Below are 576,716 nucleotides of genomic sequence, written 5' to 3' on the forward strand. Positions count from 1 at the left end.
TTGACAAGAGGGCAAGGATGGACAAACTTGCGGAACATGCTGCAGGAAGAGGGGACGCAAGGGTGCTATATAAAATCACTAAGGACATTGTCGGACAGCGTAGTAGCACTAACACTAACCATACCTTGTTACATTTGAACGACAACATTTTAGTGACGATAGAAGATCAGCTACAAAGAAGAAAGGAGCACTTTTGTGCGATGCTAAATGATGACCATAATTCAGAATTGAATCCACAATTGAACAACTTGATCAGATCTTCTAGTGGTATTAACACAAGCCCCCAAGAAGTGCAAAGATAAGTAATGCGATACTTCTTCTAAAGAAAAACAAAGCAACTGGACTTGATGGTATTCCCGCAGGATTCCTAAAAGCAGACCCTGTGGCAGCTTCCGGTATTTTGCTTCAACTTGTGCGGGCTGTATGGAAGAGTGAAACTTACCCAAGGGGCTGGAAGGATGGAGTTATTGTGAAGTTACCAAGGAAAGGAAATCTCAAAAACTGTAATAACTGGCGCGGTATCACAGTTCTGTTCGTTTTTCCGAAGTTAATGGCAAATATTATTCTCTAAAGGACTAAGTCCAGGATCGAGTCTACTCCCAATTGGCACCGAGCGGGATTTCGCAGTGGCCGATCGTGCGTTGACCACATCAACACCTTGCGAATCATACTCGAAAAATCATCTAAGTACCAATCACCGCTCTACCTAATGTTCGTAGATTTCGAGAAGGCGTTTGATCGGGTCAATCGTGAATGCATCGAGGAATCCCTGAGAAAATTGTCGCTGTTATTAAAGAATCGTACAACAACGCAAGGTGTTTTGTGGTGCACAGTGGATAGCTTTTCGGCTCCTTTGAAGTGCGTCTAGGAGTGAGACAGAGAGATGTCTTGATGTGATAACTGCCACGGTGGGTACAAATGAATGACACGGTATCCAATGGAGTCTGTTTGACAAGATTATACTGACGATGCCTCATGGCAAACAACATAGCAGGCTTAAATCAGATGTGTCATTCGCTGCAATTGAATGGAGAGGTAGCTGGCTTAGGGATTAACACAAATAAGACCTGACCAGTTTAATTATCTGGAAAGTCGTATAGCTCTCAATGTCGGGATGGACCTGGATGTTAACAGTAGAATAAGCAAAGCGCGTAGGGCATTGAAATCGTTTCTCCTGTGTGGAAGTCTAGCAAAATATCGCTACGCACCAAGTTGAAACTCTTCGAATCCAACGTCAAATCAGTGCTGTTATATGCTTCTGCTAACATCTCTTTAATCGTTGTCTACGCCCAATTCTGAAGATCCGGTGGCCAAAAACCATATTTAACATTGAGCTGTAGAATAGGACCGGACACAAAAAATTGGACGTAGACATCATGCAACGGAAATGGCGTTAGATAGGCCATACTTTGAGGAAACCTGACGACAATATAGCAAAACAATCCGTACAATGGAATTCCCGGGGTATCAGACGCATTATAAGACCAAAGACAACTTGGAGGTCAGCAGTTTTGAACGAGGCTCGGTCCCGAGGCAAATCAATATCCAGCTTAGTTTGTAACTGAAATAAGCGATTAATAGCAGAACTTGGGTATCTACTTTGCTAATTTAATTTGGGGGAGAAAAATACTCTGATTGAAAAATACTTACAAGCCCAAGAACATGCGAAGTTTTCTATACATTTTTATTTTTCAATATATCGAAACTACGGCCCCTACAGCCCAAACTATTGGATTGATTCGGAAGTTTTTATGCAGATGATTTCATGTTTTTTAATACCAGAAAGTAGTCATTTTACAAAATTGATGTTTAAAAATCGAAATTTTGAATCTTTCCAGCGACGACCAGATAGATTTTTTCTGAAACTTGCTGCTTTCAATATAAAAAATATAATTCTGTTTTGCTCAAAAAGGATTCTACAACTAAACCAATATTTTGTTTTTTAATTTCCTCAAGAACTAATGATCAAAAGCATCTCAATATTTTGGAATTTAAAAAATAAAAAAGAAAAGAGGGATACGACCCACACTGATAACCTCTATCCTGTCTTTCGATTTGGATTGCATAAAAGTTTGTAGGTTTTCGTGTTTTGTCAAAAAAGTTGTTAGTTGAATTGTTCTTAAAAATTTATATTACCAACAATATTTTTCATATAATGAAATAGTTTATTTTCAAAATCTAATTTTGTTAAATACATTTTTAGGCGAAAACAAATTTTACCAATTTTTCTTAATTTTTTGCAAATTGAATGAATGAAATAAATTTGAGAGATATCAAGAACCGAACATCAATTTTTACCAAATTTGCGTACTATTTTTTGTAGATTTTATTTTTGTATGAAAAAATTGACTGTTGGATTTTTATAAAAAAATTACTGAATATCGAAAACAATATTTTCTGTGAATTAAAAAAAGTTTAGAGACATCGTTTTAAATTTTTGAACAGCAATTTGAGTCGAAAGTAAATTTTTACCAAGTTTTAGTATTGTTTTTTTGTTAGATTTTTATTTTGTAAAAAACTGTGAGCTATATATACTTTATTTTTCGTTGCTTAAAATTGTTTTGGAGATAAAATCATTTTGTATTCGTAAAATTTTCGAAGTGATTTCAAAAAATATACTTATATAAAATTTAGTTCAAGTCTCTAGCGTTTTTGGTTCGTAAGATATTAAGGTTAACCAAAATTTTCACCTTTTTTTTAACTGCTATGGTAAAAAAAAGCCCACACAATTTTCTTGAGAGCTTTTTCTGCATCTTTATGCCTTATTATCTGTAAAATAAAATTTATTTGAAATCGACATCTCTTCTGGTTCTTAAGCTTTGAAGGACGAAAAATCGTCGGGAACGTACATACGTACGAACGCACGAACGTACGTACACACGCACGCACAGATATCTTTTTGAAATCCTTTTATTTCGACTCTAGGGACCTTGAAACGTCGAGAAATGTAAACAATTTCAATTTGAAAAATCAGACCCATTACAATAACTTCCTTTTGAAGTTAAAAATAAAAATAATTCTTTTCAAAATTCGATATCTCAAAAACGGGTCAAGATTATATGGCAACAATATTTTAAAAAAATATATAAAAAGTTATATATGTACATACAAACTTAATTTTAAGAATACATTTTTTTTGAGAAATTTAATTTGTAGTGTTTTCTAACAGAATCTAGCTCAGCTCAAGATGTATCAACTTTGACTTTGCCCGTAAAAAAAATGTTTGATCGACTTTTGCATGATTAGGAAATGAAGACTTAAATTTTGAAATATTTAAAATTAAAATAAGGAATGAAACTTAAATGCTTTTCAATGTTATTTTTATCTTATTTTTTTACTCAAAATGAACAATTTTTCAATGTTGAACAAAAAATTATTCAAGGCTGTCATAGATTTATCAGCGGATATTTAAAAACTTCGAGGAGATCGACTTTAAAATTCTTATTCTTGAGTGTAAAATTACGCAAGTGAAAAGAACAATTATTCTCAACTTGACCTTCAACTCTAGAGTTGATCAATGGCGGAGCTTGATACCAGCTTAAAAAAATGGAGAAAATGGTTCTACATAAGCTGAAAAAAAATCCGCATATTTACATAGTTTTGAAAAGACAGAATTTGAACAAACAAATACAATTTTTTTAATACTGTGAATCATTCAGTATTTTGACCCCAGTTCATTATCAATAATTGGAGTAGAAAAATTCTTGGCAGTCTTTAACTCAACAAGAATATTGTGTCTCACTTAGGCGTATATGCACTTTTTTGTTCAATTTTAAAAAATTGCTGCTTCTGAAACTGAAATATATGAATTCTTCTATTTTTCCATAGTTTTCCTTCTTCTGTAAAAAATAAAAATAAATTAGGTGGCGCTCCATGAAGAACCAGGGCCTAGTGACTTACAACTCTCAACCATTCCTGTGTGCGAGTAATGTTGTCAGAAATGGAAGGGACCTACAGTTTATATGCCGAATCCGAATGCCGAATTTTTATGACAAGAATTACTCTTGGAGGAATTGTCAATTCCTCGCAAGAGGCAGTACCCGTGAAAAAAGTTAGGTGGCACAGGCAGGGATTGAACCTAAGACCCATGACAGTCCAACGCCCTAACCATTACTCTACGGGTACTACAAAAAAAAAATAAAAATACATTTTAAAAACCTAGAACCCCCTCCCCCTTGAGACATTTTAATAAAAATTGTTCTTAATTTCAATTTATTTTTCTTAAATTCTTGGTATTTTGAAAACAGAGTTTTTGATAAACTTTCAAAAATTGAAAAACAGTCTTTTTATTGTCCAGACAATAATTTCTAGTTCAGAAGTATCTAACTCTTCAAAATAGTCACTTGTAAGTTTAAGAAGTACAAATAAATCACCTTCCTTCTTCCATGCTTGGGTTGCGCCCCTTTAAAACCTTACCTTAAAAAATAGAAATAAGCATGAAGAAAAGAAAAAAATCTTCTATACCTCATTAAGAAGTCCAATTTCCAGTAATATCACGCAAAACACAAAACCGAAATAAAAGGGGGAACTTTATCAGTTCTCGGTCTTAATTCTGTGCTAGAAAATAAGTCAAACGTAGAAAAATAAAAGCAAATAGCATACAAGAATTAAAAAACATAAAAAGAATCAAATTCGAAAAATAAAAAACATTATTAAAAATTCTCTCATAACATAAAACATTGGAAACATTACTACCAAACCAACAACAACACTGATGGAGGCATCAGATCAGTTCAGTTTAGTTCGCTGCTATGCTTTTGTCCAATTCCGCACTTGTTGTGATCAGAGATTATGAATTTTTCTTCTTCGCGCTCGTGTTATCTTTTCCTGGTTTCGATTGTCTTGCCTTGGTGTTCTTCTGCTGCTGCTGCTGCCTCCTGATTTTCTGCTCCGTTGAATAGATTCCATCCGATCCAGCGATGCGCATAGAAGTCAAGGAACTTCTTTTACACACCATATCATCAACATCATCATGATCAGTATGGGGTTTTAGTTGTTTCTTTTTGCGTACTCTAATTTTTTCAAGACTTGAGTACAACACATCATCATCATTCGGAAGAAGACCGCGAGTAGAAAGCTCAACGGTCGCGAAGTCAAAACCCCTGGGTTTTGTGTTAGAATATAATCATTATGAATATTACAATGCTCCGCGCAAGCTGGCTTCTGCTCCCGTGTCCGTGAATCATCATCTACAACCTGATCTGATCATCAACAGCAGTGGCATGGTAGCGTCACGGCGACACAGTAATCCCTTCATAGTGTCTGATCATTGTAATAATCGAGCATTTGGTTGCTTGCTCCCCTTTTTACCATCCGAAACCGAAACGGAGCAGACAATCTTCCGAGTGAACTAAGCAGAAAGTGATTATAATCTTGTCGATTGGAATTATATAGGAATCATCATCATCATTGAAGACGTCGTCGTCGTCATAGTCTTCATCTTCATCTTCAGTGTTCGATGTTCATCTAGGCACTAGGCTAGGGGCTTATGATACGATGATGGTGCTCTATGAGGAAGATTTCAATTACTACACCTGTTACTTCGATTTAGTTCTTAGTGCGTTTGCGTTCTAGAAAAAACGATTCCTTAAGATCGTGATCTATCAAAGATCGATCTTTATAGATACTTATAGTTATCTAAATTTAGAATTTACATTAACTTGTCAGATGAATGCGTTAATCCTAGGATAACGAGTAAATTCGATGCTTCTGCTGCTGCTGCTTTCAGTGCCTTGCGGCAGCAATGCCAGATGCCAGGGTTTTTCTTGTTAACAAAACAGTTTTGATGAGGAGTCTCTGGTTATGTGTTATTAGAAGCGGTAGCTTAATGTTTTAAACATTTTCTTTCTCCAGGCTAAATTTGTTTAAGTGAAGTTTGGAGAATTCTTTGATGTGTCTAAGTTGTTGGAAAAATTGCGTGGCTATAATAAGTATTATCATTTTAGATGAAATTCTTTCCGGTAAAAAAGACCGTTTTAATTTTAGAGAACGTTTTCATTTTCTGAGATGGTTTAGCAGAAAATTTTAAAACTAACAAGGATTTGAAAAAGCGAAAAGTAACCAGGAACATAAGAACTCTCAAATCAAAATTAGAAAACCTTGATTCTTGTCAATAAAAAAATACTTTCTTAAGAGTAAACTTGCTTAAGTATAAGCTAAAGCTTTAAGATTAAGCTACAACTTATAAGCTTTATATTTTTATTTTTTAAATAAAATGTATCAAAAAAACAGAATAAGAGTCTTGATGTTTTGGCAGCTTTAATAAGATACAAATTGTTAATACAACATTTAGGATCAGAGAAATTGAAGTTTTGGCTTGAAAAAGAAGTTTAAGCATTATAAAACAGTACTAAGCACTAACCTACTCATAAGTAATATTGGTAATGAACCCACTTTTGTAACCAAGAATAGGAAAGAGGTACTTGATATTACACTTACCTCTGACTCACTCGATCCACAATATAAATGAACAAATACATTCAGTTTGAGCTCAAAGATGTAATAAATACATCTACGGGATTTCGAAATCACCGGAATACAAACTGGGAGCGTTATAGGGAAGTACTAGCACAACTGCTTAATCACAACCTTCTTAAAAGCTCCTCCAGTAAAGATGAACTAGACCTTTCTGTAAATCATCTCACTGAAGCCTTAAATGAATCAATGAGATCTTCATGCCCTGTAACCATTTTAAAGGGTAAAAAGAAACCTTATGTGTGGCGTAAAGAACTAGAACCATTCAGAAAGAGCTGTCGCAAACTCTTCAACAGATCTAAGTACACTAGATCTCCTTCTGACTGGGACTTATACAAACAAGCTCTAAAGCAATATAAAAAAGAATTAAGAAAGAGTAAGAGGTCTTCTTGGAGAAATTTTTGTGGCAAAATAGAAAATACTTCAGAAGCCTCAAGATTCAGGAAAATTCTCTCAAAAAGTCCAACAACACCCAGTGCTTTAAAGACAGAAGCAGGCACGTGGACTATCCCAGATGAAGAATCTCTTAATCTGTTATTAGACACCCACTTTACAGGTAGCTCTAACATACTCAACGACTTAACATCAGAGTCTCAAGCTTCTTCAAGCGATTTAGTTGATCTAATAACGCGGGAAAAACTGCAATGGGCCATTTACAGCTTTGATCCATATAAATCTCCAGGACCAGACGGAATCATTCCGGCCGAACTACAAAAATGCTCAGACATGATCATTCCACCAATGGAAATCATTCTGACAAGCTGTTTAAGGTTGAGATATATTCCCAAAGCCTGGAGAATGGAAAAGTAGTCTTCATTCATAAAGCAGAAAAACCCCCCACGTTAACCCTAAAGATCTACGACCAATCAGCCTATCATCCTTCCTTCTTAAAACCTTGGAAAGATTGATTGAAATTTATATCAGACATAATTTAAAACCATGTCTCATTTTTACAGCTCAACACGCTTACTCTAAGGGAAAATCAGTAGAATCAGCACTTCACTCGCTGGTACGTACTATTGAACATTCCCTCGAATACAAAGAATATAACCTGGTAGCGTTCCTAGATATTGAAGGAGCTTTCAACAACGTCAGTTACCAGGTGATCACAACAGCAATGGATAAGCTGAAATTAGAGAAGTCACTCATAGATCTTATAAGTCTCATGCTCAAAAGCAGCACAATAATTTCTAACATGAGAAGTTACCTATCCTAACCATTTTTTTTATTAAAAAAAAAAGAGTACAAATTTGGAAAATAGTAAAAGTTTTTGCTCAATACGTTAAAACGTAGAAAAAAGCTTTTTCGTTGGAAACCAAATAAGTTCATGATACCATATTAATACAATCTTGAAATTTACTCCTAAATGAACTTTCTTTAAGCAGTTTCTAAATGCTCAATTTTCTTAAGCCATTTGACAAAAAATAGGATCTCAGTTTTTCCTGAAATAAAATTTATTAAAACTCCTTGAGATTATTTTGAAATTGTACTCCTAGTATCTGCTTGTATCAATTACTCTTCGTTCTTCTAAGTAGGTTTATTTAAACTATAACATTTCACACACGACGGAAGCCAAAAATCCCGTCTTTCCGACTTAGATAAAGTAAAGATTACCATACCTAAGCTAAGGTCTAATAAAGCCTCTAAGAGCTTTTTTAATCAACTAGATATAATTTAGTTAGAAGCAGGCACCAACTTATCTGTAAAATGAAAGGAACCTCAGTTTGTTCACCCAATCCTGAAAAAGCAGACTCTTTGAAGTCTCCTAAATGTCACGTATAAAATCTTTTCTGCCATAGTATTTGAACGTTTAAGACCCTTCGTCAACAACCTGATAGGTCCTTAACAGTTTGGCTTTAGACCAGGAATGTCCACAGTTGATCAAATATTCAAATTTCGACAGATCCTAGAAAAAACTCAAGAAAATCAAATCGACACCAACCATCTTTTCATCGTTTTCAAGTCTTCGTCCTTAACAGCATCGGTATAGTCATGCCTAATTTGAGCTTCCCAAACTCTTCCGTGGCACTGTTCCATAAAGGCTGGAAACAATAATAGAACCTTTCGATATAAAAAAGGCGTTAGGCGTGGGATTTCTTAAACATTGTCAACACTTGAAGCACTATCTTTCAAAATTCTGTCCAATTATCCGCTTCTGCTGACACTTAACACAATCGAAACAAATCAAAGTATTTTAATGGGGCTTTTGTGAGTATTGAAACAGAGGCTGCAACTATAGGCTTAGAGGTTTATGAGGGCAAAACGGATACATGATGTTATCCAGAAAGGATCTACAATGTCGTGATCAAAACATCACCATCGACAGACGTAACTTTAAGGCAGCTGCTCTTGACAAAAGCAATTAAGTATCAAAGCCCTTCCTAGATCAACTATAAATTTTTTTACCATATAAGACCCTAATCACCCCCGTTCTGCTATACGAAGACGAAGCATGTACTTAGGTCGTTTTGAGAGAAAAGTTTTTCGCGTGATCTTCTATAAAGTATGCATAGCTCAACTCAAATCTTGGTGCAGATATCCTAGTCAATTGCATATCGGAGGCAGCTCATACCTTTCAATCATCAATAAGGATGAATTGGAAAGATCCCTGGTTCGACGAGGACTGCGAAAAGGCTAGGAAAAAATCATTCAGATTTCTGACACTCTTGAGAACCACTAATTCAGACTTTGCGAAAAAATAAAGCATACAAAACAATATGTAAGGAAAAGCAACAATACTCACTCAACAGCTTATACGAAAATAATCAGAAGTTAGGGATACCAGGTCTTTTTGGAGTCTTGCCCGATCACTAAACGGAGTCCCTTTTGCAAGAAAAATCGAAATAAACATGAATGTTTTACCTCGTAACTTCTAAAATCTACTAAACTCAAGGACAAATCCAAATGCCATGTTATACGCTACCCCTTACATAGAAAACGAAAGTCTGGACCAAAATTTTTGTACACAAAAAGTCATCGAGGTAATACAAGATGCAAATACAACAAAGCACCAGGTCAGGACCGAGTCCCATATGAATTTTTCATAAACACCACCGAAAACTTTTTTGAAAAACTAACGACTGCTTTGAACTATATATTTAACGACGGTGTCATTCCCAAAAGCTTCCGGAAAACCATCATTTTCCCTTTTTTAAAAAAAGGTGACGTAAATGACCTTAGTAATTATCGAGGTATATCGTTTATCTACACCATAACGAAAATCTTCACCGGAGTTATTCTTGACCGATTTTTGAACTGGATACAACAAAACAAACTACTCAGCGAGTTCCAAGTTCCAAGATCATATTTTCACCCTAACCTGCATTCATAGATCCAATCTAGACATGAGAAAGAAGCCCAATTTTCGTTGATTTCAAAGCGGCTTTTGATTCAATCGATAGAGACGCCCTTTTTAATAAGCTTAGCTGCCTTGGAATCTCCCATAAAATGTTGACAGTACTAAGACGGTAACGAAGGATCCAATTGGTTTAAAACATCAACTGGAGTCAAGCAAGGATGCCTCCTAAGCCCACTCCTGTTGCCTCTTTTTTTTAGATGACATCACATCGCCTCTTCCCGGAGGAATAATGTTTGCTGGTATCAACATCAAAGCGCTTATATATGCGGACGATATTGTAATTTTAGCGGAATTACCTCAAATGCTGCAAATGATGATAAATAAGCTTTAAATATATTGTGACCTCTAGAACCTTACAGTCAATACCGACAAATCAAAAATTTTGATATTTCGAAATGGATCTGGTAGATACGCCAGAGAAGAGAGATGGACCTGGAGTAATGTTGCACTGGATTTGGTTAAGTAGTATAAGTACCTTGGAGTTATAACTTCCCCAAATCTTTCATTTAAGAAGCACCTGCAGGCAAAACTAATAGAATCGAAACAAGCCATCAAATGCAACTGGAAGGGAGTGCTGGAGAAAAAATATGTAGCACCAAGTGAAAATATAAACATTTCGAAGCGGTGATGAGTTCGATCTTATGCTATGCTGGTCAAGTGTGGGGATTTATACAGTACGAGGAGGTTGAAAAGCTTTTAAAATATTTCCTTAAAAAGATATTCTGGCTCCCTTAGCTAAACCCTACGTATATGCTGCACTTAGAGACGGGAGTCCCGCAACTATATATTTTCACGCTGAAGATGCATCTAAACTATATTAAAAAAGTGTTGGCGCTTCCAAATCATCGACTATCTAATGCCATTGTGAGACAGCTGCTCCGAGAGAGGTCACAGTTTTTCGTAGAATGGTCTCGTTTGGAGGTGCTACATAATGTTCAGCTAGTGGAGAGCTGTTGGAGAAACTGGGACACGACCTTCTAAATATTGTTGGAAAGAATTGATGCCAAAATTTTCGAGAACTTTACGGAAAGAGCTGAAGGCAGTGACTCTCGTAATTTGTAAAAGGCCTTGCAGAACAATCTTGTTGAACACAACTATCTCCATGAAAAGTATCCGCTAAAGACCATTTCAACCATCTTTAAAACCAGAGGAGAGCTGATACGGTTGAACTACTGACAATATGGCCCTGAAAAAACACGGAGTGTACTCTTTGCAACCATAGAACAGTGGAAAACGTACTCCACTTTATAGGGATTTGTCCTGTTTTGTCACCAATCCGTTATGCGCATTGGGGAAAAAGCGTTCACCAAAATTAAACCCTCGAAGTGCTTAATGGATCAAACTTAAATGTTCTAAGTAGTTTTGTCTTAACTGCACAAAGATATAGAAACCAAACACTAACTTTAAATTCAATCATAAGATATTGCAACACTTTTTTTCAATTTATTTCAATTAAATCAATGGAGTCTTTTTATTTTTAAAATACTATATGAAAATTTGAACTTTGTTTTGATAATACTCTCTTTTTCGGGCTGACGGCACAGTCCAATGCTCTAATATTCTATCCTGGCCTAACCCCTGAACTAATAGATTTTTTGAATGAAAGAGGAATATTTCCACCAATCTCCACCGATCTGTCAATTTGAACCCAAAACCTGTCATAAGTTTCAAATATTTTTAAATGCATGAGTGAGGGAGAAACATACTTCAAACTTAATCGATTTCAAAAAGTGTTTCGATATTTTTAGCTTCTAGGCGATTGACCGTGAAATAAACAATAAACACATTTTTATTCATCGACAACGTCAAAAAATCATTATGGTTGGTAACTTCTTGTTTTCGAAGTCCAACAAGGTTTACGCTATATATGTATGTATGTGTGGTTCCAATACAAGGAAGACGCTCGTGATCCAGTGATCAGTGAATATAGGCAAATCGTAGCGTAGCGAGTCTTATCGTAAAACCCAATCAGCTCTTCAAATGGGATTCACTTAACGCAGGTATCTGACGCACAGCTCTCCGGTCGTCATCGCCAAGCTGTTGCTGTCTCTTCCGTCGCCGTCACCGTTGTCGACCCTCATAGAGCATCGACTAGACTACGCGAGAGTGATTGGTTATATAGTTGTTGTAAAAATTTACTATAATATAACCAAACCGACACGACGACCGACGACGCGTTTCCCTTGGCATTGATGCAAGGTGAGAAAAATAGTGTTTTTACGTGCGCCAGGCAGATCGATCAGACTGCAAATTGAAGAAATTCCGCTGCCGTTGTAGTCTACGTCGTCGTTGTGCGTCTTCGTCGGTAATGTAGCTTCTCGTAGTTGCCAACAAACCAAACGGAATCTATTATAGGTGGTATCGTTTTGAGTCAAAGTCGGTGTTATACTGCAAAATAATTGCTTATAGTGCAGCAAACTGGATTTCATGGAATTTCGCACGTGAGCAAATAGAAATAAGAAAATCACATTCACCATACATTTACAAATCTATATGTATAATTCCAGGTGCGCTGTTTTCAGTTTGCTGGCTTGAGTCAGTATCAGAAGGTATGATATAACGTGGGCTATGTTATTGTGCTTATTGAAATCCAATAAATTCTTTAAAAGATTGGGAGCTGCTGCTTTGCTACACCGCTGCAGGTATAAAGTTCCCTCGCTAACTCATAAACCAATTTTAGACTTTTTTTAAAACTTAAATTGGCTGCTGATCCATATAGGATAGGCTCTAGCACAGGTTATGAAGCACTTTTCGATGTACGAAATAAGATATATCTGAATTATTTTCTGGTCGGTTTACCACGTTTATCCTACCTTTATAACTAGGTAAGCTTCCCACTCTCAATTGACTATAAATTGAATAAACTTAAAGTTAACTGAAATAATAATTACAATGTAAATAGTTGAGAGACTTGTGAGATTGTAAAAAGGTTGTCAGGGGTTTTAATAAAGCACACTCGTTTAGATAAATGCGGACACTTAAATTTTGCTGACTCATAAAGTTTCAATGCTTTGTAAAATTAATACATTTATAGCTATTTATGTGGGTTTGATTTGGTACTGGAAACAAGTTTCAGTCGAATGTCATTTCTGCACTGGGAAAGTCCTTTAGAGAAAAAATTATCATATTTTGTGCTAATATCGACAATTATACGAAATCAAAGAAACAAATTGATGCAATTACGATGTCATTAGCGGGGTGACCACATGAATAGCATGATGTCAACAATAAAATGATACCATCTTACTTGACAAATGGAAAGCTTTTATGATATGATACAATATTTAAGTGTCATTTATTCTAAGACTCATTGCAAGGGTAAAGTAATTTCGTCAAATTAAGCAATCCAGTGAGAATGCTTTTTATAAGATTACATTTAAGAAATATGTTAGCTCTCACTTCGGATTGTATCGAACTATTGTTTTCTCAGCATTCTATATGTTCAAAATTCTTTACGACACTGTTTGGTAATAATTTCAAAATACTGTAAGCTAAGATAACTGTATACCAAAATACCGTATAAACAAAACAAAGCATTTTGAAATTGTATTCCAACAGAATTTTGACACAAAGTAATTTAAATACAATTTTATGATTCATATTTTGACCTAGATCCTTCAGTTAAGGGACTAATTACTGCTATCATTGATTTTCATCATTGAAAAAATACGTAGGACAGTTTTAACAGTTTGCTTATAGATGTTTCTGTTATTGACAACAATTTCCCCTGACAGAATATGTCAATGAAATTTTATAAAATTGAAACAGGAAATAGTAAAACGATTCGTTTCAGAATCAGCTGATCCGAAAATAAATTTCCGTCAAAAAAATAGAAGAATGAAACAGTGTAAAGAATCCATTCAAATATTTTTCGCGATTGATTTCAATGATAGCTATAAGTGAACCTTGAAAGAAAATAATAGTAAAAGGAGAAGGAAGTGTTTGACTCATCCTCGGTCTAAGGAAATTTCTATAGTCCAATTTTTGACAGACTGTTATTCTTCTTTGTAATAAAAATAGCACTTATTTATGTAACAGGTATTATTTTAAGAGCTTCAGAACTTTAATAATAATACAAGACATAAATATTTTTGGAATGGCATTTATTTGTCAGATGTGATTCCCGAAATATTACTACCTTGGCTACGAGTTCATATTTCATTCCATCATTCCAAATTTCTACCACTTTAATCAATAAATGGCTTGAAAATTAATTTTCAATAGTTCAAGAGCTGCTAGGTAATCGACATAAGCCAATGGCTTAACAATGCCCCATTAAAAGTTATCAAAAACATGACCATTTCCTATAAAGTTGTTACCAATAAATTGATGGTATTTTTTACCTACTGTATAATGCTTATTGGGGACCTTAACGCTCGAATTGGGGAATATCAAAACTATATATTCCATTATACAGACACTGGAACGGTTTTAAATATGAGAAGAAACTCTAAAGACGGTTTGGTAAATCGAAACGGGAGAAGTCTGATAGAGCTCCTGGAATACTTTGGATTTTTCGTGTTGAATGGGGTTTCCAAAAGTGACGCTGAGGTGAATTAACTTTTATTAGCTGACAAGGAAATTCCTTTAAAGACATATGTATGTGATGTATCTGGCTAATGGTTGATACCGATTGAAGATTTCGAGATTCTGGCTGCGATTTTTTCTGCTCATTTACCCATTGCAGTGAAAGCTACTTTCTATAAAGGAACTCCAAATATCGCAAACAACATGTACAAGTTGAAGTGGGTTGACAGCAAGGCTGTTCTTTATCAAACTCGGTTGAATACACATTATGGTATCCCTCCATCACTACAATCTACGGGAGAAGCCGACCAAGTCAGAAAATGTAATAAGGATTATCAAGATGTCAGCAACATCTGCACTCGGTAATGACAAAAAGTTTAACACTGCAAAAATATGGTTTGACAAGGACTGCGTAAAACTACGTGAAAAAACATTTTGTTCCTTAAAACTATTCAGATCTACTAACGCCGATTTTTTTTAAAATCAGAGCTTAGGAATATAAACAGCTTTGTTCCTCCAAAAACACTGAATATCTTCAAACTACGGCAAAAATTTTAGTGCTCTGTGAGGACTTTAAAACTTTTTTGAATAATGTTAGAGAATTAGGAGGGCGTAAACACTGCTTCGAATAATAATGCTCTCGGAGCTGAGGTTTTGACAGATTATTTTAAAGGATTGTTATCAGCAGATAAGCCTCTGGTATCGTTTAGCTACGCCATGCCAAACAACCATATTCCTGAACTTGATGAACCGATATCCTTGATTGAACTAGAACGTGTTTTGAAAACAATGAAGAACAACAAAGCACCGGCTGCTGATGGAATTCCAATGGAATTTTACAAATATTCTACTGCTTACTTCAAAAACTACTTAGGGGACTGCTTCAGCCAACTTTATAATAATGCTTGCATACCCATTTGCTTTAACACAGCCATTATTTACGCTTTTTTCAAGGGAGGTGAAAGGAGTCTTGCAAAAAACTATAGAGGCATATCTATTCTCAACTCTTTAAGGAAAATCTTAAACTCTATTCTTTACGAGAGGCTTACGAGATGGACAGAGACAAACAACCGCTTAAGTATCTTCCAAGCTGGGTTTCGATCCGGTTTGTCAACGGTAGACCAAATTTTTGCAAAGCTGCTTTTGATACGGTCAGTCGACAAACTCTTGCTCTTTCGAAAAAATGTTTATTTTTTTATTCTAACTTTCTGAGTTCAACGAAAGCCTCAGTATGGGATGGCAACAACTTATCCAAAAGCTTTGAGAGAGCGGTGGGTGTTCCCCAAGGATGTATTCTAAAAACAGAAAATCAGTCAGGATTTGTTGAAAACCTTCGCCTTTCTACAAAATAGCAGCTACATAATTCAAAATTTCGGAAGAAATTAGGATCAAAGATACCTCAAGTTTCACGGCGTTTCGTTGCATGGCAACTTTCATCGCTCACAATTTTGCCTTTTTAGGGAGCCATTTAACCAGAAACGAGCTTCATCAATAAACACCATTAAATGGATGAATTGGTTCTTCAACTTTTCTAACGTAATTATTTTGTCTAAAGTAAATTTCGTTTAATTCCTATTCTGTCTTCAAGCTATTCAGATTTAATTGTCAAACCTTATTAAACATAAAATGCCCACAGTACAACTTTGTCAATTGAAAAACATAAATTTTGAGGTTAACTTCCTCATGCCTTAGTTCAAAGAAACGTTCATAGTCTTAGCAGAGTTTTCAGACTTTTATGAATAAAATCACTATAAATCATTTATCGACTCATTTCAATGAAATGAATTGATTGCAATCATTTGCGAATTCATGCATTCAATTGCATTCATTTAATTCCGTTCAATCAATAGCAGTCTTTCCATTCTTTTGCTTCCTTGCAATTTTGACATTCATTTACAGTCTTTGGAATTATTAGCAATTATTTGCGAATAATGATTAGATTAAAACAAAGAATTTAATAGAATGACAAAACTTCAAGAAATGGAAAGACTGCAAAAGAATGCAAAGACTGAAATTTTTCATTGCGAATGCAATCTTGAAATTTAAGCTGTAAAAGAATGCATTCACGAAAGATTGAATTCTTTTAGGTAGATGAGTTTCACTAACGAATAATGCAAATTTTAACAGAGATATTTTTAAAAAAATCTAAATCAGTGTTGAAATCAATCATCATCATCATAAAATATGTTTAATTTTCACTCCTAGAAAATAGTATGTATCCTTAACGTATTGGTTAAGTCGAGTTTGCTATACAACCTTTTGGATGTCTTGATCCTATTAAAGATCGTTTAAGGTTAAACAGGCATTATCTGAGAGCTCAATTTACGAAACGATATTATTGAATGTTTCACCTACTTTTGTGTTCAAAATGTTTTAACAGGGTGACGTTTTTTAAACACTTTCATAAAAAGTAAATGTACTCTTTTATTTTTTTAAGGAAAATTTACTGTGCTGAACTTAATATTTTGAAAATTTGGAGGTTGATTTACGAAATACTGTGACAAATAAAGTCTCAGAATATTTAGGACTTTTTACCTTTGAAATCCTTCTTAACAATTGATCCTGATTTTTGAAAATGTTATTCAATTTACAGATTTGTTTACTTCTTTTCTTGAACACCCTGTGTCTCATTTTTAAGCGGAGGAACAGGATGAAGAGGATTATATTGTCTCTGTCTCACACCTTAACCTTTGCATTATCAATTGATGCAACGCACATAGTAGGCAGAGGCAGCCTCTCATATTTTTATAATGAATGAAAAGAATCACGGGCGTAGGCAAGCCAGGTCCAGGCGAACAAGCGACGTATCACAGATATGTTTGTACATATAATATGCGGACTGCGCAGAGCAAGTGCCATTTGAACTTTCAATCTTTCCGATAAGTCGGATGCATCCCGCCATCATGCATAGTCCGCATTCACATCGCAGCACAAGAAGAAGTCATCTGTGGTGCCAACAAAAATAATTCATGCCACATCGCTCTTCATCACACGCCATTAGCTTCAACCGATCCATGGCGGCAGCGGTAGTCCTATAGTGCGGCAGCCCAGCAGCAGCGAGAATAGACCCTGGACGAAAAGTTATACTCGTTTATGGAGTGGAAGGGTTAAGTATGTGGAAAGGGGCGAAGTCTTATCCCTCTGTAGCCAGAGGCTATTTGCTGTTTTGCAGGAGTAATGCGAATTTAAGAGGCAAACCGACAACGATGACGACGCGACGATGACGATGACGACCATAAGAGACCATAGGACCAAGTGTGCACAGAGTCGACAAAGTTGATGATGAAAACGATGCTCCATCAGAATGTTCGTCTTCTTTTCCTTTACAGAATGTTAAATGTTGAACATAAATCATCCAACAGCCACTGCCTCTCTCAGTGTGTCATAAGTTCTCTCGTCGTCGGCAACGGAGATGTGTAAACAAAAAAAGTTTGAGGTTGGGCCTGGTCTGTAGTATCTTTACGTAACGTTGGTAGACTTCGTCATCCAAGCTCCTATAGGGAAGGTGTTTAAAAATCTTTCCTTCTTTTGCCTCTTTGGTGCCTTTGGCCAAAAGATATGTTGAGGGCATTTGAGAAAAAGTGAACAGTGGCTGCTGGGAATCGCTTTGAATAACAAAACATCAAGAATCCGAAAGTGTTAAGGACCACAAAAAACACCTTAAGTATGGTTAAGAAGTTTTTTTCTTCAGAACTTTTTGTCTTCTTCTCACTTAGAAGGGGCAAATTACAAGTCTCACATTGTTTCCGACCTTTGACTAGCGGAAAAATATGCTTGAAAACGACGAACAAACATATGTATAAGCTTATGTACCTTAGAGGTACCTTACCTACTCTCTTTATACAAAGTCTTACCATAGTGAATATTTGTTTAAGTACATTGACACTGACATTGTTGTTGAACATCAAGTAATTAATGTTTTTGAATAAATTTGCTAATTAAGACAGATTTATTAACGTAAATTTTGTAATCCATCCTAATCTTCAAAAGCGTTAAAGGTTATTATAGCATCACGGGTTGGATGATGGTTACATATTTGACTTTGATGATGGAAGTTAATTTTAATCTTCTAATTATGGGTTTCAGAACATCTTTTAATGGAGTGTCATACGGTCTATTTTTAGACAAATGAAGATTGAAGGCATTTTCCAGGACAAGACTCTAACGCACATTTTTCATATATTTACAATTATCTTTAGGTTCACGTTGCGACGAATGCTCTAGGGTTGAGTTAAGGCTTAAGATTTGTTAAAGCTGTTTACTTATTTAGATGTAATTCTATCACTAATCCGTCTATTGTAGATGGGGAGGAAGCTCTGATGGTAAGAATCTAAGTTCCGAATGTCTTCTTCAAGGTGGTTCACTATTTCATAGCGTGAAATAGTTGAGGTCTGATATTTTTCCCGCTATTTGAGCAGCTAAACTGACAACTGTCATTCTATGACATTTGAAAAGTAAAAACTACGCCATTAATGAAAATGGAACAATACAAGCTTCGAAAACGTATTGAAATATTTTATATTCACTTTTGGTTAGTTCAGAACTTTCTCAGCAGGAAATTTAAACTCCGTGTGAAGTGTGAACAATCGAAGCAGTAAGCGCCGCTGAAAAGAAATTAAGAATATTTCTGCTGTAGTCAGTAATGTTAAGGAAAACAAAGGTTGGTGGATTCTTTGTCGATTTTTTGGATTACGCCTTCTAGAAATTACATAATATCGTACTTTACATGAAGACTTAAGTCCTGAAGCTTTTAAAATTCAGTTAACATAATAATTTAAATAGGTCGATCATCAGAAACGTCGGACCTTCGCTTTTCTGTTTTCTGCGGTTTTTAAGCTGGGACTGATTCAAATATGAAGCTGTTGCAACAGATACAGTGATTGGATTTTCCTACCGAACTATGATTAATAGTTTTTGACATCCGTAATTCGAAATTCTTGGAGAGAAATATATATATTATTGTTTCTTCTTTAAAAGAAAAGTTTCCTGACAGTTTTATTTCTTGAAGAAGTTATAGAACTTTCCACTGAAATTTTGCTGCTTTACATGTTGAAAAATGAAGTCTATGTCAATAATCAATTTAAGACCTTAAAAGTGGAATTTGTGAAAGTATCGATAAAGATAAGCCGCATATTTACGAATTGGCAGTGGAAAATGATATTTAAAGTAAATGATGCTGCAACCATAGCAATGGGGGCCATTTAGCTGCTAACGTTCCTCAATTTGTCACACTTCTTAATAAAGAAAAAACAAACAATTTAAGTATCCGAAAGATGTTAGAACCTTAAGTTCTGGTGCTATCTGGTTGTTCTAATACAAAACGGATCAGCAATAATGTGGGTTTGGGACTATGATAATGTCTTCAGTCGCTATCAAGGCAAACATGTATAACACCTTTAGTGGAAATCAAAGTTACCAGATCAAACGCCCAAGGGGGCAAATAATATCAACAAACGGCATTTGAAGTCAGCAGGTATTTCGCTCCTACTGGTCGAAGTTAGTTTCTTCTGATAGTCGTACGGCAGACATCTTTCTTGGGAGGATCATACTCTACAGTACCATAAAAGACCCAAATTTTCAAATTAACTGTTGGCGTCTTAAGTAAATCTGATAAAGCATCCTTTCATTTTATCACTTTGTACAGGTCTAAAATTTGACTTATTCTCGAGTGATCCTTTTATGTGTAGTGTGCATCAAAACATCAAAATCCATCAAGTGAAGACAAAAAGCTTGCGAAGCTCCCATCCAATTTCTAATTACAAAATAAAAACTGGTGTACCTCAAGGTTCTGTTTTCTCTCCATTTTTCTTTTTCATAATTTCAACCTAATGTTTTAAACAGGTAGTTTAATAGTTTTCTTGAATTCTTGAGTCTAGGTGTTCATAAGTCACGCAAAATTGAACGATCTACGAAAAGCTCATTCATCAAAACTAAGACTCAAAGCAAAATATGATTGTTGTTGTATAAACGCTCGAGCAAAAAAGTGGAATCAATAAATCAAATCTGTCAGTTTAATAGTTTCTATAAACATAATTACTTCCAATAACAGTTTGATATAATATTCCAAATAAAGCTATCGTCGCGTCCGTTATAGTCGTCGGTCGTCTTTTTAAACACCGGATAGCATAACATACTGCTTGCTGATGGTCTTGTTTGCTTGTCTTCATTACTCCATTTCAATACAAACTTTGCCTCTTTAACAAACATACCTATAGAGGTTTATGCAAAACGCACGCGCTACTCAAATGATTATTCTTGTTCCATCGCCACCGCGGAGGAGACTGGACCATTACTCCACTCCACAGTCCACATGAACTGCATCCAGAAGAGAAGAATCTCTGGATTATCTTAATATAAATTGACGAGATTATGCAAAGCAACTGTGCGACTCCCTGTTGTGCCACACATTTTACGAGTACAAGAAAGTCGTTCGGAATTAATTTCTCGCACCTCATCTCATCATCAGGATCCCATTCAGATTAATGTTTGTATATTCAAAGACAGGGCAGGGCAGGACACAACACAACGCATAGCAAGGCGAAGGCCGGTTTTAATCGATGACAAGAAACAGGAATGAGAATGACGACGATGATGCTCAGTGAGCTTCAACGCTGAGCAAAGCAAGCTTCTGGTTATAATGCGCCTAACCGCCCTATTAAATTAAAATGTCACTTTAATTGCCATCCAGGAGATGACTTGCCATAGTTGCCGCATTGGCACTGACTTCTGGCCAGAAGCTATGTGTTGTGTGTGTCTACAACATGAGTTGGAAGTTCTGTGCGTCATTATCAGCCGGATATTGGGAGTCATTTAGATGCCTGCACATAGATACGAGCCCGAAAAAAGAATTATGATGTCTGCACGATTGGAATCTCGCAAACCACGAGGAATGGAGACCATAGACTGGACTACTGGACATCGGACATTGACGACCGAATCAATTCAGTGTGAAGAGTGACTTTGTTCGGACAACATTTTTATGACACAGAACACTTTACGATTCCAGTGTGTAACGTATGAGATTGGAATCCGTCAGTGACCGGGTTGATATTTTTATAGAATAGCGGTGGCGCTGCTGCTGTTACAAGTTAGAACTCATATCCGTCGCAATCCGTAGCTTCCATCACTGATCTTCGTACTATCGTACATGTGCTGAACATGAAATGCGAATCCATAGCGTGACAGATCGGTTACACCGCACACGGGATCAATGGGTAATTAATTTGATAGGAACTTCAAATGTCATGTAGCTACGTTCATTCGATAGAATTCGTTTGTATCTTTTGTACGGTGCGATGATGGGTTGTATCTTGTATTTTGTATCTATAGAAATGTGAGTTCATTCAGCTAACTATTGATATAAAAATAATGGAAACATAGATTGATGTTGGACTTGAGTTCGGTTGTGTCGATTGAGATTGATGGCTTGATATCGAGAGATAACTGGTTGAACCGGAATTGCAACAAACGAACAAAATAAAAAACCTAACTCGTATATTATGTTAGTTTTATTAGATTGAAGTTCGAATACAAGTTAATAGTTAATTGTTAAAGAATTCACCGATATTTACAATTTTACAGGGGCTACTCGTATTTGGTTTTGATAAAACAGTTTTTTTTACTACCGACTCACGATTTCTTAGCTAATAAAAGGTTAAAGTTATGTTCCCCAACTTACATATAGCCTTTGTATGTTGTTAACGGCAGGGCTGACTGTATGCTGACAAGTTGCTGATGCAGTAAGTTAAGGTTGTTAATGGAATTTTTAAAAACAAAGCTTAAGGTTATTTTCAGAGCTCAATCATCCTAAAGGCAAATATTGTTATGTCTTTATTTAGTGAATATGAATGTATATGAAAAGTATGACTTTAGTGTTTCCAAGAAAAGGTTTTGGGTGCGTTTCTTGTTGAGATTGTTGTAATGAAGTATGATTTTATGGTTAAAAAGTGTACTTGACTCCTGAGCTTGTATCTTTTATGCATTCCATAAAAGAAATCAAGAGGAATGTTTTAATTTGTTAAAGGTCTGTTCTGAAGGTTGCTTACCGCAATTTAAACAACTTAATCCAAAATTACTATACCGTTTTACTAGCTTTCAATTTTTAAATAAACCCTAGGCCCTATTTTATAAACATTGACAATCAAACAATTTGTCTTACTTACCTGACAAGTTTTCATTGCATAGCGAATTGAGAGGTGACATAATTGTCAGTTAAACAAAGGGTGTTTTTTTAAATGAGTAGTTTTAAGAATAAATAAATGTTATGGAATATCATTTAGCTTTATTATAAGCTTAATGACCGACAATACGGCTTTCGTAGCAAAAGGTCCACTATTGATCTCATGGTTCATCTCACCGAACAGTGGAACAAATCTTTACATAGTTATGGAGAAAGTAAGATTATTGCACTTGATATTTCAAAAGCATTTGATAGGGTTTGGCATCAGGTTCTCTTATCGAAAATGCGTGCTTTCGGTTTTCATGAATCCCTCCTTCATTGGATTAGTGATTAGATTACCATTCGAATCGTTCAATACAAGTTTTATTGGATGGATTCAAGTCTGAAAACCACAAAATAAATGCTGGTGTGCCCCAGGGCTCTGATTTATCTCCAACACTCTTTCTTATTTTTATTAATGATCTCCTAACTGCAACTTCTAATCCAATAGATTTTTCGTTGACGATAGCTTTTCATATTCGTTTTCAGATTCACACCCCTCTCCTTCGGATGTGGAACTGCAACGACAAAATATGATAAGCTCATTAAATTCCGACCTAAACAGCATTGTACTATGGGGAACGATCACATACGCGATGTCGCCAAAAATGCCGCAAGATGTTTGGGTTTTCTAAGGCGATGCAAGAAGTTTTTCTCCCCCTCTAATCAAGACTTATATACGTCCAAAGCTTGAGTATAACTCCCATATCTGGGAAAATAAACTTCATTGCTGAACAAAATTTTGTTGTAAAAATCGGGATCGGTGGGAATATCGTTTTGGGCCAATTCACCGAACGTGCAACGATGTTGATGATTGTTCGGGTTCAATTCTGGCACAAGTCAAATTCTTAAGCCCGCAAACCAAGATCCTTCCTCTAAATCTTTACTAAAGTGGATAGACGCAGCTCCAATTTGCACGGTTTGCAAAAGTTGTTGTGAAGTAAATCTATTTTTTATAAAATGGCAAATTGAGCATAAATCAAGTGACAACTGTCAAAAAGACCAATTCCGAATATAGTACTGCCAGAATATAGTATTGCAAGACTGAAAACCACACGTTTAAAACACTCATTAAAACATCAATGTTGACGTGACCATTTTCTTGCTACCAGACTTTTTTTGCAGTATGCTGCAGATTCCGATTTTTAACTAAATATATTTCTCTGTTCGATTCTGAAATTTTTAACTAATATTAAAAATCTTTAAAAATAAGCTTACTTTTCGAAACTTTTCATCAAATTCTTGATCACTTTCACTTGACAAATATAGTCTTAGACATTTTCGCGAAATTTTCACTTCAAGACCGAAACTCAACTGTCTGTCATGATTGTCAAATACTTATTGACATAATTGTAATTTTTATGTATTTTCTCTCTTACAATTTGTTTAAGATCCAAAATCTTGAAAACTGTCTCAAATTTTCAGACAAGTCTCCAAAATTGTAAATTTTTGTATGGTAGGAACAGAATTCAGACAAATGTCATATTGTCGTTTAAAAATTGTCATCTGTCACCTATCGCTCTTATCATTGTTTAGGATTAATCCGCTGTTTGGTCATAGATGGCGTAAGTGTTGTCATGGGCACGCCATACTGTTTTTTTTTTCATGAGTTTGACGTTTGTCAACAATATAATCAGTGCACAATGTCAGAAATTTAAGGTTTAAGATTCGTGCCAAAAAAGCAGATGTGAGTTTTTCTGTTTCAATTTGAAGCAATAGGCTGTAGAATCATGTCGAATACTTGTGGAGGGCTATGTTGAAAATGCTTTATTGGAAACAACAACGTGCAGAGATTGGCAGGACAAGAAGAGTAAAAATTGGCCCAAAAATATTATGAACCATCAATTGCATGTTCTTTCCGTGCCATGGAAAACTTTGAAGAGGCTGGAAAATGGACGCCGAAATACTAAATCTTGCTTGTAAGTCGAAAATAAAAGTCTGATATCTTTCTTCCTGCGTATTCTCTAGCCCTTGTCCCTTTCTGAATACCACCTTGGAATATAACCTGCACGAGAAGCACTTCTCAAGAAGCACTTTGGCTACAAAGATGCCGCAAAATAGCTTAATGAATATTGTACCCCCTAAGAGAAGGAATTTTTTGGTGTGATATCCACAAATTTCCCGAGAAATACGAGAAATGCATAGCTATCGAGTAAATTTTATTTTTCTTGCTTTGATAAAACATATGTTTTTTGTCTAAAAACTGAGAACTTATTATTATACATCTTGTGATTTTTTGATAGGAAAAACTTGAATGCTCACAAATTTGTCACTTGTACATTAAAACTTTTTGTGAAACTAAAATTTCAGGCTTCACAAACTTCATTTCTAGATCAAATGTTGAATTTCGTAAGCACGAAAAAGTGGAAAGATAAAATGTATCGTATTTTATTGTAAAATATTCACTTAAAATGTTGTACGTTGGTGAAATAGGCCTGTGTTTTATTAACTTACTAACTGTTCCAAAGTTTAATTCCTTTGCCAACTATTAAAAACCTTTTCCCTTTTTTATTAAATGTACATCTGAACACGTCTAAAAAGTGACAGTTCATGAAAAAAACAAACGCATCAAACCTAAATCTTTGAAACAGACCTATTTGAACTGTCAGAAACTCAGAAAGCAAATGAATTCAACAAGTTAAAAAAATGTATGGTAGCCATTTTGTAATTTTAATCGTATGTACAATGTTTGGATGCAGGAAGATGCTAAAGTCGCTTAAAATGGGTAAAATCAAGGTTTTAGTTTAGAAACTTTTCAAAATGGTTTGTCTTAAGGGATTCAACAGAATTTAAGCCTTATGGTTTTGAGTCGTGAACTTTTTACAGAGCAGATAAGAGTTCAAATTATTATCTGCAACAGGTTTTTCTTCAAACAGCTAGGTACAAACATAAACCCCCTTGTTTTTTTTAACCATTATGGTGAACACGTCTAGAAAATGACAGTTCAAACAAAGGCTACAAACATAAATCTTAGGAACAGGCCTACTTGAAATGTCAGAAACGCAGAAATCATATGAATTCAGCAATTTAATTAAAGTTAAGTCAGCGATTTTAAGATTTTACTTAAGTGAAATTTTAGGGAATAGAAAGATGCAAAAGCCCTTTGAAACCAGCCAAATCACGGTTTTAGTTAAATGACTTTTCAAAGTGCCTTGACTTAAGAGATTCAATAGAATTGCAGTCTTATTATTTTGAGTCGTGAAAACACTTGTTGAGTATGTTTTAAATTAAACAAAACATAGTCAAGGCACATTCAAACTCAATTAAAGTTAAGTCGATGAACTTTTTACAGAGCAGGTATGAGTTCATATTATCATCTGCAACAGGTTGTTCTTCAGTCAGCTATATACAAACATAAACCCTCTTGTTTTTTTTTTGTTTTGAATTATTATTGTGAATGTTTTTTATTCATAATTTTATATTAAAAAATATTTAGCTTGGTGTTTTTTTTTTATTTTTGCTGACTAAGCGGAAACTCATTGGTGCCGCGTCGTTGCTTCTTCATACCGGCATCACCTCAACGTCCGCATTCGTCACGCATCGAATAACCTAGCCATCGAGATAATTTTCGCTTTGGCTTTTTTCAATTGGATCGCTTTGAGTTTGAATCCTCTCTGCGTTTTTTAAAACAATTTTTTGTATAGTTTTTCTTTAATTTTTATAGGTAGCGTTGTTGTTGTGTGTTTCTCCCCTATTCTATCATCAAACCCTGCCACTATCACTTTATATTTATATATCGGGGCAGAATCAACCGACAACGACACGACACGAAACGGAGCGGCGGAGGTGAATTACCTTTACACTGTACCTATGGTATAATTTTAATTTGGTTATTCTTGGTGGCTCGGCTTCGCTCAAGGCTCCCCCCTGCTGAATGGGATGGTTTTAGGTTGTTCTTTTTTTAAAAAGCAGCATAAACAATTCAACAGGTTGAATGACTACGATGAAATGAAAAATTATTATTGCCATTTCAGCCAGACAAGTGCAAAAAAAAAGTTATAAACAAACTCAAAAACAAAAACAAAGCATGGAAAAAGAGGGCTTCTTCTTATAATGTGCAAAGGGTGAGGTCTCCCTTATTTGGCAAGTCGAAGTTGCTGATGGAATAGGAATACCTATAGCGTGTCATTAAATCGTGTTGCGATTTCTTTTTTGATAAGTTTAGAGAAAAACAAAAATCTTTTACGGAGATGAAGCAGTTCTTCGCTTCGAAGATTTCCATCAATGCCTTCAGAAGTGAAGAAGCTATAGATTAGGTAGTAGATACCTTTTAAATGTCCTATTGCACATTTTTATTGCTCGAAAGTGATGAAACCTTCAGTTATTTCAGGTATTAGGTAATGTGTTTAATGTGCCATTGTTCGATTGATATGTACCAGAAAGTAAGTCTTCCTTTTTAGACTTCTTACATACAAAAATCTAAGGATTATCAAATTCCAAAAGGCGAATAAATATTTAAGAAATACCAAAACACTCGTCATGTAAAATATTTGGTTTTAATTTGATTGATCCAGACGTGATTTTTAAAATAAAATCACATGAGCCTTATGAAAGTTGGGCTTAAGCGTTTTTTGTCTATGATTTTAGCTTATTTGAAACATCATCTACAATTTTTTATAAAAAATGGAAGTGCTAAAAAATACTTGTTTCGGAGAAGAGTGCATTTCCGTCTCAGAAATTTTGTATATGTCAAGAATTTCGAAAGCTTTCTGTCAATCTTAGTTGTTATTGTAAAATCTCAATTCTCGATGGATTGAAAAACTTCTGAAACATTTTAACTTTTCTACTGGAAATTAGAAATCTTTTAATGATAGCAAAACATAATTTAAATTTTTACCCTATTTCGAATTTAGGTATATTGACAAACGCCTGGGAAGAAATATCCTAAATCGGAAAATAGTTTATATTATCAGTCAAGACATAAACTGTCAAATGATTCAAAGAATTGAAGGTGTGCTAGAAGTCACAGAGTCAACTTTTGCCTTGATCGTCTTTTGCTAAGTAATGACCGTACTGGACAAAAACTATGTCCCGTGTAAACTCTATGTTAAGTCGAACATTCAAGCCCAATTAATTTAACATTGAAGAAACTCTGTTTAGTCGAACATTCAAGCCCAATCACTTTATTAATTTAACATTAAAGAAAAAGTATAAATATAGTGTCTAAAATCTTTTATTAATTTTTCAATTTTCTTAACTTAGTGGCTATCAGTTTTCGATAAAAGATGGCTACTAGCTGTTATTCCGCTATAGTGAAATTCGTCACGTCTCGTCTACTTGAAAGTTTCTTATAGCTAAAACGTGTGTCAATTTTAAAAATCTCATTCTTCTAATTCCAGCAGCTAAATTTGATAATTACTTACCAGCGGCGCGGCGTCTAGCATAAAAAAAAACATGTTTAAATTAATATTAAAGAATATTTCTTCTTCTATATAAAATTTCAGACTTGATTATAGTTTTTTTAAACTTCCCCAAAACCACAAAAAAAGATTTAAAATTATACCTACCAATATTTAATTTGTCCCAATTATAATGTCAAACCATTATTTTTTGTCATTCAAATATTATTTCTTTTATTTCCATGTTCCAAACTTGAAATTAAGAAAACAACAAAACTAAATTAAAAAAATATTCCCAAACGAAATACAAAAAAAACCTCACACAATTTATAATTAACAAACTTCTTGAGATGGCTGGTAGGGTTGCTTGATGAGCAAACCAAAAAATTCCCACAGACTTATTGTAGCGCCCTAACCGCACAAAGTCAAGTCACCACTTTCTTTACACTCTTCATAAAATGACGCTTGTTATTGTTGTTGTTGTTGACTGACCGATTTCGATGTTGGTTTTGGAGGGCAACGACGACGATGACGGCAACTTCTCCAAAACATGACCCTTTTCACCAGAATTCATACCAACAAACTAAAGACTATGTAATAAAAAAGGTCTTTAATGGGTTCAAAAAGTCGAAGTCTTTCGCCAGTCTCTAGAAGCAAATGAAGACAGCGTCCGATGGCAGCGGTAATGGCGGCGGAGAGTCCGAAAAAGTGTCACAACAGTAGCCAAGTACACTTTGTTGAGGTTGTTACTTTTAGCTTCTGGTCACCATATTATATTTGTCTTACCTTTGAGTTAATTGCAGACTTAAAAATTGTAGCTATGTACCTGTGTTCTTAAAGTCGAAATCGTTGTAAATTAACAAGAATTGGTTGTTTTTGATTGTTGGGTTTTATGACCGCTTTTAAAGGTTTACATACAACACGTCGTCTCGTAGGTCGGTCGGTTGGTCGAGTCTTAAGAAAGCGGAAGGAGTATTGCTCTGTTTTGCGTCATCATCATTTTAATGTCAAAATAGTATGAATGGCGGCTTCTTAAGAAACTTCTTCACTACCAAAAAAATAGGTACTACAATTAAAATACTGAAAAGAAGTATCTTTAAACCTGAATGAATTCATCATTCGGTGGGAGAGAGAGAGTTTTGCTACATGAATGTTTGTTCATAAAATTACTTAGAACAATTAGCAAACCAAGCCAAGTTAGCAGCGTTAAAAAAACATTTTTAACTTCCGTCTGATTTCGGCAACTTTTTTACTTTAATAAAATTATGGTGAAATCAGAGCGAAAGCGAGACTTGTTTTATGTTTAGTTATTTTGCAAGTTATTAAATTGTGATTTTTGCCCATCTTTTGTTAAGGCTTTTGTCAAGAACAGTAAAGCCTTAGGAAAAACTAGAAACCGTTAAAAATAGGCTTTGGGGGATTTCAGAAACGATATTTAGATTTCAGAAACGATATTTAACTATACATATTGTTGATTAATTTTAATTTTAAGCAATTTATTTCAAATGTCGGCTGTCGGCAGCAGTCTTGAGATTTAGAATTAGGTAGGGTTTTTTCTATATAGCGCAACCTTAAGTAAGTAAGTAATTTAAAACATTTATTGAAAGTCAGACCCGAACTAATTTTAACTAAATAAAATGAACAATTTTAAAGAGGATGTGTTAAGAAAATATCACAAATAATTTATATTTACTTTGTCTTTCATATTATTTAATTTGTAAATTGAAGCTGAATGAAAAAAGAAGTGAAGAAAAGAGGTTCGTTCGTAAATTACGGTCTAACTATGAGTGGAACAACCCGTGCAACAGATGGCGCTATATTTATTAACACTAACTTTTTGAAAAATAATAAAAAAATATTACAGAATATAAATTTATAATCAATTAAGTGTAAACAACTTACAACCTGTATTTTTATATAGTGCACAACTTTATTGCACGGACTTGTTCCTGTATCCAAGGACTGTTTACGATTAGAACTTATATTTTGAAATTTTTGAATTTATCAATAAAATAAGTTTGGCTTCAAAAATGTAAATGCAATTAAATTTTAAAAAATTAATTGATTTATTTATATTTTTTTAAATTAAATTTTATATATTTATGTTCAAATAGGAAGTTGTTGTAATGGGTCCGATTTGTCAAATTGAAAATTTTGGCATATTTCGACGTTTCAAGGTCCCTAGAGTCGAAATAAAAGATGTTTAGAAAGATTTCTGTGTGTGCGTGTGTACGTACGTTCGTAAGTTCGCGACGTTTTTTTCGTTGTCTATAGCTCAAGAACCAGTGGGGATAGCGACTTAAATTAATTTCGTTATACAAATAATAATGCAGAAAGATGCAGAAAGGGTTCTCAAAAAAATTTCATGGGTGTTTTTTTTACAAAAGCAGTTTAAAAAAAAGGTGAACATTTTGGTTAACCTTAAATCTTTCGAACCAAAAACGCTAGAGACTTGAATCAAATTTAATATTATATATTGTAACGAGATACCAAACCTGTATATTTTTGGAAAAAAGTCCGATTAACGATTTTTTTATAAGTCAAAAAACCTGAAAAAAATTGTTACCTCGAAAATTTAAAGAATACAAAATGAGTTCATCTCCAAACCAATTTTGTGCAACGACGAAAAATAACCTTCTTTACATCTTGTATAGTTTTGAGAAAAATGGAATGGACAGTTTTTTTTACAAAAAATAAAAACTTAAAAGAAAATTTAACAAAAGTTAGTAAAAATTGATTTTCGACTCAAATATCTTTTCAAAACTTCGAGATTATGGCTTCCAGCTAATTTAAAACTTACAAGAAATATTGTTTTCAACATTCGGTCAAATTTTAAGAAAAATCGAATTGATAGTTTTTTACAAAAAATAAAAACCGAAAGAAAAAAATTAATAAAAGATGATTTTGACTATAATTTCTTTTCAAAACTTTTTAATATTGGCTTTAAACTAGTTTTATATTTTAAAAAATATTGTTTTCAACACTCAATAAACAATACTAAAATTTGGTAAAAATGTACTTTCGAATCAATTAGCATTTCAAAAATTAAAAATATTGTCTTCAAACTCTATTTATTTCACAGAAAATATTGTTTTCGATATTCAGTATTTTTTTTTATAAAAAAACAGTCCGTTTTTTTCATACAAAAAGTAAAATCTACAAAAAATAGTACGCAACTTTGGTAAAAATTGATGTTCGGTTCTTGATATCTCTCAAATTAATTTCATTAATCCAATTTGTAAATATTCTAAAAATGCTACTAAAATTGGTTAAAATTTGTTTTCGACGAAAAATCTCAAAAATAGATTTTGAAATCAAACTATTTCATTATATTCAAAATATTGTTGGTAATTTTAAATTTTTAAGAATAATTCAACTGACAACTCAGTGTGGGTCGCATTCGAAGCGCCTATTGCGAATCTGCTTTAAACCTTTACTTCCAAGTTTGAACTCAATCGAGCCAATTGATTTGGGCTGTAGGGCAAAAACAGACAGACCGACAGACGAACGGAGTCGGCCGAATCAGGGGACCCGAATGCAAAGCTTGCCATGTAGTTCCTATACTTAGAAATCAAAAACCCTGTTTATGCTAAGCAACGTTAAAAACCAGAAAATAAGGGAATATTTGAATTTTCTTATTATTATCTTTTTTTGAAGACTTGCCAATATACTTTCTGTAATTTATCCTGAAAGATAGTCCTGCTACGAAATTGAAAACATGCATTAGCAAAATAAAGATGCAAGTAATTAAATTAGTTGAAATAAATGAACTCCGTTCAAATATTAGAATTGATCTTGAGTTTCGAAGCAACGCCATAGAGTTTTGTGTGTCGGAAATACTCTACGAACACATCCATCTAGTCTCAAGAATGTATCAAATGTATCAAATTCAAACGAAAAACTTGAACATTGTTTTCAATACTGAAATCAATTGCAAATCTCTATCTTTAAGAAAATTTAGATAATTAAAAACCTTTTGCAGCAATTCAAACATTAATAAAGTTTAGAAAAAATGTTTAGAGAACTGTTACAGTTATTTTGTTTCTTCAAAAATTAAATTTTACTATACTTACACATTATTTTTATAACTTTACGGTTTCTTTTTGTATGAATACTGCTCCAATATTTTGCATAGAAAAATGATATTTCCCTTACAATATTTTGTTTACTTTTAAAAATGAAGTTTTTGATATATGGTAAAATTTAAAGGAAAATTAAAATGCCACTTTTTTACAAAAAATAATAACCTTACAAAAAACTACAGTAAAAAGGTACTTAATTAAATATCTTCAACACAAAGCCTACAAAACATTATGATAAAATTTTAAGAAAAATTAAACTGACAGTCTTTTTTCAAAAATAAATGTCCTACCAAAAATAAAACTAATACAAATATTTCAACAGAATGATGCTTAATTTAAAAATTGCCTTCATTTAAAAATTCTTTAAATGACAATTTGTCTTATTTAAAAAAAATATCAATTGAAAATTCTTATGGGCAACAAAACGAAGGTTGAAGCATTTTTGACCTTTTCAACTAGTTGGTTTTTGAACTTGAGTTTGCCGAGTCTAATCATTAAATAGCTGCTTAGGCTCAGGTAATTAGTTTTCAAAACATATCAAATTGAAAATATAAGTTAAACATAAATTTCATGTTTTTAAATTGTATGAAGAGTGGATTGATCAATGATTGCACCTGACATTTTGTAGTTATACCTCTCAATGTGGCCGTAATTAAAAACTTTTATTACCCTGAGAAAATAATCCTGAAATTTTAAGTGCGGTAAGCCAATCCTTGCCTCTTTTGTGATATTATTATGTACATTTGTTTCTTTGTTTCCTTGTTTTTTGTTAAGGACTATTTTTATAATAAAGCTATTAAAACAAATACATCATTTATAAAATATCAACACAAAAAAGGAAAAAAGAATTATGTAACTTTGCCACCCAGTAGCTATAAAGATACAAAACCTTTATGAATAAATAGAAGCCATTATATCTCTGGAAAGTCATAAAAATAAAAAATTGTATTTAATGTTCATTATTCTCATTAAACGTTCTCTTCCAGGTACTTGCATGGAATCAGTTGTGTTGTGGAAGTCCAGAAGTCGCCGCCGCTGCCGCGCCTCAACAACCGTCTTTTGCCGCCGCCGTACATATTGCTTGTGCTGCCGATACGAATAAATAAAAACCAAAGATTGCTCTACTTGCTAGGTACTTCGTTCCACAATAACTTCAATATGAACTACCTGATATTTCCTTAGGGCAATTATACATCAAACTCTAGGCTTATAAAATGTCTAGTTTTTTTTTCTTTTTTTTCCATGCCCCCACTCAATCATATCGGCGAATACCAAAGAATATGAGTGAGTACTGGCTCCTAATAGCCCTTTTAATATAATTTTTCTAGGTACCTTTTTTTGTCTGACTTTAAAGAGGTAAAAATTCCACACAAAAGATAGAATCTTTATGAGAAAATATATAATGACCATCTTCATTATTTTTGTGTAGCTTATAAGTATAAAGATTCATTTCTTATAAAGATCAAAAAGTATCATCATAATAAATTTAAGAAAGAAAAATAAAAATATAGTTTCCTAAAAAAAAAACAATAACAGAAATTAAATAAAATTCTCAGACTAATTATGAGTTGCAATTACTTGATCTCATTTGGAAGAAATAAGTTTAAGAAACTGATTTCAAGAAAAATAAACAAAACAATACTTTTTTGAATTCGAATCTCGCATCAGGTTTTTAAAATGTTTAATTCATCCAAAAACGGTGTTTTTAAGGCTAAGATAAAACAGAACATAATTTCAGAAACTTAATTATTGTATGATGGATCTGCAAAGTAAAAATCTTGGTCTTCTAGATATACAGCTTAAGTTATTTTAATATGGTACTTACCTTCTTGAAATTCTTAATAGGTACGAATCTTGACTTGGCTCTATGAAGTTTTGAGAAACCCTGAATTTAAAACTTTCATGTTTCTGAAAAATAGGTTTTGCAGTTTGATTTTTAATACTTCTATGTTAAATTTAAGAAATATCAGTTAACAACATTATTTTTACATTTTTCAATATATTTCAAAAACTGTTTGAGAAAGTCATTCTTTACAAAAATTACTTCAAATATAAAACCGTTTTGATTTTTTCTGTTAAAAAAAAAAACATATTAGAATATATGTTTCAGTGTTTTTTTTTAGTTTTTTTAATTTTTGTGTAAAACAGGTGAAATCTAACAACCTTTGAAGATTTTTCAAAAATTTGATGAAATGCTATTGAAATAAAAATTGAAACCAAAATACTTAATGAATTTAGATAGCCTCAAAAAGTACACCTCTGTGATTAGTGAAATCACGGAGTCAGCCTGTGTTGCCTTCTACGCCTGCAGCAAAACTTTCGGCAAAAAGTGGGGACTTCATTCGAAGATGATTTTTTGGACGTACACAGCCGTAGTACATCCAATCTTAACATATGGTTCGATTGTGTGGTGGCCCGCTCTTAGCAAAGCCTATAATATTGATACGCTAAAGAAGGTTCAGAGAACATCTTGCGTGTGCACCACAGAGGCCATGCGTACTTGCCCAACGGACGCCTTAAACGTTATTTTTGATCTTCTACCAATCGACCTTATTAAATACATAGTTTCCTGCAGCGCTATTAAGCTGAAGGAATTAAACAGCTGCTTGTCAAAACCTTATGGTCACAGCAACACAACGAAATTGATTCCCTCAGATATTATCTCGGTAGACACTAACTACAGCACTCCTACTTTGAACCTTAGTAAGGGTTTTAAGGTTAATTTCCCATCGAGAGAAGATTGGGAGGATGACATCGTGTCGATAGGTATTGACCCCTAAATGTAGCCAAAAGCCTTTAGGCTTCCTGACTTTGCTATCGTTTTTGAGGTTGAACTTCTGGCAATAAGGGAGGCATGTAAGATACTTAAACAAAACCCAAACCAAAACTGAAATGCGGCTATCTTTACAGACAGCCAGGCAGCTGTCAAAGCCATTAACTCGGCCATATCCCCATCTAAATTGGTCCAGCAATGTCGCGATGAGCTTTCGAGCCTGAATCACCCTGATCTGTGTTCTGGGCCATAGTGGTATCGTGGGAAATGAACGGGCTGACGAGGCAAGTATCGGCCCTTCATAGCTGACTTGCGGAAATGGTTAACATTCCTCTTGGTGCTATGAAGGGTAAAATCTTTTCTATCTACCAAACTGAATCAAACCAAAGGTGGAGCAATTTACCCAACTGCATTATATCTAGGAAGATATGGCCCACCTATAATAAAACCCGTACAAATGATCTTCTATGCAGGCCAAGGCAAGACATAGCGAGGATTGTTGCGGTTTGTACCGGAAATTGGCTTATAGGAGTTCATGCGGAGAAGTTGGGTATCTCCTACAACACATTTTGCCGTAGTTATAGTGACCAAAAAGAAAGTAAAACGATAATCCATTTCCTCTGCAAATGACCTGCTTTGGCAAACTCTAGAATGAAATACGATCTTGATGAGCTATCTGAGACAAAGATTAGAGACCTAATCTTTTTTCTCAATGCGACAAAATGGCTCTAACATAATCGCTATGAAGCTTCTCTATAAATCTATCCCTTTCAATCAAAGGTCAAACGAGTTTTTGGTATCAACACGGCGCACTACAGCGTAATTGGATCTCAGGCTAGGTTGCCTTGAGATCGCCATTTCTACCTACCATTTCAAAAAACTGTTGTGCTAAATTGATTTTGGAGTCGGATTCTAGTTAAGGCCAACAAAACCCACCAGAAAAGTGCAATTTGATTTCCAGGACGTTGACAAGTGCTAATTAATTAATTTTGTTTTAAAGATATTAACAGTACACTTAAAAAATTTTAAAATATAATCTAGTACATGCAGAATTTTATCAAAGCTTTGAATGTTCTAAGTTCATCATTTCCTTAAATCCAAAACTGCTCACAAATTTGTATTTTTTAAGGGATATAAAAACAATGTTGGAAACACTATTTTAATTTGCTGTAATTTTTGACAGCTGTCAAGTGATTAGATATTAGTTTTGTTGGCAACACTATTTCAATTTGCTGTAATTTTGACAGCTGTCAAGTGATTAAATTTTGGTTTAGTTTGGAGTTTTAACGTGATTGGCGCCTGAACAACGATTCATCTTTGTACAAATTTTGCTTTCAAAATCATGGCTCCGTTCGAAATATGACATAAGAGAATATTTTGTTGTTATGATGCTTACTTTTGGTTGAAATGATAAGTCAAAAAACTATCTTTTTGGAGTGATGATAATTTCAAATGCATTTTGAGACACTGTTGCATCTACAAAATAACCGTTTGGTGTGTTTTATGGGTTATTAGATGCTGGCCAAATCGTTGAATTCAATCGGGAACGTTATAAAGCCAACCATAATGTAAAAAAGCTGTGCTTTCGCCAAGATTACGGCGCTACTAGTGCAACATTTCAAACAGCTCGTGCCTTAATTGATTTATTGAGGGAAACGTTTGGTAACCTTATAGTTTCACATTAGGAACCCGTGATACTCCAAGATCGTTTGAATTCACTAGTCTACGCTGCCGATAAACCCGGAATCAACATTCGCCGCGTTATTGCCAATCTTGTTGAAAAAAGTCATAGAAAATTGAAGCTCAAGATAAGACTACGTCCGAGTCAGCCATGTTAGTCAGATGCCAGGAATCATATTTAAATTATAGAAGCATTTTAATTTAAAAAAAAATTCGTCTTTCTTTTATTCCATTTTAAAGTTCTATACCTCTTAAAAACACCCTTTATAACTCCGAAGCTGATCTATTCTTTGAACTGCGAAATACTTGCAAAAGTGTGTATGAATGAATGTCCAAGCTACGACAATAGGAACTATAAACTATAGTTAAATTTGATAAGTGTGGTGGTAGGTTTTTAATATTCAAAACTTTACATCTTAATCAAACTTAAGCGGATGTGATATAGTCTAATAAATTAAGAACAGAAAAAAGGTTGGTTCGTTGAAAGAGACAATAGCCATTCAGTACTTTCATCTTGTGAATGAGTCAGTTTACTTGTATTTGTTTTTGATTTTTTGGTAGAGTAAAAGTTAAAACCTTCTAAACGGAATAGAAAATTAATTAATTGCCTCATTTTGCTTTTTTGAATTTTGTTTTATTTTTTGTTTAACTTTTTTTTTGAGTTCATTAATCAAAACTAAAGATAAGCTTTGTTAATGAGAGCGGAACTCACATGAGAATCTATCTATCTTCTAGATATTTTTTTTTAATTCTATATTTTCTATATCGTAAAAGTTATATAGGGAATAAACAATTAAGGCTTTAAGATACACAGCTGCAAGAGTAATAAAAATATAGAAAAATTAGATATTTTTTTTATGAACTATTTAAGAAAAGGTTATAAGTACCGCTACCTACCTCTGCCACTTGATTGATCCAATCAATCTGTGTAACTAATAAATCTTACAAATCGATCGAGAAAGATTAAGTGGCTGTATATTTTAATGGTAGCACTTAAATATATGACCAAGTAATTTCTTATTTAGAATTTTTGTTTTATTTTGTTTTGATGATGGTCATAATGCTTATGGTGGAACGTGCCGAGTAGGTTATTATGGAGTCTGGACTGAAGTCCATTTAAACGGTTTTTCTGAGGTTTTTTGTAAGCATATTACGAGTATATAGCAATTAGTTTTGTATGTTGAAGTTTTTTAAAAGTTCAAATTAAGCTTAAAACTAGAAGTAACATAATGGATTTATTATTATACTCTTATTCTGGAAATTTAACATTTTCCAATTGATTTAGACAATCTACTGTGTATTAATATTAATAATATTAATATAAGATGAATAATATTTTACCAATATTGGGACCTAGAAGTAATAAAGTTTCCTTCTGAATTTTCCCCATCCACGTACTTTTAAAACTCTAATATTTTTGCATGTTGCACCTTGCCTTGATATCATCAAACAATTACATTTCAAATTTTTATATAATCCTATTTTAAAACTTTTACCTGGTATTTTTTTGTAATAAACTAAATTATTATTAAGAGAAAATTGAGTAGCGCAACAGTCCGTTGTGAACCAGGGCCTAGTGACTTACAACTCTCAACCATTCCTGTGTACGAGTACTGTTGTGAGGAATGGAAGTGACCTACAATTTAAGCCGAATCCGAACGGCTATTTTGAGAAAGCACTTTTTCATGACAAGAATTACTCTTGAAGGATTTGTCAATTCCTCGCAAGAGGCAGTACTCATGATTTTTTTTTTTTTTAATTAAGGTGGCACAGGCAGGGATTGAACCCAAGCCCCTTGCATGACAGCTCAACGCACTTTTTTTTTATTTTTTTTCTTAATTCATTTTTATTAATTTAATCTTAAACCTATCTTACAGCTAGACAAAAATTCATAAAACTAGCCTAATTATCCATAACTTACAACTAACTTAATGGTCCCATACGGACACTTAAACAATAATACTTAATACTAATGCCTTTCGGCCCTAAGATCTATTTGAATTTTATTTATTTTGTATTTATTAGAAAATTTTGACAAAAAAAACTAATAACAAGATCCTTTTTTATTTTTACTTAAAACTACTTAAAATAAGGTCCTTAATATAAAACTTAAAGCTTACTTAAACTACCTATTCTACCTATAAACTACTTAAAACTAGAACAACCACAGCAGCAAATCTAAATATCTAACATTTTTGTTTTTCATATTTTGTTGTCTTTTTTTTAATTTTTTTTTATTCCATGTTTTTTTTTAATGTTTTTTTTTTGTTTATTTTTTTGTATTTTTTTCTGTTTTGTATTTTTTTTTTCATTTTTTTTTTGTGCCACCATGCCTATTCTACTTAAAACTAAACCCTAAAACTATAAAACAAGTATACAAGCCGTACAAGGCTTAAAACCCCATCCCGACTACCCAATTTCAAGTGCCGATTGAAGCCACCAAAACTGGTTCTCCTGCTTCACCCTATCAGTTCGGTCCCGTTCGGACACAGCCCTACTGAACCGAAGGAGCTCCGCTCCGCCTTGTGCCATGACGTCCTGATTGTACGGGAGTCGCCTATCCACGGTTCTTCGTCTGACGTGGTAGATTAACGGAACTGCCAATCTATCCTGTATCAGACCGCATTTGAGCAAAAGAGGAATGCCTCTGGTGGAATGAAGTTGCTCAAGCGTGCACTTTCAAAATACTCGTCGTTCGGATAGAACGCTCCGAAAATTAAATTGTTGGTCGAAGACATAGCTCTTGCAATATGACCTCGAACTAGTTTTATCACGAAATTATCAATTCTGTTGATTCGAGCCCCCTTGTATAGGACCGCGTTGGAATAGTAATGGCTGTTCGATATAAACCGGTACAGCGTCGTAAACACTGCTGCTCGAACACCCGAAACTTCTCCATCTGGGAAGGGGCAACGTTGAACCACACAGGACAACCATAAACGATCATTGGCCGTATAAGGGCAATGTAGCAAATTATCTTCACTCTGGGGTCAAGCCGACTGCTAAAAAACAGCCGTTTCGTCAGAGCGAAGGCTCCTCTGGCCCTGGTCATAGCAGCATTTATATGTCTGTCGAAATATAAATACTGATCTAACCAGATACCGAGGTACTTCACTACACTTTTCCTCGCTAATGGCTGCCCGTGAAGATCAACGATGACCATCTTGCTCCAGTTCTTGCACGTATCCCTCGTGGCCCCAGCCAACGGAGTCCGGAACAGAATTGTCTCCGACTTCTGGACATTTATTTTCAGTTTCCAGTCGTCGCAATATCGCTGAATCTTGTCGAAATCACGCTGCAAGAGAACTCTAATAACCTTTCGGGCCGTTCTGTACGCAATTAGATCGTCGGCGTACGCAATTGCCTTTGTAAGACTACCTATCAGATCGCTGGTGTAAATGCTGAAAAGAATCGGCGAATTCACAGCTCCCTGTTGAAGACCATTTTTAATTGAGAATGTTGTCGTAAAAGTTACATCGCCACTTTTGACAACAAACTTTCTACCGTTAAGCATATCATAGAGTATATACAACAATGGCTTGCTTATGCCAAGCCTGCTCAGTTTTGGGTAAAGACCCTCTAACCATACGGTGTCAAAGGCCTTTTGAAAATCAACCTGAACAGCACCTGTGCATTGTTGTTTTGATTTATTCCATTGGATATCAGAAACAAGTTTAGACGCAGCATGAATTGTGTCATGACCCGCCTTGAACCCGAACTGTTTATCCGGAATTATTTTGTTGTCCGAAGCCCACTTAGTCAAAGCCCTATTAATGATCTTTTCGAAAACTTTGCTGATGCTCGGAAGAAGACTTATCGACCGAAGATTTGACGGGTTGGAGTTGTCCTTTTCCTTTTTCGCTAGAGGATGAACCACAGCGGTCTTCCAATGCACTGGATAGTAACGCACTAACCATCTACCACGAGTACTATTTAGTAAATATGCTCTTCTAAAAAAGTCAATTGAATTTATTCCCTTAAGCAATTCAACTGTTCTACCCGTGCCTTCAGGCCACATTATAGTCTTCATTCCAACTTTGGTCGTACTGTGAAGTACAGAGATTCATTCCTTAGCCGTATTACGTGAATGTAGAATTACATCTCCTTTACAAATCATACCCATTACAAAAACAAACATTTACATTTGAGAAGAAAAGTGTAGATACTTTGTTCGATACAAAACTGAAAGAGTTCAAATGCGACCCACATGTATATCAATGATTTCTGGTAAACATTTTCAAATGCTTTTATAGGAAAGCCAGATTTTGTGTTTTAAGAGTTTGGAATACAAAATTTAAGTTTTATTTAGAAATGTATTTTTAGTATTTATTTATTTATTCTAAACAATTTTCAAAATTAATTTATAAATTATTTACCAAGGAAAACTTCAGGGCGACAACGCCATTTGCAGAAAACAAAATTTAGTATGTGTTTGTAAATAAATAACAAGTACAAAAATGTATAATGAGGTGTTGTTGCTAATTAAATATATCTAAAAGATTCAGGGTTGGCAGGAACTATTAGTTCCGCAAGTTGTTTTTAAAGAACCGTTGACGATAGTAATTATTTTTGATGCAGGGCTTATAATTGACGTTACAAAAATTGCATTTCTCTGGTGTAACAATGCCTACTGGTGAAAAGTGTTTTTCCGAGCCGCATAGGAAGTAATTTAATGCAGTTTTCTCTTGTAAGGTTTTCACTGCTTGTGGTGATTTTCGTACATTTGCAAGAACGTTTGACTTATTTCCCACAAGTGACTCCTAATATTTTTTTAATTAAACGCGACGATTCTGGTACTTTAATTGTTAATGTTAAGTTGAAAGTTTTCTTAGCTACAGTGTCAGCATCTTGGTTTCCCTTGATGCCTACATGTCCAGGTTCCCAAGCCAAGTAAATATTTTTAGAAGAGTATAAGAGACTTCTCACGTTTTCTCAGGGCTTGTATTTATTGGAACCACATTTTTTTGCCAGGTAGATCAATGGCAAAAGATAAGCATTTCAGAATTGCAGTAAGTTCTGAAATATAACTTCCAGTTGAATTGGGAAGAAGTCCTTGGTATATAATTTTTGAATTTTCATTTGATTATAATTCCACTACTGCATAAGAGGAGTTTGGATCCTTAAACGAACCATCTGTATAGGAAATACGATCGGCTTTTCTATCAGCAACCATCTGACTATGAAGTCCTTTAAATTGTTGACCCGGTGTATTGTTTTTCTTATGACTTGCTAAGGAAGTGTCGATTAAGAACAAATTTCGTTTACAATGTGGAGGAGGACTCTGAACAACCTCATCTCTTGGTGTGAGGAAAAAAGGAAGAGGAAACCCTGGTTCTGATAAAAAGGACGTTATCTTATTTATTGCAGAGATGGTACCCTTGCAAGGCTTTCCTATATGCTAATCGATTTCTTTCGTAGCCTTGTATAAAGGGTGCAAGGAAATGTATTATCGAAAAGTTAAATCAATAAATATGATTGTTTGCAGGACTTTAACTTGTGTAAAAAGCATTGTCTTGAAATGTTAATAAAAATATTTATATGGTAGGAAACAACTTTTAAGTCAGTACCTATTTTTTTATCAAGATATTTAAGTCAAAATTCAGTTAATTATTTTTAGTTTTAGATTTTTTGAATACTGATACAAATGTTACAAAAATTGCTATTGAGTTTTGTAAAAATTACCTAAACGAAAAGATTTATTTTCAAGAGAAAAGATTTATTAAATGTTGAGATATTCGAATCACTTTTTACCAATTTTCAGTAGTATAATTTATAGATGAATATTCATATATTGTTAAAAAAAACATCTATTGGACTTTTTTTAATGCTTGCCAGATATTAACAACAATACTTTAAAACTTTAAAAAAAAAAAACGCATAAAATTTGCAAAATCTCATCGATTCTTTATTTGAAACGTTAGATTGGTCCATGACATTTACTTTTTGAAGATAATTTCATTTAAATGTTGACCGCGGCTGCGTCTTAGGTGGTCCATTCGGAAAGTCCGATTTTGGGTAACTTTTTCGAGCATTTCGGCCCGAATAGCCCAAATTTCTTCGGAAATGTTGTCTTCCAAAGCTGGAATAGTTGCTGGCTTATTTGTGTAGACTTTAAACTTGACGTAGCCCCACAAAAAATAGTCTAAAGGCGTCAAATCGCATGATCTTGGTGGCCAACTTACCGGTCCATTCCTTGAGATGAATTGTTCTCCGAAGTTTTCCCTCAAAATGGCCGTAGAATCGCGAGCAGTGTGGCATGTAGCGCCATCTTGTTGATACCACATGTCAACCAAGTTCAGTTCTTCCATTTTTGGCAACAAAAAGTTTGTTAGCATTGAACGATAGCGATCGCCATTCACCGTAACGTTGCGTCCAACAGCATCTTTGAAAAAATACGGTCCAATGATTCCACCAGCGTACAAACCACACCAAAGAGTGCATTTTTCGGGATGCATGGGCAGTTCTTGAACGGCTTCTGGTTGCTCTTCACTCTAAATGCGGCAATTTTGCTTATTTACGTAGCCATTCAACCAGAAATGAGCCTCATCGCTGAACAAAATTTGTCGATAAAAAAGCGGATTTTCTGCCAACTTTTCTAGGGCCCATTCACTGAAAATTCGACGTTGTGGCAGATCGTTCGGCTTCAGTTCTTGCACGAGCTGTATTTTATACGGTTTAACACCAAGATCTTTGCGTAAAATCTTCCATGTGGTCGAATAACACAAACCCAATTGCTGCGAATGGCGACGAATCGACATTTCACGGTCTTCAGCAACACTCTCAGAAACAGACGCAATATTCTCTTCTGTACGCACTGTACGCATTCGTGTGGTTGGTTTAATGTCCAATAAAGTAAACTGAGTGCAAAACTTGGTCACAATCGCATTAATTGTTTGATCACTTGGTCGATTATGTAGATCATAAATCGGACGTAAAGCGCGAAACACATTTCGAACCGAACACTGATTTTGGTAATAAAATTCAATGATTTGCAAGCGTTGCTCGTTAGTAAGTCTATTCATGATGAAATGTCAAAGCATAGTGAGCATCTTTCTCTTTGACACCATGTCTGAAATCCCGCGTGATCTGTCAAATACTAATGCATAAAAATCCTAACCTCAAAAAAATCACCCTTTACTAGATTTTAAAAAATAATGAGTTTACCTATTTATTGATTTGTTATTCATTCAGTTTTTAATTTAAAACTAGCTTTAGAATAAAGTGAGCTTATATTTACATTTTTATTAAAATAATGTATCAAAAATCGCCGAGAACGTAAGAATTGAGGAAAGAAAGAACCCTTGAAAATAAATAAATAAAACAATTTGTAGCTTCAAGATAAATTTTATTTCAAAGCCTCTGGTACTAGAGAGGTATATTTTTTATGGATAAATTGTGATATTGGTTTGTAGGGTTGATGTTACGGAAGTGTGCTAGCTGCTTAGGGATCTGCCAGGAAAAAGAAGAGAGCGCTTTTGAATCCTGTAGTCGTCTCTTTATAATAAACAGGTGTCTCTTTCTATCTCAACTAATCGGCCGTTTTCCTTCATCTGACACTTTGCATCAACGTTATTTCTGATGAGTTAAAAAACAAGATCTGTTTGTGTTGTTTATTTTTATGGTGGACTAAGTCATTTTCGCAAGATTGCTCCCCCTTCAAGACTCAAAGTTCCGACTGAGTCATAACTGGCTCGGCATAGGCTGCAAGACGGTTTAAGTGGACTACTCTTGACTTTCGTTTGCCTGGAATTTGTATCTGGTATACTAGATCTGAAAGAGACCTAACCACCTTGACTGGTCCCTCCAAATTACATTGGAGTTTAGGACAAAAACCCACCCGTCTTTTAGGATTATAAAACCATACCTTTTTTCCCAGTGCAAAATATTTTGGATTTGCTCTCAAATCACACCTGGCCTTCATGGAGTCAGCAGCTACCTGTAAATTCTCCTAGGCAACTTGGTGGACATTCTGAAGCCTACTTCGTAGTTCAAAAACAAAATTGGGCATTGTCTTTATTTCTCCTGATGGAGTACTACGCAACAGATCAATAGGTAGTCCCAGCTCCCGACGAAACGTCACCATAGCTGGAGAAAGTTTTATCGATTCATGCTCAGCAGTGCGATAAGCCAGGAGCGCTGGCTGTAGATATTTGTCCCACTCTGTTTGATTTTGACAAATGAATTTAGCGAGGTAGTCCAAAAGAGTTCGGTTGAACCTTTCAACCATTCCATCTGACTGAGTGGTGTTGTTCGAGTTTTTTCTACTCTCAGGGTGTCTATAGCACTTTTAAAGATCTAAGCCTCGAAATTCCGACCTAGGTCGGAGTGAATGAATTCGGGTAGTCCGAACATGCAAAATACCTCATCGATTAGTTTGGGATAAATTACCTTAGCGGTCTGGCACGGTATGGCAAAACATTTAGGCCACTTAGTAAAATAGTCAATTACTACCACAATGTATCGGTTTCCATTCGACGTGCGAGGTAGAGGCCCAAGTACATCAGTCCCAATTCTTTTAAATGGGGCGCCTGGAGTGCTAGGTTGAAGCTTTCCACATATTTTGCGAGGGGGTCCTTTGCGCGTTGCATATTGGTGGCAACTTAGTCACTAGAACTTGACGTCAGTCGTCCTTCCTACCCAGAAATATCTACTCTTTACCTTGCTTAAAGTCTTTTTTTTGGCCAAAATGTCCCCACTTGCGCTATTGTGGAGCGATATCAAAACGTTTAGAACACAACTTTTGGGAATAACTTCTCAGACTTGTCAAAATCCTCCTATAAGACTTGGAAGATAACGTGGTCGATGATTTTAACAAAGTTTGATTTAACAAAGTAAACAAAGTTTTCTTTTGAAGGTCGGCTTGCTTACCTTTGACCGCCTGGTCAAGCTGGTGGATGAGCTATCTGGTTTGAGGTCTGTGGGAGAAACAAAAGAAGTGTTATGTAATAAGGGAACGGTAATAATCTTCACCACTGGCTTCCGCTCCGTTTGACCAGTGTTAGTAAGTTTTCGCAGGCTTTTTCAGAAAGCTGGTGACTGCGATTTATTTGTGCTGCTCTTTTTTGTTTCTGACGATCATCTGCATTTACTAACTGATTAGAGACAGACATGGAAAGGTGTTATGACCACGGCGGCGCTCCAAGCGAGTGTTAAAATCCAGTGCGATTCCGAGAGCGTCCTGCACGCTTTGTTGAGGGCCGACCGCCACAAGGTTTTGGACTTGTTCATCGCGTATGCCATCGACAAATTGACTCAAGACGATTTCACCGACAACTTTTTCGGCACAATCTAGAAGTACATCTACTGTCGTGGCAATAGGATTGCGAATCAGGGTTTCTTTCGGCTTTTAAACGCGATTTCTAAGCAAGGAAAAACTTGTGTGCTTGTCGAGACGTAATCGCTGCCGAAGAAGCTTAGTCAGGGCTTCGAACTTAATGGGTTTTGCACTTGGAAGAGCGCTGAGAAAAGTGAAGGCTTCGCCCTCAGCTTTTTTTTCCTCGTTCCACCAGTAAAATTTCGCTGTAATACCAAGCTACCTCTCATAGCCAACCCAAGAGCTCTGGCCATCAAATGATTGCAAAGCGTTAACATTTAACTACAGTGGATAAGCTCCCCGTATAGCTGGAAAGCTTTTCCTTATTACCATCAGTCGAACACTATTTCTTAACAACTGTGAGTTGTGTATGCTTCCATTCTTTTTATAAGAAAAATTGACAGAATTCGAAAAAAAGTTATTCGGATGGTAACCTTTCATTAAAAATCACTTCTTTGAAACGTGAAAAAATGTCAAAAAGAAAGTCAAAGAAACGTCAAATATTGGAGTATTCCTCTCAAAAGTGGCCGAATTGAGATAATTAAAATTCTACTTTTCACTTCTGTTTTTAAATTGATTCTTAAGACATGTACTTCTACTTAACAGTAGAAAATTTCTTATACCCATTTTATTAAATTTTGTTAGTGAATTTTTTAGTGTCCTAAGAGTAAATATTAAATTAGTTTTAGTTTTTACTCAGTACTTTTGTTTGGTTAGTGGTATTTACTTGGAGAAAAAAAATAAAAGTAGAAAAAGCACGTACAATTAAAGATAAAATTTGAAAACTTGATTTAAATTCCTTCAAGATTATAATTTATAGTTATAATTTTTAATAATAGTTTGAGGAATTTTTTTTTGTGACCATTGTAAGTAGTTTAAAAAATAAAAGGTCCAGAACAAAATCCAGAAACCAGAAATTCATACATTCTAAAAACCCAAAATTTCGAAAACTCCGAATTCCAAAATTGAAATTCCGAAAATGTTTGTAAAATTAAATTTTGTTTTCAATTTCATATCTTTCTTGGTATTTCTTTTTTAAAATTCGCATATTATTAAGAACCATCTTCAATTAAAGTGGATATGCACAATATTGTACAAAATATATGCAACCATTTCGTCTCAACATTTCACCGTTGTAACTTCCATACGTTTTTTTTTACACGCGGTAAGTGGAAATATAGTTACGGATGGGTTTTTGATCGAATGGATCTTATGTGATTTCGTTCGCAAATGTTGGTACTATTGATATTGCATTTGTATCGCGATGGCTGTGTTCGCTGAGTAGTTGTGCATTTGGGATCATGTGTTTTCCATTGGCAAAAAATTAATCTGTTACTTTTGATATTATTTAGTTTTGTTAATGAAAATGGACTAACTGGGCTTATTTTGCTAGAGAAAACAATGGAAAAAACATTTTTGTTTTGCTATGTTTTCACCAATGGTTTATCTCAGTTTAGATTTGAAAAATATTTTTGGTGTTTCCACCGCACAAGAATATTTAAAAGTGTTTAAGTTGGACAGCACTTTCTAAAATTAAAATAGTGTTTCTTATGAAGTACAAGTGAGATAGTTTGATTCGTGTTAAACAATGAAGAACTGAATAGTTCAGCACCATATAAGGTTTTTCTTCACAAATTTTGACTCGACTCCTATCCCCGACCGGAATCGAGTCGAATCAAGCTCATTTCAACTAGATTCAGGTATATAAAGCATTTAGGCGAACTACAAGCTCGCTTCAACACCATATGTTAATTCAGTAGGCTACGAACAAACCCCCTCCTTGAAGGAAGTGTTAAATGAACTTTTTTATAGAATATCCAGACGATAGATAGAATTTCCAGATGTTTTCTTACCATTTCTTCTTGAAAATTAACCATTTCATTAGTTTTGGTAAGTTTTTCTTGTAAATCTGGCTACTGGCGATGCGTTTTCTTGGGAATTTTCTACTATACTATTTATAGAAATGGGTATTTTTATTTTATTTATTTTCGAGATTTTGGCAGTTCTGGATTGTGGGTTTTCGGGATTTTGGGTTTTCGGATTTTTTTATTTTCAACATTCTTGGTTCTGGATTTTGGGTTTTCGTGGTTCTTTGTTTTCTGATTTCTAAATGTCGGGATTCTTATGATTTCCCAAATAAATTCAATAAATGAGTTCTCGTACTATCTTCGTAAATCTAGAAAATAAGCTTACCTTCTCTTGTGATGGGATTTCAACGACAAAGTAAACACATCAATAATCATATAAATTTATAAAATGATTGTTTAATCCGTTTTTGGGAAACTAATGATCAAAGTCTTAAACATTAATTTAAGCAACAAATTTCGCATTGTTTCAAAATTATTTAAGAATTATACTATTTAAACCGAGATTAATATTAATAAAACTTTTAAAAAATGAATTTTCAAACTCATCAAACAAAGGTAGAGTCAGATAGACACTTACCAATGCTACTATCTCAAACGTTTAAAAAATAAAATGTTTTCAGCTCATCAAAACAGGTGCGTGCATTGTGCACGTTCTTTGTTTCTTAACAAAATATATTTGTCAGCACATTCTTTAGCTTTATATGTTCGTAATGTTAAAAAATCAATACTTAATTTAGTACCTAGTGAGAGTTTAAAGAAAACAGACACCCTCACGTCTTTTTAAACGTTATCAATTAAAACGAATTTATTATTTATTTCCAATAAAAAGTGATAAGAGAATAAACTCTGCGAGAATTGAAATCAACATTTTGTGTAATTGAGATTCAATGAAGTTGCTTTTGTGAGAAAAAGATGCATCATCAATTAAGATTGTTTATTTTCTTCACTTTCCTTTGCTATGCATCAGTTGCCATTGTTAATCATTCTGAAGCCATAAGTGATTCACCTTATATTCTGGAATCTAAAAGGTTAACAAAAATTTAGAGTGTAATTTTTGTGTCTTAAGAGTTTTAACATTTTCTTCAACAGCCTTCCAGACGATATAAACTTCATGCCAACTCTTGGCAATGGACACTTAGGCTTCACAATTTTCGGAGATTCTATCTTTGTGAATGGAGTCTACAATGGAAAAGGTGGGAACAGTCATCGTGCTCGTATCCAAAATGTCGCAAACATCTCAGTGATACAAGCAAATGGAGAAGCCATCACAAAGGAATCCTACAAATTAGACCTCTACAATGGCTACTTCGAACGGAAGCAATCCAATTCGGAAATTGAAATAACAATTCGAACTTATCCCCATCGGTATTTCAATCGAGCTATAATTAATGAGATTTTCGTGCAGCGTCTAAATAACACTTCGTCAGGTTTGTAAAATTGAAATTTCAAATTTGTTTGTGTAATGAAACAGGAAATAATTTTCGGAATAGAATTTGGGGCCCCAAAATTGTGTTTCCTCTACCATAAGTGCATCTTCTTCTCTCGACACAAAATCCCACAAACAAAAATATAATTACCACCATTATCATGATTTCCGGCTTTAAAAAAAAAGCTTGCATGATGATGGTTTAGGTTTTACAGCCTGCTGAGGTATTCATGTTAACATTTTGCTTATACAAAGAGTATGTCTTTCATCATCCGAACGAGAGAGAGACCAAGATTAGATCGAAAATCACGTCACACAGATTCGATCTGGCTTCCGTGTGTAACTATACCTGAGGATAGAAAATTGTCCACCACCCGGCCTGCGCCTGGCCGGCTGGCAGGCCTGATGCTCTAATGATCTCTTCCACATCATTAGAGATTAGAAGTTCTATCCCAAAGATATACTTGTGTAAATGTAATACCAATCGCGTATAGGTTATACACAGGTACCCTTTTGCTTTTTCAAAAAAGACTCGCCTTGTCCTCGCACCTTAAATCTCACACCAACTCTGGCCAAATGATAGGTTTACGTTGACGACATGACAGCAATATGTGATAATGACTTCTCAGTTGGGTATTTGGCTGCTTTGTCCTCGCTTATGTACCTAATGTCTGGGTTCTTCACTTTGACTTCCGTGAGTTCCATCATTGCAAAGATGTGCACTTTTTTTGGATTCACTCTCGTATCCACTTTATATACCAAGTAAGTCAATTAAGTCGAATCGATCTGGGCTTTTGTTCTATGATAATGATGACGATGATGCTCTTTTCTCGAGAACCAAAAGTGGTATAGAAATAAAATATACGGAATGTGCGTGCCGTGCGATGGAAAACGACGCCGAAGACATCAGTGACAGTGAGAGGATATCAAATGATCTTTCAATTGCACGTGGGTTTCTCTAATGCTCAGAGCCTCAAAGATCTCGTAATCAAACTTGAATGGGCTGGGATGCTCCCATAGGGAACATCTATGACTATGTTGCAGATATCGGTCTCTGTGTGAATTCTTCTTTATGAAGACGCTACTTTGGATTTCGTTGGAAGTAGCAGTCATAGAGAGGCTAAAATGGATTTGTTAGGTTTGGTCAGCATTTGTTATAAGGAGTGTTTTGATGTGATATTTATATTCTTAGAAACAAAGCTTACTCTTAACCTTTTTGATAGCCTACCTAATAAATAATCCCGACAAATTTTTAACGGTTTTAGCATCCAACTGTCTTAACAGTTTACTAAAGTAAGAATCATAAAATTGATGCTTTATCGTTAAGGTACTAGGCAGCCCTGACATTTAAAAAAAAACTTTTATTTTATTTGATAATAGTCCCCTATAAGCTCTAAAATTATGTCCCAGAAGATTATGCCCGGAAAAAACCTTTAAGTACGCTGAAAGTATTGGAAAAATCCCAGGAACAAAATATAGAAGAGTTTGAGAACGGACATGGACCCTTCAACAAATGAAGTGTCATCGCCATTTTGTAATTTATCGCTTCATAATACATTTTTCATTTCTGTTTTTCTACTTATTTAATGGTATTTCGAAAAAATACCACCTCTAAGGTGGCCTTAACTTTTAGTTCCGTTTATTAGATTTCAAAGATCTGTTCCCCATATTAAACGTATGCAGGTGTGTTTCCTTTAATTTGTTCACCAACTGTCACTTTTTAGACGTGTTCAGATGCCCAATTTTTAATAAAAGGGAATTCTAGCTTATGAAATGCTAAATATTTGTAACATTTCTAACTTATTAAAGGCTTTGACCAGAGATTATTTGAAACTTTACACCTGAAACTTAAATGTTCCATTTCAAACAGAAGACTCAAAGCTGATTAAACTCTTAATTGACGTTCAACCTGGACCCGTTTCTGAAGATTTCAACCCAGAACCAGTCGCTCGGGTATCAGAGAATACTGAGTTATTGTGTCAACAAACTAAAGAGACTGAAAATGATCACTTTCAAAGCTTTAAGCCATATGTTTGTTTGGCAAGGCATATAGGATCAGACCACCTGGAATTGCTTCCAAATCAAAAAAGCTTGTACGAGCGTATTGTTGTGGCGATTGGAGAAACGTCAGTTATAGCTGTCAAAGAGCTTAATGAAGGTATAAGCTTTCAAAGAGATTGGTGAAAGCCTAAATTTTAATGAATCCCTTTTACAGTCTTATGTACTTCCCGGGAATCCCTCATCCAATTACACTCTCAGCAGTGGAATACTTTTTGGAAAGAATTTAGCATAGATTTGGATGGAAATTTAGAGCTATCACACACAATAAACGCTGGAATTTTCTACATCGCCAGCTCTTTGCCGTCTCCGAAGACCTTTCAAAAACCAGCTTCTTACTTTGGACTCAGTCCCACAGGTCTGGGAAGAGGAAATCTTGATAATGACTATCAAGGACATAATTTCTGGGACACAGAAATTTGGATGCTTCCAGCTGTCACTCAATTATCAACCAATTGGACAAGGGATCTTCTTGATTATAGGTTTCGTATGCTCAAAGCTGCTATAGATCATGCTAATAAAACGGGCTACCCTGGAGCTCGGTAAAAACTTAAGACTCGTCAAGCCTAGTAGTAGAAAATTACAGGTACAACTTTTCTTTGATATAGATTTCCTTGGGAAAGTGCACTAACCGGAACTGAAGTAACGAATCCTTGCTGTCCCGAAGTGGCATTACATCAATTTCATATTACTGCAGATATAGCATTTGCTGTGCGACATTATTTAATTGTCACAAATGACACACCGTGGATGAAGGAAAAGGGGTGTGAATTGACGAAACGCATCGCTGAATTTTGGATTAATCGTGTCAGTTGGAATGAAATAACTCGACAGTATGATATAAAGGGTGAGTTTTGTAATTGAATTCAAGTGGATACAATTGAAATAAGTGAATTGAAACATTCAAATAAAAACAAAAATATTCCCAAGACGGTGACTACTTTGAAGCCTTTTGCGACGACTTATTTTGACGTTTGCTGTTTGTTTTTTTGTTGTTTTTCCTTACCAATTGAAAGTTCAAAACTAACAAAAAAGGGTAGCAGATATTTTGATTTTTTTGATAAATAGATAAAATAGGGAAACGTCAAAATGTGACACTTCAAATGTGACACTTTATCAGTGCTAAATGTAAACACCGTCCAAGGATAGAGAACTGCTTAGATATTTGTAAATAATTAAAAACATTTTTAAACCTTATATTTTTATTTTAAAGATGTAATGGGTCCAGACGAGGATCATGAAAATGTGACTAACAATGCCTACACCAACGTTGTAGTTCAACATGCCTTGAAATTTATTAAGTGAGTTGAAAACTTTTGTCACAAAGTATTCTAAAGCTGTAATATCTTTTATTTAGTGATTCACAAATCATCTGCGAAACAGATCCATCTTTTGTGGCAAAGTGCTTAGACATTGCTGAAAAGTTGAAGATTCCATATGACATTGATTTAGATTACCATCCTCAATATGACAACTACATACCGGAAGTAATAATAAAACAAGCTGATGCTGTGTTACTTTCTTATCCAATGTTGTATCCAATGAATAGGTACTTTCCGTCTTTCTTCAACACAAAATTCAAGAAAGTCCTAACCACCCTTTTTTTCATTTAGATCAACTTTATCAAATAATTTGAGAATCTATGAAAAAGTCACAAGACCAACTGGTCCAGCAATGACATGGTCAATGTATGCTATCGGACATTTGGATGAAGGAAACAAACCGAAGGCCGATAAACTTTTTGAAAAAGGTTATAAGGATTATGTTCGAGAACCATTTAAGGTATTTTTTGGAACGAAACCTTAATACTCAAAAAGTTTAAGTTTAAGTTTGAGTTTAAGTTTAAGTTTAAGTTTAAGTTTAAGTTTAAGTTTAAGTTTAAGTTTAAGTTTAAGTTTAAGTTTAAGTTTAAGTTTAAGTTTAAGTTTAAGTTTAAGTTTAAGTTTAAGTTTAAGTTTAAGTTTAAGTTTAAGTTTAAGTTTAAGTTTAAGTTTAAGTTTAAGTTTAAGTTTAAGTTTAAGTTTAAGTTTAAGTTTAAGTTTAAGTTTAAGTTTAAGTTTAAGTTTAAGTTTAAGTTTAAGTTTAAGTTTAAGTTTAAGTTTAAGTTTAAGTTTAAGTTTAAGTTTAAGTTTAAGTTTAAGTTTAAGTTTAAGTTTAAGTTTAAGTTTAAGTTTAAGTTTAAGTTTAAGTTTAAGTTTAAGTTTAAGTTTAAGTTTAAGTTTAAGTTTAAGTTTAAGTTTAAGTTTAAGTTTAAGTTTAAGTTTAAGTTTAAGTTTAAGTTTAAGTTTAAGTTTAAGTTTAAGTTTAAGTTTAAGTTTAAGTTTAAGTTTAAGTTTAAGTTTAAGTTTAAGTTTAAGTTTAAGTTTATGTTTAAGTTTAAGTTTAAGTTTAAGTTTAAGTTTAAGTTTAAGTTTAAGTTTAAGTTTAAGTTTAACTGCTTAACTGCTTAACTTAAACTCCTTTACGAGATCATATCGTTCGAAATTTAACTCTGTGCAAGACTGAAATTTTATCTAAGCTTTTTGGAGATTCTTGAAATATGATTTCTAATTCGAAGTGATTTTTTTGAAATATGATAAAACGTTTCCAAATAAAACTTATTATTAAGATGATTACTTTTATTCAAAGGTTTGGAGTGAAGTTATAAGAGGAAAAGAAGGTGCAGCAAACTTTATCACCGGTATTGGTGGATTTCTACAAACCATTGTAAATGGATATGGAGGAGTTCGATTTCATTTAAATCGAATGGAAATAAAGAAACCAAACATTCTTCCTGGGACAAAAAGCTCAATAATTTCAGGTAAGGAAACAAAAATTGTTCAATCAAAAAACCCTAACCATTTTTTGTATTGTATTGCACCCTATTTTAATTTGTGAATTGAATGTTTGACTCATAACAAATATTCATGTTTATGTATTTTCACTTTAAAAGTAAAAATGTTAGTAAAAGCTTCGTTGCTGTATTTAAAAGGGGAAGTTCAAATCTTTTATATTTACATTAGTGATCTCCCAAAATTTCGCTTGAAGGTGAAAGTTGGAATTTTGCCTGTATCCTACTGAGATCTGACATCAATCCCCCTCTTCCCCTGTAAAATAGTTGCAAACTGTTTTATCTCTTTAATCTCAAGAACTTAGACCATGTTTTTTTTAATTGCTAATATTTTAGCCGAAAAAAGATAAGGTTTCTTAAAAATGGTTCATTTTCCGTCTTGATTCTTTGGTTTTATGTATGTTGACCTCTTTCAGCAATTTTTCTAAACTTATACAAAATATGCAAGGCTTTCCAAGCAATTCAAATTTATTTCATTACTCAATTAATGCTACTGAGAGATCCGTCAATATAAAAAGTTCATCTTCAGATTTTCAATCAACTATCCCATGCTTACAACCTTGGAAATTTCTCATTTTATTTATTTATTTATTACTTTCAATGTAAAATTACAAATAATATACATATCCCATTTCTACTTTGTTAGACTCAAAATGAAGAAAGCTCTGCTAGCTTAAAATCGTAGAGGTTGAAAGTTGGCAGGCCTTAAAAACAAACTATGAATTTTGGCGATTTTTTAATTTGTTTGCCTTTTTTCGATCAGGAAAAAAACACGTCAAAAACATGGACTATTTATATGATGAATAATGTCATAAACAATAAAAACAAAATTGCTTCTACCGTATTTAATTAAATGGCTATTCTCTCCGAAGAAAAGACTAGTCGCACCTTATATATTTATTAATCCTAACGAATATTATAATATTCAAGATGTTGTTTAATATTATCGAAAGATTTCTCGGACTTTTATGTGACTTAATTTCTCTTAACATCGCCCTCTTGAAAACGCTAAGGGGCTGGCTCAAAATCATCAAGGTGCAGATTTGGCTTTGCTAGCAATTTAATTCTTTAAATCTTGACTTAATTGAAAAAAATAATAAAATACTAATACTAACCTGTTTTGTGTGTCCATCAAAGAATATAATTTTTTAATAAGGTCAATTTTAAATGAAATCAATATACACGCATAGAAAATCATTTCGGCAACGCGTCCTAATTTACAATCTTCAACAAGTCTAAAATACAATTAAAAAATGTAAGGACCGCACTCAATACACCGTATTTTTTATACAAAATGTAGTTTTAGAGAAGATACTAAAAGATAATTTATTTTTAACTATAAAAATGCAAAAATTGTTTTTCCAATAGCGCACAAGTCATTTCAGTGAACATATCGATAATCGATCAAAAATAATGTTAAGTAAATCCAGCCTTTCGGTGTCAAACGTCAATCGAGGAAGAGAACAATAACAAAGCCGGCTGTCAGAGTATTTTTCGACAAATAAATTATATTTAAATGTTAAGTAAATTTCAATTCATTATTCGTAGAATCTGTAAAGTTTGTCATTCCGTGAACGTTTTTATTACATTTAATTATTGGTGAAATTCTTTTTTACGACTCAAAATAACAAAGAAACCTCAAAAATGTTCCTATTGACAAAGTTAGATCGCATTTAAGATGGCCGGCATATAATCAAAGAGCGCTCTTATTTGAAATCGTCATTTCGTAAACGGTCATTTCAGGAACGTTCCCGGACATGATTTGAAGTATTTTCCTTGTATAAGATTTTGTTTGTATTGTTTTCATTATTGCTTATTTAATACAGCTACATTATACACCCATGTTATAAATCAAAGCTTAAATTATGTGCTTTGTTTTGTTCTTGTTGATTTTATCAAACTTAGAAAAACGTTCCCGAATTGAAGGTTTCTATAAGATATTTAATACTAAGAAATATTTCTAGTAAAGTTTAAAATTCTGTGCGCTGCCGTGTCAAAGTTTATTAATATACAAATTTTAAAACAGTGTAAGCTAAAAGTCATCATTTTAGCTTAAAATTTATTTTTTGTCATAAGACCAATTTTGAAATTTGCAACCTTGATGATTTATTTTTGTTAACTTTCTTTTTATAAAAAGTTACTTTATTAAAACTATGAAACATTCTCCATGATTTCTTTTACTTAAGAGGAATAAACCTAGAGCTGTGGGTGGCACCAATACCGGGCCTACCCAGATTAACGTTTTTGTATGTGAATGAGAATTCTCCCAGGTAGTGTCCAATCATTTCTGGCTTGATTTTAACCTGGCTAAAATCTTTGCCATTGTTAACACCATGTCTTGACCATGTCAAACACAGTGCGAGAGTTAGGAAAATAGGGAAGGATTTAAAAGGAGATACCGGTGCACATTCGTCTTAAAGTTCAGAACATCAAAATGGGTGGGAAAAACAGAGTTGGCCAAAGCATTCCACATTCTCGATGTGCGATTTAAGAAAGAATCTCTATACTTGACTGTACGCCCAAAATTGAGCTCAAGGGTAAACTCATGAGCATTCCTAGAAGTGCGAGTATTACGGCTGAATTCTCTGGCTTGCGCTTAAGACCACAGGAAAACCTCCTGCGAGCACGGCTGTGCATTAATTCGACAAGTTTGATGTTTGGCATGTCCAAAAGCTGGTCCAAGTCAACACCTCGGTAAGCGAATTTTTTGAACGCACGCTTCTTTTTAAAAGTTTCCTCAACCTCAGCCATCTTGATGTTTGGAAATTGCAGAACTGAAAGGATTTTGAGCCAACTATCATTGAAATAGATCCGGAAAACTCGATATTTGACGTTGTTTCCCTTTTATTACAAATGAAAATGATATATTGATCGATCGTAAATCAAACAAAGAATTTTTTTTTTTGAGGAAAAAAATGTAATTGCGCATTTATTTTTCTCTAAAAATGTATTTTTCTATTTTCCGGATGGAAATTCATTTTTCTGAACAGTTGATACTTTTATGGTCAAAAGTGAAATGAATCGTTCCACTGATTTATGCTCCAATTTCACACCATTCCAATGACAGATTTCTATCATTAAAAATTTGTCGGTAGATTTCAATCACGAAATTTTGTTCATTGACAGAAATTTTTAGGGATTGCTATAAACGACCTTTCAAAACAATTCCGATGTTTGTTTTTAATGATGAAAACCAATGATAGCTATGACTTGCGTCTATGCAAGTAAGGCCTAGAAAATATTGTATTTATAATCCTCCACGAAACGTCTATTTTACTGGATTCGTTCCTACGTCATAATTATAGCCTATTTCAAAAAAGCTGCGCATCGCTAATAACTCTCAAAACACCTTTGACTTAAATATCACTCTCCTTGTTGTCTAAGAATATTTCTCTAGAACTATAATTCCCAATTTTCCGCAATTATTCTAAACTTCCCATATTATTGTAAACGGTCCAATTTGTCAAATTGAAAATTTTGACATTTCTTGATGTTTCAAGGTCCCTAGAGTCGAAATAAAACATTTTTAGAAAGATGTCTGTGCATGCATGTGAACGTACGTTCGAGAATTTTTTTTCGTTCATAGCTCAAAAACGTAAAGATTTCAACTTCAAATAAATTTTATCATACACAAATGTTGAAAGGGCTCTCAAGAAATTTGAGTGGGTGGGTTTTTACCATTGAATTAAAAAAAAAAAATTTGAACATTTTGGTTACCTAACCCTTAATATCTTACAAACCAAAAACGCTAGAGACTTGAGTTAAATTGTATATTATATATTGTAACCTGATACCAAACAAATATATTTTTGGGAAAAAAACAATTAACAGTTATTTTTTAATTTTAATAAAATTACGAATTGACAGCTTTTTTACAAAAAATAAAAACCTAAACAAAAAATTCCTAAAAGTTCGTAAAAATTGATTTTGGGCTCAAATATCTTTTCAAACTAATTTTCTCTTATAATAAATATTGTTTTCAACATTCGTAAAAAATTTTCGTGAGAAAAATCGAATTGACAGTATCTTAACAAAAAAAATTAAAACATAAAAAAAAAAACAATACAAAAACTTGGTAAAAATTTACTTTCGACTTAAATATCTTTTCAAAAATTGAAAATATTATCTTCTGACTAATTTTATCTCACAGAAAATATTGTTTTCGACATTCAGTACTTTTTTTTTAAATCCAACAGTCCGTTTTTTCATAAAAAATAAAATCTACAAAAAAAATACGCAGATTTGGTAAAAATTGATGATCTCTTCTCGATATCTCGTGAATAATAAAAGATATTGACTTCAAATAAATTGTATGCATCCAATTTGTATTTGTTTATATAAGAAATAAAAACATTTAAGAAATGCTATTAAAATTGGTATTGGTTTTCGACCACAAATCTCGTTAGCAAAAATAGATTTTGAAATCAAACTGTTTCATTATATGGAAAATATTGTTGGTAAATTTAAATTTTTAAGAATTATTCAACCGACAACAAGGTAAGACGAATCGGGAATTGAATTCGTTTAAACTCAAAGGGCATATCCGTTGGGATCATCGGAATCCTTGGAATAAGAACTTCATCATCTTTAAATTTTCCTTTAATCACATTGCTCATCGGTTTTCTTATCACCATAACCGTTCCATTACTAAGCATGATGACTACCGAGCCAACTTTAAGTTTTAAATTGTGCGGTGGTAAACCACGCACATCCAAAGAGTTTAAAAATTCAGTTGGATAAGTAGTTTCTTCTTCTTTGTTTGTTACACAGTCGATAGATTTGAATGAATACAGAGTACCTACGATTTGATTTTGAATTATAAAATTGAGGTCATCTACATCTTAATTTTTAGCGGCCAAAATTGCTCGCTCACTTAACCATTTAGTATTTTTGTGGTTAGCAATGATATCCGGGAATACTTTGTTGATAAGTTCGTCTTTTGATGATATACGAAATTGCAAAAATTTGGAGGAAATGAAATCAAACCGCACGATTTGTCAACAGGAGCACGGCCATTACAGATAGTTAGCAATTGCTTCGAGAAATCATCAGCAGATAGATCGTTCAACACTTCAATGGCCCACAATGCTGGCAAACAACGTCCATTGGACCAATGCAAACTAAACTATGCAAGCTCGATTCAAATCAATACTTGAACTATTTCTTCTTACACTTCGAAGATTATTCCTCTGTTCATCTGTACGATAAGCTCGACTATTTCTCGTTTCTAACCTAGCCGTTTCACGGGCTGCCCCTCTTTGCTCTTGTGCTCTTGAGAAGCACGAATTAAGGCCCTTCTTTGCTCCATACTAACGCGGCGCTGTTCTCGTGTAATTTCTTGTTTTCCATCAGATAATTGACTCGCGATATTCCGTTGCCTAATTTCATTACACATTCGCTGGGAAAGATTAGATCTTCTAGTACGCGTCATTGTTATTAAAATGTGCACTCGCATAAAACCACCAAATATAATAACAATGCCTGAACTTTCGAGACATAGACAATAGCTCAAAGAGTATATAACCACTACGTATGAGTAGCTTATCAAGAAAAATCATAGACAACCTATAAAAAGACAATTTTCGCGAATCAAAAATTAAATAATTAATAAATAATTTTCGAAAATTAATGTCTAAAACAAACAAATATAACAGTACCTGAACTTTGCAGAAATTTTACAAAAAATAAATTTCTAAACGCACACATGATGTCTTCAGAAAAAAATAAAGTTGTGTCTTAAAGTACTCAGAAACCAAGCCATAAGCTCCAAAAAAAAAATAGTTGTTACACTATTTGACAGGATTGGACAACAAATGTTTTACATGTAATAAACAAATCAGCATCTATTGAAATGATTAAGTATTCATTACACATATCGAGTTTTCATTGTTTTTAAGATGTATTCTGCTATTCGGGACGGAAACAAATCCAACAAATCAAAAACCATTTCAATCGGTCCAGCCGTTCTCGAGTTATAAGTGTTGTAACAAACACGACTTTCTTTTATATGTATAGATATATAAATAAATTTTGAACGGCCTTTTTTTTAAATAACTTAACATTTACATCCACCACAAATAATGGTGAATAAATGCGAATTCATATCAACCACAAAGAATGTTGCGACATCTATCTTTAAATAGTTGAAGATAGTTTCACTTATCAATTTCTTGAACCACTATTCACAATGGCCAAATGGATCAAAATCATAAAAATCTAATATTTACATGAATTTGTATTTTAATAAATGATTTTAATTTATGTCGCTTAGGTATTCATTACCATGGTTCCATATTTAAAATACAACTATCAAGCAAACCTACTCTGACCGTTGTTTCCATAAAAGACGGACAAAAATTGAGATTAATAGACGAGAAGAATGGAGTTAAATTGATGACCAAAGGAATTGAGTGTAAGTAGTAAAAAAGTGTTTATAAGTGAAATGTAAAACAAACCCCTTCTATGTCTCCCTTCTAGATTCACTAGAAAATGACGTATCCGTGGAAGCCACTGAATCATAAAAGGACCTTTATCCCAATCGGAAACTTACTAAATCAACAGCTGTAAAACGTTCATAAATATTCTTCAAATATTTAGAAAAAAAACACCTTTTTAGATCTTAAATTAAAAATGATTACATAATTTGTATTTTTATTTTATAAGATAAGATAAGATAAGATTATTGTAAGATTAAAACTAAAGTGGTACATTTTAGAAATATACTCCTACTCCTATTCTGGTGGTTAGTTCTTATTTTATTTATATTTGGATATTGTTGTATTGCTAACAGCTGCTGCTTGCTTGCCCCCGCTCAATACAACGTAAGGGGTTTTTGTTTCCTTTTGTTTCTGCTGCAACATCGTTAGAGTTCCTAATGGAGTGTCTGTTGAACTCATAGTTTTCATCAACTAAACAAAGAGATGAAATTGGAACATTAGTTTCTTATTAAGTACAAAAGTTTTAGGTTATCTTACCCCATCTTGTTCCATTTTCTTGAGTCTCTTCTCGATCTTGTTCTTTCCGGGTCCTTTGCCGTGGAATTTGTGCGATAAATACCTAAATGCCTCCTTCAAATTCAAAATCCGACCATTATCGTCGATGTATTCCAGTTTAACATTCGGCTTGAATGTCTCCTTGTCTCGAAATTCCATAATCGGTCCGGAATGGAAGCGATCTCGACGACCAAACTTGTCATCATCCCTGTGCCAAGAAAAAATTGTATCAAATAACATGAACACTCAAAGATTTCTCTTATCTCAACTTACCCTGCAGACTTATCTTCAATGGAGTAATTCTTGGCTTGCAAATAGGACAACTTCGAGTTACTCGGACGATTTTTGTCGTCCTTCTCCAAGTATCCCTTTGACAGAGCGAGTTTGAGGGCATTTCCAACACCAGCTCCAACATCTGGCTCCTCATCCAAAATAGCCACATCACCCAAATCATTGGATATGTCATCTTCCATCGGTCTTATTACGTCCTCCGGATTCACTGAGTTCCATGTTCCAGTGCTGGCTTCGGGCTCCTCTTGCTTGGCCTCGTTGACACGTTCCTCCACCTCGTAGTCCATCATGTCGTTCGAGTCCTCATCTCGATTACCAGCCATCCCGTAGGTCGGAATGTCTCCCAGAGTCCGACAAAACTCTGCTGTAGCGTTGAGCGTTATGTGACCCTCTCCTCTCAGCCCATTTGCCTGCTCGTCGTCATCCTCCGGCTCTTCCTTCACTTCAGCCTTCAATTCTGTCACATCCAGAGGAAGAGTCTTCTTGATGAGTGATTCTTTCTGCTTCAACTTCCTCGCCTTCGATAGAACTCTTTGCAGGTCATCTTCTTCCTCGAGATTGTGCTTCATCTCCGAATTGTCCAACACCAGTTCCACATCATCGTCCACCTCTCCATGAACCCTCAATCGCCTTCCGTAATGCTGTTCAGATGGCTCCTCTGCCAACGGCAACAAGTCATCAGCTTTCAACTTTTTGCGTATCTTTTTGACCTTCTTCTTGGGCTTCTTGAATTTGGCCATTTCGACTTCGGTGTAGGTATCTGAAGCCAGTTGTATTCTTGTGTCTTCCAGAGTTTCCAAGCGCTTCCCGGCCAGCTTTGTCTTGATCTCAAGCAATTTTCGCTGTTGTTCTTTTCTCTCCTCGAGGTTCTCTCCAATTACGAAGTTCTTCTTCCTTTGGGCACCTTCAATTTCTTCGTCGTACTTCTCAAGGATGCCACGATCAATAGGATTGCCAAGCATATCGTATTGCTCCTCGTAGACGTCATAGCCGTAGCTCAGTGGATTCTTCTTCTTGTTGATGACATTCTTGCGATAATGTTCGTCGTCCATCATGTTGACATTGACCAAAGTGTCATCATCCTCGTCCAACACGCCCTTATCCTTTAAAGTCAGGATAACCGTCTTCCCCTCAGAGAAGTCTTCCATGTCGTGGTCCACTCGGAGGCCTCGAAGATGATTATCGTTGTACGCCTTTCGCCTAGCTTCGCGCTTCTCCTTCTCCATCAAATCATCGACTCCGAACTCCGCATCCATTTCTTCCAGAGCCTTGGCCTAGACACAAAAAAGGATTTCAAAGTTATTTTGGAATGTTTTAGAAAAGTTAACTAAATGCTTACCCTCATTTCCGCTTCCTTCCGCATGTGTTCCTTCTTCTTGTTGCGGTCCACCCATTTCTCGACATCGTCAACCTCTTCGTCGGACTCTCCCAAAGTTCTGATCCGCTTCAGCTTCTCCTCCAGCATCCGTTTCTCCTTCTTCTGCTTGAACTTCTCACGTAGCTTCTCTGCCTGCGCCTTGTCCTTCAAATTATCGGCTGGCTTGTGAAGGAACTCTCCCCATTCGTCTTTGTAGCTGGCAAGAGTGTCACCCGTTTTTTCGTCCACTGCAGACTTCTCTGCTGAAGATGACGACGGCTTTATGGGACCCGAGTCGACTTCGAGAGGCTTCAGACCAAGCTTAAGACGAATCTTGTTGGTCTCCTCAATGGACAGGCAGTCCCCAGCTCCGTTTTCTGGAATTGGCGAAGCAGAACGTTCCTTACGCTTCTCGGGTTCCCTTCTTGTCGATGTCGAGGACGACGACGGTTTCTGCATCTGGGATTCCCGCTGACTTCCGTGCTGATGTTGGTATCGGTCCTGGTCACGATCTCGTTCACGATCTCGATACTGCTCACGCTCTCGATCCCGATCACGTTCCCTCTCCCTGTCACGAGCTTGTTCGCGTTCACGCGCCATTTCCCGCTCCCGGTGCTCACGTTCACGGAACTCCCTTTCGCGTTCCTTCTCCCTTTCACGTTCCCTCTTTTCCCTCTCCCGCATCTCCTTTTCACGATCTCGCTGGTCCCTTTCCCTTTCCTTGGCCCGCTGCTCCCTCTCCAATTGATCCTCATCATTTCTGATGGTTTCCGAAGGTTTCTTCGCTGGTTTTGGGGCATTTTCAACAGCTTCAGCATCAACTGGGACCTCCACACAATCCGAACCTAAAAGAGAAGATAGGACAAAGGTCAGCTTTGATGTTGATTGGATTTTAATCGTCGTGTCGTTTTGTTTTGTTTCCCATCGGAAGTCTGTGGAGTTGAAGTTTTCTTTGTTCAAACCAAGACCCACCTCAGGAATAGAAACGCATCCACACCTAAAATTGGAGGGAAAAGAAAAACTTGATAATTAACATGTTCCCACTAGGATAGTGCAGATTTTGAGGAATTGCTGGTTTCGCTTTGGAAATTTAGAAGAAAAGAAAACTAGAATCAAAGAAGACACATTTCAAATCGCTTTCTTTAATGTGACCTCTTATCTTCTTCCACAGCAATTCAACAATTATTTTGTTTTCTAACTGAAACTGCACCAAATAAGTTGATCTACAAATAACAAAAAAGAAGAGTCATTGGAACCTACTGTCGCTATCAGAATTGTCCAGGGAAACCACAACGTCCTCCTTTCGTTTCGGTTCTTTGGCATGATGACGCTCCTTGTGACGCTTGTGTTTATGTTTGTGGCGACGTTCCCGGTCTTCACTTGATTTGGTGCTCTTTGCAATAAGCGATCCAGAACGCGATCTGGATTCATCGTCGTTTTTACGTGATCGATTGTGACGATGACGATGTCTGGACGAGTCGCGATCTTTTTCAACACGAACATCGGAGGATTCAGATTCGGAGCGAGAACGTTTGTGTTTTTTGGATTCTTTGCGATGTTTTTTCGATGAGGAACCCATAGTTTCGTATTGAGTTGAAACTATTTTTACAAAAATGATTTTATTTTATTTTTGGCTGTGTCAATGTCGTTTGCTTTTTGATTTGTTATGGAAAATGAAATTATTCATTATAACCTCAATTTAAACGTTTTGGTTTTTACTAGTTGTGGCATTGCCAGATTAAATATGGCGCTAGAGTCGGTGACGAGAATTGAATTACTATTAGGGCGAGAGTGCACTTGAATCTTAGGGAGATGTTCGCATTTTAAATTGTATTGGAATAATTAACTTTATTTTGTGTACAAAAGAGATTAGAATAATTTCTATTAAGTCAATTTGATGCTAATAAAAATAATGCATTAACACATCACAAAATTTGAAGATAAAATTAGAACGAACAAACATTGTTTTCTGAATGTTTATAATTTTTTTTATTTTCTGATGGATTTAATTTTGATGGAAGATTACTTTGGAAAGAAAATTCAATGCGTTTATTTATTGATCGCATAATATATCCCTAACTACAAAATTAATCGAGATAATAGAAATAATATTTTATTTTGCATGAAGTGATTTATGCTTAATTTGCATGTATCTGCTTTTGATTACTTTAAAAAAAGGGATGCTACATATAAAATTATTGTTTGTGAGATAGAGAGAAAAGACCAAAATGCAGAAGATAGAAATTCCTTTAATGCAGAAGTCAGGATTATAGTGAAGAAACACATGTGTATCTATATTATAGCATGTTCGTCTGCATCAGTGTTGTCACAAGGTTATAAGTGTAACAACAGCTTTACATTTCCTCTTTATTTTTTAATTTTGCTTCTAATTTTATTGTTTTTCTTACATGAGGAGATAAATTTTGGAATTTGGTACCATTTTTTTATATTATTTATTCTAAGTACGTTTTAACACTCACTCTAATTATATCCAAATTTTTCTTTTAAAGCAATTTGTTTTGGCTGTCTGAAAATATATTTTAATTATCTTACAGCTTTTTAGCTTTTGTAATATTGTTTTATTTATGTCACTACACTTTTCTTAGGGCTTGCCAGAGAGAAAAAACTTGTTTAGTTTTTTTTTCTCTGGGGCTTGCTGCAACATTGTACTGTCAAAGAGTTATAACATTTTATAGGAAGAAAAATGAGTTATCACTTGTGTATGTATCTGCCTTCCTATATTTTTCTGAATTTTGCAGATGCAGATACATACGTGCAGAGTTTTCATCGATGACGTATCTGTTGCTTAATGTCCAAAGGTAGATTAACAGCTCCTATAATTTTTAAACACAATAATACAATGAATTTTGTAATTATATTAATAGTACTACTTGAATTTTAGGACAAATAATACACTGCTAAATTTTAAATTCGAAAACGAGTACTTTAAAGTTTTCCCGTGCACAATATGTTGGTATAACATTTTTGAACATTTTTTAGGGGACCAACTAAAATTTAAAAAAGGCGAATTTCAAAATTTTAAGCTGGTCTAAGACGGTTTGCTTCATAAAATTGAAATTTAGTGATGTAGTGTTATATGACTATAAAACCACCAGCACAATATTCATTTCAATTTTTTAGTAATGAATGAGTTTTAAGAAAGTGTTTCATCCGAAACATGATTAATTTTCCATAATCCACCTGTGACGAATGGGTTGGTACTTTGCTGCTTGCTGGATTATCTGACGAATATCGCCCGATGATAATGGGCCTTGAGAGTTCAGGAACTCCCATAACCGCAGATGCTATCAAAACGAAACTACTTCAAGACGTTAAAACTAGTGAGTCCGAATCTAAAATGTTCTTTGGCAAACGAATGCCAACAAAAAAGTCACGTGGACAAAGGTGTTACGAATGTCTAGATTTTGGCCATATTTCTCGGAACTGCTCAACAAAAAATAAAATAACAGTGATTGGTTTATTGACTCAAGGGCATAGGCTCACATATGTATGAAGCGTGACTGTCTGACAGATTTCGCAGACCCAGATAAGGGAGAGATAATATGTGCCAACAACTCTCGCCTGTCTGTAAGAGGGATAGGAATTTTGAACCTACGAGTTGTTTTTCAGAAGAATGTCCGAGATGTTTCTGTGAAGGACGTTTTGTACATTCCCAACTTTTGCGTTAATTTACTGTCTATAAGCATGATGGTTAAAAAAGGAAACTCCGTTGTCTTCGATTCAAAAGGCTGCACAATTTTCAGTAGCGATAAACAGCTAGTTGCCACCGTTTCGCATGTGGGTGACATGTAGCCACCTTAACTTCGATAGTTTGCTAAAGTTGAAAAATTGTGTTTCTCGATTAACTTTAACAAAGTCTGTGAAGTCTGTGTGAAGGGCAGGGCAAGCAAACTCGAAAGCCTTTTAAAGAAAAGGTGACTCTAGCGACAGAAATTTTGAATATAATTCATTCTGACTTTTGCGGTCCTATTGATGTTTCTTCTTGTGGTGGTGCACGTTATATCATGGCACTTTAGCAAGTTGATGAAACATAATGGAGTCAACACCAAACGACAACACCGTATACGCCAGAGCAGAACATTTTAGCAGAGAGAACCAATCGATCGATTATCGAGAAGGCACGCTGCATGTTATTTGACGCTGGACTTGACGTTAAGATTTGGGCTGAGGCAGTCTCTACTATTGTTTTCATCATCAACAGATCTACTATCAAATCAAGAACTGGTGTTACACCTGAGAAAATTTTTTCTGGACTAGTTCCAAATCTTAGTCATGTTCGAGTGTTTGGGTTTAAGGCAGTGGTACATGTCCCGAAACATTGCCGGAAGAAGTTTGACTCAAAGTCAGAATGCTGCATTTTCCTCGGTTACTCTGAAAATACGAAAGGTTATTGATTATACCAGGCCGAAAAAGATAAAATCATAACTAGTGGAGATGTTGTGTTTTTCGAGAATTGTCAACTAGATAAAAGTAAGCTATTAGACCCAAAAAATGCTAAATATTCGGAAATCGAAAGAGTGATATGAGTTGCTCGCCACCACAAACAGTTAATTCACTGAACCACGACGCAGTCAACGTGCTCCAAAACCTGTCCGAATGGATGATTACGTTTATGTTTGTCAAGCAAAATCCGTTGAGATTTACGATCGAACAGAAGCGATTGAAAGTTATGGGAAGATGCAATGAAAGAAGAGTACAAATCTTTAATTGAAAATGAAACTTGGAATTTGACCAATATTCCATCTAATAGGAGACCAATTGATTGTAAGTGATGGATCTTTAGAACGAAGAAAGATGCAAAAGGTACTATACACGCTACAAAGGCCGTTTAGTTATTAAAGGGTGTGCGCAAAAAAGGAGATTGATTATGAAGAAACTTACTCCCCGGTAGTTCGATATACCTCTATTCGATTCTTACTAGCATCGGCTGCCAAGTACATACATACAACCTCGATATCGATCAAATGGACGCAGTGAGCGCGTTCTTACAAGGCGATCTGAACGAAGAGATTTTTATGGTACAGCAGTGAGGCTTTAATGACAAAAGCCTAAGAGCATGTACATTATAAAAAAATCCCTTTATGGTCTGAAGCAAGCTAGCCGTGTTTGAAACCAAAAATTAGATGCGGCATCCCTGAATTTATTACAGATTATCGAAATGGAAAATGTTGTAGGTAGCAGTTTATGTAGATGATCTTCTCATATTTATTAACGATAAATACCAGAAGTGTAGTACCCGTGGCATGATGGTTAGTGCGTTGGACTGTCATGCAAGGGGTCTTGGGTTCAATCCCTGCCTGTGCCAGCTTAATTTAAAAAAAAAAAAAATTAATTTTCGTGGGTACTGCCTCTTGCGAGGAATTGACAAATCCTTCAAGAGTAATTCTTGTCATGAAAAAGTGCTTTCTCAAAACTAGCCGTTCGGATTCGGCCTTAAATTGTAGGTCCCTTCCATTCCTGACAACAGTACTCGCACACAGGAATGGTTGAGAGTTGTAAGTCACTAGGCCCTGGTTCACAACGGACTGTTGCGCCACCCCATTTGATTTGAAATACCAGAAGTTGGAATTCAAAAACAACTTACAAAACGCTTCTAAAATATAAGACATAGGAGAGGCCCGTTTTTTCTTGGGAATTCAAATTCAAAGGGATCGAAAAAGAGGTTTAATTTTATTGGATCAAGGTTATACATTAATGAAATTATTAATCGTATCCGTATGTTGGATTGTAACTAAGCGAAAACACCTTTAGATGCTAACCAAAAGTTGATAAAGTAGATGTGCCCAAAAACGAAAAGGAGTGTGCTGGAATAAAAGATGTACCCTATCAAGAAGCTGTGGGAAGTCTTATGTTTGCAGCTCAAGTTTCACGTCCTGATATTAGTTTTGCTGCGAGTATAGTCAGTCGATATAGCCAGAACCCGGGGCAAGCCCACTGGACAGCAGTACAGAGAGAGCTAATTCCAAATTCACCAGATTCAACTATCATTCGTTGTGATAACAAAAGTGCTATAAGCTTGGCTCTAAACACCACATATTATGGAAGAACCAAACACATTGATTTTAAACATCACTTTATACGAGAAAAAATTGAAGAAGGAAAATTGTTTTGAAATACGTCAGCACTGAAGAAAAACAGCTTTTTTTTTACTAAGGCTCTTCCTGACCCGAAGCATATTACTTGTTCTTTTGCTCTTGGACTAAGCTTTATTGTTATCTAATTCATTGAGGGTGTTAAAATAAACCTGTTGTTTATTTTACTTTAGAATTAGATTTTCATCAGCTTATCATTTTGTTTATTTGTTTGTTTTATTTTTACTTATAAAAATAAATTAGTTATTCTTTTCTGAATCTTCAAAGCGTATATTCTTTTATTTAAATACAAAGTAACTTTTAATATTAAGCTATGCGAAAAATTATTTCTAATACGCAGAAAGATGAAACTCATAATTATCGTTAAAATAATTTTCTTTCCCTCTTCGTATTTTGAGAATGTCAATTCAAAAAAGATCCTTTGGAATTTATTGGTATCGGAAAATAAACGTCCAGTCAAATTTGGGTATTATTGCTTTCGATTATTGGTCGTCGGAAGATTCTTAATAGGACTCACGAATGTTTCGTATGAAACTTATAATAAGGCTCATTAGCTGGTCAAAAAGGTTTTGTTCCTGGCAATCACATTTAACTTTTCCAATGGGTTTTAAGGAAATTAATTCAAATACGACTCCAAAACCACTCTATAACGCCAGGTTTTTGAGATATTAATTTTTAAAGTTAAGAAAAAATCATATACAAAGATATGTAAGACTTTTTAAGACTACCAAAAATTCTTAATGGTTTTTCATATCTGTAATCTCTATGTTCAATATTTAGTTTAAACAAAAGTATACATTTTATAAAATGTTCTAATAATCTTTATAAGATGTTATATTTCACGTATCCTACATCTTAAAAAAAACGGTAAACGGTTTATCATACCAAGTTTTGGAAATATGTTGAAAAATATAAAAATTATATTGAGAACTGGCATCTTCAAAATTTGAGCAAATAGTTCGAATTCAAAAACAACACTAAAAATTCTCTTTAAAGCGTGTTTTTCAGAAGAATTTAAATTCAAGTTTTTTTTTAAATCTTCATATTGATTAAAATGTAGACTCATACTTCATGAGAATCCAAAAACAAAGAAAGGTACTTACATGATTTAAGCTTTAGCCTTACTTTCACTGTTTTTGATTGTCTTCAAGAATAAAAACTCAGTTCTTAATTGTATTTTGGAAGTTTACTTAAAACCCTTTAGGAAGGAATATTTATTTACATAGTCTGTCTTATGGATTTGTACTGGGTTTAGTTACATTTTTAAAACCTTTCATACTTAAAACTTAACTTATCTTAAATCTACATTCTTAAATTTCAATCCATCGTTAAACTGTTTTTGATTTTGTTTTCTCTGAAATTGTATAAAACCTCTCTCTAAGTCATTAAAAAATTAGAAAAGTTTGATGATTTTACTTGTTTAATAGGAAATTTTCGATATAAAAGAAAGTTGTGAGAAAGCCCAATATTTTGCACAACTTTTCTGTGAGAGTTTTGATTAAATTATAGGAAAAAAAGAACACCCTATTCTTCCGCCTCCAGTGCGGCATCAATGAATGTTTCTGCCTCCTTGATTGCCTTTGTGGTCACGGGTTGCTCAGTTCGTGTATATTTGGGAGAAAACAAAGTGCTCAGGATGTATCCTTGCAAAACTGAAGTCTTCATTTGATTCAATCTATGCTCGGCCAACATAAGCTCCAATTCATTCTTCAAGTACGGTCCCATTTTAAGATCTGCAGCTGCTTTAAGCATTGCACACTTTTTGTTCTTAACCTCTGCCAGTTTCAACTGCAATTCCCGTCTCTTTGTCTCTAATTCTAGAATTTGTTTATTTCTATCCACCGATCCATACACCTCTGGTAGTTCTTCTTTAATTTTTTGGGAAAATTTTACAATTGGATCACAAACTTCGGCCACTTTTCGAATAAGATAGTTCCTTAAGGCCTTCCGTTCGGTGTAAGTTATAGCAACAATCTTGCAATCGTGAAGATCTATAAAGTTAAACCTTGAATAGATTTATTTCTCAAGCTTATTGACAATGGACAGCTTACCTAGACTCGAAGAAGTTTCATCCAAACGTAAATAGTCTTGGATTCTTAAAATCTTGATGGCTTTTTGGATGCCTTCTTTGTCTGGAATTTCAACTTGACGGAGGTTTGCATTTTTGAGCAAATTCAGGAGAAATTTCAGTTTTTCCACTTTCTCAACTTCGGCATCTCGGGCTTCAATAAGTTGGTCTTGATTTTCAGCATTGATTATTCGAGTATTTTCAGTAAAATCAGACATTTTACAATAAGAAACAATGAAAATAAGGTGAACAAATTAAAATTCGGGCGAAAAATTTGTTTTCTTTTTTAAAATTGAAGTTTGCAGTTTGAAAGTCGATAAGGAAGTTCGAGTGAGATGTGTTTGTTTTGTTGCTTGTTGGGGTTCATATATTTTTGTAGGGTGATTCATGATTTTGAAAGCAAATAATTTCAAGTGTATTGTGGAAAAATGACAATACATTATTTTCTTTGTTCTTTGGGGATATAAATTAAAAGTAAAGCAATGGATTATTGAACCAGATAAAAGAGAACTTAAGAACACAAATTTTAAAGAAGTCTTTTTAGGAATCCAATTTTGTTCTTTGCATTTGACGGCGTATAGAATTATTTTAGCTATGACTTTGACTTGACATTTTAAATGTCAAAATGTGTTGAGAATTTAGGCAAACATCAACGACAATTGTTTTTAACAAAATGGCGTTAATTGTCATACAGCTTGTACCACAATTTATTTGTTGAAGAGAATGTTTAGTGGGAATATGTGAAGTCACTAGCTTAAGCTGATAAGCCCGAAACGTCTTGAAGTTATTGACTAAATGTTGGGAAAAGTCATCGAACATTTGACCTTCACCTTGGACTACGCCCAAGCCCAAGCTGTGGTGGTTATTTGACAAAAATCATATTGAAATTATATGTAATACCAGATGATTATCTTTCGAATAAAGTAAATTTTATGTCAATTTAAAACATAATCTCTGTTTTATTTCATTTAAAAATTTTATACTTCTAAAAAACACCCTTTATTATGTGCAATACGAAATATTTCGAGTTTATTTCGCTAACAACCAAAATGTCTTCCAAAGGGGTCTTATTTTTTATTATAAATTAATTTATTTGACAAGTTATATTCTTTTGAAAAATGTCATAAGGCCTTTATTCTTTTAACACTCTTAGAAATTGAATTCGCACCCATTACAAAATCGAACAGAGGAAATCGAGTTTATAAAAAGCGGGTAAGGTAGTGTACAAATGTCAACAAACAAACTTAAAAAAGAAACTCGCCCACCGGCAGGCAGCTGGAAATTGCATTTTATTTGTTTAGATTTTTCAATCAATTCGTAAAGAAAATTTCGTTAAAACCCGAAATGAAAACAATTCCTCCAGATGAAAACACTAACCAAGTTGCTGCTGAAAGTGAAGCATCCGATGATGATAAAGTGAAAACAATCTTTCATCCAATCTTAGTCCTATCCTGAAATTCTTTGTGATTTCCTTATTTCAGGACGATGCTGCAAGTGTTGTAAGTTCAGCTACAACAACCACTTCCCGGAGTAAGTCCCCATCGGGCAGAAAATTTAAATCAAGGAAGAAACACAAGCATTCTAAATCATCAAAGCCATCATATTCCTACAGGTAAGAATCCTTGGCCCTAACTAGATTTCTGGCTCTAAATGAAACAAATTAAGTTGTCATCTTCGGGAGGACCATGGCCAGCCCATATTTGGAGCTCAGTTCAATCACTATCTGAGTAAGGAGCAAGCAATCTTTGCATCTGTGGGCAAAGATAGACTTTCCATCTATGAGTGTCCCTTGGAAGGTGGAATGAAACTTTTGCAGTGCTATGCCGATCCAGATGTATGTCCAAGAGCCATATAACTAAGTTGTTACGTCTTTTTCACTTCCAGGCCGATGAGAACTTCTATACTTGCGCTTGGTCCTACGATCCTGAGAGTGGGGATCCAGTACTGGCGGCCGCTGGCTATCGGGGGGTCATAAGAATCTTCGATCCTACGAAGCACAGCTGCACAAAACACTACATCGGCCATGGACATGCGATAAACGAACTGAAGTTCCACCCAAAGAAGCCGACGATTCTGCTGTCGGGTAGCAAGGATCATTCCTTGCGTCTGTGGAACATCCAGACAGACACTTGCGTTGCTATATTCGGAGGCGTCGAAGGTCATCGAGATGAAGTTTTGAGTCTGGACTTTGACTTAAATGGCGACCGTATTATGTCCAGTGGCATGGATCATTCACTTAAGCTGTGGCGACTGGATAAGCCAGAAATCAAAGATGCCATAGAAAAGAGCGGCACTTTCAATGCTAACAAATCGGTGGGTCCCTTCCCCACAATTAAGGAACACTTTCCCGATTTCAGTACGCGTGATATTCATCGGAACTACGTTGACTGTGTCCAGTGGTTTGGAGATTTTGTCCTTTCAAAATCCTGTGAAAATTCGATTGTTTGCTGGAGGCCTGGTAAGTTAGACCAGCCCAACATTAAGACCCCACCAGAGTCTTCGGCAACAATAATCCATCACTTTGACTACAAAGAGTGTGAGATTTGGTTCATTCGATTTGCCTTCAATAACTGGCAGAGGATTCTCGCCCTGGGGAACCAACATGGAAAGACCTATGTATGGGAATTGGATAATTCTGATCCAGATGCAACGAAGTGTAGTACTTTGGTGCATGCCAAGTGCACAACTGCCATTAGGCAGACTGCATTTTCGAAGGATGGTAGGGTTTTGGTTTGTGTTTGTGATGATGGAACCATCTGGAGATGGGATAGGAATGTTTAAAATGTCAGATGACAACAATTTTTTAAAAAGAATCTCACAAGGAAAGTATTATTAAGTATTTACTCTTACTTAAAAATGGTAATTATTTTAATTAATTGGTCCAAGTTTCTGTCAAACGGAAATAAAATTGGAGCGAAGTTTTTAAAAGTGAAAGGACATATTTATAAATTATTTAATTATTAACATACGCATGCATAAATTTAAGAGGATATGATTTATACACATTCATTTAAGCTATAATAAAATACAGACATTAAAAAAACTGAAGTTTGAATTTTAACTGACATCAAATTTTGACAGATGAAGTGTGATGGCGCCCAAAAAATGCTTCGAACTGATCTAATCAATAATTGGCATTTTTGAGCGTTTAAATAGATTGGAAAATTGGTTTCACTCCGCGAATGATTTGAGTTACTGTTTCTTGTCCATTCTGAGTTCGGATCTTGAGGAAAACTATTCCATCTAATAGAGAAATAATTTATTTATTACATTTGACAGCTGTCGTATTTAGACACGGCGCCATTAATAAATTGATCAAAATTTACTTGAAAAATGATGAAAATCTTCACAATTTGTAAAATTGATACACTCTCTGAATTGATACACTAATTGAACATAAGATGGGACCAGTTAATGATGCGAAGTATCAAAACCTAATGCGTTGATCAAGAACAGTTAAGAATATTTCTATTCTAGGGAGTGTTGACCAAAACTCAAGTTTGTTAAATCTTCATTGTTCTTTGGAATAAAGAATGCATTTGAATTCATAGGTTTTAGGGCTTAAAAGTTCAGCTAGAACAATAGTGTAAGCCAGCTCTCAATCGTTTATTCATCGATTAAGTTTTTGAAATGCATTTTACAAAAATAGAATAATGAAGCAGAAAAAAAACTTTAAAATGGCGGCTGTTATACGTTTTTGAGACGAAAACTCCTTTTTTTAAAGCGACTAATATCTCCTGTAATTTTTAATCGTAATGGCGCAATGATTTGTTTTTTTTTTTTATTATGTAATAAGTAATAATTGTTGTGAAAAACACGTCGATTTTTGCGATGTATTGAATCTTACAGCATAATTCCTTAGTGAAAAAGATAATCTATTTTCTACTACATATTTGCACAATTTTAAGTCAATCGTATCCTTAATTCAAGAACAAAATTAATTAAACTTACTTATTATTCCCGACCATAATTTTTTTAAAAAACATTTTTAAAATCCAAAAACATTCCGAAGTAGCTTAACCCCTTAAAACAATTCACAAATTTGCTCAAAAAATTACCACTCTGGCAATGCTTTTTTCATTCAAATGTACAAAAAGTGACTTTTTGTGCTCAGTTAAATGTCAAACTCAAAACACTACTATATTTTTCTCTTTCTAACACACAAGCTACTATACGATTTGCACTGCCAGCTATCCCACTTCAACTCCATCTTAAAATTGGCATTTATTGATTTGGAAGACTTGTGTAAAAAAATTTTGTTGGAAGAAGCTTTTCCTCCTCTCTTGTGTTCAAGTGATAAACAACAATTTTTGTGATTTTCAACTATTTTCAGTGCAAATAAATAAGAAAATTTAATTCGATTCGTTGCGAAAATATCCAATTTAATTAATGTGAGTAAAATTTTAATTGAATTCTTAGTTTTAATGTGAAAATTTAATGAATTTCGGTCCACAGACATCGAGTCGCCTAAGAATTGAAAAAAAGAAGTAAAAAGAAAATGAATTGAATTGTTGTACAGTGCTGTGCAATGAACAATAAAAAAGTAGAAAAGAAGGAGCCTCCTCCTTCGTTTTGAGTTTATTTATCTTCTATCCTCTTAAATGTGGTACTTTTTTCCTTATATTTGAAGCTGTGTTATGTTTAATTAGAACTCTTAGAGTCCTAGAGAAGTTTTTAGTAACTCTTTCCTCTCTATATTGATAAAAAAACAGGCCCAGAAAGTATGTAAGAGATATGGGGCACGTCTAACGAAACGCATCGATCATAAACAAACTCAATTGCTCTGTACTCAGCACAAAGAATCACTGCCGTGGCTTTAGTCGTTGCAGTAGCCGCTTTATTGACTGCATTTTGTGAATCTGAACGCAGAACGCTTCTGATATTGAGTAATGATTGATTCCTAGAAATAGTCGCAATTGCGACTTCAGGAAGATCTCGAGACAGCTCGTCATTTTGTTTCGAACCTGGTTGAGGTTAATTTTGTGTTTATTTGCCCAACTGTCTAGGCTGTCTAGGGTTTCTAAGCTTGCCCGGAACCTTAACTTGTTGCACCCAACTCACATCAAAATTAGTTTTTCTATTTTCTTATCTTTGTTGTGGACTTGAATGCTTCATTGTTGTTGTTATTATTTTCTTTTTGTCACTCTTGGGATTGAGAGGAAGGCGCACTTAATATTGATAGCTAAATTATTTTGTTTGCTGTCACTTCCGTAGTTTGTTTTTGTTGAACAAAAAAAAGTAAAATAAAATATTAAATATACAAACATGGATTTTGTTGTTGACTAGTTGACTACTTGGTTGACTCACAACTCATGAAGTGAACTTATTTACTTATGTCTACTAAATACAACCTCCTACCTACGTAGGTAGGTAGACTGACGCTGAGTCAGATATATTTGAAAAGTTAATAACAATGAATTTTTGCCGCGTTGCAATCGTCTTTAGGTATAGGTAGGTACCTAAATTGATTGCAGAGTGAAACATTTAGTTAATAACTAAAAGAGAAAAACAACCATATAAGTACAAGAAGATAGTTCAGATGTTGACATTTGTCATCATTCATAAAGTAGGTGGACTCCCTCTTTGGACAAATTTGAGAATTCGAAAAGACAAGGCAATGTTATTATCGAGTTTGGAAATGCTCTTCAAAAATAACAATGGTAATCTAAAATACTAATTTAGTTTTTTACCATTATGTAAACGAATACCTAAGCGGGATTCAGAAAAGTAAAGAATTTATTTCGACTACCTTAAAATTCTGTTGAAAAATGTCTACTTTTAAAAATTAACTTCAATACCTAATAGATTACAAATAGAAATTTGAAAAAAGCAATAAAAATCATACCTTTTCATTTTTCAAATCCGGTGATTTTTATAATTTTGGGAAATTTGATTGCGATGGTAAAACTGTTATCGGTTCATAGAAAAAACGTCATTTATTTTTAAAAGGAGTCATAAGACCGGTTGAAATGTCGTCAATAGACCTCCGTGCGCACGAGATCTATTAATGATAGACCCTATCAATTATGAACTGATCGAAATAAATAGTAATCTAAAAAATCATAAGTATAATATCTAAATGAACATCAAAGATCCAGGATTAAAATAGTTTTGATTATAGTAGATACAGTTGTGGCCACACTAATGGGAACTAAAATTAATTTTTGGTATTTGGCCAAGGGCGGATCCAGATTCTTAATCAGGGGAGGGGGTCACACACTTAACACATTATGAAAGCATTCCAAGATTCCAACAGTTTTCTAAATATGCCATATTCAAGAGCTTAAACATAATAGTTTAGAGGGTTTTTGGTGCATTATACGCAGAAATATAAGAAATTGTTTTGAAGCGTAGCTTTTTTTCAAAAATAAAAACTTTTCTAGTTTCCATTTCTAATATTGCAAAGAATGCTACAAAAATTCAAAACCCCAGAAAATGAAAGAGGATCTGATATGAAGAATTGTCTGGATTTTTAGACGTAGTTTCTTCGAATTCAATTTTCGGAAGTCTATTATTACTATCGCTATCAGTCTGCTTATTCGTTGATGAAAGAAAATATTTTGATCTTAACACTGGATTACACGCACCCTATTTTTATACACCAATGCACATCGCCTCCTATGGTAGATCATTTAATAATGTTAATAATTTTTTATTTTAAAAACATATAAATGAAATAAATATTTTTGCGTAATGTTCAATAAGCCTTAAACATTTAATAACCATAATTTATGAATTTTAGGTTGGAGTGTAAAGTATTTCAAATCTAATACTAATAAAAAACCGTTAAGATATGAAGAAAACTGTAACTGTGGTCTACTATAGTAAGGTCACGCGTGCACTCCAGTGTTAAAGGAGTCACCGAAACTTAAAAATTGTAGAGAAACAAATTTTTGGTTCTTGAATTTAAGTTTATAGGTGCATTTAAGTGCATAATTTCTCTAAAAAATAAATAAAGTTGAGGCAACCAAACAAGATGGGAAGAAACTTTTGTGTGGCACTCACGTTTCAGAATCTTTTAAATTTTATGCTTATAAATTTACATTTCAATGGTGACCCTTTCAGAAATATGGGCTTTTGTTAGAAAAAATCATTCTTTTTTAATAAAAAAAATATACCTACCCAATGACATACTTAAGAAAACTTAAAAAAAATAACGGTTTTATGAAAGGTACTCTTCTGGATCAATATCGAAATATGTTTTTCTTGTAAAAAGAAGTCAAATTAAGGACAAAATTTAGAAAGTTTCGAATTTTCGTATTTGGTGCGGTGTTGTCATGACCCCTAAGACTCCCACCCCCTCTCGACCCGCCATTGTGTATGCCAACAAATTTCAAATTTCACTATTTAATTTTAATTGTAAATATATTTTTAATATTTCTTAACTTAAAAAAAATAATGTTTGATCGTCAAGTTTTGCGGCAGGTTATTGTTATAATATATTTTTTTATTTGTATCGAATAAATTCATTCATAAAAATATATTTACATCAAAAAGTAACCTATAGCATTTAAATGGTTTGGCATTATGCCATTTACCGGGTTGACAATTTATTCATTTACAAAAAAAATACAAGTAAAATTTTGAAAAGTTGCCTTCATTTATACGAGTTCTGTAGCGTAATGAACTAACGATGAATTTGTAAATCAGATCCCATCCACGGTTACCATTCAAAATATTCAACGCCACTTCCATCTCCAAAATATTTGCTCCAAAATTGGGCATTTCGCGATGAAGTGGTATGCATCTTCTCTTTTTTTTAGGTTGCAAACTCTACATTCATGGTCAGATCAATGTGGTGAATGAAATTGAGATAATTGAGCTCTCCTCGTATTTTTAAATAGTCCATTAGTTTTCAATGGAATTCGTGTTCACGAAATTAGTTTTTTTTCATGAAGATTGTACTGGAGTTTCCTATATTCAAATGAGTCGAAGAGAAGTTTACCTCTTTTCACAATCATTTTACCGAAAGTATTTCGTCGAAGTTATCGAAATTTGTAATCAATCCACTATTTCTAAAACTAAATACATACTTCGCTTTGTAAGCATGTAAGAGAGTACTATTTTTAGCAGTCTTCGCTCATCCATTCCTATCATTTTATTTATATGTACTCGAAATGCATTTTGTGAGTTTTCAAAAAGTCAGGTGACTTCAAGTTTAAAAACTCTGTATCGGTTCAAAATTTCAACTGCAGAAAATGAGCGGTATCCCCATACTTGCAGGATAGCAATATCATCGGCAAACAATAATGCAGGAATATCGGTTGTGACACCTTCGCCAATGCTTTGAGTTATGTCATTGATAAATAAAACAAACAGCAACGAACTCAGGATGCATCCTTGTTTTACGCCCATTAAGGTAGAAAATTCATCTGAAACGTTAATTCCATCCCACACCATAGCTGCATTATTTTCGTAAAAGCTTTTTAATATACTTATCATTTTACTTGAGATACCGATCGTATACAGGTTATAAATAAGTGCTTCCCGTGGAATGGAATCAATGCACGTAAATCTACAAACAGAGTGTACAACTTTTTATTCTTTTTCATATACATATCTCAGCAATATTCATAAGTGTAAATATTTGGTCGATTGTAGAGTATCCTTCTCTGAAGCCAGCTTGGAATTCATGCAATACTCTCGCCTCTTTTACCCAACGGGTGAGCTGATTAGAAAGTAATGCACCAAAGAGTTTTGCATTTGTATTAAGATATTCCTCTCTAATTCTGTGGGTCATTAATATCTCCTTTTTTGTGTAGAGGGAATATTATAGCTTTTTTGAAACTCATGGAAATATTTCCCGTTCCGTAAATTTTGTTGAATTCATCAGTGAGAGCTATCGCAAATTCCGAGCTACAGTTTTATTAAAACTCATACGGGATTCGGCCTTTTCCCGGGGCCTTATTATCTTTTGAACTTTTAATAACATTTTTGACTTCATCTATTGTAATCTTAAGAAATAGCACTTCAAAAAGCATTGGGCCAGCTTATTTTTCTAAGATATCAGAGATTTCTGTAATCTCAGTAATCTCAGTAATATAAACATAATTTCAGAAATCTGTGAATAGAATTTTTATGAGTCAATTTCTAAAAAATCTAATGAACAATTCAAAAAGAAAGAAAAGAAATGCAAAGCTTACTTAATGACTAAATGAGAATGAATAATGGAACCTAAACAGGAATTACACATTTCAAAAAATAAAATTGTCAATCAATTTTATTTGTTGATAGATAGATTATTAATTAAAATATTTTTTTTTTCACTGAGCCATCCAAGTACAGAGGTTTTTCTTGAAAAGTTGAGTATCACCTTTCAGGGAAAATTTTATGTCCTTTGAACATTGTTAACATTAAAGTATGCTTAAGTAGTTTTCTTGCTAAGAAACCCTATCTGATCTGAGAGGCATATTTTTATAGGCAACATTTTTTAGTTTGTCAACATGTCCGACTTTTTCCAAATTATTTATCCATAACAAAAACCATTAAGGCCTGTTTGTTGATGCAACTCATAACTATTTAAATTCCACTAAGTTCTGCTTAATGGTTTGCACAGAACTCAAAGTTTGACATAAATGAAACCTATTTTGTTTGGAAGAAATAGAAGGGCATAAGACCTTAAGTTTCACTTAGGAAATTATGTTGTGTTATGGCATTTCAGTAATTTTTGTGCCAAAAAAACTAGTTCTTTGTTCAAACTAAAATAAAATAATAACAATTAAATTTGAATTGGCCGATTGGATGGACGATAATGTGGAGGTTCTTGAATTGATTGAAGTTGGTTTGCCCCATCAGGTTTACAAAAGGAATTAGTACTTTTTTAGTTTTGATGAATTGGCCTTCCACAAAAGGTTCTGTTTGACTAAAAAGATGGCTATCCATGTATTAGAACAAATCGAGAAGGATCTAGAACGGCCTTATAACAGGTTTGATACATGACTTTTATAACAAATCGTTGAACGAAATTTTCCGTCTTCTAGAAATAAGTCCATTGTACCTATAAACAGGCAATCATCTTTTAAGTATTGCTATTTTGGAGGAATGCATGTTTGAGCTGTTTCAAGAATCAAGAATAATTTCAACAGTTGCCACAGGAATCGGCCACCTTCCTAATTTCTTTTTTTATATCATTGGTAACATTTTGTGGGTGCTTCAACGGTCCTGTAGCATTCTGAATCTGAATGGGAATTAAAATTCAATGTTATTCTCTCCCAAGCTGTTTCTTTTTTCTTCCACGTAATTCCATCTGTTTTTTTGTTTTCAATTATTGCTTTTCTTGATAAGCACATTCTAAAAGCGTTCGCTTTTCTTTTAGAGAAAAATTGGTATTTCTTGTCCTTTTTTGTCAGCCATTATTAATTAGTTTTGAACGAATGCAAAACGTTTCACAATTTTTTCATAAATTTACCGTTTTTGAAATATCACACATACTTTTACACAATTTCAATATTTTTGAGATTTTACATCTTAAGGAAGTTTCACTTTATGTGTAACTTAGTAAAGTGCAACATAAACATTTTCTGACAACAAAAAATAAATTATGTTATACTTAGAATTTAAGATGTACTTAGTTATGGCACAAATTTAAGAAGTGAATCAGCAAACGGTCCTACGTGATGCAAGTTGGACCTTCCTTTTATGAGTTGTAGGTTGAACTTCTCACATTGGGTATCGAACATTTTATATTGCTATGTGGCATATTTAAAGAAAACCTAAACATAATTTCGGAATCGATCACAGATTTAAAAATTCTGTTGTTTTTACCAACTAAATTGTAAATTTCTACACACAAGAATTTTCAAAAGCTCTTTAGTTTTTATAATTTTAAATGGTACCCTAGAGCCTCAAAAATATTATGACCGCAGAAGACCTTTAAGTACTCGGTTTCTAAATTAAAGAATGGAAGGTATTGCAAAACTATACCTGATTTGATATTCAAAATAACTTAAAAAGCGATTATCTTAAAACTGCATTTTAAAATTTAACCGTATGCAGTTATTTAGTGCTTAAAATTATACCTTTTTCGAATTTCTGTAAAAAAAATCTTCACCTGTTTAAGAAAACTCAAAATTTCAAATTTTGGCCAAACCATTTTTGTGGGAACTGCTGTTAATTTTGGTCTTAAGAAAAATGAAAAAAAAAGAGTCTTAAACCTTAGTTTATAGATTTAAAGTCAATCAACCAAATGGCTTATGCTATGTTGGCGAAGATTGACAATCGGACGGATTAGCGGGATTCTCTTTTTTTGATTTTTCTATATATAATGTCATGGTTGATTACAATCTCGAGTTTTTTTTACGAATGCAATATTTGCATATACTTAGTTCTTATATTTCGAAAGTAAAAAACCTTTTCTATGATATTTTCTTACAAGTGACAAATATTCAGAATAATATAATGTTTGTGTAAATTTTAATGTTACATATTGTGTCGTTAGAGATTTCAATTTTGTTTTCCTTCATAGTTCTGAAGTATGAATTATGCGGTTAGGGCTTTAACGAGATAATGGAAACACAAATACGAATCGAAACATGCTTAACTGCTCAACTTAGTATACTCGTATATTTTAAATATATTTTTTCCTCTATATATTGAATTGATAATGAGTTAAATCATAATTTATTTTTATAATACTGAATCATATGCAGTAGCAGAATTAGGTATGCATTTAGTGCACCAACTACTTATATGTACCTTCACGACCTAAACTGTTGATACATAGCTAGTTCCAGTTCTAGAGCTTTGCTTATGTATGAATCATAAATAAATGTTTGTTTCTACCTATCAAATAGTAGTAGGTAAAGTAATTTAACTATTGATACACTTTTTTATTTATTTATTCAAAGTTTTATCAGTTTATTTGGTGATGGAATTTTTCTATGTTGGCATATAAACGATTGAATGAATGAATTCGCAGAATTAACCTAAGTTCTAGGTTGGAATTAATTCATAGAATTTTACCTTTTTATTTATAATTCTTTCACATCGTGTCTTTTAGGGCGGTTATCCCATGTGAAGACCTGTATTTTAAGGAATTTTTAGGATTTTTTTTACGACCAGTAAATAGATATAACTTTATTACGTTTGTTATCATTTATGAACATAGTTCGACAGTATAAATATAAAATTTGAATTAAAAATATTGTAAAGAACACGAGTTACACCGGTGTGAACAATTCCACCTCGAAAAAATGGGCTCGCACTTCCTCCACGATTCCAGCTGATTGGCTTATCTAAAACAAAAAAAAAAGTAAACGGTCTTTTAATCTGTGAGCCTAAATGCATAGAATAAACTATCATCAAATGTATATACCAAAAATTGGACGCTAATTTTGCTATAAAATATCGACATTTTTTTAATTTTTGCTTGTCGATGGTTAATTTTATGCGTTTACATGTACTGAATCCAACCTAACAAATTTCAAGTCATTCGGTCAAACCGTTTTTGAGATACGATGGAGGAATGTTTGAAAAACACAGTTTTAAGAAAAACTCGTTTAAAGATTCACGTCCTCTTAACTATGAAAATATTAACTAACTTTTCAATCGGCGATGCCTGGTCCATAGAGTATTCCTTCCTCTTCTTCCTGAAACTTTTTCAAAGCAGATTGTTCAGCTCTTGAATCAATTCTGAGTTGTTTAACGGCATCACTTACGTTCCTCAGAACGTGAGATTCGCTTTTCATCACGTTTCTCAACTTTAGTATGGGCTTCTCGGCCTATAGGGCATCCCATAACCGACATTACTTTCAATTTACCTTCATTTAATACTTCCTGAATAAATTTATCAGTAAGTTTACCTGGTCCTTTTCCACCGGTTCCTTTATTTGTTTTATCTTTTTTAACAGCCCGAAGTCGTATCTTTAAAACGACTTCGAATTTTGAAAAATCACTTACTACCGTATTCTAGACATATTAAACTAGAAATTTATGAACAACATTTTTTGAACCCATCACATGGGATGACTCCTTAATACATTTTTCAGTTTTATGTTCTTATTATGCTTATATAACAATATAATAAAAGTAGTAGTAGTAATTTGATTTCTCATCAAACTTACAAAAGTGGCTTTGGATCATTAAGCTCAAATGCCAACAATTAGGATCTTCAAAGCATAATTCGAGGATAAAATATTCCCTCTGAATTTTTAAAATCTTTGAAAATTTCAAAAGACATTATCTGTTCAGATTTGATTGCATCAAAAATAAGGCTTCGATGATAATCAATTCGAGTTTACACCATTTTCAAATTTCTTCGTTAAAAAAAACTCCTTGGAAGTTTTTAATTTGTACGTTTAAACGGATAAAAATTGTAATAAACTTCTAGTAATAGTAACAAATTCATTTATTTATATTCTTATATATACAAATTTATAATTTTATGAATTGATATGCTATGGCTTGGCCGTCAGCCTGGTTAGCAAATTTTATAAATAAATTACGTGTTTTGTTAATTCACATTTTTCAATCTTAAATAGGTATAAATATCAAACATATTCCGTCATAGTAAGAATCTATACTTAAGGTCTTCTTGCATGGTTAAGGTATAGCCTCTGTTGATAAAATATTGGACATACACATATGAAGTGATAACAATGCTCCTTTGATTTTAAATTGCATAACGTACAAAATTGATTGAAGCTGCCGTTATAGGGTCTAGAATTTAAACTAATAAAATCACATCTTGCTTTAAAAATTAAAGAAATGTTTTTGAAGCTAAGTCTATCATGAAAGTAGTTTCGTTGGTTTCGGTTATAGTTGAGCTGAGAGTATAGTACTCTACTATCTGATTCGCGAGCTTTATAAATAAAGGATTCTCGAACAACGTCTTCATTCTTCTGTATAATCCTGTAAAGTTGCTCCTTTAAGTTGTTTAAATTGTTGAAATCTATATATAGTAACTCTCCACAAGTATTACCGATATCTTGCCATTTTTTCCAACAGTCTGTTCTCTTGGAAGGTACAAGTTTTTATAATCTAATCAGCGCCTTGAGTGTGCTCGTGAGAAGTTTCGGTATTCCGGGGTCTAAATACATCGTATTTTGTGGCAAGTTTAAGAGTTTTCTCAAAAAATTCCTTTGACATTTTTCTATCAGTTCGTACTCATCTGCACCCCAGACTTGAGAAGCGTAGCAGATAGTTGATTTCACAACGGCATTAAATATTTTAAATTTGGATGAAAGGATTAGCCTGTCGTTAGAAAAAACATTTTCCCATGATAAATTCAACAAGCTCTGAGAGGTGCTGGCTTTTTCCATGAGGTTTTTGTCGAAATTTAGGGTTGTATTTAGCTTTACACCTAAATATTTAATTTATTTGGATATTTCTAAAAGAAATCCATTAAGGTACCATCTATTTCCGCTAAGGTTTCGTGAGAAGATCATTTTTTTTTTTGATAATCCCCACCTATCACAGTAATTTGCTAAGCGATTTATCATCAACTGTAGGTTTTTTGGTTATTCCGACAATAGGACAAGGTCATCAGCGTACAGTAGCACATTAACAATAGAATCAGATATTCGTATTCCTCCAGGTAAGGCTTCCTCTATGTCATTTATGAACAGCGAAAACAACAAGCCACTGAGTGGACAACCTTGTTTTACTCCGGTACATGTTTCGAACCATTCTGAAAATATCTTCCCATCCCATACTGCTGCATTAGTTCCAGTATACATTGCTTTAATTACTTTTAAAAACCTCAAAGATAAACCCAATAAACTTCTATTGTCTCGGTTAATAATTTCGGCGCTTTTCCCAAAGCGAATCTCATTACAAATTTCTTAGAAAGCTAGATCCAACTAATTGCCCTTATCTATTTGGCATTTATTTATTGAAGGAATATCTCAGAGATTTCCGTATTCACAAAAATATAAACAAAATAATAATTCGTGAAGCATCACTTTATTGAAGGAAGATTTTGGTGAGTTAATTATCTCGCGTCGTGGGCCTGTGGCGTGACCTCAAAAATCCTGCAATTTAACACTGCTGGGCTATTATTCTATCTATTTTTGTGGAGTTTTGTGAACTATCTTGCCTACGCCTTCGATAAGCCCGAGACGATTGACGCATTGGAAAAAACATTGTTCGGCGCGTTATTGGTGACATACGGGCCCTAAGTGTCCTCATACGACAAAAAGTGGTCGAAAATTGGGAATCTCGGCTGAAATTTATTCAAGCCAGTTATGACAATCCTTTATACTTATAAAAGAGTTGAGTTCTTCATTAAATTATATTCGTTTTATTTCTTCTTGAAAACCACTCTTCTAAAAACACACCCTTTACTTAATGTTTGTTATTTTTGTGTTCTCAAATTAAAATATTAAAAATGCAAAATATTTATTACATTTTCTTTATCTCACTTAGGCTTTTCAACAAAATTTCATTGATTTGAATTTTATTCTAAATAAAATTTTACTAAATCTAAAAAAAGAGTAAAAAAAATCTGCACAATGAGTCTTTTGGTAAGTTATCTGAGTTAAGTGTGTTGTTGGTTGGTTTTGCCCTTAACTTGTTCGCCTCTTTTCCCCCTTCACCCCACCCACTTAAACATTCTTATTCGATTCGCATGCGCTTTGAAGAAAGCAAACAGAAAAAAAATGTATTTCCTTCTGTAATTAACATTTGGTTAGGTCGGGTCGTCGCAAACTAAACTCAACTCTCATTGGCAAGGGCAATTCGCTTGCAATAAATAATTATCTCAATTATATTGTTCTTCGTCATACCATACTATGATTTCGTGTTTATTACCCTTTTTTGCAATTTAGCCACAAACAAAAAAAGAAAAGAAATTTGATTTTAATTGAAATTGCATGTAAACAAATAAAACACATAAAATTCTATGTATGTACATTTAATGAAAGCATATTCATTTATAAAATAGTCGCTGAAATGAAACGCACCCCTTGGGGCCGCATTACCAGGACCACCACCACCATCACTACCACCACCTGGCACTGACAAGTAGTTTAATGCGTTTTGCAAAAAGTGTCACTGTTCATATACAACATAATATTGGCAGGTTTGAGTTTTAAGGTCGATCGCGTAGGTTTCTAAATAAATTGAAATTTTATTCTGAAATACGCAACGCCGCCGCCTCAGTGTGTCTTTTGTTGTTGCTGGGGTGCTGAAGTGCTGGGGTTCTATTTGCGCTACTCACTGCTTAGCTCAGTCACGGACATAGTCCGGTATAATATTAGCAGAAAAAAAATTACTGATACGTCACACGTCAGCAGAAAGCATTTAATTATGCTCATGGCATCCCAACCAGAATATTGCAGTAGCGGCAGCAGCACAGCCATAACAACCGATGAATACTTAGTGAACAAAAAATATAATAATAATAATAATTTTCACCCTCCTCGTCCCCGTCTATTGGTCCCCTTCTCCGGCACCACGCACCGGTGAGAGTGTTGTTAGATGCATGAGTCTGTATCTATATTATAGACTGTATAATTCTATGTGGAGTGTCCAGTCCATCTGTGGGGACTCCTACTGTGCCTTTGATTTACAACACGTTTTATGGCATTCAATTTGCAATGTTTTATTATCGTTAGATTGATTGCACCGATTATATTGGTGTGTTTTTGTGTTTCTTTATGTATATTATTTTTAAATTAATTTATACCAAACAAAGGGTGCTGATATATTGTCATTAACAGGGTTGGGGGAATAAAAATGCAATTATTGTAATTCATCAAATTATACAGGTTTTTTTTGTTTTGTTTCTTATCTAAACAAAAAATGAGTAATTGCTTTGAGCATAAAATTGGAAATTGTCAAAAAAAAAAACAACAAGATCTTCATCAAATATTCTTAATTAATAGAAACATAAACTCAACAGCAATTTTTTGAAAGTGTAAAGTGGAACATGACCTTAGAGAAATATTGAAGGTACCCTTCATTTAATCGGTTTCTTTTTAAGAGGTAAATAACAATTTATTTAGTAGCTGGCCTAAATGTCGAGTTCTTCAATGAATCTGTTGATAATTTAGTTAGGAGCATGCACGAACTTATTTGTAAAATATGGTTGGAAAAAAGCATGTCCGATGAATTTAACCTCAGTATTGTTTGCTTGGTGCTGAAAAAAGGAGGTCCTCTAAACTTCACCAACTATAGAACAATCAGCCTCCTTACAAAGTCTTCTCTTCCATAAAATGTGAACGTCTAAACACCATCGATAACCTGATAGATCATTATTAGTGTGGATTTAGACCAGGAAATTCCACAGTTGATTAAACATTTAAATTACGACATATCCTGGAAAAAAAAACCCAAGAATATCAAATTGACACCCACCATCTTTTCATTGGTTTCAAGTCCGGATATGATAGCATCAACAGGGGTGAACTGCATATACCCTTGTCTAGTTTTGGCATCCTTGCGCAACTCGTTCGTTTGTACAGGATGACAATGGAGAATTCACGCAAACAACTAAACCAGGGCCGGATGTAGAGGTCCATATGCCTCGCCACAAATTATTTTAACACATACATAAACGGAAAAAAAAAAATCGCCGAAAAATCGTTGATGATTTCGTTTAAATTCAGTTGTCAGAGTAAATCGCTTTCAATGCTCAGCTTCGATAGAGGTTTTTGTCCCATCGTGGTTCGAAGCCTATTTTTTATAATTTTCATTTTGAAAATGAGACCTCTCTAGTGCAGTTTGCTACTTTCAAAATCAAATACATTCTTAATGCAATTACAAGGTTTGGGTATGTAGCTCTGAAGTTTTGATTTTCGAGAATTTGGTAGTAAAATGGTTCCGGCGATTGATCTGTTCCATAGTCCTTTTTCTTTTTGTATGAGTCAATCAAAGACACAAATTGAACCAACTCATTACCAAGACTAGGCTCTAAATGATCCGGATACACTTTCATCAATGCCCCTGCTGCAGCGTGAAAATTTTCAGCATCAGCATTAAGACGGATACTTTTATTTTTCCTTGGGTAAAAGATTTGCGTCTTGTGCTTTCCCGTAGTCGGATTCAACCTCATATATCTCGTTCTGTTCTGTAGTGGACGCATTGCCGATTCAAGAATCATTTTCAGGTCTTGCAACGTCTTGTTTGTAGCGTTGAATCGCCTCAAGAGATCGTTCCACAAATGTTGCAAGCGAAGCGGTTTCGAGACCACTCATCTTCTGTAGAAGGTGGGTTGCTTCAGAGGAATGAAGCTTTGCTTTTTATTTGAAGATAATATGCTGGTTAGATCTTTTTCGATTTCCGAATAGCCGTTGACTAAGGGTTTCGCAGTTTCAGCTCGACAAGGCCAACAACCGTCGCTGACCTTTTTGAGCCATTAAGCGATTGGGGTATACCCTCAATATGGGTATTGAATTGCAAGTGCTTCTTATCAGGGCCATTTAAGAGTTTTATATTTCACTGATTGCCTGATTGGAGTGAACAAATGTAGATCAATGATTTCTGTTATTTAAGATTAATATAAATAAATAATCATGTATCTACAAAGTACTGTAGGCTGTAGGTAAAGGGAAAAGAGCAAAAACAAATATGCATATCAAAGGAAATGGTGTTTACTAGTTGGAATTTGAATCAAAAATTTTCCGAAGTCTCTATTTGGGGGCCCCGGGGTTTCTGCTCCGGTTGTCCTCCCCTCAGTCCGGCCTTGAACTTAACCCAAAATTTTTATATTGCGCTGTAATGTCATGAGACAGAAGCATTTTATCTATATGGGCTCTGCTTTGAGTGTAGAAAACAACACCAGTGCACTGCTGAGATCAAACAAAGAATTATTTTTGCTAAACGACGTTTCTTTGGACTAAGAAAGCAACTGATATACGGTTCAGAACTGTGAGCTTATGACAAAAGCGGATGAACGCACCTGGTGTGGTTTATATCTACGGTCCTGTAGGAGTGAAGGAAAAGATGGAACGATCTGTACAGCGACGTAGACATGAAACTGTGGTTTCAACAAGACGGGCGGAAAACCTTGTGTTACAATTGATTTATTGAACGAAACTTTTGGTTACTACATAGTTTCGGACCCGTGAATTGGCCTCCAAGATCGTGCGATTTAACGCCGCTTGACTCTTTTCAGTGGGCATATGTGAAGGAAATTATGTTTTTATATATATATTGTACCTCTTTAAAAACATCCTTCATAAACTCAAAAATCTCAAAGAGTAAACATTAAATGTCTTCTTCATTTATACAAATGTACAAAAAAAATCCATTTAGGAAAATTTAAACGTGGATCGTAAGGCCTAAGATTTTCCATTTACCGATTTCTTGTTCTCCTGAAATGATCAAATTTCTTTGCATGTTCAATTTTTCTCTCCGTAATCTCCGCACTTAACTAAAGTCACCCGTAACTCAAAATACTAGAGTTCTTAAGCCATAAATACAGAAATGGTTCTGAATCCGAGTTCACTAACATTTCTAGTGCAAGCTAAAAATCAAAGTCAATGTCAAGATGTTGCAAAGACTCACTCCTGTGATGCGAATTGTATTTCTAGCCTTTGAAAATCAAAGGCAAACGGTCGTTAGTTATTTTTATAATTAAAAACAATCTTAGACGCCCGTCTGTTATTTTTCGTCTCATTGTTGTTGTTTTTTTGTTAAATTTAATGGCGCTTCATCACCCTTACACTTCACGCAAATCCCAAATAGCTAGCCCGTAGTCTCGTCATCCTGGAAACAAAAGCCTTTTGCAAGATCATAAAAATCTCAAACGCTTGACTAAGAATTACATAGTTTCTTAATGATGATGATGCCGCGTCAGTGCACTCTTCATACCACACCACACTTCACACCGGCGCAAAAAGTATTCACTCATCTCATCAGTCGCACGATGACACCACATATCAAAGTTCAACAGGCAACTTGCACACGCTGCTTCTAGCTGTTAGCTGTTAGTTGGTGGCTGCTGGCTATAGTGCTAGTAGTGGGCCTTAAAAAGCAACCGACTTATGATAGGCGTCCGGTCAGGTACAACGTCACACACCCCGTCTACCCTGATTGTCGTCGTCGTCATTAAATCCTAAACCATACACCGTAGAGTAGAGTGTGTAGCAGATGCATAAAGTCACACGTTTCACAAGCGGACGACAACAAGCGCAACAACGCGATAAGACGCGACCCAATAGGAATATAAACAACCAGGCGCGGTGGCATGGCATGGTATGGCATGGCAATGCAATTCAATGCTTAGCAAAAGCAAAAAAAAAAACAACACTGAAATCAAGCGTATAGAAAAATTGAAAATGAAGAAAACGATATAAAGAAAAATTCGCAGCAACTTTGGAAGAAAGGAGCGAAGAATCAATGTCCATATAAAATAAACGCTGCGCTGCTGCACAGAAACAGAAACAGTACCCAACTGAAGCGAACCAAACAGAAAAATGCATGTGGAACAGGGGCGCCTTCCTTGAGACCATTGTGGAACACGTTTCTAAGAATCAAACACCGCGCGCAGCATTAACCATTCGGGATAGATATGTGAGAAAGCCTGGATGACTGGATGAGGACGACACGCCGTAAATGAAACGCTGTTAGCGTCATATAATTACTGCAACAAAAACTAACAACAAAAACAATGCACAGAAGGGAAAAGCAGGGTTGGATGAAAATACTAAAAAAAAAAACGAAACAAAACAGAAGAACTTAGGCTCCAGGTAAGGAGCACGAGGCATAATCAGGTTTGTTTTTTCATACTCTACGACTACTTGACTATTTTCAAGGCATTACTGGGAATGGATACTTATGATGAGGACTTCTCTATCGCGCGTAATATACGTTTTATGATTACGATAATGTTTGTTATGATATCAATATATGTGGTTATTGTTACTACAAGTAGGTACTTACTTGTTGTCCAAGCTTTGCAGTGGGTGGAATAATAATATTTTTCGCAGGTGGACACCGCTTTGGTTATGTACCAGAGAGTAAATATTGTATTTAAAAATAAATATGTACACGCAAGACTTGGCCATTAAGCTTCTTGTTAAATGCGCGTGGGAATTGTGGTGGCTTGCATTAGTTAAAGCAGGTCACATTACGCCTTTCCAAAAAAATCTTTGTTCTTCGGGACGGATAGTAATAATGGTCTTTGTTTGGTTTTGTTGTCCGTGGTCCACACAGAATAAGCGTTTTGCAAAGATCACTTACCTCGAAGAAAAAGTGTCACCCATAATCGCATATTGTAAACTTAAAGGGGTCTACAGATTGGGCCAATGTGACTTTTTTTTTGTGAATATTAACCCACTCTTCCTCTCTCTCTGGAGCGGTTCGTTCAACGTGCATCTAGTCGCTAGTGGGTTTTGAAAAGGCGAACGATTTATGAGGACCTGGTGAAATTTTTAGTTTGCAATTTATGCGTTCCAGATTTTTTTAGTGTTAAAGTTCATAGATTGTATTTTATTTTGTTTGTGTCTAATGTCTGTATTTTCCATTTACGGGAAAAGAAAAAACATCATTTAGGGAGCGTCAACTAAAAGCACTTATTTTGTTGACACTACACTATAGGCTTTTGTCTTGATGTTTTGAGATCATAAAGTTAGATTTGGTGCGTCAATCTTTGTGTTTACCTGATGGATTGGTTAGATAGATAGACCCTAAGATTATAGTGCGGTATCGTTTCATTATAATGCAATCTTTGTTGTCTTGTGTTTGGGATCCAAATGCATAGTTTTAAACCGTGCGTTTTGGTTTGGGATTAAATTGAGTTGTGTCACAAGATAATAATTTGTGTACCTAAGTTAAAGGAGACAATAAATTGGTGCACAGTTAGGTACTTGGTACTTTCGTTTAAACTGTGCCTGCCGCCTACGCCTGTCTGGATTGTGGTTTGCGACCTCTGATTTTTGTTGTTGGTTAAAAAGATAAAAATTAATAAAATTGTAAAGCAAACTTAGGTATCCATAAAATGATCCGAATAAATTAAAAAGTAAAACTTTCATAATTGCTTAATTATTTTTACTATTCTTGTACCAACAGATTTCTGTCTACGGCGCTTGATCAAGAAACAATAGATGCTCTTAAATTATAAATAAAGTGTCTTGACGGTTTGTAAAGACCTACGTGACCTACTACAACTCCCATCCAAATTGCGAGTGATGAAGAACCAATTTGGCTGAACCCAAACCTCAATTTTTAGAAGCAATTTTTCAAAAGTTACTCGGAGGATTTATTAAATTAGATGGCGCTATAGTTCTATCTGACAAAGTCGTCCACGAATCTCTTGAAAGACAGAAACGAATAGAAGAGGTATGAATAAGTACATGTACATATGCTGTACATTTTTGAGGCTATGTTTTCTTTTCTTCCGAGCTAATTTGGGTGGATTTTAAATTTTCTAGAAATCTCAAAGGGTCAGTCGAGATATTTCATGATTAAAGTCTTTCGAATCATTTTGATTTTAAATAATTTGAAATCCAAGAATGTAGTTTAAAATTACTGAACAGTCCTATTACAAGGTTCACATAGGGTCGGCGAGTTATTTGACTCATTAGTGTGTGGCTGTCTCAGATCAGAGTTATGTTAAGTTAGATTGAAGCTAATTGTCGTTCCATTTTGATACTACATGAATTTTGAGTCTTTCTTCTAAGATCAATAAATCAATTCCAGTTTGTTGCGAAGCTTAAGACTATTTCACTATTTCTAGGGCTTGATCCGTTCAAGCACATAGAAGGTAAGCAGTTGTTTTCTTCTCTTCTTCATCCTTATATAGCTTCTTGAGAAGTCAGGTGGCGTGATTCCCTATTAATCATTGTTATGAGTTTATGACTCCAATTACCGCGCTTATGTGTAATCTGCTTGAAAGTATCATTTATTATTTACATTCAGCGATTTCGTACTGTTGTACCATTTTTGGGAAGTCCATCAGTTTTAGAATATCCTGAAATTAAATGGTGAATATTGAACTGCTGTGCCATCTCCATATGAGTAATGAATGGTTTGAGAGTTTGTGCTAGACATTTAATAGCAGTTTGACTATCTGAAAAAATCCGAATAAAAGAATTTGATATCACAGTTTCTTACAGCCAGGACAAGACTTCGTTTAATGTCGAGAGTTCTGCCTGAACACTACAATGATCATGGAGACAGAAAGGGAGGTTTAGTTTAAGCAATTTTATGTAAACGCCTTCACTAACCCTATCATTAAAAAGTTCAACATTTACTGACTCGAACGCTTTATTATAACTCCAAATGGTTTAACAAGTATGGAATGCTCCTAAATCCATGTGATGTCAAAACGGACCAACTATCTTATACCTTGTCCTGCCGAAAAGACCTTGGGGTATACTTTTTTGTATCGAACTGTAGTTGGGAGATGGTGTCGTCGGTGTGCTTTGGAAATAATTGTAAAACTTAAAAAATATGAATTGCCCAATTTTGTTGTGATTTTTCCATTTTGTTGAAGCTCTGAGCCGAATAGCAGTGCTTGCAGGCATTTCTTTACTAAATAAATCTAGGGGTTTCAAATATAGTAGGGTGTCCACTGCTGTAAGTTGGGGTCGTAAAAATTGATCTTCTTTTGCATAGGCAAGTTAAACGTTGGAATGTGTCGCTCTATCACATTAAAGAAGAATTGGTCTGTTTCCCAAAAAAGTCTTCAGCTCAAATAATTGATTTGTATGCACCTCCTATTCCCCTTCTTGATCGCTAAGCATTATGAGTAATAATACAAACTTATACATGGTACAAATTTAATCAGCTTTAAGGTACAAAAGCTACTCAATTACTTCCCCCCAATTACAATTATTGTTGTAAACTACTCGCCCTCATAAATTACTGATTTATTTTTTCAAACCAAACAAAAACAATGAAGGCGTGGTTTTCATGTAACAAGAAGTTGGTCTTATGTGCCTTAAACTTAAATAAGCATAAAATTACTCATGAATTCTTGAAAAGGTTGCATGCACTTGTTAAGTTGCAATGATCACGTGGCCTTTAACCAAAAGATTAGCACAAGATTTGATTTAAAGGGTATTTTACTTTGATCTATTTCCTTTGTCCTCCAAACCTATAAGTTGTGTTATGAATGGTCTGAAAGCGTATTTCACTAATTGTATGTATATTTCGAAAAAGCATATTTTCCCCTTTTAGGCAACTCGACTGATTTTTGTTTATATTCAACTCATAAGTGATTTCTATTTACTTTTTTCGCAAACAACAACAGAAAGAAAATTGTTTGTTTTGTTTTTCTAATCGCGTTTGGTGTTTAGTTAATTCACCCTTGCTTCTTAGTAAGTGTATATAAGTCCATTGGTGGCTCCGCTGTCCGTTGGCAGTTGGCCGGTAAAAGGAAGTATTAAACAAAATAACCAAACAAACAAACATAAAACACCTAAAACATAATCGTTTATAGAGTCGAATGTGCCCAAAGTCAAAGTGTGCACAATTAATGGCAGCAGCTAATAAAATCGTGATCCTTAATCGATTAGAGCACTTGTACGTGTTGTTGACATGAAAATTACGCTGAAAACGTTAATCCGTTGTGCGCTCTGTTAAAAGTCACTTGCTATAAAGCAGGGTGCCACACTGCCAGGTTATGTAGTTGCAACTGCCACTGCCACTACCACTGCCTCTGCCTCTCAATCATCACCACCACTGACTCCATACCGCCTCTATCACCACCTTCACCTCCACCTACTTATTTTCCTTCTCTCTTAAAAATGCCGCTACCGCTGCAGCCGACACTGCTTCTCTGCTGCCAGAGTCAGAGCCAGAGCCAGGCCACCATCCGTTGTGAAGTCGACAATCGTCAAAGAGTATTCACTTCGCTAGTATAATGCATACTGTATGTTTATGAATCGTTATGGAGCTAGAGAAGTCTATGTAAGGCGTATGGAGCCATTTTACCTCTCAAAACCAAACGAATGCACAACAGAGAAAAAACACAACAACGAGATTTTGTATTATTGTCGTGGTGTTTTGCTACTCCCATTCTATACACAATTTCAAGTTAAGTCAAGTCACCGTCCGTCGTCGTCTTTGAGTTAAGTTGAGTTGAGGCCTTTTAGGTTTCACCGCACGCACAACATTCGCATTCGCATTTGATGAACTCCTGTGAGCGCACGGACGGAACGGAACGGAGTAAACCTAAACGTCATATTGTCCGCGCGGTGTCTTCCTATAAGTCGTCTTCAAACATATCGGTCTTCGTCTAGTTGGCGCGATACGATACAATATAAGATACGATACGATACCAGAGTAGTATTTAGTTGTTTGTGGGGTTGTTGGAACTCCATTGTCAGTGAACGTGAGCGATTATTGTTGTGATTTTTATGATTCCTATAGCACATAGCATAGGTGGGTGGTCAGTCGCATCAGCTTTAGCTTCAGCAGCTTGAGTTTCAGCTTCAGCCAAGAGAGTGTCAGTTTACTACTGATTGTTATTAAAGGAGTATTTACACTTGCCTTGCCTTGTGTTGCATGGCAAAAAAAAAACAAGACGCTCCTTTAAAACTTAAGTTATGTGTATGTTTTTATTTTACTTTTTAAATAATTTTTTAAAATTTCCTTTTACTCGGAATTTGTGTTCAATTTTTTTCTATTCTTATTAATTCCTGAGCATTTTGTCGTGTTCGATGAGTCAAGATTTTATTTTACGGAAATGTTTACTTTTTGTTGTTTTTTTTTTTGGTGTTGTGTGTATTGTTGCAAAATGCAACAACATTGTCCCATAAAAATATGACTGTTTGTTTGTTGTTTGCGCGATTGGCGATTCCTAGTAAATAATAAACAAAACTGTTCAAAACGAGTGACAGAAATTGTGTGCTCAGATAGATGGAGCATTGTGAGAGGAGAAGTTCAATTATTGTGGACACAATGCCCACGTTCAGCTTATTCAGTCAGTGTTGTTATGTTAATGTTATGGAAGTAGTTGGCGAATACAATTCTTTGAACAAAATTTAAACAAATAAACATACATTTATTTAAAAAAGGGGGGAACAATAAAATTGTTATGATTTTTTGAATCATTTGATTTATATTTCTTTTCCGTGTTGAAACGCCTACCATTTATATTATGGAAATATGTTGTATTTATTTTATATAGAGCCAAATGCAACTCTTAATTAGTAATCGAGAACTTATTAATTAATTTTTATTTTTTGGCTTGAAATATTAATTTATTGAATATTCCCATTGTTTTGAAGACTTTTGTCTCCAGAACTTCAAAAACAATCAATTGGAAAACAATGTTTCAGTGAATGTAATAACCTTCTCAAACTTGAAACTGGTCGGATTTTTAAAAATATTTCTGTAAGCCAGATTTAAATTTGTCATGTTCTTATAATTCTAGACTCTAATTTACACTTTTAATAAAATTACTAAAATATCGACTAAATCATAAAAGCAAAGCATTTCAAGACATGAAAACTAAATTCATTGGAAGTAATAAAAAAATTGTTTCAGTTAGCTCAGTTAAAGTGTAACTTAATCCAGTTTCCCAAAAACAGTGGCCTGCCACCACTTGTTTAAATTCTAAGCTGATAAAATTAAGAACAGAACGAAAGAATTGCGTTTGCTCTGTCTCCAATCAACTTCTCTGTTTATGTTGATTTCTTTAATGAATTTAAGTATCTTTCTAATTTGTTATACGCTAGTTATGTTACTTAAATGGGCAGGGCACTTCTTTGAAAGAGAATCCTAAAAAATTTTGGAAACTTGTAAACTTAAAGAACAAATCAGATGGCTTTCCAGTTAACTTCACATACAAGAAACTTTTGATAGACAAAACTGTTGAAATCTGTAACTCTTTTGCAACGCAATTTCAGTGAGTCATTTGTTAATAGACTTGAAGAAGTTGACGAAGTATATTTTCATAATCTTCACTCCTTTTCGCAAACTAAATGTAGTCACATCCCTGTGCTAGAGAGTACGATCCTTGATCTTTTATCTTCGTTGAATGATGACTGCTCGGCCTTGCCCGATGGTATTCCCCCGATAGTACTAAAAAAGTATAGTAATGCTTTCGTTGAACCCCTAACGTTCTTATTCAAACTTTCTCTAAAAACAGGCAAATTACCCAGTATATGGAAGAAGTCATTTCTAACACCTATTTTGAAGAAAGGAAACAAGGCGTATATAACAAACGTCAGGCCCATTGCAAAGCGTTCTTGCATTCCTAAATTGTTTGAACAAGTTGTTTGTGAAAGTGTAGCATTTTTTAGTAAAAATCTCATTTGCGAACAGCAACATGGTTTTGTGAACAGCAACAAGATCAACCGTTACTAATCTCCTCACATTCTCAAACGCTTTTTTCAAACGCTTTAGAACAAGGTTATGAAGTTGACTGTGTATACACTGACATTTTTAAAGCTTTTGATCAACTTAGCCACGGAATTATTTTATTTGAACTAAAAGCTCTTGGTTTTCCATCATTTTTCTTAGATTGGATCATACCTTGAAAACAGATCATATGAGGTAAAATTTAGAAATTGTCTTTCAGAACCTTTTGTTGCTCAAACTGGTGTTCTCCAGGGAAGCCAATTTGGCCCTTTTCTGTTCATCCTGTCTATTGACGATGTTTCGTCATATCTACGCTCAAGTGAAGTTCTCATTTTTGTTGATGGCATGAAAATTTATAAGATTATAAAGTCTACCCATGATCGTATCCTTTTTTACAAGCCGACATTGTTAGTTTCACATTTTGGTCGGGGAAAATAGCCTTGCCCTCAACTCTTTAAAATGCCAGACGATAACTTTTACTAAAAAACGAATCCTTAGTGTATTTGATTATTGTATATCACAGCAAAAACTGTCGCGTCTCCACATTTAAAGATTTAGGTGTTTATTTCTGTTCCAACTTAGAGTTTACAAATCACATTAATTTCATTGTCAATATGAAATGTTCTATGCTTGGTTTTATAAAGCGCTGGGCAAAGGAGTTCAATGATCCCTTTGTTACTCTTTCTTTGTATAATTGCCATGTTCGTCCTCATCTTAAATATGCATCGCAAGTTTGGACTCCTTATTACGAAATTTATAGAAAACGTATTGAATCAATTCAGCATAATTTCATTCGCTTTGCCCTAAAGGGTCTTCCTTGGGAAGATCCTTATGATCTGCCTCATATGAACATCGTATTCTGCTTCTTCAAATGCAATCTCTTCATCAAAGGCGTGTTAATAATAACTTAGTATTTTTTATCAACTCATTAAACTGGTGAAATTGATGCACCTTATTTGCTATCATGTGTACATTTGAATTCCCGTGGTGGAACTCATCATTATTGTATTATTATCTTACTAACAACTAACACATGCACTTATGATGGGCCTCTGATCGTAGTTTGAAGCTTGCTATAAGCTAACTACTTTCTGAAATTCTGAAGTGTAAAAAAAACATTAATAAGCCCAAATTTTGATTCAAATCGACAAAAACTTTTCTTCGATATTTATTCATTTTTTTCATAAGCTTGAGGATTTAACATAAAAATACCAGATCGAAATAAATTTGGAACTGACATTCTATTAATATGATCTGGTAGATAATTTCATGGCATTTATTTTTAAATATGATTTCCGGATAGTGTGCATTTGATCAGTCCAATTTTTTACTACTTTTTCCAATTATTACTTTGACCGTATGGCTTAAATTATGTCTTGAATATTGTCATGCAATGCTTCAAGAGTTGTCGGTTTGTCTTCAAACATTAATGACTTAACATAGTCCCATGCAAAGTAATCGAGAGGAGTTAATTTAAATTAGCGAGGGGATCAGTTAACAGGACCACTTTGGACTAAATCGAGTCGCACCGTCTTATAAGAACCAAATGTCATTGATATTTAGTTAATTAATTTGTATTTTTGTTCAAAAATCGACCACCCATTGCGATTATGTGAGCAGCGTGTAAAATGACGACTTAATCGCAAGTCGGTTGTACTAATCGATAGTCCGTTGGACTGTCATGCCAAAGGTATTGGGTTCGATCCCTGCCTATGCCATCTAAAGTAATTCATGTAAGTTGTAATTCACTAGGCCCCAGTTCTCAACGGACTGTTGCGCGAACTTATTTATTTATTGGCTGTTCTTTATTGGTTTAAGAATTATCTACCTTACCTTGCTGATCAGAGATCTTAACACAGTTTGACATTCTTAACTGTCGAACTTTAGACAACAACTTCTCAGGCAGCTAAAAAAACGCCCTTTAGTTATGATTGTTTCCAACAAATATTTTTTTTGATTTTTGAATAGATAATGTTAATATCACGATCATGAAGCACACGGTGAAGAATTTTAGCCAAATGCTAAAAAGTCAAGACGTTTAAGTATCTCCGACGATTCGAGAAACCTTTGACCCCTTCTGTAATTTACCAAACCTTTATTCGTCTAAAGGTTTAGTAAAAAAACTCTCATATATGGACAAGAAGTTTAAGTCTTTTGGACAGAATGCAGAAAATTGGATTTGAAAATGATAGCGATAGAACTATAACCACCGATATTTGTATAATCAATGTTTAATCAAAATAGCCTGTTGCATTCTGCTGCAATACTTAAACTTCTAAGATAACAATTCAGTGTACCCTTGAGCTCAATATCGGACATACTGTCGAGTATAGGGATTCTTTTTTCATCCGCGCGTCGAGAAAAAAAAAAACAAAACACCAAGTAAATGATAGTAATTATACTCGATTTTCGTTGACTTAGAACTGCCCTCATGTCAAGCTGCCTCTACCAGCACTTGACTTTAAAGTCATAGTAAACTTGTATTCAAAATAATATATAATTTCGACTAGAGCTAGTGGTTAGACAAAAAGGACAAACATACAGATAAGGACATTAAAATAGAAACATCAAACAGAGTTTTAAAAATTCAATTTTTTATTGACTTAAAAAGATTTTTTTTTTTCAAGTTCTGTCTTCATTTTCTTATTTTTTTTCTTTCAAGCTAAAATTACCCATTTTTTGTAGTAAAATTATAACGTAAAATATTTTAAATTCATAATGGTAAAAAAAGGAACAAATTTCGTGGACATTAAAATAGATACAAAGATTAAAAAAAAATAAATTAAATGCAAAGGATTTGGATTTAAAAATTGTTTTAATATTTAGTAGCCTGGCCTTAGCTTTAATTACAGTGTGACATCTGTTGAACATTGAGTCAAAAAATCGGGGGCGACAGATGTCAATTGAAATATTGTACCACTCCTATTGAACCATCCTCCGCACATTTTAAATCTCCCTCAAAATTGTCTATGGGATCTTAGTCAGGCAATTAGGATGGCCACTCCAATACGCTGACTTTTTGGTCCTTAAAATACTTTTAAGCAGATTTGGATGTGTGCTAAAAGTCGTTTTCCTGCTGTAGAACACATTTAAGAGGCAGGTTCTCGTCCGTACAAGGCAGCATCGTATCCTTCATGATATTCACCTTCACACTTTGATCCATTTTACCCCCAATAAAATGTATTGGTCCAACGCCGTAACATGAAAATTAATTTCACCACCATTCATTCATTAATGGCACCACCATTCATGCCCGTTTTCTGAATGTATTTGGTTTGAACGGTTTGTCATCGTTGTTTCGTTCTTCCACAAAACATTCCTCCACTTTTTGATCCTTCTAGCCCACCTTAATCCAAAAATGATCGTTGAAGAATTTAAACCGCGTTGTTATATTTTGTTTTCCTTAGAAAGGTCACCTCTTCTTCCGATCCTCTCTTCGGGTTGTTTGCTTCGTTTTCCCCTCTGTTTTTTGGCTCGCAGCGGTCAACTTAAGAGATCTGCTCATTATTCTCGCTATTTCCCTCAAAGAACCACCAACAAAATAAAACCCGTATTCTTTTGCATAAGAAAGTCTAACTTTTTTTTTGATAACGGTTAAAACTTTTTCTAATACCTGTTGTTGTTTTAATTTGGTTTTACTCTTAGAAACTGTCTCTTTACTTATTTTAATGTCCATGTCTGTATATCCAAGAAAATATTTATAGAAATTTTGTTCTGTTTTCCAAAATAGTATTTTCTTTATATTCAACACTTCACGTCATTTGAGGTATGACATTGGGCCTGTGAATTATGTTCCCCTGGAAAAATTGTATTACCTCAAATATTTTTCTGTAACCGGGCATAAATTTGGATCGAACAAAAATCCAATGTAATTGAATCCAAGTTTCGCAATTAATACCGAGGGAAACTTTTAAGCATCATCATAACCTTACCAGTATTCAAGATAGAAAAACATTTTTTCAATTTTAACCGGTAAAAAATTCCAATGGGAGGATGATCTATCCTGCAGTCTTCTACCATAAGTTGTGCCATTAAGGACTTTTCGGGCGAGTTCTTCTTCACTGTTTTCAATATCAGCAATATTAAATATCCTTTTAAAACAGTTGACCATTTAATTCCCTAATCCCCTCCAACCTCGATTTTATAATCAGATCACACTTTTTGAATTTGAGGTCAATTAATAGTCCAAATAAGTTTAAAATTTAAATTCTTTTTTATTTACAAAATTTGGAGGGGTAAACATATTTTGGAAATGATTGATATCAGGAAACTAGATAAAAAACAGATTTTTCAACCATGTGTTTAACTTCTTTCTCCTAAAACGTATACTAAATTTGTACTTGAAATATTTTAAAACATTTTGCTTAATTTGTATGTGCGTGATTGGATATTTACCAAAAATGCAAATTTTCCTATAAATTAAGAAACAATATGATTAGTTTTTGATTTGTTTGTCTGCGTTCGCCTTGCAATCAATCATTAAAACAAAAACAAATGCCAGCAAAGCCTTATTGATATTTTAGTAGGGTGCAGTTTATTCAATAATACAACAGATATATATTTTCTGGGTTAATACTTCCATCAATAATAAAATTGTATACAAATGATTTTGAATCATTTAAACTACCAACAGCATATCACTGATTTAAAGAAGGATAAAAGATAATAATGTCAATAGGAAAACTAAATAACAAAACTCTAACTCAAGGGGATTGAAAAATTGAAAGCACTAATAACTTACTGATCACTTATCTCACATAACCAATGAAAATGTTCTTCGATAGAAGGACCTCAACGCAACGCCACCACTCAAATGTTCCACCGTCATCCTATCGGTAAGACTGTTTGTGGCGCAGCTTTTAATAATATAATTATTCTATCACAACGTGCTACAAAACTCTTAAGTACCTATGTACATGCATATGACATGGCCACGCCAGCCCAGGCCTCTCGTGAAGCCTTTTCATTTCAAAAATCACAAATTCACCTACTCCTACTGCCACTGCCGATTGCCATAGCCACTTAATGTATGCAACAACTCAAAACAACCACGCCACAAGCTGCAACAACAGCAGTGGCACCAGCAGCAGCAGCACCAAGCACTAGCACCAGTGCTAACAATTTGAAAGTTATGCTGAGTTTCTGCGCGGTGAGTTGTTAATTTGATGATTTATTGCGTGCAAATTATCTTGTGCGCTGTCCGCTGCTAAATAGAGGAGGCAGGGGGGGGGCAGGAGTCAGACACACAGACCTATAACCACTGTCCTGGCTATAAGGAGGTGATTTAATAAGTGAGTTATGCCATTTAAATCTAGTGTCGAACATGCGTTTGAACATGAAAATTAGTACCTCACATAAAACTACATGTAGATAGATTGACCGATCGTTCTGCTCTGACAATTTAGATATTTTTCTTCAATCAATTTGACGAAAATTGCATATGTACGACGACGAGAATAGAGAGAAAAGAAATTAATGATTTATTGAAATAAATGTAATAATTTAAATTGATATGGAGATATACAGTATCTGACCTTCGATCAAATCAAAATTCCATCACCATCACCACCACCACCACCGCAAGTCTCTACCTAAGACCTATGGCTAAGCTAATGGAAGAAAAGGTGGAGCTTTGCTGGATTAATGCCAGTACGTAGGCGGATCTACCATTAAACCGTCGAGTCGCCATCATACATTTTGTTTACTACTTAGTTTTTTTTTTTTTTCTTCAATCTTGTTTCAAATTAATCATGACACCCTTAATCCTCGCAAGTCTTACTCTTGTTCGTGATAATAGTCTTATGATCATGTACCTGTTTGTATCAATTAAGTAAGCTCATTTGTTGGTTTTGTGTTTCATTTAATTGTTGTTGAAAAATATTGCCACAAGCTCAGACCAATAACTCAGCTTTTTAAATTGATTAATAAATAATAAACAAACTAGTTGAATGAATAACAATGTTGTAATCCATGGATATAATTAATTATTGTAGAATATGTATTTTTTGTTTAACTTGCATCAGAAACTTTATTGTTGCCTGAAAAATGCTCCATCAATGATAATCAAGTCCTTCCAAGATTTTCGAGTGTCATTTTTATGTATCCCTACAAAAAATCCTTAAACTTTTGAATTTATGTTTTTCCTTTATTCTTATTATCACAGACTATCCAAGCTTTCCCGGTTATCGGGTGAGTACCACACACAGAATGGACACCGATGATGTTGAATCAACTACAAGCAGTGCAATGTCAACTCTTGGAACATTGTTTTCATTCACCAGTCCAGCCGTTAAAAAACTTCTCGGCTGGAAACAAGGTGATGAGGAGGAAAAGTGGGCAGAGAAAGCAGTAGACAGTTTAGTTAAAAAACTAAAAAAGCGCAAAGGTGCAATAGAAGAATTGGAACGGGCCCTATCCTGCCCTGGACAGCCATCAAAATGTGTGACTATACCTAGATCATTGGACGGACGTTTACAAGTAATTAAAAAAACAAACAAACAAAAAACAAGGAATAGATATTTTAAATTGATTCGATTTTATTGTTTTTTTTTATAGGTGTCCCATAGAAAAGGTCTACCACATGTGATCTACTGCCGTGTCTGGCGTTGGCCAGATTTGCAAAGCCATCATGAGCTGAAACCCCTCGAAATTTGTCAGTTTCCATTTAGTGCTAAACAAAAAGAGGTTTGCATTAATCCCTACCATTACAAACGCGTTGAAAGTCCTGTCCTGCCACCGGTCTTAGTTCCGAGGCATTCAGAATTTGCACCCGGCCATTCGATGTTGCAATTCAATCAGATGAGCGAACCCACAATGCCTCACAACGTAAGTTACTCCACAGCGGGCTTTAACTCGCATCTAAGTCCGAACAGTCCGCCAATGACATCCGTGGGCAGTCCCGGCTCTGTGAGTTCGAATCCGACTAGCCCATATGGCAGCCTAGCCGAGACCCCACCACCAGCATACAGTCCTTCGGAAGATGGCAACTCAAATAATCCAAATGACGGCGGGCAGATGATAGACGCTCAGATGGGTGATGTGGCCCAAGTAAGCTACTCAGAGCCTGCATTTTGGGCAAGTATCGCGTATTACGAGTTAAATTGTCGTGTCGGCGAAGTATTCCACTGCAACAGCAACTCTGTGGTTGTGGATGGCTTCACGAATCCCTCCAACAATTCAGATCGCTTTTGCCTGGGCCAGCTGAGTAACGTCAATCGTAATAGTACCATCGAAAACACCCGCCGACACATAGGCAAGGGCGTGCATCTGTACTACGTTACCGGGGAGGTTTATGCCGAGTGTCTGTCGGACTCGGCCATATTTGTCCAATCGCGCAACTGCAATCACCATCATGGTTTCCATCCGAGCACGGTGTGCAAAATTCCACCCGGCTGCTCTCTCAAGATCTTCAATAATCAGGAATTCGCTCAGCTCCTCTCACAATCAGTGAACCACGGCTTCGAGGCTGTCTACGAGCTCACGAAGATGTGCACAATCCGAATGAGTTTTGTGAAGGGCTGGGGTGCCGAATACCATCGACAGGACGTCACTTCCACACCGTGTTGGATTGAAATTCATCTGCATGGACCACTGCAGTGGCTCGATAAGGTTTTGACGCAAATGGGCTCCCCGCATAATGCCATTAGCTCGGTATCCTAAAAAAAGGAAAAACCGTAACGAAGGCGGGAGTTTATTTATTACAATAATAATTTTTTTTCATATAAAACAGATATCAATTATATCGTATTTTTTACTACAAATCTATTTCTAAGACACTCCCAAAGAACGAAGCGACTAGATTTGCAGCTAGAGTGACGCCAACAATTTTCTGTCTAGAGATTTTATTTTGTTTTCTTTGCTTTGCGGCAGATCACACCACAATGTATTTATATTCTAAACTAAAATTTAAAATGTGAATGAAACACATCAAGCTCAGGAAAGCTCGATGAAAAGGCAAGCATTCGTGTGGAAGGGACCTCATATCCATCTCCTGGCAAAAAAATAAAAACAAACAAAAATCAAACGTAAGAAGAAAGTTTTGGTTTGGTGTCGCAATTATAAAATTAAATCGCCCTAATTTTTGGGAGGGTCCTTAGATACTCTTTTATATTATTTACTTATCATAGTTTTGTTTCAAATTATTTACAAAAATATATACATACATTATACAAAAGAAAAAACCATATAAAACAAAAAATCAAAAACAAAATAAAACAAAACTTTCAACAAATTGAACTGATGTGAACATTTGATCTTCTTTCCGTTTTATTTTTTATTATTGATATAAAATAATTTTATTATAAATGTTATTTTTAGTTATATAGCATCGCGGTGTGTTCTTTATTAAAAAAAAATAAAATAAATATATACATATTAAAATTAAGTTTTATATTTAAAAAGAAACAAAAATAAGAAAATTTAATTTGAATAATGTTGCCATATATTTTTTATTTTTTTTTTGTTTGTTTTGTTTTTTTAATTAATTTTTCTTTTTATATAAAAAGTTTAATCGTTTTGAAATAAACTTTTATGGCAATACTCTACACACACACACAAAACGAACTAATAAGACACACACACACAGCTAGTGATCTAGAATGTAAACATTCATCGAGTATAATATTATGTTAAAAGTTTAATTTTTTATTTGTTTAGTTTGAAGAAAATAAACAACTTTTACTATAAATATAAATTTCGATTGAAAAAAAAACAATTATTTTCTTTAAGGAATTTTTAATATTTTCTCTTTTTTAATCGTTTAAATAAAAATAAATATATATATTTACATATTTTGCATAATGTTTTAAGAATTAGGAATTTAATTCAAAGAAAGAAACAAAATATACATAGGTTTTAAGCATCTTATATGAATATTGAAAAACATAAAGAATAGTGTCCAAGAAAATTGTTTATGTAAACAAAAAGATATGAAAGAAAAAGAAAAACAAAAAAAAAATATTTCGTCTAAAGCTTTTTTATTTGTTTGATTTTTATTTTGTTGTTAAATGCTTGCAGTGTTGTTTTCTGATTTTTCTTTAACTTTTGGTAAGCTTTTTATTTGTTGTTTTGTTAATTTTCAATTCGCATGATTTTTGTGTAAGGACGAAGGACAATGACCGTATAATGGTTTGTTTTTGTTCTATAACGACGTCTTTTTGCCTGGAAAAGTCATATTTTGTATGATTTAATTAAACGCTTTCTTTTTGAAGCACAGCTTAAAACTATTCTCGACTAATTGAACGCATTTTTGCCCTGAATACAGTTGCCTTTACTTAGCTCAGAAAGTCGTTACACATATTTTGTGGATGCAAGTCCAAGCTATTATAAATGTTCCTTAAAAGACGTTAGTTGGAGTGTTAATATTCCGGGAGCTTTATTTTATTTTTTTATTTTAACTGTGAACAAAACTTTTTTGGAAGCATCTACTATCTTATTATCAATTTTATGTTGTGCTAATAAATAAATTTGAAACAAATTTTAAAAGTTCGTATTGCATGTTTTTAATTTGTTTCATTTAGTTACATGCCAAATTGACTTTTTGCCTTAAGAAAACGCCTAAAACTAAACGCCTAAAATTTTACTGCTTCGAAAATAAAATGCCTTAAAGTATACAACAAAGTTTCCTTAAACTGTTGAAATAAATGATTGCCTTAAAAAGTAAAACAAGAAAATTTAAATTTTGCTCATAATTTTTTAAGTGGGCGCCATAATGAAAAACTATTTTATGATTTGCAGCTTTTTTATGTAGAGTTAAAAATTATAAGAAAAATAAAAACACTTCTGATTTCTATGGAAGTGTTTATCCTTCTTTAATTGGAGGTGAATGAATATATTTTCAACTTAAAGACAAAATAAAATGACAAATTTAAATAAATTACAAAAAAGATTTAAATAAAATTATGTACAAATCAAATTTTTTGGAAAATAAAAAAGAAGAAAAAACAAAGTTTAAAAATGTAAAATGTGTGTAGAATAGTTAAATGTTTATTTATGGAATAAGAAATAAAATATTTTTTTCTTTTTGTGAGATTTTGAGTTTTATTTTGGAGATCGAGCTCATTCTCCTCAGAAACATGATTAGTTATCAGCGGTTTTCATAATTGAAATCAATCGTTGCAATTTTTTCAAAGCTTTGTTATACCAATCATTTAAATTTTCATGGAATAAAATTGTATTAAAATCCACCTGAATTCGTTAACGAAAGAAATCTGTTAGTGGAATTGTAGCATCAAATTGAAAAATGGAAACGTTTCGCTTTATTTTTTTTGCCAGACATATTCAGAAAAACGAGTTTTCAAAAGTTTTCAATGATTCCCAAACGATAAGAACATAATTTGCATGTTGAATAAAAATAAAGCATTAAAACATCCACTCAAACATTTTTGCAGATAGATTTCAATGACAGCTATAACTTGTCTAAGAGTGTTTATGCTTACTTGCTTAAGGTGAAATTACAGTCCTGTGTGAACTAGGGCTTAACCCAACAACCTTTTCCATCTAGTTTGGTCCCTAGGTATATGTCTCCAGTTTCACGCTCCAAGTTGTGAGAGGTCACTTTCCACTTGTGCTCGCCACCTGATCCGCGGTCTTCCTCTGCTGCGCTGTTCTGTGGGTGTGGATTCGGAGACTTTTCGGGCCGGAGCATGGGTTTCCATGCGCTCTACGTGACCCAGCCATATTAGTCGTTGGACTTTTACCCTTCTGGATAAGTCTACGTCGAAGCAGGACAGTTCAACTCCGCCGGTTTACCTCTGCCAGTTTACCACCGCCAGTTTACCTCTGCCAGTTTACCTCCGCCGGTTTACCTCTGCCAGTTTACCTCTGGACAGTTTACCACCGCCAGTTTACCTCCGGACGGTTTACCTCCAGAGCAGATAAGGTAATTTATTATTTTCAAAACTAGCAACGAATTGAAAACTTTTGGCATTTAGTTTTGTGTTGTTCTTTATTTGTATTACTTATGAAATGAATTATGACACTTCCACAACACCATAACGTTTTTTTTCTAAAGCAAAATATTCATTTGATATTTAAGTAAGTTTTTGTGTTTTTTTTTTGAATATTTAGCAGAATTCAATCTTTTTAATCAAACAAAGCTCAAATTTCTCTTTCTTCAATAGACAAAACGAGAAATTGACCATAAAAACATTTATGAGTAACATTTTTTAAAAATAAATAAGCTCACGGCCGAATAACACTATAAAATAAAACACTAAGAAGCAGAAATATCGGCCTTTGCATTTATTAAGAAGCACCCTGTGAGCAAAATAAGCCACATTTCAAACTACCTTACCTGCTCTGGAGGTAAACCGTCCAGGGGTAAACCGGCGGTGGTAAACTGTCCAGAGGTAAACTGGCAGAGGTAAACCGGCGGAGGTAAACTGGCGGAGGTAAACTGGCAGAGGTAAACCGGCGGAGGTAAACAGTCATGTACCGAGCATGTACTTTGTTTTGCCCTCATTAACCGTTAAACCCATTTTTGCCGCCTTTGCCTGAATACTCACAAAAGCCCCATTGACATCACTCTGAGTTCTTCCGATTATGTCAATGTCCTCAGCATATGTTAGTAATTGGACCGACTTTTGAAAAATAGTGCCTCGAGTGTTGACGTGTAAGCTCTGCACTATTCTTTCAAGTATATGGTAAAAAAAAATTCGAATGACCTTGTCTAAAACCTTTTTTGAAATGGAAAGGTTCTTTTAAGTTGTTTCCAGCCTTTATGGAGCAGCGTGAATTCTCCATGGTCATCCTGCACAATCGGACGAGTTTGGCAGGGATGTCAAATCTAGACATGGCTCTATACAGCTCGTCCCTGTAGATGCTGTCATATACGGCCTTGAAATCTATGAAAAGATGGTGAGTGTCGATTTAGTATTCTTGGGTTTTTTTCCGGGATCTGCCGTAATGTGAATATTTTATCGACTGTGGACTTTCCTGGTCTAAAACCACACTGGTAAGGACCTATGAGGTTATTGACCATGTGCTTTAGACGTTCAAATATTACGGCAGAGAAGATTTTATAGGCGATGTTAAGAAGACTGATTCCACTATAGTTAGTGCAGTTAGAGGGTCTCCTATTTTTAGGATCAGGCAAACAATACTGAGGTTCCATTCATCGGACATGCTTTCTTCCGACCATATCTTACAAATAAGTTGGTGCATGCTACTAACCAAGTGTTTATGCAGCGTTGTTAATTTCCACTCCCATTAGCCCAAAAAAGCCCATACCAATTGACAGTTTATTTCTACAGGCATAAAGGAAACAATATTTTTTTCTAAGCATTAAGTCGCCCTGTGTTCGAATCTCGAGTTACAATTTATTTGTCATATCAGAATTTTTAAAAAGGTTCTTTTAAAATTTTAAAGAAACTCAAAAACGGTGTTTTTAAGGCTAATGTTAAACCCAAAATAGTTCTTAACAATAAATTGTTTGTATGATTAATTTGCAAAGTACGAATCCTTGTCTTTTAGATACAGTTTGAATTTTAGTGTCTCAAGTACTTTCTAAAAATTCTCATTAGTTATGAGTCTCCATTAACTCTTTAATAAGTCTTAAGAAACCTTGAATTTAATAGTTTCATGGTTTTGAAAAAAAAATGTATGGTTGATTTTTAGTGCTGATTTCGAATTCCAAATTATACCAATTTTGACAATTATTTTCTGTGGCAATAAATTTGTATATATTTATCCAGTTTATTCCGAAGCGGGACAGTTCACCTCCGCCGGTTTACCTCTTCCAGTTCACCTCCGCCAGTTTACCTCTGCCAGTTTACCTCCACCGGTTTACCTCTGCCAGTTTACCACCGCCGGTTTACCTCCGCCAGTTTACCTCTGGACAGTTTACCACCGCCGGTTTACCTCTGGACGGTTTACCTCCAGAGCATTTAAGGTAGTTTATTATTTTCAAAACTACCTTCTAATTGAAAACTTTTGACATTAAGTGTTGTGTTGTTCTTTATTTTTATTCTTTATGAAATGAATTATGACACTTCTCAACGTTTTTTTTTATAAAGCAAAATATTCATTTGATATTTAAGTAAGTTTTTGTGTTTTTTTGTTTTAAAATAATGTATGTTTGTTATTTTTGCCAATTGACTGCTATCTTAGGTGTAGAAACTATGTATTTATAAACGCAATATCAAATATCTTACATAAAAAAAAAATCATTAATTTAAACAGCTTAAAGTCAAAAGTCTCACTGTTTTAAGAAATCTACTTAATTTTAATATTTCCCTTTACATCAATTTAAAAAAATCAAAAATACATTCGTCAAATAGACAATTCAGATTAAGTTAAATTGGAGTAAAAACTTTGAAAAATGATGTATGACTTTATTTTAAAGGTAAAAGTTAAATCATATTCATTACTTTTTTTAATTTATTTGTTTAAGGTTGCATTTTCATTAATAAATCCGACTTTGTTCAAAAGAAAAACCACTGAATACTTAGAGCATTAAATATCTACCCATGTAATCTCTTTATTAAGTCCATTGTGAATACAACTTTTTTCTTTCTTTTTTTGACATTTCCCACCTGACATTTGAATCTGTCAAAAATACTTCTGTCATTAGTGTCATTCAAGAAAATCGTATCCAAGTTCAGAAATCAGAATATTTTTCTCCGTCTGCCTTCACGAAACAACTGCCTGAAAAATGGTTACTGCACTGGAACTCCTTGAAAACCGTGGCGATCGGCAGCCCACGATTATGAACACGCTTTTCAATCCACTTGCTTCTGCATTAGCTGGATGTGGTCTTGCCATGTTTATAAATTTCGCTTACAGGAGGCCAGTATGGTCGGGTAAGTCTACTACATAGACATGACGTAACAACGTTGGTTTGGATCTAACCTTTAGTTAATTCAATTATTTGTTGTTTATGTCGGTCTCTGGAGATGCAAATAAAATCTTCTACTATTTAAAATTATAGGAATCCAAAAGCACATCGCATTCACAGCGATAGGAGGCGGTCTGGGTTTGTATTTAGATAAGAAACGTAATGAACATCTTGCTGACCGTGATGCTGTACTTCGTCACTACATCATGCTGCATCCTGAAGATTTCCCAATGCCAGGTTGGAAAACAATACAAGAATGTAATGTTCTTATTTAATAATTATGATTTTCTTATTTCCATTGCTTAGAACGCAAGAAGTATGCTGATGTTTTGGAAGTGTGGCAACCAATTCGTTAATTAGGAGACTTTTCCTATGCAAACAAAATAACAACAACTAAATTGAACAGCAATGATTACTGCTGGTCATATAATGTAAATGTAGAATGGCGTTTAGCGGCTTTTTAATCAAGCTAATAAAGAATAAAATATGAGATATTTTAAAAATATTTTTTAAATAACAAATGAAAGAAGAAAAGAAAAAGAATTTGTTGTGGAACCTGGATTGTTTCAGGACGAGAAAGCAGTCCGATATATTCCAATTGGATTTTTTTCAAGAACAAGCTCTTTTAACTTTAAACAGGTACCTGCACAGTTCCTTATTATAAACGCTTTGGGATTCGAAAAATGCCATATTTTCCTTTTGAAGATAACTTAAAAATGGAATTGGAGAATTTCTAAATTATTAGCTTAGTATTGAGTGATTGGTTCATAATAAGGGGTTCATTTTTTTCGAGAATCGTTGAGCACTAAGAATGTATTATAACCTATATTTGTTGTAGCAAATTCTTACTTAAAACTCGATTGTGGATTTTTGCCTTGTTTAGTTTTGTTGAAAGCTCAGAAAAATTGTTGTACTATTGCAATATAGTTTCTGGATTTTCGGCCAACTTAGGTGAGCTAATAGTGACAGTACATAAGGATGTATAGCCTTAAAAAAAGGATGCACTGTTAAAAGATGAATGACTCTTCAAATATAAATTTATAAACCTTCTTGTTCGAATATTTTATTGCTATTTATTGGTTATTTTTTTAAATTCAAATAAATTGTTTGTTTGAATTTTTTGTACCCACTTTAAAAAAGAAAACTTTATATCTACATTTGGCCTAATTGGTTGAGTTCTAAATTTATAATTCAAATATGGACTTTTAACTGACACAAGTGAGCCAAATAGTCCTCGCTCTTCTAAAATTTGTCTCTTAAATTTTTCTTAATAACAACAAAATTTACAACAAAAAACATAATATTTTTCTTCATATAACAATTTTATCACATTAAGGACCCTTTTGTGGTGGACATCTAATCTGAAACAAAATGAAAAATATTATCTTATCTTAATAGTTTTTTTATTTCAAGATATCATCTTGCCCCCCTTTGCTTAGAACCTCTCGGCATCTTCGCTTCATGGATTCAATAAGTCGCCTGCAGCGCTCCACGGGTATAGCCTTCCAAGCGGCTTCAATGTTCGAATAAAGAACATCAAAGTTACAATTTTTTTTAGTCCAACAGCTTTTTTGACATCTGCCCAAAGATGCTCAATTGGGTTAAGGTCTGCACTTGCCGGTGCCCATTCAAGTACATTTATAGAACTGTCCCTTAAAAATTGTTTGGTGATTCCAGCGGTGTGCTTGGGGTCATTGTCTTGCTGAAACTTCTAAATGACTGGCATATTTTCATCGGCCCAATTAACTATTCGTTCCTTTAAAATGTCGACATACTTTAAAGCTGTCAGCGTCCCATTAATTCTATGGATTGATCCAACGCCATTCTTGCTTGACCACTGGCAAAACGTATTTCAGATTGAAAGCGGTTCCCTTTGGCCGACGAACATATCGGGCACCATCTTGTCCCATCCGGTTTATCTTCGTTTCGTCACTTCACACAATGTTTTTCCATTCATTTGCTGTCCAATTGATGTGTGATCTTGAGAACTGAATCCTAAGTTTACGTTGCCTTATGGTGACTAGTGGTTCCTCCGTGGAACGCGACAATGGAACCCAGCATCAACCAATCGTCTTCTAATGGTGCGGGCAGAGATCGGAGCTTCAGCTTCGTTGTAAATCTGGCGTTGAATATCAGTTGAATTTATTAGAGGGTCTCGTTTTGCCAGCCTACTAATTTTTCGATCAACCCGGTGGGAAGTCTTACGAGCTCTTTTTTCCACGGTGCATTTTCAGTTGTGTCAAATGCCTGAAAATGCTTAGTTTTACTGAAAACTTTCTTTACAACAATAGCTATTCTGGAAGCGGGATCGTAGTTTTTAGACTTACCCACTATGAAAGACGTTCAAATTAAAAAAAAAACTTAATGGGAGGGAGATCCACCTCGTGGTTTTGAAAACCAAATATCTGCTCTCACATTCAAATCAAATTATTTTTGTCAATAGCAAAAAGCTCAAAATTTTGACAACAAAATTAAAAATATTAGTTAAGACCTTTTTTTTTTAAATTTAGAAATTAGGTGCTGAATTTGAACTAATTATTTGATAGCTCATACATTTCCAAGCGAACACTGAAAAATAGATGGTTTTATATTTTCTTATGTAAGCAATTAGCTCAAAACCGGACGAGAAGAAATGCTTATTTTTGAACCGTCTACCAGAAAAGTGTTATCAATTTTTGGAAATTTTTCGGGAAATTTGTTTTTAAGAAGAATTGATCAGCCACTAGCATATTCAAATTTTGTTGATTTGAAAAAGTTTCATTCATACATTTGTAGATTCTCAACTTTGCTTAAAAAAAAATGCTGCAATTCTTTTTTCGAAATGCCACACGAGACTTTTATATTATCAATTTTTGTAGGTATGTACATACATATGTTAGAATTCAATAAATGTACAGACAAAACAAAAAAGAATTAACTCAAGAAGGATGAAGAAAGGTAACACCAATTTCGTGATTACATTTCTCTGCCAGTTTTGTTCACTTTCGAAAATAGAGAAAATGAAGAATTTTGAGTGTAAGTAAAGGAATTTAATTGAAAATAAACTTAATAGGCTAATTATATTTTTATTTTTATAACTAGTTTCACGCCAGAGTTGGGAAAAATTACTACAAAAGATTCAATTACAAATACTGGTATGAGAAATTTTGTTTAAAGTTATGAGAATACGGGAATCTCGGAGATCTTGGAAACTTAAACTGGTCAAACAAATTTTTTTTTACGATTTACTTCTCATATTTTTGTAATATTTGCTCTACAGCTCGTAAGGGGCCAGTCATAGCATAGCTATCAGCAAAATCCATCCGTAAAAAATTCGGTTTTTATTTTTGAACATATAAGAATTTTATTTTGGGTGAAATATTAATAAAAAAGAGGCTGGGATGCGACCCAAACTTAACATCCCGTCTGTCGATTTGTCTTGCTTAAAAGTTTGTCTATATGTACTCGTACCAATTTTTACCAATTTTGCGTACTATTGTTTGTATCTCGACGTTTCAAGGTCCCTAGACTCGAAATAAACGATTTTTAGAAAGATGTTTGTGCGTCGTTCGTCCGTATGTTCGTTTGTACGTCCGTACGTTCGCGACGTTTTTTTTGTTGTCCATAGTTCAAGAACCAGAAGGGATATAAACTTCAAATAAATGTTGTTATATATGTAGATAAAAATGCAAAAAGATGCAGAAAAGGCTCTCAAGAAATTTGGGTTTTTTTTACCATAGCAGTTTAAAAAAATGTGAAAATTTTGGGTAAACCTAAATATCTAAAAAAGCTAGAGACTTGCATTAAATTTTCTTAAATATATTGTAATGTGATACAAAACAAGTCTATTTTTTGAAAAAAAATCCAATTACGTTTTTTTTATAAATCAAAAAAACTGAAAAAAAATTTGTCACGTCGAAAATTTTACGAATAAAAAATGATTTTATCTCCAAAACAATTTTGTGCAACGAAAAATAAAATTTTTAACATCTTTTTTGAGAAAAATCGAATTGACAGTTATAAAAAATAAAACCTAAAAAAACATTACTCAAAGTTGGTAAAAATTGAATTTCGACTCAAATATCTTTTAAAAAATTTGAGATTATGGCTTTAAACTTATTTTATCTTATAAGAAATATTGTTGTCAACATTCTGAAAACTGTTGAGAAAATTCGAATTTTTGACAAAAAATTAATAAAAGGTGGTAAAAAGTGAATTTCGACTGAAATATCTTTTCAAAACTATAAGAGATTAGATTTAAACTACTTTTTTTTTAGTAAAATTGTGAAAAAAATCGAACTGATAGTTTTTTTTTACCAAAAATAAAAATTTAAAAGAAAATTTAACAAAAGTTCGTAAAGTTTGGTTTTCGACTAAAATATCTTTTAAGAACTTTGAGATCATGGCTTCTAGTTAATTTTAACTTACAAGAAATATTGTTTTCAACATTCAGACAAATTTTGAGAAAAATCGAATTGACAGTATTTTGACAAAAAATAAAAACCTAAACAAAAATAAATAATTAAAGTTGGTAATAATTGATTTTCGACTCAAATATCTTTTCAAAACTTTGAGATATTGGCTTTAAACTCCTTTTATCTTTTAAAAAAATATTGTTGTCAACACTCAGTAAAATTTTGAGGAAAATCGACTCAAAAAGCTTTTAAAAAATAAAAATATTGTCTACCAACTCTTTTTATTTTACATAAAATATTGTTTATTTAATGGTTTTTGTTTTATAAAATCCAACAGTCCGATTTTTCATAAAAAAATAAAATCCACAAAAAATAGTACGCAAATTTGGTAAAAAATTATGTTCGGTTCTTGATGTCTCTCAAATTAAATTCATTCATCCAATTTGTAAAAATTTAAGAAATACTACAAAAATTGGTAAGAAAATGTTCGACTAAAAATCTATTTAACAAAACTAGATTCTCAAATTAAATTACTTCTTTATATGAAAAATATTGTTGGTAATTTTAAAATTTGAAAGAATAATTTAATTAACAAAATTTTAAACCCAACACAAAAAACTACAAACTTTTAAGCAAGGCAAATAGACAGACGGGATGGGAAGTTATCAGTGTGGGTCACCTTCAGTTCATATTACAAAAACTACTAAAACATTATCGTTTACAGAACACACCTCAGGCAAGCCACAAGTCCATCACGATTTGTATTTTGTATTGTGAAGAAATATTACTTATTTCTTTTCCAAATTGACAAGCAACCTCTTACAAGAAAACATTAGGTCCGTTCGCGTACTTTCTGCACTAAAATTCGTAAAAATAGATATTTTTAAGATTGGGGTAAAATTCTCTCACAAAAAGACAAAACAACAAAAAATTAGCGAACGGGAAAATGACAAATTTTTCCTAAAATTTGACCGTCAAAAAAATATTAATTTTGAAATATCATCATTTCATTTCGTGTTTAGAATTTATTTATTTTTTGTAAATGGATAAATTAAGACGATATGAACTTCAAGCAGGTCCATTGTTTTTTTTGTTTGAAAAAACTTGATTAGGTTAAAACTTGAAAACTGCAATCTTGTTGCTGTTCTTTGGAAACATAAACATATAAGTGACAGCAAAAGCGAGCAGTTTATTTGAAGTTCTATCAAATTTGAAACTTTTCACAAATAAGCCCAAAGAAATTTCTTGGAAATTTCGTAAGTTGGGGAAATATTTTACTCTCTCGTGAGCGCTCTCTTATACGAAAAACTGAGAAATTTTTGAGTACGTGAACAGGATTTAGTTCGTAATTTTTCGTAAAATTACACTGTTTTAGGAAGGTACGCGAACGGACCTATTAAATAGAGTTGCGCAGAAAATAATTAAATCATATGGCGTTTTTCTTTTTTAGTTCAGTGCAGAGCTCGAACAGTCAAAAAAATAATTGTTTCTTTATGAGCTCTGATCGTTCAGAGCTTCGAATTCGTGTTTCTTTTTTAAGTTCTAAACGCTCTGTGAGCTCAGAATAAAATAACAGAGTAAACGGAGTAAAATGCTGAACACAAACAATTTGATATTTGAATGCAGGGAAATTAAAAAAATGATCGCCAAAACAATAAAAATGGCGGAAGAGGCTAGTTGTTTTAGTGTAGAAGGAAAGATAATTTAGAAAAACTTAATTGCATATAGCATTTTTATGAATCAAATTTATTTCAGGAGTTAAATGGACCAACTCTATGACTGTTTTATTAATTAATTTGATTAAAGAAAATTTTGAACGCCTTTAAACAGACGACATTTAAAATCATGACAGTTTAGTGCTCAAGTTGTTTCATAATTAAATCAGAGAGCTCTGAACGTACTCTGCTGTCTGCTCAGAACTCTACTCTACTCTACTCTGCTCGCTTAGACTCTGCTCAGAGCTCAGCTCTGAACTAAAAAAGAAAAACGCCAATAGAGTAATAAAGTTCAGCTTTCAATTGAAGCGGAAAACATGATCAACTGTCATTTTGACAAAAGTAGATTTGACTTGACTTTCCAGTCAAAATTTCAATAAAATAAAATAAAATAGACAGATAGGGCATCCGGATACTTTTTTGTTAGTGTAAATAACAACTACGTGTAAAATAACAACTGACCAAAAACACCTGAGATGTCAAAAAAGGAATCCAAAGGTATGTAGCTATCTGACAGAAAAGCTGATTCAACACATGGTTGAATTTCAAGAAACTTGAAAATTGATTTTTGTATTTCTTGGTTAACAAAAAGATACAAAATGTTTGTCGAAGTTGTATTTGAGGATAATCTGTTCATATGATGATGAAGCTATTTGCCTCCGAATTTTAGAAGTTTATTATGATCTATTTTTAAACTTTTAAATTGACTTATTTTGTTCTCGTTTTGTAGATGACCAATTTTCTAGGTTGTTTTTATTTTTTGACAGCTATCTCAATACAGCTATCCAACTCGTTTAACAAGGTATCTAATAATCCACCTATCCATGATACCCTATCCAACACGAGGTTGAACGCAGCCATTGACTTAATCGGCAAGCAATTATTTGACAGCTGGCTAATCAGATACTAGAAGCCTGGTTACTTTCCAGTCCCTTATGTCGCCTGGACCTGCCCAATTAATTAAGTCAGAAACTGGTTACACAGACTCAATGAACTAAGGACGTTAATATCAAAATAAATATCAATTTTTCTTTCTTACTGTTTAAAGACAAATTTAGTAACACATTTAGCAGTTGTTAGTAGCTACTTATTAAATAAAAGAGACGAAAAACCTTAAATGCAATTTTTTGACTGAAGACATTTTTGCTTATATCGCCAAAGAATTTATTAAAAAAATATGGAACATAATTTAAGCAATTTTAAGCAACTTATTTCGTTGCTTTAAATAATAAACAAAATTGTACAATGGTGTTTCATTCCAAATTATATTCTTTGCGCATCTCCCCTCCCTTGTCTTCCATCCCCAACCAACCCCCCTTCAACTGTTGTTTACATCGGTTACTTTATCTTTCCAAACAGAGCGCATGCATTAAAAATATAAATACTCTCTCTTGCACAATTTCAACAACCAACTAAGCTACTTTAAAAACGACCACCCCAAAAAACCCCCCTCTTCCTTTATCAATGCTTTAGCTCCCCCAACAATGAATCCACACCACATCCACAGTAAACTTTTTTGTGGAACTCAAGTTTATAACTCTCATGCTTTCCATAGTTGAAAATTCCTTTCTCTCAATACTCAACTCAATTCAGTTGAGTTTCCGAGGTTGGCCTAGAAAGGAGAACGGATATTAAAAATAGTTAAGCGTGCGTTTACATCCAGAAAAGAGATACAGAGTGTCAGTGTACAAAAAGCCAAAAAAGAAAAGAAAGAAGAAAGTGAATTAACAGTAACTTTTTGCAACAAAATAAAAAGCTGTTCTTAATTAATCAATAAAATAATCAAATCAAATCAAAAGAATTTGTTTAAACAAAAATTAAAAAAAAATCATAAATGTTTATTAAATATCTCAAATTTGTTTAAGAAAAGAAAAAGAATTAAATTAAATAAAAAAAACGTCGCTTAAATTTTATCCGGCGTGGTTAACTGATTACAAAAGAAAAATGTTATGAAACAAGAGAGAAGAAAAACGAGAACGTTGATGTTACAATAATTATCTCCAATTAAAATCAAACACAAAAGGATACATTAATGTACATACATATCTACTAATATATAAAACCTACCTACATATGTTATATATACATATATACAAATTTTGAGTTAGAAACGAGGGGGTGTAGTTTTTGAATAGAAGCGGAAATTGTTGTTATTTTTTTGTTTCTTAAATTTAAAAGCATACCTATTTTTCTGCCGTGGTTTTGTGTGAATTATACATTTTTGATGATTAAGAGGGGGTAGGGGGAGATCTGGAGAAGGAGAAGTGTGTCCATAACGTCCTGTCCTGTCCATGTCCTGCAACATCTGCTTTTGTTTTTTGATTAAATTCCTCTGTTTTTTTTTTGTTCTCGGAAATGAGAAAAGGATATTAAATTTTTAATATTTTTCTTTTCCTTTTTTGTTATTGGATGAGAACGCGTGAAGAAGGATAAACAAATCATAATTTAGCGTTCGGTGACGCGTGCGTTATGATGCGGACTCAACATTTTACACCTTCTGATTTTATGAGTCATTGAGCGCGACTTTTAAATTTTTTGGCCATAGGAAGGAAGCTTTGAATTGGTTATACTTTCAGGAGCTATCTACAAGTAGTCCTTTGAAGAGAGAAACCAGTTGAAAGGATATTACTTCAAATCACAGTTCTTACGAAAATAGTTTAAAGATTGTTACTTTTGATAAAAGGTATTGAGTTCCTGAAGGATAACATTGTAATGCAGATTATTTTTTCAAAGAACAGGGAGTTTTTTTTTTGGATTTCTCTGAAATTTTCACTTTGAAAATCGCGGTAAAGTAGATTATTATAACAATTTCACTTCGACATCGACTGTCGAAACTGTAGCCCCGGTTAAATTTTGACAGATAGAGAAATTGTTTGCTTCTTCTTGCTCAAGACCGCTCGTCCTTTCGAAAACGCGAAATTGTGATTTAAAAATCTATCAAAAGGACAGTAAGAAAAAACCAGGACCTGCTCCTCTCTCCAGAAAATAAAAATACAATATCATCCCCATAACAAAACAAATCAAGGATAACATTATTTTTGTTTGACCCAACTCTCTCTCTAACCGTGTGTCTTATTTGTTGTGCAGCCCTGAGTTTCGTGTTCGGTACGTTTTCCTGCCATCTATACACTCCTCGGCTAAACGGGACAATTGGATTGATTTTCTTAAAGAATAAAATACCCAGAAGAAGAAGAAGAAGCTGAAGTAGCAGTAGAAAAGCAGAAGGAAGCAGGAAGTGGTTGTTTTTTTTTTGTGTAGGAGTGTGTTTCTTGGAACAGTAAAAAAGGACTAGAAGCTGCTGCTCCTGCCAGAGGATTCGATTATGGCAAAGGTAATTGATTTTTTTTTTCTTATTTTCCTTTATGGACTGATGGGGGGGGGGGCGGATATTTATTTTTGTTATTTTTATGGTCGTCCTTTAAGTGTACGTGGTGTTTGTCCTGGTGATGGGATGGATGAATGTTCCCGAACTTATGTATATACCTCCTGCTAAACTTGAGTTTTGGAGAGTGTGAAGGTGCAAAGATGTGAAGGGGAAGACATCTGTTTTTTCGTTTCATTCATTTTGATTATTCTGTTGTTGTTTTTATTTTTCTTTATTTTTATATTCATTTTCATCTTCGAAGGTGATTGAAAAAACAAAACAAAAAATAATTAATTCAAAACCATTAAAGGAGGCGTTAAATAAAAATCAACCCTTAATTACCGTCACATTTCCTACAAAAATAAAACCCGAAATATGAGTGGGAGAAGAAAGGGGGAGGAAAAACCACCATTAAGTAGATAGAAAGAAAACTTAAAGGAATAAAAATCCTTCTAAAATAACCAAACCGGCAAAACTATGAGTCACCTTGTAAAAAAGAGGAAATTCAGCTTGAAAATGCACTTTTTGGTTCTTGTGTCTCATTTTCTATTTCTTACTTATTTTTTTTTTTTAATTTAAGGATGGGTGGGGTTTTTCTTTTTAGGAATTTTCTTTGACTTTTGCTTTTGGTTATGCGTCAGCCAAAAAGAGAATTTTTGAGTAGGTAGCTTCTGCTTCAGGAGGAAAACAAGTGGAATAACGACATTTCTAGGAACATGAGGTTGTGACTTCTGAAGGAGTTAGGGTTAATGTGTCAAAAAGTACAGAGGGTTTTTCCTATGACTATAGGACAAATAAGTCGGTTAGAGTGAATACATGTAATTCAAATAAAATTTATTCGAATGTTCGGTAACAACTAAGATTTGAATGTTGTAAGAATTAAGAACTTAAAAACTATTAAGTTGGATGTAGGCGCTCAAAAATGATGCCAATAAACCTGGTTTAGGACGCTAACCATGATCGATTTGATTTTTCATGTCTGTGATGGGCTTATTCTTAAATATTCGAGCCCCAAATTACTTGTTTTTGAAACCAATTCGAAGCGAAATTTTGGACTTGATGTGCAATCAATTGCATTCTTTGGACGTCATTTTTTACCAAGACAACTATTAAGTTTTACATGTGTCATACTTTTCAAAGTCAGAACTTAACTTCACTAACTTCTACCTTCAGTTTATCTACGAGTACCAAATGCAATATTGTCTACAAAAAGCCCCACAGGCAAGCTACAAGTCCATCACGATTTGCATTTGCAATTTAACTAAGTCCTCTTTCACGCAAAACATTAAATGGAATTGTGCAGAAAATAATTAAATCATAGAGAAATAAAGTTCAGCTATCAGTTGAATGAAAAAACATGATCAACTGTCATTTTGACCTGCCAAGTTGTCATTTTCATACAAGGAGACTTGATTTGATATTTAGATGCCAGTTATAGTTATAGATGTCAATGGATTTCATCCTTGAAGATTTTGTATCCGGATTTAAAAGTGATTAAGAGATTCAAGTATTTATGTTACACTGCCCGTCATAAGGTTAGAAGCAGGCATTTTCGAGAAGTAAAATTGTTATTTCTCCCCTTATATAATTAATTAGAAAAAATAACTATGGTAAATGAGGGACTATTACTAAAGTGCAAATGCTTTTTCATCTGTCCTACTCCTCAGGCCTCGTTCCGAGTGGATGGAAAACGGCATTTGTCCAGCCTATTCAAAAAAAAGACGAATCTTCTTCAACGTCCAATTACCGACCGATTGCACTTACATACATCCCTTCTTTCCAGGGTCATGGAAACGCTGATTAATTATCAGCTCAAGAAATATCTCGAAGATCGCAAGCTTCTTAATGACTGACAATAAAGCTTTCGAAACAATAGGTCCACTGGTGATCTCATGGTTTACCTCACCGAACATTGGAGCAAATCTTTACATCGTTTTGGAGAAAGTAAGATTATTACACTTGATATTTCAAAAGCATTTGATAGGGTTTGGCATCAGGCTCTCTTATCGAAAATGCGTGCTTTCGGTTTTCACAAATCCCTGCTTCATTGGATTATTAATTATCTTTCGAATCGTTTAATCCAAGTTGTATTGGATAGATTTAAGTCTGAAAACCACAAAATAAGTGCTGGTGTGCCCCAGGGCTCCGTTTTATCTCCAACACTCTTTCTCATTTTCATAAACGGTCTCCTGTCTGCAACTTCTAATCCAATACATTGTTTCGCTGACGATAGTACTCTTAGCTTTTCACATTCGTTTCCAGAATCACATCCCTCACCTTCGAATGTGGAACTGCAACGACATGTATGATAAGTTCATTAAATTCTGATCAAAACAGCATTGTACAATGGGGAATAAGAAATCGCATGGAATTAAATGCTTCGAAAACCCAATTCTGTCTTGTATCGTTAAAGCGAGATATACCCTCTTTGCCATTATCAATAGATGCCACTTGCACCGAGGAGACTGAACATCTCGATATTCTCGGTATGTGCATCACCAACCACCTTTTGTGGAATGATCACATACGCGATGTCGCTAAAAATGCCGCAAGATGTTTGGGTTTTCTAAGGCGATGCAAGAAGTTTTTCTCCCCCTGTGATCTGGCTGTTATTTACAAGACTTATATACGTCCAAAGCTTGAGTATAACTGTCATATCTAGACTGGTGCTCCTGCCACTTACTTAAACCTCTTGGTTATTTTAACGGTTATTGCTCTCGTGAAATAACCAGCTGCATTCCTCCCCTTAAACAGTTCAACCGTAATACTCGCGCTTCTAGGAATGCTCATCAGTATACCCTCGAGCCCATCTCTGTCGTACCGACAAGTACAGAGATTTGTTCTTTAGCCGTACTATGCGAATGTGGAATTCCTTACCACACTCTGTCTTTCCCAGTCATTGCAATATTCAGGAATTCCAATGTGAACCGGCACCTCCTTTCAACCTCTTTTTCCCTTTCCTAGTGCTCTAACTGTATCTGCATAAGAAGGGTAGTAATATCCCCTTAAGTGTGTGCTTATTATAAAAAAAAATTGTTAATAACAAAATATAAAATTTGGGTAAAGGAGAGATTAAGCTAACGGAACTTTCATGGCAAATTGTTGATTAGAAGCACATGAAATAAATGGAAATAAAATGCAAGTATTTGTATTTGGTTATGGTTTTAAGTTTTCATTAGATTTTTCAATAATGTGTGCTACCACCAGCCTTCAAAATAACTTTAAAAATTCTAACTTTTAAGGATTTATAAAGCGATTACAAGTAGACCAAAGAAATCTCACTCCAGGCCAATTTAATACCAATTTGATACTTCCTTGTCACCGTATTGCTTTCGTCTCTCATGTACCTTACGTGGAAGTTAGCCCCACACATTTTCAAATATGTTAAGATTCGATGAATATGGTGGCCAAGGCAGCAAGTGGAAGTTGTGGATTGCAATATGGGATTTTACCTCTCAGGCTGTGTGTACCTATGGGAGCGTTTTCCTTCTGAACATTCCATGGAATGGGTCCAAAAAGCTCGCTAATATTGGAGAATTCTGATTCCAGGAAGGCTTTGTTTGTTTTCCTAGCCATTTGGTATCTTGGGCTACCAAGTTTATAGCGCCGTACAATAAAATTGAGCCCCAGACGATAACGCCTCCTTTTAATGCCATGTGACGGTTTAAAAATCACCACTCTTTCCTCAGGTGATGGAAATAATAATTATAACCATCTGGCCCCTCTAGGTTATATTTTTCGTCGGAAAAAATAACCTTCCGCCAATAATTTGCCGTTATTCCATTTTGCACATCCCAGCTCATGTGATCTTTCGCGGAAAACAAGCGTTGCTTCTTCCTTGCGTCATTAAGTGTCGGTTTTTTTTAAAGCTTCAGGTGCTTTAAGTGTTAAGCTAGGCGATTCGTGCATTTAACAGTGAATAAGCTGGCCTTAACCTTAGCTTTCTTCCTAGCTCCCGATAAAGCTGAATTTGACGATATTCTAAGGATAATTTGCGTTTCGAGAAGTCTTAAAGCAGAAGAAGTGTTTTTTTAAATAATTTTTCGATGCCATAGTTTTTTAAATAATGGCTGACACAATGATCACTTCGATTTTATTTTCGGGCTATATCAAAGCCTTAAAAGCTCTTAGAGCAATAAACATCTATTCTTGCCCTTTTCTCCACTGTCAAACATTTTTTGTTTACCATTTCTGTTAACACTCAGTCAATAACAATTCATTTATAAATTTGACGGTTTTTACTAAAACAAAATGTATGCACTTCACAAAACAACGTGGATTTATTCACTGCTTCTAATGTAATGACCCGATTTATTTTCGCATATTCTTGACTCAATTATCAATTTGTCATAAAAGTGTCGTAAGCTAAATCTGTCCTATACCCAAATTTTATATTTTGTTGTAACAAAATAGTCCCTCATTTACCATATTTGCTTTTTCCAATCCATCATGTAACGGGAGAAATATCAATTTTACTTTTCGAAAGGGTAGAAGCCCTTATGGCCAGTAACAGAATTTTTCAAAGAAGGCTTTAAACAAACTGTCAAAAATATCAATTGATTGGTTTCAATGATAAAAATTAATGATAGCTATAACCGGTCCCTTGGGGAGATTTTTCTTGACTATCTCTTTAGTCAACTTTCCAAGTAAGTTGCTTTAATTCGAAGGCAATCGCTGAACAGCTGACTTGTGTTGCTTTCAAATTTCTTATGTCATCTAAACATGGCCATTGGTTTTTGAAAGGCCGTTTAGAACGAAAATTTGAAAATTTCAGTTATTGACAATATAATCCTGATTGAAATTAAGAGATCCAAACTTATTATGCTTGGTGTCGTAATGAAGCTAATAAAATTTCTACTTAAACATTATTTATCTATTCAAGCACTTTTATTTTAGTTCCTGTCAGCAAGTCTTAAAATCTAGCCATCTAGCCTTTATATCTCCACTAACCTCCTACTTAATACAAGCCATTTATTTACTAAGCTCACCATATTTTAGTATTAGTACTTAAAAATGTACGTCTTTATCTCGGAAAGAGATGAAACGTAAAGTATCCTTTAAAATATTACCGAACCAATGAAGGAATACTGCGATTTTTTGGACAGAGAATAGGAGGATATTTAAAATATACATTGAAAATTGAAGTTCTTTTTAAAGATATTGTTGACCATTCAAGCTGATAATCAGTTTCGGAAAACTGATCAACGCCAGTTCATTTCACTTTCACTTTGCAACTTTGCACTTTTACTTTGCAAATTACGTTTTACTAAACACAAATTTACAAAGAAGAAAAGTATTGAATTGAAAAGTTTTCCTATTTGCAAAATACGTTTCACCAAACGTAAATTTGCAAAGTGCGAAATCTTTTCTGAAAAGTAAGAAGTTTTGTTTATTTGCAAAATATTTGTTCTTTTTGTGTTTCACTAAACAATAAACTTAACAAATTGTATTAAGAATTTTGAAAAGCTTTTCAGGAATATGAAAAGAGACATTTTCATTTGCAAATAAGCATATTTTTAAATGATCCGTTTTAAAAATGAGAAAGTACATAATAAGTAACAGTTCAATGGACATAGAATATTTTTTTAAATTTTGACGAATTCACCAAAGAACATTAGTTTTGAATCTCAATTTCAAAAATGTCTGATTTTGAAGAAGTTCTTTACTCCATCGATATCGTAGCTTTCCTACAATGAAATTTGACAGTTTATAGCAAAAAGTGTTTCTTTTCAAAAGCTATTACAAATAAAACAAAGAAGTGAAAAGTAGTGGCTAAAGAGCTGTAAAACTATAAGAATAAACGTTGACATGTAAAATGATTTTTCGACAAAAAGCGTTTTCGATAGTTAACTTCAATTCAAAAGCCAACGGAATGTGTGTTTAAGTCCCTTGAAACAACTTTTGTGTATATCTACTACATTGATAAATTTCATTCTTACCCTTTTCGACGGTACCATGACAGATATTGATTCGCCATCTAAATAAACACAACCTAAAATTTACTTTGTAACTTTTCAAAATACGAAATAATTGCAAAGTTTAAAATTGGTGAAACGCTTTTACTTTTCGCTCTTCAAATAAAGTAGGAAAAAATTAAAATTCGAAATGTCTTTTCACTTTGCAATTTCGGGAAACTTTTCTTTTGCAGGAAATTTTTTTTTGCAAAATTTGCAAAGTGAAAAGTGTTTGGTGAAATAGGTCCCTGGTTTTTGATTTCACTATTCAAGAATCAAGTTGTTCCACTAAAAGCTTTCCACTTCCTTTGATTTCCCATCTGTCAGTCTTAGGCGCCAGTTATAGCTACTGTTGGTTTTCATCATTGAAAACAAACATTCTAATTTTTTTGACAGGTCGTTTACAGCTATCATTAAAAATATCTGTCATTGAAAAAAAATTCCTGATTGAAATCCACCGACAAATTTTTACTGAGAGAAATCTGTCATTGGAATTGTGTGAAATTGGAACACAAATCAGTGGAACAATTCGTTTCACTTTTGAACATGGAATTATCAGCTGTTCAGGAAAATTATATTACACACTACTCCGCAAATAAATGTATAGAGTAGAGAACACAGCACCTTGAGCGATAAGACTATATAAGGTGATAACAACAGAAGACATTAATACAAGACAGAATGACAGAAGAGAAAGAACAACAGACAGAAGAACACATGACAACAGCACACGGTAGGTTTCGAGACGGTCCACCATCTGTCTACTTACTTACTTACTTAAGGTGGCGCTACAGTCCGGGGCGGACCTGCGCCTCAACCAACAAACGTCTCCAGTCAGCTGGGTTCCTAGCTAGCTGTCTCCAGTTTCGCACACCAAGTTGGTTGAGGTCCTCTCCCACCTGGCTGCGCCACCTGAGTCGCGGTCTTTCTCTACTGCGCCGTCCCTCGGAATTGGATTCGAAGACCTTTCGGGCTAGAGTGTTGATGTTCATCCGCTCTACATGACCTAGCCATCTAAGCCGTTGGACTTTAATTCTGCCCGTACAGTTCGTCCTTATATCTTCTCCTCCATTCTCCATCTATGCGTACGGGACCAAAAATCACCCGAAGAATTTTTCTCTCGAAGCATCCTAAGACGCTCTCATCTTTCTTCGACAGGGTCCAGGCCTCAGCGGCATAAATGAGAACCGGGATGATGAGTGTCTTATAGATGGTGATTTTACATGCTCGAGAGAGGACTTTATATCTCAATTGCCTTCTAAGTCCAAAGAAGCAGCGATTTGCAAGAGTTATTCTTCGTTTGATTTCAGCGCTGGTGTCGTTGTCTGCATTAACAGCGGTGCCTAGGTAGACAAAGTCCTTAACTACCTCAAAGTTATAGCTGTCCATGGTGACGTTTTGTCCAATACGTCGTCGTTCAGTGTCCTTTTTTGATGACAGCATATACTTGGTCTTGCCCTCATTGACCACTAAACCCATCTTCTTCGCTTCCGTCGCAATGCTCAAAAACGCTCCACTGACATCACGCTTTGATCTTCCAATTATGTCAATATCATCTGCGTATCCGAGTTATTGGATGGACCTTTGGAAGATTGTGCCTCTAGTGTTGACGGTTGAGTTTTGTACAATTCTTTCCAGAACGATGTTGAAGAAATCGCATGACAGTACATCGCCTTGTCTAAAACCTTTTTTGACATCAAATGAATCGGTAAGATCTTTTCTAGCCTTGATAGAGCGGCGTCCATTCTCCATCGTCATTCTGCACAAAACGGATAAGTTTGACAGGGATGCCAAAACTAGACATTGCTTTGTAGAGCTCTTCCCTATAGATGCTGTCATACGCGACCTTAAAATCGATAAAGAGATGGTGGGTATCGATTTGAAGCTCCTGGGTTTTTTCCAAGATCTGCCGTAGTGTGAACATTTGGTCGATAACGGACTTTCCTGGTGTGAAGCCACACTGATAAGGACCAATCAGGTTGTTGACGAATGGCTTCAGACGTTCACATAATACGGCAGAGAGGATCTTATACGCAATGTTAGGGAGACTGATGCCTCTGTAGTTGGCGCAGTTTAGAGGGTCTCCTTTCTTATGTATCGGGCATCTGTCTACTAACCACGCTCATTTCCGTCCGGAATTTTAAAGCCAAATAAATCTGCAACTACCCTTTTTTTCAACAAAAATTCTTCGCACGATTGTCACGGACACTAGAACGACTAGGAATGGTTTTAATTAATTTCCGATTGATCAGTATAAAATTTTCATTTCTTATGAAATTTTCATTTCCGCTAAATATTGATGCAAAAAATGTTCATCAATTTCAATGATAGCTACAACTTTGAGCTTTTCTTGTCAAAAACAATCTTTGTATTGTTTCCAATTAGTTAATATGCACATAGTTTGTGTTTTTAATCAAAAGGAAATACTTCAAAGTATCCGCATTCAAACAGTTTTGCGGATTAATTTCAATGATAGCTTAAAACTCTAAAAACCACTATTTTTAAACCCTCACTCTTACTTTGTAACTTCATACGACAAGGTTATTTTTTGACTTTTAAGGGGCACATTTCATACATATTTTTCAAAAGCAAAAAAAAAAAACCTTTAAAGCCAGTCAACATTCATTAATACCTTCCTACACACACATTTTCTATTCATATCACAATATCCACAAAACTTTCAACTTTTCAGCAACCTTCAACTTAAATCAAAACCTCCACCCCTGCCCCCTTTCCTCCTCTCTCTTCACCATGTGTGTGTTATACGCTACATAATATGTCATCTTTCTGACGCTTACTAATAACCAAAACTCATTTTCAATTCAATTTCAATATTCACCAAAAACATGACACAGTGTATCTAACATTCGTTTCATTATCATCAAATTTCGCGAAGTAGGAAGGTTAGGTACATGTAGCTACAGTATTTTCAATTTAATCCCAAAAAGGAATATCATCGCCATTGCAGCAGAAAAATCATTGAAGTCGATACACAGAACTACTCAGTGCCGGATCGCGAGTTTTCGAAAGTCATTTCATTGAAAAACGGTCCATTTTTTAACGAGCATTGTGAATTGGGCCCCATAAAAAGGCGCCAGGACCACTCAAACCCTTCACTAATTCTATTTTGTGATTTTCAAAGGTTCACAGAGCCAAACACATATCAGGTTCTCATATGTAGGACCTCATTAATATGTAAACACGCTTGCTTGTGAATTTTTGGAAAAGCGCACAGGTTCGGCGCCATCGCATCGTTCGTTCTTCAAATCTCCATATATAGCTTAAAACATAACAGTCAAGTGCATAATATACTTTTCTATGTACCTTCAAATACAGATCCTACCTTCCATAAATGCGAGGAGTTCGCCGGTGTTCAATTAAGGAGCTCACGAACATGACACGTGATGCGAAAACTACTGTAAAAGTAGGTACACAAAATGTACCGTATAGTTCTTATAGTGCTCCTCTTATGCTGTGCCATTGAAACGGAACTTTTAGCGAAAGACAAATATTTGCATTTTACTTTTAAGGGACATTTGTTTGTATAACGGTGAAAAGAGATGAAGTTGCATATATATCAGCTTATAAGTACGTACATAATAAAGGGTGTTTTTTAGAGGTCTAGAACTTTAAAATCGAAGGAAACAAACGGCTTTTTTAAAATTGACACGAAATTTACTTTATTCGAAAGATAATCTTCTGTGACTACAATTTAAATATGGTTTATGGTATATGAACGATACTGCTGCCTCGAAATTAGTCGATTAATTTTTCCAAAATGTGTGACCTGATATCGGCCTTCAAGTGGTCAATCGTTCTAGCTTATGGCCTATCGGCGAAGACTAGCGCCTTTACATTCCTTCACGGAAAATAGCCGAACAAAGGCCAATTCACGGTTCCTTAACGGTTTTTTTTTTAAATATGGCATTATCTTAACTGTCAGCCATTTTGTCAGCTGTGAAATGATTTATTGTTGGTTTGGTCTGACAGTTCAATCATGAATAGACTGGCACTTGAACAAAGCTTCGAAATACGTATCGTGCACTATTTTCCGAGCGTCACTCTATTCATGATTGAACTGTCAAACCAAACTAAAAATATGTCATTTGTCAGTTAAAATAGTGTTGCCAACTTAAAAAAACACCCGTTACAAAATACATAGAGCTACCATTTTGCAAACAGGAAAGATGGCAGGAAGAAGCACATAACTCATTAAACTTTGAAAATGTCTTATGGAGTGGGCTCCACATCCACATCCGCAGCTTAGGAAACTTCTTGTCTTTTGTTTTATAGAGTTACGAGGTAGGTAGCTGCTGACTGAGGTACCCTAAGTAGGAAAACTCATGACAAGAACAATAAGCTGTCGTGTGGTGGCGCATATATATATTTTCTTTATAAAGAGACGCTACCCGGTTTTATACTTTTAAAAAAGGGGTTCGACAATTATTATAGAGTCTTGAGAAAATCCTTATTATATTTGTATACCTAAAGTTCTTTTTAATGTTGAACATCTATTCGATAATTCCAACTCGTTGTCGTCTTCGTCGTTAGAACAGCACAGTAGCGCACAGCGTCTCCTCGCGGCTAGAATATAAACTAAAAATAAATCCCTCCTAGCTTCCGTTCGAAAGTACACCAATTATAAGGACTCTATTCTCTACTCTATTCTTTACCTCTTGTTGATAATCAGCGTTTTGTTAAAAACCCCCCATCGTAAATTACTAACCCCTTTAGGGAACTATAGGTTAATATTCTACCGTAAGGAACCGCAATATCAAATCATGAATCTTTAATTGCAAAACGATAAAAAAACGGATCTACGAGTAGGTATAGAACATAGCTGAAAGTTTAAGATGAAAATTTAATAGGGTTTTCGACAGGCTTACTCAAAGTATAGATGACTACCCATTAATTCGATGAAGACTACGAGGGATATAGGTAGAATGTGAGACGAGGTTTAGCTATGGATACATCCTTACAGAGTGAGGAATAGTAACTTCGAACCCCTGAATTTACATAATCAAGAACAAGATCCAACCTTACAGACACTATACACCACAATTATGTAGGTACAACAAATTTCTAAGCATCCTTTTTATAAGACAGACAATTTTCAACTTGAACAAGTAAAAATGATTGAGTTGTTGTGTCGTGTGGTTTTAAGTGGGTTGGGGCTGAGGATGGTAAAGGTTTTAATCTAACGTTCCAAGGACACCAACTTTTTATAGGAGACAAATGCGTACTTTTCTTCGTCGTTGTCGTCGTTCTTCTCGTGGGCTGATGAAAGATGTCAAAATAATAAAATTTCGTGTTTCAAAAAGGATTATAAAACAAGAGGCATAAGATAAAGGTTTCTTCTTGTCTTTTTATTTTCTATGAAAGCCCTCAGAAGAGAATATATAAGCTATGTTATCAAAAATGAGGAAAATTGGTGGTTATACGAGACCCTAATTTTTTAAGGGATAAGGCAAATAAACCTTAAGGTAGGTGTGTCTCTGTGTAGGAGGGTACTTTGTCTATAGTTTGAGATAAAATTTTGATCCTTGAAGAAATAAAAAATTATTTAGGTACTTATCAAAGAATTTTAACTGTTGACTGATTAAGAGAAACATATAATTTGTCAGTTGAAGTGGGTAGGTGGCGTTGAAGGCAAGCAAAAGACAAATTCTCTTCAAACGTCATGTGTCTTCGTCAATGTGATATGATGTGGATCAAAAATATTTATAAAAGTTTTCGCTTTTTACTAAAAAGTTTTGGGTATTTTACTTTAAGATTTCGTTTCGAATGCTTATGACATCATCACTCTGAAGTATGATTGTGAATTTGTTGACAGTTTTTAAACTATTGATTTATCAATGGGTGCGTAAAGGGTGTGTAAATCTCATAGAATATTGATTTATTTGTTTAAGAATCATAAAATTTAAATGTGGGGTTCAAGCTCCTTCTGTCTAGGGGTTCTTTATTTTACTTAAATAAAACACTAATTTATATTTAATGAAATAGATTGTACTTTAATTAATAACTTTAAACAAAGCAAAACTTCGAAGCGTCTTATCCTCTTGACGGATGGATTGCGAATGCGTGACGACTCTTTGTGTTCTCTCCTGCTGACACTATATACAGAATACGAAAGGATAGAAATAGAAGGGACGCTAGTTCTCTTTTGTTATATCTGTCCGTTTATTAAGTGGTCGGTTCTGTCTCGTTCTTCTGTTGGAGTAGGGTGATGTGTCGAAGTTTGGCCAATCCCACATAAATACAATTATAATTATACGTTAATATATAAAACAAAATTTGAACAGATCTGCTTGTTTTTTTCAAAACTTCTGTAGTGTTCTAGGAATACAGCCAAATATTACAGAAATTCAGAGAAATGAAACAGATCTTGTTGCAACTGTCAAACTGAGGAACAGACTGGATAAGCATCACACAAAACTGAAACAGTCCCTTATAGCTTTTTCACATCAAACCCAAAATCGGGTTTTCGGCAAAAAGTTTTCGAAAACCCGAAAATCGTTCACACCGAAAATTTACACGTTTTCATTTGACATTTAAATTTATTTAACAACGGCTGTCAAATTTTGTATTGATAAAAAAAATTATGAGTAAAAAGTTTTGTTCTTTTCAAATTGTTTGATTTTAAAGTATCACTAACTCATCTCGAAGAAGAGTTTCAACTGAAGTTCTGGGGACGGGTGGAATGGGTTTACGACATGAACCAACAAGAACTACAAGCTCGCTTGGCTGCAGCTATCCTCTTTGTTTACTACAACAAGTCCGAACATTCACTAAGAAGAAGCTAATTGTGTAGAAAATATATTATAGAATTATATCATAGAGCCATATATTCTGGCCTTATCTCACAACAAATCCAATCCAAAATACTGAGCTTATGATATAGCTTCTGCTGGCCAAATGTCCCTTTAGAATCGCTATATATTGTGGCCGTCCGAGCAACTTATGGCCGGAGCAGAAAAGGTCAATTTCTAGTTCCAGATTCGTACCAAAATCACACTCATTCTGAGCGATCACTGAAGCTGTTATGGTGGGCTGCAATTTCTCCATGACTATCTCTTTGGTTTCTTCCTTTGAGGACTCGCTTGGCTTGTCCAAATGACTGGGTATCTTCCTGATGTTGGCAGGTGGTTCATCAAGTTGCGAAGCCCACTGTTGTGGTTTTATTTACTTTAACAACGATTGCCACATTGTGGAATGTTTTTCCTTTCATATTTATTCTCCTAAACAAATGTATTGCCTTTCTCATATCTCTCAAACAATTGTAATTGAACGGAGTTACCGGTTACTCCAGGTAGTAAGCGAAAGCGTCGAAGACATTTGTGACGACGAGTTCTCAGACACATCCCTTGGAAACGTTATTACGAACTATGAGCAAGTCTTCCTCGTCTTTGGGGTCGTCACGCCAGTGGCGATACTGAATTCCGGTTCCTCACTTAACAAAGAGCGTTTGAAACTCTGGAGGATCATTAAAGGACCGCTTTTATTTTCGACATTTTTTGTTGCCACGCAGCTCCCCCAAAAATTTCCTTTTTTTTTGTCTATTCCATATTCTGTAAATAAAAAGAGCAATCATTCTTATGTTGTAAGAAAATTGTATAAATTACTTACCATGACCAAATTTATTTCAAAATGAAATATTTGTTTTGACAGCAGCCATCAGCTGTTTAGCTTACATTAATTTGAGCGCTGAATGTTTTGAAAGGTTTGTTTGTTTAGTTCAACTTTGAATTGCTACTAGTTTTCGAGAGGTTTTATATAAAACTTGGGGTTTACGAAAACTTGTGGTTCACCAAAAATGTATGGGAAATCTTGAGTTTTCGATGTAGGTTTTCGAAAACCTGGTTTTGGACTTGGTGTTTTTTTTTATATGATTTTTGGTCCTTACTTATGTCAAAATAATTTGTTTAAATTAACTTGACAGTATTATGCACTGAATACAACAGAAAATCATATAATTTACCTTATTGTTTGTTCCAACAGTCAAACCGTGCAACAAACCGGATAAGCATCACACGAAATTAAAACAGGCCGAAGTTTAGATTTTAGGTCTGTTTGTTTCAGACTCGCTATTTTTTTTTTACAGTTCTTGCAAAAACACACCCAAGTCAAAGTAAAATGTAAACATAAACGTCAACAAACTATTAATATGATAATAAAAAACAATCATCATGGGTTTTTGCCAATGACACCAATCCTTAGAATCTTTCGACAGGTCGATCATTAAAAATGTCCGTCATTGAAAAAACTCCGGAACTTTTTTTATGGAATTGTTTAAAACAAAAAAAGACACTCAATTGTTATCTGTAAGAAAACACATTAAAACATCAATTCAAACAATTATTAGCATTTTATTAATATGTGTAAGTGGCCCGTAAGTCTACTTTTGTAAGTCCCAAGCTCTGTTTCAATACGAATTTTAAATGACTGAATGTCGTAGAAAATTACAGTAAAAGAACAGACCTTATTTTTAAAAAATATCTATGACGTATTTCAATTATTTTTGATCAAAGTAAAAAATTATCAAACTGTGCAAAATTTTAAAAGATTCAGTAAATTGTTGAAGCTATTTTAGTAAATTTCTGAGATAAAAAGGTGATATTAAAATGATTTAGACATCTCTTTTCTTAACAGTTTAATAAATTCTTAAAGTTAAACTCACAAAATGGCAATTTTTACTTTTGGTACATTTCAAATAAATAGATTCGTTCCCTGATTTATAGGTTTGTTTGCTTTCCTTTTTTTGGAGCTGTCAATTTAAAGATTTGTTCTTTGATGGACCGCTTTGGTTTAAAGGGATTATTCTTTTGTTTCTTTGCAATAAATAGCTGGTAAATGCTAAAAATTTAGAAAATGTGTACTTGTAAAATGCTAAGTCCTTAAAAAATGTGAATTGAAAATTTTGAGCCATTTTCTTTTATTTAACATGTCAATTTTCAATTGTGTTAGGCACACCCAGATAGTTATCATCCCGATATGTGTAGAAACATTTTCTCTTCTGTCATTGTTCAGAGGGCTTTTTGACAATCAATCAAAAACACCAAAAGGTTAGGTATGTTCCTTTTTCTCGATTCTCTTCATTTTCTTTGTTGTATAGTCTGAAGTTCTGTCAGTTTAATTTTTTTCTATGCACTTGTCATAACTTTGGACTCTATTACAAAGAGAGCCATTTAAATTCAGAGTAAAGGAAAACAAAACTTATGTCTTTAATTCAGACATTTCCAAAATTTCCTTTTCAGTTAATAATAATTTAAACTTTTTAATTTAAAATTTAAACTTTTACCAAAATCATTTATTTTCTTCAAATTATTTTCTCTTGACAAGTTGGAAATCTGTAATTATAAATCCCTAAAACATATGTAAAAGAGCCATTAAAGCTATGAGTTAAGTAGGGTACGATATAAATTGAATACGTCCCATACATATTATATTATGTTTCTTCAATAAATTCATAAAAAAACTTTTGAGCTTGAAACTTTTTAAGCTCCAAAACGGAAAGTTTATCCTTGAAAACACAATTTTCTTTTATTATTTTTGAAATTCAAGGATGAGAAAAAACTTTTATTTTTTTGAGGGATAATTTCAAAACTTTTGCTGACCACAAAACCAAAACCAAATTATTTCCCTCATGCCATTTAAAACTAAATATGGAAAATAAAATTTTAATAGAAAGTTTTATTTTGATGTTTTTATTTTTGTGTTTTTTATTTTTTAAACTTTAGTCACACGAAATAAAATATACCTCTTGTATGGAATTTCATGAGCTTGCTGTGGTGGAAAATCCAGCAAAAATACTTTTTATCCTTTTGCCTTATTGTCCATTGGGTCATTATTTATTAACGTTTCCGCCTCCAGAAGCAAAACCAAATAGAATTATACTGCTGCATGTGAATGAATTAAGTTGATGCATTGCATGGCCATTTGTATAGTCAATATATCTATAAAAATATATTGGTCTGGAGATATTGTCATTTGGAAGCGAATGTATATGAAAACCAAAAAGCCAAACCTATCTCATGTTTATTTCATTTAACGGAGGAAAGTATTGAAATGGTATATTGGAGTGATTTATTACATATTTCAGTAGATGTTTGAAATTGCTTGGAGGCAAAAGTTGAAAAATCGAAACCAGCAAAATATTATGATTGCCAAAATTTACAAAATATCAACAAATTGCTGAAAAGCTGAATCCTGTACACTAACGTAACGTATAAATTTTGTTTAAAGGAAGGAACTACGGATAATAAAATATGAAATATTGTTCTCTGAAAATTTATAAAATGCACCACATCAACTTGCTTAGTCATTCAAGGCTTGAATGTGATAAAGGATGAAAAACTAGGAAAAAAGGACAGTTGTATTGAATGGATACTTTATCTTTCATTAGCTTGATAAATCCATATGACTTCTGAAACTTTGACACTTTTTCACGAACTGTCACTTTTCAGGCGTGTTCAGCGTGTTCACTGCTGTCAATCAAAGGGAATTTAAATATATTTGATTAGTTCAAAAAGGATTAAAGTTTTGAAGTAAATACTAGTTTTCAATATTTACAGAGTTGCTATTTTCAGTATTTTCCAAAATTCGTATGGCTTCTAAGAATCTGACATTTCAAATTATGAAATAGCTTCCCTACCCTTGAATCAAAGGTGAAAACCTTTGAAACTTCTATAAGTAAAGCTTTTAGAGTCTCTTGCCCAGTTAAATATAGCCGTAAAACCCTTCCTCCTTTTGGTGGAATGAAGAACTGCCCAGTCTTAGGAAAATGACGAGGACAATTCTCAATATCTGCCACAATTCACAAACATAAGTTTTACCAACAGTTTAAAGACTCTCTTAAAATTTACAAGCAAGCCCTGTCATCAGCCAAAAGACAAGACTGGAGAGAATACTGTCAATCAATCGAAGACATAAAGGACTCCGCAAAGTTTTATAGAAGGAACATTGAAATCCTTCATTTCTAAAAAAGCCTGATGGAACCTGGACAGCCTCTCCAGCCGAATCTCTAGAGCTACTGATGAAGACGAACTTTCCGGGTTACGAGAGTGATAACCCCGAATCGATTGAAACCACAGAGTTAAACGTAGCTCAATGTGGAGCAAGTCAATTCCGTTATAACCAGAGAAAATATTTTGTGGGCCATCAATACTTTTCTCCATATAAATGCCCAGGCATGGATGGCATACTGCCAGTTATGCTTCAAAAGTTGCATGATGTGGCAGCTCAATGGCTGGAACAAATTTTTGAAAGAATGTCTCCTTCTCAAACATGTGCCCATGTCGTGGAGACAGGTCAAAGTAGTTTTTATCCCGAAAATGGGGAGGTGAATCACGAATCCGCGAAGGATTTCAGACCAATAAGCTTAACATTTTTTATGCTTAAAACCTTTGAGCGCATTCTTGATTACCATATTAGAGAAATCCTAGTTGGATTAGCTCTCAGCATGCTTATCTTAAGGGCAAATCTACGGAGACTGCCCTCCATGAGGTTGTGCGTACTGTAGAACAAACAATCCATAATAAAGAATTTACTCTTGCCACCTTCCTAGACATAGAAGGTGCTTTTAACAACGTCCTTACAGAATCCATAGAAGAATCGCTCGTTAAGTTCGGTGTAGAAGACTTCATTCGAGAATGGATTATTTCCATGCTCAGTGGTAGGAAGATTCGAGCCACTCTAGGCAATACAATCGAAACAAAACACGTGAGTAGGGGAACACCCCAGGGTGGTGTCCTTTCGCCTCTTCTATGGCTTCTGGTCATGGATACAATTCTCGTTAAATTAGAGAGGGGTGTGGAGTGAAGGCGCTAGCCTATGCGGATGATTTGGTACTATTGGTGTCAGGAAAGTACAGTTCACCTCTATGATTAGTGAAATCACGGAGTCACGGAGTGGGCCACGAGTTGTGGACTAGGAGTTAACCAAAGTTAAACTGAACTGTTGCTCTTTACCACCAAAAATAAAGTACCGCCCTTCACGCTACCTCGACTCAACGGTCAAATCCAATCATTGTCTTCCAGTCCAAAATACTTGGGAGTTATACTCGACCCTAAAATAAACTGGAAACTAAACATTGAAGTATGGGTTAAGAAGGCCTGTGTTGCCTTCTACGCCTGCAGCAAAACTTTCGGGAAAAAGTGGGGACTTCAGTCGAAGATGATTTTATGGACGTACACAGCCGTAGTGCGCCCAATCTTAACATATGGTTCGATTGTGTGGTGGCCTGTTCTTAGCAAAGTCTATAATATTAATAAGCTAAAGAAGGTTCAGAGAACAGCTTACGTGGGCACCACAGGAGCCATGCGTACTTTCCCAACGGACGCCTTAAACGTTACTTTGGATCTTCTACCAATCGACCTTTTTATTAAATGCATAGTTTCCTGCAGAGCTATTAGGCTGAAGGAATTAAATAGCTGGTTGTCAAAACCTTATGGTCACAGCAACACTACGAAATTGATTCCCTTTAGATATTATCTCGGTAGACACTGACTACTGCACTCCTACTATGAACCTTAGTAAGGGTTTTAAGGTTATTTTCCCATCGAGAGAAGATTGGGAGGATGACATCGTGTCGATAGGTTTCGACACAACCATCTTTACTGACAGCTCAAAGATGGAGTGCGGAGATGGTTGTGGGATCTTTTCTGAGTCCCTAAATGTAGCCAAATCCTTTAGGCTTATTGACTTTGCTAGCATTTTTCAGGCTGAACTGCTGGCAATAAGGGAGGCATGTAAGATACTTAAACAAAACCCAAACTAAAACCCAAATGCGGCTATCTTTACAGACAGTCAGGCAGCTGTCAAAGCCATTAGCTCGGCCATATCCACATCTAAATTAGTCCAGCAATGTCGCGTTGAGCTTGCGAGCCTGAATATTAAACTCGGTGTCACCCTGATCTGGGTTCCGGGCCATAGTGGTATCGTGGGAAATGAACGGGCTGACGAGCTAGCCAGGCAAGGAAATGGTTAACATTCCTCTTGGTGCTATGAAGGGTAAAATCTTTTCTATCTACCAAACTGAATCAAGCCGAAGGTGGAGCAATTTACCCAACTGCATTATATCTAGGAAGATATGGCCCACCTATAATAAAACCCGTACAAACGATCTTCTGTGCAGGCCAAGGCAAGACATAGCCAGGATTGTTGCGGTTTGTACCGGACATTGGCCTATAGGAGTTCATGCAGAGAAGTTGGGTATCTCTTAGAACACCTTTTGCCATAACTGTAGTGACCAAAGAAAAAGTGAAACGATAATCCATTTATTCTGCAAATGTCCTGCTTTGGCAAACACTAGAATGAAATACTTTGGAAAAACATTCTTTCAAAAACTTGATGAGCTGTTTGAGACAAAGATTAAAGACTTAATCTTTTATCTCAATGTGACAAAATGGCTCTAACATAATCGCTATGAAGCTTCTCTATAAATCTATCAATTTCAATCAAATTTTAAACGAGTTTTTGGTATCAAAACGCAGAACTACATCGCTCATTGGATCTCAGGCTAGGTTGCCTTGAGATCGCCATTTTTACCTTCCTACCTACCAAGAATTAGGTTAGTTTTGTTCTTTTTCACGAACTGTCATTGTTTAGATGTGTTCCGTACACTTGTTTAAATAAATTAAATTTTAGATTTTATAATTTTTTGAATAGCTATTAAAAGTTTTGGTTTTTGATATTTCTTTATAACAGAAGCGTGTTCAAATACGTCGTTTTTGTGCTTTTGGACACTCCCAATTTATTGTTTTTCAATAAATTATAGAACCAAATTCTTCTAATTAAGAGTTTAACTGCCATTTTGTGTGATCCATGGGGTTTGTTACAACCAAATAAAAGCACGATAAAGTATGTCCCCTACTTTATTACTTATTCCATTTTACTTCTGAGAATCTGACATTTTAAATTATTTAATGGCTACATTCGTTTGAAATGTTAAGGTTAGTTTGCTTTGTTTTTTAAAACGAACTGTCACTGCTTAGACGCGTTTATATTCTCTGTTTTCAATTATTTAGAAAATATCTTAACATTCAGATCTTAAAAATGATTCTTTAAGTTAAAAGACAGATAAAATTTATTTTAAAAAAGATTTTTTCTTACTACATTTTAACCTTTAACTTAAGTTAAATTCAGAAAAAGATTGTTTTATCTTTTACCTTTAAATATTTCTTTTTAATAGGTGTGTTCCAAGATTTAGGATTGTTTGCTTTATTTTCGAACTGTCACTTTTTAGACTTGTTCGGATGCACAGTGTTTAATAAAAGTAAATTAACATTTTATCTGTTCGAAAAGGTTTACAATTCTAAAATAAGTAGTTTATTTTTTAAATTAAGTGAAATAACTAGTCAATTGCTAAACTTTATCCTTTTGTTTAAAATGTTGAAGAATTTTTGTTTCTATTTAGGCGTTTAACTGTCATTTTTCGTTGTCTAGACGGTTTCTTTACAACCAATCAAAAGCAGCATTTTATATCTGTTTATTTTATCTGAATTCTGTTTATTTACTAACTAAAAAAAACACTCCTTTAACTTTCAGTATTAAATCTGTATGATTTCTGTGAATCTGACATTTCAAGTTATGAAATAGCTTCATTACCCAATTTTGGGTTAGTTTGCTTTCGTTTTAGTTTATCGAGAACTGTTTCTTATTAGACGTGTTCGGATGTACTTTTTTCGTTAAAAGAGAATATTAATTTTGTAAATGTAGCTCACAAATTACTAAATATTAAGAATACAAACTTAATTTTTGTAAAAGCTTAAGGCCTTAACAAAAGATTATTTATATTTTTTCGAGCTGTCACTTTTTAGACTTGTTCAGATGAACAGTGTTTAATAAAAGCGAATTTACAATTTATTTGTTCGAAAACGGTTACAATTCTAGAATAAGTAGTATATTTTTTTGAATTAAGAGAATTATCAACTAGTAATTTGCTAAACTTCATCCTTATGTTTAAAATTTTGAAGAGAGTTTCTTGAAAACCAATCAAAAACACCATCTTAGGTCTGTTAATTTTATCTGAATTCTGTTTATTTACTAACTAAAAAAAGACTCTTTTAACTTTCATCTGTATGACTTCTGTGAATCTGACATTTCAAGTTATAAAATAGCTCCGTTGCCAAATTTTGGGTTAGTTTGATTTTCTTTTAGTTTTTCAAGAATTGTTACTTATTTATTTTGTAAATTTGGCTCACAAATTACTAAGTATTTAGAATACAAACTTAATTTTTGTAAAAGTTTAAGGCCTTAACAAAAGATTCCTTATATTTGTTTTTAAAAAAAATGCATCTCTGAATTACATAATTAAAGGAAAAAATACGCCAGAGTGCTCCTAATTTCTATTCGTAAGTCTGATATAACTAAAGCTTCGTAACTTCTTTTTATTCCCACGACATTATATATTTTCAGTGAAGGGCCAATTTACTAAATATAAATCTAGGCAAATTGAATTGGCCTAAATTGGAAACAATAATTAGATTTTGTTATCAAGAAGTATCTTTGATTAAGTTTTATTTTTAGCTTTTTATGTAGATTCTTAACTTATACATAACCTAGATACAAATGGAATTAATTTGAATAATGAACGTACCTATGCAAAGGAATCTAAATTTACACAAAATGATTTAAGCTCACGAATTCCCTTCCACTTCCACTGAAACAATTAACGTCTGCGTAGGACATTCTCAACCAAACAAAAAAAAAAAAGTTTACTTTACTTCTTTTGAGAAACTGGCACTGAAGTCATTTGAATATTATATTCTCTTAGGTCCTACAAGTAATTTACAGCTTAAAAATATTTCTACATAAATAAAAATGAACGTGTCTACCGTCTATTTCTAAAATAAAGAAAAGCCTTTATAGAACCTCATATTCACATTTCACCATTGAAATGGCTTAACTCTCATCATATCTTTTATAGTGTGTCACGAACTCTCACACCATTTTCAACACCATTCTTTTTGGCTTTCTGACAACGAAACGACGACGAACGACGGTCCCATCGTCATCAGTTAGCTTAAATTGTCCTGACACGCTTGAAGGCATAAGTTTTATGACTCAAAATGTCATACCCCCCTCTTTATCTCTATATGCGTACGTATATATTTTGTATTCAGTGCATACATTTTAACAAAAGGGAATAATTTCCTTTGCGTCGGAGAAGTCTCATTCTATGAACTGAGTACTTGTACTTTATGGGAATTTATATTTCGACCTTGTTCGTAGGTCATTTACATCACAACATCTACATTTATGACGAAATTTGCTATTTTTGTTTTCTTAAATAATATAACATTAAAGAATTCAGACAGCATTTTTAATAATATCGGAATTTCCAAAAAATGATTTTAATAATACGTAATTGTTAAGCTTTTTCAACTTTAACCGTTTACAGTTTTGGCAAAGAAGTCTTGCAAATTTGTTTATCCAGAATTGAAGTCACAAACGCACTTTTATGGCTGCAAGGACCTGTCTGTTTATTAATTTTCCAAATCTGAACACGTCTAAATGTTGACAGTTCGTGAAAAAAGAACAAAGCGAACAAGATAAAATAAATAAAAATACCTGCAAGATAATCAAATAGCACTTTTACAATGGGTTTTGATGATCAAAAATTTAAATCCCTCTAACTCAGGTTTTTGAAATATTACTTTTTAAATACAAAAAAAGAGCACATCTATGCTGACCGTGTATCTGAACTAGTCTATAAATTGAAAGTTTGCGAAAAAGCAAACAAAACTCTAATGTATAGTACGATTTTAGAAATGACGTTTATGAAAAGCGCATCTGAACACGTCTAAAAGTTGTCAGTTAGGGAAAAAAGAAAACAAAACGATTTAAAATGTCAACTGTGCATCTGAACACGACTTAAAATTGACAATTAGGGTAAGAAAGCAAACAAACCTATATTCATGTAAAGGGTGATTTTTTTGAGGTTAGGATTTTCATGCATTAGTATTTGACAGATCACGCGGGATTTCAGACATGGTGTCAAAGAGAAAGATGCTCAGTATGCTTTGACATTTCATCATGAATAGACTTACTAACGAGCAACACTTGCAAATCATTGAATTTTATTACCAAAATCAGTGTTCGGTTCGAAATGTGTTTCGCGCTTTACGTCCGATTTATGGTCTACATAATCGACCAAGTGAGCAAACAATTAATGCGATTGTGACCAAGTTTCGCACCCAGTTTACTTTATTGGACATTAAACCAACCACACGAATGCGTACAGTGCGTACAGAAGAGAATATTGCGTCTGTTTCTGAGAGTGTTGCTGAAGACCTTGAAATGTCGATTCGTCGCCGTACGCAGCAATTGGGTTTGTGTTATTCGACCACATGGAAGATTTTACGCAAAGATCTTGGTGTAAAACCGTATAAAATACAGCTCGTGCAAGAACTGAAGCCGAACGATCTGCCACAACGTCGAATTTTCAGTGAATGGGCCCTAGAAAAGTTGGCAGAAAATCCGCTTTTTTATCGAAAAATTTTGTTCAGCGATGATGCTCATTTCTGGTTGAATGGCTACGTAAATAAGCAAAATTGCCGCATTTGGAGTGAAGAGCAACCAGAAGCCGTTCAAGAACTGCCCATGCATCCCGAAAAATGCACTGTTTGGTGTGGTTTGTACGCTGGTGGAATCATTGGACCGTATTTTTTCAAAGATGCTGTTGGACGCAACGTTACGGTGAATGGCGATCGCTATCGTTCAATGCTAACAATCTTTTTGTTGCCAAAAATAGAAGAACTGAACTTGGTTGACATGTGGTTTCAACAAGATGGCGCTACATGCCACACAGCTCGCGATTCTATGGCCATTTTGAGGGAAAACTTCGGAGAACAATTCATCTCAAGGAATGGACCGGTAAGTTGGCCACCAAGATCATGCGATTTGACGCCTTTAGACTATTTTTTGTGGGGCTACGTCAAGTCTAAAGTCTACACAAATAAGCCAGCAACTATTCCAGCTTTGGAAGACAACATTTCCGAAGAAATTCGGGCTATTCCGGCCGAAATGCTCGAAAAAGTTACCCAAAATTGGACTTTCCGAATGGACCACCTAAGACGCAGCCGCGGTCAACATTTAAATGAAATTATCTTCAAAAAGTAAATGTCATGGACCAATCTAACGTTTCAAATAAAGAATCGATGAGATTTTGCAAATTTTATGCGTTTTTTTTTTTAAAAAGTTCTCAAGCTCTTAAAAAATCACCGTTCATTGTATTTATTTATATAAAATGTCAGAAATGACGTTTACCAACCGTGCTTTTGAACAAGACTAAGAATTAACAGTTAGTGAAAAAAAGAAAAGAAAACCTAATCCATACAATGTTTTTATTGATTTAAAATGTCAACTTTGCATCTGAAACGGCTTAAAATTGACAGTTAATGCAAGAAAACAAACAAACCTATTGAATTTATTGATTTTAAATGTCAAAAATTATGTTTCGAAACTACGTTTAGGACGATAAAAAGTCTGAAGAAATAATATTTGTGAACGTTTTAAAGTTATAATCTTTTAAACTTGAATTCTGGCATGTTTTTGTCATAACTGACAGCAACATTTGACAGTTAGTGGAACTACTCGAAAAAAGGGCTCCCTAGCCCAAAATAATTTATGGGCTTCACTATTGACTAAGAAGATCCGCCTCTGTAACATCCTACATAATAGAATAGAATATTCCAAATCAAAGAAAGAGAACGAGAAGTAAAATAAACTCCATCTTAATGTCCTGGCCATTAGACAGCTCCACCAGAGTCGCAATTAAATATTCATAGCTTGCCTTTAACAAAGCTATTAAATGAAATTGTACTGCGTGCATGGCAAATATCTAAAAGTACATTAATTCCTAAGAAGTCAGCAACGTTGGGGCTTATATAGGTCTCGGGGTTTGAAGTCATATCGTGTGCCAAAGTGGAACGCATATTTATAGATATCTAAGCCAAAAGCGAAACGAATAGATGTTCACCATTTGTTTGACAGAATTTCAAATGTGCAATTTTGAAAATTGTAAAACTCATGACGAACGAACAAATCACACCACCCACTCTTACAAACCATGGCATGTGATTTAGAACAATCGATTGACACAAGTTTGAAGCTTTAAAGCATGCTCCTGGCTTCTACCACCACTATTGTTGGAGAAAATAGTTGAGCTCGTCATCAATTTGATTACAACCACACATCTCAACCGCATTGATGGTGTCCTCTTCACTTCGGACACACGAGGAGACCTACAACTCCTTCACTTTCATTTCTCTGTACTATTGCTTCTGATGCCTCCTCGAAGAAGTATCAATTTACGACACGACTCAAGTGGATTCATAGAACCACCGGGACAGACTACTCCTACTCGTACTGCTGGAAAAAATATATGTATCCCTAGAGGAATTCCCAGCTTGGGCAGCTCATTTGCATGCCATTTGACCCTTATTCAAGGATCAGCCTTTTCCGAAGGATTTTTCGTCTATACTCTTTCGCTGGATGGTTATAATGCAGAGGGCGAGTAATGGATTGAATTTCAATGCTGATGGACAAACCATACGGGCCGGATTAATAGAAAATGAATGAGTCTAAGGGTTTTACTCTCCTATTTTTATAAACGTATATTTTTCTGTTCGGGCTTTGATAGACGTGAGCTATCGAAGGATTAAAATGCAAATTCTTCTTCGAAAAAGAGTGAAAAGAAAATGGATTTTAGCGAAAAAATGGTTGAATAATGTGAGATTGATGAGAAGGAGCAAGGAGGAGTGGGATTGGGAGTGGGAGGCCATAAAAATGAGAGGCTGTACTGTATTGGACGACGATGGTGATTTTGCCTTAAGTTTGAGAGTCGAGGGAATAATAATAAATGCGGAAGAATGATGAGGTTGAGATTCTATGTATTCCCTGAAATAGTTATCCTTCGCTTGAACGGATCCCTAATGAATTGGGAGGGTTTCCTTTCCTTCTTTTCTCTTTACTGTAACTTGGGTTGGTTAAGAAAAAAATCAGTTCGTTTATATCTTTTGCAAGATTTTTTTTTTTAATGAAAAAAAGCATGAACTGAATTAAATTACATTTACTTTCATTCAGAACTTTCGGGAAGGGGGAAAGAGTAAATTTCTGGTTGTAATGTAAAAAAGTAAAATCTATGTAAATACATCAAAATTTAATGAATACGAAGAGCGAAGAATTTACAAAGGGATTTTTGCTTACTTCTCGTTTAATTTGAAATTGAAAATTTAATCAATCCAGGGATGTTTACAGTTTATTAATAGAGTGAAGTATTTTAAATCTTTCTTAAGTAGATTTCATCGACAAAAACTTAAGTACATTCCTTGGGTATTTTTTTAAAACTTGTTTTCTAATGCTCATAGCTGCTACTTTTTGTGTACTTTATTTTTTTATTGATTTTTGAGATAATTTTCAATTTTTGGGGTTTTTAAGTTTTCAATTATCAACACGAAAATATTAATTCAATGATTTTCAATATAAACCTCATAATTTCAGTCTTCTATAGGACCAGTTTAGGTTTAAAAATATCAAAAGTAAGCACAAAGAGTTAAATTTTTGATTCAGATAAAGAGAATCATCAAATTCTGAAAAAGAAATGTCTATCGAATTTTGCTTGAAGTCAAATACGTAATGTTCTTGTTTTTGAGGCTTAACAAAATTCAAAAATGGTGTAATTCGTTCCTTAGTTATATTTGAAGCTATGATCATGATATCATGATTGAATATGATTTATCTGTAAGATTATTAAAGTTGTTTATTCAAACCTTTTCAATACACGTAAAAAGTGAAAGTTCCCAAAAGCTACTTTTTTGTAGAAATTTAAATTATCTTCTTGAGTCTGGTCTTTAATTCAATGAGTTTAGTAAAAAGGGTTTTTCTATTTAAAATAAAAAAACATAAACTTAAAATAAGACCGTATTTTGCAAACTTTTCTTTCAAGTTCAAGCTTGGTTGGTTAATTTGAAAATTCGAGTTTTCTCAAAAAAACCGATGTATTTTTTTAATTTTCCCTAAACAATTGTTTCATAATTTGGTATATTTCAATATAAGAAATAATTTTGTTTTGCTCGAGAAGGTTACCCCCAATAGAACCGCTATTTTGTTTTTAAGTGTCCCCAAGAACTTTTCAACCTATTTTAAATAAATGTTTTTCTGCAGAAGCTCTTATACTGTTTTAATAAAATTTGATGATCAAAATTGTCATAGTTTTTATTTTTGATTGTTAAAAAAATATTATTTTTTTCGAAATTCGATATCTTGATTTTCAAATAAAAAAGAGGTAGGGATGCGACCCACACTAATAACTTCCCATCCCGTCTGTCGATTTGTCTTGCTTAAAAGTTTGTCTATATGTACTTTTTATGAAAAAACGGACTGTTGGATTTTTATATAAAAATCATCGAATATCGAAAACAATATTTTCTGTAAAATAAATAACATTTTTGAAAAGATATTTGAGTCGAAAATCAATTTTTACCAACTTTTGTTAAATTTTTTTAGGTTTTTAATTTTTTGTACGTACAAAAACTATCAATTCGATTTTTTTCAAAATTTTACTGAATGTTAACAACAATATTTTTTGAAAGATAAAAGTAAATTAAAGGCAATATCTCAAAGTTTTGAAAAGATATTTGAGTCGATATTCAATTTTTACCAACTTTTGTTATTTTATTTCGGTTTTTAATTTTTTGTAAAAAAAAACTGTCAATTCGATTTTTTTCAAAATTTTATCGAATGTTGAAAACAATATTTCTTATAAGATAAAATAAGTTTTAAGCCTTAATTTCAAGTTTTTAAAAGATATTTGAATTCAATTTTTACCAACTTTGAGTAATGTTTTTTTTAGATTTTTATTTTTTATAAAAAAAAAACTGTCAATTAGATTTTTCTCAAAATTTTATCAGATTTTAAAAACATGGTTCTCCGTTTCTCAAAATTGTTTTGGAGATGAAATTATATTTTAGTCGTTAAATTTTGGAGGTAACAAATTTTTTTTTCAGTTTTTTTGATTTATAAAAAAACCGTTCGATAGATTTTTTTCAAAAAATATACATCTTTGAGATCACGTTACAGTTTACTATATGAAATTTAATTCAAGTCTCTAACGTTTTTGGTTCGTAAGATATTTAGGGTTAACCAAAATTTTCACCTTTTTTTTTAAACTGCTATGGTAAAAAAACCACAGACGCAATTTTCTTGAGAGCCCTTTCTGCATCTTTCTGCCTTATTATCTGTATAACAAAATTTATTTGGAGTCGATATCTCTTGAGCTATGGAAGACGAAAAAAACGTCGCGAACGTACAGACGTTCGAACGTACGTACACACGCACGCATATACATCTTTCTAAAAATCTTTTATTTCGACTCTAGGTACCTTGAAACGTCGAGAAATGTCAAAATTTTCAATTTGACAAATCGGACCCATTACAATAACTTCCTATGGGAAGTTAAAAATATTTAAAATTAAGGTTTTTTTGAGAAACTAAGTGGTGTTTAAATTTTTGAAAACAAACTTTAAAAATGTTTTTTAAAATAAAAACAGTTCAGGATGTTTTTGACAAATTGATCGAATATTGAAGTTCTTGTTTTTTGTAAAACGAAAAAACTGTTTTATTATTAAAACCTTTTCTTAAAAAACAGTTTGGGATATGACCCATAATCTTAACTAACTATCTTTGACCGTTTCTTGATTTTTGTAAAGCTTTTAATAGAATATTAATTGCAATATTTTATTTTGATACAAAATTTCAAGTCAAAATTTTTCTTTGTTTTCATAATACTTGAATCGAAAACATTTCTTATTAGCTTTTTGTTATTTTTGTAAATTTTCGTGTTTTTTAAAAAAAGTCAATTGCATTATTCTTAAACATTTACTAAAAGTAAGAAACAGTATTTTTCGAATGATGTTTAAATATTTTCTCTGGTTCCTGTAATTTTTAGTCAAAAACTAATTTTTACCAATTTTGGAAAGTTTGAAGTTCTTATTGAAAAAACACCGATTGGATTTTCTAAGAAAATTATCTTATTTTAATAACTATATATTTTGCATAGAATTTTAAATTTCAAAATATTCGAGTCGAAAATCAATTTGTTTATAAAAAAAACCGACAAATGTATTTTTCTAAAAAAAATTGTAATACTACTAAAAATTAGTTTGATAGCCATATTTTTAATTTTTGGCAATATATTCGTATCAAATATCAAATTTGTACCAACTTTTAGTGGTCTTTTCTAGATTTTTATTTTTGGTGAAAAATTGTTTCTCAAAATTTTACCAGATGCCAAAATCGTTATTTTTGGGTGCATACAATTATTTTGAAATGAATATCGTTTTTTGTTGGTAAAATATTCAAGGCTACAAATATTTTTTTATACAAACAACCGTTATTTGATTTTTTTTTTAAATTATATTTGATACAATTTAAAGTTCGAAAGATATTTAGGGTTTACCAATTTTTTCACTTTATTTAATTGCTAAAACAACAAAAAGGAACACCAACACAATTTAAATTACTTTCTGCAATTTTTTGAGGTATTATCTAAAAACTAAAATTATTTTAGGTCGATGTTTTGACGGTTCCTGAGATACGGCGACAAAAAACCTTCCCGAACGTTCCTAGGGATGTAAGAACTTACGCACTCCCATACATCTCTTTAAAAACCTAGGGTCCTTAATAAACGGTGATTTTTTAAGAGCTTGAGAACTTTAAAAAAAAACGCATAAAATTTGCAAAATCTCATCAATTCTTTATTTGAAACTTTAGATTGGTCCATGACATTTTCTTTTTAAAGATAATTTTATTTAAATGTTGACCGCGGCTGCGGTTTCCATTCGGAAAGTCCAATTTCTAACTTTTTCTAGCATTTCGGCCGGAATAGCCCGAATTTCTTCGGAAATGTTGTCTTCCAAAGCTGGAATAGTTGCTGGCTTATTTGTGTAGACTTTAGACTTGACGTAGCCCCACAAAAAATAGTCTAAAGGCGTCAAATCGCATGATCTTGGTGGCCAACTTGCCGGTCCATTCCTTGAGATGAATTGTTCTCCGAAGTTTTCCCTCAAAATGGCCATAGAATCGCGAGCTGGCATGTAGCGCCACCTTGTTGAAACCACATGTCAACCAAGTTCAGTTCTTCCATTTTTGGCAACAAAAAGTTTGTTAGCATTGAACGATAGCGATCGCCATTCACCGTAACGTTGCGTCCAACAGCATCTTTGAAAAAATACGGTCCAATGATTCCACCAGCGTACAAACCACACCAAACAGTGCATTTTTCGGGATGCATGGGCAGTTCTTGAACGGCTTCTGGTTGCTCTTCACTCCAAATGCGGCAATTTTGCTTATTTATGTAGCCATTCAACCAGAAATGAGCCTCATCGCTGAACAAAATTTGTCGATAAAAAAGCGGATTTTCTGCCAACTTTTCTAGGGCCCATTCACTGAAAATTCGACGTTGTGGCAGATCGTTCGGCTTCAGTTCTTGCACGAGCTGTATTTTATACGGTTTTACACCAAGATCTTTGCGTAAAATCTTCCATGTGGTCGAATAACACAAACCCAATTGCTGCGAACGGCGACGAATCGACATTTCACGGTCTTCAGCAACACTCTCAGAAACAGACGCAATATTCTCTTCTGTACGCACTGTACGCATTCGTGTGGTTGGTTTAATGTCCAATAAAGTAAACTAAGTGCGAAACTTGGTCACAATCGCATTAATTGTTTGCTCACTTGGTCGATTATGTAGACCATAAATCGGACGTAAAGCGCGAAACACATTTCGAACCGAACACTGATTTTGGTAATAAAATTCAATGATTTGCAAGCGTTGCTCGTTAGTAAGTGTATTGATGATGAAATGTCAAAGCATACTGAGCATCTTTCTCTTTGACATCATGTCTGAAATCCCGCGTGATCTGTCAAATACTAATGCATGAAAATCCTAACCTCAAAAAAATCACCCTTTACGTCGAAAAATTTTAAAATTTCAATTTGCAAAATACACTGTAAACTTCACTCGACAGATCTAAATCAGTTAAATATCTCTAATTTTGGAAAATTAGAAAAACAAAGACAACAATTTTGAAGAATTTTCAATTTTTGAAAAACTATACCGACTTTTTTTGGGCTATTTATTTAATGTTTTCTTTATTTTGAGCTTAAGAATTCATCTTATATTTCTAAATCGACTTAGACTCTACAAGAAATCTTAAATTTTTTCCAATTTCTCACTTTCTTCGTGAGTAAGTATTAGAATTTAAAACATTAAACTAATTTAAATTGTAGGCTCAAAAATTCTGGGTTATGTTATACGTATATTACATAACCTTGAACAGATATAATTTCGTGGTATCCATTAGTAACCTTCGAAACCTTAGACTTGTTATGATATTTCAACCCAAAAAAGTGTGTTTTGTTATAAAACACACATATACAAATTGTACAAACTTTAAAAAATTAAAGCATATATTTTTATGTTAATCTGCAAAAGTGTGTCAGAGGTTTTAAAATTTTCCATTACATAAAAATACACCAACTACGTTTTTTATTTCTCATTTAATTCTCTGCAATTTGACATTACCAACACTTGAACTGCATGGCAATGGTAATGGCTACTTCATTAGCATGAAAAGATTGAATTTAATTTAATTTAATTAAAAAATTAAAACAAAAAAATATGTCTACCTCTCTGTTCCCTTTGTTGGAAAACACCACCACTAAAAATGACCCAATTATGTCGGTCGTCGGTAAAAAAAATGGAAATTAAAAAAATAAAAGAAAAAAGGACAAGCTTTTTCGCCTTTTTTTCCCTACGAAACAAAATATATTAATTCCAGCTTAATTACATGAAAGTTTGTTTAGCATCCTGGGACCCAATTGGTAACTTTTGTTTTTATGTCATTATACACCAACCAACCTACCTACTTACTTACTTTTTGTGGAACCGGGTTATAACTTTTCACGTGCAATTTTAAAAATTAAACATTTTTCCTCATCAGACTTTTGGAAAGGATATCTACAAAAAGGATAAACAACAACAAAATATCATCGTCAACTAGGAGAAGAAGAAAAACTATTTCAGAGACAAAAAAAAGTTATACAAAACTCGTTTATTTATAAAAATAGAACAATCAATTTTGAGTGTGACTCGAGTCCTTTTTTCCCTTGATGCGATGCGAGGCGAAGCGAAGCAAAAGTTGGCAAAAGTTTTTCAGTTCTTATTCCTTTTTTTATGTTTTGTACGCTTTGCTAAAACTTTATCTCACCAATATTTTATTTGTAGTGTCCTGATGCTGGTTGTTATAATGCTTCTCTCTTGGCTGGGAAATGGGTATGAAAATAAAACTGTACTGTGCTGTGCTTTGGAGCATGGTGAAATATGAAAAATCAACATCCATATATTTTTTAGTGAAAAATGTTATCCTTTTCTATAGAGGAGTTGCAGGAGACGACAGAAAAAGGATATAGTTTCGTTCGTTCGTTCGTTTGTTTGATTTTTATTTTTTTTTTGTTTTTATTAAGTGAATGTGAACATCTAACAAAAGGACAAGGATTCTACTTTGTAGGTAGCATAGTATGGCATTTGTCAGGATTTCATTTAAGAGTTCGCATTAGTTTTGTAGCTTTTTACTTTTCTATTTTTTTTCTTTTCTTTATTCTTGCACGTCCTGTTTCTGGTCTTGGTCCTGGGTGTGTGTTTTATGGGAGAGATCATTGTTTACATTGGACATTGAACAAAAGGATATTTAAGTAAGCAGACCGCAACAGCAAGGGAGCAGGGGATAGAGCGCAGGTGGAATTAAAACTGGTGTCGGATTTCTTAAACGGTGGCTTTCTAAATGTTTGCGGATGTGATTGTGGGTATAAATTTGAAGCCAACTAATTGAAATGGGCATGCGGAAAATAGTTACAGGATGATGAATTTTTAATGAAGGAATTATATCAAAAATGTATTAACAATGAGACTTATTTTGTACTTACTATAAACAAACGGGCATACAACTTTAAACAATATCTTCTACATATTTAATTTCCTGCTGAATAGTAAAATTTGAATTATTTAAACTTGATCTAACAGTGAAATATGCCAAACAAATCTTAATTTAGGGAACGGATTCAATAATTTGAAATCTCAGAAAATCAGAAGTCATATGATTCTTAAAAAAAGCTACTTTAATATTTTAAATTTAGTAAAATTTTAAGAGATATTGTAGTGATAAAATTAGCAAAATCAAAATCATTTTTTGAATTATTTTGGTTAATGGGCTTTTAAATAATTTATTCTTAAAAATGTTTAAAGAAACAACACTTTTTAAGATTTTTGTAAGTGTTTTTTTAAGAACTTTGTCTTTGTGTATTGAGATTAAAAGAAGAGAAATCCCAAGTTTCAAGCTTCTGCTATATATAATTATTGTTCAAGTACATTTCTTCGAATAAATAAATCAAATCGAACAACGCGTTAAAAGTATTACAACTACAAAAATAATAATTTCGACAAGGAAACTTTTCGAACATTACCCAATAGTTATGGTCGTACTCAGGAAATCAGTAAAATTGAAAAGAAAAAAGTGAGTGAAAGAGTCATTGTTGTCGTAAGACCTTTGTAAATCCTCTTTATGGACGCTCAGTCGAAAAGCTGAGTAAATTTAAAACCCAAGTAACATTTTTATGGAGGGTACCTTTCTGGAGCAATGCCAAAATATATTTTTGATATTGAAAGAAGCCGAGTTAAGAAAAAAAAGAGGCTGGGATGCGACCCACACTGATGACTTCGCATTCCGTCTGTCGACAAACCGAGAGTTTGTAAAAAAATTGTCAGTTGAATTATTCTTAAAAAACCTTAAAATTACCAACAATATTTTTTATTTAAGGAAATAGTTTAGTTTGGAAATCTAGTTTTGTTAAATAGTTTTTTAGTCGAAAACAAATTTCTACCAATTTCAGTAGCATTTCTTAAATTTTTATAAATTGGATGATTGAAATTAATTTGAGAGATATCAAGAACCGAACATCAATTTTTACCGAATTTGCGTGCTATTTTTTGTAGATTTTATTTATTTATGAAAAAACGGACTGTTGGATTTTTATAAAAAAAAACTAGCGAATACCGAAAACTACATTTTCTGTGAAATAAAAAAAGTTTGGAAACAATGTTTTTAATTTTTAAAAAGGTATTTGTGTCGAAAGTAAATTTTTACCAAGTTTTAGTATTGTTTTTCTCTGTAGGTTTTTATTTTCTGTAAAAAACTGTTAATTAGATTTTTCTCGAAATTTTACTGAATGTTGACAACAATATTTTCTAAAAGATTGAATAAGTTTAAAGCCAATTTCTCAAAGTTTTGAAAAGATATTTGGGTTGAAAATCAATTTTTAACAACTTTTGTTAAATTTTCTTTTAAGTTTTTATTTTTTGTAAAATAAACTATAAATTCGATTTTTCTTAAAATTTTTCTTAATGTTAAAAATAATATTTCTTATAAGTGAAAACTAGTTGGAAGCTCTAATTTTAAATTTTTGAAAAGATATTTGTGTCGAAAATCTATTTGGAAAGTTGGTAAAACTTTTCTTTTAAGTTTTTATTTTTTGTATTCGATTTTCTTAAAATTTTAGCGAACGTTGGAAACAACATTTATTTAAAGATAAAAGAAGTTTAAAGCCATAATCTCAAGTTTTTGAAAAGATATATGAGTCGAAATTCAATTTTTATCCACTTTGAGTAATATTTTGTTTAGGTTTTTATTAAAAACTGTCAATTTGACTTTTCTCAAAACTTTAAACGATGTTAAAAACGTTACAATATATTATATAAAGTTTCAAATCTCTCGCGTTTTTGGTTCGTAAGATATTTAGGGTCGTTCTTGACAAAGTTTGAATTTTGCACTGTTATTTTTGCTCTTTAAAAAAAATAGAAAAAGCATAATGTGAACCTTCTTAGGCTTATGCTGTATGGTTGAGAGAAGACAAAAACACGGACGGAATAGCCGCAATATTATGTCTGCCTGAAATCTCAAGTTCAAAACTTTTTACGAATGCAATATTTTTAATTTAAGTAGCTCCTATGTCTTGCAATGAAAACGTGAACAATTTGGTTGAATCCAAAAATATCAACAAAATATGTTAACAACTTACATAAGTTTCATTTTATATTGCATATAACGGGTTATACAACTTGCGGTTTCCAAAGTATAGGGCTGCAATTCGACATCTATCAAACTAAGTTAAACCAATTTTTTTTCAGTTGAAAGTCTGACATTTACAAAAATGGATCGCTTAGCTATCAAACAAAGCATACAAATTGTTAAAACCTACTACAAAAATATTGATTCTGCTTTAGAATGGTGATGGTCCAAATACGCAAGTAATTGACAAAATTGTTAAGAAATTTGAAGAGTCAAAAGACTGCATTGTGCATAATCGTTTCGCTCGTACCACTGAAAATATCGCTGCTGTAAGTTAAAGTGTTCCTGAAGATTCGAATGTGTCGATTCCTCGTCGTTCTCAATAATTAGGACTGTCTTACGGCACAAACTGAAGCCAGCTGACCATTTACAACGTCGTAGATACGTCGAATGGGTGCTTCAACAACAGGCAGTGGACTGCGATTTTTCGAACAAAATCTTCTTCAGCGACGAAGCACATCCCTCATTTGGGGGGTTTGTTAACAAACAAAATTGTCGTATTTGGGGTTCTGAGAATCCGTAAGTAATTGAAGACAGGCCATTAGATCCACCAAAAGTCACTGTTTGATACGCCCTTTGGTCCGGAGGTGTGTTTGGACCTTACTTCTTCGAAAACGACGATGGAACGACTGTCACTGTCAATTCGGAGCCTACTTTTTTTGCCTGCTATTGAAGACTTAGACTTGGAGAATATGTGGTTTCAACAAGACTGTGCCACATGCAACACACAGCTCAAGGGAATTAGGATTTATTGCAAGAGGCATTACCTGGTCGAGTAATTTTTCATCGTGGCGATATCAACTGGCCATGAAAATCATGCGATTTGACACCGATAGATTTTGTTTGTGGGGCTGTACCAGAGACCGTGTTTATGCAGCTAAAACTTTAACTTTTGAGCACTTAAAAGACACCATTTCTTATTTTATGGCTGAGATACCGCCCAATTTGTGTCAAAAAGTGGTTGAAAATACATTTAATAGAATCAATTCTTGTAACAATTCGCGTCGTGGTCATTACTGTAGATTTGTTGTTCCTTAACTTAAAATTAAAAACTAAAAGTGACTGGCTTTTACTTAATTACACATTTGCAAATGTACCCAACCCCAATCTTCAACTGCTTCTGTTTTTTTTTTTTAAACAATTACAAAAATCTCTCACTAATTAGATAAGCAATTAGTATCCAAAAAAAAAAATAATCTCCTATTTCACAGTTTTCTTGTTTTTTTTTAACGTCCAAATTACTTTCGTTTAAAAAATGTTCTTTTTTCGTGTCTCCGCAATTTCCTGCAGAAAAGTAATTTTAAAATTTCATTAAATCAGATCATTTATGCAGGAATTACTAAAATGTACATAATTATAAAAGAAAATGGACCTCGAAAGGAATAACACTTATAAAACTATTTGTTTCCCTTTGAACTTAATTTTAATGTTCTCTGCTGATTTAGTTTCCTCTTTTTATAAATAATATTTTCGGTTCAAAAAGAAAACAACTTTACAAAAACTAAATTGCATTCAGGTGTTTTTTTTTCAATTCAATTCAATTCAATTCAATTTATTTATTTAATAACTTACACAGTAAGATACAATATCTCATTTATATAGTGCAAGCTTCAAAGAAAATTCTATGATATGTATATTATTTAATGTAAGTGTTACATACAGAGTTTTACAAGTTCAAAAGAAAATAAACTTAATTATGTACTCACAATTTAATTTATAATTACTCCAAAATTAGAATTATATAATGTATGATAAATGTTAAATTGAAGAATAATGGGTACACATAATACTAATACAAATAAAATTAATAATCATCATCATCGTCGAGACTCTCCCAGGAATTGCTTCAGTTTAACTCTGAACAGTGTTCTGCAACTTATGAATTTTAAGGGTTGTGGTAGGGAATTCCAAAGCCGAATAGCAAAGATAAAGAATTGTCGTTCAGAAACCAAAAACGTATGGCGAATAGGCACGAGATCCGGAGTTCTAGATGAACGCGTAAAACAGACCCTGCTATAAAGGTTGGTAGGTTGACGCATTTGAAGAATATTATGAAGTAGGGTCAGCGTTTTCAACTTAAAAAGATCTTCAAGACTGATACCATAAATAGATTTGGCAAAAGAGGACACGTGTTCATATTTTTTGAGTCCAAAAATATACCGCGCGATACTGTTGTATGCCACGTTGAGTTTTCGCTTGTGCTCATAGTCACAGTTGCTAAAAATTTCACACCCAAACAGCAAAATTGGAATAAGTAGCGTTTTTGCTAGGATTATTCTGGTTTTTAACGGAGTGATTTTTTGTGTTGTCCAAAGCATGCGAAGGCCTCCATATACCCTACCCAGTGTCAATCTGATATGGTTATTCCAGTTAAGGGTTTTGTTAAATGTTATACCAAGATTTTTTGCGGAGTCAACGAATTCGATACTACTATTATTAAGATACACTTTTGGAAAACATGAAGTGTCAACCGCTTTTCTGGAAATAACCAAACATTTTGACTTGGATGGATTTAAGCTGAGACCATTCGCTTGGGACCAGCATGAAATCCTGAACAGATCTTCATTGACTTCGTGTGCCGCATTTTCCACAAGGCCCAAAGGAAAGCTCTTCCGAAGCTGAACGTCGTCGGCGTACATATCAACTGAGGAACTTAATAAAGATTTGGGTAGGTCATTTATGTACATCGAGAAGAATAGCGGACCAAGTATTGAGCCCTGTGGAACACCTAAACTCAGTGGAAGGAAGTCTGATACGGAGTTATCAATAGCAACTGCCTGACATCTTCCCTCTAAATACGAGGCTACAAGCTTTGTAGATGACAAGGAAAAATTAAATTGATTTCGAAGCTTACTACACAGAACATTGTGGTTTACCTTATCAAACGCTTTAGAGAAATCAAGCAAGATAAGGAAAGCTATTTTGTCATTGTCTACCGCTTGCCTAATGTCTTCTGTTACATTTATTAAAGCTGTGGTACAACTATGTTTCGGACGAAAACCTGACTGATTATCACAGAGTAATTTATTATCTTGAAGAAATCTACGTATTTGGAAACTCATCACTTTTTCAAGAACTTTGGAGAGAAACGATAAGATGGCAATGGGTCTGAAATCGGTTTGATTTTTGGGAACTGGTATTATTTTTGCCCGCTTCCAAGCAGAAGGAAAAACACCTGTCATAAAAATTGTATTAAATAAGTGTGTTATGTACTTTAAGATATGAGGTAAAATTATTTTAACAAAAATTGGGCTTATCTCATCAAAACTAGTGGAGTTAGATTTTATTGACAAAACGCTTTCTAAAACATCTGTATCATCAACAGCTGTGAAGCTAAAGTAGGGCATGGAGAAAGAGTTACCAGAAAGATACTCGGCTAATTGATCTCGAAGAATGGTGGAAGAATTACCACTGTTAGAGTGGTCACAGTTGTATGGTGCTTCACCAGCGCTTGAGGAAGAAGCAGAAACAAACATTTTATTTAACTCATTACAATCAACATTGATGTTTTGTCGGTTTACTTGTTTGCCCACTCCAATATCTTTTAGATTTTTCCATAATTTATGTTTAGCCTGCGAAGGATCCAGTCTTGGGGCATAATAACGTCTTTTTGCCTCGTTTATTTTGCAGGTTACTCTATTTCTCAGTACACGGTAATTGTTGTAAAGTACATCTAACCTAAATCTTTTCCACCGCTTATAGGATTGATCTCGTTGGTGCAATAAATTTTTAATTTCATTAGTAAACCATGGACATGAGTTAACCGACCTAAGAGATTTTGTTATGAGCGGAACATGAGTATCGAAAAGTTTTTTAATGTTATTTTGCATGAAACCTACTTGATCATCAACGTGGTGCATAAAATAAATCCTGAACCAGTCTACTGCAAGGAGATCGTTTCGTAAATGTTCTAGATTGATATTTTTAAAATCACGGAAAATAAACAAATTCTCAGTTCTAATAGGTTCACATTGGTGTTTTTCTTCTTCTTTTTTTTTAATGAAGTGAGAAAAATGTTTTGTTGAAAAATAATTTGAATACTTCTGTTTTCATTGTTTGCTTCTGTTGAAAACTTTTTAAACTTTGAACTTTTATTGTGATGAGGGTACGTAAATAAACAGGAGCATCGTAGAACAATGCATAATGAGACCTTTTTGGGAGGTTGCAATTTCAATGTAAAACACTATTTTATAATTAAATAATTTAGTTGTTTGTAGTTTATTGTATTTACATTATAAAGTTCTTCTATTTTTTGAACGTAAATAATATCAAAGTAAGATCCTGTTCCTTTTCAAATAAGGAAACGCTTTAAAAATGAAACGAGTAATTATGCGTCAATCCAACTTTTGAAGCAAATAACCACCATTATTATTATTGCCATTAGCTATGGATTAATTCATCAACATCAAACTTAACTTATCGATTAATAATTTCCATATCCGTCATTTTTTTTCTACAGTTGACTGACAGATTTATCGGTTTTGAAAATATCATCAATCTGAATTTTTAAATTGCAATCAGGTACAATGGTTGACAAATATGTCCCCAAAACCCACTCATAACTCTCGAATATCTATCAAAATGTCAACCATTTTGAAATTAATTTTGTCCATCTCATTCCAATCTACACTATGAGCCTCTACGCCATTCCGTGGATATCGCAGGTACTGCCTTTAATAAATGCCTTAATACATATTTCTTATCTTAAACTAAAAATCAAAATCACAAGACCGCAGTATAAAGTTTAACATAACCAACAAAACCGACACGACGATGTTGACGACGACGTCGAAGCGCAAAGGTCAATGTTCTAATTAGGAATTTGAATATTACCATTTTTCACCCTTATAACCTCACTTTATGTTTTTAGGTCGGTTAAGAAAAAAGGGAGCACTAAACCAAAATAAACGAGAACAAACAAAAATATACCCCCAAGACAAATTACTATTCAACCAAGCCTACCTTTACAGTATACACCTCGAACATAGGTACGTACTTCTCGCAGGTGTCTCGTTAAGAACATTTTCCCTGAAGCAAGTTGGATGGCTTATAAAAGGTCCGTTCAAACATCATATAGGATGGATGGGTGTTAAGACCGTTAGCCGTTTTTATAACCTGGTGAACGAGTTTTACTTTTTTATTTTGTTATAATTTTGAAACAAAAATGCTTAACTTTTCTTTTTCATCCCTCCTTTGATGCAGCCCAAGCAACACATTTTCGCGTGCGTGTTTTTTAACCAAAGAACAGAAAAAAACAATAGAAAGTGGGTTAGTCAGTTGGGGGAGGGTCAAACCCCTTAACACAATGTACAGTAAAATTACTTTGGCCTACAAACAAAATAAAAATGAACATCACAATCCAAAACTATGAGTGGGAGGTAAAAATTGTTGGCATCCCTTAGAATATACAATCATATATATACAATTATATATCTATATAGAAGGGTTTGGGTATTTTGTATTTGTATATATATTGTCATCCCCATCAAAGACCATCACCGCACAAGAGTACAGGTATAACACAAGGATTAAGGCCTGAATGAAAAATTGTATACTTTCTGTTCTGTTGAAGTCAGTGTATAAAGCTTTTACGAAATTGCTCTTTCCATTCAGTCCACCCTTTGTAACTTGAGGGGAAGGGGGAGGGAGGGGGGTTGGCTGATGCATTTGGGACTATGGGCTTGGGCTTGTCGTCTTCCTTGCAGTCAAGTTAAACTATACCAACAATTGCATCGATCGATTTTCTCTGTCAGCAATTGGGCGGTGACAGTAAACAGGGACGGATTTAATCATACTAAAATAAACTAACTTAAAAAAGAGGAACTTCTTAGTTTCCGGAAGGCCCTTTATAGAAAATTTTCGAACATTTGTATTTTAAAAGTGAGTATGATCAAAATTCTGTATGGTAGTGTGTCTGTAGGTTTAATTTTCTGAATTTAAAAACACTGTAAAAAAATCTGTACTTAAGAATGATGTGGTATTTTTAGAATTTTGTTTAACAGTTCTTTTACCAAACAAACATTTTGGACATGTAGAATTTCGAAATACAGTATCTTGACAAAGGTACAGTGTCATCAATGTTGTGTTTGAATCTTATTCGATTATCCAATTACATCTTTATTTTAAAAACACTGTAAATTTGGAATACTGTAAAATATTTACTCGTACAGTATTTCAACCCCAGCTTATTTTGTAGTAATTTTTTTCTAAAGTTTTCACAATTATGTTTTTTATGTATTATATTTTGTACTTTAAAATGTTGTGAATTTAGATTACTGTTAAAATTCTATTTTAAGAAGTCTGTAAATATGTTTTACTAGAAATTTTTACCTCGTTCAAGAGATTGTTTTTTTTCAGCTTATTTACAGAATTTAACCAAACTGAATCTGAAAATACAGATTTTTGAATTACAGTATTGTGATCCATACAGTGATTTGATACTTATACGTTAGGGAGTAGTTTGTACAATCCGTATCTACGTATCTACGGTTTGATGATTATGTATACCTTAAATTTTGTATTTTAAAACACTGTAAATTTTGAATATTGCAAACATTTTTTTTTAATTCTGTTATTCAAAATTCTGTAAAGTGCTTTGTAGTAGTTTTTTTCTATGAATTTTCGGGGAGGTTGTTCTAAGGAGCTAATATAAAGTATTCCAAAACTTTCTTACGTTTTGTTAGCTTTCAAATTTGGATCTTAAAAAAACTGCCAATTTGATTTATCTATAAATTTTATCAAATGGGTAAAACAATATTTGGCATGAGAAAAAATGGGGTTTATGGCCTCGTTTTAAATTTGATTTAAAAATTAGTTTATCGGGTGATGTTCGTGAGATATATTTTTTACTTCCAGAAAAATGATATTTATAAGGATTTCTAAATTCAGTTTAAATATTTATAGAATTTTATAAAATGTCCCAAAAATAAGTGTGTTTTTTTGTAAGTGTGTTTTTTTGGTATTCCAAAGAAAGTACAGTGATCGGCAGTAGCCAGATTTTTGTATTTAAAAATTGGTACAACTGAAAGTAGATCTGTCAGAATAATAATAAAAAAACACATATGAAATAAAAGAAAGTTTTGTGAAAATCAAAAGTTTAAATTAATTTAGCAAACAAACTAACTAATACTAATAAAATGGACAATTTTTTAGAAGAAATGGTAAGAAAACATCATTAAATTGAGATTCTAGGGGGTTTGTTCGTAGACTACTACATTAACATGTGGTGTTGAAGCGTGCTTGAAGATCGCCCCAATTCTTTATATACCTGAATCGAGTTGAAATGAGCTTGATTTGACTTGAGTCAAAATTTAAGAAAAGAAAAACCTGTGTGGAGGATTTTGTTTAACAGATAATGCATTATGGCCTGTTTATTTGCATATTTGTATACAAAAAATATAGGTTTGTTTTAATCAAATCACAAAATAAATAGACATGTATTAGGGAGCATATTTTTATATAGTGTTGAACTAGCAGTTCTTCATTGTTTAACACGAATCAAACAATTTCACTTGCATTTTTGAAAGTGCTGTCAAACTTAATCATTTTGAAATCTTCTTGTTCGGCGGAAACACCAAAAAGATTTATTTAATCTAAACTGAGATAAACCTTTGGTGGAAACATAGCAAAACTTAATTATCTTTTCTATTGTTTTCTCTTGCAAAATAAGCCCAGCAAGTCCATTTTCAGTAATATCAACAGTAACAGATTGATTTTTTTTCCAATAGAAAACACATACATAATTTCGAATGAACAACTACTCAACGAACACAGCCATCGAGATACAGATGCAATATGAATCGAACCAACATTTGAGAAGGAAATTACATAAGATACTCTTAATTCTACTCTAACTTTGATCGGTGTTATTCATACTATGGATATTGTTTTTGTTATTCGTGTAAAATCCTACTAAACTATGGATAGATTTCCAATTAAACACGGGTATTATAAAGTTTCAACAGTCTTACATAAGTTTTGAAGAAATTCTGAGCCATTTATGCTAAAGTGGTTTAAAATAAAAAAATTCTTTTGTAACGAATGAGACTTTAATTTTATTGAAAACTAAAAAAATAATTTTGTAAACGGTTATTTTTAAAATTTGATCAGATGAAGATGAAATCGAAGCTTGAATTCAAAGACACCACCTAAACTTAAGTAATTTTTTTTTTCAAAACCACAAAAGCATTAAATTCCAGGTTTATCAAAGCCTTATACACATTCAAATAAAGACTCATAATTATTGAACATTTCCAGAAGCATTTCTTCAACATTTTTAAAGGGGACTATTTCAAAAACCTGACGTGTGCAGAAAAATTTAAGATTCAAGATTCAAATATGTGACAATTTAATATTTCACAAAAGTATTATTTTTTTGGGGGGACGGAAAGTAAATTAAATGTTTTGATGTCAAAAAATTTCAAAGGTTTCAATTTGGCAAATAAAACCATTTACAATAACTTCCTGTGAGATGTTAAAAATACACAGAACGAAAACAGTCATCCTATTGACTATTTTGGTAGTCAATATGACTATTTGGTAGTCAATTTTCAGCCGATAACCGCGATAGTCAATAGAACAATTTTCGGTTGTCAATTTTGGAATCCGAAATTTTTTTACAATTCGGTAGTCAATATGACAACTTTAGTAGTCAATGTGACAACTTTGGTTGAAGGAAATTGAAACTAAGGTTGTCATATTGACTAATTTGGTAGTCAATACGACAACTGCGGTAGTCAATATGACAACTACGGTAGTCAATATAACAACTGCAGTAGTCAATATTAAAGCTTTGGTTGAAAGAAATTGAAACTACGGTTGTCGTATTGACTATTGTGGTATTCAATACGACAACTGCGGTAGTCAATATGACAATTATGGATAGTCAATTTTGGTAGTCAATATGACAACTGCGGTAGTCAATAGGACAACTGCGGTAGTCAATAGGACAACTGCGGTAGTCAATATGACAACTGCGGTAGTCAATAGTACAACTGCGGTAGTCAATAGGACAACTGCGGTAGTCAATATAACAATTCTCGATAGTCAATTTTGGTAGTCAATATGACAACTGCGGTAGTCAATAGGACAACTGCGGTAGTCAATATGACAACTGCGGTAGTCAATATGACAACTGAGGTAGTCAATACGACAACTGCGGTAGTCAATATGACAACTGTGGTAGTCAATATGACAACTGCGGTAGTCAATATGACAACTGCGGTAGTCAATAGGACAACTGTGGTAGTCAACATAACAATTCTCGATAGTCAATTCTGGTAGTCAATATGACAACCACGGTAGTCAATGTGACAACTGCGGTAGTCAATATGACAACTGCGGTAGTCAATAAGACAACTGTGGTAGACAATAGGACAACTGCGGTAGTCAATAGAACAACTGCGGTAGTCAATATGACAACTGTGGTAGTCAATATAACAATTCTCGATAGTCAATTCTGGTAGTCAATATGACAACCACGGTAGTCAATGTGACAACTGCGGTAGTCAATAAGACAACTGCGGTAGTCAATATGACAACTGCGGTAGTCAATATGACAACTGCGGTAGTCAACATAACAATTCTCGATAGTCAATTTTGGTAGTCAATATGACAACTGCGGTAGTCAATAGGACAACTGCGGTAGTTAATATGACAACCACGGTAGTCAATATGACAACGGTGGTAGTCAATATAACAATTCTCGATAGTCAATTCTGGTAGTCAATATGACAACCACGGTAGTCAATGTGACAACTGCGGTAGTCAATATGACAACTGCGGTAGTCAATAGGACAACTGCGGTAGTCAATAGGACAACTGCGTTAGTCAATATGACAACTGTGGTTGTCAATATAACAATTCTCGATAGTCAATTCTGGTAGTCAATATGACAACCACGGTAGTCAATGTGACAACTGCGGTAGTCAATAAGACAACTGCGGTAGTCAATATGACAACTGCGGTAGTCAATAGGACAAATGCGGTAGTCAATACAACAATTCTCGATAGTCAATTTTGGTAGTCAATATGACAACTGCGGTAGTCAATAGGACGACTGCGGTAGTCAATATGACAACTGCGGTAGTCAATATGACAACTGAGGTAGTCAATACGACAACTGCGGTAGTCAATATGACAACTGTGGTAGTCAATATGACAACTGCGGTAGTCAATATGACAACTGCGGTAGTCAATAGGACAACTGTGGTAGTCAACATAACAATTCTCGATAGTCAATTCTGGTAGTCAATATGACAACCACGGTAGTCAATGTGACAACTGCGGTAGTCAATAGGACAAATGCGGTAGTCAATACAACAATTCTCGATAGTCAATTTTGGTAGTCAATATGACAACTGCGGTAGTCAATAGGACGACTGCGGTAGTCAATAGGACAACTGCGGTAGTCAATACGACAATTTTTGTTGAAAACTGAAATTTAATTTGACTACTTGGTAGTCAATATAACAATCGTCGATTGTCAATTTTGGGTAGTCAATATGACAACCAAATTGTCGTATTGACTACCGAAGTTGTTCTATTGACTACCGCAGTTGTCATATTGACTACAAAAAATTGACAATCGAAAATTGTTCTATTGACTATCCAGTACTCACTTTTTAAAAATAAGGTTGTCATATTGACTATTTTGGTAGTCAATGCGACAATTTTGCCAAATTTCAGGTTGACTATCGACGATTGTTAATATGACAACTTTATTTTTTTCTGTGTAATAAAACAACATTTAGGAGGAACAAATTTAAAATGTTGAAGTAGAAAGTGGGGCCCTTTTCGACAAAACCAACGCCTTGAGACTTTCACAAATGCTTGAATCCTTGAACATGAATATTTTTGTAGAGGTATATGTAGTTCTGGGCTCACATCATATGCACATTGAAGGTGTACCTGTACGTACAGCACATGCATTTCAAATAATGCTTTTCCATTGGGTACCTGTATATTGTGTTGTGTCATTCTTATTTCTTTTTCTCTGTTTTTTGAATTTGTCAAAAGAAGCATGTATAGGAAAAAAAAGTCGATAGTTGACCTGAATTTAAGCATTGAAGTCAAGTTTTTCATATACCATACTCGTATAGGTACTCCACCGTATAGTTGTTGTCATGCAACCCTGTAATCAGGCTTCTTATACTGATGTTTAAATTATTCTAAGGGAAAAAAACCCCAACCATATTGAATTGAACAAGAATATAAGAAAAAGGATGAGAATGTGGCTGTACAACAATAGAAAAATCGAAACCGAGGTTGAGGTTAGAAGCTACAAAGAACCAGGAAGTTCGAGTGGTTTTCAACTTGAAGTAGGTTTGTGTACCTGTATATTTGTCCAATCGATATGTATAAATTCAGTTGAGCATTTATTATGTGGTTTCCTATCCTGAATAAGGACTTTCCACAGCAAAATCGTGAGTGTAAACAAGGAATTTCCCAACAATGAAACTATCATAGGTACAATGAAAAACCCACATACGTCGAAGGGAGTAGTTTTCAAAACGAGTATGGCACATTTTTTTTTTAAATGGAAGAACGATTCTAAATACTTCCATGATGCGGTGGAATTCCTGATCTCAGCTTGGCGTGGAATTTCTTTTTCCTCTTTTTCCTTTTCTTCGAAATTTTCATGCAGTTTTTGTGAAAATTTGTTCGCTCATCGAAATGAAATTCCATCTTGTAAAGTTTCCTGTTTTTTTATTTTTTTTTTTTGGTTACCATAGAAAATGCAAAATAAGAACCTATAAGCGGATATTGATGTTTTTTACTTTGTTTGTCTTTTTTCCTATCAGCCGTTACAAGCTTTCTTAAACGAATTTTATTTTTAGTCTTCAATCGAAAATTGAACTTTCATAGCGAATCCTTTTTATTTTTATTTTTATTTTTGTAAATCAATACCCGTATTTTAGTTTAAGAAGTTCAATACTAAAATGAAGTAAATTCAGTTTATAGAGATGTTGTTTATTTACTTGTACATTTTTGTTCAAGGGTTCAAAGAAAAGGATATAAAGGATTATCGTACATTCTTTTTTGTACTTTAAAGGAGAAAAAAAGAAGATTTTTTAGTAAATATCGAGCTGTGTAAGTATAAAAGGATTAAATTTAGGTCAAAGCGAAATGGATTCAAGCTCCATTAATTAAACTTTTGTCAAATGGATTTCTTTTTTCTTCAAAAAAGAAACTCTTTTTTAGCCTTCCTTACGAGACTGTTTGATATGGTATTAAGGTGTATTATCCTTGGATTCTACTTCTGTGACCTTTTTCTGTTTTTTTTCCGTTTTTCAAGAAATAATCTTTGTGAAAGATTAATTTCTTCGTAGAGGTGTTTTGACGGATTGAAGTAACAAAAGTTAATGAGTTTTTCTTCCCTTTTGCGTTAGAGTTACTTTTTTATACAATTTAATTTTTACAACACTATGTCTTGTTTTTCGAAATTTCGTCCTTTTCGAAGAAATATATTCCAATTACATTTCCGGACCAAGTTGCGCAACAAACAGTGACTTTTTGTGGATGTAATGGCCTCTCTTCAAGTACTTGACGATTCTCAGAGCTCACAATAAACCGTATTCTCCTCCCGATATGAGGCTGTGCCAGAATCACAATTTTAAGTAGGTTTTGACAATTTGTATGTGTTGTACGATAGTTAAACGATCCATTTTTGTAAATGTCAGACTTAATAAAAAAAGAAATGGTTTAGCAAATTAGTTTGATAGATGTCGAATTCCAGCTATTTACTTTTGAAACTTGAAAATGGTTTACCCGTTGTTTGACAAAATTTGTATTTTACAGAGCTTTTTCATTGAGTGATATTTTTAGAGAGCGTGATAACTTTAAATCATAATAATAAAACAAAAATTGCTATATAATAATGTACTCCATATTATGTCCTCCATTCGATTAATATAATTTTCCACTGCCTTTTCTAATAAATCGAATGGTCCTAGAGCTATGTATGGCAATTTTGCTGATTGACAAAAGTTTAACCAAAAATGAACCTCATCACATTAACACATTTTTGTCGGAAGAAGTTCTCCAAGTAAATCTCCACAATTAAGAAGCATTGTTCTGAAGATTCATAATAATTTGCCAAATTTTACTGAAAACAGATGTTATCACAATTTGACATTCTCAGCTGTCAAACCATAGGCAAAAATCAACGAAACTTATCATGCTTATCAGCTAGAAAACACACTGTTCAAAAAGGAATGTAAGAGGAATTAAAAAGTTCAATTACAATTCCCGGAAATTTAAAGTTTCAAGTACTCGTAAATACAAATATAATAATACGCTTATCACCAAGTCGTCCATATAAAACTCGTCTTTAAGAACATCACACGTTGATGGAAAACGAATTCTCTCTTCAGCAAAGTGCTGACGAAGCGTTGCTATTAATAGGAAAGGGCTACAGTTTACTCCAAAAGTCACCCTTATTATCCTTAGGTCCTCTAATTTCGATGATGAATTTTGAGGAGATAACCAAATGAAACGATGGCTGTCTCGATCCTCTTCGCTTAACAAAATTTGTAGGGAAGCCTTTTTTTTACATCAGCAACTATTCCAATTCGACGAAGCCTGAAATTAAACAGAATTTTTAATACATCCGGAAGTAAGTTTGCACCAACATGTAGCATATCGTTAAGAGATGGGTTATCATCTGAGCGGGCCGATGAATCAAATACGATACGCATCTTTGTTGTGGTGCTTTCAGACTTATAAACGGGTCGGTGAGTTAGATAAAACACCCTTTTTGAAACATCACAGCTGCTTTTTGGAACTGGTTCTGCAACGCCATCTATTACCATCTGCCGTATAGCATTATCATATTCAATTAATAGATCCGGATTCCGTGACAAGCGTGTAGAAAGGTAAAAAAGTCGTTTGGTAGCTTGGGTTCTGTTGTTCTCGGTACAAACTTGAGAATTTTTTCAGGGCAAAGATGCTTCGTAGCGGGAACCATTTCTTTTGATACATACGGAGATGAGATCTTCTGCAAGTTGGTTACTCTCAGCTACTTCGCTGCTGATACCAATAGATTCAAGCGGCCAGAGGGCAGAAACGTCACTTTCCATTAAGGCAGGCAGAGTTAAGTTTGTGCTTAAAATAGAAGAGAGACTAAAGTTAGTATTTGAAACAACGTGCTCACCAGAAGATATTATGTGGGCCTTGGATCGTCCATCCGAATATGATCTCTATTGCTCGCAAGCATGATGAAATGCGAATTTGTTTCCCAGTTACTATGGCCAAGTAAAAATTTGAACCTCAGCACACTTAAACCTTCTTCTAAGTCCATTGAAACAATTTGTGTGTCTGCTAACTGGATTCCTTGTGCTGAAAGAACGTTTACACAAACTTCAGGAACCACAAATGCCTCAAAGTAAACGCTTTTGTTGCTGAATTGGCTTAAAATTGCGACTCTCACTTTCCCCAGAACTTGGTATTTTCAGTTTTCCTATAGCGATAAGGTTAAGCTTATGCACGAGGCTCTCCCGAATATATGTATGTTCACTATTTTAAGGAAGACATTTGAATTCTCCAATACAGAATTGGCACATACATTCATCGCGTTTTGCTCCTCGCAATTTGTGCTTGTCACTAAAGGTGCCGCGATGACTTTTGTTTGGGCGAAAAAAGGGTCACACAATGACGTCAAATGTTTACCTTTACTCTTTCTGCAAGAGATCCACTTTGAACTTTTACAATTTCTGGCTGAATGTCTCCGTTTTGTACAGCGAAAAAAACGTTTATTTTTGTGCAACAAATCTTTTTCATCTGCAATAGATATATTGCTACCGCAGTCTTTCGTACAGTGAATTTTCGATGCGCAAAATAAACATTGTTCTTTTTCGTTTAGTGAAACTAAACTTGTTGCTGTTGTGGCAGGCGGAACCGACTTTTTTTTCAGCGATTCCACCTCTCGCTTTAAGAATCGCATAATGCCCTGCACCTGTTCGTCGCCAATTTTTGAAAGAGTCGAACTACTTGATTGTCCAGAATCGTCTCGATCTTCATGTTCATTTTCGGTGGTAGTTAACACGGAGCTCCTCTGGTAGACAACGAAGTGAAATTGACTTGAGTATGACATAATATTGGTATGCCGGGATTTGTAGGGCAATGAATGTGCGACTGCATGAGGTGATCGAATTATATAGATGACGTAATCCAGTAACATCAGTTGGAGAGTTTACCGGTCAAAGAGCAATTAGTTGTTGCATGTGTTTATCGACTAAACGGCTAGTATCGCCGAACTTTTCTGTTAAGAGCGAGATATCTGCGTCGTAGCACATCTCCGTGGCAGTGAAACCTTCGATTACCCTTTTATCGTTACCCACCAATACATTTTCAAGGTAACTAACTTATCAGATGATGTCAAACCGGTATTTTCATGAACTTTTACTGGTCCAAAAACGGTAACTATTCCTGGAAACTTCAATCAAACTTTTTTAGCGTTAACACCGGCAGCTTGACTGAACCGCGCATATGGATAGCACTTGATGATTCGTTTAGTTCTAGGTGTTTGCATCTTCTTAATTTTTGTCAAATGCGAATTGAGTTTAGCAAGTGTTCCTATGGCAGAATCTTCGTACTCTGCAACCTTTTCGCATTCTCTTTCTAAATCTTCTTCCCTTATGAGATTTCTGCTTTTTATCTCCTGATAAGAAGTAAGAAGACTCTCGTGATAAGAAGTAAGAAGACTCTCGTGAGCTGCTGTCAAACGCTGGATATAGGAAATTAATTCCTCATCAATGTTATCGAATTTATCCTCCTCTTAAACTTAGGACTCTGGGGAACCCAAATATTCCATGGCAGACTTCATGATTTTTGTTACTTGCCCTAGGTAGGCACTACGAGCGGAGACTTCCATTTTGTGAACCCTAAACGCGGGAAGTGGATTTAATTAAATTCTTTTTACCTTGCGTTACGTTAAATATTATCTCTATCTCTGTACGACTTAAAGGTCCCGGGTTTCGGCACCATGAAATAAATGTTGAAAGAAAGAACCCAGCTGAAAACTTTAATGACCAAAAGACCGAGAATGCTATCACAATGAAGCTTCGACCTCACGTTTCATTTGACAATCGTAAGGAAATAACGTAATATGACTCCAAACAGAAGTTCTGGTTCAAATTTGGTGAAAGTTTGTTTTGTGTGACAGCTCAACAGCTGTTAAAAAGTCAACAAACAAAATACATTAGCTTTTGGAAGGATTCCTGTTGGTTATTATAGGCTGTGTAAGCTTCTTCCGCGATAAATTTATTTTTTTTCGATTTCAAAACTCATATTTTTTTTATTTCGAGACAAAATAACAGCTGCCAATGACAGAAGTGCCATTTTGGAAATGCCATATTGGAAGTGTCATTCAAAGCAACCTTGAAGTAGGGCGAACGTAACGCAGACGAAGCCGGGTTTGTGTGTTCAGCCATCAAGAAGTGATAGTCACCATTTGTAATTTTCAGTTTTTGAAAATAGAAAAATTATATCTTAAGATGAAAATTTAATTTTTAATTTTGAAAATTTAAAGTTTTTTTTTAGAAATTTTCTTTAAGTATATACTTGTAAGTTTTCTACTTTTAAGCTCAAGTCAAGTCAAGTCATACATTTTATTTTATATGTTCAGAAGATCTGTAGAAATTAATTAAATGTTAACTTCTCTAAACACATTTTCAATACATTTCCATTAACTTCATATCCTTATCTTATGCAGCTTTGGGGTCATTATTACTTTAAGTATTTGCCAATTATTATTACACACAGTTCAAGTTGAAAGTTCTTAAAAGTTCATCACAAAGTTATTTTATCTTATATATAATGTAATCGTATACTCAACTATTAAAAGCAATTGCTTGTTAAAAAATTAATTAGAAATCTTTCATAGTGCGCGCACTTAAATTGCTTTGAAGTATATCTTCCATCATGATGTTGAAACTGTTGAGCTGCATTCCTACTTTTTACAAGAGAGTTGGTTTCTTTTATAATAAATCAAATAGACAAAGTTATATAGAAATAGTCTCATCATCACAATCATCCTGTCATCAACTACTCCAAAGCTTTAAATCAGCAGCAGGGGCAGTTTTTAGGAACAATTCTTTATAAAATCAAAACTCGTTTGGACTTTTCGTATAATGGTTTGACTTTTAACTATGTATCCGTCTGTAGAACATGAAGACTGTCCACTTGCTGATTGCGTAATAAAAAGAGAATTGATAATTCCCATAAGCCTGTAGCTATATCTAGTCAAAGGTATATCTGGGTTATATGACATGACAGAGATTCAGAAAACGCAATCAAATTGCAAACCATTTTTATGAAAATAAAAACGAAGAATATAGTCACAATAAAATTGAATGCATCTGGTAGATACGATGATGTGCTAAAAGTGTTCTCCCGTCAAACAACTGGATTGTAATAACAGACAGAAATACTAAAAACAGGGTTGCCATTGAAATATTCTTTAAAATTTGTTTGGAGGACTACTTTTGGGTAACATTTTGAACTAATAATTATGTCAAGATTTCGAAATCACTGCCAAGTCTTAAAACCTCTTTAAACCTATTTGAGTTAACTAAAAATGATGTTTTTTCAGATGACCAAATGCAAACCAGTGCCAAATCACCAAACTTGATAAGTTCACACACGAGTTAAGCTTTAAGCTCATTTTAAAAAAACTAGATACAAACTTCTATATCATACTTTTGGCAACCCTGGCTGGTGTCACATATAAAAACAACTCAATCCCTATGAGTGTGACTATTCGAACGTACTACGAGACAGGTAATGAGAATCGGATTAAATTGCGGATTGCAATTGCATCGACATTTATAGGCAACAAAAACATCAACATCATAGTTTCAGAGACTTCCAGATATTGTAGTCTACAAGTGTACATGGATGCATTCGTGCAACTATTGCATTGCTATTGTGCGTCCTCCTCATTGTCGTCATCGTCATCGCCATCGTCATCGTCGCCCTATCTAAAGCCGAACCAAAGCAATATGCAATTAAGAATTGAATTTCTATATACGCTTGAGGTCATGACACCCGGAGGCCAGTTCCACCATAGACGAAGTTGCATAGAGTATTTGTTTGTTCGACCATCATCATCGCATCAGCTCGTCGAAACGCTTGATGCATGCATCAAGAGATTATGTTATTTCATTCGAGTGCGAGTCTTTGCGTCTTTGCAGTTGTCAATTACAATTGTGGTTTGGTTTTCAATTCGATTCGGTTCGGTTCAATTAAAACTAAAAAATTCAACAACAAAAATAAAACAACACACACAAATAAACCTTTGCTAATTAGTTGCAAATGTAAGCAAAAGCCATTATGCCACAGATTGACTATAATGCATCACCAACATAGAATTGTACACATTTATTTGCGATGCAAAGTAATGAACATCGATCAGTTTTTGAATTTGAATGACTAAATAAATTTAAAAATCAAAATTCCAACATAATGTAGTTGCGGGAAGTTTACACAAAACATAATATTGTAGCGGTTGTCAACAATTTTGTGTGGTTAATTTATTTTATTGAATATACTTTTAAATAAGAACATAATTTGGTGAGAATGTTTTAAAATATTGTGGTTGGTGTGAATATTTTATGAAATGACTCTTTTATTAATGAGTTTTTTAATGTAACTAATGAAAGTAGGTTCTTTTTTTTCATTTCTGATGAACTAAAATTTTAGGGAAATAAAGATAGAGGTACAAATTTGCCCATCCCGAAGTCCTTGCACATGAATTCTTTATGAATGGATTGCTTGCAGCGGAATTTCAAAATGTTTCTATAACAAGATTTCAATTTAAACAAAAATATAAAAAAAAGTAACCCTGTATTTTACGTTTTATCTTAAAAAGCACAAAATTTCCATAAGATCTCTTAAAGTTTTCTGTTACTTTCCTTCTTAGAAACTAGATGACCCTCTTCTTTAGCGTTTTTTTAAACTAAATGAGAGATTTGGATGCATGCTGTTGATGCTTTAGGTTAGGTTAGACCAAAGTATTGTCTGTTGTTATACCACATGGATCAGTTGATGAGCTTAACTCGTCAAACCAATTGGAGCTCCGAATGAAGCGTATCGTTGAAGTAGTAGTCTCCAAGGGGGATTATACGTCTTTGTGATAAGGCCGGGCATGTGCACAGAAGATGAGAGATTGTCTCCTCCTCCTCTTCTTCTATGGAACTCCTACAAAAATCATTTCCAGGGGCTCCAAGTCGAATAGCATGCCTACCTATTAATCTGTGCCCAGTCAGGACACCTATAACGTAGCTAATGTGCAATCCACTCAGAGATTAGGCCAAATAAGTTTTGTCGCTAAACAGGTGGTGGTGTTATTCCACCTGAAGTTTGTTTTCACTATGGTATCTTGCTTTAGCATGAGTTTACATGTAGCTAAGGGGATACCTATGCAAGCATTGTGAGCCAGCAGAGGTAAAGTGGTTCCGCTTTTTGCAAGTTCGTCAGCTTTGCAATTTCCTGGAATGTATCTATCTCCGTAAGAGATGATCGACAATTTAGGGCTGCAAGTGAGTTAGTGGAGACAGAGTCTAGGGACTTTAACGCAGCTTGACTATCCGAGAAGATGCGGATATCATTAGTTGATATAACGTTTTCTCTAAGCCATGATAGGACTTCTTTCATAGCCAGGATTTCAGCTTGGAACACGCTACAATGAACGGGTAGATGAAAGGAGAGACTTAAGTTTCGTTTATCTGGGTATACGCCTCCACCAACCCCATCCTCCGTTTTTGATCCGTCTGTATAAAAGTTTATAGGATCATCGTTTGAAAATTCTCCCAAGAAGACCTAGGAGGTTTAGTCACTTTGAAGCTATAGATATTAAACTGAGGATGGGGTATGGTGTAGTTAATATTACTGTTTATAGTTCTGAACGAGTTCAAAATAGTGGTGTGGCCAATTCCATTATTGATCCCCAGAGAGGAGGCTTGAAGCCGTATGGCTGTATTAGCGGCCGTTTGGTTGCTGAAAATGTCCAGCGGTATTAGATGGAACACAACATCAAGCGAGGCGGAGGGGGTAGAGCGAAATGCAAGTCCCATACACAGGCAGCATGTTCGTTGGAATTTGCTGAGTTTATCGCGATTTGTCGCTATATCTAGCGCTGTCCACCATACCGCTACTCCAAAAGTAAGAATCGGCCTTATGACCGATATATATAGCCAGTGTGTAAGTGCCAGTGGCTGTAGGCCCAATTTATTACCAGTGGCCTTGAAGTAGTAGTACAGGAGAACAAGGCCTTGTTTATTCTCTCTTGAATATTAGGTTTCCAACTTAATTACTTATCCAAAATGAGACTCAAGTATTTTGCTGGTTCAGAGAATTTAAGTGGTACACCGTTTATGAGGGGAGAGTCAATGAGTGGGACTTTGTATTTCCTTGTGAACACCGATTTGCCCATCTGGTGAGCTTATTGAAAACGTTTTGTAAGAGTGCTTTTAGTATATTGGGATGTTTACCCGTTACTGCAATAGCAACATTGTCCGCATAAACAAACACTCTGCATCCCTCTCTTTCTAGAGTAATTAGTAATTCATTTATTACTAAGTTCCAGAGGAGAGGGGATAGGATACCACCTTGTGGCGTACCTCTGCTGACACCTCTTTGTGCAGTAAAATCACAAAGTTTTGAATTGATAATCCTGCTTATCAGCATCTGATTAATCAATTTGCTGATCGACTTATCTATGTGTCGACATTGTTAAGTGCACCTTCTATATCTAAGAAGGCAACTAAGGTGTACTCTTTATGATGGAGGGAATATTCTATTGTACGTACTATACGTTGTAGAGCCGTTTCAACTGATTTCCCTTTGTTGTAGGCGTGTTGAGCCTTTGAAAGGAGGGACTTATCAATACTTGCACTTAAGTGGATATCGATCAAACGTTCAAAAGTTTTGAGAAGGAATGATTATAAGTGTCGATACTTTAATAGTTAGGAATTTTAAACTGTGTGGAATTGTATTTTCAGTAAAGTTTGTCAATTTATCATGAAATGTTTAACGTCAGAACAACGCTCCAAACTGTGAAGAAATTTACTTTGAACAAAACAAATCTGTTCGCGAAGTTCATAAAGCACTTTTTTTCAGAAAAGGAGTTTTAGGCAATAAGCCAAAATGCAAACTGTCGTGTTTGGAACGAAGTCAATCTTCAATCAACCATTAGACATATTAAAGTTTGCCCAATCGGTATAGTTTTTCGTTCCTTGGTCACATCTTCGGCCCTTATTTATTTTCGAAGGAGGTGCTGCCGTAACGGTGAACGGCAAGCACTATCGAGTAATGCTAAAACATTATTTTTTGACAGCCCATCTTACATGACGTTGGCAACTTGTTTTTAACGATTCGTTACTGCTGGCGTTCCACAAGGGAGTTATTTAAGTCCAATTCTATTCCTTATTTTTGTTTGTAAATGATCGTCCCGAGATGGAATCGGCTCAGGTGATTTTTGATAAATGACATTCAAAATGAACGAATTTAATTTATGTGAGGTGATAGTGACTGACAGCAAAAATGTGATGGTCATTTTTCAAAAACTATGTCGTTACTGACTAAAGTTAACAGACGCTCTTACAAACGCTCAAAAAATGTTCTCAGTTTCCTTTTTTCCGTAAAAAAAATTGTTGGGACAAGGCTCACGAGATTAAAAAAAGGAGGAAATCTTATCACTAGATATTTAATTTTATACTTTTATTTAGATGTTTTGGCTCCGCGAAATTAGGCACCAGGAAATCAGGCCCCGAAAGAAAAAATTAAATAAGGCCCCAAATTGGAGTAATTTTTCATAATGAAATTATGCCCCAATGAAATAAGGCCCCAGCATGTTTTGTCTTTTTGTATGCATAATGAAATAAGACCCCAATTTGTTTTTTTGTTATATTAAAGTTTATTTTCAAATCATCAAACATATACTTCGATTGTACAATTTGCCTGAAACAAGGACACTTGTAACTCTCCTCTCCTCCCCTTTAGCTATAGCTTCAGCTTGAATTTTGAGATTGCATTCAGCACAAATTTTTAAATGCCTGCAAGGCAATAGAACAATATTTGCTAGCAAATCCTTACAAACAACGCAAATATTTTCGTCAATGGACGTGCTTACAACAACATAGTTTTCATCCTCTTCGTAAATGTCTTTCTCACAGGGTTCTTCAACGTTAAAAATATCTTCTTCTGGAAGCATCTCCACACATATACTATTTTTCTCGAAAACCATCCTTGAAAGGAAGGAAGCAACGGTAAGTTCACCCTCCTCAAGTAACGAAGTTGCTTCCTCAATTTTGGAGCTTCGTTCAACGTTGTATTTTTTACGTTTGGCCCCCATTGGATATCGCGCGATTTTTTCAGCTATTCTGTTACTTAATGATACTTTTAAATAAAAGGATCGTGTTGAAAACCATCGCGAGTAACAAAATAGCTGACAAAATCACGCGATGCTCGAATTTAATCAATAAAAATAATTGATTAGTCTTATCTCGTCGAAATATTCCATATAAATAACCAACAGTTGTTTGAAACACCCTTGCGGGACAATTTTAAATGTTCCGTCCATAAAGATAAGTTTTATTGTTTTATTTGATGAAAACAAACAAAATGTGAACAGCCCTTCGTAAACTATACATGATATATAAAATGGCATTGGATTTGCCTCGTCCTTTGAGACTCCAAAATTGTTCCAAACCGTTTCCAATTGGAAAGCCTCAATTATTTGCAGCGGACTTGTTGGAGATGTGACAGTATATTATTTATAATATACTGCAGACCCCTTCTTATCTTTGAAAACGATAAATTCTGGCTTTCTTCCTGAAATCTTTTTTTAAGAAAATTCATACGAATTTTCATGTTCTAAAAGTACTTAATAGTTTTTACTTGTTACAAGCATTGCGAAAGGCAACTCTTATTGTGCTTAGAGCATTTACTTCCGCGCCAAGAGTTTCTGCTGATTCCACGCAATCGTCTTTAATTCATCGCCTTAAGTTCATTGTAAGAACCCTCATCGATTAGAAGAGTTTCTTAATACTTTTTGTGGAAATATTGTTGTTTTGGCAATTTTAAGTAAATTATGCAAAATGAAATAAATCCCCAAATCATTTTTCAAAATAAAATTGAATTAAGCCTCAAATTTAATGTTGGGGTCTTTTTTCATTAGAGCCTTATTTTATAATGAAATAAGGCCCAAAACAAATGAAATAACACTACAAAATTGAAGAATTTTCATTGTTGTTATTTTGTATGCATTTTTTCGGGGCCTTATTCCATTTTTTTTGGGGGTAATTTCTCAGAGCCAGATGTTTCATAGGATTCACTTTAAAATTTCATAATGGCAAAAATGAATTTTGAAAATTCTAATAGGATGTTGTCAATCGAAGTGACCTTAGCTAATCAACAATCTAACCATTTGGTGGAACACAAACCGATAAGCCCCAAACATTTATAAATGTCTGTGTTTTTCGTATACAGTCGATTTTTAACTTTCGTTTACGATTACAACATTTAAAATCGAATTCTTAATCATGGAGTAATTTTTGATTCCAATCGATGTTTTGTACATCATACAGAATTCATGGTGAAGAAAGTCATCTCTATGTTGAGTGTTATATAACCTAATTGGTCTTAACGACCTTTACACACTAAAAGTTCTTACCGTTGCGTATGTTAGAAAGTCCTGAAGTATTGCTGCTTAGCGTAAAATCCGCTTCTACAATGTTCATATTAAACGTTCAAAAAAACGAACAACATGTTTAGTACTCAAACTTGTATGGAACATTGAAATGCCTTCGTAGTGTAAGATGTTAAAATATTGTCATTCAGACATTAGAAAACCGCCGTAAGTTGTTTGATTTTTCCTTTTCTGTTTTGCTAAAGGATCTTTACGCTACTTTGTGAGATCTTAGAATTCAAAATTACGAGATTAATGAACCCAAACCTGTCAGTGCTAGGGAGCACAATTGGTAGTATAAGGGCCTTAGCAAGTAGCAGTTTAGTTTTGATCGGGAGTGACTTGAAAAAGGCGGAGACTTCCATAGACTTTACCAATGGCACTATTAAGGTGGTCATCCCAAGTGAGAGTGCGATTGAATACTTCTCCTAGGTTTCTAGCAGTGCTAACATATTCAATGGTTTCGTCGTCAAGTTTCAGCAGGTTTAAACCCGATAGATTAAAGTTTATTTGACAGGGTTAAGGCGGCGATCGTTCTTCTTTGACCACTGTGAAATGCGGAGCTGATCCTTGTTCATTAAAGCTACGGCATCATTTTTAGCCCCAAAAGGTCGACTTATCAAAAACTGCACATCACCAGTACAAAGATCAATTAAACAATATTTAGCAACTTGTGGTAATTTATTTATGTAAAGTGAGAAGAGGACTGGTCCAAGGATAGATCCCTGTAGCACTCCACTTAAAAAATTGAGAAATGTGGACGGGTATTCATTGGCTACCACGCATTGTTGCCTTCCGCTGAGATACGAAAGAACAAGCTTGCAGGACTCTAAAGAAAAGCCAAAGTTAATTCGCAGCTTTCTACAAAAAATTGACAAAGTTTACAGTATTAAAAGCCTTTGAATAATCTAACAGTGTTAGCAATGTATAATGATCACTGTCCATTGCCATTCTTATTTCATCAGTTCCAAAAGTAAGGTGGATTTGCAGCTGCGCTTAGGTCGAAAACCAGACTGACAGGTACTTAACTTACTTCTTCCAATCTAATATTATTTTTAATCTTTATTTACCACGTTAGAAAAGAGTAGTACCCGTGTCATGATGGTTAGTACGTTGGACTGTCATGCGAGAGGTCTTGAGTTCGATCACTGCATATTCTTGTCACGAAAAGTGGTTTCTCAAATTTGCCTTTCGGATTGGGCTTAAAACTGTAGGTCTCTTCCATCCTTGACAACAGTACTCGCACACAGGAATGGTTAAAAGATGTCAGTCACTAGGCCCTAGTTCTCAAACGGACTGTTGCGCCACCCAATTTATTTATTTTTAGAAAATATAAAACTAAAGTTTATTGGTTTCATAGCTTTTAAAGTCCCTTTAATATCATTTTAAAACTACTCGTACTAAGTTTTGAGTAGACCAACCTCCTTTTTCTTTTAGTTTTTACGGTTTAAAACTATAATGATCATTTTCAATTTAATTTTTGTCGTTAACCCTCTCCTATCGCAACAATTTTTCGAGCGTCTATGGTCAATTCAAAAAAGGTCTAAGTAAATTAAGATCGCTGTGAAAATTGATACATTGATTTACATAGACATAGGAGTATGTTTCAATAATTTCATGTACATTATATCGATTTGAATTCGAATTTACACATCTTGAAAAATGTAAAAAAGACATTTCCAAAATAGAGATGGCCTTGCTCTTGATGTTTTTAATATCGTCATAGCAATTACTCAGGATATCCTTTTTTGAGCTTATACGAGTATTGCAAATGTTCTGCTATATCGACGAATACTCTGTTTACACAAGCCGTCCTGATTAAATACCCATTGTTCATGATCCTATACTTGTCGATAAATGTCCTTCCTCTGGGCCTCATATAGAACAAGTATATGAAACATTCACATTGGTTTTAATATCCTTTTCTCTGATGCCTCTGTTTGTGAAGCTATATATTGGTTTTATCATTATTCTCCTCCTCCTAAAAGCATGCAGCGCATACCATTACAAAATATACACCATCTACCCATCATTATCATCCTCATACTCAGCCACATCTAGCATCCCAATTCCAAGTCTCAAAAGTGCGAAATCCGATACTACATAACATAGTACTCGCTTCTCTATACCCCAGACCCAGAGCCATCTCCAGCTACATACTGATGCCACTATGGTACTATATGATGGCGGAAACTATACTACATTCTGAAAAACCCTCCCTTTTCACTTCACTTAATGGCAAGCACGTAATATGATGCAAATAGAGGACCAAAAGTTGATATTGGGGCTTAAGGGGGAGGCCTGATGGATGGAAATGGAAAAGGGGGAACACTATAGTAATGCTTCGTAAGCAACTTAATAACGGAAAGCTTTCCGGTTCTTCTTCAGATAAGGCTGGCGGGTGGTGTGGGCGCTCAGAATGGCACAGAGACGAAACATAATAACGGAAACACCATCATAAAGAGGGCTGCTAGAATCCTAGAACAAAACAAAACCAAAAAAACAAAACAAAAAGGATGCTCGCACAAGGTCGACATGCCAACATCATGGGTTGAGTTGGAAATAAAAATGCTACACACAAGTCGAGGCTACACATCAAAGGAAGCGTTTTTCCGCGACTTGCCAAGAGTTACAGAACGATGTTAAATGGGGTATATACAGTTATCTGTTCTTTTTTTCTCGAACTAGATTTTATCGCTAAGCTCGAGTTTTATTATTTTGTTTCTTGTGTTTTTTTAACATTATTTTATTTTCGTTCTTTTTGAACATCAGCACCATTTAATATAGAGACACAGAAAGGGTAGGCATATGATGAGAACAGAAAACCCAACATAAAGGTAAGGTATAGGGACTTGAGCTACAGAAAAGACAAGAAAAAAGAAATATTCTTTTCCCGAAGGTTTTTTTGTTTCGTCCTGACAAAGCTTTGTTATTTTTATAAGAAACATTTCATATAACATGAAGTGGTTTTTTTTTCGAGAATAAAATAAACTATGTACAAGATGACTATGAATAAACATCTATATACTTTTTTATTTCATAGAATTCAGAGAGACAAGTATTTGTCCTTTTGAATTAATATTACATTGACTATGTAAATTATGTGCATATATTTTTGTTATTTTAAGACCATACCTATTACTAGTTTAAGGAAGGTAGACATGTTTTGTATTTAAAGTGAATTTTTGAAAAATAAGGCTTTAAAGCCTTCTTTATCAAGATTCAATAAAAATTGTATCCTTTGTTACACTTGTTTTATTATAATAATGATCATGATCATCATTCATCATCTCTAAATTAATTTCAAACATTTCCACCATCTCACTATTTACTGTAGAAAATAAGGTTCCACATACGCCACATTACACCGAAAAAAAACCTCAAAAATAAAACCTAACTTTCAAAATATCATTGCACACTTTAAAAATAATGCCAGACATATAAATATTACTAGGAGGATTTTCTATTATTACAATCTGGTAGATAATCTAATCGAATTCACTTTTTATTTGCACTCGAAGTCCAAAAAATTGGGTCCCACGATTCACTCCATCTGTCTTCGATACCATAGCATTAACCATTAAGTCGATTGACTTCAAACTAAGAAATTTAGCTGATTCGCGTTAGGATTTAGATAAGATTAGATTGATTGATTTTATTTTGCTCCGTGTATTGTGTTCTTGATGCTTTATTCAGACGACCTATTACGTGATATAAAGTTGACTTCCAAGAGGCAAGGTTACTATAGTTTAGGTCAACATCCACCTGCTCGCCTAGTTCTATCCAGTCTTTAAACTATCCACTTCGGGATTGGATTGTTTGAAGAACTACTTTCTTTACGAGACGATAGCTTGGCATATTCAAAGCTTTGAGGATCTAATCGACTTGCAGCTTGAGTGTTTTTATAAATAAATGCGATAGACCCGTTTCCATCATGATCATATAGTTAAGCGTACTCGAAGGAAGGTGGAAAATCCATTTTATGTAAAATCTGAGCAGTTTTCCCACTTGTTCGTATTTCCGAACTCCTCAAGCTTGCGACGCATAAAACATAACTGATTGAAAACCACGAATATACTTATTATTAAAGAATTGCTTCCATGCTACGTTTATAGCTGTTTTCACCTTAACAAGTTTGTCAGTGAGATGTTTTTGCATGCTCAAATTCTTAGTAAAGCAGACTCCTAGACATTTGTATTCTTTCACCAACTCTACTCTTTCACTTTGCTCACTTGCAACCGATCTTTCACCACCACTCTTAAAAACCATCACTTTGGATTTATTTAAATTTACCACGAGGTTCCACGTTTTACAATATTCAGCAAGCTTATTTATCATTAGCTTAAGGGACGGTGGAGTATATGCGAGAAGAACAATGTTATCAGCGAAGAGAAGAGCTTAATGAGAACTCTTGCGTACTCGGTTCCTGCGATAACGCTTCGACTATATCATCAAGCAAACAAGCTTGGACTGAGTGCATAGACTTCTGATTCCGTTTGGAACCATTCTGATAAGCATTGGCAATTCCACACTTATGCTTTGGTTGTCGGTTTAGGTATTTCTTCATATAAATTTGTTTGTCAAAAATTTGATTTTTCTAAAAAATGAAACGATAGATATTTATTAAATTATTTATTCGACATCTCAAAAACGGGTCAAAACTTTTTGACAAAATTCAAATATTAAATTTTTGAAAACAAGATTATTTTAAATTTTTAAATCTTGATAAAGAAAATAAATTGGGTGGCGCAACAGTCTGTTGAGAACTTGAGCCTTACAACACTTAACCATTCCTGTGTGCGAGAACTGTTGTCAGAGATGGAGATGGATGGCATTACGGTTTAAAGCCGAATCCGAACGTCTTATTTGAGAAAGCACTTTTCATGACAGGAATTACTTTTAGAGAATCAATTAATGCAAAAGGAAGTATCCGTGAAAATACTTTAGATGTCATAGGCAGGGATCGAACCCAAGACCTCTTGCATGACAGTCCAACGCACTTACCATCATGCCACGGGTACTACTTACTTAATGGTTTTCGGAAAAGTCCGGTGAGGCAATGAGTTACATGGTTGGAATTTTTCAAAACATTCTTGATAAACGTATGGCATTAATATTAAATATTGGCTTTCAATTCTTCAAAAGCAGCTGCTTTCCATATTTCCAAAAAAATAAAGACCGTTGATGATACCAGTGTGTAAACCACATACCAAACAGTCAATTTCTTGAACGTTGTCTTCTTAAAATTTAGCTTCATAATTAAACACAATTTTACGAAGGTATTGCTCTGTACACTTCGCTAGTAGATTTATTTTTTTCAAAGCAAATTTCCACAATTTGGATTCGTTGTCCAAACATTAACAAAAGTAAAAACAGTTTCAAATATTAAGAGATAGTGAGATTGTTAAAAATTAGCCAAATCATCGTATTAACTTACTCGAATGTTTAATAATTTAATAAATGGTTGCATTTATAATAATGCTATAACCAAAGATTTACAAGTGTCGCAACCTTACATTTAATTGTAATGCCCTTTAGTAAATAATGTTAATTTTAATAGAACCTACATATGTACACAAAATTAATGTAAACAAAAAAGGTCTCAATATTGTTAGAATTTTATCATAAAACTAGCTGGTTTACCCGACTTTACCCGGGAGGTATTCAACTATTTTATATCAAAAAATTAGGATGAAAAACTACTATTTTCTTATATTGTACCTTTTTTATTTAATAATTTTTATAAAGTATCTCTATACATATTTCTATTATGGTTAAAATACTTTTTTGTAAGCATACAGATTTTTTGTCGAGCTGACACGGGAGCAAGCAACATAAAATTGTCCGTGGGTAAAACAGGGATTTGTGATATAAATGCCTGCAACCCTCAGTGTCCGTGCCTTATTGATAGACATAGCAAAACAAAGCTTTATAGGGCATTCGTTAGTAATCATCAGTATCCTGGGAATGAAAACGCTTTGGCCTTGGGCTGAACCGGAAAGAATTTTAGCTTCAATCGCTTTCCCCTGCATAGTTACTATCCGTAATCTAGTACCATTGCATAATTTCCGTGCATTTAATTCCTCATAAGTATTACTTGAGCCGCAATTTTCAAGTCTAGTTTATGCCAAGGAAGTTCTAATGTATTCAAAGAATTCAAAAATTCGATTGGAATATCAATAGCATCTTCTTGATCAGTCAGATTATCAATAGAAAGATAAGTTTGTTGATGGGCTTCAAACATTGAAAGAATTTTATGATTTATGCTTGGAACAGAATCGTTTTTAGGTTCTAAAATCACTCGTTCGCGTTACCAGTCATCCATTTTTTGTGAAATTTGGGCGACGGGTAAACAATAGCTTTTAATTCATCTTGTCTAGTAACGCTAGTAGCAAATAATGGTTCTATTAGTACTTCACCATCATTATTTAAAATATTTCCATTTCCTATATCCAAAAGAGTTCTTGAAAATTGTGCTGCATTACTATCACCACCCAAATGTACGCGCATATTTGTGGTCAATCTTAAAAGTTTGACAGAAGTCCACAGAAACGACGATTTTATACCTCTTGGCACACCTGCAAACAGTATCACAACACCTCTCATCGGACATTACTCAGTTCTAAAATTCCTAAGTGTACGATCCAGAGCTTCAGGCTGGTCGTGGCATTATTAATTAAACTTCACTTCACTTTTAATTAAACTTCACTTCACTTCAATCCACTTCTTAATTATTTATTTAATAGAAATAGTTTTAATATTGATTTCTTACAAATATCAAATTGTCATCCATACGTCATTACATAGCTGTCATTTTACGTCAATTACATAGCTGTCATTTGCGTTTTGTTATTCCAAGTCTGATTCTTTTTTGTTATACCATGTTTTATAGTGACTGACGTTTCATGTCAAGTCACACGGGAACGCTGTCGAACGGGATAAAAAGTATCCTATGTCCGTCTCCTGGCTCTAAGCTACCTCCGTACCAATTTTCAGCCAAATCTGTTCTGCCGTTCTTGAGTTATAAGTGGTGTAACTAACACGACTTTCTTTTATATATATAGATATAGCAGGACTGACTAATAAATGTATTTTTAATGATTTTTTTGGCTATGTTACTAATTTTGAAATAATTTTTCTGTATGAAACTTATTAAATGGTTGCAATATCGTCAACTATGTCAACAAATTTAATAATTTCGAACTTAAGATAATATCAGCTACGAGAACAGACTCAAGAGGAGGAGCAATTGGTGGGCGTATTTTTGGGTACAAAAAAGACCTAAAAGGGATAAATTGTGAATTTAAGCAGAATGGAGTTTTGACTAACTTGGATTTGAGGATTTGTGGACAAATCTACCGTATAATCCCAGTATATGTCAACTGAAATTACTGGAACACTGACTTCGAAAATATCAAGGATTTCCTAACGTAGGGTGAAGTAGAAAATATATTGCTGGTCGGAGACCTTCTAGATTTTCCAATCTAGAAGGGAAGCACTGAAGTTCCGGAAAACTCGTTTTTGAACTCGTCATATAAAATATTTACTTCGATTCCGCTCAGAAGTTTAAATGAACCCTCTAAAAATCTGCTCAGTGAGTTGCAAGCTGGCTTCAGATCGGGATACTTCACCGTCAATCACATTTTTGTACTCCACTCGATTGCAGACTCGTTTCTATCGAGAAATAAGAAACTATTTGCATTCTTCGTTGTTTTCAAAGCTGCTTTCGACACCGTGGAGTGCAATGCCATATTTTAAAAGCTTTACCAGTTAGAAATGTCGCTTAAGTTCGGTACAATATTGGAAAATTTATACAAGACTACCAAAGCATCAGTGTGGAAAAGCCAATGCTTATCAGAGTGGTTCCGAACGAAATCAGGAGTTAGACAGGGCTGTGCCCTCAGTCCAAGCTTGTTTGTTTGATGATATCACCGAAGCATTACCAGCAGGAATAGCGTACGCAGGTGTTAACTTTGAAGCTCTTATTTTCGCTGACGACATTGTCCTGCTCGCGTATATACCGCAGTCCCTTTAGCTAATGATAAATAAGCTTGGTGAATATAGTAAAAAAGTGATGGTTTTTAAGAGTGGCGGTGGAAGATCAGGTGCAAATGAGCAATGGCACTATAATGGTGAAAGAGTAGAGGCGGTAAAAGAATACAAATATCTAGGAGTCTGCCTTACTAAGAACTTGACCATGAAAAACATCTCACTGACAAACTTGTAAAGGCGAAAACAACTTTAAACGTAGCACGGAAGCAATGTTTCAATAATAAGGAAATTACGCATTCCAGTAAATTCGGGGTCTTCGAAGCCGTATTTCAGTTATGTTTTATGCGGTGCAAGCTTGGGAAGGTCGTAAATATTAACAAGTAGAAAAACTGTTTAGATTCTAAATTAAACGGACTTTCCACCTTCATTCGAGTACGCCAAACTACATGATCATGTTGGAATCAGGTCAACCGCCTTTATTTAAAAACATTCAAGCTGCAGGTCGATTAAATCCTCAAAGCCTTGGATATGCCAAGTTATCTTCTCCCAAAAAAAGTAGTTCTTCAAAAAATTCAATCCGGAAATGGATTGTTTTAAGACTGGTTAGAACTTGCCGAGCAGGTGAATTTTGACCTAAACTAAAGTAACCTCCCCTCTTGGAAACCAACTTTATATCGCTTAATAGCTCGACTGGATGAAGCCTCAAGAGAACAATACATTGAGCAAGCCAAAAGCTCACTGCATCGCATGATATACAGTAGACTAGACTACGATCTGCGGGAAAGAAACTACTTCCACTAACAAATTGCGTGCATGATCCGGCTAAGAGGAGAACTCCTCCATCTGAACTACATTCCTCACGCGATGACTTATCGATTATATGCAACTTAAATGAGCGCGATGATGTTTTTCATTTTCTTGGCGATATTGAAAGAAATAAGAAGACTTATCATATCAAATACTGAAATCATAAGCCTTCTACAGGAAATTGAAGTCACAAAGTTATATGCATATTGCAAAACAGCACTAAATCAATGTAAATCTGAATCTACTAAATAGTTCAAAATTGTCCACCATTCTCTGATTAGTTTGAAAGTTCTTTCACAATAAAGTTTGAATTTCAAATTCCAATTACAAGAACCTTATAACATCAGGTTTTAAACTCTGATTTTAATTTATACAATATCATGTCCTCTAAAACCATTTGACTTCATTCAAAAATAAACCATCGAATATTTTCTATCACGAAACCGAAGCTCGCCTTTCTGACCAAGTTAAACCAATAATAATGTGTACTTAAATTTTTGAGGTCAACAGGATACACTTAAACACTGCATCAAAAGCATACTATTTTTTAATCTTAATAGCTCCCAAAAGACTTGAAGAAATTTCCTCAAAACCAAAAAAAATCAATACTTCATATTTTTAACGATACGAACTTCGTATCCTAGTTTTGAAAAGTGAGAAGAAAAGTGTTGCTTGTTTTCATTAAACAAAACTTCAAAGTATATTGTTTGGTTTTGGCTTTGAGTTTGGCTGGTTTTTGTGTGGAAAATAAAGTGCTTATCGGGGTCATTAAGCAGAGAATCGTCGTCGTCCTTGTGAACTTGTGCAATAATAATAATCATTATGAAAAAGGGGGTCTGATGGGTGGAGGTATAGTATTTCATTCCAATTAAACTCGTGGCAGGAAAGTAACCCCCTCTTTGCTTTATTTGTGTTGGAGAAGTGCAGGAGTGAGAATTGATGTGAGTTATTATTATTATGAGCGAGCATGAAGAAGAAGAACAACCACGTCAATATATTCACAGGATATTGAAATTCCTCGCACCAATATCCTTGATATCGATATCCATGGGGAAACTATATTCGTTACACGTACCCATAGCATGAATATCCTTCGCATAGAAAACATACCTACATTATTATATTTTTAAATCCCCTATTGCAACGTAATACGATCAATAAGGATTTTCTTTCAACAGAAAATGCGATGAGGCATTACTTATCGAGAGAGATGGTGTGGTATGGTATAGTGTTGGGCAGTGGTAGCAAGCGGCGATGGTTTGAATTGGGTCAACAAGGAAGTAACTTTCGTTTGTTATTTTCTTCTTTTTTTTTGTTAAAAGTTCTGGTTGTTTGCGTTGTTTTTTATTTTATTTTCTCTTCAAGTTTCATTGAACAAAGTGCATGGATGATAAATTTTTGAAGTCCTCTTGGGGGCATAAATAACTTTGGCAACAAACAAACGAAAAAGAATCCCTCTGCGATATTTTTATTGCTGCAAAATTCACACCGACACACGACAATGGATGAGTTTGTATGGGTGTTATCCTGCGGTGTCTGGTGAATATATCTACCATACGTTCATAAATCGATAAAACAACAACTTATTTTTATTTAAACACTCAAAGCCGCTCTCTTCTGCCTCAAAGAGGTAAGAACAACCTCCCCAAACCCCAATAACTACGTACATATAAACGTATAATGAGGGTTCTTTGTGTAACACGGTCGGCAGCAACGGTGACGGCTCGGTGGTGGTAGCAGTAGAGACTATCAAGCTTGCCAGAGTGGGTTATATTTTTCCCAAAAAGGCCAAACAAAAATCAAGTATGACAACTCAATCATAATTGGGCTGTAAATAGCTCAAATCTATGCTATCTGCTTTTATATAAAAATTCGAATATCAGACTTGTCAAATTGGGCTACTTATGGTGATATGGGCTACTCATGGCAAATTGGTCTATCTTTTTACAAAACATGCGACAAAGAATTCAGTATGACACACCAATCATAATAAGGCTAAAGTAATGATTCTTTCATGAAATTGGGCTATTCAGAACTGTCAGATTGGGCTATTTATCTTAAACTGAGCAAGTTTTTGCAAAAATCGACAACAGAAAATCAAGTATGATAGGTGAATCATAATTCTGCTATAATTTGCCCAAATCTAAGGTACCAGATTTTTTAATGAATATGTTCTATCCAGGATTGTCAGATTGGGCTACGTATCAGAAACTGGGCTATTTCTTGACAAATTTAACTACAGAAAAGCAAATACGATAAGTTAATCATAATTGGGCAATAAATATCCCAAAACTAAGCTATACTTAATTTTTTTTTATTAAAATTGGGATATCACTTTTGAAAGATTGCGATATTCATCGGAAAATGGGCGATTTTTGTCCAAAATATCCAATTAGTATTTTATTATAACAGAACAATCATAATTAGTTGCCAAAAGGATCATAGTTTTGCTCTAAATAGTCCAAATGTAAGCTAAAACATTTTGTATTGAAATTTAGCTTTTATTTGGGCTACTTTGTAGGCTTAAATTTTGAGCTACAAATGAGCTATCGAGCTAGTTGGCAACTCCGGAGTTTATGACATTACAGAAAGTATCCAGGGAAATAAAATCCATACACAACACACTCCATTAGTCGCACAAAGTATACAAGTTTATATACGGATACGGTATTGTATATGAGGGTAAAACAAGAATAGTATTGATTTTATAGTATTTTATTTTATTTTTTTTGAATCGAAGGGCTTTTGAAGTTCTCCACCATCCACCATCCCCCATCATCAATATATTTATTTATGCGTGCGTGGAAAATTGTAGGACATACCCACATCTATCTAGTTTATCGTAGGAGGTTTTATTTTTTATTTTATTTTCTTGGTCTATTTAAAGATACACTGTTTTGCGATTTGTCAAATTGTTGGATATAGATAAAGTTGAACTAGCAATCATTTTGTTTGAATTGAATGTGCGTGACTTGATATAAAAACATAACAAGGACATTATTTTTTTTTTCTGATGCGGTAGAAAAAATAGGAACTATATATTTTTAGTTGTCAAAGGGATCACATACATATATTGTTTTTTTTTTTTCTGATTCTCAATAAATTTTGTCAAAAGTCTAAACCCTTTCACCTCACGTAAAACAGGTGAAAAAGTACAAAAACAAAATCCTTTGAAAATAAAAAAAAATCATGACAATTTGGCATATGTTACTAAAAATCAATGGATTCCATACAAACATGTCGTTGTATCCGGTGAAGCTTTAGTTTTTAGGTGCACGTTTCTTAATAACGTTGTGTTGTGACATTCTAGCTCAATGCGCTTTTGAAGAGTTATTTTTATTTTTTTTTGTACTCCGGGGTTGAAAAAATACGGATTATTTATTTATTGAAAACTTCAAAAAAATTTCAATTTAAATAAATCCTAAAAATAAACGATATTTCAAGAAATTGTGGTAAAAGCTCGGAATCAAAACGAATTTGTGGAAATCTTTTTTGTGTACAAATGTTGCTTAAATTTATTTTAAAAACTAAATTTCTTAAGTAAGTAAGTTTAAAAAATTAATTCGTTTTGTTAAATGTAAGAAAAATAAAGTTTAAAGAATTTTGGAAATAATGATGTAGAAAGGACTTTCAAAGTGGGTGTTTTTTATTATACCTAACAATTTAATAAAGTGACAAATTTGCTAGATTAAAAATCTTTTGAACCAATAATTTGAGATGAGAGATTTACGTGATACTTTAATGCATCCACGAACAAAATTTGGACTTATTGTAAGATCTTGAGAGAAATAAAAAAAATACACTACTAAAAGTTTGTAAAAATTCATTTTCGTTTTGAATATCTCGGTAACAATAAAAGATGTTGCCTTCAAACTAGTTTGATCTTATGGAAAACATTGTTTTTAACAATTTTAAAAATTAGAAAAAAAATTTAACGGTTAGGTACTTGTTTTTATACAAAATCTACAAAAAAATTGTAAAAATTGATTTCCTAATCAAATATCTACTAAATTTGATAAAAATTGGCTTTCGACAAAAATGTCAGCAACGAAAACAGATATTGAATTGAAACTTTTTTCACCATGTGGAAAATATGTTTGCTAACTTTTTGTTAATTTTTTAGAACAATTCAATTGACATTTTTTTTTACAAAACACGAAAACCTACAAAAACATCAAACAAATTAATAAAAAATTGTTTCGATTCAACTTTTTTTTAGTCTTATACAAATCTACAGATTGGAACAAATTGAAAGCTATCGGTGTGGGTGGCATCCTAGCTTCTTATTTTTTGACTTCCTATTAGAAGTTATTGTAATCGGTCAAGTATGTAAAATTTCGAATGCTGACAGTTCTCAAAATTTCAAATACATAAGAAAATAAATCTTTGTTTCTTTGAGAGATTTTAAGCTACCTTTTTTCGTCAGCTTAATCTCAAGAACTCGTTGAAACAGTAACTTTGAATAAATTTTGTTTTACAGATAAAAATTTAATAAACAATTTTTTTGTTTGAAATTTTAATTGCCCAGAAAAAAAAGTAAAATATTGACTCAAACCTTCTTTCGTCTTAAAAAAAATGCAAGGCAGGTCTCATAAATTTGTTCATGTATCCCATGAGTATTTTTTTAAATATTGACTTTATTTTAAAACGTAAGAGCAAAAAATTTTTGTTTTGAACATTTAAATGCCATTTGATTTCTCAAAACAACCTTGATTTTTCAAAATTTTTATTTGAAAATCGTTAGAGCGGTTGTTTTTAGATTAAATCTTTATTTATAATTTTTTTAAATTTTAATTTAAAAATATGTTTGGTATGCAGTTATTTAAAACGTTTAATAAACGCTTCACATTTTAATTTTGTTAAAAATGATGACCGATTTTTAAGATATACAATTACTCAAAAAATTTAATATTATTATATATATTATAATTTCTTTTAATTAAATTTAATATTTTGGTAAATATCGAAAACAATATTTTTTGTGAAATAAAAGTTTGAAACAATATTTTTTATTAACTTCCCATAGGAAGTTATTGTAATGGGTCCGATTTGTCAAATTGAAAATTTTGACATTTCTCGACGTTTCAAGGTCCCTAGAGTCGAAATAAAAGATTTTTAGAAAGATGTCTGTGCGTGCGTGTGTACGTACGTTTGTACGTCCGTACGTTCGCGACGTTTTTTTCGTCGTCCATAGCTCAAGAACCAGAAGAGATATCGACTTCAAATAAATTTTGTTATACAAATAATAAGGCAGAAAGATGCAGAAAGGGCTCTCAAGAAAATTGCGTGGGTGGTTTTTTCACCATAGCAGTTTGAAAAAAAGATAAAAATTTTGGTTAACCCTAAATATCTTACGAACCAAAAACGCTAGAGACTTGAATTAAATTTTATATAATATATTGTTACATGATACCAAATATGTATATTTTTTGAAAAAAATCAATATAACGGTTTTTTTATAAATCAATAAAACTGAAAATAAAAAATTGTCACCTCCAAAATTTTAAGACTGAAATATGATTTCATCTCTAAAACAATTGTGCGCAACGAAGAATAATGGTTTTGACATCTAAAAAATTTGAGAAAAATTTAATTGACAGTTTTATTGGATTCAATCTATTTTTGTCTTTTAAGCAATATTACTGTCAACATTCAGTAAGATTTTGAGAAAAATGTAATTGACAGTTTTCTTACAAAAAATAAAAACGTAAAAAAAAATTAAGAAAAGTTGGTAAAAATTGATTTTCGACTCAAATATCTTTTCAAAACTTTGAGATTTTGGCTTTAATTTACTTTTATCTTTCAAAAAATCTTGTTGTCAGCATTCAGTTAAAGTTTGAAAAAAATCGATTTGACAGTTTTTGTACAAAAATTTAAAAACCGAAAAAAATATTAACAAAAGTTCGTAAAAAATGATTTTCGACTCAAATATCTTTTAAAAACTTTAAGATAATAGGTTCTTACTAATTTTTTCTTATAAAAAAAATTGTTTTCAACATAAGGACAAATTTTGAGAAAAATCAAATTGACAGTTTTTTTTACAAAAAATAAAAACCTAAAAAAATGTATAAAAGTTGGTAGAAATTGATTTTCGACTCAAATATCTCTTCAAAAATTTGAAAAATTGGCTTCAAACTAATTTTATCTTATAAGAAATATTGTTTTCAACATTTGGTTAAATTTTTAAAAAATTCGAATTGACATTTTTTTTACAAAATATAAAACTCTAAAAAAAACAATACTAAAACTTGGTAAAAATTTACTTTCGGCTCAAATAGCTTTTCAAAAATTAAAAATATTGGCTTCAAACTTATTTTATTTCACAGAAAATATTGTTTTCAATATTCAGGAATTAAAAAATAAAATCTACAAAAAAAGTGCGAAAATTTTATAAAAAAACATATAGACAAACTTTTAAGCAAGACAAATCGACAGACGGGATGGGAAGTTATCAGTGTGGGTCGCATCCCACCCTCTTTTTTTTGAAAAGCTATTTGAGTCGAAAGTAAATTTTTACTAAGTTTTAGCATTGTTTTTTTGTTAGTTTTTATTTTTTGTAAAAAAAATATTACTTTGATTTTTCTAAAAATTTTACTAAAAATTGACAATAATATTTTTTAAAACATAAAAGTAGTTTAAAACCAATATCTCAAAGTTTTGAAAAGATATTTGATCCGAAAATCAAATTTTACAGAACTTTATTAATATTTTTGTTTAGCTTCGTATTTTTTGTAAAAATGCTGTCAACTCGATTTTTCTTAAAATTTTTGGGCTTGTTAAATTCAATATTTCTTATAAGCTAAAATTAGTTCGAAGCCACAATCTCAAAGTTTTGAATAGATATATGAGTCGAAAACAACTTTTTACCAACTTTTCTTAAATTTTTTTTTAAGTTTTTATTTTTTGTAAGAAAACTGTCAATCACATTTTTCTCAAAATCTTACTGAATGTTAACAGTAATACTGCTTAAAAGACAAAAATAGATTGAATCCAATATCTCAAAGTTTTGAAAAGATATTTCAGTCGAAAATCCATTTTTACTAACTTTTATTAATTTTTTTGTTTAGGTTTTTATTTTTTGTAAAAAACTGTACACTCGGATTTGGTCAAAATTGTTGCGAATGTTACAACCTATATTTCTTATAATTACAAATCAGTTGGAAGCCATAATCTTAATTTTTTGAAAAAATACTTGAACCGAAAATCACTTTTTACCCACTTTTGTTGAATTTTTTTTTTAAGTTTTTTATTTTTTTGGGAAAACTAACAATTCCATTTTTATCAAAAGTTAAAAAACAATATTTTATTATAAGATAAAATAATCTCAAAGTTTTAAAAGATGTTTGAGTCGAAATTCATTTTGTAATAAATTTGAATAATGTTTTTTTAGGTTTTTATTTAAAAAAAAAAAAAATGTAAATTCGATTTTTCTTAAAATTTAACTAAGTGTTGACAACAATATTTTTTAAAAGATAAAAGAAGTTTAAAGCCAAAATCCCAAAGTTTTGAAAAGATATTTTAACCGAAAATTCAATTTTTCCAACTTTTATTAATTAATTTTGTTAAGGTTTTTATTTTTTTGTAAAAAAAACTGTCCATTCGATTTTTTCAAAATTTTACCGAATGTTGAATTCAATATTTCTTATAAATCAAAATTAGTTGGAAGCCATAATCTCAAAGTTTTGAAAAGATATTCAAGTCGAAAATCCATTTTTACCAACTCTTGTTAAATTTTCTTTTGAGTTTTTATTTTTTGTAAAAAAAATGTCAATTTTATTTTTCCTAAAATCTTAATGAGTGTTGAAAAAATATGTTTTTAAAGATAAAAGTAGTTTAAAGCCTCAAATATCTCAAGGTTTTAAAAAGATATTTGCGTCGAAATTCAATTTTTATTAATTTTGAGTAATGTTTTTTTAGGTTTTTATTTTTTATAAAAAACTGTCAATTCGATTGTTTTGGAGATAAAATCATTTTGTATTCGTAAAATTTTCGAGGTGACAAATTTGTTTTAAAAGTATTTTTGATTTATAAAAATAACCGTTAGTTGGATTTTTTCTAAAAATATATTTGTTTCACGATACAATATACTATATAATTTTGTGCCTTATTATCTGTATAGCAAAATGTATTTGAAGTCGATAACTCCGATGGTTTTAGAGCTATGGACGACGAAAAAACGTCACGAACGTTCGTACACACGCACGCACAGACATCTTTCTAAAAAACTTTTATTTCGACTCTAGGGACATTGAACCGTCCAGAAATGTCAAAATTTTCAATTTAAAAAATCGGATCCATTACAATAACTTCCTATGAGAAGGGCGGAGGATGGACTATTGATATATTTAAAAAATTAAAAACGCTTCAATTTACAAGTATAAAGTCACATACACGGACTGAATCAGGAGACCTACAATTTTCGACGTCTCTACCATCGTAATTTTATGTTTGATTAAAATCTCGAAATTGAATTTTTTTACAAATGCAATACTTTCCATATAGTTTCTAGTTGTCAAAAGTAAAAAGGAACTATTACTTCATATTTTTACGACCTTATCAAAAACTCAAAAATTCAAAGACTAAATACCGAAGACAAAATATTTGGCCACTCCAGCAAATTGTTAAAACCGATTTTCCATTAAAATATCTTGAGAAAAAGAAATGATATTGACTTCAAACTAATGATGTTATACACAATATTGTTAATACTTTGTGATATTTTTAGAAAATAAAATACAGTTTTTTTATAAACAAAATTTAAACCAACAAAAATATTTCCAAAAATGTTCGATTCAACTGAATGTTAGAAAAAAAGGTTAAATATTTATTTAAACTTTATTTCATCTAAAAGAAAATATTGTTGTCAACATTTGGTTAAAATTTCACAATGTTCTTACCTCCAAAAAAACTACTAAAAATTGATTTTTGACTCAAAAGTCTTGAGAAGAAATAATAGCTTTTAGCTTATTTTATCTCCTATATAATATAATTTCAATATTTTATGAACTTTTAAGAAAAATCTAATTATTTCCAGTTTAAAAAATAAAATCCAACAAAAAACTTTTTAGAAGTCGATTTTAAACTCAAATATCTTGAAGAAATAAAAAAAATTTCCTACTTACTTATTTTATTATATAGATCATATTGTTGTCAACATTTGATGTAATTTTTGTGATTACTGGAAATATAGTTTTCCGTCGGCTTTTTTTGGTCGCTGGTGTAATTTTTAGCAAAATGCATTTACATTTTTTTTGCAAAAATAAAAACCGGCAACGATAAATTAAAAATCGATAAATGTTGATTCTCTAATCAAATATTGTAAACAAAGAAAAATATTAACTTCAACCTTATTTCATATTTTGAAAAAAACTATTTTCTACATTTGGTAAAATATTTTTAAACATCCAATTGACGGTAATTTGTCAACGTAATAGAAAAAATACTGTCTAAAATACTACTAAGTTGAAGAAAAAAATATAATTTATACATTTTTAAGGACAGTAATGGGAAGTTATTACTGTGATTTTGATCCCAACCTTTTTTTGGTTAAACTATATTGAAAAATTCCCTTCTTCCTACAAAAGCAAACTTTTTTTCAAGACTCGTAAATACTTTATTTTGTAAGCTGACAGATTTAATTAATCTCAAAATTAAAAGTTGAAGACGTTTTTGTCTCAAATTCTTCAACTATAAATCCCAAAAAAATGGAAACCTTCCCAAATCCTAGAAATAAATGCTGCCTTAGCAAAAAGATACAAATTAGGTCATCTCTGGCGCCACAGTTATTACTTCCTGTAATTCCACTATACCCCATTCCAGTCTCTTCTAAAAAAAACAACAAATCTGAAAATGCCTTATTTCAATTACTCTCCCAAAAAGTATGTCCTTCTTCCTTATGCAATCTGAGAAAATGTGAAAAGATATCGTTTTCTACTTCTCGTTTAGATAAATATACTGCTTCCATCCAAAAACAGTTTGTTCAGATTCTAAATGACCGACACGTAGAAAACTTCCATTCCAAGATACAAAAATAAGAACACACAAAAATCCCAACACCCTAACATCCTCCTATATCCTTTTGCACAATATAATTTATCGAATTTATTTCTGCCCATTTCCACAACCAAAAAAGAAAAGGGGTTCCTTTCGTAAGGATTCAGAAGTCTACTCTCCGCACAGAGGGAGATAAATGGCAATATAAAAGCACTACTCCATGCTTAACGTGACTAATGTGGGGTAGTTCATATCATAATGGGGTCGTTCGTTTTCTTATATTTTCCCAAACTTTAAGCCCTCTCCCTTAAAGCGAAGAGTGTTATAGTAAATAGTAATCTATTTTTTCCATTTCAGGATTCAGCACAATCGAGAATACCCCGGTTAGATGGTGTCACAAAAATTCCCCTGCCCGGTTCGATTCGAACGCAGGCAATTCAAATCCGACGTCCAACATCTTTCACAGGGCTTCGTCCCCCAACGCTGGCTATGACATCCTTGAAGAAATCCCTTTCTGGTGATAGGATAAGTGAGGCGGCAAGTATAATGGGCAAGCGAACAGCAACAGCGGTCCGGAAGTTCCTCACCAAGCCCGAGAAGTCAGCTCCACACATTGAGACAATGACGAGAAAATTCACTCCGCCAACTCCGATTCCTGGCACCAAGATGATGATGAGTCGCATAAAAACCCCATCGGCCTCGGAATCAATACCTATTGCGCCCAAGCAGCTGACACGGTCAGACACATTTGTTCGAGAAGAAGGGGAGAGTGATGTCATAAAAATGGCTCAAAGTTCTATGGTTCCGCAGCCAACAGCGACGCCATTGATGGATCTCTATATGACGCATTCCCTCGATGGCAGTAGAGCTAGGGCAGCACTCGAGGAGAGCATCACTGTTGACAGTGGTCAGTATTTGTGCAGAACTCAGACTCTAGATAAATCGAACACCACTGGTACTCCCAGGCCCACAGATAGCACGATTAGCCAGTATCGAACACGGAACCTCAACAGCACTCAAACCTTAGAAAAAGCACTTGGTATGACGTTCCGCCATACAACACCGAGCACATGTCCAATGCAACTAGATGAGACGCATTTTAAGCCTCAGAACTTGGATGCTAATCTCACGAGAAACCTTACTCACACGATCTTCTCGCCAAGTGAAGAAGAAGAAGCCTCCGCGCGGAAAGATGGAACTATGACCATCGAGAAATGCAAGAACCTAATTGACCTGCAAAGCTGTGAGAACCTGCTGGATATAGACATCCCGTCGTTGGATCCAGACGCGACCCTGCGACCTAAGGGCTCCAATGATTCGTCCTATAAGAATCTTGTCAATCTTACAATGGAGGACACACTGCCGTTGGCCCCGGATAAAACCAACATGAAGCTGGTGCTCAATTCGACCATGAACACAGAGCGTTTGCTTGACCTCACAACGAATACGGTTTCGCCGCCAGCGAAACACCTTTTTATGAACATAACTCGGGATTTGATGGGTTCCCCCTGTGAGGAGAATGTCAAGAACAATACAAATCTCTTGTATATGTCACGACGCGAGGACAATGGCCAATCGCCGAGCAGTGAAGCTATGGAGGTGGACCGGGGCAGTCAGGAATTACTATTAGATAACCCACCTTCTCAAGCTATGCAGGAATTGAAACATCACAAGCCGAGATTTTCGTTCGGCTTGGATCTCACAGAATCCACCCTCGATTGCTCGATCGAACTGTGTGATGTATCATTATCGTCAACCATTCAGTCAGCCATGGGCACAGCAGCAGGAACACCACCGTTAAAGAAGCAGAATTCCTTCGAGATGGATGAGAGTTTGGGAATTTTGACTCCAGATCAGATGAAAGAGTTCCTCGATTCGACCACCACAACAACGAACTTGGATCTGCCATTGGGAATGAATCCGAAAATGGCATTCCACCAGATGCGTATCGATCAGACACCGTCGCCAGAGGACCTTCCACTCGATCCGGTTGAGGTGAAGACCGATGTGGAGCATGTCGTGATCGAAATGACAAAGACCCACCAGCAGCAGCAGCAACAGAGCAACACAAATACCTACAATGAGATCTCTCAAACCGATACCGAATCCAAGACCGACCAGATGACCAAGTCGAACGTCTCGAAAATCTCCACCAGCTTTATAACCAGTGTGACAAGTGTCACTAGCCTGGACACGGGCTATCAAGGCGATGGGGAGATGTCAAGGCCAGCGTCGCGAGGTGCCGGCGACCATTCACCCTCCAACGGGCCCCACAGAAAGCCGGCCCAAGTCAGCCGACAGCCCTCGTTCAACCACAATCATCCGAATATACCGATTCGCCGACAAGATCCAATGACTGACTCAGACTTTTTTACCGAAAGCGATGCCGATGATGTGTTCCACCGCGGTGATCGTCGAGCTCAAGTGATAGATGGCCAATTGTATGGGCCAATGTTGCAGCCCTCTGCGAGCGTCTTCATATCAGAACAGCCCGAACAGATGGATGACTCGTGCATGGAGTCCAGCGGCATCTTCACCGACGTCGAAAATAGATGTGACGAAGACATTTCCCAGATGCGTGGTGACATCGACATGTCGCCAGACGATGGCTCCACGGATACCGTCAAGAGTAATAAAAACCAAAGCAGCGATTCTCAACAGATATCTCAACAGCAGCAACTACAACAACAACAACAACAACCACAACCAGTAATCGAAAGTGAATTCCGTTCCGCATCGCCACTGAGTCAAGGTCAGTGGAACAACATGCTCACCGACAGCCAGACATCGTCCACCATCCAAAGTAGCTTCAGCAGCAGTGATCGCATTAGCATGACCACAGATTATAACCCAACCACGAACAACAACTCCAACTCAAAGAGGAACTCGTGTGCGGTTAGCGAAACCAACAAAAGCTCTGTGGCCTCGTCCAATGAAGCTCTCTGCAGCGACACTACTACAAAAGCTTCACCTCGCAACAAAGGCGCCAACGATCATACGATCCACAACAACACAATCAACTCGACAGTGAAGAAGGTGAGTCCGCCGCGAAAGCACGCATCACTCTCGTCATTGTGTAGCGCGAGTGCGAAAAATGACGCCAAGAATTATCGATCTACGGCGAATTCATCGGTACTCCTAGGCGAAAGGCCATCTCAACACTTAGCATCAGCAAAATCAAGTGCATCGGTTTTTAATAAAAGCGTCGCCGTCGTGAGTAGAAATAATGGTTGTGAAATGCCGGTAAGGGCCAACACTACCGTCAACAGCACAACGAAACAACGATCACCGCCGTCTTCGTCGTCGCAGCCTCTTGGCGCCAATAATCATCATCAACAACAACAACAACATCAAGAAAACAATACGCCGAGTAAGAATAACGGATTGACGGTTGCGTCGCGTACCGGTAGTACGGTTGCTCTAGCAGGATCCGGTTCCTGTTCCGGTTCGCCGACATTACGGAAAATTTCGCCCAATAAGTGGGACGCGGTTATGAGTAAAATAGCGGTAAACAAAATGCAAGTGAAGAAAAACTATAGTGAAGTGAAATCAAAAGTTTCCACCGGTGTTTTGAGGCGTTCGCCTCCAAGTGGCATTAATAGTGCAGGTGGTGGTGGTGTTGGTGTTGGTGGAAATGGAAATAGTGCAAGTGCAAGTAAAGTGTCAACACCGTTACAGGATAACTCGCCAGCGGTTGGAAACAGTAATTGTTCAAGTGGATTAGCATCACCGCACACCAAGAGGATTACACAAGGCGCTGCAAAACGGTGAGTTTTTTTTTTCGCTAAATTTATAGTTAAATGGGTGTTTTTTTTAAAGACGTAAAACAAAAATGGTGAGAGAAGGGTAGTTCGTCGGTAGGGTAGTGTGTATTTAAAAATAATAATTTAAAAGTGGTTCTTTGGAAAACACAAACATTTTGTTGTTGTTTATTTTTAATTATTTCGCTGAACATCGGAATAATAATTATTATTATTATCGATTAAATGATGAACGTTAGAATTAAAATTACCTTTTATAGAGGAGCAATCATCTATTAGCAAAGTTAATTTCATGGATGGATAATAGGTAAATATAATGCACAAACCTTCTCGTATGATGTGATGGGCGTAAATTTACTATAGTTGGTTGTAGGAAAAGTTTACATTATGCATGTTAATTATTTTATTAAACGTAATCAATTAGTGAGAATGTTTAGGGATTGTTTTTAGTTGGCTTTGGTATATAAAATAGTTAGTTGCTGTGGTGGAAATGTGTAGTTTTATTTTAAAATAATTTGAAATTATTTATATGAAGTCGGGAAGGTAATGCTTTGTGTAAATGCCTAATAATAGATGGATTAGTGATAAACGAATTTTAAACTTAAATTAAACAGGATTTTAATTTGCGGCTTAATTGGGTTTTGACATGTGAAAAACTCGGATAAATTTAAATACAAATTTGCTTTATATTCCAATTTTTAATGTGGTAAAGCTGCGTTAGGTTATAAACTATGGATTCCATACAAAATTTGAGTTGTGATTTAAAAAATGTGTTTGGTGCTGTTTTTTTGTAGACGCCTGGCAATGCTTTTTTCATAGTTGGTGTTTTTGACAGCTGTCATTAATAGAATTAATCTGGAACAACGTTTGCTAATCATTTAAGTTCATTACCAAAATATTGGTTGGGCCCTAGACGGTTGACACCTTGCAAGAGAAGAGTTGAAGATTTTTTGCTATATGGTTCCGAAGTCCCATTAGCTCAAAATCATTTTTAAAGCGTAATAGCAGACTTTTATAATGAAGCTGACTACTTAGCCAAAGTATAAAAAGTTTCATTCTCTCTTTAAAGCCAAACGTCTTATTATTTTGTTTAAAGTTTAGGAGTTAGTTGGTTGGTTAGAACTCTTCTTAGAGTTAAGGCTTTATCAGACAAGATGGAATTTTTGTTAAGTTTTCAAGGATTTTATTTATCTACAAACATTCAGCAAATTACATATTCAACGATTTTTAAATGATCTTGACAAGTTTTACTTTGACGTCTTCTTTCAAACTGCTATATAGGATATTTATCGACATTTTGTATTACTTGTCGGTAAATTGAGTTACAGTGTGATGAAAAATTGCTTGCTGTCATTTTTGACAGCTGGGATACAAATTTATTGTCGATTTCCTTCGATATTATTTTGAATTTGTGTTTAAAGTCAAAGTTTAAAAAACATCTGGAAAGGCAAGATTAAGCTCTAATTTAATAGTTCATTAAAAAGATGATATCCAAAGATTTGGATTTGGAGGTTTTTAATTAAAACGCAACTTTTACTTTGAAGTATTCTTTCAAATTGTTGCATGGGATATTTACCGACATTTTGTAAATTGAGTTACAGTGGGCAGGTTCAGCTTGCATAACAAACTTCTAAGTTAGGTGCAGGTTTCTATTATCTGATTGGCCAGCTGCCAAAAAATTACCTTCCAATTAAGGCAACTTTAATGGAAAGTTAACTGGAAAGTTAGTCAAGAAAAATCTCTCTAACTATCAAGTGAAGTATACTTCTGTCAAAATGACAACAGGTGATGTTTTTTTTTTTGATTTAACTAAAAGCTGAACTTTATTATTCTTAGAATTATTTAGCTTCTGCACAACTTCATTTAATGCTTTCTAAAGGGTTCCTTGTCAATTTGGAAAAGAAATAACTAATATTATTGTTTACAATACAAAATACAAATAGTGATGGACTTGTGGCTTGCCTGAGGATTGTTTTGTAGACAATATTTAGTTGGCACTTTTGAAGTAATGTTTTAAATGTGAAATTCATGAAACTTGAAAAACTTACTAGTTGCCTTTGTCAAAATGTACCTTTGAAAAATGAAGTTGACTACAAATGAAGTCCCTTATGTTGCCTGAACCTGTCCAGTGTGATGAAGTAAATTGCTTGCTGTCATTTTTGACACCTATAAAAAAAATGTATTTTCGATTTCCTTCGATATAATTTTTATGTGGCTTAAATTTGTGTGTTAAGTCAAAGTTTAAAAAATATCCTGAAAGTCCAGATTAAGCTCTAATTTTCATTGAGATGACCTCCAAAGATTTGAACCTATAATTTGTTTTTATTTTCGATGATATAGATTATAAAAAGGAACTGGAAGTGAATATTAAGCTCTGGTGCACACTTGAGTCTTTTTAACACACGTTGCTGTTACGCAGCTATTATCAAAGCAAACGGGCATTTTTCTCGAAAGATTCAATCTGCTTTAACGTTTACCTTTTGCAGCAATAGAGGTTTATAAAACTAAAGAAGTCATTTTTAAGCTTCACCGTAGCTTTAACGCAGGCATTTATGCCCCTCTGAATACATTTGTGAGCACTGTTAGACACAACAATGTCACCGCAAGTTGAAATGACACAAGTGTGTACCGGGCTTAAAGTCCCATTGACACTTGACAGTTTTGCAGTCGTATTATTGATAAACAGAACTTATAGTCTCATATTTCCTAATGTATTACAAAACTGTCAAAACATTTATTAACAATTAATAATTTAACGAAAACTTATGTTGCAGAACCGTGGAAATCCTTTAAGTTCTTGAAAGTTGTACAAAATGTTTGATTACTTATGAACACCAAAAACAGTCATGCAGATATTCAAGTTAAGGCTTGTTGTTTTAGAAAATTGTGTTGAGAATAAAAACATCTTACTCTAACAAGGTTAGGAAAGATTCGCGATTTGAGCTTTTTGGGATAAAAATTTAATATTTAAGTCCCAATCACTACTTGAGAATTTTACAAACTTATGACCACAATTTTCTTGATTTTTATTTATTACTATTCTTTTTAAAAATGAATAAACTAAATTAGTTTTTTTCTAAATGGAAACATAAAAAGACTTTTCTTAAATAAATTTAAAGAATATATTTTCAATTTTTTATTAATAATTAAATAGCATATAATATAATAGTATTATGAATCTGAACACTCCTTAAAAGTGACAGTTCTTAAAAAGAGAAACACAAAACTAGGCCATATTTTACATACGTTCTTTTTTAGTTAGTCAACAAATTTTTGGAATCATTAACTTTGGTGTTTCCTAATGTCTAAGAAAGTTATGAAAAATGACGTTTCTTAACTTATTGTTGAAGTGTCAAATAGTTTTAATTTGTAACATTACAAAGATAGTATTTGTGTCAGTAGTGAATTGACAGAAAAAAATATAAAACGATTTCTAACTTGTTATTGAAGACTTGAATATTTTTTTCTGACATAACAATAATTTAGCTAAGCAAAATAATTTCATCAGTACGCATGTTCCGAACTTAAATTCAAATCGTAAATCTAAGGATGCAGTATGCGATAGTAAGGGAGTAAATATTTTGGAGCTTGCTGATACCTTCGACTGTCATGTATGGAATGGAAGCAGCTCAGGAGATTTCGAAGGAGAGTTTACTTTTATTAGAGGTACAGCTTCTTCTGTTATTGGCTTTAAGTCTGGTGTGTGGAATAATATTCGAAGCAATTTTAAGATAGGAATCAAGACTTTCTCCGACCATATGCCACTCGAGGTCATTTTTACGACGCATGTAGCGGATATTCCTGATAGTGCCAGACAGTTAAACTTTGTCCCAAAACTACACTGGAAAGACAAAAATAGACTCACCTACCAAAGAGATTTAAGTGAAGAACTCGAAAAACTCAGTAATTCAAATATTCTAGTGGATATAGGACTTTGAGTCCTTCGACAAGAAATAAAACGAGTCTTAAGCAAGAGTGGTTTTATTTTGATTGCCTTCAATTTAGGCAGAAATCCTTTAGATTTTTAAAGCTTTTTCGAAAACACAACTTGCAAGAATTCAGGGCATTGTACTCACAGGCAAATAGGGAGTCCATACAAATGTGTTACATGAAAAAGGCAGCTTTTGAGAGAAGAAATATAGAGGTCATCAATAGTGCACGTTGTTTTACCGATTTCTGTAGAGCTGTGAAAAATGCTGGAAGAAATATCATCGCTTTCGGCTTGCAAGCATCAAGTTTAAAAAACCACTTCAAAAACCTCCTCAATTCAGAGATAATTTCACCACTGGTCGAATTTGCTGAGCCACTAATCCTGGATGAATTCCTAGACGCTCCTTTTGAGTTTCAGGAATTTCAAGAAGTCATATCGAACTCCAAAGTGAATAAAGTCTCTGACAATGACCGTATTTCTTTTGAATTCTTCAAAAATGCAACAGATGACTTCATTTCATTGTTAACCATTGAATTTAACCGAATCTTCGAACATGCAGCAGTTCCCGACAGCTTTAAAAAATCAATCATGCATCCTCTCCTCAAAAAAGGAAACCCTGAAGATCCATTAAACTACAGGGGGATTTCCTTCCTTTACACCAGTGCTAAACTATTTGCCGGTCTGATTCACAGAATACTAACGCAATGGCTTAATGAGAGAAAAATTTTGTCCGAATATTGTGCGGGATTCCGAAAAAATTACTCGACAGCAGACCATATATTTTCTATTTACAATATTACTGATACTTACTTGAAGAAAAGAAGAAATTATATGCTTTCTTTGTTGATTTCCGTGCAGCCTTTGACTCAATTGTGCAAGAAGCGCACTATTAATATTCTGAGAGCGTTGTACAATATGAACACAGCATGTGTATGGGATGGAGTTGCTCTATCAGAGGAGTTTCCAACGACAATGGGCCTAAAACAAGGCTGTATTCTAAGTGCCTTGCTTTTTGTGCTGTTCATTAATGACATAAGGGATACAGTCAGAGGTGGAATACAATTTGGGGAAACAACGATTCCTGCGCTTATGTATGCAATGATATAGTCTTCTTTGCTGAAACGTTGGTTGGAATGCAACTTATGATGAATAGATTAGGAGATAACTGCATACACTGGAATCTAGTAGTAAACGTAAAAAAATCTAAAATTATGGTGTTCAGAGGAGAAGGGGGCAGACTCCCTGTGGAAACTGTGCGAGAGTGCAAATACCTTGGGGTCCTTATAACTTTAAACCTCAACATGAAGAGGCACCTGGACGGAAAATTATCCGAAGTAAAACGAGCGGTTTCGGCTGTATGGGAGCTATGCATCAAGAACAATTACATCGAACATAGTGCAAAGCAAAGGTTATTCCGCTCTATAGCAGCGTCGATTCTTTTATATGGAACGCAAGTCTGGGGTTATCTTTCTTTCGAAGCTGTAGAGAAATTTCTTCGATACTGAAAAATGAAAGAATTCCAAAATGATCAATGATGGTGGAGCGGGAGAGCCTGGCAACCGATTGCGGTATAAATTTATTGATTGGTCAAGATGAAAACTCGTCTTCACTAAGATTCAAGTTCAACAACATTCTCGAAAAACTTGGAAAGGTTCTGTATGACAGAAAGGTAGTGGAAGCCAGATCCTCGGTGTTTAGATGCGTTTACAGCCGCCTTGATGACCGATTGCACTTACGTCCCTCCTTTCCAAGGTCATGGAAACGCTGATTAATTATCAGCTCAAGAAATATCTCGAAAATCGAAAGCTTCTTAAAGATCGACAATACGGCTTTCGTAGCAATAGGTCCACTGGTTATCTCATGGTTCATCTCACCGAATAGTGGAACAAATCTTTACATCGTTTTGGAGAAAGTAAGATTATAGCATTTGATATTTCAAAAGCATTTGATAGGGTTTGGCATCAGGCTCTCGTATCAAAAATGCGTGCTTTCGGTTTTCATGAATCCCTGCTTCATTGGATTAGTAATTACCTTTCTAACCGTTCAATACATGTTGTATTGGATGAATTAAAGTCTGAAAACCATAAAATAAATGCTGGTGTCCCCCAGAGCTCTGTTTTATCTCCAACACTCTTTCTCATTTTTATTAATGATCTCCTGTCTGCAACATCCAATCCAATACACTGTTTCGCAGACGATAGTACTCTTAGCTTTTCATATTCGTTTTCAGATTCACACCCCTCTTCTTCGGATGTGGAACTGCAACGAGAAAATATGATAAGCTCATTAAATTCCGACCTAAACAGCATTGTAATGCTTCCAAAATGCAATGCTGTCTTGTATCGTTAAAGCGAAGTATACCCCCCTTGCCATTATCCATAAATGGCACTTGCATCGAGGAAACTGAACACGTCGATATTCTCGGTATGTGTATCACCAACCACCTTTTGTGGAACGATCATATACGCGATGTCGCCAAAAATGCCGCAAGATGTTTGGGTTTTCTAAGGCGATGCAAGAAGTTTTTCTCAAACTCTGATCTGGCTGTTATTTACAAGACTTTTATACGTCTAAAGCTTGAGTATAACTCCAATATGTGGGCTGGTGCTCCTGCAACTTACTTAAGCCTATTGGATAGTATTGCACGTAGAGCATTTAGATTGATTGGTGATATTACCATCATAAGATCATTTACGTCACTTGAACATCGTCGTAATGTTTCTTGTCTCACCCTCTTTTACCGTTATTTTAATGGTTTATGCTCTAGAGAAATAGCCAGCTGCATTCTTACCCTTAAACAGTTCAACCGTAATACTCGCGCTTCTAGGAATGCTCATCAATATACTCTCGAGCCCAACTTCGGTCGTACTGTCAAGTACAGATATTCGTTCTTTAGCCGTACTATGCGAATGTGGAATGCCTCTGTCTTTCTATTGCAATATTGAGGAATTCAAAACCAATGTGCACCGACACCTCCTTTCAACCCCTCTCTCCCTTTCCTAGTGCTCACACTGTGTATTTAATTGAGTTTTCTATTAAAATGGCTTTAACATTTTACGGAATCGTTTTAAAAATGATTTTAATATGAAATATTAAATGTTGTATGTAAAAAATGTTCCAAGTAAAAAATTTTAATCTGGAATACAAAGTTTTTACATAAAAAGTCAATTTGAGGTTCAAAGTAGAAATAAAACTCGTAATATAAGCGTAAAAAGTGGTAACTGAGCAACCTTCAATTAGCAACATTTTGTAATTGTTGTTGTTGATATTGTTAAATTAAATTTCCCGCTTTTTAATTTCTTGCGCAGTCTACACGTTAAGGTACTTTACTTACCTAGTTTTCTTGATAAACCTTGTGTATGTTTAAATATTTATTTGTTCATAAGAGTGATAAGAATAAATTCTTTAGATAAAATATAATAACTTATTTTGTTATTACTTTTAGTCTGGCACAACAAAAATAAAAACTACCTAAAATGAAGTAAAAGAAAAACAAATAAATCTGAGATGCAACAATAATAAAAATAATAATAATATATTATTGCTATGATGACAGATTGCTCCACACCATAAAACTCATATAGCTAAGTCTTCACCACGAGATGTTATAATAAACACCTAACAAGTGTAATGCAGCACAACCACGAGCCGCAAAGTGTTTTATGTTGCCGTCTTTTCATGCTACGAAGTATAATGTACCTCTATGCAACAAACGCAGAGAGCGAGCGTGCATCTGCCCTACACCACCACCACCACCGACCGATTCACTATAAGAAAGTTCAATGCTCTGCGCCATATAAGCTGCGACGAATACGACGACGACGACGACATAATGAACACACAAAAACAACAACTTAACGCACCACCGGGCACCGCTGGCGCTGGCTGCGCTGCTTTTGGCGCTGATGTTGGTGTTGGTGGTGCTGATGATGATGAGAATGACGCGCTGACGATGATGATAGAGGAGCGTGACACATATCACACACTTCTTTATATAATCTTCTGACAATTATAAAATAACTGTTGATATTTTGGTGATATACTTTTTGACATTAAGCGTTTAACAGTTAAGATGACAAATGGTGCGAAGGCGATAGAGTTCTCGGCAGATATTAAGAAATTGAAAGTTTAAATCTCAAATTTGTCTAACCTATTCTTCATGTCCTTATGTGTCAAAATGCGGTATTGTTAAGTTAGCTGTCACTTTTAAAGGTAGTTGTCACTTTTGAAGCTGGGTGTCATCCTTTTACATTTGACACTTGTCGAGGAAAATTTGACATTCACTTCAAAATAATTCGGGCACAACTGAATTCTGTAGAAGAGTTTCACATTTATACGTCAGAACACTTCCCTTTATTTTAAACGGAAAAATAAAATAAGGGGGAAGGGTTAAGGGGGGTCAAGTACCCATTTTTCAAATTAGTCAAAAACGATAGGTTTTTCGAAAAAAGTTAAGCGTGAGCATTGTAAAAGCTAACAATATTTTGTTTCTCCAGATAAATAGATTTGGAGAAAAACGTTCGGAAATGCATGGGTGATGATTTTGTTTGTCTTATATTCTGTCTCTTAAAATGTGTGTTTCTAAAAACCAAGTTTCAGAGTAATAACGTCAGGAAATTGCGGCCATTTTGTTTAAAGATCTAAGAACAACCCTATTTATTTGGTATCTCAAAGCTTTTGATTTTCTGGCTATCTTTTTAGTGGTCATAAGACCTTTGAAATGAGACTTCTTTCTTACTTGCATAAGGTGGCACTTTAGTATTGTGTAAGCAAGGGTCTCACTCAATAAACTTTTCCATCTAGCTCGTTCTCAAGCTAGATGTCGCCAGTTGCGCACTCGAAGTTGGGTGAGGTTACTTTTCATTTGCGCGCGCCATCTGATCCGCGGTCTTCCTCTATTGGGCTGTCCTTTGGAAGTGGATTCGAAGACTTTTCCGGCAGGAGCTATATGTGACATAGCCGTTGGTAGTAGTCGGACTTTTATCCTCCTATCTAAGTCTAAGTCACTGTTCAGTCCGTATAGCTTGTCGTTCCATCTTCTTCTCCACTCACCTTCTATGCATACGGGACCGTAGATCACGCGAACTTTTGTCATAGTCCATGCTTCTGCACCGTATAGCAAGACGGAGATGATGAGGGTCTTATACAGCGGCACTTTAAATTAAATAAATTAAATTGGGTGGCGCAACAGACCGTTGTGAAATAGGGCCTAGTGACTTACAACTCTCAACCATTCCTGTGTGCGAGGACTGTTGTCAGGAATGGAAGGGACCTACAAGTTTAGGCCGAATCCAAACGGCTAGTTTGAGAAAGCACTTTTTCATTACAAGAATTACTCTTGAAGGATTTGTCAATTCCTCGCAAGAGAAAATTAAGGTGGCACAGGCAGGGATTGAACCCAAGACCCCTTGCATGACAGTCCAACGCACTAACCATCATGCCACGGATACCACAGCGGCACTTTGGTAGCTCGAAAAAAGGGTTTGCTACTCAATTGCTTTCTTAGCCCAAAAAAAAACAGTGGTAAGCAAGAATAATTCTTCGTTTGATCTCAGCACTGGTGTTGTTTTCTGCGTCCATAGCGGAGCCTAGGTAGACGAAGTCTTTAACGACCTCAAAGTTACGTCTGTCGATGTTGACGCTTATAATTGGACAGACTTTTGAAAGATAGCGCCTCTAGTGTTGTCGCGGGAGCTCTGCATTGTAATGGGTCATATATATTATATCATAAATATCGGATACCCTTTTTCAATGCATCGTTTTTGAGGACTTTTCAAAAAAAGGACCAATTTTACCTCCCCCTCTAAAAAGAAGGAATTGCTCCGGCCTAGTATAAGATTACTTTTAAGGGAGTTTTCTTTAGTAAAATTTAGTTTTGTCGGAAATTGTTTGTAGCATTTCCATTTTTGATCAAAATGTTCCAATTTTTGACCGAGATATTTTTCGACGAAGTGATCCCGATTAGTCATTCAGAAATTTTCATTTAACACCTTTTGATAATCATTTTGGAGTCACGTGAAAGATAAGACCTAGTTTATATCCTTGTTATCGAATCAAGCCTTCGAGGACATATGGAAAACTATCGTTTGCGAGTAATTTGCAAAAAAAAGGGGACCCATTTACCCCCAACCCCTCTTAATGTAAATATTTGTCTCGTCCAAATATAAATTTTTTTAAAGGAAATGCTAAGGACGTATAAATATAACTCTTTACCAAAACTCAACTTTGACGAAATTTTTTTGAAACAACTAACATTTGAAAGAAAAGTTTCTTAGCCGAGTTATTTCTCGAAGAAGTCATCCCAACTAGTACTTTTCATTTAAAACCTTTTTGTTTGGAGCCTCTTGAAAGATAGGGCCTATTTGAGTGTCTTTACGATTAATTAATTCAAGGACATACAGAGTCGCATATGTGTGAATTGGCCATGGGGCTTTAAGTCTAAAAAAAATCGACGCAATGGCCATGTATGTTGAGTCCGTAGAATAGTTCTTACTTATTCAAGGTGCAGACACAGACCTCATGCAACCTTATGTTTTAAAAAGACATGCGGTAGTCGCGTCCAGTTGGATTTTATATAGGGCTTTTCAATGAGCAAGGGTAGATGTTGTGTGTAGATGTGTTGGCGTTTGCTGTGTGGCACGTAGGGCCGTCGTGCTGGAACCACATGTCATCTAGGTCCATATGGTTTATGTCATTTAGGCCATAAGAAATTATTTATCTTCGTTATGTTGACGGTGACAATCTCACTAAGGTCGTTTTCAAAAAATCATGGACCAATTACGCCGTCCTCCCAAAATCCACACCAAACGGTAACTTTTTGAGGATGCATAATCACCTGGTGAACCTCGCGTGGGTTGGTATCATCCATTCATCCAAAAATGCGCCTCGTCACTAACGATGATTTTTCGAGCCAAATTGGCGTCCTCTTCCAAACGATTCGAAGCCCAGTCAGAGAACAAATGGCGTTCTCTATGGTCCTTACTTTTGAGCTCCTGGGTCACTTAGATCTTCTACGGGTGTATGCCGAAGTCCGGACGCAAATTTCACCAAGTTGAAGTGAGTTCTTGTGCACGGCGAGGAATAGACTACCTCGGGTTCTACTGTACACTTTCGGGTGTTAGCTGATCATCTAAAATTTGGCCACTAAACGTTAAAGAGTCGCTTGTGAAGGGCCACCACGTCTACTGTAAAATGGGGGCAATGCGCGCAGCTTTTACGTTAAAGAACACTCATTTTGATAATAAAGTTTTATCATTTGAACGTGCCACGATGATTTGGCATAAACAACTGAATAATAAACAAAAGATTTGATAGATGGCACCAAAACAAAATGGCCGCCACGGCGCCATTATAAACCATACAAAAATGTTCAAGAATATTCGGCAGCTGAGTGGGTCTTGTTGTCGAATATTAATTTTGTGCGTTTTCGAAATACAGTTCCCTTTCCCATCCTGAATCGCATGATGAATATTCTGTATTGAACTCAGAGTTTGGTTATTAAGTTAACTTAGAGTGTGCCTATTTTGATCATTAAAAATTAAGTTAAAAAATAATTTTTTTATAAACTTGGAAGGATGTTTGTTAAAAGTTATAATTTCAAATACAATTCATCACTATTTTGATTTTATGTAAATGTTGAGATTTTATCCAAACCAAAACCGTCTACGAACTAAACGCAATGGAATCCCAGTAAATTTTCTTGGAGCTTTAGTAGTCGCAGTCGTATTCCTATTCTCTTTGGATGCGCTTCCTTTCTCAGTTCCTTTTTCCGATGATTTGTCCTTTGATTTTGTGTCTTCGGTTTTTGTACCCGATGATGAAGTTTGTTGTGATGTTGATGTTGAATTTTTAGCTGTCGTTGGACAGGAGCAATTACAATCATCATTTACTTCCTAAATTAAATTTTAAATATAAGAAATTTTAGGAATTTTTATTAATTAATTAATTTATCACTATCAATACCTTTCCTTGAACAAATACAAAGAAAATAAGTATCAGCATACAAAACTGAAGAACTCTCATTTTTTGTTTTTAAAAACTCTCAATTAATCTTTACTTAACTTTTCAAAAACTTAATAAAACTGAATTACTTAGAGAAAGTGTTCGAGTATTTATAGGACTTAATTTTTTCAGTTTAAACATTCTCGTTAATGAGACAAACATCAAGACTAAAATTCCTCAATAAGATAACTTCTACGCGTATAGTATTTACTGGTCAAAAAGTTTTGTAATTAAGTGAATACACTTAATTTAAAAAAAAAAGATTGCAATATTTTTATAAAATGATTCAAGTGATGATTCTTCTCTGATACAGTTTATATAGAAAACAAAATAAAGTAATGTAACTTGCGTAATTAAAAATTTCCCTTTATTTTAAGGGTTACGGAGATAGTTTTCTGAACATATGTTAAATGAAATATTAATTTATTTAACAAATATTATTTAACAAATATTAAGTATTTTGTATTCAAATCTATTTTTTCAATTTCTTGTAGTTTTGTTAATATTGAAAACTTTACGGTTCTTAAAGTAAACTCTGAGAATGAATATTCTCCCTATTTATTTAAATTGTAATAATTAAGAGCAGGATTTTTGTAGCTTAGAAAGTTTTCTTAATTTTTCAAATATTATCAATATAATGGTTATTGGAGATTTCAATGCTCGAGTGGAGAGACATCAGATAGAAAGTGATACAATACCTTTTGGCGAGCAATTCAAATCGGTTAGATTTTCAAAAGATAAAGTGTTGAACGGAAACGGTAAAATACTATTAGAACTTCTTCAAAATGTTGATATCTTTTTACTTAATGGGTCAACTAGCGGGGATTTGTCCGGAGAAATGACTTTTGTCGGAGGTCCAGGTGTATCAGTTGCTGATTATTGTGGCATCAGTGGTAAATGGTTTGAGAAAAAAGATAGTTTTAATGTTGGTGCTTTGACTTTCTCGGACATAAAAAAACCTCTGCCCCAAAAAGCATTGCTCTTCTGCCAAGACTATTTTGGAACGATAGGGAAAAAGAATGGTATGAAGCCAAACCTAGTCAGTTTACTGTACAAACTGATTTAAGTCAAGCAAGCACGAGCCACCAGATTGATTCTTTTATCCAAGCTTTACAAAATTCTCACTCCTTTGCAGAAAGGAGAGACGTAGCTAAAGGCAAACAAAAGTGGTTTGACAAAATCTGAGAAAGAGCCAGAGCTAAATCCTTCAAACTCTTAAAACTAGCAAGAATGAGAAACGGAAGTTTTTTCCGTGAGGCTTATGTTCAGGCAAATAAAGAATATACAAAACTCTGCCAAATAAAGGGAAATGAATACTATTTAGGAATAATTTAAATAATGCCAAGGATTCTTCTGAATTTTGGAAAGTAGTGAAGGAACTCATATTTTGGCAAATCATATTAAAAATCTACTTAATCCATTAGACATTGAAGAACCAATACAATTCGCTTAACATTTCATAATCGTTTGGAAAATTGGGCAAGGATCATTTAAAATATATTGCACACGGCTGAAGTACCTGAAACTTTTAGAAAGTCAATTGTATTTCCAATACACAAAAAAGGCGACATAAATAATGTGGGGCATTCTTTCTTAAATGTGATTTCGAAGATATTTACAGCAATTAAACTGAAAAGACTTGAGTTTTGGGTTAATGAAACAAAATTGTTGAATGAATTTCAAGCAGGTTTCAGAGCAGGTTATTCTCCATCCAAAATATCGTTGATTATTACGCAGAAAATGGGAAAAAGCTGTATTCAATATTTATTGATTTCAAAGCTGCGAGAACACAACATCAGCTATAGGGACGGTGAACAAATATCGGAATGGTTTGAAACCAAAAGTGGAGTACGTCAAGGTTGTCTTTTATCCCCCCTGTTGTTTGCTTTTTTTATCAACGACATAGTTGACGCTTTGCCAAACGGTATTTAAAGGACTTGTTAAAAAAATGCCTCCTATATGCTAATGATGTCGTTTTGTTTGCATACTCCCCAGAAGGTCTTCAGCTCATGATAAATAGGCTTGATAAGTACTGTAAAATGTATAATCTTATATATACATGTATTTTTTTCGAATTTCAAAAAGTTGTATTCTAAAAACTTGACGTGATAAAGAAATGTTCAGTTCGAATTTGAATTTAGAAAAAGATGTTATTTTTCTTTGTAATAAATAGTCAATAACGGGGGTTGTATGATGAGTTGTCTTTTGACAGCTGTCACTCGATTTAGGCTCACTTTAATTTGCCATTTTTTAATGAAGAAGACTTACTCCTGATAAACGTATTTAATTAAAATTTTGCTACTTTAATACCAAAATATTGGAGTGATTGAACACCGCTGGAATATTTTTTGTTAAGAATTATATAAAGTTGCTTGTCTACGCAAATAAGCTCGAGATGATTGACGCCTTGCAAGAGATTATTCGGTCCCAATTGCTGCAAAAAAATGGTTGAAAATAAGGTCTTTCGGATTTGAATTCTTCTGACTAGAATACGACCTACACTGATTTTTTTCCGAATGTTGAAAAAAAATATTTCTTGTAATTTAAAATTAGTAAAAACTTTTCTCAAACTTTCACTTAATGAAAATAATAGTTTTCAAAAGAAAAAAGTAGTTTAAAGCCAATATCTCAAAGTTTTGAAAAGATATTTGAGTCGAAAATCAATTTTTACCAACTTTGAATAATTTTTTTGTTTAGGTTTTTATTTTTTGTAAAAAAAACTGTCAACTCGATTTTTTTCAAAATGTTTCCAAATGTTGAAAACAATATTCCTTGTTAGTAAAAAATAGTTTAAAGCCAATATCTCAAAGATTTAAAAAGATATTTGAGTCGAAAATCAATTTTTATCAACTTTTGTTAAAATTTCTTTTAAGTTTTTATTTTGTGTAAAAAAAACTGTCAATATTATTTTTGTCAAACTTTCACTTAGTGTTGAAAATAATAGTTTTCAAAAGAAAAAGTTAGTTTAAAGCCAATCTCAAACTTTTAAAAGATATTTGAGTCGAAAATCAATTTTTACCAACTTTGAGTAATTTTTATTTTTTGTAAAAAAACTGTCAACTCGATTTTTTCAAAATGTTTCCAAATGTTGAAAACGATATTACTTGTTAGTTAAAAATAGTTTAAAGCCAATATCTCAAAGTTTTGAAAAGATATTTGAGTCGAAATTCAATTTTTACCAACTTTTGTAAAATTTTCTTTTAAGTTTTTATTTTTTGTAAAAAAAACTGTCAACTCGATTTTTTTCAAAATGTTTCCAAATGTTGAAAACGATATTTCTTGTTAGTTAAAAATAGTTTAAAGCCAATATCTCAAAGATTTAAAAAGATATTTGAGTCGAAAATCAATTTTTACCAACTTTTGTTAAATTTTCTTTTAAGTTTTTATTTTTTGTAAAAAAACTGTCAATTTTTCTTAAACTTTCACTAAATGTTGAAAATAATGGTTTTTAAAAGAAAAAAGTAGTTTAAAGCCAATATCTCAAAGTTTTGAAAAGATATTTGAGTCGAAAATCAATTTTTACCAACTTTTGTAAAATTTTCTTTTAAGTTTTTATTTTTTGTAAAAAAAACTGTCAACTTGATTTTTTTCAAAATGTTTCCAAATGTTGCAAACGATATTTCTTGTTAGTTAAAAATAGTTTAAAGCCAATATCTCAAAGATTTGAAAAGATATTTGAGTCGAAAATCAATTTTTACCAACTTTTGTTAAATTTTCTTTTAAGTTTTTATTTTTTGTAAAAAAAACTGTCAATTTTATTTTTCTTAAACTTTCACTAAATGTTGAAAATAATGGTTTTTAAAATAAAAAAGTAGTTTAAAGCCAATATCTCAAAGTTTTGAAAAGAAATTTGAGTCGAAATTAAGTTTCTTCCAACTTTTGCAAAATTTTCTTTTAAGTTTTTATTTTTTGTAAAAAAAACTGTCAACTCGATTTTTTTTCAAAATGTTTCCAAATGTTGAAAACAATATTTCTTGTTAGTTAAAAATAGTTTAAAGCCAATATCTCAAAGATTTAAAAAGATATTTGAGTCGAAAATCAATTTTTATCAACTTTTGTTAAATTTTCTTTTACATTTATATCAGAGCTTAATTTTAAGGTACTTGATGTTTTTTTATTTTTTGTAAAAAAATGTCAATTTGATTTTTCTCAACCTTTCACTTCATGTTGAAAATAATAGCTTTTAAAAGAAAAAAGTAGTTTGAAGCCAAAATCTCAACATTTTGAAAAGATATTTGAGTCAAAAATCAATTTTTACCAACTTTGAGTAATGTTTTTTTTTATTAACAAAAACTGTGAATTCAATTTTTCTCAAAATTCGACCAGGTTTTAAAAACTTTATTTTTGTTGTATGAAGTTAGGAGTTAAAATAATTTTGTCTTCGTAAAATTTTGGAGGTGACCAATTTTTTTTCAGTTTTTTTGATATATTAAAAAAAACCGTTAAACTGTTGTTTGGTATCACGAATGTTTTCTAATTTTAAAAGCATTTTTTAAAAGTTTTTATTATTAATTAAAAATGTCATAAGTTTGATGTCAATATCTTCAGTATTCTCGAGATATTTGAATAGAACATCAGTTTTTAACAATTTTGTTTTTCTTATCAATTGTGTGTTTATGTATAAAAGGACTGACAATAAAAGCGACTACAACTATTTTTTAATCCCTTTAAGGACATTTTGTCGTTATTCTTTGTAAGACACAATTTTCTTTAAAGTTGTTACCTTTACCGGTTATTGAAACATGGATGACGAAAAAAGTACTGACACACGTCAACGTATCAAAAATTTTGCACGTGAAAAGAATTTTACGTCGAAAAAGGGCTTTGTCCTTATTTTCCTTTATAATTTATTATTTTAGAATTATGTGCAATACTTTTTCAATTCCTTAAGTCAGTTTTATTTATGTTAATACTTCTTCAACATTTTTTGTAAGCGATTTATTACAAACTTAAACAATTTCAATAAGTTACTTAATTAAAAAGTTAATTCTGCTTATTTTAAAGGTTTTCAGCAAATTACTTCTTATCTTTTAGTATTTTGCTAAAATCTATAGTTTATGCGTTTTTGTGACTTTTCAAAGTAAAAGGTTTGTTCGTTTTGTTATTTCTTTTTTATTTTTTTGACTGTCACTTTTTAGACGTGTTCAGATGCTTGATTTTTAAAAAAGGGAAATAGTATTTTAAAAAGTCAGAAATTTACCGAACTGTTAAATATTTAGAAAATTGCTAAAAACTTGTAGCAAAAACGAAATACCTGGTTACGGACCAAAACCACTTCTTATTTAAATGAATCCAACAAACAAAGGACACTTATGTAAAATACAAATTTCACCCAAAACAAAAATACGAAATAAAAATAAATTTTTTTTGTTAAAGCTTTTAGTTTATATTTATTTATATATTTTACTATTCATTACCATTCCAATATTTAAGGTTGAAGTTTTTTTCTTGAAACTTTTTTAACCGAACCAGAAGAAAGGTCTTCGGTTTGATGAGGAAGATGAAGAAGAAGATCGTGCCTTATTTAATGGAACACCTACAAACTTTCGAGGGGCTTTAGTTGTTGTTGTTGCTCCTCCTGCTGCTGTTGTAGTTGTTGTTGATGAAGTTGAACTTGAAGTTGACGTAGTGTCTCCACTTGTTGCTGCTGTTGTTGTTGTTGAATCTTGGGCCTAAGAAATTATATAGTTTTATAATTTCTCAAAAATATCTTAAACTAAAATTGAGTTAAATGTTAAGACTCACATGGATCGTTGCAACAAATGTTGCAATAACTAAAAGTAGCCACACAATTTTCATTTTCGTTATATTATCACTGATGGTATCGGTACTTGGTTGCTGTATCTTCAGCTAATTAATGAAAACTCAATTTTAATACTTCTCAGGTTGTTCCTTTTATAGTAAAATTAATAAAAAAATGTATATTAGAAGGACAGTAAATAAATATTATTCTTTAAAATGCACAAAAACATATGTTTCTAGTCTATTGTTAAGTAAATATTGAATTTCTTCGGACACAAGATGGACTTTAAAAGACTCGTAATTGCAATCAGGTGTTCTTTTGTTCGGAAATTATGGAAAATTTTCCATTTCTCTGTTTAATGACTCACCAAAATGTGGTTGCTTCGTTAGAATTATTGTTAAGTTTAGACCTATTTAAAATGACCTGATAATAGAGAGGCCAAATGAATTGTAGACATTTTAAAACATCTTTCCTCAGATCAGAAGTGTAGAAAAGTTTGTCAATTAAACATTGTTGGAGGAAACATATCAGAAGTCTTCTATTTCACAACTAAGTACGTGTTTCATATTAAGCAATTATTGTGCTAATTGATTTTGAAACAGTATATTTTTCAAAAAAAGGAACTTTTGATAAATTTTATCATTGAGTCTGAAGATTAAGCAAAGTCTTCATACATTCCTATTTAAGAAATAATTTCAATCTCTTGATTACCAATTATAAAACTCATCACGTCGTTTTTGGCTTATTTTTAATTTAAACACGAAGAGTCGATAAAATTAAGCTTTTGGGATTTTGTTTTGGAAAAAGAGTAATCTCATCATTTAAATTTATTTTGAAAATGATGGAAAATAATTTAAAAGTGTCTTAATTGTGAATGTGAAAATTACATAAATTGACTTAAAAACTTGAAGCTCTTTGGAAAAAGTAAAAATATTGCTTCAATTATTTGTTAAGAATGCTGGTCATTAATCCTAAGGTTGTTTGCCTTAAATTCGGCATATCAAAATATTGTAAATGTAATTAATAGTTCGGTGTCTCATATAAAAATATTCAAATATTCAAATGGTTTGAATCCTTGAGTTAGTTTGATCTGGTATCAGTGTAAACCGTAAAATCCTTGCGAAAAATACGCTTTAATTCGAAATTTCGACACGGTAAAGTTACTTAACGAATATATAACCTTACAACTTTACACTACAATTATAATTGCTTGTCCTCTAGGACGAAAATTGAAGTAAACGCTCTTAAAGTTCCGGTCACCGAGTCCTAATTTCGGTTGAAAATTTCTATAATTTGCAGACGTTCCTTGTTCGTGTACTTTGTGAAAATGTTGAGTTTACTGAATAAACAGTGAAAGTTAGTGAAAGGGCGTGTTGAATTATGAGTTGCCAAGTCCAAATACCTTATCTTTCAAAAGCCCATTTCTAACTATTTAATTAACTGCTTTAGAAAGTTATTGTTTTGATTCAGATTCCTCTACTGCGCTGTCCTGTGGGTGTGGATTTGAAGACTTTTACCCTTCTGGCTAAGTCTACGTTGCTGTACAGCCCGTACAGCTCGTCGTTCCATCTTCTCCTCCACTCCCTTTCGATGCATACGGGACCGTAGATCACAGGAAGAACTTTTCTCTCGAAACGACCCAAGGTGCTTTCATCCGCTTTTGTCCATGCTTCTGCACCTTATAGCAGGACGGGGATGATAAGGGTCTTATATATGTCCTTGGAGAGAGGACTTTTAGACTCAATTGCTTTCTTAGTCCAAAGAAACTGCGTTTAGCGTTTGATCTCAGCGTGTTGTGTTGTTTTCTGCGTTTACAGTGGAACCTAGGTTGACGAAGTTCAAAGTTACGTCTGTCGATGGTGACGTTTTGACCAAGACGTCGATGTTGTATGTCCTTTCTTGACGACAGCATTTACTTTGTTTTGCCCTCATTAACCGTTAAACCTTTTTTTGCAGCATCTACTCGTACATCAATACTCGCATATCAATGTCATCAGCATATGCCAGTAATTGGACAGATTTTTGAAAGATAGTGCTTCTAGTGTTGACGTGTAAGCTCTGCACTATTCTTTCAAGCACGATGTTAAAAAAATCGCATGACGGCTTATCACCTTGTCTAAAACCTTTTTTGACAACGAAAAGTTCTGTTAAGTTGTTTCCAGCGAGAATTCTTCATGGTCATCCTGCACAAACGGACGAGTATGGCAGGGATGCGAATTTTAGACATGGTTCCTGTAGATGCCGTGGCATGATGGTTAGTGCGTTGGACTGTCATGCCAGAGGTCTTGGGTTCGATCCCTGCCTATGCCATCTAAAGTCTTTTCACGGGTACTGCCTCTTGCGAGGAATTGACAAATTCTCCAAGAGTAACTCTTGTCATGAAAAAGTGCTTTCTCAAATTAGCCGTTCGGATTCGGCATGTAAACTGTAGGTCCCCTCCATTGCTGACAACATTACTCGCACACAGGAATGGTTGAGAGTTGTAAGTCACTAGGCCCTGGTTCTCAAAGGACTGTTGCGCCACCCAATTTATTTTTTTATCCTGTAGATGCTGTCATATGCGGCCTTGAAATCGATGAAAAGATGGTGGGTGTCGATTTGGTCTTCTTGGGTTTTTTCCTATATCTGCCGTTATGTGAATATTTGGTCAACTGTGGGCTTTCCTGGTCTAAATTCACACTGATAAAGACCTATCAGGTTGTTGACGTAGGCTTTAGACGTTCACATATTATGGCAGAGAAGATTTTATAGGCTATATTAAGTAGACTTATTCCTCTATAGTTGGTGCAGTTTAGAGAGTCTCCTTTTTTCAGGATCGGGCAAACAATACTGAGTTTCCATTTATCGGGCATGCTTTCTTCCGACCATATCTTACAGATAAATCGGTGCATGCTCCTAACTAACTTATCTCCAGCTGCTTTAAATAGCTCGGCATTCAAACCATCCGTTCCAGCGGCTTTATTAGACTTCAGCTCAGATATGGCAATTTTTACTTCGTCTAAGTCGGGAGGACGGCATTGTTGGCTCTCGTCGTCTATGTTGAATGGATCATTCTGCCTGACAGCGGAATGCAGTTCGTCGTCGCCGTTATACAGTCTGCAGAAGTGGTCCTTCCACATCCTCAGCATTGACTGCGGTTCCACTATGATGTTTCTACTTTCGTCTTTGCAGCCTTCGGTTCTAGGTTTATGAACTTGTGAATTTCGTTTGACCTGTTCATAAAACTTTCGAACTTCATTCCTTCTTTTAAGCCTCTCAACATCTTCGACCCAGGTTTTTTTTTCTTGTAAGAAAAGTGTCAATTTGATTTCATCTTATACAAAGTATTAATCTAAGTCACATTTAATTTATCAAAAATAAATAAACTTAGTTAGTATTTGATTTTTCGAAAATCGTTAAAGCGTTTTTAAATATTTAAGGGGCACATTATCATCCCTTTTTTTTTATAGAATTTCATTTCATTCATTTTGACCATACAATATTTCTACACACAAAATAGTGTTATGATGTTTTTTGACATTCAGTATTCTGCATTCTAGAATACAGCGTTTTGACCCAAACCCTTTTGCAAATTCCCATTCATCCCCACAATATCTACATAACACCTACGGTCTATTCCTTTTTCCGTCTGTCATTGCGTCTATTGACCCTTTCAATATGGCCTCATCTTGTTCACATAAAGTCATCCACTCAATTTCCAAAACGACTTTTTCAATTTAAAAACAGCAAACAACTTGATAAATGTATCCATATCCATACTTGTTTATCATTCGGAAGATTAAACATCCCTTATATGGACAGAGGTGCCTCTCCATCAAAAAAAACATTCAAGTACCACTTTTGAACTCAAAAATAAAAGAACAACAAGATACAAAAATCAAAATAAAAACAAAAAACTAAAAGCAAAAGAAGAACTATTTAACTTGTCTCCACATCAAGATTGTTACAGAGCCAAATAAAGGCTTCCTTTTTCTTCCATGTGATTGGGATTCGGATTGGATACAACACATAGCTTCAAGCATTAATTTCAGTCAAAATCAGAGCCCAAAAAAAATAAGATAGTAAACACAGACTCTGCTTTGCCAAAGGTCAAATGGAATTGGAACATTTTTTCTTCTGTTTTTAAAGCGTTTACGTCGTCGGTAAAACAAAAATTCAAGACTGAAGCCAATTTAATCAAATATTTGTACCCACTTACGACGACTGACTTACGATGGCAATGCCACTGTTACTGTCACTGTCAATTTCTTTCCTCAGTGATTTTTGTTTTGTTGTTGTTTTCTCCTGACCTCGAGTTTTTCTGACATAAAATTACAAGGCCGAACTTCCGGTGTGTGTAAAATATACAAACCGTGTTCATGTTCATCCTTCCTTCCGTCAGTCCGTCCTTTCAATCCATCCGGTTGACCAACAATTTCCAGTCCAGTTTAAATTTCAGCTCCACGGTTACGAACACAGAGACGTAGGAGGTGAAAAAAGAACTTGATATAAAGTGAGTTGTTGTATTTTTTGAAACCCAGGAGTTACATCATTAGCACACGATAAACCATTGGGGGTAATTAATGGTTTAAAATTAATTAAGAACGTAATTGCGAATATTAAATTAAAATTCAGACTTATACGTGTACAATTAAGTGGAAATGAAGGGAATCCCAATCCACCATTCACCACCATTTTGTTTTTGTTTTTAAACTTATTTGAGGAGGAAGCTTTGTTTGCGTTGCATAACGTCTCTTCTGATGCTGATGATACCAGCAGAGGAAAACTCATTTCTTCGAATCCCGCTTGGGAACGTTTAACTGTGGTTCAACCAACCTCAACCAATGGAACATGTTTGGTTTCCAGTGTTGGTTCTGTTTGCATTGTCATTCTGACGATGAAATGAGGCGAAAATATTGCACTTTGTTGTTTTAACCTCAAGTCGTCGTCGTCTTCGTCGTTGTCGTTGTTGAGAAGAAACTTTCAATTAATTTCAGTTTGGTTTTCGTATAATGAACCTTTAAATCCTCTTTTTCCTAAGCTGATGTGCTTCATCGAGATCCGGGCCAAAGAGACGACTAAAGAGACGACCAAAGACACACTCCATCTGGCGGCTTTCTGTAGGTTTACATAGACGAAAGAAGGTGCAAGTGAATTTTCTAAAGAGTGAGTTTAGAGTTTATCCTTGACTATACGAGTCTACCATTAAACCTATCTATACATAGTTACCTACAATAAAGAGGTTTAGAATGCGCATTGGATCCTGCGGCAGCCTTCGAGATGTTGATGGCTGGGGATTTAGTTTGGTCTCTTAGGAACAATAGAACAAGAAAAGTGGGGCGCTACGATGATGATGGTGGTGAAGGTGATGGTGATGATGTGGAAGTAGGGTGAATGAAAATAACAAATAATCCTTTTCAACATCAGGAAATATCCTTTTGCTATACATAGGACGAGCTTGTAGGTAGGTAGGATACGATGAAGATTGGAAAAACTATACCTTACTATAGAGAAATGAATAGAATATTGTATAAGTTCTTCCGTTATAATGCTATGAAATTATTATGTTGCTTTTTTGTTGTTTCTTTCTGAGAGAATCAAATTTTTGAAAACTATAGGATGGCTTGACTATGTTTGAGGGAGGATTTAAATTGTTTTTGTTTTTTTTTTTTAGAAATTCATTAAATGAATATGGATACTCGTTCACGTGGGTACTAAAGGGATTCTATTGTGTTTTTGTATGTTTGTTGTTAGTTTCCGGTTTCTCGATGTGGTTTTTATTTTTATAAAAGTTTTTTGAAATACCATTGGGGGAGGTTTTGATGGTTTCTGGTTTTTCATGTTTGTGTTTGACTTTTTTTCGATTTTATGTGGAAAACGAAATTAAATTTCAAAAATTTTAAATATTAAAACAAATTTAGTGCGGTTTTTCAGTTATTCTATTATAAGGGGTATTGGTTCAATATTTTTCAATTGTAGCCTTCATTTCTTATTGTGTTTTTTAAAGTTGCATTTCCTGTATTCAAAAAGTCAAAAAAGTAGACAAATTTTGGGATTTAATAAAAAAAATCTTAAACTTAGAATATCCGGAAAAATAATCAAATTTGGCTAATTACTAACTTTATCAACATCATTTGCAACACAACTAAAGTTCGTAAATGTTTTCATAAATGTGGGTTTCGAAAAGTATGAGGTATTATTGAGAAAAGTTTAAGTGGTAAAATTATTGTCAGGGAAATTGGCCAAAAATTTTAAACGAAAAAAAATTATGAAGTTAAAAAAAAGGTTAAGATTCTCAACATTTTATTTTGGTTACATTCGAAATCATTGGGGTACTAAAAATTTGATATTTTAGATTAATAGGTCCAGTTTAAGGTTTGTTTGATTTTTTTTCATGAGCTCTCACTTTAAAAGACGTGTTCAGATTGAGTTTTACATAAAATCGATTAAGTCTTTTAGTTTTAAATGTTAAAATTAAAGCCATTAGAAATAATTTGTTTAAAATTTTGTCCCTTTGAGTTTAATGTGCCAACTTAACAACAACAATTAAAAAATAGGCTTTGATGCGACCCACACCAACTTTCTATCCCGTCTGTCGATTTGTTTTTCTTAAAAGTTTGTAGAATTTCGTGTTTTGTTAAAAAAGTTGTCAGTTTAATTTAAAAAAAAAAACTACCAACAATATTTTGCAAATGGTAAAATAGTTATATTTCAAAATCTATTTTTGCTAACAAGATTTTAAGTCAAAAACCAATTTTAGTAGCATTTCTTAAAAGTTATTATTTCTTTTATAAACAAATACAAATTGGATAAATGAAATTAATTTGAGCGATATCAAGAACCGAACATCAATTTTTACCAAATTTGAGTGCTATTTGAGTAAAAAATGACTGTTTGATTCCTATAAAAAATTATTATGTGTCGAAAACTAAATTTTTGCTTTGAGATAAGTTTAAAGTCAATATTTTTAATTTTTGAAAAAATATTTGAGTCAAAAATCAATTTTTACAACTTTTATTAATTTTATCTTAGGTTCTTAATTTTTAGTAAAAAAATATCAATTCGATTTTTCTCAAAATTTTACTGAATGTTGACAACAAAATTTTTTAAAAGATAAATTAGCCATTATCTCAAGTTTTGAAAAGATATTTAAGTCGAAAATCAATTTTTACCAATTTTTGTTATTTTTTAAGGTTTTTAATTTTTTGTAAAAAAAACTTACTTACTTACGGAGCGGACCCTGGGCCTCAACCAACATGCGTCTTCAGCCAGCTCGGTCCCTACCTAGCTGTCTCCAGTTTCACACGCTAAGTTGGTTGAGGATTCACCCACCTAAGTGCGCCACCTGAGTCACGATCCTCCTCTACTGCGCCGTCCCTTAGGACTGGATTCGAAGTCCTTCCGGAGCGTTGATGTTCCTTCGCTCTACATGACTCAGCCATCTTAGCCATTGGACTATTATTCTGCTAACTAGGTCAGTGTTTTTGTACAGCCCGTACAATTAGTCGTTATATCTTCACCTTCATTCTGCATCTATGCGTACGGGACCAAAAATCACCCGAAGAAATTTTCTCTCGAAGCATCCTAAGACGTCCCCATCTTTCTTCGGCAGGGGCCAGGCCTCAGCGCCATAAATTAGAACCGGGATGATGAGTATTTTCTGGTGATTTTAGATGCTCGAGAGAGGACTTTACTTCTCAATTGCCTTCTAAGTCCAAAGAAGCAGCGATTTGCAAAAGTTATTTTTCGTTTGATTCAGTCTGTGTTTATAGCGGTGCCTAGGTAGACAAAGTCCTTAACTACCTCGAAGTTATAGTTGTCCATGGTGACGTTTTGTACAAGACGTCGTTGTTTAGTGTCCTTTTTTGATGACAGCATATACTTGGTCTTGCCCTCATTGACCACTAAACCCATCTTCTTCACTTCCGTCGCAATGCTCAGAAACGCTCCACTGACATCACGCTTTGATCTTCCAATTATGTCAATATCATCTGCGTATCCGAGTAATTGGATGGACTTTTGAAAGATTGTGCCTCTAGTGTTGACGGTTGAGTTTTGCACAATTCTTTCCAGAACGATATCGAAGAAGTCGCATGACAATGCATTGGGTTGTCTAAAACCTAAAACCTGTTAATTCTATTTTCCTCAAAAGTTTACTAGATGTTGAAAACGTTAAATTTTGTTGCACAGAATTGTTTTGGCGATAAAATAATTTTTTGTTCGATGGGCACTGAAAAAAACGTCGCGAAGAAATCAGTCTAAAAATCATTCTAGGGACCTTGAAACGTCGAAAAATGTCAAACATTTTCAATTCGACAAATCTGACTAATTCCAAAAACTTACTATGTGAAAATACTGGAGTATTTTTCGGTAACTCCTGCAACTAAATTTTGTTTCAAAGTTTAAATTGAGTTAGTTTTGGTTTATGCCTTTTATACGTTTAGCAAAACTGTCTTAAAATGTTGTTCAAATATTTATTTTTATTTTTTTCAATCAATTCAAAAAGCAAATCAATTTTTCCACGCTAAATGTAAAAAATAACTCATCTCAAAAATTATAATACATCGGGAGAATAATTTATCGGAAGAAATGGTTTGTGCATTCGATTAATTCATTCAAATATAAAAACCATATCTTTTGATAAACATATATTATTTTCCTAGTATTTCATATTTCTATAGTAAAAAAAGGTTGAGTTTCTCAACAAATTATACATTTTGAAAATAAGCGTTAAGTCTTTTAAACATTTTCTTTCATTTGACACCTTAGTTGTTAAAATCAGTTCAGTGTGAGAGCCGGAAAAGGTTGGCTTAATAACTTAATAATATAATTGATTGTTGTTCAGTTGATTATTTTTTACTAAAAAATAAAATAAAATAGTTTTTCAAAGTACCTTAAATGATAATTCGGATTCTTGAAAGATAACAAATTGTTAAAGAACACTAATTGGAAGTTATGAATGAGGATCGCAATCTTATTTCTTTCCTTGCTTAGAAATCTGATGTTTTTTATTTGGAAAATGTAAGGTTGAATTTATTTGACTATTTTCTGCATCTTTGTCCTTAAGGACATCAAAGATTATTCACTTATGAACCCAATAATTTCTCACCTTATAATTTATAAGAACTAAGAAAACTTCTAAAAATAACTTATTAAATTCTTATTTTCATCATCGAATGATTCAGAAACAATAAAAATTCACATTCGTCATGGGAATTTCTTTTCTCAGGACAATATACAAGATAACGATGTCTTTATTATGTTCTTAACGAAATTGCACATAGGTACTATCCCAAAGGTATTAAATCACCTCTCGCCAAAGAAAGATACAAAAATCCTTGTCATATAACAATTGATGGACATTTTGTGCACAGCTTTAAGGTATCCATATACTAACGTATATACTAAGTGTTTATTACTTTGTAGATAAACACAAAATCATTATACAGTACTAAAGTGTTTTAGTTCCATATATGTAACTACAGCTGTGGTCAAAATAAATGGAACACAAATGTGTTCAAATCAAACCATTTAATTTGTATGCTAAATATTTTGTTGATTCACAAATATCCTCTCCTTTAAAATTGTTGGAGGAATACTGTAGTGATCTCAATTATGGATATGTCTCTATAATGCACTTCTTAAAAGATTTAACAAGAGATTTAATTTAATAGATTTAAGAGCAGTTTTTCGCTCCACCTTTTCTTCTTTTTTAAAACCAAACAAAACTGTTGCATTTTTTGTAGCTTTAATAAGCCTAAAACATAGTGTGGGCATTGTGAAAAAAGGGGTTTTGAAATGAAGAATCGGGGTACATTGGTTTGGAATTCTTCATTTTCAGGGAAATACAGAGTGTGGTTAAACATTCCACATTCACATAGTACGGCTAAAGAACGAATCTCTGTACCTCATGTCATTTGTATGGAAGAGTTCCTATTATTTTGAGCAATTTAATTGTAAAGTTATATAAATTAATACAAATATTAATTTGATAAAGTTTGACAACATATAACTTATTATTATAATTAAGATTTGTAGCTTTACCGTAATATATTAGCTTTACTTAAAAGAAGAAAAGGTTATCTCAAAAGTAAGAAATGTCCTTATTACTATGGCCATGGCTGTATATGTATATGAAAAGAACATATCTTAACACCTACACGCAAATAAATTTTCTTTTTCAGACATAAATCCTTTGCGTAATTTATAGCACCACTATATGTGAACTATACATATATTACAATATCACGGAAACGGGTAACAAGCTGAGAATTTTCAAAGCTGGCTGTCGGTGTCGATGTCGATGTTGATGTAAAAGTTTATGCGCTATATCGAAAAAAATAACAGCAAAGAAATAAAAAAACATAAAACATTTTTCTTCTTGTTTTATGGAACTCGTAAATATTTCATAGTACAATGTTTCAAGACATACGAGTATGTATAAAATATTGTATGTAACAAGCTCAATTTACACAAAATAAAATTCATACTGATGGAATGATGATGAATTTCCTATACAATACTTTTGTATAAGGTCAAGTTTGTAAGTAAAAATGTATCTTTGTACGTTTACTCTAGATACTGCAAGACGAATAGATATTTTTATGGATAAACATAAAGTAGTAAATTTCAGCCCAGAAGAAAAGCTTTAGAGTAATTAGCTATACAGAAATATGTGAGAAACCGAAAAAGAAAGTACGTATTGATTTATCTATGGAAATAGAAATTAGTTTGAAATGTCTTCGTATGCTCATTTAATCTTCCGATCGAAAAGCTTAACTAATTAAATTTAAAAATAATTTCTGAAAATTTTTAATCAAATTCTCAAAAATCTTCAATCTTAAGATTGAATTCATTTGAATTTAGAAAGATTGCAATCATTCTACTGCATTCTCGATGCACTTGTTTGAATTCTTTTAAAGAGTTTGCATTCATTTGGCAATTAAGAAAACTAAAAAAGATACATATACTTCAATATAATGTTAGGTTGAATTTACTGAATGATTTTTTAAGATTGTATTCATAAAAGATTATATTAACTAAAAACGCTGTTTTATTATTAACATTTTTATAAAGTATAAGCACTCAAGGGAATATTAATACCCTTAACACGTTATTTACGGTTAAGCACAGTACGAGTATTAGGGAAATAGAGGAAGGATTTTAAAGGAGATACCGGAGCACATTGGTCTTAAATTTTTTAATATTGAAATGAGAGGGGAAAGCTCTTTTTTATCTTATCTAAAAGGCTCAAACTTGTTTTAGGGGCACCTGCCCAGATATGCGAATTATATTCAAGTTTTGGACTGATAAAGGCTTTGTAAATTACAGCCGGATCAGAAGGGGTGAAAAATTTCTTGCATCGTCGGAGAAATTCTAAGCACCTGGCAGCATTTTTGTTAATATCAAAGATGTGATCATTCCATAAAAGGTGATCTGTGATAAAAATGCCGAGTGCTGACAGTTGATTAGTTTCCTGAAAGCAAAAGCCACTCATATAGATAGCGGCATCGGGGGTATGTTATGCTTAAACTACAGGAGACAGCATTGAGTTTTCGTAGCAATAAATTCTACACGGTTCTTGATTCCCCATTGGACAATGCTGTCTAGATCAATATTTTATGAGCTTATCATACGCTGCCGTTGAAGTTCCACATCCGGACAAGAGTGTGAATCTAGAAACGAATATGAAAAGCTGAGGGTACTGTCGTCGGTAAAAAAGTTTAATGGATTAGAAGTGGCAGACAAAAGATCATTTATAAATATAATAAAAGGAAGAGAGTCAGATACAAAAGAGAGCCCTGTGGGACACCAGCATTTTATGAATTTCAGACTTGAAACCATCCAATAGAACTTGTATTGAGCGGTTAGAAAGGTGATTTCTAATCCGACGAAGAAGAGATTCATCAATACCAAAAACACTAATTTTCGATAAGAGAGCTTGGTGCCAAACTCTATCAAATGCTTTTGAAATATCAAGTGTACTTTCGTCAAAACGATGTAAAGATTTGTTTCACTATTTGGTGAGATAAACCATGAGATCACCAGTGGACCTATTGATACGAAAGCCATTGTGTCGGTTATTAAGAAGCTTCCGCTCTTCTTGAGTTAATAATTAACCAGAGTTTCCATGAACTTGGAAAGAAAGGACTGGACAAATGCTTTCTTCCATTTACTTGGAAAAAGACCTGTAGAGTAGAAAAGATGGAAAAGCTTACGCAGTGGTTTTGCCAGCATTGAAAAACACCTCTTCAGAACAATAGGGGGAATACTATCCGGCCAGCAGATTTGTGTATGTCAAGGTCTTTCAGTACTTTTGCAATTTCACGAGTGCCAAAGAGGATTCGTCCCATAGAATAGTTTAAGTTCTCAAGAACAGAAGGACAGGTCGAAACAAACTGTGCTGCAGGCAAATTGGCTTTATCAGTCGAGCTTACATAGGGATGACGTATTGTTTCGTACGTTTTTTACAAATGACCAGACATTTTTACTACATTTGGGACATTGTAGTATTTTTTGCACTAATTTCAAAATCAGGTCTTTCTAGCTTGTTTGATCTTATTCCGGTTTTTCTCAGTCGGGTTGGATCTTACATCACTGAACTTATAATCTCTTAACAGCTCGAATCAAACCATGAGTTCTCTTTGGGTTTGATAGATTTATAAAAAAGTTTTAGTTGAAAGTTTGAGGAGTTTATTTTCAAACCGATTTTTATGATCTATTATTTGTTAAGCTTTTCTCCGAAAAGCAAATAAGAAATTCTTAAAATTTGTAGGGAATAACTAACTTAACTTGGGTGGCGCTACAGTCCGTTTGATAACTAGGGCCTAGTGACTACAACTCTCAATCATTTCTGTGTGCGAGAACTGTTGTCACTTGTCAGTGATGGAAGAGACGTACTGTTTTAAGCCGAATCTAAACGGCAAATTTGAGAAAGCACTTTTCATGACAATAATTACTCTTGGAGAATTTGTCAATTCCTCGCAAGAGGCAGTACCCGTAAAAAAAACTTTAGGTGGCACAGGCAGGGATCGAACCCAAGACCTCTCGCATGACAGTCCAACGCACTAAACATCATGCCACGGGTACTTTGTAGGGAATATATTTTCAAATAAGTGAGGTTCATGATTTCAAACAGACTTATATCAATTATTATAATAGCTAACTGGGCGTATGCGCACTTTTAATATCTAACTGATATTTAATGAATTTTCTTCCAACCTTTAATAATTTTTTAAATAGCATCACCATTTAAGTGAAGTGATTATTCAATTTTCTTTTTTTCTTTTTAATTTGTCGACGCTTAAAGATTCTGAAAATCTAAAACCGACGTTTTTTTTACTTAACTTAATAATTTTGTTTCGCTTCTAAGACCAAATAATGCTTTTAAATCGAATTAAATTTAAGTCACATTTTATAATGAATAGAAATTATAAAAGAATATTTTTTAGCTGGAATAATTTCAAGAAAAATTGTATGCAATTAAAAAAAAAAAAAAAAAAAAAAAAAAAAAAAAAAATTGTTAATGGGTTTTCACATAAACTTAAGCTTTCCCAAATACACATGTTATAAAATATACCCTTTTGTAAACCTATTTAATTAATATTGAAGCTGAATAAGCACTTGCTTTTGCACTTAAATTTAATATCCTACCTATTGTATACTAACCTTCTAATTAATGAAATAAATAAATAAATGAATTAAATTAAATACGTCAACTAGCCGAATTTTAGAAATACTGGCGGGACAATTTGTCTTACAATTATTTAAAGAAATACAAAAATCACAAGTTCATTTTTTATGATAGTTCTTGACTCGACTTTCTTTATTACGAAAAATGGTATTGTCCTAAAAATTCCTTCATTTTATGGAAAGAATTGTTGTTCAATTGTTATAAAATGTTTCCGTTCCTTTTGTATTTTTAAATACATACTGCTAAAAATTTTTAAAACAGTTTTTGTCCGATATTTTAAAAAGCAACTTTACCAATTTGGAGACTTTTCAGTTTTAAAAAATTGACAAAAACTAAACCAAAATTCGGAGTTTTTTCCTCAAATAAAGAAATACATTGTACTAAAATTCATAAGACCAGTTTTTCAACTTTAATATCTTGAAAAATAAAGAGCCGTATAAGCTTATCTTATTAACAATGATGTAATTAAAATCTGGTAAAAGTACTGATTGGACTGATTTTTCTCAAAAAAGTAAAAATCACACTTAATTGGTTTTATGACTCGAATACTCCTACAAAAAAGACCCGGTTCAACTTTAATTTCTTGAGTTCGCAAGTTTTGAAATTTTGTAAATGACAATTCAAATTATAACCAAAAAATATCAGTATAAAGTTTTCACAGGTAACAAACCGAATCATAATCAATTTTTTGTTGTTCTGTGTTTGTCAAATAGAAAAGAAAAAACTATAAAAATATTGAAAAATTTGTCTGAAAAATATTTACAGAATTTGAACTTTCAAAAAAATTACATTTTGAACTCTATCATCATCTTTAATTCACTTTAGAAAGGCTTATAGTAAAAATGAAACACTGGGCGTATACGTACTTTTTGTGTTTAGTTAATATTTAATAACTATTCTCTACTTTTTTCTTTGAATGAAACTTATTTGTTTTTAAATAGACCATAAAAGATCGAATAAGGATCAGGTCCACAAAGAGTGCATCACTAATAATACACGTTACTTTTCATACCCTTTTCAAACTTGAAGAGTAAAAATATATGAAAAGAAATCTCAACGATCTTATGCACAGTATTTTACTAAAGTAGATTTTAACCTGTTATAAATGTACAATACACATTCCTTCATAGATATACATTGTAATATGACTCGATACAAAAATATCTGCTTCCTCTAAGACCTTTTTGGCACCATCTATAAGATCGTGACATCGTCTTTAAAAGTCAAAAGAGTATCATCTTTCATAACTCCTCCACCAAAAAACTTTTTTTTTGCTTTTTTGTTTTTGCACACAATCGCTTTATGAATCAGTACATTGACAAAGGCAGCATTGTCGGCAGCTTTAAACTATAGTAAAATGGCAAAAGCCTATAAAATTCATTGCCTCTATATGCGTTCAAAGTCCACGCACAGTACAAGTCAAAGACTCCACCTAAACTATAAATTGCCAAAGCCTCACATTGTATAAAAATGTATCTCAATGTAAATTCTATTGACTTTCTGACCTAAGAGTGTTGTTTTCAAGCACCAATCGACTCCATAAGCGTAGCCTTTCGCGTGTTTGTTTATTTGCTTATTTCCCATTGCTCAATGGACAATCACTATGTATACAAGTCGATATGTCTACAAGGCATTAGATGTACGAGTAGAGTAGTATAAATGCCCTCTCCTCTGAATTAAAGTCATTAAGGTTGATAAATTATAAATTATTATTATCATCAAGAGTACTTTTAGAGCTCGTTCAAATGAAGTTTGAGCCGGGACGAAAACAAAACAAAAAAACTCACATTAAATGGCATTTCAAGCGAAACTACAAAAATGTAGATACGTTTATGAAAAATCGACAGAATAATAAATAACACAAACTTTATGCAACAATAATTATAAGATATTAGAAGAAATAGTACAAAAAATAGTTCGCAAACGCAATCCTCAAGTTTTATAAATGTATCTATGTATCTAAGAAGGTACCTCATAAAGTTGGAAAGATACTTTACTTAACTTCATGATGGTTTCCTTGGTTAATATTCACAATGGCAAACATAGCAACAACGTGAGTTTTAGTTTTGTTTCTTTTTGTGCAGATAAATATCAGTTGTATTTTTCGCATTTAAACAACATTAAACAAAAAAAAAAATAATAATAAATGTATGACGACAGTAGCAGGTTTTTACGTTTTATTGTCGAAACAACTTGTATATTAGAAACAAAAAACTATGAGAGCGTGAGAAGCGTGATTTCTGGATATTGCAAGCTTCCGTCAGCAGCGTCAGGTATTAAAACTGCGAATTCAAATCCCTGAGCTTACGAGAGTTTAGTTCTTGGTTCACCGATCAGTAAAAAAATAATAAACAAAAAACTTGCACAAAAATATATAACATCAGCTTAAAAAAGTTAATAAATTGTTGTTTAATTTTTGTTTTTATATTTTTGGGACTTTGTTTAGTTGGACTGATGACACTGTCATATTTATTCTAAATTAATGTCATCGTACGCCATCCACCGCCACCGCTGCCGCTGTCGTCCGTCGTTACTTGTTTTCGTTACTTAAACTCAAGTTGACATGATGACGGTGAAATGGTACGGTGGCGGTGCGGTGTGTCTCCGTTGGCGACGTAGTTATTAGCGTCGTTGTCGGTCGTTCGGTTGGTGGTTCAATTAGGTAAGTGTATATGGTTCTTGTGAATATGATATCACTTTATTAATTCACTACCTACAGCATACGTTTCAACATTCATATACCTAACAAGCTACTTAAAATAAAAAGATGAAGATGTAACATGGGACTCATCACAAAACAGGGTTGCTAATTGGAAAAAGCAATAACCACCATCAAGGCGCTATTTATGTCGGGCTTTCACGATAATCCTTCCAGACGGATGAATGATGAAAGTGAATAAAACCAAGTGTTATTTTTAAGGATCTTATACTTGTGAATGTTGTGATGTGGTGTGAAGAGTTTAGTCCCGTGAAAAAATATGACCCTTCGTGCCAAAAATAAAACAAACATTTCTGTGAGCGGTCCTGTTCAGTACACTACTTTTTTTTACTAAATAAATAAATAAGGTGGCGAAACAGCCCATGAAGAATCAGGGCCTAGTGACTTACAACTCTCAACCATTCCTGTGTGCGAGTTATGTTGCCAGAGATGGAAGGGCCCTACAGTTTATATGCCGAATCCGAACGGCTAATTTGAAGAAGCACTTTTCATGACAAGAATAACTCTTGAAGGATTTTTCAATTTCTCGCTAGAGGCAGTACCTTGGAAAAAGTTAGGTGGTACAGATAGGGATTGAACCCAAGACCCCTTGCAGGACAGTCCAACGCACTAACCATCACGCTATGGGTACTACTCTTTTTTTACTACAAAGCTTTTATTCGTTCAAAAGTTTAGTACAACTGACTTATTCAAAAATTCTTTTGGACAGAATCCAATGCCTTTTGTTTTTTCTTATCTTACCTATATTTTTCACACCCCTCTCTTTCTAAAAAAAATCAGGGTAATACTCGAACTTCTAAAATATCAGTTTACCCTTGAACTCAATACCGGTCATACTGTCAAGTATAGATATATTTTTTTTGCCGCACATCAAGAATGTAGAATGCTTAAATCAACTCTGTTTTTCCCACCCATTTTGATATTAATATTTTCAGGGTAGTAATGAACTCTTTATAAAAACCAAAAATTATTTCTTCCAATTTTAAATGAAACTTTTTATACTTAAAAATTTGAACCCCCCCTCCCTCTCCTTTTCTTGTACAATTATTTGTTAGTGGTCGTTTCCCAATATAATATGTTTCTTGATTTGATCAATGGCTGAAATACAAACCTTAAAAGCTTTGTAAAAGATAAAACGACTTAAGGCTTCAAGTCACTATCCTAGAATTTTATAAAAATAGATGTTTTGAAAACGTTGAATGGCCATATAGGACCACAAAAATAATGTTCTGAAATAATATAAGAGAAAAAACATCAAATACTCCGTTTTTCAGTTGAAGTATTAAAAAAGATGGAAAATTATTCTTGAATTGCTTCTACTCAAAACTTCAAACGCTTCTATTTCAATACTGAGTTTCTTACGAGTTCATTGGACTCAGAATTGAGACAGTTTTCAAGTTATGGAAAATAGATTTTCTTTGCAAATATTTGAGTTTATTTTATAGCATAGTAAATTTTCTTTTAAAACTGTTTACGAACATTTTCCACTTTCAGCTCTAAACATACGCTATTTGTCCAAAAATCAAAACATCTCAAAAATTCTACGTTAAAAATTTCTTTATATTTTATTTAAAAAAACTCGTTGGCTCAAGACGATTGAAAACTAGATGAGCAGTTAACATGATACAACAGTAGACATAATCGTAAAAACGCTGAACAGCCGATATTTCAAATTAAATAACTTCGAAAATCGCGCTTCTGTAAGTATTTTGTATCCTTAAAAGCCTATTTTTTTCAGCCTCTATGGCGGTCTAGGGCTTCAAATTTACTTTAAAATAAAATCGTTCCTATTCTTTTTCTCATTCTTGAAGAAGAGAAAAGATTTTCTTAATGGCTTATTTCAAGCATATTAAAAAAACTGTAATTTTTTGATTACTAAACCTACCTTCAGTTTAAATTCTGATTTTTGGTGTTTAAGTGTACTGAGGCTACTTTTTAGAAATAAAATTTTCAGCGAAGTAAGTTTTCTTTTGAATTTAAAACGTTTTTCTTTTAGATTTTGAATAATTTTGGAATTATGTACACATAAGCTGCTTTCTCTTCTAAAAGAACAAAATCTTAAGGACGAAATCCAATTTACCAAAGAATCATTGTAAAAAACCAAACACTTTTTAAGGCTTAACATATTTCCAAAATTCGTGTCAAGGATATTTGTTTTATTGTTTTTAATATATTTACTCAAAATGGTTCTCCTTTCATATTGAAAAAGATTACATGCTTTCTTTTCAAAAATGCTTAAAAAAGACTAAAACCGATTGATATTTGATCACATTTATGTTTACTGTAGTATTAACAGAATTTTCTTATTTTTAAAACAATGTGGTTACTGTCTGTTAAAAGTAAAGCCCTCCTCCATCTTTTTAGTTTGACTATAAAAAAGGTCTGTAATAGTTTAAAGCTCTCAGAAACTCCATCATAATCACGAAAGTAGAAAAATGTCATTGATTTAAAAGCTTCTTAATCCAACTTTATCTCTGGCGCAGTGTATCCCCTCAAGCCGGCCCTGTAAAAAAAAACATATAAAGTCATAACATATTAATGAAAGCGAAATTTGTTGTTTGACATTTAAATACTAATGCGAAATTGTGCCAAATGAAAGTGAAAACATTGTCAGACGCGTTCATAGGATATACCTTCATTAAGTCAGTGATGTTGACGTAGACCGACAGATAGGAGTATAGTATTGTAAAAGAGAAGTGTGAAGAAGAGGTCAATAAATATGTATACAGAAAGTCATTTATGTTATTTAAATTTATAAGACCGAAGCGAAGACAGACTCACGGAACAACGACATACAATGTTATGTATCTAAGTGATATCGTTTAGGTCTCTAATGTAGTTAATTTTAATTGCTGATGATTATTTCATGAGGAATCAAATATCAATAATTCTTGAATAAGACTTTGAATGGAACATAATACTTATTGATCAGTGGTGATCAGTAAAAAAAACGATGCCTATTTATACTGAGAATGAATATTTATTCAAGTTTAATTTACGTAAAAACAATAAAACTTTATAAAATAAATGTTATACAAGAATTATATGAGCTTCGAAAAGAATAAGAATCAATTTTAAAAGAAATTAGCTTAGTTAGTTTTTATGAATATTTATTTATACTTTCTTAGTGTTGTTTTTTATTCACGAAAATTTTAAACCAGGTCTAAGCATTTTATAAGTAAGCAATTTTCTAAATACTGAACAATTTGGTAGATATTCCATCATTTCAATCCTCAGCTAAAAAGAAAGAAATTAATATCCTGTTTTTAAAAACGAAAGCATCTGAAAACGGCTCAATAATGACAGAAGTCATACACTTATATTTAATAGTTAATTAAGACATTTCGTTATTGGCTTTTACAAAATGTTTAAAAATAGTAAGAATCTAAAATCGTTAAAAATTTTAAAATGAATTGCTTTAACTTAGTAATTTACTCACATTACTAGAGGATTTAATTAAATCGTGCACATCTTTGTGCCAAGAAGCCTTAATAAGAAATTTATAACTTATTGGCTTTTTTTCTTATCCCAGATAGCTTCTCATTGAATTAATGTCAAATGTCAAAAGGCGGGGTGTATTTTATGTATTAATTTTTCAGTTCTTAATTGAAAAAACATTATTTCGAGAAGTAGCTGTCTCGAAAAATGTGCGCGCAACTTTTTATAACCTTGTCAATAAGTTACAAATATGTTGTTTGCCCTCAAAGTACTTCTTAAGTGTTTTTTCTTTTAACTTCTTTTAAATTTAAGGTGAGATCTTAATAGAAGAAGTCATTGAGAAAATGGTACTATCGATTAAGTGTCACTCATGATTTAAAAACAAAATCTTTCATGGAGAAAAAGATTTCCAATACGATTTTTAAAGTTTAAACACTAAAAAAAATCTAAATCTTAAATGGATAAAAATGATACCACAAGTTCTTAATTAAATTACTTAAACAGCAGTTTGCCGAAAAGTTTAATGCTCCTTTTTATCACTGTCACATGTCATAAGCATTTACAACCAATCATAAATTCAAAAGGTCACTCGTATTCCAAAACATTAAGTGTCTCTTAAACATAAACATTAATTGTTTGTGATATGAGATTCAATATTATACAAGATATACAGACTTGTATACAGTTGTTTGCATATGTCTTCATCTACCACATCACAAATTCCAATATTCTACAATATTAAATGCGTCTTTGATATTTTTATTCCCTAACAAATATTTGTATTCTATTTTTTATTTCTTTAGAAAATTCCAATTTCCCAAAATCCCTATCATAAGTTTACCATACCACATTTTATTCGAGTCTGGAGAAGTTTGTAGTCAATACGAGATGTTACAGAAAAATAAATTAACGAAAACAAAACAACAAAAACTACAGCGCAGAGTTTGGGTGGCATCGAATAAAAATAAATTATTATTTTAAGGAACAGCGTTGCCGTTGAGTTTTATTTTTAAAACAAAACAATTTAAATTAGTTTAAAAAAGAAAAAAAAATAGTTATTGAATATTTGATTGAGTTTTAAATATATTTTTGTTATGACGTACAAAAATTATATAACAGCCAGACTTTGAAATTTAATTTTCAATCTTCTTAAAGAAATTTTGACAAAACTGAAAATGTGCTTCAAAATTTAAGAATACACATACATTAAATAAATTAGCAAATTCAAATGATTTTATTTTTTAACGAGTTGACACTCAAATTTTAAAGTTTTCACAGAAGTTGCAATGAGTTCTTTCTAACTTTAAATTTGCTTAAGTGTTGACATTTTTAGACGTTTCGTGCTCCCTAGATTTAAAGTCATGGTTTTTCTGACAATATGTAAGAAACGATTAGAGAGTTTAAATACATTTTATTTTTATAAACTTCCCATAGGAAGTTAGTGTAATGGGTCCGATTTGTCAAATTTAAAATTTTGACATTTCTCGACGTTTCAAGGTCCCTAGAGTCGAAATAAAAGATTTTTAGAAAGATGTCTGTGCGTGCGTGTGTTTGCGAGGTATTTTTCTTCGTCCATAGCTCAAGAACCGGAAGAGATATCGATTTTAAATAAATTTGGTTATACAGATAATACGGCAGAAAGATGCAGAAAGGGCTCTCAAGAAAATTGCGTGGATGGTTTTTTGCTATAGCAGTTTGAAAAAAGGTGAACATTTTGGTAAACCCCAAATATTTTACGAACCACCTCCACCTCCAAAATTTTACGACTTAAATATGATTTCATCTCTAAAACAATTTTGTGCAACGAAGAATAATGTTTTTAACATCTGATAAAATTTTGAGAAAAATCGAATTGACAGTTTTTTTTATAAAAAATAAAAATCTAAAAAAACGTTACTCAAAGTTGGTAAAAATTGAATATCGATTCAAATATCTTTTCAAAAACTTGGAATTTAGGCTTCAAACTAATTTAATCTTATAAGATATATAGTTTTCTACATTCTAAAAAATGATGAGAAAAATCGAACTGACAGTTTTTTTTAACAAAAAAGAAAAACCTAAAAAAAAATTAACAAAAGTTGGTAAAAATTGATTTTCGACTCAAATATCTTTTCAAAACTTTGAGATATTGGCTTTAATTTACTTGTATCTTTCAAAAAATATTGTTGTCAACATTCAGTAAAATTTTGAAAAAAATCGAATGGACAGTTTTTGTACAAAAAATTAAAAACCGAAAAAAAATTAACAAAAGTTGGTAAAAAGTAATTTTCGACTCAAATATCTTTTCAAAAATTTGAGATAATAGCTTCTAACTAATTTTTACTTATAACAAATATTGTTTTCAATATTAGGACAAATTTTGAGCAAAATCGAATTGACAGTTTTATAACCTTTTAAAAACCTAAAAACAAAAAAAAAGTACGCAAATTTGCTAAAAATTGATGCGAGTACATATAGGCAAACTTTTAAGCAAGACAAATCGACAGGCGGAATGGGAAGTTATCAGTGTGGGTCGCATCCCAGCCTCTTTTTTTCTTATTATAGGAACCTTTTAAAAAGTGAAACTTTTCGTTGACTACAAATACCTTAAAGCAACTTAAAATTTTTCGAAAAGTTCTATAGAAACTTTTTTTAACAAAAAAAGATTAAAAACCAGGGAAAAAATACGATTAAAAATTGCTAAATTTTTTTAACTCCAACATCTTGAGAATAAAGAAAATACTAAATTCAAAATGTTTGTATCTTTTTAAAAATATTATTTTTAACACTTGTTAAAAATATAACACAAATTCACATTTTTTTAGTAAAAATGAATGTACATTTTTTAAGAGCAAACATTTTAAGTTACATAGATTCGTTGGAGTTTTTCAAACTTCTGTACATATATATCCAATCTTATAGCTTCAAAATATAACGAAATTACAGTAAGCAATCTAATAGTCTAGGTTGAAAAATTCCTAACAAACGGCAACACTAATTCGATATTAATGTTCAACTCGAAAACAAAACATTCTTCAACTTCCTGAATTTTTACAAAAAAAATATAAATACAAACATTTATAAAATATAAAAATATTCAAAAACACAAAAATAAAAATAAACAAATATATAGGACAAACGCCCTGCCATGCCTCGCCGCCGCACTGTCATAAACAATTTGACGGATGTGGCAAAGCAAAAGATCCCCCATGAGAGCCTTAGCTGCCCACCTTTTTGCTTTGGCGCCCCACAACAACCAGCAACTAAAAAACCCATCATATAATTTTTTCACGGTTCTAAAAGGGATCCGGTGAAAGTTTCAAATTAAAAATTTTCTCCACGTTGAACTTCTCTAGTTCATCCGTATCGGACCATCAACATCATTGCCATCACAATCACCATCTCTCGCGTCGTCGTCGTTATCGTCGACTTTTAAGTTATTTATTATTGTTTTAGCGCGTTTTTTAGTGCAAAACATTTAGTATTGGTTGTTTGCGCCAGCATAAAAACGCCAGATGCTAGAATATAACGGTAATTTGTATGTCAGCAGCGCCATCACAATGAGTATTCAAAAATACTACATGCGATTTGCCGCAACAACGCAAAACGTAAACGTAAACTAATTTGCCATTGAACTTTTATACTTAAGGTATTTAGAACCTGGCACTGAATCTAAATGAGTCGCTTTCTGTTCAAAAAATGGGATTACAAAAATACATAAAATAAAACTAAACTACTTTTATGTGATGATGAGCACATTGAATAATAATATCAACTAATTTGGCTAAACAATAAAAACTACTCACAAAACAAAAATCGATCATGATCTCATTAGAAGGATGCTTAAACAATTAAACGATTGACATTCCGCCCGATTGAGTACAGAGGGTATTCAAATATTTGCCTAAGGTAAATAGATATTGTATTTCATGGATTTATGTACCTGACGAGATATTGATACGCACTCCAATCATATACAATACATACGAGTACGAGTCGTTGCCATCACATCAGAGAGGAAATGAAACAATAAAAGCTTTTATCCGTGTCAATATTGATTTGAAATATTATTGAGGGCTTTGTGCAATAATTATAAACCCGATTGAACTACATTTATACAATTCAGGGCTTGACACTACCAAGAATCAATCATATGCATATGTATCTATATTTTGACGTTTACTGTACGAGTATGTGTTAACCTATTTCGAGTATAGTTTATGCATTGACAACCAAAACAGTATACGTCAGTTGAGTTAGCAACTTGACAAGTTGTGCAAAGCGTTCAGGGAATACCAAATCAATATATTAATTTTTATGTACCTTAAGTTGGCTCTGCCTAAGCTCATAAATTATTCAGTGAAATGTTAAGGTGAAACACGTTAATTCGTTTCGTGATTTTCAGGGTTAAATGTAAAGTAATGTTTAGTTCTAAGTATCTAGTAATATCTTGAGGTATTTATGGAAGTGTGTTAATGTCTTATCTCAAAGAACTTTGAATTTTATTTATGAAGTTACAAAAATAAACTTGATGTTTTTCCCTTGAATACAAGATAAAGTTTATCTAAACATTTATTGAATACATTTCATATTTTTATAAACTTTATTTTAAGAAAGACTTTTGGAGCAAGTTTTGTTCATGTAAATGTACTGAGTTAATGAATGTGCTAAATAAATTCAAAAAATAAATAAGAAGTTTTTTTCTATACCTATTCCTTTAACAAGATTTGTTAATTCCTTGACTTTACATCGATTCAACAATCATAATTCAAAAGATTGAAATAATGTTTAGTGATTATTTAAAAAGGCAATGAGTTGATTGAAATCTTAAAAGTATTCATGCATTCATGTGTATTCTTTTATAATTGTTTTAAAAGTGTTTAAAAATGGAGTTAATTCTTCAACGATTTCTATGGATTACTATAAAAATATTGTAATTTGTATGTAACGAAAATGGTTTCTTATTTTTCCTGTAATGAAGTGAAGTTAATTATTCTAATGCTTTGACTGAATTCATTAAAGATTGCATTCAAAAAAGATTCCAATTACTGAGTTATACTCACATTTAAAATCAACTCCTCAATCTTCGCAAACAATTTTAAATTTTAATATGTGTTGCAAGATTAACACGAAACATTTAGAACAAAAATGAAACAGACAGTTTTGGTGATAAGCTACTGGAAATTGAGCCGGAAGAAATAACAAACGATTTTTATTTTCGGAAAACCAAACATTTCTTTATACAAAATTTATATATTTTCATTTAGAAAGAAGGGAGAAATTCTGTTCCTCTTAATTTTCAGGCTTTTGCGGTGTTTTAATTTACAATTTCAACAAATATGTTTAAAAAATGACAAAAATGAGAGATGTATTTGACATAAGGTATAATTTGTAAGAGCTTCAGAACCTTATAAAGGGTGTCCCAAAATTAACGCAAGATTTGAATTTGCCGCCATTTGTGCAGTGAAGTGTTGGCAACCCCGAAAAAAAGCAATTTGACAGCTAACAGTATAGGGTTATTAAAAATGGAGCGTTACACGATAGAACAATGTGTCTTCATTATTAAAGAATATTTCAAAAATAGTGAAAGCTTTGCGGCTGCAGTTCCAAAATTTCATACAAAGTATGGTCGGAATAGTGTTTTAACTTCGTCAACTGTGAAGAGATTAATTGAAAAATTCATGGAGACTGGATCCGTTGGAGACGCCAAAGACAGTCGTCTAAAAACAAGCCGTTCAAATGTGAATGTCGAAGCAGTGCGTGAGAGTGTTGCTGACAATCCAGGAACCTCAATTCGACGTCGTGGAAAAGAATTGCAAATTTCAAGAACCTCTCTACAGTGTATTGTATACTCACCAAAGATCTGTGTCTTCATGCTTACAAAATTCAATTAACACAACAATTGAAGCCTAATGACCATGGACAGAGAAGAGAGTTTGTTGAATGGATTATTGAACATCAACAAATGGACCCTGATTTTTCGAGCAAAATCATCCTAAGCGATGAAGCACATTTTCATCTTGATGGCTTTGTCAATCGCCAAAATTGCCGCATTTGGGGTTCGGAGAACGCACATGTGATTGTCGAAAAACAAATGCATCCACAACGCGTGACTGTATGGTGTGGATTTTGGGCTGGAGGCATAATTGGGCCATATTTTCTTGAAAATGATGCTGGTCAAGCAGTGACTGTTACTGGTGCTCGATATCGCGACATGATTACACAGTTCTTTCTGCCAAAATTGGATGATATTGATTTGTCCAATATGTGGTTTCAACAAGACGGTGCCACATGTCATACAGCCCGTGAAACAATTCAATTACTGCATGAGACATTTCCAGGTCGTGTACTCTCTCGTTTCGGTGATCAAAATTGGCCTCCTAGATCGTGTGATTTAACACCATTAGACTTCTTTTTATGGGGTTATTTGAAATCACAAGTCTATGTCAACAAGCCCACAACCACCCGTGCATCAACGAAATTCAGCCACATTTATGCAGAACGGTCATGGAAAATTTCAACAAAAAAGTGCGCATGTGCATGCAAGGCCGTGGAGGCCATTTGTCCGATGTGTTATTCCATACATAACCCTATCCTATGTACTTTACGAGCCAATAAAAATATAACTATCAAAAGACTAAAAACGGCGTTTTCTATTTAATTCAAATCTTGCGTTAATTTTGGGACACCCTTTAGTAATACAAGATAAAACTATTGTATTGGAATTAATTTTTTGGTATTGTGTTCTGTTACAAAATTTTATGGCGTTTATTTTTTAAATATAAATTCTGGAATATATCTTCCACGGCTATGTGTTACATAAACCATTTGATTATTCCAATTTTTCACTACCGTTTCCAAAAAATCCAATGGTATGGTTTTATTGGTGGCATAAATATTGGATTTCCTATTCTTCAATACTTAACAAAGAGCTATAAAAGTTAATCGAGTGAAGTTAAGTCGCACATCTATGACAAGTTACTCTGTCTTTTAGAACAAAATTTCGTGAATGTTTAGGTGATTAATTTTGGAAACAAAAATCATTCTAAATGTCTCGCCATTGTACCAGAAATGAACAGAGTTGCAAAGTTAAGAAACATTCTACCCTTAAAGTTAGTAACATATGAACTACAAAAAAAGTAATAGTTTGACTTTTTCAACTGTCAAACACTATACGCTGAATAATTGAAACTTCTCATTCAGCTTAAGAAAAAATGCTGAATAACATAAGTTGTGTTGGTCTAGTTGCCATTTTCAACTCGTTTTCTATTTCAGGTTTTATGCAATTGTTAACATTACCAGTTTAAAAAAAAATCAAATCAATTTGAATCAGACGCATTTTCTATCGTAATTTCTAGGAGTCTACAACTTCTTAAGTTGAAGTTAAATATTGAAGTTTCTTGTCCCAGTTGATAATCAGTCTGAGTATTTTATTTTATCCCACATTAATTAATACAAAATGCGAATCTTAAACCACTCCAAGGCTTTTAACTTATCTTTAAATCTTTTGATTTGAATTCAATGCGAATAAAGTACTTATTTTAGAACATTATGAAAAATATTTCGCACAAGTCTTAGCTTTAACAAGTGTCATCGACCTTGAAATTTTCTACCGTATTCAAAATATGATTCAAACTTTATTATTGTTTAAGAAATTAAAACAAATCATAATTTTGACGCTAATGTATTTAAACAAAACATTGTTTTCCCATATCCAAACAATATAAACAATTGTTTGATTTGAATTAAACTATGATTAATGATCCAAGCGTGGACAAAAGAAAACTAAAATATTTATAGTTTTATTTAAAGCTTCCTTCCGGGTATATTGTTAATAAATTTCTAGCTTTCGATAAAAATATATGAATGTTTAAGTGTGTTACCCGCATTTTATTAATTATTATTGTTATTTATTTGCTTTTAAATTATAATCCTGTTAACCATCAAAACACATAAATATGTAATTTGTTTCTTTAATTAAATTCAATTTTACTAAGTGGATTTTAAGAAATTTTAACACGCTATGATAATAATACTTATGAAAGACTTAGGAATTCACCGGGAGCTTTTTTGTTTATGTTTAAAGGAATTTTGAAATTAATTGCTGTGTGGTTAGTGATTTATAAATTTATCATACACATACATATGTACATATGGAACAATATTATGGGAAAATTCTTTTAAAAAAGGATTAAGGACAAGAGAATATCAAACTGCTTTTAATGCTTTTCATCATTTAAGTTTGTAAATCTGTAATTTTTAGCAAAATTGACTAAGACTCCACCAGTTACTTCACAAGTTCCTAGCTATTCTATACTTTCTTTGGTTGTTTGATTCCTGTAATTTTTCGAAAAGCAAAAACAAACCCAGTAATTCAAATTTGTCTAAAGAAAAACCACTTAGCCTAACCTACATTCATTGAAAAACAGCCTCCCACTTCTTAGAGTTTTTTTTTTTTCTTATTATTTATTCTTTAAGTGTAATAAATCTTATTCTTCAGGAGTGTTTTAGTCTTATCAAAAAAAACTAAGTCAACAAACCCCCAATGGTTAAATATTTATAACAAAAGAAAACAAAACAACAAACACCAACCCAAAAATTATTCAAAAAAATATCGCAATCCATCAACACTTTCTTCAAAAAATATGTCGTTTGATAAATTATAATACATCCATCTATATCCACAAACTTACATCCCACACATTCTGAAATATGTCTTCAAAAAGGTGAAGTTCTAAATTTAAAAACCAAAAACCAACAAAAATAAAAACGAACAATTCCAAAACTCAATCCCAAGGGCATCACTTTTGAAATAATGTTTGACAAACGATGCTCCTGACGCAGTCAAAACTGCCAATAAGGGCTTCATTTTATGTCTTATGTGTTTTTTTCGGGCTCCGCGTATCTCCTTCCGCCGCAAAGGCAAGACACAATTGTTTGCTCCAGAGGCAAACAAAAATATCATAAAAATGAACTTTTCATCTAAAACAACAACAAAAGTAGGCCATTTTGAAGCATAAATTTATAAATACATATTCATCTCGAGAAGAGATACCTAAGATAGCTAAAAACTGAAGGTATGTAAATTCCGCGCTGGCGAAAAATATAAAATAAAACCCCCACTCTTCGGATATGAGCATAAAATTCATATAAGAAAACGAACAATCACCCTCATACACTTCGTAACATGGGGAGGATGAAGAACTAGAAGTGGAAGCTCCAACTTCGACAGAAACAGAAACGACAACCCTCCTTTGTACACATATTTCAAAACGGAACTTCTGAATGGGAAACCCTCACTTCGATTTAATGGCGGCCGGATGTTGGCATTCGGTGTTGGGGAAAAAAAGAAAGCTTTAGTACGTGTGAAATCGTGAGCTTATTATGGACTAACGTTTGACGAAGTACACTTCTATACCACAACGACCATAAGGGTACCCTACCTGGCTTTGAAGTATTAAAATAGTTGCACTGTGCTGGTGCTGTTCTGGGGCTCTGATGTGCTGCGCCACTTGTTTCAGAAGCCGAAGCTAGAATTGCTAATGAATCGTGTCACGAATATGTTCAAAGCATTGTAATGGAATTCAGGGCGGCAATTCTTTTGGCAAACGAGAAAGAGAACAATTCTTTTTTTATTTTCAAGTTGGGCGCAATTAAAAGTGAATAAATTTATTCTTTCCTCCTTAGCAAATCTCTCTTTCGCCATAATCATTCAGCAAAATCACATGCATCAATGTTCGAGTTCCTAAAGAATAGAATTTGCCAGGCCAGGCCGATTGTATCTCGCCGGCATCAGCTTCAGCAGGGCTTGGGTTAGATAGGTATTCCTGATGTAGCACTAATTCTTACTTTTGTGGATCATGATTGGAGCATGGAGAAGTGTTTTGAGGGAACCGAACGAACGTGAGAAGAGATAAACAATCTGAAATTCTATAAATTTATCTCAGCAAATAAGTTTGCTAATTTTTATTTCTATTGTTGTTGTTGTTTTCCGACTATAGAGGCGATGAAGTCTGTCCTCGATTGTGGTCTATTAGTTTGTTTTGTTTGTAGATACACTAATTGCATGTAATTATCAGAATTGTGTAAGGTTTTGAGATTGATGGAAGAAGAGAAAAAAAAGTATCTAAATGTAGGTAAATATCGGATCGGATGATAGACAACTGAGAGATTGTGGTTTTTGAGATAAGAAGGTTGTTGTTGTTGCTGTTGAATCTTTAGGTTTCAAATGAAGTGTGATTTGTGATATAGATGCTGTATCGGCTTTATTTGATTTATTTAATCTTCTGGTCGGAGATTACCTTTAAGATACATAACATAAGCCCATGAACGCCATCAAAGATAAGATGAGATTTATTTGAATGTCTTTTGTCGTCCGAAAGCTTCAATCTCTTCAAATCAAAGTGTAAATCAAATAGAAATCACATAAGACTATCTACACAAATCAAACTTATTTATGTACAAGTACTCGTACATACATAAAGTATTATGAACGTTAAAGATTATGTACAATACCCTTGAGTGTACTTCCCTTTTTTGGTTAAGGGGATTGGGATTGGGAGAGATAAAATCTGTTTTATGTGAATTGTCAGGGAAACAATATAAAGTCACATTTATATTGTTTTGGAGAAGAATCGTTGTACATGTGGAACATTTTGATTTATCTTTTGCTGAATGTCAACCATTTTCGAGCGATGGATGCTGGTGGCAGATGCAGAGGAAAACAGCTTTAGTAGGTTGTAAAATATATTTAAGTTGTTTGTTAACCTCAGAATTAAAGAGGATACGTGTTTAAGGTGCAGCAATAGAAATTTTGATCTTGTTTTTATGTGAAATTTGTCAGCAGAAAAATGAATTAAAGAGAACAAATTAAATTTTAATGGAAAATTGTTTGACTTTTTGTCCTTAGGGACCGATTTTGATCAAATTTTATTTTACTGTATATGACATTAGTATTGGAAACTTTTACTCCTTTCATAACAGCTGTGGAGTTGCTTAACACTCTAATTTGTGAATTTTCAATATTTCTTTGAAAATACATTTGAAAACATGTGAATTCTTCAGTTAGCCTGATTTTTGTTTGACTCTAAATTTTGAGAGTTAATTTTATACAAAAAATTTAATTTCGAACATTGGTTTTCTAAATTCAAAGTGCCAAAAATAAAAAATTGCTGCAGAAGTGTCACCAATTTAATGTTATCATTCAACTGAACATATTGGGTTATTCAAAACGTCGCTGAATCTAAATATTATCAGTTTTTAAAACGAAGAATTGAAGAATACCTTCTTTAAAAAATATGTAGTCCTGAATTTGAATTTCAGCTTACAGCTTTTAAAGCAATTTAAGTTTTTGGTTTAGTTAAAAACTTGACTGATAAAGCATCGATCATAAAACTGACATCAGCTTAAATATCAACTCATCTTAATATCGATTTTTAAAAAGTCGATTATAAAAATTTCGACTTGTCAAATATTGACAAAAGCACAGTGAATAAAATTCACAATCGGTGTCGCTTTTGCCTATGAACTGGATAATACACATTTGGATACAATTTTAGTTTTAATACCTTAATTTTTGACTCAATTTCTTTTCACTTAAACCGACATTTTTTGGCAAAAAATTGTACCTTTCCCACCCGAAAATTTTGAAAAATACTTATCTAATAATACGATGTCCTTAGAATAACGATAATGTATAAAAATGACGAGATTTTTATTTTAATAAGGAAACCAAGTTTCAGAGTTAATAAATAAATTAAATTCATAACTTTCAAAAAGTTTATTTAAGATCTTAAATTATAAGCGGTCCAAACATAATTTTGCATCAATATAAGAATAATTGGTCGTTCTATTAATTATTATTTAGATTTAAAAATGGTCTGAACAGCGAAAAAGTACTGGACATTAGAAAGACCTGGGATTTGAAAACTTGGCTATACTCTGTTCGATATTCATGATCTGAAATGATATCATTTTTTGTAAGTTCTTAATACAACATTTTTCCAAAATTTACAAATATTTCTTCCCCCAATACCTTTCCATAATTTGCATCTTTATTATTTCTTTTTGAATTTTGATGTTGAAACATATAACTAAATAATTGGTTTTGAAAAAAATATTCTAGAAGTTATTTTTTTTTATTCAGGACTTTGGTTAATATTCTTCTAATATATTTGAAAAACTAGATATGAAAGAATATTAAAGTCCTCCGTAAAGTTCCGTTAGATTTTCTACTGCAACAATTAGATAGTGTCAGCAGCTCTTTAAATTTATAATGTGAACGAGAACATTTTCTAATCAAACTAAATAATAGGCTACTTTCAGCCAGGTTACTTTAACATACCAGATAGTTTACTTTTTATAGCGGATTAGTTACTTCGGTTAAGTTATTAAATTTGACTAAGATTCTAGCCCGGTACTAAAATATATAGACCTAAACTATGAATACGAAAAGATGTTCAAAACCTGTTTAAAGAATTAAAATTTCTTCAAACTGATTTCCTATTTCGCTTAGTTTTTGTCGCAAATTATCGTCAGTTCTTTTACTTTTCAACTTCAACTTTCGATGAAATTTGAACATAAAAAGTCAAACTTAACAAATTTTAAAAAAAGAGGCTGGGATGCGACCCACACTGATAACTTCCCATCCCGTCTGTCGATTTGTCTTGCTTAAAAGATTGTCTATGTGTACTCGTATCAATTTTTACCAAATTTGCGTACCATTTTTTGTATATTTTATTTTTTATGAAAAAATGGACTGTTGGATTTTTATGTAAAATTTACTGAATATCGAAAATTCTGTGAAATAAAATTAGTTTGAAGCCAATATTTCAAAGTTTTGCAAAGATATTTGAGTCGAAAATCAATTTTTACCAACTTTTTGTAAATTTTTTTAGGTTTTTAATTTTTTGTACAAAAACTGTCAATTAAATTTTTTTTTAAATTTTACTGAATGTTAACAACAATATTTTTTGAAGAAAAAAGTAGTTTCAAGCGAATAACTCAAAGTTTTGAAATGACATTTGAGTCGAAAATCAATTTTTATAAACTTTTATACATTTTTTTTTAGGTTTTTATTTTTTTGTAAAAAAACTATCAATTCGATTTTTCTCAAACTTTAACCTAATGTTCAAAACAATATTTCTTATAAGCAAAAATTATAAGAAGCTATTATCTCAAATTTTTGAAAAGATATTTGAGTCGAAAATCATTTTTTACCAACTTTTGTTAATTTTTTTTGTTTTTTTATTTTTTGTAAAAAAACAGTCAATTCGATTTTTATTAAAATGTTACTGAATGTTGACAATAATAGTTTTTGAAAGATAAAAGTAAATTAAAGCTAAAATCTCAAAGTTTTGAAAAGATATTTGAGTCGTAAATCAATTTTTACCAACTTTTATTAATTTTTGTTTAGGTTTTTATTTTTTGTAAAAAAAACTGTCCATTAGATTTTTCTCAAAATTTTACGGAATGTTAAAAACAATATTTTTTATAAGACAAAATAAGATTGAAGCCCAAATTTCTAGTTTTTAAAAAGATATTTGAATCGATATTCAATTTTTAAAAAATTTGAGTATGGTTTTTTTTGATTTTTATTTTTTATAAAAAAACTGTTAATTCGATTTTTCTCAAAATTTTATTAAATGTCAAAAATATTATTCTTCGTTGTACAAAATTGTTTTGGAGATGAAATCTTATTTTAGTCTTAAAATTTTGGAGGTGACAAATTTTTTTTTCAGTTTTTTTCAATTTATAAAAAAAACCGTTAAATGGAATTTTTCAAAAAAATATATATATTTATCACATTACAGTTTATTACAAAAAATTTAATTTAAGTCTCTAGCATTTTTGGTTCGTAAGATATTTAAGGTTAACCAAAATTTTCACCTTTTTTTTAAACTGCTATAGTAAAAAAACCACCCACGCAATTTTCTTGAGAGCCCTTTCTGCATCTTTCGGCATAACAAAATTTATGTGAAATCGATATCTCTTCTGGTTCTTCAGCTATAGACGACGAAAAAAACGTCGCGAACGTACGGACGTACGGACGTAAAAACGTACGTACACACGCACGCACAGACATCTTTCCAAAAATCTTTTTTTTCAACTCTAGGGACCTTGAAACGTCGAGAAATGTCAAAATTTTCAATTTGACAAATCGGACGCATTTCAATAACTTCCTATGGGAAGTTAATAAACAAACATACATGTGTCTTAACATTAACAATTTTTAATAAAACTTGATCTAAAAACGAACCTAAGGTAAAGCTGAGATACGTGACAAATTAAACAAACGTCGAAAATGTAAACTAATCCTGTTTTTCCAATTTAGAACAGCTCTTAATTAAGCTCAACTTTAATTAGCTCAATTCATCAAGTTATAGTTTGTTTGATTAAGACTAAGTACTTTCCTAATTAACTATCGTTAGTAGTTTAACATAAACTTGAACATCGTTTGCATCAATAGTCAATCAATATCAATACATCAATTCATGCATAGCACCTTAGACTTATTTATATACGACCGATTTTAGTAGTCTACCTTGATTTACAAATGTTTTGATTTAAAATTAAAAAAAAACTTAAACTAAACCTGATATGATGCCCTACTGATATCAAACTTGATTAATATTATATTTTATAGGCAGAAGTAAAGCACACACCTGTCATTGGTTAAGTAAGCAGGTTTTCAATCTCATGACAAATATTATGATAATTTTCAACCCCTAGATTTACATACGTAAATATTCCCATTAAACTGTCGGACAATATATGAGCCTTAATTTATATTCCTTTTCCTAGTTTATCATGCGCATAAATACAGTGATATCCAAAATAATAGGAACAACCTATATTGTGATGTTTGAAAAAGCTTAGGTAACTGATGGCAGATGGCATGTTTAAGAAAATTTAGATATAATTTCGAAATCAATATCAGATTAATTCTTAAACATTGCAATGTCAGGGAAAGACAAATCGTGTCAAGGCATTCTACATTCGTGTAGTACGGCTAAAGAACGAATATCTGTACTAAAGGGTGATTTTTTTGAGGTTAGGATTTTCATGCATTAGTATTTGACAGATCACGCGGGATTTCAGACATGGTGTCAAAGAGAAAGATGCTCAGTATGCTTTGACATTTCATCATGAATAGACTTACTAACGAGCAACGCTTGCAAATCATTAAATTGTATTCCCAAAATCAGTGTTCGGTTCGAAATGTGTTTCGCGCTTTACGTCCGATTTATGGTCTACATAATCGACCAAGTGAGCAAACAATTAATGCGATTGTGACCAAGTTTCGCACTCAGCTTACTTTATTGGACATTAAACCAACCACACGAATGCGTACAGTGCGTACAGAAGAGAATATTTCGTCTGTTTCTGAGAGTGTTGATGAAGACCGTGAAATGTCGATTCGCAGCATTTGAGTTTGTGTTATTCGACCACATGGAAGATTTTACGCAAAGATCTTGGTATAAAACCGTATAAAATACAGCTCGTGCAAGAACTGAAGCCGAAAGATCTGCCACAACGTCGAATTTTCAGTGAATGGGCCCTAGAAAAGTTGGCAGAAAATCCGCTTATCGACAAATTGTGTTCAGCGATGAGGCTCATTTCTGGTTGAATGGCTACGTAAATAAGCAAAATTGCCACATTTGGAGTGAAGAGCAACCAGAAGCCGTTCAAGAACTGCCCATGCATCCCGAAAAATGCACTGTTTGGTGTGGTTTGTACGCTGGTGGAATCATTGGACCGTATTTTTTCAAAGATGCTGTTGGACGCAACGTTACGGTGAATGGCGATCGCTATCGTTCAATGCTAACAAACTTTTTGTTGCCAAAAATGGAAGAACTGAACTTGGTTGACATGTGGTTTCAACAAGATGGCGCTACATGCCACACAGCTCGCGATTCTATGGCCATTTTGAATGAAAACTTCGGAGAACAATTCATCTCAAGGAATGGACCGGTAAGTTGGCCACCAAGATCATGCGATTTGACGCCTTTAGACTATTTTTTGTGAGGCTACGTCAAGTCTAAAGTCTACACAAATAAGCCAGCAACTATTCCAGCTTTGGAAGACAACATTTCCGAAGAAATTCGGGCTATTCCGGCCGAAATGCTCGAAAAAGTTGACCAAAATTGGACTTTACGAATGGACCACCTAAGACGCAGCCGCGGTCAACATTTAAATGAAATTATCTTCAAAAAGTAAATGTCATGGACCAATCTAACGTTTCAAATAATGAATCGATGAGATTTTGCAAATTTTATGCGTTTTTTTTTTTTAAAGTTCTCAAGCTCTTAAAAAATCACCGTTTATATTATAACATGTTTCTCTATTATTTTGAAAACTATAACCTATTCTTAATTGAAAAGTTTGACAACATAAAATATGTACGATAAGTAAAATATAGCGCTTTCCTCACGTTGAACTCACCATTAAAAATTACAGTTCCTATTATTTTAGCCATAACTGTATGTTTACATTTTGTATAAAGTATGAATACATGAATATTTTACAAGTTTTAAGTGAAAATTGTCGATTTAAAATTCCAATGTTGCTGCCGCCTCAGTAAATCTATTTTGCAGATCTTCCCGGTTTTGTTTCTACTTCAAAAATATACTATACACCAAAAACTCCTCAACCGACCGACAGACCGACCAACATCATCCAAGCATATTCCCATCAGCCATGCTTAACCTGTGGTAATAAATCTAAAAAGCAACAAAAAACTACACGTTGGCGCGTATATAGGTCAGAAATGAATTTTAAATCCGAAACACCATGTTCCGCTCTATGAAAATGATGATGATGAAGATGAAGACGATGATGATGGTGGTGAGGTGGTTCAGGCTCACTCGTCACTCTTTATAGCAATACCGCCAATTTGCTAGTTGCTTTGGCAGTGCTCTAGAGTGGTATAGTGCTGGCTATGAGCTAATTATAAATTACCCATGAAGACACTATAGCTAAGGCAGTGTTATACGCATGTACCTAGATCTGGATTCTTAGAGCACAACTGACTCCATATCCATTTATTGAAAGACGACTTCATAGGAATAGATTGTGAATTTTACCATAGTTCCTAAATATTACCTTTGAATAAGAACAAAACAATGCTTCAACAGTGATTTATCCGCGGTTTAATAGTGGTTTAACAGTGGGTCAATAGTAGTTCCACTTTTATTCAGCAGCGGTTCAACAAAGTTTCATCAGAGGTTTAACTTTGGTTCAACATTTGTTCAACAAAGTTTCTTCAGTGGTTTAACCTTGGTTCAACAGTAGCTTAACTGCGGTACAATAATGGTTCAACCGTGGTGCAATAGTGGTTCAACATTGGTTTAACAGTGATTCCACTCGGATTCAACAAAAATTCATCAGTTGCTTATTCATGGGTTAAAAGTGGTTTAACAGCTGTCTTACTGTGGTTCAACAGTGGTTTAACTGTGTTTCAAGAAATGTTTATACGTTTTTCAACAGGAGTTTGACAGAGGTGCAACAGTGTTTTCACAGTGGTTCATCAGTGGTGGTTCGACAGTATTCTTACAGTGGTTAAACCGCAGTTCAAAAGTGGATGAATAGTAGTCATCATTGGTTCAACATTAGTTCAACAGTGGTTCAATAGAGGTTTACCATTGGTTCACCAGAGGTTGAACTGTGGTTTAAAAGAGATTCACATTAATTTGACAGTGGTTTAACAGAGTTTCATCAGAGGTTGAAAAGTGGATCACTAGTGGTTCAACATTGATTCAATGGTGGTTGAACTGTGGTTTAACCGAGTTTAGCAGCGGTTCAATGTTATCCTTATTGTTTTGCTAGTGAAATTCTTTTATTTCAAAATCACAACCGTAATAGAGTTTGGCAACCACCACTATGAACAAATATATATTGTAGGAGAATGCATCAAGGAACTGTCAGTTCATTGCTTTGCTTTTCGTTTCAATTCATCTTCATGCGGATTAATTTTTTATCAAACTATAAGTGCATTCTATAATTAGATATACAAAATACCCTCGAACTCTATACAAAAATGAAGAGAGAGAGAGTAAAACTTTTCGAAAGAAATCTATACTTTTATCTAAGAATGTATGAAGTACCAATGGAAACCGATATTGTGTGTTTTGATCTACTTATTCAAAAACGTTGCACTTATGGTTATGGATTTAAATTTTGAGTTTGGAAGCAATATACAATCTTCTCGTCTCGTTGCGTTGCGTTGTGCTCCATGAAATAGAACCTTGACAGTGAATAATTAGAGAAGACCTAAAATAGACATCATGATGGAATCTTGTTTAATTGGGTTGGTATTATGGAAGGTATATTAATAACAGGGGGTCTGGATATAGATATCTATAAATTGTTAGTTGGTCATGTTAAAGTGAGGTAGGTTAGGTAAGAAAAGATTAATGCATTTTAAAGTGCATCACTATAAATAATAATATTACCTTATGAAGAAGAATAATGCATTAGAATACGTGTTAGTTATCATTAAAATAAAATATCGGTCGTTATATTTTGAAGCTTTCTTTAATAAACACGAAAGGAACTTTAAAAGATCATAGCTTCTGATCTTATTTTGATTCTGCAAAAAAACATTAAAAAGTAAAAAGAGGCGATATTCTAAATGCTTTCGTTTTTTATTACATGGAAAAGATGAATCTTAAAACTTCAATTCTGTGCCAAAGAGTATGTTAAAAGTCTTTACTTCCTGTTTAAGTGTTGAGCGATGTCTTTCATTAATTTAGTAGATACATATTTGAAAAACCATAAATAAATAATAAAACCAAACATATTAATGTTTCTTTTTTATGCTGACAAAATACATATACAAAGTAGTTTTTAATGCCATTTTTAAGTAGGTGTTTTTTTTTAAAGGTATACAGTGTTTTAAGGAACAATTTTATAAGAAATCATTTTGTATAGTTTTATTACTTACACTTAAAGTCATAAAACTTTTATGTTAACGAACATACATGTTTGCTTTTATCGTAAATAAATATGTCTTGAAGATGTCAATTCCATCATAAACATAAATTTACTTTAACATAAGAAGTCTTGCTATGGTAAGTTTTAAGAACTGCAGAGTTGGAATTCTTGCAAACTTGTTTACAAAATTAAAAACCTCATAGATCTCACAACTTTGCTTAACAATTTAAAGCATATAAAATGTTTTAATTCAGAGTTCCCCAAAATTTGTGTTTTTTCAGTCTCAAAAACTAAAGAATACTTTTTTAAAAGGTGGAGTTGTCCTGAATTCGAATTTCGTCTTATAATTTTTCCATCACTTCATTTCCGTAAAAAATTGTAGTACTAGAGAAATTGCAAAATACTTAGAATTTCAAACTGCTGACCTTTTTTTAATTTAAACAATTATTTTTAGATTTTTGAATACAATGTTATTTGAAATACAAGTAATTGATACTTAGAAATATTAAACAATTGATTGATTAAAAAAAAATGTCAGAAATTGTTTTCATCCAATAATTTTTTTTTTTAAATATGACTCCGGTTTTAATGTAAAAAGTCAAAAAATATCGGTTTAAAACTTACTTACTTACTTAAGGTGGCACTACAGTCCGGGGTGGACCTGGGCCTCAACCAACAAGCGTCTCCAGCCAGCTCGGTCCCTAGCTAGCTGTCTCCAGTTTTGCACGCCAAGTTGGTTGAGGTCTCCCACCTGGGTGAGGCACTTGAGTCGCGGTCTTCCTCTAAATCTTTCTTTGACAGGGTCCACGCCTCAGCGCCATAGATGAGAACCGGGAAGATGAGTGTCTTATAGATGGTGATTTTAGATGCTCCTGAGAGGACTTTACTTCTCAATTGCCTTCTAAGTCCAAAGAAGCAGCGATTTGCAAGAGTTATTCTTCGTTTGATTTCAGCGCTGGTGTCGTTGTCTGCATTAATAGCATATTCTTCGAGCTCTTGGATAAGACGTATGAGCAGTGCCCTGGCTATGACATAAAAATTGTCTTAGGAGATTTAAATGCCAAGCTAGGAAGAGAAGACATCTTTGGTGGGATAATCGGGAGATACAGCCTGCACGACACCACCTCCGACAACGGATTCAGGCTGGTCGATTTCGCTGCGGGGCGAGACGTTCTGGTAGCTAGTATGCAGTTCACGCATCTTAATATCCACAAGGGGACATGGAAATCTCCTGATCAATCAACCGTCAACCAGATTGACCACATTGCGATCGACGCACGACACTTCTCCAGTATCAAGGATATCGGACCACTACCTCAATGAAGCCAAGGTACGGCTACGGATATCCCGATCCAAGACAAAACAAGAAAGTACTGTGAGAAGATTCGACGTTAGACGGCTACAATCGCAAGAGACTGCCATGTCCTTTTCCGATCGAGTCTCTAATAACCTCTTAAGGAGTCCTATGCTTCCTGCATTAAGCATTGAAAACCAGTGGCAACATTGCCTTGCAGCCATCAGAGATGCCGCCTCTGAGGTGCTAGGTTTCACACGGCCACCACAACGAAACCCCTGGTTTGACGACGAATGCCAGCAAGCGCACGCAGCGAAACAAGAGGCATACAAAACGGCGCTGCACAAAAGGACTAGAGCTGCTCGCGAGCTCTACGAGCAGAAGAGGGGAGAGGAACTCCGGCCTCTTAGATGGAAAAAAAGAAAGCATGAGAAGCGCGTGATCGAGGAGATAGAGGGATGTCACAACAGGAATGAGGTTCGTAAATTTTACCAAAAGGTAAAAAAAACCTCCCAAGGGTACCAGCCACGAACCGAAGCCTGTAAAGACGATCAAGGGAACATCGTAGTAGAACCACAGTCGATGCTGAGAATATTTAAAGATCACTTCTCCAAATTATATAACGGCGATGACGAACCGTATTCCGCTGTTAGGGAGATAGAACCACTCAACCTCGGCGACGCAGATCAACAATTCCGCCTACCCGACCTTGACGAAGTGAAGATAGCTTTATCTAAACTTAAGTCAAACAAAGCTGCTGGAGCTGACGACATCGCTGCCGAACTATTCAAAGCAGCAGGCGATGACTTGGTAGGGAGCATGCACCAACTCATCTGCAAAATATGGTCTGAAGAAAGCATGCCCGATGAGTGAAATCTCAGCAAAGTTTGCCCGATACATAAAAAAGGAGACCCTCTAAATTGCGCCAACTACAGAGGCATCGGAATCCTTAACATTGTATAGAAGATCCTCTCTGCCATATTATGTGAACGTCTGAAGCCCTTTGTCAAAAATTTGATAGGAAAATCCACTTGATCTTGGAAAAAACCCAGAAGCTTCAAATCGATACCCACCATCTCTTTATCGATTTTAAAGCCGCGTATGACAGCATCTATAGGGAAGAGCTCTACCGAACAATGCCTAGTTTTGGCATCCCTGTCAAACTTATCCGTTTGTGCGGAATGACGATGGAGAATGCACGCTGCTCTATCAAGGTCGGAAAAGATCTTACCGATTCATTTGATGACAAGGCGATGCACTGTCATGCGACTTCTTCAACATCGTTCTGGAAAGAATTGTGCAAAACTCAACCGTCAACACTAGAGGCACAATCTTCCAAAAGTCCATCCAATTACTCGGATACGCAGATGATATTGCGTAATTGGAAGAACAAAGCGTGATGTCAGTGGAGCGTTTTTGAGCATTGCGACGGAAGCGAAGAAGACGGGTTTAGTGGTCAATGAGGGCAAGACCAAGTATATGCTGTCATCAAAAAAGGGCACTGAACGACGACGTCTTGGACAAAACGTCACTATGGACAGCTATAACTTTGAGGTAGTTAAGGACTTTGTCTACGTAGGCACCGCTATCGGTTTAAAAAGGTAACGAAATTAATTTATAAGGTTGAAAACCCGCATCGCTTAGTTTTAAATTTGACGTAGTTCAATATTTTTTTAATCTTAGGAGCCAAAGCTTAAACACAGCATTTTTCAGTAAAAAATGGGAAAGAAATCCACTTAAGACTTCCACAGAAAACTAAAATTGTCGTTATTATTTGTATACCTTTTACAAAAATTATTTTTATTTTGTCAATAAATAAAATATTAAAGGGCAATCAATGATATCATTTGATAAAACCTCTTCCAAGGACTTAGTGTAGAAAAATAAAAACATACAGACAAATGACCTATTTTCAAAACGTCTCTGTCATGGTTATAAGGTTCTTTGCTAATACAAAATTATCTATCTAATCTCCCTCTCCGGAATTTGTATTTCATTCTTTCTTTCGATTTTGAGTGCCTAGGTATAATTTAGATAATAAAAATGCAGATATAAAATGACTGATTAATTTTATCAATATCAATTCTCATTATAAAAGTATTTCCTTTCATTTATGAAAAATCATTTCAATAAATATTGATTAAAAAATGACATTGACCGTTAAATTGAACATCACAAAAATATAAATAAATTGAAAAAAGTAAAAAAACAATATTTCTTTTTCTCCACCAAACAAAACTCCAACAACCATTAAGTCATAACTCAGTCTATAAATTTTTTTAATAAATTGAAAATGCTTTATCAAAAGCTTAGATAACAAGTTTCTTAGTGAAAATAGAACAAAAAAAAACAGAAAATCAATAAGCATCCGTTTGATGATGGTGGGACAGGACATGTCCTTTAGAACCATTGAAACATGAATAAGCAATAACGACGACCAGCACTAGACACAGTCGAAGGCACAGGCACAGGATACTCTCTGACAGGAAGAAATGGAACAACAACAATGGAAGGAAAACTTTGTTGTTTTCTATTTGAATAGAGGCAAATAATTTATTCTGAAGAATAAATTAGTGCCAGTAAGGATTTGAAAAGTTGAATACAAAACAACAAAAAATAGCTATGTATAATGTAGCAAGTGATTCAGAACGATTTTCGACAATTTTGTCGCCCACTTAAGACATGCGAATCCGTTTCCGTTCATACATTTTGTATTGTTTTGTTTTTATTATTTGTATCTTTTTTTCACTTGCGACAGAAAGGAACTATATAATTATATGGCAAGTATTGCTTTCGTAAAAATTTTGAATTTGTCAAAAACAGTGGAGTTGGTGATTCCTTCCGTCCAACTCACTGACAGTCCTTGACCCCACTGCTTAAACCATTGGGTCAATTGAGTTCGAACTTGGAGGTTTTAAAAAGATTCACAGTAGAGTTGTTTTCATTTTTCTTCAGACCAAAAATTACAGCAGTCCGTATACAATTTTTTTTTGGTCAAAACCCAACAATTCAAATTTTCTCAAAAACTGCCCGACAAATTTTTAAGAAAATTTCTCAAAAATGTGTTTTCTTAACTTGATTTCTTTTAATATAAAATATATATATTCGTATTGCTTCACAAGGATACTCCTCAGATTACCGTTATTTTGTTTTTAAACTTTCTCAGGTACTAATGAATAAATAATTCTTTATGAAAGAGTTCTTATATTGTTTTTTTTTAAAAAGATGTTTAGTATTTTTTTTCTTCAAAATTCGTAATTTTTTAAACGAAATTCAAGTTTAAAACGTATATTTTCAAGCACGTAATATCTAAATTAACTCGAAACAATTTCTCAAAAGCATTCTTGACTCAAAAATTTGAAAATTTCATACAAAGAATGTTTGCCCAGAGGTAAAGACCTTTTAAAAGGAATAAGACAATTTTGTTTTTTTCCAAGTGGTCAATCTTTTCAGCCTTATCGACGTAGACTAGCGACTTCACACGATAGTCAAGCTGTGCCTTGGAGGTCTATTCACGAGTCCGTAACCTCAAATTTTGTGGTTAAGCGTTTCCTTTCAATAAATCAATTGTGTCTTGAACTGCGTAACTTTGTTGCACCCGCCGTGCGCAGCCTTATTGTTGAAACCGCAGGTCCTGAACATTAATTGATCAACAAAAAAGTAGGTGATCATTGGAATTTAGCTGTAACTATTGACTGTAACGTTTTACATAGAAACGTTTTTAAAAGAAGTAAGAACTAATTACTGCACCAACTCATGAAGCTCACCAAACACTCAGTTTTTAATGATGTAACGGTGTCTTACATTCACTTGAGTGTTAAAATAATAAATAACATAAAATGAACTTGGTATGCGATACGAATTTCGAACACGAACATTCTTTCAAAATAAATTTGCACAATTTAAAAGTGTTGTTCAGGCATATTCATGCTGAAATGTCAAACCAAATCAAAAATCGTTTGACAGCTGACAAAATACCTGTGTTTTTTTGGCACGCTATAAATAGTATAGTAGAAAATTCTTAAGAAAACCCATCGGCAGTAGCCAGATTTTTGCATTTAAAAATTGGTACAACTAAAATAAGATCTGTCAGAGTAATAGTAAAAAAAAACACAAATAGAAGAAAGTTTTGTGAAAATCAAGAGCTATGAGTAAATTCAGCAAAAAAAAACTAACTAATACCAATAAAATGTACAATTTTGAAGAAGAAGTGGTAAGCAAACATTTAGAAATTGAGATTCTATAAAAAAAAAGTTCATTTAACAATTGCAGCTTTGACATAAAATAAAAAATTCCAAAAAGGGGGTTTGTTCGTAGGCTACTCCATTAACATGAGGTGTCGAAGCGAGCTTGAAGCTCATCTTAATTGTTTATATACCTGAATCGAGTTGAAATGAGCTTGATTCGATTCGATTCGATTCGGTTCCGGTCGGGGATCGAAATAGGTAGCATGTTCTTATATGGTGCTGAACTATTCAGTTCTTCATTGATTAACACGTATCAAACTATCTAACTTGCACTTCATTAGAAACATCAAAACAAAATTTGCATTTTAGAAAGTGTAGTCAAACTTAATCATTTTTAAATCTTCTTATTCGGTGGAAACACCATTAAGATTTATTTAACTCAAACCGAGATAAGCCTTCGGTGGAAACATAGCAAAACTTAATTATCTTTTCTATTCCTGCAAAATAAGCTCAGTTATTCCATTTTTATTAACAAAATTAAATAATATCAACAGTAACAGATTGATTTTTTCCCCAATGGAAAACACATGATCCCAAATGCAAAACTACTCAACGAACACAGCCATCGAGATACAAATGCAATATAAATCGTACCAACATTTGAGAAGGAAATCACATAAGATACTATTGATAGATTTTCTAACTAAACATGGGTAATGGTCGCCAGTTAGAAAACGGTTTCCAACTTAAAATTTTATATCTCCAAAAAACCCTTGTCAAACAACTTTAATTTAAAAATTAACGGATTTTATAATTTTCAATACAAACATTTGTTGAACATAAACTTGCGACCGAGTTGTGTATTTTATTATGTTTGTGTACCTTTTTGAAGATTCTAACAATGCAGATGACGTAATCATCAAGTACGTTAAATAATTCAAATGTATTTCAATCTTACTCTTTTTCCTGTTATTTTGTATTCTTCAATTTCAACTTCAATCCTTGGAAAGGAAAATGATACTGCATTATTTTTATGTGACGTATTTTATCAACATTTATTGCACAAAGAAAAAGTTTCATTCAAATAAAAATTAAGTCTAAGAAGTTCGTTGATTTTCATTATACGAGTATACCTCTTAACATAGATATGTTTGTAGATACTTTTTGGAACGAGCAACAAAGTCGAAGCATCCCAAACCAACTCCCAGTAGCAAAATCACAATCAAATTAAATGGAATCCGATTTAACGATATCGCTTTCGCCTAGCATCACAAAACTCTAGCTTCTGGAAGGAAAGACACAAAACATGATCATGATGTTGTTGCTCAAATCTACTCTCGACTTGAGTTTTGCTTGTTGTATACTTCAACCGCCCGCCCGCCTAGCACTCCATTGGCCCTTGAGCAATAAAAAACCATAAAAACCCATGAAATATTATCATTTCCTCATTTATTAAGAACTGGCTACGACTTCTCTCTCCTGGTTCTTGTTTCTGGTTTCTGGAATGGATAGGATAGGAATGTTGCATACTACTCTGTGCTGTGCTGAGCTGTGCTCCCTTGATGACGATATGGTGGGTTGCAAAATGCGATTATATCTTTTATGTTCTGGCTCTGCTCTGATGGTCTGGTCTGGTCTGGAGTGGCGTAGGAAGGTAGGTGGGAGTTATGTAGAGTCTTGGCAAATATAAATAAAATCCTCTTGAAACTGCTCCAAGGGATGATGACGATGATGGCAGGGAAACCTCCACTTTTGTTTGTTGTTTTTATTTTATTATAACTCTTGTAAATGGTCATAGCGACATTCATCCGCAGGGAATTGGAATTACGTCAGTTTTTGTGCTGCCAAATGTAAGATAGGCCAGAAAACATTCTATCCATCATACTATCGTTTATTTTATATTAAACTAGAATTTATTGGAAGATATAAAAAAGGCTTTTAATAAAAACAGGTAAATGCTTTTGGGTTTTTATGTAGATAAGATGAAATCGAATGTGTTTATCGTTATGTTTTCATTACATTTCGAAAGAGAGATATGCAAGATTAACAATAGTCAGTATTGAGTTAAGCAAAGTATAAGGTAAACATTCTACTAAATATTTAATTTATGTATTTGCAATTAAATCAGCTAACTAGTTTAGAAGCTTTAAAGAATTACTAAATAAATTATGTAACGTTGACAACAGCTATTTTGACCAAAAAATATAAAAAACAAATTGAAATACGTAGGAAGAGTTGGCCACGTGTATCTACTTCGTCTCTTCTCGTAAATCAAACACAAAATAGAGACTAAACAGTACTGAGCACACTGAACATTGAAAATTGTGCTATTATTTTTCAAGTTACTTATTTAATTTTTATTATTTCGAAAAGAACTTGGTGATACAAAAATCTTCGGAAAATTTAGAAACTATTGGTTTTGAAAAATAAGAAGTTAGAAATTCACGTTTTTAGTGCGAAAAAAGACCATTATAATGATACCTTTTTGACGTCTGAAGAAAATATGTCAAATCATAAATTGACAAATAACTGACAGCTCTTAGGTGGCTGTGTCAGAAAAATATTTCAAAATGGATGCGTTCAGTGATTGCACATCAAGGTAGTAGTTAGAAATGGCGATCTCAAGGCAACCTAGCCTGAGATCCTATTAGCGCCGTTTTGAAACCAAAAACTCGTTTGAAATTTGATTGAAAGGGATAGATTGATAGAGAAGCTTCATAGCGATTATGTTAGATCCATTTTGTCGCATTGAGAAAAAAGATTAGGTCTCTAATCTTTGTTTCAGATAGTTTAACAAGTTCTTAAAAGAATGCTTTTCCAAAGCATTTCATTCTGGTGTTTGCCAAAGCAGGACATTTGTGAGGAAATGGATTATGGTTTGACTTTCTCTTTGGTCACTACAGCTACGGCAAAGGGTTGTAAGAGATACCCAACCTCTCTGCATGAACTCCTATAGGCCAATGTCCGGTACAAACCGCAACAATCCTGGCTATGTCTTGCCTTGGCCTGCATAGAAGATCGTTTGTACGGGTTTTATTATAGGTGGGCCATATCTTCCTAGATATAATGTAGTTAGGTAAATTGCTCCACCTTCGGTATCATTCAGTTTGCTAGATAGAAAAGATTTTACCCTTCATAGCACCAAGAGGAATGTTAACCATTTCCGCAAGTGAGCTATGAAGGGCCGATACTTGCCTCGTCAGTCCGTTCATTTCCCACGATACCACTATGACCCGGAACACAGATCAGGGTGACACCGAGGATGATATTCAGGCTCGAAAGCTCATCGCGACATTGCTGGACCAATTTAGATGAGGATATGGCCGAGTTAATGGCTTTGACAGCTGCCTGACTGTCTGCAAAGATAGCCGTATTTCGGTTTTGGTTTTGGTTTTGTTTAAGTATCTTACATGCCTCCCTTATTTCCAGCAGTTCAACCTGAAAAACGATAGCAAAGTCAGGAAGCGTAAAGGATTTGGCTACATTTAGGGACTTAGAAAAGATCCCAGAATCAACTCCGCAGTCCATCTTTGAGCCGTCAGTAAAGATGGTTGTGTCGAAACCTATCGACACGATGTCATCCTCCCAATCTTCTCTGGATGGGAAAGTAACCTTAAAATCCTTACTAAGGCTCAAAGTAGGAGTGCAGTAGTTAGTGTCTACCGAGATAATATCTGAGGGAATCAATATCGTAGTGTTGCGTGACCATAAGGTTTTGACAACCAGCTGTTTGATTCCTTTAGCCTAATAGCGCTGCAGGAAACTATGTATTTGATAAAAATGTCGATTGGTAGAAAATCCAAAATAACGTTTAAGGCGTCCGTTGGGTAAGTACGCATGGCCTCTGTGGTGCACACGCAAGATGTTCTCTGAACTCACTTTAGCTTATCAATATTATAGGTTTTGCTAAGAGCAGGACACCACACAATCGAACCATATGTTAAGATTGGGCGTACTACGGCTGTGTACGTCCTTAAAATCATCTTCGACTGAAGTCCCCACTTTTTGCCGAAAGTTTTGCTGCAAGGGGTGGAAGGCAACACAGGCCTTCAATATTTAGTTTCCAGTTAAGTTAAGGGTCGAGTATAACTCCCAAATATTTTGCACGGGAAGACAATGATAGGATTTGACCGTTGAGTCGAGGTAGCGTGAAGGGCGGTACTTTAGTTTTGGTGGTAAAGAGCAACAGTTCAGTTTTACTTTGGTTAACTCCTAGTCCACAACTCGTGGCCCAGTTGCTAACTTTTTTCAAAGCTGACTCCATGATTTCACTAATCACAGAGGTGTACTTTCCTGACACCAATAGCATCAAATCATCCGCGTAGGCTACCGCGTTCACTCCACATCTCTCTAATTTAACGAGAATTGCATCCATGACTAGAAGCCATAGAAGAGGCGAAAGGACACCACCCTGGGTGTTCCCCTACTCACGTGTTTTGTTGCGATTGTATTGCCTAGAGTGGCTCGAATCTTCCTTCCACTGAGCATGGAAATAATCCATTCTCGAATGAAGTCTTCTACACCGAACTTAACGAGCGATTCTTCTATGGATTCTGTAAAGACGCTGTTAAAAGCACCTTCTATGTCTAGGAAGGTGGCAAGAGTAAATTCTTTATAATGGATTGTTTGTTCTACAGTACGCACTACCTCATGGAGGGCAGTCTCCGTAGATTTGCCCTTAAGATAAGCCAGCTGGAATCTTTCGAGAGGTCGTCCAACTAGGATTTTTCTAATATGGTAATCAAGAATGCGCTCCAAGGTTTTAAGCACAAAAGATATTAAGCTTATTGGTCTGAAATCCTTCGTGGATTCGTTACCTCGCCTACCCACTTTCGGGATAAAAACTACTTTGACCTGTCTCCAAAACATGGACACATGTTTGAGAAGGAGACATCCTTTGAAAATTTGTTCCAGCCATGGAGCTGCCACATCATGCAACTTTTGAAGCAGTATGCCATCCATGCCTGGGGATTTATATGGAGAAAAAGTATTGATGGCCCACAAAATATTTTCTCTGGTTATAACGGAATTGACTTGCTCCACATGAGCTACGTTTAGCTCTGTGGTTTCAAGCGATTCTGGGTTATCACTCTCGCAACCCGTCTTCATCAGTAGCTCAAGAGATTCGGCTGGAGAGGCTGTCCAGGTTCCATCAGGCTTTTTTAGAAATGAAGGATTACAATGTTCCTTCGATAAAACTTTGCTGAGCCTTGCGGAGTCCTTTATGTCTTCTATTGATTGACAGTATTCTCTCCAGCCTTGTCTTTTGGCTGATGACAGGGCTTGCTTGTAAATTTTAAGAGAGTCTTTATACGGTTGGTAAAACTTATGTTTGTGGCAGATATTGAAAATTGTCCTCGTCATTTTCCTAAGACTGGACAGTTTTCATTCCACCAAGAAAGAAGGGTTTTACGGCTATATTTAACTGGGCAAGAGACTCTAAACTTCAAATTGAATTGTTAAATGTTGTCAATTGTTTTTCTTTAGTTCATTTGAATTTCATTTCGATGTAACGTCAATACTCTAATAAAATGTCAACGAAAACGTTTTGAATTGGTAACACCACTTAACAGTCATTTCAAAAAGTATTATTGTTAAACTCAACAATTATTCTCAGGATTTGGCCTGTGAATTTAAGCTGCAAATTCAAAAAGTACCTTCTTATTTACTTTACCTATAAAACAATATCAATATTGCTGAATACATATAAATAGATGATTTCGACAAATTTGTTGGAAATAATTTTGGAAGTTTCAAGGTGTGTCAATACGTAATTTAACCTTTTGGGCTTTTATTAATTCGTTTATATAAAAAAAGTTACATTTTTTAAAGATGTTTTTAGAAAAGGTGTGCTCAATGTAAAACAAAAATTTCTCAAAAAATTTGCCATTTTACTTATGTTTTATTCAAGAAATGTCTCTTAGTAACTTTATAAATCCAAATAACTTCTGAGTTTCTGTCACTTTGAATTAAAAGGTTTGTTTGCTTTGTCTTTCTTTTTTCACGAACTGTCACTGTTAAGACTTGTTCAGATTAACGTTTAGGAGTTTGACACCCAGTAACGTACCCTCAAAAATAGGTTTGACTTTAAATTGTGATTCGAAGACTACAATTTAAATCCATATGAATGATATAAATAGAATAAACAAGATCAAAAAGCCTTACAAATTAAATTTTAAATACCAAACTCTGGATGTCTTTGACATTTATTTCTTCACTACGCTACTCCAGAATTGCTCTTATGATTTATCTAAAGCAGACAGTGTGTACTTATAAATTAATATATGAATCATTAAAACCAACAAAAACTGCTCAAGCTAAAATATATATAGACACAAGTGTCTGAGTACTGAAATAATAATAAATAAATAAATTTAAAAGCCAATTTAAGCCCATAATTTTCATTTGAAATGTGTTTTTTCCATTATTCCTTTTTTTTCTTGACGCTGAGTTTAAACTGAAAAACAAAATCAATTGAATTCCCATAACAACTGACATACCATTAAAATTTATGGTTACTAAAATCGTTTTTAATTTTTTTTATTTTCTGTCACTTACCACTTTTCTGTATTTGTGTATCTGCATCTCGCTTCATTAAGTCTGTCAACAAAATCATTATTCAAATCAAACAGAACTAAATGAATATATTAAATGAGCACTAAAACAAATGTCAAATAATATCCCGCCGCCATTAAGCACTTGTCATTATGCAGTGCATTCATATGCATTCAATTTTATTTTATTTTTACAACATGGAACATTACATTTTTATTATACGAGCATTCCAAATGAGGACATCAAAAAAATATAGTTCAAATTCTGTACGTCGTCATTGCCATATCGCCGCCGGCGGCGGCGTCATCGTCGGTATCGGTATAGTGCCGATGACAAACAAACAATATTTACCCAACATGACCCAAAATCAAATTCCAAATCAAACAGTTTTATCTCCCACACACATGAACAGAACATCAGACATCACCATCATTGTCGTCTAATGGCAATCTAATGTCAATAAAATTTCTGTGTTCAGTCAAAGTGACAGTCGCAGCAGATAGGAGCACAATTTTTTTGACAAAAGAACAAAGTTCCCACTCGCCTTCTTTTTTGGGTGTGTTTGGGAATTGACGACTTAGCTGCAAATCTCGTTAAATATTCTTTGACATGTATATAAAGAACTTTTCGCCATCTTTCTTTGGTAATCTTCTCAAAAGAATGGAATTCCATGTTAACGACTGACATCATCAGGGAACTGAAATTCCTCCGAAACTCTCCCAAATCAAAAAGACAAAGCATTCCTGCTGATTTCAGCTTTTAGCTTTTAGCTTCTTTCAGTTTTTTTTTCGTTTTGTTTGATTTCGTATTTTTTTTCAGCTTACATTTATATGAAGCAAGTTCAAGGTCAGATTGACCGGCTTAAGTTTCGTTCGATTTCCAATAAGACGCAATCTGTAGACGCCATTAAATAAATGCGATGTGATTTATAGGCATTGAAGCGTTGTAAAGCTTGATTCTTTCATCGTAATTTGATCTTTTTTTCTTTTTGGAGTTTTATTTGAAAGAAACTTTTTTGTTTTTGGTATTTTCGAGTGATTTCCGAGGTCAACGTGTCTCGAAGGCGCACTTAAGTTCGAAATTGATATTGCAAAAGGTTAGGTTTTTTGTTGTTTGTTTTTTTAAATTGTTGCATTTGAAAAATTATAAACTATCGTCAAACAATAAAAACCTCACTAAAAGAGAACCAGAAGTTGTTAATAGGGTGCGACTTGTGAGTGATAAGAAGCTTTGAAAAAAATAACGATTTTTACCAGGTAATGGAACGAATTAGACACACAATAACCATGCCATTTTTGAAAATCTAAACTGAGGAACTAGGGCGCAAGTACTTGCTTTCAAAATTCGTTTGAATATTTTTCAACAATTTGATTAAAATATGAAACTAAATTTGCAAGATAAAATATTTGAGAAAATTAAGTCTGATGTCATTTTTTGACATCTATAACCATAATTTTTGACATTTGTTGTTAATTTTTAATATTTTAAACCATAATTTCAATTTTGGCATTTGTAACTATAATTTTGTTTATTTGAATTTATATTGGGATCCATAAGTTGACTTTAGGAATTTTTGTATAATTGTGATTATTAAAAATGTAGAATGACGGTTTAAAGGTTGGGTTTTGTAAGAAATCATAAGTGTTGTTTATTTTTGTTGTGTCTGTTTACACGTTAAATGTTTATAATTTCTCAAGGTCGACATTTAGATAAATTGTTGAAAGAATTATGTGTGGTTATGTTAATGTTCCTATGTCGTAGTTGAATAAATGTTATTTAATGTTGAATTACGAAATACTCATCTTTTTTTTGGAAGATTATGGAAAACTATTTATTGGTTATCAAATTTCGAATAAATTTATAAATCGTGTTTGAGTAGAGAATTTGTTGGTTCTTATGAATTTGTCTCTAAAAAGAGATTCATTGTTCGATGGAAACATATTCAGATGTTAATTTTGTTATAATTTATCATAATAAATAAAGATTTTGAAAGAAATAATAAAACAATTAAGTTTTTAGATCGAACTGGTATTTTTCTATATTTTTAATATTTATAGAGGAAACACGTTAATCAACTAATTGATGTCTTTTTGTATTTATTTATTTGCTAATCAAACTCTTCAGAATAGAATTGATTAAGGTTAAATTAACTTAAATTTGTATAGATTTGCTATATAAGGAGTGAATAATATAATTTTTGTATGTTTATTTCGGCTCCATGTCAAATCACATGAAAGTCAAAAGAATTATGAGTTTGTTAATTATTAAAGACATTAAAAATATATAATTCTTTTTTTTTTAAATTTTGTATGCGACCTTATCTACAAATATGTTAATTTTTGAATACTAAAATAAGTTGTATTTATATTGTTTGTCTATTTGTTTTTTTTTTTTTTTTTATTTTGACTTGTAAATCAAAATTTTTCAATACTTAAATCAATAATAGTACACAAAAAAATAGTTACAATACGAGAATATGTATCGAATTAAAAAGATGTCTTTTATTATACTTTGTCGATTAAAAACTCTTAAAGAAGTTAAAAATTCGAGATTGAATATTAAAATTCTACTTAAAAAAATACAAGTTTAAGATATTAGAATTGATCTTAAAACATATACAGAAATAATAAAAGCTTAACACACTTTTTTCCGAAAAGAACATAAAAACCCTGTTTTAACGACCTGACTTTTTTCAAAAAGTAGAGTAATTTATACTTAACTGTGGCCCTAAAGTAAAGCATAAAGTTAATTAGATTTCTTGTTGAAAGTTTTCTTAAAATGAAGTCACTCAATAATTTCAAAAAAAATAAATTTTAATTTCATTTTAAAAAATCATAAATATATAAATCCTTTTAACGCCATTTTAGAAGGTGCGTGAAGCTCGCCTAGAATTTCTATCATTTACTACTTTCACAAATACTGCGACGTGCGTAAGTGGTTTGCACTTATTTTCTTTATTTCTCTTATCTGCAAAAATTTCATCTCTAAAATGTGAATTCCAATAATCTGGACGCATTATTTTCCAAACTCGCTCTCAATCATAAAAAAGTGTTTGAATCTCACTATTTTTACACGTTTCCAAATCCGTCAAAGCCGCCATTCGATAAGCATTTGGAAAAACTTACACCTGATGCCACACCATCAGTATCAAACCATATATGCGATGGAATTCAGTCATTGTGCGCAAAAACAAAAAGAAAGCAAAAGAAATATGCCATTTGAAGCACAGGTGTTGATAAAATGAAACTATTAGCCTTAGCAATTACGTTGTCGATTAACAACAGTCCAGCTACCGCTTGCGCTTGCCGCCATCAATGCCGCATAACAAGCCTCAAAAGTACAACTTACAACAGTAAATACACACCTCCAAACATATCAGCCAGCACATCAGAGCCATTATATCCTATGTGTACATATTCCACAGTTATCGACGCGCAATATCGTTACACATATTCACTAGGATTGCCAGATTGGGCTATTTATTGGAAATTGAGCTATTTTTCTTCCAAAATTGCTCAATCATGCTTGGAGTTCAAAAAGCCCAAAATGATGACTATTTTAACATCTCATATATTTTTGTGAGAAACCAATTTTTATATCATTTTCCAAATTTTTGTTTAACTACAAATAAGTTCTAACTTAAGCAACAATACATTTAATTGAAATTGGGCTATTATTTGGGCTACTTTTTCAACACTGAATTTGTACTACAAATATTATGAAATTGGGCTTTCGCAACTGTTCAGGAAATGAGAACCCTGATATTTACTCGTTTTAGCTCCTTTTTTGCCTATGATTTTGGGCTACAAATATTTTTAAATTGGGCTATTCAGATAGTTCAGAAAATTGGGCTATTATTTAGGCTACTTTTTCAACAATGAGTTTAGGCTATAAGTATTATAAAACTGGGCTTTCGTAGCAGTTCAGCAAATGAGAACCCTGATATTTACTCGTTTTAGCTCCTTTTTTGCCTATGTTTTTGAGCTACAAATATTTTCAAATAAGGCTATTCAGATAATTCAGAGAATTGGGCTACTTCTTCTACATTGAATTTTTGCAACAATTATTATAAAATTGGGCTTTCACAACAGTTCAGGAAATGAGAAACCTGATATTTACTCGTTTTAGTTTCTTTTTTGGGCTACAAATACTTTCAAATTGAGCTATTCAGATAGTTAAGGACATGATTATTGAACAAAGCTAACTAACTGAGCTAATTTTTCCATTTTAAGGCTATAAATATATTTAAATTGGGTTAAGAAGCTAGTAGCTAGACATACCAAACCTGATATTAGCTTTTTTCCGGTAAAAAAGATAACATATCTATTGGGCTATTATTTGGGCTACTTTTCCAGGCCTTATTTCGGTCTAGAAATATTTTAGATTGAAACTATATCACTAGTTCAGGACATGGAACCGTGATATTTTCTTGTTGTCAGTCCAAAGCAACATGAATATTGGGCTACTTTTCTGGCTCTGAATTTGAGCTACACATAGTTTGAAATTGAGCTAACACGCTAATTCATGATATGGCAACCCTGCATTTCACTTGTTTGCGGTACAAAGCTAACATGGCTACCAACTTCATATAGTATACGTATATACCACACAGGAAATGGAGAATGTTCACCTAATTTATATCAAGCCCTGATGTTATACTCAGTTGCCCTGAAAACTGATTCAGACTTCTGATACTGATAACATACCTATGTACAAGCCAGCAGACGCAGAGTGCACTTTGAACACATCACTCGCAATGGAAACAATGTTGTGTGTTGATATTATCGATTGTTGGCGATGCGGGTGTTGCAAAGATCCACGTTATGGGTGGAGGTCGTTTTGCAACACCACCTTTGGGATCTGGCTTTGCAGCTGGTGCTGATGGGAAACAAATTTAAACCCACTAACTGTGCTTATCTAATCCACACAGGACGAGAATAAGTTAAAGCAGCCTTAGCCGTACTTCACATGCGGATAATAGTGTACGTGGTACGAGATATGTGCATAGAAGCATGCCATAAACCAACAAGTTGCACAAAAGAGCTCCAGATATAGATACGGCGAGTATCTATGTGAAGATACGAAGAACTACACCAGATTGACGGTTCAACGGTTCAGAAGAATTGATCCGGAGATAAAAAATAGTTTTCCGGGAAGAACATGGAATTAAATTGCATATAAAATACTCGACTTGTCCGTTCGTATCGTGTATAAGGCCACACTCGAATGGACTTGGACAACTGAGGTGTAAACAAAAGAAGACAGACTGAGTGCAAAGTGAGTGGTGTATTTATTTTTATTATGGACTTGGACATTGATGTTGTGATAATACAAAATAGAGTCTTTGGAAATGTCGGGACTTGGCAAGTCTAAAGCTGGAGCTTGAGCTGGACGTGGGACAAAGACATGGTCATTGGAGAAGACAAGAAGCGTGTGATAATGGTAGAGAAACTATTGTGCTTTTGTTATGCCAAATTGCTGATATAAGTGCACTTTTCAAAAGATGGGGTTTTTTTCTTTAAAATAATAAAACCAAGAGGTCAACTTTCAGGAATTATTATTTGTGTGCATATCGCAGACATCAGACATGAGGCAAGATCAAGAAAGTTGTTTTGATGCATCAATTAGAGTACAAGAGCACAATGAATAGACTAATTCGGACAAAAGTTTCCGATTATGGAATCAAAACGTGGGTTTTTATTATTTAAAGCTTTTGTAGAAAATGAAATAAAAGAGAGGATTAGAATTACAATGGATGTTGATTTCTTGACTTGGCTCGCAGTCAATCATACTTAGAGTTAAGGTAAATATGGAAAACTATTTTTGCTAACTAAAAGTAACAATAAGATTCAAAGTACAGTGTTTGAGTATTTTTTAAATTCCTATTAGAAAACGGTCTGATTTATTAAATTGTTTTTTTTTTTGGATTTCAGGGTTGCAAAATTTTAATTCATATCTTTGTGTTTGTGTTCAAAACATAATTTTACCGTCCTCCATGTCTCAAAAATTCGAGATGTCGACTTTTGTATTATAGATGTCAGCACCGAAATATGCAGAAAGGACTTGAATATATTAAATATTTACTTTTGAATACCATCAAAAGGGGTTTAAGCCACCTTAAGCCGAAAAATCTAGACTTCTTGGGGATCTTTCAGGAATACTACACAATAAATCCAGATTTATGAAATGGAAATTTATCAAATTAACAGCGTACAGTATATTTAAGTGATTAATAACGAAACTGCAAATGTTCAGCGTTTTTTGCGATAACGTCTTCTTTATGAACTATTTAGTTCACGGCCCGACTGACAATTTTACTATTTTACTGCTATAGTAAGATGGAATGTGAAAAACTGCGTTTTATGAAAATTAATTTTCGAAAATATATTTAAAATATCAAGTCGGTTCAAAATTGTCAGAGTTATAAATCCGGGAAACTGTGAAAATGCAGTATTGAGATAAACGCATGTTAAGTTTGGAGAAGCAGATAAACATGAGTACTTTTGGCATACATTTTATATTAGAATTTGAAAACCGGCTTCTTTTCCGACATCATTTTTGAGGTTTAACATTTTTTTTAAATATTGAAATAAAAAAATAGATTTCTTCTTAAAAATCCAACAAACAGATCTATTGTCATTGAGCTAGAGCTGACGATACTTACTATTTAAAGCATCATACACAAAACTCTTAGATTGCCCCATAAAAGTCAGTGATTTCTATTTAATATGTCCAAGTCCGGACGACCGAACCCGTGATTGTGGTCACCTAATATTGTGCCACGTAAAATGGCAGCTGAGTTTGACAGGAGCCAAATGCCACAAAAAATGCCAAGGTAAAACATATTTCTAGTTTATACCTTCATATGTTTGAAACGTTTTAACAGGTTTGTAAAAGAATGCAATCTTTTGAGAACGCAATCTTTCAGGAATGCAATAATTTTATGACTTCAGAATAAAGATTGTATTCATTAAATTTTCCTAAAGATTGGGACTTATTATTAAGCAATCTCCAATCATTGATCTTTAAAAGACTTTAATTATTTTTTCTGCAATCATTTGAATGAAATCAATTGATTGGAATAATTTTTTGACTGTGAATTTTTCCCATGCAATTTGTCATTGCATTTTATAATTGACATTTTGAATTTAATCTTTTGGTGCCTGACATCGAAAATTGGTGTCTGGAACCGAAAATGTATTGTGTAGTGAAATTTTACTTAAGAACACAAAGTCTTCTTAAATGATCGTCAGGAAATACCAAAGTTTTAAATTTTAAAAATCCAACGATTAAAATAACTTCTAAAAAGTAAAAAATGAATGCTAATAATTGGAAAAAATATTAATCTTCAACTTAAATGTCTTCGAATAAATAAATATACGGACATTATATATATTCCATTTTTTTTTGAAACATTGTTGTAAATTTTGTTTTACAAAAAATTAAAAATTACAGAAATACCATTTCGCTTATCGAATATTCCAACTGAAAACTTCTAAATCTTCAATTTATTAATGGCATAGTTTGTTAAATTTGTAATGTTTCTAAGTTTTTTCGATAACTTCAAAGCAAATACCGCTTTAAAATTTTGAAAGGTTTTTAAAGAGAACTCAGTGCGAGTCGTATCCTAGCGTCTTTTTTATATAATAAAGTGATCTACAGAACACCCTGTGAAAATAATTCCAATCCAAATTTACATAATCCAAGCTTTTGAACTCCTAAGTTGAAGTTGACAGATATAACATTTTATAAACAACACGTATAAATTCTTACAGAATGTAACTGACACTCATTCAAAGATAATTCGAATTTATTCTGATGATGAATATCCAAACAAAAATGTATTTTTTCACATCAACTTGTCAGTTAAGTCAATTAATGGTGATGTGTTACAACTCGTGCATATTTAAGCTTTTTCTATCTAAAAAGGTCAAGTTAAATAGCTCCAGCCTTTAAAAGACTCAGAACACATCTGATAAAAGTGGAATTTCTTACAGTTTTCCATGCATGTAAAATATATGAACATTTGCTATTAATTCCACCCTCCTCCCCTACCCCCGCAATGTAATAATTTTTAATTAAAAACTTCATTAAAAATCACTCGCTGATGTAATCTTTTTATAGAGCAATGCTACTCTCATCTCATAAACGCATATCGTCATTCTTTTGATTTTCATGCAGATTTCTATCTAAGGTCATGCAAAATTCTCACCAAGCTCAAAGGTCACGTACAAGCAATTCATATCGTCTTTCATTTTAGATTTTCTAGGACTTGAACAAAATTATTTTATATTTGACCCATAAATGTATAGAAATAAAACATGGAAATTTAACTAGGACATTTTTGTAGACGACGACGCTTTCGCCAAACCACACCACTTCTTCATGTCACCAACGACGACAACGAACGGTGTTGTTTTGTGAACAAGAAAAACACAAATAAGTTGAACACAAAACTTTCTGAAACTTAAAAAATTGGAACTGTGCCATTCGGTGCTAATGCCCAATGTCATCAGGACGAGCGACGACGACGTAGAAAGGATATTGTTTCAATTTCAACCTGCATTGACATTGACATCATAATCATCATCATCATCACATCGTTCCTTAATCGAAATTCGCATTCTATAAAAATGAACATTTTCACGTACGTATCTACGTAGTTTTTTAAGGATTTTTGAATATAAAATGCAATTTTTATATGAGATTAGCTTGAAGGGTTTTCTCGAGTTGTTATCGTGACCCAATTTTCAAAAAGAAAGAGAATATAATTTTATGTCGTATCGTTCAAAAATGCACAACATCCTTAGTGTGTTCTTGACAAAATGTTCATGTATTTAGGTGCGTTTGTCATGTGAATAGGTAATCGTATATTTATGTTCTCTTAACCCACTTAACGGTTTTATACCAACCTACCTATAAGTATCATCCTTTATACTCGTGTGGATACGAAGAAAGTTACACATGTATCCTTTTCACAATGCAATGGTTAAAATGGGGGATGCATTCATCCATCCATCCTGTCCTGTAACCGCTGGCTCTGGCGCTGGCGCTGGCACTGATGGTTGGTTGTATTCTTTATGCATCTTGAACAAGCACAATGAGTAGAGAAATGAAGAAATCCATTTGAATCCCCTCCCTATTTGAGCTTGGAAAGGACGAACATTCATATCAACTTTCCTGATGGCGGCATCGTATAAGATTATATATTTGTAGAACGGTAGAACGTTCTCAGTCTATAAAGGATAATAATTTGCAAGGAAAAATAAGTCTAGAAGAAGAATAAAAACCGAGAGACACACAGTGACGTTGATGGTGATGGTGATTGTGATGTTGATGCTTATGGCTGGGGACTAATTCAAGGAGGATCCTTGTGGAATTCTTAAACACACTGCTAATATGTGTACACCATCTTGTGGAATGGCTGAATAGATGCGACTTAATTGAATGATTCTATATCCATTTATATATATACAAAGGACATATAAATGGGGATTGAGAAGGATATTATACGACCTAACCTATCTAATATTTGCTTGAGGGTGTTAATTAAAAATGAATGAAAAGATGTAATGAATTGTTGGTACATGTGATGGTGATATGAGGTTTTGTTTTTATTATGCACACAATGTACATATAATTTTAGAAAGCTGCTCTGGATAATATTAAATACAAATATAAAGGAACATAACTAATCCCTTTTATGAAAAGGAAAGGATTGCTGTTTGAATTTCTATGTTTAAGCCGTCGCCGCCTTAAGCATGATTGATTCCTTTCAAATTCAATTTTGAATTGAATTTTGAAATTTTAGGTTTTCTATAAAAATACCTCGAAGAATCCTTTTGAAATAAATTATTAAGTAGAAATGTGTTTATTTATTTATAATACAGTAAAGAATAATTCATGGGATTAAGAGACCTTTTCTAAAAAAAAACGTAAACATTTTAGAACTCTTATTATAGTTGTTCCTTGTAAAAGGAATAGCATTACACAGTAAGATACAATATCTTTTTTATAGCGCAAGCTTTTTATACAAATTCAAATTCGCGTGCTACTTTAGGAGTGATTTAACAAAGCAAAATTGAAGAAATGTTAATTAATTAATGATATACATATGCAATTCAAAACTATACTCAAAAATTAACTAAAATGTTATAAAAAAACAATTATTTAAAATTAATAGTATTTGGAAAATTAACAAAAGATTATTTAATTTAATTTAATAGGTACTAATTAAAATATATAATATCCATCTTAATTAAGTGTCCCTAGGTATTCTTTAAGCCTTAGGTATTCTTTAAGCCATGGCTGAGCAGCTTATTAATCTAACAAAACGGGATAAGGAATTTCATTGACGGATGGCATTTATGAAAAATGACGCTCCGATATTAAGAAAGTATATCGTTTGGGTATGAGAAAACGAATTCTATTGTAAAGGTAGGACGGTTGATGTGTTTGCATGATATTATGAAGCAAAATTAAAGTCTTAAACTTAGAAAGATTTTCTAAATTGAGGCCAAATATTAATTTAGCGAAAGATGAAACATGTTCTCTTCTTTTCAGTCCGTAGATCTATCGAGCAATACAGTTATAGGTGATATTGAGTTTTCGTTTTTGCTCGTAACTAAAGGGTGATTTTTTTGAGGTTAGGATTTTCATGCATTAGTATTTGACAGATCACGCGGGATTTCAGACATGGTGTCAAAGAGAAAGATGCTCAGTATGCTTTAACATTTCATCATGAATAGACTTACTAACGAGCAACGTTTGCAAATCATTGAATTTTATTACCAAAATCAGTGTTCGGTTCGAAATGTGTTTCGCGCTTTACGTCCGATTTATGGTCTACATAATCGACCAAGTGAGCAAACAATTAATGTGATTGTGACCAAGTTTCGCACTCAGTTTACTTTATTGGACATTAAACCAACCACACGAATGCGTACAGTGCGTACAGTGCGTACAGAAGAGAATATTGCGTCTGTTTCTGAGAGTGTTGCTGAAGACCGTGAAATGTCGATTCGTCGCCGTTCGCAGCAATTGGGTTTGTGTTATTCGACCACATGGAAGATTTTACGCAAAGATCTTGGTGTAAAACCGTATAAAATACAGCTAGTGCAAGAAATGAAGCCGAAAGATCTGCCACAACGTCGAATTTTCAGTGAATGAGCCCTAGAAAAGTTGGCAGAAAATCCGCTTTTTTATCGACAAATTTTGTTCAGCGATGAGGCTCATTTCTGGTTGAATGGCTACGTAAATAAGCAAAATTGCCGCATTTGGAGTGAAGAGCAACCAGAAGCCGTTCAAGAACTGCCCATGCATCCCGAAAAATGCACTGTTTGGTGTGGTTTGTACGCTGGTGGAATCATTGGACCGTATTTTTTCAAAGATGCTGTTGGACGCAACGTTACGGTGAATGGCGATCGCTATCGTTCAATGCTAACAAACTTTTTGTTGCCAAAAATGGAAGAACTGAACTTGGTTGACATGTGGTTTCAACAAGATGGCGCTACATGCCACACAGCTCGCGATTCTATGGCCATTTTGAGGGAAAACTTCGGAGAACAATTCATCTCAAGGAATGGACCGGTAAGTTGGCCACCAAGATCATGCAATTTGACGCCTTTAGACTATTTTTTGTGGGGCTATGTCAAGTCTAAAGTCTACACAAATAAGCCAGCAACTATTCCAGCTTTGGAAGACAACATTTCCGAAGAAATTCGGGCTATTCCGGCCGAAATGCTCGAAAAAGTTACCCAAAATTGGACTTTCCGAATGGAAAACCTAAGACGCAGCCACGGTCAACATTTAAATGAAATTATCTTCAAAAAGTAAATGTCATGGACCAATCTAACGTTTCAAATAAAGAATCGATGAGATTTTGCAAACTTTATGCGTTTTTTTTTTTTAAAAGTTCTCAAGCTCTTAAAAAATCACCGTTTACAATTCGAAAATAGTTCACAGGCAAACAGCAATATCCGAATTAGTAATTTTTTTGCGAGAATCATCCTAGTTCTAACTGGTGTTATCTTCTGTGTGACGTAAAGCATTCGGAGACCCCCATATGTTTTACCCAGATTTGATTTTATGCGATTGTCCCAATTAAGCTGCTTTTAAATATAATTCCAAGATTTGTTGCCGTGTCGACTATTTCATTAGGATTTTCATTGAGAGCAATTTAAAAGAAACCTGATATATCAATAGGCCTACGGGATATTATTAAATATTTTGATTTTTTTGGGTTTAAGCAGAGTCCATTTATTTCTGACCAGTGTAAAATTCGATTGAGATTATCATTAAGTTCGCTGATTCCTTTCTCTACAAGAACTAAAGGACAACTAATTGGACATCATCAGCATACATATCAATGGAGCAGTTAACAAGACATGAGGGAAGCTCATTAATGTACATAGCAAAGAGTAGTGGTCCCATAATTGATCCCTGTGGGACACCCCTGCTTAGAGACAATCAGTCAAAAAAACAATCACCAACTGCAACTGCTTGACATCTACCTTGAAGGTATGAGTTAATCCGCATTTCTGACATTGATGAGAACTTGAACTGCTCTTGAAGTTTTTTGCATAATATACTTTGGTTCACAGTATCAAATGCTTTAGAAAAATCTAATAATGTGAGAAAATCAATGTTGTCACTATTAACCGATTGTCGAATATCTTCTACTTCATTGATTAGGGCTGTTGTACACCTATGCCTTGGACGATAGCCAGACTGGTTTAGGCAAAGTAACCGATTTTTATGAAGAAATTTTCGTATCAGCCCATTCTTAATTTTTTCAAATACTTTTGATAAGAAGGGTAAAAAAGCAATAGGCCTGAATTCATCTTTGTTCTTGGGAACAGGAACAATTTTTGCATATTTCCAAGCAGTAGGAAAAACACCACTCATATAAGAATGGTATTAAACAAGTGCGTTATATACCTAAGAGCATAAGGAAGAATAGCCTTTACAAAAACCGAATGTATATTATCGAATCCAATAGAATTTGATTTAATTGAAAAAAAAAAACTTTCTAATACATTAGACTCTTCTACTCTTTCAAAGTTGAAATCTCTTATTGCTTGTGAACAAGGAATACTAGTATTTCTTAGTTCATTATGAGCATTGTCAGGGTTTGAATGAATATCAGGTGTTGATATGAAGTTCTTCTTCAGTTCATGGCAGTCAATGTTTGTAGTTATGCAGTTTGTTTGCCTTCCAACTCCAATTTCTTTTAGGTTTTTCCAAAGTTTGTGTCAGGCAAAAGATGGATCAAACTGTTAGATTCCCTTATTTCATAAATAACCTTATTCCTCAAAGCATTGCAAACATTTTATTTCGCATTTGATCGAAAACGTTTCCAACTTTTATATGCCTTATTTCTCTGTAGTTCGTAAACCAAGGTTTGATTATCTATTGAGGTCATTCCATACACTCTGAACCATTGAACTACTCTCAAATCGCCTTCAAGCTGAGTTTAATTTATGTTCTTGAAATCACGATAGCTATAGTTCAAACTTTTTACTATTGGCTCACAATGGAAAGTAATGTGGATAAGGTCATGACCAGAAAAGCATGTATCAAGCAGGGTACAACTATCTTTCGTTAAGTGAGTAGTTATCGATGTATTAACTGGGTAAAGATTAAGCATTTGCATACTGTCAACAAGGTTCGAATCTACGAGGAGGTAACTGTTGAAGTCTCTGGCGACTATTACTAGTGGCGAAACGTATGAGAGTTCCTCTAACACCGCTTTATGTGGGCCTGTGTCAATGTTCCGATTCAGTCTATATACTGTTCCTAAGAGAATATTGTTTTCCTTACAAGTTATATTTACAAACAAGTAATCAATATCACTATCGGAGCGTGACTCAACAATTACTCTACAATCCAAAATTCTTCGAACATATATGGCAACGCTAGCCCCAACACGACCAACCCTGTCAGATCAAAAAAGCTTGTAGGAGTTAGCACTCTTTGAAAATTGGATAAGTCTTTAGCAACACAAACATCTATTAGACCCAAAACAGGAAAATTGTATAACAAAACTTCATCTGCAAACATAAAAATAATGCAATTATTAACAACAGATGAAAGATCATAAAGAGGGAAAAAGAAGTGATCCTACTAACGACCCTTGCGGCACACCGCAGTTAACAATGTATGAGCCTGAATTACCATTTTTCATTTTAATCGTGTGAGTTATAGTGAACAAATAATTTCTCAAAATTAAATTATTATAAACCCTTAAAATTAACATTTGATTGTTGACAAAAGCTTTTGAGAAATCTAAGAGTACTATAGAAACAAGCTCTTTTAAAACTTTGAAATATAAAATTTAAATTAAAAAAAAAAACATTAAATAAATACTTTAACCTCAAATATTTTTCTTAAATAAAATGCCTACGATACAAGATTTTCTATAAATTTGTTAAGTTTTTGACTCTTGAATTATTAAGGACTTTGGAATTGGGTAATATTAAATAGCAACTTGGCTAACTGAAGAAAAGAAATTGAGTAGACATAGGCAGCTTCACCAAAAAATGAGATTCCATTAGTTTTAGTTGATGTTTTAAATCGTTCGCTTGAAAAATGCTTCAAAAGACATAATTCGCTTTATCTTTTGAGCAAAAAATTGAAATGTGTTTATTTGATATAAATAAAGTATTTAAGAAAAATCAAACCTCAATTGACTTTACTCCTAATTGAATAAAAAGTTCAATAACGAAATCATTTAAGTTTTGAGACATAACGCCAAACAAACGACATGTACCAACTTAGAATAAGTTAAAAAAAAAACTGACAGGCATTTATTTATGAAGTTTATGACGAATGTAAACAGAAGAGTTCTAAAAAAAATCCATCTAAAACCTCTGTTAGAATGTTTACTCAACAGGGACTCACAGTGAAAATTAATTTATAATAAGTAAGTGTACGCCTCAGTTACCTGTTATATAAAAACGCTTTCATAGGACTGAAATTTCTTATTATGTTTGTCATTTACAGATATATGTACTATGTTTATAAAAGTGTATTTATAGAGAGAAAAAATATTAAAAAATTCGTAAGAACAAAACAATTTCTGGGGATATTTCTTCTTTGAATTTTTTATTATCAAATTTAAATTTCCTTTTAAATTATTAACGTTATTTTTCTATATTTCCAGGGGACGATCCTATAGTAAAGACAGCCAACAGAGTTCACAAAGCGACTTGAGTCTTTCTAGTGGATCACCTAAATTGCTTGCCAAAACTCCATCCAGTAAGTCTTTTTTAATTATATTTCAAAAATGTATTCTTTTATTCCTCAATATTGATAAAATTCCCAACAACTTGACTTAAGTGCCTTAAAAAACTTAAATAAAGGATATTTCCCTTTTGAAATCGATATACTTCAGAAAATATGTGTATGAGCTATATTATTCTCAGAGAATATACATTTCACCTTTCACAAAAATATGCATAGATATGTACACACAAAATTCAACTTTCATGCAAGCAAACATATCCATTTAATCAATCAATCAATCAAAAAATAAACTTCCCTTATTTATACACAAAAACATGTACCAGGCACTCGAAACCTGAAAAGGAAGCAATTGATGGTTCACTGTGTTTTTATTTTCATGCTTTTCAAAACTTTGTTTTTGAAATATTTATAAAACAGAAAGTCATTACCTTGACAGTTCGAAAAAAAAATATAGAGTCATGTGAATACAAAACTCCCCGAACTATAAAATCCATACAGAAGTAGTTACATAGGGTATAGAGTTGAACTTATAAATATGCAAGTTGCTTTTGATTAAATATTTATAAACTTTTTTTGCAAGATTCTATTTTCGAAAGTACAATTCCATTTTCATAAAAAAAACAGAAAAAAAGTAGAAAACGAAATTGACTGTTATAGTTCTATGAATATTGAAAAGTCCTGGAGAATTTGGTGACATTTAAAGAAAACACAATTTTGGAATACAAAATAATGAAGGAGTTAGTACACTTGGCCTTGACGTACTTAATCTACCCTTTTTTTCTAAGCATAGTTATCATTGAATTGAATTCATATATTTAGGTTGAGATAAAATTTCAATTTTGTAAGTGCATAAAATAGGAGATGTAAATGGTTTACATCCCACTATTTATGAGCTTAAAAGAATCTGACCTAAATATTTTCGTTTTTAAAATTCAATTCAATAGAAATTTCAAAATGCAATAAAATCAAATAAAATAAAGATGATGAAGAGGAGGGCCTTGTCTTTGTATCCGCAATATACAAAATCATTCATCTTTAATCTACTTCAACTTTGCTTCAATAGATTCTATCTCGGATGCTATTGCAAATTAATGGCCTAAATTGGAATGTCGGAAAATACAAAACTTGCTTTTGATTCATTTAAAGATTTATTGAAGGTATAACTTCAAAGATGTACAAGTTTTACAGAGAATTGATTTTTTAATGAATAAGAATTAGATTCTATGTTTGCGAATTAATAATAATTGAAAAACGAGTGAAAATGTAGGTGAATTAAATTATTCAGAATTCATTTAGATTGAATCTTTGATGTTATACAATGTTGAGAATGTTTAATTCACAACTTGTAAATATATAAATTCTGTTACTTTTACAGATGACATATTTTTCTTATTTAGATCAACTTTGAGCTACGAAGCAAATAATTATTCAGTAAAGGCTCCGTTCAAATAGGCCCCGGAAAATGAAGTCCCACAAGAAAAAGGACTAAGACTAAATCAAAAACACAAAAAGTTGCTCAAACTGTACTATAAGTTTTCATTTCCTTTTAAAATAAAGTGAATTTTCGAGTTTTACATTTTGCATAGTTTCATAATGAAAAATATCTCAAACCACCATAACTTAAAAAAAATTTAAGTTAGAGGTTCTATTTAAGAACAGATTTTATTGTTAAACTTTGTTCAAAATATTTTGTTTTCAATTATTTATTTCAGTAAAATTATTGACATTTGAAATTCGGCCATTTTGTATTGTTGTGTGATTATGACTGCTGTCTAATTTAATAACTTCACGTTAGACGTTTCTTCAAAGTTATTTTTTTGAGACCAAAACTAACAGTATTGATTTTTGACACACAAAATGTTTGATCAAAAGCCAAAAATACAAACACCGTAGTAAATGACTGTACTTTGAAGTAACTTAAACTTTTTATTGTTTGTATTTTTAGAGCGTTAGTTTCTTAAAAGCAAAATCCACTCTCAAGTATTCATGGAAATATTATTGACATTTGTTACTACGCCATGTTGCATTGTTCTGTGATTGTGACAGGATTTAAATGTTACTCAACCTTAAGTTTATTAAATTGATTGAAAAACTTAGCGTTAGACGTCTTTTCATAGTTATTTTTTTTAAGACCAAAATTAACAGTATTGATATTCGACACATAAATTGTTTGATCAAAAATGTAATTTTTCGCAAACACGGTAGCAAATAAATACCCGTACTTTGAAGTAACTTTAACTTTTTAATATGTGTTTTTTTAGAGTGTCAGTTTCTTAAAAGCTTAATCCAATTTCAAGTATTCATGGAAACATTATTGACATTTGTCATTACGCTATTTTGCATTATTTTGTGATTGTGACAGCTGTCAAATTGCAAATTTGAAGCTTTAGTTTATTGAGTTGATTTTATCTGAGATATAATAAAACAAGTGTATTTTTAAAATTGCGTCAAAAACCTTAATTTCTGGGAAAAATATAGCTCCCGCATTTATTGTACTTTTTTTTAATTACGTGTTTATATTGTTATCTAAACCATAATGTTAAAATGTTTCAAACTTAAATAAAGTAGTAAACTATTGACTTTAATTTAAGTCCATATTATTCTTATTTCAAAAGGTAATTGTTCTAAAAACTTACATGAATATGTTTTTAGTTAAAAGTAAAGAAATCCTTAAAATCTTTAAACCAATGTTCTGTAAATTCTAATTAGACTAAAATTATCATTTCTCAAAATGTAGCGTCAAATCTTATTGGCATTTGTAAATCTAACATGAATATAAATCAAACAAATCTAGAAATGATACTTCATATCAGTAATTATAATAATGAGTGAACAAGTTTACTTTTTTTCGAACTTAATCGTGCTGTTTAAACCTTAAGAGTACTTGAAGCATATGTTGATACTTGAATTTATTTTAAAATAACGTGTATACTTAAGATGAAGAACTTGTCAATAATATTGACAAAAGTAAGTGGACTGTAAACACCACATTTCTTGAACTTCAATGTAATTAAATATTTCACAATTGACAGATAGAGCTTTGAACTGACATTATCAAGAGCTTAAGTAAATTTTTACTAATCGTCTGCTCAAAGTTCAAACTATGAAATTCATAATATTTGGGTTTAAGATTAAAATTTGATCTTACATTTTCTTGCAAAAAAAAACGTAAACAATTTAATTACATTCCATGTTCACATTTAAAAAGTTAATATTTTGAAGTTGTCGAGATATAAATTTTAAAAAATCCCAAACGTTTTTACAAAGTTCCCCTGTTCTTAAATAAAAACATGACATTTAACTCAAATAACTTTGATTTCTCGATGGAATCCATACAAAATAATTACACAAACACACCATTTCATTACACTTTTAAGAAATAAATTATATAAAACAAACAGAACTTTATTTGACATTTCTTTGCCATAGTTTTCCAGTGTCGTAGCCTTTGAAATATAATTTTTGATTCTGGGTATCAAGTTATGTAAATATAGTTTTTTCTGAGCGCTATTAAGAAATTTGATCAAAATAATCATCAAAATAATCAAATTTAATTGTTTTTTTTTTACATATTAATGTCAAATTTTAACAAATGGCTTTCGTATCAATGAGAGTTTTTCTTTGGAACATCCTCTGAACAGAAAGTGTTATTGCCAGAGATGATTATTATATTTGAAGTGCTTCTTTATCTAAAAATACACGATTGGAAGATCTTCCAATATTGGTCGAACTGTCAAAAGGCTTCCAATACCATCAAATTAGGTACCAATTGCCAATATTCTATCAATTGTAAATTGTCCGTTTTTAGGATTGTTTGATTTTATCCAAATTTTGGACAATTTTTGAATAGAAAATGGTCTGACAATTGTTGACCATTTTTGGTCTTCCAATCAAAAATTGTCTGCTTTCACGGCTGGAAGAATTTAGAAAACAAAAACTTGGTAGATTCATTTGAAGATAATTTTCTTGACAGATGACAGAGAGCATGCAAATTTATTTTATAAGTTCAGACAACAGATCACGCAAAAACTTTAAAAATGTAAAACATACAAAATTTAAACAATAATAAAACAGGCAATAACCACTATTTTGGCAGCATATTTTACAGGCATACTATACAGGCATATTGTCAAGGTCAACATTGAAAGTTTGGTTTAAGTTTGACCATCTAGGTTAACATTCGTGGGCAGCTCTCTCAGTGGCGTTGCCTTAGGTAGTTAGGATGCACATCCTGCATCCCAAAAACATCGCCTAATCGCGATTTAATGAAAAACTTGCTTTATGCGTCCAATCCTTTTCAACTTTGATGGCTTCTTTTTCGTTATTTTATCAGATTCTGCCTTCATATTACCTTCCATTGTCGTAGTTTTCAATTTTTTTCAAAATTTTATAGACTTTTGTTGTAGTTTCCTGTTTAAAAACTTTGTTGGCAAGAACATCATCCAAATTTCAATTAAAGGATAACTGCCCAGTTATTTAAAAATACAAACAAAATTATGTGTTTAGACGAGTTAAAACGGTTGTAATTAGGCGGATTATTGGCTGGCAATTTTGTCACTTTAGACAGATAAAATTGTGTGTTCATAGAAAATTGGTTAAAATTGTTTGCCAAAATCTCTTCTGTCAAAAATGTTCACATTTGTTTATTATCAGGTTCAAAATTGATATCAACTAAATATAAACTGGTGTGCCTCAGGGCTTCGTTTTGTGTCCAACACTCTTCCTTATTCTCATAAATTAATTTTTGTATGTAACTTTCAATCCATTTAATTATTTCGCTAACGACATAACCCCCAGATTTTCATGTTTGATTTTAGATTCACATCTTTTTCCTTCGGTCTTCGGATGTGGATTAACAAGGGCAACGTTGACTTCGGAACTAGATTTAATTTTCTATTGAAGAAGCATAAGCTCCGTACAATAAATGTTGTATACCTTCGTTTAAGCGAAATTCGCTGCCAATGCCAGTTTTAATCAAGGGGGGGGGGGGGGTTCTTGCATCTACGAAACTTAACAGTTGTTAAGTACAGAGATTCTTTGACCACACTACACGGATGTGGAATACTTCACTTTCAATCGTAATTCTTAAAATAAAATGCACTGAAATATTTTGAACCAAAATTTGTATCTTCATGTTTATTAGTTTAAACTTCAACTGAATATCTATTTATCTAGAATTAGGCGCAACTACTTATTCCCTTTTACAACAGTTTGAGAAGCACACACCAAATGTTGACATCACTTTTAATTTGTAGTTTCAATTGCATACTTTTTGGTCTTAGAAATAAGCAAATGTATACAAAAGCTAGCAACATTTTGTTATTTTTACTTTAAAAAGTTGAAAATAGTACTCCCTGAGGTTTATAAATGACGGCCTTGTACGGTTTTCATATCCAAAAGTGAAATTTGAAAAAGGAATAGAATTTGTCGACTTCGGAATGTTACAGCAACATCGTTGAATTCGCCGCAACAGAAAAACAAAACATTTTCCTACATGATCTTTTGCAACATAGTTAGACAGCAGGTGCGGCTGGGAATTCCCCAACTCCACTCAATTCAAAAAGTTGACAACAACAACAAAGAGCAAAAAACAAACATCAACAAAATTTCACTCATCGTCACAGTTGCTTGCTCCCATTGTTGTTTGTTTGACCGGCAAATTTATGAAAAAAATGTTGCTAGTCAGTAGTTTCGAGTGAATCGCGATCGTGTTCGGGACTGACTCCGCCGCCGCCGCGTTTCACATCATAAAAAATATCAAATCACTTACAAGTTCCTCAAAAATCCGATACAGTTCTGTTTGTGTTCAAAGAAGATAGAATTTTTAAGATTTATCTTAAAAAGTGGACTGTTGAGATATATTGTCCCCAACGTGCTAATAAAGATTTTGTAGATACATTTGTTTGTTTTTTAGCGTAACAAGTTGTCATAGGGGAGTAAAAAATATGTTTTAACGAAGAAACAAATAGACGCTTTTTTTTTAAATTGAATAATTGCCGCGATTATCGTTTTGGGAGTATCGGACTTGGGGAAGTTGGACGCGTTGTTCTGAATACACAGTGTGTTCATTTCTTTTTTATAGTTTAGAAGATGCATCATAGTTAAAGTGAAATGATAAATATGTTTAGTGAAGTGTTTATGTTGTGTTAATTTTTAAAATGTTTTGTTTTGTATTATAAATTGCCCCCGAAGAGGGTTGCCCCAGAATAAGAATGCTTTACGCAATAATCATTTTCGAGTTCAAGTTATATTGAGTGGATAAGCAACATAAAAAATAAATAAAATTTAGAACGAAGATTAAAAAAGAAAACGTGATTTATCGTATTTGACGTCGACGTTGCCGTGGTATCATTTGTATCTAGATACAAGAACAACAAGTTTGGTTTTTTACAACTTATTTTTTTTGTCGGATTTGAAAGGAATTCAAGGAATACCGGATTTTACTTTTATTTATATTTTTTCTTCGTCACAATCTAAGGTGACTACGATTCTACCTGTTATCGTTAACGACGTCACCGTCATCGATGGAGTAAGCAGGTAAAACACACATATATTTATATACAGATACTTCGATGGCAGATATAACGAGAGAAGCCGAAAAAGAAATGTGCTAAATGTTGATTTTGGAACAGAAGACCATTTTTATAAATGGTTGTTGAATGCGGTTTTGGTTATCAGAGTCAAATTAGACAGCGTCTTTTTTTTGGCTTACGGACACTTAAAGATTCATTAAGTTTGTTTTGAGTTTGGTGCATATTGGGAATAGGAATTAACATCAATTTGTGAGGAATATTAATTTTTGTTTTGGGTTTTGAGCGATGACTGCATTTTGTACCGATTATTTTGTATCTATTTAAGAAAGCTGAGTAAACAATTCAAGGTAGAAAAGATAGGTTTAGGAGTAACCTAATTCAACTAGTTAGAAATGCTAGACAAATGATGTATATATACAAGCTTATTAAACGTTTATTACTGTCTTTATGGTGCCATTCAATTTGCTCTTTCTGGGTTAAAAGTCTTTAGAGCTTTTAAGGTTCTACCGGCTTTGAATATCATTAAAATAAAATACATCGTATTATTTACTTACCCATGGGTAGAAATAAAACAATTTTAATGTAGTTAAAATCTCGAACAACAAAAATATGCTTATATTGATGTGCAGAGTTAGTAATTTATTTCATAGCAATTTTATAAGTATTTAGTCAATTTTTAATCCTACCAAAATTGTGACTATTAAGTTACAAAAAGTTAACTAAAAAGTTACAAATTTTCTTTGTATTATGATCGTTTCATTCAAACAAGTCTTTGCAGTGACAGTTTAGGAAAAACAACTTTAATCTGGAGTCTGGGAATTTTCATTAGTCTACCCTTGAGCCTCACTTCGATCGTATTGTACAGAGATTAGTTCTTTAGCCGTACTTTGCGAATGTGGAATGCTTTACTCTACTTTAGCTTTTCCTATTTATGAATATTAAGGATTTTTTAACGACGTTTTGAAAATGTGGATGGCTTAAACCAACTCTGTTTTTTTCCTTCCATTTTAATATTTAAAACTTAAAGACTAATGTGCACCGGTGTCTTCTCTAAATTTCGTTCCAATTTTTCTAACGCATTGTGTGTAAGCATAATAAGGGTAGTAATAACGCTTTTAGTGTGTGAATCTTAAAGCATCTCCTCTTTTCCAAAGTTCGAATGTCTTTCGCATGAAAAGATTAAAGAAAGGTCGGACAAACTTATTCCTTTATCCAAAATGTTTGTTTAAAATAAGTTTATATATTAAAAGACTTGAAAATATAATATAATGTGAAAAATTGTCCTTTTTGGTCATAAAATATTATTAAGATGATATAACACCTTGTTCAGAACCAACTTTGTTCAATCGGGTAGACAAAATAATGGTTCTATAAGTGTAGCCTTCTGAAACGATACAAACAAAATATTTTGTATATTTAAAGAAGCTAAGTTGTGTAGTGTAAGGCGTTTTTGACAAAATTCGAATTTCGATTTTTAATTATAAAATTTGTCTCCATCATCATCATCGGCTCGACAACTGGAATTCGGTCCTAGACTCATTTAACAAGTCTTATCCCATAAAATGAACTACAAAGGACTTTCTGAGATGGTTAATCTTCTTTTATACGAGTTAAGGATCAAGCTCACCAGAGTCTACTGAGCTTAATCAGCTTCGAGGTTGATAACATAGACTTTAGCGTCTTTAGAATCGTCCTTTCTCACACAAGACGGTAACAATTCTCCGCAAGACCTTTCTCTCGATCCAACCTAAAAGATCGGAGTGCCTAGGCCTTGGATTCATATACGAGTATTGGCTTATTTTTGTTTCTGAATTTAAAGAGCTTTTAAATTAATAAAAAAACACCTAATACCAATATGCTTAAAATCTTAATTTTGAAGTAAGAACTTAATCGATCCAGTGGCTTTTGCTAAAGGGGGAGGACAGACAGGAAGACCGATGAAATCACCAGGCCCACTTTTTTCCCTTCTTCCCTACCATTGTTAGGTTGTTGATTGTGTTTTTTAGAAGTGTGACTTTCAACCTGTCAACGCTTTTTTCAGAGTTGGTCCTTTTGACAGATGTCACTTTATTAATTTTCAGTTTGGTTTTCCATTTTATAATCAATAGACTTACTTCTAAACAACATTTGCAAATTATGCAAATTTATAGATTATGTTTTGGTTTGCGCGACGATTTATTGAACGAAACTTTTGTTGAGCGTGAGCCTGTGGCGGAACTTCAAAGATCGTGACATTTAACAACGGTGGACCATTTTTTTGTGGAGTTATGTGAAGTCACTAATCAATACGCAGATAATAGCTAAACAATTGATAACTTTAATGATAATTTTAATCGCGTCATTGTTGACATACGACTCCAAACTAGCCCCATACTGCTTAACGTTTTCAAAAATTGGACCTCTCGGCTAGAATTTATTTAAGCAAGCTTTGACCGATTTCATTTTTAAACCATAATGGCAAAGTTTTCTCTATAAAAAAGCTAAATTCTTGGGCATAACATCAGCTAATTTTGTTTCTTCTTGAAAAACACAATGTTTAAAAATTTCTTAAGTTAAAATGTTTTGCACGAAAAAAAGGACCTAACATTTTAGAATTTCGTTTTTCCTACCGATATTTTTATAAGAAAATTTCTTTCGAATTAGAAAGTTGCATTTTCCTCTTCTAAAAATTCAGCCGTATTACTTGCACTACCAGGAATGCCCATCAGTTTACCCTTGAGCTCAATTTCGAATAACAAGTATAGATATTCAATTTTAAACAACATCATGAATGTAGAATGTTTTACCCAACTCTGTTTTCCCCTTCTATTTTAATATTCAAAAATTTAAGACTTATGTATGTGTCCTTTTTCATTCTTTTACAAACTAGTCAAGAACATAAATAAAAAAAGAGGCTGGGATGCGACCAACACTGATAACTTCCCATCCCGTCTGTCGATTTGTCTTGCTTAAAAGTTTTTCTATATGTACTCGTTTTAGTATTGTTTTTTTTTTGAGTTTCATGTTTTGTAAAAAACTGTCAATTGGACTTTTTTAAAAATTTTATAAAATGTTGAAAACAATATTTTTTATAAGATAAAATTAGTTTGAAGCCAATATTTCAAATTTTTAAAAGGATATTTGAGTCGAAAATCAGTTTTTTAAAAAGTTTTGTTAATTTTTATTCGGTTTTAAATTTTTTGTACGAAAAATGTCAATTAGATTTTTTTCAAAATTTTACTGAATGTTGACAACAATATTTTTTGAAAGATAAATGTAAATTAAAGCCAATATCTCAAAGTTTTGAAAAGATATTTGAGTCAAAAATCATTTTTTATTAATTTTTTTTAGGTTTTATTTTTTGTAAAAAATAATTACATAATTCGATTTTTCTCAACATTTTGTCAGATGTCAAAAACATTATTCTTCGTTGCACAAAATTGTTTTGGAGATGAAGTCATACTTTAGTAAAAAATTTAAAATTTTGGAGATTACAATTTTTTTAAAATTTGTTTTGATTTATAAAAAACAACAGTTAAATGGATTTTTTTCAAAAATCATAGTTCTTTGATATGACGTTACAATATATTATTTAAAATTTAATTCAATGCTCTAGCGGTTTTGCTTCGTAAGATATTTAAGGCAAACCAAAATTTGCACCTTTTTTAAACTGCTATGGTAAAGAACCACTTACTCAATTTTTTTGAGAGTCGTTACTGTATCTTTTTGCATTATGATCTGTATATATTTGAAGTCTACTGATTTATGAGCTATGAACGACGAAAAACTTCGCGAACGTACGTTCACACGCACGCACAGACATCTTTCTTAAAATCTTTTATTTCGACTCTAGGGACCTTGAAACGTCGAAAAATGTCAAAATTTTCAATTCGATAAATCTGATCGATTACAAAAACTTTCTATTTGAACTTAACATAGGCAAATATTTTAGACTTTCCCTTCAATTAGTCTGAATTTACTCATATCCTCAAAGATCGAGGTAAAAATAGGAACATATGCATATAAAAACTATGTAAAATATTTCGATCCAAAATGTCATCACTTGCACAAGATTTCCCACAAGTGTAACCCCATTGTCAATGTCAAAACATTTATTAAAATATTTATAAACATTTTCGTACGTACTTTGAATACATTTAAGTTAAACTTTTCTAAAACGCATGATAAAATTTCAAAAGAGTATGTACAAAATTTAATGCAAAACATTCCTCCTCTTTAAGTAGGCGAGCATAAAATTTATAATCTAGTTCATATAATTCACAATTGCTCTACATTTAAATGAGGCTAAAACTGTCATATTCGTTCAGTTTATTTTGTATACAGAAATGGCAACATAAAATACCCGCAGGCACTTATTTCTATATTTTCTGCTCTTTATTTTTATTTTGGTTTTATACAAAAAGAAAAAAAACAACAAATATAAAATAAAATGCAAATTTCCAGTTTGAATTTTCCTTTTCAAGTACGAGTATATTAAAAACACAAAATTGCCATCAGATAGATTTTGTATTTATATTTTATATTTTTATGTGACAATGCATTTGCTCTTTCACTTTATTATTATTATTAATATTAAAAAGTGCCTTCCAGCTAAGCAATCAACGGTAAATAAATAATAAATAAACCGGATGACATTATTGTTTTTTATTTTCTTTTTATGGTTAAAGTATAAGTGATGACATTTTGGATCGAGTATAAATGAATCGAACTTTGGATTAGACGTGTCTCTCCCTCGGCTAGCAATTTTAATCAATTTCGAGTTAAATTTACGCAAGTTTCTTTTTTAAGTTGTGTGCCATTTTTATGCCAATGAAGTTTTCTGAACAATAAGACCCGAAAAATATAAAAAGTGATCAAATTGGATAGAATTAAACAAGTAAACCAATATATTGTGAAGATCATTGAAAGTTAAAACTTTGTTATTTTTGTATTTCTTTGTTTGATTTATCATACCGAACATTGAGTGTTTTAATTTAAATCTTACCGTGCATACATGTCCAGGCAAAAACGGGGTAGAACGAATTCCACAATTGATGATCAAAATATTAAAAACTCACCTCGAACATCAATTGATTCTCCTTACCAACTGAGAAAAAAAATGGCCGTGGACTTATACCTATTTTGATTTATGGATGTGAGTTATATTGCAACTGTAGATATGATAGTAAACGCAAACTTAATACTGCTTTTAATAATATCGTTCGCTATGCTTTTGGTTTACGTAGGTATGACAGAATATCTAATTATTCTTCCCTGTTATTAAATATGCCCTTGGAAAATTATGTAAAACTTCGTTGTTTAATCCTCCTCTCCGATATATTGCACACACAACAACCACAATATTGTTTTGACAGAATATGTTTCCCCACCTCTAACAGGACTCGTCAACTAGTTCACCCTCGCTATACATGCTTAACTTCTGAGCGTCAATTTTTTGTAAATTCAGTTCGCCTCTGGAACTCCCTTCCACGCTTTATTAAAGAAAATCAAAACACAACAAGACTTAAAAAGGACTTAATAAATTACTTTTCAATTTAAAATTATATTACATACTTACATAGACCGTATAGAAAGTTATTAAACTTTTCATATTATAATAATAATCATAATATAAATAATTGAAATGTCATTTAATTATAATAATTACATTGTCATTCTCATTTATAAGCTTGTTACTACCTTATAAGATATTGTATCTTACAGTTACTAAGCGTTCAAAATAAAATAAATAAATAAATAAATAAATAAATGTGTTTCTATAAAAAAAATAGACAGAAACAATAAAAATAAATTCTTCAAATCTAAAAATGCGTGACAATAGAACGCTTTCTTCTAATGCGCCTACAACAAAACGTTACTCTACTACCGCACCAGCTGCATTTATTTTGTTTGTTCTTTTATTTTCTGTAATGCTAAATAAGGGAAAAGACTGCGAAAATGCAGGTGGATGGTTATAAATTGTTGCAGATACATTCTGAGCTATATAAGAAAGGCAATTATTTAAAATGTTAAATGTTTCAAAAAGTCAGTCATCCATAAATTTGTGTTCATTGTCTTTCAAAAATGGTATAGTTTTGGCAATTTAGATAAAAGTTCATGTGAAGAGAAGAAAAAAACAACCTTCGAGGCCGAGGTCAATCGACCTATACATAAATGGAAAAGACAATGTTTCGTCACATTGTTGCTAAAGTTAATGTTGTGGCTATTATAGGTATATGATGGATAGGGCGGTAGAATGAGGGTATAGAGAGAGAGAGATATTCACTAAGTTTTTACAACACAGAAATTTTCAATCTCCTGTGGTTTTTCTTAAGACGAAGTAATTATTCAACTCAAAGTAGAAGATGCGGTTTTGTTTATTGGCAGAATCACCATCTGCATCTTTCAATGTTGCACAGTGGTTTTATTAGTCTTAAACTTTGGAATAAATTAAATGTTTTTGATGAAGCCTGATTCCAAGTTAATTTACAAAAGGTACAATAGCCAATATAAAGGAGTATCAATTGCCTTTTACATAAGCAAGGACAGTTCAAGAATAATGAATTTTGTAAAGGATCAATTTCTCAATGTCCTGCAGTATGGCTTTTGTGGAAATAAGTCCACTGGAGAAAGTTAAGTTATTGCACTTAATATTTTCGAGGCATTTTATAAAGGCTTTTTTTATTGACAACCATTTCATTTGATATTGATGAATCCCTTCTTTGTTATGTTAGAAATTACCTTGCAATAGTATTTCACAAATAAACTCTGGTGTACCGCAGGGATCCGTTTTGTTTCCGATACTCTTTCTTATAATTATAAATGATCTTTTGTCTGACGTAGATGTGGACTAACAATGGTAGTTAATGATAAGCTAATTGAATTTTGACCTTGACAACATTGTCTTATTGTAAATCGAAAACGAGGTAGAATTAAATGACTCGAAAAATTGTTACAAAAGAGTAACCTTCCCCCAATGCTCATTTTATGAATGAAACTTGCAATCGAGCAATCGGATGTGCATCCCAAATCACCTCTAGTGAAGTGATCAGATATTTGAAATCGTCAAAAAAGCTGCTAAGGGTGGTTTCCCCACCAATGCAAGACGATTTTAATCTTATATAAAGTCCGAAACTTGAGTATAATTCCCATAAATGCATTGAGCCATATTCATAGTTCTTTGATAAGTTCTGATTTTGTCTTTGTTAAACTAAACTCTAGTTTATGTTATTCATAGATTAATTTTAAAAAAATAGCCTGGAGTCTTGAAATAAACACGACAGAACCTATTTTAAAGTTGTTTTTATCTCTATAAAATGTCAAAAATAAACAAACAAATTAAAATAAAAAAAATGTAAAAACTCTCCAGTTAAAGAAAGGGCTCATAAGAGAACCGTTTGGCAATACGAGAAAGCCAACTGGCACGGACTCAATATTTATTTGGGATCTTTAATTGGTCACTATGTTTCCTCGATAGTTACGTCGACGCCAGCGCTGATATGATCACAAATTTGATACTCCTGGGCATGAGAACTTTTATCTCGAATAGGGTTAAAAGCATCAGACCTAAGGAAAACGCTTGGTTCGATTCGAGCTGTAAAGAGGTTATTAGGGTCAAGAAGGTAAGTTTTCGTTGTTTTAAAGCCAATCCAACTCAGGAAAACCGGATTAAGTTCAAGCAAGCCAAAAAGGTCTGCAACGCCCATATTTGACGGACCAAATTTTTACATGAAGTTTTACATTTGTAAAAAATATGAGGAATTCTTCCTCTTCCCCGATTCCTACGCTCGTTGGGAATGACACTCCGTTTGTTAGCCGCCAATTCAATGCTGCCAGTGAGCGTTATGACTCCGCCTGTACTTGAGCGAGTAAGTGATTCTATGGGGCAAATCTTTTTTCGCACTCGTACTGAAGCAAGAATCTGAAAAGATTTTAACATACATAAATCTGATGGTCTGGATGATATCCCCGCTATTGTTCTGAAGAGGTGTTCTTCAACGCTGGCAAAGCCACTGCGTAAGGTCTCGTTCTGAGCGGATAGCAAACCGCATTGGTCCAGCCTATTCCCAAAAAAGGCGAATCTTCCTCAATGTATAATTACCGACCAAGTGCACTTTAGTCCGTTCTTTCCAAGGTCATGGAAACGCTGGCAAATTATCAGCTCAAAAAATATCTCGAAGACCGAAAGCTACTTAATGACCGGAAGTACGGCTTTCCCACTGGTGATCTCATGGTTAATCTCACCGAACAGTGGAGCAAATCTTTACATCGTTTTGGATAAAGTAAGATCATTTGACTTGATATTTCAAAAGCATTTAATAGGGTTTGGCATCAGACTCTCTTATCGAAAATGTGTGCTCTCGGCTTTCACGAATTACTGCTTCATTGGATTAGTTATTACCTTTCGAATCGTTCAATACAAGTTGTATTGGATGGATTCAAGTCTGAAAACCACAAAATAAATGCTGGTGTGCCCCAGGGCTCTGTTCTATCTCCAACACTCTTTCTCATTTTTATTAATGATCTCCTGTCTGCACCATCTAATCCAATACATTGTTTCGCTGACGATAGTACTCTTAGCTTTTTATATTCGTTTTCAGATTCACACCCCTCTTCTTCGGATGTGGAACTGCAACGACAAAATATAATAAGCTCATTAAATTCCGACATAAACAGCATTGTACAATGGGAAATAAGAAACCGCGTGGAATTTAATGCTACGAAAACGCAATGCTGTCTTGTATCGTTAAAGCGAAATATACCCCCCCCCCTGCCATTATCCATAAATGGCACTTGCATTAAGGAAATTGAACATCTCGATATTCTCGGTATGTGTGTCACCAACCAACTCTTGTGGAATGATCACATACGCGATGTCACCAAAAATGCAGCAAGATGTTTGGGTTTCCTTAGGTGATGCAAGAAGTTTTTCTCCCCTCTGATCTGGCTGTTATCTACAAGACTTATTATACGTCCAAAGCTTGAGTATAACTCACAAATATGGGCTGGTGCTCCTGCAACTTATAAAAGCTTATTGGACAGTATTGAACGCAGAGCATTTAGTTTGATTGGTGACAATACCATCATAAGATTATTTACGTTACTTGAAGGCCGTTGAAATGTTTCTTGTCCTTGTCCTTATGCCCCTTTACCGTTATTTTAACAGTGTGTTCTCTAGAGAAATAGCCAGCTGAATTCCTCCCCTTAAGCAGTTCAACAGTAATACTCGCGCTTCTAGGAATGCTCATCAATATCCTCTCGAGCCCAACTTCGGTCGTACTGTCAAGTACAGAGATTCGTTTTTTAGCCGTACTACCCGAATGTGGAATGCCTTGCCACACTCTGTCTTTTCCAGCCATTGCAATATTTAGGAATTCAAAACCAATATGCACCGACACCTCCTTTCAACCCTTCTCTCATTTTCCTAGTGCTCACTCTGTGTCTGCATAATAAGGGTAGTATTATTCCTTTGAATGTGTGCTTATTAAAAAAAACTTTAGATGGCACAGGCAGGGAATGAACCCAAGACCTTTGGCATGACATTCCAACGTATTAACTATCATGAACTGTAATAAAAATATCAACTCGATACAAAATACAGCCAAGTTTATGATTGACCTTCTACATATTGAAGGTTGAAATTTAATGAAAGGCTTGGCCAATATCTGCGTGTTATCAAGACTTAACAGCGCTAGTGTTGGAGTTTTATTCACCAAAGTGACATATTCAATGTTATGCTTGCAACTAGAATAAACTTTGATCCTGGTAACAACTAATCAGAACTGCCAAATTCTATAAGAATATCAGAACTGCCTAAATAGATGTTAAGTTTAAACTTCATTTTAAATAGAATCGGGTTCTAAATGAGCACCTCATGAGGTACGTCTAACAATAGTTTATCGATATTTTCATACAAAATCTTCTCGTTAAAAAACCTGTAGAATTTCTCACCTAAAACAATTCAATCGTAATTATTGTATTTCAAAGAATGTTTATCAGTTCACTCTTAACCCTAATTTTGAAAGTATTGTCAAGTACAGAGATTCGTTTTTAGAAGTACTTGCACAATTTGAAATGCTCTGCCTTGATCAATATTTTAATATCGCAATGTGCAGGCATTCAAAACGAATATCTTCTTCCTCATCCTTAACTATTTCCTTAATACAAAGTATGCAATGAATATTAGAAAAGGTATTCCCAATCCCTTAAGTATTCACATTCGTATTGTGCGGCAGAAGAAAGAAAATCTGCATTCTAAAATGCATAAATATATATTATTTAGTTTATCTTTCAAAAGTTAAAGATTTACTACTTATACTTGAAATGATGACAATTGACTCACAAAATATAGATGTAGAACTTTACTACATAAAAGTTTGCTTAAAATATTTGAAGGAACCTATCTACTTGTGCTTTTTTTCCTCCTTCAAAATGAACTCAATTTTTTGATCAAATTAAGCAAAATTTAGCTTCCAACTTATTCCACTGTAAACCTTCAATGCAAATAAAATCTTTCTTAAGGTAAATTAATGTACATAACACATAGATAAAGCTAAGGTGTGTAACACTGTAGATATGGTAAGTAGTCGACTCGTCACAACCAAATAGAGAGAATCTTTCATTTTCTGTGGGAATATTACAAAGTTCTTCTTTGGTTTCATTTTGCAAATTTTATAGCTTCAAGCATACATTATAAACAGTATACAATGTTATGTATCTTTATAGTATACCTATGTAGAGATATAATCTAAAAGTAAAATCAACTTTAGATTACACACATGAGATATGTAAGAGCGGTTGTTCATTAGAGGTGTGTATTTTGTTGTTTGTGTTTTCTTTTGCGTGAATGTTAACTTTGTTTTGATTACTCCAACATCCAACAACTTCAACTCCAACCCAGCTGGTTTTGCTATACGTACTTAATATTCTCATAGGATTCATTCTTCAAATGATGAAAGATAAGAAAGATTCTATATGGAGTAGAGAATATACATCAGAGACGAAGTAAAAGACCACAATGTTTATCGACACAGGTGGGTTTAATGGTTAACAGAAGACCGACCACCATATACCAACCCCCAACCATCCCATCTCAACCATCAAACGACAGTCTTGTCTTCCTGATTTGCTTTTAAATTTAGAAAATAAGATTAAAAAAAGGAGAATAAATCCGAATAAGGATATGTGTGTTGTGACATTTGTGTTTTCTTTTTACTTTTGTTTTATCTGAGTGATGTTTTGATTTGAGATGGTTTCCTGCATTTGAATTCTCTTTGAATGTTTATATACATTTGATGTTTTTTTAGGAAGTTTTCTTTGAGATTGAATTAAGTGTTTTTGAATATAGAAATCTTTTTAGAACAAATTGTTATTTGTTAAGCTGTTCAAAGAAGCTGTTGACAGCCTACCCTTACAAAAGATGAATATCTCTTTTGTATCTGGTGATGAAAACAGGCAAAATTCAAGGTCTGCATATGCCTTACGGAGTAAGCAAACATCGTCTGCGTAGGATGTCAAAGTCCATTGGATCCCTCCGCTACCTTACAAAGCTGAACGCAGTACATCACTTATCACCAGCAAAAAACAATATTGGCGACAGAATACAGCCTTGTCTGACTCCGCTACAGATTTCAAAATCCTCTGACAACCTACCATCGTGCATCGTGTTTGCTTAAGATCATGGATCTCTATCAAATTATGACAAGTGTGGAGAGAGAAGCAGAAATCGCAATGCTGAACATTAATTCCGGAAGAAAAAAATGATTAGCCTCGGACCATCCTCTCAAATAAACATTTTCTCACAACCGGTGGAAAAAGTGGAGAGCTTTCAATATCTAAGACGTATAGTCCCGATCGAAGGCCGAACCGAACAAGACGTCCATCTGCCACATTGGCAAAGAAAAAGCAGCGTTCGGTAAGTTTTTGACAATTTGGAGGAATAACTTATCAGCTTAAGAACAAATCTACGACTGTTTCACACAAATGTCGAATCTGTGCTTCTTTAAGGATTTAGCACCTGGAAGGTTACTTCAGCCATTACAATTAAGCGGCAAATTTTAGTGAATAGATGTCTTTGCAACATTTTAACCGAATATCCAATGAGGTTCTTCACAGAAAGACTGGTCAGGAATGATGCTATTATACGAAGGCGTAAGTGGCAATGGATTGGACATACGCTTCGAAAAGGTAACGACTGCATTGCAGGACAAGCAATGCAGTGGAAACCGCTCACACAGAAAGGAAAAAGAGCTGGACGACCGAGAAGCACACGGCGCAGGACAGTCGAGGAGTTATCAGCGTCACTAGGCAAGAATTGGAGGAAGCTTGAACATATCTCCAAAAACCGCACACGATGTTGGGTAGGCGTAGTAGAGGCCCAATGCCCCTTAAGGGCTCCCCAAAGGACTGAACAGATCTGAGGATCTAAGTACGTTACTATGTATGTTCCTTAGGGAAGAAGAGTATTCAGTTTTCCTATGTTTAAGTGCAACCAAAATTTGTAATAATAAATTAAAAAAAGTACGTATACGCCTAAGTGAACAGTCTGCAAATTTTCGTGTTCTGGGCAATAATAGAGATATTTAAAGACCATACAAAATCATAAAATATTGTTTTAAACATTCCCAAATTTTTTTTTCTGATGTGTGTTTTTAACAATAAAATTAACCTTAAATTTTAAATATAAATCATTTTGATGTACAAAAATAAAACTAGAATTTAAATTGTTTTCTTAGACAAACGACTTCATAAAACATCCATTTTTATCTTCAATAAATCAACCATTATTATTTTCTGAGAATTTTGTCTACCGATTGAGTTTAAAATCCATAAATTATTATAATTTATTTATAAATATTTCTTGTGCTAATGTGGTTTAATTTTCCATTCATAGTGCTTAACCGACATCGCTGTATCGTTGAGATATGCATATCTTTTATAAATCAATATAAATTTTCTTTTAATTAAGTTCTTCCAGACATCTTGATTGAGATTTTCTTTTGAAGATATTCATATATTGGCTATATACAAAAACGAACGTTCTATCTACTTATTTTCATTTGTTTGCAATTAAAGAAAAACCAAGGCAAACGTGCTTCGCATAACAATATCTATGCGTCGTCTACTTAAGCAGAAATTTCCATCTCAATATTAATTTATTTGAAAAATTCTTTCACGAATTTTTGTGGAATTTTCTTTCCATTCTCATATTTTCTGTATTGAAATCCATCGAGTTCGTGAATTTATGAGTGCACCAATTGCCCATTGAGATTTTTCCAAAATTTTCTTTCATACATCGAAAATGCATATATTTGTATATTTTTCATTATTTCTTTTTTGAAATACTTTTTTAATCGTGCAACAGATGTTAACATTGCTTTTAACGACTGTGAATAATCCAATTCAGCACCATAATGCTCTCATTGAGGAGCACTCATTGAGACTCCTCTTAAGCGTTGTATAGCCTCTATGTGTTGTGATGTGCGGTGGTTGCTACTGGCTCTGGCTCTGGATCTGACTCTGATACCGATGATGTCCGATACACGCACATCATGCACTTCAGTCATGACAACGAACGATATTTAAAACGCGGTGTTGGGTGGGATATGGTTGCGATACAAAATTTAATTTACTTTTTCATTATTTGAATTTAAAATTATAATTAATTACGATGATTGGAGCTCTTGGAAAATTGAAATTCCTTTCCAATGCCGCGCAACATTGATTCCATGCTTACGGATTGAGTTTTATAGATGATTTTATTTTTTGTTCAGGGTGTTATAGACAGACAAGTAGGGTTTTCAGTTTCAGATACCAAAGTTATTGAATGTAATTATTTTTTGACGTACATACTTTGAGTTTTTATAAATAAATTATGGCATTTTTATTAAATTTTTGTAACGTACAAAATATTCAAAATTTTACTTAAAATTTTAATGAAAAAATAACATAGTTACAAATTATTTGAAACAGTGTATGCATAGGTCATGGCTATGAGCGTGACAGGCCATGAAATTTAATCTAGATTATACAACTGATATTCCCTTTGGGAATCCTTTAAAAAATGAAGAAGCTTAAATATGCAGATTTTTATCGGTAGGTTTGGGAAAGAAGTTAGGTGTGAAAAATTAACGTGATGGGGATTCTATGAGAATAGATTTGGGAATTTGGTGACGATAGGTTCAGTAACACTCAATTGCGCGGCAAATAACTGATGCCCAAAACTGATGGTCTTTAACATCCTAAAGTTGTTTTCCTTGCTTGTTGTATTCCGGATGGCAAAATTGACATCTTTAAACCGACATAGTTTCCTTTAGGCACCGTTGGCGTTACCATAAGCCTGCAAGGAAAGAAAAGCTTCTAGACTATTCTTTTTTCTGGAAGACAAATTTGAAATGATTATTCCAAGACGAAATGGACAATGGTGACAGAAGGCAAAATAATAAAAAAATGAGGCAGGGATGCGATTTAGACCAATAACTTCCTATCCCGTCTGTCGAATTGTCTTGCTTAAGAGTTTGTAGGTTTCTGTGTTGGGTTAAAAAGTTGTTAGTTAAATTATTGTTAAAAATTTAAAAATAATTAACATTTTTATATAACGAAATAGTTTAGTTTCAAAATCTAGTTTTGTTAAATAGATTTTTAGTCGAAAATAAATTTTTACCAATTTTAGTACCATTTCTTGAAATTTTACGAATTGGATGAATGACATTAATTTGAGAGATATCAGAAACCGAACATTAATTTTTACTAAATTTGCGTACTATTTTTGTAGATTTTATAAAAAACCCACTGAATATCGAAGTTTCTGTGAAATAAAAAAGTTTCAAGACAACATTTTTAATTTTTGAAAAGCTATTTGAATTCAAAGTAAATTTTTACCAATTTTTATTGTTTTTGCTTAGGTTTTTATTTTTTGTAAAAAAACTGTCAATTTAATTGTTCTCAAAATTTTTCAAAATATTGAATACAATATTTTTTATGAGTTAAAATTAGTTGAAATCCATAATCTCAAATGTTTGAAAAGATATGTGAGCCGAAAATCAATTTTTACCAACATTTTTTAAATTTACTTTAAAGCTTTTATTTTTTGTAAGAAAACCGTCGAATCGATTTTTTCTTAAAATTTTACATAACATTAACAACAATACATTTTTAAGATAAATTAATTTGAAAACAATATCTTAGGTTTTTAAAAAGCTATTTGAGTCGGAAGTAAATTTTTACCAATTTTTAGTATTGTTCTTTTTTTTGACTTTTAATTTTTGTAAAAAAATGTCAATTAGATTTTTCTCAAAATTTTACTGAATGTTAAAAAGAATATTTTTTAAAAGATAAAAGTAATTTAAAGGTAATATCTCAAAGTTTTGAGAAGATATTTGAGTCAAAAGTGAATTTTTACCAACTTTTATTAAATTTTTTGTTTAGGTTTTTATTTTTTGTAAAAAAAACTATCAATTCGATTTTACTCAAAACTTTTCAGAATGTTGAAAACAATATTTGTTATAAGTAAAAATTAATTGAAAGCCATAATTTCAAATTTTTGAAATGATGTTTAAGTCGAAAATCAATTTTTATCAACTTTTATTAATTTTTAATGTAAGTTCGATTTTTTTTTAATTTTACCAAATGTTGAACATAATATTTGTTATGAGATAAAATTAGCTTGAAGCCATGATCTCAAATTTTTGAAAAGATATTTGAGTCCAAAATCAATCTTTAGCAAATTTTAGTAATGTTTTTTTAGGTTTTTATTTTTTATAAAATAAACTGTCAATTCGATTTTTCTCAAAATTTTACCATGAGTCAAAAACGTTATTCTTCGTTGCACAAATTTATTTTGGAGATAAAATCATCCTTTTTTCGTAAAATTTTTGAGGTGACAACTATTTTTTTTAATTTAATTTTTCCAAAAGCATATTTGTTTGGTATCACGTTACAATACATAGTACAAAATTCAAGTCTCTAGCGTTATTGGTTCGTGAGATATTTAGTGTTAACCAAGATTTTCGCCTTTTTTTGAAATTGCAAAGGTAAAAAAAACACAAAATCAGTTTTTAAAGTCCTTTCTGCCTTTTTTTTGCGAAGTCGATATGTCTACTGGTTCTTGAGCTATGAAAGACGAAAAAAGCTTCGTGAATGTACGGACGTACGAACAGGCATCTCTCTAAAAGTTTTTTATTTCGACTCTAGGGACCTTGAAACGTCGATAAATGTCAAAATGTTGAATTTGACAAATCAAAAAGATTACAATATCTTCATATGTTAAGTTAATATTACTTTGGCGTGTTTATGGTAGCTCAATATTCGCTTTAACACTTTCTATAAGAAAACAGTGGAATTAAGGTTATACGAACAAAATTGAAGGTCCCTACTATTATTGACATAACTCTGGAAAACTTATAAGTCGTCAGAATTCAGTTCTTCACGAGTCTCAAATTATTTTGAAATGAAAACTTACAAACACAAACAATGTATTTCTTATCTGCGGAAGTGCTTAAAATATATTGAAAAAAGTTATGTGATGAATTACAGATTTCCAGATATCCAAAACTTATAAAATAATAGCCCTTGACTTTCTCAATCTCTTCTAACCTACATAAGAATAAAAAAAAACTAAACTCAATAAAATTATCCAAATAACTTATCAGTTAATAACATTTACACGCGCTTTAGTTCCAAATTCCCGATTATTTACACTTAAACCACCTTTTGTCGCATGCATTTGGTAAGATTACGTTCAATGATTACCTTCCATAAAATATAAAAAAAACTCATACTCAAACCTCTGTGCGTCCTACATCCTTGACGCATGTACACATCACGCGTTACAACAACACCAACTGGCGTATTTCCCTCAAATTACTAAATCGTTTACCACTGCCGCCTACACGCATCTAACCAAAACCAAAAAAACAACGTTAATAATTACTCCTCTTATACCTTTTGTTGTTACATATAAATTGGCCCCCCAAAAGTTCACATTTTTATACGCATTCGCATTCCCGTCACCACCATTCCAGTCACTGATGCCAGAATGCGTTCACAAATTATTTACGTCAAATACAATCACAGAGGTGGTACTCTCCTGGGATTGGGTTTGGGAATCTTCCTGAGCTAAACATTAATCCTCACGAACAAAATAATCCCCTCTCCCTCTCATCCCTTTGCAGGTGTATAGTTGGAATATATACGCACCTACAAACACACATAGGTTAAAGACCCAACAAAACAAAAACCGACTTACAAATATACTTAAGTTACTTATATATTTTTACCACGTATTAGGGAGGGAGGTGTATAGGACGAGAATTGTGCTAATGTTATTTTGGCAAATGTTCATTGTCCCATACCTCGCATTATGTCACTATATACATTTATATATGTATGTATGTAATGTACATAAGAATTGTTGCTGATTTGAGGGTATAAGCTTAATGGATTGTGTGATTATGTCATAACAATTTTGCCACTATACCCTCTGACATGTACCAACCTAATGGTCGAAATGGAACGTAAATTAATTGTAAATTTGATGGTTAATGAACTTTCCCTTCGGTATTAAGTAAAAAATTAAAGTTTTAACAAAATTATTTACAAAACATTATACAGGGTATTCTGAAAACCAACCTTACTTAACTTTAAATATTTAAAGATAAGGTTTGAAATACGTTTTTGAATTTTGTTCGTATTTTGTTTTATGAATATCCCAGGTTTCAATTCCGAGTGAAAATCCAAAATAATGAAATTCCAGGATTTAAAAATATTTGCTGCAAAAAATTTCAAATGTGGGATATTCACAAGAAAAAAGGTCGATTGAATTAAATCATAGAGATCAGTCATCTAACATTTTAATAAGTGGGATATTCGCAAAAACTCTTAATATATGAGAGTAAAACGCATTTATATTTTATCAACAAAAACATTCATACAAATGAATATCCCAAGTTTTAAGTTACTATATGAATCCAACAAACCCCAAACCCATATGGATTCTGGTATAAAGACTATAAATGTGGGTTTTCCCAAGAAAATTTGTCATAAACGGTCAGGTCAATGAAATTAAATTATATTGATAAACCAATTTAAAATTTAAGAACCTGATTTGTGGGATATTCGCAAAACCTTTTATTTTTTTAAAATCCCAGTAATTTTAGTTTTTTGTGACAGTTTTTATACGAATACACTAACATGTACGAGTATTTTTCTAAACCAATATCCCAAGGCTTGAGATCAAAAAAAATCCAAAGTGATCCTACTCTGGGATTATAGAACTTCATAAACGGTCAATTGAATTCAGTTATATTTAATCAAAATAAATAAATAAATTGGGTGGCGCAACAGTCTGTTGAGAACTAAGGCCTAGTGACTTACAACTCTCAACCATTCCTGTGTGCGAGTAGTGTTCTCAGGGATGGAGGGCACCTACAGTTTTAAGTCGAATCCGAACGGCAAATTTGAGAAAGCACTTTTCATGACAAGAATAACTCTTGGAGAATTTGTCAATTCCTAGCAAGAGGAGTTAGGTTATAGTGGCTGTACGAGAAGACGGAGAAGAAGTGAGGCCGAGGCCTTCATGGAGTGTTGGGGATTAATCTGTACTAACTGCAGTATTTTGACTACAAGTAGGCAGATCAACCTCCACCACGGTTTTGTTCTGATCCTCTGAGTCTGAGGATAAACCCAAGAGTTCGTCCTCGCTCAGAAGAATCATGTTAAGGTCGTCCTCAGTATCCATTTAAGATGGACTGTCTACGACTTTTGTAGAGGGTGGAGTCGCGATTGGAGAGGGCATGTGTGCATCGTCACCCTTTGTTACGAGAGAAGACGACGTCCCAGGCCCACCAACCGCTAGTTTACCTTCGGTTGTTTTTAGGGGCCCGTATTCCGCGTTAACCTCATCTTTTTATGTATTCGAATTTTAATGGATTCGAAGCCATAGTTTATGGAACCCTCGTTAAGGGCTAGAGGAGTCAAGGATTCTTTATTGAGTACCACAATGGCACTCTGTCTTCCATAGCGATAACCTCGAGCTTCGCACCTGGCCAAACTTCACCTAACCGGCTGACAGCAAGCTTGAATAAGTCACAAGACCCCTGGTCGCCACATACCATGAGTTTGACATGGCCTTGATGCCAACCCCCATCGCTTATGGAAGTAAGTGGTCCTGGAAGCTTCCTCAAAATGCTCAAAAAGCCACCCGAGAGCTTAACCTTGACCAACTTCCAACGATTAGCCGATATTGTGCCATCATCATCGCTCCTGTCAATGACCGCCCCCTCAAGAGACCTTTCTCTTTGGGACGTAAAGTCCTTATTGGACCTTGTTGTAGCATGTATGCTTTTAGTCCATTCGACGCTGCGGTGTCCTTTCAGCCCCCGACGATGTTTTTTTATTTTTGTTTTTGGTTTTGTTCATTTCGGTCCCACGATAAGAGGCAGTACCCGTGAAAAAAACTTAAATTGCATATACAGGGATCGAACTCAAGACCTCTCGGATGACAGTCCAACGCACTTATCATCATGCCACGGGTTACATTTATTATATGTCTTAAATTTAAATTTACTTATTTGTGGGATATACACAAAACTATTTGCAATTTGAAAATCCCACTTATTTCATTGACTTTTCAGACATAGATTTTAAATATTGGGATATTCACAATACCATATAAAATTTGAAAATCCTACTTATTTGATTTACTCTAAAGACATGAGTTTTAAATCCTTATGTAGAAAACTCATATATTTTTATATTCTCGTGAAAAAATATAGTGAGTTCTTAGTATGACTGCAATGTGATCATATTCATTGGTTTTCAAACTTCATACGTTATTAAACTAGCTAAAAAACTTTAATTTTAAAGTTATTGGTCGACCAGGGATATTCATGGTTGAAGTGTATTAATGTTGTTTGATATTTTAAGTACTTAGCTGGTAAGTGGGATTTTCATTTCATTTGCATTAAAAAATGCTTTCAAATATTTAGCGGAGTAATTATAGAAATTAATTGACTATTCATGAAGATTTTGTAACACTTTAAATGGCGTTCTTTTTCGAATATCCCACAAATGAATGTTTTGCTATCTGTGAAAGCTTAAAACAATTTAAAACGAATCATGAAATAAAATCTACTTTTATGATTAAAATATCTATATTCAAGTAATACAAATTTAAAAATTGTGTACTTTTTTACCATCGAATATCCCAAAAATGATTTTTGGAACTCTGTAAGAAATTGAAAGTAAACTTTATTGGCATATTTATTAAAAAATACCTAAAAAATACTATTTATTACGCTTTGGCTTTTATTAAAATGATAATTTTGTGCGAATATCCCACAAATGAAGAGCTTGAAATTTTAAATTTCTTTTGAACTAAAGAACTTTATGTATTCAAGAATTGCTTTTTTTTCTCTAAAGACAATTTCTTTTTATTTGATATTCATATATGTCTAATATCCCACATAATAAGATTTAATCCCACTTTCATCTTAAATTATATTTTTACCGATCGAAATTCATAGCTTGAATTTTTATTTAATATTATCATCGATTTGCAGCGAAATATTTTCTTAATTTAATGATTTTAAAGATTTTTTTGCGAATATCCCACTAAACAAAAACCTTCAAATCCCCCTTAAAATTTATATAATTATAACAAATTTTATCGTTGGTATTCTACTTGTATATTTCTTGCATTATATTCATTTTTGTTCGAAAAACCCCCATAATATGATCCTTAAATACCTTAATCCCACTTTATTGTCATCCCAAAATCCCCAAGTTTAAATTTGTATTTAATTTAATCACCAGGTCTACTTGCTTAAATCATACACATATTACTTTTCAAAAAAAGCAAAGTTCCATGGCTTTATGGGGTGTTCTCATATGCACTTAACAGAAAGTGCATATCATTGGAAATGCAATCAGCTTTGCATGCGATTGTACCCCCTATTAAGATAGCTCCATAAATATTGGTGGATAATTACCATAACCCCAATTGAAATGTGACAACACACGCTCTGCAATAATCGACCTGACCATGGTCTGAAAGTAGGTATAGTGATGATGATACTCTGTCAATAACCTTCCTCTTGGGGAAAACCGCACTATCTGGAAAACTGTGTGAACAAAAATAAAATCTGCACACTGCTGCCTCGATGTGGGGATGTGGCTTGATGGCTATGGCACACGAATAAATCCTCTTTTTTTTTTTTTTTTGCACTCCATGTCCACTTTTCTTGTGATATTGTGGCTCTGGATGTCTCTGGGTTTTCTACCTCATTAATTGAGTCGACCATAAAGTGTTGACATGGCGCAAATTAACCGAGAAAATGTTGACCATATACGGGACGCTAATTGTGACCAATTTTGCATTCGATCCAACGGCTTTCTTTCACGCGGAAAATTATCGCGCAGACATTATATTCGTAGTCAAAGCAGTGCAGTGGAGTCCAATGCAGTGCAGCAACAAAAACGTTGCCGCCACCGCAAAAATGTGTAGGTTCAACAACTGCTCTTTGGAACTGGCTTCATATACATATGAGCTATGCAAAGAGTCTCCAATGAGGCGGGCAGTATCTATCTTATATGCACATGCAGATGCAACATACCTCTACAAGCTGCACTTTGTAGATACAACAAAGTGAAAGTTCTATTGATGTGGCATCGGCAATGATGGCCGCATCGATAAATTGATACCCGATCTTTCGAGATTCAGATCGTTGATGATGATGATGAGGATGATGATGGTGCTGATGCCATGATGATGAGGAATACAATTGTGGCGGGACGAGGCAGTCGATGGTGGTGGCGGCGCATCAGCCAGCTTTGGCGGATGTCGTTGGCGGCAGACCGATGTTAGTGTCGGTTGACTCAAGATCAACAGCTTCTCAAGTGCGATCTTTGTATACACTGCACAATGCACGTATATTCGTAAATCCGAGGCCAGAAGTCGGCCCAAAGTGATGATGGCAATTTTCAGGAAATGATGTGCAGTGCAGTTATACGCGATGGGCTAAGATGATGTTTTTGGAATCGAATGTCGCTTATTTATTGGCCAATTCCTCTTCGATAATGCAACCATCTTCTCTGAGATTGAAGATTCCAATCGACAATAAGTGAATTGATTTTGTTTGTTTGTTTGTTTGCTTGCTTGTTTGCTTTTATTGAATGTGCGCTTCTGTGCGGTATAACATTTGGCGAAATTTATGACGACGCAAGTGAAGTGGAAAGTATTGCTCAGCGGCGGACGGCGGTAACGTTTAGCAATTGGGGAATCTGAATTAGTTTGATGATGGTTAAATACGGAATGATGGGACTTCCATATGCATTTCTGTTGTTTATAAAGGAGTGGCATGGATATGGGATATTATATTCATGACCATCAATAAATTTCAAACTTCAAGTAGAGGCCTCGTAAATATTGGATTTTAGTGTTCAATTGCTGGGGTGGATGGGGATATTTGAACTGTTTTGAAAACATTAAATTAAAGAGAGAAATAATAGACAATGGCAATTGAACACGAGGTCGGGGTTATTAGAGCTGTTGTAAATACTGATTTTAAGTGACAGCAATATCCGTTTCAAGAGTTTTTAAAAAGAATTTAAATTCCATTATTTGTTGTTGTATTTTTCAGTTGTAAGTGATTGCATAGAAAATCGAAATACAAGAACGCAACTTTACTTAAAATAATACATTTCTCTCAATTAAATTTGTTATTCGGTATTTTTTCAAAGCTTTTAATACAAATTTAAGTACACATTTTTGTATAAGATTTACATTCATTGTTCACACTATCTCAAACCATTTTTAAAATCATGCCAAGCAAATATAAGGAGAATCATCAACATTGAGAAAATAAGTTTTGAAAACTTTTTACACAATATTTCATAACCCATGTCACAAAATATGACAGTTCATCTGACATAATATGACATATTGTGCTTATGAAAATATTATAGGGAATACATAGTTGTTAAATAGGTTTAAATTACTTTATACTTATTTAGAATTGTATGTTATACAAAAACGTTTGTTTTGGATTTTGGTGTGAATTTAAAATATTTAAGAGTTTTTTTCATAAGAATTTGACAATTCGATGGTAAAAGTAAAAATCTTAGTTTAGACAAGACTTTTGCTATTCTTGTCATTTAAAAAAGTTTAATCTTTTTTCGGTATCAGTCTTGCTCGTATAATTTTGTCCCGTCTGGGTCTCGTGTTTGTTTTGTTGAAAATTTGAAGTATCATTTACTTTAGGTTTCATTTCGCAAATTAGCTTAAAGGTTTTGAATTTAATGATGTTTTAAAACCGAAAAAAAAATGGAATATGGAAGATGAGTCAGTACATTTTTTTTAATATACATACGTTTTGAAAGGTAAAATTAAAGCTTAGTTTGGCATCAGGCTCTCTTATCAAAAATGCGTGCTTTCGAATTTCACAAATCCCTGCTTCATTATATTAGTAAATACCTTTCGAATCATTCAATACAAGTTGTATTGGATGGATTAAAGTCTGAAAACCACAAAATAAATGCTGGTGTGCCCCAGGGCTCTGTTCTATCTCCAACACTCTTTCTTATTTCTATCAATGATCTCCTGTTTGCAACGACTAATCCAATACATTGTTTCGCTGACGATAGTACTCTCAGCTTTTCTTATTCGTTTTCAGATTCCCACCCCTCTTCTTCGGATGTGAAACTGCAACGACAAAATATGACAAGCTCATTAAATTCCTATCTGAACAGCATTCTTGAATGAGGATTCAGAAACTGTGTGGAATTTAATGCTTCGAAAACGCAATGCTGTCTTGTATCGTTAAAGCGATAATCAATAGATGAGACTTGCATCGAGGAGGCTATACATCTCGATATTCTCGGTGGATGTGTATCACCAACCATCTTTTGTGGAACGATCACATACGCGATGTGGCCAAAAATGCCGCAAGAAGTTTGGGTTTTCTAAAGCGATGCAAGAAGTTTTTCTCCCCCTCTGATCTGGCTGTTATTTACAAGACTTATATACGTCCAAAACCTGAGTATTACTCCAATATCTGGGCTGGTGCTACTGCAACTTACTTAAGCCTCTTGGATAGTATTGAACGTAGAGCATTTAGATTGATTGGTGATATAACCGTCATAAGATCATTTACGTCACTTGAACATCGTCGAAATGTTTCTTGTCTCACCCCCTTTTACCGTTATTTTAATGGTTTATGCTCTAAAGAAATAGCCAGCTGTATTCTTTCCCTTAGACAGTTCAACCGTAATACTCGCGCTCTAGGAATTATCATCAGTATAGCCTCGAGCCCAACTTCGGTCGTACTGTCAAGTATAGAGTGTCGTTCTTTAGCCGTACTACCTGAATGTGGAATGCCTTACCACTCTATTTTTTTCCCAGCAATTGCAATATTCAGGAATTCAAAACCAATGTGCACCGACATCTCCTTTCAACCCCTCTCTCCCTTTCCTAGTGCTCACGCTGTGTCTACATAAAAGGGTAGTATATCCCTTTAGTGTTCGCTTATTATAAAAAAAAATTATTTGAATATAGAAAATTATTCATTATTTTTGACATTTAAAAAGTGATCTCCAGAAACTTCGTTCATATTAGATCGTTTTAAAAGTCTGCTACGAATACAGCCCGAAGAAAATATTGTTTTTTTTTTTTTTAAATTCATTTTTATTAGTTCAATCTTAAACCTATCTTAAAGCTAGACAAAAATTCATAAAACAAGCCTAATTATCCATAACTTAAAACTAACTTAATGGTCCCATACGGACACTCTAAGTTAAACTATAACACTTAATACTAATGCCTTTCGGCCCTTAGATCTATTTTAACTTCAATTCAATTTTATTTATTATTGTATTAATTAGAAAAGTTTGAGAAAAAAAAACTAATATCAATATCCTTTTTTACTTTTGCTTACAAACTACTTAAAATAAGGTCCTTAAATAAAACGTAAAACTAACTAAAACTACTTATTCTACCTATAAACTACTTAAAACTAGAACAACCACAGCAGCAAATCTAACTATCTAACCTTTTTGTTTTTCATATTTTGTTGTCTATTTTTTTTATTTTTTAATCCATGTTTTTTTATTTTAATGTTCTTTTTTTTTTTTTTTTTTGTATTTTTTGTATTTTTTTTCTATTTCTTTTTGTGCCACCATGCCTATTCTACTTAAAACTAAACCCTAATACTATTAAACAAGTATGTAAGCCGGCCAAGGCTTAAAACCCCATTCCGACTATCCACTATCAAGTGCCGATTGAAGCCACCAAAACTGGTTCTCCTGCTTCAGCCCATCAGTTCGGTCCCGTTCGGACACAGCCCTACTGAACCGAAGGAGCTCTGCTCCACCTTGTGCCATGACGTCCCGATTGTACAGGAGTCGCCTATCCACGGTTCTTCGTCTGATGTGGTAGATTAACAGAACTGCCAACCTATCCTGTATCAGACCGCATTTGTCTAAAAAGAGGAATGCCTCTGGTGGAATGAACCCGCTCAAGCGTGCACTTTCAAAATACTCGTCGTTCGGATAGAACGCCCCGAAAATTAAATTGTTGGTCGAAGACATAGCTCTTGCAATGTGACCTCGAACGAGTTTTATCACGAAATTGTCAATTCTGTTGATTCGAGCCCCGTTGTATAGGACCTCGTTGGAATAGTAATGCACATAAGAAGATTCGGCTGTTCGACATAAGCCGGTACAGCGTCGTAAACACTGCCGCTCAAACACCCGAAACTTCTCCATCTGGGAAGGGGAAACGTTGAACAACCATAAACGATCATCGGCCGTATGAGGGCCATGTAGCAAATTACCTTAACTCTGGAGTCAAGCCGACTGCTAAAAAACAGCCCTTTCGTCAGAGCAAAGGCTCCTCTGGCCCTGGTCAGAGCAGCATTTATATGTCTGTCGAAATATAAATACTGATCTAACCAGATACCGAGGTACTTCACTACACTTTTTATAGCTAATGGCTGCCCATGAAGATCAACGATGACCATCTTGCGCCAATTCTTACACGTATCCCTCGTGGCCCCAGCCAACGGAGTCCGGAACAGAATTGTCTCCGACTTCTGGACATTTATTTTCAGTTTCCAGTCGTCGCAATATCGCTGAATCTTGTCGAAATCACGCTGCAAGAGAATTCTAATAACCTCAACCTTTTGGGCCGTTCTGTACGCAATTAGATCGTCGGCGGAGAATCGGCGAATTCACCGCTCCCTGTTGAAGGCCATTTTTAATTGAGAATGTTGTGGTAGAAGTTACATTGCCACTTTTGACAACAAACTTTCTACCGTTAAGCATATCATAAAGTATATACAACAATGGCTTGCTTAAGCAAAGCCTGCTCAGTTTTAGGTAAAGACCCTCTAACCATACGGTGTCAAAGGCTTTTTCCAAATCAACCAGAACAGCACCTGTGCATTGTTGTTTTGATTTATTCCATTGGATATCAGAAACGAGTTTAGACGCAGCATGAATTGTGTCATGACCCGCCTTGAACCCGAACTGTTTATCCGGAATTATTTTGTTGTCCGCAGCCCACTTAGTCAGAGCCCTATTAATGATTTTTTCGAAAACTTTGCTGATGCTCGGAAGAAGACTTATCGACCGAAGATTTGACGGGTTGGAGTTGTCCTTTCCCTTTTTCGGGAGAGGATGAACCACAGCAGTCTTCCAATGCACTGGATAATATGCATTATTCAGTGCATTGTTGAAGAGTGTGGTGTAAATGTCAATTGCTTCCATCGGTAAATGTCTTAGTACAACGTTGGATATACCATCGACACCTGCTGACTTTTTGTTTTTTATTGAATTAAAGATGAGCTGAAGCTCAACCTTCGTCACTAACAAGTGACTTGGTCCCGTTTGCTCGGCGATTATGGCATTTGCCAAGGAATCGTCATTGAACCGCATGAAACCGCGGTTCTCAGATCGCCATTGTGTCATATCATTTCGAAGGTAAAAGTGATTAAGTAGGGCTCTGTTTTCCAGGTCGTGGTTGGGGCGAATGCTAACATTCACCTTGTACACTTCCTGGAAAGCAGCTCCGAAGAAAATATTGTGTACAGAAAGAATGAATTGTGCTCCCATTGTGATAATATTTGATAAAACTTATGTGCACTAATTTTCAGCTTCAACCAATTCCATATTTTTATTTAACTCAGCAGGTATATGCCACCATTCTGAAAAAAATGTCTCTCTTTCGCTCAATAACGATATCTGTTTGTTTTTAAGGTATAACGATCTTAGGTTACGTTTTTCTCCAAAATGGGAGCTGAAAGACCTACAAATTTTTGAATTCTGTGAAAAATTAATCTTCTTGGGAGTTTTTTTGCTGAGTAAAAGTCTAATTTTCCAAACATCTTCTTCAGTTTTACTTATTACTCCTATAGAAAGTTATTTGAATGGCTTTGATTTGTCAAATTTTTCATTCATCATTTATTTACAAAAAAAAACCTAAAATCCACTACAATTAGTTAAAAAATGAAGAATCCACTCGAGTAAATTGAAATCTTAAGTAAAACGTTTTACACTATTAGTTTGTCAAAAATCGGCTTAAACTTCAACAATCTATTGCATTTTTGTTCGAAGTTCTTGAAATAGAAAATTCAACATTTTCAAGAAATTATCACTTTAAAAAGTACTTCTCTTTTCATTGTTTGGATTCTAAAAACGAACGACATGGTTTAAAGGAATGTCTCTCTTGATTTTCCTTTAAAAGCCCATCACTTATTATGAGCTTTATGTCCAATTTACACTTGACATCAAGATACAAAATTTATATGACATATATAAAAAATCCAATCTGTGTAAAAAAATTTAAGCTCAAAAAAATGATTTAACAAATCCAAAACAATATTTTGAAATTACCTTCAAACTCAAACACAATAAACCCCATTTAAGTACGAACGTAGGTACCTATCTAACCTATATAAGGTAGGTTCCATCATGTCTGACTTTAAGTATCCATGAAATTCAACGAAATTTATGTTTATTATTCCTGCATCAATGGTTCCACAAGTCATGTGAACACACTCTTCGAGTATCTACATACCTATGGAATGGATGTACAATTTACATATGATGTGTAATTTAATAATGTATAAAATTGTTTCATCTGCTTCTGTGATTTTCGAATTATAATGTTCATATTGTTTTGCTTGTACTTTCAACAACTCGAATGACGTTTAAATTATGTTCAACATGCCACTGAACAAATTCCGACGCTTTTCATAACAATACCGTGCCTCATGTGCAAAATGTAACCCTCTTTATTTTTCTTTTTTGTTTTGTTGTTATTTTGCCTTCAATTATATTATTATAAAATCCATTTCACAAGCTGTTCACACCAAATGAACATGCAATCAAAATTTTCATTTTAATTTTCATTTCATTAGCATTTTTATTTTTTTTTTGTACTTCTGATGAAAATTATGCCCAACTTTTATCTGCCAATAGAGAATTCGAGAGAGGGTGAGGCAAGTAATGTGAGGAGGGCTGGGGAATAAGTTTGAAGGCTGCTGCTCGTTGTCGTCGTCGTCGTCGAAGTGAGCATGCAAATAACCCAACTTCACAACAGCACTCAAGAGGAAAATGTGTGAAGACAACTCAATCGACTCGATGGGAAATGGAAGGTATCCTCGACTTCAGCTGGCTCCGATTTGGATGAAAGAGTGCCGATGCCGATGTCGATGCTATTTTCCATTCACAATTTTCTATAAACCCGCAACCGCCCGACCGTTTGCTTGAGGCACCCCCCTTTTTTGGTTTAAAGTACAAAGCGACCACACAAAAGGCGGCCTTGTTTAATTCGTCTCTTTTTTTATGCTTTGGCTATAAATGATGTGCGCATAAAAATAAAATTGGTAACTGAATTTATTTCATCCTAGAACTGAGCTAAAGAGAGTTGGGCCAAGTCCAAAACAAAGTCTATTATCCAGGTTGCAGGATGCGGGCGAGTTTTTTCACCTACCCAAAACTGTGGATTGAATTTCATTAGGGCGAGATTTTGCAGATTTTTTGAGTTTATTTTTTAAAACTCTCAAGCCCTAGAGGGTTGATGCGGCTATATTCTTTTTTTATTTTATTTTTATCTATCGCGTGGAGGTTTCGTTGTCTTATGTTTTTTTTTCGTTTTCCAGATTTTTCAGATTTTCCATTGCAAATTGATGGAAATTTCTCTTTTAACGGCTTGAAAAATTTCCATGGCAACATTTTTCGCTTCGATTGTTTTGGATTGGTATTCGATAGAATATGTATGGACATCTGTAGCTATAAAATTGTCTTCTTTTTTTTTAAACTTTCTTGTTTTTATTTTTATTTTTATGTATATGTAAGAAGAATTGACGACAAATTGTCTGCACTCTGGAGTTTAACTCAATTTACCAAGCTAAAGGTTGTTTTTCAACAATTTTCTTGAACATCATGAAAGTCTCTTACTCTTGTCTTGTTGTAAACTTTTGTTTTCGACATTTTTCTATACTATAGGTGGGAAAGTAGTTATATAAGTATAGGTATTTATTTTTGGAACTTGAAGTAGGTATGATCTCGAATTGTGATTAAATTGAAGGTTTTATGCCATTTAGCTGTTTACCTTTGCTCCATAAAGGGCATTGCTCTGTTGGTTTTGGGTAGAAGAAAAGAAAGAAAAAAACAATTGGAAGCTTTATTTAAAACAATTCAGTACCTGACTGTAAATGGTTCTCTTATTGATCTTAAATGAAGAAGAGGAAGGTGTTTTTTCTTACATGAAATTTTAGAAATTATTCATGAAGTAGGAATAAAATGTCGGTATTTTGAATTCTTGAAAAATATACTTGTTTATAAATGAACAATATTTTCATATCTTTCTTTGGTAAGAAGCGTAGAGAAGTTACTAAGGAACAGGTCTGTCTAAATTACATTTCTAGAACGGAAACTTTTTGACTTTTTTTAAAATCATCTTTCGTGGTTTCAAGGATGTTAGAATCCAAGTTCATCGTGTTTAAGAAGGTTTTTCAAATGTTTTTACCAAAAAACTTACTTACTTAAGGTGGCGCTACAGTCCGGGCGGACCTGGGCCTCAACCAACAAGCGTCTGCAGCCAGCTCGGTCCCTAGCTAGCTGTCTCCAGTTTCGCACGCCAAGTTGGTTGAGGTCCTCTCCCACCTGGCTGTGCCACCTGAGGTCTTCCTCTACTGTGCCGTCCCTCGGGATTGGATTCGAAGACCTTCCGGGCTGGAGCGTTGATGTCCATCCGCTTTACATGACCTAGCCATCTAAGCCGTTGGACTTTAATTCTGCTAACTAGGTCAGTGTCGCTGTACAGCCCATACAGTTTGTTGTTATATCTTCTCCTCCATTCTCCATTTATGCGTACGGGACCAAAAATCACAAGAAGAATTTTTTTCTCGAAGCATCCTAAGACGCTCTCATCTTTCCAGGCCTCAGCGCCATAAATGAGAACCGGGATGATGAGTGTCTTATAGATGGTGATTTTACATGCTCGAGAGAGGACTTTACTTTTACTTTTCAATTGCCTTCTAAGTCCAAAAAATCAGTGATTTGCAAGAGTTATTCTTCGTTTGATTTCAGCGCTGGTGTCGTTGTCTGTGTTAATAGCGGTGCCTAGGTAGACAAAGTCCTTAACTACCTCAAAATTATAGCTGTCCATGGTAACGTTTTGTCCAAGGTGTCGTTTTTCAGTGTCCTTTTTTGATGACAGCATACATAAACTTATTCTTGTCCTCATTGACCACTTAAACCATCTTCTTCGCTTCCATCGCAAAACTCAAAACCGCTCCACTGACATCACACTTTGATCTTCCAATTATGTCAATATCATCTGCGTATCCGAGTAATTGGATGGACCTTTGGAAGATTGTGCCTCTAATGTTCACGGTTGAGTTTTGCAAAATTCCCTACAGAACGATATTGAAGAAGTCGCATGACAGTGTATCGCCTTGTCTAAAACCTTTTTTGACATCAAATGCATCGGTAAGATCTTTTCCGACCTTGATAGAGCAACGTGCATTCTCCATCGTCATTCTGCACAAACGGATAAGTTTGACAGGGATGCCAAAACTAGACATTGCTCGGTAGAGCTCTTCCTTATAGATGCTGTCATACGAAATACGTTGATTTAAAATGAGAACTCAGGTTTTTTCTTAATGAGATTGAAACATAACTTTATTCTTCAATATTTAAATCAAGACTAAAAACTATGACTAAATATAATGCTTAGTATAATAATTCAAAGTACAGTTCTTGCATATCAACTTATCGAGAGAAGTTGTAAAGAAAGATTATTAATCAGCTGTTAGTTGCTCTACACTTATTTTGCGTTACAAAATATGAGAGAACATTAAATGTAGTATAAGAAATGTATTAGATATTGATAATACTATATGATAGGTATACTGTACAGTGATGATATAACTTCTCCCCCCTTTGTTTCGACATCTCCTGAGTCGAAATTATACATATTTTTTTTTGTATTGAAACAAAACATATTTTTATATAACGACTAATAGATAACAATAAAAATAATTATTTTATTTTTTATATAGTTTCTATAGATACCTATAATACATTTTTATTAAATAACAAATTCAAGAATAGTATATTAACGCAAAGAAAATCTAGATACATTTTTTTTATAATTGTTAACGATTTTTTTTTTTTTTATTTTTCTTAAATTTATTAATTAAAATTATTTTTTTTAAGTGTTCTTTTTTTACATATTTCGTTTTTAGGTATATTTATACTTTCTTTTAATGTTACACGGATGCAAGTTTTCGTTTTTATGTAATTTATACTTAGGTTCTTGCTTATGCCTGAGGGATTTATAATTTTTTATTAAGACCTGTTCTTCTGTTCTTAAACTATCATTTTGTCTGTCCTTATTTAATTTTTCTATTCTTCGTTCTTTTTCAATTTTAATTCGATCCCGTACTTTAGTTTTACTTGATTAAATTTGCCCTAAAATGAAACTAATGGGTTTTTCTTTCGTTATTGAATGAACCGAATTATTATAAAATTCAACTGCCTTAAAGCATTTGCTTTTCATACCTCGTTCCTTGAATTCTGGGTTTATTTCCATTACTCTTATTTGTTCATTTAATGTATTATGCAGCCGCTCAATGTCAGAGTTTCCAGTGTGGCTGTTAGGTTTCGTGAGATGAAGGTCAATGCCTTCTTCCCTTAAGAAATCTCTGATGACTAATCCGTCAAATTCGTTGTCAGCAATGTAAAGCTTGGGTTTTCCTAGTGAGGCATGTCTTTTGCTCAAAGCTTCTCTAACTGTGATAAGATTTCTATCAGCGAGATCAACTATCATGGCATGTTTCGAAAACCTATCAATACTTGTCAAAAATCTTTGTCCTTTCATAGTCCAGGTATCCAGACCAACGATTTCGTTTTGATCAAAAGGAGTTTCCGTTAAATTGTACTTAATTTTTACTGGGCTGCGGTCATATTTCGCTTCCTGACATATGGAACAATTGTTTATAAATTTTTGAATGAGTATTTTTAATTTTGGAAAATATACTTTATTTCTTAAAACCTCAAAATTTTCATTTATACCACGATGATTTGTTTCCTTTTCGTGAACATTTCGAATGTACCTGACAGCTTCCTCTTCAGTTTTTAAATCTTCTGCTAAATGAGAGCATCGCCTGAATCTAATATCCCTAAAGCTTCCAAATAAATCTATCAATGCTAACTGTACCTGATTATAAAGATGATCATTTAACTCCGTGTAAATTCCGGTAGTACCTTTTTTTATAAGTCTCCTAAAAATATCTATCATTGTTTTGTTGTTGATATCTGATTCTGAAATATAAATTTTTTTGTTTTTAAAAATGGTTTCCGTTTCTATTGTTTTTGAATTTAGTAGAATAATTTGTGTTTTATATTTGTTTACAATTGTATCAACTATGGGAATATGATTGTCAAGGTTTTCAATTTGGCTGTGAATTGTGCCTATTTCTGCGCTTTGGGAATTCTCTTCTGAATAGTTTTCATTAAGGCTTACTGCGTTAATTTCATTTTCATCTGCGTTAATCCTGCTCAGAAAATCAGCAACATTATTGTCCTTTCCCTTAATATAATCTACCTTAAATGTATACTCCCCTAATTTTAAAAGCCAATGTTGTAGTTTTGAACTAATATCCTTGCAATCCTTTTTTGAATGCAGCCATTTAATTGGTTGATGATCGGTTAACACGTCAAACTCAACTCCATATAAATATGGTCTAAAATACCCCATTGACCAAACGATGGCTAAAAGCTCTTTTTCAATTGTACTGTACATACATTCGTGTTTGTTCAAGGTTCTGCTGGTATAACATATAGGGTGGTTGTCCTGGGTTAGGACGGCACCGATTGCATATTTACTGGCATCTGTTGTCAATTTAAATTTTTTTTGAAAATCAGGATAGTGAAGAATAGGGTGGTTTGTAACGAGTTGCTTAAGTTTTTCAAAAGCATTTACATATTGGCTGTCTGAAATGTCTATGCGCATATTTTTTTTCAGATACTTCGTCATAGGCTGGGCGACTTTGGCGTAATCTTTTATAAATTTACGGTAGTAACCCGTTAAACCTAGGAAGCTCCTTATTTGTTTCAGGGTCTTCGGTAATTTGAGGTTTTCTACCACCGCAATTTTATCGGGATTAGGCTTAATACCGTTGGTCGTCAAAATATGTCCTAAATATTGCGTTTCTTTCTGGAAAAAACTACATTTATCAACCTGGATTTTGAGATTATATTCCCTAATTCTTTTAAAAACTTTATTAAGATTGACCTTATGCTCTTCCAAACTCGTACTAAAGACAAGTATGTCGTCGAGGTATACGACACAGATTCTGTTTATTAAGCCCACCAGCACTTTATTCATCAACCTTTGAAAGGTTGAAGGGGCATTTTTAAGTCCGAAAGGCATTCTGATGTATTCAAAATGGCCTAAAGAAGTGGAAAATGCGGTTTTTGCTTGGTCTTTTTCGTCGACCATTATCTGGTGAAAGCCTTTTGCCAGGTCTAAGGTGCTGAAATATTGAGCTCGACCCAACTTGTCAAAGATATTTTCGATGTTTGGAATCGGGAATTTATCGCTAACAGTCACCTCATTTAATTTCCGATAATCCACTACAAGCCTCCATTTTTGTTGACCAGAGTTATCAATTTTTTTCGGAACAACCCATATGGGGCTATTATAAGGACTGTTGCTTTCCCTTATAATTCCTTGACTCAACATCTCTTTCACCTGACTCTCAACTTCTTTTTCATGGACCTGAGGAAATCTATAAATTCTAGAATAAATAGGCTGTGAAGTTGTTGTTACTATTTCATGTTTTGTTATATTAATGCTGGTCAATTTCTGTCCCTGTATAAAGAATAAGTCACTATTGTTTTTTACTAATTCCCTGACATTTTTTATCTCTTCCTGATTTAGTTTAGATAAGTCCAGTTTTTTCATTAAATTACAAGTCTCTTGATTTTCTACAGGCTCTAGTATATTTATTTCTTCGTAAGAATATGGACAATCGAATCCTTTAAATTTAATTATTTGATCGTTTATCTCGAGCTGGCAGTTATTGAAGTCAATTTTAGCTTTTAGAGGTATTAAAATATTCGAGCCTATTATTGCATTAAATGGTTTGTGTTCTAGGTTCATAAGCTTCCAAGACATGGTAGCATTAAGGTTCCATTCATTCGGAACATTTGAAATTTTTTCGTAAAAAATATTTCCTTTTCCTAAAACTGTACTAATAAATATTGGGTTAATTATTTTTGTAGATTTAATATCAGGTAATAAATATTCATCCAAAATAGATATAGTTGAACCGCTATCAATTAAACAATCAATTTTGTGACCATTAACAGTCAATTCTATTATTGGAGATGGAAATTTTCCGAGGCTTCTACAAGAAAATTTTCTTCACTTTGACAATCTTTTTCTATGTTGTTAACGTCCATTGGTTCTTGACCATCCGAAGGTTGATTCCTATTCGGGAATGAACTACTCTGATTTGTATCATTATTAAGAGATCTATTATTCGATAATTGTCTCGATTGGTTAGATCTCGAATTATAAGTGTTATTGTTTTGAAATTGTCTAGAACTACCTTGCTGTTGCCTATTACTATTACTATTACTACTTAATTGCCTGTTGAAATTATTTTGAGATTCACTGGGAACATTTCGATTTAATCGACCAGAATTGACGTTTGGAGACGAATTGTTATATCCGGTATTTTGGCTATGAAACTGTTCTAAATTTTGGTTTCGATTTGAACTACCATAGTTTCTTGTACCTTGATCCGGTTCTTGTCTAGGATAACCTTTCGCGAAGTGACTTCCTGGCTGTCTTTTGTTTGAACTTGAGAGTAATGAAAATCTATCTGTTTGCATGTTACCATAGTCTTGATGGTTAATTTCTAATATTATTTTGTATGCATCTCGAAGTGACTTAGGATTTCTACTCAATATTATTGTTTTTGTGGGTTCGGGCAAACTATGTTTGAATGCTTCCAAAGCAATGCGGTTATTTGAGGCTATAATTTGTTGATCATTATTATTTTGAAGCAAATTAACATTATTGATCCTACATAGATAATTATTTATTTCGTTGTAATAACTTTCGATTGTTGTCTTCACTCTAGCTGAACGCATTTTATCTATCAAAACTCCACTACTAACCCTTTCACCGAACTCCTCAATAAGAATTGTTCTCAAATCATTCCACTCAGTTATTCTACCTCTTTTTTGGAAAGCTTCTCTGGCTTTACCAGTGATCCTGTCCCTAAGATAACCTTTCAAAATTAATAAAGATTCAGCTGGAAAAGAATTTAATAACGGAATCAAATTGTCCACCCTTTCAATGAACTCTATTAGCTGTTCCCTATTCCCACTATATTCGGGGACTCGGGTAATTAGATCCAATGCAATTTTAAATTTATCTACTGTTGAGATATTATCATCCATTGTGTTAATACAAACGAAAAATTAGTAAAAGAAATATATAAACAAAAATTAAATCAATGAAATAAGATTTGGTTAGATATATGTATTATGTAAATAATTATGTATATATATATATAACTAAATGATTATTTCGTTATCTAAATATATAAATATCAGATGAGCTATTTAATTAATTGTTATTATTTTACAGTCAAGATATGTATGTACAGTTCATAAAATACAGTATGGTTAAATTTTTTATTTGTAGTTTTCTTCTTATGTTGATTCAAATTTCATCTGTTCCAAGTTGTCTCCCTCATTACTTTTTCCCGCTATTTTCTATACTTCTCTTTGGTTTTATGTGCTGTTGGCTTGGGTTTTTGTTTTTATTTTTTGTAAAAAGAATTGACTTTTTCAATTGAAGAGTGTATTAAAAATAACGTTATCTTTCTTGTGGTATGCAATTCTATGTTTTTTTTTGTTTTGTTTGTATTGTTATTGGTAAAGAGAACAGACACAAATCGTTTATTATTTTAGGCACTGTTATTTTTTTTCCTCTTTTTTTTTGTTTTGTATGTTTTTAACTTTTACAATTCTGTTTTTTTTTTTGTTAGAGAATGAACATAGAATAAATTTTTTTAAACACTGTTATTTTTTTGTTTTTTATGTTTTTAACTTTTTTAGTTAGAGAGCAAACACAGAATATATTTTTGTAAGCTATGTATTCTTTTTTCAATTTTTAATAAACACTACATTTTTTTCTGTTAAAAGAAAACTTTTGGATGGGTTTTTTATTTTTTTTTTTATTCAATGTACAAGTTTAAAGATTTGAAAATTTAACTGTTTTTTTGTTTTTTTTTTTTTAGTTTAACACAAATGTTATTTTTAACAAAAGTTATTTTGACTTGTTTTTTTTTTTCAATTTTTAATGGTTCGAAGTCCGACTGCGCCAAATACGTTGATTTAAAATGAGAACTCAGGTTTTTTCTTAATGAGATTGAAACATAACTTTATTCTTCAATATTTAAATCAAGACTAAAAACTATGACTAAATATAATGCTTAGTATAATAATTCAAAGTACAGTTCTTGCATATCAACTTATCGAGAGAAGTTGTAAAGAAAGATTATTAATCAGCTGTTAGTTGCTCTACACTTATTTTGCGTTACAAAATATGAGAGAACATTAAATGTAGTATAAGAAATGTATTAGATATTGATAATACTATATGATAGGTATACTGTACAGTGATGATATAACTTACGTGGCTTTAAAATCGATAATGAGATGGTGGGTATCGATTTGAAGCTCCTGGGTTTTTTCCAAGATCTGCCGTAGTGTGAATATTTGGTCGATAGTGGACTTTCCTGGTCTGAAGCCACACTGATAAGGACCAATCAGGTTGTTGACGAATGGCTTCAGACGTTCACATAATACGGCAGAGAGGATCTTATATACAATGTTAAGTACTCCGATGCCTCTGTAGTTGGCGCAATTTAGAGGGTCTCCTTTTTTATGTATTGGGCAAACTATGCTGAGATTTCACTCATCGGGCATACTTTCTTCAGACCAAATTTTGCAGATGAGTTGGTGCATGCTCCCTACCAAGTCATCGCCTGCTGCTTTGAATAGTTCGGCAGCGATGCCGTCAGCTCCAGCAGCTTGGTTTGACTTAAGTTTAGATATAGCTATCTTCACTTCGTCAAGGTCGGGTAGGCGGAATTGTTGATCTGCGTTGCCGATGTTGAGTGGTTCTATCTCCCTTACAGCGGAATTCGGTTCGTCATCGCCGTTATATAATTTGGAGAAGTGATCTTCCCATATTCTCAGCATCGACTGCGGTTCTACTACGATGTTCCCCTGATCGTCTTTACAGGCTTTGGTTCGTGGCTGGTACCCTTGGGAGGTTTTTTTTACCTTTTGGTAAAATTTACGAACCTCATTTCTGTTGTGACATCCCTCTATCTCCTCGGTCGCGCGCTTCTCATGCTCTCTTTTTTTCCATCTAAGAGGCCGGTGTTTCTCTCTCCTCTTCTGTTTTGTATGCCTCTTGTTTCGCTGCGTGCGCTTGCCGGCATTCGTCGTCAAACCAGGGGTTTCGCTGTGGTGGCCGTGTGAAACCTAGCACTTCAGAGGCGGCATCTCTGATGGCTGCAAGGCAATGTTGCCACTGGTTTTCAATGCTTAATGCAGGAAGCATAGGACTCCTTAGGAGGTTATTAGAGACTCGATCGGAAAAGGATATGGCAGTCTCTTGCGATTGTAGCCGTCTAACGTCGAATCTTCTCACAGTACTTTCTTGTTTTGTCTTGGATCGGGATATCCGTAGCCGTACCTTGGCTTCATTGAGGTAGTGGTCCGATATCCTTGATACTGGAGAAGTGTCGTGCGTCGATCGGAATGTGGTCAATCTGGTTGACGGTTGATTGATCAGAAGATTTCCATGTCCCCTTGTGGATATTAAGATGCGTGAACTGCGTACTAGCTACCAGAACGTCTCGCCCCGCAGCGAAATCGACCAGCCTGAATCCGTTGTCGGAGGTAGTGTCGTGCAGGCTGTATCTCCCGATTATGCCACCAAAGATATCTTCTCTTTCTAGCTTGTCATTAAAATCTCCTAAGACAATTTTATTGTCATAGCCAGGACAAGAATATGTCTTTGGTCTATAAGGTGTTCACTTAGTAGTTCAACCTTACTGGAACTGTAGACGCCACGGTTGATTCCATCTCGAGAATTCGTCCGCTGCCACCTGGATAAGGAGAGGTGACTTAGTGGGAACACCTCTCCCCCCCTCTCTCGTTTGCCCCCAAAAACTTTCCACTGGGGTTGTAACCCAATCTCCAGTTGAGGTACTAGGCACCCGATGTTCACCGCGGGGAGGTGAGAGTAGGAGTTGATAGACAGAGGTGGGTTTTGAGAAAAACCTGTGGACGCTTGTGTCCTCTTGAATACACATATCAACCATTTGAACATCAAAACTTGCAAAATCGCCGTACACTTTTTTCGACTTCTCTTTTTCATATTTGATAAAAATCCTATGTTCGTAAATTTTTACGAAAATAGTTCCTATGTTTCTCAAAAATAAAAATGGACTTATAGGATTTTTTAAAAATTGATAGTTGTACTTGTATAATTAATATAATTTGAAGTCGATATCGTTACCAGTTCTTGACATTTTTCTGACAAAAAAGTCTTCTAAACGACCAAAAGTTCGTACAAACAGAGGACTTTGAAAACCATGGATTTATAATCTATAGCCCCTGAAGGGGAGGCTTTAGTTCACACAGGTTTGTAGCACCACCTTAAGTAAGACCTTGAAAGGTCTAGAAATGTCAATATTTTCAATTTGACAAGTCGAAACCATTGCAATTCTTATTGGACGTTAAAAATTCGACTGAATTGGTTTAAAAAATATTATTAGAGTTTTTTGTCAATTGTGCTATGTCATTCTCACAGTCACGATCTCTTCCAATCGCACAAATTTGTGAATTTTTCGAGACGTATTTAATTTTAATAAAATTTTGGTTATGTCGGTTTTCTTAAAAATGACAGTTACAAGTTTTGACACGCAAAACTGAAATGAATAATGAATAAGATTTAATAAAAAATACAAATTTTTTGAACTTTTTTCGAAAGGAGTAGAGTTTTAAAGAAGCTTAAATTTAAAATCCTTCAATTTTCTTTCATGTTTGTGCAAAGGAAAAGAAATTATGATTGAATAGTTTCAAGGTCTTGTTTTTAAAAGCCTCCACTAAGAAGTGATTAGTTTCTTGAAATGCTTTTTTTTAACTTAATGTTCGATTTATCCAATGAAACATAATTGAAATTCATTTACGTCACTCATCTATTTCCTATAAGTTCTTTCTTGAAAAAAAAAAAACACTTAAAAACACATCTGCCAACCTCAATAACAGAGTTACCATAATGTACAAAAACTTCCAGCTGAATACTTCTATACATCCCGAAAACCCATTAAGACAAGTGATCAATTTATTTCTATGAATCTATAGATATATTTTAGCATATATTTATCATTTCACCTTCAAGTCGCATTAACCATCCAAAGATACAAGAAAAAATAAAAACTATCTATACTTCAACTTTGATGATGTAGATCCGATTGGTACAAAAAAAACCTCATGCTGCTTCTGGCAAATTATTTTTCATGTTCTACTTTTTTTCACTTTTTCTTAATCACTTGGAACGAAAACTTAATCAAATCGATTTAAATCTGTGCTTTCTGCAGGGCATTTAAATACGAGCATACCTATAAGTTTCCCAGAAAATGCTTCTGTTGAAGTATTAAATCCGTGCTCTGTGCACTTTGATGGTTGACGGTAACAACAAAAAACCAGGGTTGTAATATGATTTTATTATGTTACACAAACATGTTACATAAAACGTAACTCTTCATCTTAAATTCTCAAAGCTTCCAAAGATATTAAACAAACAATCTATTGAAGCTTTTACTTAAATAAGTTCCATTGAACTTTCATGTTTTGCTGTTTAAAGAAAAGGTTTTGTTTTTCATGGGAGTTAACAAATTTAGAATATAGACGACCAATATCATATCCATTAAGCGGATCACCAAAATAAGTTAGTTCACTAACATTTAAATTTTCTATTCTTTTCTGAAAATTTGATCTTGTTCAATTTAAATTTTAAAAACATTACAAAACTATTTCAAATGTACACTTTTTTTTAAGTACACACCAAATTTCTTCATAAGCTGTGAAAAAATATTACCTTACAGCAATAAAAACAATTTTGTATAACAACCCTGTCTTTTCGATGTGCTTTTCTGCTGTTGTGCAACAAGAACAATCTTTTCCAGCACGCATACCATACAAACCACCTACCACCTACCTCCTCTTTTTTTTGCCTTCCACAAATGTTTCCTCTTGGGGGCCCATACCTTACCCGACCCATACCCACTCTATGTCTCATCATATTTCTGGTGTTCTAACCCAATTACAAAACGTTGGCTGTCTCTGAAACTTTTTGAAGACAAGCAGACCTTGCATAAGTGCGGTAATTGAAAACCAACTCTGCTCTGCCACCGCACACTTCTTGTTGTCATCATCGTTGTCGTCTTCGTTGTTGTCGTATATTCTACGTCGTCGTAGTTGCTTCCCAAAAGGTAGACGAACTAAACTCTGAGCAGCTTTGAGAGGCTCCAAAACAAAAGACAGGAAAAGCATGATACATAAAAAAATAAAATTTAGTAGCAAAAAAAAGCACACATAACTTTTTTTCTGTGCCGCTTTGCACCGCGCGCTGGTTCTTGCCAATTCACCCACCATCAGTCTATAGAGAGGTTCATATAATAGGTTAGGTACTCATACCCACCCTTGAGGCATTTCTATTCAACGCAACGCAAAAATGAGGGAACCTAAATTTCCACATGTTTTTCATTACACCACGCTATTCAGTTTTCTAGACAAAAGCCTAAGCGGAGCAGTCTTCTTCTTTTGGCCCGATGGTAGTTTTTGTAATTCTAGCTGTGGTAAACGTCGTCGTCGCTCGTCCGCTCACCTGTGCGTCGTCGTCATTTGAAAGAGGAAAAGATTTGAATTCGTTTGTGTTTGCCTTTAATTCCCGCTCTGGAACAAAAGCTAAAAGTCGTGCATTTTTTTTTTGTTTGAAATTACTGAAGGTATACAATTTTTTCATGACTTTGCTGCCAGGTGATCGGCCAGTAACTTCCTGGCTTAGTTAAAAGGCTTAAAAAAGAAACCTTTTGTCTTTGAATTTGTTCGATCCAATTAAATAGGTGTTGTGGAGTGGTGGCAGCGGTGTGGCGGTATTCTGCCATATGATTAAAGTGTCAAAAAGTGGTGCTGATGGAATTTTCTCCTAAACGTTGCTGTTAACTTGGCTGCTTCATTTTCCTCTGTTAAGTGGATTTGGAGCAGCTTATAAGAAATAAAAAAGGCCAAGCCTTTAGGCGTTAGTTCGTCGTCGTCGGTTTGGTTGGGTTAAATATTGAATTTCATCGTTGCTGTTTTCTTATTTTTTTTTTAATTTTCGTGTTCAATTGGTTCCAAAATCGATTTTCTATCGCTTTTGGCTAGTGACTGCGGTGCTGTGTTGATAGACATCGATAGACCCAAAGTAGTTCCGCTTACGACGAGGAGCTTTCGCCCCCCATTATGACAAAAGAATGTAGTTGTTCTATGCATCAACCCTTGGTGCACCAACATCATCAACAACAACTGCATGTGCAGCAGGACCCTTCAAGAAAACACTCGTACATTTCAATGAAAAAGCTGAAGCTTCAAGTCAATAATATCGACGAACCCTTGAAAAACCACAATCACATGGCTAGGGGTTGTTGCAGCAGTAGAAGCAGCAGTAGTAGAAAAACTGGTAGCGATTTGCACTGCGGACGATTGTGGAGAATCGATTTGGGTAACTCATATGGTAGGTTGAAGCTTTGGACTTATGTCGTTTCAAAATAATAATATTTTCTAAAAATACTCATAGCCAAAACACTTTTTGTATCAATGGAGATTATTTGGTGTGTATCTTGATTTAAGATCTTTTCAATTTCAAAAGAGGGAAAAACGTTAGCTTTATTTAATTTTGTTTTGTTTTTAATTTGGTTTTAAGATAAAGATCGTTTAAAGTTTTTTTTAAGTATGTTGAAGAGCAAATTGAATTGAAAAAGTGTTTTTGAATTTCATTGATGTGGTACGGTGTATGAGAAAGTAAATGAATGATATCAGAAAGTATTTTATGAAATGATTTGTGGTTTCAGAAGAATTGAAAGACTACAATTCTTTGTTTTTCAAGAGTCAAGACATTCAGTTTTTGAGTTTGAGTTTCACCTGATTTGTTATATATATCGGAAATTAAAAGTACTATAAAAATAAATCTTTTTATCGCTACGTCAATCTTTTAATATTTTAAAAATAAAAGCTCCGCATTTATTTTTGATACGAACTTTGTACCTTTGTGCTATGATATAAAAATTAAGTGCTTCCAGAAATGTTATCAATTTGTTTTCTTTAGAAAAAGCACTTAAATGATTCCTGTGAAATTTTGGCCTTTTTTTCTGGGAATCGAGTAACATTTTTGGATTTTCTGACGCTTTAAATTCGTTTGGTATAGTTCTTCATGTATAACTTCTATTTTTGGAAATATTAACAGAAACTAAACTTATGCGGACTTTTTTGCACGAGTTAGATTTTATTTCTGTAGAAATTTTGGGCCTTTATATAAGACATTACGTCCACAGTAACTTCTGGCTTTTTTCATTCTGGAATTTTTAGCTTATTTTCAAATGTCTGATACTTTTTTCGATTTCACAAAGTTTTTTTTAACAAGTCCTCCAAAATATTGTAGGATTTGAGCATTTGTTTCAAAAGTACAGTGGAATAAAAACTTGGAGGTTTCAGTGGGAGAGAAATTCGCTTTGATAAAATCGTGTCAATATAAGAAATAACTCAAAAGTTGTGTGGACAGTTTTAAATTTTCAATGTTGTGCTCATATTATATTTCACTTGGGACATGAACTAAGAGGAAATAAGTTCACAGGAGTTAAGTCCAATAAGGGACTATATTTCTACTCAGTGTGAAATAAATTCACTTTAGTGAAGTGGCCTTAGTTCACATGCTAGATTGGAACTAACTCCACTTTCTTATGGGTACTTAGTTCACACTCAAAAACATGAAGAGGGAAATAATTTCAAACAACAATGTAACAACGAGCTTCAAACTATACAATCAATTTTGGAAACATTTGTTGCACTTCGAATAATAAATAAATAAATTGGATGGCGCAAAAGTCCGCTGAGAACTAGGGGCTAGTGACTTACAACTCTCACCATTCCTGTGTACGAGTACTGTTGTCAGGGACATATCGAATGACCTAAATTTCTTCTTTCTTGAAAATAGTTGTCTACTAAATGTATGTTTTATGTTTGGAAATATCATTGAATAATATGAACAAAGTCTATAATACGAAGGATAACCGATGTGGCATGATGGTTAGTGCGTTGGACTGTCATGCAAGGGGTCTAGGGTTCAATCCCTGCCTGTGCCACCTTAATTTAAAAAAAAAAAAATTAATTTTCGCGGGTACTGCCTCTTGCGAGGAATTGACAAATCCTTCAAGAGTAATTCTTGTCATGAAAAAGTACTTTCTCAAAACTAGCCGTTCGGATTCGGCCTTAAATTGTAGGTCCCTTCCATTCCTGACAACAGTACTCGCACACAGGAATGGTTGAGAGTTGTAAGTCACTAGGCCCTGGTTCACAACGGACTGTTGCGCCACCCCATTTGATTTTTGAACTGATGTATTCAATGTTTTGAATCTACAGAAATTCATTTCTTTCATTTGTCTTTTACGGTGAAGAAATTTTTGACGCCTTTTATTCTTTTGCCTAATTTTACCAAATACTTCCGTAAAGCATATACTCCAATCGTATAGTCCTTATTGACCTTTGCAGCTTTTAGGTTTATCAGACCGTAGGTGGGTCATATTTCCAGTAATGATTAAAAAAACAGTCGCTCTATTATTTGAAGTTTTTAAGAATCAAGGGATTTGTTTCATTACCATTGAATTTCTTAAGTGTTTTCTAACACTATTCGTCAGTATCCTTTTTTTGAACGAATATTTAGCATAAACGTTCCAACTTTAACATTTTCTTTTTCTCAAAAATTAGGGTTCATGTTATTTGTTATCAATATTAATGTTAATAGGATTTTTCCGGTATATCAAAGGTAAAAGCTTAATTTTACGGACTTTCTTGCAACTCACGAACTACGTCATTGCCTGGGGTAGACGAAGGGCAAAAAGGGCTGAATTTTAATAGTGCAGAGGTTTAAATAGTGCTATAGGACAAGGTTTCAACACCAAATCTACATTTTTTGTTCTAAGAAACTTTCGTGAAAAACCTCACGTCTTCTTGTAAACACAACTTTAAAAACAATATGAGGACAGTAATTGTCTAAATGATGAACTTTATAGCGACACTGTCAAAAAATGCCAAGAATACTTTATTTTACCAATACTGAAATTATAAACTCTATCTACAGCAAACGAAATAACAGTTACGAATGTAGATTGCTTCGCAGATATAAAAAAATCACTTTTTCGGTCCTTTGTTCCGTTTAAACCAAATTTCAATGTTATTTGTCATTTCTGGAAGAAAATAGTATCATTATATTTTCTCACTGCTGATAAAATACTTGAATATGTGAAATTATTTTTCGTGAAGTTCAAGAAAAACAAAGCCCTTAACGAGATTGAGTTTCTCAATCGAAATATTTCTGGTAGTGAATGCTTCTCAATGTTTGCAATTTCTTGAAACCTTTAGAATTGTTTCATTCTCAAAAACTTTCAACTAAAATCTTGTCTTTTGATTATTTGATTCAAAATTTTTAGTCAATATCCATTTCATTAGAGTTTTAAATGACAAGTAATTAAAAAACTGAAATATCATACTATAATAAGACCAAGGCTTTCTTACCTTCCAAGTAAAATGTTACAATACTTTCTTAGAGCAGTTTAAATTTCTAAGAAAAATCTCTTGAAAAAATCGCTTACATCTTCTTTGATGTTAGTCTTACACTTCATTAATTTTGTTTTAAATGTTTTCATTAAGCTTTGTCTTATTTTTACTCTTTTTGTAATATTATGTCATAATTCTCAAGAATAACTAATTTTACGCCATATTATTTGTACATATAGATTATAGCGAAGAATTATTAAATCGTGTCCTTAAACAAAGAAGGTGTTTTTTTTCCTTTTTTGAAACTTAATCTTGTTTAAATTGAAACGAATTTGCAGAAAAGCATTAAGAAAGTATTCAATACATGTCTCATATCCTTCCATAATTTAAATGGAGTTTTCAAAGTTTTCTTATGAAATTGAAACTGAATTAAAAGTGTCCTTTTTGCCAAAAAGAATAATTCGATTTCAATTTTCATATATTTTCAAATTATTCTTCACAAACTTTTGAAAGGAGGTAAATTCTTAGAATCTCCCTGCATCCCTTCCCAATGAAATGACTTATTTCTTCGATATCAACATTTCTATCACATAATTCAAAAAATTCTCATATAAGTCGAAATATGGTTATTGCCATTACAATAACTTGAAAAACAAATATTTCTCCTCAAAGTGTTCTAATTTCGAAAAGTTAAAAGTCATTAAAAACATTCATAACTTTTTTAATAAAATCTTGAAAAATACATATACAACATAAACCTTCAACTCGAGTGTCCTTAAAAACTTTCTTATCGCTATTCACATTCTCTTTCGTATCGTGTCGTATCCTTAAGTCATTTCTCTTTATAAATATTTTTTGTTTGTGATTTTAATTGAAAAAAAAATGAAAAAAGAAAAATTGTAAAATACAATTAATTTACAAGCACATAACACGAAATCTCAATTATCCCTTTTGTATTATGGGTCCTTTTTATATATTTCAAAATGTTTGAAAATAAAAATTGTATTTGTGATCCTGTGTAGAATTTGGTGGGTGGATATGATCATTTTCGAAAAAGGGACAGAAATTTTGTTAAAGACAAAGTTAATTACGACCTCAGGGTGAAAGTGTTTTCGGTGCTCTCTGAAGTGCTCCAGACACCAATTAGGCTAGACAGCAAGTAGCAATTTTCTGCTATTCAAAAGCTTATAGTTCTTATACATATCCAACATAACAATAGGGATACTAATGACGATGCTATATCCTTTAATTAGTCCCTATATCTTCTATAACAAAAGTTTGTTATATGTAAAATTATATTGTATCTTTTTTTTAATGCAAAAACATACAAAAATATAATTGATTCGATGTTATAATAGGTACTTTCTATTTTATAACTACACAACACATGGATGTGTGTGTAATTTGTATATTTAAGGACCAGCAGGAAAAAAAATGAAAATAAAAATTCCTTTTTTTCTGTTGAATATTCAGGCATTCAGAGACAATCAAGGACCCCATGAATAACCGCACCTACAGCTATAGTCATTAATAACATTTTATTGCCCGAGTTATAAAAGCAGAACATTCATTTTTGCTCCATTTCCATAGTCCTTGTTGTTTTTATTGCCTTTTCAGGAAGAATAATGCCTCTTTCCTTTTTGCCTCCTTTTTTGTCTATAGGTTATACATAGATAGGAAAATAATATGAACAGAATAAAAATAAAATACTTATATTCATGTATAAACATTTTTATTTTGGGTGCAAATGGCATTGCCATACAGATACATAACATAACACACACATCCTGGATCGTTGGGAGATATATCCTCTTTATAGAACTCTGCTCAGGATCATTGTTGTGTTACAGTAGAGTCTCTGGTTTTTTGTTGTTTTTTTTTTATTCCTAACTCATATCTTGTGGAAGCAATTAACGAGGCAAGTTTTATGATGTGTGAGCGGGCTGTGGCTGTGGTTCTTTCGGATATACAGTACAGTGAAGGTCAAAGAATTAAGAACAAAACTTAATATTGGTAATTTTGAGCTATGCTCTCCAAAATGTTGACATATAATTTAAATAATTTGTCTTAATTTGTGATTTTTAAAAAGTTTGTTTAGCTGTCAAAATTTTGAAGTCCATAAGCTACAAGCTCCATAAAAGGCTGGCCATTAAATTAGGAACACTTGATTTTAACTTCAAAAACATTGCCGTTTGTTAAAAGATGTGAATCAATTTCATCGGTTGGTAAATTAAATTGAAAATATTTAAAGAAATGTTTCTATTGTTTTGACCATAGCTGTTTGTATATAAGTTTGGGGATTATTTTCATATACATATATGATTTTTGTAGAAAGCTTTATGGTTCGATATGAGGGTGTGAAGAAAAAATGAAATTTATTTGGTCAGAAGGCGGTGTAGACCAATAAACAAAAGTAGCCACTAGACACAACTACTCTACTAGTACTGATGACAATAGGAGGACCAAACATCGCAACTGGTCCTTGAAAATATGTTCTATACATATATAAATGGCTAATATCCTTCATATACATATATACATAGGTATGAAATATATTATATGACAACTGGATAGTGAAACCACGCGTTTTTTTTTTGTTATTTTGGGTGTTGAAATCATGTTAACATATGTGACAGATATTTTATTTGATGACAAACAAACAATTTTATGATTGGGATACTTAATTTTTCTTTTTATTGTTAAAATAATAGAAAATTGAGTTTCATTTATTTTTTGGTTTTTGGTTTATGTGAAAATAAAAATAAGTGTTAAACATGCCGATAATAATTTTTGTTTAAGTTTATCGCACATGAGCTTGAGGAAGAGGAGAGAAAATGTATTTATGATGACAGTATCCATATTGCACATGTTTTTGATTCATATAAAATAATAAAATAAAACCAATAAATGGAGGTGGAGCTTTGACATTTTTTCAATAGACAATTTATTTAAAGATTTATTTAGGGAAAAGCTTTGAGGGTATTAAATGAGAACTTGGACTGCAGGCGGACTTTGGTATTGGTGTACCACTAGGTTACCAGGGTGATCCAGTACTTTTTATTGCTTTTTGATATAAATACGGCTCACTTTGAATATCTCTCTAGTTGTGCTAGGATCACACAATTTTTGCAAAGTTCGTTCTTTTAGTCTTTCATATAAAGAGATTTTCTTTAAGACCAAAAGAATGTCGATAGCATTCATACCGCCGAAGAAGGAAAGTGAAACTCAAAGTGGAAAATTTGCTTTAGTTAAAATTTGTGATACACCGGAATTTGCGAAAGAAATAATTTATAAAATTAAATTTAAGAACTGCTAAAATTAAAAAAAAATTAAGACCAAGAACACTGTAGTCCTCATACAAATTGTTTGATCAAAGGCAGATATTTGAAATTTTATCAATAACGGAGCAATAGATTTTTATAAAATTGTATTGGAATGCCACTTGGCAACCACTTGAGTCACTACTTTTTAAGGATTTTTGATAATGATGCGTTTTGCTTTTGACTTAAAATGTCTGTCGAGGAGTATTCTTAAAATGAAGACATTAAATAAAAGTCGGTTTTAATCAATTTTTATCGTAAACAACAGAGTTGAAACAAGGGAGTGTCATTTGTTTAAAAATATATGAAATCTTTGACCAAGCTTTTTATATTTGAAACATTTTCCTGGAATTTTGTCTTATGTCCATCATTATCAGCGTAGGAAAATACTGCTTTCAGTCTTTCATAACAATTAAATGCAATTTTTTAAGTTCCCATAGGAAGTTATTGTAATGGGTCCGATTTGTCAAATTGAAAATTTTGACATTTCTCGACGTTGCAAGGTCCCTAGAGTCGAAATAAAATATTTTTAGAAAGATGTCTATGCGTGCGTGTGAACGTACGTCCGTACGTCCGTACGTTCGCGACGTTTTTTTCATCGTCCATAGCTCAAGAACCAGAAGAGATATACATTTCAAATAAATTTTGTTATATAGATAATAAGGTAGAAAGATGCAGAAAGGGCTCTCAAGAAAATTGCGTGGGTGGTTTTTTTTACCATAGCAGTTTGAACATTTTGGTTAACCTTAAATATCTTACGAACCAAAAATGCTAGAGACTTGAATTAATTTTATATAATATACTGTAACGTGATATCAAAGAAGTATATTTTTTGAAAAAAATCAATATAACGGTTTGTTTTAGAAATCAAAAAAACTGAAAAAAAATGTGTCATCTCCAAAATTTTACGACTTAAATACGATTTCATTCCCAAAACAATTTTGTGCAACGAAGAAAAATGTTTTTGACATTTGATAAAGTTTTGAGAAAAATCGAATCAACAGTTTTTTTTAATAAAAAATAAAAATCTAAAAAAAACATTACTCAAAGTTTGTAAAAATTGAATATCGATTCAAATATCTTTTCAAAAACCTGAAATTTTGGCTTCAAACTTATTTTATCTTATAAGAAATACTGTTTTCAACATTCTGAAAAATGTTGAGAAAAACCGAATTGACAGTTTTTTTACAAAAAATAAAAACCTAAAAAAAAATCAACAAAAGTTAGCAAAAATTGATTTTCGACTCAAATATCTTTTCAAAAACTTGAGATATTGGCTTTAATTTGCTTTTATCTTTCAAAAATATTGTTGTCAACATTCAGTTAAATTTTGAAAAAGTCGACTTGACAGTTTTAAAAAAAAAAATTAAAAACCGGAAAAATTAACAAAAGTTGGTAAAAAATTATTTTCGACTCAAATATGTTTTCAAAAATTGGAGATAATAGCTTTTTATACATTTTTGTTTATAAGAAATATTGTTTTAAACATTAAACAAAATTTTGAAAACAATCAAATTGACAGCTTTTTTACAAAAAAATAAAAACCTAAAACAAATTTAACAAAAGTTTTTAAAAATTGACTTTCGACTAAAATATCTTTTCAAAATTTTGAATATTGGCTGCAAACTAATTTTAATTTATAAGAAATATTGTTTTCAACATTCGGTAAAATTTTGAAAAAAATCGAATTAACAGTTTTTCTTACAAAAAATAAAACTCTAAAAGAGAACAATACAAAAACTTGGGAAAAATTTACTTTTGACTCAAATAGCTTTTCAAAAATTAAAAATATTGGCTTCAAAATTATTTCATAAAAAATAAAATCTGGTAAAAATTGATACGTGTACAATAGTACATATAGACAACTTTTAAGCAAGAAAAATCAACAGAAAAAACTACAACAATTTGCTGGAATAGACCTAAAGCGTCTCTTAAAATCTTCTGTGAATTCTGCCAAAATTTTGAATTATTTTTAAAAAGACTCTGCTTAAAAATAGGACCTATTGAAGATTCTTAGATATACCTTAAAAATTAGTATGTCTTCAAAAATTAAAATTCTCTTTAATTAAAACAAATCGTGGGTACTTTTTGACTTCCAATAGAAAGTCTGATTTTAAAATTGAAAATTTTGTAATTTCTCGACCATTCAAGGTTCCTAGAATGTTAACAAAAGATTAGTACGTTCGGGAACAGTTTTTCGTCTGAAAAATCTGAATAACAGAATATCAAGATCAAGAGATATCCACATTCTATACATTTTGAAATAACAATAGCACCAAAAGTTGTAGAAAAGACTTTAAAAAATCAAATGCGTATTTTTTTTCAAAAACAAATTATAATATTAATTTATTTTAAAAAAAACTATGCTGTTTTTAATACTTAGTGAATTTTTTAGAAAAATTCAAATACACGCACTTTTGTAAAATCTGATGATCTTGAGATTAAATAAATGTTTTGGTTTTAAAATTATTTTATTCTAATTTTTGTTATTAGATTAAGATTATGTTCTTTAAAAAAATGAAAACTTTCAAAAAATGCTGTTAAAATTTCTAAACATTGATTTTTGACCCAAAATTTCGGAAAAAAACAGATGTTGAAATCAAACTTATTTTATCACATGCAAATTGTAATTGTTGTTAACTTTTAATTATGTTTTTAGAGAAATTTTATTGACAACTTTCTTAAAAACGTGGAAAGCCTACAAAAAATTAATAAAAATAGTTTTCGACTCAAGTAGTGTGAAAACAATGAATAGATATTGACTTCAAATTTGTTCCTCTCACTCTTTTGAGTGATTGTTAAAAATATTTCTTGAAAGTCTTTGAAAAATCAACAGATGGTCAGGTCATGGATAGCAAGTTATCAGTGTGTGTCACATTCCAGCATCTTATTTCCTTCAATGCATCAATTGAAGTTTTTGAAAATTTTGACCAGTGGTCCAAATCATCATTCTCCGTAGAATTGAATTATTTTCAAAAACATCATTCTTCGTAGGATTAAATTATTCTTATCATAATTTAAATATTTTAATTGAAAGAAAAATTATATGAATTATTTTGTTTTAATAAACAAATACTCGTATGAGTTCAACTTTTTCGTTTTTCATTTAAATTGAAGTCAATACTATTTTTCTTTGTGAGAAACCTGAAAACAAAATGTTCTGTTTTTTAAATTGGTGGAATAATAGAAATACTGAATTTTGAAATGTCCTATTTTTACAAATATTGGTTGTATTATCTTTAAAATAAAATTTCTTTTAACTTTGCATGTATCCTGATTTTTCGGATATGGAGAATGAGAAAAGGTGTACCAAAAATTCAAAAAATGAATTTAATTGAATGTTAATAGTTTTTGTTTTTATCCAAATGGTTCAGTTCCGCATGATATTTAAGCTTCTATTGTTTTAGAATCATCAAAATTTAGTTAATATGTCTTATTTTAGTGTGTGAGTTTCTTCTAAGCATTCGTCGTTTCATTTTATCAATAATTAACAAGAGTTCACTCGGGCGAATAATTACTTTTTGTAATGTTGTACAAATTACAATATGAGAAATACGTCTAATGAAGAAGATATTTTAAAATTATTTGTACTTTAAGGAAGTATTTTGTACTCAAATATTTATAGTTTGAAAACATCTATAGATCTTATAAAATATGGTTACCAATTACTTTAAACTGGAAACTATTTACATGCTTAAAAATTTAACTCTACACGTGCACTTTCAAAACAATCATTTCATCCAGCTCACATGTTTTTAAATCTCACGCACAAATATAGACTGAAGAAAATTTACATTGTTCATCATTTCTAACAAAATATCCTCAAAACTTGTGCTTCTTAAGTAAGCCAACAAAACACATTAGCAATAATAACAAAGAACCTATTAAACTTATTTATAATCTTTGCCACTGCCACCACCATCTTACACCATCACTCCAAAAGGAATTTCTCCATTTATGAGAGTTTATTTTCTTCAAGTTGAGATGAAGTATCAATAAGTCGTAAAAGAACGTTCTCATTACAAAAGAATTTATAGCTTCCTGCAGTTCTTTTGATCATCATCACCATCACCTTTATCCGGAAGTCTCACTTAATACCTACCAAATGCTGATCAGTTTAGTTCAGTTCAGATCATTAACTTCTTTCTTCTCGAAACTTGATCTGTTGAATGATCTCTTTAATCACCTTTTATTCAAAGGTCAATATCTATCTATTTATCCCTCCTCTATATGTGAACTATTCCCATCCTCAATTTAATTTTAGATTTATATACTTTCTATTTCTGTATTGACATTCCCTAGATCCCATCGTCGGTCGTCCGTCGTCGTTTGCATATAAATAAATTCAGAAGTCAGAACCTAAAAAAAACCTGAATCTAACTTTGGATCTTTTTAAAGAAAAAACTTTCTCGGCGAGTCTTCCCCGCTTCATTTCTAAAATCGGAACACATTTCCACGTCTTGCATTTTATGTTGTCGCCAAATACTACATTTGGTCTGTTAAACGCTAATTAAAGTCGCTCTTCTCAACCTATGGCGGACGGACAACGGACCAAGCGGCAGAGCGGCAAACGTCCACAAGAAGCAAGTATGTCTTTTTCTAGGTTTCTATTTTCATCTTATACGACCGCGACGTCGAAAAAGTGCTTCAATGGCTTCTTCTTGGTCTTCTTCTCTTAATTTTTTAGGAGAATGAGGTTCATGCTTAGCATTCCGTTGTATTTCGAATCTATTTATATTAAGGTGCTCATTTTAATAGATTGCAGTTGTTCCCGTTGCGTAATGTGTCAATTTGCCGAGCTCGATCTGCGCCAAATGTTTTCGTGCCTGGCAAATAGCAAATTAGGGCAACATGAGCAAAGATTAAATGCTCTGGAATAATTCATGGATTCATTTTCTGGATGTCACAATCCCGTCGTCTTCATCGTCTTGAACAAAATACACCTGTAGATTCAAAAAGTAGGTCGACAGTTGGTTGTTGGGTGATTTAAAGTGACATGATGCACCCGAGGACACGCGTGCGTTATTAATTAGAACTTTTTTTAGTTCGTTTCAATATTTCTGCGTCGAGGAAGAGTTATTTTGGTGTCCTCATCACGCTGCGTCGATGTTGTATAGTTTTATAGGTTTTGAATAGATACCAGACGGGAAACATACATTCGGCTGTCAATGTAAATTTCAATGAAAATTGTGTGTAAACTAGGGGTAAAAATTTAAGATCTTCTTGTTTTGATTTTTTAGTTTTGTTTTTTTTTTCTTTGTGATGATGAAAATAAAAATCAAACTTTCCATGAAACAATTAAAAATAATAAATGAGAAAATATATTAACATTTAATCGGACGTTAGGCACGGAAAAAAACATTAACTCAATTTATATTGTATACTCTATAAAACATTAGGAAATTTAAGCAGTTTCTAAGTTACGAATTTTATTGGGTGGAAAATTATTACAATATACAGTTGAGTAATTTTAAGAACAAATTATTATCGTTAACAGTCGTAAATTTAATGCATAATTTAATTTTTTATTTGTTTATTTTAGTGCGGAAAGTCAAAGTTGAATGAGAACTTAGTTGTTTTATTTTTAAAACAGTTGAACTTTCATTAAAGTAAAAGAGTCTTGCAATAATTATGCACTTTACGAAGTTATGAAGGCCGAGGGCAGAGAAATGTTTTAGAGGAGGTTATAAGTTTTGGAAAATAGGATGGATTTCTTCAACTTGGTTGCCTTTAAAATTTTTTCCCAATGGACTAAATTAAATCATTTAAGGAACATTGGAAAGTTTACAGTCAATAACTGAAGTTTAAGCAGTTTTGTTTTTAGAGATGTTTGGGACGTTAAATTTACTTTGGAGTTATTTGTAGGATTTTTGTAAAAAACTGTTAGTTATTTTCTTTTTGATTTAAACAACAATATTTCTTAAAAGAGAAAATATATTAAAAGTCAATACCTAACCTCCGCTCGGTACGAGTAGTTGGAAAGCAATATTTGTTTAGCAAATTTCAAAAAAAAAGAAGAATCTTCTTCTAGCTCAAATTATCGACCGGTAGAATAATAAAGTCTTTGCTTTTCAAGGTCATAGAAACGTTGATTAATTATCAGCTTAAAAAATATTATATGATTCTTAATGACCGGGAGAACGACTTAAGAATATTAATATGTCCACTGACAAACCAATGGTTCATCTCACCGAAAAGTGAAACAATATTTTACATCGTTTTGAAGAAAGCAATATTATTGCAATTGATATTTCAAAGGCATTTCATAAAGTCAAGATAAAGTTCAATACGAGTTGTTTTAGAAGGACTCAAGTGAAACCCTTAATGTAAATGATGGTGTGCCCCATGGTTCTATTTTTTCTCCGATACTTTTTCTTATTTTTATAAATCATCTCCCGTCTGCAACTTCTAGTCAAATTTATTCTTTCACTAACGATAGAATTTTCAGCTTTTTATATTGGTTTCCAGACTCATATCCTTCTTCTTGGGAAGTAGCACCAAATGCTGTCAGGTATTATTAAGGCGAGATATACCCTCCTTGTCACTATTAATGAGTGCCAATTTCATCAACGAAACTGATCATTTTGATATTCTGGGTATGTGCATCAGCAACCACTTCTTGTTGAATGATCACATACGTGATATCGCCAAAAAGGCGCAAAGTGTTTGGGTTCAATCTAACTACAATTTTTAAAACCTATGTACGTCCAAGGCTTGAGTATAACTCATAACTGTGGACTGGTGTTCCAATTACTTACTTAAAACTATTGGACAGTTTTAATAGAAGATTGTTTTGGTGACATTAAAATCATCAACTCAATTACGTCATTTGAACTTCATCGAAAAGTTTCCTGCTTTACCCTATTTTACCGTTACTTTAAGGGACTATGCTGTAAACCAGTTGCATTTACCTCTTTTAATAATTTAACTATAGTGCTTTGGATTGTCATTGCAGAGGTCTTGGGTTCAATCCCTGACTAAGTCATCTAAAGTTTTTTCAAAGGTACTGCCTCTTGCGAGGAGTTGACAAATTTTCCAAAAGTAATTCTTGTCATGAAAAGTGCCTAAAAACCTTACTCGCACACAGGAATGGTTGGAAGTTGTAAGTCACTAGGCCCTTGTTCTCAACGTACTGTTGGGCCACCTAATTTTTGTTTTTTACTCTTGCTTAAGAAAAATTATCATTTTACCCTTGACACCAACTTCAGCCGTACTATGAGGCATAGAGATTAATTTTTCTGCCGTACTTAGCGAATATGAAATATCTTGCTTCAATCTTTTCTTGATATTGCAACGACTCATCATTTCTACCCCCTAACTCTTTTCTTAGTGTTTAAAAACTGACTTTGGCATGATAAAGGTATACAAAACGGTTAGAGGTTGGTTTTTCTAAAGAAACATTTTTGGCGTGCATTTATTTAATCCTTAAATATTTCTTACGTTAGTTACATTAAGAACTGTTGGCCCTTTTTCGTGGTATTTAAATATTTTTTAAAAATCTACAAATTAGACTTTTTTGGTAATCAACTATAACTAAGGCAATACAAGAAAAATTATAATGAAAATCGGTTTGTTTGTTTTTAACAAAATTTAAAAACAAAATGTATATTTTATGGGGACTACGGTTCAAAAAAAACCAATTCAAGAACAAACATTTTAGAATTTTCGAGGTTTTAAATTTTACAGATCGGATCCATAACAAAGAGTGAAGTTTTTGTACGTTTTTAGAAATTTTGGACAAAACTACAATTGCCAGTTTTTCATACAAAATTAAAAACCTGAAAAAAATTATACTACAAACGGTTGAAAACAGTCTTTTGACTTGAACATTTTGAATATGAACTATCACATATATTGACAAGTTGGGAGAAAGTTCTTCAAGTTCACTACCGTAGTATTATTGCACATTTAAAAGTTTTTGACATTTTTAAGATATTTAGAAAAAAATAGATGGCATCAAAGTTTCTTTTTAAGTTTAAGTTTCTTTGCATGAAAAATGATTTCTATTCGAGATTTATGACACATGAAATACTTGCGCTTATGTTCTTATTTCGTGAGAAGTTATCTATCCGAAGCAAAATATAGTAACAGCATATTTATTTTTATATTAAGTTCAATCTATTTTGACTTCAGAAATACCTAAAAAAACAATCGATAGGGTTTTATGAACAATCATAAATCAATAATATTTCCATTTCGTGCAAAACCGTATTCAACCAAACAAAAAAAAAAGAAAAGCCAAACATAGAAAACCTATAAATTGTGAAGAATAAGGTTTACGAACATCGCTCTCGTTATATCTGCCAAAGGAAGCGTACCATAACGTTCAAATGAACAAAACTCATTTCGCCAAAATAAAAACAAAATATTATTTTTTTCTCTATTATTCAGAGTCCTTCAAACAAGGATATTGCCGAAAATACAAACACAAACTAACGCCATATACACCTTCGTGGAAAATCATCCTCCATCAATATTCTGTCCCAACTGTCATCGTTGATAAAACCTCAAAAAACAAAAAGAAACCCCGAAACAAAAAACCTGACGAAGTAGAAATAAGAGAGGAGTCAATCGTAAAAGCAAATGCTTAGACATTCATCTGCCATCGGAGCAGAAACAGTATTTCTTTTTTAATTTGCAAAAAATAAAATAAAAGTTGACGAATGCAGAGATTGTAATGGAGAAAGCAGCAGCAAAATCATCAATAGCAGCTACAGCAGCAGTAGCAGTACCATCACCGCCAATAGACCTGACACCACCACATCCGGCCGTCAATTAGTGCTGACAAAGAAACCAAATTGTTTTTCTATCGACAAAACGCACAATGGCACGACAGTGATCCGTGAGATATACGTTCACAAAAATACGACGACGACTAAAATCACTGTTTGTCATGCAAATTGGTGCGCTGCTGCTGCCTACGACAACGACGACGACGGTGGTGGTGGTGGGTTAGTGAAATTGTAAAAAAAGGACTTGTGCCCCGGACAAACAGACTGACATTTATAACTAAAACGACCGACGGGACAAGTCTTTTGACAGTGTTTAGAGTTAGTTAAAGTTTTTATTTTTTTGCGAAATTCGAAATTTTATGAAATTCTGTGTGGGTGCCACTGCATTTAGAGGCAATGGGCGCACACGGTTCCAAGGAGAAACTCTCACGATCGTATTCGGATCGATTTATTCATACCCAAGTAATCGAACGTGAACGATTTGGGAGCTTTGGGAAACGTACGAAAGGTAAGTTTTGATCATTTATTTTAACTTTTATTTAAAAAAAATTACTCATACGCCCAAGTGAACATTAATTATATTTTTGCTGTTTTTGGTCAAAATGGGTATTGGCGATGAAAAAACATCTTTAAAATGGTTAATATAAATTGTATTGAAAATTTTTAAAAAGTCTAAATCATGTTTTTTAACCAACTTTTCGGTTTTTTGGAATGACATCCCTGCAGGCCTTCAACTTAAAATATTCTAATTTATATATTTATGCGCATTCAAATAACTTTTTAATGCTTCTTTCAAGTTTAATTATTTTTTAATATCCTACATACAACATAAGTACATACATAAATACATATCTTTGTTTGGTTTTAAATTGTTTTCTGTTTATGTAAATGATTTATTTTTCAAAGTCTCACGTATGATAAAAAGGATAACAATCTTGAAGATTCAAGAAGGAAAAGAATAAATAATGACTTTCATATTTAAAATGTCATTTAGAATTTGTACATATAAGTATGTATTTATATTGTGACTCCTCCTGGAGTGTGTTTTTTCCTCAATATTTTTGTTATGTAAAGGGTGTTTTTTTAGGTGTATAGAACTTTAAAATCGATTTAAAAAAATTGGATCTTTGTAAATTGACATAAAATTCACTTGATTTGGATAGTATTTTTTGGCATTATAATTTAAAAAATGAATGTATTCTATGAGGTCCAATTTTCAAAGACGTTTTTTTTAACATTTCTGGCCATATTTAGCAATAACTCTCAAAACATTGTCCCCCAAATCGTTTTGGACGTATCGACGAAGACCAACGATTTCAAATATCCCCAAAAAAAGGTCAACCCGCTTTAAATAACACGAACTTGGAGGACAAATCATGAGTCTGTAACGTGACACTATACAGTGGCCAAACTTTTCCTTTAAGAAATTAATTGCTATGCGACATGTTCCATCGACGTCATCTTATTGAAACCACAGCTCATGGAAGAACGAAAAAGTCAGTAATCGGGTCACTTTTAGCGGACACTGTCATCATTGACTGTAAAGTTCTGGCCAGTATCTTTTGTAATGAAATTCGTACCAATAATTCCCCCAACCTGGAACTCCAAACCAAACACTCAGTATTTGTGGATGAAAGGATGTCTTAATACTTGAGGATTTTCATCACCACAAAAATGGAAGTTTTGTTTATTGACTTGTCAACTATATCACCGAATTCACCGAAAAAATTTTCTAAGTTTTTCTCTGCGGTCTAAAATTCAGTAAAAGATGTAGAAGTAACAATTAGACTCTAGGTATAGTTAAAATTTTAAAATTTTTGACACTCAGTGGCTTGGAAAAAGAGATCAGAATCAACACATTTTTCGCATGACAAGACTCAAAAACATGACCTTAGTTCTAGAACTTATTGTCAGTGTGTGGTCCGCAAACCAGATCCTTAACCAGCTCAGATTCCAAATTATATCATATATAACAATAAGACGCCTATCTGTACCATAAAGAAAGCTCACATCATCTACAAAAGCCATCATGGAACCTCTTCTAAGGAAATCCTATATACCAAAAAAAGTATTGGTCTCAAAACCGAACCTTGTGGCACTCACTGTCCCACGACGCTGGTGGGGGTGAAGCTTTATTTTTAGTGTTTTGGGATAACTTTCATTCAATGCACTTATAATTAAAGCCTTTTGCTTAACATGTTGTAGGTTGTTTTTGTTATTGTTGGGTAAATTGGATCAAGCCGCAATCATCGACGAACGCTTGATACCTCTGAAGTTGTTGCAACAGAATGGTACACTAATTGATTTATAATAATCACATGTCCTGCCTAAGAACTTAAGCACGAAAAGCGTGAAAATTAGACAGGCAATTGTTACACGATGTTTTAGACTTTACAATGAGATGCGCACCCCACGACACTCACTGATAACTTAAGGATCTATTCTCTTTAAAAAGCACCCGTTCTAATGTGACTCTTCATTATGTATGGTTGATTTTTTTTAAATATTTGTATTATTTATTTATGCAAATATTTGAAAACATGTGGAAGCCATTTTTATTCAGATCAAAACATTTTTAGTTATGATTTTGTAAGCTTGATATATCGTTATTTTCGAGAATCCTATTTTTGTTATGAAACATTGAATCTGATTCCAACTTATTTCAACTAAAAATGTTATCCAACATGTTGCAATTTCATAACATTTTTCCCAGAAAAAAAAAGCATATGTATTTTTAGACGTTAAATCCCTTTGAGCCACAGCTTTGTTTGAACGAAAACAAACAAAGTTAAACGAACAACTTTTTTTACCATTCCTATTAGCGTAGGTTTTACCACCTTAAAGCCCCTGCCTTTTCCTCGCTTTATTGTTCATATAAATCTAATAAAATCTCAAAAAAAAGCTTCCATATCTGGTGAATAGTTTGCTTAACTGGGTTGTTATTTAAGCTGAGGAGGATACAGTAGTTGCAATTTGCATCTAAAAATATATATTCATCCTCGCTCTGTGTTTTTCTGTTTTTATCTATCTGATTTTGCCTTGCAGCATAAATTTAGCATATTCCTGGTTTTGCATACAAATTAGATTTCAGTTAACAGACACTCAACTCCCACAATTTTGAAATTCAGAACACAGTGAGGGAGGGGGTATATACGAGTATATAGAGTCTTATCTGTGTTTAACAATGTGTTCGAGCTTAAGTTTCTTCATGCCGAGCCCGCACTACGTTATCTGATGTTGATGCCCACCACACACACACACAAAAGTTGCAGGTTTTGTGCCTCAATTCTCATAAGAAAGGATTTAATAATAATAATACTATGCGTATGAACATAACATTCATATTCACATACAGCCCAAGCCCAGTCCTGGATGCGTCGTAATTGCGCGTGCAGAAGAGCTGAAAACAGAACATTGTATATTTTTGTGACAAATGAAATTCCAACAATTCATTTGTTTCTTTCGTTTCTATTGTTAGCCCAGTTGACATTGATTTGGAAAAAGTACTTCTTCCAAGAGAGTCCCATCTGTCATCTGGGGTTACGTTAAGTAGGTTTTTGGTTGGAAGAAAAATAAATGACCTACTTAATGGAGTGTGTCCTTTTTTGTCAAGAAGTTGTTTTATATATTCAAGAATTAAAAAAAAAAACCAACACCAACAGAGTAAACGGCAAAAATAGACCTCTGACTGGGTTTTAACTGTAACCTTTCTGATGATATATATAGGAAAGAATAAGTCAACAAAGCTTAAATTAAAAGTTTAAAAGCAAAATAAATATAGGTATATTTTTTATTTCTTTAATGAAATCATATTTTTTTCTCTTAGACTGAATTTTTAATTAAAGGAAAGAAAATTAATATCCTCCCTATTTTTTTAACGTGGGTTTGAAATTAAAGGGCAAATTTAACGGTGTTATGTGTATAGGAGAGAAGCTTGATGATGAAGGTTGATTCTCTTTAGTAGGGCTATGACACTTTAAATGTCTATTTTTTACGGCTGATGGATGTCACAGGTAATTGACAAATCCGTAATTATTTCTTTTATCACTTTTAATAGAAAATTATTGCTTTGCTAAAAAGGTAAATGACGTAAACTGCTTTTAGACATTTTCTGGAAATGTATGAATTTCGAAACTTGTTCTTTTGGTCATAAGTTTTGTGGGGATATATTTATTTTTCTAAAACTTTTGAATACAAAAATTCCATTAAAAGAGAAAAACAGAGTTGGGTAAGGCAATCCACATTCTTGATGTGATGCTTAAAAAAAATCTCCATATTTAAAAGAACTTCTTATTGAATTGGTAATATTTTATGTAAATATTATACTGAATTATTTAAGTTTTATCAATGGAACAAGTAAAATAAGAATACAACTTCATGTTTTTTCAAATAAGTGGTGTTTTTTGACAGCATGAGAAGTTTTGATGGTTGGTTTTCGTGGTTTGACTGTTTAGAATTTAAAAAGTGATATTCTATAAGGCATCATAAATGTCCCCTTAGAATTGGAAGATAAAAAAATAAGCTATTCGAAAATCAATTATCCTACCAAGTTTTAAAATGTACTAAAGAATTGGAATGTCTTCACAGTATTTTAAAAATGTTTAATGTTTAATTCGTAAAATAAGTAAAGACTGCAATTTTTTAAGTTTTGATCAACTCGTTAATGCTAAAAATATCGACTTGCTTTAGTTTGGATGAAAAGCTCTCAATTCATCATTAATTGCTTAACACGAAAACAATTATTCAAAATTGTGAAAAATGTACATAGAGCACTTCGTCATTTTACGGTAATTAGTAATACAGCTTATTTGAAACTTCGTCAATAGGAAAAATTGTCGTTCAAGGACCAAAGACCAAGCCATTAACGAATCAATATTACATACGATAAGATTGAATCGTCATGAGAATGTCCCCTTTAGGTAAAGGTATGATTTTTCAAATTATCTGTCCTACTACTCCGGTTCCTAACGTTCCCTCTAATTATCGACCGATTACGTCTCTTCTTTCCAAAGTCATGGAAACGCTGATTAATTATCAGCTCAAGAAATATCTCTAAGATCGAAAGCTTCTTAATGACCGACAATACGGCTTTCGCAGCAATAAGTCCACTGGTGATCTCATAGTTTATCTCACCAAACAATGGAGCTAATCCTTACATCGTTTTGGAGAAAGTAAGGTTATTGCACTTGATATTTCAAAAGCATTTGATAGGGTTTGGCATCAAGCTCTCTTATCGAAAATGCGTGCTTTCGGTTTTCATGAATCCTTGCTTCATTATATTAGTAAATACCTTTTGGATCTTTCAATACAAGTAGTATTGAATTGGTTCAAGTCTGAAAACCACATAATAAATGCTGGTGTGCCACAGGGCTCTGTTCCACCTCCAACACTCTTTCGCATTTTTATTAATGATCTCATGTCTGCAACTTCTAACCCAATACATTGTTTCACTGACGATAGTACTCCTAGGTTTTCATATTCGTTTTCAGACTCACATCCCTCTTCTTCGGATGTGGAACAGCAACGACAAAATATGACAAGCTCATTGAATTCCGACCTAAACGTCATTGTACAATGGGGAATAAAACACCGCGTGGAATTTAATGCTTCGAAAGCGCAACGCTGTCTTGTATCGTTAAAGCGAGATATAACCCCCTTGCCATTATCCATGGATGAAGCTTGCATCGATAAAACTGAATATCTCGATATTCTCGGTATGTGTATCACCAACCACCTTTTGTGGAATGATCACAAACGCGATGTCGACAAAAATGACGCAAGATGTTTGGGTTTTCTAAAGCAATGCTAGAATTTTTTCTCCCCCTCTGATCTGCCTGTTATCTACAAAACTTATATACGTCCAAAGCTTGGGTATAACTCCCATATCTGAGCTTATACAACTGCAACCTACTTAAGCCTCTTGGACAGTATTGAACGCAGAGCATTTAAATTAATCGGTGATAACACCATCATAGGATCATTAACGTCGCGTGAACATCGCCGTAAAGTTTCTTGTCTCTCGCTTTTTTACCGTTATTTCAAATGCTTATGCTCAAGACAAATAGCTAGTTGCATTCATCCCCTTAAACAGCTCAATCTTAATACTCGCGCTTCTAGGAATGCTCATGAGTATACCCTCAAGCCCAACTTCAGTCTTACAGTCAAGCACAAACATTCGTTCTTTTGCCGTACTACGCGAATGTTGAATGTCAGAAACGTAATTCTTCATTGCATAAAATTATTTTTAAGGAGAAATAATTTTGTATGTTGGATCAACCAAAATGTTCCTTTTTTTAAATTCTAAAGTATAACAAAACACTCACTCAACTTTTGAAGTCGATATCTTTCTTGGTTCTTGAGTTTTGGACGACGAAAAATGGTATCCTGGACATACTGACGTACAAACGTACGTGAACACTCTCTTATCCAGACATCTTTCTAAAAATCTTTGATTAAAAATCTTAGGATATTAAAACGTCGAGAAATGTCAACATTTTTGATTCGAAAAAAAATCGGACCAAAAAAAATTTTTGAAACATTCATATCTAACATTTGAGGACAAACATAAAAGGGCGTAAAGCCTGTCCTACTTTTTTGAATCCTCTGCCAATTTGATGTCATATTTGATTAAAATCTCGAGTAACAGGTAAAACCTTACAAAACAATAATTTTTGATCTAAAAAATTTAAAGATTAGGCCATTTTATTAGCTTAAGAATACTTTCATACTAAAAAGAATGATTTTTGACAAAAGGTTAATTTTTTGGAAAGACATAATTTCAAGAAATTATACTAAAAAAATGTACAAAGTCCATTATCCTGAGAGGAAATCGAATATTGAATATGTGGTTTTTAATATTGTATACAATTAATTTGTTAAAAAATATAATTTTTGTTTTGAATTTAACTGACCATGTTTTAAAAAAAAAAATAAAAAAATTACTTAAAATTACTATAAATAGGTTTTGAATACCTTAAAAACGAACAACAATAATGATTTGGAAATGATTTAATTAAATATCACTTAATATTATTTTATATCGAATAAAGTTTTTATGAATTTTCGCAAAAATAGCAAAAATTACTTAATTGTTCTTCCGTCTTCAATATTTCTTTGACTTAATTGTATAATCATATACTTTTCAAAGTTTTAAAAGTGACTTCCCGTAGATTATGAAAACATATTATTTTAAAGATTTTCAAGGACACCAATGTGGGTTTAAGAGACAAGAAATTGTTTAAACAACCAAAGCAGTTGTAGTTTAAGGACATAGCACATTAATTTAACCTTTTGATTTTACAATAATCAATCAAAAATGACATTTTTAACATTTAAAATTCAATGTCATACATTTTGTAGTCAAAGAAGAGAGTATTCCCATTATACAATTTGTGTATTATAAATCTATTTATTAATTCATAGTCATGTCCTGTACGTGAACATGTACATTTTACATACATACATTTTGATTTTCAATCATATATCAAGTGGAAAATGCTTAATGTCACATTCAATCACTTCAAGGAACATCGATTTTGGCATCATCATCATACATACATATACAAGTACAAGTATGTCCTTAGGTTGTATAGAAATTCAAATAAATTTAATCTATGTTTGGCTATCGAAATATGTATAAAGAGACAAATTGACAAGATAAATTTATACAAAAAGGATATTAATATCCTGCCAATTCATTTATACATTTCTAATAATCTAACTGCCAATAATATTCCATTTTCATCTTCCTAAAAGTGAAAGCTAAATACATATAAAGATTTATATACGCATAGAAAATATAGTGTAAGTGACATAAAACATCAAAATTATTGATGTGTGTCCTTGAATGAAACAAAACAACAAAAACACAAAATAAGGATAATTGATTTTATTTCCAGTCTTTTTTTTTTGTTTTCATTCAACGAAGTTGTACACTTCAATAAATTTCATAGTAAATTACGTCTTTTAATGGATTTTATACAATTTGGCCACAATTAAGTCTGTGTGTGTGAGTGAGGGTGAGAAAAAACCCATAAAAAAGCACAAAATGGTTTTCCATATTAATCACGAATCAAGGAAAATTACTTCCGCTATGTGATGGTAGTTAAAAATATATTGAAACAAAACGTGTGTTCGTACGTATATCAGAGGCATGATGATTTTAAGACTTGTGGCGATGTTGGTCTCGGTGGCGTTGGCGGCGATACGGCAGCACCATGATGATGGCTTCGTTGGAAAATAAATATAAATTTCAATTTTTGCTTTTAAACGTGTTTTTCCTAGAGAAACAGGGAGCCAGATTCAACTTCTACGACGACGGCCGCCGGCCGCCCGCACCACGTACTTACCTACTTTGGCTTTTACTATAAGTACTTTGGTGCACCAGAGTGTTGCTTGTTGCACTTTTGAATGGGAAAAAGATCGGAGAAGACCTCTCGAAATCGTTATTTTTTTTCGTTTTTTTTTTCTTTAAAATAACAAAACAAATTTTAATCATCGGGAAAAAGCACACGATTTTGGATTTATATTTTTAAATTTATATAAATGCAATATCAACCTGACAACAACCAACGTTGAAAAAATGAGAGCTTCGCGGTGGGTGGCTAATTTTTTTTTAAATTGTTAAGATAATGTAAGTATCAAAAGTTGTGAATTAATATAATTTTTTTGAAAAGTTGCTCTTTAAAATAATATAATGTTAAGCTTATGCAAAAACGCTTATTATTATTTTTCTTCAGGTTCTCTAAAATACACAATTTTAGTATTTTGACAATGTGCCAAGGCCACAACTTTCTTATTGCATATTTTTTCAAAATGGGAACATATTTTATGATTTTGACACACTTTCTCAATTTTGAAAAATGATTCCCAGAAAATGCAAATTGCATTCAAAATATTTCAAATCTTCATCTAATAATCTGTGCTGCAGCGGAAATTCAGATTTTTTTTTGGAATGAAAATAAAATTTGGAATATTAAGTTTAGCAGAATTTAATTTCTTATCTTTTTTTAGATTTCGAAATGAAGGCTTTCAGTTTAAGAGCTTCTGTTAGCTGAAAATCAAATAAAATTTTAAATGAGTAACATTTTATTCTAAACATCCAAAATAACATTTTAAATAATAAGAAATTGAATTCTGCTCAAAATTGTGACTATAATTGTTTGACGTTAGGCTGTGACCGGTTTTTAAAACCTTTAAAATACACAATTTTTATTAAATTTTTAGCTGACCCAATAGACTTCGTACTACCTCAATCGATAAATATAAGACTTCAAATTTTGGATAAATTAATTTCAAAACAAACAAAACGTATTGCATAAAAAAGTATTTTTTTAATGAAGCTTGAAGTTTTGTTGCTTACTTACAAAAACAGAGGTTTCCTGAAATACTGGTTATCAGGTTTAAATTTTTATTAACGGGCACACACTGTTATGATAGAGTTTGTTAATCAATTTAAAGCTTTCTCATAAATTATGTTTTTGTTTTGTTTTGTGGTGCGTAAATAAACAAAAAGACAGTTTTCCGCGACTTATAACTGTCCATGTGCGAAACAGGGAAACTCCAAGTTGATTCCGCAAACTTCTAAGGACTGTCCTTGCGATTTATTTATTGTCATCGTAAAGGCCAGACGTACTGGAAATTGTAAGCGTTTAAGATCGAATGGTAGATCCGTTGGAATCATCGGTATTCGCGGGATCAAGACATCCTCTCCATTGTATTTTCCTTTTATGATTGCTGCCTCAATGATTAATATTTCGCAGCATGATGACAACTGATCCTACTTTTAAATTATGAGGTGGTAATCCAAGCAATTCAAGTGAATTTAAAAACTCCGTGGGATAGTTAACCACGTCATTCTGGTTCATAATGGTGTCGACTGATTTGAAAGAAACCAACTGTCCTAGAAGAAAATTCGGCATCTTTATTTTTCGCTTCCAATATTGCTCTGTCACTTAACCAATTATGGTTATTGAACTTTTGCGCTATATTTGAGAAAACACGCTGAATAAGCTCCTCTTTTGAATCTGTGATGTGCCAGAAATTTGTGGGTGATGTGGATGAATCGGTCAAAGTGTCCATTGCAACTTTATTATTTCCAATATCTAACAACTTCTTCGCAAATACATTTGCAGTTTCAACATGTTGCGAAAATGCTCGCATCTTAGAGTGTCTTTACGTACTGCCACAAATTCCATGATTTAAGGCATGCATTTAGACAGAATGCGCAGTTCATTCGCCTTCTAGCAGAGTCACAGCTGTTCCAGATGAAGCCAACGCTAGAGAAACATCATTTCGCGATCTGATCCTCGTCAAAAACAATGAAATTAAGAACGATTTTTCGGTTCCTTCGGAAGCATCAAGGAAACATTAGATCTTTCAAAGCGCACGTGAAACTATTTTCATAGATATGATTTAATTTGAACTTTATGCAGCGGTAATAAATTGCGAATTGAGTCTTTGACGTTAGGAACACACCTAAATTGCTTAGACAACAGTGAGTGGTTATTATTTAATATGGACTTTATTTAATAGTAATAAGTTCAAACTGACTCTAGTAAACGTTTGTGTGGGAAATAGAAAAAGGCTGTTTTAGGGGTTTCCCGGAGATTATTCGATTTGTTCTCGCCTTTTAAACCTTCCCTAGACCTCCAAAAACATTTCAAGACTAAGATGAGATAAATCCGTTCAGCCGTTCTTGAGTTTTAGTGAGACTATCGAACAGCAATTCATTTTTATATAAATAGATTATGAGTCCAAATATTTTTTTTTTTCTTCAAATTTAATGTGCAAATAATTTTTGAAGCTTTGTGGTGAGAATCCCAAAAATCGGAAGCCAAAGAAATACTGAAAAAAATACAAAATTCAATTGATTTAGAGTAAAAATCTCATTATTTATTAGAATTACGGTTGAAGATATAAATACATTTTTTGAAAACATCAAAAACCATGGCATTACATTTTTTTTTTAAAAAGATCGAGTATTAAAAAATAAATAAAACACGGAATGGAATTTCAACACAACAAATAAATTGACATTATCTTTTACCTAAACAAACACATTCACATTTTAAAAATATAACTATAACCCCATTCTAAAATATGACCATATTAAGGCAGTTTCTATCTACAAAAAGATTTGGGGTTTTTGGAACTTTGGGCTTTCGGGATATTTAGTTTAAGAAATTATGTGATTTCGAGAATTTAGTGTTTTGTATATTAGGAATTTTAAAATTTTGTCAGTCTACATGTTCAAAGCCCTAACAAAATTCTCTTAAAATTTCTAATTTGAACGTGTTCGAAAACCTTCTCAACTGATAAAGAAATCCTCTGATGAATAAAGAGCTGTTAGTTAGAATTATTGAGACTACATACTTTTGGATGTAGAAGAATGAATCAATTTTTGAATGTCTTAAGCTACCTTAAAATTAAAAAAAATCGATTATTTTTAGAATAGTGCCCTAGAACTACAAAAAACAATTTTCCAAAATGTTATGCCTTGAAAAAGTCTTTAATTGCTGGGTTTTTGAATTTTGGTATTAAAATTATTCCAAATTTGTTCATGTTTTTTTATTGTTCAACTTTAAATGCTTTTATCTTAACTCAGGAGAATTTTCTTAACTCAGAGAATTTTCGTCTTATTTATTGTATCAAAACTAGTTCATAAAAAGAGCTCTATCAAAAGATACAAACAAATAGAGTAAAGTCTTAAGGATTTTAATTATCAACTCATGATTTTGTGTTTATGCACTCAAAGTTGACATTTCCAATATTTTTCACTTCCTTATTGTTATTCAAAAATTGTTTCTTTCCCGTTTTCCAAAATCAAAAATATATTTAAATACTTATGCCTATATTTTTGTTTTTATTTTTATTCCAGGAGCGGCTAAGAAACGTGATGTACGAAATTTGAGCATATCACCAACTGATTTAGGGCCACCGCCGAAAGCTCAACAAACTACGAATGGCTCAACACGAACGAAAACAACACCAGCAACTTTATCACGTAAGTTACTTTATTTTATATACATACATAAGAAAATCCTTAATACCATCTTGTTGTTGGTGTTTTCAAACAGTAGGAATACAAATTTTGTATCCAAGTCAAACCATTGGCATTGGCATCATGTGATATGTGACTTAATCTTGGTACATATAATTCCAATGCCAACAACATCAAGTTTTCATCCATTTTACCATACCCACAATTCAAAAAGTATACTCAAAATCTTTCAATACTGGTATAGCATAAAAGTAATACGAGAAATCCCTGAAATCTAGTTCAATCCCATTTCGAAAAAAGATTGAGCTGTAGCATACTCGTAGCATCACATATAGTGAATTTTCCTACTCCTATATATCTCGAAAATGGATGTTGAATTGTTTTATTTTTTTTTGTTCGTGTTCAATTCGAACAAAACAAGAATAAACTATATTTGGTCCACATATACAACTATGGCCAAAATAATAGGAACACTTAAAAAAAAACATTTGGTAAAATTTTTAGGCTCTTGGAATGTTGCTTACGAAAATATGTTGTTTTCAAAAGAATAAAACATCAAGTTTAGTATTTTGTTAACGAAGCACTGATTTCAGAGGACAAAATTTTATGATTTTAATTCGTATTCTTAAATGTTCTCAATTTCATTATTCCATGAGTGCAGAATGAAAAATGTCAATATCGAAATTTCGGTCCCTAGCTAGCTGTCTCCAGGTTCACACGCCAAGTTGGTTAAGGTTTTTCTCTACTGCGCCATCAATCGAAATTGGATTCAAAGACCTTTCCGGTTGAAGTGTCCATTCGCTTTATATGACCCAGCCATCTAAGCCGTTGGACTTTATTCCTATTAACCAGGTCAGTGTCGCTGTACATTCCGTACAGTTTGTCGTCATATCTTCTCCTCCATTCTCCATCTATGCAAACGGGACCAATATTCCTAAAAAGAATTTTTCTCTTGAAGCATCCTAAGACGTTCTCATCTTTCCTTGACAGTGTTCAGGCCTCAGCGCCACAAATGAGAACCGGGATGATGAGTGTCTTATAGATAGTGATTTTAGATGCTTGAGAGAGGACTTTACTTCTCAATTGCTTCTAAGTCCAAAGAAGCAGTGATTTGCAAGAGTTATTCTTCGTTTGATTTCAGCTCTGGTGTCGTTGTCTGAGTTTATAGTGGTGCCTAGGTAGACAAAGTCCTTAATTACCTCGAAGTTATAGCTGTCCATGGTGACGTTTTGTTCAAGACGTCGTTGTTCAATGTCTAGCATTATACTTGATCTTGCCCTCATTGACCACTAAATCCTTCTTCTTCGCTTCCGTAAGGCTCAAAATCGCTCCACTGCCTTTACGCTTTGATCTTCCAATTATGTCAATATTATCTGCGTATCCGAGTAATTGAATGGACCTTTGGAAGATTGTGCCTCTTGTGTTGACATTTGAGTTTTGTACAATTCTTTCTAGAACGATGTTGAAGAAGTGGCATAACAGTCCATCGCCTTGTCTAAAACCTTTTTAGACCCTAAATGCATCGTCGAGATATTTTCCGACCGTGATAGAGCAGCGTGCATTCCATATCCTCAATCTGCACAAACCGATAAGTTTGACAGGGATGCTAAAACTAAACATTGCTCTGTACAGCTCTTCCCTATAGATGTTGTCATATACGGTTTTGAAATCGCAAAACGAGATGGTGGTTATCGATTTGATGTTCCTGTATTTTTCCAAGATCTCGTTGCCTTATATTATAGCTAAAGACATAAATACCAAATATTAAGCCTTGTTTCCATTATATTGGCCATAGCTGTAAGTACACAGATGCACATAAGTCAGCAGATTTGTGGCTGCAGCTATATTTCATCATAAAAACACACAAATATACCCCAACCGATGGCAAAGTGCATCTGGATTTGCATAACTATAACAAATTTTTAGTGAGGACATTTCAAAACTTTTTTTTTTGAAAAAATGTTTTAACGGTTTCGTGCATTAAAGACAAAAATAATTAAATTAAATATTTACGGGTTGTTGAGTAATAAAATAAAAATTGAACCTAAAACTTGGGTACATCCTTTTTAGCTGTGAGCTGTTTGGCTGTTGATGTATTATTGAATTTTTTTTGTTTTTACTCAAAGTCCAAATACCATCATTTTGAATTGAAATATTTATTATTTTGTTGATGTCTAGATTAATTAAGTTACTACCATCAGTAGTAAAATTGTAGAATGCTTTCAATCTCCCTAAAAAATCTTTAAAGTTTCAAATTGAATTTTCTCCTTTTTCTTTTTTTTAAAAAAAAAAAAAGCTAATCACCTCTGGTCACACTAAAAATAACCATGTATGCAGACTATCCGGAAATGCAATAAAAACAAAATAAATAAAAATTAAATCAAAAAGCCATGGCTGCTGAAATGGTGGTGCCTTTAGCCAAAACCAGTACAGGTATAAATGTATATTGTATCTGCTGCGTCTGGATTGAAATTTCGCACACCTGCACCAGTTCAACTGGTCTTTTAGCATTCCCTGAGAATTGTGGTTCTGGAAAACTGAAATTTAAATAAGAACAAAAATAAAAATGAAAATGGGAGAAATCAACTTTACTTACATCTGTATATGCATTTTTACCAAATATATAAAAGCTTAGCAATTTTATTTTATTTTTTAACGAGAGGATTAAAATCTTAGCACAATCCGAGCTGGCTGTGTTCTTCGAAGCGTGTTGCAGCTTAATCGGGTTTATTTTTCTATGTGCAGTGCAGATGTTTGGGAGCAATAAGTGCATTCTGCAATTGCAATGGTAATAGCACGTGGGAAATGAAATCGATATGTCATTTTTCAGTTATTTGTATCTTATTGTTTTGTTCAAAAAGGCTTAAATGGCGGCTCTTTTGAGTATTTTGAGTCTTTTTTACGTCGTAGTGTTTTTTTAGCCGTTCTTCGACTGCTGACTTAGACAAACAATAAAAACCATCATTCAAATCGGTTGTATTACCTTTTTTGGTAAACGTTTAGTGCTGTCATTATTATCTTTTCTCCCATGGATTAAAAGGAATTGGGAGTGTATTTTAAAGAAATTTGTTTCAGTGTATTTGTTAACCTCAAGCTTTCAAAAATTTGTTTGGATTGTTCCATGGTCTACTGCATAGAAGTAAATCATAAATCATCTGAGGTCGATTTTAGATCGAAAATTATTTAGGACGTAATTTGAGGTATGGACCTATTAGGTTGTCCTGTGGGTCAAAACTGAAATTATACAAACAAAAATAGGTTAATAAAGAAAAAGGAAATAAATATTTATGCATGATTTGAGGCATTCATAATTTAATTCTGCTTTACTGAGATCTTTTCCCTATTTTTAAAATAAAAAAATAAAAAATATGTGAGTGTTTTGCTCAAAACAATTATTTTCAAATGAAAAGTCTTTAAATTGTCTACACAACCTGTGTTTTTGAATATTTTGCAAGAAGTAAAAACAATTATTTGTAAAACAAAACTTTTTTAAAAGTTATTTTAAATATTCTGTGCTAAAAAAACCATCATGTCATATATTTCGTCCTCGTTTATAATCCAATTTATTCTTTTTATATTTTTAGCTTCGTATATTTAATTCAAATTTATAATTCAGCTCTGTTATCCAAAAGTAAAAAACAAGAATACCTAAATCATTTATCATAAATCAGTATTCTAATCATGCAAATCCACGCAAAACCTATCTATTTTATTCTGTCTCAAAGAGCTCTTTCATTCAAATAAAACAACAAGGAAAATGTCACTTTGGTTTGAAGAACTTTGCAATTTCGCAACTCTTTGACCGCCCTACAAAACATATTCTATTGGTCTATAGTTTGCTTAGTCTAAATCTTTAATATTATTAAAACACCAGAAATGCATAAACATTACCATTTTCAATTATTCATAGGGTAAACATTCATACATTTGGCATTTTATCAACAAAGTTCGCCATACTTCTCTGTAAACCATTCAAATAAACAAAGGTGGTTACAGATTTTCAAAAAACTGAGCTATGTTTTTGATTTCAATTTAGAGTGATTTTATTTTAAGTAACAAATTTTATTTGACAGCTGTCAGTTAAGGTTTATTAACCAATATTTTTGACTTAAAGTTGATTTTACATTTTAAAATAGAAGTCAAAGTCTTATTTAAAGTGAGACTTGAAGTGAACTGATTAATTCAATTCGATTAAAGTCTATTTGACTTTTGAAGTCTGAAGAGGCATTTAAAAGTCATTACTAAATTTTAGCCGATTTCACTGCAATCTGCAGAAAGGAATTTAATATTGATTATTGATGATCAGTTTATTTATTGGACTTTAGAATCGACTTAAATCAAACATTGACCTTAAAACGACTTTAAGATCGTTTAAAGATTAGATAAGAATTCAACTGACTTAAAATTAATTATTCTGCAACGTTTTTGACTTTTTAAATTATTTTTAAGTCATTTTAATAAATAAATAAATAAATTGGGTAGCGCAACAATCCGTTGATAACTAGAGCCTAGTGAGTTATAACTCTCAACCATTCCTGAGTGCGAGTAATAGGAACGGCTAATTTGAGAAATCACTTTTGAGACAAGAATTGCTCTTGGAGGATTTGTTAATTCCTCGCAAGAGGCAGTACCCGTGAAAAAAGTTAGATGGCAGGGATTGAACCCAAGACCCCTTGCATGACATCCCAACGCACTAACCATCATGCCACGGGTACTACTAAAAGTCCTTTAAATATCATTCTTAAATTTTAATTTTTTTACTGACTTGAGTCAATTCCTTTGACTTAAAGAATTGAATATTACTTAACGATATCCACATATGATTTCAAAAGACTACAGCCACACGATTTTTTTTTAATTTGACTAAGTTTAAAAGTGGCATTTAAATGACTTCAAAGACACTTAAATGACTTAAAGCCTAAAATCTCTGAAATGGCTGGAAAAAATTAAAGTTTAAGGCAATCAAAAGACTTTTTAAACACATAATAATTATGTAAGAACTGAAGTCATCATAACCAAATAAAATTGAAGACATGTGATCGCCAAACTTTCATTTGATTTTGATAATGAAAACATTTTATTCTCTCATTAAATGCTCCATTTTCGTTGACTGTCAATGTCAACTGTCAAATTGCTTTTTAGGGTTGTCAACACTTTCTATGCAAAAATAAATACTGATACTGTTTCAAAAGCTAATTTGAAGCGTTTTCCAAAAATGGGTTTTATTTTGAATAGGTAGCTGTTTAGGCAGCTGTTACTTTTGAAGATGATATCTTTTGATATTTAGTAACACAAACTATGCCATTTATATAAACGAATCAATACACCCTTCAGCTATACTCAATAAAATTAAAAATTTTATTTATTTCAGTACAAAAATGGATATAATTTTTGCAAAGTACTCAAAACTATAGCATTTTGCCTATTTGGTTTTTCTCTTCAAAATATAACATATTTTGATTTCTTTTTAAAAATATTATTCTTATTCATTAAAAAATGAAATCTCTTATTGGAAAACCCTACAATTTAGAAAAAATTAAGAAACCATTGACATTTATCAAGAAAACTATTTTAAAAGCCCATTATTTGCTGATTTACCCTATTTTTTCTTACGTGAAGAATATTATTCTGACTTCATTTCAGAGGCGCTCATGCAAATGATCACTCAGTTCAAAAACTGTCAACTTATTTAATTTATTTGCAGTGCGCGTCTTCGGTGATTTTTATTTAAATTTTTTGCATTTAATTTGGTCGCGTTTCAACGTTTGCCAGCACTTTTATAAAATAGAAGAAGACGCACTAAGTAAAATCTCCATTGTGTTAAGTCTCTAAGTGTATCCACAAAATCACGAACAATAGATAGACGCAAGGTACTTTGTTGCCTCTTTATGAGTCCAATGTTCAATGTGGAACTTGTGGTCAGTAATTTTCTTATAGGTTTTGAAAAAAAAAAAAAATGGCAGAGACCATCATCAACAAGGTAGAAATATATTAAGACACATGAAAAGAACTCAGTTTGACTCAAGTTAAACATTGAAAGCGGCAGAACCTTTAAGCAACAATAGAAAGATGTTATAATGCGAAAAACCACAAGGGGCTATAGAAGATCTATATGACTGCGGCCTGGCGTCGTCTTCGTCGTCTTCGTTATGTTTTTGGTCATTGTACCGACTTAATGTAGATTTTATTTGATGAATTATGTTTGATAAGTAGTTTTATGCTTTTGTTTGGATTTTCTTTTTGTGCCGAAGACTTCTTGAAGATTCTTTCTGTGGGATCATTTAAACTGTTCTTTTGTTTTGGAAAGAATAAATTAAGATTATTTATTTTCCATTGAATATAATTGGAAAGACAAGTTTTCTTTGTCTTTTTTAGATTAAGTTCACGGTTTAAGTTGACTTAGAGATTTTTTAAGCACACATTTAAACTTAAACATTTTCTTTGGGTTTCATGTTGAACAGGTATCAAAACCAAGTTGCAATTTTCTGCAACATAAGCAATTTAAAGATACTGATACTCTAACATCATCATCAAGTCATCACTCAACTCACTGAATTTCAATGATATCACTCCGAAATCTTCAAGACAATCATGCATCACCAATTTCGAAGTGATGATGAACTTGGCAAAGCCCTGTGAAGCATTACCCCAGCATTTCTACCATCAAAAAGATGAGTCATACTAAGTAAGGTATGTTGCTTCTGCTACTTCAAACAACCACTGTTTTGATATCATGAAGCGTAAAGAAGCAACCTATTATAAGAATTCTGATATTTTATCCCCAGATTATGTGTATGGTCATGAAAAAGTGAAGAAACGTAGTCTCATCACATTCTATTTTGGGGATTATTGCGTGGCCTGGAGAAGAGGACGTTTTGTTGTCACAAAAAAACAAATTTGGTGCCAATGTCAAATTAAATGTAGGGAATAATTTGATGATGTCATCGTATGTTTCTTACTTTTTTTTCAAACTTACACATCCCACAAACTGGAAATAAATGACAAACAGCGAGGAAAGATTTAAAATAGCTTTTTTTTGTCTAAATGTTACACATAACTCGAGACATACATATATTAAAGAAAAAATAAGAGTCTTTCGAAGGTTTCTTAATTGATCGACGAGGGAATGTTTGGTATTTTACAATAAATTACACGTTTTTTTGGGTGACACATGACATATGATTCAGCAAGCTTTTCTATGGGGATGCGGTATGAAGTTAGCGCCACCACTTAGGATTTTCGAGAAGATGAATGTGTTGCTTCATCAGTTTTCCTTGTGTCGTGGTAAACAAAAAAATCGTCGATTTCAACCCAAATCACAAAATTTAGAACTGCTAAAATAAAAAAAAAAGAGGCTGGGATGCTACCCACACTGATAACTTCCCATCCCGTCTGTCGATTTGTCTTGCTTAAAAGTTTGTCTATATGTTCCAAATTTATTTTAACCAAATTTGCGTACTATTTTTTGTAGATTTTATTTTTTTATGAAAAAACGGACTGTTGGATTTTTTTATAAAAATTACTGAATATTAAAAACAATATTTTCTGTGAAATAAAATAAGTTTGAAGCCAATATTTTTAATTTTTGAAAAGCTATTTGAGCTGAAAGTAAATTTTTAAAAAGTTTTAGTATTGTTTTTTTAGAGTTTTATTTTTTGTAAAAAAAACTGTCAAATCGAATTTTTTAAAAATTTTACCAAATGTTGAAAACAATATTTATTATGAGATAAAATTACTTTGAAGCCAATATTTAAAATTTTTGAAAAGATATTCGAGCCGAAAATCAATTTTTACCAACTTTTGTTAATTTTTTTCGGTTTTTATTTTTTTGTACAAAAACTGTCAATTCGATTTTTTTCATAATTTTACTGAATGTTGACAACACGATTTTTTAAAAGATAAAAGTAATTTAAAGCCAATATCTCAGAGTTTTGAAAAGATATTTGAGTCGAAAATCAATTTTTACCAACTTTTATACATTTTTTTTAGGTTTTTATTTTTTGTAAAAAAAACTGTCAATTCGATTTTTTTCAAACTTTAACTGAATGTTGAAAACAAGATTTTTTGAAAGATAAAAGTAAATAAAAGCCAATATCTCTAAGTTTTGAAAAGATATTTGAGTCGAAAATCAATTTTTACCAACTTTTATACATTTTTTTTTAGGTTTTTATTTTTTTGTAAAAAAACTGTCAATTCGATTTTTTTCAAACTTTAACTGAATGTTGACAACAATATTTTTTGAAAGATAAAAGTAAATAAAAGCCAATATCTCTAAGTTTTGAAAAGATATTTGAGTCGAAAATCAATTTTTACCAACTTTTATAATTTTTTTTTTAGGTTTTTATTTTTTGTAAAAAAAACTGTCAATTCGATTTTTCTCAAACTTTGATTGTATGTTGACAACAATATTTTTTGAAAGATAAAAGTAAATTAAAGCCAATATCTCAAAGTTTTGAAAGATATTCGAGTCGAAAAGCAATTTTTACCAACTTTTATAAATTTTTTTTTAGGTTTTTATTTTTTGTAAAAAAAACTGTCAATTCGATTTTTCTCAAAATTTTTCAGAATGTTGAAAACAATATTTCTTATAAGATAAAATAAGTTTGAAGCCTAAATTAAATGTTTTTGAAAAGATATTTGAATCGATATTCAATTTTTACGAACTTTGAGTAATGTTTTTTTTAGATTTTTATTTTTTTATAAAAAAAACTGTCAATTAGATTTTTCTCAAAATTTTATCAGATGTCAAAAACATTATTCTTCGTTGCACAAAATTGTTTTAGAGATAAAATCATATTTCAGTCGTAAAATTTTGAAGGTGACAAATTTTTTTTTTCAGTTTTATTGATTTTTAAAAAAAACCGTTATATTGATTTTTTTTTAAAAATATACCTGTTTGGTATCACGTTACAATCTATTATATAAAATTTAATTCAAGTCTCTAGCGTATTTTGTTCGTAAGATATTTAGGGTTAACCAAAATGTTCACCTTTTTTTCAAACTGCTATGGTAAAAAAACCACCCACGCAATTTTCTTGAGAGCCCTTTCTGCATCTTTCTGCCTTTTTATCTGTATAACAAAATTTATTTGAAGTCGATATCTCTTCTGGTTCTTGAGCTATGGACGACGAAAAAAACGTCGCGAACGTACGGACGTACGGACGTACAACGTACGTACACACGCACGCACAGACATCTTTCTAAAAATCTTTTATTTCGACTCTAGGGACCTTGAAACGTCGAGAAATGTCAAAATTTTCAATTTGACAAATCGGACCCATTACAATAACTTCCTATGGGAAGTTAAAAATCAATTTGTGTTTAAAAATTAATAGAAAAACACAATTTCTGGGAATACAAATACAAAGCAGACATCACCGCCATCCAGGAAATACGATGGGATAGGCCGGACAAAACAGAGGTTGAAAAACTGCGATATTTACTATGGTAGCTGCTACCACGAAAACCAACAGCGCTTATTTGGATGCGGCTTTGTCATCGGAGCCAGACTTAGGCAAGAAGTATTGAGAAAGACGACAACACCAAAGATATGTTCTTTGAGCTTTTAGACAAAGCATATGAGAAGTGTCCTAGCTACGATATTAAAATCGTCCTGGGCGAAGGGAAGACATCTTTGGTGGAATAATCGGGAAAAACAGCCTGCACTACAACACTTCCGACAACGGATTCAGGCTCTCTCTGCGGGGCGAAACGTCATGGTAGCCAGTACGCGTTTTCCACACCTCAACATCCACAAAGGAACTTGGACTTCTTCAGATCAATCTACCGTCAACCAGATTGATCATATTGAGATCGACTCCAGACACGCTTCCAGCATCATGGATGTTCTAACTTTCCGAGGAGCAAACATCGACTCAGACCATTACCTCGTTGTAGCCAAGGTAGCACTTCGGATTTCCAGACCCAAGGCAAAACAGGGAGGTGCTGGGAGAAGGTACAACAGAGAAGGTACAGAGATCGCCAAATCCTTTTTCGACCGAGTTACAAGTTTCCTCTCTCGAAGTTCTCTGCCACCAACACAATGTTTCGAAAACCAGTGGCAACATTGCCAAGATGCAATCAGTGAAGCCGACTCCGATGTGGTGGGTTTCAAACAGCCACCAACAAGGAACCCCTGGTTTGATAAGGAATGTCAGCAGGCAAAAGCAGCCAAACAACAGGCACGCAAAGCGGCACTGCATAAAAGAATAAGAGCTGCTCATGAGCTCTACGAGCAGAAGAAGCGAAGGAACACCGGCTTCTCAGAAGGAAAAAGAGAGGGCATGAGAAGCGTGGTCGAAGATGTTGAGAGGTTTAAAAGCAGGAATGAAGCTCGACAGTTCTATGAACAGGTGAAACGAACTTCATAGGTACATAAAACTAGAACCGAAGGCTGCAAAGACGAAAGTGGAAAAATCATAGTGGAACCGCAGTCAATGCTGAGGATATGGAAGGACCACTGCTACAGACTGTATAACGGGGACGACGAACCAAATTCCACTGTCAGGATGATCCATTCCACATAGACGATGAAAGCCAACAACCCCGCCCTCCCGACTTAGACGAAGTAAAGATTGCCATATCTAAGTTGAAGTCTAATAAAGCCGCTGGAGCAGATGGCTTGAATGCCAAGCTATTTAAAGCAGCTGAAGATAAGTTGGTTAGGAGCATGCACGAACTTATCTGTAAGATATGGTCAGAAAAAAGCATGCCCGATGATTGGAACCTCAATATTGTTTGCCCGATCCGGAAAAAAGGAGGTCTTCTAAATTGCACCAACTTGTAGAGGCATCAGCCTACTTAACATCGCCTACAAAATCTTCTCTGCCGTAATATGTGAAAGTCTAAAGCCCATCGTCAACAACCTGATAGGTCCTTATCAGTGTGGTTTTAGACCAGGAAAGTCCACAGCTGATCAAATATTTACATCACGGCAGATCCTGGAAAAAACCCAAGAACATCAAATCGATACCCACCATCTTTTCATCGATTTCAAGGCCGCATATGACAGCATCCACAGGGACGAAGTGTATAGATTCATGTCTAGTTTTGGCATCCCTGCCAAACTCGTCCGTTTGTGCAGGATGATCATGGAGAATTCACGCTGCTCCATAAAGGTTTTAAACAACTTAACAGAACCTTTTGATGTCAAAAAAGGTTTTAGACAAGGTTATTCACTGTCATGTGATTTTTTTAACATCGTACTTGAAAGAATAGTGCAGAGGTCACAATTCAACAATATAAAGGCAATATCTTTCAAAAGTCTGTCCAATTACTAGCATATGCTGATTTTGATTGGATGTCAATGAGGGTTTTGTGAGTATTGAGGCAGAGGCGGCAGAAATGGGTTTAATGCTTAATGAGGCCAAAACAAAGTACATGCTGTCGTCAGGAAAGGACCTACAACACCGACGTCTTAGTCAATACGTCAACATCGACAGACGTAACCTTGAGGTAGTCAAGTACTTCGTCTACCTAGGCTCCGCTGTATATGCAGAAAACAACACCAGCGCAGAGATCAAACGCAGAATAACCGCTTTTTCTTTGGACTAAGAAAGCAATTGAGTGGTAAAGTCCTCTCTCGAGGGACCAAAGTGTTGCTATATAAGACCCTTATCTCTAATACCAGTCCTGCTATACGGTGCAAAAGCATTGACTATGACAAAAGCGGATGAAAGCACTTTCGGTCGGTTCGAGAGAAAAGCTCTTCGTGTGATCTACGATCCCGTATGCATCGAAGGGGAGTGGAGATGAAGATGGAACGATGAGCTGTACGGGCTGTACATCGACAAAGACTTAGCCAGAAGGGTAAAAGTCCAACGACTAAGATGGCTGGGTCACGTAGAGCGTATGGAAACCAATGCTCCAGCCCAGAAAGTCTTCGAATCCACACCCACAAGACAGCGCAGTAGAGGAAGACCGCGGATCAGGTGGCGCGGACAAGTGGAAAGTGACCTCACCCAACTTGGAGCGCGAAACTGGAGACATCTAGCTAGGAACCGAGCCTTTCGGATTCGGCTTAAAAAAAAACTGTAGGTCACTTTCATCCCTGACAAAACTACTTGCTGTATGAATGGATGGGAGTTAAAAGTCAATAGTCCCTAGTTCTCAACGGATTGTTCCTCCATCTATAGTTTATTTATTTAACTGCTGACATATTCCCGGCCGAAAGAATTGCTAAAACAATAAATTCAAAAATATTTTTAAATTTATAATAATTTTCAATGCAATGACCTAAAATTTTGGCAAAATTTCAAAACTTCTGAAAACAGTGTCGGTTTTTTGGGATTCAAAAAGGATTGTTTTTTAAAAGCCAGATTAAAAAAAATATCGTAGGCTATAAAACGTATTTCCAATTAGTCTGTAGTCATAGGTGATTGAGTTATGATGTCAGATGTTTTGAAAGTTTCAAGTAACGATTTTTGCTAGATAAAAATATATTCTTCATCCAAGTTTTAATTTGCAATGCATGACTTATATAATACACCTTTTTTTTCTTCTACTTCGAAAAATTCTTGCTGAAAGGCTATTGCTTGACTTCAGGACTTTCGTCCGTCTTTTAAGGACGAAGAGTGAGGTATCTTCTATTTGAAAGGCATATTGTTACACAATTTTATTTTAACTAAAGCACTTAAAATTTTGTGATTGTGAGTTTTGAAATTTGACTGAAAGTCGAAAGAATTTTAAATTATGAATAAATGGACCTATCTTAATTCCCCATATGTAAGAGTTTGCCAAGTATTTCAAACAAATCATGAGTATTCCTGAATGTGTTCTGATGTAATGTAATTTTTAATACCCATAAACTTCTTATGATGAATAATTCCTATATTTTAAAATCAGTTACACATCAATTTACTCTCTTTACATAATACCCGACTGCCTTATATCGTATTTACTACTGGTAACAGACGTAATGAATAAGTAACCAAAAAGGAACGAAAAGCATTCTAAACTTTACATTAATTTTCAGGGTCTATACTCCATTTTGGTTGTTTTATCAACATTTCAAAGTCAATTAATCTAAATTGACTTTGTTCTCGTTAAACATTCACCTCACGTTAAACCTACGTCACTTTTGTTCTTCCCTAAAATGGTTAAATGACATATATATTTTTTGTTTACGTTCTGAAATCAGTTTAAAGTCGATAAATGTTTCCGTAAAAGTTCTTCAATTTATTTAAAGTATCTTTAGATATATAGGTTAGGGTAGAACACATCAGAAAAAAAACCTAAGCATCCGTCAAACCCAAGTTTTTAGTGAGATAGTGAATGAATTTGAAAACGAGAGATGACGAGGCACACAAGACCACAGCATGCTCACACTTAATAATGAGAAATAACATTACGGTCTTTCGAGAAGGGCAAATGCCAAAAATCACCATCGGCTATTTGTTTTGTAGATACTTTTTCGTATATTTTTATATAAGTACCAAAATATGTGCTAAATCAGCCAAGTTAACGGATCCATTATAATTCCAAAGCCAAAAAGCCAGTTTTGTTGTTTTGCAAACAAATCAACACCGGAGCGGTTTGTGGATCTTATGCTCGGCCAGTGACTCCATTATTATGGTCACAGTTGCCGCTGAGCCATCGCCGCCGGCTTCGGTAGCCGTTGTCATCGTCACAGCCATCGTCATCATCTTATCACCTCTTTCGCCATTTTTGTTGAACTCTCTTCAACTCTCTGATGTTGACCGGTTAGCTTCTTATAGCTGCTTAAGCTACCCTGCCAAGTTTCAAGAAACATTGCGCCATAAAATGAACAACTTAAGCATCAGCGTCAGACTTTCAACAGCACAGTAGCAAACGGTCCAGGAAACAATCCAACATCCAACGAACAACCAACAAAACGGTAGTTAGCAACTTTGGTCCATGTGGAGAGATGATATTCAGATTCATCTGCATATAGAATGGTCTGTTGTTTTGCCGTGATGTAATTAATTACGACTTTGTCAGGGAACATACGCAAAAAATAATCAGGAAAGCTTTTTGCAAAAAGAATATAATCATACAAAATTGGGACAATCGCCATATTATAATTGGATGCAAATGGGGACATTAACCGTTTAAGCTTCTATATCTATACCTACCTATTCTTATACCTGACCTAACAATCTCACTAATTTACGAATATAAAAGGGGGATTATTATTAAGTATTTTTTTTACTTTTTGGTATCTGATGGGGAATTGAATAATTTATCTTTTTCTCTCAACCGAAACATTTCCCACTTTACAACAAACACGAAAATGACTTTGACATTGACCACTTAGAGAGTGGGTTCAAGTAAACTATCTATCGGCAACTAGAACGAGCTTATTTATTTAGATTTGTATGTAGGTCCGAATAAGTAGGTAGGTAAGGTATGTGTACATTCTCGAGATAAAAATGGGGAACTTTGTGTTCGACTCGGTCAATTAACGCTATTTGGGTTTATTATATTGAAAACCCAACTATATCTCTGCTCGGCCACTTTATAGGAACATAATTTGTTTTTTCAACTAACAGAAAGTCAATTTGTTGTTTACCGGTGAATTATGGAAGAACAATATCTATCTTTTTTTCAGTTCTTAAACCTGTGAAAGAAAAATAAAGAATTATTATCTTTTTGTGGTTCTTAGTTAAAGAGAATGAAGAAACAAAAATGTAAAACAAAAATAAAAAACATGGCTTGAGTTCAACTCAAGGCCTAATTGGATGGATAGAAATGGAAACCAGTTTCTTAGGAGCTTGCATCTGTATTTTGTTATTAAAAAAACACTCAAACTATTTATTCCACTCAAACTATGCAACATACTCATTTTGAATGGAAGGAAACATTGCGGCGAATTCATATACGGTCTCAGCAACATTTTTGTATAAACATTTGATCGTATGTTTACACAGAATCACAACAGGTTAGGAGTATTTTTATGTTCCTTAGCTCGAATGAATTTGGACATAATAAAGAATTTGGGGCTTAGAGGTTCACGTGTGGAATACAATAAAACTTGTTACTTTATGGATTACTCTTATTTTGTAGAAACAGTATAGTTTTTGGTTATTAAAAGAGGCTTTTCTTGTTTTATATTATCAATAATAACTCATTGAAGAAAACTTGAGAAATATTGAACTGGGTTTTATAGAAACAAGTGGCATGCAAAAATGTATGTAATTTTTAGCTTAGCTTTGGTAACTCTTCAAGATATTTTCGATATCAATGAAATTCTTTTCCTGTGAAAGTACATTTGATGCTATTATGTATGGAACTCGATTTCTTTGCCATCACGGGCACGCTTGCAGAAGTCCAGACACAGTTTTCAAGCATAAATCGGCCGATACCGCTGCAATTTCACGTTTGATATTCGTACAAAGTTCATCAATCTTCGTTGGCTTGTTGGCATAGACCATATACTTTCTGTAGCTCCACATTCGCTATGTGGCTTGTGGCACCACATGCCCATATTATCCAATTGGGGCCGAAAATATTCGGTTATTATTGAACGGTAGCGATCCATATTCACATCATCGCGGAAGAAGAACGGTCCAATGACTCCACCGCCGCCGGCCCATAAAGCACACCAAACCGTAATTTTTTCTGAATTCAATGATGACTCATGGAGTACGTGTGGATTGCTGCCAGACCAATACCACATATTTTGTTTATTGACGAGGAAATTCAGCCAGATATGAACCTCATAGCTGAAGGTGATTTTTCTATGAAAATTCGAATCATATTCAAGTTGTTGCTCAGCCCAATTTACGAACATACGACGCTTCTGGTGGCCAAGCGACTTCAGTTCTGGCGTCAATTTAATCCTGTAAGGATTTGGGCCAAGATCTAAATTCGCCACAACGACGTCACAGATATGACCAACTCTGTGAGAAGAACATTTGGGCTTTCTGCAACTGAAATCTCACTGGCATCAATATTTTGGACACTACGGGAACTTCCTTGTCTCACTGCCACGGAAACATTTTTTACTGTGCCTGTGCATTCAAATTTTTTCCACTACACGCTCATTTGTTGATCTACTAGACGATTATGAGGACCATAAATTGGACGTAGCGATATTAACGTTTAGACCACTCCGAATTTCGGTACTAAAATTTAATAATTTTGACTCGTTGTTGGCTCGTATATTTTTACATCATGAAATGGTAAACCTTACATAAGAGAAATGTAAAACGAGCGGCAAGAAATATGGCGTCGTTTGCTGTCCCTGTCGCTCTACTATTATAGCGTCCCTGTTTAAAAAAAAATGTATTTCCAATGTTGACAAATATTTAAAACTCAATGTAATTTCGGTTCGATTTGAATTCAATTTTGTAAGAACTACATTTTTAAAGAAAGAAATGATGAAAGAAATTATTCAAAATTAACAAATCGGACGCAGTTCTTTGTGTTACTTTGTTAAAGAGTCATAAACTTAAGTTTATGAGTTTACTTACTGACTTAAGATGGCGCTGTAGTCCTGAATGAACTAGGGCCTCACCTAACAAACTTCTCCATGTAGCTCGGTCCCTAGCTAGATGTCTCCAGTTTCGCGCTCCAAGTCTGGTGAGGTCAACTTCCATTTCTGCAGCGGTTTTCCACTACTGCGCTGTCCTGTGGGTGTGGATTCGAAGACTTTCCGGGCCGGAGCATTGGTTTCCATGCGCTTTACGTGACCCAACCATCTTAGTCGTTGGACTTTTACCCTTCTGGCAAAGTCTGCGTAGGTATACAGCCCGTACAGCTCGTTGTTCCATCTTTTCCTCCACTCCCCTTCGATGCATATGGGGCCGTAGATCACACGAAGAACTATTCAACAGACCCAAGGTGCTTTCATCCGCTTTTGTCGTAGTGCATGCTTCTGCAACCTTTGGTCCCTCGAGAAAGGACTTTACTACTCAATTGCTTTGTTAGTCCAAAGAAACAGCGGTTAGCAATAGTTATTCTGCGTTTGATCTCAGCGCTGCTGTTGTTTTTTGCGTTTACAGCGGGGCCTAGGTAGACGAAGTCCTTGACTACCTTAAAGTTACGTCTGTCGATGGTGACGTTTTAACCAAGACGTCGGTGTTCTTTCCTTGTCTTTTATTGACGACAGCATGTACTTTGTTTTGCCCTCATTAACCGTTGAAACCATTTTTGCCGCCTCTGCCTCAATACTCACAGACGCCCCATTGACATCACGAGTTCTTCCGATTATGTCAATGTCATCAGCATATGCAAGTAATTGGACAGACTTTTGAAAAATAGTGCCTCTAGTGTGTGAGCTCTGCACTCAAGCACGATGTTAAAAAAATCACATTGCAGCGCATCACCTTGTCTAAAGCCTTTTTTGACATCGAAAAGGTTATGTTAAGTTGTTTCCAACCTTTATGGAGCATCGTGAATTCTCCATGATCATCCTGCACAAACGGACGAGTTTGGCAGGGATGCTTAAACTAGACATGGCTCTATAATGCTCGTCCCTGTAGATGCTGCCATATGCGGCCTTGAAATCGATGAAAAGATGGTGGGTATCGATTTGATGTTCTTGGGTTTTTTCCAGGATCTGCCGTGATGTGAATATTTGATCAGCTGTGGACTTTCCTGGTCTAAAACCACACTGATAAGACCTATGAGGTTGTTGACGAAGGGCCTTAGACGTTCAGAAAATTTTATAGGCGATGTTAAGTAGACTTATTCCTCTATAGTTGGTGCAGTTTAGAGGGTCTCCTTTTTTTAGGATCGGGCAAACAATACTGAAATTCCATTCATCGGGCATACTTTCTTTCGACCTTGTCTTAGAGATTAGTTGGTGCATGCTCCTAACCAACTTATCTCCAGCTGCTTTAAAGCTCAGCATTCAAGCCATTCGCTCCAGCGGCTTTATTAGACTTCAGCTTAGATATGGCAATCTTTAGTTCGTCTAAGTCGGGAGGACGGGATTGTTGGCTTTCGTCGTCTATGTTGAATGAATCATCCTGCCTGACAGCGGAATTCAGTTCGTCGTTGACGTTATACAGTCTGTCTCCAGTTTCCACTTTCGTCTTTGCAGCCTTCGGTTCTAGGTTTATGTACCTGTCGATTTCGTTTCACCTGTTCCTTAAACTTCCGAACTTCATTCCTGCTTTTAAACCTCTCAACACCTTCGACCGCATGCTTTTCATTGTAGCCTCTATTTATCCTTCTGAGAAGTCGGCGTTCATCTCGCCTCTTCTGCTCAAAGAGCTCATGAGCAGCTCTCGTCCTTTTATGCAGCGCCGCTTTGCGTGCCTTTTGTTTGCCTGCATTTGCCTGCCGAGATTCCTGATCAAACCAGGGGTTCCTTGTTTGGTGGCTGTTTGAAACCCAGTACATCAGAGGTTTTGATCATACAGAAATTAAAAAAAAAAGTTTTCAAATCACTTCTCCCTCACTATTAAATTTGCTATACAATTTTGGAAAAACGAAGGTTTTCTGGTTCAAAGATACGTACTATGAAACATGACTGAAACTATGTGATTAAATTACCGGCTACTGTTTTTTTGCCAATTGCATAATCGTGGTTCAGCAATTTCAACTCAAATACTGAGTAATCTTACAATCGATAACTAAACATTAAAAAGAATTCTCATTGTCAGTTTTATGTGACATTGTTTTATTTAAAAAAATTATGGATTCTGTCATTATGTTAATCAGTGGTCTCCAATAAGTTTCACTGGGGGTCCGTTTTACGAAATGAAAGGACCATCGTAGTCCGGACATTTTATTTATAAGAACAAATATTTATTAAACAAATGTAATTAAGGAAATAACAAAGGAAGTGTGTTACATACAATGCGAAAATAAAATTTTTATTGCGAATTATCTGTCTGAAGTTTGGAGTAAAATTGGTGCAAGCTATTGACATTTAATTCTGGAGATGTTCAGTAGTAAGTCGAGATCGAAATTTATTCTTAATGAACTTCGTCTTTTCTGTAGTACCCGTGGCATGATGGTTAGTGCGTTGGACTGTCATGTAAGGGGTCTTGGGTTCAATCCCTGCCTGTGCCAGCTTAATTTAAAAAAATAATTTCGCGGGTACTGCCTCTTGCGAAGAATTGACAAATCCTTCAAGAGTAATTCTTGTCATGAAAAAGTGCTTTCTCAAACTAGCCGTTCGGATTCGGCCTTAAATTGTAGGTCCCTTCCATTCCTGACAACAGTACTCGCACACAGGAATGGTTGAGAGTTGTAAGTCACTAGGCCCTGGTTCACAACGGACTGTTGCGCCACCCCATTTGATTTTTGAACTTCGTCTTCGAAAATGCTGCTTCACAAATATATGTCGATTCAAACAAAGTGAGAAGTTTCAAAGCTAATTTTTGTAATTCTGGATATTTATTACTACAAACAAATTTTATCCAGAACTCTTCACTTCCGATTGTTTGTGTTTTAAAACTGTGTTTTCTTAGAAATTGATTATTTCCACCGCGGTCCTCCATTTGGCGACCGCTGATATAAATGTTTGGCCCCTTAAGTTTAAAAATTCGAAACACTATTTGAAATATTCTTACTGAAAATTTGTTTGGTCACGAATTGGTTGTTGGCGGTGATATTGAATTAATATTCCATTTACCAACCATGGCGGTCGAATTTTTACTATTTGACATTGGAAACAGACATTTTTCTCCTTTAATGGTCAATTTTTTCTAACCTTTAACTATTAGCCGTCAAATAACTTATTTAACACTTTACAAAGTAAACAAAGGAAAAAATATAATTTTTTTACTTTGCAAAAGATTTAAAAAAAAAAACATTAAATTTATTGACCGATATTTCAACAAATTTGTACTCGTAAAAATTTTAAGTAGTAATTGAATCAATGTCGTTAAGATTTTAATGCACATATTTAAAATCCACCCATAAAAGTAAGCTGTAGAGCTAGCACATTTTAAAGCACTAAAATTACTGTTTTAAGGACCTGTCTTACCTGCTCCATTTGTTTGCATTCACAGAAGCCAGTTTTGCCATTGTGTCGTAAAACGTGTATAGCATGAATTTAAAATAAAATCAATTTTTTAAATGCAATCGCGAATAGCCTTAGCAACATTCAACTACTTGCAAGGGAAATACAAAATACGTTTCAGGTACATGATGCCGATAACTTTATATTCACGACGACATTCACTTAGGCTTGCTGTGAGTGCATTTTTCTTCGTTTTTCATTTTTTTTGGCAACCAAACCAAGGCTATCCAGCTCCAGCTCGCTTTTCAAAAAAAAAGTTAAACTTACCTTTCCGTTGAGAGTGCATTGAAGTGTTAAATCGCTCATTCGTCGTTTTACAACTTATTTGAATTGTTGAACGCAAAAAGATAAGATACAAAAAAGAAAAATAAACTTGTTGAATATTTATCTAATTGCTACTTTTCAAATTGACCTAAATCCACTCTTGGAACATAAAGCTACATAGCTCCTTATTTTGTATCTAAATCTTTCGCCAAATTACGGACTCTTTTTTTCTTTCTCCTTAATTCCTGTTAACACAAATCCGCATATTTATATATTTTTAAAGCATCGACTTGAACAATTCTTGAGTATATGTATCTATGACTCTGGAGCACTCTAAGCCAACAGGTGCATAATGGTGCACTATATCGCCTCTGCATATCTTCACTCTAAGCTCTTTTACGGAACTCGGAGCAGAGTGTGGAACACCTCTCCTCCTTCCTCTCTTCATATGGCATATGGATGAATAAATTAATTCAATCCTTTAATGGAAAATCGCGATTTGTCGGTTGTGTTCATTTATGTTTATGGTTATGTCGTTGGATGCCGACTTCGAGTTTGGTACCTATCTGCTTTAGCTTTAGCTTCAAAACATCTACGGCTACAGCTACAGATATGACTCTAAAGCCAGTTATAAGCCAGAGGCGAGAAATAGGTTTATCGGAAGCACAAGATCATTGATTTACTGTGGAAACTAATAGCAAGTGAATGGAGAGTGTGGGATTTTGAAGTCTGAGCAGCGCACATTGCCAATGCACATTGAACAACACTCAAGCCATTTTCGTATCTTCATATCTGGGTAAACATATGCCTGATGGCAATGGCAAGGTAACAATTAATTGGAATTTATAACAATATGAATTGTGATTGTTGTTTATATGATAATTATTATTTATCTTTATTTTTTAAGTTCAATTTGAAGTTTACTTATGTAGATAACTATTATGGGTTGCATTAAAGTTTACTTGTAGAGAGTCGAAGATATAAGATAATTTTAATCATTAGTCTTGATTCTATTGATTCAAAATAGTGTCATAAAAGTCCAATTAGTTATTGGTTAACTAGGAACAAGCATTAGTTTCTAGAAGTAGGTGTAAACTTATAATAGGAAAATTATGAATGTTAAAGACTGTGAAGTAATATTGAAATTTGATTAGATGTCAAAGAAGATGTTTTTAAGTTTTCAAATAGGTAAATTTCAGTTAAATTTGAACTAATGGGATACATCCAAAAAATATGCAATAAAAATACGTGTTAATGAGTAACAAATTTACATTATTCATTGCATAGTCTTAGGCCGCTAGACTTGATTTAACTTCTTTTTTGAGTGTGTTGCCTCGTGTGGACATCTGTGGAAGAACTGGATTTCAAATAAATATTATGCCATTAGAAAACTTCTTAAAGTTGTGACCTTTGTACATAAATTAAGTTTGAAATTACAGAGGCTTATATATTTTATTTTATTTATATTTTATTTCAATTTCGAAAACTTATTTTCATTTTCATTTCTATTAGATATTGTATGTATAAAATTACGATCTTGACAAGTATTTTTTGATTTCGAGTTTTGCCTTGACAGCATCACGTTTCTCTTTTATTGATCTTGGCAATTCATTCCAAAGCCGAATGCTATTAACATAAAAGTGACGTTTAGAAGTAAGAGAAGAGTAACGTGGGCTGATAAGTTGTAATGATCTGACAGATGAGGATCGTCGTATTCTGTGGAAGAGATAGCGAGGTGTCTGTGAAAGTATGATTACAGATAACAAAGATTAAAGACCTAATCTTTTTTCTCAATGCGACAAAATGGCTCTAACATAATCGCTATGAAGCTTCTCTATAAATCTATCCCTTTCAATCACAGGTCGAACGAGTTTTTGGTATCAAAACGGCGCACTACAGCTCTGATTGGATCTCAGGCTAGGTTGCCTTGAGATCGCCATTTCTACATACCAACCCATGATAACAGAAAGCAAGGACAATGTCCGAAAATTGAGCATGTTTTCAAATGACATGTTTGGAATATTATTTGAAATTTCTGAGATGTGATCATATCTTCGAAGTCCAAAAATTTCGGCGGGCAGTATTTTTGAATGCGACTGTAAAATTTCGTTTACTTTGGTAACTACAAGAAAAAAAAATCGCATCCATAAGTAAGAATTGGTATTTTTTTTTGAGGCAAGTAAAATACGTGTTTTTATGGGAGTATAATGCTGGGCCGCAAACAATGGACGCAAGGCTCCATAAGTCTTACCAACTATGGTGTTAATATGGTTGTCCCATGTTAAAAAACGATTAAATATTATTCCTAAATTTTTAGCAGTCTCAACAAATTCTATCGGGGTATGGTTCATGACAATACGAGGAAAGTAAGACACATCGAGAGGTGTTCGGGAAATAACTATACATTTAGTCTTTAAAGGATTTAGTTGAAGCCTATTTTCTGTGTACCAATTCTGAATCCTTTCAAGGTCATTCTTTTAGCATTCAATGTAGTGTTCAATTAAACCAAGGGGACAATTTAAGTAAAGCTGCACATCATCGGGGTACAAAGCTTAGGAACAAAATTTCATTAAGTTTGGAATTGAATTAATGTACATTGAAAACAACAATGGACCAAGAGTGGAGCCTTGCGGAACACCATTTAAATTCGGTAGAAAATTTGATAGCGAAACATTTATTTCCACAGCTTGTGATCTACCTGTAAGGTATGAAAAATTAAGTTTGCTGCCGCAGAAGAAAAATTAAATTCGTTAATAAGTTTACTGCTTAATAAAGTGTGGTCAACTGAATCGAAAGCTTTCGAAAAGTCTAAGAGGACTAAAAATGATACATGATCTTTATCCATTGACATCCTCAAGTCTTCAATAACATTGATTAAGGCAGTGATACAACTATATTTCTTCCTGAAACCAGATTGAATAGGCCTGAACTCTATCCCTTTAGAATTTTTTGGTGTAGGTAAGATTTTTGCTAGGTTCCATTGCATAGGATAATTTCGCAGACTTTCCAATAATTTTCGACCTCCTTGCGAATGGCTTAGGTAATTTGAAAAACTACGCCTTTTGGCATTTCTTATTTCGGTCACCACCTTGTTACGTAGCGAGCAGTAAGTGCGCCTTAGTTCTAATACTCGATATCGTACCCAAGCCTTATATGCAAGATCGCGCTTTTTATAAGGGAACGGATATACAACGTTAACTTACAGGTTGATTTGGCGCTTCTACGGCTTTTTGGTCGTACCTGAACAAAGTTATCATTGAACCTCTTAACAGTTTTGTTGAGAAAATCGACTTGAAGATCTGACGAGGGCAGGTTATAGATCGTATCTCAATTTGTGGTTCTAGCATTTACCTCTAACGCTTCAATATCAATCCCTGAAATTGGAAACTTTGAGTAACGACCTGTAAATCAAAGTCATGAGTCAAGTAAATTAAATCATGTCTAGAAAAGGCTGGGGCAGATAATTGATCGTAATGTATAACTTTTCTTAAATCACTCACCCAGAATAGGTCTAAAAGGGTAGAACTTGTGTTAGAAACATGGGAAGGTAGGATAGAGTTAACGGGGTGTAAACTGAAGGTGCGTAAGCTATCCAGCAGATCGTTTTGGGTTAGCTAATTACTATTAAAGTCGCCACATATTAATATATCAGGACATGATAGAGTCAGAACTTCGAGTAATGTCATAAGCGGCAGGAAATTTATATTAATGGTTGGTCCATAAACCGTCCCAACCAGAATTTTTCTTTGAGCGCCTACAATTTCTATAAACAGATATTCAATTTTACTTCCTTGTTCTGAACTGCAACGGAGTTAACATTGTACGTCGCAACCAACAAATATTGGAACACCCCCTCCACGGTTAGCTCTGTCATATCTAAACGGTTTTTGAATACCTTTCAATGAGCACATGTTAGCAAACTGGCAATATGCAGTTCCTCGATTTGAGGACGAAATTTTAGACCCAGAATTTAGTATGCATGAACTTGAACAAACTTAATGGACACTAAAATATAGGAAAGCGACAGGTTCAAATGGTATTCCAGTAGAGTTCTACAAATACGGAAGCGTCACACTGAAAGAACATCTGGTAACATTATTTAATAATGTTTTTGAGGGGAATCTTCCGGTAGATGAATTCAGGACTGCTGTAATATTCCCGATACACAAAAAAGGATCCTTGTTGGATGCAGCGAACTATCGAGGAATCTCTTTTCCAAATGCAACATATAAGATCCTTACAACAATGTTACTAAAAATGTGCTAAGAGAGTGTCAAGCTGGTTTTAGATCCGGATACTTTACAATCGACAATATCTTTATCCTCAGAAGCCTTGCTGAAAGCTTTTGCATGCAAGGTAAAAAATTGTATATATTTTTCATTGATTTCAAAGCAGCTTTTGACACGATCAACAGAGGTGCCTTATTTTACAAAGTGTAGGTACAATCTGGGATTTTTGTTGTAGTTTGGCCTAATACTCAAAGAGTTGTACAGAGGAACACAGGCTACAGGTTGGAATGGAGCGGAACTTTCGGATTGGTTTGCAACTTCGGCAGGGGTGAGGCAGGGATGCGCACTGAGTTCTACCCTCTTTTTTAGCTCTTCATAAATGATCTTATTGATTTCCTTCTTGGAGGATTGATGTTCGCGGATGATATAGTCTTGTTTGCTTACTCCCCAGAGACACTCCATGATAAACAAGATTTACAATTACTGTTGTTTATGGAATTTGGTTGTCAAAACTCAAAAATTCAAGGTGATGATTCTTAAAAGAGGAGGTGGAAGGCATCGAAAATATATAGTCTTTGAAGCTGCAGCGGAGAGTATACTTTTTTACGGCGACCAAGTTTGGGGATGTAAAAAGTTTCTCACAGTGTAGAAACTTACTAACTCACTACGTGAAAAGAGTATTTCATTTCGTCTGCCATTGAACACACCCAACCATGTTATTATGCTAGAGACAGGACTTTCACCTTTATTCGTCAAATCCCTTTAACTGCAAGCGGACTATTTACTAAAAGTTTTCAAGATGCCTGATTCCCGACTGGTCAAGAAAGTAGCTCTTAAAGCCGCACAAAATAAAGATTGCTGGTACAGGGAGTGGAATTGCCTCGCCGAAGGATATTACGTGGGGTTCAATTAAAACGTTGGAAGCATATCAAGTTGCAAGGACATCTTATATGATGTGATTGCAAAATAAGATGAAAAATGTAGAGAAAATTATGTAGCTGAAGCTTCTGAGTCCTTATTCAGAACTACTTATAGAAGGCTGGACCACAATCTTGCTGAAAGAAACTACTTTAGTGATGCAAATAGTGTGAACGAGATTTCAACAATGGTTAAACTCCGAAGCGAACTTATAAGCCTGAATTTCATACCACATAGACCCGAATTACCATTGGAATGCAGTATGTGCAATCTTGGAGAAAGAGAGGACGCTATTCATTTTGTTGGAAAATGCCCTACTTTAAAGGAAACAAGAATTATCTTTTTTGGAAGTGACTTCTTATCGGATTAACAAGTTTATGATTTGTAAAATGTATTTATAATATTCTAATAAAAAATCTATCTAATCTAATCTAATCTCAATCCATAAACAAATAAGAGGAAATAAAATTTCCAATACATTTGAAAAAAATCTTTAACTGTTACTGAATTTCATCTTTTCAATATCTTTCACTTCCATTTTCATTCTGAATCTCTAATAATTGTCTACCAAAATGAACCCATATGGTCTTTATGAGTTTTGTCCATATCATTGACATAACCTTGGTTATTAGACCTTTAGTTCTACTGACTATAACATACAAAAGGGGACTTTCTCTAATAAACATTATTTAAGTCAAAAGGACCAATAGCAGACTTTTTCTTTTTCTAATTTCGATTTGACTTTTTAAATCTTCCGAATGAACTACCTTCCTTTGCAAGGAACCTTTATTTTTATTGAATGTTGTAAGTAAGAGTTTTGTCCCAAATCTGTCAACCCTGCTCTCAAACATGGGTCCATTTATTTATTCCAGTAAATAAATTAAATTTTCAATTATAACCAATTTAATTTTCCTTTTTTTTTCTTTCAGAAAAACGACCATCACCAAATAATAATAACAATAATAATGCTCAGCAACAACAGCAAAATCTATCATCACCAATTGTTGCAACTACACCAACAACAGCAACCACCGCCGCAGCATCACCAGCAGCAGCAGCACCAGCATCTACAACTACACAATCCTCAAATACAGCTACAGCACTTAGCAGCACCATCAACTCTCTTAAAGGTTCACCGCCTGCTAAAAAGGTCATTTCAAGACGTTCCACAGAGCAAAAAGTGCACTCCAAGACACCACTAAAAGGTAAGTGTCATAGTGTTAGTTTCAGTGTTAGAGATACTTCAAAAAACATATCTATACACAAACGTATATACCTATAGATACATTTTATTCTTTAATTTGCATAAGATACAGGTTTTTAGATGCATGCATCTATTTGACTTGCATCTTTGACACCTTAATGTGATGTAAATTTGTTTATATTCGCCTCTCGCCTTACGGTTTGGAGCTTGGTGTGTGGCACTATGGGTCTTTGGTTGCCGTTGTTGCATCTAAAAGACAAATAAATAAATATATATAAATATGCAACAGGAACGATAAACGGGGAGACCCTTGCGTTATGCTAATAAAGACTATAATAAGCGTCGAACTATCGGCTGATGAATGTAAATTAGTCAGGCGCCTACAAAGACGACGACGACTTTCCACGACCAAATCCATACCCCTTACCCAAATCCATATCCGCCCTCAACCTTAAAAACCTGTGCAGAGGTACAACATAATAATAATTTTCGGTATCGACCGGTGAAGGCGGCACAGTGGTGTTTTGGACGCCATCAGACTTTATCTTTAGATATTGAGTTGTTTATGGAGATTAGAGTGTCATAGTTTTTCGGCTTGGTTGTCGTTGGTCATGTTAAAAGTTTTGAGATAAGCAGCAGCTTCAAGTGATACAGAAAAGTTTATCGTTTGAATTATGAGTTTCTTGCGTTGGGAATTTTGTGGATTATTTTTTAGAGAGACAGGTATTAGATAGTAGTTTTTGAAAGTATCATTTGGGAAATTATAAATAGAAGGAGGTAAGGTATTTGAAACGTTATTATGCACCCAGTGGGTCGAACGAACTTACTCTTGTATCTAAAGATTCTGTTTAAAAATAGTACTCATATTTTAAGAATTTAAAATAATCCTTAAAAATTTAAGTGTAAGTCACTTATTCCAAAAACCTTAATTTTGAAAATTTTAAGAGTATGATTTTTCTTTTTCAAATACAGGAAAACCCGGATAAGCGCCTGACCATAAATGCCTAGCTTTAAAATTTTGAGCTTTTTTTCTTCAAAACACTCGATTTCAATATCATCCGTGTTGTTATGCTTACAAATATTCTCAAGATCGTCAGCGCTTTAAATGTTTCGGTGGAGCTGGTCGGTTATAACTATTCTTCATTGTTTTCAACATCTTCCTTATCTTCTTCTTGATCTTCATTATTTAATTTTGCTACTATTTCCTCCTACGATAAAGCTCCATAACACTGGATATTGTCATCGCACTGGACATAGTCTTTAAAAATAGTTCGATTTATTGGAACGTTCCATATTTCTTCGACCATGTCTGCACTGCCTTCACTATCTTCACCAGAATCTAACTCGTGAATCAAAAGAAATCAAGCATATAAGAAAATAAGAAGAAATCAACAATTCTATAAAAAAAATATGACGAATTTAGCTAATCTTTAAACATAAGACTCACCTTTCGAAATTAATTTGATATCGCATTACGTTTCACAAGCCACCAAGCTCGTTTGACGCATATGAGGGCGTTAAGAATTGTAATTGATTTGGAAAATTGTCGATTGCCAACAATTTTGTTTGGACTATTATTTGAAGGTAATATGCCTTAAAGCAGTGAATTATGCCTTGATGGAGTGGCTGCAAGATCGAAGTGGTGTTTGCTGGTAAGAACTCAATTTTAACATTGTCAGTCTCTAAGTTGAAAAGAAAAACCTTTCTCTTTTGCTTTAAGATTTCATCAAATGGTACTTTTTTGTTAAAGTACCATTTGGTAATGCTTTGAAGCAAAGGCCACTTTCGTCAGCATTCAAGATGTTACATTGCTCGTACATGGAAATTAGACTTGGCAAAACTTCTTGGCGATATAGATCAGCTCCTGAAACATCTTCGTCAGCTACATCACCTTGAATTTTTCTGTATCTTATATTTTCTTTTCGCTTCCAGTGCCAAAGCTAGCCACTTGTTCGCTCAAAGTCTTCATTTAATCTAACAACATACTCCTTGGCCTTGCTCATTAGCTGAATTTCACTGATTATTGCATTTTGAGATCGCATTTGATCAAACCATTTAGTAAGACCTTTCTCTACTTTTTCATTAGCACTCTTTCGCAAACGTTTTCATTTAGAGTTTTGGTTTGTTTGTGAAGATTCTTCCAACTTTGTTTTGTTTTTTGCCACTCGATTAATAGTAGAAACATTGCATTTAAATTGTTCAGCAATTTGCTTTCTTGATTTTGTTTTGCCATCAACCAGGCGGAGGATTTGCAGTTGCCCTTTCAAGGCATTGTTCACAATTCTTATGAATACAATTTCTAATGGAAATGAAAACAATACTTTGACAGCTAAAATTTTGACAGTGACAGCTACCTAGTTAGTCTCCCCATTGTAGTAGATTAAGTTTATTACTTTTTTATATTTCAACTTTAAAGCATGAAACACAAGGCAGCGCTAAATGAAAAGAAAATTTTGTCTTTTTCTGATGATTTCAATTGTGTACTTAAAACAATTTTTTTCAAGTAAATTTCAATTTAAGTTTACAAAATAAAAGGCAATTAAGCGGGGAAGATAGTTTTGCGATAGGCACTTATTAGATGCGTTTTATATGAACAAATCCTCAATATGTTGGTTATAAAAAAAACAAGTACCTACTTATGCGGGTTAGGCACTTATGCGATAGGCACTTATCCGGGTTTCATTGTAAATGTTTTCAATTATTTTTTTTCTTAAATATTTTTTTGTGTGCAGTTAAAGGTTTTAGATTTGAATTTCGTTAACGAGTCGTTTGACTCGTTTTGAGTATTTTGAAAAAAAAAAAATGTAATGTTTTTAAAAATCCAAAGAAACAAATATTTTTAGAAAAAAATGTTTAGATCGTTAAAAGTCCTTACTTACTTACTTAAGGTGGAGCTGCAGTCCGGGGCCGACCTGGGCCTCAACTAACATGCGTCTCCAGCCAGCTCGGTCCTTATCTAGCTGTCTCCAATTTCGACCGCCAAGTTGGTTGGGATCTTTACCCACCTGCGTGCGCCACCTGAGTCGCGGTCTTCTTCTACTCTGCCATCTCTCGGAATTGGATTCAAAGACCTTTCGGGCTAGAGCATTGATGTCCATTCGCACTAAATGACCTTGCCATTTAAGTCGTTGGACTTTAATTTTGTTCATTAGGTCAGAGTTATAAGTCCAGTCAGCTAAAAATCGTTGAGTGATGCAAACTTCTTTAAAATTTTGAAAATTATAAACAATTTTGCAATACCTTTAACTCTAAGATTCGAAAACGAGTACTTAAAAGTTTCTTTCGGCCACAATCCTTTAGATCATTATTTTTGAGGTACCAGAAAAGCTAATAAAACTTTCAAGAAATCGATTTTTCAAGTATTCTAGGCATGCATAAGTCAAAAACTGTCTTTTGAAATATTTAAACAAAGCTTCATTTCTATCTTATCAGCAGGTTTCTATTGAATTTAATTGGAAATCTGTTTTAAAAATTCTTAAAACAGGTTAGTTACGAACATTTCTCTTTCCATAGTTTTTAAAGATTTAAAATGTAAAAAATGCTTAAAAAAGACCTTCACTCAACCTTCTGTAAAACTACCAAAACTATTGGATTGAAAGCTTGAACCATACCTCAAAATCATCCTTACAATTGCTTTTATTTGATTAAACTTGGTCAAGCCTACACTTTGTTCGTAGTCTTATGTCCAATAACTATAATTTGTGTAAATTTATTCATGCAAGAAATTGCGTCCAAGATCTTATGAAAAGTTTTCTATCATTTATAACGACGACGCAAAAAAGAAGCAAAAATTAAAATAGGTTTGATGACAGGTCATTGTCCAATGTCCATATTATATTCATTCATGTTTGTTTTTCCTTTTATTTTTTTGGGGTACAATTAAGAAGAATATGCTTCCCAAAATTAAGGAAAAAAACATCTGTCTTCTACCATTCATCATCTTTTCACATTGTCATCAAAACAACCCCAACAAATTTTCATCTTCTATTGGTTGGTATAAGAAGATACTAAATTACATAAAAGACTCATCACATCACATCACCAGTAGCTTGTCATCATTAATCTCATTTACTCAATGATATCTCTATGTCTATACCTATCTACTTATATTAGTCAGTTTTTTTTTAAAGATACATTTTTTTTAAATAAGAAATGAAAATGAAAAATGATAGATCGCGTGAATTTCACGCCTCATAACTAATCATAAGAAAAACTCATACAAAAAATAAACATCACAGATTTCTTATTTTCTATTTTCAAAATTTTATTAACTTTATAATTAAGAGAATTAACTAAGATGTACCTATCTACATTGCTCTTTTAATCAAGTTGTACAAGAAATGAGTTTTAGATAAGTAGCTAAACCTTTTTTTTGTGTTAGAGGAAGAAAAGAAAGACATAACTTTTAAGCATCGTCATCATTGTTGTTAAGCCTTTTTGTGATGTGGAAAATGAGGCTAAAGATAAGTTGGGAGTCTGACTTTAAATGAGAACTTAGACAAATTTCTATCACAAGAAATTGGTTGGGTGTAGGTATTAATTTATCTTCATTTTGGGAACAACCAAATTTGTCATTTTTATTTGAGATTAATTTTCTTATGAGAATCATTCAAAAAATCTTCTATTGCTCATCGTTCGTAATTTATGTGAAATGTCATGAGAAGAGCTTGGGACTCCGATTGAACTTAAATGATCTTGATTACGATCGAACTTTGTCCCATTAGAAGTTGTGTAATCTTTTAAATTTAAATATTCCTCACGAATAATAATTAAGTGACACGAAAATCTTTAAACTACTTTTTGTTTTGTTACTTTTTCATTCTCATAACAATTTTAAATTAATTTTGAATTTGTTTACTAACCTGATTCCCAGCAGACTATTTTTCTTTTCTTTTAACAGAAGCCTTTAAAAACTTCTGATACTACATTTGTTTTTAGAACTTTGGCCATGTTTCCATTTAACGAACGTACGAACGGAAGGATTTTTCCTTTATTTTTTCTTGTGTCAAAGGAAGTTTAACATTTCTGACTTTTTTTTTGTTTTTTCTACAAAAAAAAAATAAGTAAATAAATTTAAATAAGTGGTTTCATGGTTGCACCTTTTGAATGTTGCAAGTTTAAAATGTGTTAAAATGCGTGCGTGTACGTTTTTCATTTTTCCAGCATGTCCTTATTTACAGTTTACGCTCTCATAATAGACTGCTTTGTGAAGGTACTAGTGTAAACTTGGAAGTACCTTTATTTTTCTGCTTCACACAATTCTTTGAATTAACATGGTTGGTTACTGGGTTAACCGAAAGGGTTAATGGTTTTTCTATTGAAGTTAAATTTGCTGAATGAAGAAAAGTGTCATGACGGAAATTGTTTGCCTAGCGCTTTTGATTATTTATGGTAAAGAGATGACAAGGCGAAGCATTAGAAGAATTGTGCCAGATTTTTGAATACGAAAATTAAAATGTAACATGAAGCTTTATTGGGAGGGATCAAGGAGCACGGAAGAGCCTGGCTTAGTTCTAGCACTACTCATCTTTTTTTACAGGAACAAACTTAGCCAGTTTCTGACGCTCTCTAACATCAGAACCAAAATAAAAATAAATGAATTAGGTGGCGCAACAGTCCATTGAGAACTAGGGGCTACAGTTTTTAAGCCGAATCCGAAATCCTAATTTAAGAAAACACTTTTTTATGACAAGAATTACTCTTGGAGGATTGTGTCAATTCCTCGCAAGAGGCAGAACCCGTGAAAAAAACTTTAGATGGAATAGGCAAGGATCAATCCAAGACCTGGCATGACAGTCTACTACTTAGTCGCTCTGCTTAGATTTTAATCGCGAATGTTGATCTGATTAGCAAATCTTCACAGATATTATACAAATAGATATTTCTATTATTTTTTACTTACTTACTTCAATCTGAAAGTTTTCCAAAAATTCGACCAAAAAAGAGCGTCGACGACGATGGAGCGGAGTAAAGAAAAAAGCAAAACAAATTTAAACTTTATAGTACGGTGGTCTGTGCTTGAATGATCCTTCTTTTATTTTCTTCTTTCTCTTTCTCGTTTTAAATTTTAGTACAATAAAAGATGGCCGATGATTTTTAGTGGCGGCAAATTTGAAAAGTTAAGAATTTTAGTACGAGTTTAGGATCTTGACATTTTAAGCTATAATCGCAGTGATTACGCTAAGGAGGGCGGGGTATCCACCCACATTCCATATATTTATTATGAACTACTATATATGAAGCTATAAAATCATTTACAATAATGAAATTTCGATTACAAACAACAAAAAATAATCCAATCTCTACTGCATACAAATTTCTGTAATAAGTCTGCCGTAAAAAGTAACGAGCTCTAAAAATATGCTAAGTTCGAAATCTTAAATGGTTTAGTATCAAATTATTTTAAAAAGAAAGAAAAATTTTACATATCGTCTAAATTCTTCCCGATACGACTTTTCAAGAGCCTAAGGTCTGCGCATTAATAAATTTTGAAGAACGCAAGATACAAATAAAATTCAAAAAATTCTGAATAAGTGTGGAAAACGTTCATACTTTTAAACGGTAGATACTCTAATTTAAAAGATTTGGGGGGAGGGGGGTTGAGAGAGGTCAAATACAGTTTCATTCAAATTACTCGAATAAAGCAGGCGGTAACAGTTTTAACCCATTTAATTCTACATTTTCGTAGGGGTTATTAATACCCTTAACATGTTTAAAGTTTAAACTTAGTGCGAGCTTTAGGAAAATAGGGAAAGATTAAAGAGGAAATACCGATGCTTATTGGTCTTAAAGTTTTGAATATCAAAATGATAGGGAAAAACAGAACTTGGTAAAGCATTCTACATTCGCGATGTTGGGTTAGCAAAATATTCTCTATACTTGACAGTACGTCCGAAATTGAGCTCAAGATTAAACTGATGTGCATTCCTACAAGTACGAGTATTAGGGTTGATTTGTTTGGGGGGGGGGGGGGGGGTTGAATGTAAATGTAAAGCTGTTTAGTTTATTCCCCTGAACGATTTGGAGAAAATTAAATTTGGAATTGTTGAGTAGCTTACAACAACTTAGAGACTTTATTTCATTCTCTATGTCTTGGTCTTTTTTTTTTATTGTTTCTCAAAAATCCTTGGAATAAAGCCTTTATTATGAATATCGAATAAGAAGCCACTAAGTTCTAAAATTTTCACTAAAGTTTTTCACAGTTCAGTAATTTCTAAGGATTTAAAAAATGCCTTTTCTGATAATTATAATTTAGCGCTCATTTCAAAGACTGTTAAGATGCTTCAAAAAAGGTTATTAGCATTAAGAAATAATAACAAGAACTTTGAAAAACCATACATTTCGAGTAATTTGGATATAACTGTACATTTTTGACCCTCTCATCCCACTCCATTAAGTTTGTTTTCCATTGAAGTTTTAAGACACATCGTAGGAAGTTTAAATTAAACTCTTCAATAAAAATTACCTTGTGTCGTAATTTTTTCGAAATAAGGACACTTTTTTATTTAGTTTTCCTGAATAACGAAACAATTGGAGCAAAATAACTGCCTTTACGTAATTCAGAATGATTTTTAACATCGAAAGAAATGTAAAAGTCGTCATGAATAAAAACTGCATTCATTTTCAATAATTGGCTTCCAAGTGGAATCAATCATAATTCTCTTAACTTAATGACAACATTTCTTACTTTTAAGTGTAAGTGACAACAATTATGTCAATTTAATAATAAATATTATAAATTAATATAAATTGACAGGTATATAAGCAAATATAAGTACTCATCTTCAAAGCCGTCAAACGCCTACTTAAATTGATGACCACACCACATTTTGCCTACAGCTTTTTAAATCTTTTTTATAAGCATTAATATAATGTCCCACCTCTTTAATACCATACTCCAGATTAATTTAACCCACATGAAAGTCGAGGATTATAAAAAGATATAATCATAAATATACATTTATCCATGAAGTTAAGTTTCAGATGGGAAAGAAACTTGAATATGTTTATCATACTCAAGTTTTATTTTTGCATTGGAAAAGTAAAATATGCAAATTTTTCGGAAAAGAAGAGTTTTTCATTGAGCGTTAATTTTGTATTCAAAAATTTAACATCTAAGTTATCCTAACTTAATAAAGAGAATATAACAAATTGGGTAAAATTTAACTCCCTCGGAAGTGTGTTCTATATTTTTATGGAATTTTCATAAAGTAAACTAAATTCCCCACATTTTTAAAGCCAACTTTAACTAAAAATTAAAAAGCTTTACTGATCTTACAGAAAGTTCAAATTCAGTCATGGTTGTGATAATTTCTGTAACTTAGCTGACCACAGCCAAATACCTTCAATTCGGTTGCAATATATATGAAATTGTAGACGACTTGTTCTCTTAGTATTTTCATATCAAAAAATCTAGTTTTTATTTTTTACGACAAAATTCCCATAAATCAATATTATCACGTTCCATGCTCAGTTGTCTGGACTCCTGCTCCCTTAATAAGTTGCTTTCGAATAAATCAATAGGAATCTATACGAAATTCGAAATAATCTTCTTTTCGCCAACTCCTACATTTATCCACTGTCTAACTACAAAATACGAAAAAATACTCCATCAATGACTTGTGTGGCAGTGACAGCTAAATTTGTTCAAGCCACTTGATTTAGTCGGCCTCGACTCGACAGTCTTCTTACCCATTTGTCATGGATGACATAAAGAGTAGTGTTTCCGCCAAACTAAATAAAACAATACCAACAAAAATTGAAAAAATAAAAAAACATTAAATAAGAAAACTTGTCCTTAATAGATACTTTTACTTTTTCTTTAACTTTTTTTTTCTGAATCTTTCTTTTTCTTTCTTATTTCGTTACTTTGCTTCAAACCTACGCCGAGACTAACAAAATATACAAACTTAACCGCTAAGAAAAGAAGAAAGGTTTTATTATTTTTATTTTTGTCGGTTTTCTTTTGTTATTTATCATCATCATCGTGCTGTAACTTTTTATGGGATTTACCGGTACTTGGACTATCTTTGCATATTCTCTTCGTATAATAATAAAAATAATTAATAATAATTATTATTATTATTTTTACAGAGTGAATGGTTAGAAAAATAAATTACCAAGAAGAAGAAAAAGAATTATTAAACTTTTTAATTATCACTCGAGGTGAATGGTTTTTGTGCCTTGAGGGTTTACTTCGTTTTGCAAAACATATAATAATACGAATTATTATTAAAAATAAGCATGACCCGTTTGCAAAAACTTATTAAATGATAAACTATTAACCATTATAATAAATTTCTTAACTAAAACAAAGATGATGGCGATTGAAAAACCCTTCTTCAAAAAAATCCTCATCATTCATCAATGATCGTTTGATAGTTTATTTGTTTATTAATTTTGCAGAAACAATAATGAACTAAGTTGGGTTTGAGAACAGGGACGGATCTAGTAGGTACTTTTAGCCTTGTAAGAAAATAAGAACAATTTCTGTGTTTTAAAGGATTAAAAGGGTTCGAAGATTTTTTTCCAAGAAGAAGATAACATTGAAAAAGAAATTTTTTTATCAAAGTATCTATCTCTTTGATAGTTCTATTGATTTTTATAAATAAACACATTTTTAATATGAAAATATTTAGTTTCTGGTCCTGACATATAAAATAAAATTCTTTAATTTAAATTTTAATTTAAAAAGCCTTTTTTTAATATACAATATTTAACCCTAGAAAGATAATCATATTTTTTAGTGCGTGAAAGATAATCATACGTCTTAGATACGTATGGCACTTATTAAGCGCGTTTAAAGATGACAATTGATTTTTCATCATTATTTTGTATTTTAATTCATTTTATTTGGGTTATTTTAAGTAAAATGAATCAATAAGTAAGTACAAAAGAAGTAAAATTTGAACAAAATTAATAAAAAATTTGAACCACCTTTGAAAACAGAACGAACAAAATTCCTTTTTTTTTTAAAGAAACCTTTGAGTTGACTTTGAGTCTTAATATTTGGTAAATTAGTTCATTGAGGGGTAAGGTAACTATAAAAAATAGTTTAAGTAATTTTTGAGAAAAAAAGTTTTTTTCCCATATACTTTTGTTCAGTGCACAAAAGTTTCATAAAAGATAATCATACGTCTCCCAGACGTATAACATAGTCATTACTGGCCCTAATGCATCTTCAGCGTGAATTTTAAGATGCACCATGCAAGCTCTGACCTAGTGCTGAGCAAATATAAAAAACTAATGTAATACGGCTTATAATTGAAAAGATATAACAATTTTTCCCCGCGCCATACGTCCCGCAGACGTAGATTATCTTTCTAGGGTTAAGAACGAACTAATTAATTTTGTCATGAATATTCAAAACGTTAGGAGTAAAAATACAATTTTGGCATATAATTTTAAGGGATTTAAAATAATGCATGTTAAAGCTATTTTAGTTAGTAAAACTTAATTTAAAAGCTCACATGACTTCTGAGTTTGTAACATTAGAATTTAAAAGGATTATTCTCAGGACTTTGATTTTTAAGCTTTGTTTTTTTTTTTTTCTGACGCAAACTGTCAATCTTTAACGTTTTAACATGAACAAAATGAAAAACAAGAAAAAATTGGAAAATTGCTTCCTAGTTATTAAAAATAGGTTTTATTGTAGTATTGCTCCATTGATTTTTAACTTATTTTTTATCATTCACCAAAAAGATTCCTAAAAAAGCGCCTCTCAAAATTTCGCATAAAAGCTCCAACCCTGTGTCCATTAAAGTCATGTAATAATTTACTTTTTTCTGATGTCTAAAAGTTTGCAAATTCGTTATGGGAATTGTGTCGAGTGTACGACTATTACTAAAATCATAAATTTAGCGCTTAGTCATCTCGAAAAAATAAAATAAAAACAATATTGAGTTATATGCGGTCATGTGAGATGAGATTTAAATTTTTCAAAAGAAAACAAATCTATAAAAGGAAATGACTAAATCAAATGAAAGCTGGACTTATTTAAATATTTTATAAACTAGAGCTATGTCATTAATCAAAAAATAAGAACTTTAAAAAATATATAATCTTAAGCTTCAGATAGATAAAAGAAGATTTTCAAATAAAGGTTTTACTTTTGAGCAGCTTTTATTTATTTATTTACTTAAATGTAGAAAATAAGCTACGCAGCATTTGTGGCTGTCAGTCTTCAAGTACTTTATAAAGTTAATCTTTAAGATATTGAATTGATTGTTTAGCATAATATTTTATAGAGCTCTAAATAAAGAAGTATAAAGATCACAAGATCTAAGTGGGAAATTTTGATTACCAATTTTTAAAAGGTGACAGTTTTTAAAGTGATAGCTGTCTCAATGAAACATCTTATTGAAAGCTCTGTATTAAATTTGATATGTTAAAGTTTCGATTAATGAGTACTTATTTATTTCAGGTGTGTGAACTAGGGCCTCACCTAAAAAATTTGTCCATCTAGATCGGTCCCTAGTTTCGAGCTCCAAGTTGGGTAAGGTCACTTTTCACTTCTGCGCGCCACCTGATCCGCGAAGACTTTTAGGGTAGGAGAGTTTTCACGCGCTCTACGTGGCCCAGCCATCTTAGTGTTAGAATTTTACCCTTAAAAGTAAGTCTACGTAGCTGTACAGTTCGTGGTTCCATCTTCTCCTCCACTCCTCTTTGATGCATTCGGGACCGTAGATCACACGAAGAGCTTTTCTCTCGAAACGACCCAAGGTGCTTTCATCCGCTTTTTTCATAGTCCATGCTTCTGCACCAAATAGCAGGACGGAGATGATTAGGACCTTGTATAGCGAAACGTTGGTCCTCGAGAGAGGACTTTACCACTCAATTGCTTTCTTAGCCCAAAGAAACAGTGGTTATTCATCATTTGATCTCAGCGCTAATGTTGTTTTCTACGTTTACAGCGGAGCCTAGGTAGACGAAGTCCTTGAGTACCTCATGTTTACGTCTGTCGATGGTGACGTTTAGACCGCGACGTCGCGTGTTGTAGGACCTTTCTTGATGACAGCATTTACTTTGTTTTGCCCTCATGAACCATTCCACATATTTTTGCCGCTTTTGCTTCAATACTCACAATAGCCCCATTGACATCACGCTGAGTTCTTCCGATTATGTCAATGTCATCAGCATATGCTAGTTATTGGAGACTTTTGAAAGATAGTGTTGACGTGTTAGCTCTGCACTATTCTTTCAAGCACGATGTTACGTAAAAAACTTGTTTGACATCGAAAGGTTCTGTTAAGTTGTTTAAAAGCTTTATGGAGTAGCGTGAATTCTCCATTATCAACTTGCACAAACAGACTAGTTTGGTAGGGATGCCAAAAGTAGACAAAGCTCTATATAGCTCGTCCCTATAAATGGTGTCATATGTCGCTTAATCGATGAAAATATGGTCGATGTCGTTTTTGATGTTCTTGGGTTTTTTCCAGGATCTGCCGTAATGTGAATATTTGATCAACTGTGGACTTTCCTGGTCTAAAACCACACTGATAAGCCCCTATTAGGTTATTGACGATGGGCTTTTGACGTTCAAATATTACGGTAGAGAAGATTTTGTAGCGATTTTCTGTAGACTGATGTCTCTATAGCAATTCTTCTATTTTCAGAATCGATTAAAAATACCAATGTTAATTTTGTCTATAAATATAAATAAATAAATTAAAATAAATAAAAAAGTCCGTTTGAGAACTAGGGCCTAGTGACTGACAACTCTCAACCATGCCTTTGTGCGAGTACTATTGTCAGGAAAGGAAGGTACCTTCAGTTTTAAGCCGAATCCGAACGGCATATTTGAGAAAGCACTTTTCATGACAAGAATTACTCTTGTAGAATTTGTCAATTCCTCGCAAGAGGCAATACCCGTGAAAAAACTTTAGGTGGCATTTGCAGGGTCGAACCCAAGACTTCTCGCATGGCAGTCCAACGCACTAACCATCACGTCCCATGTTGTCTATAAATATGTTTATTTATGTATGTAATAAGACAATAAAGTATTGAAATGTCGTTAATAACCATTTCACATAAACAATTAATTGCTCATAGTATTGTTAAACAATTAAAACTATTTAAAATTGACATTTAGTGACAGTTACATTGACAGGTGATAGATGATTTGAGCACTCAGTAGGTGTGCATATTTAGCATATTATAACTTGTGATCATTGATGATGCCGTAGTTTGCACTTAATTGGCATTTAATAAAATTAAAAAAAAATACTTTCATTTAAAGGCAGAAAGAAAATCAATTACGTTAATAACAATTTTGCATAAAAACCTACTTACTGAAATTACTATGAAAACAACAACCTTGGTTAAATTCTCCCTTTTTTGCATTTCGTCTTATATTGCTTGAAGCTTGAAATGGTATCAAGCTTAATGGCTTGTCTTAAATGTCTGAATAACATAATAAAAACAAAACAAAAAATACAAGAAAATTAATATTATTTAAGGAATTGTCCCCGTCCCTACAGGGAAACCATTTAGTTAATTTCTGCAGAGCGTTTTGACAGTTGTTTCCACTGAACTGTCAAAGTACATTATGATAAGTGAAATTATTTTAAAACAATTATGTAAAAAGATACATGTTGAGTGTTGCGTTCCATTTATAGTCTTTTCATTTTGGAGAGTTACACAAAATCAACAACGGAAATACACCGGATGTTAAAAATAATTTATTTCCATGGAAATTGTTGTATTTCGTTACAATGTTAGCAGATACTTTGCATATTTTTACAGCACCATCCGTGCCAAGCCACAAAGAAAAAAACATTAACAATTTTTAAAAAATGTTTCAATGTTGATACGGAAAATGTTAACAATTTAATTTACAAGTACGTTATATCCGTCAATTATTATTTGTACTTCTTTTAGATCAAATTTTACCATGAACATTTTTATTTGACTTTGTTGAAGTTCGGTTTACAATGTTTGTTTAATTTTCTGTCTTATTTGTTTTTTCTTTATGAATTTTCATATGAAGAAAAAAACCAATAAATTAATTTTCATTTCAAGGTAGCCATTGGCCATCGTTGAAGACGATGATGATAATAATATGAACAACATTAAGAAGACACAAAAATAGAAATATAATTTTTCGCTTGAATAAACTGAGGTTATACGAGACTAGATATGCAAAGAAAATGATTTCTTTTAAAATTTCCGCTTATGAGTTTCAGTTTTTATTTCAACAAGGAAATAAATGACCACGCCACTCCGCTGTCTTTGAAGAGTAGTTGGTATTTTTTAAATGCGTATTCATAAATACAAAACAAAGATAAGTTAAGTCAATAATTGTATAATTAGGATCTATAATAAATGAATATTATTGTTTGTTTTTTCGAATAAACCATTATTTTTGCCAATTTGATTCCGAAATGATATATTCAAATGGTTTTAAAGGCGCAGCTTTGGTTAATGGGAAATGTTTTAATGGATAAACTTGATAATTGTATGATTAAGATCTGTAATCATTTGCGTTGGGCTCTTTAAATTCGTATAGACAACAAATATTACTCATAAGAAGAAAAAGTAGTTGTTATTTGTATTAATTTAAATTGTATTTTTTTCCACAAGGTTAACATTTTCATTTTTGACTCTTTACTACAATAAATTTCAATTAATAATATTTAAAGTAACATTTAGAATTTCCTTGCAAAACCTTGAAAATTTTCATTATCAAAATAGATAACAAAATTGGAGAAATTGGAAAAGAGAAGCAAAAGTACACGTGGCGTATACTTAATATTGTGTGGTATTTTTTGAATTTATCGTCCGTTGCTCTGCAGAAGAAAATTTAATAGTTTCCACAATTGCTGGACGATTTTGATTACAAATTGTGGCTCAATTAATTTGGCATGAAAAGAATCATACAATTTAAGGGGGTATTCTGGTCTAGAGACATGAATTTTAGGTAATTTTTGAAGTGCTGTAGAAAAAAGCAAGCAACAATTTTACCATACATTTTTTTATACATTATTTATTCACATTAGAAGCATACAAAAAAAAATAAAAAAGTAAAAAAAATCAAAATTCCGTTAGTTATCAGTTCATGGAGTGGTGCGTCTCAAAAATTTGGTGCGTGACCATACCCACGATTTTAACTCTCCTAGAAATCTGAAATCAAAAACTAAAAAAGATTATTAATCTACAATAATGTCGCAATGTCTGGAACTACGGAAAAGTTACAAACATTTCTTTTTACAAAATGGCGGCTGTCTAAAGAAAAATATAAAAAATTTACCATTTTTTTGAACATTCTTCGATTTGTTAAAAATATTAAAAATGAAAATTTGGGGATGGCCGTAGTTCCGGACGTAGACAAGTCCCTAAAGAAGAATCTCTTAAAATTTCAAGTAAATCGGTTCGGCAGAACCTGAGAAATCGTGGGTATCAGATTCAAAAAGACAGTTCTGAGAAAAACGCGTTTAAAGTACCCCATTATGTCTTTTGTTCTATTAGTTGCAGCCCAACCGATTTGGATGGCTGCTCAGCAAAATACTTATTTCTCCGAAAATAATTTGAATTTGGGAAAATCCTCTCGTAGACATATTCTTAAATAATTAAACTATGAAAATATGAAAAGAAAAAAAAATCGATTTTTTTAATTTCTAGACCAGAATACCCCCTTAATAAAATTATTTAAAAAAAGATTTTGGGATGCAACTCACACTGATAACTTCCCAAAAATGAAATGTCGAATGACATATTTTGTTTGCCAAATTGGCAATAAAACGATTCAATCAAAAATTTGAAATTTAAGCTGTTTTGATGTTCCAAGAATTTGGCAATATTTTTGGTAGGACTTTAAAATTTATGAAAAAACTCATTTTTAATTGGATTTTTAAGAAAATGCAACCAAACGTGAAAAACAATATTTTGTATGAAATTAATTAAGTTTTAAGTCAATTTCTTAGTCTGTTCTTAAGACATTTTGACAAATTTTTATTAGTTATTGTGTAGATTTTATTTTTTATAAAAAAAAATTGGAATTGTTTGGTCAAGAATCGAAAATTTTTACGAAATTTTATTAATTCTTTTTTTTTAAGTTGGCCTCTTTTAATAAATGGAATATATTTTTGCATTGCTATAAAATAGTATTATTTATAGAACCATCTTTTCTTAGCAACTTATCTCAGTTTTTATCTTAAATAAAGAAATAAATTAGGTGTCCATGAAGAACCAGGGCCTAGTGACTTACAACTCTCAACCATTCCTGTGTGGGAGTAATGTTGTCAGAAATGCAAGGGACCTACAATTTATTAGCTGAATCCGAACGGCTAATTTGAGAAAGCACTTTTCATGACAAGAATTACTCTTGGAGGATTTGTCAATTTCCGCGAAAAAAAGTTGGTGGCACAGGCAGAGTTGAAGCCAAGACCCCTTGTATGACTGTCCAACGCACTAACCATCACGCTATGGGTACAGTTCTTATTTTGCCTTTATAATATTTGATAAACATTAATATCTAATTTTGTTTTCGAATTTTTACAAAATACTTAAATTTCCTTCAAAATTTTAATTCTCGAAAACGCGTTAACATTTTTTAAGGAAATTCAAATGTAAAATTAAGTAACTTCCTATCAAAAATAATTCTAAAAGAAAATTGATATATGTACATTTTGAACACACCAAATTATAAAAAAAACCTGCTTTACCGACTTTCGAAAAAAAAATGAATTAACATTTTTTTAAAAATGGCTTCAATTTGAAAATTTTTGAAAAACTATCCACACATCTTGATGTTAAAATAAAATGTTTGGGTTTTCGAGATATGGCCGCTAAAAAAAATATCCCTCAAATATCCGTCTACAAATGATGTATATGTAGATTTGAGGGACCTTAAAGCGCCGAGAAATGTCAAAATTTTCAATCTGACGAATTTTGGAACAATCTAAAACTCTGCCTTCGAAATTCCACCATAAGAATGTGTACTTATTGTATTCCACTGAATTCAAAAAATCCTTAGTACGAAAAATGTTTATTTTTAAGAAGTATTGAACAAATTTTTTTTTTAAGTATAACATCGGTAAGAAATTATAATCCTCGAAACATGAAAGTTAAAAACTACTTTTTTTTTAGAAATTGTGCACTCCAAGTTAGGTGAAGTCACTTTCCACTCGTGAGCGTCTCTTGATCTGCAGGCCGTCTGTGGGCGTGTATTTGAAGACTTTCTGGACTAGATCATTTGTTGGCAAGCGCTCTACGTAACCCAGCCATTTCAGGTGTTGGACTTTTACCCTTCTGGATAGGATCACTTTTCTCTATCTCTCTACTTTCATCCGCTTTTGTCTGACCGTTTAGCAGAACGGGGATAGTCTTATGTAACTACACTTTTATTGCTCGAAAGAAGGCTTTGCTACTCAATTGCTTTCTTAGCCTAAAGGCAGCTAAAGTAGACAAAGTCCATAACTACGATAAAGCTACTTCTGTGAATAGTGTTTTATGGATCGTCCTTTGTAGGTTATTTCTTGATTATAGCATTTCCTTGATTTTTTATCCGCTTAACCCATTTATGTTGAGTCTATCTAAATACCTTTAAAATTCCCATTAACACTATTCTAAGTTCTTCCGATTCTGTCAATTTCATCAGTATTATGGAAGTAATTGGATAGACTTCTGAAAAGCGGTTCCTCTAGTCTTGACGTGGGAGATTTAAGGAAGTCATATGATATAAAATTCGCTCATCGAACTTAGACCTACAAAATTTAAAAATACCGACATTTTTGTAATCTAAGGAATGAACACTGAATTCTTCAAACTTTATGAAAAACTAATCTCTGAGAAGAATGGACAAATTATATATTTTTTCGTTGAAATACCAAAGCTAAAAAGTAGTGTTTTTAGAGAATAACTTAAAGTTGTTTGGGTTTTTAAAAATGTTGAAGTTTAAAAGAAAGTAAGAAGTCGTAGAAACAATCAATCAAAAGAGGCATATGAAGTTTTAAAAACTTCGATACAGCTTAAAAAAATCGGCTGAGTCGTTTACAAAAAAGTATATCTCATAGATTTGCGTTAAATGTAAATAATTATTCCTTTGTATATGATTACACAATGCAAGTCTTCTCAGAAGCTACAGTACAAAAAACTTAACCCAAATTCGTAAAACCATTCTCAACAAATATGAAACAGTAACACACAAACTGATGTTTTTTTCCAATACTGTATTATTGAATGATTAAATTTTTCAATTTCCTGCATGTGTATCAATATTTAATCAATACATTTCATTTAAGTCATTTCTATTCCAATATTTATACATTCAATTCCGGGAAATTATTTTTCTTCTTTTTTTTATCTAAATAATGACATTTCAACATCGCATCAGAATGGAAAAAAAAAGAAACATCTGTAGTTTAAATTTTTAAGACTCCCTCACAACATCACACTCCAAGATAGGTACATAAAGTCCCTTACCATTCATTCATGCACACGCACCTAACAAACAAAAATGTCTTTAACTTTTTCAACATTCATATACCTGCTACCTATTTTTGTATAGAGAAAGAGGTGAAGAACCTAAATGTCCATAAAAGTATCTTCTCCATTTCAAATGATATAGAAACATACAAACTAACAGCTTTTTTTCAACTAACATCACAACCTGTGCAGACAAAAAATGAAAAATAAAACAACACAAACAAAACAGTAGAAATCCAAAAGATAGAAAACCACACTTCATAGATACTCACCTGTAAACATGTAAAATATATACAATCTGTATCTACAGAGTATACCTTATACCTACCTGCTGGCTCGCTATAGCCTGTTGGTTAAAAGATGGCATGGCTTCGAGTACGACTTCAGCTCCAACTTCGACTTTGGCTTCCACTACCTGTCTATCAGTCTATCTGTTTGTCTGTCTGTACGTCTGCCTATGCCTGACTCCCATAGTAATGTTGCACCATAACGGGGGTAAAACAAACTATACCTATACTCGACTCGACTCGTACTCCAAAGCTGAAGCAACATAATTTCATCCAACGTTGACTCCATCGATTCAGTCTGTCGACGGCGGTTACACTTTACGTCGGTCTCTTAACATGAATTACACCATCACCGTTATACAAACTCCTCTCGGTCTTGAGATTTACTTTTATCAATGACATTCCTTTTGCCATAGAATTCTTCAACACGGCGCGCGTATAACACTTTTGTTAACTTTGAGAAGCACTGTGTGCGACATGCGCGAGTGAAATAAGTTCCACAAGGATTCAAAATTCAAAGGCGTATATAGACACTCCAAGGATAACGTGTGTAGAGTGAAACGAAACAAGTGAATAGGCCGAGAATAAGAACAAGTACAGAAATACGAGTATAGAAAAAAGAAAAGAAGAAGAAAAAAGTGCGAAAGCCGAATCTATTATTAGAACTTAAAACATGGGCCTTAACGACTTTGTAGCGTTGTTCTACAGCAGCAATAATCAACATCAGCATCATCATCATCACCATCAGCATTCGAATCAGCAGCAAAATCAAAATCAGAATAAACAGCAGCAAAATAAAAAGTCCTCTTCGTCCTTTAAGCAGCCGCCGGTTGTTGGAGGTGGTATTGTTGGTAGTTGTTCGCAGTTAGTTTCAATTTCAAGTCCTGCCTCTGGTCCGCAAATGAATAACTCAAGTGAAAAATTCAAAACAACATCGAATCGAAGCAAAATAAATTGCAACTTAAGTGATGTGAATTTGAAAAATGCCAGTGGAAGTGGCAATAATAATTTTCTGTCCTTCAGCAAAACCACTCCGACTTGCTACAGTGAGCTGGATTTGTATAGGACTCCGGCGTTAAGGGGCAAAAAGTCCTTTCTATGGAATTCCTTTCGAATGCCCAAAAAATCAAAAGGTAAGGACCAAATTTTTATATCTCGTGTGGTTTTTTGGAATTCTTGGAAGAATTTTCGGCCAAAGCTGTGTGAAAAATCGAAGATTTTATCCTTCTTGATGTGTTTTTGTTGTTGTATTCTTTTGGGGTGCTGCACATGGAATACAGACACACACATACACTGACTCACTAAAATCGTCCTTGAGATGAGGGTGTATGTGAGTGTGTTGGTTATTGCGGCTACCATGTGGCTCGGTGGGTGGGTGTTGTTTTTTATTTCTTAAATATTTGCTTTAAATTTTTGGATATTTTCAACCACAAGTTTACTCACTTCAAAAAATAGTCTATAAGGATTTGTTGTAAGGATTTTAGTGCATTCCACCATTAATTCTGGAAACTTCAAAATAAATGTCCTTAATTTGACCTAATAATTCGTTCATTTATATACGCCCCGTGGAAAAGTGTTTTGACCTAAAAAATAGTGCACAGTAGGTACATCAGCAAAAATCGAAAAGTCAGTGTTCCAGATTTTCAATAAGCTTCGCTTCTTAACATCGTTGGAGGAATAATTTTTGCTTTTTTTAATTGACGTTTCTCAACGGTTTATTAGGCATTCCTATTTTTTCTTTCCCGAGGTATACAAAAGAACGTAGATGATTACTTTAACTTAACTACGAGTGGCTGCCTAACTGAGAGTACAACAATGTAGATGGGAAATTATTCCTTATTTTTCATTTTCCCCATTTTTTTTTAATTCGATGCTATTCAGTGCGCGGAAATAGTACTTCTTTTTCTTGGAAGAAGCCTTACGAAACAATATGTTTCATTGTATTCAGCTTTAGTTATTTGTTGTGTTTTTCATACATTCTTGTTTCTTAGAGGGGTTTGAACAAAAAAAAAAATAAGACTTTTATAATGCCTTAACAACTAATTTAATTGAAGTCTTAAATACTCTTCTCTAGTTTTCTGGAAAAATGTTCAAATTGGTTTTAGGCTGTCTAGGGTTGCCCTTACATTTTTCTTACACAAAATGCCAAGAAATTTAAATTTTTGGAGATTTGTTTATGTAAAGTGAAACAAGCTGTTTTTTGAGCAATTTTTTGGACCAATATTTTGGAGTTCTAAGAAAATGACTTTTGTTATTCGTACTGGGAAAACTATAGTTAAAGTATTTTTTGACTAATTTAGAGCCTAAAGATAAAATATTGTCCCAGGAATTCCTTCGGTAGTATATCGCAGAATAAAAAATACGTTGTTTTGTTTATAAGGTCAGTTTATTAGACCTTTTCCAAATTAATGTAGTCTTATAAAAATATAAAATTGGACAGAATTTGCGTATTGGCTTGAAATAAGCAATATAATTATTCTTCAGATGTTTTTCAGACGTAATACACAAATTATGTTACTAGTTGAAGAATTTTATGGTCAAAATTACGACTAGTACTAAATTCCAACAATTCTAAGCAATTCTTTAGCGTATTAGTCATTCTGCTTTGTACAGATTTTGTTCGTCTAAAAATGATCTCCAATAGCTGTTGGCTTTGAAGGATAATAATGCTGTTCGAACCTTTCTCAAAAGTTTGAAAAAATTTCTCCAGATTCTTTGGTTTTCGGAATCCAAAATTATTCTCTACATCGTTCCCTAGGTTTCCTCTTTGAAAGAGGTTAAGGCACTGCTCTAGTTAAGTTAAAATATCACTAATCCACTACAGGGTCAACTATAAAGGGCGTGATTATTGGTACCCATGAATTTCCACTATAATCGAAATTTTTATCTGCAAAAGGCCTAAAAAAATATAGTTTATAGCTCCTATTTCATTCATTTTTGTTTAGTTATATTATTGTTATTTCGAAAACGATGTTGTGAGATTAAAACTTTTAAAAGTTGAAATATGATTGAAAACCTGTTTTGTTTTACTGTTTTTGTATTAAGTTTTGAGGAAACAATTTTTTAACCACACTCTTTTATGTATCAGTAGTTTTTAGGAAGAACTTTTTGGGGGATCAAAATTTGAACTGATAAAAAATATAAGTTTTTTGAGAATTAACTTTTGGAATGATAAAATTAAGTCCTTAGAGCTGGAAACACATCTTTTTGTGCTTATTTAATGCTCCAATCAGGGATTGGTTAAAAAATAATTTCCACATCAAACGTGTGGTGTTCCTAGGTTGGCATCAAGCTATAAGCACAACATCTTAAGTTTCAAAATCGGAAAAAAACTAATGATATATAAATAATAGCTAAGTTTGGTCTACATAGTTTGAAGAGCTACAGGTTGGTTTATCCGAGCCTTACCCCAAATACTTAACATTATCATTAAGATGAAAATACCACAACATTAAAAAGAAGTTACAGAATTTTGGAATCAATACTTTAAGGAAATGAAATTTGTAGCCTACTATTGGACAATGAAAATTAAGTCGGAAAACTTAAATTTTTGTTGACTTTCTAAACCAAACGAAATTCCAATTTTATGAGATTTTGCGCACTTTAGCTAGTCAAATTCAACCAGCACTTACACTTAAAACTTGTGGTGTTTGGAACTTAACATATTTGAGAAAGTAAAATTTGAGTATAGTAGTGATTTTTTAAAACTATTATAATTCAAAATTTCATAAGGAAATCATATTTGAGTGGGAATCATAATCGATTAAAGAACCAAACATTTCGTCAAAGTTTAAAACTTATTATGTGCACTCAAAAAATCGGTTTGTTAACAACATCTCCAAATTTGATTTTAACTTTTATGTACAAATGACTTCCTTAAGCTATTGACAATTGCACTTTTTAAAAAACAGTTTCATGAAACTTTAAACTGTTTAAGAGTTTAAGAGAATAATTTAGTTAACTTTTCTTTATTTTTCCTAACTGTGAAAAAGAGAGTTTTGGACTTAAATCTTATTTGTAGAGTTTTTTTCATAGAGACCAAACTTTTCGTTCTTAGCGCTTCTATGGTTTTTAAGGCCGTAATACTTTATTGGTCATAATACTGTATCAATTTTACAATTTTCTGGTTGGTGGAAACGCGTTTGAGTGTTCAAAATTCTATACAATTTTTTAACAAACATTTTTCATCAACCATATTTTTATCATCATTTAAAGAATTTTAGGGAAACAAACTGTTGAAACAACATTTTTGGTCAGAGAAATTTTGAGATTTAGCATTTTGTTCAGGCAACATATTCATGTAAGGTATTTTGAAATCAGCAATCTCTTGAAATACAGAGTTTTTGACAGAATTTTGATCAAACAGATCTTTAAAAACAAGTGTTTTAAAGCACTTCCCTTTATTTTCTGTTTAATTAAATTCAAAGAAGTTAGTTGATGAATTAGTCATTTTTGAAAGTTTTCAGTCTTTATTTTAAAAATGTGTTTGACCATTTTTTTTATAAACCATCTTTTAAATACATCTCAAGATAAGATAAATTCAGTTAGAGTGACATTGACTTAGGAGGTTGAAGTTGGGCTCTTATTATTTGGTGGATTTTAAGCTTGATAATTTTGAGATACTTAAACCACTGAGGTCTTAAAATAGGAAATAAATATAAAGTTTCAGATGGTAGTTATTTCCGTAATTTTTGGTGCAGATTTTCCTGAAATGTCTCACTTTCATTTCAGTCTGTCCAACTTTAAAAATTAACTATTTTTAGTTTTTTTTTGTATTTGTATTATTTAATTTTGCAACCCCCACATTGTCCCTGAACAAAAAAAATCAGTCTGGCATGTGTATCACCTTACGTTAAAGGTACCTACTGTCAGTATAGTGTGTTACCTTCCTGCGGTCAAGTTTCACGTGACAAACAATACTTTATGTCGCCATATGTAATTACAATAATTATATTTTATAAGCAAACCAGTACAGTAGTTACTTAGTAAGTTGCGAAGACATCGCGTAAAAATTATTAGCCAGCTTGAATTCATATTACCTAGGTACTGGCTTTTGGCATATTGCGTGTTTGCATGAGAGTACTTCTTTTTTTGTATATTAAAATAAATACCTAACTTGTATATATATCTAAGAAGGCACAAACACAACAACAAACAAATATGAATTTTCACAAGGTTTACATCATACTAACGTTTGAACCTAAGGTAAACAACCTTATACTAGTTTAATAGAAACAAATAGAAGAAAACAGGCGATTGACTGCTTTTTTGATGATTAATGATGAATTTGTTTCTATTTTTATAAAGAGGGTTTTATTGGGGATTACTTTTAAGAGGAATCAAAAGATGTTTATCTTGTTGTAAGGATGAAGGTATAGAAAATGGTGTCAGTGTTTTCATAAGCTGTTCCATGATTAATTGGTACATTTCGATAGCCTTACTAATTCCTTCTTTAATCGAATGTTAAACATTGATTTTCATGAATTTTAGAAGAAAAGAAGCTAAAGCCGTTAAATCAGAAGACCTGGGTGGTCAATTCAAGAAATCACAAGTTTCTTCAAATTTGCAAACCGTTCAAGTAAAATGTTCTTTATTTTGAAGTAAATTTAAAAAATGGCGTTGTCTTAGTTCTCAAAAGTCAAAAAAATGACAGATGCCAAAAAAGTGAGATGTTCAAAATGAAACCTTTTATCTTTAGAAATTAATATTTTCATTTTGAACCATACAGGACACTGTTTTTGCAAAAGATTGTTACAGTCGATCTTATCAAAAAGTTGATGAGGAAGCTATCTGTCAGTCAATACATTGCTTTGAAGGTAAAATAGATAGACGAATAGTTGGCTGAAATAGGAACCAATAAAACAGTTTTGAAGCCAAAGCGCAAGTACTCTTTTTAGAGTTTTATAACTTTGGTTGCCAAAAGTTGCATTGACTGTAACCTTCTTCCCATTCTGTTTTTTTATGTAACGGTGTCTAAACATACCAACCCAGGATTATCTTCATTCCAAACACGGCACTCTTGTTGATTGACTTATCCATTCAACCAAAAGCTACCTTTTTCACTAAACAAAATTTCGAAAAATAAACCACTTGACAGCTAAGAAAATGGCAGCCAGTTAAAATAGTGTTGCGAACTCTCTTAAAAAACGACCGATACACATGTATAAAAACAGGAATTTGCCCGAAAAAAAGTTTGAAAGAAAATTCTATAATTCAGTGAGTGTTTTTAAAAATTAAACTATAGTGTTTTTCAATATGGGCGAGTAGATGTTGTGTGTCCACCGCGCCGCCGTCCTGCTGGAACCTTATGACGTTTGGTGTTTTCCCAAATTCGCCATTCATCCGCAAACGCACCTCGTCACTATACATGATTTTTTGGCCAAAATTGGGGTCCTCTTCCAAACGATTCGAAGCTCTGTCAGCGAACAAAAGGGGTGTCTATGGTCATGATTTTTGATCTCCTGGGTCAGTTGGATCTTGTACGATTGTAGGCCCAAGTTCTGACAAAAATTCGCCAAGTTGAAGTTTGCGATGTTCTTGACCGATCTTGCGTTCCTTGAACGTACGGGTTTTGGCTGATTGTTTACCGAACCGATCGTCTCAAATTTAGCCACCAAACGTTGAAAAGTCGACTGTTTAGGGCAACTGGGCGCAATGCACGCAACTTGAGCGAACGAACACTCATTTTGCTGTTCAATTGTGTAACTTGCCTTCATGATTTGGCATAAACAACTCAATAATAACCAAAGATTTGACAGATGTCACCAAAACAGAATGGTCGCCATCTGGCGCCAAAGTTTACCCGCGCCAATTTAAAAATCCTATAACTGCAATTTTTTGGAATAGTTTCTGAATTAATTGTATTATAATTTGATTACCAAGCATACGAAGTTTGTATTCAGTAAAAAGTTTTTTGGTTTTCTTAAAGTAGTTAAAATCTTCGCCTTAGATATCTTTCATTTGAAGTGACGTTAGACCAACAAAATAATTAAGAAAAAGTTTCATTTTTACAACTTCCTATGGGAAATTTATAATTATAGAAATACAAAAAAAAAAAACAAAAATTAATTTAGATGTTATAACAAAACTTGTAAACTTCTTACCAATTTGCACAGAAATTTAAATTCAAAATATGCGTTGACTCCAATTAAGCCAGAAATCCCTTTCATCTCATTTACATTTCACAGGTTTATACCTACCTCTATATTTAAGCATCAACTTTCACACGCAGATAATTGCAAGAAAATACAAAAATTAAATTTCAAAAAAGTAAAAATAAATAACAATAGCTTATGATTTATTGCGTCCGAATCACATTTAGAAAGATTAATTCAAAAAATACGAAAAATCTCCCACGATTTTGCCATCAAAAATAAATTTTCGCTTCATTTTCAGTCTTTCCTTCCTAAAAGCAAAAAAATCACAAAACAAAAAGAAATAAAAATTACCAAAATCTAGCCTATTGTTCAAACCTCACGTTTTAATCTATCTTTATTTTTGTTGTCTAAGCTTCAAACAATGGTAAAAGATATAAAGATACTTTGTTCCTTGTGGATTAATATAATTTTTTGTATCTTAAGCTAAATTTCACAGAGTATCTAATTTATTTTGCAATATGTACAAACGAAGTTCACAGATATATATCTCTTTTTTTATTTCTGTTGCAAGCTTAAAGCATGCGAGGAAACAGTTAGCTTGAATATATCTTTTTAGCAACGAACAACTTCCTATATGATGATTTGGTGCGGGGAGTGATGAGCCCATCATCGCAGCAAAAGATAGAAGAGACGAATCAACAGTTTTTGTTTTGTTTTATTAACTTCTTTAACTTCCATCTCAAGATTCATTTTTTGTATCTTCGAGGTTATCTAAGTGAATTATCTGTTAACTTAATTTCGCCATGAAATTTAGCCAAATTGCCTTTGATATTCTTAAAGCTTATTTTTAGGTTAAATTTTGAACACCACCAAAAAGAAAAGTATCTTTAACAAAATTCGTATTTGTATCTATGCTGCCGCATGCGCATTGAAGGATGATTTTTTTGTTCCTTTTCTGCATTCAGGACATCACATTATTATCTATGAGCGAGTGAACGTGATGATGTGGAAGTGGAGCAGAAGAAAGGGGGCTGTGGGTGGTTTTCGGTTAATCTAGGCAATTCCTTTGAAGGAAGAAGCATGACTCATCTGGGGGATGCTGTGGTTCTGTAGCTCTGGTTCTGGCTGTTGTGTCTAATTTTTCTCCTTTAAGGATTGTTTTGAATTTCGTATAGTGGATGCTGTTGCTAACGAAAAGGATGACTCATCGCTATCTTCAGGATATATATGGGGCTGTGTTAATGCATCTGGAAAGTGGAAATGAAAAGAATCCACAATGAAAAACTGTTATACACCCGAGTCCAGTTGTTGTTAAAATGTGAATTAAACATACAATAGTTTTTCTAGTTTTTTTGTTTATAAAACATTATTTCATAAATTAAATTTTATAATTATTTTTGTATTATTGCTATCGTTGTTGTGCTCGTTTCGCTATGAATTTATTTGATATGATAAACATAAAATGGAATTTACTTTATTTCTATGGAAATGTTTAGTTTATGTTTGAGTTTATTTATGAAGAGAGAAAGTTATACCGTTTTATTTACGCAGTAAACTTATTTAGAGCTTTTTTTTAACTAATTGGTGTAGGTTATGATTTGTAATTAGTATTGCTGGGGAAAAATTTAAGTTTCAAATGATATTAGTTACAGTTTTTTAATACATCTTGAGTGGTACATGAAGCGTATTCGAGTATGGATACATTCATTTTTAAGAATATGCTAAAGTTTTTAATCAATTTTTTTGGAATACTTATATTTTTTTTTAAATGTTGGAAATATAGTCCTAGAAATTTGATTTGCCGTTTATTTGAATAATAAGAGTTTTCGACTCGGAATTGAAAAATATTGACATTTATCGAGGTTTTAAGGTCTCTAGGATCTAAATTACGTATTAAACCTTTTTTGCTGGCCATATCTCAAGAACAAGAAGAAATAGTTCAAAGTAATTTTTTTAAATAACTTGTAATGTCATAAATAGGAAGGAATTCTAAAAAATTCATATATCAGTACAAATATTTATTTCTAATATTTTTAAAAATTATACACATCAACATTCAGAATCATTTTGTTGCAACGTAGAATAACGTTTTAGACATCTTATGTAATATTGAGAAAGAATCATTTAATTTTCAAATAAAATGCATGAATCGGTCGCACAAACTTGTAACTTTATCCAAAGAGTCTTTTTCAAAAAGGTACCTTTATTTAAAGATATAAAATTAAATCTGCAAAACAGTGTAGCTTCAAAAATTTAAATGAAATTTAATTTTTAAAAAAAGCCTTAATATGTTTTTGTTTTCGAAAATCGTTAGAGCTTTTTTTTAAATTACTTTTTTTTCATACATTGTTTTGTACCTTTTTTTAAGACATATTTTAAGTGTGTATTTATTTAGTTCTTGTAAAAAATACTGTTGAAAATCTAATAAGCTTTTTTTGTAAATTAGATCTTACTTGAGCTGTTAAATAACTATTCACAAATTGAAGAGAATTTAAACTTAAGTGACAAACTGCGGATTAAAGAAAATGCGTGTTGAGTGTGCGGAACTATCGTGTGGAATGGTTTTTATTTCATTTTATTTTGTTTTCTTTTCCTTTTCCTTTTTCTTCTTAATTTTAAAATTTAAATAAAATATGGCCGGATGGGCAGGAAGTTTAAAATTTATTTGAAATTTATACCAATACAGTTCACAATTCATACAATTCAGTTCACAATAGTGCAATTTTTAGCTGATATTAATGTATTTTAATTTACTGTTAAATTCAATATTTAAGATTTTCGTATTAACGAAAAAACTGTTTTTGTTTGCATTTCATTAAAAATTTGGACCCCTTTCTGAGATACCGAATGTTGAACAAACAAATAAAATATTTTTTAAATTTCGAAAATAAAAGTAAAACAATTATCATCATCGATCATAATCCAGTTTAAAAATTACCTCAGCTTAGGTTAAAAGATAACTGAAGTTTTTTTATAATTAACGGGCACCCAATGGGTAATTTATTCCCTTTATATGTTTAAAGTTTAAACACTGTGCAAGCTTGGATGGACCAAAGAGGGGTTAAAATATAACTAAGGTTAAAAAGTAACACATATTCAAAAATAAGCGGAATTAGCAATTAATCAAGGATCAAAATAAATCCTTCTCTACAGGTCTCTTTCCGAGTGGATGGAAGATTTTATTTGTCAGCCTGTCCCTAAAAAAGGCGAATCCTCCTCTCCCTCTAACTATCTTCTAATAGCACTCACGTCCCTTCTTTTGAAGGTCACGGAAATGCTGATTAATTATCAGCTCAAGATATATCTTGAAGGACGGAAGCTTCTTAATGACCGATGGCTTTCGTAGCAATAGGTCCACTGGTGATCTCATGGTTTATCTCACCGAACAGTGCAACAAATCTCTTTTGAGAAAGTGCATACAATTATTGCACTTGATATTTCAAAAGCATTTGATAGAGTTTGGTTTCAAGCTCTCTTATCGAAAATGTGTGCTTTTGGTATTGATGAATCTCTTCTTCGTTGGATTAGAATTTACCTTTCAAATCTTTTAATACAAGTTGTATTGAATGGTTTAAAGTCTGAAATTCGTACAATAAATACTGGTGTCCCCCAGGGCTGCGTTTTGTCTCCTACTCTCTTTCTTTTATTCATAAATGATCTTATGTCTGCCACATCTAATCCATTAAACTGTTCCGCCAACGACAGTACCCTCAGCTTTTCATACTAGTTTCTAGATTCACATCCTTGTCCTTCGGATGAGGAACTTCAACGGCAGCGTATGATAATCTCAATTAATTCTCATCTTGACAACATTGTATAATGAGGAGTCAGCAACCCTGTAGAATTGAATGTTTCGAAAACTCAATGCTGTCTCCTGTCGTTAAAGCGTAACATACCGCCGATGCCACTATCTATGAGTGGCACTTGCATCCAAGAAACTAATCAACTATCAAATCTGTCCAAATCTTGAATATAATTCGCATATCTGGGCAAATGCCCCTAGAACAAGTTTAAATTTCTTGGATAGAATACAAAAAAGGGCTTTAAGAATGATATTCGATGGAACTATAATCGAAACATTTACATCGCTAGAACATCGCCGCAATGTTTCATGCCTTTCGTTGTTTTATCGATATTTTTACAAACAATTTTCTTTTAAAACAGCCAGTTGCATTCCACCCCTTAAACGATTCAACCGTAATACTCGCACTTCCAAGAATGCTCATCAGTTTACCCTTGAGCTCAATTTCGGGCGTACTGTCAAGTATAGAGATTCTTTCTTATATCACACATCGAGAATGTGGAAAGATTTGTCCATATCTGTTTTTCCCTCCCATTTTTATGTTCAGAACTTTAAGACCAATGTGCATCGGTATCTCCACTTAAATCCTTCACTTTTTTCCCAATGCTCGCACTGTGTTTAAATATAAACATATAAACGGTACTAAGAACCCATTGAGTGCCTTTTAAGTATACAAAAAATCCAAGTTAAAAAAAATTTAAAGAAGTACCTAAAGAAATATTAAAAAAATTTCATAACTATCATAGGGCCGTTCAAATTTTCAATTTTTATCCAACAAGTTGTATGAAGACTTATGTTAATTTTAAACCTTATCTGTTTAACGCCTTAGGTACAAGTCCTAGAGTCGATAATAGACAGGCGAACCCACTTTTTTCTACTCTTTCGTTTTGTCATAAACAATAAAAATGGTCACGGTATTTCCTGGCAACATGGCTGACTTTTCTAGCAGTGTTGTCAAACAAAACTGTAACTTCACAAATAATGTAATTTTTTTACAATAACAAAAATTTTATTGCTTAAAAGTATTTTTGTAATACAAACTGCATTTCTCTTTATCTCATCTCTCCTAATATTTATCCATTTCGAAGTTATGGCAAGTGTTAAGGACTCATAAATAAGGACCTGATCTTAAGTTCAGAATTTTGATTTATTTTAAAACCATATTCTTATTTTTCTGGCCTTTTTTTATTTTTTGAAACATTTAATTAGACAGGATTTAGAGTATAGAATAAAAAATCAATTTGTATGTTAAACAAAATAATCTTCTCTGTGTAACTGAGCTTTCAGCAGATGCAGACGACTTATTTTTTGACCAACTTTTTATATTGAAAAACATTGACTTTCTAAATTGGAGGGTTATGACAATTTAAATCGAATTCTGTGTTAGTCTCTCTTAATAGTCTTAAAATTACACCACTGTTATAATTATTTTGACCCCTTGCCTTAACGAATTTACAAGGAAAGAAAAACTCTCCATGTTAGTTTTCATTAAAATTCACAACCTCAACATGATAATTAAACATACTTAAATAATAATTTAATCAACACGTGACATATCCAATAGCGCTGCTTTAGGCTCCCATCAAATAAACTCATGCTTCCATATCTTGAAATCGTTTAATTAATTCATGTTCATTAAGTCAATTCGATAATGGGTGGTGGTGTTTTTTGTTTTTGATATTAATTATGGAAAATGGAAAATTAATAAAATCAAATAAAAACCACAACGAGACAGCCTCAACCTCACACATACTCGTAGTTAGCTAAGCCGCAGCACAAATTTTCAGGTTCAATTTGTGGTTTTCTAATGGCTGTCTATTTCTATGACTACCGAAAGTTTTATATACTTTCTAAAAAAAAAGAGTTCTTTTTTTTCTAAATTGAGATAAAAAGATAGATAAGCAGTAAATTTATCTATAATTATAAAAAATATGTGTGAAAGTATAAATTTTCCATATTTTCAATCTCAAACAAAAAAGAAGGAAGAAAGAGAAATTATCACCTCGTTTACGTTCGTTTTTTCAATTTCATTCTTTGGCCATTAGGTCACATAGCAAATCATGCAATAACCACAATCAAATTGAACTCTGTAAAAAATCAACAGCTTCAAGGCATTTATGTGTCTTTCTATCGTTGTTGTATCTTGCTTGTCTCTGCTTAGATCCAGAAGTAAATGAAATTAAATATAAAGAAATGCTGAGAATGCATGAAAAATCCGTATCTTCGAGATGAGTATCTTTTCCTGTATGTAAAACCACTCTAATCAATCAATCAATGGGGCAGGACGGCTTGGCTGGCTACTGTCATCACCTTATTTCTCATATTCATCTGCTTCATTGTACCTTCATTGTTTCTATCCACATGTATCTCTGAAGTCCATCATCTGTGACCGCAATTTCAATCCTATGGTTTTTGTTTTTACTTCGAATCTTTTGCAGCATCAGTATCTTCTAACCTATCTACCTAAAAAAGTATCTATCTATCTTTTTGTCTTCTATATACGAGTAGGTACAAAACGTTTTGATGAGTGATTCATTCAGATAACGTGTTTGTGCGATACGCCATCCATGCTGCTGCTGCAGCGGTGCGGTGTGATCCAAAGACCATAACAAAACAATCAATGAAGACCTGGTATCTGTATCTATCCATCTATAATAGCAAAGAGTATCTATCAGATACACCGTATATCTCACCAAACGGAACTAATAATTGTTCTATGTGGTTTTTAGATATTTTTTTATATTTATTTTTCTCCGTTTTCTTCTTCTGTGCCACGAAGTGCAACATAATGGTTGGGGCGTTGATGGACTTTTTGTTGGGAAAATATGTCTTGTGGTTGGGATGGTTTGGTCAGCAACTTTTCTGGCTATATCGCCGCACCGGCCGTAAGGCCGGTACTGTAAAAGTAGTGTGTGTTTAGTTTATAGATAAAGTGAATTGATTTTTCTTTGTTTTTGTTCCCTGAGATATACGGACGTTGCACGTTGTATGATTATGGCAATTTTGTTGAAATGATTATATGGTGTTGTAACAAGTTATTCTTGGCAAAGCTAAGAATTTATATATGGAGAGAAAATTCTTTTCCTCTTTTCCTCTATAACTGTATCGGTTCTTTTAGTATTTTCGAGTTGAGTGGATATGGTATTTAGAGAAACCACTATTATTTAACATACATAAAGTTCTACTATATTCCGAAGCACTCTTTTTAAGGCTGTAGAATTATTTGACCAACATTCGTAGTTAAAGAGGAGGACTTCATTCATATATTCGTGGCGTAAAATTTGACTGCTCAACCATTAGAAGAAAAATTATATAGAAATTGCTTCATTATAAAAACAAAGCAGCGATACCTTAGATAATTTATTATATAGCTTGAGGATATTTGTTAAAAAATTGAACTACTTTCATCTTTAAAGACCGGCTTTTACCTAAATCATCAAATATTATAAAAATAGACCCAAAATAAGTTTTTTTCTGGGATCTTAATTGGCTAAGAGAATGAGTCAATTATTCAAAGTGAAATCAGAAATTTAAGTCTTTTCAAGACAGATTAATGTTTTAATATTTTACGTTTTTACCAAGGTGCTTATTACTTAGAGTCTTTATTGGTATATTAACAAAAGAATCAAAAGTTGAATAGACTCAAAGTTAATTTATTAATGTAGCGAAATTTTAATGAGTTAAAAAAGGATGATTTTCTATAAAATATCATTGAATGGATTTTTGCGCAAAAAGATCTTTGAGGGTTTTTCAGTCTTCGAAGTAGTTATGAACACTTAAAATAGTTATGAACACTTTAAATAGAAATAATAATAATAAAGTCATTATGAAAGGTGAGTTAGTAAGGCTCTTGTAAGGAAACCTATGATTTTATTTTGAACTAAAATATAAATTAATTGGGGAATTTGCAGGAGGAAACCATACAGTTAAAAAAAAGGATAAAACCTTAACAAAACTTCAGATATTAGGATTTATTTTAAATGTTCAGAATTTAAACAAGGACTTTTCCTATAAGATAAACATAAAGGGAAATAAGCTACACTGATAACTTAACGTTGGTGTTTCTTAAATCTACTTCTGTAATATACCAAATTGTCATACAAAGGATTTTGAAAAGTATGGAACCAAAAAATGAAACTTTTATGGAACTTTTCGTAGGGTATTTATTTATTTACTTACCTACTAACTTACAGTCCTGTGTGAACTAGGGCCTCACCAAACAAACTTATCCATCTGACTCGGTCCCTAGCTAGATGTCTCCAGTTTCGCGCTTCAAGTTGTGGATGTTGAGGTGTGGAAAAAGTGTACTGGCTACCATGAAGTTTGCATAGCTCAAGACTTGTTGCCTAAGTCTGGCTCCAATGACAAAGCCGCGTCCAAATAAGCGCTGTTGGTTTTCTCGGTAACAGTCACCATTGTAAATATCGCAGTTTTTCATCGTCTTTTTGCCCGGCCCATCCCATCGTATTTCCTGGATAGTGCTGATGTCTGCTTTATAGCAGTTTGGGCCTCCGCTAATTCTCCGGCTGCACGTGGTCTGTTAAGGGACCTAAAATTCCACGTGTAATGTGCATATCCAAAGTTCGTTGTCCCTAATTCGTTTGCGTAGGTTGTCAACAGGAAATCCGTCCGTTGGTGCTTCACAACTAGGAGATTTCCACGTTTTCGGGAAGTCACCCAGACGGCACAACCCCCAACCTGAAGGGACTGATCCTTAGTATAACTCCAATGAAGGGGAGCCGGATAACCCGCTCTCTATAGGTCTGCGCTCCGAATAAGTCGCAGAAGCCCTATAAGGTGCTCACTTAGTAGTTGTAGACGTCTCCGTTGATTCCATCTCGGGAATTTTTCCGCTGGCGTCTGGATTAGGAGAGGTGCCTTAGTGGAAAAACCTCTCTCCCCCTCTCTCGTTTGCTACTACTTTCCACTGGGGTTGGAACCCAATCTTAAGTTGAGGTACCAGGCACCCGATGTTCTCCACGGGGAGATGAAAGTAGGAGTTTAAGACAGAGGTGTGTTTTGAGAAAAACCTGTGGACGCTTATTTGAAAACTTAAAAGAGGCTGGGATGCGACCCACACTGATAACTTCCCATCCCGTCTGTCGATTTATCTTGCTTTAAAGTTTGTTTATATGCATCAATTTTTACCAAATTTGCGTACTATTTTTTGTAGATTTTATATTTTTATGAAAAAACGAATTTTTGGATTTTTATATAAAATTTCCTGAATATCTAAAACAATATTTTCTATAAAATAAAATAAGTTTGAAGCCAATATTTTAATTTTTTGAAAAGCTGTTTGAGTCGAAAGTTAATTTTTACCAAGTTATAGTATTGTTTTTTTTTAGAGTTTTATTTTTTAAAAAAACTGTTGTTTCGAATTTTTTCAACATTTAATCGAATGTTGAAAACAATATTTCTTATAAGATAAAATTAATTTGAAGCCAATATTTCAAATTTTTGAAGAGATATTTGAGTAGAAAATCAATCTTTACCAACTTTTATTTATTTTTTTTAGGTTTTTAATTTTTTGTACAAAAACTGGCAATTCGATTTTTTTCAAAATTTTACTGAATGTTAACAACAATATTTTTTGAAAGATAAAAGCAGTTTAAAGCCAATATCTACAATTTTTGGAAAGATATTTGAGTCGAAAACCAATTTTTACCAACTTTTGTTAATTTTTTTCTGTTTTTATTTTTTTGTGAAAAAAACTGTCAATTCGATTTTTTTCGAACTTTTACTGAATGTTGACAACAACATTTTTTGAAATATAAAGCCAATATCTCAAAGTTTTGAAAAGATATTTGAGTCGAAAATCAATTGTTACCATTTTTTATTAATTTTTTTTTAGGTTTTCATTTTTTGTAAAAAAACTGTCATATCGATTTTTCTCAACATTTTTTAGAATGTTCAAAAAAATATTTCTCATAAGATTAAATAAGTTTGAAGCCTAAATTTCAAGTTTTTGAAAAGATATTTGAATCGATATTTAATTTTTACCAACTTTGAGTAATGTTTTTTTTAGATTTTTATTTTTTATAAAAAAAACTGTCAATTCGATTTTTCTAAAAATTTTATCAGATGTCAAAAATATTATTCTTTGTTGCACAAAATTGTTTTGGGGATGAAATCAGATTTTAGTCGTAAAATTTTGGAGGTAGCAACATTTTTTTTTCAGTGTTTTTGATTTATAAAAAAATGGAATTTTTTTTAAAAAAAAAGTACTTCTTTGATATCACGTTACAATATATTATATAAAATTTGTTTCAAGTCCCTAGCGTTTTTAGGGTCGTAAGATATTTAGGGTTAACCAAAATGTTCACCTTTTATGGTAAGAAAACCACCCACGCAATTTTTTTGAGAGCCCTTTCTGCATCTTTCTGCCTTATTTGAAATCGATATCTCTTCTGGTTGTTGAACTATGGACGACGAAAAAAACGTTGCGAACGTACGGACGTACGAACGTACTTACACACGCACGCACAGACATCTTTCTAAAAATCTTTTATTTCGACTCTAGGGACCTTGAAACGTCGAGAAATGTCAAAAATTTTAATTTGACAAATCAGACCCATTACAATAACTTCCTATGGGAAGTTAAAAATTGGTTATGGTTATGATAAATTGACTTTTTTCGAAATAATTGGATTCCATATAGAAACCTTATGGAAAGTTTTGCATTCTTAAAAAAATTCAAAGTAGAGATTGTCAAACATAAGATAACGACGGTAGTCTGTCAGTATGTCTCCGCGCGCCGCAGTAGCCATCGATTGAGTTCAAACTTGAAGAACACGGTCTAATTGTGATTTGAGATATCCGTTTTTTAAGACCAATATTAACACTTAGTCCAATACAACTTAGACTTGGTTATTTTTTCAGCGAGGGTTAGTTTTAAGGTATTTTTTAACCTGTGTTATTTTTTCATCTTCGTTATCTTTTATTATTATTCTTTTATTTTATACAAAATACGGTTATTAAGATTTGATCAAACTACTTTTAACAATTCCAATCGCTTGGTTTGTTAACACTAGGTAAAGAACTTCCAAAAAATACTACTAAATTGATTTAACGTCTTAAATACCATGACAGAAAACAGCCTTAACTTCAATTTTGATTGCATACGTTTCCTAGTTCTTAAATAAATCATGTAATCAGTGAGGATGGCATCCCAACTTCTTTGAAAACTGAAGCTTTCTATGAAATGTCTAATATTTATTCCTTTCACCCAAAAGTAAATTTAATTTAAAGAAACGCACAGAGTTTGCTGGCTAAGATGGATGAATTTCGTTATGTATTTGAGGAATCTAAGGTTGATGTTATTTGCGTATCTGAAACCTGGCTTACCGATGAGCAAAATGATCAGTTGTGTTCGCTTGGGGGTTATAGGATTTTTCGTTTGAATAGGGTGCGCTGCAGAGGTGGGGGTGTCGCTATTTATGTAAAAGCAGGATTTAAATGCAGACTTAAGAACTCTTCTCCTGACGATAGCCAAGTGGAATTCGTTTTTGTTGAGTTGTCAAATTTAAATGAGAAGCTTTTGATTGGTGCTGTGTATAGACCAAACAGAAACATCTGTATTTCTCCACTTATATCTATCATTGAACAAATTTCAACTTCTTATCCAAATATTTTATTATGTGGGGATTTCAACTGTAACCTCTTACAGGAAAATAACTTTGTGTATGAATTCCTCTCTCTTAATCTCCACTCCGTTAACACTACCACCCCTACCCACTTTTCCAATTCGGATCCCTCGTTATTGGATATTTTTTTCGTCACTGACAGAACTAAGGTCATTCTTTATGATCAGCTATCGGCACCAGCTTTTTCGAGGCATGACTTAATCTATATGACCTTCGACTTTCAAATGGAGAATCAAACTGATGTCTTCGTATACAGAGACTTCAAAAATATTGACTATACCTCGCTTCACTCAGATGTGCACAATATTTACTGGGATTTAGTTTTTTCAAAGCCCTCACCTAGCGATAAAGTAGAATTTCTTAACTCCAATGTATCTAGGCTCTTTGAAATATATGTGCCATTAAAAACTAAATGTTGTATTCCAAAAAACAAACCCTGGTTCACCAATGAGATTCTATCATTAATGCGACAACGCGATATCGCCTATAAACGCTGGAAAACTTTTCGCCTTGACAGTTTTCATCAACAATTTTGTGCTCTTCGAAATAGAACTGTATTAGCTATTCGCAATGCAAAGGTTGCCTTATATTCCAGTCGTTTTAATGATACACTAAATTGTAAACAAACATGGCAAAATCTTAAGAGGATAGGTGTAACCAAATCTCGCAGTGGCTCTACTGTAGATATTAACGTCAATGATCTGAATCAAAATTTCGTATCTTCGAGTAATTTTGTTACCAATAATATAACTCCAGGTCCCGTTGTATCCAATGTTTTCAATAGTATTTCCCCAACTTATAATTCATTTTCCTTTTCCATTATATCTCCTGAGGATGTGGTTGAAGGTGTCCTGTCTATTAAATCAAACGCTATTGGGTTGGATGAAATGCATCCATCGTTCTTGAAACTTCTTTTGCCAGTTCTTTTGCCGTATATTACCCACTTATTCAATTCAATCATATCAACAAATGAATTTCCTACGCAATGGAAAAAGGCGAAAATAATACCTGTTCCAAAAACCTCAAGAGGAGACGAGTTTAGACCAATCGCAATACTACCTTTTCTCTCGAAGGTGTTCGAAAGAATTATTCAAAAACAAATTAGTACGTTTCTTGATCACGAAAATATATTAACATCAAAACAATCCGGATTCCGTAAGAAAAATAGCTGCATCACTGCCTTAATAAGTGTTTCTGAGGACATAAGAAAATCTATCGATAAGGATTATGTTACTTTTTTGATACTTTTAGACTTTTCGAAAGCATTCGACATGGTGAATCATTCAACACTTTGCCAAAAGCTCTCCCTATTTTATAACTTCTCTTCTGATGCAATCGAGTTGATTTTTTCTTATTTAACTGGAAGAACACAAGCTGTTGAATTTAAAAAAGTCCTCTCGAATTTTCTATTAAACAAAAGCGGTGTCCCCCAAGGGTCCATACTTGGACCTCTGTTGTTCTCCCTCTACATTAATGAGCTTCCATTAACTATTAAGCATTGCTCCATTCGGCTATACGCTGATGATGCTCAGTTATATCTTAGTTGTCCGTTGGGATTAATTGAGCACTTTGCTACCTGTATAAATGAAGATTTGTTAGAAATTCAACGTTGGTCACACCAAAATAGCTTAGTGCTCAATCCTAAAAAATCTAAATGCTTAGTGTTGTCACGGAATAATAAAGACGTATCTTACTTCCCATTAATTTTGTTAAATGGCTCACCTATCAAATATGTGGATTCAGCGAAAAATTTAGGAGTTGTATTCAACCAAACGCTGACTTGGAAAAACCACGTTTCATATATTCTTGGTAAAACATACGGTGTCCTCCGCACCCTTTGGTCTACACAGTATTACACTCCTTTAAAAATCCGTGCATTACTTGTAAAAACACTTATAATACCCTTGGTCACTTACGGTTGTGAAATATTCTGCAAACTTGACTATGAAAGTAAACGAAAGCTCACTGTTGCTTTCAATAGTGCAATACGATATGTTCACGGACTACGACGATTTGACAGAATTTCACAACACGCACACAACTTTCTTGGGATGTCATTTGAAAATCTGCTCAATTTTCGGACCTTAATTTTGTTATCGGATATTCTTCTAACACAACAACCTGCCGATCTCTTCAGAGAAATAACTTTTTTCAGTTCAACTAGATCAAGCCTCTTAGTGAACCCTCGTTTCAGTTGTCTTACTTCTGAACGCCAGTTTTTTGTCAACGCAACACGTCTTTGGAATACACTACCACGGGAAATTAGAAGAATAGATAGTACAGTACTATTTAAACAAAAACTTAAACTTCATTTTAAGAATATATAGAAAATAGTTAATATTAAATATTTGGTATCTTTCAAAATAATTTGTAAACTTCCCATTTTGTAAACATTTTTGTAGCTTTGGTATGATTTATAATGCTTCACTAAAAATAAGATATTATATCTTACTGTGTAAGCAACTCATAAATAAATAAATAAATAAAAAAAAATAAATAAAAAAAAAATCATTTTGTCCTTCAGTTAAGAAAAAAAACATTTCATCTTTTAATTTGAAATAAAAACAAAATTCTTTTGAAAACAAACATAACAGGCTACATGAGTGTTTAAAAGTTTAATTGAACATTTTTCGGTTAATTGAATTTACGAAAACGAATTAAAATTTTAAAAAATATTTCTTTAAAGAAACATTTCTACTTGATTTTTATTTTTTAGCATTTTCCTTATATTAAGTCAAGTGAAGTGAATTTTTTATAATTAATTCAAAAAATTCAAAAATGTTCCTCTCTAGAATATTACACAATCTTTTGAATTGAAAACCGCTTAACCATAACCATCTGTCTGTCTCTGTATATGAATTTTGTATGCCAGTACTTTAATGTAGCTCTAGATGAGGATAAACAAATAAAAAAAAATAAAAAAGTAAATTATTTATTCATCCACTCATAGAACATAGACCAAAAAACATCAACAAACAAGCAAACAAACAAACAAACAAAAAAACAAACCACTTGAGTACATAATATGCAAATTTTGCATTAAAATATTTACAGAATAAAATCTCATATTTTCTTTATACATTTTCATATCCATAACTGATGCCATTTTTCTTTTTTTTTTGATATAGGAAAAGCGAAATAATTATGTGAGCTAAGGTTGTGTGTTTTTTGTTTTTCAGTTTTGTCTTTATTCATTTGGAATAAAATTTAAGCAGTGCAAAAATCTTTAATCCAAGTTAATGGAAGTCCCTGATGATGCGGAGGGTCTATGCTAAATGCTAATGGTTTTTAGTAATATTTACTTTGAGATAAATTAATTAAGAGATATGTGTACTTATGGCAAAGAATTGATAAATGAAATGAGTTTGTTTTCGTTTTTGGAGACTCGAGATCAAATAGAAATGTGGAAGTAATAATTTTTGTTTTGAACGTTTGATGGATAAGTGATGGTGGTTAATAAGAGCTTGGGTGGTACCTATATATTTTTATAGGCGCATATACGTGATTCATGATGATGATTTTGATGTTAGAATGATGACGGTTTTATGTGATTATTTTGGTTCATGATTTTTGAAATGCTTTGCAAAGAAGAAGCATTATTCAATTAATGCTTTTACAAATAACATTTTTGGGTATGGTTAATGGTTACCGCACATAGAGTCGATGTTGACGAGGCTTATGAAAATTAAAAGTAAATGAAAAAGTGTTTTTTTGGTTAACGTCGGAATTTATAACAAATTGACAGGAAGGGAACTTAGAATTCTACTCAAACTAAATGACTGAAGTGAGGTGAAAAAGTGGGCATTTCAAGTGTCCATGTTTCTCGACTAAAGAAGTTAGTAATTTTTCTTAAAAAATCCTAACATCGAAAAAAAACAAGGTTGAACTTTTATTTCATTTATGAGTTTGGAACATTTAACTGTCGGTACCCTAAGTTTGGAGTTAAATACAGCTTGCATCATGAATTTTGCCAAGTTCCAAAAGTATCCACTCTTATCAAGCGTTTTGGCGGTTTAATAATTTTTAGGATTTAGATATACTTTTTCCGATGCTAATGATTTATGAGACTTTTAGGTTTCTCATTTTAAAGGTTGTTCAGATGGGGTGGCGCAACAGTCCGTTGTGAACCAGGGCCTAGTGACTTACAACTCTCAACCATTCCTGTGTGCGAGTAATGTTGTCAGGAATGGAAGGGACCTACAATTTTAGGCCGAATCCGAACGGCTAGTTTGAGAAAGCACTTTTTCATGACAAGAATTACTCTTGAAGGATTTGTCAATTCCTCGCAAGAGGCAGTACCCGCGAAAATTAATTTTTTTTAATTAAGGTGGTACAGGCAGGGATTGAACCCAAGACCCCTTGCATGACAGTCCAACGCACTAACCATCATGCCACGGGTACTACTTTAAAGGTTGTTAGTTGCAATAAAAAAAGTCTATTGGCATTATTAAAAACAAATCTGAAAAATACCGAAGAATCCCAATAATGTCAACAAAAATGTGAATTTAAAATGTTATTTTAAAGGCAATTATTATACTGTTTAAAAAATGAATTTCTAGCGAAGCATTTTCTTAATCAAAAGTTTTGACTTTTTTCAAAAGTTTTTATTTTTTATTAACAAGTCTAGAAATAAGATAAATTATCTTCAAAAACAAGTTCAAATCAGTTGAACAATTTTGAGTTTAAATGATATTCATCCACGGTCAATGATATTCGTCTTTTGGCATAAAATATTTGAAAAATTTTCCTCTAGATTTCAAAGGCAAATATTTAAAAAATAGCAAACTAAAAATTTATGAGAATCTATTTTCAAATCAAAAGTTATTACTCAAAATATGCCAACATTTCATATTCTTTAAGTGAAAATGATAATTGTTCACTTGGGCGTATACGCAATTTTTTTGGATTATTATGTTTTTCATACAAAAATATTCATTTTTAGTTCATGAATTACACCAAGATAACTCGGCGTATGCACAAGTTAAGTGGATTGACAAATTTAAGGGGGCGGGAAGGGGGAAGTGTAGTTTTATCAAATCTACTCGAAATCCGTCCTGCCGGTTTATTGAAAAAAATTCAAACTGACACTATTTTCAAAAGGTTACCAAGAGCAGTTTAAAAAGTTCCTAAGTATTATTAAAATCCTCAAGGACATGTTAGATGTTCAAGTCTTCCACGAGTTGTCATACAGATTTCGTTTACATATCATTTTGTAGATAATTTTAAAGCCTTACAAGTTGAATATCGACAACTTTATATGAAAACATTTATCACTCTTTAATTTGTTTTTCCAGTCAAAAATATGTTTCCAAAAATAAAATGTACACACCTTTTCCAAAAACAGTCTTCAAGTATTCTGAATAAACTTCACTTTACTCTATTGTAGCTCCTGAAAGGAACTTCATATGAATTGTTAAGGACGAACGAATAGAAGCCTCAATAGTTGAAAATTGTTCACAGGCTTTGAGCTGATTTCCTAAATTTTAAGTGTTTTCGGAAGTTATAAAAGACTCCAAATTTTGTTAAACATTCATTTCCAATCACTGTCAACCATTTTAAAAAAAAACCTATAGCAAAAAGCTGTTCAATAAATTTGGCTTCCTTTTTTTAAGTAAGTTCCCAGATGTTGGCTTCTAGCTCCGTGAAACTAAGCTGTGTTCACCCTGTATTCTAAAATACTACAGCAAATATTTCAAAAGAAGGTATTTATAATTTATCATGTTTGACACTTTAACTATTTCCGATGTCAAATCAATGTTTTACGGCAATCAATCAGTACCTACTTTCGTATAATTCATCTGTCTTAGAAGAAATCAAAAATCAACTTCACAAAACTATCTCCAACACAAAATCCCATTTAACAAATTTACATTCCTCAATGATCATTCCATAAACAATTCACGTTTCTCAAAAAAATAAAAAGAAAATTATAAAATAAAAATAATCTTTCCACATACGTAAATACGAACTTGTAAAATTCCAACATGCTCTCAGCTCACAATCCTCATTCTTTTACATTGATACACGCGTCGTTGCATCAGTTGAAAACATAAGGTACTTGAAAAATTGATAAATACACAAACAAAAAGTGAGAAAAACTGCACCACGGCCACTTTTCCTGTCAATCAAAAAGGAAAAACACACGCAAAACCGCAACCACACAATCAAAGCGATTAAAAAAGAAACCATTTAGCGCCCCAAGCGGTACATCGCTTCTCCCCATTGAAAAAATAAATCTGGCCGAGGGTCAAGCCGAAAACACAAACCACACTTTTTGCGGTCGATTTCGATTTACGACGCGCACCCGCTTTTCTCTCTTGATTCCTCTTGGATCAATGCAGTAGCGTCGCGTTTGAAGACTGTAGCTTCTTCTGTTTATGCGTGCGCAACTAACTGGCTCGAAATATTTTCATAGCGCGTTTCCAGTACATAGTTTTGCGTGTGCGTATACGCGCCAATGAGTTGAGTGTAGCAGCTTCACTTTGTTGTACGCCAATTTTCGCGTTGTAATTAATTAAGTATTCGCAGTGTGTGTCCAATGGCCATGTTCCGCCTCCTCTATCCTCCATCCGCTATTCCGTCAGCCGCCACCATCGCGATCGCCACAGATGGTCACTCGTCAGCATCGTCACTGTGAAACCGACGCGACGGACGACCGACGACGGAGCGGTGACGAGTATCATGTCTTTGAGTGTAAACTCTCTGGTTCTCTGGCGAAATCCAAACAAACACCCAAAAAAACCACAACGAAAAAGAAACTGATGCCAAGGAGGATGGTAGCGTCAGCGGCAGAAGCAGCGTCAGCCAGCAGCGCCAGCGGCTGGTTCTTCGAAACTTTTTTTCGTCCGCTCGCTCGCTCAGTCGGGGATGGGTTTTCCGCGGAAAACACACAAAGCTTCAGCGGGCAACACAAATTTCAGTGTTTCTATTTCGTTGAATGAGAAAAAAGGAACGGTCGTTGTTGGCGGCGCGGCGGTGGTGGAAACAGTCGGTCGGTGTGGTATAGATGCGCCTGTGGTCATGTAAATCTTCGCTTCGCAGTGATGTCATTCTAATTGAAATTTCTGAGAGCTGTGCTTACATAAGTGGTTCGCAAACATAAATATTAAATTTTTGGGGTCAGTCGTCGGACGATCGCGATCGGAACGAACAACGGAAGAACGGTGCACGGTTCACAATTTACGGTGGTGGCCCGGATGTCACTTTTTCACTCAACCGCTAATCGAAATGTCCAAATTGAAAGTTAGAAATGTATCGTGGACGACGAGGTGGACATCAAAACAGACACCGCCATCAGCAGCGCCAGCGCCAGCAATTTACATATCCTATACGTAAAATACGGTTCCGTACAAAAGTTGCGGCAGTCCGGGCTAACGAAGAAGATGATTTTAGCGGCGGTGGCGGCGGTGGTAGTGGTGTTGGCGGTAAAGTCGACCTTCAGAATTTTGAGGTAACTTGTCGCGTTAATTATGGTGACTTTCGAAAAGTTCAAGTGCAATTCACGACCAACCATGAGAGAAAATGTGCCTTCAGTTGGAAGAGAAAGAGGAGAATAATAATCGGTGGGGAAGAAGAGGGTGGTGTTGCTGGCAGCAGCGGTAGTGGCAGTGGCAACGTTAGTGGCGCTACAAACTACGATTTGAATGAGGTAGCTGCAACTTCGATGGCAAAGCAAACGGTTGGTCTGTGTCGGTGTATTCAAAGTTGGTCCTCGGATGAGGATCTTGAGAATTTTCAAGGACCTGATGGATGCTTGGCTAGCGACTCTGAACAGGAATTTCGCGTTTGTTCGCGGCTTTCAGATTACATTGAAGAAGAGTGGAATGATGGTATGTTTATATATACTTTATATATGTTTGACGAAGTGTTGGGTGTATGTGAAGGGAGGAGGTTAAAGGAAAGTTCTCAAGATATTTTCTTGAGTATTTAATTGCCATGGTAAAGTTTTTATTCTCATTTTTCTTGATGTTTTCCTTTTAAAATGCCAGAAGCTTGAATCATTATAAGGGATGTTTGAAGAAGCATATTTTTAGATGTGAAGATGGATTTATTTATATTCTTCTCGTGAGAAGGTTTTTTTTTGTATGTAAATACGTCAATGAATAAAGCGAGGGTGGGCAAATAAAATTATCATTATTTGAAAAAATTCGCGGTTGGGTGGATTTTAAGAGACTACTTAATTCGATCAACATCAATTTAGCTAAGAAAAACGTGCGTTTAATGAAAGGGAAGTTTTGTGAGTAATTTTGTGAGCTTAAATTTCTAGATGTTGCCTCAGAAATATTTGAAGACAAATTATTTTTGTATAAGCAAACTTTTGCTTTTGTAGCCAAAATTAATTTTTTAAATATTTTCAATTCACAAAAAGAAAAATATTATAGTCTTTAATTTGAACTCGATTCGATTCGAGGCTGTCTGGAAAAATTTCGAACTCGAGATTTTAATCAAACATGATAGTAGAAAAGTCGAAAAAACTGTGTTCATAGAGTCATTCGTTTGTATGTCTGTCTAAACTACTAAACCAAATATTGGAGTAAGTTCAAACTTATGAATTTTTTTGAAATTCGGTTTCTTATTTCTTGGTTGAAAATTAAAAATTCGAATTTTCTCAAAAATAGTTCAGAAGGTTTTTATAAAATTTTGTCTAAAATTTATTTTCACAAATTCGCTTCTTTTTATTTAAATAAATATATTTTTGTATATGTGAGTACTTCCCATAGAACCGTTATTTTGTTTTTAAATTTTCTCCTCACCTAATAAATTGACCTCTTATGTTGTCGAAATAAATGTAAAATCTTTAATTTTGTTAATTTATACAAAAATATTTTTATTTTTTTCAAAATTTGATGTTTCGGAAACGGGTCAACAGTTGATACTGAAAACAAAATGTTAAACGTTTATTTACAAGCACTAATAAATGCATATACCAAAAATATTGAAAAAAAAGACGCTGAAATATTCTTAATAAAAAAAATGAATTTAATAAAAAAAAACGCTTCAACAATGTTCGAAAACAAAATTTTATGAACGGTGTTTTTTTTTATAAAAATGTAATTTTTGATTCAAACTTTTCTTGTAGGAATATTTTGAAATTTTAAAATGTAGCCGCTATTTTTAACAAGATATATACAACATTTCAGATGCAAAATTTTTAAATTATGAGAGTTGCCAACAGAGAACAATTCAAAGTTACACAAATCTCATAATTTAAGGATAATAATGAAATAAATAGGCTTGGAGTTTTGAAGAATAAAATATAGCGGAAACGGAATACTTGAAATTTTTCTCAAGTTCAATATTCTTGGACATCATTTCTCAGGTCAAGGGGGGCATTTAAAATTTAAAAAAAAAATATTTCAGAAAATGTTGAACAAAAAAAACTTACCAAAAATGTAACTCGAAGTATTGAATTAAAATGTTCAATCCTTTTTCTTGTCTCTCAAATCGAAAAAAATTGGTAAAAAAAGTTGAAGAACTTCAAAGTTTCTATAAATCAGATTCTTTAGAATTTTTTTTTCAAAAAACTGTTAAAAACAAAAAGTTTAAAATCTAAGTTTTAGGAACTTAGGCCATCAGAAATGAATTCCATTGGATATTTTTAGACTTTTTCTAAAAGTTTGTTAAATGTTTTATATAAAAACAATCATTGAAAATCTTCCAATGTTTAAGTTTTTAATTTATCAGTTCTACGCTTACGGCTACACTCTTTATTAAGTTTGATGGCTTTAAACATTTCTAGGAATTTTTAACGGACGGCTTAAAGCTTTAAATCGTTCGATATTGTAACAAATTCCAACTCTTTCCACAAGCATGTTGGTCCTTGTCGGTAATCAGGAATACTTTAAAAATAAGCTTGAGCCTTCTGTAATTTCTAGTTCAATCCGGAAGATAAGCTCTGAGAAATAAAGTAGACTATTACTTCATTTTCCATTGTAGCAAGTTGTTAGAAAAGATCGACAAAATTTCTGCGGAAATTCGATTTCGGAAGTACGCTGTGTTAAACAAATGGAGTATTATCGATCACAAAATCTGATTATTTTCGTCCAAAAGCATACTTTGAAATATTAACGACAAACATGGCCTTGAGTGAGTAGTAGTAGTAGTAGTAGCATGATGGTTAGTGCGTTGGACTGTCATGCCAGAGGTCTTCGATTCGATCAATACCTTTGCCATCTTAAGTTTTTTTTTCACGGGTACTGCCTCTTGCGAGGAATTGACAAATTCTCCAAGAGTAATTCTTCCATGAAAAGTGCTTTCCCAAATAAGATGTTCGGATTCGTCTTAAAACTGTAGGTCCCCTCCATTTCTGACAACAGTACTCGTGCACAAGAATGGTTGAGAGTTGTAAGTTACCAGGCCCTAGTTCTGAACGGACTGCTGCGAAACCCAATTTATTTATTTTGTACGGTCTTGAGGAAAGTATTGTAAATTGAGACACTCAAAATGTTCTTTCATTGATAAAAATAAAGCAATGAAATAATGATCCATGAATATTTTCCAAAGAAAAGACGTCAAACATGTCTGAAGGTCCAAACATAAAGAGAAATTTTCACCATATTTTCACGTCACATACAACTGAATGAATATACGTAAATTGCGGCTTACTAACTATACCACCATTTCTGTGGAACGCTTGTAAACCAAACGAGCTTATCAACTAATCTAATCCGCATATTAATTATCTATCAGACCTTAAATGTTGCTCATAGGCACACGCAAATTACATCAACTCTATCGTTATATTTTTTCTTGGGTTTTCAATTTTAAATAATTTTATATTTTTCTATAGTTTTGTTTTTTTCTTTTTGTTAAATATCAACACCATACGACACATTGGTTGCCTGTTTTAAAACCTCCAGGCATTAACGTGACATCCGCTCAAAGCCTTCCTATTCGGGTTAAAAAAAAATATATTACAGCAAATATGACGTTGAAGTCTATTCAATACGTCAAAACTCGTATAGAACGAACCATGAACAAAAATAAACCATCAAGACCTGAAAAGAATGTCGCGACATTCCACATATTGCTTATATACGTTAACGTTTATAGCTTGTCATTGTCGTCGTCGCTCGTCGAAGTCGTAGTCGCTCAGTTATTCCAGTCCAGAAGAACAACTTGATGTCATCCATATGGTGGCCCCAATTATTAATAACACAACTGAATGAAAACCTCCAGACCCGACCTATACTCGTATATCGTGCGCAGCAGGGCAGAGTCAGAGTCAGAGAAGAACTTTGTCCAGTTCGCAAACAATTTAATTATCCGTCGCCCGCAGCTTTGCAAAGGGCAGTGCATATTTCATGTTCTGTCTTCTGCCTTCTGTCCCCAGATTCGACCACTACAACCACCACCACCGCTCCAACGAACTCAAGACTCAGAAGCAGCAGCAGTAACATCGAACGAATATTAATTAATGAAATTATTTTCATAGACAGATTCGGACAACTGTCAGACGCACTTCCTAACGCCATTTCCCCTGTACTGGCTTCATTGGGTTTCCACTCTGTCGCCATTACCGCGTGTATTTTCGTCGTGTCGTAGCAATTGTCGTCTTGTTGGTGAGTCTCCAAGGTGTCTCTGCGTGCTGCAATTTGACGACTCAAAAGGCGTGTCACGTCTTCGTAATAAAGTGTTCAAGTTCATGTCATCGTCGTCGTAGTCGAAGTCGACGAAAATACCATCTCCTCCTCAGTCTTCCTCCTGACTGAAACTTCCATATGGCATTTATCTGTCTCAAAACCATTTGTGGGTGGCATGAAGCATGATGTGACCAAATAATTGATTTCATATTGCGCAGAATATAAAATCCCATCCCTCCTTCTTTTTCTCGAGCAAACATCTGGACACCAGAGTCTAGAGATAAAGTTGCATCAGGAGCAATGCATGAGTTTTCTAGGGGATCATGAGGTCTCACCTAGGTTTGTAAGGGGACAACATCTGGTCGGTTCCAAATGTTGGCTGCAGATGTATCTACAAATTCATTCCACTGCGCATTATTAAAACTTTTGCTATAAACTTATGATGGCTTTGGGAGCAGACTTTCCGGGAGCGACGACGACGATAGGGACGACCAATGTCTACGATGATGTCGATGATTCGAATATATGGTATGTGAAAGTTGTGACCACAACTGGTAGAAGAAGAAAACTTTATGAAAGGTTAATTGAATGCAATGGGCCAACATTGAAAGTGATTATGTCAGAAATTTAAGTTGTGGGACTTTCGGGTGGCATGGTGGTTATGGTGCGGATATGCGTTGTAGTTTGGGTATATAAATGGATCCTAAGCATGACTATATCCTAAAAGATGTGCGGTTGACCATCACTTGAGGAAGAAGAAGGAAGTGGTGGGTGAGCAGGTGTTAATTGAATAATAAAGACTCCATCAGGCACGTGAACCTCAAGTAAAGGTCTTACATGCTCGTATGTAGTTATATAATTTGTTAAAAGGTTCTTATGGAGGAAGGTATTTTTTTCTTGTATGGTTTTAACTTAAAGTGATAATATTGCATCAAAGGATTGAAATTAAATGATATTGATATATAAAACTTTTAAGACAAGGTTAATAATTTAAGCCTCTTGGAAAAAGATATCTTTGACTTTCAGACTTTGTATGTAACTATCAAACCAGTGCCACATTGCTTGGAAATGTATAAAGATTTTTGAAGTAGAGTGTGTTTCGAAATCTAAGAACAAATGTGTAGAAGACCAAAACAGTAGTGCCCATTAACATATTTTTGGGCCGATATTGTAAATTCGATTTTTTTCTCTTAAAAATATATGCAGAACAAGTCTTTGAGATTTTCTCGTGCTTTATTATTAGCTTTAGCTGTCCGTTGACAAACTTTCTTTGAGATATGTTTTAGGAAAACAGAAAAAGTAGAGAGTTGACTGAAAAATTGTTAAGTTCGTTGAAATTAAATTTTGAATAAGAATTATTTCGATCTTCAGAAAATTCAAAACCATTCTCCCAAAATGTATCCTTTTTTCAGCCTTTGTTCGTAATTGACGAAAACGCAAATATTCGAAAAATCAACAATTGTTTTATCTGTCAATATTTTTTGCACCCTACATTAATGAACTTAAAATAATTGCGTCATTGAAAAATTGTTGTTTCAATCTTTAAATATAAACAAATTTAAATTCAGTGACACATAAAGAACCAAAAATAAATACAATACAAATAAATAAGAGATTTTTGAACTTTTATTTATCTTATTTTTTTTTTCAGACAAATGAAAACGATTTTTTTAAAAACAGAACACTAGAAAAAAAAACTGTTTTTGTTTAGAGTTTTAGAATAAAACCACCCATTCGTAAATCACACTCAATGCTCATGGTTTGCAAATTTAATGACGCATAATATTTAGTATTATTTTTTTTCTGTTGTTATTGTTGAATTGTTTAATACTTTATAATGCGTATTGAACATTTTGTGCATTTAAACAAAAACAGTGAAAACCGAGAGAAAAAACAACAAACATTTAACAATATTATACTTATGACTTTAGTTATTCACTCATCATCCTTTAATGTTTAAATTAGAAACATTAAATTTAAAGAGTGGGTAATGAAAATTGTGTGGTTTAAACACTCATGTCAGCAATCAAAAACATAGATAATTCATCATATGAAAATTTGTGGCTTAGAAACTTTTGGTTTTGTTGGTTTAATTAGGGAGAGAAATGCATTAATCAAATTTAAGAAGTTTTGTTCATGTTAATCTATTAATAATGTTTTAATTTATTTTTAAACTAAGCATTTGGCTATTTCGTACAAAACTTTTATGCACTTTACTTGCAGCTAAAAATATAGTTAAATTAATTTTAGAACCAATTTCGTCAACTGACAGAGAAAGAAAAATATGAACAAAAATTATTCTTCACAACCTGTTGTTAGTGACCTTACTTTTAACTTGCTAGTAATTTTCTAAATAGCTTATCGAAAATTGTAATCCATTACTTTCTTAAATTTTGTTTAACTATGCATCTGAAAACGTCTAATGACAAGTCATGAAAAAAAACATATAAAAGAAACCTTAGTGTGGGGAACGTAATTATCAATTTGAAGTGTCAGAAATTAAGGAGTCATATAGAATCATTTTGTGATTGTTTTAATTATTTAAAATTTTAAGAATTAGTGAAAGGCTAAAATCATAAAAAATTGGGAATATCCGCTTTGAAATTTTAATAATTCGTTTAAACGTTTTGACGTTTTAACGCCTTTATCTTTAACTGAGAACTTTTAAAGAAAAATTTCAGGAAACACTGTTTAAAAGAAGTTCTAAATTGTTTGCCATTTTTTTACAAATCATTTTAGAAACGTTCCAGACATATTTGAGAACTTTTAGGAGTTTTTAGAAAAATGTTTGAAATGCTTCTTTGATTTCCATTTATGTAGCCAGTTGTTTGCCTGAGAATGGACTGTTAAAGATGAAGCATTGATAGTCCAGTGAAATTAATTGACAATAGGGGTCAACCTCAAAATGAGAGATAGTAGGCTACAAATTTGTTTATAATTTTGTTCGGTCTTCTAAGCAGCATGTGTCCACGTCGTATTTTTTGAACCGCCAAAAGTCGTGAAAACCGTGATTGTTTTCGTTTCTTTATGTACGATAGTGTTGACTCCTTTAAAAAAATTGTTTGTCTAAAGTACTTTTTTAGACGTCCAATTTTTTCAGAGATAGAGGTCAAAAAGAGTGCAACGCTTAGCACTTTTTTAAATTAAATTCTTTTTGTGTTTCATCAACATAATTATTTTGCTCATAATTTCCATTTTTGGAATTTTCGACCTTGTTTCAAAAATGTTCGTCAAATGATTTTCACAAAACTTTTTTCGTTTCATAAAGTTGGATTAAAAATGTTTGACAAGCGTCCAGATCAAATTTAACATTTTAGAAATATTTCAGAAACTTTTTTAAATTGTTTCAAAAATGTTTAATTGTTGTGGGTACACCGTAATTAGAACTCCCTTTTAAAAAATTGTTCACATCAAAGAAACTCACTCTAAGAAAAAATGAAATTGTAAAAAGAAGCTGAATGTGAAAATTTTCGAACTCGAGGTTATTATCAAACATGACATTACGATGATAGAGAAACCGACAAAAGTGTATGCCGCAGTTATGTCCGTTTGTCTGTAAACCTTTATTTTAAAAATTTTGTTAGTCAAAAATTCGAACTTTATCAAAAAGCAACCGAAAGATTTTTTCTTAATTTTCATTAATTTGTTTGTTCTTAAATTGGCTTCTTTCAGTATGAAAACAAATATTTTTGCTTAGTTCAGTTATTTTGTTTTCAAGTTTTTTCAAGAACTAATCATCTGATTTCAATAATATTTTTCTGCACAAGCAAAGACAGTATTAGAGTCTTAATAATAATAGATGATAAAAAAATGTTATTGTTTTTATACTTGATCTTTAAAAAAATCAAAATTTTTTTTTCGAAATTCGATATCTTAAAAATGGATCACCATATTTTTAGAAAATTGAAATGTTTAACGTTTATAAATTTGCTATTAATAACTGTCCACCGAAAATATTTGTAAACTAAAATTGAAAAATTTTGTTAAAAAAAAAATTAAAAAGAATTAACAAAAATGCTGTAACGATTTTCAAATAAAGATTTTGTAAAATTAAAGTTTTTTTGAGAAACCTATTTTTTAAGTACATTTTTAAATCGTAAAATGCAGGAAACATTTTATAACAGACTCTTTGGATACACGAGAAAGTTCCAGCATTTTATTTTAAATTAAAGTATTGCCGTAATGATAAACAATATAACTAATTGTTTCTACCTCATCTTATTCAAAATTTATATTTCCGGAAATTTAAGACAAATCGTCGGCTTTATTTCAAAATTTTCGTAGCGTGGATACCACACAACTTTCTCCATTTCATAGAATTTGAACAATTATGTTTCACAAGCGTCCATACTATTACAAAAATTCCAGAAAATTTTGAGATACTTTTCAGAAATGTACCTTTGTTTTTAAATGTTTCTGAAATGTTTCTTTGGTTTGACAAACCTTAAGAACGACTGACTTCTAAAAAAATTGTTCACATCAAAGAAATTCCCTTTAAAAATTTTTGAACCCGAGATTATAATCCAACATGACATTACGATGGTAAAGAAGTAAGTCGAAAAACGTATGTGCCCCAATACCGTCAGTCTGTCTGTCCTCCTTTTATTTTTAAAATTTGTTGGTCAAAAATCGAAAATTAGAATAATTTTATCACAAACAAACTGATAGATTTTTCTTTCAATATGAAAACAAATATTTTTGTGTTTTGCTCCAAAAGGGTACCCCCATAGTACCGTTGTTTCGTTTTCAAGTTTTATCAAGAAATAATCAACCGTATTCAATAATGTTGCACAAGCACAAGGAAGTATAAGAGTCTTTATAATAATTGATGATCAAAAATGTAATTTTTTATATTTGATTTTTAAAACAATATTAAACATTTTTTTTTCGAAATTCGATATCTTGAAAATGAGGCATCATTTTTTTACGAAACTGAAATTTTAACCTTTTAATAATAAGCTCTAAATAACTGCATACAAAAAATATTTTTAAACTAAAATTTAAAAAAATTGTATATAAGAAGTTAATTAAAAAAATGCTATTTTTTTTTTTTAAATATTAAAATACAGGAAATATTTTATAGCGGATTCTTTGCATACAGGAGCAAGTTCGTACATTTAAAATTAAATTATTGTCGTGACGTGATGATGAATTCCTCATTGTTTCTACATCATTTTATTCAAAATTTATATTTCTGGAAATTTCACACAAATCGTCGGCTTTATTTCAAAATTTCCGTCTTGTGACAAGTTTTTTCATTGAAAAAAATTTGAATAAGTGTGTTTTACAAGCGTTCATACCTTAGCAAACATTCTAGAAAAATTTCAGATACTTTTCAGAAATGTTCCTCTGTCTTTGAACGTTTCTGTAATTTTTCAAAAACGTTTCTTTGGTTTGGGAAAACCTTAATAATGACTTACTTTTAAAAAATTGTTTATATCCTATAAAAAGTCAAAGACTATTCAATCTTAGAGAGTATGAAATTGACACTAAATGACACTAAATACAATTACATATTTAGTATAGTAGTAGTAGCAGTTATGCCAGATGTTTTGGGTTCATCTGAAGTTTCACGGGCATTGAATCTTGCGAGGAATAGACAAATCTTCCAAGTGTAATTATTGTCATGAATAGAAATTGATTTCTCAAATTTGACGTTCGGATTCGACTTGAAACTGTAGGTCCCCTCCAACCCTGAAAACATGACTCACACACAGAAATGGTACAGAGTTGGAATTCACTAGGTCCTAGTTCTCAACGGACTGTTGCGGCACTTAATTAATTCTATATTAAATACTTTTTTTTGGATCTTTCAAAAAGTCAATATTTGTGTTCTTCTGGTTTTGAGTCGAAAACAATTTTCATCAAATTTAAATACGTTTTTTTTATTTTTTGTAAAAAAAACTGTCAATTCTTTAAATTTTCAAAGATTTCAAAAATCTTAAAAAGTCATGAAATGTCAAAATGTTCTGTTTCGACAAATCAAACAGATCTCACAATTACTTCCTTTGTGAAGTTAAATGACTTCAATAAATTTAATTTGCTACAAAAACTGATAGTTTTTCAATAATGAAGTAAATATATTTAGTTGAGCTTTTTGAAGGCCAACATAAATTATTCATTTACAATATGCGTTAATTCTTTTAAATCAAACAATGTGAAATAATAAGATCACGACTTTGCTTTATCTTTAATTATATAGAATTCTTTCGGTTAATTCACAAAACAAACAATAAGAAAATAAAATCTATTTAAAAATAAAAATTTGGCATAAAATGTGATCAAAATGACCTTGCTTGTCAGTTTCTGTTTTATTTTACTTTTTTTAAATTTCATTACAGATTTTTGTTAAATTTCTTTTACATAAAATTATTGATTGTGATAAATCGATTTGTTAATGCGCCACAAAATGTTATAATTTCCTTTCAGCCAATAGTATGAAAAAATAAATTTAAAAATTAATTACAAAAATATAAAAACAAGATCCAATGTCATTGAACAAAATTTGTTACATTCCCAAAACATTTATGTGTCTTTTTTCATAAACATTAAGCTTTTTATTAAAACGGACTATTTAGAGACGAATTAGAGATTTTCGTTTGTGTGTTTCGTTGTCAAAGATGAATTGCTTTTAATTTATGCAATTACAACATCATTTGAACACATAGTATTCAGCAGTATACACATTAGCACTTAAAATTAATTAATGAAACCATTTTAATTTACAAATAAAAAAAGGAAGGTACATCTGGCATTTTGAATTTCGAAAAATAACAACAATCACAATGAAAATCAGTACCCATCCTAAGAGAGCAAGGGCAAATAATTGCACAATTAAAAAATACTATGCATACAAAACGCAACCTAAAAACATCACATCCATAAAAACTACATACAGTTGGGGCCAAAATAATAGAAACAAAACCTAATTATTGGTAATTATGTCTTTAGCACAAATTAAAATGTTTTAATTAAATTTTAATGCTAAACATTTTGTTAATGTTTTTTAATTGTGGTTTTTAAAAGGTTGTCCAAAAATTATAAACACGCGTTTTAAACTTTCAAAATCAATACTTTTCGACAAATTTGTTTTTAATTTTATATAGGATTTTTCAATAAGGTAGGGTAGATGTTGTGTATAGATGTCGTGGCACGTAGCGCCGCTTCTGTGCTTCTAAGACCACATGTCGTCTAGGTCTATATAATTCAATTTAGGCCATAAGAAATTAGTTATCATCGTTATGTAGCACACGCTGTTGACGGTGACCGTCTCACTAACGTCGTTTTCAAAAACTTACGGACCAATTTCGCCACCATCGTCCCAAAAATCCTAAATCCACACCTGGTGAACCTCGCTAGGGTTAGTTTCGTCCCATACGGCAATTGCTTGTTAACGCAGCCATTCATCCAAAAATGCGCCTCGTCATAAAAGGTAGTTTCAGGCCAAAATTGGATTCCTCTCCTAAGCGATTCGAAGCCCAGTCAGCTCAGTCATGAACTCTGAGCTCCTGGCTCAATTGGATCTTGTACGGGTGAAGACTCAAGACCCGACGCAAAATTCGCCAAGTTGAAGTCTGCAAAAGGCCGAGTTCTTGTGCTCGTCGAGGAATAGACTGCCTCGGTTTCTTCTGTACACTTTCACGGACCGCGGCGATGTTATCGGCCGATCTTGCGTTCCTTGAACTAACAGGTGTTAACTGATTGTTTACTGAACCGGTGGTTCCAAAAAACGTTGAAGAGTCTACTGTGAATTGCCACCACGTTTACCTTAAGATGGGTGCAATGCGCACAACACAACGGTTGTGTTAAGGATTACTCATTTTGATAGTAAAGTTTTATCATTTGAACGTGCTGTTCAAATGTGTAACTTGCCATGATGATTTGGCATAAACAACTAAATACCAAACAAAATATTTGACAGATGTCACCAAAACAAAATGGCTGCCACGGGACGAAAAAAAACTACCCGCGCCAAAAAACAACCTATACATGATGGATTATAAATGATATAAAGTTACAAAATTTATATTTATAAGTATCCGTGATAGTAGTTACGAAGAAATGTCATTACAGAGGTTTTGAGTTCAATTATTGTCTGTTACGCCTAAAACTTTTTTACGGGCATTGCCTCTAGGAGCAAATGACAAAACCTTCAAGAGTTAATGTTGTCATTAGGATTGCTAGCCTTTTGGATTCTGCATGTAAGCTGTAGGTCACTTTTATCCTTGCCATGACTAGCACATAGAAATTGTTAAGGGTTGTGAATCACAAGGCCCTGTTTATCAAGTGAACTGTAACACCAACTTATTTATTTATTTAAAGGGTGATTTTTTTGAGGTTAGGATTTTCTTGCATTAGTATTTGACAGATCACGTGGGATTTTAGACATGGTGTCAAAGAGAAAGATGCTCAGTATGCTTTGACATTTCATCATGAATAGACTTACTAACGAGCAACGCCTTCAAATCATTGAATTTTATTACCAAAATCAGTGTTCAGTTTGAAATGTGTTTCGCGCTTTACGTCCGATTTATGGTCTACATAATCGACCAAGTGAGCAAACAATTAATGCGATTGTGACCAAGTTTCGCACTCAGTTTACTTTATTGGACATTAAACCAACCACACGAATGCGTACAGTGCGTACAGAAGAGAATATTGCGTCTGTTTCTGAGAGTGTTGCTGAAGACCATGAAATGTCGATTCGTCGCCGTTCGCAGCAATTGGGTTTGTGTTATTCGACCACATGGAAGATTTTACGCAAAGATCTTGGTGTAAAACCGTATAAAATACAGCTCGTGCAAGAACTCAAGCCGAACGATCTGCCACAACGTCGAATTTTCAGTGAATGGGCCCTAGAAAAGTTGGCAGAAAATCCGCTTTTTTATCGACAAATTTTGTTCAGCGATGAGGCTCATTTCTGGTTGAATGGCTACGTAAATAAGCAAAATTTGCCGCATTTGGAGTGAAGAGCAACCAGAAGCCGTTCAAGAACTGCCCATGCATCCCGAAAAATGCACTGTTTGGTGTGGTTTGTACGCTGGTGGAATCATTGGACCGTATTTTTTCAAAGATGCTGTTGGACGCAACGTTACGGTGAATGGCGATCGCTATCGTTCAATGCTAACAAACTTTTTGTTGCCAAAAATGGAAGAACTGAACTTGGTTGACATGTGGTTTCAACAAGATGGCGCTACATGCCACACAGCTCGCGATTCTATGGCCATTTTGAGGGAAAACTTCGGAGAACAATTCATCTCAAGGAATGGACCGGTAAGTTGGCCACCAAGATCATGCGATTTGACGCCTTTAGACTATTTTTTGTGGGGCTACGTCAAGTCTAAAGTCTACACAAATAAGCCAGCAACTATTCCAGCTTTGGAAGACAACATTTCCTAAGAAATTCGGGCTATTCCGGCCGAAATGCTCGAAAAAGTTACCCAAACTTGGACTTTCAAAAAGTAAATGTCATGGACCAATCTAACGTTTCAAATAAAGAATCGATGAGATTTTGCAAATTGTATGCGTTTTTTTTTTTTTTTAAAGTTCTCAAGCTCTTAAAAATCACCGTTTATATTTGATATTTAGTTGAAAACCCCCTATTTTAATTAAATTTGTTCAATTTTTCCTCCAGCTAACTCAATATTGACACCTTTCTTGTGCCTTCTCCTTTTCATCTTAATTCTTTTTCCAAATTATTCCATCCATTAAAAAATGAGCACATGGTCACCAAAGAAAGCTTAATCCTAGGTATTAACAATCAATTCTTAACACTGAGAGATTTTTTGTTCCTATAATTTTTCATGACGTGTTTTTCCTCAAAAATAAGAAATGTTCCATCATTTTCGGCCATAGCTGTGTATTCACATACTCGTAGTAACAGTAGCAACAAAAATGAATCTACGTGCGTAGTTTTTTGTTGTTGTTTCATCTTCAAGAACAATAAACTTGAGATTGTTCATTTTCTGTGTACAACGTATCAAGGATAAGAGCCTCTTTTGGTGTATAAAGAGTTTTTGAAAAATAATAGTTTTAAACGTACAATTTATTCATATGCATCTATGTACCTGTATTTGTATAGCAAAAAATTTACATGGATTACATAAAAACTATTCATGTTTCATGAAAACAGGAAGTATATTGTTAACATTTGGGAAATCCACAAATTTATTTCTTCATAAAAAGGAATATTTCATGTATCGTTGTACATTCCAAAGTATCTAAATAATTTGAGATACATCTTGAACATCTTAACTATACTAATGGTCTTCATTTGGTTTAGGTTTTTGTGAATCTACTTTGAACAATGATATCATCACTTTAGGGTTTGCAACGTTTTTGTATATTCATGTTTCATGTTCGTGTTCTTTAGCATACATTATATTAGACGCCCACTCAGGATGGAGAAAAAATATTTGAAATACCTCAACTGTAATATGGTACTTGAAGTGAGATGTGCACTACAACAGTTCTATACAGTGCATCTGATTAATTGCACAACAATTATTTTCCAGACCTATGAGAATATGCCAGACGGCACTTATCTGATGAAGGCTTCGCTTTGGTCATAATAATAATTATGGTTGCCACATTATCTTGAGTTCAGAGGTTTTCTTTTTACTTTTCCAAGAACTAATTTTTTAAATTAAAATGCTGAGTAATCGCAATATTTTTAAATGGCTAAATCTTCAAATAGATATAAAAAATGACACCAGACTTTTAACAACTAAAAGTGTATTTTTGCAATATTTATAATAAACAACTTAGTTTTAACTTTTAACTGTTTTTAACTATTTTTCAGAAGAACGCATTTAAACTTTAGCAAAACATTAAGTATATAGGAATATTCAATAAGAGTAAAAAACAAGGTCTGTTTCTCAAAATGTTGAAATTCCAGTTTTTAAAAAAATAAGGTGGTTGGTGAAGGAAAAGCCAACACACTTAGACTCTTAGACCAAGAACTGGCCCGTTGTGATAACACATTGATCTTAAGATCCACCTTACACGTTAAAAATAATTTGTGCTAGCGATGAAGCATTTGAGACCATAAATGTCAGAATTTTTTCGATTACTAGAATAATTGCACTAGAAGTCTCTTAAGTGGAGTCTTCGTCTTTGTAATAGTGCAGGAAATAAACACTTAAAGCTTCTGCAAAAATTGTTTAAAGGAGCTCCAGGTTGAAAAGCATGCCTACCTATAATTAGGAAGTATCTTGTAAGGATACCTATTTATAATGGAGCTGCTTTGAACGTTTAGTATCAAACGTTGGCCAAATTACTTTAGTTGACTTCCAAGTGTTGGTATTATTCGATCTGTGGTTCACTGTCCTAATGGTATGGAGCATAAACTTACAAGAAGCATTACCTAACAAGTAGTTAAGATTAAACTGATGTAATATTTGTTGCCCAACAAAGGAAACTTTGTCTTTTTGCGAGTTCGTCAGGTTTTTAGTTGTTTGAAATGTCTTTATGGACCGTCATCTAATTGTTGATTTATCTCCACAAAAGATTATCGCCAATTTATTGAGTTTATAGAAACAGAGTCCAATCATTTTATGGCAGTCTTGAAAGACGTGATTATCTACTGCTCTTTGAGGTTCAAGAGAAATATTAATTCACTGAAATGCTGTTCTTAAGGCATTCAGAACAGGCTTTATTCAGAGAACTGTTCAGAGCGTGCTTGGATTCAGTTGAGTACTATTTTATGAGCTAACAAATTAACAGACCTTAAATCTTCAAGTTGAGTACTATTTTATGAGCTAACAAATTAACAGACCTTAAATCTTCAAAAAATTGAGACAGTTGCTCAAATCAAAAGTTGATAAAGTGGCCCATTATAGCTATTATTGATTTTAATCATTGAATTCAAATGATCATTGAAAATATCTATTATTTGCAAAAATATTTCTCCCTGATTTAAATCAAGCATCAGATTAGAGAAGAAAATTGAATGCCTTCGATTTTCTTCCAAGTCAAAAACAGACTGTCCATTAAAAATTATTTTTAAACCAAATTTGAACTGAGATAAAAGTTCTGGGTTGAATAAAGTAAGTTATACGTGCAAGAACGAAAATTCTAAGACTTCACTTTAATACCGAATATAACTATTTAATGTTTCTTAATTGCTCTTAAATATCAAATCAAAATGATGAAAGTCAACGAAAGCTGACAAGTTAGGAAAATCACAAGTACGAAATTGTGTGTATGCAAATATTAAAAATGAATCCTTTTCTTATAAAAATTTGGGAAACACATTTTCAAATCAAAATATGAAGAATATAAATAAATAAGCCCATGCTTTGTAATTGTCTTATGTATTTTTGTTTAAATGAAAAATAAATATTAAATATGACTTCAGCTGAAACATAAAATGTCTGTAACTGCGATTGAAGCAAAAGGTATAATTTATTATTTGCCCTTTCATAGAAATTTGGATTTTTGCTCAATCTAATGTTTTCTGTTCGATAATATCAAAAAATAATTGCATATTTTTGGGCACTTCCTATTTTTAAAAACTGTTCAACATTCAAAATGAATCAAAAAATACAAAAATACTAAATTAGAGTCTGAAATCTATGTTTAAAAATTAAATGCGTATTTTTTGTCAATTTTTGCATTTCTTTTTCTTAGTTATAGGAAAACAGGTTTTAATTTTAAAGTATATAATTGCATTGCATACTTTTCTGCACTATATGAAATGCACTACTAATACGTTATCTATTCCTTCGTTTTATACCCAATATTATTCTTCTCAGTTGGCAACCCTGAACCACAAATAATTATTCTCCAAAGCATGTTCTAAATTCTGGAGCCAATTGTTTGATACTTGATTTCAACTACATATCACTATCAGAAGGTATCTGGCTTTTCAATATTGATGTTCAAAATGTTAATCTAGCTGGTACTTCCTCAACATACATATACTCGTATCTTATTTGCATATTCAATACATATACCTTATGATACATATTGATATCAGTTCTGATGCAATTTCCAATATCCAAAGATGATGCGTATTTTCGAGTTTCAATTCACTCAGAGAAAGATGATGAATTATATAGAAGCTAAACGCACAATACACTTCACTCTGATTGTATTGAAATTCTGGCAATCGATTGTGGTAGAAGTTGTTGTAGTCAATTGTCTAATTTTACACGAAATGCAAATTTCTGTGCTAATTGCCTCGATAATTATGTGCGTTTATTTTGAGGCGTGATGGGTTGGGTCTTGGATGATGTGCTATATGCGTTTTAATTGGGAATAGGTGTATACATGGCAGGCATAACTATATGACTACAAGGCAATTGCAAGTGGGTCAGCTTAAAAGCCTCTAGGCCTATAACCATTTGCGTCAGACAATAATTATTGATTGTTTAAATGATTTTCAATGCAATATTCCGACTATGATATCTTTAGTGTTGATGAATATGGCAGGGGGTATATTTAAAACAGATTGATTCTGTACCTACTTCCTTTTAGTGGGGGTAAATTTAAATTATGTGATGGGTTTTATTATCATTTTCTAGATAACTTCACACCACTCAATCAAAGTGAGATAATTTACACATTTCTATATCGAGATAATTAAGATATTGACATAAAATAAGTCGATCAAACAAAAAACTATAGAGACAGGAAAAACGCTAGGAGCTATAGACCAACATAATAATACCTAGTTAAGATTTTTAATTATCAACTGATAAATTATAAAAATTCAAATAAGAACTTTTAAAACTTTGTTGATTCAGAAACTAAGTAAGTTTCCTTTTTTCTAGCAACCGTCTTGATCATTAGCAATCGTCAACAGTCCTTTCTTATTTTGTTAAATGTTAATCTTTGATATTTATCAATTGATAATTAAGATAATTTGATTAAAATAAAGGTCAAGAAAAATGAATTTATTACTTACTGCATTTTTTTTCTTTCAATCTAAACTTGAATTAAAACTTAAAACCTAAATTTGAATTAAAATTCTAAAATGTAAATAAAAAATCATTGCGATTATAGCTTAAAATGTCAAGATCCTAAACTCGTACTAAAATTCTTAACTTTTCAAACTTGCCGCCACTAAAAATCATCGGCCATCTTTTATTGTAACAAAAATGTACTAAAATTAAAAGCAAGAATGGGAAAGAAGAAAATAAAAGAAGCATCTGGCATTCAAGCACAGACCACCGTACTATAAAGTTTAAATTTGTTTTGGGTTTTTCTTTACTCCCCTCCATTGTTCGTCGACGCTCTTTTTTGGTCAAATTTTTCGGAAACTTTCAGATTGAAGTAAGTAAGTAAAAAATAATAGAAATATCTATTTGAATAATTATCTGTGAAGATTTGCTAACCATATTAACATTTGCCATCAAAATCTAAGCAGAGCTAGTAAAAAGGCTTTGCTCGTACAAACGATAAAAATTGAAGATAATCTTTTTCATTTAAAACTAGATTGCAATCAACAAGTGAATAACGAATAATTAAATACAAACGAGAACGTTAATAGTTTAATGAAAAAATGAACAAATAAATAATAAATTAATACATAAAAAAATAACGAAAAATTAAACACGAATGAACAATTTTATTGAAGAAATGCCTTTAAAAACTTCATTTTTATGTGTTTTTACAGCCTTCTTAACCATTCTCAGTCTTGAAAAGTTCTATTCTTGGAGTTTTTAATAGTTAATGTATTGATTTTTATCAATTATCAATTGATAGTAACATATTACAGATATTGAAATAAGATAAATCTATTACAAAAAGGCCAACAACAAGAAACTTAGCATTAATGTTGAGCTGTAGGCAAACATAATCAAATATATTATAAATAAAAAATAAATAAATTGGGTGGCGCGACAGTCCGTTGAGAACCAAGGCCTAGTGACTTACACTCTCAACCATTCCTGTGTGCGAGTAATGTTGTCAGAAATGGAGGGGACCTACAGTTTATATTCCGAACGGCTAATTTTGAGAAAACACTTTTTCATGACAATGGTTACTCTTGGAGAATTTGTCAATTCCTCGCAAGAGGCAGTACCCGTGAAAAGACTTTAGATGGCATAGGCAGGGATCGAACCAAAGACCTCTAGCATGACAGTCCAACGCACTAACCATCATGCCACGGGTACCACAATCAATCAATCAATCAAATATATTACTGCCGTCAAATATCAATTGAAATTGAAACTTACGTTGTTTTTAAAACCATCCTGACCATTCTTAATCATCAAAAAGCCTAATTTTGTCTGCTTAATGTTAATATTTGACATTTATCAATTGATAATGACATAACGCTGATCATAAAATAAGATTAATTGATTAGACACAGAAATTAAGACAACAGCAAGGAGCTTAGAAGCATTGACAGACAGACAGACAGACATAATCAACCTTATTACAATTTTCAACCATCATGATAAACACTGAAAAATGGCCTGGTTTAAACCTTTTCTGATTGAAAATCTAAGCAACTTTGTACGTTTTTTTCAAACCATATTAAAAATAGGACAAGAAGGAAGAGTTTAGCACTCGGATTATAAATAAAGACAATAAACCTTTTTATGGTTTTCAACTATTAACTGATAAATTAATACAAATTGAAAATAGACTTTTGAAAATCCATTTATTTACACAGTAATTTTTCTTGATTCTTACAACTGTCTTGAATATTTTCAATTATCAAAAATTGTATTCTTGCGATTTGTTGAATGTTAATTTATTGATATTTATCAATTGATTACGACATGATTATGATAAATATATCATGTAAATTCATGATAGAAAAATTTAAAATATTTCAAGAATATGAGACGTCCAAGATTTAGACACTTATCAATGGATTGATAACTACCACTTGATAAATGGTAAAAATTGATATAAGTTTTTTTTTTCAAAATTGATTAATTCAATAACTTAGCTACTTTCCTTGTTCTTTTGTCAACGGCCTTGAGAATTCGTAATTACAAAAACGTTTATCAATTGTTTCATGTCAATTATGTTAATTAATTATCAATTGAGAGTAGCACCTGCTAATAAGAGTAAATATGTGTCATTAACTGTTTAATATGTTTTCTTTTTCAATTTAAATTTTAGCGAAATAACTGTGACCAAATTGATCCTCAAGACTTCTCACTTTTAAACATCAGCAACATCTAATTAACTTCTCTTTAACCTCATAGTCATTTTGACAGCCACATTGTTAGATAAACAAAAATGCAATTAAATCCTAATCAACCATCTATAAAGAAAGTGTTAAGTTGTTGTCTCTCTGACCTATGTTTTCATAACCACACTTAACTTGGCGTAATCATATAAATTTCTTCAAAAACTGAAAACCAAAAAAAAAAAACATTAAATTATCTAAACGTTTTATAAAGACCAAGACTGTAATTGACATCAGTTTGTTTAAACAAAAAAGTGAAACCTCCTTTATCACATCAAATCACATCACTTTGCATTGCAGCGAAGCCAGAAGGCAATTAACAGTCAATTACCACCAAATAATGATGATCCTCCTATTCAGGTTTTTGTTAACGTTTTTATTTTTGTATTATTTTCAAAAATAAATATACGTAATAATGATTAACCTAAGTGCGCTAATAGTGCGACTGATGCGACAGCCACAACCGACAGGTTAATTTAACTCAAAAATGCAAATTTCTATAAGTTTTTGCCTTGACGTCCCCAGCTGCTTCATTGTGGTCGGTCGTAACGTCGCGGATTCGTCGTCATCATCGTCGTCCGTCAGTAAAGTTGCATCGAATCGTTTCCACATTAAAAACGTGCATTTGATGGAAGAGAAAGCCATACAGTGGGGCGCATCCCTGCTAAAGACTTATTTTGGTTTATAATGACTCCATAAGTGACGCTTATAATGAGAGTTTACAACAAGATTGTTTTAACGTCTTCTTTCTTTTGTAAACAAAGGTACTTAGCATTTTTAATATTTTTCATGATAAATTAAATAATCATACAATAAACAATTTCCTTCCTCATTCACCAAATTGAGTTGTTTCCGAAATGACAAGAAGAAACTGCATCACAGCTGGGAACAATCTCATAAATATTAAACATGTTGCAAGTAATGTACTTTAACATTACTTAAACAATAATATCAGGTTTTTATTATTGTTGTTGTTGTTTTTCAATAAATCGAACCAATTTTTTAATCCGTCTTGACTTAAATTATGTCTCAAAAACAAGTCTGATGCCAAAGACAGACAGTAGCAACATTAATTACATTATTTATAGATACTCGTAGTCTTAAGCAACATGTTGCAAAAGTAGTTTTACCTAAAAAAAAATCCATGTAATTGATTGAAAAAGTCAATGTTGTTGGCCTTTTATGGCAGAGGAATTTTGTATTTTGGGGTTGATAACCGTTATAAGTATCCATAGGTATATATAAAGTACATTTTAATTACAATCTTTATGTTGGTTTTTGTCTAATGCAAGTTTCCTTTTTCCTTATTTTTGTCATTTTTAGATCATAACCGGCTCGTTAGCCAACAACAGCAGCAGCAGCAGCAACAACAACAAAATATCAACAACACTTCAAAGACTACAAATGGAGGAGTTGTTGGCAAGATTACTTTGGGTGGAGGTGGTGGTGGTATTGTATCCACAAGTACGCCATTGCTAACAGCCACCGAGAAGGCATTGCTAAGGAGTAGCAACAACACTCATACGCCACCCTCGCCCATTTTGAATAATCTCATTAATAACAAGCAACCAAATGGAAAGTGTATTATTGGTCGGATTGGAACTCCGCCAACATCAGGAGGACACATTGTTACAGGACCAACAACTGCTATCAAGGTAAGTTTTCTATTTTTTGTTGTTTTTATTGTTGTAGATAGATTATGATGTTGACTATTTTTTCTTCGTATTTTATTTATGCAACAAGAAATCACAAAAAGAAAAACCTAAGATTTTGGTACAGGAAGATTTACAAGAGGAAGAATTTGAGGATTTGGCCGAGGTAGAAGACCAAGTTGTGCATCAATTGAAGAAGAATATCAACAACAACAACAATAATAATAAACTACTTCAACAACGACACTCGTCGTATAATGGAGCTACAGAATTATTGGACTATCATCATTTGCCGGAATTCCAATTCCAGGGCAAGGGAATAGCAGCACTAGGAGTTCTTCTACAATATTTGGTCTATGATGTGAGTACAGAATGATGGTTTTGTGTCTTTATTTTTTCCCCTTAAAATTTGTTTTTGTCACCTTAAGTCTGGAAGTTTTGGACTTGAATTCCTAATATTAGTTGTAGGGTCAGATGTTGACTCAAATTTAGTGTCGAAACCTCAGTTCTGCGTAAATAAGTTTCTTTGAAGTGATGAAAAAGGATTGGACTTTTTGATCTTTTGATTTTGATTATCATTAAAAATGGTCCTAAGGTTCAAAGATACACAAGATATTGGGATTGTTCGAGTACCAAGTATGATTTACCCAAAAATTTGGTCTCACCAAAATCAAAATTTGTTTAAAAATTGATCAACGTGTTTGTAGAACTAAGTCCGGAAATCTGAGGAGTACAAAATAAGTTCATCTTTAAAAATTTAAATACCATTTTATTTCTCAAAAACCTTGTCATGTTAGTTTTTTGAGAATCGTTAAGAGAATTTTTCATAAGAAATTGCCAAAAAAGTTGCTTAATAAAACGTAATACTGTCTTATAAATGACAATCTCTTTTATCTCATAATTGCTCTTGAAAACTTCTTAAGTAGGTTATTTTTAATTTGCGACGAAAAATCCTTGAAAATTTCCAGACATCCTATAATCCTTAGCATATACAATACTCGTCGAAATCTAAACTCTATTCCTTTATCCTTAGTTCTTTAAGTAGATTTTTCAGCATTTAATACTCTTTATTGGCTCCTTAAACAAGCTTAAGCTACAATTTGATTAGAAGTGATAAGCAGCAAGAGTATATTATTGTAGTAGTTGACAATTTAGAAAGAAAAACAAATAAAAGTGAAATTAGTCCTAATTACTTTTATTGGCTTGTTTCCAAGTTCTGAAAACAAAAAGGATCCCAAAAACTAAGCATCCAAACCAAAAACAAATATTCACACGACACTTTTCTTCAAGTTCGTCGAATAGAAGCACCTACCTTAAGTCATTATAATAATATTTCCTTGAAAATAAAATTAACTCAGTAAGACTTTTACAATTTCCTTACCACCCCCGCATCACTGTTTTATATTTAATCCAAAACCGCGCATATTATCACCCTTAAGACAAATTTAATAAAAATCAACTAAAAAACAACAAAATCAGTTATTGTCGTTTTTGCAAAAACACACAAATTACGAAAAAGTTTATCCAACTTTACTCGCGTCTTTGTAACCGGAATGTAACCCTATACCTCAATTAAACTTTAGCCTTAAAATACTTTGCTTTGCTACATCTATATGTATAAAAGTCTGTATATAACATGAAGGCAAAGGAAAGAAGAAAGACGAAGATGAAAAAGTCATTTCGCGCGAACGCCAAAACATACTGAACTTAGTCGTTTAAGTTTACAAAAATCCTTTCGATCCTAACATCAGCATCCAGAGAAAGGAACATCATGGCATCCAGTAAAACCACCATAACTAATTTTACCTATAGCCATACATATAGACTAGCTTGAACTCAACTACCAAAACCCCTTTTTTATTTGGTTTTTGTTGTAAGGAACGTTCCACATTACTTGGCAACCACCATAACCAACAATATGATGATGAAGATGGGGGTTTTCAACTTCCTTGCCACTATAATAATCCTTGTTCTTTTTTCCTCTCACTCTTCTACTCATTTACTACACTGCTTTTCTCTGCTCATTAATTACGATAAGAATCTTGCAGTCAGATACTTTGGGTAATAAATCCCCAAATCTGTTATGGCGCATGGGGTTGGGATTTAGCACATCCTTTGGTAATTAAAATTACTCTCTGTAGAATAGTTGATAACAAAAACAAAAAAAATAAGGACGAAATCAAGGGATTTTATATGAATCATCAAGTAAGTATAAAGGTTCTATGTAATGCAGTAGTGATTTATGGTGTCGAGTTTTTAGTCCAACACGCAAATTTCATAAATGTTATTTATGAAAAAGGATAAATTATAAAAGGGATGTACAGGCACAGGTTCCAAGCATGTGGTTTTTTTTCTAGAAGCTTTAAATACGCCTTAAGATTTCCAACTCAAAAAAACATAGCAAAATCATTTTTGTAGAGAAAATACAAGATTTAATTCAACAAGCTTTAAAGAGGGCTGTACACACTGATGTTATATATCGTTCCCTAGTTATAGATAAAGGTCATTTTCACACACAACTAATTCGACCGAATTCTCCAACTTGATTCTACCAACAACATAACACACTCCTAGCAACGTGAATATGTCTTAACCGTTTTCGTAGGCATGATCTCCCGTTAGAATGCGATGATACAAATCCTTTAGATTTTGCAGACGAATGAAAAACACGCCTAACTTCCCTTAACTGGTTTTGAATCTTTCGCAACACTTGGAACCATCTGCAGGATTGACTTCTAATGCTGAAAAAAGTTCTTTTCGCGTTTAGTACAGATCTGCTTCGAGCAATGTTTACACTTCAGTGTTTTTGGGTTTCCTACACCTGGATTTCAGGCATTCCTTCCCATTATTGGTGGTCAATATCGAAATAACCGATTTTGACACATTGTTTTACTTAAATCAGCATCACCGTAAAATTTACAAAGCTCTTCACCTGCCTATTTCTCAACACTTCCCGAAAATGACGATTATTCGGGACCGAAAAATAATGAGCAATATGTCAAAACTATTTTTCTTAAATGTCAAAATGTGACTTATTACTAAAGCCATCTATTGTCAAATAGCTGAAACTCAAATCAAAATCTATTTTTATTATTTGCTTCACTATTTTAAAACCTTCCACTAATATCGTTGATTCTTGTTTCTTCTAATTTTGAAGCATAGTTTATAAATAATAAACAGTAGAATAAAATTCAAAAATAGACATAATGCATACATTTCAAAAATGTGTGAAAAATGCATTCCTTTAAAATGTTTTTATTACACAATAAACTAAAAACACGCTTGTACTTCCTGTCTCTATATAAAGTCATTATATAGTCACCTTGAAAATCTTAGTTTTCAGTTCTTCTTCATCTTTTTTTTCAGTTTAAGAAAAAAATATTTTATTGAAACATTGTTGTTTTCGATTTTTCCAAAATTGTTTGTAAGGTCTTCAAACAAAACAACTATTACTCATCTTAATACATACCAATACCTGATACACTAAAAATAACCTTTTCAAAAACTCCTCAATGAGATACATAGTTTTAAAAATAAGGGACAGCTGCATTCCAAATCATTTGCATATACGAGTACCTGTTAAATCTAACACACAAACTTCTGGGAAAAACCCCCAGTTAAGTACCTGTATAGTGTGTAGTCTTAAAAGTTAGGTACTAGAATATTTTACGACATGTTTTTGTTGATGGCGCCAATTCTCGGACCGCAACAAGGTACTTCTCGTATATACAAATGAAAATTTTCCGCACAAAAGTGTCCTTTGTTTGCATTAATCTAGAGTACCTGTCACGCCCTTTACAAAATTTCAATACTCAAAATATCTGAAGGATATGAGTTAGCACAAAAACCGAGAGATTATAGAACTTTTGCGTGTGCTAAATATGAAATACACGCATATGTCAAATGATCAAAAATCCTTCCATATTTTGAACTAATTTTAACCTAATTGAAAACAATAAGTTCTTAATCTGATCCAGATAAGTCGTCCTTTTCATCACAAAAACTCTACCCGTTTATGGTTTATAGTTTTGAATGAATTAATCTAAATCCTCTACTTTCCAATTTGTCCTCGGGATAGGGTTGGTGTAGTTTTGAGTTCAGCTGCTTCTAAAGGTTTTAACTTTACGAAACAATCACATTTTAGGGCAAAAATAACCTATTTAAGTATTAATTAGCTCACCTTTATGCGTGTGTATAAACAGGTGCGCTTCTGGTAGTGCTTTTTCGACGTCCGTAACGTCAAATTGATGCTAATATCATCTTCATGAGGTGAAGCGGTGAAACTTATTCCCATCAAGTAAGTGCAATGTTTTCCTTATATTCCACCTACAACAATTTACTTCTACGTCGACTTTTACGTGCATATTTAAAAAAAAAAGTTGTAGAAGAGACGGAAAAATAAATAAATTGCAGGTAAATTATCGCTTGGCTCGTTGCATGCTCCGTTGGGATCTTCTCGTGGTAGCAGTCTTCTGCAGAAGCTTGGGTACCACAACCATCCTCAAGCAATCTGAGGGGTGTGGGTAATAAGAACTTTTACCCGCTGGCTTATAAATAAAATTAAAATTCTGCAAACTTTCGTTCAGCTTGAGTTCGTTTGGATATATACCTACTCTCGGTTCTTTCGCTTGGTTGCCTTGCGATTGTAAACGTGGTAAGACTGATGGGCTACCACCTATTCTCTATAAGAAATTCAACTCCCATCTCACTGATTTAAGTATAGAACCTTTACCTTTATCATGATGCTAGAGGTACACTTCTTCTCCATCATCATTATCATCATCAGCAAATGGATTGAAGTTGGAGCTTCTTTTCACCCACTGAGACAACCAAATTAACGGTAGGAGGAAACTTTGAATGCAAAACAAAAACAAAAAAGAAACAAGAGTTCATGTTTAAAATATTGAAAACTTTTGAAAATGAGTTGGTTTATAATTTAAATGGTTTTTCTTCCGTGGGGCCGACACCACAGACCGAACAGTGAATGGTCCAAAAGGTTAAAGAGTTGAAGCAATCTTTTGTCGTAGTTTCTGTTGTCTTCGTTAATTGAAATAAACATTTTTAAATATTTAAATCGAACGAGAGGATGATGATGACATTGAATTGAATGGTTTACCATCAACACAATGAATATTTTTCATTAAACTTTTGAAAAAAGTTCAAACACTGTGCCTGCTTGATCGAAGTTTCCTTCGGGCCTCCATAAAACAGTAAACAATGAAAAAGTGTCTGAAATTAATTGAAAACATAATTTTTAAAATCTGCTTTATATGCGCATAATTTTTGAGAAAAAGGAAACTGATTTTCTAACTTCAGCGTTTGAGTTTGTTTAATTATTAATATATTTTTCAATATAGTTTCTGGTTTTGGTCTTTCAGTCAGTTGCAGACTTAACTTTGTTTATAGAACCCAACCGTTATAGTGGTATACTATGAAGCCTTTGGGGAAAAACAGCCTTCATTTATCTACGTCTTTTGTTTCAAATACGGTTAATATTTAGTTAATATCTGTTCAAATCGATTTTTTAGAAAAAGAAAAAATTGATTCACATAAGACTCTTTTGCTTAATTTGGGTCAAAAATGAAAACACACGAATGTTTTGAAACTCGCACTCGGCAAATAACAACTGTTTCAAACATATGTACTTCAAAATATTCAGGTAAATTCTTATTTTCGACACATAAAGCAGGTTATTTTTATGTTCGAAAGCATCATCTAACTTTATCATATACAAAAATTCAGTTGATGACACTTGCGGAAACGTCAAAAAAGTGGACTAAAAAATCGATTTTCGTCAATCAATTAAATTTTGAGAAAGCAGTAGGGTATCATAGTAATATCTTAATAACGATTGAACTGAATCGATTTTAATATTACTTGTATTATTGCTGTTTCCGAAAAATTATTTTTTAAACATAATCTAAAAAATATTTTTTCTTGCAAATTTGGTTTTAAAATTTAATACAATTAGGTTTGAACCATTTTTGATTAACCTTATTTTTATTGCCAATGAGAGAGCTGGTCTTATGAAAAATGCCATTTTTATAACGTACGTCTATTTCTACGCAATCTTCTTGACCCATTTTTGAGAAAAATAATAATTGAAAAGTTTTTTGACTTTCTCTGAGATGTTACATGAATTTACAAAAAGTAACCATACAAATTTTTCTCTTCTGTGAAAGAAGAATGAAGTTTTTGACATTTAATAAATTCGGACAGTTTATGTTTTGAGATCACAGAAACGTTCGTATTCTTAGAAACAAAAATTTCTCAATTTTGTTGTCAAAACTTTAAAAATAGAATTTGCTTGGTTCGGTTTCTCAATAATCCATAAACCTAATCTATCGCACAATTCAAAGGTTAAAATGAACAATATTTCTGGATAAATTTAAATCTCCTACTCTGTCAATCTAAATGAAAAATATTCTCAGAAATCTTGGAAATATTAATTGATGGCCAATTACATTAGAAAAATCATTTGCATCCTTTTCTTATTCATATTTTGTTTAAATCATGTTACTTAAATTATGACAGTAGAAAACTTCTCTACAAAAACTCCATTCTAAGGAATATTGTCAAAACAGCCGTCCTAAATCATTTCTTATTTCTAACATCTGGATTTTACGTTTACCTTTATCCTTGGTTTGAGGGAAAATGAATAAGCAACCCACAAGGTTGATTTCTATTGAACTATCAATACCCAGTCTAACCTCTTTATAGCAAAATGTTAATCAAAATTCTCCCCGGAACTCAGCTGAACTTCCTTCCGCCTATAAAATATGATATACACAAAACAGATTTCCTGGCAATCATCAAGTTACTCATATAAAATCTGATTACACCCAAAGCTATTTATGTACTCTTTTGGTTCGGCATTTGATTAATATTTTCAATAAAAATTGATTTACTCCATATTATTTACCCTCAAGAAGGAGAAGAAGAAGAAGTTGGAACTATAAACCTACCCTTCATCATCATCAGGATCGTTGTACAGAAAATAACAATAACTTTCCTTTCAATTGCACTTTTCTCCTTTATTTACCAAAACCAAACATAAATAATATCAAAATATATAGGCTCTTGAACACAGCCAGAACCACCAGCAGCGCAGTATTCAGAGAGTTCTGTCTGGTTTGGGTCGAGAATTGTTCGGAATGTTCGTATAATAAATTCCTCTACTATCAAAATAAGTCTGGGAAACGTTATGAGGACTCTTTATTATGATGCCATTTCAACAGCTGGATTTTCTTTTATACTAATTGAAACTAATAATTGGTTCTTTCGCTTGGTTTGCCTTTCTCATACTCTGTACTTACATTCCACCCCATCAAGGATAATGAAAAGTTTTTCCTCATCTGTTCACCAAAATAAAGAAAAACAACTAAAATAATAAAAAGGATTACCAGAATTGAGTTAAATTCACCAAACGAACCAAATTTTTATTCGTATCCTGATGGCAGGACCAAGGAACTGAGGAAAGAAAAAATAGTCATAACCTGATATTGATGTCCTTTTTTATCCTTTTTCTTTCTTTCCCATTGTGGGCGGTGCTGTTGGGTAATCTGACAACAGAGTGACCAAAACTGAATCCTGGACAAATATAGACTTGCAAGGATGGTTGTCGGTGTATACATACATAGGGTTCGGTGTACGGCGGTGATGGGTTATGGGCTGTTTCCGGTTAAGTTCACTCTGTTGGATTATTCTTCGCTTGATTAAAACTTGTTGGTGAGATGAATATACATACAACTAAAAAAAATTCCTGTCAATGGAGACAATTTGCACTCCTATAGAGTTTGTTCCTGAATTAGACGATATATGTATGTCCTTGTATGTAAATGGACTATGTTTTGCTCAAAGGAGTTTTTTTTCTAGAACCATGTACGTGATAACGAACATAGAGAAGCTTTTTTCGTCCTGAAGGGAATTCTCTCTTTGTACCTGTGTCGATAAAAGTGTCTTTGTTTTTGATAAAAAGAAAGTTCAAATACTGTTTTCTTTGGAAAGTACACTTCAAAGGCTAAAGAGAATCCTTTTGAGCTATGAGAAAAAACATTTAAAAAATGTTAAATTAATGATTTTCCTAAAAACAGGACAATATTTTATATGAAATGGTTTTATTTTTCACATGGTGCCAAATGCTTATTTGTCTAAAGGTACAATTCTAGCACCTTTTAACATTTTTCAAAACATGTTTTGTTTTAAAATTAAAGTCATAAAAATGATAAATTTCAGACCTACAAAAATGTAAAACCTGATAAAAATAAATAAATTCTCTTAGACCAGCTGCAAAAATATATACATCCTCTTAGAAAAATATGGAAAAACAAGAAAAAGGACATGTTTACCCGCATATGTGGAACATGTTATCGTATTTACCTAAAATCCTGTCATCTTGAAAATTCCCTACGCGTGTCATTTGTTTTTCCAATGTCAAATGACAACGAAACACGGCAACAAGATTTGTTAATTAGATCCTTACAAGTGCTGGGATTTTCTTTTAGAATTTCCATACATTTTAAAAAACAAAGTGGTTTTTCATTTCTTTTTTTGTTGTACTTAAGTTAATTAAGATGTTACCTAAAGACTTAAAACCTAGAACGCATATCTACCTGAGTGTGTTGTATAAGAATCTTCGTGTTTTTAGGATCATAAAAACTCATGGCCATCAGTAATAAAAACCAAATTAACGTGTCGTTTAAGAACACAAAAACATTTTTAATAAACAAAAATTATGCAAGAAAATAGTCGCCAATGGGTAAAAGATTTCATTGGAATCGAAAGGGTTAAGACTTTGGATTATACGAATATTTCAGTTTGGTTGACTGTCGTTACCTGTGTTAACCTTAGAGAATCCTAAAAATCACAAAATTTAAATAATCCCCATAAAAATAGAGACATTTTCCATTTTTCCAAAGTGAATATTATATACTCCAAAAGGTTCATAGTTTATATTCATGAGAAGTTGTTAACTTTCACAGACATGTCCTTTCAAATACATGACCCTAAAATATTCTATTCATTCCTCAAAAATCATATTGAAGACTTTAAGAAAATGGAATATTTTTGTCTTTTCTGCGAGCGTGAGGGTATATTTACTGTGGGTTTTTCTAGATTTTTTGAATACAATATATTTTGAAAACGTCCCATCAATATATCCCTTGAAGATGAAAGCCTAAGAAAATATTTTTGTTAAGGATTGCATGTGCGTGGGTTTTGCTTATGAATCATAGAATAATAATAAGAAGAATTTTTCAATATTTTATTATTATACTCTTGCCTAAATGGAACACAGTAGTGGAAGTCTTAGGAAGAAAAATAAACACCTGGCAAAACACCTTTCAAAAGTATATATGAGTGGATGAATGGCTGCAAAAATGACCTTAAGAGGAGTTCCATTCTTAATATTGTGTTGTTGGAGTGTTTGCATTATTTTAAATGATTATGCTGCTTCAAAATTTAACAATAACTAACTTACTGTTATGTACATAAATCTTCTCAAAATCAATCAGTATTTAAAACGAGGTCATAGTGTTCGAAAGAGAAGTCAAATTTTAGAGATCAGGAAATTGACGTAGTTTCTACGTCGTTTTTTAATGATAAGAACATTGAGAAATGTAAATTTAAAAATGACAAATTTTTGTTATCACATTTTTGCAATACTGCAAGAACACATTTTAAAAACCTTATATCAGATTATCAGGTAGATACTATCTACACAGAATTTATAAAAGCATTTGATTCTATTTGTCATGAAATTCTTCTAACTAAACTTCCAGCTTTTGGCATTCATAAAAGAACACAATGCTTCATCAGGAGTTCCTCAAGGTACCCATCTGGGACCACTTCTTTTGAATATATTTGTTAATGATATCCCCTCTCTTCTTAAAATTGTATCTTGTTTGATGTATGCTGATGACATGAACATTTTTCTTTGTATCAAAAATTGAATTGATCAGCAAAATCTTCTCTGATTTGTTTGGTGTGATAGGAATATCCTTCCATTAAATATCACAAAGTGTAATGTGTTTACGGCACATCGTTTTTTAGTTGATCCACAACTACCATAAGTTCAACCAGATTCTTGATCTGAGATTCGTGATCTTGGAGTCATTTTTGATCCGAAGTTGTGTTTTTCGTTACATATAGATTATGTAATTGCAAGGGCTAATTCAATGCTTGGTTTCGTCAAGCGAAACTGCAACGAGTTTTCTAACCCTTAGGCTCTGAAATCAGTGTACATGTCATTAGTTCGTCCGATCCTTGAGTATTGTTCAATTGTTTAGTGTCCTTCTACTTCCATTGGAAGAACTCGTATTGAAAGAGTTCAAAAGGATTTCACAAAATTTGTTGTTAGGCAACTGAAATGGAGAATTGATACTCTTTCATATTCGTCAAGATGGGCTTTGATTGTTGATATTTGGAGTAAACAAAACTGTTTTTTTATAGATATTTAAATAAAATCGTCTACAAATTTTTTTGAAAAGCATTTCTGATCATGTTTTTTGATATTATCTGCAGACACAAATAAGTTATATTTAAGTGCCTTAATACTTCAAGAAATTTCAATAATTTTAATGTTTTTTAAACGATCGCAATATTTCCCAATGAGAAGTTTGAAAAGGCTTAATTCAGCTTAAGCTGTTTTTCCATTTCTGTTGAGATTTATATTTCTCGAATATGTTCACAGTTAAATGGTACTAAATGCCTGTGTCTAGTTAGGCCCTTGATTAGGGTGCCAAAGGTCAGTCTAGGAAATTGAAGGGACGTCAGACTTCTAATTGCTTTTGTATTTATTTACACCAGGTAAGTACTGTAAATTCAATTAAGTAAAATGATTATAGTGCTCTAATGTTAATTTTTATTGCATGATAGGCTTAGGCAGTTAAAACTTTATTTTTGTAGGTTAGGTATTAAAATATTAGCAGGAAGCTCAAATGTAAACGAGCCACGACGACGCACGACGCAAGAATAGTAATTACCTAGAAACGCAATTAAAATACACTTAAATTAAAACCAGAACAAACAATCATGTCTTATTTCAGACGAAGTCTTGAGGTAGATTTAAAATTATATAAGAGGCGCCGGAAAAAGGCTATAAAATTGAAGAAAAAAAACTAAGAAAAAACAATGCTAGACACGTTTTTCAATTTTTTATTGTTTATAGGCATTTTTAAAAACAGTCGTTTTGGGTTCTCATTATTGTATCTCCTTTTCACTTAAGAGCTTGAAAAAGACCGAAAAGTCAATTAGACATTTTTATTTTTGAAAGAGAAGAAGAAGAAAAAACAACACAAACTATGAAATTACGTAAGAACCTTGACATAATTCTTTTGAAACTTCTTCAAATCCTCAAAAAGTATTTAGTTTTTAAAAAGAAAAGTAACATTTTTGTATAGATTGCTTCTATACTTAAAATATTTTGAATCTTTGTTTATTTTTCGGAAAAGTCTATATTCTCGAAAGAGAGAACGTATTTTCATTACAGAGATTTTTAAAAAAGATTCCATCCTCTTAAAAGCCTCAAGATATAATACTTTTACGTTTTAACCCAGTTTTTTAGTGATAAGAGATTAAAGATAGACCTGAGTAACACCCCAACATTTTTTGATCGTACCCTTGGTCTAAACTAAATTATGCATTTAAACTGATCGACAAGGTTTTGTGTTTCTGGCAATCAAAGTGCAAATATCCTATGCAAAATCTCTCCATCACGCTAGGTTCTTGATATTATCCTTGTTAATATTCAAAAACACATTGACAAGACTTTTTAGAGATATCCAAGTTCTGAAATCAGTTTCTTTGAATAAAATTCGTTAAGGTTTTATAGATCTGGAACTCCAACATTCAGTTAAAATATTTTAAGTGTTTCATAACATTTTCGAAAACTCTTAATAATGTTTTTAAGCTGCATATGTGTCTCATAAATTTAAACAAAAGGCTGAAACATTAATGCTAAGACGCTTTTTAAAAGAGAGAAACGGTTTGAAAGTAAATTTCAACGAATTTGTTAAGTTTTCTAGAAATATATTAAAAAATATCAATAAAATAATAAAAACGTTTATTTAAAAAAAAAATGGAGCAGACAATTTTTATTGAAGCCCAAATACGAAATCATCACGAAAAATTAACTCGAAAACGTTCCTCAAGGTTTCTCAAAGTTTCTAAAGTCGAATCAAGAACTATAACAATTTTTTCACACTATTTATTGTTAAGAATTATTTTACCTCTAAGGTTAAGGTAGCCTTAAAAACACCGTTTTTGGGTTTATTTTAATATTTTTAAAGTTACATATTTTAAAAACATGGTTTCATTGAAAAATTTCAAAACAAGATTTAAGTTCGACACAAATTAGTTCCTAAAAATGTTTGCTTTCTTTAGGGGACAAAAAAACTTGACATTGGAGACCATTTTTAAATTCTATGAATTTTCATTCAGTCTTAAATCATCTTTTTTAAGATAAATTCAAATGTCAACATATGAAAGATGCATTTTTTAACATAAAAGAACACAAAATTGTTGAAATTAAGAAAACAATATGTTTAAATTTCAGTAAAAACGTAAATAGTTTTAAATTAGTATAATTTGTAATCTTTTCTGCTACCAAAATTCTAATTTTGAAAGGTGCCAAGAACTAGTCTACCATGCAACCGCATCAATAAAAGTTCCATTTGCATTTCCATTCTTTCAAAGTGTTATATGTATCATGAGAAAACCCAATTTCGGCGCCTTTTTTTCTTGGGTTAAAATGAAGGTTTACCTATTTTTAGGTACACTCTTTCCACATGAAGGTATATCTTTTGCAAAAAAAGAAACACCCACTGTGTTCTGGAACACACTCCTTTAAATTTTTCTGTTCTCTGATATATTTTGGGACTTTATGAGTTCACCACAAACTTAGTCGAGTTATATTTACAAATTTTCCACGCTTCATTTAAAAATTTCATAAATACATTTCGAACTATGTACGTTCTTTTTTTGTTTAAAATAAAGAAAAAGAGTTTCTATTTAATTCAACGTTTCGTCCCACTTGGTCAACTCTTTCTTAAAACCTACACCAGTTATCCACCTTCAACAAACATCCACCTATATAATCATCCAAAAACCAAAATAAAATAAAAAGGATTATTCCATTGTTTTATGAATGAGAAGAGGAGTACCTTATGTATCTCCCTAAACTGAAAAATTTCACCACTCATTTCGAAAACTCCTGAAAAATAGAAGAAAAAATCATTATTATATAGTCCTTACTCAAACAACCGTGAAAATTTCAATTTACATGAGACCATATCTATAGCTTCTTTAAAAATTCCTTAAGATATTGATCGTAGCACGTTTCCAAAACTACCTGAAAAAATGGTGTTTTTCCATTGCCGAGAGTGTTTGTTCAACTGCAACGTTTAAAAATACATTTCAAAAATAACAACCTTATCCTTCTGCGAGAGTATTTCTAATCCACATGCATCGGTGTAAATACCTGATGCAGGGTCACCGATCTACCTAACTACTTATGGCAGGTAAAGAGGAATTTTTGAATTTCCGAGCCATGCGTCATTTGTACAAATAGGGGTAATCTACCCAGGATCGGTGTCAGTTTGTCCCGAGCTATCGACCGTGTAAGATCTGCAAACGAAAACAGTGTTTCTAGAACGTAATTTTGTTTAACAAAAATTTTTAAAACAATATTTTCTTGTCACTTTTGGGAATGAACAGTAGTGAAAAATTCAAAAACCGTACAAAAATGGGCGAAAGATTTAAGTGGATACCATTTCACATGACCACAGATTTGAAGGCGTATAACAAGGTTAGTAAAGAGTTCTTAATATTCTAATTGTTGATTCGTATTTCTAAAATCAGTACGGTTTCCTTAAGAAGATTAAAGCTCAGAAATGTGTAAATTTGGTGAAAGACAAGAAATTTGAGAAGTCTATTCTTATATTAAAGAAATCAAATTTCATAAAAGTTGATAAGAAATCTTGAGTAATCGAACTGCTTGTGTCCTTGAACCTTTTTTTTCTAAATTCTAAAAGAATGTTTTTCCTTATTTACTAAAATTGGATATAAACTTGTTCCTTACAAAAAAAACAGGACTCCTTCGAACATCTTAACAATAGAACCCAAATATCAAACATCTGCTATTGCAGCAAACCATTTGGAAAGAAACATCTGTTTCCTGCGCAAAGTGCAGTCAAACAAAATTATTATCCTTCGTCCTTTTTTCCAAATCAATTCACATGTGGAACTAATTTATTTCATTTCTTATCTCTTTTTCAGTTGGATGCCTTCTCCTGTCCAACAATCAAGGTTGAATGTGAAAATGTCAAACAGAAGCTAAATAGAACTGTTCATTTATTAGATGAAGCCAAAACTTCCTGTCACGAATTAAGGGATCAAATTTTTGACAAGGAAGCTTACTACACAAAACGGGAACAAGAACTACAGGATTTGCATCGATGCGAATTAGAAAAAGGTAAGTGAAGCACGAAAAGCCAATTGGTATTCATTTTTTCGAAAAAAAAACTTTAAGAAAAAGCTAAGTTTTGAATTCTAAGAAATTTCAGTCTTTTATTTTGAGTTTAGATTTTTATAGTCAGTTTGATTCATAATCAAAACTTTTATATGTCAAAATTTTGTCCCCAAAAATATGAACCAATACTCAAATTGTGATTCTATTGCTTTTTCAGTTGAAATAAATCTTAAGGAATCTCAGAACAAAGCCAAAGAACATATCGCATCGTTGGAGTCACAATTGGCTGCCAAAGAAGTCTCCAACAAGCAGGCTCTAGAAGAACTACAATCAGCTGCCGATGTTAAATACGAAAAGCTCTATGCTCAACTTATTGCTGCCCAACAAAAAGACGAAGCCTTGAGGCAGCGTCTAGTTGAAGCCAATCAAGTTGAAGATCAGCTAAAAGAACAAATTCACAATTTGGAGAGTAATTTCGCTGAACGTGTTCAATTGGCAACACAGAGGGAGCGTGAGTTGGTCGAAAAGATCAACGGACTCACCAAGCAATTGGAGAATCTCAAGTCAAGCACAGAGAATCGAGCTCAAGAGCTCGAGAACAAATTGAATTTGTCCCAGGATGAAATCTCGGTCTTGCGATTGTCGAGGAGCTACACCGATCACAGTTCGACACAGGCATCTCCGAGGAATAGTGGTGGGGCAGCTTTGGAAATTCAGAGGCTACAGAGTGAGGCAGAAAGCTTGCGCTGTGTGTTGGAAATCAAACAGAAGGAAATCTCAAAGCTCACGAAGCAGAATCAGGAGTTGATGAGAGACGCCGATGAGGCTCAAGTACTTATGGGTAAGGTGTCCACTCTGGAATCCAGGTGTGAGATGCTGCAATCTGAGGCAGAACTCAAGGCCGAAAAAGAAAAGTAAGTTACAAAAAAATTCAAACATTATCTAGAACCTTTCAGTAACATTTGTCTATTTTTACAGAGAACTTCGTGAGAAGCTTGACGAAATCACCAAAGCCTTTAACCACGAAGCGGTAGTCCGAAAGAGGCTATCCTTTGACAAAGAAGCCTTACAATGGCAGCTGAAGCAGCGTTCTGAGCAACTTCAAATTGTCGAATCAAAATTCCATGAGCACCTGAGCTCATCAAAAATAAGCATCTACAGCCAAGATGCCACAATAAATCAAGATCAAAGTCACAACTCTAGTCTGTTGAGCTTGAACCGCACCAATGGTTCGGAGCGTATTCAGTTCCAAATGGACGACATTTCGCCACCATCTTCGCCAATTATCAAGGGAGTCATCGAGAAGAACGATTCGGTGTCATGGGTGCTGGAGATGGACGACGAAACACCAGAAGTCGCTGCTTCAAAAATGGTCAAACGAGCCGGATCATTCCGGTCGGCTGAGAAGTCACCATCGGCATCGGCCTATCCTGCGCGACGACAGCTCTCTGTGAGTGCTTCATGCGGAGGAGCAATGATGGGCGGCCCGAATCCATTGTCCCAATCGATGTCGGCCACATCCGTGATACGACAACATTCCAATGATGCGGCCGAGTTTTTAGGCCGAGTACACTCACGAATTCGTTCCAAGTCCGTGAGTGTTAAAAGCGAGCCAAAGAAGGTGATTCGTCAGAACTCCAGTGGAAGTTGTCGCTCCTCACGAACCAATGGCGATTCTTCGACCTGGAAAGATCCACTATGCGCCAGCTCGCCATACACCCGGAACAACATTCGCCAAAGGCCTTCGTCATCGTCGTCATCACAACAGCAGAGGACAACTCATCTGATCACCTGTGACACGTCCACCCTGAACACGGGAGAGAAGCTGGAGATGCGCTCCCTTCCATCTCACCCCTCGGTGCATGACCTCAAGAAGTTGAAGAAATGTCAAGAAATTCAGGAATCCGCCGGAGAAGCTATGGTTTCTGGTACAAATTCCGAAGACGAAGGGTGCTCGGCATCGTCTGACGAAGCTGTGTCAACTTCCTCGTCGAATGGAACTTCGTCTTCATCGTTACATCACAAACAACACATGTCCATTGAAGAGGTGCTATTGCTGGACAAGATTCACAGCCTTAATGGCACACCCATGGAGGTCAGCTGGTCCGACGATGTGTTTGCCTCCGAATCAACAGTATGACATAACGATGACGATAGCTTCTAAGAGAAGAAAAGAGAACAGTTTTTAAGATACAAAAAACCAGAAAACAAAAAAACAAAACAGAACCAAAATGTGATTGTGATTGAAAAACCGTCTGCTCCCTGAGGGAAGGACATTTTTCCAACCAAAAAAATATTTAAAAACAAAAAAAACTGAAAAATTGTTTCAAAAACATTTGAAAAAAACAAGAAAGCATTCTGCGCAAAAAAGTTTTAAAAAATATTGAGAAAAAGTTTGACTTTTGTATGTAAATAAGAGATGAAGAGAAATATTAACAAAAACAAAGAGAACAATTTAATGCAAAACACAAGACAAGCAACTGAGAGGCGTCTTTTTGAAAAAAGCTCAAAAGCTCTGGCTTAAAATAGTAGTTCTATATAAATTAAAAACAAATACTGAAAAATATCCTTTTAACTTATACGAATTTCACACAAAACAATATTAAATATATATTAAAAAATATCTATACAAATATAAACTAAAACTGTTTCTATATGAATTATCAAACAAAATAAAAGAGAGGGAAAGAGTTTAAAAGCTTTAAGCTTATCCCTATCAAAAATGGGAAGAGATTCTTCAGTCTCTAAACCATATTTCTAATTCCATTTCATCTCGGATTTTCCATTTCCACCAGGATTTATATGGAGATTCCTCTCATAACCTCCTCTGCCTGCGGTAACAGCAACTTGATGTTTTGAAAGAGAAGAAAAAACGATGAAGAGAAATAGAAAGAGAACGCATGCATTTGAATTGAATGGTCTTATGAGCATAAGAGCACCGAAATTAAGAGTGCTTAAGAGAATGAATCTCTAGAAAGTGAGAATGGTTTTGAAAATGAATTTGAATGCCTGTTTGCCGTTGTTGCTGCCATCGATCACATTTTACCAAAATTTCCACATCAAATTAAGAGAAAATCATCATTGCAAATAAAAATAATTAAAAACAAAATAAAAACCGTTAAAGTTACACATTTTCAAATTTAGTTAGCTGATAATTTATTCAATCATAGTCGTTGTACTCAATTATTTCGGTTTTCCAACACAAATTAAAAAAAATTTAAGAGAAAATAAATGAAAAGAAACTTTACTCTTAAAAACAAATTAATTAAAAACGAAAATGTGTTTTATTATTTAAAAATAAGTTTTAATTTAAGACTCGTTATAATGTTTATGTGAATTTATATATATTTTAATTAAATAAAACAAATTGTTGAAAGTATCTAGTAAAAAAATATAATATTTTAATGAAATAACTGAACAGAATATATAAATAATTATTTAAAAAACAAAACACCCAATGGCTATTTATTGTTTTAATTTTATTTAAGTTTTTATTATTTTTTAATTTTCAGTTATTCGAAAATGACACTTTTATTTCTTTACTAAGCTACGGTATGGGAATATAATAAAGTGTGTTATTTTTTTGATAATAAATAAAAAACCTTCAAAGAATAATATTTTTAAGCAACATACAACATAAATAATAATATATATTAGATGAATGCAGTAAGTTTTAATAAATAAAGATTAAATATATAAATCGTAAGAAATAATTTTAAAAATGGAAAGAAAAAAGTATTTGTGTGAAAATATTTATGATTTTTAATTTTAATCTTTGTGCAAAAAAAAATTATATAAAATAATTAAAAGATGATATTTAATTGAGAAATAATAAAGAAAGAAATATTTGTTTTTAAATTTTAAGTGAAATAATGTACAAGATAAAAATATATATGCTACAACAACAACAAAATAAATGATGGAACCCAAATCCAATTACATATAAAATTAATTTAAAAAAGAAAAACAGAAAACAATATAAACAAAGAAGAAATTAAAATGGCTTAAGCTGAATTAAAAATGGAAATAAATACATTAAAGAAAAAATATAATCATGATGTTGTGTTTTTAATTTAAGCTTTAAGTTGGAATCTTAAGAATTTAGTCATCTTCAAACAGGTAGTAACTTGGCTTTTTTGAAACCCTTGAAAAGAAGTTCATGAAATTAATTAATTTATGTTCTTGGTAAATATCGAAACAATTGTTATTAGGGCTTTTCTCTTAATGAAATTGAGTAAAATACAATTTTGTAGGCATTTTTGAAATCATGAATTGTATTCGAATAACTAATTTTAGAAAATTGTTTGTGTTTAAGAAGATTAATGGAAATGAAATTTAAGCATTTTAAGAATGATCATAAGAATTTTGATATTTGGCAATTAAAAATGAAAGTTTTTGAAAATTCATAGAAAATGAATTGTTTTATCACATCAGGTTCTTGAAATGTGTCTCTTTAAAAAGTTAAAGGTTACCGAAAACGGTGTTTTTAAGGCGGTGGTAAAACACAACAAAGTTTCTTAACAATAATTTGTAATGTGGAAAGTACAAATGTTTGTCTTCTTTTGGAAGAAAATACTCATTTATTATGAGTTTTATTTGAATCTCTATGATGTTTTGAAAAGCCTTAAATTTAATTGTATCATATCAAATTAAATAATAAGCGCTTTAAACATTATTTTTTTTATTTAAAAAAAACTTTATCTAATAGGCTTGTTAAGACGAACGGATTTTTTACAATAAAGAAAAATATTTTGAAATCGTTTTGAGTTTTTGTGTTAAAAACCGTTTTAGCCTAAATGTTTCAGCTTTTCTTAAGAATTTATGTTGGACCATGAAATAATAATAATAATATAAATAATTAAACATTGAAGATAGGGTTCATAGTTTAGAAAATCCATTAAGAATTATATTGAAAAAAAAACTTCTCTAATTTAGATTGCCTCAAAAAGCTTTATGTATTTATTTTTAACTTTCCATAGGAAGTTATTGTAATGGGTCCGATTTTTCAAATTGAAAATATTGACATTTCTCGACGATTCAAGGTCCTAGAGTCGAAATAAAAGATTTTTGGAAAGATGTCTGTGCGTGCGTGTGTACGTACGGCCGTACGTTCGCTACGTTTTTTTCGTTGTCCATAGCTCAATAACCAGAAGAGAAATCGATTTCAAATAAATTTTGTTATACAGAAAGATGCAGAAAGGGCTCTCAAGAAAATTGCGTGGGTGGTTTTTTTACCATAGCAGTTTGAAAAAAAGGTGAAAATTTTGGTTAACCCTAAATATCTTACGAACCAAAAATGCTACAGACTTGAATTAAATTTTATATAATATATTGTAACGTGATATCAAAGAAGTTTATTTTTTAAAAAAAATCTATTTAACGGTTTTTTTTATAAATCAAAAACAGTTTGACAGTTTTTTTTACAAAAATTAAAAACCTAACAAACAAATTAATAAAAGTTGGAAAATTTTGATTTTCGACTGAAATATCTTTTCAAAACTTTGAGATATTGGCTTCAAACTAATTTTATCTTATAAGAAATATTGTTTTCAACATTCGGTAAAATTTTGAAAAAAAATGAATTGACAATTTTCTTACAAAAAAAGAAAAATCTTTAACTAAAATAATATAATATAAATAATACTTTCGACTTAAATACCTTTTCAAAAATTAATAATATTGGCTTCAAACTTATTTTATTTCACAGAAAATATTGTTTTCCATATGCAGTAATTTTTAAATAAAAATCAAAGAGTCCGTTTTTTAATAAAAAATAAAATCTACAAAAAATTGTACGCAAATTTGGTAAAAATTGATACGAGTACATATAGACAAACTTTTAAGCAAGACAAGTCGACAGACGGGATGGGAAGTTATCAGTGTGGGTCGCATCCCAGCCTCTTTTTTTTTAATTTTAAAAAGTACTAACGCAAAATTCAGACGATTTAGAGTGATTTGAAACAGGATTTGATTTTGAATGAAGGCCAGCGAAATCCATATGAATAAAGCAAAGAAAACTTTATCAACTAAAAAGTCAGAGTTACTGAGGCTTTAGGGTGACCTAAAACCTTACTTACTTAAGGTGGCCCTACAGTCCTAAGTGAACTAGGGAATCACCCAAAAAACTTCTCCATCTAGCTCGGTCCCTAGCTATGGGATTTTACATACCATTTCAGTGAATTCTTATACTAATTTTTTTTGATGCGATGATTTTTAAAATGTCGGTTGTGCAGCGTTTCTGTGATGACGTCTTCTTTTTTTCAGAGGCCACAGCTGGACTAACAGATTCTGTAATTTTTTAATCATGATGAGTAAGTGTATTTTTAAGATTAGCTCCTGAAGAAGTACGTAGGAGTTTTGCGATGTATATTGACTTTTGTTGAATTGGCGCTCTTTTAAAGTGTAAAAGTCTTGCATAATAAATAGTCAGATAAATCTTTATAAGAAATTAACTATCCTAATTTTGTTATTGCTTGTTGCAATTTTTAGTTGTTTTTAATTTCTTTAATCTTGTTTTTAGTTTTGTGTTCAGTTATAAATGCGTAAGTGTGAATTTTTCATACAATTAAATATTTTTAAACAATATAGTAATTAATTTAAATAAAATATTTTGTTTTTAACTTGTAAATTCCTGCACTATTTAAAAAAATTTAATATACCCATTACAAAAATTATGAGTAAATCTTGATGAACAAATGTCACAAGTTAGTTACATATTAGATACTAGCTGACCTGTTGAACTTCTCATCACTCATGATCATCGATTTCTTACAACCTCTGATTTGTGATGAACACTCCACAGACCATGCAAGGTTAATACATGTAACACAAATTAACTATAAAGAAACTAATTTTCCATTGTAAATTATGAGGTGCTTATCCAAGTAATTCCAGCGAATTAAGAAATTCCAAAGGATAATTAACATTCCATCTAGATTAATAACAGTATCGATAGACTTTTAGTCAAGACAACCCTTCGGGTATACAATTTTGAATTAACGTGATGATGTTATCGACGTGCCTGTTTTTTTGCTGCTAGTCGTAAAAGCTCGCTACGTCAGGAAAAACACGAGAAATAAGCTCCTTCTTCGATTCCGTATACTACAACGAAAAACGCACGGCAATTCGTTTATATTTTTTTATTTTCCGATTTTTTACTTTTTTATTTGAAATTTTATTTTAAAAACAGTCGTTCTAGTTTAACGAACAAAAAAAAAGAAATTAGAGAAATGGGTGGAACCGTTTCAGATTTTTAGCAAGACAGAAGAAAATCAATTCATTGTTTTATAATATAGATTCGAGGAAAATTCGAGGGTTTCATTATGCTTTAAAAATTTGGAATGCATAACTATCTTCAATAGTTATTCAGTTTGGTTCGCATGGAATGATTGAATTCTAAATATTTTTAATTGCGACTTTTAAAAACTATGTGGCAAGTTTTGCATTCGTAAAAATGTTGAATATTTCGATGGTAGAGACGTTAAAAGAGGTTGGTCCCACGGTTTCGTCCGTCTGTTCTTGCACCCTACAGACCAACACATTGGGTCAGTTGACATTAAATTTGGAAATTAGGATTTTGAGATGATTGGCGTTAGGCGTTTTTTTAAATTTTTTTAAAGACTAAAAATAACAGTATTCTTCATACAAATTTGTTGGTCTAAAATCGAATATTCGATTTTTTTTCCAAAAACAAACCATTTTTTTATATTGCTGCAAAAGGGTACTCCCATAGAAATACTTTTAAACTAAAATTGAAAAATTGTATGTATACACAAATAATTTAAAAAGCTCTAACGATATTCCAATACAAAAATTGAAAAATTAAGATTTTTTTGAGAGAATCAAATGGCATTTAAATTTTTGAAAAGAAACTTTGTTTGCATGTACATTTTTAAGTCTTAAAATACAAGGAAATATTTGTAAACATACTTTTAGATACATAAGCAAGTTCGTGCTATGCAGTCATGCATTTTATTTTTAATGCACACACATATAATCTAATTTTAAATCGAATTTTTGTTTAATGCAGGATTTTTAAAAATGTTTATTAACATTTTTGTATGTAAAAACATTTCTGTGCATTAAATTTTTTCATAATCTTAACATTTTTACTTGCGACACATAGGAACTATGTATATGGCCTTTGCATTCGTGAAAAATTTAGAACTCCAGATTTTATTCAAACATGATATTACGATGGTAGACAAGTCGAAAATAGTGGGTCTCGCGATTCCGTCCTTTCGGTTTTGTCTGTCGGCCCACGCTCCTACAGCCTAAACCATTGGGTCGATTGAGTTCAAACTTGGAAGTTAAGGTTTTCAGCAAAGTCGCGTTAGGCGTTTTTTTCATTTTTTTTAAGATAAAAACTAACAGTAGACCCCATACAATTTTGTTAGTCAAAAAACGAAAATTCGAATTTTCTCAAAAACAAACCAATAGTTTTTTTTTAATTTTCTCTAAATTTTTATTTTTTAACTTGGCTTTTTTTAATAAGAAAAACATGTTTTTGTATTGTTCAGGAAAGGTACCGCTTATAGAACCGTTATTTTGTTTTTTTAATTTTCTCAGCAAGTTATGAACTGATTTCAATAAATTTAATTAAATTTATGAACAAGCTCTTATATTGCCTAACAATATTTGATTATCAAAAGTGGAAATTTTAATTGTTTGGATTTTTAAAAAAATAGTGAATTATTTTTTTTCAAAATTCTATATCTCAAAAACGGGTTTACATATTTTTAGGAAATTCAAATGTAGGCCGTATATTTACAATCAGTAAAAAACTGCTTACTAAAAATGTTTTTAGAACAAAATTGAAAAAAATTATATATACAAAATTAAAATACCAACGATGGCCGTCTGTGTAGCGCCACTGTATCGGATTAAAGAATATGATATTTTTATTTTATTTTAAAGCGTCTATCAAGAAGTATAATCTTGCTACCCTTGTTTACATTATAAGGTTGTTTCACACATGTTTTACTTGCTTCGCCTTTATAAAAGACTTAATACTTTGCACCAGGTTAAGAAACGGGCCAGAAAGAGTATATGTACACATTATACATGTATACCTATAGGTGTTACGTACAACCTCTACAACTATTGCTTACGTGTCACTTCATAACTAAAATCCAAAACGCATAAGAGGCTGATGTACGCTTGTTTCTTTTAAAATTTAACGAAAAAAATAAACTGAACGTAATAACTCCATGATTGCGCTGAAAACTTGTAGGAAAGAAGGAATGTGATTGGATTGTAGTAAGAACCTTCTACCTATTAATAACATTTATTCATTTACTTCATAAACATGGCTAAGCAGCCAATGAACTATTCTGTATTCGTCTTAGACACCTGCCTAACTACACAACCAAAAGGCGATCGCTTTACAATTTAAACATACATTTTCTTTCTCTTTCTTATCTTCAGATAATTTACTTTCCATCCCGGTTCTTCTAATATTAAACTAAAATAAAGTCTTGGGATGAATCTCGCCGTTTTTTTGACGAGTCAAATGGCATTTATATCTTTGAAGACAAACTTCTCTTACAGGTATATTTTTAAATCTTATATGGCTACTTTTTTAAACAAACTCTTTGCAAGTTTGTGCGACCCTACCGTGCATTTTATTTTAGTTAAAATTTTAACTCCCCTGATCTGCTACTAAAATTATTTCAACTGGCAACACTTTTCAATATGCAAATAATTTTTAAATTTGAAATTTTATTATTTCAATTTTATGGTAATCTACATAATATGGTATAATCAGCAGACACAAGCTAGATAACAGTCATAATCTTTATTTGTTTATAAATTATGCGTATATATGTACATATCATGATTTAATTGAGACTTTACGATATGTTTATTTATATATTTAAAGAGTACATTGTTAACATAAAGTACCTATATAAACCCAGTAAGAACAAATAATTGCATTAGATGTGTTTTTAAGGACATTTTTGTTCGTACTGAACAAAGATTATTTAATACCTTTTTGTTAGTGGACCTGCATTTGAATTCCTTAAATGATTAGTTTTCTATATTTATCAGACACCATCTTGCTATCTTAATTTTTAAATCACCTTTAAATTAAAGACAACAATCCACCTTATCATTACGCAATAACTATTAAAAAGGATCTTCGGTCTTTCACTTGCAGGTATGTCCTTGAAAATATCATATAGGACCAAGCTATAATGCCTATTTTTATCTATTCCATGTTCTAACCAGATGTTAAAAACTAATTGTTTTGATTTTAACCCAGAGTTCAGCTACAACAGTGCCAATCATTGTTCAAAAAGTAAAGAAAGAACCGCACTGAGTGTTATCTCTATAAAGATTACAGTATGTTCGACAAGAAAACGAATTGATTTAAAAATAAATGTTTAAGGCAACTATTTAGTTAGAAGTAACTTTGTTTGTGATTTTATGTTCGTAGATAATTTAATGGCATTGATTTTGAAAACTTTGAAATCATATCAATCAAGGTGTTTAAGTTATATAGTCCAACCAAACATGATATAATAATGATTTTTTAATGACTTGATGATTTTGCAATTGCATGAGCATCGATTGTTTTGTTTATTGTCGAAGCCATTAAAACAAAAATTGTCTTCATCATTTAATTATGTTCTATAACACTTGCAACTAAGTGTACTTGTGACGGATGAACCCCCAAAAATTCTTTGCTCTTAAACTTAAACAGCTGAAAGAACACCTATACTAAGTCGGTATAAGTTTAAAAAAGAATTACGTAACATTTGTTTTTATAAACCAGGAAAATTGAAAGTAAAAACATTTTTCAATCATTAAGAATAATTTTTTACCAAAAAGACTCATGGCGAATTCTTCAAAAAAAATGAATCGATAATTTTTCTTTTTAGTGTAAATCCAAAAATTTGTTAACAAAATTAATTTGACTAAAAAATCTTTAATGTTATTTCATTCTTTTTACATTATTTTTTTAACATTTCGTAGAAAAATGTGTATATTATTTAAATGTGTAGGTATAGTTTTTTTGCTGTCAGAGTGTAGTGGCGTGCTTATGGCTTCATTATACAAATGCCTTGAACGATTTCAATACCGAAAATTATCACAATTCAGTTTTCAGTGAAACACTCATATCAGTTTCGCAATTACCAGCATGTAAGTTGGATTCTACCAGTCGTCGTCGTCGGTCTGGTATTTCACGCGAAAGGTTGTTCTCCCGGTAGAATAGTACTTTTCATATATTTTTTTTAATTTTCAAAACTCTTGGACTTTCAACTTATTTTGCGTGCACATAAAATTATAAAAACCGGATATAACTAAAATTTCGATAAATACTTAATAATTTTGATAAATAAAAAGTTATTTTTGTGCGAAAAATTGTTTTATTGAAAATTTAAAAAATTTACATCAACAGCATCTTTTTGGTAGTGAATAGAGAAGAGGATTAAAAATATGGAAATTTTGAATCTTAAAATTCAAAGTATTCGAAGAATATCTTGCAATGGAACATTTTTTTCCACTGGAACACAATTTGTTAGGCGGTAAGTACCTTCAAAAGGTTTTATTTAAATGACATTAATGAGTTATTATCTGACTTACATTCATTATTAAGGACTGAGAACTATTCTAAGTTTAAGACTTTAGTTTTTTTTTTGCGAACTGATAAGACATACAACGTCATACTTATGACCCTAAAAAGCTTTCATTTTCATAGAAGGTCAAGTACATTTTTGAATTGAATACGAACGAAGTATTTAATACTACATAGTTGAATACGCTCATTAATTCATATTAGGGGGCAATTGTAATGTAATTAAAATGAATTATCATTGAATTGACAAAAATGCTTTCTGTCTGGTTGAAATGTAGACATTCGAGTAAACGTTTTGAATGTGAATATTTATTTTTGTGCAGTAAAATAATCGTAAAATACATATGTTAATAAAAAAATACCTGAATACATCTGGAGTTGAAAAAGTGCCAAAAAGTCATCGTTTTCGACTGTACGGGCTGGAGACTAAATAAGTGTATTGATGTGATTGATTTTGAAAGATTGGTCTATAGCGGGTTATGTGAATTCTGATAGTTGAATCTTGAATAAGCTAATTAAGATTTTTTGAAAAAGTTCTTTTAAAAGTTATTTTTGAACTGTTTTTCTTTTTCAAAAAAGGAATATTTCGTTTTTTTCCATATTTGTATGGTTACTTATATTCTTCAACTGAAGTAATATCAGTTCCACTATTATTTCAAATTGTTGTTGTAAATGTTGGTGTAACATATTGAGAAGAATATAAATTGTGTACGATTCAACTATGATATAACTTTTGAAATGGTAGAATAAGCCAAAAATCGTATTTAAAATTTTTGCAGAGCGTACAAGAGTTTTCGTAAAATTTCGTATCCAATTGAAAATAGAAAATCGCATAAGCACTTAATAGCAATTATAAGTACTTAAGTTGTAATTGTTGCATTATTAAAATCGGTAGTGCGTTGTATTTATTAATGTATGAAAATATGAAATACAAATTTTGAAGAGTTGACAGGTTAGGAAGGAAGGATCTTAGATAAATACAAGTCAATCAACGTTATTTTTTCTCAGTCAATGAAGTAAAGTAGTACATTTTCACTGTTCCACAAATTGTTGATGTAAGATTTAGATTTTAGGTTTCGTAACAATTTAGACGAATTTTAAGAATTCATGATATTATTTTTGTTCGAATCTGTCTAAATACGATAAATGGATGACAAACATTTAAAAAAAAAAGAAAAATTCTAAATTTTGACGCTGTTTTCCTTTTCCAGGACTTATGACTGTTCTTGGAGGTTTAGTCTTTTTAAATCAGATATTATGTGCATAGGAAAATCAAATCGACTAATTTGCGTTCCTGGACTTTAGATGAATAATTTAAACACAAAATTTTAATAAAGAATCAAAATAAATTTGAAAACTTATGTTATGTATTATATAAATGAACTGATTTTGATATTGGTCACAAATTTTATTACTATTTTTGCATTTATAACACCTGTGAAAATAAAACAAAATAAATTTTTGAGATATTAAAAAACCACTTCAAAATTATATTTTTTTTAAAATAATGTCAACCCTTTACAAACTTATGAATTACATGTGATTCAATTTCTTTGAGTTTTCTGCTTCAAACGTGAAGTTAAGGCGCTGATTTTCTTTTCACAAAATTCAGAATTGATTTTCGACTCAAATATTTCTTCAAAACTTTGAGATATTGGCTTTAAACTAGTTTTATTTTTTTTTAAATACTGTTGTCAAAACTCAGTAAAATTTTAAGAAAAATGGAATCCGAGTTTGTTTTTACAAAACAAAAAATCTATAAAAATAAATAATAAAAGTTGGTAAGTAATTCTTTTATGAAAATCCAAAAGACCGTTTTGTCAAAAATAATAAATTCTATAAAAATAGTACGAACATTTGCTAAAAATTGATTTTCTGTTCTCGATATCTCGTGAATAGTAGAAGATATTTTTATTTAAAAATAGTTTCATTCATCCAAATTGCATTTTTTACATAAGAAATGAAAACTTTTAAGAAATGCTTAACTTTTTGTTAGGTAAATTTTCGTAATGGGCAGTGATACCCACAAGCTTTCCAAGAGTTACTATCATAAAATAAAATTATTTAATTCGGTAGAGTGTTTTTTTCAACTAGAAATGTACGTAAAGCTTTTCTTAAAAATATTAAAATTTTATTCTTGTCATGGATTCAACTACATTTTAAATGTATATATTTGATGGAATATTTTTTCAAGCCTATTGTAGACTTTTGAAAAAATTTACCAAATTGCTAACATTTTCACGATTAATTAACCATTTTACGATTTCCCAAAGATTCTCAATTATATTCAAGTCTGGTGATTGTGTCACGTTGTCCTGCTGGAAGACCCAACGAAATGGCATTTCCTATTCTTCCTATGTATTACGTCCTCTAAAATATTTTTTAACACATATTGGGATATTATTCCATTTAAGCGATGCAATGGGTCTAAACCAGGAGCAAAAAAGCAACCCCATACCATAACATTCCCACCGCCATGCCTAAGAGTATTTAAACAATAACGTGACTAAAATCTCTTGATACTTGGTCTTCTTACGTATTAAATTCCATTACTTCCTGTTATAAAAAATTTCGTTACTGAAAAGGACTGCACTCCATTTCTGCTTGTCCCAATACAAATTTTATTTTATCAGAAAAATGCTTAGTTACTTTTATTTCTAGTTATGTTTTGTTTGATACTGTATACAACTTAGTATTAACTTTACCAAGAGCCGTGAAACAAGCAATTAAATAATTTAAAAAAAATAACAAGGTTTTCTGAAAGCATCAGAGTTGGTTTTTACTTTTTATTTACGATTTTGCTCGTAACTCCTGTACAGGATCTTATAATTTTGTGTTACTTTCCTTAAGACATATCATAAACTTTTATACTCATAAATTATTTTTAAAACTATATATAACTTCAACTCCATCAAAACAATGAGTATAAATTCTTTCTAAATATCAAAACACTGGCTCTGCTACTCGCATGCTTTCTTTAAGAACAACTTTGATTAGCATTAAAAAGATTATATTGATCCAACTTTTATAGATAGACATACATTTATTTACAACTATTGAGGGGGAACAATTCTGTCAGGAATTATTTTAGCAAAACTTTAACGGTTTCCGGAATGTTCACCATTTTTTATTGGTTCTTCACTAAATATTTTATAGTCTATACTGTTCTTAGAACTCACTGAAAGAATTTTACCAATCGCACCAGTAGTTCCTGAATTAAGCGCGTTCAAACAAACAAGCAAACAAACAAATATAAGTTGAGATACGCAATCAACAATTAGACGACCTCAATAAAATGTATAGGATGCAAATCGGAAGGGTATTTGGTAGTTTGCTTAACGCTGATCCGCTGTATTACAACATTCTGATTTATTCTTTCCTTTGAAAGCATCTTCACAAATCTTAAATTGATTAATTTGGGGACTGAGGAAAGCAATAGAAACCTAGCGTTTATCAAACGCCGTGGTTAATTTGTAGATCAAGTCAGCAAAATAGGTTGGGCTGTTTTGCGATTTTGATAGAGATCTAGTTTTATCTCGTTTTTTCGATGACAAATAGATATTTGAAAAGGTCTAGATTCCATTAATTTCAACTCAGATATAAAAACAAAACCCAATCACTCCATTTTTTACCTAGTAAAGTTTAGGAATGTCTATTTTAAATGTGTAGTAAAATATCGAAATTGTGCTTCAAAGAGGAGGATTTCCTAATAAGCCAGTACGTTTCGATGATCAGGAATCATTTTTTGACAATAGTTGTAGAGTTCAAGACTTATTATCTTTGAAAATGGTACTACTGCTACACAACAAATTTGATTTAGGATGGTTTTGAACATGTTTTTAAAATAACCTTAAATACATATTTGTTGTTACTGCTACAATGTTATATAACAGTAGTACCATTTTCAAAGATTGCCAGTCTTGAACTCTACAACTGTTATCAAAAAAATTTCAAATTTGTGCTACAAGAAAAAATAATTGGACAACTCTTTTCAAGCAAAATGTCTTGGAGCTTTAAAATTCTAGCAATTCTAGGTCTTCTTTAAATTCCAATATTTCAAAATTATTTTAAAAAAAATAGGTTGGCAAACATTTTATGTCGACTCTTAGAAAAAAAATCCGACTTGATTTCTTTTATCACTTTGTATATATCTATAAATTTAAAACCTTATTCTTGATACCTTATAAGCACATCTTCTAGCATCGAATGTTAAGTTGTATTCAGGCATTTTAATAGATGAAAAGATGATAAACCTTCAGGAACTTAAAACTCTTACAATGGTTTCTTTCTCTTATCAAAAAACAATCAAGTTGAAAAATTTCCATTCCATACAAAAATTGATTATTTGGTTGAACTTTTACCTAACATCAAAACCACATAGTGACTTGTTCCGTCTGATGGTTCTTTTAATTTTGGCAATCATTAAGTTCATGGTCTCTTTATCACGCTAACACATGGCCTATTCATCCAAAAGTCAAAGCTTAGTTCAAACCAAATTTGTGTGTTTTATTTTGCTTAGAGACTCTTGTGCTCCTATCACCAAAATAGTTTGACCTTAAGTGCGCAGAGATCAGAGTGTACATTTTTAATATAAAATATGTTATAGAAACTTTGTTTGATCAGTGTGCTCTCATAGATAGATTTCAGTTTACAACAGAATACTGATAATGATTTATAGAGCTTTAGATTCACGAGTGATTTAACCTTAGAAACAAATTTAATATTATAGCCAAACCAAAATTATTGGTGATAAAATATTTATTAATTTATATAATTATTAAATTAAAAAATAGCCATATAACGTGATAAGTGTTTAGTGAGGTCAGAAATTGTTTACACAAATTGTATTAATAGTTGAAAGAAAACAAAATAATTAAACATTGTTTATTTTTACCAAAATATTTCAGATGTTTTCAAATAGCGACTAAATTAAGCCTTAACAAATATTTATAAATATTTTTTCATTGAATTATAGAAGTTATTCGACGTTTTTGTAAAACAACAGATAATTTCTCACGTTAGGCGCCATTTTCTTATTGAGTCATTCTTAATACATTCGATTTTTTAATAACAAATATAAAGAAATGCAATTTTATTTCTTGTAGACTTTCAACAGATCCTCGGCCCTCCTACCTCTACTGCATTGGAAAGGAGAAATTAAATTACAAGACTTTGGGTCAGCAATTGGATGACACCGCTGAAAAACTTCCCAACACTGAAGCTTTAGTATCCTGCCACGAAGGAAAGCGCTACACATTTTCGTCAATCCGAGATGCAGTTGACAGGCTTGCTGCTGGTTTTTTAAAACTCGGCCTTAATCAAGGTGACCGAGTTGGTATATTCGCTCCCAACAATGTCCACTGGTATCTCACAATGATGGGAGCAGCTCGGGCGGGACTAGTTTCGGTTGGGATAAATCCAGCCTTCCAAGCTCCTGAAGTAGAGTACTGCCTAGCAAAGGTGGGTGTAAAGGCCCTGGTGACTGCAAACTCATTCAAAAACCGACAGTACTATGATATTCTGGAGAGAATATGTCCCGAATTAAAAGATTCCAAAGATGGACATTTGAAGAGTAACAAACTGCCTCATTTAAAATCTGTAGTTATAGATTCTCAAGACAAATGGGCTGGAACTTTGAGGTTTGATGATCTCCTTGATTGGTCAGACAAAGATGACTTGCAGAAAGTGTCACACATGCAAAGTGGAATTACACCTGATGCTCCCTGTAACATACAGTTCACATCAGGCACTACAGGGCAACCGAAAGCAGCGGTACTCACTCATTTCAACCTTATCAACAACGCATATTTTAATGGGAAACGAAACGAAATGGAGGGTCACCGAATCTTAGTTCAAAACCCGCTTTTCCATGCGTATGGAGTTGCCATTTCCATCACTCCGGCCCTCTGCCATGGAGCTACTATAGTCCTGCCAACAGATGGATTCAATCCTGAGGCTTCTCTGAGGGCGATTGTAGATGAGAACTGCACCATGGTCCATGGAACACCAACGATGTATGTTGATCTAATAAAAAAGCAGAGGGAGCTGCAGTTACCTATAAAGACAGCTGACATTGCTGTCACTGGAGGAGCTTTGTGTTCACCGCAATTGTTTAAGGACATCAAGAATGTCCTTGGCTTGAAAAAGGTGAATAGTGTGTTTGGCATGACTGAACTCACGGCTGTGTGCTTTCAATCCATGATCGGCGATGATGAGGATAAGATTCTCAACACCGTGGGACATCTACAAGATCACCTCGAGGCAAAGGTGATCGATGGGAATGGCAATACTGTACCTTTTGGCCAACCTGGAGAATTGTGCGTTAGGGGATACTCTGTGATGCTGCACTATTTAAATGACGAGGTTAAAACCAAGGAGACTCTAAGTGAGAGTGGATGGCTTCACACAGGGTAAGGTCCTTAAAGTTCTTTACAAGTTTACAATTTTATCTTGGTTATGCCTCTTCTTATATAGTGACCAATTTGTGTTGTATGAAAATGGGTATGGACAGATTGTTGGTCGTCTAAAGGAGATGATTATTCGTGGAGGAGAAAATATATTCCCTAAGGAAATTGAAGACTTCTTAGCCACACATCCAGATATCCTTGAAACTCATGTAAGTTCGAAAAAGAATTGGTATTTTATTAAATAAGGAATAATGGGGGTTGCTTACTTTTCAGGTGATTGGTGTCGATGATGAACGATTGGGTGAGGAAGTATGTGCATACGTCCGATTACAAGATGGCGCCAAAAATCTAACACGAGAAGATTTGAAAAAATTCTGCAAAGGCAAACTAGCTCACTTTAAGATTCCACGATTTATTCGGGTTGTCAAGGATTTCCCACGAACGACCTCGGGGAAAATTCAAAAGTTCAAGCTTAAGGAGATTTTCAAAAATGAGAAATAACAGGGAAGACAAAAGGAACCACCGAAGATTTTGTGATAAGTTTAAAGAAATAAGAATAAGACATTAATTGTAAAATACAAATATATTTTTGAAATAACAAGAACTGTTTTTGAAAATGGTAAAACTTTGCAGTTTAAGATTTCCAGACCAATCGTAACCGATGAATAATATTAAAAGTAACAGAACTTATGGTTCCTAAAATCATACCGCAAAATAAGGTATAGAAGATTATAGACGTAAAAGGTTGTGGTTGCTTGGGCATATACTTTTTCCGCTTTATTTATTATTTATATATATATAATATTTATTTATTATTTATATATATATATTATTTCATATTATGTATTTTTTATTAAGAAATTATTGTAATGGGTACGATTTGTCAAATTGAAAATTTTGACATTTCTTGACATTTCAAAAATTTTTTAGAAAAACCGAAGAGATAGTTTTTTTTACAAAAAATAAAAATCTAAACAAAAATATTCATAAAAGTTGGTGAAAATTGAATTTCGACTCAAATATCTTTTCAAAACTTTAAGAAATATTCTATTCAACATTCGGACAAATTTTGAGCAAAATCAAATTGAGTTTTTTACAAAAAATAAAAACCTTTAAAAAAATGTATAAAAGTATTTAAATTGATTTTCGACTCAAAGATTTTTTTGATTTTTTTTTATAATAAGCACACACTCAAGGAGATATTACTACCCTTATTATACAGAGCCACAGTGTGAGCACTAGAAATAGGAGAGAGGGTTTAAAAAGAGATGTCGTTGCACATTGGTTTTGAATTCCTGAATATTGCAATGACTAGGAACGACATAGTGTGGTAAGGCCTTCTACGTTCGGGTAGTACGGCTAAGGAACGAATCTATGTATTTGACAGTACGGCCGAAGTTGGGCTCTAGGGTATATTGATTAGGAACGAATCTCTGTATTTGACAGTACGGCCGAAGTTGGGCTCTAGGGTATATTGATGAGCATTCCTAGAAGCGCGAGTATTACGGTTGAACTTTTTAAGGGTGAGACAAGAAACTTTACGACGATGTTCAAGCGACGTAAATGATAATATTTTAGTAATATCACCGATTAAATTAATTGCTCTCCGTTTAATACTGTCAAAGAGGCTTAAGTAATTTGTAGGTGTATCAGCCCAGATATGGGAGTTATACTCATGATTTGGACGTATATAAGTTTTGTAGATAACAGCCAGATCAGAGGGGGAGCAAAACTTTTTGCATCGCCTTATAAAGCCCAAACATCTTGGGGATTTTTTTTTACATCGCGTATGTGATCATTCTCCAAAAGGTGGTTGGTGATACATATACTAAGAATATCGAGGTGTTCAGTCTCATTGATGCAAGTGCCATCCATGGATAATGGCAATGAGGGTATATCTCGCTTTAACGATACAAGTCAGCATTGCGTTTTCCAAGCATTAAATTCCAAGCGGTTTTTTAATCCCCATTGAACAATGCTGTTTAGGTCGGAATTTAGGAGCTTATCATATTTTTTCGTTGCAGTTTCACATCCGTTGCAGTTTCACATCCGAAGAAGAGGGATGTCTGAAAACGAATACTAAGAGCTAAGAGTACTATCGTCAGCGAAACAATGTATTGGGTTAGATGTTGCAGACAGGAGATCATTAATAAACATGTGAAAGAGTGTTGGAGATAAACAGAGCCCTGGTTTTCGGACTTGATTCCATCCAATACTACTTGTATTGAACGATTCGAAAGGTAATTACTAATCCAATGAAGCAGGTATTCATGAAAACCGAAAGCACGCATTTTGGATAAGAGAGCCTGATGCCTAACCCTATCAAATACTTTTGAAATATCAAGTGCAATAATTTTACTTTCCCCAAAGCGATGCAAAGATTTGCTTCACTGTTCGTTGAGATGAACCGTGATATCACCAGTGGACCTTTTGCTGCGAAAGCAGTATTAAGAAGCTTTCGATCTTTAAGATATTTCTTGAGCTGATAATTAATCAGCGTTTCCCTGACCTTGGAAAGAAGGGACGTAAGTGCAATCGGTCGGTAATAAGAGAGTGAGCAAGATTCGCCTTTTTTGGGAAAACGCTGGAAAAATGCCGTTTTCTATCCACTCGCACCTGAGGAGTAGGACAGATAAAAAAGCTTACGCAGTGGTTTTGAAAGCGATGAAGAAAACTTCTTCAGAACAATACCATCCGGACCAGCGGATTTATGTGTGTTTAGATCTCTAAGGACTCTTGCAACAGTATGAGTGCGAAAAAAGATTAGTCCCATAGAATTACTTACTCGCTCAAGTACAGGCGGAGTCATAACACTGACTGGCAGCGTAGAGTTGGCGGCGAACTGACTAACAAAGAGATTAGCTTTCTCTGTCAAAAGGAGTGTCATTGAAAACAAGCGTAGGAACCGATGAAGAGGAAGAATTCCTTATGTTTTTTTACAAATGACCAAACATTTTTACTGCCTTTGGGACATAGCAGTATTTATTGCCTTAAGTTTTGGTCATGTAAAAATATGGATGTTGCAGGTCTTCCCAGATTTTCATAGCAGCGGAAACTTACTTCTCTGGCCCTAATAACCTCTTTACAGCTCGCATCAAACCATTCATTTTCCTTTGGTCTGATGCCTTAAACCCTGTTCGGTGTAAAAGTTCTCATTCACTTGTGATCATATCAGCCCTGACGTCAACGTCACTATCGAGAAAGCATAGTGACCAGGTAAAGATCCTGAAGTAGTTATTGAGACCGTCCCAGTTGGCTTTCTCGTATTGCCAAACGGTTCACTTAGGAGCTCTTTCTTTAACCGAACAGTTTTGACACGAGAAATTTGCTGAAATAACACAATGGTCAGATGTGCCTAGAGGAGATAGAACACTTACAGTGTACTTATTAGGGTCAGAGGTAAGAAACAAGTCAAGAGTGCTTTCTGCTCGACCTTCAACGTCCGATATTCGGGTGGGCTCGTTGACTAGCTGAGTTAGGTGGTTCAACTCAGCTAAGATTTCTGCACACACTCCATCGGGTGTTGTCTGGCCTGAATGTTGAACGATTTCAGAACATTGAGATTTTAACTTATAACTTCTTTTATCTTTTAAAAAAAATATTGTTGTCAGCATTCAGTAAAATTTTAAGAAAAATCTAATTGACATTTTTTTGTACAAAAAATAGAAAACCTTAAAAAAATACTACTTATACTAGATACAAATTTACTTTCGACTCAAATAGCTTTTTAAAAATTAAAAATATTGTCTTTAAACTTTTTTTTCACAGAAAATATTATTTTCGATAGTTTCAGTAGTTTTTTTTCAAATCCAATAGTCCGTTTTTTTTTCATAAAAAAATAAAATGTACTAAAAATAGTACGCGAATTTTTCAAAAATTGATGTTCGGTTTTATATCTCTCAAATTAATTTTATTCATCTAATTTGTAAAACGTACAAACTTTTAAGCAAGACAAATCGGCAGACAGGATGGGAAGTTATCAGTGTGGAACGCATCCTAGCCTCTTTATCCACTTTATTGTTGTTGTGAATTATTTAACTTTATTTTATTTTACTTTATTTTATTTTAGCTTATTTGATTTATTTTATTTTATTTGAATCGACTTTTTCGTATTTTATTCAATTGTACGCAATTTTCTTAAAGTTTGTTTTAATACATTTTATTTTATGTTATAGTGTTTTATTTTACTTGATTTATTTGTTTCTATTTTATTTTTACTTCGTTTTAGTTCATTTTATTTTCGTTAATTTTGTTTTTAGTTATTTACGCATTTTTTTGCTATTCCATAATTTTCCTCTATTGGCTTTCTTATTTTTACTATTTTAAAAAATAACAACTTATTCTTAATTTAAAAAAAAAAATCTTAAGGTGATCCTTCCCCAAATTTTGTCCAAAATTATTTTCCTCTGGGTATCTAAGCAAATACATGAAATATAAGGTAAAAGCTTTTAATTCAAAGAAAATAAAAGTCATTCTAACTAAAAGCTCTTAGCACAACCGGAAGTGGAGTTTAGTTTGATTTTGAATGTAAGGTCTACCTCATAACGGTTAAATGCAAGCAAACTGTCAACATGAGGCCCATTTCCACTTTGACTAAATTCTCCCTTATTCATGAGGCAACTTTTCGTTTTCTTCAATTTGGGTTTTGCATTATTTACCAAATCTACGCTCCTTACCTTGTCATGCATTTTATTTCTTATGTAAATAAGGAAAGTCTTAAGTTCTCACACGAATGAGGCACAGCGAGTCACAGAGCTCCAGCCTAACCAACAACCCCTCATTTAAGAAAGGGGCATACAAATTTCAACGAAACCAAAGCAAGGATCAAAGTAAACAATAATAATAAATAAGAAGGTTCGGCAATATAAACAAAAATCACTTCGTTTTAACTTTCTTTGAGGTTATGTCAGTTATTTTTGTTTATCCCAGGACAACAAAGTTTTAGCGTCTTACCAATATTAGTATACGTAGGTACGTAAGGAATTCCCATGGACACGAATCACTGTTGGTAGGGTCCATCGCCATGTTGTTGTTTACGAATTTCCAGCAAGCAAGAAGTAGGCCAACAGGATGGTAAAGTATAGAACTTATGTAGAAACAACAGTTCTTGTTGATGATGGCAGAAGCAGAAGCACGAGTAGAGTAAGAAGCAGTAAAACAGTGTGCGTGCCAACGTGGTTCGATTTAACAATACCGGCGATGGCAACCGGAAACTTTGCGGACGGCGCATCGGATGCCATGTGGTCGAACCAAGTCAAAGTCGAAGTCAAAGAGTCGAAGGAGAGTCAAAGAGGAGTCTTAAGTAAAAACCAGAATAAGAGCAAAAAATATTTGCGCAACTCATTTATATGTTGCCCCCCTATTTAAGGATCTGGGGAAAGAATAGACCTCGTTTCGTTAAGTTTGGCCTTAAAGTTCTTGGTAAAACCAAACTAGGATCAGAAATTAAGAGACTTTGCTTGGCTTCGGTACGGTTCGAAAAATAGCTCGGGTCTTCTTTCAAGAATACAAAAAAGGATATTTTCTGCTGTTGAATAAATTTGATATTTCCTTTTTGTTGATACAGTGCAACATTGGGAGGGGGTTGTGAAAGGGCTATAAAAGTGAAATTTATGGGTTTTACCTGGATATATGGAAGTTTTTTTGCCCAAGCCTACCATGGAATACATAGTGCTTCCTTCCTACGGATTACAAGTTCTTCTTTTAGACACAAACGGATTTACACAAAATAAAAAATATACAAAATTGGCATTTTTAGATTGTTAAGAAATTAAAAATAAAATTTAGAAATTTGTTGGTATTTAAAAAAAAATATTGAAAATCATTTGTGACTCCAAGTTTGTGTTGCCAAGTAGTGGAAAGTGGAAAAGAAAGCCTTGCAAAGGGAAATTATTTCTATCTGAAGAGTGTTGTGTAATCTTTTTGCCTTTCGTGGTTTTAAAATCAAGTGAGTGATGTTAGTAAGTTTCTTGTTAGCGGAATATATTTTTTTTGAGGAGGATTAAAATTTTAACTTGGTTTAACAGTAAAAAAAAAACTTCAAAAATGAATTTTTGTAAACGGTAACAGTTTTGTAAATAAATAATTTAACTTGACTTCATAATTATTATAAACGTATAAAATGTCCCAACCGGGGAAACGCGTCGGTCGTGCCGGGGCCGCTGCTAAAAAAGCTACGGCAAGTATAAAAAAGGATACCGATTCCACACCCGACGATTCGGGTCCCAGTGAACGGGCCACACCAGCTAGTAAAACTGAAAGTGAACCTAAGGATGATACTTCAAGTAATGGAGATAAAAAAGATGATACACCACAGCCGAAGCCTCCGAGTGCGGGAGCTTCGATTAGGGAGTCTGCAAATAAGCTGTTGGCATTATCGATGAAAAGCGAATGGACTCCGGTTGAACAGGAATTGAAGAAGCTGGAGAAGTACGTTGCCAATGCTGGTGAAGATGGCAATCATATACCTTTGGCTGGAGTTCATGATCCGGTAGGTTTGGAAGAGAGTGATATAAATTTGACCAAGTGATTGAAATTTGAGATTTTGATCAAAACTTTATGGTATAAAACTATAAAGAAAATATTTATTTTGGGAATACGTCAGAAAAAAATAATGAACCTTACAATTTTTTAAAATCTTATCGAAATTACGAAGAAATCTTAATAATTTTGTTTGGAAATGTTTTGGCCGAATTATTGCGTTTATAATATATTTTTTTAACAAGATATAAGCAAGAAATATCCACCCAATTTGTATTCAGAAAATTCCATTTGGGAGACATTTTTGTGAAAAAATATTGTTGTATTTTGAAAAGTAAGCTTCATTAAATACTTATTCCAAAAACAACGTTTCTGGACCAATAAATTGTTGGAAGCCTGTAACATTTTTTCTTTAAATGAGAACAAGAACCTAAGATTTGTAGGTTTTTGAAGTAATTTGTTGGCTTAAAAAAACACTTTTAGAAAAAAATAATGTTTTCAACTTAACTTTTAAACTTAATGTTACTAGAATAAAAAACAGTTTAATTTCATTTCTTGTTACTCAAACTTAGAAATTCTTTTGTTATTGCTCTAAAATAAATAGTTTCTGTTTGTCAGGGTCTTAGAAATCTCTTGCTTAGGCTTAGCCTTAACTTTAAATATTTTTTTTACAAGGAAATACGAAATTTTGCCTTAAGTCACATTTTGCGTTTTTCAAATAATATGTAAAATTTAATCAGTATCCCTTTTTGATTCTGAAAAGTCAATTAGTTGTAAAAAATTAGTTGTAAAATTAGTAAGGATCTAACTAGTTAGATATATAGAGATGTAAGCGTAAAGGGACACAAAAAGTCAGTTGAGTTTCTTTTAATGAAACCAATCATAGAGTTGGCTTTAGCGACAACAGCATCGATGTGGTGTAGCAGTTCTCTAAAGAGGGTTACGATCAAGAGAATACACAAACTCATAAGTTGAAAGTTTCCTAGAGACAGAGATAGGGAAGCATTTTTTTGACATTAAGTTTAAGACAGTTAACTAAACACCAGTTATATAATTGATCGAGGTCTATTTGGAGATTAAAGCAATCATACATGGAATTCACTTTTTAAAATAATTTAAGATCATCAGCATAAATGAGACATTGGCTGAACTTAGTGTTTTTTTGTCAAATATCATCGATAAAGATTATAAATACAAGTGGGCCAAGATGAATGCCCTGTGGAACTCCTGAGGTACATTTAATAGATCTCGAGGTTTGATTATCAAGTTTAACTTTTTGTACCCTATCAATTAAGAAAGATGAAATCCATTAAAGTAGATAAGAGTGAATCCCAAAGTTATGAAGCTTACAAAGCAGTATGTTGTGGCATACAGAATCAAATGCCTTACTAAAGTCCGTGTAGATAGTGCCTACTTGGTTTTGACCTTCTACCCAATTAATAACAAAAGAGGAAAAACATGCGAGATTAGTGACAGTTGATCTTCCTCACTTACTTGTTCTTTTACGAAAAAATCCAGTTTGGTATTTAATAAACTTTCGAGCAGTTTAGGAATTGTGGAAAGCTTACAAATGCCTCTGTTATTTTCAACATTATTTTTCGAACCAGACTTATAAATTGGGATCAGAGAAAGAAGATTTCTATTAGTCCAAAAATATTCTGGACGATAAAGATAAGTTAAATATAATTTGCAATTTAAAGCATACAGAACTAGAGAATTTTTTTAAGACAAGAGCAGGAATGCCATCGGCTCCAGGAATGTGATTGGGTTTAAGATTCTGAAGACCATTTAATACTTCAGATAATTCTAAATGTATTGAGCCAATATCTACTTTAGAGATAATATCTGAAAGAAAATCTAAGTTTCGTTGTGAAGTTGAGTAAACTGATTCAAAAAATTGAGCAAAAAGATCAAGAGTTTTATTAATGTCAGAAGAATTATTCCCTTTAACATGCATCGAAGTTGGAATGCCAATTGATTTCCTTTTAGAATTAATAAAACTCCAGAATCATTTCGGATCACTTTTCAAACTAAGCTCCATATTCCAAATATAATTTCTGTGCAAGAATTTGCTGGGAACCATGAACATTTTTACTTAGCAAATGATTTATTTTTTATATTTTTTAAATGAGCCAACCTTTTGATATACCACGTAGGTTTTGAGATATTGTTTTCAGTCCTATAAGGTACAAATAAGTTAAAAGCTTTATTCAAGATACTCGTGAAACGGTATCTTTTTTTAAATTACGTGGGAGAAGCATATTTTCACTTAATTAATATGACCCATTTATATAGGATAAGTTAAAATCACCAATAATACAAATTATACGCAAATTATTGTTAAAATTATTAGCAAAATCAATGTTAGTTAGATGTTTTTCATAAAGTTCAATAGTGCTTTTTGGCGGTATGTAACTAACGATGACGTACATAAACATACCAGGTTCAAGACTGTTGGAAACACACATTTGTTCAATATCGGTGATAGGTAGTAAAATTGATTTACATGACATAGTTGAGCGACCTGCAACAAGTAGCCCACCTCCACGATCTCCAGTTGTAACACAGCGATCTCTCCGGAAGACCTTATAAGAGTTAACGTCAAAAATTTCAGAATCAGAAATACTACTCCAAAGCCAAGATACAACAATAATGATAACATCCTAGTCGACATTACTCCGTATTCCGAGTAGGTAATATTTTCCAAAAGTTTTTCGGTTCTTGATTTAAAAAATAAATTAAGTAAATTAACATAAAAATTCATAATAACATAGTTGAATTTTTCGATTTGGTCAAAAAATATTGTATTTGGAAATTCTTCATCGACAAAATTCTGAATGATACTGTATAAAACTGTTTTGGAAAGATTGATGCTGTATGTCTTAACTACTTTACTTCAAAAAACTTTAAATTTGGAATTATTGGTATATATTAAAATAATGTAGAAAAATAGTCAAAACTCGATTAAAGTATAAGTTTTGAAAATCAGAACAAATTGCTTTAAAAAAAATGTATATGAAATGCTTGTTCAAAGAGTACTCATACAAATTGCTTGTAGTTGTGGTAATTGAAAAATTGTTATAACACATTAAGCTTAAAAAAATATCCTGTTTAAAATATTTTAAGCTTGAAAGTACTGTATTAATAGGCTAAAAAATAGTTTTGTAAATCGAAATTTTAAAATTTATTAAAAACACTTTTCTTTTTCAACCTATTTACAGCATTTTTATAAACTTGAATTTTTAAATGCAGAATTTCTGTTAACAGTATTTTGAGCATACTATATTTTATAATTTTGTATTTCTATACACCACTAAACCAGCCACTACCACCAGCCCTTGAGAAAAATCTATTGAAAAATTTCCTTTTGGAGACTCTTTGGAAAAAATATTTGTCCTTTTAAAACAACAAATTCATATGTAGACCAATAAATGTGAAATTTTAACAGTTGCTAGAAGACCCAACGTATAAGGCACTAAAAAACATATTTCCATTCGAATTTGTTGATATTTTTCAATGGAACGCATATAACTTTTCTGCAAGTATTATTCTCTCAAAATAATTCTTCAACGTTTTTCAAAAAGATGTTAAGTCAAAAAAATGAATATTAAGTTATTTATTTGTCTCTTTCTCAAAAACTTGAATCTAGAACAACTATTATATATCGTCCTCAGACAATTAGACAGAAAAATTTGATATTTGTTTTACTGCAAACCTTTAAAACTGATTGAGTCTGATTGACTAGTTCCTATCTTTAGTCATTTTTACTACTGACAAAGAAATAATGTCTAAAGAACTTCTCTCTGTCTTCTACAATTGAAATTGTTTAAACATAAAATAATATTTCTTTTTTTTATTTGAATCCTTAAAATAAATCACATCACATTCCAATAACTCAAAAACATCTAAAATAGTATTAAATTTGAGTGATGGCGATATTAAAGGTGCGTAAATTCTTACAATATATTTATTTAAAAGTCAGTTTTCTTATCTCGATTGTAAAAAGGTAAAAATTAAAAACGAATTATTTGTTTACTTAAGCATTAAAAATTATATTAATGATTATTTTAATTTCTAGTTTATTTGATTCATTTATCAAAACTGAAGAAAAAAAACTGAAATAAAACCTCACCCAATTTTTAGTTTGGTGTGTGTCATGACATAAAATGTTAAATGGCTTGTAAATTAACATCATTAATAAACAAGGTATAATTAGTTATTTGCTTATTAACGCAAAAAGTTTGCTTACGACACCTTTACTTAAGGTTTGCTTAGGTAAACAGTTGCATTTTGTTTTAGTTAATTTAGCAAATTCATGCCATGTGAATAATTGTACGTAGAAAATAAAAATATAAACTGACATAATACAAAATTAGAAGACACAGTTGGATGTCTTGAAAATTTTGGACATATTTTAAGGAGTGTTTTTGAAAGCATCAGTTAGGGTCATTATAATGTGATGGTCATTATATTTAATTCTTATTTTGATGATGACTTTACAGAAAAAATAGAAGATTACACATCACTTCAAACTCCAAAAATATTTATAAAAGGAATTCAAAATGGTCAAATGTCAAGTTGGCAGAAGTTGTTTGTCAACCAGGTTACTTCATGGCCACATACATGATATTTCTATTTTAATATTCTATATATCTCTTAGCTATACTTAAATAGGTTAGACGACTGTGGAATGTTCGCAAAATATTTTTTTTTTAATTTTAAATCGTCCTGTACTAGCTGAAAAATGTCGTTGCAAAGGATTATGGCTGGAAAAACGTTTAAGTACTCGATTTTTGATATTTTTTAATTGATCTTTAAACACTTTTACCTTCATTTGACCAGACTTTGGAATAATCAAATTGTTTTCCATCAATTTCGATTTATTTTGTAGTATTTCGGAAAATAAAACAACTCAAATGTAACAGAGTACGGAAATTTTCTTAAAGGTACTTGAAAACTTTTGAAGTTATTGCCGTCTCAATTTATTCCTAAGAAAACATTTTTACAACTTTCAAAGATTTTTTTTGTTATGAGCCCGATTCCAAGATTTTGTTTATGTTTTCAAAAGAAGAAATTCTGAACTTTTTTAAAATACAAATTTTTTTAAATCGTTTTAAAAAAAATGGATTGAAGACAAAACTACTTAATTTTTAGTGTTCCTAACATTGATATAAGTTTTATCTTATGTTTTCAATTTCAAATTTCTGTAACAGCCCTGAGCTTTCACTAACATTAATTAGGTTATCATTTATCAAAACTTAAATTTTGGAAGCTACAATTTTCATACCACCTTATCACTTCGGCACTTACAATTTTGGCATTCATAATGAATTTCATATTTTTGATTACAAAAAAAAACTCTGTATTGAATTCAATTTCTTACAAAAATGAAAGCAAAAATAACCTCAATTCGAATCTTGTCTAACACTTTTTCTATGGCATAAGGTGTTTTAAAAAATGTTTCTTTAAAATTATTTAAAACAACGAAAAACAATATTTTAGGGCTTAAGTAAAACACGACTATTTATTTTAGTATTTAACTTAGTTTCTGAAAATTTTTATTTTTTCATTTTACTCTATGTGAAATTTGGAAAAACTTGAATGTAATGTTTCCACCAAGTTAGTTTTCCAGTGATAATTTCGAATCCGAATTTTTGGGAACTTTCAACTAAAATTTTAAAAATACCAGTTTTCAACGTTATTTTTATATTTTCTTTAATATATCTCAAACGTTTTATGAAAAAGCTTTATTTAGACTGCAGATTCGTTAAAAGCTTTAACCAATTTTCAGTGTTTCCTTTTTGTGTTAGAAATCGTTGTTCTACATTTTTTTAGCGTTTTTAAAAAAAATTGATTGAAGATGAGAAAAACCATCACAAATTTTATTTAAACGGATTCGACAATGTAGCTCAAAAAGCTGCATGAATTTGTTTTGATTTTCAAATAGCAATATATCAAAAACTGGTGTCGGCGTCTAGAACGGTTTCAGTACTTTGATCTCCTTTCGCCATAACTTAATTAGGTCGTTAGTAATAGTGGTAGAATAATTTTGGAGTTGAATTGAAACCAATTGAAAAAGTGCTATTGATTGCCAGGTCATGAAAACGCTGATACATTATCAGCTTAAATATCTCAAAGAACAGAAGCTTCTTTATGACCGACAGTATGGTTTGTGGAGCAAAAGGTCCACTAGTTATCTCATGGTTTATGTCAACAAGCAGTAGAACAAATCTTTAAATCGTTTTGGAGAAAGTAAGATTATTGCACTTGGTATTGCGTGCTTTTAATATTGAAGAATCTCTTCTTCATGTCAGTAGAAATTACCTTTTTAACAGTTCAATACAAGTTGTATTTAATGGTTTTAAGTCTGAAATTCATAAAATAAATGTAACCCAGGGGTCCATCTAGAACCGTGTACAATTTAATGCTTCGAAAACTCAATGCTATCTCCTGTCGGCGTAACACTGCCTTGATGCCGCTATCTTTGAGAATCACTTGCATTCGGGAAACTAATCAACTTTCAGTACTCGGTATGACAGGTCAACTCTTATTTAAAGATCACATATCCGATATTGACAAAAATGCTGCAAGGTGCTTAGGATTTCTTCGACGGTGCAAGAAATGTTCACCCCTCCTGATCTGGCTGTTATTTACAAGGCCTCATCCTTCCAAAGCTTGAGTATACTTTGCATATCTGGCAACTTTTAATCTCTTGGATATAATTCAAAACAGGGCTTTAAAAATGAAAGGCGATAGAACTATAACCGAAACTTTTACATCGCTAGAACACCGTCACAATGTTTCATGCCTTTCGTTGTTTTATAGATATTTTTACAAACAACGTTCTATCGAATTGCCCAGTTGCATTCCACTTTTGTAACGATTCAGCCGTAATACTTCCACTTCCAGGAATGCTCATCAGTTTACTTACTTACTTACTTAAGGTGGCGCTACAGTCCTGTGTGAACTAGGGCCTCACCAAAAAACTTCTCCATCTAGCTCAGTCCATAGCTAGATGTCACGCTCCAAGTTGGGTGAGGTCAACTTACACTTGTGCGCGCCACCTGATACGCGGTCTTCCTCTACTGAGTTGTCCTGTGGGTGTGGATTTGAAGACTTTCCTGGCCGTAGCATTGGTTTCCATGCGCTCTACGTGACCTAGCCATCTAAGTCGTTGGACTTTTACCCTTCTGCCTAAGTCTACGACGCTGTACAGCTCGTCGTTACATCTTCTTCTCCACTCTCCTTCGACGCATACGGGACCGTAGATCACACGAAGAACTTTTCTCTCGAAACGACCCAAGGTGGTTTCATCCACATTTATCATATTCCATGATTCTGCACCGCATAGCAGGGCGGGGATAATAAGGGTCTTATGTAGCGACACTTTTGTCCCTCTAGAGAGGACTTTACCACTCAATTGCCCAAAGAAACAGCAGTTAGTAAGAGTTATTCTTCATTTGATCTCAGCGCTGGTGTTGTTTTCTGCATTTTCAGTGGAGCCTAGGTAGACGAAGTCCTTGACTACCTCAAAGTTACGTCTGTCGATGGTGACGTTTTGACCCAGACGTCGGTGTTGTTAGTCCTTTCTTGACGACAGCTTGTACTTTGTTTTGCCCTCATTAACCGTTAAACCCATTTTTCCGCCTCTGCCTCTATATTCACAAAAGCCCCATTGATATCACGCTGAGTTCTTCCGATTATGTCAATGTCATCAGCACATGCTAGTAATTGGACAGACTTTTGAAACGTAGTGCCTTTAGTGTTGACGTGTGAGCTCTGCACTATTCTTTCAAGCACGATGTTAAAAAAATCACAACCTTTATAGAGCAGCGTAAATTCTATATGGTCATCCTGCACAAACGGACGAGTTTGGCAGGGATGCCAAAACTAGACATGGCTCTATGCAGCTCGTCCCTGTAGATGCTGTCATATGCGGCCTTGAAATCGTTGAAAAGATGGTGGGTGTCAATTTGGTGTTCTTGGGTTTTTTCCAGGATCTGCCGTAATGTGAATATTTGATCAACTGTGGACTTTCCTGGTCTAAAACCACACTGATAAGGTCCTATCAGGTTGTTGACGATGGGCTTTAGACGTTCCATCCTATTCCATAGATATTTGTTCGTAAATCGCTCATCAAGCATATGGAATGTTTTGGCCACTTCTGTTTTTCCCTGATGTTCAAAACCTTAAGACCAACATGCACTGGAATATCCTCTTGAATCTTTCTCTATTTTCCTAAAACTCGCACTGTGTTTAAATATAAACATGTAAGGGTACTAATAACCCCTTGAATGTCCGTAAATTATAAAAAAGCAACATAAAATTGTCATCTAGTCTAATTTTCGTCAGGTGAATCATTTCTAATCCTTAAACGTTAATATCTTTTCTCAATTTCACGTTTTAGTTGTGATATTTCGAAAATTGAAATTGAAAAGAAATAAAATTTGAGTTTTTGCCATTTCTGACACAAGTTTCCAAACTTGAAGAAAACAGTTATCATTTTTTGTGTTGAACAAACATTGTTCCATAAATGTTATACAATCTTATATTTTTTAAAAATGTATTTGTGGTTAGGTATACAAAATATTATTTCTTTTTAAAGCTACAAATGTTCACATTATTAAATTAAAATAATTGCGTATTAAAATGTTTTTTAAGAGTTTGAATCTATTTTCCATAAAAACTTTTCTCCTGTTCAGCGAAACTTCTCGTCTAATCAAATTTAGTCTAATAAACTATAAGGTAGTATCATATTGCAGAACATGAAAAAAAGAAACAATTTAATGTTTAATCATTGCATCATTATATTGATTTCCCTTTCTAGAAAAACGTATCCTTCTATCTAAAATACAAATACAAAAATCTTTTCAAAAAAAAAAGAAAAGAAAACGCTTATCATAACAATTGTCTGTTGACCCGGTTTCGTAAAAAAAAGCAAAAAAATACCCAAAAACGCTAACCCAAAACATAGATTTTTGTATTATAATTCATGTACCTTCCTAAGTGAATATCATCCATACACGAATTCAAAGCAAGAAATATAAAAAAGAAAGTTCCGCAAATTATATTTTCCACAAAAACGAAACAATTTTCGGCGGCGCATTCGTCTAGCGAAGAAATTCAATAAAATCACAAAACTTTTCGATACGATTCCATATTCCAATAAAAACAAAATAGAAAAAAATTAATAATACAAAAATATATAAATCTGTTTGGGTTTGATACAATTTGCTGGGGGATAGGAAAGCAAGCTCGTCGTGTCGTCGAGGACACACTCCTTCCAATCCTTTTTGAGTGCATAGACTTAGACGGTTTTTTTCACGTCTTTCCGATATTATTTTATTTAATCCGTTGCCATGATTCCAAATATCCTTTTTTTTCCTTCGTTTAAATAAACAATTGTTGAATGAATATACTCGTCATATCAAAGCTAGCATAGACTTTACATATCATATCGCCTTACAATAAAATTATTATTTTGACTCAATTTTTGTCTTATATCCTTTTCAGACAACCGGAATGACACCTTTGATGTTCGCAGTTAAGGATAATAAGACTCAAATCATCGATCGGATGATAGAGTTAGGAGCCGATGTTGGAGCCCGCAATAACGTAAGTCAATCTATAGTCGTTCTAGTTCTCGATGGAACATACCCCCATACCCCATTCTACACATAGGAACCCTTAGAGTATTATAAATAGCTCAGCGCCCTCTCACTACGATAAAATTTAGTGTCAGAAAAAATAAGAAGTTATAGGGGGGTAAAATCCTTCTATGCTTTTATTGCTAAATATACATGCGAAACAGTTAGTGCTTTTTTTTGTTGTTTTTGATTATGTGCCTAAGAAATTTTATGTATAGGTATAAGTGAAGGAGTATATGAAGGTGTATAAAGTTTATATATATTATCGAGATGACCCAGAAACGAAAAAAGAAGTCGGAAATCCTATGGCTGTTAGCAGCGCGCCAAAACAAAATCTAATTAATGTAAAAATTTTGTATGCGGCATAAATAAATAGGAACAAAAATCATATACATACCTATCTATACATATTTATATACACACACCAACAAAAATATACAATAACGAACTAGAAAAGGATATAACTTTTTCTAATAATAATAACCAAGTTCCGATAGTTATTTGATTTGATTTTTCGTTTTTTTGCACATAATATCTTCGTAATTATATTTAGTTATAGTTTCATTAATTATCTATAGTTTGTTCATCATTATGTTGATGTTGGTAGAATTATTTTGTTTGGAAAAGAACATAGGTATTAATTTTGTACTCTGTAACACGCCCATTACAAATCATTACAAAAAGGAGACCGGAAGGTGTTAATATATAGTAACTAGGTTTTTAATGTTAAAGTTTTAAGGTTTTTCCTATGACACATTTTTTAGAGTTGTTTTGTGACTTAGTTTGAAATGCGGTTTTAGAAAATTGGAAATTCAATAATTCTTCACTAGAACCTATAACATTCACATTTGAAGCTGTTTCGGGGATTTATGTCGTTAAAAAATGAAAAAAGAAAAACCATTAATGTATTATTTAAAAGAAAACATTTAAAGTTTTAAGAAAGTATTAAAAAAGACTATTAAATTTAAGTTTTCTCTTGAAACCATAGTTTATTTGAAACTTAACTTAGTCGACTATATGGAATAAAATTTCCCTAGAAATGTTTTTAATTTTTAGAAAATTAATTTAAAAGCTATTCATTATTCTTATTTTGTATTGGGGTTTACGTTAATTCAAGCTTATAAAAATAAAAGAACGTTTTTTCCATTGTCAAATGTCGTCGATGGGAAAATTCCGACTTAAGGTTGTTATTGATAATCTTTTTGAATGTTCTGGTTGGAACTAAATTTTTGAAAAAATGATAATTTGTGGATGAGTTGCCACTGAAATGGAGAAAAAACACACTCCAAAACGGCTTAGACGCGGTTTCACGACAAACAGATTGCCGTGTTACAATTACGAGTACAGCCGATTCCATTAGAAACTAAAAGTATTTATTTAAAAAAAAAGGAGCTGGGATGCGACCCACACTGATAATTACAAACAGTACAGTATTACAGTATTTTTAATTTTTGAAAAGCTTTTTGAGTCGAAAGAAAATTTTGTATAAGTTTTAGTATTGTTTTTTTTTAGGTTTTTTATTTTTTGTAAATGAACTGTCACTTAGATTTTTCTCAAAATTTTACTGATTGTTGACAACAATATTTTTTAAAAAGATAAAAGTAGTTTTAAGTTAATATCTGAAAGTTTTGGGAAGATATTTGAGTCGAAATCAATTTTTATAAACTTTTATTAATTTTTTTGTTTATGTTTTTATTTTTTGTAAAAAACTTTCAATTCGATTTTTCTTAAAATTGGTCCGAATATTGAAAACAATATTTCTTATAAATTAAAATTAATTCAAAGCCGTAGTTCAAATTTTTTGAAAAGATATTTGTGTCGAAAATCAATTTTTACGAACTTATGTTAAATTTTCTTATCTCGAATATCGGACGTGGTAGGTCGAGCAGAAAATACTCTTGACTTGTTTCTTACCTCTGAACCTGGTAAGTAAACTATTAGTGTTCTATCTCCTTTAGGCACATCTGCCCATTGTGTTATAGCAGCAAATTTCTCTTGTCAAAACTGTTCAGTTAAAGAAAGAGCTCCTAAGAGAACCGTTTGGCAATATGAGAAAGCCAACTGGAACGGTCTTAATAATTATTTTAGGATCTTTAACTGGTCACTATGCTTCCTCAACAGTGACGTTGACGCCAGCGCTGATATGATCACAAGTTAAATTCTCCTGGGAATAAGAACTTTTAAACCGAACAGGGTTGAAAGTATATCAGACATCAGAAAAACGTTTGGTTTGATGAGAGCTGTAAGGAGGTTATTAGGGCCAAAGAGGTAAGTTTCCGTTGCTATAAAGCCAACCGTACTAAGAAAAACCGGAAAAAGTTCAAACAAGCCAGGAAGGTCTGCAACGCCCATATTCGGCGGATTAAATTTTTACACGACCAAAAGTTACGGCAAAAAATACTGCAATGATTCAAAGGTATTGAAAATGTTTACTCATTTGTAAAAACATTAGGAATTCTTCCCCTTCTTCGGTTCCTATGCTCGTTGTCAATGATACTCCTTTTGTTAGCTTTTTAGAAAAAGCTAATCTCTTTGCTAGGCAGTTCGCCGACAATTCTACGCTGCCAGTGAGTGTTACGACTCCTGTACATGAGCGAGTAAGTTATTCTATGGGAATTCATCTGTCATATTCCCCAGGTCTCGTTCCGAGCGGATAGAAAACGGCATTTTCCAGCCTATTCCCAAAAAAGGCAAAGCTTCCTCACCCTCTAACTACCGTCCGATTGCACTTAGGCCCCTGCTCAAGAAATAGCTTGAAGATCGAAAGTTTCTTAATGACCGTCAGTAGGGCTTTCGCAGCAATAGGTCCCCTGGTGATCTCATGGTTCAACTTACCGAACAGTGGAGCAAATATTTACATCGTTTTGGAGAAAGTAATATTATTGCACTTGATATTTCAAAAGCATTTGATAGGGTTTGGCATCAGGCTCTCTTATCGAAAATGCGTGCTTTCGGCTTTCACAAATCCCTGCTTCACTGGATTAGTAATTACCTTTCCAATCGTTCAATACAAGTTGTATTGGATGGATTCATGTCTGAAAACCATAAAATAAATGCTGGTGTGCCCCAGGGCTCTGTTTTATCTCCAACACTCTTTCTCATTTTTATTAATGATCTCCTGTCTGCAACATGTAATCCAATACATTGTTTCGCTGACGATAGTACTCTTAGCTTTTCATATTCGTTTTCAGACTCACATTCCTCTTCTTCGGATGTGGAACTGCAACGACAAAATATGATAAGCTCATTAAATTCCAACCTAAACAGCATTGTACAAACTGGAATAAGAAACCGCGTGGAATTTAATGCTTCGAAAACGCAATGCTGTCTTGTATCGTTAAAACAAAATATGCCCCCATTGCCATTATCCATAAATGGCACTTGCATCAAGGAAACTGAACATCTCGATATTCTCGGTATGTGCATCACCAACCACCTTTTGTGGAACGATCACATTCGCGATGTCGCTAAAAATGCCTAAGGCGATGAAAGAAGTTTTTCTCCCTCTCTGATCTGGCTGTTATTTTCAAGACGTATATACGTCTAAAGCTTGAGTATAACTTCCATCGCTGGGCTGGTGCTCCTGCAACTTACTTAAGCCTCTTGGATATAGTATTGAACGCTGAGCATTTGAATTAATAGGTGATAATATCATCATAAGTTCATTTACTTCGCTTGAACATCGTCGTAAGGTCTCTTATCTGACCCTTTTCTACCGTTATTTTAACGACTTTTGCTCTAGTGAAAAAACCAGTTGCATTCCTCCCCTTAAACAGTTCAACCGTAATACTCGCGCTTCCAGGAACGCTCACCCTTGAGCCTAACTTCGGCCGTACTGTCAAATACAGAGATTCGTTTTTTAGCCTAACTTCTTAATTTGAAAATGTATATGTACTTAAATTTGTTTAGTTAAAATGAATAGAACAAGTTAACTTAGGGGCAATGTATGTATATGTCACATTCGTTTAATGTAAGAAAAGCTAGTCCTAATAAGTTAAAAAATGAAGAAGAAAACGCTTTTAATTCTAATCAGTGTTGCCAGAAATATTTGTATTAAAATGCGATTATTGAATTTCGAAGATAAGTGGGAATCGTACGCCTCCTATTATAATTTTTGGTATTATTTCCGAAAATTTTAACAGTTTTTTCCTATAACTCATAAAAACCTTCTTAAAAAGTGTTTGTCAGTTTAAATCCATGTGACATAAAAAAAGGTACTTTTAATGAATTTCTTTGGAAAAACCGTCATAAAACTTGTATTTATAATTTAATCAAAAATGTTTGCTTGCAATAAAAACTCAATACATTCCTCATTCATTTTACTTTGGGTTTTTCCAAAAAACTTCAGGGTTTATGAAATATGAAAAAACAAACGAAAAAGGATTGTCCCTAATCCCTATCCATGTGATAGAACTGTATTTCATCTTAAAAGAAACATTTTTGTCTATCTTAGCTAAAACTTGACAAATTAATATATTTGCTAGTCTTTTAACAATAAATGAAAATCTACAGATCTCGATTGCCTAGGACACTATGGCTCGTAACCAGCATGTTTTATTATAAACGATTTTCAAAAAACTAGATATAATTAATTCATTCATTCTAGAAATTTTTTGGACAAGTCAAATAAATATTTAGTACAAAATTTAGCCCTTAATATTAATACTTGTTACTCATCCATTATAAACTTTAAGACATTAAATTAAATTTATCATAAAACTGTACATTACACTTTTTCTTAAGGTCTTGTCGTGAACGAGAAAGTGCCATGAACAAATTTTGTCTTTAAAACCTCGATAATGAAAGTTAGGGATAAGCCGCAATGTAAAGTTTTCTATAACGTTGAATTTTGAGAAAAACACTAAAAATTTAAAAAAAAATGATGTTATTAAAATTCAAAATCATCACATTTAAGAATTAAAATTTTTAGCGCTTTTCTTTCTGAAATTTAAAGAAAAATTCCAGCTAGAAAAACGTGTCCTTTTTTACTTTCAGTGATTCAAAGTTAAATGCATTTATTTTGGTAAGACTTTCCATTGATCCTATTTTGTGGATATGGGATAAAGGCAAAATTTGAATCGCGAGATCTATTCACAATTTTGAAATTTATTTTGATTTAGTAGTCTGTATTTCGTTGAAGTTTTGGCATATACCAAAACTGATTCGAGTATATTCTAACATCAATCAAGAGGGTTGAACTAGAAGCACTATACGATATTGTGATTCGTTTTTATTCCTATGATAAATTTGGATTTCAAACTAATAGAAGATAAGATGCAAACATTTTTCAAAAACGATGTTTGACGTCGTTTTTTTTTTATTATTTTTGTTTAAAGGTGAAAATATAAATAAACACAATTTTTGATCACACTTTAAATTTTTTAAAACATCCCCAGTTTTCGAAAAAATCAACTTTCAAAAAGTGGGTGTCAAAAGAGCACGACTTAAAACCGTTTTTTTAATCTATAGTATTTTACTAATATATAATGGTCCCCATATTTTTTTAATTTTTTTCTTTTACGTTTTGAAAAATTATTATTCTTAAATTTACTAAAATTCATCAAAAATATTTGTATGTGAGTTTTTAAAGATGACCATTTTGAAATATAATATAACAAAAATGTTCATTTTTTAATATTAATCCTAATTAGATATCAAATTTCAAAGACATTTCTTTAATGCAGTTTTTTTTACTAAATTTGATCAGCATGATCAATTTTAAGAGATGCCAATTTTTTAAAACTAAGAAAAAATTAAGAGGACGACTGGGTTTCAGGAATGTGCTCTGTTTACAAAAAGTTATTATATTTCAAAACTTAAAAACGTATCTATAAACTAAATTTGTTTTTATTTGTTTGTATACACCTATTACATTTTTTAATTTTAGTTTCAAATTATTTTGAGTTTGTAATTATAATGACCCGTTTTCGAAAAATTTCTTTTTAAATCCAGAAAAACAATGACATTCATAAAATATTATTAAGACAGTATAAGAATTTGTGCTGCACAAAAATATCAAATCGGTTAATTATATCTTGAAAAAACATAAAAGCAAAATAACGGTTTTATGGGAGATACCCTACTAAAGCAATACTAAAATACTTTTTTTTTAACCGAGAAAAGTCAAGTTAAGAAAAAATATTTGAGGAACATGTAGTAAAAATCAACCGGTTCGTTTTTGACAACATTCGAATCTGCAGTTTTTGACCAACAAATTTGTTTGGGGACTATTGTTACTTTAAGAGTTGAAAACATTTTAAAAATTGTCTAAAGCGAATCTGCTTAAAATAATAATTTCCAAGTTGAACTCAAGGACAAATAGGTGATCGAAATCGGTGGACCGATTGTTATTTAAAAGAAACTCTAAAGAAAACTTTTTATTTTTTTATCAAAACAAAAATTAAAGACTTGATCCCAATTTCCAGATTTTTCGAAAACAGGGACTACCGAAAAAGTTAAAGGGTCAATTTTGATAATTTAATTTTCATCTTTTAAGTAAAAGTAAACAAAAATCTAACCAATTTAAGTCGGTGTTTTTGAATACCTACATATATTTTTCCCCAAGTTATCTACACAAAAATTGGTTCCTGCCTTAAAACTTAACTTTAATTGCTTGGATTGCTTTTCAATGCAAAACGCTTCATTTCTATGTTTCTGTTCCTTTTGATTTTTTCACTATAAGTTCCTAGAATTTTTATTTTTCCTTTTTCCCCATACGAACAATGATTATTTGAGACATTTTTAAATATCAAGACAATTTGTCAACACTTCTATTTTAGTAAGCTAAAAAAAAAACGGTAAAATGGGTCCACATAAGAATATGTCCACTTTAATTTTTTATGGGATTTAGTCCAACATACAGCTTATGCTAATTATTGCATAAAACCCTCTCTGTAAAAAGTCCAAACATAGAAAATTGATTTCTTATAGTGTGTTTATTCTCTTAAACCCCACGAGCCTTGTTGAAAGCCTAACAGTAAAGGTATTATACACCTTAGCACATTTATCATGGACACCTCAAAGTACATTCCACCTCTTCAAAGGTTTACCACCCCCATCACATCACATAATCCAACTTTATATACAAAAGAAAAACTTTTTGCGAAGCAACACAACAAAAAAAGTCTGATGCTTGTTTTAGGCCATTAACCTGACTGCCTTACCTTGCCTACCCTTAGGCCTTTTTGTAGATGTGTATTGTGTATAGACCTTTAAGGTATTGTTTTTCTCCAAAAAAAACTAGGTCAGAGGAATGCGGAAGTTTTTGTCAACCATATTAGAGTCGTTCCGCCAATTATAAACTTATATGCAGCTAACTTTTTTCTTAAGGCTTAATTTTTGAGGAAAATATTGGAATAAGTTTAACAAGAAACCAAAATGATCTCATTACTTAAACAAGATTGAAATTAATTCGCACCTGTCCAACGTAGAAGGCAGTTGAAATATTTTAAAATTTCTGACCGGATGTCGAGGCAAAATTCTTCGTATATAACAGTCAAGCTGACCTACCACCACTACCACCATCACCGCCCAACCTAAGGCCTTTTACGGTGGCAGCGGGCGGTGGCTTGGCTGTTCTAATGGTCATCGTTATAGTCTTCTATGCAAATTGGGGTCGATTCTTTTTTATAGAACAAAACCAGCTTCCGGTACTTAATGGTGGATGGTTTGGTTATAAAGGACGAACTTCTGTATAGCAGTCTCAACAATGCATTCTAGACCAAGTCCGGCGAGTTCCGGTGCATGGGGCGGGTTTCTATAAAATTAATGAGTCCCTTTGGACATTTAACCATTTTTATGGACTTTTTGTACTGAAAAGTGTTTTATTAAAAAAAAATGCTTTCTTAGAAATGAACACATTCAGGTCATATACCTACCGAACCGACCGACTTGCTGCAAACCTAAATAATGTAAAGCCAAAGGACTCAACTAAATTCACGGCCATCTTGCCGCACGACTTGATTTCACAGTCGTAGCTTCGGCGGTCGGTAAGTGAGTTTGGATATTGCATGCCAAAGCGCAGTGCAATAATTTATGTCAATGTTGCTGCAACCGTGCGAATCACATGTTTTTTTAAATTATGAAACATCAAGACCTCTAGAAAGGGTTTCAGCCTTTAAGAAAAAATAGAAGAAATTCTTTAAGATTATCGTATATGATTTTAATTTGGACTGCTCTGAGAATTTTAAAGGCATTTTTAAATTTTTTTTAAACTCATTGACTCTTTCACTCTGGGTTAAGAAATGACCTGAATTCGGAAGCAAGCATTTTCTGCATCATCATCGGCACCAGAATAATGTTCGTGCAGTGCAAATTTTTGTGGTTAAAGGTCACTTGGCTCGTTTCGAGTAATTTAGCCATTAGATTAATGACTTTTGGATGACGATCCTAGGTCGTAACTTTCGTTGCATTCTTGCATGTTCTCATTATTTACTGACCTGATGGTGGTGCGGAATTGATTTTATGTATAAAAGGTGTGGCTATTTTCTTACTTTTGACGAGAGGAAATGAAGGCAGCTAATTGCCTTTTTTCTTTCTTTTATAATTTCATGATTTCGTGAAATAGGTTTCCGAAGTCATAAAGCAAAATTTTAAATGAAATGCAATATCAACAATGATTCTCATTTTTTATCTGAGATTCCTATTAAAGTTATGGATTTTGAAAATTAAAACCAGGACTCAACTTCATAGGTCAAGGGCAATATTTGTATAACGCTATTTTCAAGAAGAATATGTTGGTACGTTTCCAAAAACAAAAAACGTTCTGTTTTATAGGTTTTACTTGACGAAAAGTATATAAAGGGTGTAAAGTGGCTATAACAATGAAATGTAAGGTATTCTAAATATTTAAAGTGTGCCTTTAATGTATGATAGATTGATATTTAGATAGAAGAATTCATAAGGGTTATGCGTTAAATGGGTGAAAATATTGCATTTTATCGATTCTAATTTTTGTAAGCTTGTATAGAGGATCAGAGTAATATGTGTGGCCCATTTGTTAGAACTGCCAATTACTTTGGAAATGTTAAAGAAATACAGTTCACAGTTTTAAAGATTTGTCTCAGTGTTAAGTAAAAGAGAGATTATTAATATCAAAGCATTAGAAGAAGTATCGTGTCAGTTCCATAAGAAAATAAAAACAGAAATATACATTTACGCTAATGGCTAATAATGGCAAAAAGGCTTCAAAAAATATCAATGGAATGGATGGTTAATGCTTATCCTAATTCTTCAAAAAAAATTAAAATAAGATTCTTTTTCAACATAGTTTTAAGTCCCAGGCGTTAACGTACTTTTTTTTAACTTTCTCCTCAATAATGTTTTGTTATAAACCAAATTTTTACAGAACTTTCAAAAGTTGAAAATTGAAGTTTAGTTTCTATCGAAATTGAAAAAAACACTCCGAGATTTAATAACCCCTGAAGGTCCAACGAATTAACTAAGAGCAGTAAACATCAAGACTATAGTATAGTATAATCAAAATCATAACTATAGAAAACTCATGAATCTTTTTAAAAAGTAATTATGTTTTTTGAGTAGCACATGCACAATTCTATCGTTAATAAAACTTGTAATACGTTTTTAAATTAACAGTATAAAATAAGATTCAGAAGAGTCTGCACAAACATCTGATGTAAAATATTTTTTTCAAGCGGTATTCAAAGTAGTTATACTTCTGAAAGAAACACTCTCCATAAAATGATATACCTATGAAAGTTGACTAAAATGTTTAATTGTTCATGAGAACCAAAAACCAAAAGAAGTAACATTGATTGGTCTGTACTGTGCCGAAAATAAGAGAATGATGGATTAAGCTGGACCTATAACTTTTCTATGGCGATTAACGAAATACTTTACTTTTGAATCTTTGAAATTTGAAGAAAAAGAAGGATCCCAAAATTTCCCCGTAGCTTTTAGAGCGGAAATTATTGTAATCGCTCCGATTTGTCGCATTGAAAATGTTGAAATTTTTCAAAGTTTTAAGGTCTCTAGAGTAGAATTAAAAGATTTTTAGAGAGATGTCTGTATGTGCATGTTTTTATTTTCGTCCTCTTAAGCTCAAGAACCAGAAGAGATATCGACTTCAAACAATTTTTGTAGCTCAGATAATAATGCAGAAAGATGCAAAAAGGGCTCTCAAAAAAATTGCGTGAGTGGTTTTTTTTTTACCATAGGTGAACATTTTGGTTAACCCTAAATATCTCACGGACTAAAAACGCTAGAGCCTTGAATTAAATTTTATATTATATTATGCAATGTGATTCTAAAATTGTATATTTTTTTAAATAATTCCAACTAGCTGTTTTTTATAGATAAAAGAAAACTGAAAAAAAAAATACATGTAAAAAAGATTTTCGTTACAAAGTAATTTTAGCAACGAAAAATAACGTTTTTTACATCTGGTTAAATTTTGGAAAAATCGTTTTGACAGTTTTTTTTACGATAAATAAAAAAGATATACAAAAATTATTAAAAGTTGGTAAAAAATTGACTTTTATTGATTTAACAAAATTTAAGATATTGGCTTTGAACAAATTTTATCCTATAAAAACTATTGTTTTGGACATTCAGTAAAATTTTGAGAAAAATCCATTTGACAGTTTTTTTTTAACAAAAAATAAAAACCTTAAAAAAAATACAAAAAGTTGGTAAAAAGTGATTTCCGACTCATATTTTTTCAAAAGTTTTAGATATCGGCTTTAAGTTAATTTTATTTTATAAATTAATATATTTTTCAAGATTAGACAAAGTTTTGAGAAAAATTGAATTAAAATGTTTTACAAAAAATAAAAAAGTTATAAAAATACTCAAAGTTGGTAAGAATTGATTTGCGACTCGAATATCTTTTCAAAAATTGGAGATTATGGCTTCAAACAAATTAAATTTTGTTTTCAACCTTCGGTACAATTTTGGGAAAAATCGAATTGACAATTTTCTTCCAAAAAAAAAAAAAAACAATACTAAAACTTGGTAAACATTTACTTTTGACTCAAATAACTTTTCAAAAATTAAAAATAGTGGCTTCAAACTAATTTTATCTCACAGAAAGTATTATTTATGACATTAAGTAATTTTTATTTATAAAAATCCAACAGTCCGTTTTTTCACAAACAAATAAATAAAGTACGGAAAACAATTTCTCATTCATCCAATGTGTATTTTTTTATATAAGAAATAAAAACTTTTAAGATATGCTATTAAAATTGGTTTTCACTCTTTTTTTAACAAAACATGGAAACCTACAAACTTTTAAGCAAGACAAAACGACAGACGGGATGAGAAGTTATCAGTGTGGGTCCCTTCCCGTTTTTCAAAATTCTGTATGATATCACCATGTAGGTGATAATTCTGTAGGTATTATAACTTCTGTATTTTAAAATACTGTTAACTTAGAATACTCTAAAACAAAATTCAGTATGAACGAAAATATGTATGCCATAGAACTTCATCTCCAAATTTCTCATAACAAAATGCTGTATCCTTAAAAATTGTGTTCTTGAAAATTCTGTTCTTAAACCATCTGTACGTAAATCCAACAATTGAAGAAATGAATCAGAATTTATTAAAAAGGCATTAAAAAGATGATAAATCCCCTGTAACTCCTTTTTTAAAAGACAATCCTGACAATTTTTCCGTAGACTCTAATGAAATCGCAGCTCAATCGGGTATACACAGATGCAGAATACAGAACCCTAAAAACAATATGCAAGTACTAAAAACAGTTGCACCATTCAAGGTGGAATTTGTAAAAAGTTGAATTTATAAAGTCAAGAAATGCTTAAAACTTAGTGTTGCTAAAATTCAGTTGTTGCACGAACTGAGGATCGCGCAAATCAATTCCATACTAAACATGTTAATGTCTTAAAATGTTTTGTATAATATAGCTTATGACAAATTGTTATGATACGTTATTTTCAAAAATATTCAGTTTTTAAATATTCTGTACTTCAAAATGCTGTAAATAGGCTAAGACCACAAATCTGTTTCACACAATATTTCGAAATACAGGGGCACTACTATGTAACTCGATTCTACAATGAAATCGCTTGAATTCAAAAAATTGGTGCAATGTATCTATTTGTCTACTTTTGAACGAACGAGAATCGAATAGTTCTAGTAGTTCCAACTAGTATTCTTATGAACGTTCGAATAAACGAGGATCTACGTAACTCGAAAATAGAATTGAAATCAAAGCAAAATCGAAAATAATCACTCTACATCAAATGTGTTTGCGAGCGAAGTTTTTTTTATCAAAGTGTAATTAAAATGTTGAATATGAGTTCCATCTACCACCCCAATTACACCGGGAATTCTTCCACATTCATTTCAAAATTGATCATCAGCGGGTACATGACTTTTTCGATTAAAGTCAAAACTTCGGCAAATATTTTTGACAATGTTTGCTGTGCAATTCCAGCGTTTTTTACCACCGATTTGATTTTGGTAACCTCCTGTTGCCAAAGAATTCAATGTTGCTGATAACTTAATGATAATAGGAATAGCATTTTGTCTTCTGCGATTAGTCATGTTGGATAATATGGTATTAAGTAAGTACATAAATCCGTCTTTAGAGAGAAGATAGCTCTTAATAAAACTAAAACAAAAGTATATATTTTCATTAAGAATGCGTTCAAATATTCTAACGTGTATAAAGGGCACTTTTTTAAAAGCTATAGGCAAGTTCTCCAAAAGAAACACATAAAATTCAGAAATATGCATGAAATCTTTATTTGTACGGTCCATATAATTTAATGTTTAAAGATTATTTCATGCAAATGTCGACTTTGGTTGCGCCTCAAATGGTCCATCCGCTTAATATTTCCAACATTTCGGCCGGTATCTCACGATAAATGCTTAAAGGCATTAAATCGCACGATCTAGGCAGCCAATTGACAGGTCCCGAACGTGAAATAAGTTCATAATTGCGCAAGCTGTGTGGCATGTGACACCGTCTTGTTGAAAACACATGTCATGCAAGTCAAGCTCTTGCATTTTGGGAAAAAAAAGTTGGATATCATCTCACTGTAGCGCTCACCATTCACAGTTTTACGATTCGCATCATTTTTGTAGAAGTACTGTCCAATAAGCCAACAGGCCATAAACCACACCAAACTGTGACTTTTTTTACCAATGCGGTAGCTCTTGCAATGCTTCTGGCTGATATTCACTACAAAATCGACAATTTTGCTTATTTACGTACCCATTGAGCCAAAAATGATCTTCATCGCTAAATTTTTCAATAAAAAAGTGGATCTTCGGCCAACTTTTCAAGAGCCCATTCACCAAAAATTTTACGTTGCAGTAGGTCGTTCGGCTTCAATTCTTGCACCAGCTGTATTTTGAAAAGTATCAAACCTAAATGCTTCCGCGAAATTTTCCACGTTGAAGGCTCCATTGCTGCGAACTGCGACGAATCCATAATTGATAGTTATCATTAAAACTAGCCGATACAGCTGCGATGTTTTCTTTAGTTCACACTTTAAGTAAGCTTGTTGGTGGTTTAATGACCAACAATTTAAATTTGATGCGAAATTTAGTTACAATAGCCCGAATAGCCGCTAAAGTGGGTCAATTAAGCTGAACATAAAATGCAAGAAGCGCGCGATGAACTTTGTTAACAGAGAACGCATTTTGGTAGTAAAATTCAATGATTTGCAAGCGTTGTTCGTTTTTAAGACAATTTATGGTTTAATAATAGACGAAACTGGAGATGTTTGAAAGTGAAAAAAAAACACGAAACGTGTGTCAGCTGTTTAAAAAGTGTTGCCTAAAAGATAATAGCTAAAAAATCATCCTTTATATGTACAAACCTTTCGTCACTCACCTCCATTATTTTGAAATTATCTCTTATTCTTCTTTTATTTGCTCGTACCGTTCTTCATTTCCTTACAAATTAAACCAAATTCCACCGGTTTACATTTTTGTTAAAATTATTCTTGTCCAAAAATTTGATTTTGATCCGATTCTATTTTCATACGTAGTATACGATATGAAAGTAGAATCGGAAATGAGTTTCCAATAGAATCAAAAGTAGAATCAAGTTACATAGTAGGGCCCCAGAATTTTTCTCCGCAAAACTTTGACGATATAAATTTTGTTCATACAGAATTTTGTAACACACAGTTTTGACGTACATTATTTTATCCCTTACAGTATTTTTAACCTAACCTATCCTAAGAAGTCTTAGCTGTTAATATCTTATAACATTTAAAGATAGTGTTTCTAATAAAAACCAAAGGCCTACTAAAGGGTGATTTTTTTGAGGTTAGGATTTTCATGCATTAGTATTTGACAGATCACGCGGGATTTCAGACATGGTGTCAAAGAGAAAGATGCTCAGTATGCTTTGACATTTCATCATGAATAGACTTACTAACGAGCAACGCTTGCAAATTATTGAATTTTATTACCAAAATCAGTGTTCGGTTCGAAATGTGTTTATCGACAAATTTTGTTCAGCGATGAGGCTCATTTCTGGTTGAATGGCTACGTAAATAAGCAAAATTGCCGCATTTGGAGTGAAGAGCAACCAGAAGCCGTTCAAGAACTGCCCATGCATCCCGAAAAATGCACTGTTTGGTGTGGTTTTTGAAAAAAATTCAAAAAATTCTTCCAAAGACTAAAAAAAGTCTTATTTTAGTTTTTCCTTATGTAGCCTCAAACTGTAAGTTAAAAAAATGGTACTCATTTGTAATTTCATTAAGCTTTTAATTGTTTAACACTATTTCTTAATTGATTTAAAATAAGGTAGAAAAAACCTAATTCATATTAAACTTTTACCAATTAAATTCTTTTGTAAAGTTGCATGCTTCAATCCTCTTAACTTATTAAGGTTTACACTTTCACTTTCCAGTCGACTTTTTTAACTATAACTTACTTTGTTGTAACGTAACCCATGCTTTCTAGCATGTACATACCTTTGTATATATATTTAATTTTCATTTCTTTTTCTCTACTTTATACAACCACATTTGAATAAATCCTTGACCTAATTTCTATATTTCTTTATGTAATATAACTTCTTTGTACATAAGGACTGGCTCGCGTAAATTCTTATCAAAAATTATAAATCTCACATTTACTGGTCTTGATTTTTGACCGAAGTATTATTCTAAGTAGTGGAAGAAAATAGTAATAAAAATTTCCCAAAAAATAGGGGAAATTATTACACACAAAACCTGGACAACCACAATGACGATGACGCTTATTCAAATTGATGAAAAATAAGTGCCAGACCGTGATTCTATTATGTTATGTGTTCAAAGAAGGGGTTTTTTCTCTTAAACAAAAGGAAAAATAATTTTACGTTAGGCTAGTTTTAGCCTTAGTCCTCATAAACTTAAACCTAAACCTATACCAAAGAGTTCCATCATGACGATGGATGATGACTTTATGGGAAGTGTTTATTATAGAGTGTTTCTCTCGCAGTATATGGGTATAGCAGGTTATTGTGCTTTTGGCCAACTCACAGGTTTCAAAACTGATGTATATTAAGGACTAAGTGAAGTGGTCAACTTCATGACGACGACGATAATAATGAGCGGAAGGACTCTATTCAATGTGACAGAAAATTTACCGAAAATTCACTTTCTTACCTTAGTTGACCCCTTTTAATTATGTTATCCAAGGACGTAGACGGGGCAGCCAGTCATAAAATGGATTGTTTTTTATAGGGTTTTTTGGGGACACGTTATGAAATTCCCTTTTAGTAAATAGATTTTTCTTGCATTTTTCTAATGAAAAATTTTAAAAATGGAAAACCCTAAAAGTTCTTGATTGCCTTTAACTTTGTTAGAAAATATTTGAATTATCCTTAAAAATAAATTAAAAGTCTTTTTAGAGATAATGCCAGTACAATGCTGCTTGGTCAGTGTGTGGAAAAATGTGTGCTTACGTTACATTTTTCAACATACAACCCTTAGAATTATGGTCGGCTATTTTAATGCAACTAACCTTAGGGTTGCATGACACTTCTATTAATAAGGTGCGTGACTTGAGAACGCTCATTTAACAACAGCTTATTTTAACCCTCCATAAATATCAATGCATTTTATTTGAAGAACAGATAAATGAATGTGGATATAAAGGTTAGATTTTAACTCCCTACATAAGTCTGAAAAATACTTTATATAGTACAAGGGGAGTTGGATATTTTTAAAATGCACTGATTATTCCCTCACTTGTCTGAAACAACAACAAAAGTAAAAACTTTACCGTCATCCTAAAAACCATACTAGGAAAATGGTTTGTAAAATTTGTTCTTCAATGTGAAAATAGAAAAAATTTCTAGATTCCCTGCTGATTTCGTGTTGAGAAGATTTATTTGCAACATGTGCCATTGTTGAAAAAATTATAATATTAATTAATTTTGCAAAAATACGTTTGACCTTCATGGCAATATGTCTTAAGTTTGGAGGTCAAAGTTTGTTTTTTGCATTAATGAATTTATTCCAAAAAAGGAAATACATTTTAAGTATTTCTTACTTTTCACCACTAAGAGTGCTTAAAAAAAATACTAACTGAATATGCAATTCACATAAATCATGTTTTGATGTGATACCTTAAGGCTTGGAAACACCATGTTCTTCCATTCTCAGAAAAAATTTTGAACATGCAAAAATACAGAAAACATAAAAGTACGTGTTCGCCAGAGTGTCTGAATCGAAGAGAATAGTCATTTCTTCCTGCAGAAAGAAGTTCAATTACAGATCTCATTTCTTTAAACCGTTACCGTTCATTCACATTGAAGAGTTAGATGCTCCATTCTCCATTCATGAACTGCTTATTGCATTAAATAAAATGAAAGACAGCAAAGCTCCGGGTTTAGATGGCATCACGGCTGAGTTTTACAAAAATGCCAGCTCGCAATTTCTTGAACATATTTTAGTTTTGTTTAACAGAATTTTGGACAAGAAATATATCCCAAATTCTTTTCGGTCTTCATCCATCTCTGCAATTTTTAAAAAGGGTGACCCAAACCTTCCTGAAAACTACAGGGGAATTTCTGTCCTTAATTCACTGCGGAAGTTATTCACTCAAATTCATTCAGACATAATAAAATAATCTGTTTCCAAGCTGGGTTTCGTGCTAATCTCTCCACAGTGGACCAAATTTTTACTTTCTCTAGAGTTGCTAGACGCTTTATAGAGAAGAAAGCAGCCTTCGATACCATCAACCGAAGCTCATTATTATTTAAACTTTCATGTATTGGTTTATCAACAAAATTTATAAAAATTTATGAGCAACTTCTCTCAAATACGCCTGCTGTGGTTAAAAATGGCATGAACACGTCGAAACAATTTAGGTCAGAAACAGGTGTCCCACAGGTTTGCATTTTGAGTCCCTTGGTTTTCTCGCTCTTTATAAATGACATTGAAGATAATATACCAGGTGGTGTTGTTTTTGGTGATCTAGTTATCAAGGTGCTCCTCTATGCGGATGACCTTGTATTTTAACTGATATTAATATTAATTTTCTGATTTGTGGGACCTTCAAATAAACACTACGAATTCAGACACCATAATCGCAGAGCACGTAATGACCGTTCTTGGAACTTGAGCGGTTCAAATACAGAAGTAGTGAAGGACTTCAAATATCTAGGTTTCACAATAACACACAATCTGAACTTTCGAAGTCCTATAAGAGATAAATTGACCGCAGCAAAAGCAGCTATTAACTGTATGTGGTAAAATTTTTTTAAAACAAAAATATAGATCTGGCTTCGAAATTTAAAGTGTTTGATTCAACCGTTAAAAGCTGCTTTTGCTATGGAAATGAAGTTTATGGCTACATGCAATTAGACGATATAGAAACTATCCAAAGATATTTCTTCAGGGAATCTTCTTTTTTCTCTGAAGCTGTTGCGTATAGAAATTCATTCGTGGACCTCTAATGTTCGGTCTAATATAATTTTGTTTTAGTTAAACTAAAAGCCCCTTTCACTGTTGATATTGAAAGTCTTTTACTGCCCTTTACTTTTGATGTATCTAAATAACAATGATTAAACCTAAAAAGTTACCAATAAGCTTAACTATACAAAACTAATATTTATTTCAAGTTATATGTTAGTAGTTTTTGTTTTCGCTTAACTAAAAGTCTGCAACATTTGTTATTTTCAAATCAATTAAATCGTTCAATCTGGCTTACTTAATCATAATCAGAATCTTAATCATAAATTATTTTGTAAATTGTTAATTTTTATTATATAACAGCTAAAAAATAACTTCTCTCTCAATGTTTAAAATTTAGATATAACCGGCAGACGGCTTAATAGCCATGCTTGTAAATGTTTTTTGAAATTTGTAGGATTCAAAATTTGGTTGTTTTAAAGTCCCTAAAATATAAATGCGTCCTTGAAAGAGAGAAAAACGCCCCAAAAGTTATTAACGAATTGTTAGATCGTTTTCATTTGAAGACAATGCAAATGTAGGACTTTGTAGTTTCATAAGATTTAGGAAATTTATTTGTTAACATTCCTTATAAAATATTAATTAATACATTTTCTTATTTCAGGACAATTACAATGTGCTTCACATAGCGTCAATGTACTCGCGGGAAGATGTCGTTAAGCTTTTACTGACAAAAAGAGGTGTTGACCCATTTGCTACTGGTGGGGTAAGTAATGAATTATTTTTATACAAAAGCAATAATTTTACATAAAATAACCAATTTGACATAAGTTGCATTAGCCAAACTTAGTTTAATATTTATTCATTTCTTTAGAAAAGGTAAAAGTATAAAAATCAATATAAGTCACTGCTGCTGTTTTACTAATGTGCAAACTCGTTACCATAATACAACTATTATACCTCTCACCAGGGTGTCTCGTCGTCATCATCAGCCGTCCTGCCCAAAGTCTTACAAAGGTGTTTTATAAAACAAAAACAAAATTGAGAAAGGATTTGCAATTAATTTCAGGGTTATACAAATGCTTTATGCACCTCATGTGACGCAAAGGTGTTTTGTTTTCGTGTTTATTAGCAAACATTCCTGCGTGCTTTTTCAATTTTAAGTCTTATGTTTGTTTTAAGTGAAAAGGTCAAAAAATTCAAAAAAAAAAACCAACGTGTGTGAAGTTACACTGTAGTATAGCAGAATTATAATGTCAAGATAAAATAATATATTAACTTACACGTACCTAATAGTTTACTAGGTCACACATCAGGATTATTTAGTTGTTATTGGGTTTTTTCCTAGAAAGAAAAACAAAAAAAAGGGTTCTAGACATGTGAACTAAATTCGAAAAAAATATACATATTTATAATTTCTTACAATAATTATAATAATTAAATTAGCATTTCATGTGGGTATATGGAATAACCTTTATATAGAAGCTCATCAGGAGTTGATAGATTGTTAGAATTGTGTTTTTAGGGATTTAAGAAGGATTTGAATTACTCAGAAACGATATAAACCGATTTATTTTGAGTTTTAGGTTTTTATTAATATGGCATAATTATGTAATTTATATCACAGGCTATTATAAAAAATATCGGTCTTAATAGCGATTTTAATTTATAAAGTTTCATTTTTTAGTCATTTTTCTTCAAACTAAACAAATAGCGAATTAATCTCAGACCAAATTCAGCCTTCATAATTTTTTGAAACCAGGTTGACACATTGCAATAATTCCTTACTTACTTAAGGTGGCGCTACAGTTCTGTGTGAACTAAAGGCTCACCCAACAAAACTTCTCCATCTAGCTCGGTCCCTATAGCTTAATGTTTCCAGTTTTGGGCTCCAAGTTGGGTGATGTCACTTTCCACTTGTGCGTGCCACCTGATTCGTGTTCTTCCTCTAATGCGCTGTCCTATGGGTGTGGATTCGAAGACTTTCAGGGCATTGGTTTCCATGGGCTCTGCGTGACCCAGTCATCTTAGTCGTTGAACTTTTACCCTTCTGGTTAAGTCTACGTCACTGTGCAGCCCGTACAGCTTGTCATTTTATTTTCACATCCACTCCCCTTCTACGCATATGGGAGCGTAGATCACGTAGATCAGAGTTTTCTTATCAAAACGACCTAAGGTGCTTTCATCCGCCTTTGTCATAGTAAATGCTTCTGCACCGTATAACAGGGCGGGGATGACCTTTGGTCGCTCAAAAGAGGGGGATTTGCTACTCAATCACTTCTTAGCCCAAAGAACAACGGTTATTCTCCGTTTGACCTCAGTTAGACTGTTGTTGTTTTCTGCGTTCATAGAAGGAGCCTAGGTAGATGAAGTCCTTAATTACCTGAAAGTTACGTCTGTCGATCGTGACGTTTTGACAGAGACGTCGTAGTTGTAAGTCCTTTCTTGATGACTTTGTTTTGCCCTCATTAACCGGTAAACACATTTTTGCGGCCTCAATACCCACAAAAGCCTCATTGACGCACTGAGTTCTTCCGATTGTGTCAATGTCATCAACATATGCTAGTAGCTGGACAGACTTTTCAAAAGATAGAACCTCTAGTGCTCACGTGAAAGCTCTGCATTATTCCTTCAAGTACGATGTTTAAAAAAATCGCATGACAGCGCATCACCTTGTCCTTGTCTCCAATCTTTATATACCAACGCGAATTCTCCATGGTCATGGTCATCAACGGACGATTTTGGCAAAACTCGACATGGCTCTATAGAGCTCATCCCTGTAGACGCTGTTGTATGCGGCCTTGAAATCGATGAAAAGATGGTTTATGTCGATTTAGCGACTTTCCTCGTCTATGACCACACTGTTAAGGACCTGTCAGGTTGTTGACAATGGGCATTAGACGTTCACATTATTACGGCAGAGAAGATTTTGTAAGCGATGTATATGATGCTTAAATAAAATTATTACCAGCACGGTAGCTCAGCTTAAGGGGGTTTTTCGATTAGGTGAATATTTTATAAATCAAGGTGATCAATAAAATTTAAATGAAATTGATACCAAAATGATATCGAAATACCACGAGGTGAGTTTCTCCAAGTCGTATTGATTTAAGTGGGCGCCAGGAAACTTTTTACTGGAAGTTTACCAAAACCAGAAGCTGAAAAAATAGTCTTCAAACAGAGTTATGAAATAAAAGAGTGGTTTTATTTTTCAAATGGGAAATTAAAATTATCTTTTATTGCCTTGGCCAAAGCCGGGATTGAAAACCAGGATCTTTTATAAGAACACTTCCTGGTAGTACCGGGAATACAAAATTTTGACACGAAGGTCAGAAGGACGAATTCAAAATAAATGAAGAACACCAGAAGAAAAGCAATATTCTTAGAAACAAAGCAAACACTATACTTAGCTTCTTTTTGACTTTCTCCAACAGCTATCGTAGCCCTTCCTCAACAACTTTCCTCACACCAGAACGAAATCTTCAATACACTAAAACTTAACTCTTTATCAAAAAAAAATTCCTTCACACAATTTTCGTTAATCTTCTAATCGCTTTGGGCGCAATCCAAAAAGTGGCTATCATCATGGCGAGCTTAACCCTTCCGACTACTTGCCTAATTGCCTTAAGGCAATGTTCTCGGATCTTATGCGTGGTGATCGATCTGTCTCTGTCCCGCAACTTCTTCCATCCATAAGAATGGGGTGTGCGACCGAGAAGCCAGGTATCTTTCATCACATGCGATCTCTTTAAAGAGGTGATGCGATCATCCCGTAGCCCTGTGAGTGAGTTCAGTTCTTCACTTTCGAACCCATTCCAGACAAGACTTTCTCGAAAATTGTATGTAAGTCCTAGCATTACCAAGTACCTACACGCGCTAGATTTTCGTTGAGGAAAAACTACTTATGTCGTGTTCAAGAAAGTCGGTAGCCAAGCCTTTAATTAAAATGAAAGTTATTAAAATATTCTTGGAGTGATTTTCTATCGTTAATACTTTATGATGGGCCTTGATGATCTAGTTCAACCAATACGTGGGTCAACCGTCGCAAAGTTCGTTGGTGTGGAATCCTTTCGCACACTTTGGTTCGAATCGAATGGGGTGGCGCAACAGTCCGTTGTGAACCAGGGCCTAGTGACTTACAACTCTCAACCATTCCTGTGTGCGAGTACTGTTATCAGGAATGGAAGGGACCTACAATTTAAGGCCGAATCCGAACGGCTTGTTTGAGAAAGCACTTTTTCATGACAAGAGTTACTCTTGAAGGATTTGTCAATTCCTCGCAAGAGGCCACCCCGTTAATTAAGGTGGCACAGGCAGGGATTGAACCCAAGACCCCTTGCATGATAGTCCAACGCACTAACCATCATGCTACAGGTACGCACACTTTGGTTAGACCTGTTAAATTTGCTTTCCCAAAATGCTAGGAGATGAGGTAACTGGCTGATGGTCCAGGTTTCTACTAGACTCTTCTAGAATTTTTGGCCGTAGTAAGTATTCGTTAAGGGTGGTTAGCAACAATTGAGGCGAAACTTGGTGTGGTAAAATTTACCGCAAAAATAATATATTTGTGAATTAGTTCTTTCTACATATAATGTTTCAGTTACTGAACTTTATTAAAATAAAGTTAAACAAAATCCCCCTTTCAAAGGCTGTTAAAAACTGCTTATTGTTAGACTACAAACTAAAACTATTTGTCGATACATTAATTACATACTTATTAATAATAAATATTAAATCATAAAATTAAAATAGTATAGGACTACAAATTTGCTTTCGAAGCATTCAATAAAAATTATAATAGAAGGCTTCAAGTTCAAACTCACAAACTAAATATGATGGTGTACCTCAAGGCTTCGTTTTTTCTCCGAATCTCTTTCTCATTTTTATGAATGATATCATGTTTGCAACTTCGAATAATTCAACTAATTTTTTCGCTGACGATAGAAATCTTAGCTTTTTATATTAGTTGCCAAAGTCCTCCATTTTCCGATGTGAAACTGCAATGACAAAATATGATAAGCTCAATAAAATTCGACCTAACAGCATTGTAATTCGAAAACTCAATATTTTCTTGTATCAATTTGTAACTATTTGTCAATTTCAATGAGTGGAACTTGTATCAATTAAAGGTGTTTGGGTTTTCTGCGAATTTGTAAGAAATTTGTCTCTCCTTCTGATCTGGCTACAATTCAAATATAAGTAAGTTCAAAAATTGCCTATAAGTTCCATCTCTGAGCTGTTGATCCAGTATCTTACATAATGCTCTTAAAAAATATTCAAAGAAGAGCTTATAAAATGATTGTGATAGTAACATCATTGACTCATTTAAGTCACTCCAACATCATCTAAATGGTTCTTGGCTAAACATTTTTTTACCGATATTTTAACGGACTTTCTAGTGAAATAGCCATTTGGATTTATACCTTTTGCGAGAAAGATTCGTTCTTTAGCCGTATAACGCGAATATTTTGTCATTGCAAAGTTTTAAAAATATGAACCCATGTATGTGCACTATCTTCTAACACAGTCTTTGTCATATAAAAGATATACACAAACCTTTGATTGCGTGCTAATTATGCAAGAACTTATAACTCCTCCTATACGAACAAGTATTACTGATTTTTGGGGTCGCTTTACCAAATGTTTGTATAGCAAAAACAAACTTTTAAAAAAACATAGACAAATATTGCATGCAAAATATTTAACTGTCTTAACTAATTTACGACTAATTTACGGAAAATTATTCGAAATAAGACGTTAAACACTTTTTTGGGGGGACTTTGCTAAGTTGGTATCAAGTCAAAGTATAAACAATGACAATATCAATTCACAACTAAATAATGGCTATAATATTTTCCAATAAGTAGAAGTTTTTTTTATTGCTATTCAAAATTTATTTCTATTTTAAAGCCATTGCACTATTCCCCTTTCAAAATCATTTTCATTCGTGTTGCTTGATTTTGAGACACACACCGGAAGTTTGATTTACCTAAATTAGGTAACTATGCTATTGTTATTACCTACTTTTCTATTTCGCTGTCATTCAAAAGTTTTGACACTTCAATGAGTTTATCCCTATTTATAGGGATACTTTACAGTATTTTAGATATCGAAATGAGAATTTTATAATGCAGTCGAAATATCTAAGATTTTTAGAGTCAGTTTGAATTCGAAACTCACCGTAAAAGGAGTGAATATAGTGTAGACTTTTAGTCTTGTGTTTAAACAACTTTCTGCTGTGTTTCTGAGAAAAAAGTGATATCTAAGCAGCTAAACCAACTTGAAGTTTCACATTGCAACATCAAAACATTAGTTTCAGAAACTTCTTTAGGTCTTTTAGTTGAGTGTAATTCACGTTTTTACTAAGAGTAATATTGTATTAACATAGAATTCATTAGTCAACGATACGATTACTACGATTGCTCATTATACTTATGTATATGAGGCAGTATTCTATTTCCTTAGCTTAACAAGTCAGTTTTTTTTTTCTAATAGAAAGAGCATTTAAAAAACATTTTGTACGAGCATCTCTGACAACGTAACTCTACACTACCATCATCGATAATTAATTCACTGATCGTCAAACTTTAGTTTTTTCGTTCAAGCAAAAGAATAATTTTTGAAAGCACAAGCAGTTCTGAGTTCAAATCTCGCCCTATAACTCTTCTATCACATCAATTTCTTAAAATATGTCTCTTAATTTGTTTTATTATCAACTTAAAAGGTTTTTTTTTTAAAGCTTAGCAAAAGTTCTTAACTATTTCATTTTATCAATGTTTTTAAAAATATACACCATTTTAGTATCACACTTAGTTTCTTAAAATTCTCATTGGTTTTGAATCTTCATTTACTTTGAATAATAAATTGGTTTTAGAGTTAGTTCTAAGCAGTGATTTGAAACTTGAACTTTAACTGTAACTTCTTCTTCTGGTAAAACTTGACCTGATTAAATCACGAATTCGTTACAAAAAATAAAAACTTCTTTTAAACCGTTTTGCTCTTTTCTGTAAAAAAAATCATTTTAGAATAAATTGATCAGCTTTTCTTAAAGATTTATGTAGGACAGATGAAATTTAACTATTAGTGAAGATTTTTTGAAAATTGTACTTAAAATTATATTTAAAATTGAAGATTATAGTTTGAAAAACCGTCACCGAATTTAATTAGAAAAAAACAAAAACAAAAATCACTTCATGAATTTAGATAGTCCCAACAAAACTTCATATATTTACTTTTTGTTTTTTTTCCGAATTTTAAAGATAAATATCGTAAAAACTTTAAGCGAAAGCGTTTTTGGAGTCGGTTTTGGAACTAAGACAAGTGTTACCGTACAAAATCGTATTCTTTTAAACGTTTTTAGATCTTGTTCCATAAACTTCTTTATTTTAATACATCATTTTTTAAGAGAGTGAAATTGATTTCGAAACGGTAAAATTTAAATTAATTGATTATCTCTTTATCATCTATTTTCAGTCAAGATCTCAAACCCCCGTCCATTTGGTAGCAAGTCGACAGACAGGTACGGCAACAAGTATTCTACGTTCCTTATTGGCGGCAGCAGGAAAGGATATCCGATTAAAAGCAGACGGGGTAAGTTATTTTTCCACCTTAAAAAATCTATACTTTTTACAACTTTTACCATAAACCTTATACAAAGAAATCCTCCCTCTACATACTAATTAATTTTACATTCTTTATACCCATACGTACCCTTTCATATACAATACGATGATGTGTCTAAAGGAAGATATGTGTATATTAATCTATATTAATGTATTTCTGAACTATTTCCCACCTCTTTCAACCACGAGATGTGTGATAAAACACTAACCCCTTAATTACTCCTCATAACAAAAACGCCTATAAGTTCCACATACTCGTATCCTTTTCTACATGAGACATGCTGTATACCTCCTGTGTGCGTGTCTCTATAACCTTCCATAGATGTTAGCTTATGATTTTCCAAGGATATATGAGCCAAGCAGAAGTACACAAAAATTGAAACCCTTTGCAGCCAAGCTAAAATATAGATATACAGAAGCCCACATGCAGAGTGTAACACTATGTTTGGCAGGCGTGTTTGCGCCATGTTTGCTGTCTGTACTACTCGAGACTCATAACTCATATCTACAGTACCACACTATACACAGTAGGTACAGTTATACTGCAAATGCGGGAATGCCACCTGATGACGATATAAAAAAAAAAACAAGAAAAAACTGTCTTAAAAGAAGAGTGAAGAGGTGCCCTTACTGTATGATGAGATGATATATAATACTTTGCATGATAACGTTGAATTCTTTGACTACCAACCCCTCTTCCCCCTCTGATTCATATAGATATTTAGCCCATCAGACTTCTTGAAAAACTTAGGGGCTCGACTTTCATGGTATATATGTATCTACTACGACTATAGATACGTTTTTATATACAAAAGAACGCTTTTACGAGTTGTTTACGTTGGAACTGATTGGTACCACGATTTATAGTGGAACGTGCTTTCTTTCCACTTACAACATTTTTTGTTTTCTCTGTTAGAAGCATATTCAAGTCTTCTTAGTCGAGCTTGTATATCGATAGATATATATTGAAAAATAAGAAAAAGGGTTAATTTGTCTATCTATTCGGCATAAAGGTCCTTGCGTTCTCATACAGTGGCATAATATTCTATTGCACGTAGCACCATTCCTCGAGAATTTCTATCATTACAAAAATGGTAATTTATAATAGCTAGAGGTACGTTCTCCTGCAATAGAGTCCAGGTATTTTTGATGATAAAAAATAAAGGATATGCATTACCAATACCCATCCCTTTTTACTTTATGATCTTATGCAGAATTCCAATAAAAAAATAAATACCATTATAGTTAGCAATATCTATACCTCAGTCTTAAAGTCGTATAAAATAATAAAGGATTTCGTAGAACTTATTCGGTGCAGTTTTAGAAGGTTTAGAGGTAAGAAATAACAGACGATTATGGGAAGAACAATTTGTCATGTCACCATAGTGCAGTTTTAGGTTTCATGATTTAAAATAAATTCAATAAGTAATTGAGAAGGAGGTTTCCTTTTAAAATTTTTTTTTTTGATTACAGTTTATAACAAACTTATTATTTATAGGATATAAAGGACTTAACAGAATTTGAAGTCAATCGAGTGGTAGCTCGTGGGTGGGAGTCCTTTTATTGTTTAAAGTGACAACACCTCAATAGTATTTAGTTATTTTTGTTGCTAATTATATATTTCTCTGACCAGTGAAAGTCGAGTCCAACCAAAAATTTATTTAACTGAGCGATATTTTAGTTCACGCTGTCCGATACTCCGAAAAAGTAATGTTCTACTGAAACACCCTGTTACATATTATTTACGCCTAAGCCATTCTTAATATTTAAGTCAAGACAAAGATGTAAATTGAACAACAGCATATTTTGGCGGCAGAGAAGACCCTTTTCTATGCGGATTGATGCTTTATCTTGTTCATTTATCAATTTTTAAGTTTCAGAGACTGATTTTCGAAGACAGAGACATAGTTTAATATGAAATCTCTTAGTATGGCAAAATGAAAACATTTTAGTCTCAGAAATGAATGCTTTTTAAATTCTATTTAAGCCGGAACTGCACTTTTAAAACTGAAAATTGATTTACAAAATAACCTTTAGTGCTGCAAAAGAAATATTTGAGGAATCATTTTTTTCGGAAAGATAAAATTACTATAAAAACAAAAAAATTAAAATCACATTTTGTTGATAGTTATACTCAAAAAACCTCATTTTTTAAACCCTTGACTGGATTCAGCAAACCGACATAAATATTTGAACAACAAACATTTGCAATTAACACACTTAAGTCTTAGTACTTTAAAGCATTTAAAAAGCTACTAATTTTAATTCTGACCAAACCCAATTTTTTGAAATTTTTCTAAAATAATTTTAGACTTATCTTAGCATAAAATACAATAATTACTCGAAGACTATTAAAGCTAAGCATTTTTGGTTTGTGCAAGAAGTAAGTAAGTCTGTGCACCAAGGGGTTGAGTACGATTGACCCCATTTTAAAATCTCTTTCTAAGAACACGCATATAAAAATCTCGCTTTACGAAATCTCTTCTATTCAAAATCTTGCAAATACAAAATCTCGCAAATTAAAATCTTGAAATCTCGCATTGAAATCAAATATTTATTATTTTGTGCGCGCGAATTTAGAACAATCTGCTGCGAGATTTTGAAAAAGCTAAATTTTACTATGCGAAATTTTAAAAATGTAAAGTTTTTAAATAAAAGATTTCAAAAATGCGAGATTTAAAAAAAATCCAGATTTCGTTCCAAGAGATTTTAGTTTTGCCGCCAATCGTACCGCTCCTGCGCTGAAGTAAGGGACGGAATATTATTTTATTTACAGCTCTAGGTGTGAATTCCATCATCTTAACGAAAAAAAAATCACACGACACCATTTAATTTCTCCAAAAACGTTTCAGTTTTTTAGAAATATTTTTGGAATGCAGTTATTAAGTGCTTACAACTTAACGCATACAATTTATTTAAAAGTTACCTATTATAAATATATCGAATATAAAAAAAAACCATTTAAGATAATATAAAAGTTTCCTAGAAAATTTAAAAAAGGTATGTTTGGATTATCCTTCAGAAACAATACAAAATAAAAAAAAAACCAAGTTTAAAAAGTTTAGAGATAATTTCATAAAAGTCGTCCGTTCTTAAAAAATCCAAATTTTCAATGATTACCAACTCTAATTTTTGGTCTTTAAACAAATTATAAAAACATCTGACGCATAGCTGCTCAAAATCTTAAATTAAAAGTTTGAACTCAATCGACGAAATATAGACAGACTCACTTCTTTCAACTTCTCTTCTATCGTGTTTTCATGTTCATTCTTACGAATGCAACATTTGCCATAAAGTTCATATGTGTCGAAAATAAGAAATCTCAATCAATTTTAAACTTCAAGTTATTTTAAGTTTGGCAAACTTTAATTTTCGAACTGTTGCCTTTTATTATTTTTGTCGTTGACTTCAAGAAATTTTCTTTTGTTAATTCAGCATTTGCAAAGCTGTACTGCTGCTGTACTAGTTTTGTATTAAATTTCATCATTAACAACAGTATTTAAAGTTTCTTTTCCGTAGCTTGTTAAATAATTCTGTTCCTCAATTATATATGATTATAGTGTTTAATCTTGTAGGAGAAGAACTTGCTGTCATACGTTGCCCTGACTCAATATGAGTTTTTTTGTGAAAAATCTTTCGTAGAAATAAAAACCAATTTTTCCTTAAGAAAATACAAATGTAACAAACTTATCAATTAGGACGGAATTCAAATAATATATCAGGATGTTCCCAACAGCCTTATTCTATCCGTCATTGCAGAAAATATTTCTGCATAATTTCAGCACAATGAAACTTAAATTTCCAATAAGCAACAAGGACCTTTAATTTCAATAAGCAAGACTCCTTCCAGCTAGAAGAAAATTTATCCATTTAAGCCGTCTTATCTGTGAAGTAAAATGACTTGTGGATTGGGAAAAGTCAGTCAGTGGTGTAAGACTTTAAAGGATGTAAAATGTTTAAGCTAGTTTAATGAATAACTGATTTAAGAATATACCTTTTTTTATCTTTTAACATTTTACGTCGTATTGTGATTTTGAAATTAGTAATTTTTTTAATCCATATACATTTTGAGTTTCTGAGATACCAAATTAATATGTGTAAACAGGTTAAAGTTTGTTTATTTTCACGAGCTATCACTGTTTAGACTTGTTCACTTGCACCTTTATAAACATAACAAAGAATTAGGTAGCGCAACAGTCCGTTGAGTACTAGGACCTACTGACTTACAATTCTCAACCATTCACATGTAAGTAATGTTGGCAGGAATGGAGGGGACCTAGAGTTTTAAGCCAAATCCGAACGGCTAATTTTAGAAAGCACTTTTCATGACAAGAATTACTCTTGGAAGTTTTGTAAATTCCTCGCAAGAGGCAGTACCCGTGAAAAATTTAGATGGCACACGCAGGGATCGAACCCAAGACCTCTGGCATGACAGTCCAACGCACTAACCTTCATGCCACGGGTACTCCTATCTTTACTAATAAAAGGGTTTTAAATTTTACAAACAGGATTACAATTTTGGAATAACATTTGAAATTCCTAAATATTTAGAATATTTAAAAACGGTTAACAACGAGTTCTTTAAAATGTCTCGCAATTATACTATATTTTGAAAAATTTTTAAATTATGTTTATAATCTTCTGCAGAAAAGTGACAGGGGAGATTAAGCATAATTTTTAATATTTTATTGTACATTATTTGTAATTTTTGTATATGAGTTTTGCGCATTTTCCTAAGACAGGGGAACCATAGAAAATTATACTTTAGAAAAATGACTTAATTATCATTAACTTGTTTTCTGCACTCTGCGATTTATAGAAGAATAAAATGTATTGATAAATCTAAAAATTATTCGGAGCAGTTGGTTTCAATGCAAAAACCAGTTGAATCTGATGAATAAGCGCATGTGTCATCAGTAAATATTTCAGTTTCACAATTTTGAAGTTTAAAAAATCGTAAGTATATATGTTATATAAAAATGGCTCTAGAACTAACCCTTGGGGTACACCTGAAGTGATATTATTTTCTTCAGTGTATCAGTTGTTCACATAGACTTTAAATGTTCGGTTTGAGAGAAGTGACAAAATAATTTTTACAATACACAAGGGAAATCTCAAGGTGACAAGTTTATGAATCAATCCCTCATGCCAGACAGTGTCAAAAGCTTTTTCCATATTTAGAAGTAACATTCCTGTGCTCTTTCCTGAAGACAAGTTATTTATAACTAACTTTGTTATTCTGTCAATTTTGTTAGTTTTACTATGATACCTTCTACATCCAAATTGTTCTGGTGGCAAGATATCAAATTGATCTACATGCAAAACCACTTTGTTATTTATAAGTTTTTCTAAACATTTTCGGTCCCTACCTTTGCCATCTAAAGTTTTTTTACGGGTACTGCCTCTTGCGAGGAATTGACAAATTCTCCAAAAGTAATTCTTGTCATGAAAATTGCTTTCTCAAATTAGCCGTTCGGACTTGGCTTAAAACTGTAGGTCCCCTTCATCCCTGACAACAGTACTCGCTCACACAAATGATTGAGAGTTGTAAGTCACCAGGCCCTAGTTCTCAACGGACTGTTGCGTCATCCAATGATAAATTACTTTTTTTTGTTGCTTTATCCTGTGTACTTGTAATTTTCCTGAGTCAAATTTTGAGTGATATTTTGTTAACAACCCAAAAAAATAGTTGTGTATAGATTTTCCTGACCATGGCTGACTTATTTTTTAAATGAATCGAACTGCATATCAATTAAGATTAATTAAAAAATGAATGAAAAGATTTATTGTTATTGAAATAAAGCTTTAAATGACGTCCCTTATTTTAGCAGATGCTTTGAAACAAACATTCGAATTTTAGGTATTGTAGCTTTTCAATATGTATTTCACTTGGAGCTGAACTTTAAAAAATGTAAAAATTACAGACGGGTGCTGCAAAAAAAATATTTTTACGTCAAAAACTACGTTTTAAGGAAAATTTAAAAATCGACGTTTTTAATAAATTTGATCTTTTTCGTGCTATTTAAGCGTAAAAAAATAGCTACAAAATTGGGGTTTGTACATAAAAATGTACAAGACATAAAAGCTACAACTTTTGTTTCTTCAAAAGCTACAAAAAAGCTCATCTTTTGAAATACTGCACTGAGCTCAACGAACCGAACGTGCATTATTGAAACTAAAAATTGTAATAAAAATCAGTAAATTAATTTTTTGAATTTTTGAACAAACCAAAATTAAAAAAATCTAAAATTTTTAGCAATGGGAAAATATTCTTTTCGTATTTTTCTTTACCGATTTCAGTTCAACTTTAGCGAAAAATTTAACCACTCAAAAACCATGTGGATTACGAATGTTTGGTTTGCTGAGAAAAATTAACATTAAATTATCTACAATTTTTGACATTTAAATTATCTGATTTCAAGCCAAAGCCTTAGCTAAGTATGGAACGTAAATGACGTTTTTAAATGGACCGAAGAATATTGTCCTTCATCTTAATCAAAAAAATCTTTAATCAAACCAAAAAAATACACTCAAAATCGTCAAATCATCTCATATTCCTCATTCCACCTTTAATAAGATTGACGTTTTAGTGTAATAAGTGTTTCTAAACGTACTACTTTTCACATTTTCGTACTCCTCCTTTAAAAACCGAACAGCTACGAACTACCAAATTAAACTCACCGTCTTTCTTTCTATTTTTCTTAGCGTTATCATCAAGAAATTCTTTTCTGCTATTTCACCATTTGAAAAATTGAATTCATTTTTATAAACCCATTTTTGGAAGCTTACAAAATATGAAGCTTCTAACAAAACTTTAAAAACTTAATTTTTGCAATGTTATATTTTTATTTAAAAAGTATGAACGTCAACTCTGCAACACATAAAATGAGAAACATTTTTTTAGTAAATTTTTAAATTCGGTAGAACTAGGTCCTTTTTGCAGATATTGAACTTCTTCAATGCTGAAAAAGACGTGAAATTACCATAATTCTGAATATCTAGATTACTACTTACTAAGTTTACAATATAATATTCCATCATCTTCACAGAAAGGTTAAAGTTTAGCAAATTCCAAAGTTTTCCATTTAGTTTTAAGGCAATTTTAAAAAATTCAACGTCATTAAGATTACGAAATAACTACTTTAATTTTTAATAATTTGGTGAACTCATATGACTTCTTTATTTCTGTTTTACGAACTGTCAGTTTTTAGACATGTTCATGCTCACATGTACCTTTTTTAATAAAAGGGAATCAGTATTTTCAAGAATTAAAATTTTGGAATACCGTTTAAATTGCTCAACAACACACAATATAGAATTATTCATTATTAACTTTAATATGTTTACAAAGTAATTAACATTTCATTAAATCTTCTATTTTACAGAGGGGAAAAATTCCACTGCTACTAGCCGTGGAAGCTGGCAATCAATCAATGTGCAGGGAGCTTCTATCAGCACAAACGGCGGAACAATTAAAGGTGGGATAAATCTGATTTTTAATACTTAAAAACAAACAATGCAAATTAAAAATCTAAATTCACTTCTTTTGACTTTGCGTGATTTGAGTATGACTCAATTAAGTTTCTAGCAACTGTCAACCAAGTTGATATGTCACTTCTCACTTCTCACCTAATTCGCATATTGAAACGCACATTTTCATTAAATTCAACTTCGACTGACAAAACACGGACGACAAAACAAAGGAAGTTGCATATTTCAAAGTGGCTATGACATTTTAAAAGAGTGTTTTAAACTAAAATTGCAAATGATAATGACGACAACGAGGACTGTTTTAGTGATACTTATACAACAAGTAAAACAGTGTTCAATCCAATAGACTTAACATATTGCGTGCCCCCTTTATAATAGGGCTTGAGTTTCTTGCACGCGAAATAATAATGCAAATTAGTTTCAACAAAACGAAATGAATCTCGTGTGACATTAAAAAGCTTATAGTCGTTTCACTTTCATCTTGCATTTTAATAACACTTTTAACTCCTTTTCTTGGAATCATTTTTATTTGTAGGCAACAACGCTGAATGGAGATTCGGCCTTGCATTTGGCCGCTAGACGGCGAGACGTCGATATGGTACGAATTTTAGTTGATTACGGTACAAATGTTGACACACAAAATGGCGAGGGTCAGACGCCGCTTCATATTGCAGCGGCTGAAGGAGATGAAGCTTTGCTGAAATATTTCTATGGAGTTAGGGCATCCGCTGCAATTGCTGATAACCAAGGTTCATACCATTTTTAACTTTGAAAAATTCAGACTTTAAGAAGATGTTTTTTATACTTGTTTCTAATAGATCGAACGCCAATGCACTTGGCTGCCGAAAATGGTCATGCGCACATCATCGAAATTCTTGCGGATAAATTTAAAGCGAGCATCTTTGAACGAACCAAAGATGGCAGCACCTTGATGCATATTGCATCACTCAACGGCCACGCCGAATGCGCTACGATGCTCTTTAAGAAGGGCGTTTATCTGCATATGCCAAATAAGAACGGTGCTCGAAGTATACACACGGCCGCCAGATATGGTCATACAGGTATAATAAATACGCTCCTGCAAAAGGGCGAGAAGGTCGACGTTACAACAAATGTAAGTATTTTTTATTTTGGTTTGTGTCTTCGCTAGAGTAAGTTTATAATTATTGCTTGATTTTTCTTAAAGGAAAACTACACAGCCCTTCATATAGCAGTTGAGTCAGCTAAGCCAGCAGTTGTTGAAACATTGCTTGGCTTTGGAGCAGATGTCCACGTCCGTGGAGGCAAATTACGCGAAACACCCCTCCATATAGCGGCACGCGTTAAGGACGGTGATCGTTGTGCCTTGATGCTCCTCAAGTCCGGGGCTAGTCCCAATTTAACTACCGATGATTGTCTGACGCCTGTTCATGTAGCAGCGCGACACGGGAATCTGGCAACGCTGATGCAACTCCTCGAAGATGGTGGCGATCCGTTATATAAGTCCAACGTAAGGTTTATTAAAAAATATAATATATTTAACTCTCTTGTATCTGCTCACGAAAAATAGTGTTCCGTAACACGATACATCAAACATTTATACCATTTGCTTGAATGGTATAAATTGAAAAAAAATGATTTAGTGGAGAACCAGGAAATCTTTTTCATAAAAATATGAAAAATATACAAGAACACTTTATACCATTAAGCATCATAGCTATATGGTATACCAATCGCAAGAATTTAGACACGTTTAGTGGTTTATACCAGTCAATGTCTAATTTTAAAACAGTTTTTTCTGGTATAAATGCATTAAAAGATGTTCAAACTCAATTCTTTCTTACTTCTAGTAAAGTAAAAACTGATTCGACTAGTTTATACCAATTAGAAAAAAAATATATACAAACAAATTTAATACAACAACGTTCATTTGCTTTTTTAGACCGGTGAAACACCATTGCACATGGCCTGTCGAAGCTGCCACCCGGAAATAGTCCGGCATCTCATCGAGACGGTCAAAGAGAAACACGGCCCAGACAAAGCCACAACCTATATTAACTCACAGAATGAGGATGGGGCTACCGCCCTGCACTTTACATGCCAAATAACCACAGATGAGGTTAAAATTCCAGAGTCTGATAAGGAAATCGTACGAATGCTCCTAGAAAACGGTGCCGATGTCAATATTCAGACCAAAAACACCCTCGAAACCGCCTTCCATTATTGCGCCGTAGCCGGCAATAATGATGTGCTTATGGAAATGGTTGCAAGAATGAATCAAACCGACATTCAGAAAGCGATGAATCGCCAGTCTTCCGTCGGATGGACCCCACTCCTCATAGCTTGCAACCGGGGGCACATGGAACTAGTCAATAATCTTTTAGCGAATCATGCCAGAGTCGATGTTTTCGATACGGAAGGTCGATCTGCCCTGCACTTGGCTGCCGAACGAGGATTCTTGCACGTGTGTGATGCCTTGCTAACGAACAAGGCTTTTATAAATTCAAAGTCACGAGTTGGCCGGACGGCATTGCATTTGGCTGCCATGAATGGCTATACACATTTGGTGAAGTTCCTGATCAAGGATCACAACGCTGTCATAGATATTCTAACGCTTCGCAAACAGACGCCTCTCCATTTGGCTGCTGCCAGCGGGCAAATGGAGGTTTGTCAGCTCCTCCTAGAATTGGGAGCTAACATCGATGCGACAGACGACTTGGGCCAGAAGCCCATTCATGTGGCGGCACAAAACAACTACTCTGAAGTGGCCAAACTATTTCTGCAGCAACATCCGAGTCTGGTGAATGCTACAAGTAAGGATGGCAACACTTGTGCGCACATAGCTGCGATGCAGGGATCGGTGAAGGTGATTGAGGAACTCATGAAATTCGATAGATCTGGCGTGATTTCGGCTAGAAACAAATTGACTGATGCCACTCCCCTGCAGTTGGCAGCTGAGGGCGGTCATGCGGACGTCGTTAAGGCATTAGTGCGGGCCGGGGCCTCATGCACCGATGAGAATAAGGCAGGATTCACGGCTGTGCATTTGGCCGCCCAGAATGGGCACGGTCAGGTGTTGGACGCCCTGAAGGGTACGAACTCTTTGAGGATTACCAGCAAGAAATTGGGACTGACACCGTTGCATGTGGCTGCATATTACGGACAAGCGGACACTGTTCGTGAGCTGTTGATCAGTGTTCCGGCGACGGTGAAATCCGAGCCGCCGACGGGCCAAAGTTTGTTCGGCGATTTGGGTGCAGAGTCCGGAATGACGCCGTTGCATTTGGCGTCATTCTCAGGGAACGAAAATGTTGTGCGCTTGCTGTTGAATTCGGCCGGAGTGCAAGTTGATGCGGCGACCACAGAAAATGTATAAGTTTTTACTATCAAATTTTGTAGTTCAATATTTTTGAGGTTTTTCTTTCAGGGCTATAATCCGCTCCATTTAGCATGCTTCGGTGGTCACATGTCAGTGGTTGGTTTGCTTCTGAGTCGCTCGGCAGAACTCCTCCAATCAGTGGACCGACACGGAAAAACTGGCCTGCACATTGCCGCAATGCACGGTCACATACAGATGGTGGAGATTCTGCTGGGTCAGGGCGCTGAAATAAATGCAACCGACAGGAATGGTTGGACGCCACTGCATTGTGCTGCCAAAGCCGGGTATTTGGAAGTCGTCAAATTGCTGTGCGAAGCTGGGGCATCGCCCAAATCGGAGACAAACTACGGATGCGCGGCGATTTGGTTTGCTGCTTCCGAGGGACATAACGATGTTTTGAGGTACTTGATGAATAAGGAACACGATACTTATGGACTGATGGAGGACAAACGATTCGTGTATAACTTGATGGTCGTTTCAAAGAATCACAATAGTAAACCGATTCAGGAATTTGTGTTGGTCTCACCAGCGCCAGTAGATACAGCTGCCAAATTATCGAATATTTATATCAATTTGTCAACAAAGGTAAGCGGTTTTGACACAGAGGAAATTCTGAAGGCTTATGACTTTTAAAAAAAACAGGAAAAAGAACGAGCGAAGGATCTGGTTGCAGCTGGCAAGCAGTGCGAAGCTATGGCAACAGAACTGCTAGCTTTGGCAGCTGGTTCCGATTCAGCTGGGAAGATTCTTCAAGCAACCGACAAACGAAATGTGGAATTCCTTGATGTTCTCATTGAAAACGAACAAAAGGAAGTGATAGCTCACACCGTTGTCCAAAGGTACCTTCAGGTAAGACTTCCTTCATTTTCACCATCAAATAATAACCTTTTTTCGATTTCTGTAATTTTTAGGAACTCTGGAGAGGAAGTCTCACATGGGCGTCGTGGAAACTTCTTCTGCTGCTAGTTGCCTTCATAGTGTGCCCGCCCGTGTGGATAGGATTCACCTTCCCCATGGGCCACAAATTCAATAAAGTCCCCATCATAAAATTCATGTCTTACCTCACGTCCCACATCTATCTCATGCTGCATCTTTCCATCGTCGGCATAACACCGCTCTACCCGGTGCTGCGGCTGAGCCTGGTCCCCTACTGGTACGAAATCGGACTGCTCATTTGGTTGAGTGGTCTTCTTTTGTTCGAGCTGACAAATCCATCAGACAAGTCCGGATTGGGATCCATCAAACTGCTTGTCCTCCTGCTGGGCATGGCTGGAGTGGGTGTGCACGTCACCGCCTTCATATTCATCTCAAAGGAGTACTGGCCCACCCTGGTCTACTGTCGAAATCAATGCTTTGCGTTGGCGTTTCTCCTGGCGTGTGTACAGATCCTCGACTTCTTATCGTTTCATCATCTCTTCGGGCCCTGGGCTATCATCATCGGAGATCTCCTCAAGGATTTGGCTAGATTTTTGGCCGTGCTGGCGATCTTCGTCTTCGGCTTCTCAATGCACATCGTGGCCCTGAATCAGTCTTTTGCGAATTGGACGCAGGAGGACATACGAAACTTCGAGAAGAAGAACCGTAACAAACCCTACTTCAATGACGGTAAGTCACCTTGTTCTTAAAATTCTGACAACATTTTTGTTTTGTTTTTTTTTAAGTTTATCTTTCAAGTGTTTTGATAAGTATCTGCCAGGTGTAATGCATGCATAAGAAAAGATCCTTTAAAAAATATGCTCACTCTCAAAAATACATTCATACATAAGTTCCTTATATCCCGATTCCTCTTCCATTCTATATATTGTGTATACAAACAGCTGCAACGAAGCCAGTTTCGCTTCCGACCCGTTCACCCGATAGCCGGTACGATAGTCGAAGCCTTAACAGTGACTTTAGGCGCAAGCACAAGGATGATAGTAAGTTCGATGCATTCTGCATTCATATAATGTACCTTAACTATTTTCAACACTAAGTGTCTTGATATTGTGTTTTTGTACAAAATACAGGCTCTGAAAATATAGAAATGTTTTTAAATATTCACACAAAATTTTATAAGTGGAAAGATGCTTGCGTGTCCTTTTTATCTAAATAAAGCCTTTTGTATTAATTACTTGCTGGAATGATCCCACGGATTGATTGTTGTTGTTTAATTTTGATTTTTCTATAAATATAACTCAGGGTTCGGAAGAATTCTGGTTACAAAAATAAATTAATAATAATAATAAAATATTTGCTTTGTGTAAATCATCGGTGTTGTCGATGTCCTTGGAATTTCACGATCGGTGTTGTTTTTTTTTCAAAGATTTAATTTTTTAAATCATTTTATTTTTGTATTTGTTTTGTTTTAATCGCATGTAGATGTTTAGAAGTTTTCATTTTAGGAATGCGATGTATAGCTACATTTTTGGTTAAGGTTACTTTTTTTTGTTTTTGGATTGATTTGGTTTTATTTTTATAATTTAATGCACAACTTGTAGTTAAGTTTAAGTAAAAAAGTAAAGTGTTCGGTCTTTGAAAGGATGTAATTAACTTTCATTTGGTATTCAAAAAAAATGAATGATGATGATGATACTTACTCTCAAATATCTAATACGAAGTAAATTGTCAATTACAAGAAATTAAATAGGCAACAGAATAAATTTGTAGCAAAACGTATAATAATAAACAAACCTTAATAAAAACTATCAATAGAGCAACAGACCGCCTTGCCCCCCTCCCCTCCAATAATATATGTTTAAGTTGAAGACATTTGTTTTACTAAGATCTAAGATCTTGGCCTAATACATAGTAGAAGATTTGAAAGATGTTTTATCTTTTATCAGTATCTTTAAACTGCAGTAAAACCCAGATTAGTGCCTTAGGGTTAAGTACTACAAAAAAACACAGCTAAAGTGAACATAGACACTAATCTCTATATTTATATATAAAAAAAGACAAAAAGGATGTGTGACACGCATTTTAATATTATATTTGAAATTTTGAAGCTTTAAACAGAAGGAAGGTGTAAAATGAAAGATGTTTTTATATTTTTGTAGGAGATGTTTTTCAAGCTAAATTATTTCAAATTATACAAAATAAAAGGCAAATAAGCGTGAAATTTAGTACAGGTGTATTTCAAAAATTGCATCGATATTTGAAGCTTGAAAATAAGAGATATTTATGTGGGTTAAGAGAGAAGCATTTATTATTTAAAAAGAACATTACTGCCTTTAACTTTGTTCATTAAACATTATGGTTAAAGATATTTCATCATGCAGCAAACATTGTTTTGGACTAATTTAAAATTTGTTCAGGATCAAATATAAGTTTTAACTGCCTGAAATATTTTTAAAGACAACAACTTTGCAGTCCTAAAATTATGTAATTTGAAGTTTTTTTTTGTTGCGAAGTTTTAAAATCAAAAATAAGACAAAAAATAATCTTTTTGTTTTTCATGTTTGATGAATTTTTTCAGAAGGTTTCTTCTATGAAGATCTTTGCGATCCTACAAATTGTGAAATTAATTTCCTTAAGCCCCAATATTTAAATGTTTATGAAATTTCTCATCAAATTAAAAAAAAAATCGAATGAACATTGAATGAACAATGAATAAAAACAATACTAAAAAATTTGCCAACACTTATTTCGTACTTAAATATAATGAGAACAATGAAAAATCTTCAAAATTGAAATCGATATTCAAAATTTAAATTGAACTTTTGAAGTTTACTTTTATCGATGTCGATCATTTTTTTCGAACGAACTTTAAATAAATTGAATTTCCTGGTTCTACATTTCAATTTTTGCGATTTTTACGTAATGTGAATTCGACCAGATTAAGTTTCTCTGATTTGAGTTCGAGAGGAGAAAATTGTTTGAAAACAGTTATAGTTTTAGTTGAAAAAAAAGAAATCACAACTTTTGTATAATGTTCACTTGATTCTTTAGGAGTTGCAGCTTCTACTTTATATTTGAGGGAACGGACTATGCATTTTAAATTTCCAAATATCTTCTCCATAATATTTCGAGTAAAATAAAGTACTTTCGAAAAGTTTCAATAAACATTCAAAAACAATGCTTCTAGACCAGAATTTTTTCCTACCTGTATTTTTAAATATCTGTAACTAAGAACCCAAACAATTATACAAAGTATGGCAATCCAGAAAAATTTGTATTGAAAATAATTTTAAAAATGTCAGCTGATTTCGAAAAGTATTTAAAATTAAGAAATCGATCAATGATAGAACCCTAAAAGCAATTTCACTCGATTTTTAATTAAGGTTTAGATTTCATTTCACTTGATTTTAAGAACATAGTTGAAAGACTTCTAACTTATTTTAAATTATATGAAGAATGTCGTACACAAAACTTAAATTGTAGTTATAGCACCAATAATAATAAAATGGTTTTATGTCCCGAATATCTCTAGATAAACTTCAGGTTTTGATTGTATACTTTTTTTAGTCAATTAGCTTATGAAAAGTATCATTTGTTTGAAGGGCAACAATAGGAAGTGACATACTTTTTTCCGAACTTATTTTTGAGATTTTCTTAAACATATTTTAAATATATTTATTTTATAACGAGTACTAAGTTAAAAATTGTGTATGTCTACTTAGAATTGTTGAGTTCTTTACTCTCTTCCTTCCTTTATATTCTTTTTAATGAATCGCTCAAATCTTCAATTTTCCTGAAATTTGGAAGACTTCGTACATAACACCGATACATACAAATTATAGTAAAAGTCAAATAAAAAATTATCGTCCCATTGCAAAACTGTCCATCATCCCAAAGTTATTTGAGTCCATTATTTTTAAAGCCATATCGTAATTGAAAGTCTATAATTTGTGACAGTCAACATGGTTATGTTCAAAGTAAGTCAACAATTACTAACCTCTTTCATTTCAGTTCTTTTTGTTTAGATTCATTTGAAAAACGGAAACAAGTTGACTGTGTCTTCACAGACTTCAACAAGGCCTTTAGTAAATTGTGCCATAAAACATTACCTTCCAAACGTAGATCCCAAGGCTTTAACTATAAATTTGTTAGTTGGGTTTCGACGTACTTATATAATAGATCATAAAGCGTAGTTTTTAGGAATGAGCTGCCATCATATTTTTATGCCAACTCTGACGTACCACAAGGTAGCCACTTATTATCTTTACTTTTTTTGTACGTTAACGACTTACCTTCTATTATAAAACACTTATCTGCTTTAATTTACGCTGATGACATTAAAATTTTCAAATGTATATTGACTCACTTGACGAAGGTTTATTCCTACAAGATGATCTAAATAGTTTTCGCGAAAGGTGTTTTATAAATAAGCTTTTACTTAAATGTGTTTTATACACAAACCAAATTTTTAGACTTTCAATTATCAATTAGACTCTCTACTTTCTCTGCCCTAGATATTATTCTTGACTCTTTATATCATTATAAAACGGTTTTATAAAACGGTTTTCACATGATTTTACCCTTACATTCTTAAACTTCGAACTGTGTTAAAAATAGTCCCCTCAACCAATTGATTTCAGTTTACAATAAGTATCACCTTTTGGTATATTCCGTAAGGGATGATTTTAAAAGTAAAACATTTCAAGTAAATTTTGTCAATACTTCAGTTTAGCTCTCTTTGCAAATTGTTAAAGCGTTGTAAATTTAAGAATAAATGTAATAATAGTCTTAAGTTCTAACGTTAGTTTGTTTAATGAATTCAATAAATCAAATCAAATTAAATTTTGTTGTTGAGTTTTCGGCCGTTTCAAAGCACCCAAATATTTGTCTCTGGTTAGAATTACTAAATTTGTTGTTGAAGCTTAGAGCTTTTCAAGTTCATGCTGGAAAATGGGTTTCTGCATTTAAGTTCTTCTTTACATTATAGGAGAATAAGAAGTGACAACACAACTTTTCGCCTTTAGTTTATTTGAAAATATGTTTTTCCCGATTAATTTACACAAGAATGTAAGTTTGACAGCCTCTTTTTAAATCTTTGTATATGGAGTTCCATTTCGTTTAAAAATCAAAAATATGATTACTTAAGTTTTCTAGAACAACAGTACGTACGTACTGTAAACAAAAAAGTCAACTTATACCTTTAATACCAAACAATCAATATTTCTATAGAAAAAAGTAACTCTGAACTAATATTGATAGGATCAGCCGATAGGGATAGTAAAGCTACGATAGAGGAATTTTTGACTTAAACTTGCACCACAATTAGGATATAATGTGTGCAATGTCTAAAGTACTTTTAAAAAATATCCAACGTTAATTTTTTGGAATAACCGTTACTATCAAAGATTAGAAAAGTAAACCAACATAATTTCAATTCAATTAAAAAAAAAATCAAAATTCGCCTTAAGCTTTTAAAATGTCGTGCCATCGCGTTAACTTAAAATTTTAGTAACTATGAACATTTTTAAAGTAACAAGGAGCTCTTCTCTTGGAGAAACAAAAATTAGAATGTATTGACGTTTTTCAAGAATTAGGTATTGAACTCTAAATTTCAAAAAAATATTCAATAATATTAAACTGCACTTTCAATTTCATATTGTTTTTTTTTTTCATTTTATTACTGTTACATCGTTTTGCATGGGAATGCTGCATTAGCCTTCATCAATATTTGTGACAAAATATAAATTAAAACTTCATATAAATGTTATATATTATATAATATTGTAAAATATTCTTAGAAATGGGTGTCTTTATTTATAAACTTATAATTGAATGGCCTTCTGCACCAAACCCGATGTGCTGTAAAGAACAAAAAAAAACAACCAAAACTGCTTCTTGATGTTAAACGCACAAAATTTCATAAACAAAAATATAAGCTGTGCATTGTGCAACAAAAAAACAGCTTGTGTAATGTTTTCATTGTGTAAATTCCCTTCTTTTTAAAACTTTTAAAAAAAGAATTAAAATTCTTCTTTTCTTCTCAACAATAAAATGATAATCATTAAAACAAAAATATTGAAATTAACGTATCATCGAACCTTTTCGACAAAAAAACGTAAATAAAATCAAAAAATTGGAACAATCCAAAATCAAAAACAAACCATAAAAAAAACGAACTAATTAGGACCAATGACGCCATTTCTGGCCTTCGAGCGGCTCTTCTTTGCCGTTTTTGGACAAACAACAACCGTGGATATCAACCCGATGCGTCACTTGCGTCCCGAATGGACCGAGGTCCTTTTTAAGCTGGTCTTCGGTGTCTACTTGCTAGTGTCTGTAGTTGTCCTCATAAATTTGCTCATTGCCATGATGTCGGATACTTATCAACGCATTCAGGTTGGTATCAAAATTTGTTAACTAATTCTTTTTTTTTCGTTTTGTGCAATTATCGACTTTCTCCCCAACCGGATATGGAATCACGCCTTGAAACACTATTCACTTACACATCACACTAAATTATATGCACATCCTTATATCAAAAAACACACTCTTGTAAAATTGTCCTAATGGACCTTTGGGGGGAGGATGTCGATATTTGTGTTTTTGTTTTATATTTTTCAGTCCGAATGCATCCGATAAATGCATTTGAATTGCTGTTCTTCGCCGTTTTCGGTCAAACAACGACCGAACAGACGCAAGTTGATAAAATTAAAAACCTTGCAACTGCCACCCAACCGTATTGGGTTGAATATCTATTCAAGATTGTTTTCGGAGTTTACATGTTGGTGTCGGTGGTTGTGTTAATTAATCTACTCATTGCTATGATGTCAGACACTTATCAAAGGATTCAGGTAGTATTGTTCCAACGAATAATGATATCGATATCGATGCATTGATCGAATATCGGAATTTTGATATTTGAGAAAAAAAAACTACACAAAAAATAGATTTTTCAACTAAAGTATTTGAGGGCACTTCTTTGAAATTATATTATAAGACAGCGAAAACCAAATGTTTTCGAATTTTAATTCATTTTCAGGATTTTCTTTTTATTATATATTTTTTTAAATTATAAAAACATGAATGTGATTGAGGCAATGCCTTATTACGTCAAAAATGACTTTTCACTAACCATCAGGCAATAATGTCATTTATTGGTCAGTGAGGAATTTTGAATTTAAGGAAATTCAATTCAGAATTCATAAGTCTAAGTGCATACAGTGGCTCACAGCTTATTTAATACAGTGATTGGTTTAAAATATAAGTTCGAATAACTCGTAAATAGGAAGAATTTCATCAAAATTCAATTCTTCAAATAAGCTTCAACATTGAGAAGTCATTTATTAAAAAATGTTATTTGATTTACGATCAGTCTTAGAAATAACTAAAATTTAGTAACTTTTGGTGGCACATTCAATGGTTTTTGTGGTACCCTTAATCCTCTTAATTAGCCTGAACTCTTTTGGCACATATAATCCCTGAGCTTTTTCGTGACTTCCGATGCAATTTTGTGCCATTATTTTAGAAGTTCAAACACAAAATAAAAATGATAGAAAAGTCGAAAAAAATCAACTAGAAATTTTGGGATCAATGGAATTTTTGAGATTTGGAAATTACAAGTTTAAGCAGATTAGTGCTACGCTTTTTTTGAATTCTCTTCGGACCAAAAGTAACAGTAGTCCCCATACAAATTGTTGGTCAAAAGTAGTAAATTCGAATTTTTCAAAAACGAACCGATATGTTTTTGTAAAGTTTTCTCTAAATTTGTTTTCATAACTTGGATTCTTGCAATTTAAAAAAAATGTTTGTGCTCCTCGAGAAAGGTTTCCCCGATCGATCTGATTTATCGAATTGAAAATGTCTACATTTCTCAACGTTTCAAGGTCCCTAGAATCTCCATATCGTCGTCCATATCTCAAGAACCAGGAAAGATAGTGACTTTAAACAAATGTTGTTATACAGATAATAATTCAGACAAATGTAAAAAAGATTTTAGACTTAAAAAAAATGGACATTTTGGTTGGGCCCAAACATCTCATGAACCAATAACGCTAGCGCCTTCAATTTTACAATGGCTGTGATTAAAAACCAGTACAATTATGAAAAATTCAACTCACGGTTTTTTTATAAATCACAAGAATTTAAAACTTGTCACTTGTAACTTCGAATTTTTTACAAACAAATTTTGATAATATTTTCAGAATAATTTGATGCCACTAACTATAGCGTTTTTGACATCTGGTAAAAAAGGAAGTCATAGGTTTTTCCAAAAAATTAAATTCTGTCAAAAATATTACTAAGAGTTGATTCTCGAAATCAATATCTTGTTCATGTTTTTAACATCTGGCAAAACTTTGAAAAAGATCGAAGTCATAGTTTAAAAAAAATTAAAACCTTAAAAAATACTACTAAATGTTGATTTTCACTTCAATATCTTGGCAACAAATAAAAATATTTCCTTTAAAGTAATTTTATTTACAAAAAAATAATAATCTATAATAAATAATTTCGAAAAATCTAATCGGTATTTTTTATAAGATATAACAATTTTCAAAAATTTCAAAAAAAAAATACTTGGTAAAATTGGTTTTTGAATTAAAATGTCGAAAACAAGAACAGATAGGTAGGTAGGTAGAAATGACGATCTCAAGGCAACCAAGTCTTAGATCCAATTGGCGCTGTAGTGCGCCGTTTTGATACCAAAAACTCGTTTGACCTGTGATAGAAAGGGAAAGATTTATAGAGAAGCTTCATAGCGATTATGTTAGAGCCATTTTTTCGCATTGAGAAAAAAGATTAGATCTCTTATCTTTGTCTCAGATAGCTCATCAAGTTCAAGAACAGATAATCAAGCTTATTTTTTCGTACAGAAATATTGTTGGCATTTTTTAGAAAAATTCAACTGCGAGAACTTTTTCTTACAAAAGACGAAGACCTACAAAAACTACTTAGAACTGATAAGAAATGTTTTTCGTGTCAAGTTTCTAAAAAAGAGAAAATTAAAGACTCCAAATTTTTGTATCTCACACAAAGTATTGTTGATAACATTTTGTAAAACTTATAGAAATATTGACGAGGCACAAAAATTGTTTTTGTGCAACAAATTCCACAAGAATTCGAACATATTCATTTCATTCATTTCCAAATGATGGAAACCTGAAAAATTGTTGGCTAATCATTGCCCTGCAAGCCATATTTTTACTCAACTTTAAGTTTGAATTAATTTAAGTGGATTATTGTTTGATAAATCAGAAATGTTCGTTCATAATTCTAGAACTATAACATCCGACATTCATCTCATTCAGCAAGGCAACAACTTGTTCATCCGATAAGAAATCACTTCCAAAAAAGATCCTTCTTGTTTCCGTTAAAGTAGGGCATTTTCCAACGAAATTAATAACGTCCTCTCTTTCTCCAAGATTGCACATACTGCACTCCAATGGTAATTCGGGTCTATGTGGTATGAAATTCAGACTTATAAGTTCGCTTCGGAGTCTAACCATTGTTGAAATCTTGTTCACACTATTTGCATCACTGAAGTAGTTTCTTTCAACAAGATTGTGGTTCAGCTTTCTATAAATAGTTCTGAATAAGGACTCGGAAGCTTCAGCTACATAATCTTCTCTACATTTTTCATCTTCTTTCGCAATCACATGACATAAGATATCCTTACAACTTGATATGCTTCCAACGTTTAAATTGAACTCCAATTTACATCCTTCGGTGAGGCAATTCCACTCCCTGTAACAGCAATCTTGATTTTGTACTGATTTAAGAGCTACTTTCTTGACCAGTCGGGAATCAGGCATCATGAAAACTTTCAGGAAATAGTCCGCTTGCAATTTAAGGGTTTTGACGAATAGAGGTGAAATTCCTGTCTCTAGCATAATTACATAGTTTGGTGTGTTCAATGGCAGACAAAATACTCTTTTCACGTAGTGAGTTTGTAGTTTCTCCACTGTGAGAGTGAGTTATAGCTATCATTGAAACTAATCATTGAAATTTTTTAATTAAAAATTTAAATCAAAGAACAAACATTTTCTAATTTGAATTATGCCTTCAAGGTTAGAGTTGATCATCAAAGTAAAACTGATAGATGGTGGTCGGAGACAGCTTTCATTAGAAAAAATTGCTTGTGAATAAAAAACTCAAGAATCAGCTGTGCATTAAAAACGCGTTAATTATTGAAAAATGAATGAACCATATCAAAGTTAACATCTTCAATGATGAAACCAATGATAGCTATATCTAGTCCTTAAAAACCTTACTTTAAATTTCGGGAATGTGTTTTTTAGCTTTGAAGAAACGAAAAATGTTTGAATAAAAACTGTATTCAAAAAGCTTTAAGCCACTGTACATATAAAAAGCAGGGTTAACATTTTCAAAAACTCAGAAATATTACATTTCAAAATTTGCCATTCCATAAATCACAAAATTTAAAATTCATAGAAATCAACGTCCTGCAAATGAAATTCATTCTTAGTACATCGATGGATACATTCAGCAAAATAAAATGTAAAGTTAAAGAAATTGATTTAATTTTTTTAGGAAATTTTCAAATTATTTAAATTTTCAAAGATGAAATTTTTATTAAGAAGTCAACGTTTTAAAATTATTTTTCAATAATAAAAATTACATTTTGGACTTCAGAACTTTTTAAAACATATTTTATTTCTTACTTAAAGCATTTTATTTAAAAAAAAGATTTTACCATTTTTTCTTGTCAAACTTTAGGCTTCATTTTTTCCATCGACTTTCAAAATGCTAAAATGTACATCCATCAACTGCCCAGACTTGTTGCTTCAGCGATGAAAAATCAAAAAAAAATATCTGAATTGAAATTTATCTTAAAGATACAATAATCCATGTCCATGGCATAAAGTGTATCTTTAAGATGCATTCTTGTATAGCAACAAAATATATATTTATATGTGTAGTCTGTGTTTAGAATAGCTATATCTATAATATTTGTGTGTAGCTAATTTAGGTACAACAAAAATATGTAAAAAGTACACCCACGCTAGAGATAGATGACATTTCGCATGAAATTCTGCGATGTTACCATACCAAAAAAATTATTACTAAAAATTTTAAATTTATAAAAATAAAATTATAAAATTCGATGACAAAAATTTGTGCTTACATTCTGCTTTTTTCTTATATAATCCCTTTCATCAAAATGCACTCAATCATCATAAAAATTATGCGCTCGATTGAATTGATATGAATACAATTAAAAAATATTGAAAAATGGCTCATCCAGGCTCAATCTGATATCGAATGGAAATTCGGTCTATCGAAGCTTATTCGCAACATGCATCGCACTACAACAGCTCCATCCCCGCTTAACCTAGTTACCACCTGGTTCATGTGGATCGTCGAGAAGGTCAAGGTAAAATATCAAGTGTGTATAACAGCTGCTCGATTGAAACTAAAAAACTCCTACTTCAATTATTTGCTTTTCTTTCACCCTTCAAACTTCAACAAATATTCTACTTCTTCACCTTCTGACCTTTCCGAAATCCATTTTCATTTTCATTTTCAACTTGAACTTTATCATCTTCTTCATCAATGCTATCTTTTTCATTTCCGTTTCCGCTAACTTCTATTTTCTTGAAACTATTACTATTTTTATGCTTTTGTGTCCTGTTTCTATTTTTTGGTTGTGTTTTGTTGTGTTGTCCTTCGTTTGTGTCTGTGTCTTTTGTGTTGAATTTTCGTAGGCACGCATGAAGAAGAAGAAGCGTCCAAGTCTGGTTCAGATGATGGGAATACGACAGGCTAGCCCGCGGACAAAGGCCGGCGCCAAATGGCTGTCGAAGATCAAGAAAGGTAGGAAATGTATGTGTCTGGCCAGTGTCAAAGCTGCAAAGGGCGACATTCGCTTAACAGCTTTTCTATAAAATTACCGCCATCTTTTGCTCCTGTCTCTCTTTCTTTCTCTTGAACAAGTGACTTGGTTATATTTTTCGGATTATTTGCAGATTCTGTGGCGCTATCGGTGGTTCATCTGTCACCTTTGGGATCTCAAGCCAGTTTCTCGGCTGCTAACCAGAACCGAATTGAAAATGTCGCCGATTGGGAAGCTATCGCGAAGAAATATCGTTCTCTGGTCGGCGATGAGGATGGCGGTTCGATGAAGGATTCGGATGCTGAGAGTTCGTCGGTTAATGAGACCGGAGGGCCACCTCCAGGCGCTCCGGCACAGGTGGGCAATAATGTTCAAGCGAATGCAATCGGAGGCCAGCAACATGTTTAAAAATTCTCACACATGTATTTTTTTCAGGTCTAATAATTAAATTAACTAAGTTGAGTGTAAAATATTTCATATAAAATATAATTGTAATTTTTAAGTGCAACTTCCATAAACAATTTTTTTAGTAATGGCTATAAAATAGGAATTAATAATAGTTAAATGAGTGTTTAGTATTAAATAATTAGATTTAAGTAGTTTTTGTAAAATAAAAAATTGAATTTTAACTTATTTCAATATCGATAGTTGCTTAAGTATATTTACGTTGTAAATATAAAAATAGTAGAAAATTTAATTATTATTTCATTGTAAAAATTAAATATTTCAGAATTATCAAAGTTAAGAAAATAAAATTGTAAATTTTTTGTACGCATAGTAACAACAAATAATTTGTTTTAATTTTATAAGAGCAAAAGGAAAAGAGGAAGAATTGGCATAAGCTTAAAAATGTCGTATGAGAGTAAAATTTACTTCCGGTTTTCAAGGTAAGGTAAATCAATTGTTTATTTTTCTGTACAGGAATATTTATGTGTATTTCTTTAAAGTTTCTGAAATGCATTTAAAATTATACTTCACTTTATAGTTTTTTTTATTAATTGTAATTGAAATTGAATCCTAAAATACTTCAAGCCGTGACCTTTTTTTTTAATGGTTAATGGAAAAGAAGAAAATTTAAAACACATTTTTTATAAGAACCAAATCTCTGTACAAGACGTAAAATAGCCTAATTCGATCCAATTTTTTCAATATTCAATCAAGTTGAAAGAACATTCGAATTTTCAATGTTTTACTAACAACGTGTTGTTCTAGTGGAATGATGGTTAGTGCGTTGGACTGTCATGCCAGAGGTCTTGGGTTTAATCCCTGCCTATGTCATCTAAAGTTTTTTTTTCACAGGTACTGCCTCTTGCGATGAATTGACAAGTTCTCCAAGAGTAATTCTTGTCATGAAAATTGCTTTCTCAAATTAGCCGTTCAGATTCGTCTTAAAACTGTATCCCCTCCATCGCTGGCAACGTAACTCGCACACACGAATGGTTGACAGTTGAAAGTCACTAGGCCCTGGTTCTCAACGGACTGTTGTGCCATCCAATTTATTTATATATTTATTTTTGATCTTAAGAAAATTGAAAAATACTCTTAATGTTGACTTACTTATTTTAATCATATTCAAATGTTTCTGATTTGTAGAGCACTATATGTCGCACTAAGTTTTAAAACTTTGTTTCTCGACATTTGTATTTATTAATATTTACTCTAACCGATTTTGAATTTTCAATAATTTTGGAGTGTAAAATAATGAGCCAAAAATAAAAAGAATCACGAACACTGTGCCAGCTGTATTTATTTATTTATTAAAAAAAGAAAAACGCTCGTAACAGTCTTATATTAACTTTTTGTTAATAGCTGTTAAATATTTTTAAAAGTTAAACTAAATGAGAAATATTTTGTTTCAAAAATTATTTTAGCTGAATGCGTTCATTGTTCAGAGATTCAAACCATTATAATACATTTTTAATAATTCAGAGCAAAAACCATTATCTAGAACAGCAACCGGTATGATTTTGGGACACAATTTGTCTTCAATTATTATATCCCCAAACCATGAATGTAGAGCCAGCTTTATGTAGAGTTTCATTTAGCCAATACATAGACCAGTTACTTCCTTTTATAATGACATCTAGTTTCTCACACAGGAAGTGAAGAAAATAAAGAAATGTTCTGAATCTAAAAATCTCTCCAATTTCAGTTTTATATTTTTTTAACTTTTTATTAGGGTAAAATTTAAGAGTGAAATTTGGAAAGGTTTTGAATGAAACAATTTTAATAAAATTTTGTTTCCAATTACTCTTTTCTCACGACCGCTGAGTAGAGTCCGAAACAAAATTACAACTGAAATTTCGGGTATAGAAATTTTCTTTTGATTTTGCAAACAACTTTTGAAATATTGAATACATGTATTTAAGTGGAAGATCCAAAATTCGTATTTTCTAACTTTGGTAAAAAATGGATTTTGAGGTGTTATAACAAAAACTTGGCACAAAAATAATTGACAGCAACCTCAAACAAATTCTTTTTTTAAAAGCCAATGATAAAGGGTGATTTTTTTGACGTTAGGATTTTCATGCATTAGTATTTGACAAATCGCGCCGGATTAGTATGCTTTGACATTTCATCATGAATAGACTTACTAACGAGCAACGCTTGCAAATCATTGAATTTTATTACCAAAATCAGTGTTCGGTTCGAAATGTGTTTCGCGCTTTACGTCCGATTTATGGTCTACATAATCGACCAAGTGAGCAAACAATAAATGCGATTGTGACCAAGTTTCGCACTCAGTTTACTTTATTGGACATTAAACCAACCACACGAATGCGTACAGTGCGTACAGAAGAGAATATTGCGTCTGTTTCTGAGAGTGTTGCTGAAGACCGTGAAATGTCGATTCGTCGCCGTTCGCAGCAATTGGGTTTGTGTTATTCGACCACATGGAAGATTTTACGCAAAGATCTTGGTGTAAAACCGTATAAAATACAGCTCGTGCAAGAACTGAAGCCGAACGAACTGCCACAACGTCGAATTTTCAGTGAATGGGCCCTAGAAAAGTTGGCAGAAAATCCGCTTTTTTATCGACAAATTTTGTTCAGCGATGAGGCTCATTTCTGGTTGAATGGCTACGTAACGCACGCATTTGGAGTGAAGAGCAACCAGAAGTCGTTCAAGAACTGCCCATGCATCCCGAAAAATGCACTGTTTGGTGTGGTTTGTACGCTGGTGGAATCATTGGACCGTATTTTTTCAAAGATGCAGTTGGACGCAACGTTACGTTGAATGGCGATCGCTATCGTTCAATGCTAACAAACTTTTTGTTGCCAAAAATGAAAGAACTGAACTTGGTTGACATGTGGTTTCAACAAGATGGCGCTACATGCCACACAGCTCGCGATTCTATGGCCATTTTGAGGAAAAACTTCGGAGAACAATTCATCTCAAGGAATGGACCGGTAAGTTGGCCACCAAGATCATGCGATTTGACGCCTTTAGACTATTTTTTGTGGGGCTACGTCAAGTCTAAAGTCTACACAAATAAGCCAGCAACTATTCCAGCTTTGAAAGACAACATTTCCGAAGAAATTCGGGCTATTCCGGCCGAAATGCTCGAAAAAGTTACCCAAAATTGGACTTTCCGAATGGATCACCTAAGACGCAGCTGCGGTCAACATTTAAATGAAATTATCTTCAAAAAGTAAATGTCATAGACCAATCTAACGTTTCAAATAAAGAATCGATGAGATTTTGCAAATTTTATGCGTTTTTTTTAAAAAGTTCTCAAGCTCTTAAAAAATCACCGTGTATTACCACCGTCCTGATAGAAAGTACTTTTTTTCCTGGTAAAATGAAGATTATCTGAAATCTGGTAAATAGAACCAGGACATCTATTTTCTGGTATATTTTTCCTGGTAGATAAAACCAGTCTTCTTGTTTTTATTACCAGAAATACTAGGAGTTTAAGAATTATCTTTTTTTCTGGTAAATAAACCAGGAATTTTATTGTCTAGTATACATTTTCTTTTTAGGTAAAAATCATATTTTAGTACAGTATACATACCTATCGAGCCAGGAAAAAAAATCCTGTTATATTTTACCAGAATTCTGGTACCTACATTTTTACCAGAAAAAAATATCCCTGGTATATTCTACTAGAATACTGGGTTTATTCCCGGTATAATTTTTACCAGGAAAAATAATTCCCCTGGTATATTCTAACAGAAATCTGGTGTATTTTACCAGGAATTCTTCAAAAAATCTCCTGGTAAAATTTTCCAGAAAAGTGTGGGACGCCTGGTAGGAATCTAAAAACCACTTTTTCTGGATAAATTTAGCGGGAAATCTGGTCACCGGTAGCAGTTTTTTTTTTAAGTGCATACAAATTCTCATTTCTCAAAGAAATACTCTGCACTGTCCTATCATGAATCTTATTTCATTTGAGGCAACTCAAGTCCTCTTAAAGTAGAATCTTCATCTCAAATTTTTAAGGATCGTAACCCACAAAAACACTAACAAATTAAAGCTCACTTTCTCTCTTTATCGTTCTCTGATCACTTAGATGAAAATCCTTTGCATTTTCTGTCATGATCAGATTTTGGTCCCACAATATCATTGAACATGAAAAAGGCGTTTAAATGCTTCCTTGCGTGGGCCTGCGTTGTACATAAACATCAACCTACACTGAAATATCAGACATGATTGTTGTCGATAAATATACTTTACCACAAAATTAACTCCTATAACGGTAAACACATCTTCCCATAAGTTAGAAATAAAAATTGTACATACAAGACAAAAAACTACATTGTCATCGAAAACATGCAAAATATGCAGATGAAGACAAAAATACCAGAAGACGAACAACACCTCGACGTAATTACCTCCAGATACATGTGAAATATTATTAACAACATGCAAAAGTGGTCCCTTAGGCTTCAAAACAAAAAAAAAGTGGAAAACCAAAAGTATCAAGAGGACCATCAAGGATATTATAAGCATCTCATCTCATCACGAAAAAAAGGCGACACCATCCGAAAGTGGTCCGAACGAACTGAACTCTCCATCATATTCACACTTCGAAGCAAGGTGAGAAAATTGTGCAACATTAATATTTTGGCCAACAAAATATACGAGAGAGTGAAGAAAATACGGAGGCGGCTTCGTGTATCTGCAGACGTCATTCTTTCTTATGCCTTCCTAAATCTGCAGTACCTTTATATAGACCGGGATATACTGAACTGGATGATATAGACTCTTCTACCCGATGCCCGTTGGTGGTGCATCATCATCACACTTGCGGAACGACCCATTTCGGCGCATCATCATCGCTCTCGCGCCCATCATCCTTCACCATTAACCTGGGCCTAAGATGCACGCCGGCTTGTAATTAAATATTTCGCCGATATGATGCGAAATGATGCGTGCGTGAGATGGAAAAAGTAAGATTTGGTGGGTAGCCCGCTAAGAGATCATTTAGGAGTTTCTTCAACCAACCGAACCGAAAGACCGACGCATTGGTATCAGATATTAGCCGAGGTAGGTTCTGTATACTCATAACGTGCTTCTTTTTTGAGCTACCAAGATGAAATATTTCTTATAAGTTTCTTCTTTTTGTCTGCATCAAATTTTACTTTTTTCTTACTTGCAAATTCCGAATGAGGGTAAGTTAGGGATTCGTAGAAAGAACCAAATTATAAAAAATTTAACAACGTTAAATTTCACAAAATTCAGCATTTATTTTGCGCTTTAAGAAACTTTAACATTTTTATTCTTAGCTTTTTTAAAAACAATAACTTTTGGGTATCGTTTTTACTTTGAGGTAATATTTTAAAACGCCTTCTTTTCAATTTAATGAGCCAATTCGTGAGACTTGATTCTGGATTTTAATTGATTTAAGTTTTAAGCAGTCAAGAAAAAAACCTCATGTGGAATACCATCGAATTTAAGGTATACCTCCGTGTTTGCGAGAACAAAAATATGCACTGCTTATAATATTCAGCTTATGGTATGTTTGCATCGGAGGAAGATTGATGAGGATCTTTCAACTGAATTAAATGTATTCACCGGACCAAGTCGTCAGAGGAAATCAGGCGTCGACTGATTTGCGTAAAATTATCATTAAAATGATGCGTTATAATATAATTTCAGTGTGCAGTGCGTACTGCATATATTCTGCACTGCATATGTTTTTAACTTGGTATCAATTGCACGGTGGATAAAAAGGTTAGATTAATGGATTTGATTTGTGAGTTTGTATTTTAAAATTAGGATTATTATAAAACTGTAGCTTAAAATCTAGGACTGTTTGACTTTTTTGTTGGGCCTTGCTAAATAATTTTGAGTCTTTGCTTTGGATGCTGTAAGAGCTGTTCTAGCATTTAAGGGAACAATCTAAGCGCAAGTGTCAAGATGCAATAAGAGAAGCCGCTTCTGAAGTTCTGGGTTTCAAGCAACCACCACCATAGAACCCTTGGGTTGATGAAGAATGTTGGCAGGAAAATACAGCCAAACAACAGACATGCAAAGCGGCGCTAAATAGAAGGACGAGAGCTGCTCTATGAACAGAAGAGGTGAGAAGAACACCGACTTCTCAGAAGGAGCGTGCGGTCGAAAATTTTGAAAGGTTTAAAGGCATTAATCAAGCTCGAAAGTTTAAGGAACAGGTGAAACGAAATTCACAAGTCCACTAGAACTGAAGGCTGCAAAGACGAAAGTGGAAACATCATAGTGGAACCGTAGTCAATGTTGAGGATATGGAAGGACTACTTCTAAAGACTGTATAACGGTGACGAAGACGATCGAAATTCCGCTGTCAGGCAGGGTGATCCATTCAACACAGACGACGAAAGCCAACAATCCCGTCTTCCCAACTTAGACGAAGTAAAAGTTGCCATATCTTAGCTGAAGTCTAACAAAGCCGCTGGAGCAGATGGCTTGAATGCCGAGCTCTTCAAAGCAGCACATCAGTCTAATTAACATCGCTTTCAAAATCTTCTCCTCCGTAATATGTGAACGTCTTAGGCCCATCGTCAACAACCTGATAGGTTCTTATCAGTGTGGTTTTAGACCAGGAAAGTCCACAGTTTATCAAATATTCACGCTGCTCCATAAAGATTAGAAAAAAACTTAACAAAACCTTTTCGATGTCAAAATAGGATTAAGGCAAAGTGATGCGCTGTCATGCTATTTTTTTAACATCGTACGTCAACACTAGAGGCTCTATCTAGCATATGCTGATAACATTGAAATAATCGGAAGAACTCAGCGTCATTGGGGCAGAGGCGGAAAAAATGGGTTTAACGGTTAATGAGGGAAAAAAGTACATGCTTTCGTCAAGAAAGGACTTACAGGACCGACGTCTCGGTCAAAACGTCACCATCGACAGACGTAACTTTGAGGTAGTCAAGGTCTTTGTCTACCTAGACTCCGCTATAAACGCAAAAAACAACATCAGCGTTGAGATCAAACGAAGAATAACTCTTGCTAACCACTGATTCTTCGGGCTAAGAAAGCCCAAGGCTAAGAAAGTACAGCAACGTAGACTTAGCCAGAAGGGTAAATGTCCAACGACTAAGATGGCTGGGTCGAGTAGAGCGCATGTAAACCAATGCTCCGGTCCAAAAAATCTTCGAATCCACACCCACAGGAAAGCGCAGTAGAGCCACCTGAAGTAAGTAAATAATGTTGTTTATAACCGATTTTCCCTTAATCCAGGTTGCCTCTGTTATTTTCTACAGAGTAACTTAGCAGGTGCTATTTTGACAGTGTTACTTGGTTATTACTAACAGAAAGTTGGCTAATTTTAACCCTGCATTTTTGTTGCCTTAAAAGTTTTATCTGACTGTAGACTTTCGGTCTCAGACCAACGCAACAAAAAACCCTAATAATGGCCTTGCGTATTCCTCTACCATTTTATGCAAAATTTGATTACTTAGCTGCATCTTTCGGTAAAATTGTCGAAAACACAATAACAAAATCGTTTAGCTCGTTTAAATTCCAAAATAATCACTACGACCATGCCAGCCATAGTCAGCCACCTAGCCACCTAACCAACCCTCAACCAGCTCGAGCCGTAGGCATTTCATGTCCCGTCCATGTCCTTGTCCAATCTCCAATTATTTAATTTAACCAAACTAATTTCGTTCATGCTCGTAACCCATCATCATCACCATTTGCGCCCAGCAACACTCGCCTCTAAATGGGTATGCAAAAATGACGACGCGAGCCCATCAGCGAGTCTTCCATGTGGCTGGACAGCACAACGCATCTCACCCAGACCCCAGAATGGGACACAGTCGTTCTCGTTACAGCCATCATCGTCATCGTCGGTCGGTCGTCGTCAACCCACCCGAACCATGACAGCGCGATGAACATTCGGGCGGTTGTTGTTATAACGCTCATAAACGCATATTCCACAGACAACATCACGGATGTCCAGAGCTATGTACAACGACGACGACGACTACGATCATGATGACGATGACGACCCACTGGATGGATGCGTAAACGAGGTCTCCGACACCATATATATATCCAGCAACAGAAACAGCAACAGCTTCAGCAGGCCCAGAGATGTACTCTACTGAAGCTGCTGCTGGTGGTGCTAAGGCCGAGGCCGATGCTATAGTAGGTACTCTGGACAACTGATTACTCGCTGTTGATTGTTTCCCACACACAACACTCAGAGTGGCAACAACATGGCCAGATTGCCATTTAATGCCGTATACTCTGAGTGTAATTTTGTGCGATAATCGAAATGGCCATTCCGGGATTAATTCTGGACATGGTGGGTATAGTAAAGTAGCTCCAGCAGCAGTACCGTAGCAGCTTTATAATACAATACAAGCGGCATTTCTGCAGCAGCAACAGCGGTCAATGGTCATTCCATTTGTTCATTTTCGTTTATTTCTGGAAATTAAAATCGAATGGCGATGGTGGGTCATGATAATAGTGAAATCGCCTAAAGCTGCAAGCGTCCGATTACCCAAATGCGTGTCAGACTGTCATTTAAAACGTTTTATTCAATTTTGAGACTTTTTATTTCAATTATGATGGCATAAAAGTCTCTCACTCACATCACAAAGAACTTCTTGTCCTTTCTCATCCTCATTCCCATTCTCATCTTCATCCTCTCAACCCGGGAAGGAATTAAAGTTTGATGAGTTTTTGTGTGCATTTTGGAACAATAAGTCTCCCACCAAAACCTTTACCATGAGAGGCAACATTCTTCCAAGGTTTGCAATGGTGTCTAACCAACTTCTATACTGGATGCATAAATGACCCTGCGCGTTGGTGGCCATATCGAATCGCTGATAACTCAACATTAATTCCATCATTGTCCAATCCATGTCCAGGTAGCTAGCGGATCCATTACACCCGGTTTATGCTTCACAGCTTCTACAGCAGGAGCACTTGTGTGCAATTTTCAAATACTCCACGGTCTCAGTCGCAGCCGCCGCTGCCGCTGCCGTTGCTGCCACAGCGCCGCAGTAACATAAAATTGTCCAAATCAAATTGTAATGTGATGGTGGTGGCGTCGATTTGGCGGCGGTGCGGTGGTGGTGTCGGTTTTGAGACGAACGTGTGGTACGCCTCGGATTTGACACAAGACACAAAGTTGAAGTCAGACATCGGGTTTCCCACAGTTGGCGGTCACGTAAGCTCGCAGCTACCTGTTTAAGCTCCATCATTCCACCATCTCATAAGACCTGTGCTGACCCGCAACCTATGTAACCTTCTATTGATTTCGGTGGCACCATCGCATCGCACCCCGCACTACCACACCGACCGCACCAAGAAAAGGATAATAAATCAAAGTCGATGTGTCATTAGTCATTTGGGCGATGGCGATGTCGAATGGAGTGATGGAGGAAGGAAGGACATGTGTCATGTTGTTGTATCTCAAGTTACACATCATTCCCAAATAAGATATACACAAGTGGCACAACAGTCGTCAACTTTGGTGGTCTGAGGCTAAGATTACACTTCCATCTATATAAATAAAAGAGGAAGCACCCACTCGAGAACTAAAAAGGAACCAACGCGATTACCGAAATTATGCTCCTTTTTCTGATTTTCTGATGGACAAAGTCCTGGCTAATTCGTGTATCTTCGTAAGTCTGATGATACGTTTGTCTTTCTTATGTCGACTCTTGTCGAATTTTTTTTGTATAGGATCTTGAGATTTTAGAGGTTTTTGAGGTGCGAAGAAGATGTATCTAAATAGAATCATTAGGATGGAACACGATCTAAATTGGTGGTAATTATCCTTTTGATTTTGATATAGAAGTGGCAGTATAGTGGCAAGGCGGAGGCGGCTGCTGTGTGATGTGCACAGGACTTAATTGCGGACAGAGACTTAAAAATACCGATGATGGGGAAGTGCGAACATAATTGAATGAGGGATTTTTATTGAGATTCGTTTCGCTTTGCAGATTCGATTCAATTTGTTTTTGGGATTCTTTTATTGATCCAAGGTTGAAATTGGGTTTTATGATTTTGATTTTGTGTAGACGAAATTGCAAAAGGATTTAAAACATGTCATCTACACAAACGGATATAGAAGAAAATGCGCTTCAAATCTGATTTATTGATTTATTAGAATGGTTAAATGTTAAAGGAGGTCGCTTTAGAGCAAGTCCCCATATATAGCAACACGCTAGCCATATTTTTAATACTAGCTATTCATGAATTAATAGAAAGTAAATATTATTTAATGTCTATTAAAAACGGTGAATTCGAACACATCTCAAAACTTACTGTTCGTGAAGAAAAAACACAAACAAACCTGGATCAGAGGAACAGATCTATTACCTCAAAATGTCAGGAATCAGAAGTCTTAACGACTTTCAAAACTACTTACAGTTTAAGTATCGCCTAAGTTTTCACATTTTATTGATTTTATTTAAATTTTGGTCCATTCTGATTTTAAAAAATGCCTGAATGTTTCGTTTCCAATATTGAACAAATACCTTTTTCGCACCCACAAAAGTTTCAGGAAGCATGGTTTATAAGATAATGTTTTGTAAGCTGGATTAAAAATTTCAATTCGGTTTAAAGAGATTCGTTTTTAACGTTTCAATTCAGAATTTGAAAGTAGACACAAATTCAAACAGAACAAGGTTACCAAATTTTTAAATGGTTTTCGGATTCAGAAAATTACGTCGTCAATGAAGAATTTTAAAGCAGAACTACGATTAGTTTAAACCAAAAAGTACTCATTTTATATATATATATATATTTTATTTGTAGCCAAATTTTGTGTTTACATTTTTCATACTTAAACCTATATTGCACAATTTACAGAGATTGGTATATATGCTACCTTACTACTGCCAAGTATATATTTTGTAATCAATTTTATAAAGCTTAAATTCGAGATTTGAAGGAAAAGCTACTGTTAAAAACCTTCATTAAACAAAATAAATAAAAAAAAAAAAAAACATAAAGGCGTAGATGTGTTGAGAGAAGGGGTGGTTTCAACACGAAGGGATACAATACCCAGTTCAAAACAGCTTTTACAAAAGAAATATAATTTATGTAGGTACATAATCTTATACATATCAGTCTTTATTACGAATAAATAAACAGTATTATTATTAATAGAATAATAAATAAATAAATGAATAAATAAATAGATAAATAAATGTATGAATAAATACAAAATTAAATAAATAAATAAATAAATAAATAATTAAATAAATAAATGAATAAATAAATAAATAAATAAATAAAATAATAAATAAATAAATGAATAAATAAATAAATAAATATATAAATGAATAAATAAATAGATATATAAAAATGAAAATATTAAATAGATCAGAATAAAATAAACAGATACAAAAAAGTTAATGAATATATACATAAACATATAATAATATTTGAAAAAGAAAAAAAAAACTTTGAAATGAATAATTTAATAGATAAATAAGTTACATACAAAATAACGTTGATATACAAAATAGATACTATACAATTTGAAAAATAAATAAATAGATAAATAATAAATAATTGTATAATAATTAATAACAAAAAAAAACATTTATCAGTCTTCAATAAATAAATTAAATAAATTTGCCTATAATACACATTTTATCATTCTTAACAAAAATAACGTTTTATAACAAAGTTTAAGAAGCTAGATTTGAGACAAGGGAATTGTCGGAAGATAAACAAGAATTTATATATTTTTCACTTAATTTTGAAATTCTCATGGAGACCATTTCTATGTTGGCTAAGGCGTGCAATTCGATTGTTGAAAAGCACCATGGAACATTTAGCATCATTTTCAGGAGTTTGTTCTGACAAATTTGAAGTCTTCGTATGTGACTTTTTGCACAATTTCCCCAAGCAGGTGATCCATAGAACATAATCGCTTGAAAAATTGCTTTGTAGATCAGTAGTTTGTTGTTACTACTCAACTTTGATTTTCTGTTTATAAATGGGTACAGTATTTTGATTGTTAGGTTCATTTTTTTAATAACTTCTTGTATGTGTGTACTAAACGTTAATCTCTTATCCAAATAAACCCCTAAATATTTAGCGCTTGACTTCCAATCTGTTTCATAACCTTTAAGAATAAGATTGTTACTTGGTAAGAAACAGGGTTTTCTTTTTCGAGAGAAAAAGACCGCCTGAGTCTTAGCAGCATTTATCTTTATTTTCCAGTCACTAAAGTAATCTTGTATTATAAACAGTGCAGATTGCAAGTTAGTTTCAATAGTGGAACCAATTGAATCTGAAGAATAAATACATGTGTCGTCAGCAAAGATGGCTGTTTCACAATTTTGAAGTCTTGGAAAGTCAGACGTAAACACGTTGTAGAGAATTGGACCAAGTACAGATCCTTGGGGGACCCCGGCGACACAAATAAAGCTTTGGGAAAGACAATTGTTAACGGACACAGTACACTTTCTTGAAGACAAAAAAGATTTTAAAATTTTAATAAGGTACATAGGAAAATTGAAAATTAATAGCTTATGTAATAGTCCGTCATGCCAAACGGAATCAAAAGCTTTTTCAACGTCCAGCAACACCAAACCCGTACTTTTTCCTACATTAAAGTTACTTTTAATGTGTTTTGTGATGCGATGAACCTGTTGTACAGTACTGTGAAATGCACGGAATCCAAATTGCTCTAAAGGCAAAACATTATTTGAATTAATGTGTTCAATAAGCTTCTTTTTAATGATTTTTTCAAAACATTTACCAAGAGAACTCAGCAAACTAATCGGTCTGTAGTTAACAGACAAGTTAGCTATCTTACCAGGTTTTAAAATTGGAATAACCTTTGCTATTTTCCATTCATTTGGGAAATATCCCAATTTAAGGCATGAATTAAAAAGTTTTTGTACAAATTTAACTCCCAGCTTTGGCATATTTTTCAAATACAAATTTTTTATTTTGTCAAATCCAACTGACTTTCTAGTTTTCAAAGAATTAAGAACATCTTTGATGTCTTCAATAGTGATGAAGTAATTTACACCATCATTCGTATCACAGTTAACTATTCTTATTGATTGAGAAACAACAGATTCAATTGTATCATTTGTAACGGCATTGCTAGCTAACAATTGTGCATCATAAAAGGTCGTTGCTAATGCATTTGCTTTTTCAGATCCCGTCATCATTAAACTACTTCCTACCTTTAAGACAGGAATATGAGAGTTTCGTTTTTTTATAACTTTAACTATATTCCAGAATGGTTTGCTTGCTTTATCCAACCCTAGCAGCTTCTGATTCCAAGCTCTATTTCTGAAAACTGCTATACCTTCTTTTATAATAGAGTTAAGAATGTTCATTTCAGTGAAATAGAAGCTATTTCTAGTTCTTATCCACCTTGCTCGATATCGGTTTCGCACCTTAATCAATTCGACCAAATTTGGTGGAAGGACATTTGTGCTTTTAATTTTCATTGGTTTTTTAGGTACAGCCTGACCAACACTTTCGATTATTGCAGATGTAAAGGAAGCAATGGTTTGATCAATTTTAAATTGATCTATGTCCGGTGTGAAATTATCTGCGGGATTTCTCAATTTTGTTTTTAATTCTCTTTTATAAATACACCATTTAGCATTTTTAAAATCGAAAACTTCATTTCGTTGACTAAAAGGGGATATAAAAGTGTCAATGACCACAGGCAAGTGGTCAGAGCTCAATTCGTTTAGCGCAAAAGGTTCGCTGAATAAACCCGGTACATTAGTTAGAAAAATGTCTATAGTTGATGGACTTGCCCTACTGTTTGTAGGGTAATAAGTTGGATGAGGTGGATATAAAATATCAAAAGAGTGATTTATGTTTAAATTATGCAATATATTTCCCCAAGCATTTGCTCTTAAACACCCCCAATTTCTATGCTTGCAGTTAAAATCTCCTCCAATTAAATAAATATCTTGAATACTAACTAATTTTCTTAAATCATTGTTTAAATCAAACCTCTTTTGAGGTGACGTAGAGCGACCCGGAAAGTATGCAGCAAAAACTTTTAAAAAAGAACCATTAGAAAAAGGAATTTCGATACCAATATTTTGTACTACTTTAGTATCAACAATGGGAATTAATTTATGATGTATAGTTTTTTTGACTACCACGGCAACACCACCACCCCTTCTCTCGTCTCTATCTAAACGATAACACACATAAACCCCATTAGATAACCTATCACCATAGCTAAGCCATGTTTCAGTTACTAATGCAATGTCTACTTTATGCTTGTTAAGAAAAGCAAAAAATTCTACATATTTACATCGAATGCTTTTAGCATTCCAACAAATTATTTTCAAAGATGTATTATTCATTACTTGGACTTATACAAATACTTAATAGCTAATTGTGCAATGGTATTAAATTGATCTGATTTAGTTTTGCAATTACCAAGTAGAGTGATCATTTCGGCTGTCAGTGCGTTGATCTCTTCCATCGAGAACAGTTCATTAACCATTTCTGGTCCAGTGTTGTTGTTGATATTGTTGAAATTGTTGTTGTTGTTTGGCCATGCAGTACAATCGTTTAGGTTACCATTCCCTTGAGTTGGCTCCGGGGCGATATTATGTGGACCCTTGCGACGAAGTGGAAGAGGAGGAAAATCGGAGACATTAGGAACATATGTCTGATTTGAATTTCTCACAGTCCTCACAGTTATATGTTTTCTGTTTCTCAATGATAATTTTTCTCTCATTTCAAAGAAATTCTTCCGACTCGGGCATGATGGGTCAGTTGATTCATGAGTTTCATTGCAGTTAGCGCATTTAATATTATTTGATTTGCATTTACTGGTTTCATGTGCCTCAGAACATCTCGCGCAATGGGTTTTTATATGGCAATTTTTTTCGCCGTGACCGTACATTTGGCAGTTGGTGCACTGTGTAAATTTCTGCTTTTGCCGCCTTGCAAAGTCCCATTTAACTTGGGTTTTAAACACAGATCTTACATTCTTTTTAAGTTCAGCTAGTTTAATACTACCACTTTCAAGAAAAACTATGTAAAAAATGTCATTATAATGTTTGTATTGTTTTTTTATCATTTTAATATTTTGGCATTTTAAACCAAGAGTTATTAGTTCATATTTTAATTTTTCAATTGAAATTTCTTCAAGGCCAAAAAGCACAACCTTAAAAGATCTGACTGATGAAAGGTCATGTGTGAAAAATTGCCAGTTTAGGTCTTTTAACTTAGAACAAATTTTAGAATGATCATCACTGACTGCACAATTAATTTTAATCCCAATTGACATTTTTTTAATGAAATAGTCATTAATGTTTAAATCACTGAGCACTTTGTGAATATTTTCACAAGTTTTTTGCAATACACAGATGGATGGTATTTTAATTTTTTTAATTGGTTTAACAACAATGTCATCAGAATCATCAATCCTATCATCATCTTCAGAATCGGGAAGACATTGTAATGGGGTAAAACGCCCAAACCTTTGATCATGCAAATTCATTTTGCGATTTTTTATGTTGAAAGACAAGCTAATGTCTTCAACCAGAGTAGGTGAACGAGTTCTTTTACTAATGTTTGCTTTTGTTTCGTACCGCACAGAGTGAATGTCTGATCAGATCAGACGGCAAGAACAAACTGTAAAAAGTACTCATTTTGTTTTTCTTGAATAAGGAACTATTTTTTTTTTAATTTGACTCATTTATTAAAGAAAACAACACTTTATATAAAAGAAATAATTATTTAAATGTAGTGCAAGATATTTTAATTCTACGTATTTATATTTTCATGAAAAATGTATCAAACGAAAAAAAGAATAGTGTGAACTACGCTTTTATTTTATTTTCTGAACGCTGTCATTTGGAACGTTCAAACACCTAAAATTACTTTCTTAGCTCACTTATAGAGGCGCTTGCTCTGGTTAATTTTTTAAAAGTAAAATTTTGTTTGGTTAAATTTCACACAAATATCATTTGGAATTTAATCTAAATGGGTATATCATAGTGCCATTATTTTTTCCTTATCATGGCTAAGCCGTAAATTATGTTGTGTACCAACTTCAGCCACAATATGGTTTGTGCTCTTGCAAAAACTTCAATTTCATGTGGTTAAAATTTACGGTACATAAGCACATCATCCACACATGTTTTTTATATCGAAGTCCAAATCTGGAAAGAAATTCAAATTTTAACAAATTTGATGCTCTGTCTTACTCCATTCAAAGAATTGTTGCCCATTATCCTCACACTCAAATTGTCATTGCAGGCGATGCTACACAATTCTTCTTGGCTTCGTTATTCTGGCCAGTCAACACCGGAAGAATCTTTTTCTGAGTTAAATCAATTAGCTTACCTTCTCGATAAGCCAACTCGAATCCCTGAAGTTGCAGGTCAATCCGCCAACACCCTTGACTTGTTTCTTACTTCTGACCGTAATAAATACACAATCAGTGTATTAACGCCTCTAGGCACATCAGACCATTGTATCTGCAAATTTCTCATGGGTAAATAACCCAGTTAAAGAAAAAACTCCTATGTAAACCGTTTGGCAATATGAGAAAGCCAACTGGGACGGTCTCAATGAATTCTTCAGGATCTTTAACTGGTCAATTCCTCGATAGTGACGTAGATTCCAGCGCAGATATGGTTACAAACTTAATTCTTTGTGGAATTAGAAATTTTATCCCGAAAAGGGTGAAATCTATCAAACCCAAAGAGAACTCATGGTTTCATTCGAGCTGTAAAGAGGTTATTAGGTTCAGAAATGTAAGTTTCCGTTGTTTTAAAGCCAACCCGACTGAGGAAAACCGGAATAAGTTCAAACAAGCTAGAAAGACCTGTAATGGTCGTATTCGATGAACCAAATTTTTGCATGATCAGAAATTAAGGCAAAAAATACTACAATGTCCCAAAGTTAGTAAAAATGTCTGGTCATTTGTAAAAAACGTACGAAACACCGCGTCAACCTCGGTCCCAACGCTCTTCCACAATGACACTCATTATGTAAGCTCGATTGATAATGCCAATTTGCTTGCAGCGGAAAGTGTCATGAGTCCTCCTGATCTTGAGAGCGTAAATGATTATATGGGACGAATATTCTTCCGCACTCGTACAGTCGCAAGAGCACTGTAAGACCTTGACATACACAAATCCGCTGGCTCAAATAGAAATCCCCCTATTGTTCTGAAGAGGTGTTCTCCATCGCTGCGTAAGCTTTTTCATCTGTCCTTCTCTTCAGGTCTCGTTCCGAGCGGATGGAAAACCGCAATTGTTCAGCCTATTCCCAAAAAAGGCGAATATTCCTCACCCTCTAATTACCGAACGATTGCAATTTCGTCCCTTCTTTCCAAGGTCATGGAAATGCTGATTAATTATCAGGTCAAGAAATATCTCGAAGATCTAAAGCTTCTTAATGACCGACAATACGGCTTTCGTAGCAATAGGCCAGTGGTGATCTAATTTTTCATCTCACTGAACAGTTTAACAAATCTTTACGTAGTTTTGGTGAAAGTAAGATTATTGCACTTGATATTTCAAAAGCATTTGATAGAGTATGGCACCAAGCTCTTTTATCGAAAATGCGTGCTTTTGGGATTGATGAATCTCTTCTTCGTTGGATTAGAAATTACCTTTCTAACCGTTCAATACAAGTTTCATTAGATGGTTTCAAGTCTGAAATTCATAAAATAAATAATGGTGTTCCCCAGGGCGCCGTTTTGTCTCCGACTCTCTTCCTTTTATTCTTAAATCATGTGTTGTCTGTCACTTCTAATCAATTAAACTGTTTCGCCGACGATTGTACCCTCAGCTTTTCATATTCGTCTCTAGATTCACATCCTTGTCCTTCGGATGTGGAACTTCTGTGGCAGCGTATGATAAGTTCAATGGGCAATTAAAAACCGTGTAGAATTTAATGCTTCGAAAACTCAATGCTGTCTCCTGTCGTAAAGCGTAAATCACCCCCGATGCCACTATCTATGAGTGGCACTTGCATCCAGGAAACCAATCAACTATCAGTACTCGGTATGTGTATCACAGATCACCTCTTATGGAATGATCACATATTCAATATAGCCAAAAATGCTGCCAGGTGCTTAGGATTTCTCCGACGATGCAAGAAATTTTTTACCCCTTCTGATTTGGCTATTATCTACAAAGCTTTCATCCGTTCAAAGCTTGAATATAATTCGCATATCTGGGCAGGTGCCCCTAAAACAAGTTTAAATCTCTTAGATAGAATTCAAAAAAGGGCTTTAAAAATGATAGGCGACAGAACTATAATCGAAACATTTACATCACTAGAACACGGCCCCAATGTTTCATGCCTTTCTTTGTTTTTATCGATATTCAAACAATGTTCTGTCGAATTAGCCAGTTGCATACCACCCCTTAAACAATTCAGCCGTAATACTCGCACTACGAGGAATGCCCATCAGTTTACCCTTGAGCTCAATTTTGGGCGTACTGTCAAGTATAGAGATTCTTTCTTACATCGCACACCGAGAATGCGGAATGCTTTGGCCAATTCTGTTTTTCCCCCCCACTTTGATGTTCAGAACTTTAAGACCAATATGCACCGGTACATCCTCTTGAATCCTTCCCTATTTTCCTAACGCTCACATTGTGTTTAAATATAATCATATAAAGGGTATTATAAATATAAATAAATTTATATTATAAAAAGTTAAGATTTTAAGTAAATGCGAGGAATGTTCGAAGCCTTAAATTAATGCTTGTATAGTAAACGGTTTCACTATTTTTTTTAAAATATTTTACTTAATTTTAAGTTAAATTCACAAATTGGTTTTTGTGCCTTTAATGAATTTCCTAAATCTATATGACTTCTGACATTTCACATAATTATATCAAATTAAGGTTTGTTTGTTTGATTTTTCTTCACCATCTGTCACTTTTTAGACGTGTTCAGATGTACGAATTCTTCTAAAAGAGAATTATTATTTTACTCTCTAGCAAAGAATTACAATTATAATAAAAAGTAAATTTCTTTTTTTGTTTAAATGTTGACGTAGTGTTAAGCCTAGTACACACTTTGCAATAAATGACAGTTAGCGGCCTTTAAAAATCAAACAAAATTATTTCAGAACAGTCCAGACTTGACACATACTTTTAAGGTTATCACAAAAGGAAGAAGAAGAATTTCAGTACAGAAATATTTTTATAAAATTCTTCTTAATCAACCATCAACGCCTTAAGAAAGAATAAAAGTCATATAACTGTCAATTTTGAGGGACTCACATATCTGTTGATGATATTCATTAATGTTGATTTCAATAGCAAGTTTATAAAAGGCTACAACAAAATTATTTATATGCTCTTTTAAATTATTCTTTATTTCTATTCAAAATCATCATTCATCTGTCAATCGTTAAAACCAATTTAAAATTTTACAATTCATTCATTTTTACTCGAATTAGTGTGGGGAAGGCATATCTATGGTTTGAATCCAAAAAACTTCTATTTCTGTATAAGCCTTATCACTAATATCTTCTTGTTATATTGAATTTTTCCATACAAATCATCATCATCACCTTAAGGTTTTATACGCTTACGCATTATAATAAAAGTCAAACTTTACTTTACCTTACCTACTCCTATATAGTGAAGACGGCAGGTGACAGGAACAGAGGAGCGCGAGTTTCTTGTGCGTTCATTTTTTGACATAATAAAATTTCATGATTTGTAATCACACATTCGACTTCAACATCGACATCGACTCAGACTTCCCTCTTGCAATAAAATTAAATTAAAAGTCTTCAATCTTTTGAAAAAAAGAAGAAGAAAAAAAAACATAATCCGTGTGTGATTGATTTATAGTGTCTGCCACTTGTGGAGTGAATATTTCATCAAAATCGAATCGAATATGGACCTAAATGAGTCTTGTTTAAACTTTCACGCACTTTGTCATTTACGAGTCGTTAAATGTTTGTTGTTTTTTTTGTTTAGTTTTTTAAATAAAAACTAAACTAATAAATTATGATTACAGTCCGAGTTTTGTTGGGGTCTTAAAATGAAACAAATCAACACAAATATTAAACTGTATGGGTTAAGAAAAAAATCTATTCATTTTAAGTATCTACCTTTCAAAGTTCAACATATTAACTTATGTACATTGTGATGGTTTAATTTTGAGGAAAAAGAGACAAATTTTCTTGAACGTAAGCCTTTAGCCACTGGGATATATAATAGCATTTTTCAGGATTGATAAGGTGTGTCGTGAAAACATTTGAATCTATCAACAGTCAAAAAGATGTAAAATCTTGTGTTTTCATTGAGACGCCCTTTTTAAGTTACATTCAGGTTCGAATCAATTCAAATGCTTTAAGTTGGTTTGAAAAAAAGCAATAAAATAAAATACTTATTTCTTCCAAACCTTACTTCCGTATAGGCTCTGAGTGTCAGTTCCGTATGCCCATGTCAAATCGAGAAACGCACATCTGTCATCGAATTACTAAACCAAAAATATGGCCACTTTTTTAATGTACAAAAAAGAGATTATAATCATTGACAGTGTTGCTTTTTATCAGGACACACATTTATGCTCTTAAGCTTTGTATAAAGGACATCATCCAATATTTAAAAACCACATTTCGCCATCAAGCGTACCTATGTATGTGTATATTTTGATATCTCGTGTCATTGCAATCAAACTGATACGAACTCGTCACGTACGAATAACATACAAATCTTGTCATCGATAAAAGTTGATATGCATTGCATTACGACCTAAAAACATCACAACAGTCAACAATAATATTGAGGACAGCAATCGTCAATGCTGACGAGGCTTAAAAACAAAAACAAAACGAGGAAACACCTGCAACTGCAACCAAAAATGAGAAATAATCCTAAAGAAAAATTAACATTTCAATTCAGCACCTTTTCAATTAAAAACAAAACTACTACAAAATAATAAAAAAAACTTGAATTCGTCCTTAATTAAGTTAATCCTTTCCGCGTGCCGAGGAATAATAATTGTCGTCACCATCTCAAGTAATGTAGAGAACTCGAAACCGCAAAATACAACACAATTATTGCTTTTATTTGATGTAAGGACGAAGATCTGTGGCAAGGATAAGCCATCGTCCTGCGAAAACGCATTCCTTTACGAACATAACATAACATCCCCCGATATCGTAGGGTAATTTAAATTGGATTAATGAGTTCGCCAAAAAGACACTTAAAGGAATTTCATTATCTATAAAATGCATTACTTACAAGTGAAGGACGAAAAGACGCGACGGAACGAATGAGAATGACATCGGCAGGCAGCAGCTGATGCGTAACAACAACAACTTGTCATAATCAATGGTTGACAGAAGCCAAAAGGTATGAAGTTTTTGGTGCAAGCGCAAATTTCGCATGCAATTTCTTGGGTTTTTGTCATAATTTTATTCGGCGGATGAAGGGCCTGACCTTTAGGCTTTGGTCACACTGTGCGAAACCGAGAAACAACAATTTATGCATTCACACCCCATTTAATCAAAATTATTATCAGTGAATTCAGTCCAGACATTGGACTCGAAGCCTACATGAGTTGTTGTTGAGATGACAATGACGGAGTTTTATTACCAAAAACCACATTAATTAAAAACTTGTTCTCTTGTTTTTTGTTTTTGTGCAAGTGTGGATATGAAGCTATAGAACCTAGTTAAGGAATTGCATGTTTAAATTTTGGAGGAATTCGTCATGTAGATTACACTAACTAGGTACGAGTTCTATTTGAGGAATTAATAGTTCTTTCTGAAGGTTTAAGCCAGAAATATACATTAACTTTGGAATGAAGTTTTTTTAACACCTTTTGTATCATATGAAGACCTTTTGAAGGTGTTGCGCAATACAAGTTTCAATTAGACGAAGGACATATTGAATGTCATGGCTTAAGGAGTAGAAGGCTTGAAGAAACAGTTTAACCTGTTTAGTTGCATCAAGATATAGTAGTTATTGATTTTGACACGTCTAAAAACGTTATGAACCGTTATTGATTCTTTTTCTGTGCCATATCAGTACTTTGTGCAAAATGCCTTTATTTTTCCAAATGAACCTCTTTTTCGGAAGCGTTTATATTTGTGATCTATTTGAAGAAGTGAACATCGGTTGCCTAGTACCTCAACTGGAGATTGGGTTCCAACCCAAAGTTGTTGGGGCAGCAAACGAGAGAGGGGGGGGTAAGGTGTTTCCACTAAGGCAGCTCTCCAGGCGGCAGCGGACGACAAGGTCGGAAAAGATCTTACCGATGCATTTGATGTCAAAAAAGGTTTTAGACAAGGCGATGCACAGTCATGCGACTTCTTCAACATCCTTCAGGAAAGAATTGTGCCAAACTCAACTGTCAACACTAGAGGCACAATCTTCCAAAGGTCCATCCTCGGATATGCAGATGATATTGACATAATTGGAAGATAAAAGCGTGATGTCAGTGGAGCATTTTTGAGCATTGCAACGGAAGCGAAGAAGATGGGTTAAGTGGTCAATGAGGGCAAGACCGAGTATATGCTGTCATCAAAAAAGGACACTGAACAACGACGTCTTGGACAAAACGTCACCATGGACAGCTATAACTTTGAGGTAGTTAAGGACTTTGTCTACCTAGGCACCGCTATTAATACAGACAACGAAACCAGCGCTGAAATCAAACACGAAGAATAACTCTTGCAAATCGCTGCTTCTTTGGACTTAGAAGGCAATTGAGAAGTAAAGTCCTCTCTCGAGCATCTAAAATCACTATCTATGAGACACTCATCATCCCGCTGTCAAAGAAAGATGGGAGCATCGTAGTGTAGAGCAAATGGACATCAACGCTCCAGCCCGGAAGGTCTTCGAATCCAATCCCGAGGGACGACGCAATAGAGGAAGACCACGACTCAGGTGGCGCACCCAGGTGGGAGAGGACCTCAACCAACTTGGCGTGCGAAACTGGTGACAGCTAGCTAGGAACCGAGCTGGCTGGAGACGCATGTTGGTTAAGGCCCAGGTTCGCCCCGGACTGTAGCGCCACCTTAAGTAAGTAAGTATTTGAAGAAGTGTCGACTTCTGAAGTTATTTGAAGGCTACAAAACGTTGATCTAAGTAAGAAAAAATTGACATAATTTCGGAGTTGACGACGCGACGGTAGCGTGAAAAAAGCCAAGAACCTTATAGTAGACACTGAA

General features: G+C 33.1%; 11 protein-coding genes across 26 annotated transcripts; 7 read left to right on the forward strand and 4 right to left on the reverse strand.

The window, feature by feature from the left end:
* The first annotated feature begins 11,635 nt into the window (after window positions 1-11,635).
* Window positions 11,636-60,680, forward strand: LOC129949894 (protein-glucosylgalactosylhydroxylysine glucosidase). Of its 4 annotated transcripts, XM_056061613.1 has the most exons (12): window positions 11,636-12,273; window positions 12,340-12,381; window positions 32,985-33,282; window positions 50,929-51,216; window positions 51,274-51,658; window positions 51,725-51,963; window positions 52,330-52,417; window positions 52,474-52,665; window positions 52,730-52,898; window positions 53,745-53,916; window positions 60,218-60,358; window positions 60,424-60,680. In XM_056061613.1, the coding sequence occupies exons 3-12, from the start codon at window positions 33,213-33,215 to the stop codon at window positions 60,465-60,467; spliced, it is 1,788 nt and encodes a 595-aa protein (XP_055917588.1). In that variant the 5' UTR covers window positions 11,636-12,273; window positions 12,340-12,381; window positions 32,985-33,212; the 3' UTR covers window positions 60,468-60,680. The 4 variants fall into 4 exon arrangements, with proteins under 4 accessions (XP_055917588.1, XP_055917589.1, XP_055917586.1 ...); XM_056061614.1 differs by having other exon boundaries at window positions 11,636-12,381; XM_056061611.1 differs by lacking the exons at window positions 11,636-12,273; window positions 12,340-12,381; window positions 32,985-33,282 and adding exons at window positions 48,375-48,660; window positions 48,722-49,059.
* Window positions 56,067-56,697, reverse strand: LOC129949895 (40S ribosomal protein S15-like). Its single transcript, XM_056061615.1, has 2 exons — window positions 56,478-56,697; window positions 56,067-56,359 (listed from the first exon to the last, which is right to left on the reverse strand). The coding sequence occupies exons 1-2, from the start codon at window positions 56,695-56,697 to the stop codon at window positions 56,124-56,126; spliced, it is 456 nt and encodes a 151-aa protein (XP_055917590.1). The 3' UTR covers window positions 56,067-56,123.
* Window positions 60,564-64,267, reverse strand: LOC129949893 (U4/U6.U5 tri-snRNP-associated protein 1). 2 transcript variants are annotated; one of them, XM_056061610.1, is made up of 6 exons: window positions 63,847-63,984; window positions 63,559-63,583; window positions 62,569-63,431; window positions 61,212-62,503; window positions 60,921-61,146; window positions 60,564-60,854 (listed from the first exon to the last, which is right to left on the reverse strand). In XM_056061610.1, the coding sequence occupies exons 3-6, from the start codon at window positions 63,268-63,270 to the stop codon at window positions 60,702-60,704; spliced, it is 2,373 nt and encodes a 790-aa protein (XP_055917585.1). In that variant the 5' UTR covers window positions 63,271-63,431; window positions 63,559-63,583; window positions 63,847-63,984; the 3' UTR covers window positions 60,564-60,701. The 2 variants fall into 2 exon arrangements, with proteins under 2 accessions (XP_055917585.1, XP_055917584.1); XM_056061609.1 differs by lacking the exon at window positions 63,559-63,583 and having other exon boundaries at window positions 63,847-64,267.
* Window positions 64,268-69,876: 5,609 nt separating this feature from the next.
* On the reverse strand, window positions 69,877-71,045 carry LOC129951416 (augmin complex subunit dgt2). Its single transcript, XM_056063544.1, has 2 exons — window positions 70,751-71,045; window positions 69,877-70,690 (listed from the first exon to the last, which is right to left on the reverse strand). The coding sequence occupies exons 1-2, from the start codon at window positions 70,983-70,985 to the stop codon at window positions 70,224-70,226; spliced, it is 702 nt and encodes a 233-aa protein (XP_055919519.1). The 5' UTR covers window positions 70,986-71,045; the 3' UTR covers window positions 69,877-70,223.
* Window positions 71,046-72,016: 971 nt separating this feature from the next.
* On the forward strand, window positions 72,017-73,630 carry LOC129949887 (polycomb protein esc). Its single transcript, XM_056061602.1, has 4 exons — window positions 72,017-72,183; window positions 72,249-72,379; window positions 72,433-72,601; window positions 72,652-73,630. Exons 1-4 carry the CDS (start codon window positions 72,112-72,114, stop codon window positions 73,546-73,548), a joined length of 1,269 nt encoding a protein of 422 aa, XP_055917577.1. The 5' UTR covers window positions 72,017-72,111; the 3' UTR covers window positions 73,549-73,630.
* A 1,372-nt stretch (window positions 73,631-75,002) lies between these two features.
* On the forward strand, window positions 75,003-107,986 carry LOC129949570 (protein mothers against dpp). 3 transcript variants are annotated; one of them, XM_056061116.1, is made up of 3 exons: window positions 75,003-75,158; window positions 104,123-104,436; window positions 104,515-107,986. In XM_056061116.1, exons 2-3 carry the CDS (start codon window positions 104,167-104,169, stop codon window positions 105,616-105,618), a joined length of 1,374 nt encoding a protein of 457 aa, XP_055917091.1. In that variant the 5' UTR covers window positions 75,003-75,158; window positions 104,123-104,166; the 3' UTR covers window positions 105,619-107,986. The 3 variants fall into 3 exon arrangements, with proteins under 3 accessions (XP_055917091.1, XP_055917092.1, XP_055917090.1); XM_056061117.1 differs by lacking the exon at window positions 75,003-75,158 and adding an exon at window positions 86,120-86,228; XM_056061115.1 differs by lacking the exon at window positions 75,003-75,158 and adding an exon at window positions 95,766-96,204.
* A 3,538-nt stretch (window positions 107,987-111,524) lies between these two features.
* Window positions 111,525-112,296, forward strand: LOC129950351 (NADH dehydrogenase [ubiquinone] 1 subunit C2). The gene is made up of 3 exons (XM_056062262.1): window positions 111,525-111,758; window positions 111,887-112,030; window positions 112,100-112,296. Exons 1-3 carry the CDS (start codon window positions 111,611-111,613, stop codon window positions 112,147-112,149), a joined length of 342 nt encoding a protein of 113 aa, XP_055918237.1. The 5' UTR covers window positions 111,525-111,610; the 3' UTR covers window positions 112,150-112,296.
* A 7,200-nt stretch (window positions 112,297-119,496) lies between these two features.
* Window positions 119,497-474,040, forward strand: LOC129949753 (mucin-2). Of its 4 annotated transcripts, none has more exons than XM_056061389.1 (11): window positions 119,497-119,936; window positions 120,990-121,233; window positions 199,242-202,651; window positions 286,261-286,355; window positions 362,203-362,328; window positions 388,605-388,880; window positions 455,193-455,524; window positions 455,613-455,882; window positions 469,796-469,991; window positions 470,206-470,902; window positions 470,967-474,040. In XM_056061389.1, exons 2-11 carry the CDS (start codon window positions 121,225-121,227, stop codon window positions 472,126-472,128), a joined length of 6,573 nt encoding a protein of 2,190 aa, XP_055917364.1. In that variant the 5' UTR covers window positions 119,497-119,936; window positions 120,990-121,224; the 3' UTR covers window positions 472,129-474,040. The 4 variants fall into 4 exon arrangements, with proteins under 4 accessions (XP_055917364.1, XP_055917366.1, XP_055917365.1 ...); XM_056061391.1 differs by having other exon boundaries at window positions 119,534-119,581; XM_056061390.1 differs by lacking the exon at window positions 119,497-119,936 and adding an exon at window positions 120,027-120,140.
* LOC129949755 (uncharacterized) lies at window positions 214,118-214,677 on the reverse strand. Its single transcript, XM_056061393.1, has 2 exons — window positions 214,539-214,677; window positions 214,118-214,468 (listed from the first exon to the last, which is right to left on the reverse strand). Exons 1-2 carry the CDS (start codon window positions 214,596-214,598, stop codon window positions 214,220-214,222), a joined length of 309 nt encoding a protein of 102 aa, XP_055917368.1. The 5' UTR covers window positions 214,599-214,677; the 3' UTR covers window positions 214,118-214,219.
* Window positions 474,041-481,112: 7,072 nt separating the features above from the next.
* Window positions 481,113-488,580, forward strand: LOC129951354 (medium-chain acyl-CoA ligase ACSF2, mitochondrial). The gene is made up of 4 exons (XM_056063456.1): window positions 481,113-481,519; window positions 486,675-487,979; window positions 488,044-488,185; window positions 488,250-488,580. Exons 1-4 carry the CDS (start codon window positions 481,431-481,433, stop codon window positions 488,475-488,477), a joined length of 1,764 nt encoding a protein of 587 aa, XP_055919431.1. The 5' UTR covers window positions 481,113-481,430; the 3' UTR covers window positions 488,478-488,580.
* A 4,865-nt stretch (window positions 488,581-493,445) lies between these two features.
* Window positions 493,446-553,678, forward strand: LOC129951343 (serine/threonine-protein phosphatase 6 regulatory ankyrin repeat subunit A). 7 transcript variants are annotated; one of them, XM_056063440.1, is made up of 17 exons: window positions 493,446-494,466; window positions 503,970-504,071; window positions 522,617-522,718; window positions 529,426-529,542; window positions 536,960-537,052; window positions 537,601-537,814; window positions 537,884-538,179; window positions 538,252-538,554; window positions 538,987-540,414; window positions 540,472-541,008; window positions 541,066-541,272; window positions 541,335-542,028; window positions 542,241-542,339; window positions 547,484-547,695; window positions 552,563-552,703; window positions 553,023-553,140; window positions 553,284-553,678. In XM_056063440.1, exons 1-17 carry the CDS (start codon window positions 494,098-494,100, stop codon window positions 553,556-553,558), a joined length of 5,307 nt encoding a protein of 1,768 aa, XP_055919415.1. In that variant the 5' UTR covers window positions 493,446-494,097; the 3' UTR covers window positions 553,559-553,678. The 7 variants fall into 7 exon arrangements, with proteins under 7 accessions (XP_055919415.1, XP_055919416.1, XP_055919417.1 ...); XM_056063441.1 differs by having other exon boundaries at window positions 553,023-553,131; XM_056063442.1 differs by having other exon boundaries at window positions 552,563-552,691.
* Window positions 553,679-576,716: the final 23,038 nt, after the last annotated feature.

The sequence above is a fragment of the Eupeodes corollae genome, chromosome 3 (assembly GCF_945859685.1).
Source record: "Eupeodes corollae chromosome 3, idEupCoro1.1, whole genome shotgun sequence".
Lineage (NCBI taxonomy): Eukaryota > Metazoa > Arthropoda > Insecta > Diptera > Syrphidae > Eupeodes > Eupeodes corollae.

Coding starts and splice junctions, on each gene's coding strand:
- LOC129949570 (XM_056061115.1), top strand. Junction 104,437..104,514: donor CATTGGACGGACGTTTACAA/GTAATTAAAAAA, acceptor TTTTTTTTATAG/GTGTCCCATAGAAAAGGTCT.
- LOC129950351 (XM_056062262.1), top strand. CDS start 111,611: ATGGTTACTGCACTGGAACTCCTTGAAAACCGTGGCGATCGGCAGCCC. Junction 111,759..111,886: donor CAGGAGGCCAGTATGGTCGG/GTAAGTCTACTA, acceptor TTAAAATTATAG/GAATCCAAAAGCACATCGCA. Junction 112,031..112,099: donor TGAAGATTTCCCAATGCCAG/GTTGGAAAACAA, acceptor TCCATTGCTTAG/AACGCAAGAAGTATGCTGAT.
- LOC129949753 (XM_056061389.1), top strand. Junction 286,356..362,202: donor GCTTGCCAAAACTCCATCCA/GTAAGTCTTTTT, acceptor TTTTTATTCCAG/GAGCGGCTAAGAAACGTGAT. Junction 455,525..455,612: donor GACCAACAACTGCTATCAAG/GTAAGTTTTCTA, acceptor TTATGCAACAAG/AAATCACAAAAAGAAAAACC.
- LOC129949893 (XM_056061609.1), bottom strand. CDS start 64,165: ATGGGTTCCTCATCGAAAAAACATCGCAAAGAATCCAAAAAACACAAA. Junction 63,432..63,846: donor GGACAATTCTGATAGCGACA/GTAGGTTCCAAT, acceptor CTTCTCTTTTAG/GTTCGGATTGTGTGGAGGTC. Junction 62,504..62,568: donor GGAAGGAAGCGGAAATGAGG/GTAAGCATTTAG, acceptor TTTTGTGTCTAG/GCCAAGGCTCTGGAAGAAAT.
- LOC129949887 (XM_056061602.1), top strand. CDS start 72,112: ATGAAAACAATTCCTCCAGATGAAAACACTAACCAAGTTGCTGCTGAA. Junction 72,184..72,248: donor AAGCATCCGATGATGATAAA/GTGAAAACAATC, acceptor TCCTTATTTCAG/GACGATGCTGCAAGTGTTGT. Junction 72,380..72,432: donor AAGCCATCATATTCCTACAG/GTAAGAATCCTT, acceptor AAACAAATTAAG/TTGTCATCTTCGGGAGGACC.
- LOC129951416 (XM_056063544.1), bottom strand. CDS start 70,985: ATGTCTGATTTTACTGAAAATACTCGAATAATCAATGCTGAAAATCAA. Junction 70,691..70,750: donor TGAAACTTCTTCGAGTCTAG/GTAAGCTGTCCA, acceptor TTAACTTTATAG/ATCTTCACGATTGCAAGATT.
- LOC129949894 (XM_056061611.1), top strand. CDS start 48,545: ATGCATCATCAATTAAGATTGTTTATTTTCTTCACTTTCCTTTGCTAT. Junction 51,217..51,273: donor TGTCAAAGAGCTTAATGAAG/GTATAAGCTTTC, acceptor TCCCTTTTACAG/TCTTATGTACTTCCCGGGAA. Junction 51,964..52,329: donor TCGACAGTATGATATAAAGG/GTGAGTTTTGTA, acceptor TTTATTTTAAAG/ATGTAATGGGTCCAGACGAG.
- LOC129949895 (XM_056061615.1), bottom strand. CDS start 56,697: ATGGCTGAGGTTGAGGAAACTTTTAAAAAGAAGCGTGCGTTCAAAAAA. Junction 56,360..56,477: donor GCTCATGAGTTTACCCTTGA/GCTCAATTTTGG, acceptor CTGAACTTTAAG/ACGAATGTGCACCGGTATCT.
- LOC129951343 (XM_056063440.1), top strand. CDS start 494,098: ATGTCCCAACCGGGGAAACGCGTCGGTCGTGCCGGGGCCGCTGCTAAA. Junction 541,273..541,334: donor TTGTCCAAAGGTACCTTCAG/GTAAGACTTCCT, acceptor TGTAATTTTTAG/GAACTCTGGAGAGGAAGTCT. Junction 547,696..552,562: donor ATACTTATCAACGCATTCAG/GTTGGTATCAAA, acceptor TGGCTCATCCAG/GCTCAATCTGATATCGAATG.
- LOC129951354 (XM_056063456.1), top strand. CDS start 481,431: ATGGAAATTTTGAATCTTAAAATTCAAAGTATTCGAAGAATATCTTGC. Junction 487,980..488,043: donor AGTGGATGGCTTCACACAGG/GTAAGGTCCTTA, acceptor CTTCTTATATAG/TGACCAATTTGTGTTGTATG. Junction 488,186..488,249: donor CAGATATCCTTGAAACTCAT/GTAAGTTCGAAA, acceptor CTTACTTTTCAG/GTGATTGGTGTCGATGATGA.
- LOC129949755 (XM_056061393.1), bottom strand. CDS start 214,598: ATGAGAGTTCTTCAGTTTTGTATGCTGATACTTATTTTCTTTGTATTT. Junction 214,469..214,538: donor TTGTATTTGTTCAAGGAAAG/GTATTGATAGTG, acceptor AATTTAATTTAG/GAAGTAAATGATGATTGTAA.